At 38.1% G+C, this 554,937-nt stretch overlaps 6 protein-coding genes and 2 pseudogenes across 19 annotated transcripts; 5 read left to right on the top strand and 3 right to left on the bottom strand.

Annotated features, from left to right (window-relative positions):
- Positions 1–15,033: 15,033 nt before the first annotated feature.
- Positions 15,034–36,000, bottom strand: LOC124511174 (zinc finger protein 567). The gene is made up of 8 exons (XM_047078141.1): positions 35,711–36,000; positions 35,147–35,210; positions 34,063–34,163; positions 31,918–31,991; positions 31,556–31,667; positions 22,378–22,504; positions 22,026–22,112; positions 15,034–17,501 (listed from the first exon to the last, which is right to left on the bottom strand). Exons 5-8 carry the CDS (start codon positions 31,580–31,582, stop codon positions 15,781–15,783), a joined length of 1,962 nt encoding a protein of 653 aa, XP_046934097.1. The 5' UTR covers positions 31,583–31,667; positions 31,918–31,991; positions 34,063–34,163; positions 35,147–35,210; positions 35,711–36,000; the 3' UTR covers positions 15,034–15,780.
- Positions 36,001–53,738: 17,738 nt separating this feature from the next.
- On the top strand, positions 53,739–85,930 carry ZNF461 (zinc finger protein 461). 2 transcript variants are annotated; one of them, XM_047078153.1, is made up of 5 exons: positions 53,739–53,898; positions 56,081–56,172; positions 69,846–69,993; positions 70,829–70,924; positions 84,543–85,930. In XM_047078153.1, the coding sequence occupies exons 3-5, from the start codon at positions 69,876–69,878 to the stop codon at positions 85,928–85,930; spliced, it is 1,602 nt and encodes a 533-aa protein (XP_046934109.1). In that variant the 5' UTR covers positions 53,739–53,898; positions 56,081–56,172; positions 69,846–69,875. The 2 variants fall into 2 exon arrangements, with proteins under 2 accessions (XP_046934109.1, XP_046934108.1); XM_047078152.1 differs by having other exon boundaries at positions 53,742–53,898; positions 69,867–69,993.
- Positions 85,931–107,662: 21,732 nt separating this feature from the next.
- LOC124511173 (zinc finger protein 568) lies at positions 107,663–497,645 on the bottom strand. The gene is made up of 10 exons (XM_047078140.1): positions 497,441–497,645; positions 494,426–494,606; positions 493,549–493,828; positions 491,955–492,013; positions 469,779–469,905; positions 469,434–469,529; positions 463,104–464,666; positions 418,702–419,550; positions 298,093–298,105; positions 107,663–109,303 (listed from the first exon to the last, which is right to left on the bottom strand). The coding sequence occupies exons 3-10, from the start codon at positions 493,562–493,564 to the stop codon at positions 108,463–108,465; spliced, it is 3,564 nt and encodes a 1,187-aa protein (XP_046934096.1). The 5' UTR covers positions 493,565–493,828; positions 494,426–494,606; positions 497,441–497,645; the 3' UTR covers positions 107,663–108,462.
- Positions 171,909–315,175, top strand: ZNF260 (zinc finger protein 260). Of its 8 annotated transcripts, XM_047078167.1 has the most exons (6): positions 201,146–202,429; positions 202,779–202,872; positions 203,795–203,921; positions 207,644–209,054; positions 209,114–209,117; positions 243,701–246,969. In XM_047078167.1, the coding sequence occupies exons 1-6, from the start codon at positions 202,107–202,109 to the stop codon at positions 244,889–244,891; spliced, it is 3,150 nt and encodes a 1,049-aa protein (XP_046934123.1). In that variant the 5' UTR covers positions 201,146–202,106; the 3' UTR covers positions 244,892–246,969. The 8 variants fall into 8 exon arrangements, with proteins under 8 accessions (XP_046934116.1, XP_046934117.1, XP_046934115.1 ...); XM_047078160.1 differs by lacking the exons at positions 201,146–202,429; positions 243,701–246,969 and adding exons at positions 171,909–172,117; positions 172,911–172,970 and having other exon boundaries at positions 207,644–209,682; XM_047078159.1 differs by lacking the exons at positions 201,146–202,429; positions 243,701–246,969 and adding exons at positions 172,104–172,190; positions 172,911–172,970 and having other exon boundaries at positions 207,644–209,682.
- On the top strand, positions 331,450–395,546 carry LOC124511638 (uncharacterized). Its single transcript, XM_047079038.1, has 14 exons — positions 331,450–331,528; positions 338,902–338,981; positions 340,295–340,421; positions 342,228–342,320; positions 352,447–353,801; positions 363,938–364,021; positions 371,316–371,438; positions 371,711–371,840; positions 372,094–372,232; positions 377,033–377,230; positions 377,300–377,438; positions 380,697–380,823; positions 381,873–381,971; positions 393,814–395,546. Exons 2-14 carry the CDS (start codon positions 338,973–338,975, stop codon positions 395,178–395,180), a joined length of 3,990 nt encoding a protein of 1,329 aa, XP_046934994.1. The 5' UTR covers positions 331,450–331,528; positions 338,902–338,972; the 3' UTR covers positions 395,181–395,546.
- LOC124511189 (3-oxo-5-alpha-steroid 4-dehydrogenase 1-like) lies at positions 444,347–444,930 on the bottom strand (annotated as a pseudogene).
- Positions 478,101–478,841, top strand: LOC124511188 (14-3-3 protein theta-like; annotated as a pseudogene).
- Positions 497,646–498,804: 1,159 nt separating the features above from the next.
- ZNF829 (zinc finger protein 829) lies at positions 498,805–525,192 on the top strand. Of its 6 annotated transcripts, none has more exons than XM_047078172.1 (5): positions 498,805–499,232; positions 499,909–499,977; positions 509,918–510,044; positions 510,343–510,438; positions 523,008–525,192. In XM_047078172.1, the coding sequence occupies exons 2-5, from the start codon at positions 499,945–499,947 to the stop codon at positions 523,985–523,987; spliced, it is 1,236 nt and encodes a 411-aa protein (XP_046934128.1). In that variant the 5' UTR covers positions 498,805–499,232; positions 499,909–499,944; the 3' UTR covers positions 523,988–525,192. The 6 variants fall into 6 exon arrangements, with proteins under 6 accessions (XP_046934128.1, XP_046934129.1, XP_046934131.1 ...); XM_047078173.1 differs by having other exon boundaries at positions 498,805–499,326; XM_047078175.1 differs by lacking the exons at positions 509,918–510,044; positions 510,343–510,438.
- The last annotated feature ends 29,745 nt before the right edge of the window (positions 525,193–554,937 follow it).

The following is a 554,937-nucleotide window of genomic DNA, read 5'->3' as shown; positions in this document are numbered from 1 at the left end:
TGAATGTGCTTTTACTACCCTACACACTCCCACCTGTTTAAAACCTACCTGTAGATAGGTTTACTACCCTACACACTCCCACCCTGTTTAAAAGCTAACAGTTTGTCATTTTTGCTTTATCTTCCTATAATTTTCTATATAGCCAGAATACAATCACATCTTCTAAAATATATAAGGTGATACCATGTTCAAATTTTCCTAGGTGTCCCAAGATTGACTTCAATAGCTATTTATTTTTCTTTTTATCTAGAGTCAATTCTAGGTTCATAAGTTACATTTAGTTGATATGTCTCTTTTAGTCTAGTTTAGTTCTCTACCTTACTCCTTTTTTTCCATGATGTTGGCTTTTTCTTCTTAGAGTCCGTGTAGTTATCTTGTAGGGTGTTCCATATTTTGGATTGTTGTGCTTGTTTCCTAATGTTGTCATTTAACTTATTCTGCCATCTACATTGTAAATTAAGTGTAGAGAGAAGATTGAATTTGTGTTAAACAATTTTGTAAGAATATTAAATAAATTATGTATTTTGCATTGTCATACATCAAGAGGCACATATTGATATCATGAGGCCAAATTTGGTCAAATGGTTAAGGTGATGACGGTCAAATCTCTCCATTTTATTTTATTTTATTTTATTTTATTTTATTTTATTTTATTTTTTCTTCTTTTTTTTTTTTTTTCAACGTTTATTTATTTTTGGGACAGAGAGAGACAGAGCATGAACGGGGGAGGGGCAGAGAGAGAGGGAGACACAGAATCGGAAACAGGCTCCAGGCTCTGAGCCATCAGCCCAGAGCCCGACACGGGGCTCGAACTCACGGACCGCGAGATCGTGACCTGGCTGAAGTCGGACGCTTAACCGACTGCGCCACCCAGGCGCCCCAGATCTCTCCATTTTAAAGGTTGTTTTGTATCCTTACAATTAGGAAGTAATCTGTGAAGTGATTCTAACCCCCACCTTGGAAATTTATATTTTATTTGTTTGATTCAAAGTGAAGACCAGAGTTGAAATAGTTCATTCAGATATGAGTGATAATGAGTTGCTATATATTAAAACCTGTAGGAGGTGATCAGAGTCATCTTTGGAAGGTCATCTTGTGGGAGGTGATCAAAGTCATCTTTGGAAGGTCATCTTGTGGGAAATTAGTACTCTTTAATAAATGCAGGAAATGAAGAATTAGGGCCAGAACTTTGTTTTGCTTAATAGTCACTATCTAACAATTGATAATTGTCCCACAAGATTACACTTATAATCCTAGTTCTTTTTTTTTTTTAATTTTTTCATTTGTTTATTTTTGAGAGACAGAGAGCACAAGTGGGGAGGGGCAGAGAGAGTAGGAGACAGAATCCAAAGCAGGCTTGAACTCACAAACAGAGATCATGACCTGAGCTGAAGTTGGACGCTTAACCGACTGAGCCACCCAGGCGCTCCTATAATCCTAGTTCTAATACAGTGTCCGTCACATAGTGGAGAGTTGATAAAACTGTTGAAGCAATCCAAACCTAAGAAACTAGAAAAAGAACAAATTAACCTGCATCCAGCAGAAGGAAACCGCTTATACAGTTAGAAGTTGATGAAGGAAGAGTAAAACATATCTAATTTATTTCCTGTGGAAAGAACACCAATCTAAACTAAACTTATAAATATGATCACTATAAAGATGAGAAATACAATGGTATTAATAAGGTGGTATACATATACTTATGGAGAGTTTTAAAATAACATGGTAATACCATATATTTAAAATAATTTTTTTCAAAATTGGCTCAAAGTAGAAATTGGCCTGATCTAATAAATGTAGTGGGAAAAGGAAAGTTTGGTCCAAGATCTCTCTTTTTAAAAAATACTTAAATAAATCACCAGGTAAAAACTGAAGAGATAATCTGTAAAAGAATTTTACAAACTAATTCTATAAGACTAACAGTCTGAAACAATTCTGGATGAGGATAGTTTCTAAAAAAAATCTAATTTATGAATATGAATACAAATACTCTAAGGAAAACATTAGCAAAGAAACCAGGCATGGAGGAAATCATGGTTTGAGAGCAGAACTTTGTTTTGCTTATCAGTCACTATTTAGAAATTTATATAATTGTGCCAATGACTGCAGTCTATTCCCGGCTTCTTAAGCAAGATGTATCCAAACTCAAGAAGTTTAAAAAAGAGCCAATATCAGTTAAGATAAAATTAGTATATTCTCTCATCCACTAAATGCTATTAAAATTCTAGACAGAATAGATGGACAGCTATCAGAGAAAACGGAAACTAAATTTTAGTAACTACAGAAGGAAACAAGAATTTGGAAGTTTGACCAATCTGGTGGTTAAGTTTTCTGGCCTGGACTAAAACACAACTTGAATCCCAGAACTGTGTACCAAGGCTGAAATAGAAAGAGCTCAAGAGAGGCTCTCTGGTTGGATAAGTGGGAGGAAGAGGATTTTGTGGGGTAGATAATGTGTAAGAAATTAATGTTGCTGTTCTCTTTCAAATCTCACCTCTGGCAAACACTAGTCCTGAAAGCTGCAATCATGAATAGGTGGTGATTGTAGCAGCTGCCAGCAAGTACTTAAACCCTGAGAAAGGGAAATACTACCTTATTAGTTTTGAATCCTACCTTATTAGTTTTGAATAAGAGTAGAGGAAATCTCATTACTTTTTTCTCTTTATACACCTACTGTTTGGCACTGGAGGAGACCCTAGTTGTGGGAAGGGCACAGCAGAATAGGAAAACTAAAGGGGAACCTGGCTGACTCTGTCAGTAGAGAATGCAACTCTCGATATTTGGGTCATGAGTTCAAGCCTCAGGTTGGCTGTGGAGCCTACTTAAAAAAAGAAAAGAAAAGAAAAGAAAACTAAAGCCTTTTATATCTAACTACATTAGGAAGGGGACCTCTGGGAACTAAAGAGTCCTGGGAAGATAGAGGAGAGGAGGCAACTCAAGTCAGGGGTCCCATATGGTATATGGGCTTGAGGGAAGCACTCTCAAGCTGTACATGTGTAGATCTGACCCTAGGCAGCATACCAAAGGCCTTGAGAACTGAATCAGAAGGTAGATCATTATCTGGGTCCCCAAATGGGTACTGAGTGAAGCACACATAAGATAAAGCATAACAACACTACAAATGCATCAAAAACTGAACTGACATTGGAGCCTCAGGGCACAGAAAGTGATTTGGAACATGCACGCTGAATGTAAATAAACTGCCAGCTAAAACAAACCAAAACTATCAAATTCCGTAGGATTTAAGCTAGACCCAGTGAGTCAAATTATTCAAAATGCGTAAGAAACAGGGGTGCCTGGGTGGCTCAGTTGGTTAAGTATCTGACAATTGATCTCAGTTCAGGTCTTGATCTTGGGGTTGTGAGTTCAAGCCCCACATTGGGGCTCCACACTGGGCATGAAGCCTACTTAAAAAAAAAATGTCTGGGGCACCTGGGTGGGCTCAGTCGGTTAAGTGTCCAACTTCAGGTCACCATCTGGAGGTGAGTTTGAGCCCCACATCAGGCTCTGTCCTGACAGCTCAGAGCCTAGAGCCTGCTTTGGTCTCTGGGTCTCCCTCTCCCTCTGCCCCTCCCCCATTCATGCTCTGTCTCTCTGAACAATAAACATTATTTTTAAAAAATTAAAAAAAGAGAAAAAACATCCAAGAAACAAAGTATTCTCTATACAAATAATGAGAAAATTCCAACTCACAATGGGGAAAAAAAGACCCCAACAAAATTACCAAAATTACCAAAGACTTTTAAACAGCTATGAAAACCATATTCCAAGAAGTGAAGGTGAACACTCTGGAAAGAATGACTAAGCATTCTTTAGAAGCTAGAAGCTAGAAATAGAAGCTAGAAGAAAAGAACCAAAAGGAAATTTTAGAACTGAAAAATGATAATAAAAATTAAAACTTACTTGATGGGCTCAATAACAAAATGGAGGAAACAAAAGATTTAGTGAATATGAACATAGATCAATAAAAATTATCCAATATAAAAGATTTAAAAAATTTAACAAACTCTGGGACCTAAGGGACAATACCAAAACTTTTAACACTGTGTCGTTTGAATTGTGGAAAGAGAGAAGAAATTTCCATGAAGAGAAAATATTTAAAGAATAATGGCCAAAAACCTACCAAATTTGGCAAAAAATATAAACTTACAGATTCAAGAAAGAATGTACAGGCATGCCTTGGGATACTGTGGGTTTGGTTCCAGACTACGACAATAAAGTATATCACAATAAAGAGAGTCAAGTGAAGTTTTTGTTTTCCCAGTTCATATAAAATATTTATAGTGTAAATATGTTTACACTATACTATGGTATGTTGTGTACAATATAGCATTATGTAAAAAAATATACATAGCTTAAAGAACACTTTATCACTAAAAAATGCTAATCATCTGAGCTTTCAGGGAGTCATAATCACTGATCACACATCACCACAACAAATAATTAAAATTTTGATGTATTGCAAGAATTACCAAAATATAACACAGAGACACAAAGTGAGCAAATATTGTTGGAAAACTGGCACCAATAGACTTGCTCCAGAAATGAATGCCTGATCTGCAAAGTGCAATAAAATGAGGTATGCCTATAATCCCACACAAAGTATAAACTAAAAAGAAATCTTTGCTGAGACAGACCATAATCGAACTGCTGAGAATCTAAGGGGAAAAAAAAATCTTGAAAGCGTCCAAAGAAAATTGACATATTACATATAGGAGAATACCTTTAATAACGGAGTTTCTCATCAGAAAGTATGAATGCCATGGGTAGTAGAACAACATTTTTAAAGTGCTTTAAGGAAAGCACTGTCCATCTCAAATTCTACTCAGTGAAAATAATTTTTTGGAATGGAGGATAAATAAAGATATTCTCAGATAAAGAAAACTGAGATGATTCACTACCTGCAGACTTGCTCTAAAAGAAATGCAAATGAAGTTCTTGAGGTGGATGACAAATGATGCCAAAGGGAAAACTAAAACTCCCCTTGAAAGAGAGACTAAAAGGACATATATGGTGATAAGACTTCGACATTCAACATGAAGTGGTAAAACAGTAATTTAAAAAGTATACACTGGATCATTTATTATGTATATTATAATTCCCAGGGAAACTACTAAAGACAATAATCAGAGAAATAGTAAAAAACTAAATAGATAAATTAAAATGGAATAATAAAATATAATAAAATGAAACTAAAGAAGGCAAGAAAGGGAAAGAGGAAGTAAAAATAGGGAAGAAACAAAAAAAGGATCTAAAACCAAATCTCTGAAAAAAAAATTAAAAAATAAAACCAAATCTGTGAATATGTAAATTAAATCTAAAAGGTTTAAAATCAGTCATTAAAAGATCATCAGATTGGATTTTAAAAAACCCCAACTATATGTTGTCTATAATAAAGTGGCTTTTTAAAAATAATGTTTATTTGTTTTGAGGGGGAAGGGCAGAGAGAGAGGAAGAGAGAGAATCCCAGGCAGGCTCTATGTTGTCAGCACAGAGCCTGATGTGGGGCTTGATCTCATGAACAGTGAGATCATGCCTTAAGCTGAAATCAAGAGTCAGAGGCTTAACCAATGAGCCACCAAGCCTCCCCAGGGTACATTTTTAATCACTGAAAGGAAGAATTCCAAATTCCAAATCCTACAACCGGGGAGGGGGGGGGGGTATCATTCAAGAATAAAGGGAACTAATATCATTAGTCATTAGGAAAATGCAAATCAAAACCACAATGAGATACCACTTTACAAACAACTGAGATGGCTATATTAAAAAAAAAAAAGAAAATAATTGATGGCAAAGATGTGGAGAAATCCTTGTGGTGAAGCTGCTGTAGAAAACATTATGGTTAGGCACCTGACTCTTGGTTTCAGCTCAGGTCATAATTTCACAGTTTGGGGAGTTCAAGCCCCATGTCAGGTTTTGTGCTGGCAGCATGGAGCCTGCTTGGGATTCTCTCTCTTTCTCCCTCTCTCTCTGCCCCTCCCCTACTCTCTGTCTCTCTCAAAAAAAAAAATAAATAAACTTAAAAAACAAAAGAAAACATTATGGCAGTTCCTCCAAAAAATGAATATGTAATTATCATATAATACAACAATTCCAAATGAAAGTAGAGACTGGAACAGATATTTGTATAACAGTATTCATGGCAGCATTATTCACAATAGCTAAAAAGTAGAAGTAACCCAAATGTCCATTACTGGATGAATGGAAAAATAAAATGTGGTATACACATACAATGGAATGTTATTTGGCCTTTAGTAGCAATTAAGTTCTGACATATGCTACAACATGGATGAAGCTCGAAGATTTTATGCTAGGTGAAACAAACCAGGCACAAAGGACAAACATATGATTCTACTATGTGAGGTACCTGGAACAGCCAAGTTTATAGAGACAGAAAGTAGAGTAGAAGTTACCACTGGCTGGGAGGAAGTAGTAATGTGGAGTTAATGTTTAATGGGTACCGAATTTCAGTTAGGGATGATGAAATATTGGATAGTGGAGATGGTTGCAAAACAGCGTGAATGTACTTAATGCTGTTGAATTGTACATTTAAAAATTATTAAAATGGTAAATTTTATAGTAAGATATTGTACCACAATTAAAACATTTTAAATACATGCTAAGAAACACACTTCAAATGTAAAGATATAGGCAAGTTGAAAGTAATAGAAAAGGATATATCATGCAAATATTAATCAAAGAAAACTAGGAATGGCTATATTAATATAAGAAAAAGTGGTCTTTAGACCAAAGAAAATTATTAGAGACAGGGAAATTATATAATGTGAAAGTGGACAACCCACCAAGAAGATACAACAATTCATAAATATTTATGCACCAATCAGGGGAGTTGCAAAACGTGAAGAAAAAACATATAGAAATGAAAAGAGGGGTGCCTGGGTGGCTCAGTCGGTTAAGCGTCCGACTTCAGCTCAGGTCACGATCTCATGGTCCATGAGTTCGAGCCCCGCATCGGGCTCTGTGCTGATGGCTCAGAGCCTGGAGCCTGCTTCCGATTCTGTGTCTCCCTCTCTCTCTGCCCCTCCCCGTTCATGCTCTGTCTCTCTCTGTCTCAAAAATAAATAAAAACGTTAAAAAAAATTAAAAAAAAATGAAAAGAAAAATAGAAAAATTTACAATTGTAGTTGAATACTTCAACATCTCTCTCTCTCTCTCTCAAGAATTGTTGGAACTAGACAGAAAATCAGCAAGGACACCAAAGAACTCAATATCAGCAACCAAGAATATATAATTGACGGGTATAGACCACTCAGTCCCAAAATATAAGAAAACACATTCTTTTCAAGTACTTCTAAAACATATATCCAAACCAGCTTTATCGTGGGCCTAAAGCAAATGTCAACGAATGTAAAAGAATTAAAATCATACAGAATGAGTTACTTGAATGCAATATATTCAAAGTAGAAATCAGTACAGAAAGATAACAGAAAAACCTACAAACACTTGGAAACTAAACATACTTCTAAATAATCCATGGGGCAAGGAGGAAGTCTCAAAAATATGTTGAACTGATTATGGTTTTGGGAACTTAATTCTGGAAATAATTACTACATATATAAATTAGTATATGATAAAAACCAAACTTTATTGTAGTGAATGATAACCAAGGATGTTTATCTGAGTTTCAAAATTGAGATGTTAATGAAAAGTGGCATTTTCTTTTTTTTTTAATGTTTATTTATTTTTGAGACAGAGAGAGACAGAGCATGAATGGGGGAAGGTCAGAGAGAGAGGGAGACACAGAATCCCAAGCAGGCTCCAGGCTCTGAGCTGCCAGCACACAGCCCGACGTGGGGCTCGAACTCACGGACCGTGAGATCATGACCTGAGCTGACATCGGAAGCTTAACCGACTAAGCCACCCAGGCGCAAAAAAGCGGCATTTTCATCAAAAAGAATACTCTCTATTAATAAATAATTGAATTGAACCATATGCAATTTAAAAATACTGCTTTGGGGAGTACTGATGCATAGGGGCACTTGTACCCCAATGTTTATAGCAGCACTCTCAACAATAGCCAAATTATGAAAAGAGCCTAAATGTCCATCAACTGATGAATGGATAAAGAAATTGTGGTTTATATACACAATGGAGTACTACAGGGCAATGAGAAAGAACGAAATATGGCCCTTTGTAGCAATGTGGATGGAACTGGAGAGTGTGATGCTAAGTAAAATAAGCCATACAGAGAAAGACAGATACCATATGTTTTCACTCTTATGTGGATCCTGAGAAACTTAACAGAAACCCATGGGGGAGGGGAAGGAAAAAAAAAAAAAAGAGGTTAGAGTGGGAGAGAGCCAAAGCATAAGAGACTGTTAAAAACTGAGAACAAACTGAGGGTTGATGGGGGGTGGGAGGGAGGGGAGGGTGGGTGATGGGTATTGAGGAGGGCACCTTTTGGGATGAGCACTGGGTGTTGTATGGAAACCATTTTGACAATAAATTTCATATATTGAAAAAAAAATAAAAATACTGCTTTGGCTATTTAATTTTATTCTAAGTAAATAAAAAATCAAAATTATTCATAGAAAAAAGACATTGGACTGAATGAAAATAAAAGTGAATGAAAATTTAAAAAACAGTGAATCAAAATTTGTAGAAGGCAAATAAAGCAGGGATGAAAGAAAAATTTATAGCACTAAGTGCACATATTAGAAAAGAGGAAAATTCTCAAATTATTAATCTAACATCCCACCACAGGACCTAGAAAAGAAAGCCAAAATAATGCAAAACAAGGAGAAGAAAGAAAAAATCAAGAACAGAAATCAATGAAATTGAAAACATTAAAACAATACGAAAAAAATCCCCAAGATAAAGAGCTGGTTCTTTGGGGAGATCAATAAAATTGACAAACCTATAGAAAGACCGCCACCACCACCACCAACAAAACCTCAAGGACACAGATTACTGATATCCAGATGAAATAAGAGATATCACTACTTTGAAGACATCAAAAGGATAATAATAAAAATACAAACAATTCTACACACATAAATTTGACACCTTAGATGAACTAAAGAACTTACTTGAATCACAAAACTACCACAACAAAGCCAATATAAAATAGATAATGTGGGTAAAAAAAAAAAGAAAGAAATAGATAATGTGAACAGCCAAAATACTATTAAGGAAATTTAATCTATGATCTATTCCCCAAAAAGAAAACTCCAGGGTCAGATAATTTCATTTGAGAATTTTACCAAATATTTAAAGAACACAATCTTCCAGCAAACAGAATACTAGTATTAACTTGACACCAAAGACACAAACAGTATAAAAGAAGAAATACACAGTCCACTATACATTATGAATATAGACACAAAAAAATCCTTTTAAAAATTAGCAAAGAGAGTTCAATAATATATAAAAAGAATTTTGGGGCACCTGCGTGGCTCAGTCAGTTAAGCGTCCGACTTTGGCTCAGGTCATGATCTCATGGTTTGTGGTTTGAGCCCCACCTCTGTGCTAACAACTCAGAGCCTCGAGCTTGTTTCAGATTCTGTATCTCCCTCTCTCTCTGCCCCTCCCCAACTCGTGCTCTGTCTCTCGCTCAATCGCTCTCAAAAATAAACATTAAAAAAATTTAATAATAAAAAAAGAATTTTACATGAGCAAATGGGGTTCAATGCTGGTTCAATATTTGAAAATCAATCAAGGTAATTAACCATTTCAACAAACTAAGGAAAAAAAATCAACACAATCAAATCAACTGATATAGAACAAACACTTGACTGAATTCAACTCTGACTCATGATAAAAACTCAGAAAAACAGGAATAGAGGGAAACTTCTTCAAATTGATTAAAAACAGTAAGTCTGTGAATAACTTACAGCTAATATTATACTTAATGGTGTAATAGTAAGTCTTTTCCCCTGACAATCAGGAAGCAAAAATTTCTGCTTTCACTATTCTTAACATAATCCTTAAATTATTGTGCATGCAGTAGGGCGAAGAAAGGCAATAAGAGGTATACAGATAGGGAGAAAAAACTGTCCTATTTATAGATAATATGATTGTCTATGTAGAAAACCTTAAGTCATTAAATTTCTAGAACCAATAAGTGAGTTCAGAAAAGTCACAAAGAAGACAAACATATGAAAAGCAGTTGTATTTCTATATATTGGGAATGGACATGCAGACATTGAAATTAAAAAGTACACAATATTTATAATCACTCAAAAATATATGGTATAAAACAAAACATACATAGGACTTCTATGCTGAAAACTAAACAATACTCATGTAATTAATAAAAGACTAAAATATATAGACTCAGTGTGTTCATGGATTGGAAGGTCAAACACAGTAAAGATGTCAATTTACTCCAAACTGATATGCAGATTTAAATGCAATTCCTATCCAAATCCCAGCAAGAATTTTTGTAAATGTATTATTGTTGCTGTAACAAATGGCTTTAAACACAAATTTATTATCTTATAGTTTTGTATGTTAGAAGTCCAACATGGGTCTCACTGGGCTAAAAGCGAGGTGTGGGTAGGCTGCATTCAATTATGGCCTTTTGGAGGCTCAAATGGGACCTTCTTCTATCTTTTCCTCTATCCTCCTTCCTCCCCCTCCTTCTTCCCCTTCTTCACTTCTCCCTCTTCTCCTTCTTCTAGTTCTAATTTCTAGAGGCTGCCTGCCTTTGGTTCATGGTCCTCTTTCTCCATCTTCAAAGCAGGCAACAATAGGTAGATTCCTTCTCAAAATGCATCATTCTGACATCTTCTGTCTCTCTCTTCTATCTTTAAGATCTTTGTGATTATATCGTGCCCATGTGAATAATCAAGACTAATTTATTTAAAGATATGTGGTTAGCAACCTTGATTCTATCTGCAATCTTAAATCCCCTTGCTCAGTAACCTGGAAATTCACATGTTCCAGGGATTAGGATGTCGATATATTTGTGGGGCCATTACTTTGCTATCATAGCAAATACAGACCAGATTACTCTTTTTTTTTTTTTAAGACCATGTTACTCTAAAATTTAAATGGAAGACATATGAGCTAGAATATGTAAAGTTATTTTGATAAAGAATAATAAAGTGGGAGGAATCACTCTACCCAACATCAAGACTTATAGTATAGATACAATAATAAAGACAATGTGGTATAGCAGAAACTGACCCTTGGATCAATGGAACAAAGCAAAGAAACTAGATTCACAAACAGAACTAGATTCACATAAACCTGTCCAGCTGATTTCTGAGGTACAAAACAAATTCAGTGGAGGAAAGACAGCTTTTTCAACAAATGGTGCTGGAGCAATTGGGCACTACAGTCAAACAAAATAAAAAATCGACTACCTAAGGCTTATGCTTTATAACTCAATATTTTAATCATATATGATCACAATCATATAACACAAATTAGTTCAAAATGGACTGCATAACATAAAACTATAAAACTTTCAGAAAAAAAACAAATGAAAAATTTAGGGGATTTAGAGCTAGGCAAAGAGATCTTAGAGTTGATACCAAAAGTATGATTCATAAGAGAAATTTGATAAATTAGACCTCATCAAGTAAAAATCTCTTGCTCTGCAAAAGACTTTGTTAAGAAGATGAAAAGACAACCTACCCACCAGGAGAAAATCCTTGCAAGTCACTTATCTCACTAAGTATTAATACACACACACACACATGCATTCAATAGTAAAAACTTCCACATAATCTAATTGGAAAACAGACTAAAGATGTAAACAGATATTCCACTAAAGTAATTATATGGATGGTCAATAAACACACAAGAAGTCAGTGGTCCCAAGCAAGTTCAAAACCCAGTGGAGCAAATTCCATTAGTTTTCAAAGCCTAGGAGTAATCTCCTGTGTCCTGAGACTCTACCCTCCAGGTTGTGTCTCTGCCCTCTATGTCTATGGCTACAGTCATTCTTCCTTTTACTTGAAGGGTAGCACATGTTTACAGTTGATTATCAGCCCATTTCCTCCCTGTAGAATTTTGGAAATCTGATAGCCTTCTGTTATTTCATTCTGTCTCTGTTCTTTTCAGTCCAAGCCAGCAGTGTTTCTGCTGATATCACATTTGTAAAGACCTTGTGGGTCTCCTCTGTTTGTCATAGAGATCCACACAATTAGACAAGAGGGTCCTCCATGCATCACTGTTGAGCAACCATTTCCATTTGTTTCTACTGAGATGATTGATTGGATCCATGAGTCACATACTTAATCTCTTCAACTAAAATTGTCCAAGCACTCTCTCCAGAGCAAGCTTTCTCCAGTGAACTCCTAATTTCAACATCCTTTGCAGTTTGCATAGGCTGAGAATTCCCCCAAATAATCAGACTTTGATTCCTTTTTGCATAATAGTTCCTTCCTAACTTTCTCTTTCCTTTTATATTTTATAAGCAGCAAGAAAACACCAGGCCCCACCTTCAACATTTCCCTTGGAAATTTCCTCAGCCAAGTATTCAAGTCCATCACCTACAAGTTTGCTTTTCACACAACTATAAACCACAATTCAGTCGTTTTTGGCCACTGTGTAAGAATGATCTTTCCACCAGTTTCCAATATTAACATTTCTTTTGAGCCCTTACCAGAAGTACCATTATATGTTAATATTTCTAATAATATTCTGTTCATGACACATGTATCCTCAAACAAAATAGCTTTCTCAATCCTGCTATTTCCTGAGCCTGCACTTTACCAATCCCTAACAATCTGTTTAAGGTAATCTAGGCTTTTCTATCATATGGCTTAAAATTCTTCCAGCCTCTACCCATTATCCAAACCCACTTCCACATTTTTAGATGTTTGTTTTAGCAGAGCCCCATTCCTTGGTACCAAAATTTGTTAGTTTCCTGTGGCTGCCATAAAAATCACCATAAATCTGGTGGTTAAAACAACAAAAATACAATATATTTATAAAGTGGCACATTTATAAAATTAAATTTAGTGGATATGATTTCAAATGGAAGTTAAAAATTATAAATTTAAAAACAGGAAAATCATACAGAAAATGGCATCTGCCATTACTTTGAATTTTTGCAGAGACACTTCAAGTAGGGTAACTTTTTACAGCCAAACATTTGCATAATATCTTTTTTGCCCCTTCCCTCTTCAGCTGAGATATATTATATCCCAGAGATTTGCATGAGGAGGGATTAATATAGGATTGGGAATAAGGAAAGTTTAAAATGTGACATATAGATTTAGGATATTTGCTGTTTGTCCTCGGATGCCAAAGGAGTCTGGGACTGGCCTACTCATTTTAAAAAATTTCACTACAATGAATACAGTAGCAATGGATCTCTTCTAATAACACCCCATTCCATCTCCCCCTATAAGTGACATATATTTTGGTGGGTATAGTAACTATGATAGGAGTAGAAATTGGGGAGATCTTGGGAAATAGCTAAGAGCATAAATATGTAGAGATTCTCAAGGATTACTATCCAAATACTTTTATGACTTGTTTATATAACCTCCTATACTGGAAGTTCTTTTAGGTAAGAAAACAGCCTAATCATCTGTGGTTCATAATTGTACTTTTAAGCTTAGCCATTTAAAACACTGTCTGTTAGTACACCAGAATTTCTAGTATATCATACACAAGACCTATAAAACATGAATATTATGTACTATGTATAAAAATAAACTAAGAATATGCATACAATGCTCTACTGCAAATAAAACATGGCTATTTCATAATATAATCAGTAAATCAAGAGGCAGGATAGAACATGTAGGGATGCCAGATAAATTATATTTTTGTGACAGCCACAGAAATACATATGAGACGAAACAAAGGAGAGTAGAATATCCAAGAAAAAGTGACTCACAGTCCCAACATTGGTTGGTTGAGGTTAGAACAGATTCAGTTATACCACACCTCCCCAATCATTAAATATCCAGGAAAAAGGGTAGATTTGCATCCTCCGTCTTGAGTATAATTCTTGTTAATTGCCATTGTTAACATATAATAAATAGTATTAATTCATATACAAATATAGATTTATTCAAATGAAACTATTACCAGGTTCTCATGGTTATGAATATAGACCCTGTAATCTTACCTACTTATTTTTAGTATGTTCATCCTGCCCTCAAAAAGAAACCACAAAACGAAACAAACAAATCCTCTAAATGTAAATAGTTACTAGTAAAGGCTAAATTTCACAAAGTTCTGTCTGGTCAGACAAGGCACTATAATTTTTAGACCCTTTGAAGTCTAAATATTTGTCATGTCTGAATTTCCTCATTACCCACTGTCGTTTTTTGTTTTTCTCTCTCAAATTATCTACAAGCCCTGGACAAGCAGGTTTCCATTTACTATCCACTGGCAATTGCTGTCCCTTTCTGTAAGGCAGAGGGCCCAAATTGGGGGTGGGGGATAAGCTTATTTAAATTTTAAATGCATTTTATTATACACAGTAACAATATATGTAGTAAACATATGTTACAAATAATCAAGGGCCTTCAGTAAAACTGTTCAAGGTGTTGAACTTACTATTTTCATAGAAAAGATGCTATAGACATTAGTGTTTTAGCAGATTTCCAATTCTAAAACATCAATATCTCTCCAGTGATTTTTCCATTGGGAATTGAGACCCACACTTCCTGAGATAAATATATAAAAGGCTTAGTTGTGTGTGTGTGTGTTATTTCACAATTCTGTCTACTGTGACTTATATTCCCAAGTTTTACTCATCTTTGTCATTTCTTAACCTCCCTTTCTCTAGTATGAATTCTATGGTGTTAAATAAGGTGTATGCTATGGCTAAAAGTATTCCTATAATCATGACAACTATAGGATTCGTTCCGATATGAATTCTCTAGCTTTGTGTAATTTAAGCCATAGCGAGTCTTTCTAGATTTGTTACATTCAGATATTCATGACTAACAGTCTTCTTACAATTACAATATTATATGGATTTTTTAAAGTAAAATTCTCTAGTTGAATGACTGCTAAAGACCTTTCTCCACATTGCTTACAATCAGAGCTGTTACTTTCCAAAGTTAATCACCTCATATTAAGAAAGGTCTGAGATGTTTGGCAGTATCTACCATAGCTGAAAAAAACTTACATACACCCTTGGACTGAGTAATTCATCTTACTATAAGATCAACAGAAATATACATACACACATACACAGAATATTTACAGCATTTAGAGCAGTATTTTTATTACAACACAAATTTATAAAAATACAAACATCCATCAAGAGGATAAATAGTGGTATATTCTTAAAATGGAAAAGTATGCACAGTGAAAATGAATACATTACTGCCACATGCAATAATGTATGAATCTTAAAAATGTTGAGACAAGACACAAAATAATTCATGATATATGATAAAACATAAAATTTAGACATGCAAAGACTGCTTCATGATGTTATAAGCCAGAGACATGGTAATCTTTGGGGAAATAACAGTTATTCTTTATTCCAGAGCACAAGGAGAAATATATTTCATACTTTCTTTCTTTTATGGAGACTGATATTATAACCATTTTGTATCTTGCCTCTGCATATATTATGTAAGCACTTTAAAAAAATAATCTAAGTGAACAGAACTTGAAAACTTAAAAAATTAGCTTCATTTCTGATAAAGTTCGATAACAATGATCATATCCATTACATATGCTAGTAAACAGCAGACAGTTCTGTGGTTGGTACTTTAACTACTATTACATTTGTGATTAAAATTACCTTATTAAAATGTTTTAGCATGCTTTTTTTCCTTAAACTAAAGTTTTACAATAACTTGGAAAGGCTTCACAAAGAGATCACATCATTTATTGAATTTCTATGTTTTCTCCCTTGTGAGTTCTCTGATGGACAATGAGGTTTCTCTTATAACTGAAGGACTTACTACACTCATTACAAATATAGGGTTTCTCTCCTGTGTGAGTTCTCTGATGTACAATGAGATTTGTTTTCTGGCGGAAGCACTTCCCACATTCATTACATTTATATGGTTTCTCTCCTGTATGAGTTCTTTGATGATGAATGAGATATGACTTCCTGCTAAAGGCTTTCCCACACTGAGGACATTCGTAGGATTTCTGTCCTGTATGTATCTTTTGATGTACAGTGAGAGTTGCTTTCTGGCGAAAGGACTTCCCACATTCATTACAAATATAGGGTTTCTCTCCTGTATGAATTCTCTGATGCAGATTCAGATTTGTCTTCTGACTGAAGGATTTCCCACATTCATTACATTCATATGGTTTTTCTCCTGTGTGAGTTCTGTGATGATCAATGAGGTATGACTTCATTCTAAAGGCCTTCCCACAGTGAGGACATTCATAGGATTTTTCCCCTGTATGTGTTCTCTGATGTGCCACAAGGGTTGTCTTTTGGCGAAAGGACTTCCCACATTCATTACAAATATAGGGTTTCTCCTCATTATGAGTCTTCTCATGAAGAGCGAGGGTTGTCTTCTGGGAGAATGATTTCCCACATTCATTACAAATATAGGGCTTTTCCCCCGTATGAGTTCTCTGATGTACAGTAAGGTTTGCCTTCTGGTGAAAGGACTTCCCACATTCTTTACAAATATAGGGTTTCTCTCCTGTATGAATTCTCTGATGTAGAGAGAGTGTTGTCTTCTGGCGGAAGGACTTCCCACAGTCATTACACTCATATGGTTTCTCTCCTGTATGAGTTCTCTGATGACGTATGAGGTGTGACTTCAATCTGAAGGCATTCCTACACTGTGGACATTCGTATGATTTTTCCCCTGTATGTGTTCTCTGATGATCAGTGAGGGCTGTCTTTAGGCGGAAGGACTTACCACATTCATTACAAACAAAGGGTTTCTCTCCTGTGTGAGTTCTTTGATGATCAATGAGATATGACTTCCTTCTAAATGAATTTCCACATTGATGGCACTGATAGGGTTTTTCCTCTGTGTGAATTCCCTGGTGCAGAATCAATACTGACTTCCTGCAGAAGGACTTCCCACATTCAGTGCATGTATGTTTTTTTTCAATATTCGTTGTTCTTCTCCTTTTATTATATTCAGATGGGTTTTCCCTTATGTAAGCTCTATTATGTGTAATTAATTCTCCTTTTTTAAGGAAGGCTTTCTCACAGTCATTATATCCAAATGGCTGTGCTGGAGTTTCCACCTTATGATATTGTATAAGTACGTCATTATGACTGACAACCCTGCCACGCTGATTATGGGATTTGACTCCAGGTTGAGCTGTCTCTGGTTTAGTATTGAGAAGTGATTTCCCATATCCATTATACTCACTAAGTCTCTTTCTTGCAGGACTTATATTACTGATGATTAATTCTGAAACATTTTTAAAAATCTTTCCATGAGTATCATATTCAGGAGGTAGATTTTTTGAATTAATAGGGTTTTTGCTTAAAGTAAATGTCTTTTCATATGCATTACTGTTCTCTTTAATCAGTTTTTTGTGGTTGATGAATACAACTGATCTAGAAAACTTATCTTGGTATTCCTTGAATTTCACTAAAAAGTCTTCATCTTTCCAATTTTCTTCTACAAAAGAATATAATAACAATTTGTGAATCTTCACATATTTGCTATGGAAAGAAATTGTACTGGTGTCTAGTATATGAGATCAAAAAAGACCCTGGACAAATTATTCCTTGCCAGGGAAAAGACACAAAGCCTAAAGAAAAACTCTGCCTCGGTGTGGACAAGAATGAAAAATTAAGCAATGAACGCTAGTAACTTTTGCACTTTGTATCAGAACTTCATACAGAAAGTTAAATGAATACACCAAGCAGTGAGAAGACAAAGAATGGTGAAAGAGAGACTGATGTTTGGACAGGTGGATTTGGAAGCAATGAAGTGAACCTTTCAAGGGCAGTAAACTTTAAGTAGGATGGACAAGAAAAATTAGTAGAAAAGCTTATTCAAGAAAAATATTAGAGGAAGGAGTGCTTTTGGAGAACACAGATCAGAGCCTATATTTTTATACATTCAGCTCTAGACTGTGAGGCAAAACATTTCCAGTTATTCCACCACCGCCTACTATGTACCCATCAATGGCTCATTAATCTTTCCAAGTATCAAGTAATTTCCTAGTGTTTAAAAGACAACCCTATAGCCTAGGCTTTAATCCTCCATATAATTGGTTATCATTTTCTCCTGTGAGAAAAGAGCTATGAAGACACTTCCAACAGGAACTTTAAAACTGACTAGGAGTATATTTATTGGTGTATTCATTATTGCTATTACTACCAATCCTTTCAGAATGGTTCAATAACAAAAATCTCATGACCATCAATTGTAACTATTTCTTTTCACAGACTTACTTTTTCAGGTTTAAGGAAAAACTGCCACAAGTCTTTCCTCAATATAGTAACTTTTCTTTTTTTTTTTTTAAAGCTTTATTTATTTTTGAGAGAGAGAGAGAGAGAGAGAGAGACAGAGAGCAGGGGAAGAGCAAAGAGAAAGAGGGAGAGAGAATCCCAAGCAGGCTCCACAATGCCAGCACAGAGCCCAATGTGGGGCTCTATCTCCTGTGAGATCGTGACCTGAGCTGAAATCTAGATTTGGACGTTTAACTGACTGAGCCACCCAGGTGCTCATAACTTTTCTTAACTCCAGTTTTCCACCTGGTGGACAAGATTACATCTCATTCTAAGTGATTAACTTTAACCTTCATTTCTCTTATATTTTATAGCTATATTTGACTTCTGTTATTTTGCAATCATCCACATCTAGTGAAATAATGTTAAATTTAGGTTCAAAAAATCTATTTCTTCCTTCAGTCCATTACTCTCAACACCAACATATAAGGAATTTCTCCTGTAAACAAAACTTTGAATCACTGAGATTCACTTTTCATATTCAAACAAGTTTTCAGGGTTGTCCACCTATCTGACAACTTTCACACATAAAAGTGAGGCCTCATCTTTTTTGCCTTATAAATATCTCACTTACTCCTAATCACATACTTTGCTTATGTTTTTTTAATCAAGTGGCTTGCCTTCCATTCTTATTTCTACTCAGATTATCTTCAAGAAAATGCTATGTTCCATGATGCCAAAAATCCTTCACTTATTTCCCCCTACCACTTTAAGCACTATTTCTTTATAACTTAAAAATGGTTATGGTCTAGGAAATTAATTTTAACAAAATATTTTCACAAGCTTAATCGTGTCTTAAATATTTTGTGAAAGATGCAGATTTTGATAGTAATCCTTTTCTATAGAAAGGAATACTTTATTGATTATCTCCTTTGAACTCTTCTGAGTTTACATTAACACTGTATATCCTACCTAGATAGGTAGTGTTTGGTAGAATCCAGCCAATTCAATGTTTATTTATTTTTGACAGAGAGAGAGAGAGAGAGAGAGAGAGAGAGACAGAGCATGAGCAGGGGAGGGGCAGAGAGAGAGGGAGACACAGAATCCAAAGCAGTCTCCAGGCTCTGAGCTGTCAGCACAGAGCCCAACGCAGGGCTCGAACTCACAGACCATGAGATCATGACCTGAGCTGAAGTCGGACGCTCAACCGACTGAGACACCCAGGTGCCCCAGAATCCAACAATTTCAACCAGAATCTATACAGCCATGGCCTGAGCAGGTACATCTGGAAGGAGCTTACCATACTTTGTGAATGGAGCAAAAGCGTAACTTGCCTGTATAGCTTCAAGTTAATGAGCAACTATGGAATATTTAAAATTTTATATACTATAGCAAAAAAGATACAGAGGATCTTATCTTTGAATTAAAAAAGCCTTAAGCATAAATCACATATAACTGGGTACCAAATTACATAATTATTTTCAAGAGTTGTATGTGTCTGAGTTGGTAAGTAGCATGGGAATTCAGAAAATCTATGTGAAGTGGTTAAGGAATAGTTTATGCAGAAGAAATCTCAAGACTTAAAAGATACATAGTATATGGAAGGGAGAACACAACACAATGAACAGTACAAGCATTATGACAAATTACACATGTGTGGAGAACATTGAGGAGACTATATCAAGTGGAAATTACCAAAAGTTTTCCATAATGGAGAGAAATAAAGTTGAAAAGACCAGATGAGGGCTTATTATAGCAGTCCTTGAATGAAGAATTTCAATTTCATATAATAGGGAACAAGCAATGATATCTCTTGTCAGAAAAGTAACAATATAAATTGAAAGAATTAGGACAAAATTATAGCAAAGCCAAGCTGTAATTATTGTAGTCAAGACATGAAATAAGATAGTTGTTATTTTGTATGAGGTCAGTGAAAAATGAAAATATGGGAAAACGTAAATACATTTCACAGGCTGATAAACATAACACAGATTGTGAAGAGATTCATAAGAGATGATGATAGAGACAGAGAAAGCTGGTATCATGGTGAAAATAAAATATTTGGAAACAGACAGTGGGGAAGAATTTAAAGGGTAGGAAAGTTTGTGATTTTCATTTCTAACATGTTGTCACAAAATAGGTGAAACATCAGAGTGCAGAACCCTTGAAGTACTATAGTGAAGGTGGGAGAAATGCACTGAGTATGTCAGTGTTACAGACCTCTACATAAAACAAAGACCTTCCGTCCTCAGAATGGATGAGATTACCATAATTTAAAGGCAGATCCTTTGAGGTCAAATCAGAGAAATAAGACTGAGAGTCTAGTGAAACAACATACATTTAAAAATATATGTATTGGGGCGCCTGGGTGGCGCAGTCGGTTAAGCGTCCGACTTCAGCCAGGTCACGATCTCGCGGTCCGGGAGTTCGAGCCCCACGTCAGGCTCTGGGCTGATGGCTCAGAGCCTGGAGCCTGTTTCCGATTCTGTGTCTCCCTCTCTCTCTGCCCCTCCCCCGTTCATGCTCTGTCTGTCTCTGTCCCAAAAATAAATAAACGTTGAAAAAAAAAAATTAAAAAAAAAAAAATAAAAATATATGTATCAATGACCATTATGTGCCAGGTATTATCAGGCAGTATGTCCAGTGATTAAGAAAATAGACCAACTTGGAAATAATCACTCAGAGAACCAGGATAAGAATAAGTCAATGCTTGGGGCGCCTGGGTGGCGCAGTCGGTTAAGCGTCCGACTTCAGCCAGGTCACGATCTCGCGGTCCGGGAGTTCGAGCCCCGCGTCGGGCTCTGGGCTGATGGCTCAGAGCCTGGAGCCTGTTTCCGATTCTGTGTCTCCCTCTCTCTCTGCCCCTCCCCCATTCATGCTCTGTCTCTCTCTGTCCCAAAAATAAATAAATGTTGAAAAAAAAAAAATTTAAAAAAGAATAAGTCAATGCTTTACCCAAATGAAGGGTTGATTTCAGGAATGATGATCTGCCATATAAAGTGAACCACAAAAGTTTAATAGAAGAGAATGATAACTGTGGAATTATCAATCTGGGCCAAAGCAAGTAAGTTTTAAAATTAACAGCTATATTTGTGGTGAGAAGGGGATCTTAGACTTAGCACAGAAAACAAACCTGAGGCAATTAAAAGAAAGAAAAAGAAAAAAATGGAAAGCAACTGAGAAGAAAAACATTAAACAAGAATTTTCTCTCTTATAAAAACAGATTTAAGAATGTTCAAGAGACTGTTAAAAACTGAGAACAAACTGAGGGTTGATGAGGGGTGGGAGGGAGGGGCGGGTGGGTGATGGGTATTGAGGAGGGCACCTTTTGGGATGAGCACTGGGTGTTGTATGGAAACCAATTTGTCAATAAACTTCATATATTAAAAAAAAAAAAAAAAGAATGTTCAAAAGAAAATATACAATGTCAAGAAGAGACTGAAGTTAGAAAAAGACACAAAACAAGAAAAAAGATCTAAAAAGAAGGTTTATAATACATTTTGATTAAGAGTGGCAACTATCTTTGATAACATCAAGCAAACTAGAAAAGAATATTATATTGGGAGAGTTGTATTTAAAAGTTTGATTTAAGTTTTGCAGGAATAATAATCATTTCAAAGGTTAGGAGCCTTTAAAAAGACACTCCTACACCAGGTGGCATATTTCGAAGGTGCCACCTACCCCATGACTATTTTAAAATTTATTCTCCATTAGATTTCATCCACCTGAAGAGTCAGAAACTCACCTAAGCAGGTATGACCTGTAAATGATGTCCATGGCTCTTCTCCTCGTTCTAACTTGAGGATCACATCAGGTTTGGTCATGTGACACCCTGACAAAGAAAAATTTGGATTAAGTTGTTTAGGCTTCAATACATTTGAAAAATTAGTAAAGTACATTTTCAATACTGCAAATTAAGATACTTCTTTGTGTAAGAGTAAACTTAACACCTTGCTCTGGGCAAGTACAAAATTATCCTTTCTGCAAACAAAAAAAGAATTCATCAATCTTATCCCTGAAACACAAGATCACACATAATTCAGGCACTTTGAAAGGAAATGCATGCTACTGAAAGTTTCAAAGAGAGTTTTTCTTACCTACAGAGATGAGGTGGCAATAGTTTTCCAACATCACATCCATGTAGAGAGTCTTCTGAGCAGGATCCAGGTGCTGCCACTCCTCCCGAGAGAAGTCAACAGTCACATCTTTGAATGACACTGATGCCTGCAACGGATTGGAACTGTGATCAGAATAAGCTGACTAGATATTGGGGACTACTTTTGATCTGTTCCTTTGGGGCATTCATATCAATGTAAAAAAAGGTAATCATTTTTGTTTTGTAATTTATATTGTAAGGTAAACAAAAGACAGAAGTACCTGCCACTGAATTTATTTAATAATTCATCACACAAATATTTATGTAAAGTCACTTTGTACCCCCAAACTGCATTAGTTTACTGGAGTGCCAAGACATACAAAACACTGTCCCTGCATAGCCTCAAAGCCTTCAAGAAAGTATGTTTAAACATACACCTGCTTGAAGGTGTTACAGGTACTACAAGAGAAGAATGTACAAGATGTGATATATTACAAGGGCAACACAATTGAGGAGGTAAAACTTTTCTCTGTCAAGATTAATGTATTATGCAGAAAAAATATGGTTTAAAAATGCATGGGAGCAACTTCTGGCATCCAAAAATAATAGTCAATTGATCAAGAAAATGATCCCTCAGATAATCATTTATACTTAACATAATATATATGTCTGAACACGACATATAACAACTCATAGATGGAACTGGAAGCAATCAAAGCAAGCAAAAATTGAAGGAGAGCTTAACCTTTCTTATTTATTTATTTATTTATTTATTTATTTATTTATTTATTTATTTTTAACGTTTATTTATTTTTGAGACAGAGCATGAACGGGGGAGGGTCACAGAGAGAGGGAGACACAGAATCTGAAACAGGCTCCAGGCTCTGAGCTGTCAGCACAGAGCCCGACGCGGGGCTCGAACCCACGGACCGTGAGATCATGACCTGAGCCGAAGTCGGACGCTTAACCGACCGAGCCACCCAGGCGCCCCAAGCTTAACCTTTTTTAAAAAAATTGATTTTTTTTTTTTTTTTTTTTTACTTGAGAGAGAGAGGGAGAGCATGGGCTGGGGAAAGGGGCAGAGCCAGAAAGAGAATCCCAAGCACGCTAAATGTTCAGTGTGGAGCCCGACGCAGGGCTTGATCCCACAACCCTGGAATCATGACCTGAGCTGAAATCAAAAGTCGGATGCTTAAACGACTGAGCTACCCAGGTGCCCCAATGGAGCGCTTATCCTTAAAGGATAGCAACCGTGATGGGTAAGAATTGTTCAATCCATGGCTTTTTTGCATGAAGGTACCAGAAACCCCATAGCTGTTAAGGCAGCTGAGCTCGAGATTTAGAAATAAATTCTTGAAGTGAGAGAACTATAGAAAGGATGAGAACCAAAATCTGAGTATAATCACTGCCAGAACACCACATTGATAATTAAACTAAGCAATTGTTGGAGACATCAGGGAGGACTTAGGAAAAAGCAGACAGAAAGATACCAAAAAAGAGTTTTGAAAAATAGAAGTGCATCTAGTGAGATTCTGAGATTTTGGCATTTTTGATTACCAGTATTATACAACCTGATCATAGCACAAGCAGAAGAAAACTGAAGTCTTACTGGATTGAGGTGTCAGAAGTTGCAGCTCACAGAGCAGCAGGAAGTATAAGTAGTGGAACACTGGAAGAAACAGGCCTACTGAAAGTAAGTCCCAAAATCTAAGTATAAACTCTCACCAATTCCTTAACTGAGAGCTAATATATATGAACACAAGGAGAACCTATCTCCCCTCACCTAAGGGGGCCAGGGTCAAAAACAGCAGCTGGAAGCTTAAAGAACTGAGCTGACATATCAGCTGCTTCATACTTGGGGTTGGTGCAGAGTTTAAAGTTCAATTTCAAGCAAGTTAGTTGCTTGCCAGGACAAAAAAACCAATAATCCTCAGAAAAAAGACATAACAGTATCAGATTACTATGTTATTCATGATATCCAGATTTCTAGTAAAAATTACTAAATATGCAAACAAAACAAGGGAGAATATGACTCATATTCAGAAAAAGCCAGTCACAGAAATTAATCCCTAGTGGGTCCCAATGTTGGATTTTGCCAAAAAAAAAAAAAAACCACCAAAAAAAGCTTCAAAGCAGCTGCTCTTAATGTCTTCAAAGAACTAATGGAAAACCTGGGCATAGAAATAGATACAACTAAAAAGTCAATAGAGGAGGGGTGCCTGGGTGGCTCAGTTGGTGAGTGTCCAACTCTTGATTTTTAGCTCAGGTCATGATCTCACAGTCATGGAATCAAGCCCTGTGTCAGGCTCCATGATGAGTGTCCACCCTGCTTGGGCTTCTCTCTCTTCCTCTCTCTGCCCCTCTTGCATTGGCATTCTCTGTCTCTCTCAAAATAAATAAATAAAACATTAAAATAAATAAATAAATAAATAAAAAGTCAAGAGAAGAATGAAAATGAACCATTAACATGTATTTGATTGATACAAAATACAACAGTATATACGAAGAGATGAATAAAAACAGATTAGGAGGAAACTTAAACGCACATTAGTAGGTGCAAGAAGCCCATCAGAAAAGTCCGTATAATTCCAACTATATGACATTCTGGAAAGGCAAAACTCTGGAGACAGTAAAAAAAGAAGGGACAAAAAGGTGTAACCCTAAAAGTTTTAGGGCACTAAAACTATTCTGTATAATACTATAATGGCAGAATGTCATATATTTGCCAAAATCTATTGGACTTTGGAATTATGTATCAATGTAGGTTCATTGTAATGAATGTACACTCTGGTGCAAGATATTGATAATGGAGAAGCTATTAATCATGTATGGGGGCAGACGGTAGTGGAAACTCTACAATTTTGTCATGAACCTAAAACTGCCTTGAAATATAAAGTATATTTAAAAGGATTAAAAACATAGGTTAAGCATTTGGAAAACAAAACAGCAAAATGGCAGCCCTAAATCCATTTACCTCTAATTGTATTAAATATAAATGGACCAAACATTCCAATAAAATGACCAAGATATTAGAATGCATGAAAAAGCAAGATTTAATATAATTCTGAGACATATTTTATTTTTTAAAGTTTATTTATTTATTTTGAGACAGAGAGAGAGAGAGAGCAAGCACATGCACATGTACAACTGGGGAAGGGGCAGAGAGAAAGGGAGAAAAACCCAAGCAGGCTCCACATCCAGCTCAGAGCCTGACACAGGGCTCAATCTTATGAACCATGAGATCATGACCTGAGCTGAAATCAAGAATAGGAAGCTTAACCAACTGAGCCACTCAGGCGCCCCTACAAGAGACATATTTTAAATACCATAGACACAAATAGGCTGAAAGTAAAGGATGGAAAATGACATACAAACACTACACATGGGAAAGTTGAGCAATGTTACTACTGCAGACAAAGAGAGGCATTTTATATTGATGAAAAAGTAAATACACCAGGAAACTAGAACAATTACAAATGTATATATATTTAAATAACAAGAGTTTCAAAAAACATAAAGCAAAAATTGACAAAAGTAAAATGAGACTTAAAAAAGTCCAAAACCATAGTTGATGTAAATGTTTGTCAGTAAAAAGGGGAGGAAAATCTGGACAGATTTATACCCAACATGGGGCTCCAATTTACAACCCTGAGATCAAGAATCACATACTCCAGTGACTGAGTCAGTAAGGTGCCCCTGTAGAGCACCATTAATAATCTTCCAACACTGTCATTTAGAACCTGTTTAGACATGTTAGGTGTTTTACATTTCCAGGTTAATTTTAGAATCAACTTATCAATCTTTATAAAACAACTTACTTAGATTTTGATTGAGTTTTGAAAGACTTTATAAATTGGTTGGAGATAACAGATATGTTAACAGTAGTAGGTCTTCCAATCCATGGACCTTATGTATGCTTATTTAGGTCTTCTTAAATTTCTCTCAGCAGTGTTTTGTAGTTTTCAGTGTACAGGTCTTGTAAATGTTTTGTTAATTTTATTCTTTAAACTCATTTTCAATTTTTTGTTGTTAGTATATAAAAATAGAATTGATTTTTGTATTTTGATATAAGTGACCTTGCTGAATTCACTTTTTATTTCTAGTACTTTTTTTTTGTAAATTCCTTAATACTTCCTACATAACCTGGTCATATTATCTGCAAATACAGTTTACCTTCTCCCTTTCTAGTCTATATGCCTTATATTTCTTTTTCATTCTTTACGCATCATCTACAGTGTTGACAGAAGCGTTAAAGTAGACATCCTTGTCTTGCTCCTGATCTTAGGAGGGAAAACAGTCATTCACCATTAAGTATGATGTTAGCCATAAATTTCATTAATTTTATGAAAATTTTCTTTTTGGTTATTCTTTGACCCAAAATTGATTACTCAGAAGTAGTATATTGTTGGGGCGTCCAACTTCGGCTGAGGTCATGAGCTAGCGGCTTGTGGTTTGAGCCCTATGTTGGGCTCTGTGCTGACAGCTCAGAGCCTGGAGCCTGCTTCAGATTCTGTCTCCCTCTCTCCCTACCCCTTCCCCACTCACACTCTCTCCAAAATAAATAAACATTTTTTTAAAAATTAGCATATTGTTTAATTTCCAAACATTTGGGCCTAGTCTAGGTATGTTATTTTTATTGACATCTAATTTAATTCAATTGTGGTTAGAGAAGATGCTCCATATGATTTCTTTTTATTGAGATTTGCATATATTCTTAGTGTATAGCATATTTGCTCTGGAAAAACATGTGTTGTGAGATTACAAAAAGTGATGCTCTACAGGGGTACCACTCAGTCAGTGGAGCATGTGATTCTTGATCTTGGGGTTGTTAGTTGGAGCTCCACATTGGGCGTAGAGGTTACTTAAAAGTAAAAAAATTTTAAAAAGGACAAACTATATACTATCTACAAGAGGCTCACTATAAATATGAAAACATAGGAAGGTTAAAGTAAAAGGATGGAGGGGTACCTGGGTGGCTTAGTCAATTAAGCGTCCAACTTTTGGTTTGGGCTCAGGTCATGATCTCACAATTTGTGAGTTTGAGCCCTACATCGGCCTCTATGCTGACCCTGTGGAGTCTGCTTGATATTCTCTCCTCCATTCTCTCTGCCTCTACCCCACTTGCTCTCTCTCTCTCTCTCTCTCTCTCAAAATAAGTAAACTTAAAAAATTTTAAAAAGGATGGAAAACATGTATACCGTGTAAATACTAATCATAAGAAAGCTAAATTGGCTATAATATCAAACAATACAAATTTCAGCACAAAGAATATTATCAGGGATTAAATAAGGCATTTCAAAATAACAGAGGGGATCAATTCATGAGAGAATGTAACAATTCTAAATGTGAATGCACCTAAAAACAGAACTTAAAAATACATTAAGTAAAAACTGATAGAAAAGGAAAAACAGACAAAACCAAAATTGTAACTGAAGATTTCAACTTTCTTCTCTCAGTGATTGCTACACAAATAGACTGAAAATCAACAAGGATACAGAAGTTTTGGGGCACCTGGGTGGTTCAGTCAGTTAAAAGTCTGACTTCAGCTCAGGTCATGATCTCACTGCTTGTGGGTTCAATCTCTGCATTGGGCTCTGGGTGACAGCTCAGCGCCTAGAGACTGCATCTGATTCTGTGTCTCCTTCTCTCTGCTACTTCCCTACTCATGCTGTCCCTCTCTCTCAAAACTAGAAAATGACTTAATTAAACCCAAGTATTGAGAAAAAAAAAAGGAAACAAAAAAGATGTGAAGAAAGAGGAAACAGAAAAACAATGGAGTAAACCAATGAAACCCAAAGCTGGTACTTTGAAATGACAAATGAAATTGGTAAAACTCTAGGCAACTGACCAAGGAAAAGAATAAGACACAAATTATCAACAGCAGAAATGAAAGAGGGGCATTGCTACAGATTACACAAATATCAAAAGGATAAAAAGAGTATATTTTTGATAACTTTGTCAATAAATTTGACAAATTCCTTGAAAGATACAAACTATAAAAGCTCACTGAAGAAAACACCCTGATAACCTGAATATCCCTAATTCTACCAAGGAAATTGAGCTGCTAGTTAAACCCGTTCCCACAAAAAAATCTCCAGGTTAACATGGCTTCACTGGTGAATTCTTCTTTTTTAAAATATATTATTATTATTACTTATTCATTTTCAAGTTAGTTAACATACAGTGTAGTTATGTAGTGGCTTCAGGAGTAGAACCCAGGTATTCATCTCTTATATGACACTCAGTGCTCATCTCAATAAGTGTCCTCCTTAATGCCCATCATCCATTTAATCCATTTCCCCACCCACCTCCCCTCCAGCAACTCTCAGATTGTTCTCTGTATTTAAGAGTCTTTTATGGTTTCCCTCCCTCTGTTTTTATTTATTAAAAAAAATTTTTTTTAATGTTTTATTTTTGAGAGAGAGAGAGACAGAGCATGAGCAGGGGAGGGGCAGAGAGAGAGGGAGACAGAATCTGGCCTGTCAGCACAGAGCCCGATATGGGACTCAAACTCACACACCACGAGATGATGACATGAGCCAAAGTTGGACACTTAACCCACTGAGCTACCTGGATGCCCCTCTGTTTTTATTTTTTAATTTTTAAAGATTTATTCACTGGTGATTTCTAACAAACACTTTAAGAAGAAATAGTACCAATTGACACAAATTCTTTTAGAAAATAAGAGCGTATACTTCCCAACTTATTTTAAAAGAATTATCCTGATATGAAAACTAAACAAAGGTATTACAAGAAAAAATATAGACCAAATTCTTTATGAACCACAAACAACTCCTTAACGATGTACTATATTAGCAAATTCATCAAACATTACATAAGTGGGATTTATCCTAGAGCTAGAGCTTCTAAGTTGGCTGAACACTTCAAAATCAATATAATTCATGGTGTTAATAGAAAAAAGAGAAGGGGCACCTGAGTGGTTCAGTCGGTTAAGTGTCCAACTTTGGCTCAGGTCATGAGCTCATGGTTTGTGAGTTTAAGCCCCGCATTGGGCTCTGTGCTGTCAGCTCAGAGCCTGGAGCCTGCTTCGGATTCTCTCCGCCCACCCTGCTCCTATGCTCTCTCTCTCTCTCAAAAAAAAATAAACACTAAAAGAGAGAGAGAGAGAGAGGAAAGCCAAATAATGGGGAATAACCAATAGATGAAGAAAAACTTTTGAAAAAATTCAGCACCCTCTCATGATAAAAACTATCAGCAAACTGGAACTTCTTTAACCTGATAAATCAATGCAAAATCTATAGCTAATATCATACTTAATAGTGAAACTCTGAATCCCTTTCCCCTAAGGCAGGAACAAGGCACAAATGTCTGTTCTCACCATTTCTATTCAACATTATACTGAAGGTTCCAGACAATGCAGTAGATGCACAGTTTGAAAAGCAAGAAGGCAAGCAGTCATTATTTACATATGACATGCTTATCTATGTAGAAAATCCTAAAAAATACAAAAAATTACTAGAATAAGTGACTTTAGAAAGATTGCAGATCAATATACAAAAATCAATTGTGTTTTCATATATTAGCGGTGAACAGTGAAAATTTGAAATAAAAATGAATAGCATTTACAATAGCATAAAAAAAAATACCCAGGGATTAATATAACAAAACGTGTAAGACTGTACACTGAAAACAACAAAACATTACTGAGAGAATTTAAAGATCTTAAATAAAAGGAGATGTACATCATGTTCGTGAATTGGAAAACCATTATTATCATTGATTACTATTATTGAATTTAAACTGTTAATATTTTAACATCTTCCACTCCCCTAAAGGGCTATCTTTATACATTCTTCTAATGTGCTTTAGTTCTGATGCTATAAAAAGTATAAGGTTAACAGTCACCGATTAATGTTATAAGTATAGAGTTTCTGTCTGGGATGATGAAAAAGTTCTAGAAATACATAGTGGTACTGGTTACACAACGCTGAATGTATTTCATGGGGCTAAACTATACACTCAACAATGGCTAAAATGGTGAAATTTTACACTACGTATATTTTACTACACACACACACACATACACACACACACACACACACACACACACAAAGTTAAACAGAAAAGCATAAGAAACACAAAGATCCATAAGTGAGCAGTGGGGTGAGCACTTGGAGGACTGGAAAAGGAGCAAAGGTGTTATATGGGAAAACAAGTGACCAGGATATGAGAGAGGCACTCAAAATAAAGATATCAAGGGAGATGAAGGCAACTGTGGTATAAGGAATAAAATCACCACTAAATTGCGTAGTGGAAGAGAGACATTTATTTAACTCAAGCTAGCTATATTATATTAGCAGGTGGGTATGGGACTGGGGCCAAAAGCAGATAGAAAACAAAACAAAAAAGAACACGATGGGCAGGAGATAATGAGATAAATCTTGGGCATGTGCCTGAAGTATCTGCGGAATATGCAGGTGGTGATTTTTAGTTGGAGATTGGATATGGTTTTGACACTCAGAACAGAGGTTTAGGTTTACAATTATGTGAGCATTAGAATAACGGTGGTAGACTGTGAATAGGAACAGGGAAATGAAAAAAGAAGAGAACCAATAAAGAATCTGGAGTACAGGGGCGCCTGGGTGGCTCAGTTGGTTTAAGTGTCCGACTTCGGCTTAGGTCATGATCTCACTGTTTGTGGGTTCGAGCCCCATCAGGCTCTGCGCTGACAGCTCAGAGCCTGGAGCCCACTTCAGATTTTGTGTGTGTGTGTGTGTCTCTCTCTGCCCTTTGCACTCTCTCTCTCAAAAATAAATAAACATAAAAAAATTATAATAATAAAAGAATCTGGAGCACAGTAGTATTTAAGAGGTCCAGATATAAAGATGACATTTCTGAAAGAACCAAGAGATAACAACATCTTTGAAACCAAGGGCAGGATATTTCAAGAGTTATACTTGTAATTCAGTATGGTGATCCAAGCATATATATTTACTTCCCCTGCATCCAAAAATAAAATTAGAGAAGTTTAAAAATAGGAACACCATTAGCATAATGGGGGAGTGTTATTGGCAGGCCATGGATTTTTAGGAATTGTTAGCAGCTGTGGGCAAACTGGAGGATCAGACAGGAGAAAAGCAAGATTCTCTGTTCTTTGTACAATTTGCGAAGCATAACTCTTTCCTTAAAGCCTCAAGACAATAGTCCTTGCTACTTACTAAAAGCAACATCAATTCCATCTCCATCTTGACTGTTTTTATTTAAACAAGCAAAGTTCATGCAGTAATATATTCTCATTTGAGGAAATGCATTTTTGTCCCAGCTCTGCTTCTGGGAGAAGACAAAGAAAGATGTTTAATGATAAACCCACTTAATGTGTGAAAATTAGTTAAAATTAGAAGGAGCATTTGTGGAAGGAAAAGGCTTATCTGGCCAATATGGAAAGAAATGGGGACACTTTCCTGAAGGGGAAGATAGGCAGGAGGATTTGGTACAAGAAAGGCAAATGCTCAAATATCCTTAAAAAAAAATAAAAAAAATAAAGATTATTTTGGAAAAGAGAGAGGAACCATCACCTCACCTGAGCCATGGTTTTGAGATTTGCAAGAGGTGACCAGTCTTCCTTTGGGTTCCTCTTTGGAAAAGAGGCAGTTCCTAAGAAGGCAAAGCCAAGATGAAAAGAAGCCAAAATGACACTATACACGACTTATAGCTCTCTTATGACTTGTCTCAATTGAAATCGCCTCCATTTCCCTTGCTTTGGCCTTTGACCACTCTGCACATTCCACATAATTTACAGGAAGGAGAATAAGCTAGACAAATCTTTTTTTATCCCAAAATCCAGAGATAGAGGCTCTTGGGCAAGAGGTTAGATTTTGGGCAAGTTCCCCTCCTTTCTAGCACTAATTTTTCTCTCTTAGCAGCCTACCTTCAAGCTGCTCTCCAGAAGGCTCTACCATTTACACTATCACCAGCAATATATGAGAATATACTGATACACCTTGATAAATGCTACCGATACCAACTTCTTGATGTATGCCAATACCTCGATAAATGCTACTGATACCAACTTCTTGATGCATGCCTATCTAATAGGTAGAAATTGTGGTTCTGGGTTTTATTTTTCCCATTATAAGAGAAAATAAGCTTCTTTTCATAAGTTTAAAAAACACCCTTAGTTTCTCATCTGTTAATGGTCTCTTATAATTCTTTCACTTTTCTATTAGATTTTTATTTTCTAGATTGGTTATTAGATTTTTTCTTAAAGGAAGGAAGTACTGTATTCACTTCAAATAATTTATAGTTTCTCATATGACTTTGTTTTTGCCATGCAAAAATAACTTATAGCAGGGGTGCCTGGGTGGCTCAGTCGGCTAAGCGTCCAACTATTGATCTCAGCTCGGGTCTTGATCTCACGGTCATGAGTTCAAGCCCTGCACTGAGCTCTGCAATGGGCATGAAGCCTACTTAAATACAAAAAAACCCCAAAAAACCCAAAAACTTTCAACAGATTATTGGCCATTGGTTTAATACTGTCAGGTGTTCAATAATCTACTGTTTCCTCCACTCATCAAAACTGCCATCTTTATTCCTTCTTGGCCTTTTGGCTAAGATCAAGTATAACCATATACCTTACTTCCTTTATATATCTGAGTAGATCTGGATTTTATATTTAGTTTTACTGATCTGTTCATTTAATTGCAAAGATGACTCGGCAGTTATTAGTTTTAAAACATATTTTAGTATCAGGTAGAGCTACTTCCCCCTTCATTATTTTCTTTCAGAATTTTTGGCTTATTCATATTCTCATAAGAACTTTCGTTCTTAGAAATTTCTCGTAGAAAATTCAAAATTTTTACTGAAAATTTAATGGAATTGCATGAAATGTTAGGGAGTTTTGACACTTTGTCACATGTCTTCCTGTTCTTTTATTCAAGTCTTATTTTTTGAGTCCCTTAGAAACATTAAAAGAATTCTTTTACTTATACATTATGAAATTCTTTGTATCTCATATTTTTGATGACCATTGGTCATTTTCCATAGTTTTCTGATACATATATACACACATAAGCACGCATATATAAATGAAGCTTATTAATTTGTCAATGATTTTTCCAACAAACCTCTGAATTTTCTAATTGTTGTCACTGTTTATAACAGCATGGTAACTTATAAATTTTTCTCTCAGTCTCAGCAGATGTTCCAAAGATGGTGAGGAAAGCAAGCTTCTAAGTGTCCCTCATTCTAAAATAAAGTCTTATAAAAAACATAAAGTTTTGCTACCATTAATTTAACTCCTACTTTGCCTAAGAGAGTAAACTATTTTTTAGGACATAGTTTTCCAGGCGAAGAAAAGTGGGTGCTTTCTTATAAGAAACAAGGGCCCCTCAGATGCTGATGTCACTGGGAAACAAAGTGGTAAAGAGAGTTTTGGGGAAAAATGTACATATTTCAGGATTTGAGAGGGCAAAGTGACTAAGGGGCTAATTCTCACCTGAGCTCTAGATGGGCAACCCATGGATGGAGCCTGCCTGGAATGGCTTGGATTCTCTTGTCCAAGAGGACTCACTGGAGAGACAACAAGACCCACCAGAGCAGGTGGCCAACTGCATGCCCAGAGGAAACATTGAGAAGACAGCTGGAGAAGTGGCTGTACCCATAAGAAGGGAAGTGTATCTGGAAGTTCCCAGCAGTGGGTTCTCTCAGAAGGTAAGAGATGACTTACAATAAATTATAATGGTACCAATCATGTTAGCCTCTTCTTGTCCCTAACTTCTTGTCTCTTGTTTTCCAGCTCCCAATCCATTCCAGCCAGAGACTACCCACCTAGAGGAAGTAGAGACAAAATAGAGGTTGAAGAATTAGAGAAGAAGCTGATCATGTACCCTTTTCCCAGGCAGGCTTCCAGTAGGAGGGAGGGTTTTTATTTAAAACAAGTTTGAAGTATTGGTGTCTATAGTGAATGTTTTTTAAAATATTCATTTGTTTATTTTTTGAGAAGGAAAGAGAGAGCAAGCCAGGAAGGGGCAGAGAGAGAGGGAGAGAGAAATCTTAACCAGGATCTGCACTGTCAGCAGAGAGCCCGAGGTGGAGCTCGAACCCACAAACTGTGAGATCGTGAACTGCACTGAAACCAAGAATCGGATGCTCAACCAACTGAGCCACCTAGGCGCCCCTATAGTGAATATTTTATTTAACTAGTTAAATAGTTACTATGAGACTGGTCTTGTATTTAAATGTTCAACAGATTCAGTCTTCAGAACGAGCAAAGAAATTACTCAATCTGTCTCGCAATGCATCCAGTAGTAGCAGGGAAAAAAAGGGATTCACCCAAATAGAAACTTTGAGTGGCAGTTAGGGGAGAAATTTTTTGTGTCTTGCCCAATTTTTTATGGTGTCCTACTCATTCCAACATACCAATCATTAGTCAGTGTGGGGTTTCCCAATATACAATCCTACCATCTGAAAATTATTTTTATTTTACTTCCTCCTCTCCATCAAAAAAAATCTCTATTTCACTTATCCAGTTGCCATAGAGTGAAATCTATAAGCATATAAAATGCCAGTATTCAGATAATCGAAACAATACATATTTAACTGGTCATGCATCCAATTTCTCAAGCGCTCCATCTCAGTCACATAATAACATTCACGAATTACTGCGGATTGTACACACAAGATACTTTAAAAATTAGACAAAGACGCAGTTATATTACCCACGACACAATCACAATCCCATAGGCACATCACAGGCATAATCTCACCGAGCCCATAACATACTTCACACAAAATAGCAAAATTTTACTCACAAAAACCCCTTACTATCGTCTCTCCAAAGTCGCATGCAGTCTCAAAAACAAATCAACTCGCATCCTATTTGAAAAATTAGACAAACATAGAGACCTTATCACTTTCCAAACAACTGGTTCCACAACGTCACACGGAGTAACACATGCCCAAACTGCACAAGAACGGGCACAAAAAGCTACACGAACTGAATGCCCGTGTGTGCCAGGCCGCACTCCGAAAGCTGGGGTTTCCTCACGGTGCGGGGTGGGGGTGGGGGACAAAATTCCTGCCCTCCCCAAGCTCACACCAACTCGGGCTTCCAGTTCCCTCTTCGGCGCTGTCCAGCCTGGACTACCGGTTCCCTCTAGGACGCTCCCTGGCCCGGGCTCCCTTTCCCTTCTCGGCGTTCCCGGCCCTGGCTCCTTCTGCTTAGGTTCTCGCCTCCCTCCCGTTCTCTCTAGGGCCCAGAACTCTTGCCTTCTTCCCCGGCCTTCCTGGCCAGGTTCCCGCCTCCCTCCTCTGCATTCCCCCCAGGTCCCGCCATCACCCGCCTCCACCGCCTCCGTAGGACCCACCAGCCTCACCTTCGACCACTGGCCAGCGGTCTGCGCCTGCGTACTCCCGCGCGAGCTGTACCTCCCAAGTGTCTCTGCGGCTCAGTCTTTGAAGCCGCAGCCTCCTTGCGCGCGCTCGACATCCGGGCTTTTCCAGCCTTGAACTACATTTCCCAAAGCCCCTGTGCAGCTTTTGAAAAGAACTTTGAGCCCTGGGTCCTCTCTGGTTACCCCTCAAAGTCTTCGCGCTCCGAGTGGCCGCCGGAGTCTGGGCGTGGCGGGCGCGCCCAGTGAGGAAGCCCCGAGCCCCCAAGGTGCAGACAGGGCGCGTTGAGCCTGGAGCTCAGGCCTGTGTATGGCTGTTTGCGTGTGAGCGTTTGTGGCGGTGACGAAGACGAATGAGAGTGTGGGCGGTGCTGAGGCCGTGACAGGTGTGTGATTGTGCGTGTACGTCCCAACGCGGATGCGGAACGTTTGGGGTGACTGGTCAGCTGTAGTGTTAGGCACGTGACACTGTGGGGTTTGAGACCGCCCATCATAAGACAGTGCTGTTACCTAATGTGATGGGAGAAGCTTTTAATGCTTTGACTGGTACGAGTTCGGTTGTGTGATGGGATAGAGCTTCATTTCTTCAGTTCTGGGTTTAACGTCGGGACTGAGGGGTCTTTTGAAGACCTTTTTGAGAGTATATCTGCGCCTGTGAAGACTGCGATGCCTGTATTAACTTGAGTCGCCCTTACACTAAAGCATGGTCTCAGTTGCCTTCGTCAGGGCACCGCCTCCCTCCCCTCCTCCCCCAACGTCCAGTGCCTAGCTTCCTGCTTAACATAGTGGGGTATCAGTAAAGTGAGTGTTGCCCATCTAGGGGCCAATTTTAGGTTCCAACCTTTTTTAGGATCTGTATTCCTGGGTTCCCTGCTGCTTCTTTTTTTTTTTTTTCTCTTGCTTTACAGCCATGGACCCCAGCTGCAGAGAGATGGTCACCAAAGGGAGTCCATATTTGAGTGGTAGTATAAAGTTACATGCAAGCAAAAAAGCACAAACCAGTTTTTGGAATGAAATTTTAGAATTGGAAGAGTCCTTTAGGCAGAGTTTGGAGAGCCTGGGAGTGCCATTCCTTCCTTAGAGGATCTCCCTTGGGAGCTGAGGTCAAGTTACATGTTTTAGAACCACATTATTCCCAGAGCTGTCTCCCCAGGAAACTTGCTGTGAACTTGGAAAGTTTTCAGCCCTGGATATCAGTGACCCTGGCTTTTCCCTTTGATACTAAAAAGGATTAGCAGTACTCCCCATCTCCCTTTTACTTCTGTCCAGTATGTGTGTGACAGATGGTGAGAGATTGTGTGGTGTTGAAGAATTTCTTCCAATTTAGCTAGTCTGTGCTCCAAGAAAGGTCTGGTGTCTAATGATTCCTACCCTTCCCATGCCCCTTCCCTTTCCCTACAGTGCTGTTCACTGAGAGAAGAGCTCTGAATAAAGGAAAACATTACTGGGCATATCTGAAACCAAGCTTAAGGTCAGGGATTTTGTTCTCCTTGTTCTCTTTTTGTTTTTCAGAAAAGGGAGTAATTGTTCTGAAATGGTTAAGTTACTAGTAGGCAGGGCCTTTTGATGGACTTTGGCAAAAAGCCTGTGGTGGAAGTGACATTGTAAGATTTGTGAGACAAAACCTTTAGGAGGTCCGCTCTTTTCCTCTTCCTGCCCTGAGGCCACCTTTTACTGAAGGTTATGACTAGCTTGCTTGAAGATAGAAGATCACCTGGAGACAGAGGCCCAGCTGACAGCAACAGCTACCAGATATTTCAGAGACCATCTTGGACCATCCAGCCCCCACCAAACCACTGGCTGCTATTAGATGAGTGGAATCAGTAGACCCACTCAGCCAAACCAAGCCCAAATTGCCAACCCCAGAATAATGAGCTAATGAATGTTTTTAAAGCCACAAAATTTTGGAATGGTTACATAGCAACAGATAACTGAAACGGTTGTTTAACTTTTTTTTGTATCACTCAATATTGGTATAATTGTATTTGTTAATCTGTTTTGTAAAGTGATTTCTCTACTGATGTTATATCTTGAAATTTTTCTATATCCTTGATTACTTCCTACAGCTTTGGATTTGTTTATCTTAATATTCTTTTACATGGATATTTTGTAATTTATTTAACTATTAACTTTGCTGAGCAGCTCCTTCTTACTGTCCAGCTCCCATGTCTTCACCAACTTTGCATTCCCTTCTAGAACCTTATCAGGATATGAGTTCCAGTCATTTTAGGGGTATGTAGACCCAGGAATGTGGAATTGACTTCTGCTGAGTGGAGTATAGATAACTCACCCTACTCGGAAGAATTTGTTCAAGGGTGTGATAAAGGATCTATGTGTATTTATTTAATCAACTGGGTCTCCTGGATTATAGTATCTCTTTTCCCTTTTCCAATTCAAAGTCTGCATCCTAGAGCCATCTTTCTTCACTGTGACTCTTTAGGGTACTTAGCTAATTTTCTGAAGGACTGATTTAAGATTCCTGGAAGTAGAAACGGGCATCTCTGCTGTGTTTTCTAAATTGTCATCATCCTGATCCTTCAGATTACTTTCTCAACTTCCTTTTCTGCCTAATGATCAAGGGAATGGTCTGAATTTCTACACAGCCACATCAGGCCTAAGTTCCATTTCTTCTCCTATGTGCAGGGTTTAATATTAATTAATTTCCAAGGCAGATGTGATTTCCTTGTTGGAGCAATGACTGGTGGAGGGATTGGCAGGCAATAATAGATCTGAGCCTAGGTGAGGGGCAACCAGGAAGAGGAATCCAATGTGTAATAAAATCTTAGTTTCAAGGTTTAGGATCTTTAAGGTAGTAGTTGAGTTATTCATCCGAAAGGCTTCACATCTATGAAGAAACTTCAGGCCACCCTAAGCCAGAATTTAAACCACTACTGCACTACACTCCATGTTTCATACACATCTCTTATTATTTCTTCTCTCAAAGAGGGAGGGATTAGCTCTATTATTTTTTCTGATTGTTATTCAGAAATTTAGAAAATACAGAAAAGCTCAAAATAATGCTCACTTAGAAACAGCTTATTTGAACATTTTATTCTAAATCATTTCATATTTCTCTGTGAATTAACACATGGATATACGCACATAGGATTTGTTCATTCAAAACAGAATCATACTACAATACTGTTTTGTAATCTGCCTTCTTCATCTGACAAAATACAGTGAAAGTTTTTCATGTCATCAAATTACAATCTATCATAATGTTTTGACTACATTGTCTGGATATACTATGTAACCATTTCCCTATTGAAGGATATTTAGCTGCTTTCCCCAATACTGCATAGTGTTTCACTGCACACTCCTTTTTGTGCACACATATAATTATATCTTTTGAACAGAGTCTTAAATATTGTTGAGAATGAGGCTTTCACAGTTAAAACTGACTTACATCATCTTCATCAATTGCCCTGCTTAAAATTTCACCAACATACCATAAGAGTGTCTCTTTTACTGTAATATAAGGCATCATCAGTCTTTTAAATCTACCAATTTAGAGCAAGTTGTATTTGTTTAAATGAATTACTTATGCTAGGGTTTCATTTAATATAATAAAATCTGGGCTTCTGGGGCAAAAACCAGAATTGAAAGAGAACTGGTTTTGTAGTTAGAGAAATGTGGATTCAAAACATAGATCTGCCATTTACTGAGCATGTATGATTTCTTTTCCTTATTTTAAATGTTTATTTGTTTTGGGGGAGAGAGAGAGTGTGTGTGTGTGTGGGGGGGTGCGCGCATGCACACAAACAGGGGAGGGGCAGAAAGAGATGGAGAGAGAGAGAATCCCAAGCAGGCTCCACACACAGTGCTGAGTCGTGGGGCTCGATTCCATGACTGTGAGATCATGACCTGAGCCGAAATCAAGAGTCGGACACAACTGACTGAACAATCCAGGGGCAACCTCCATTCTCTTGTTGATGGGGTATTTGTTTCTAGTTTTGGGCTATTATGAGTAAAGCTGCTATGAACATTCTTGTGTCAGTCTTTTGGTGTGCATATGAAATTAGCTCTGTTTGTATTATGTACTCAAAAAATAGAATTGCTAGGTTAGAAAGTACACATATGTTTAGCTTTAATAAATATTGCAAAATAGTGTTTGAAAGTGAATGTTCCAGTTTACACTCCCACATGCAGTGTATGAGCATTCCAGTTGCGCCACCCAATCAGCATTATTATTGTGTCTTTTGAATTTTAGCAATTCTAATAGGTGTGTAGTGGTACATTTGTATTTAATTTGCATTTCTCTTGTGACCAGTGATGCTGCAAACGTAAATTCCAATGGATAATAGAATAATTTCATTATCCACAGAGCTGGGAATGAACAAAGTTGAAATAAATGAAGTTTCACAATAAAAAGTAAGTGCAGAGCTTATCATACAACCCAGCAACTGCACTCTTGGCCATTTATCCCAGAGAAATGAAAACATACGTTTATACAAACACCTATATGTGAATGTTCATAGCAGCTTTATTTGTAATAATCAAAAACTGGAAATAACCCAGATGTCTTTTAACAGGTAAATGGTTAAACAAACTAGGGTATATCTCTACCATGGCAAAACATTGGCAATAAAAAGGAATGAACCACTGAAACACACAATTTGGATGGTTCTCAAGGGAATCATGCTGAGTGAAAAAGAACCAATCTCATAAAGTTCTAATCTGTATGAATCCATTTATGTAACATTCTTAAAATGCAAAAAGATAGAGATGGAGAACAGGTTAGAGGATGCCAGGGATTGGGTGGAGAGGAGGTGGCTATGACTATAAAAGGGTAGCACAAGGGATCCTTGGGATAGAACTGTTCTGAATAGTGATGGGAGTGGTTGTCACATGACTCTACACAAATGATAAAATCGCACAAAACTAAATATACACAGAGATACACAAACAGTGCATGTAAAACTGGCAAAGAATGTGAATAAGTTCTGTGGATTGTATCAATATTGAGATCTTGGTCATGATATTGCACTATAGTTCTACAAGAAATTGTCACTGAGGGAAACTGGGTGAAGGTTATATGGGATCTCTATATTCTTACAACTGCATGTAAATCTACAATGATCTCAAAATAAAAAATTAAAATATAAGCACATAGCTCGGACAAGTTTCCTGGTTTGCCATTTGGAAAAAAATAAAATTCTATCCATACCTTACATCATACCACAAGAATAAATTCCAAACAGATTAGGAATGTAAACATCCTAGAAGAAAGCATCACAAATAAAGGCCTAATATTCCTGTACTAGTTTGCTAGGACTACCATAATAGAAGACCACCAATTGGTATGGTTTAAATGACAGCAACTAATTTTCTCACAGGTCTGGAAGTGTGAGATCAAGGTGTTGGCAAGTTGACTTTCTCCTGAGATCTCTTCTCCTTGGCTTGCAGATGGCTGCCTTCGGTGTCCTTAGATGGTCTTTGTATGTATGCATCCCTGGTGTGTCTCTCTTTATATACTAATCTCCTAATAAGGACACCGGTTAGATTGGATTAGGGTCTGCCCTAACAGCCTCATTTTAACTTAACTAACTCTTTAAAGGCCCTGTCTCCGAGTAAAATCACATTCTAAAGTATGGTGCAAGGGATTAGGGCCTCAACATTATGAATTGGGGTGTGGGAGGGACATGATTCAGTTCATAAGAATTCCTAATATTTAAAAAAACCTCTTCATTTCAAAATATATACAAATATTGAATCATTATGTTATACATCTGAAACTAATGTTATATGTCAATTATACCTCAGTTTAAAAAAACTCTTAAAATTTAGAGAAAAACCAAAAACATTGACAGAAAAAAATGGCTAAAAGGAACAAACAATTCACACACAATAAAATGTAAAATAAAACTTAAATGTATGAAAAGAGAAATTCAAATTAAAATGATACTGGGACCATTTTCCACCTTATCAGAATGGCAAAATTTAAAAGGATAACAACATATTCTATTAGTAAGACAGGGTATAATAGGCTGGATGGTGACTTCCAAAAAAGGTATGTCCATGTCCGAATCTCTGAAACTTATGAATGTTACTTTATTTGGAAATTAATTAATAATTAAATTAGTTATAATTAAGGATCTTGAGATGAAGAGTTTATCTTGGATTGTCTAGGTCAACCCAAAATCCAATGACAAGTGCTCTTGTAAGAGTGAGGCAAAGAAAGATTTGACAGGAAGAGGTGGCAATGTGACCATGGAGGCAGAAATTGGAGTGATGGGGCCACAGGTCAAGGAATACCTATAGCCATTAGAACCTGGAAGAAGCAAAAAATAGGTTCTTCCCTAGAGTCTTTAGATGGAGTCTGGCTTGGATGACTTCTTGATTTTGGATTTCCAGCCCCAGAACTGTAAGAGAATAACTACCTATTGTTTTAATCCACCCAGTTTGTGATGATTTGTTACAACAGTCATAGAAAACAAATACACAGGGGATTAGGCAGTATCATATATTGCTGGTACAAGCCTTACAGTGGGGCATATAATAGTATGCTTAAAAACTATCTACATTAGGAGCACCTGGGTAGCTCAGTCCATTGAGCATCTGACTCTTGATTTCAGCTCATGTCATGGTCCCAGGGTCATGGGATTGAGCCCTGTGTTGGGCTCCACACTGAGCATGGAGCCTGCTTAGGATTCTCTTTTCTCTCTCCCTCTGCCCCTCTCCCTGGCTCCCACTCTCTCTTTCTCTCTAAAATAAAAATAAATAAAATAAATTTTAAAAAGGAGAAAAATACATTAAAAACAAAAATAAAACAAAACTATCTACATTTGACCCTGAACAACCCAGGGATTACAGATGTGTATTGTCTGTGCAGTTGAAAATCCATGTATAACTTTTGACTCCCCCAAAATGTATAGCCTACTGTTAACCAGAATCCTTCCTAATAAAATAGCTATTATCTATAAGTGGGCCTGTACAGTTCAAACCTATGCTGATCAAGTATGTATTTACCTGACATCCAATATTAGGAATTTACCCTGAAGATATACTTCCATCTTTTTTTTTAAGTTTATTTACTTATTTTGAGAGAGAAAGAGAGAGAGTGAGAGTGTGTGTGTGAGAGCAGGGGAGGGGTAGAAAGAGAATCTCAAGCAGGCTCAGTGCTCTCAGCTCAGAGACCAACTCAGGGTTTGATCCCACAAACCGCAAGATCATTACCTAAGCCGAAAATCAAGAGCTGGACACCTAACTGACTGAGCCACCCAGGCACCCCTACACTTCCATCTTTAAAAAATACAGCCATTACAAGGCACCTGGGTGGCTCGGTCGGTTAAGCATCTGACTCTTGATTTCAGCTCAAGTCATGATTTCATGGTTCGTGATATTGAGCCCCAAGTCAGTCTCTGCGCTGATAGTGCAGAACGTGCTTCAAATTCTCTCTCTCCCCCTCTCAAGATAAATAAACTTAAAAAAAAAAAGCCATCTGGGTCATTAGTGTATTGCAAAACTCTAAAAGTTAGTTTAGAATTTCCTGATTATCAATAAAACTATATTTCCCCCATGGTCAATTAAAAAAAAATTACAATGGATGCTATAGACCTTTACTTGTTGGCATGGAAAAATGTTCACTTGTGTTAGGTAAGGAAGAATAGCAACACGTAGCCAATTCTACTTTTGAAAAGAAAGTCTGTGTATACAAGGAGGGTAAAGAGATTTACAATATAATGTTCACAGTGGGCTATTGTTATTTTAGGATTCACTGTTTTCTGAATTTCACTTTTTAAAGTTTATTTATTTTTGAGAGAGAAAAAGTGAGAGAGTACATGAGTGAGCCGAGGAGGCGCAGAGAGAGAGGGGGACAGAGGATCTGAAGCAGGCTCTGCACTGACAGCAGAGAGCCCAACAAGGGATTTGAACTCATGAACCATGAGATCATGACCTGAGCCAAAGTTGGATGCTTAACCAACTGAGCCACCCAGGCGCCCCATGTTTTCTGAATTTTAATGCTCTGTATGTATTTCTTTTATAATCACAAAGTGTATAAAGCTAATCCTCAGAGAATTATAGAAGTAGCTACAGACACAATCAGAATTGGAATGATGGTGTGTGTCTTTGGGAATTTAGGCTAAAGAAAGTTTCTCGAACATCCTAAAGATCTAGCTCTTCACACCAGCTGGGCTTTTACCTGTAATGGCTTCCCTCTTCCTGGAGCCTGTTTACTCACTGCTTGCTCTACCATTCAGGGCTGTCTCCTTTCCTCTAATAAGGAAATCACATCTGGCTTAGAGATATAAAATCCTATAGGATTTTGAAATGGGACTTAGGCCTGCTGTGGTGATGCCAATCGAGGAAGAATAAGAGGGCCAGAGGAAGATCAAGTCACGTTAGGTGTCAAGAAAATGAAGCCTCAGTAATTACAAAATGCAGTTGTTTGTTTCCAATTGTACAAATGCCAAATCAGTTCTTCAAAGGCACTCCAGAGATTCATATTGAAAGAAGATACTTCCAGTAGGCAGATTATAAATAATGAGCCAAAATTTTCTTAATGGGAAAAAACAGGCTCCAACATCCCATCCTTGTAGTTACATCCTTCTGAACATCACTCTTCACCAGGGAGAACTTGATGGATATCTTTGGACGTGATAATCCTGCAAATGACAAAAACATTCCAATTCCACAAATCCTAGGGCCATATGATCCTGGAAGAAAGGGGAAGGTGGTCCAGACATGGGAGCTACGCAGGAATTTCTCTGGTATGGTTCAGTTTTGTCAGTCCAGCAAGAATATACAAATTTAATAAATTCCAAAACTTCCTCACAATAAGGTATTAAGTAGCCATTAAATATTCAATCGTACAATAACCAAAAAATATAGAAAAATTCAAAACACACTGACAGTGGCTAAATCAGGTTACTATACAACATATACAACTATCCCATTTACTAAAAAGGTACATATATGTCATTATGGATAGAATGCCAGACATCAGTGATAGAAAGAAAAATATCTGGGGCGCCTGGGTGGCTCAGTCAGTTAAGCATCCGACTTCAGCTCAGGTCATGATCTCATGGTTCGTGAGTTCAAGCCCCGCATTGGGCTCTGTGCTGACATCTCAGAGCCTGGAGCCTGCTTCGGATTCTGTGTCTCCCTCTCTCTCTGCCCCTTCCCCACTCATGCTCTGTCTCTCTCTCTCTTTCAAAAATAAATAAACATTAAAAAAAGTTTAAAAAAAAAGAAAGAAAGGTATCTGGATTTATACCTCTAAGTGTTAACATTGTTGATTTCCAGTCTGTGATACTTATTTTTTAAGTATATTTCCATAAACTTATATAAATTTAAATGTAAGTATACTTCCTATTTTCTTTACAAGAACTAAGAATGTCTTGATTTTAGAATGTATAGTCTAAGAAATTTTATTAGATTGAAGTTCCTCAAAAATAGGTGAAAAACAGTCTCTGTTATAGGTCTTTATGTTAGATTTATAGCTCAGCATATTCTTTTAATTTTTTTTAACATTTATTTTTTTGAAAGGGAGACAGAATGCAGGTGGGAGAGAGGCAGAAAGAGAGGAAGACACAGAATCCAAAGCAGGCTCCAGGCTCTGAGCTGTCAGCATAAAGCCCAACGTGGGGCTGGAAATCACGAACCATGAAATCATGACCTGAGCCAAAGTTGGCTGCTTACCGGACTGAGCTACCCAGGTGCCCCTATAGCTCAGCATATTCTAAATATACTTGACTATGAATGATTTCTGTTATGTTCCCTTCTAACAGTTTCTAAGCATACTTATGGGTGTTCTGCCTAAAGAGCTAAGAGGCTCAAACCTTGGTCTAGTCGCTTTACATCTTTTTGATGGAAGGCTTTATCTCACTTCTGAACTATTAGCCATAATGCCCTGCAACCAGTGAGAGAATCACCTTGTTCCATTAGTTTCCCTTTGGATCTAACATCAAGAGAATCAAAACCGTAAGGCATAAACTTGACTAGGGAAAATTCGCACTCAGAATTCCTGTGAATCCACAATAATTTGGGATTTGGACATGTAGCTATAGTTAGAATTCTTTCTTGTCAACTCCCATGGTTGATCATCGGTACTTCTCCAGAGGTCTTTGTCGTGCTCAGCCTTTGACCTACTTTTATTTCCCCTGTTGGATTATGAACAACATAAAGGAAGCAATTATATCTTATTCATTTGTGTTTCTTCCAAGTACATAGGCACAACTTTTTGCATACTGCAGGCATGTCCAGTGTCTTACACAGAAATCCCACTTCTAGGATACTTTGTCCTAGGAAAAATTAAAAATGAACAAATAAACATTACAAGGATGTTCACTGAAGAATTCCTGATAATAATTAGAAAAAAGTTTCAGAATAAACAATGTGTAAATAAGATATGATAGACCACATTATAATCACTATAATTTTGGCTTCAATTTAACTGTCAAAGAGGGATACTCATCAGGAATGGCTTAGCGAAAGACAGCAGAAAGTATAGAGTTGGAAAATAGTAGAATCTGTTAGTTAAATAAAGACTGAGTGTGGGGTGCCTGGGTGATTCAGTTGGTTAAGTGTCTGACTCTTGATTTCAGCTCAGGTCATGATCTCATGGTTTCATGAGATTCAGCCCCAGGTCAGGCTCTGTGCTGACAAAAAGAAGTCTGCTTGGGATTCTTTCTCTCCCCCTCTCTTTGCCCCTTCCCTGCTTATGCACACTATCTCTCAATATAACATTAAAAAAAAAAAAAAAGATTGAGGGATTGGGAACTCAAATTCTGGTTTAATCTCTCAGGAACTCTGCGACATTTCACAATTTATTTCAGTCCTTGATGCCTCACTTGCTTAAGCAGTTAACTGGGAATGGTAACACCTCCCTCACAGCGTTCTCATGAGGATTAAATTAGACAATGCATGTATTTAGAATAGTGTATTAAGAGTTCTCCAGAGAAAAAGAACCAACAGGATGTGTGTGTGTGTGTGTGTGTGCACGTGTGTGTGTACTGAGAGAGAGAGAGAAGAGGTTAAGAAAGAGATTTTAAGGGGGCGCTTGGGTGGCTCAGTCGGTTAAGTCTATGACTTAGGCTCAGGTCACAATCTCACAGTTCATGAGTTCAAGCCCTGCGTCGGGCTCTGTGCTGACAGCTCAGAGCCTGGAGAGTGCTTCAGATTCTGTGTCTCCCTCCCTCTCTGCTCCTCTCCAACTCATGCTCTGTCTCTCTCTCTCTCTCTCTCTCTCTCTCTCAAAAATAAATAAATAAACAAACAAACAAACAAATATTAAAAAAAAAAAAGAAAGATTTTAAGGAATTGGCTCATGAGATTATGGAAGCTTAAGTCCAAAATCTGCAGGTCACATCAGCAGATTGAACACCCAGGGAACAGTTGCAGTTTGAGTCAAAAAGCTTTCTGCTGGCAGAGTCCCTTTCTGCTCTGAGGGAGGTCAGTCTTTAGTCTATTTAGGGCCTTCAACTGATTGGATGAGGTCCACCCACATTCTGGAGGGCAATCTGGTCTACTCAAAGTCCATTGATTTAAATGTTAATCTAATCTAATAAACACCTTCCCTGAAACATCCAGAATATTTGACCAAATATCTGGGCATCATGGCCTAGCCAAGTTACATAAAATTAGCCACCATAAGTCCACCCCTTGTCAACTTGGCACCTATATGTATTTTCCTAAACATACTTAATATCTGAATAAAAACAATAACAAGGTCATACTTCCACCTACATGATACAACTATCCTGCATAAAACCAAAAAACACACTAATCCTTCTCCTAGATGAGGATGCAGTCTTGCATGATGTTTACTTTTCTCCCTTATATCCCATTGCTTAAATATTATGATGTCAAGTTAATAATACTTAAATACTATGATATAAGATCAAAACATTTTATAGTACATGATAAAGGGATAAAAAAAGGAACAAAGATATTTCTATACATACATACAAACACAGAAAAATAAGGAAGAAAAACTCATGAAAATTATAGTCCTAGTTTCCGAAACTGGTCACATGGTTGTAGTGGGCATTTAAAACTACCTTCTTCCACCACCCATTGCATATTCCCTTTGCCCTCAGCAAGCACCTCAGCTGGTCATAGTTATTTACTTGGTAGAGTGACCCAAACATTTATACTTGGAGTCTGGCCCATGAGTAATCCTGCCTTTATAGTTTGTAGTTTGCCATCCGCTTGAAACATAGGGCATGGTAATATTAAGAGATGCCCCAAAGTGGGGTGCCTGGCTGGCCCAGTTGGAAGAGCGTGTGACTTTTCACCTCAGGGTTGTGAGTTCAAGCCCCACATTGGGTGTAGCAATTACTTAAATAAATAGATAGATAGATAGATAGATAAAATTTAAAAAAGAGAGAGGGGGTTCCTGGGTGGCTCAGTCAGTTAAGCGTCGGACTTCAGCTCAGGTCATGATCTCATGGTTCATGGGCTCAAGCCCTGCGTCAGGCTCTTGTGCTGACAGCAAGGATCCTGGAGCCTGCTTTGGATTCTGTGTCTCCCTCTTTCTCTGACCCTCCCCTGCTAGCACTCTGTCTCTCTCAAAAATAAACTTAAAAAAAATAATAATAAAAAATGAGAGAGAGATGCCCAAAAGGATCTCCTGTAATTTAGATATACTCTTCCTCATCTCCCTTGTGGAGCAGCAGTCCAACCACCCCTTGGTAGTCAAGATCATTCACCCCAACCAGCACACTTACTTCCTTCTTTGCCTTTTGATTCAGAGGGATGAGAAACCCAAAGTGGCTGGGTAGCAGTCTTAAATGGAACCATTGTATCTCCTGGTGAAAGCATTCCTCCTTTTGGAACTAAGTCCTCTAGGCAGCAGAGTACAGGTTGTGGGGAGGGAAGCAAAGATTTTGCTGTTGGGTTACTAGGGGTAATAGTGAGTGGTGTCACTCCCATTTCTACCCCTTGATTCCTGGCTTTGTGAATCTTGGCTATGGGAGAAAGAGTACCAGATATTGGATGCTGATACCAGAGCATATACAGCCTTCTGCAGAACCATGCCCCAGCCCTGTCAGATACTGCCATCTAGCTGGCATTGTAACCGAGTCTTCAAAACATCATTCCATTGTTCTGTCAAGCCAGCAGCTTCAGAATGGTGGGGAACTTGGTAAGACCAGTGAATTCCATAAGGATGGGCCCACTGCTGCACTTCATTTACTATGGCATGAGTTCCTTGATCAGAAGCAATGCTGTGGAGAATACCATGATAATGGATAAGGCATTCTGTAAGTCCATTGATAGTTTTGGCAGAAGCATTATGTGCGGTAAAGGCAAATCTGTATCCAGAGTGTCTGTTCCAATAAGAAAAAAATGCTGCCGTTTCCATGATGGAAACATCCAATGTAATCAACCTGCCATCAGAGAATGGCGCCAAATTGAGGATTCAGTGTTGGTCTCTGCTGCTGGCTGACTGAGCATTCAGCAGTGGCTATAACTAGGCTGGCCTTAATGACTGGAAACCCATGTTGCTGAACCATGCATAATCACCACTTTGTTCAAGAGCTCATTGGATGATGACAGGGATGGCTGAGGAAAGAAACTGACTGTGTCCACAGACTGGGTCATCCTATCCACTTTATTAAAATCCTCTGCTGAGCATTTAGCATGGGACACAAATAGCTTCACTTTTACCCTTCAGAGAGGTCTGTCCATCTTTCTGAGATTTCCTTGGCATGTTCCCTTGGCATTTTCCAATCATGTTCCCTTCCTACCATCCAGCCAAACCACTGACCACAGCCTGTGAATTGCTAAGTAATTGCACATCTGGCCATTTCTTCTTCCAAGCAAAAAAATAAAATAAAAATAAAGATAACAACCAGGTGCACTGCTCAAAGCTCTGCCCAATAGGATTACTTGTGCCTTCAGGGCACCCTTGGCCTAATCACTTATACATCACTTTATGGGAGTGCTGCTATGTACACCTAACTTAATGGCTTGTTGGGTCAGATTACACCCAGTTCATGATGGGCAGCTCAGGTCATGTGGTAACTTGGTGGCCAATGGTTTAGTGTTTAATCTCTAAGGCCCAGTAGCAGGCCAAAATTTGTTTCTCAGAAGGAGAGTAACTACAAAGAACGGCAGTGCTTTGCTTCAAAATTCTAAGGGCCTGTGCTGTGACCCACCTTTGGGTCCTGCCAAAGGCTCTAGACAGCATCACTATCTGCCTCTGATACCTCAAACACCATTGGATCTACTAGTCCTTATGGCCCAAGTGGCAAAGTGCTTGCACAACAATTTGGACCCGTTGCAGAGTCACAGAGGCTTCTCTTGTTCTGGACCTTACTCAAAATCTGCAGCTTTTCATGTCAATTGATAAGTGGGCCAAAGTAACACACCCAAATGAGGAATATGTTGCTCCAAAATCCAAAGGTTCATGAGGCTTTGTGACTCTTTCTTACTTGTAGGAGGAGCCAGAATACAATGACTTATCCTTCACTATTTTTGAGAAGAGAGAGCGCATGCACAAGCACGTGGGTGGAGGAGCAGAGAGAGAGGGAAACAGAGAATTCCAATAGCTGTCAACCCAGAGCCTCATGAACCGTGAAATCCTGACCTGAGCCAAAATCAAGAGTCAGAGGGTTAACTAACTGAGCCACCCAGACTCCCCTATCCTTCACTTTATTATTTTTTAAAAAAATTTTTTTTTTCAACGTTTATTTATTTTTGGGACAGAGAGAGACAGAGCATGAACGGGGGAGGGACAGAGAGAGAGGGAGACACAGAATCGGAAACAGGCTCCAGGCTCTGAGCCATCAGCCCAGAGCCCGACGCGGGGCTCGAACTCACGGACCGCGAGATCGTGACCTGGCTGAAGTCAGACGCTTAACCGACTGCGCCACCCAGGCGCCCCCCCTATCCTTCACTTTAAAAGGGATATCATGACATGTCCCACACCACTGGATCCCTAGAAATGTCACCGAGGTTGTAGAACGCTTCTAAGTTCTTGTTGGATTTATTTCCCAACCCCGACATACAGATGTCTTACCAGTAAATCTAGAGTAGTTGCCAATTCTTGCTCACTAGGTCCTATAGGCATAATGTCATCAAATGTAATTGATCAGTGTAACACCTTGTGTAAGGAAAAGATAATTAAGATCCCTGTGAACTAAATTATCATCCCTGTAAACTAAATTATAGGGCTGGAGAGCTGATGTACTGCTGAGGTAGGACATTGAAGATACATTGCTTGTTCTTGCCAACTGAAAACAGCTGCTTCTGGTAGTCTTTATTAACAGGGATGGAGGGCGGGGGGGAATTGTCAGTAATTGCATAGCAGGTACCAGGGGATGCGTTAATTTGCTCAAGCAATGAAACCACATCTGCCGGAATAGCTACAATTGGAGTTACCACCTGATTAAGCTTATGATAATCCACAGTCATTCTCCAAGATCCGTCCTCTGCAGAGGCCAAATAGGCAAGTTGAATGGCGATACGGTGGGAATCACCACCCCTGCATCTTTAAAGTTCTTAATGGTGGCACTAATCTCTGCAATCCCTCCAAGCATGTAATATTGCTTTTGGTTTATTATTTTTTTTTAGTAATTTCTACTTGTCCTTTCCCATTATATTAGCCCTCACTCAACAGGCCAGAGAGACAGTTGCTGAGTATACCTATTCCAATTATCCATTACAGAATTGGGGGAAAAACACACGATGGGTTCATGGGTTCAGGCACCCATTGGGTCTGTTATGAGATGGACCTTAGCTAAAACTCCATCGCTCAGCTGACCTCTATAAACCCCTACTCTGATTGGTAGACCAATGAGGTTTGTGGTCTCCTGGAATTTGTGTCAGCTCAAAACCAGTGTCCAGGGTCTGATTATTTCCTTTTCCTTACTATCCAATCACGTGGTAAAGGCTGTGGGTTCCTTTGGGAAGGCATGGGGGAAAGTTATCAGCATACATTTCTAGCAGTGTGACAAGGGTTTTTCATTCAAGGGGTTCTGTGTCTGTATATGCAAGGGTCAAGTCTGAGAATTGACTGAAGGGCCATAACTGCTTTTATGCTTTTGTTCACTTCACCTAGAACTCTCACTTGTACAGATTAAGACCTTAGTAGACCTCCCACCTATTTCACTTCCACCAAAGAATACCAACCATACTCCCAGTTACTCTATAACAGAGATTTAAAAAAAAAAAATCTTTCATGATCATTTTGCATTCATCACAATAAATTACTTCACATTTTTAAAACTTATTTTACTTTTTTAATTAAAAAATTTTATGTTTATTTTTGAGAGAGAGAGAGAGTGCAAGCAGGGGAGGGGCAGAGAGAGAAGGAGACGCAGAAACAGGTTCCAGGCTCTGTGCTGTCACGGGGCTCAAACTCACCAACCATGATATCATGACCTGAGCGGAAGTCAGATGTTTAACTGACTGAGCCACTCAGGTGCCACTTGAAATTTATTTTAGAGAGAGCGAGCGTGGGGGAGAGGAGCAGAGAGAGACAGAGGGAGAATCTTAAGCAGGCTCCACGCTCGGCACAGAGCCCCATCAGGTTGCAATCCCATGACCCTGGGATCGTGACCTGTGCCAAAATCAAGAGTCCGAGGCTCAAGCCACTGAGTCACCCAGGTGCCTCAAATTATTTCATATTTTTAAAATCATGTTTTAAGTTATAGTTAGGTTTTTTAAAATTTCCCTTGGAAATTTAATTTTCAAGTTAAAACCAATGCTCCAGGAAACTTAATTATCATTATCTTTCTAGAGATAAGTAAAGAGGTTTAGAGTGGGTATCACCACATACTCAATTTCACACACTCCAGAATACTGCAATGTCTCATATAGTTACTACATTCAGATAATAACCACTCCATCTTCCATCCAGATTTCTAACTTGCGTAAGTTGCATCAAAACACACAAAAACAAATTAACCAAATCCCTCACATGAGTCACACTCAGTTAAAGCTCACATATAGCAACCTCAAAGTTACAACGTTGTAATCACCTGCCCTTTCACTGTCATACAATTCATCCGAGACTTGGGTACAGTAACACATCACTTTCACATACTTTGTATATTTCACTCAACACCTTGGACAATATCAAGTGCAAACCATCTCATACACGTAACCAATAATCAGACTCAGAAACAATCACTTGTCACAGATACATTTCCTCACATCACAGTTTGAGATGGGGTTTCTGGACTTTCAACAAGGTTAGAAATCTTTAGATCTGTCCCTTCTGGCAGGTAATCTGTACTAGCTTCCACCCCTCTCAGTCAATTCTGGTATCTCACACACACTTAGGCGTCACATGTCGCTTCATGCCTCTCCCACGCATATATGCAAGGCTCAGTACGCGCTCGCCCCGCCCCTCTGGGTCCCCCGGGTCTCGGGCAGGTCCAGCTTCCTTCCTTCTCGTGACACTCACTACAGCCAACCGCTCCTGTTAGTATGGTAGACTCAACACAAACAGCCTCCCACAGAACGTTACAAGGTCACTGCTCGCATAGCCTCGTCGCCCGCAAGCGTGCGTAATCAATCATACTGTCTCAAATGGCCCCTCACGCATAATCCACGTCATATTACACCACCTCATAATCACTGAACGTGGCCGTGTTCACCGCGTGAACTCACACGGGTATACAGCACGACCGCTATTTCAAACGGCCTCAAAAACGTTTCACAAACGACTTGCCTCGCGTATGACAACTCAGTCGGTGTAACGTACATCCTTTTCCTCTGGTGCCGACTCACCCTCGGGCACTCGCACCTTCCGACTCAGACAACATATCTCGCACCGCCACCTTACAGATGAAAGCCGGATCCCTCCGCACCAGACAACAACAATCCTCTCAAACCACAGCACGTGCGCGTCCACGTTGAGGGGGTAGGGATAGCCACGGTGCCGGGCCTCAAATCCGCCCTCAGAGGAATCCGAGGTCCAGAATTCAGACCCCAAATTCGGGTCTGAGCCTTGGAAACGGGGAGGTTGTGACATCACTCGAGGCCCGAACGAAGCTGCGCAGGTGCATCCCGAAGCCTGGAAGATTTACCTGGTTCAGTTCCGGGGGGGTTTTCCCTTTCGGACTACGTTTCCCAGAAGACACTGTGGTCCAACGCTACTTCCGGTGGGAAAGTCGGCCGCAGAGGGCGGTGAGGCAGTGGTGTGTGCCGGGCGAGGCGTCCGGCCTCGCCTGGAATGCGAATCAGAATTTGGACTAGAACCTTTCCTGAGGATGCTGAAGGTAAGGAATCCTGGAGCTCGAGGGCTTGGTAAGAGGAGTGTCTGGAGTGTTAGGCCTCTTAAGTGTGGGAGCTGCCCTAGGGTGGATAGATTGGGTTGTTGTGAGTATGTGAAGGAAACTATAGAGTTTAAGTGTATAAGTAAATTTGGCTGTTTGTTGTGACAGCGACTGGATTCGGGATCGTGCTTTTGTGACAGTGTAATTGTCTGCACGACCTTTTGTGTGAATGGGGTTTGTATGTGATTGTGACTGTGATTGCGGGTGGTTATTTGTGTAAGCCCCATATACTTGCATAAAAGAGAAAAGCACAGTTCCACAAATCATTACACCCAGGCTCACCTAATCAGTCAGTTAGGGAGACATTCCAGTAGTCACTTGTAGATTCATACAACACAAGGCAAAATCACATTATCCAACCCACGTTTATCATCACACATCCTTGGACAAAGCCACAAGTATGGTAAAACAAAACAAAATAACCCCTCCCCAACCACAAACCGCCCTCATACCCACTTAGCCCTTATCCCCAACAATTATCTGAAGAACTCATACACATCACCAAGTATCATAGAAACATAGTTACCATGGCCACAGACAATGTCTACTCCACATCACCTCAAGGTCACACAATTTTTAAGCTTCAAGAAAGGCTTGGTTGGGGGCTCAGGCCGCAGAGTATGCAACTCTTGATCTCTGGGTTGTTAGTTCCAGCCCCACGTTGGGTGTGGAGATTATTTGGGAAAGGCCTGGTGTCTCCTAGTTCTTCTCCACTCTCTACCTCACTACTTCTGCCATTCACCTTAAGAACACCTAGAGTAGGAGGAAAGAATGGCACTATTGCACATCCAAAATCAGTGTCTAAGATTATTTATTATGTACTGTTTCTTATCTGAAATGTTCATATTAACTTTAAAAAATTTTTTATTATATTACTTCATTTAAACTAAAGTTGTCTGTATTTCTTCAACCACTCTGAACACCTTATTACAAATGCTTTCACCTTCCTTATATGCATACATATATGCATATATATATATATTTGTGCATATATGTATGTATTTTCCCGCCAAAGATTAGACTACAATACACATTGTTTTGTAATTCTTTATTATAAGATATTTAGGTCTTTTTGTCTGTACTCAGGAATAAATTTCAGAAGATTTTCCAGGATGCTTCCAGGTGTGATTTTTTTTTAAGAAGTTTATTTTTTTTTTTTAAGTTTATTTTGAGAGAGTGAGTTGGGGGGGGGGGGCGGGGGAGAGAAAGAATCTCAAGCAGGCTCCTCACAGGCAGCAGGGAACCCAGTGCAGGGCTGGAGCTCACGAACCCATGATATCATGACCTGAGCTGAAACCAAGAGTGGGACGCTTAACTGACTAAACCACTCGGGTGCCCCCAGGTGTGATTTTTTAAATTTCACCAGTACTTCAAACTGAAGTCTCAAGTATTTATTTTGTTCTGGAAATTTTTGTTCTATTTATTTTTTCTTTTCCATCTGTGTACCATCAGTCTCTATTTTTGAAATTCTTGTGAGACATTTGTTGGAACATTTAAAAAAAATTTTTTTAATATTTATTTTAGAGAGAGAGAGCGTGAGTGGAAGAGGGGCAAAGAGAGAGGGAGATCCAGAATCTGAAGCAGGCTCCAGGCTCTGAGCTGTCAGCACAGAGCCCGACGTGGGGCTCGAACTCACAAACTGTGAGATCATGACCTGAGCCGAAGTCGGGCGCTTAACTGACTGAGCCACCCAGGCACCCCTCGTTGGATCGTTTTGATCCAAGTGATCATTGGATCATTTTCTATCCCTGATCTTTTTGTAATGTCTATTTCCTTTATCTTTTCCCTTTTATTTCAGTGAAGATCTTGTCAGGATAAGTCTGAACATGTTGGTTGGGTCCATTTTATCATAGGGTTTGGACACTGGTCTGCCTCTCTAAATCTTTCTTGCTAAAAAACCTGGCTCCAGTCTTTCTTGAATCCATCCTGTTATACCTGGCTTCCCTCCTTGTTTTGAGTAAGGTTGGGATTTGTCCAATTTCTCTCTAACAGTTTATGTATGTGTGTATGGGGACTGGGCATAGTAGACATGTAGGGGGAAGAAAAATGTCATTCTACATTAGCACTTTGGGTGCTAAGAGGCAAGACCATCTGATGTCTTTTTTTTTAAACCCCTTTCATCCAGCAATACTTTCTTTGGACTGTGAGTTTCTTCTAAAGTGGAACTAAGAAGAGGACTAATAAATACATTGAATTCTAAAAAAAGCCATGGCCCATGTAAGTTGGTGGGTTTTTTTGTTCCTAATTGATACAGTCTTTTTTTATATATATAGTCATAGGAGTATTAGCATTCTTTATCCTGATATTGTTGCCCAATTGATTATCATACAATAACTGACTAGTGAGTAAGTGTTGGTTTCAAAAATTCAAAGTCTTCCTTTTTTGCTCCTCTTCTTTCTAACCAGTGTTCTTATACTCATTCAGTAAGTCATTTTTCATTTCCCATATGCTCAGCCTTCTGCCAGGGGAAGGAGAGAACAAAAATACTGTTCTTTTGAGGGAAATATGTTTCTCTTGTCAGAAATATGTTTCTCTTGTTTGATGAGGTGATTTAATAATTATTTATTGAGTACCTGCTATGTGACAGGCACTCTTCTAGGTAACTATGAATAAATCAGTGGCGGGGGGGGTGGGCAGGGGAAAAAGACACCTACAAATTGTCCCTTATGAAACTTAACTTGTAGTGAGAGAGAGAAAAAATAACTAATTTATATAACACCAGACTTAAGATTTAAGGCACACAGGTACACACACACACACACACAATGTGTATATGTAAAGAGCAAAATAATTATAAGATAAAACAAAGACCAAAAAACAAATATATGTCCTATCAGTAAATATACATGATTTTTAACTCACCTATTAAAAGAAAAAGGCCTTTAGATTGAGTCTCAAAAACTCAACTCTCTGCATTAGACACTTAAGTGATTCAGAAAATTTAATGAAAGGATGGATAAAGTATACCAGACAAATGGAAACCAAAAACAGACAAAAATTCAGGCTATATCCCACCATTAAACCTGGCAAAGAAGGGCACTATGTAATTCTAAGGTATACATTTCAAAACGAAGACAAAATAGTTATAAATGCACATGTATCAAATAGTATACCATCAAATTTCCTTGAGCAAATAGGAAAGCAGATAGTAGAAGAAAGTGGTAGAGGATACTAATTAACCCTTTCAGTCAAAGTCAGGCCAAGTGAACACATTTTGTAAGGATGAAATACTCCATCAAATCTACCTTTTTGATATATATTCAATTCTGTATCCTAGTAATGATGAATATACATTCTTTTCAAGTCTCCATAGACCATTCAGAAAAAATGATAAAATATTAGGCCACACTGAACTCCAAATAAGTAGAAATGATAAACCATGTTCTCTGAACACAATGCAGCTAAGATAACAACAAAATCAGAAAAATAAAGTTACTCTTAGCAACAGTTTGTAAAATCCATCTTAATAACTCCTGGATCAAAGAAGAAATATAATCTAAAAGCAAAGGATTTCTAGTACTCAATGATAGTACTATATTTTGGAACCCATGGGATTTAGTTTAAGTAAGACTCTAAGGGAAAAGTTACAGCTTTAAGTCCTTCTAACAAAAATAATGAAAATATTTAAGTTGAAAGGAAGTAGTCGGAAATATGGAGGGGATTTATAAAAATAAAAATTATATGTGTTAGAAAACAGGAAAAACATTATTAATAAGATAATATGACAAACCTCAAATTAGGAAAGAAAAAGAAAGCACAATATAAAAATTTTAAAGGGAAAATCCACAGAAGTGAAGGATTTTGAAAAAATACTTTATTGGATTATTTGCAAATGCATCCATGTATATACTATTTTCAGCTACTCTCACTTCTTGAGATCTGAATTTCTGTTTGATATAATTTCTTTTTGTTTTTAATTTTAAATTTTATTATTATTTTTTTAACATACATTCATTTTTTGAGAGACAAAGACAGTGCAAGCCAAAGAGGGACAGAGAGAGGGAGACAAAACGAAGCAGTGAGAGAGACCTGTCAGCACAGAACCTGATGTGGGGCTCAAACCCACAAACTGTAAGATCACGACCTGAGCCAAAGTCGGGTGCTTAACCGACTAAGCCACCCAGGCGCTCCTATATCACATTTCTTTTTAGCTGAAAGATCTTCCTTCAGCATTTCCTATAGTTTGTGTTTTCTGATGATAAATACTCTCAACGTCCTTTATGTGAAAATGTCTTTATTCTACGTTAATTTATAAAATAAGTCAAGAAATGCATCCTCTTCTGTTTTCTGGAAGAATTTTTTGAATTGTGTTATTTCTTCCTTAATTGTCTGATAGACTTCAACAACAAATGCACCTGTGGTAGGCAGAATAATGATCCCCAGTATTATCTACATGCTAATCCTGGAACCTGTGAATATGGTACCTTATCTGGCAAAAGGGAATTTGCAGATGTGATTAAATTAATGATTTTGAGATGGGGACATTATTTTGGATTATCTGAAGAATCAGGGTCAGAGGGAGATGTGAGAATGGAATATGCATACTCCTGGCTTTGAAGATGGAGGAAGGGGTCCATGACCTACCTAAGTGGCCTCCAGAAACTTGGCAAGGCAAGGAAATAGACTCTTTCCTAGAGTCATCAGAAAGGTACACAGCCCTGCTGGCACCTTGAGTTAGTCTACTGAAACCCTTGTTGGACCTCTAACATACAGACTGTAAGATGATAAATGTGCTGTTTTAAGCTACTGTATTTGTTGTAGCAGCAGTAGAAAGCAAACACAATGGAGTTTTCTTCATGGAGAGACTTTAATTTCTTTAATTGACAGGGCTTTTGGGGATTTTATTTCTTCTTGAATCAAGTTAGTAATTTATCTTGTAAGGAATTAGTTTATTTCCATTTTGATGTCAAATTTATTAGCATAAAGCTGTTTATAATATTCTCTTATTATCCCTTTAATGCCTGTCAGATATTGATAATTCATGTCTATTTTTCTTGATCAATATACAAGCAATTTATCAATTTTATTGATCTTTTCAAAGAACTAGCTTTTAGTTTTATTGATTTTTCTCTCCAGTTTACCATTGGTTAGATTGCTATTTCATTGATTACTGATCTTATTCTTTCCTTCTTTCTGCATACTTTGTGCTTAATTTTCTCTTCTTTTCTGAGTTCATAATTCTGTTTTTTCTTTTAGCGATGGGCCACTTAGAAGAGTCTTCTTTAACTTCCAAATTTTGGGGGACTTTTTAGATCTTTCTGAATTCTGAATTCAGGTCTTTCTGAATTTCTTTTTTAATTCATTTAATTCATGATTTACTTCTGTTGTGGTCAGAGAACATACTCTGGAACATTGATCCTTTTAAATTTATTGAAACTTGTTTTATGGTCCAAAATGTGTACTGTCTTGGTCAATGCTCAATGTGCATTTGAGAAAAAAAAGGGGTGTTATACTATTGTTAGATAGCGTGTTTATCAATGAAATCAAGTGGTTTGTAGTGGTGATCAAGTGTTCTATGTTTCTGATCTTTTGGTCCCTTGGTCTATCAATTACTGAGAGAGGACTGCTAAAATCTACAAATAAAGCTGCAGATTTATCTGTTACAGTTCTGTCAGTATTGCTTTATGTGTTTTGAAATTCTGTTAGGTGCATGCATATTTAGGATTGCTATGTCCTCTTTTTTTTGTTTGTGTTTTATTTATTAAAAAAAAATTTTTAATGTTTATTTTATTTTTGAGAGAGAGAGAGACAGAGTGTGACTGGGGGAAGGGCAGAGAGAGGAGACACAGAATCTGAAGCAGGCTTCAGGCCCTGAGGTGTCAGCACAAAGCCTAATGCAGGGCTCAGTCTCACGAACTGTGAGATCATGACCTGAGCCGAAGTCAGCACTTAACTGACTGAGCCACCGAGGCGCCCCTGTTTATTTATTTATTTTTAAGTGATCTCTACACCCAACATGGGGCTCAAACTCACAACCCTGAGATATGAGTTGCATGTTCTTCTAACTGAACCAGCCAAGTGCCCCAAGATTTCTATGTCCTCTTGATGAATTGACCCCTTTATTATGAAATGTTCCTTTTGGTAATACTCTTTTTCTTGCATTCTGTTCTCTTTATTAATATAACTGCTTCAGTTTCTTTTATTGTTACATCGTGGCATATCTTTTCCCTATCCTTTCATTTTAACTGATTTTAAGTGTATCTCATATAACAGCACATAGTGCAGTTCTACTTTTTTATTTAGTCTGATAATCTCTACCTTCAAGTATCTAGACTAGGGGTTGGCAATCTGTGGCATGCTGGCCTAGTCCAGCCTACAGCCTCAATCTATGAAGGATTCTGCATTTCTGAAGGGTTATAAATAAATAAAGAAGAATATGTGGTGGGGACTATATGTGACTCACAGAGCCTAAAATATTTACTAAGTGAGCCTTTTCAGAAAAAGTTTGCTGACCTCTCCATGGACTGTTTAAATTCAACGTGATTATTAGGTTTTAATTTATTTTCTTGTCACCTGTTCTTCTTCCCACCCCCCCATTTTCCTGCCTTCTCTTGGACACATGTTATATTTTTTAGTATTTCATGTGTCTCCACTACTTTTTTAGTATTTTATTTATCTCCATTATAGGATTATTAGCTATACTATTTTTACTCTTTTATTGTTTTAGGGGCTGTTCTAAGGTTTCCAATATGCTTTTATTTTGATTTTTTAAGTTTACTTATTTCGAGAGAGAGAGAGAAAGCAAGCACAAGTGGGGAAGGGGCAGAGAGAGAATCCCAACTAGACTCTGTGCTGTCAGCATAGAGCCAACTGCAGGGCTCAATCTCATGAACTACGAAATCGGACCTAAGTGGAAATCAAGAGTCAGATGCTTAACCAACTGAGCCACCCAGGCAGCTTCCAATATGCCCTTAAAAATAGATAATTATAGTCTTCTAGTATTTAAAAAGAAAAAAAAATTTTTTTTTACATTTGTTTTTGAGAGAGAGAGACAGGGTGCGAGTAGGGGAGGGGCAGAGAGAGAGACACACACACAGAATCTGAAGCAGGCTCCAGGCTCTGAGCTGTCAGCATAAAGCCTGACGTGGGGCTGGAACTCACGAACCATGAAATCGTGACCTGAGCTGAAGTCGGACGCCTAATCAACTGAGCCACCCAGGTGCCCCACAGTCTTCTAATAATTTTGTACAACTTCACAAGTAATGCAGAAATCTTATAGCTAGATACTTCCATTTTCCCCTCACACTTTTTTTCTGTTGTCATATATTTTATTTCTAAATACATAAAACCACAGTGCTTTTCTTTCTTCAATTATCTTTTGAAGAAATTCTGAAATTAAAATGATATCTTTTCTATTTACCTCCTGATTTACCATTTCTGGTACTCTTCATTCCTCTGTGGATAGAAGGTTTTACCTAATGTCAATTTTTTGTCCCCCTGAAGAACTTGCTTTTAACATTTTTAATAACATAGGTCTTCTGTGCTACAAACCTCTCAGCTTTCATTTCTCTCAAAAAACAAACCAGAATACACACACAAAACCCCAAGCTTTATTTCCCCATCAATTCTGAAAGATTTCAGTTGGATATAGAATTAGGGGTTGACAGCTTTCTTTCAGCATTTTAACGATACTGTCTTGCCTCCATTGTTATTAGATTTTTTTTTTTTCATTTTCCTTGGTGTTCAGTGGGCTGTTTATAATGATCATAGGTATAGTATTCTTTGTGTGTTTTTTTCAAACTTTTATTTAAGTAATCTCTACACCCAATGTGGAGCTCTAACTCGTGACCCTGAGATCGTGCTCTCTCAACTGAGCCAGCTAGGTGCCCCTAGTATTCTTTGTTTTTATGTTACTTGGGGTTCGTTTAGCTTCTTGAATCTATGAGTTGCTTTTTTAAAAATGAAATTTGGGAGTGCCTGGGTGGCTCAGTTGGTTAAGTGTTGCATTTGGCTCAGGTCATGATCTCATGGTTTGTGAGTTCAAGCCCCACGTTAGGGTCTGTGCTGACAGTTCAGAGCCTGGAGCCTACTTCAGATTCTGTGTCTCCCTCTCTCTCTCTCTCTGCCCCTCCCCCACTTGTCCTCTCTCTCAAAAATAAATAAATCAATATTTAAAAAATGAAATTTGAAAATATTTTCCCAAATGTTTCTAAAGATTTTTTTAGCCTTGTTTTGCTTTTCTGAGTCTCCAATTACACATATGTTGGATTGACAAGTGTCTCATGGAACATTATGGCTCTTTTCGGTTTTTAAATTTTTTTTTAGTCTTCTCTCTGGACTTTCAGTGAGTGATTCCTATGGGCTTGTCTTGAAATTTACTGATCTTTTCTTCTATTGTGTTTAATCTGCTATAGATCCATCCAGTGAATTTTTATTTCTCAATTTCAGGATTTGCCTTTGGTTCTTTTAAAGTACCTAAGGTTCTCAAATCTTTGCTAACTAATTTCAACATCTGAATCATTTATTTGTGTTTCTATTAGGTGATTTTGTTTTGAGTATGGGTCACATTTTCTTCTTTTTTGTATTTCTAGTAAATCTTTTACTAGTAATCTAATGATTAAAAAAATTCTTTTTAATGTTTATTTTGAAGGAGAGAGAGACACACACACAGAGTGGGGGAGGGGCAGAGAGAGAGGGAGACACATAATCTGAAGCAGGCTCAAGGTTCTGAGCTGTCAACACAGAGCCCGACGCAGGGCTGGAACCCACGGACCGTGAAATCATGACCTGAGCCGAAGTTGGGCGCTCAACTGACTGAGCCACCCATGCGCCCCACACCCCTAATGATTTTTGATTGTGTACTCAACATTGTATATTATATATTGTTGACTGTGATTCTGAATCTTGTTAATCCCCTATTAGAGAAGAAATAAGTTCTGCCAGATAATTTATATAATTATACATAATGTAAAGCATGATACTTAAAACACCATGGTACTGATTTATAAATAGATCAAAAGAATGGAATGGAAAAATCTAGAAATGTACCTGCAAATGGTAATTTAATATGGATAAAAGTGACATCTCAAAACAGTAGGCTAATGATGGACTTTTTTATTAAGATATAATTGGCCTGTCATATGTTAGTTTTGGGTACACAATATAGTTCAGTATATGTATATGTTATGTATATGTTACAAAGTAATCACCATAGTGAGTCTAGTTAATATTCATTACCACACATACTTACAAGTTTTTTTCTTGTGATGAGAACTTTTCAGATCTAGTCATTTAGCAACTTTCAAATATACAGTAGAGTATTTATAACCATAGTCACCATGTTGTACATTATATCTCCCAAGGGTTTATTAATTTTATCACTGGAAGTTTATAACCTTTTGACCACCTTCTTCCATTTTGCCCACCCATCTCCCTGTGCCTCTGACAGCCACCAGCCTGTTCTCTGTACCTATGAGTTTGAGTTTTGTTTTCTGTTTTTAGATTTCACACATAAATGAGATCATGTGGTATTTGTCTTTCTCTGTCTGACTTACTTCACCTAGTATAATGCCATCAAGGTCCATCCAAGTTGTTGGAAATGGTAAGATTTCCTTGTTTTGTTTAATGGCTGAATAATAGCTGTGTGTGCATGTGTCTGTATCGCATTTTCCGTATCCATTCATCCTTTGGTGGACATTTAGGTTGTTTTATTGTGTTGCCTATTATAAATAATGCTGCAGTGAACATGGAAGTCCCAGTATTTTTTCAAGTAGATATTTTAATTTCCTTTAGATAATTACCCAGAAGTGGAATTGCTGGATCATATGGTAGTTCTATTTTCAATTTTTTTGAGGAATCTTCATGTTGTTTTCCATAGTAGGTTCATCAGTTTACATTTCTCACCAACAGTGCACAAGGGTTCCCTTTTCTCCACATCCTTGCCAATGCTTGTTATGTATTGTCTTTTTGATAATAGCCATTCTAACAGGTACAAGGAGATATCTCATTGTGGTTTTGATTTGCATTTCCCTGATGATCAGTGATTTTAAACACCTTTTCATGTAACTGTTGGCTGTTTTTATGTCTTCCTTGGAAAAATGTCTTTTCAGATCCTCTTCCCATTTGTATTTTTTAATTTTTTTTAAAATATAATTTATTGTTGGGGCGCCTGAGTGGCTCAGTCGGTTGGGCATCTGACTTCAGCTCAGGTCATGATCTGGTTCATGAGTTTGAGCCCCCCATCGGGCTCTGTGCTGACAGCTCGGAGCCTGGAGCCTGCTTCAGATTCTGTCTCCCTTTCTCTCCGTTCCTCCCCTGCTCATGCTCTGTCTCTATCTGTCTCTCAAAAATAAATGTTTAAAAAAAAAATTAAAAATAAATAAATATAATTCATTGTCAAATTGGCTAACATACAGTATGTACAATGTGCTCTTGTTTTTTGGGGAAGATTCCCGTGATTCATCACTTACGTAACAACAGCCAGTGCTCATCCCAACAAGTGCCCTCCTCGATGCCCATCACCCATTTTCCCCTCTCCCCCGTCCCCCATCAGCCCTCTGTTTTTTGTATTTAAGAGTCTCTTATGGTTTGCCTACTTCCCTCTCTGTTTGTAACTATTTCTTCCCCTTTCCTTCCCCCATGGTCTTCTGTTAAGTTTCTCGAGTTCCACATATGAGTGAAAACATATATCTTTCTTTCTCTGACTGACTTATTTTACTTAGTATAATACCCTCCAGTTCCATCCACGTTGCCCCAAATAGCATGATTTCATTCTTTCTCATTGCCAAGTGGTATTCCATTGTATATATAAGCCACATCTTCTTTATCCATTCATCAGTGGATGGACATTTAGGCTCTTTCCATAATTTGGCTATTGTTGAAAGTGCTGTTATAAACATTGGGGTACATGTGCCCCTGTGAGTCAGCATTCCTGTATCCTTTGGGTAAATTCCTAGTAGTTCTATTGCTGGGTCATAGGGTAGTTCTATTTTTAATTTTTTGAGGAACCTCCACATTGTTTTCCAGAGCGGCTGCACCAGTTTACGTTCCCACCAATAGTGCAAGAGGGTTCCCGTTTCATAATATCCTTGCCAGCATCTATTGTTTCCTGAGTTGTTAATTTTAGACACTCTGACGGGGATAAGGTGGTATCTCAGTGTGGTTTTGATTTGTATTTCCCTGATGATGAGTGACTGAGCATCTTTTCATGTATCTGTTGGTCATGTGGATGTCTTCTTTGGAAAAGTGTCTATTCTTGTCTTCTGCCCATTTCTTCACTGGATTATTTGTTTTTTTGGGAGTTGAATTTGGTAAGTTATTTGTAGCTTTGGGATACTAACCCTTTATCTGATATGTCATTTGCAAATATCTTTTCCCATTCCATCAATTTCCTTTTAGTTTTGTTGATTCCTCTTCCCATTTTTAAATCAGATTATTTATTATTTATTTTCTTTTGCTATTGAGTTGTAGGAGTCCTTTATATATTTTGAATATTAAATCCTTATCAGATACATGATTTACAAAAATTTTCTCCCTGTAAGTTGCCTTTTCCTTTTTTTGATGGTTTCCTTTGTTATAAAGAAGGTTTTTAGTTTGATATAGTCCCATTTGTTTATGTTTGCTTTTGTTGCCTTTGCTCTTCTGGCTCTTCTTCTGCTCTTGCTCTTCTTTGCTCTTCAAATCCAAAAAAACCATCACCAAGACCAGTGTCAAGTACCTTTACCTGTATGATTGCCTCTAGAAGTTTTATAGTTTCAGGTTCTACATTCAAGTCTTTAATCCATTTTGAGTTGATTTTTGTGTATGGTGTAAGGTAGTGCTACAGTTTCATTGTTATGCATATGGTTGTCCAGTTTTCCCATCACCATTTATTGAAGAGACTGTCCTTTTCTCATGGTATATTCTTGGCTCCTTTGTCATAAATTAATTGACTGTATGTGGTATTTGGGTTCCTTGTTCTGTTTCATTGATCTGTGTGTCTGTTTTTATGCCAATACCATACTATTTTGATTATGATAGCTTTGTAATGTGGTTTGAAATTAGGACATGTGATGTCTCCAGCTTTGTTCCTTTTTCTCAAGATTGTTTTGGTTATTTGAGGTCTTTGGTGGTTCCATGCAAATTTTAGGATTGTTTGTTTTATTTCTGTGAACAATGCCACTGGGATTTGAAGGATTACATTGAATCTGTAGATTCCTTTGAGTAGTGTGGACATTTTAACAATGTTAATTCTTCCATTTCCTTATGCATAGAATATCTTTTCAGATGTGTCTTCTTCACTTTTCTTTCATCAGCATCTTACAGTTTCCACGGTACAGTTCTTTTACCTCCTTGGTTAAAGATAGACTTGATGAATGGTATTGGATAGCTAGGTAGCCATGTTGGAACATAATAAGCCCAGTCTTTATCTCATGTACCATATAGGATAAGCTCCAATTAAATTGAGTCATTTAAGTTTTTAAAATGCAATTATAACATTACCAGGTTAAAACATGGGAGAATTCCTTCATAACTTTGATGTGAGGAAGGACTGCCTGACTAAGACTCAAAATTGTAGGAACTAAAAGAGAAAGTATTAACAAATTTGACTACATAAAAATAAAAAAACTTCTGTATGGCAAGAAACACTGGTAAGCAAAGTCAGAAGAGAAATTACAAAATTGGGAAGGTATTTACAATTCATGTACAGATGCTAAACTTATCTAATTTATAAACACTAAGAAATTTATTATTTTTTAATTTTTTTAACATTTAATTTTGAGAGAGAGTGCACACGAGTGGGGGAGGGGCAGAGAGAGAGACACACACACAGAATATAAAGCAGGCTCCAGGCTCTGAGCTGTCAGCATAGAGCCTGACGGGGAGCTCAAACTCACAAACCATGAGATCATGACCTGAGCCAAAGTCAGATGCTTAACCAACTGAGCTATCCAGACACCCCTATAAAGACTAAGAAATTTAAAAAAGAGACCAACAACCCAGTAGGATAGAGTCAAAGTATATGAACAGAGTTTTCACAGGAAAAGAAACATAAAAAGCCCTTAAAAAATACTCAATAAATAATTCAAGAAATACCAATTAAAATTCTACTGACATACAATTTCTTTACTTTATTAAATGGATAAAAACAAAATATTTTGAAAAAAAAACTTTTCTGGCTTTGCTGTGAGGAAACAGGTACTCTCATATATTGCTGGTATCTGAGAAAATCGTCCAGCTGCTGTGGAGGGCAAATTTGATAGCATCTACCAAAATTACAAGTGTATTTTCCATTTTGACCTAGCAATCTGATTTCTGAGATTTTCTGTTACAGATATATCTGTGTATATACAAAATGACACATTTATAGAAGTATTCATTGCACTGTTGCTTATTATAGCAAAAGATTAGAAACAACCAAGTGTCCATTTATAGATGCCTGGTTAAATAAACTATGATAAATACAAAAAATGGGTGATATGTACCTATAGGAAAATAAGGAAACCATTAACCTTAGAATTCAAAAATCAAATACAGAACAATGTATATATTATAGTACGTTACCTTTTGTGTAAAAGTGTGAAAAATAATACATACATATGTATTTATAATTGCTTAAAAACTTTGCAAAGACATACAAAAAAAACCTTATAAAATTGCTCATCTATAGCGGTTAGGAGGTGGGAGACAATGGAAAGGAAAGGGTTGGGAATAAGACCTCTGAATGTTTATCTTTTTTGTTGTTGTTGTTCTGAACCATTTAAGAAAGGAAAATAAAATATAAAAATGAAAACCTGTCATTAAGGTTGGTTATTTTCTCTAGTCATGTTTAGCTACATAGATACAGTGACAGAGTAAGAAAAGAGTTAGATTTATCTAGGATTCAGGCTTTGCTAAACAAGTATGAAAAGGAAATTCATTTTAGCAGTCATTATGAAGTTAGATGATTAGTTGAACATAGAATTTAAGTTGGGTAAGAAGAGAAGAGGTATGAGTGGGGTGAGTGACAATGTAAAGGTGACCAGAGATTGCACTGTAACAGCACAGAACCTGCTTGGAATTCCCTCTCCCTCTCTCTCTGCCCGTCCCCTGTTCATGCACGCATGTTGTCTCTCTCTTTCTCTCAAAAGAAATTAAATAATTAAAAAAAAAAAAAGGTGGGGCGCCTAGCTAGGTGGCTCAGTCAATTAAGCGTCCGACTTTGGCACAGGTCATGATCCCGTCATTGGTGAGTTTGAGCCCCACATTGGACTTTCTGCTGTCAGTGCAGAGCCTGCTTTTGATCCTCTGTCTCCCTCTCTCTCTCTGCCCCTCCCCTGCTTTCTCTCCCTAAAATAAAATAAAACATTAAAAAATAATAATAAAGGTGACCAGAGAGAAGGACACTTGATATTTTGGAGATGTTGCAGTTACTAGGGTAGTGACCTGAAGAGTAAACTAGAGTGGAAGGCAAGATCATTGGAGAGGAGGTGAGAGAATTGGGAGGCCAGGATAATAGATGGAATACTTATATAGATATTTGAAATTACTGAAATTAATGTAGGAGTAGTATTGGAGATAGTGGCACTGAGCCAGGAGTAAAATTCCTAGGGGGGAAAAGCCGGATGTCAGCTAATCACTATAATAAGTAGAAATAATGCATGTATAGTCTGATAAAATGACGACATTAGATTTTAGAGAAGGAGGGACAGTTGTTGGCACCAGCACTGAGGAGCAGAGAGGACAATGTGAGATTGAGAGCAGAGTAAGACTGTAGGAGAAAAACCAGCCACCCAGCTAAGATGTCCTCACTGGAAGTGCTGTTGTCAGGGAAAAAATGGTTAATTGAATCACACATGAGAAATCTTCGAATTTTTCCACAATTTTTACTTTTTCAAATCTACATTATAGGAATTGGTGTAGGTTCTCACTGGATAGGGAGACATTTTTATATTCTAGCTTCAGAAGTCATTTCTGCTATACTTTAAGTTGAGTAAGTTAACTTGTTTTCTCAGGATCCGGTTCAGGGGCAGAGAACATAGTTCCTATACAAATGGTGTGGGGGCATGTCCAGATTACACTGAAGAAGAGCATATGGGATGGGAAATGTTGTTCTATCTATCCTTGGAAAATACAAGATATACTAGATATTTACTAAAGAATTTGCCTGAAAAGTAAAAAATGCTTATGACATGATATCATAATAATGAAGAAAAATCTTCAAGTCCTTTTTCTCAAGATGGAGGTTTTCATGACACATCTGGAAAGATTAAAAAATTTCCAGCTATTTAACTTAGTTGGGAACCTCTACTTATTTTTTAAATTTCTAGATGGCTAACAGTTTTCCACCATGTGTAAGGGATGTGTCTGCAGAAATTGAATTTTTTTTTAATTTTTTTTTAACGTTTATTTATTTTTGAGACAGAGAGAGACAGAGCATGAACGGGGGAGGGGCAGAGAGAGAGGGAAACACAGAATCGGAAGCAGGCTCCAGGCTCTGAGCCATCAGCCCAGAGCCCGACGTGGGGCTCAAACTCGCGGACCGCGAGATCGTGACCTGAGCCGAAGTCGGACGCTTAACTGACTGAGCCACCCAGGCGCCCCTGCAGAAATTGAATTTTTAAGAACCTGTAGGCACTCCACGTTAGTCCCACTAAACCCTTTTTTAGTTTATTTTTGAGAGAGAGAGCATGAGCAGGGGAGGGACAGAGAAGGGCGGGGCAGAGGATCCAAAGCGGTTCTGTGCTGACAGCAGAGAGCCCAATGAGGGGGCTTGAACACATGAACCGTGAGATCATGATGACCTGAGCTGAAGTTAGACGCTTGACCGACTAGAGCCCCCAGGTGCCCTGAATCCCTTTTTGACACGTTACAAGCTTCCAACCTTTGCCTATATACTCACTATCCACTATATACACTACTCCTGTCTTGCATGTTTTCTTTTAGCACCTCTCCTTCCTTTTGAAAAATATTTCTTATAATTTCAAAAATAGTACTGTGATTTGTCATTTTAGGGGTTGGTGATGTTCAAAGATGTGGCTATAGATGTCTCTCAGGAGGAATGGGAATGCCTGAACCCTACGCAGAAGAGTTTGTACAAAGATGTGATGTTGGAGAACTATAGCAACTTGGTTTCACTGGGTAAAATTATCTGCCTCTTATAATTTAGAATGTGTTTCTTGGTTTCTTGTTTTCTGCTTTCTTTCCCATGCATTTTAGGGCTACTTTTCAAATAACTAGGTGACTTTTCTCTTTGCAGAGAAATGAGCACACCTAGATAGAGGTGCACATTCATTTTCCCTTTTCCCCATCCTTACACCTTCCTCTGGTACTTACAATTGACATTCTTCCTTGAGAATTAAAGAACAGAATTGGAATTCTGTACCAGGAAAGCTTATGCTTAATTATTTAATATTAACTTAATATTAATTAATTATTAATTAGTTCAGTGGTCAAAGACACCACTTCATCTTTTGTTTTCATTTGCACTGTACTAAACCTGCAGGTGCCCTAGCATAGGTTAAAACTAAATAGCTTTCCCAATTAATGTAGCAATGGGCTGCATCAAGAAGTATCACTATTTAGTGCTCAAATGAACACTTCCATTTCCTACAACTAATGTGCTGTCTTTTAAACAATTTGCATTTGGGAGTTACAGTCTAAGAACTTTTCATATATCATTGAAAAATATCTGAAATAAGGATACTCAGGAAGCTGTTTTCTTTTTTTTTTCCCTCATAGCAAAGTAGGGACAGAAATCTTATCTAATTTAAGCAGCATCTTATCACCTATTTATTTGTGTTTTTTTTTAATCTTGAGTTTACTTAAATATGAGTGTTTAATTTTTTCTTTTTTCTTCTGTAGAGTTTATCAAGTGCCATGTTGTGCTATAGTTTATTTATTTTGATCAGTTCTGAATCATAGTATTTGGGTACTTTGATTTCCACTTCATCTCCATTTCTTTTCTTATAACCAGGACTTTCTATTTCTAAGCCGGCTGTGATCTCTTCATTAGAGCAAGGGAAGGAGCCCTGGATGGTTGTGAGGGAAGTGACAGGAGAACAGTGCCCAGGTGAGTGAGCAATGATCAGGAAGCAGGAAGCTGTTCCAAGGAGTAGGCCACGTGGTCAGAATGTTACGCTGGGAAAGTGATTTTAGACACATTAGGGAAAATCTGATTTCAAAACTAATTACAGGGGTGCCTGGGTGGCTCAGTCGGTTAAGCGTCTGACCTCAGCTCAGGTCATGATCTCGCGGTCCGTGGGTTCGAGCCCCGCGTCGGGCTCTGTGCTGACAGCTCAGAGCCTGGAGCCTGTTTCAGATTCTGTGTCTCCCTCTTTCTCTGATCCTCCCCTGTTCATTCTCTCTCTCTCTCTCTCTCTCTCTCTCTCTCTGTCTCAAAAATAATTAAATGTTAAAAAAAATTAAAAAAAAACTAATTCCAGCATTATGTAAACAAACAGTGTAGTAGTACTGGCATAAAGACAGACATATAGATCAGTGGAATAGAATAGAAAGTCTGGAAATAAACCCTCAGCTATATGACCAGATGATTTCAGACAAGGGTACCAAGACCATTCAGTGGGGGAAAGGACTGTATCATTAACAAATGGTGTAGGGAAAACTGGATATCCGCATGCCGAAGAATAAAGTTGGATCCATACCTTATACCATATATAAAAATTAACTCAAAATGGATCAAAAAACTAAATGTAAGACCCAAAACTAGAAGAGAACTTAGGGAAAAAGTTTCATGACATTGGATTTGGCAGTGATTTCTGGGATATGACACCAAGCAAGGTATAGATAACTAAATCAAAAATAGATAAATGGGAGTACGCCAGACTTAAAAACTTCTATTCATCAAAGGACACAATCAATAGAGTGGTTATTAATTTTTAAAAATGCCTATGAGTTGCTTTACTGGGTGACAAGAATACCTTTTTTTATGTGTTAACAGTAGTGGATCAAGAACTATGTTCTAATGTTATAGTAGGAAAAATTAAGATTGATTAGAAATTGGTAAAGTTAAAGAAAATTGCATTGAGGAAGTAGAGATGGCAGAGGGATGACTGGGAAGGAAGCAGATCATCTAGGAAAGTGTAGGGTCCTGGAGGCCAAGGGCAGGTCCATTCTACACATTAGAGGTCTTTGATGATATCTGCAATTCAGTATTAATGCTCCAGAAGTGTGAGAGAGTATATTTCTCTTGTTTTAAGCCACATCAGCTTTGTTCTTTGTTATATCAGCTCTAAGAAACTAATATGGAGGGAATCATGGAAAAATGATACCTACTCTCCTAAATGTTTTGTTTTCCTTTAAAGTGTCATTCTTCTATCAGTTTTTGATGCCTGGCCATGCCTTTTTTTGGTATGACAAGTGACTTGTTGTATCCTAGACATTTTAGTTATTATGTTAAGAGAGTCTTTTTTCTTTTAATTTTTTTAACCTTTATTTATTTTTGAGAGAGAAGATAGCGCAAGCAGGGGAGGAACAGAGAGAGGAGACACAGGATCCAAAGCAGGCTCCAGGCTCCGAGCTGTCAGCATAGAGCCCAACGTGGGGCTCGAACTCACAAATCACGAGATCATGACCTGAACCAAAGTTGGATGCTTAACCGACTGAGTCACCCAGTCACCCCAAGAGAGTCTTGAGTCTACTTAAATCTATTGAAATCTCCTATGTTAGCAGGAAGTCTTGCTGTTAGGTTTAGTGCATAGATCTGGCCTACTTTTGTAGTCTTTACAGCTTAGTAAAGCTGTACAGCTTAATTTTAGCTGTACAGCTTAGTTTTCAGAGCCCTTTCAATACTATTCTGATATGCTTTATATTCTGGTACTGCTGGGACTCCTGCTCAATGGTGATATCTGCAGAGACAGAAAGCTACTGTGGATCCCCAGTGTAGCTGGGCTACCTTGTGTGGGATGAGGGAGGCAGAAGCCATTGAGATACATTGAGCTTCACTGAGATACAGAAGCCACTGGGCATGGATTTCCTTATGTCACTGGGCAGAGGACACAGGGAGATGCAACACTCTGCTAATAGTACCTTTCTGGGTGAATCAGTCTGTCAGCCAGTGCCCTGGTTGTGAAGTGGGAGCTTGTACATCAAGAGACTTTCTCTTGCTGCTGTTAGTGGTAGATCAGTCACTGAGGATTCTTGCCGCTTCTACAGCCAGCTGATGAAACTGTTGCTAGGATCTAGGTTGTGGAGCAAGTGCTAGGAATCCCACTAAGTCTGTTGGGCTTCTCTGCTCCTGGTCTTTTGGCTAGATAGAGTAGCTTTCTCTAGGTGTGTGTATGTGCACGCACACCCGTTACTGGTTGCATGCCTGCTGTCCAGTGCCCATTATGGGGGTATATGAGAGATAAAAAGAAAACCCAGGGAAAAACCTCCTGGGATGATCGTAAAATAAGAGGATCCTAAACTCACCTTGTCCCACAGATACACCTAGGTAACACCCACATCAGTGTGAATAACCCAGAGAATGACCTGAAGACTGCCAAAACAGACTGTCCACAGCTAAGTGTATGGAAGCCACCACATTGAAAAGGATGGGAAGGGCGAAGATGTGGGCAGGAGCTAAACTGACCTGCAAGACTGTCTGCTGGAGGGAGGGACACCACAGGCAATGACAAGGAAGAGGAGCAGACCCCACCCTAGGCATCCCGGGCATGGGAGACCCACGCTGGGAAGATGAATCCCCATAATATTTGGCTTTGAAAGCCAGAGGGGCTTAACTTCACAAGTTCTTAAATCAGTGGCACCTAACACCTGGAACTTTAAAAATTCAGCAGGCTCAACTCTGGGAGAGCAAGGACAGTGATAGGAAACTGAATCCCCACCCTTAAAGAGACAGCATAACAAACAGCCCTGGTGAGATATAGCATAGAAGCAGCAATTTGAAAAACACCTTGGATACATAGGAGGATTTATTTGCTAATCTCAGAATGTGTGTTAGAGGGGCAGGGACCTGCGGGAGACTTCTCCAAGAACAAAAGAGCTGGTGGGCACCGTTTCCCTCCCTGACTCCCAGCAGAGATACTTGCAAGAACCAGCACAGTATGCACACTCTCCACCTACTTTGCCAAGGACAGTATGCCCTGTCCCTTGCTAACAGTGGACTTGCCCTCAGCTGTTCTCTAGAGTAGCTACAGGTCCTCTTCCACTGCAGACCGGTGCAAACCTTGCTCACACTGCATGCCTTCCCCCATGTTCTCCTATGGATCTTGCCCCTCCAACCTGGCCTGGCAGGAGTTCTCCAAAGTGGGGCCACAAGCGTGACTGTGTAAGTGCCTCCAACAGGGGCCAGCACCACTTCAAAGTGACTCCTGCCCTGGGAATGGGAAGATAACCACACACACCAGTTCGAACTTGGGCCCAGCAGTGGGTGGGGGGCTGACATCTGGTCTGACTGCTGGCCCTGCCCACCAATGAAAGCCTCTCAGGAAATAACACAAAGAGAGTGTCTTGAAGTTTGGTACTACTGCATCTCTGGCAAACCCTCAAGCCCCAAACAGCCCCAGACTGGCCCACTAACAACACAGGCACCAAGCTCTGCTCAGAACAAAGCCCACTAACAACACAGGCGCCAAGATCTGCTCAGAACAGGCAAAGAGAACCTTTGCAGATGACTAGACTGGAGGTAAATGTGGCTCAGCTACAACAATAGGGTACATGTGACACACATAGGAGACACCCCTAAAGTGCCAGATTCTGGTAAACTGAGGATACTACACTGAGGGAACAACAGGACCTTGTTATAAGGCCACCACTTTCTGGCACCTAGGTGGCTCAGTCAGTTAAGCGTCTGACTCTTGATTTTGGCTTAGGCCATGATCTCATAGGTTCATGAATTCAAGCCCTGCACTGGACTGTGTGCTGGCAGCGTGGAGCCTGCTTGGGATTCTCTCTCTCTTTCTCTCCCCATCCTCTGCTCGTGTTCTCTCTCTTTCAAAATAAATGAATGAACATTAAAAAAAATAAGCCCCCACTTTCAAGAGGAGACATGGCTGACTTTCCTAACACATAGAAACAGACACAGAGAGCTAGGGGAATATGTCCCAGTTAAAAGAACAGGACAAAAATCACAGCAAGAGACATGAGTGAAATGGAGATAAGTAATACGCTTGATAGAGAATTTAAAGTAATGGTCATAGGGGCGCTTGGGTGGCTCAGTCGTTTGAGCATTCGACTTCAGCTCAGGTCATAATCTCACTGTTCTGGAGTTCAAGCCCCAAGCCGGGCTCTGTGCTGACAGCTCAGAGCCTGGAGCCTGTTTCAGATTCTGTGTCTCCCCCTCTGTCTCTGCCCCTTCCCCGCTCATGTTCTGTCTCTCTCAAAAATAAACATTAAAATTTTTTTTTGAAGTAATGGTCATAAAGATAATCACTGGACTTGTGAAAAGAGTGGATGGAGGAACTCAGACCCTCAATAAAGAGATAGAAAACATTTAAAAAGAACCAATCGGAGATGAAGAATTCAACTTAGATTAATAATATACTACATAGAATAAATAGTAGACTAGAGGAAGCAGAAGAATGGATCAATGACCTGGAGGACAGAATAATGGAAAGCAATTAAGCTGAACAGGAGAAAGAAAAAAGAATAATAAAAAATGAAAATAGATTAAGGGAACTCAGTAATACCATCAAGCATAATAATATTCACATTGTAGGGATCCCAGAAGAAGAAGAGAGGATAAAAGGAGAAAATGTATCTGAGGAGAAAATAGCTGATTTCAACATACACAACAAAGTTGTAGTAACCAAAACATTATGGTCCTGACACAAAATTAGACACATAGATCAGTGGAACAGAATAGAAGATCCAGACATAAACCCACAATTATATGGTCAATTTATCTAGGACAAAGGAAGCACACATACCCAATGAGAAAAAGACCATCTCTGCAACAAACGGTGTTGGGAAAACTGGACAGCTACATGCAAAAGAATGAAACTGGACTGCTTTCTTACATCATACACATGAATAAATTCAAAATGGGTTAAAGACCTAAAAATGAGACCTGAAACCATAAAAATCCTAGAAGAGAACACAGGCAGTAATTTCTCTGACATTGGCCATGGCAGCATTTTTCTAGATATGTCGCCTGATGCAAGAGAAATAAACTATTGGGACTTCATCAAAGTAAAAAGCTTCTACACAGCAAAGGAAACAATCAACAAAACTAAAAGACAATCTACTGAAATTTGCAAATGACATATCCAATAAAGGGCTAGTATCCAAAATAGGTAAAGAACCAATACAACTCAACACCCAAAACCAAATTATCCAATTAAAAATTGCGAAGAAGACATGAATAGACATTTCTTCAAAAAAGACATACAGATGGCCAACAGACACTTGAAAAGATGTTCACCGTTACTGATCATCAGGGAAATGCAATTCAAAACCACAATGAGATTGATACCACCTTACATCTATCAGAATGGCTAAAATCTAAAACAAGAAACAAGTGTTAGGATTTGGAGACAAAGGAACCCTCCTGGTGGGAGTGCACACTGGTACAGCCACTGTGGAAAGCAGTATGAAATTTCCTCAAAAAATTAGAAATAGAATTCCCATATGATCCAGTAATTACACTACTGGGTGTTTACACAAGGAATATGAAAACACTAATATGAAAAGATATATGTACATATATGCAATATGTATATTGCAGCATTATTTACAATAGCCAGGATATGGAAGCAAACCAAGTGTCCATCAATAGATGAATTGATGAAGATGTGGTGTATATATACTATGGGATATTACTCAGCCACAAAAAAGAATGAAATCTTGCCAGTTGCAACAACATGGATAGATCTAGAGGGTATAATGCTAAATGAAATAGAGAAAAACAAATATATGATTGCATTCATATGTGGAATTTAAGAAACAAAACAAAGAAAAAAAGATCCAAAAAACACTCTTAAATACAGAGAACAAACTGATGGTTACCAGAGGGGAGGTGAGAGGGAGGATGGCTGAAATAGGTGAAGGGCATTAATCATACACTTAATTGTGATGAGCAGTGAGTGATATATAGAATTGTTGAATCCCTGTATTGTACACTTAAAACAAATTTAACATTCTGTGTTAATTTTAGTGGATTTAAAAAATAAACAGGAAAAAAACAAAAAAGAAAACCCAGAGAACTCACCATGTGGTAGTTCCTCAAGGCCAGAGAATCCAAATCAATAAACCTTCTTCCTTTCAGCTCTCAGAATTATTTTATTGTTGTGTGATAGTTAATTTCTAGGGTTTTTAGTTTTATTTAAGGGAGAGGCAGGAAAGAGTGAGTCTACACTATCTTTGTAATTGAGATTTTAAATCTTTTCAGAATGAACTTTAGAATATGCATTTTCTGTGATATTTGCTTTGATTTCTTTAAGGAGGTGGGAGATCATAAAGACAGTGTGTATGTGGAGTACTTCTGGATTTTTTTTTTCTTTTTTTAAGGGTATTAGAGAGAGAGCATGGGGCAGGGGCAAAGACAGAGGAAGAGAGAGAATCCCAAGCAGGCTCCGTGCTGTCAGCACAAAGCCCTTTGCAGGGCTTGATCCTACGAACCATGGGATCATGACTTGAGCTGAAATCACAAGTCTGATCCTTAACTGATTGAGCCACTCAGGCATCCTTGGAGTACTTCATTTTTACTTTGCCACCACCACCACCACCACCACCCATCTTTTTCTAGTAGCATGTTTGTTTGTATTTTTTTGCTTTTTCTTAAATAATTGTCACTGTGTGGTCTTTCCAAAACAACTTAGTGAAACAACCAGTTTTCATATTCACTTCATCTATTGGTATCAACAGGGAGGAGAACAAATAAAGCTGACTTCTGGCAGGCATACACCTTGGCTGTTGTGATCATCTTGGATCTTGGATAAGCTTTATAGTTTTTCCTTTAATTTGTAGGTCTTTAATCCATTTAGAGTTTATTTATGGTGTATGGTAGGGGACCAGAGTAATTTTCTTTATATCTATAGCTAGTTCTAATATCATTTATTAAATTAGTCTTTCATCATTGATCTGTAATTCTTCCTATGTGAGTCTGCCTCTGGTCTTTCTATGGGTCAAGTGCTGTGTAAATACCACATTGTCTTAATTTTTAAGTCTTTATGATGTCTTTATCATAGGTAGGATAAATGCTCTGACTTTGTTCTTTAGTAGTATTTTGGCTGTTAAACTTTGTTTTTCCAAATATGTTTTTGAATCAGTTTTTCAAGCTCCTCAAGCAACATCGTAGGGGTTTTATTAGATTTGTATTGAATCTCTCTGGTCTCCAGGTCTCTGTTTTCTCTTACTTGATTTCAGCTATCCTAGTCTCCTTGCTGTTTCTCTAATAAGCCAATGTAACTTTCGTTTTATGGACTTGCTATATTCTCTGCATGGATTGCTCTTTCCCCAGATAGCCATCACTGTCTTCTCTCCTACAGTTTTTTTTTCCCCTTCAAATGTCACTGAAGTAAGGCTTTTCTGACTACTATAAAATTATACCCCTTCCATTATTTGGAACTATATCTCTTTCCTTCTTTTTTTTAAAAAAATTTTGTTTTTCAACATTTATTTATTTTTGGGACAGAGAGAGACAGAGCATGAACGGGGGAGGGGCAGAGAGAGAGGGAGACACAGAATCGGAAACAGGCTCCAGGCTCTGAGCCATCAGCCCAGAGCCCGACGCGGGGCTCGAACTCACGGACCGCAGATCGTGACCTGGCTGAAGTCGGACGCTTAACCAACTGCGCCACCCAGGCGCCCCTCTCTTTCCTTCTTAATGTATTTTTCTATAGCCTTTTTTTTTTCCATCTGACACACTGATTCATTTAGTAATCATTTATTGGATGTTATTCTACTAGAATGTAACTCTATGAGGGGATGGCTTTCCTTCTGTAATGATGTCCCCATTTTCACTTGTCATGTTGGTTATTTGTACTGTCTCTCTTTTATAAGATAGAAATTTATTTTAAATTAATTTTAGACTTAAGAGATGCAAGAATAGCAAAAGAGCTCCCATATGCCATTCACCTAGATTCACCACTTGTTAATATTTTGCCATATTTGCTTTATTATTTCATTTCTGTTAAGTCTCATTACCCTGAATAGTTAAGCTTATCTTTTCTGAGAATGAAGATATTCTCTTACATTTCATAAATTCAGGAAATTTTACATTGATGCAAACTATTACCTCATATATTGCCTGTATTCATATTCACTAATTATCCCAATATTGTTTTGTTCACTTGATTTGGGATTTCACATTACATTTCTCTTCACTTTAATCTGAAAAGTTCCTCAACCTTTCTTTGTATTTCATGACATTGGTACTTTTGAAGAACATGGACCAGTTTATAGAATGTCCTTCCCCTTATTGAATTCAGGTTATACATTCTTGGCACAATTATTGCATTAGTGGTATATCCTCAGTGTATCATTAAGGAGGCATATAATGTCGTTCTGTCCCATTGTTGGTAACGTTAGCTTTGATCACTTGGTTTGGCTGGTGTTTGCCACATTTCTCCACTGTATTTTTTTTTTTTTTTTTTGTAGTACACATGTAATCTGTAAGGAAGATAGTCTATTTTTCTTGATCAGTCTTGCTGGAATCCTCTCTATTTTATATTTGTTTTTGTTTCATTTATTCTGCTCCATCTTTATTTTTTCCTTTATTCTACTTTTGGGGGTTTTAGTTTGCGATTCTTCTTCTAGCCTCTTGAGATACATATTTAGATGATTCATTTATTTTTATTTTTTCAGGGACTTTTTATTTATTTGCTTATTTATTTGTCTGTCACCTATCTGCTTATCTTTTTATTTACTTTCAGAGAACCCGCTGTTAAATCTTCACCAGCACACCACTGCCCCTGGGGTTGCAGGATGTGGATGATTCATTTTAATGATTTCTTTTTTCTATTTGCATTTAAGGCCATAAGTTTGCTGCTACATACAGCTTTAGTTGTACCCTACAAATTTTTATCAGAGGGATAGATAGAAAACAGAGAATATAGAACCTTATAGATCATTATAAGGATCTTTCTTTCCTAAATGTCATGGGAAACTATTAAAGGGATTTGAAAGCAAAAGTTATATGAAATCATTTAGATATGTTGTGCTTAGTGGAACAAGAAAGTAAGCAGGGACCAATTTGAGAGCGACTGCAGTAGTAAAATAGTGGTAGCTCAGACTGTGATAGAAATGATAGTAATAACTGATCAGAAGTTATTATACATATTAAAGAATAAGTTGACCATGCTTGCTAACGGATTGTAAGTTTGATAAGAATGAAAGAACTAGGCCTTTGGCTTAACGTATTGGTAAAAAAGGTGGTTGCATTTACTGAGTTTAAGCTAGTGTAATGAAAAAAGGGAGAATTGAAAGTTCTCTCTGGACAAGTTATGATTGAAACACTTATTACATAGTATTTGAAGATTTCAAGTAGGCAGTTAGATTAATGTGGAACTCAGGGATAAGATAAAAGCTAGAAGTATATACAAAAGAACACATAAAATAAAAAGTTAACCTATGGAATAGGAGAAAACATTTATAAATCATATATCTGACAAAGGGTTAATATTCAGAATGTATAAAGAAATTCTACAACTCAACATCAAAGAAACCGAACAACTCAATTAAAAAGGGGGGAAAGGATTTTAATAGACATTTCTTCAAAGAAGATAAACAAATGGCCAGCAAACAGTATATGAAACAGTATGATCGTTCCTCAAAAAAAAAATCAAAAATAGAATTACTAAATGATCCAGCAGTTCCACTTCTGGATATATAACCAACAGAATTGAAAGCAGCAGCTTTCAATCATTCAGAAATCATTCATTTTAATCATTCATTTTAATGATTTCTTTTTAATGAATGATTTCAATGCTTCAGATTGTGTCTCCTTCCCTCTCTCTTTGCCCCTCCCCCACTCATGCTTTTTTATTTGTATACCCATGTTTTTAGCAGCATTATGTACAATAGCCAAAGGTTGGAAGCAGCCTAGGTGTTCATCAACAGATGAGTGGATCAACAAAGTGTGTGTGTGTGTGTGTGTGTACACACATATATAATGTAATGTTATTCAGCCTTAAAAGGGAAGTATTCTGACACACACTACAACATGGATTAGCATGTTGAGGACATTATGCTAAGTGAAATAAAGCAGTCACAAAAAGATACTGTATGATTTCACTGATATGTAGTATCCAGAGTAATCAAATCCATAGAAACAGAAGTAGAATGGCGGGTGCCAGGAACTGGGGGAGGAAAGGGTGGAGAGGAGTTATTAGTAAGCTCAGAGTTTCAGTTCTGCAAATTGAAAAAGTTCTGGAGATTGGTTGTACAAAAATGTGAACATACTTAACACTACTGAATTATATACTTAAAAATAGTTAAGATGTTAAATTTTATGTTATGTGTATTTTGCCACAATCACAATTTTAGAGTTATAGGGCCACCTGGATGGCTCAATCGGTTGAGTGACCAACTTTGGCTCAGGTCATGATCTCACGGTTTGTGGGTTTGAGCCCTACATCGAGCTCGCTGCTGTCAGCATGAAGCCCACTTCAGATCCTCTGTCCCCCTCTCTCTGCCCCTCCCCTACTTGCGCTCTCAAAGATAAATTAAAGAATTTTTTTTAATCTAGAGTTATAAATTTAAGACTTAGGAGTATATGACTAGAATTTAAGCCAGACCTGTTACAGGGAAAGAATATATAGATTGATGGCTAGCCAGAGCCTGGGTTCTGGGACATTCTGATAGTTAGAGGGCAGGTAGTAAATGCATTAAGGGGAACTGAATACAAAGAGAAAGTAGGAAGATAACTAGGAGAATATGGTATATAGGAAGCTAAGGGATTGATCATTTGTGTCAAATACTGCTAATGAGTCAAGTAGAGTGATGACTAGCACTAGAGCACTGATTTTGGCAAAGAGATTTTGTTAGTGACTTTAGCTAGAAATTTTTCAACATAATTATGGGAGTTGAGATATTTATTGGAGTGGATTACAGAGAAAGGTAGGCAGTACTGTCTTTTCAGTAAATGATGCTGAGCCAATTGGATAAATATATGAAAAACTAGGCTTCTCAGGGCACCTGGGTGGCTTAGTCAGTTAAGCATTCGATTTTGGCTCAGATCATGGTCTCATGGCTCATGAGTTTGAGCCCCGCGTCAGGCACTGTGCTGACAGCTCAGAGCCTGGAGCCTGCTTCAGACTCTGTGTCTCCCTCCCTCTCTCTTTGCCCCGCCCCCACTCGTGCTCTGTCTCTCTCCCTCAAAAATAAATAAACGTTAAAAAATTTTTTTAAATAAAAAAAACAACAGCAACAAAGAAACTAGGCATCTTGATTCCTATCTCACATCATAAAATGTAATGTAGGTAGATTATAGATCTACATATGAAAAGTAAAATAGCAAAAGCTTCTAGAATACAGTATTTTTCATGACCTTGGGATTAGACTGCCTTAAAATTAAGAACTTCTGTACATCAAAACATACTATTAAGAGAGTGAAAGTGGTAGCCCCAGAGTGTGAGAAGATATTTGCAATATGTTGGTTGTATTCAGAATATATTAAGAATTCCTACAAAGAAAACAATACAACCCAGAAACAACTCAAGTGACCCTTGACTGATGAATGGATAAGCAATATATGGTATATCTATACAGTGAAATATTACTTGGCCATAAAAAAGGAATGAAGTACTGGTTGATCCTTGAAAACATTATACAGAGTGAAAAAAGACCCAAAAGGTCACATATTGTATGATTCCATTTGTATGAAATATCAGAATAGATTCATAGAGACACAAAGCAGATTAGTGGTTGCCAAGGGCTGGGAAGAATAGGGGAATAGGAAATGACCATGGGCATGGGGTTCTTCTTGGCATGGTGAGAGTTTTCCGGAATTAGTGATCTGATGGTTATATAACATTGAGAATGTATTAAAAGTTACTGAATTGTATACTTCAAAATGGTGAAACTGGTAGATTTTATGTTATATGAATTTTACCACATGCACACACACACACACACACACACACACACACACACACACAGTCAGTAAAAATGGACAAAAGACCTGAGTTGGCATTTATTAAAAGAGATATCCAGTTGGCCAATGAACATATGAAAAAGTGCTCAACCTCACAAGTCATCAGGGAAATTGCAAATTAAACCACAATGCAGTATCATGACATATCTGCCAGGATGCCTGAATATAAGATTGACAATAACAAGTGTTGGGGAGGATGTGAGGAACTGGAACTCTTTTCCAGTTAGATGGGAAAATGAGGAAACTATTGGATAATGTCAACTAAAGCTGAACAAATGCATATTCTGTGTGCAACAATTTCACTCATAAATGTATACATCTAGCAGAAAGGAGTCCTATTTCCACCAAAAGAAGTGTACAAGAATGTTCATAGCAGTACTGATCATAATAACCAACAATTGAAAGCAACCCATATGTCCATCATTAGGAAAATGAAAAAATAAATTGTGTTAGAATAGAATGCTTTATATAGCTGTCGGTCTTAAGCTTTTTCTTCTTAAACAGCCTCTGAAAAGCTCTAAGATAGGAAAGACTTTGGAATGTCCTAATTGTTGAAAGGAGATTAATGTTGTAGTACATGGATAAAAGGGAAAAGGACTCAAAATGAGGTCTTCTAAGTAGGCAGAGGCCCTGTGTTCTCATGGTAAAAAATTGGATTTTTAAATTTCAGTTCAATAGGAAGCTACATTAGTTTGGTTATAGGTTTGGCTACATGTGACAGAGACTCAAAAATAATAATGGCTTAAACCATATGGGTTAATTTTCTTTTGCATTAAAGTCCAGGCTGGAGGGGAAGCTCTGCTCTGCAAAACCATCATGTGACATGACACCACATCCACAGCGGAGACTAAGGAAATGAGAGAATAGAGGATATAGGACATGGGCCAGCTGGCTGTTAAAGTTTCAGAAGCTACTATTTGATACTTATGCTTTTTTTTTTTTTTTTTTTTTTAAGGCAGAATCCAGTTACATGGCATATTCTTCTGCAAAAGAGCCTGGGAAATGCAGTGTTTATATTGGGCAACCTTGTTCTCAACTAAAAACCATTGGTTCAATCTATATATAAAAGGGGAATAATAGACATTTGGGGACAATTAGCAGTCTCCATCTCATAATCCCTTGGCCTGGTGGAAAGTGTTAAACATACACTCTTGTAGATTCTGATTCAATTGGTCTCATTCTGAAACCAACTCTGGTAGATATGGATTCATTTGATCTAGAATGTTTCCTAAACATCTATAATTGCAGCAAACTCTGAGGTAGATCAAAATTTCAGAACAACTGGGGCACCCGGCTGGCTCAGTTGGTGGAATGTGTAACTCCTGGTCTTGGGGTTGTGGGTTTGAGCCCCATGCTGGGTGTAGAGATTGCTTAAAAATAAAATCTTAAAAAAAAAAAAATTCAGAACCATTGACTTGATTTGTTAATTAACTCCCTCACTTTCTTTTCTGAGCTCTCATTTCTCTGTGTTCTCCTTACCGTTTTTTTTTTTTTCATTCAGTTGCATGATGATATTTTAGAGTTCTCCAAGACTCATCTTTTACGTGAATTATTTCCAATTATCTCTCTTTGCTACCATATATATTTTCTTTTCTGACACAAAACCAGCAATTAAAGTGTGTTTCTTATCTTTCAGACTTGGTGTCCAGGTGTGAGGCCAAGAAGTTATCTCCAAAAGACATTTATGAGACAGAGTCATCCCAAAGGGCTATCATGGAAGACTTTAAAAGTCATAATCCTGAGAAATCCATTTTCAGAGATATTTGGGAATGCAATACTCAGTTTGAAAGACAACAGGAACAAGAGGGCTATTTCAGGCAATTTGTTATCAACCATGAACATATGCCTATATTTAACCAACATTCTTTATTAACTCAGGAATTTTATAATAGAGAGAAAATCTTTGGATGTAAAGAATGTAGAAAAAACTTCAGTTACCATTTATTTTTTAGTGATCACAGAAGAGCTCATTCTAAAGAAAAACTGTCTGAATGTAAGGAATGTGCAGAAATTCTTAATATATCATATCTTACTAAACAGAGAATTCAAAATAGTAACAAGTGCAATGAATGTAAGGAATGTTGGAGAGCTTTTATTCATTGTTCACAACTTAAGCAACACCTGAGAATCCATAATGGCGAAAAACGCTATGAATGTAAAGAATGTGGGAAGGCCTTTAATTATGGCTCAGAACTTATTCTGCATCAGAGAATTCACACTGGTGAAAAACCTTATGAATGTAAAGAATGTGGGAAGGCCTTTAGGCAGCGATCACAGCTTACTCAACATCAGAGACTTCATACTGGTGAAAAACCTTATGAATGTAAGCAATGTGGGAAGGCTTTTATTCGTGGCTTTCAACTTACTGAACATCTACGACTCCATACTGGTGAGAAACCCTATGAATGTAAAGAATGTGGAAAGACTTTTAGGCATCGCTCACACCTTACCATACATCAGAGAATTCATACTGGTGAGAAACCCTATCAATGTAGAGAATGTGGAAAGGCCTTTAGCTATCACTCAAGCTTCTCTCACCATCAGAAAATTCATTCTGGCAAAAAACCTTATGAATGTAGTGAATGTGGGAAGGCCTTTTGTGATGGCTTACAACTTACCCTGCATCAGAGGATTCATACCGGTGAGAAACCCTATGAGTGCAAGGAATGTGGGAAGACTTTTAGACAGTGCTCACACCTCAAAAGACATCAGAGAATTCATACTGGTGAGAAACCTCATGAATGTATGATATGTGGTAAGGCCTTTAGACTTCATTCACACCTTATTCAACATCAGAGAATACATACTGGTGAGAAGCCCTATGAATGTAAGGAATGTGGAAAGACCTTTAGCTATCATTCAAGCTTTTCACACCATCAGAGAATTCATTCTGGGAAGAAACCTTATGACTGTGGAAAGGTTTTTAATCATGGCTTGCAATTTAATATACATCAGACACTTCATACTGTTGAGATGCCAGTAAGGTTTCCTCTTCTCTCTTCCCATCCTAGTCTAGCATCATGAAATTATTTTTAGAAATTTACATTTTCTTTTTTTTTCTTCAAGATAAATGTTGGTAAAATAATGAATTTCGTTAGTATTGATTTATTTCAATGATCCTTGAAAAAAAAAACTTCAAGCAGGGAAAATTGAAAAATTATTAACAGGTAAAAATTACTCTAGTTCCAATGCTGTTTCTGAGTTATTATAATCAATATTGGAAATAAATTTTATAAATAGTGTTTTCACTGAAACCAGTGAAGTGGCAGAAATAAAATGAAAACAATTTCTTCCCCTCCCACACATCTGTGAGAGCCACTATGTGTGTGTTGCTCCTTCCTGCTCAAACATACCTGCAAATATGGAGGGTTTATTGCATGTATATGGAAGATTTTACCGCCTATAGTGACATATTTCACAGCAATTTCTTTTTGCACTTAAATAATTGTGGACTTTTTTTCCAGGTGAATACATACAGATCTAACTTATTGTTTTTAAAGCTCCTGAATATTTCTGGTATAGGATGTATATCCATATTTTAAGCCATTCCTTACTATAGACATTTGATTGTTCTATTTCTTTTTCATCCCAAAGGATCATACAGTAAATATTCTTATCTCATCATTCTTTTATTTCCATTGGGTAGATTGCCGACCGTGAGAGTGTATGTAGTTTTGATGTTACATTAATTTTTTAGTTTAAAAATTTAGGTAATAAAAATACATGCTACAAAATTCAAAAGTTATCAAACAAGTAAAGTAAGAATTAAAGCTTTCTTAATACCTGATTCTATAGGACCAGCTGTCAGGTCTTTTGTATTCTTCCAGGGATTAAATTTTTTAAATTCTTTGGATGAAAGTGGATTAATCATAATCTTTGTTTCATGAAATTCTCATCGTTCCAAATTTAGCCCTCTTTCATTTCAGTATTTCCAAGGGATTTACAGACGTGCCAACTATCAATTTACTGCCTGTCTTCTCCAAATCCTTCATTGCCTGCAATCCTTCGCTGCAATATTGGAACTCTCTCTTTTGTTTATAACATTATTTATCTGAGTCCTCTGTCTCTTTGTTTTTGGTTAAGTCAGACTAGCTAATAGTTTTTCAACTATATATTTTCAAAGGGCCAACCCTTGGTTTTATTGATCTTTTCTATTGTCTTTTAAGTATCTTTCATTTATATGCTCTTATATCACTTCCTTCCTTATGCAAACTTTGGGCTTAGTTCTTTTTTCTAGTTTCTTGGGGTGTGAAGTTAGGTACTTAAGATTGTTTCCCCCTAATGTAGCTTTTATCCCTGTAAACTCCCCCGTTAGAACTGCATTTATTGGGGCGCCTGGGTGGCGCAGTCGGTTAAGCGTCCGACTTCAGCCAGGTCACGATCTCGCGGTCCGTGAGTTCGAGCCCCGCGTCAGGCTCTGGGCTGATGGCTCAGAGCCTGGAGCCTGTTTCCGATTCTGTGTCTCCCTCTCTCTCTGCCCCTCCCCCGTTCATGCTCTGTCTCTCTCTGTCCCAAAAATAAATAAACGTTGAAAAAAAAATTAAAAAAAAAAAAAAGAACTGCATTTATTATATACCATATGTTTGTTTCCATTTTCATTTTTGTTAAGATATTGTCTGATTTCCATTTTGATTTCTGTTTTGATCAATTGGTTGTTCAGGAGTGTGTACTCCTGAATATGTATAATTTTCACATATTTGTGAAATTTTCCAGTTTTCCTCCTGTTAATGATTTGTAGTTTCATACCATTGTGGTAAAAAAAGTTACTTGATAGGATTTCAATCTTAAATGTGCTAAGACTTATCTTATAGCCTAACATACGATTTATGCTGGAGAATGTTGTGTGTGTTCTTGAGAAGAATGTGTATTCTGCTGCTGTTGGGTGGAATATTCTGTGTATGTTCATTAGTTCCATTTGGTCTAAAGTGTTATTCAAGTCCGCTCTTTCCTTATTGATTTTCTGTCTGAAAAGAGCTACTGTTGAAAGTGGGATATTGAATTTCTCTGCTCTTTTTATTGCTATCTACTTCTCCCTTCAGATCTGTCAGTATTTGCTTCATATATTTAAATGCTCTGGTGTAGGATGCATATATATTTACAATTGTTATATTCTCTTTATGAATGATCACTTATATAATGACTTGTGACAGATTTTGACTAAAAGTCTATTTTTAGTGATATAACCACCCCTGCTCTCTTTTGGTGATCATTTGAACAGAATATCTTTTTCTGTCCTTTCACTTTTAGTCTATGTGTGTCCTAAAGCTAAAGTGATTCTCCTGTAGTCAGCATATTTTGGAATTCTTCTTCGTCTCTGTCTCCCTGTCTCTCTCCCCCTCCCTCCTTCCTCCTCCCTCTCCCTCCTTCTCCTTCCTCTCCCTCCTCCCTCTCTTCTGCCTCCTCCTTCTCCTTCTACTCCTCTTTCTCCTTCTTTTTTTGGTCCATTCAACCACTCTGTGGCCTTGATTGGAGAATTTAATTCTTTACAGTTAAAGCAATTATTGATAGGTAAGATCTTATTGCCATTCCATTCATTGTTTTCTGACTGCATTGTAGTTCCTTTGTTCCTTTCTTCCTCTCTTGCTGTCTTCCTTTGTGATTTGATGATTTTTTTTTAAATAGAAGTATGCTTTGGTTCCTTTCTCTCTTGTGTATTGACTATAGGTTTTTTCTCTTGGTTACTATGGGGCTTACATAAAACATCTTACAACCATAACAGTCTATTTTAAGGTAATAGCAACTTCAGTTGCATAAAAATTCTCTTTTACCTCTGCCCTCCCCCTAAGTTTTATTATATTGATGTCATATTTTATGTCTTTTTATACTGCATATCAAGAAATTACAGTAGCTACTTATTTTTAATATTTTTTGTTTTTTTTAAACTTTTATACTCAAACATGATTTATGCACTACTTTTGCAATATTATTGTGAATTTGACTATTTACCTTTTCCAGTGAGTTTTATACTTTCCTAAGATTTCATGTTGTCACTTAGTGTCCTTTCATTTCAACTTGAATTCCCTTTAGCATTTCTTTTAAGACAGGTCTAGTCGTGATGAACTACCATAGGTTTTGTCTGAGAATGTCTTAATCTTGCCTGTGTAGCTTGCCATATACATTTTAAGTTATCAAAATCTACTTTACCTGTGTATTAATTCCAGAGAGATACAGAAATGTTACCCATATATAGCTCTGTTTCTTGTTCTTCCATTTTGTGTTATTATACATATTATATCCTGTTATGAACCTAAACTTTATATTTTTTGTGTCTACTAAAGATGCTGAGTAAAGAAAAGAAGCAAAGTATATACTATGGAATTTGTTATATTAACCTTCTTATTTACCATTTCTATTTCTCTTTGTTTCCAGTGGATCCAAATTAATATCTAGTATCATTTCTTTATTCTAATACAGCTTTGCTCCCACCTGCCTTGTGTTGTTTAATATAGTAATTTCTGTATGTTCTAGGTCTAACAATATAGTTATATTGTATACAGTTGTGTAGGTATTGTGTAGTGTAAGTCCTGACAGTTTTTCTTCTTTAATAATGCAAGTGCCTGACTTAAACCAAGGCATCCACTTCAGAGATGGCTATCTCCAACACATTGCCAGCCACATGACTAGATAAAGAGCCAGGCCTCCCCTCTCTCAAGGCTTTTTAGGTTTAGAGATCTTGGTTGATTTCAATAACTAACCATTTGGGCTCCTTTTTTTTTTTTTTTTCTCTTCCTGCACTTCAAATTCCTGCTCTTATGTTCTAACCTCATCAATAAAGAGTAAGCCCCCTAAACCCTAGGCCTCCCACCTATGAGCGCTTAGTCAAACAATAAAAGTAAAACCCTTCACTTTCTGTCTCTCTCTCTCTGTGTGCAACCTCACTGTATGGCTCCAGATGTGCCGTGTAATTTTCAGGATTTGCAAATAATAAACGTTCTCTCTTTTTTTAAGTTTATTTATTTTTTCAACGTTTATTTATTTTTTTTGGGGGGGGGGACAGAGAGAGACAGCGTGAACAGGGGAGGGGCAGAGAGAGAGGGAGACACAGAATCGGAAACAGGCTCCAGGCTCTGCGCCATCAGCCCAGAGCCCGACGTGGGGCTCGAACTCACGGACCGCGAGATCGTGACCTGGCTGAAGTCGGACGCTTAACCGACTGCGCCACCCAGGCGCCCCATAAGTTTATTTATTTTTTAAGAGAGAGAGAAAGCAGGGGAGACAGAGAGTGAGGGAGACAGAGAATCCCAAGCAGGCTCCATGCTGTCAGCACAGAGCCCAATGTGGGACTTGAACTCATGAACCCATGAGATCACGACCTGAGCCAAAATCAAGAGTCAGATGCTTACCCAACAGAGCCACCCAGGTGCCCCATTGAGTGTTCTCTTTCAAAGTTTCCTGATGTTTATTGTTGAGGGCATCTTGCAATTATAGTAAGAACCACAAGGGTAGTCCAGCCACAACATTCATTATCAATAGCATGGGACTGGCACAAACATTGTTTTATATATATAATTGCTTTTTAGACCAAATAAGAGAAGAAATATGCATTTGTGATATCTTTTACAATTACATCATTACCTTTACTGGTGCTTTTTTGGTCACTTGTTTTCATTCTGAAGAACTTTCTTTAGTGTGTTTTGTAAGGTGGGTCTGTTACCAACAGATTCTCTCAGTTTGAGTTTGACTGGCATGTCTTTATTTCACCATTTTTTAAAGGCAACTTTACTTGCATATAAAATTTTTTGTATACAGATCCCCCACCCACCCTCAACCTGACCAGAACTCCTCTCAGAACTTTGAATATGTCATCCCATTGTTTTCTGGTCTGTGTTGTTTCTGATAAGAGATTTACTGTTCACTTTATTGGGGCTCCCTTGTAAGTGATGAGTCATTCTGTTGCTTTCAAGATTTTCTTCTTGACTACCTTTTAGCAATTTTACTATGAGGTCTTTGTGGATCTTTGCTTAGTTTCTTTAGCTTCTTGGATGTGTATATTAAAGTTTTTCAATGAACTGGGAAATTTTCAGCCATTATTTCTTAAATGTTTTTTTCTGATTCTCTCCTTTACATGTATGTTGGCATTCTTAATGATGTCCTATATTTCTCTGAGGCTCTGTTCATTTTTCTTCATTCTTTTTTCTTTCTGTTCTTTGAATTACATGATCTCCATAATGGTCATATTCATTGATTCTTTTGCCAGCTCAGATTTGTTGAGTTCCTCAAGTTAGTTTTTCATTTTGGTTATTGCAGTCTTAAACTCCACAATTTCTATTTGGTTCTCTATAATTTTGATTTCTTTATTAATGTTTGCTCTTTGATGAAGCATTGTCATCATATTTTCTTTTGCTTCTTTAATCATGGTTTCCTTCAGTTCTTGAACATAATTTTAATGGCTGCTTTGATGTCCTTTTCTGTTAAGTGAGATACTTGGGCCCTCTCACAGACAATTTCTATTGCTTGCTTTTTTCCTGTGTTTGGGTCATATTTTCCTGTTTCTTTGTATGTCTCATAATTTTTTGTTTAAAATTGACACTTGAGGTAATATATCGTGTTACATATTTTAGCAACTCTGGGTACTGATTTTTCCACCCTGGTTTCTGAACGTTGGTAATCTGTGGCCCTTAATCAAACCCAGAGTCTTTCTTGTTTGTTTGTTTGTTTGTTTGTTTGTTTGTTTGTTTTCCAGTGGGCTCACATCTATTGTGGGCCTTGAACTCATGACCTTGAGGTCAAGAGTCAGATGCTCTACTGACTGAGCCACCCAGGTGACCTGTTTCTAGTGTAATTCTACAGTTGGCTAATACGGTGATATTGTCTTACATTCTTTAAAGGGGTGGTCATAAAGCATTCAAGGCCACTTTTCATAAGGGACTGTGCCACAGAGTTCCATGAGTTTTTTGTTTTTTGTTTTGTAACTCTGAGGATCAGAATCTATTTTGCAGAGGCATAGGCTGCAGCACCAGCAAAGATATGTTATAGGATGTTAACCATCTGGTTTTAGGAGTATAGGCTTTAGCATGCCAAATGGTGATATGCTCTTCTTTCAAAGAAGCCATCACCCAGTGGTCCTGAATACTGCACAGGTTATCACTCTTTCTCCTGCATGCACTTTAGAATGAGTGTTCAGTGCCTGCTTAAAACACACAACTAATTGTCCCAGGGTAAGTGTGATTTCCCTGAGCCTAGCATCAGTAATGACTTATGCTGGAATTGAGACATATGATTCAATCTGAGGTAGAGATTTGGGCAAAGACACATGACCCAGGACTACTTTAAGGAGGGTCTGAATCTCATTTCTGTAAATACCAGTTATCAAAACTTGTGATTTAGGTCAGTTAAATCTTTAACAGAGGTTTTGTAGGACTCAGAAAATACAGCACAAAGCGGCAAAACTCAAAGCACAAACTCTCAGACAGCAGCACAAATCAAACAGTGTGCTTTCAAGTTAGCAACTCAAAATGCACAGTTGCCAAAAGGCAACAGAGCTTATTAGCAAACCCAAGCATAGAAGAAAGACCCCTGGTAGTGGCAGTTATTGCTTAGACGCTCTGATCACTGCCTTAATTTTTGCAGCCACAGTACAGATGTGGGGTATACCCCCAACTCAAAATTTTGTTTGGTTGTTAAGACTGATGTTGCCACACATGCACCAACAGAATATGGAAAGGCTTATTACTCACATAATGATATTTTCTGGGGAGAACAAAGCAGGATTCCAAGCAGGTCTCAAAATGGATTGAGAGATCAGGGAGGGGAGAGTGACTTGGGTTTTTATTGTGCTTAGGGGTGGGGCTGTGTAAGGGTTCCCATGAAGAGGCTGGGGTTTGTGTAGTTTGAACTTCCCATGCACTAAAGGAAAGGACACACAACAGTCAAACACCAAAAATGGAATCATACCCTTTAGTACACTGTATTATCTGTTACTTTGTAACAAGCTACCACAAACAGCAGCTTAGAGCAACACACAGTCATTCTATTACGGTTTCTGAGGTTCATGAATCTAAGCATAGCCTTGCTGGGTCCTCTACTTCAAAGTTTCTCATAAGGCTACAGTCAAGGAGCATGTGGCTGGCTTAGTTGGAAGAGTGTGCAACTCTTGATACCAGGGTTGTGAGTTTGAGCCCCACGTTGGGTGTAGAGATTACTTAAATAAAACTTAAACAAACAAAAAAACAACGAAAAAAAGGCTACAGTCAAGGTATGGATCAGGTTTTACCTGAAGGCACAACTGGGGAAGGATCACTTCCAAGCTCACATGGTTATTTGCAGGATTTAGTTCCTTATAGGCTATTAGGCTAAGGACCTCAGTTTCATACTGGTTGCTGGCCAGGATCCAATTTCAGTTCATTGCTGTCTGGGCTTCGCCACTATGGCATCTTACTTCATCAAAGCCAGCAAGACACAGTCAATAAAGAGTCTTATAGCAAGAAAGAAGTTGTCTTTTGTAACTTTAATCATGGAAGTGACTTCCTGTGACCTTTGCCATATTCTGTTGGTTAGAAATAAGTTGATAAGTCCACTCTCAAAGGAAGGGGATTACACAAAGGCATGCATGTCAGGATCAGGGATCATTGAGGGACATTGTAGTCTTTCTGCCACAGGGACCTATGGCCATTTACTTGAGCAACTTTACATTGGAAAAAGGAAAATACTCAGACATCTTGAAATCGTCGTCTGACTTGACAGTGATACCCAGAGACCTAAAGCATTATCATAGTCCACATGTTAAAATAGTCTTATGTGGGTGTCAGGTAATAAGTTGATTCTAGTTTACAGGGGATCTATTGGGTTCATAGACGATCTGGTGGCTCTTTTATGTATCCCTAAATTTACAATAAGTATTGACATATTTTGGAGTTGAAGTTAATCCACGTATGGGATCCTTGGCCTTTAGTGTTAGAGTTGCAGTGGAAAAAAACCAAGTGGAAACCTCTGAGATTATTCCTGTTCCCTCAAGCTACAATGGTAAATAAAAAATTGTATCACATCCCAGAGAGATGGTAGAGATTTGTCCCACCCTAAAGATCAAAAGGATGTAAGGTTAGTGGTCACTATTATACCTCAGTATCATATGTCTATTTTTTTAACTTGTTTTATTTTTTATTTTTTTAAATTTACATCCAAATTAGTTAGCATATAGTGCAACAATGATTTCAGGAGTAGATTCCTTAGTGTCCCTTACCCATTTAGCCCCCCCCCCCACAACCCCTCCTATAACCTTCAGTTTGTTCTCCGTATTTGAGTCTCTTCTGTTTTGTCCCTCTCCCTGTTTTTACTCATACGTCTGTTTTATATCCCAGTCTGTGAATGTAACTGCAAACTCTACCAATTAGCAGCTTTTGGAAGTGATATTTTTGCTATAGCAGGTGTATAGTATACAGTGATTGATTTGAATGAGTTTATTCTTTTCTATCCCAATCACAAAAGAAAACCAAAAACAGTTTGCAAGTGACAGACAAAATATGTATTTATGATTTTGCCACCTCTGTCAAATATAACAGATTTGGACATTCACAGTAATTAATTTCATTGATGAAATCAATCTAATAAGACAGCATGGGGGAAGGATGTCATGCACATTGGAAGCCTTGTTAAGACACATGTTCCTCAGAGGATGAGAGAAGAACCTATAAAGATTTAGAGACCTTCCACTTAGTAAAATAAAAGAAATTGCTCTATTTGTATCCTCTACTACTGAGAAGAAAGTATGCTTCCAGGCAAAATTCTTTGTGCTATGAAAGCAACACATTCAACATTTTAGAATACCCATATACAGAGTGGCAAAGAATGCTATCAGCTTTGAGCGGATCCTAACATAGTAAAGGGCTCTGTAGCATGTCCTAGCTGAGGTACAATCAGTGCTTCCACTGGAGCTACGTGATCTGAAATAACTGTACTGTTGGGAGATATGACTGATGAAAATGATGCAGTGTGGAGTTCATGGCAAGCCGTAATCAGAGCAGGATGAGCAAGAGTATGTCATCCAAAGCAGATAATTACAGTTTTTGAAAATAAGCTCCTGGTGTGCTACTGGACCCTGTGAGGACAGATTGCTTGGCCATGTGAAACCAAGTCACCATGCACCCTGAACTGCCCATTGTGAGGTATAGCCTGTCAGAACCACAAAAGTGATAACGTTGGATGAGCCCAGTGCAATCTTTGAAAAACTGGAAATGGTACATTGAGGATTAAGCACAAGAAGTACTAAAGGGCGCACGGAATCTACATGAGCCTGTCACCCATCACTTCCACCAGTGTCTCAGATCACTCATATGGACCAATGGGAGTCCCATATAACCAGCTGAGGAAGAAAGAAAAAGGCTGACCTTGGCTTACAGTTTGTTGACTCTATATGTGAATGTAAACTGAAGTGGAAAGCAACAGCGTTACACAGAAGCTTCACAGGGGTGGCTCTGAAAGAGAAATATTTCTCATCGGATGAAACTTAATGTATTGCATTTGGTCATCCACTTCATGTAGAAGGAGAAGTGGCCCAAGAGAAGAATAATCACACTCCTTGGGTAAATGGCCTAGTCAGGGGCCTGGAAGAAGAAAGGTTAGAAGATAGTTTTATCAGTCAATATTTAATCAGAGAAATAGAAACAGTATATATAAAGACTTATTGTAGTGAATCTGCTTATGTGATTGTAGGGGCTGTCTAGGCAAGCCTAAAATCGGGAACAGCAGGCTAGAATTCTTGGACATGAGATGAAACTGCTATCTACAGGCAGAATTCTTTCTTTTTCAGGGAATTCCTCAGCTCTGCTCTTAATGTCTTTCAACTGATGAAATCTAGGATAATCTCCCTTAAAGTTAACTGATTATGGACTTTAGACACATCTACAAAATACCTTCACAGCAACACCTAGATTAGTGTTTGATTGAATACCTGTAGTCTAGCCAAGTTGACACATATACATGATCTTAACTGTCCACCGCTTATCAACTTGGCACCCACACACATTTCCTTTAATTACACTCTTCAAATGAAGACCATGAGTCCTACTTCCAACTAACATGAAACATTCTGTGTACAACTGAAAACACATTAACCCTTTCTCCAGGAGAGGATGCCTTTGGATGAAGTTCACTGTCTTTTATATACCCTGTAACTTAAATATTGTGATATAAAGTTAACTATTTTTTTAATGTTTATTTGTTTTTGATAGAGCACAAGAAGGAGAGGGGCAGAGAGAGAGAGGCACAGAATTTGAAGCAGGCTTCAGGCTCTGAGCTGTCAGTGCAGAGCCTAATGCAGGGTTCAAACCCACAAACTGTGAGATCATGACCTGAGTTGAAGTCAACCAACTGAGCCACCCAGGTGTCCCTGAAGTTAACTATTATTAATAAATCTTATGTTTGATGGGATAAGAGAGGGAAGGAAACAAAAATATTTGGTTAATAAATAGACATAACAAAATGAGGAAGAATTATGCATACTATTACTGTTCTCATTTTTACAACTGGTCATGTAGCATTTATAACTACCTTCTTTCACTACACATTTCATATCTACTTTGCCTTCAGCAAGCACCTCAGCTGGCTTTGATTCTTTCCTGGCAGGATAACCCAAATATTCCTAAAGTGTCTGAGTCCTTAGGAGTGCTCCCTGAATCCAGGTGCAGTTTTCCATTAACATTAACTGCAGGATGCAGCAGTAATGAGACACCCTAAAGGATCTCTTATATTTCACACATAATCTTCTTACATCCATTATGTAGTACCAATTTCCTCATGGTAATCAGGACCAATCACTCATTCAGTACAGTAACCACCTCCTTTGCCTGTTGATTCAGAAGCATGAGGAGCCCAAAGTGGCCTCAGTCCAAGGTGGCAGCTTCATCTTTGACTTTAATGGAATGATTGTTGTATCTTCTGGTGGAAGCATTCCTCTCTTTGTAACTGAGACTTCTAGTCCAGCAGAGCCTAAGGTTCTGGGATGGAAAGCAAAAATTTTGCTATTGGATCACTAGGGGTGATAATGAGTGGAACCACTCCCATTTGCACCCCTTGATTCCTGGACTCTGGGAAAAACAGCACCATATATTGGATGCTTATTTAAAGCATATACATCATCCTCAAAGACGCTTCCCCAGTCCCACAAGATACTGCTACCTCACTGACACTGAAACTGAGGCTTCAAAAGGTGATTCTAATACTCCATCAAGACCACTTCTTCAGGATGATAGAAAACGTGGCAACACCATGTGAGTAGCCTGAGTATGGGCTTGTTGCCACAATTCATTTGCTGTGAAATGAGCCCTCTGATCAGAAGCAAATGTTACTTGAAATACCACAGTGATGCATAAGGTGCACTATAAGTCCCCAGATGGTGGTTTGGTGGAAGCATTGAGTGCAGGAAAAACAAAGCCATATCACCCAGGGAATGATGCCATATTGGTGACTCTGTCGGTCTCTGCTACTGGCAGACTGGGAACTCAGCAGTAGCTGTAACCAGGACAGTCACGATGAATGGAAGTCCATGTTGCTGAGTGGATGCAGAACCTCCATCTTTGGGACCATGGCCACTTTGTTTTATGAGCCTACTGGGCAATGACAGGAGTGGCTGGGGAAAGAGGCTGACTGATATCCACAGAGTTGATCATCCTATACATGTATTAAGATCCTCCTCTGCTGAGATAAACATTCACATTGGACACAAGTATCGTCACATCATTTGCCTACTCAGACCTATTCATATACCACTTCCCTAGACCTCCTTATCACACATTTTTCCAGTCATATTCCTTCTAAATCCCTGACCATCCAACCAAACTATTGGCCATAGTCTATGAATATAGATTCTTGCTTCTGGCCATTTCTCCTTCCAGGCAAAATAAGCAACCAGATGCTCTCCTTCCAATTTTTCCCACTGGGAAGATTTCATTTCATCATTGTCCTCCAAGAATGTCCCAGAAAGGGACTATAGTACTGCAACTGTCCTTATTTGGGTGGTACTTGCATATCTTACAGAGCCATCTGTAAACTACGTTCACATTTTTCTCTTTGTCAGCCAGCTGGTTGTAGGGCACTCCCCATGTATGGGCTAGGAAAAGGTAGTATCATAGAATTGGAGGTCATGTGCATTTATTTAGTCCACTTCTTCATGCAAATTTGCCTTCAGGGCCTGCTTGAGCCAAGTCTCCTATATACCACTCTCATTTGGCAATGTGGTGCTGCTGTCCACATCCAACTTTGTGGCCTGGTGGGCAGCTCAGATCTCATGGTGATTTGATGGACTATGATTAATTGTTGAGTCTCTACTAAAGCCCAGTAGCAAATCAAATGCTATTTCTGAAAAAGAGAGTAACAGCAAAGGATGGCAGGACTTCAAAATCTAAAGGCTCTGCACTGTGATTCACCAATAGGGGCCTGCCAAAGGCTCCCAATAGCATCTCTATCTGCCACTGATACTTCAAGCACCATCAGATACTATGGAACATATGGATCAAGTAGGAAAGCAGCTTGCCTAGAAGCCTGGACCTGTTGAAGAGCTTTCTGTCATTCTGGGTCCCACTCAAAACTAGCAGCTTTTCAGTTCATTAAGTAAATGGGCCATAATGGCATATCCAAATGAGGACTATGTTTTGTCTAAAATCCAAAGAGCACACTACATGTCATGGCTCTATTTTGGTTCTAGGAGGGGCCAGTTTCACTTAAAGTTTCACTTTAAGAAGGATATCTCAAGGTGCCTGTGAAGCGTCTGAATTTGGCTCAGGTCGTGATCTCGCAGTTAGTGGGTTTGAGCCCCACATTGGGCTCTGCACTGACAGCCCAGAGCCTGGAGTCTGCTTCAGATTCTGTGTTCTGTGTCTCCCTCTCTCTGCCCCTCCCTCACCTGTGCGCGCTCTCTCTCTCTCAAAAGTAAATAAACTATATAGATCTATAGATATATACCACCACTTTGACTCCATAGACATTCCACTATGGTGGAAGGCCTTTGAATTTTTGCTAAAGTATTTCCCACTCACTGACCTACAGATATCTTAACAATACATCTACCATCCTTATACCTTATTAATATAATGGACTAACATGATGACTTGGGGAAGGGAAGTGTGATCAAGGTGTAGGTGGACTAAATTAAGATATAGAGCTGGAGAGTTGATATACCCTTGTGATGGTTAATTTTATGTGTCATCTTGGGTAGGCCACAGTACATATTTGCTCACATATTATTCTAGATGTTCTTTGAAGGTATTTATTAGATGAGATTAACATTTCAATCAGCAGACTGAGTAAAGCAGATTGCCCTTCATAATATGTGTGGTCCCCATTCAGTCAGTTGGAGGCTTTAATAGAAAAAAATTGGCCTCTTTTGAAGAGGAAATTCTGTGAGCAGACTGCCTTTAGGCTTGAACTGCAGCATCAGCTCTTCCCGGGTTTTCCAGCCTGCATGACTGCCCTGCAGATTTTTGACTTGCCAGCTTCCACAGTTGCATGATCCAATTCTTTAAAATAAGTCAATCTCTTTCACTGTGTCTACCTTCTGTTTGTTTATATACGTGTGTATATATGTTGTTTGTATACATACATGTTAGTAAATATATACATGGGAAATATATACATGTGTGTATGTGTATGTACACATATATATCTATGTGTATATGTGTGTATTTGTGTATAAACCTCTAAGTGGTCCTGTTTCTCTGGAGAACCCAGACTAGCACAGCTCCTGAGGTAGAACAGTAAAGGTGTATTGCTAGCCTGAAAGCACAGTGGTGGTCTTTACTAACAGGTGTTTAGAAAAAAAAAATTTCTAGGTCAATAGCTCTATACCACATACCAAAGGATATGTTAATTTGCTCAAGCAACAAAACCATATCTGAAGTGCAATTAGGATTACCACCTGATTAAATTTATGATCTTCTATTGTCACTTAAGATCCATCTGTTTCCCACATAAGCCAAATAAGTGACTTGAATGAAATATGTTGGATATCACCACCCCTCTCATCTTTCAAGTCCAGTGGCACAAATCTCTGCAATCCCTGCAGGATTATGGTATTACTTTTCTTTTTTAATTACTATTTTTGTGGGTAGAGGCAGTTATACCTACAAAGGCTTCTGGTTGTCCTTCCTTAACATAATAACTCTCATGCTACAGGTCAGAGAACTAATATGGGGGTTCTGTTGCCAAGTAGGTCTATTCCAATTATGCATTTGGAACTGGGGAAATAACCACAAGATGGGTTGGGAAACTAATGGACTCTAAAATTCCATTGATCACCTGACCTCCATAAGTCCCTACTCTAACTGGTGGACCACAGTGACATTTTGGGTTTCCAGGAATTAGAGTTAGTTCAACCAAATGTTCATTAATTCCTGAAAAGTATAATTATTTTTTACCCATTGCAGCTGCTTTGGCATTTACTTTGGTAAATGGCCATAGTTTCCTCTGGAGAAGGGTAGGTGAAAGATTAAAAATATAAATTTTTGACACTGTAGCAGTGTTCTTTTTCAGAGGGACCTGGGCCTTCCCTTTTATTCAAGGGGCTCTGGGTCTGTAAAATGGCTCAGGTTTGGGAATTGGTTGAGGCGTTATGAATCACTGTAGTAATTCTAGTTAGACTTCTGTTCACTCAGCCTAGAAGTCTTCTGCTTATATAGATCAAATAAGAATTTAGTAAACTAGGGGTGCCTGGGTGGCTCAGTCAGTTGGGTGTCAGACTTCAGCTCAGGTCATGATCTCCCAGTGGGTGGGTTCGAGCCCCGTATCGGGCTCTGTGCTGACAGCTCAGAGCCTGGAGCTTGCTTCAGATTCTGTGTCTCCTCCTCTCTCTGCTCTTCCCATGCTCATGCTCTGTCTCGCTCTATCTCTCAATAATAAATAAACATTAAAAAAATTAAGAAAAAGAATTTAGTAATCTAACCACATATGTCTTTTCTAGGTATACTGTGATCAATTAGCAAACACCATAGGTCTCTGTGAGTCGGACTACATTGTTTACTGCTTTGGCTTTGCTGCTTTTTACATAACCACACTGGCCAGGAATCTGGCCCCTGCTACTCCAGGATCCCATTATCCTCATTGTATTTTTTAAATGTTTATTTATTTTTGAGAGAGAGAGAGAGAGCAGGGGAGACGCAGAGAGAGAGGGAGACAGAGGATCTGAAGTGGGCTCTGTGCTGACAGCAGAGAGCCCAATGTGGGGCCCAAACTCACAAACCATGAGATCACGACCTGAACCAAAGTCAGATGCTTAAAAGACTGAACCACCCAGGTGCCCCTCCTTATTGTATTTTGAGATTCCAGTCATTGGTAACAGTTTCCACCATAATTTTCAATGATGAAAACAGAGTTCTTTGGTATGCTGAGCCTCCTCGTCACAGTTATAGTGAAAAGTTTGTCTTCTAGAATCTCTGGAGTAGGTTAGCAGGTCTTAGGTGATAAATATAGTCTAGCATTCCAATCTCCCTAAGCCTTTGGATACCTTACTCCGCAGTATACCAAGGAGGTTCTAGCATATCAACTTCATTTAGGGTAGTCCACTGTTAGTCCATGTTTTAGCTAGCCAGCCAATTAGAGCCTTTCTTAACTCCTCAAACCAAAACAATGACTCCAGAATCCGCCTGATACAACTTTATATTCTTTCCACCATAATCACACACCTTAAAATCCATTTACAAACATAACCCACAGATTTTTATTTGCATAAATTAGAAAAATCATGCAGTTCTTTTGGTGTGTAGCACAACTCCTTTGGGTCACACTTTGTACCTAACTTTTTGGGTACAGTATCCTGGGACTTGAATCTCTTCATTGGTTTAGAAGCAAAGAGGTATGGAAGGATTAGTCTTGAGGAGAATCAGCAGTGCCTTTCCAGGCAACTACCTCTGGGGGGGCCATGACAAGTTCTTCAGGCAAAGGAGAAGTAACCTCAGGCAGGGGTAGTAGGGTTGCTTCTAATGGCAAAGAAGACTCAAAAGAATTTACGGGTTCAATGTCCCTAGCTTTGCTGTAACCTGTCCATGTATTCCAACTCCTATTTTCAGCATCCCATTTTTTTTCCCAATCAGTGCTCTCACTTTAAGAGAAGATACCCTAGAAGTTTAGGAATTTAATTTGCAGAGTAATACATCCACTGGCTGGATGAGGCTCTGGGCTTCTTTTTCAGAAATCTTGGCCTTGAGGGTACACGAGATAAGGTTTTTCTTCCAGGGAAGATAAAGAAGCTTTTAGGTCATTTATGCAGAGCTTGAACTGGGAGTTTTAAGTCTTGAGCTCATCTTTTTCTTTCTCCACATTCTCCAGCAGTTATAAGCCACCAGCCATATTAGTTTCCTATGGCTACTCTAACAAATTACCACAAATTTGGTGGCTTAAAATAACACTGATTTGTTCTCTTATATTTCTGGATACCAGAAGTCCAAAATCAGTTTCACTGAGATGAAACTGTCAGTAGGGCCTTGCTCCCACCAGAAGTTTGAGGGGAGGACCTGTTTTCTTGCCTTTTCCAGCTTTTGAGAACTGCCTTATTTGCATGTCTTGACACATAGACCCTTCCTTCATCTTAAAAGCTGACAGCATAGCATCTTCAAATCCCTCTCTCTCTCTGCTTGAGGTGGTTATATCGCCTTCTTTCTTCTAGAGTAGAATCTCTGACTACCTCCTTATTATAAGGGTACTTATTACATTTATTGTCCATGGCTTTGTGTTTGGTATCTGCACATTTGAAGAGGCACCCCTTCCAGTCTTTACAGAATGGCTTCAGTAGTGAAATCCCTCACAAGTTAGCCTATCCAGAGATTCTGGGTGTGTCAGCTAGTGGGGTTCATGGGTAGGCTTGTTCTTAGTGTCTGGGTCAGAAAATTGGTGGGTTTGACACCTGGGTGCATGGGATGGGCCTGGTGCCTACCTGGGACTGCAGGGGGCAGGCCTGGAGCTTGGATCCATGATGGCAAAGCTAGCACTGGAGTCTACTGGGCTGAGCCTGTTGATTGGGTTTGTGCAGCCTGCCTGGAGCCTAGGATTGCAGGGGTTGGACTGATGCTAGGGTTCACTGGTCTTGGCCTGGGATCTGGGTCTATCAGACAGAGTCGACTGTTGCTGTAGCAGGCTTTGAACCTCAGTATGCAGGAGCCAGCTTTGGTGCTTGAGTTAGCCTGGTGTCTGAGTCCATGGGGATGGGCCTAGTCATGAGTTCTTGGGGGCCAGCCTGGTTATGGGGTCCATTGGGGCAGGACTGGTACTTGGGTAAATGGAGGTGGGCCTGGTGGCTGGGACTGTGGGTGCTGGCCTGATGCTGGGACAGGCCTAGAGCCTGGGACCATGGGTACAGCCTGATGTCTGGATCTGTGGGAGCCAGTATTGTGCTGGAGTGGGCTGGGATATTGTCTGTATTGGCTGGACTGGAGCCTTGTGTCTGGGTCCACAGGGGCAGGCCTGGGTCCTGAGCCATAGTGGTGGACCTGGAGTCTGGGTCCTAGAGGCTAGCCTGGCACTAGTGCAGGCCTGGAGCTTAGGCCTGCAGGGGCTTGCCTAGAGCCTGGGTTCACTGGGAAGCATGGTGCTGGGGTCCATGGCAAAGTTGGGTGCTCTCTTCACTCTCCTTCCACTATGTGGAGGGCATAGTTCTCCACAGTTTATTGAGGGCATGGGGAAGGGGTGAGGCAGGTGGTATGAAATTGTCCTTTTTGCCCTCTTTAATGCATCTTTTATTTCTGTGCTCCTCCCAAATGCTATAATTGGTCATTTGGATTTCTTATTTCTTGTGAAGATGAAAAACTTCAAGTGTGGATGGTTGTTCATATTAATGTTTTTATTTGAGAGCAAGTGTTAAAAACTCCTATTCCACAATCTGGTTATCACTGCTCCAGTTCACGTGTGTGTGTGTGTGTGTGTGTGTGTGCGCACGCATGTGCACAGTTCTATGATCTTTTTACACGTGCATAGATTTGTAAATATTTACTGTATTTGTATTTGTTTCCCAAAAACAGTTTATAAAACAATTCCAACACCTCAGAGAATTCTCTCATGCATCCCCTTTCTATTCAGACCTTCCCCCCACCCTTAACCCCTGGCAACCACTGATATGTTCTCCTTATATTTTTGCCTTTTCCAGAATGTCATATAAATGAAATCATACAGTATGTAATTTTTGACTTTTTAAAACTGGTTTCTTTCCTTTAGCATACATAATTTATATTTATAGCATAATTTATATAGCATAATTTAGCATATAATATGGGTAAATTCATTTTTATTGTTTACTGTTCCATTATGTAGGTGTTCTAAGTATATCTATTTATCCACTGAAAAACATTTAGGTTATTTACTGTTTTTAGTGATTAAAATGATACTGTAGATACTTGTGTAGGTTTTTGTGTGAACATAAATTTTCATTTCTCTGGTATAAATATCTAGAAGTGGGATTGCTGGGTCATATGGGAAGTATATGTTTAACTTTTTAAGAAACTGCCAAATTGTTTTCTAGAATGACTTCATCATTTTTCATTCCCCTTAGCAATGTATGAGAGTTCCAGTTGTTCCAGATCCTCTCAGTGCTTGGTATTGTCACACATTTAGGGTTTTGAAAAGTCCCAGAGTATAAACTGATGAATATCTCAGATGGTAGAACATCCTAGGTGAATGTTTAGAGAAGTGTTGACGCCTGTGTTTTTAGCTATTGCATGTTACTTTTGAGGCAGGGCATGGCAAGCCTGTTTCTATTGCTGGACCACAAGTTGAGTGGAGGGATTCAAGCCTTAACTGGCAAGAAAGACTCAAAGTTGAGATGCACTGTGCATACTCTGATACTAGGGGACAGGAAGGAAGGCAACAAGTTTATTTACATACACACATTACCGGAAAATACACAGGAAATGAAGGAACCATGTTTGTAAGATGGAGTTCATTTACAGTTGGAAAAGCTCTAACATTATCTTTTTTTTTTTTCTTGTTTACAATTTTATTTATTTATTTATTTATTTATTTATTTATTTATTTATTTTTATATGAAGTTTATTGACAAATTGGTTTCCATACAACACCCAGTGCTCATCCCAAAAGGTGCCCTCCTCAATACCCATCACCCACCCGCCCCTCCCTCCCACCCCCCATCAACCCTCAGTTTGTTCTCAGTTTTTAACAGTCTCTTATGCTTTGGCTCTCTCCCACTCTAACGTCCTTTTTTATTTTTTTACCTTCCCCTCCCCCATGGGTTCCTGTTAAGTTTCTCAGGATCCACATAAGAGTGATAACATTATCTTTATGATGTTTGGATGTCTGGCATTGACCATGATTGAGATAAGGGCAGAGATAGGTGAGATGCTATTTAAAGTCTAAAGTTCCCCTGTAGGCCACAAAACCAACTTGTTTAATAATTCTAAGTGACTACACAGACTAGCTTGACTACATAACCAGTGAACAGATGGGCAGAGAAGCCCATGCAAAGAAATTCTGCCTTGAGTTCTCCTGAAGTAGTCACACAGATCTTAGTGGTTCAACCTGGAGATAGAGTGCACTCTGTGTGTGAATAAGGACACTGAGGAGCTTGCACCTGGATAATTTTCAGACTCCCTAATTGCTTACCTACCCTTTCTCTTGGTGAGTCACATCCTTTACTTTTAAATGAAAGCATTACATGGATGTGCTCTGTGGAATCTTGTCAGTCCTTTGCACATGTTAACTCTCTTTCATCTCATGACCTTGCAGTTAGGGCTATAAAATATGAATTTGTGAATTAATTCCTAGCCTGGTATATGTATTTAGGAGTAAGTGGACTTGGATTCCAAAATCATGTTCACTCCTAAGGGCTGCCAAAACTTCATTCACCCACACATAGATTAGTTAGCTTAAAAGTCCTCATTTTATATATTTATTCATTCATAAAATGTTCATAAAAATTAATGAAAAAGAGCAGTGCCCAACTTCTTCAAAAGAAATCTTCATACAGGGGTATGGAATATAATCCAATCCTGTTTCAGACCAAAATATAAAATATTGGGCCTGCTTTTCCTAAGAAGCAGCTTATATATGAAGAGCTGTTAGAAACCAAAATTCATTTAGACTTTCTTCAAAGCATTCAAAGTACCTTCTACAAGGATATGGCTGTACTAATCCATTAAATTCCATATCTTGATTTCTCTCTGCATCTAGTTCATGGAACCTCAGGGAAATGACTCCGTACAGGATTTTTTGATGATAGACTTGCTTCCCTCTGCATTATCCACAGTAGGCCTTTTGGGGTGATTTTCATTTGTTTGCAAAATTGTGAAGAATGCATTTGCATAGGTAAGCTAACCAAGTTGGTAAGTATAATTTACTGCCAGAAAATGAGAAAGAAGATAGTATAGGAACATTTCAGTGAGTTGTTATTCAGGTATGTAATTGCAAATAAAAAATACAGCCAAATCTTCAACTGTATTTCAGGATCAGTTTTTTTTTTCATGCCAAAAATCTCCTAGTAGTCACCACGCTTTTGTTCATTGACTCCAAATCCAAATATACATACCATTATTTTTATAACAGATACTCCTAGATTTTTTTTAATTTAATTTATTTTTTTAATTTACATCCAACTTAGTTAGCACATAGTGCAACAATGATTTCAGGAGTAGATTCCTTAATGCCCCTTGCCCATTTAGCCCGTCCCCCCTCCCACAACCCCTCCAGTAACCCTCTGTTTGTCCTCCATATTTAAGAGTCTTTAATGTTTTGTCCCCCTCCCTGTTTTTATATTATTTTTGCTTCCCTTCCCTTATGTTCGTGTTTTGTATCTTAAAGTCCTCATATGAGTGAAGTCATATATTTGTCTTTCTCTAATTTCGCTTAGCATAATACCCTCCAGTTCCATCCACGTAGTTGCAAATGGTAGATTTTTTTTCTTTTAATCAATCAAATTTAATTTTTAAAATGTAACCATTTTGTGGGGCAGGAATCTGAAAAGGATTTAGCTGAGCAATTCTTGCTTAGGGTCCTTCTGGTGGTTCCAGTTGGGTGTTAGCAGAGGCTACAGTCATCTGAAGACTTGATTAGATGTCCCAGATGGCTTATTCATATAGTTGACATATGTTACTGGATGATGGCTGGGAGGTTAGCTGGAGCTATTGACCAGGTGCCTACATATAGACTTTCTAGCATTACGATCTCAGTTTGGTTAGACTTCTTTCATGGAAGCAGTTTTTCCCAGAGTTAGAGTTCCAAGCCTCATCCTGTCCCTTTTTAATATCCCTTTCTTTAGTATAAATTCTTTGATGTTACATAAGGAGTGAGCTATGACTAAAGTCATGCTTATGACCATTTCATTTAAAGAGTTCTCATTCAATGTGAATTCCATGGTGTTGTGTATGATTTGAACTATGGCTATAAGCTTTTCCATATTCATGATTTTTATATATCCAACAAGACACATGACATAGGTAAAAGCTATCTCCTGTCCCCTTTACTGTACTCATAGGGGTTTTCTCCAGTTAAAACTCTCTAATGCAAGAAAGCATGCTGGGGGCCTTCCTTGCCTTAGTATGATTTTTGATTTCAAATATGGCATTACTGTGGCTAGAGGCAATCTCACATTTATTACATTTGTTTGATATTATTATTTTAGGCTGTGGCTAAAAGTCTTTGTACATGCATTATATTTGGATTCTCAGTTTCCACATTTGTAGTTTCCCTCTAACATGAATTCTCTGGTTGGAACCACCACCATATTGCTAACATTCACAGTTGTTTTCCTTCAGAGAGAATTAACTCATGCTGTGAAAATTCTGAGTTGTTTGGTAGGATCTACCAAAGCTGACCAAACATACATATGCTCTAGGACCCAGCAATTCCATCTCTACTATATACACATGAGAAATGACTATATGTACACCAAAAGACAAATATGTTCACAGAAGCACTATTTATTATGATCCTAAGCTGTAAACAATGAAAAAGTCCACAGCAGTAGTTGGATAAACTGTAATTTAATCATATGATGGAATTCTATATAGAATGGAAAGAAATGAACTTCTGCCACATGCACTAATGATGAGTTTTAGAGACATAATGAGGAATGAAACAAGCCATATACACAATATATGATGTATAATCCAATTTATATAAAGAGAATACATGATGTGTAATCCAATTTATATAAAGGTTCATAATATGCAAAACCTAATTTATAATGTTAGAAGTCATAACTGTGGTAAATTTTGAGGAAGTAACAACTAATTTTTACTTCATATTTGCAATGAGAAATACAGTTCACACTTCCTTTCTTTTAAAACACTTCTGATCACAGTGTGGTCCATGGACCACTGGCAGAACTGTTTATTACTGGGTCACAAGAATATATGTACTGAAATTGAAAATAAGCAATTTTAAATGTTTGTAGAAACTTGACAGAGGAAGTTTATGCCTGGTGAATCTAATAATAAAAAATTTAGGGTTGTATTTTCAATGACTTTTGTCATTAGTCATTCTTTTTGTGTTTTATAGGCTCACAAACAATAGGCAAATATGTGGTATAGTACCTTAAACTGTTATATACCAATATACTTGCAAGCAACACCATGTACTATTTTATTTAAAGTTTACTATTACTTTAAGGTTTGACAAAAAAGTCATATCCTTTACTGAATTCCCATGGTTTCTACCTTGTGAGTTTTCTGATGTACAATGAGGTTTGACTTACAACTGAAGAACTTCCCACATTCTTTACATTCATATGGTTTCTCTCCTGTGTGAGTTTTCTGGTGGCGAATGAGGTTTGATTTCCTACTAAAGGCTTTCCCACACTGAGGACATCCATTGGATTTCTCTCCTGTATGTATCCTCTGATGAACAGTGAGGATTGCCTTCTGGCGGAAGGACTTCCCACATTCATTACAAATGTAGGGTTTTTCCCCTGTATGAATTCTTTGATGGAGAGTGAGGGTTGTCTTTTGGCAGAAGGACTTCCCACATTCATTGCAAATATAGGGTTTCTCTCCTGTGTGAGTTCTCTGATGTACAGTGAGGGTTGTCTTCTGGATAAATGCCTTCCCACATTCATTACATTGATATGGTTTCTCTCCTGTGTGAGTTCTCTGATGATCAATGAGGTATGACTTCTTTCTAAAAGCACTTCCACACTGAGTACATTCATAGGCTTTCTCCCCTGTATGTGTTTTGTGATGTCTAGTGAGAGTTGCCTTCTGGCGGAAGGACTTCCCACAATCCATACAGATATAGGGTTTCCCCTCTATATGTGTTTTTTCATGAAGAGTGAGGGCTGTTTTTTGACGGAAGGCTTTTCCACATTGATTGCAAACATAAGGTTTCTCACCTGTGTGAATTCGTTGATGTTCAATGAGATATGACTTCCTTCTAAAGCTGTTCCCACAGTAAGGACACTGAAAGGGTTTCTCTTCTGTTTGAGATCTCTGATGCATGATAAAAATGGACTTCCTGCAGAGGAACTTCCCATATTTGCTGTATGTATGGGGTTTCTTCTCAATAAGAGTTTGTGAATGGACACTGAGATTTGACTTTTCAATTAGGGCTATTCCATCTTTATTGTATTCAAGGGATTTTTCTCCTCTGTGAGCCCTAGTATGTGTAAATAACATTCCTTTCATAAGGAAGGATTTTTCACATTCATTATGATCTAATGATTGCTCTGGAGTTTGATCCTTCTGATGTTGAATAAGCTCTTGTTTACCACTCACACTCCTTTCTGTTTGTTTATAGAGATTCACTGTAGTATGAATTTTCTCATTCTTAGAATTGAGGAGTGATTTCTCCCATCCATTACTCTCACCAAACTTCTCTCTTCCAGGGCTTATATTTCTACTGACTAATTCTGAAATATTTTTAAAAACCTTTCCATCAGGCTTATATTCACATAGTGCTGTTTTTGAAATAATACGGTTCTTGCCTATAGTAAGTGTTTTCCCAAAAATATTACTTCTTTCCTTAATTAGTCTTTTGTGGTTGAATATGACTGATCTAGAATGCCTGTCTTGGTATTCTTTGAACTTCACTAAAACATCTTCAGCTTTCCCATCTTCTTCTAGAAAAGAATACAATTAACAACACTGTAAGTCTTCACATAAATGTTATGGATTGAAAGTATATACAAACAACCTATTGAGTGACTGTATGCCTCACTATTGTGGTCTACAGAAAGGCCAAAATAAATTACCTCTTGGTAGGGAAAATTCATATGACATAAACCAAATCCTGCCATACTGTTAAAATGTGGAAAAATTGGCGTAAGAAAAGAACACTCATGGGGCACCTGGGTGGCTTAGTCGGTTAGGTGTCAGACTCTTGATTTTGGCTCAGGTGGTGATCTCACAGTTGTGAGTTGTGCACACTGGCAGTGGACAGCCTGCTTGGGATTCTTTCTCTCTGCCCTTCCCCTGCCCCCCCCCCCAACATTCCTTTCTCTCAAAATAAAATAAAAAGAACAGTCAAATTTTTGGCATATTATAAATACAATACCTGCATTAAGCAGGTATAATAAACACAAGGATAAGTAAACAGAAGACAAAGGATGATGAAAATGACACTGTTCTTGAAATGGGCAGATTCAGAAATAATGGTGTGAGCTTATCAAGGGTACTAACCAGTGATCAAGAAAAATGTTCAGTTAGAGATGAAAGCCTAAATATTTATTCCCTTATGCCTAAATAAGTATTATAAAATACTTCCATTTGTTTCTTCCTCTCTTGCAAATGACTTTTCTCAAGCACTTATTTCCTAGTGTTGAGAGGAACACTAGGCCCTAACTCTCCACACAACTTATTTTCTCTTGAAAGGGAAGACTTAGGGAAATGTATTTCCATTAGGAATTGTAAAATAAACCAGAGGACAAAGCATACTTGAAATGTGAATATAATCACCATTGTATGCTGACTGCTGCTGCCAGAATGTTTATTGTACTAAATTCTCTTGACCATCAATTCTAACTTTTCCTCCTTTCATTTGCTGAATTATTTTTTCAGTTTTCAGGAAGGATGAGTTCAAGTTTTCCTCCCAATGCAGTAACATACCTTAACTCCACTACTCCCTATGGGGGATATGAATGACTGGATTCTTCAACTGTATGCTTATAATGCTGACTTACCCTCACTATCATTTTTCTTATAAAATTTTGTCTATATCTTATTATTGTTACCTTACTACCACCCACGTCTAGTAGGGTAATTTTAAATATGGATTCATTTTACCCGTGACTTGCGTCTTATTTACAAATAGCCCTTAACTGGTAACTGCCCAAGTATCCATCAAAAGGTAAATGCTAATATTGTGTCATGTATGTATAAAATGGAATACTATTCAGCAATAAAAGGGAAAAACACCTAGTGATACACAATGACAAAACAGATGAATCTCAAACATTTTTCAGAGTGAAAACTTTATGCGAAAGAGTATATATTATACAATTCCATTCATGTGTAATTCTAGAACACACTGAAACTAATCTGTATTAGTAACTGGAGTTATATCATCTTCCTGAGAACCTCAACCACCTTTAGGGACATGCTACTATCCAATTTATCCAAAAACCTTCATATATTATTTCTATCCTTTAATGTCTAATTTGTCTGAAATTAGATTATAATTATAGTCTGGACCATCCATTTAAAGAAATCTTTTAGGGGCACCTTGGTGGCTCAGTCAGTTAAGTGTCCGACTTCAGCTCAGGTCATAATCTCACAGCTCGTGAGTTCAAGCCCTGCGTTGGGCTCTGTGCCAACAGCTCAGAGCCTGGAGCCTGATTCATATTCTGTGTCTCCCTCTCTGTCCCTCACCCACTCATGCTCTGTCTCTTTCTCTCTCAAAAATAAATAAACATTAAAAAAAATTTAAAGAAATCTTTTAACAACCTGCTATTTTAATATGAATATTATATGTGAAATGCTCCATTTGATAATATTGCCTTGCCAACTAAAACTTATGATCTTGGAAGTCAATATTTTATTGACTATTTTCTGAGTACACATTAACACATGGTTATCTGAGATAAAGGGATATGATCTTGGCATGTATATTTAAAAGAACTTAATCATTAAATGATTTCTGAATGGATGAGAAAGATGTTTTCCTTGCATGGTATCAAAGAGAGTCAGGTAACTATTGAATATCTAGCCTCTGTTACAAGCTACAGTAAGGAAAAGTAAAAGAGAGAAACTTATTTGAGGGAATTGTTAATCAGATGGGGAAAGAAGTTTGATCATACCAGAGGATGCATCTGTTTACAGTTTACATACATAAGTAGAATATGAATGCAGCAAAAAAGGAATTGACATGGTCTGGAGGAGTCAAGGAACATCTCATGGAGGAAGTGAAACTTGATCTTTTAACTGAATGATATAGTAAAGAATATAACTTTGCTCAAAGAGACATCTGACATTTGCCTTTGGCTTCTGGGAAGTAATCTCTAAACCCTTGGAATATGTATTTGTTTGCCTGGGAACCTTTGGCCAGCCAGAAAGTAACAATGTAATTTAGGGTGAGGTCTTTGAGCCACACCAACATTGTGATTTAGGGTGGGGGTTTTAGGTCACACAGTATTAGCTTGACTTCTTAAGGGGCTGAAAACTGAGATGGGCTACATGTATTGTTAATCATGCCTATGTGATGGAGCCCCAGTATGAACTCTGGACAATGGGCTCAGGTGAAGCTTCCCTGGTTGGCAATATTCTGTACGTATTGTCACACCAGCAAGGTAATGCTGTCTGTGACTCCATAGAGAGAGGTTTACCAGAAGCTTCATGTTTGGTACTTTCCTGGATTCTGCCCTTTATGTCTGGATGATTCTAATCTATATTTTTTTCTTCTGTGATAAACCATAACTGCGAGTACTACGGCTTTTAGTAAGGTCTGTGAGTCCTTATAGCATATTGTTTATATTAGCAGTAGTCTTGGGGACCCCCAAACTTATAGTTGGAGTCAGAAGTAAGGTGGTCTTGTGTGTACTACTGTACCCTCTACCTTTGTAGTTGGATAACTGCAAGTATCTATATGGGTATATAGCAGCTGTCATATAATGAAAAGTCCAGTTGTGAGGAATGAAATCAATTGTATGAAGTATATCTGGGAGACTAGAACAAAGAGAGATGAGCAAGAGTTCTCAGTCACAGAGAGAAATAAATTTGGAGTGATCAGATGGGATATTCTTCTATCAGCCCTTGAAAAAGAAGGGATTTAAATTTCATATAATAAGTAATTTCTTTTTGGCATATTGACAATATAAACTGAAAGAAGTGGGTAAAAATGATGGCAAATCCAAATGGTAATTACAGAAGTTACTGAAATAATATGCTCTCATTTTGGAAGAGGTCAGTAGCAAATGAGGATATGAGAGGATGTAAAGATATTTCACAAAGTGAAATAACACAAATTGTGGAGAGATCAAGTGTAGCAGAGGTGATGGAATCAACCTGATACTACAAGAGACTGACTATGGGGAAAAAAGGATATAGAAATAAGTAAGGATAAGGTAAACACAAGGACTATTGTTTATGATATATCAATAACCAAAAGGATGAGATAATTGTTGTTGTGTTGCTATAGGCAGATGAAAATAGATACTAGAGTTCAGGTGGGAGAAGTGGGCTGAAAATGTGTATTTGAAAGCCATTCACATAAAACAAGAAAATCACAACTTGAGAATGGATCAGATTATTATAGCTGATAGGACTTTTACAAAGGCAAGAACTGAGGAAGAGGAAAGATCCTTAAAGCATAACAACAAGAGACCAGTGAAATAAAATCCATTTATCAACAAATATTTATTTTCCCAGGCAATAAGGGGGAAGAAAAGCAATGAAGATGTGAAAAGGCACCTGGGAAATATGTTAAGAATGAGTTAGTGTTTTTCACCCAAATCAAGGTGGGTAGGTTGAGCGCTATGATACGGAATACAGAGACTTATTGGAAAGAAATTTATTGAAAAGAAGTGATACTAAACTATCACCTAGGTCCAAAGCATATTGATTTTGAAATTTGATGGCAGGTGTCATGGTGAGAATAGGATATGAGCCTGAGCACAAGAAACAGTTAAGACATTGCACAGGGAAAGAAAGGAAAGAATATGAAAACTAAGAGGAAGATAAATATTACACAATGATTTCTCTTTTTGTGGAGAGATTTAAGAATGCCTATAAATAGAAGACTAAACAAAAGAAAGAGGACTGAAATGTTAAAGACATGAAAAACAAGCAGAAAGGCCTAAACCAGCAGTTCCCGAAGTGTGACATGGATCTTAGTACGTGAGATCCTTATGCAGGAGAGTTTGGGAAGGTAGTCCACAAAATCAAAACTCTTTTTGTTAGTAATAACAACCTTGTCTTTTAAAGGTGGGTGTCTCATTTGTACTTATGGAATCTTAATTTATGAAGGTGGCTGAGTGATGACATAGGCTAATCTCATTGAAAGGAGATTTTCATTACATTTCCTTAGAGGAGAGGGCACACCATGCCTTGTAGGGCCACATAGAGGAGCAGCAGGCTTGGTCAGGACCCAGAAAGGAGAGAGGGGAAAGCCTATGCGAGAGCCTTTTGTGGGACCTGCTTGCATGGGAAAGGCAAGGCAGGGTAGGAGAAACAGTTTAGGACTGGCTTTTTAGAGTAGTGTTGGAGGCTATGTGTCTGTAGTTGTATGGTACCTAGTCCTGGGTGATTTAGGACACAGGAAATGTTGGCTAGGTGTGTGAGAGTTAGATAAAGCACATGGTTGAGGGGATGGACTTGGGATTGGTTGGTTTTTATATAAAATGTAGGCTCACCAACAGGTGGTTTACCATCCCTACGAAATCAGCCAGCTCTAGGAGGGGCAATCTCTCCCCAGCCAGCAAGGCCCTCCAAAGTTTCAAAATATCATAAAATATAGAAGACAAAAAAATGATTAATACAGTGGGTAAAATGCAGGCACATCAACATAACACTGGCACCAATCTATAATAGTAACAACTACATTTCTAATTCATAGGGAAAAAGTTTCATGTAAGACTGTTCTTGATAGAGCAGGAGAAAAAAATCACTTTTATTAGATCTCCAACCCTCAAGTACACATATTTTCAATATTCTGTGTGATAGTTAAAGAAGTATGCATAAGGCACTTCTGTTGCATATCAAATTATAATATATTTTGTAAGGAAAAGTGATGGTGTAATTATTTGAGCTGAGAACTGAAAACAGGGGCCTACCCCTGCCATCCCACCATATCCAAAAAAAAATGTTCCTGTGAAATGTTTCATAAGTTGAGATGGCATAAAGTGAAGAAGCAATTACCATTAACTTATATGGGAAAACTCTTAAGTGTTCCCAGATCTAAAAAATAACCTGTCTTTGGCTTTTCTGACACATCTTGTTAATGGATGTGTAAAATAAATTGAGATAAAGCAAAGATGCTCACAGACCATAGTTCAAAGCTATGGTAGCTTGATGCTGTGAAGCTGAGTGCAATTCCTGGGAAGGAGCTTAGCAGTGCCTTTATAGCTAGTTCACTGCAAAACAAGCACTGAAAGCTGGTTTTGCATTTCACCTTTTTTTGTAAAAGCAAAAATCATCTTTGGATTTCTTTTAGTTAGTGAAAACAGGTACGAATGGACGTCTCTAGTAAAAACAAAGTGGCATAACACAAACTTTCAAAAAACGGGATATCTGTATCTTTTTGTGGAATAGCATTTTTACTTCAGTAAAACTATTATTCAGATGTGGGTATCTGGTAGACATTTTCTTGAACAATGTGAACCTATCAATTCAAGAGAAAACATGTGCCAATATTTGTTACCAATGATAAAATCCAAGCTTTCAAGTAAAGGCTGTTATGTTGGAAAGCTTGTATTTGCTACTGTGAGCTTGTCAGCTTCCCAACAGACTTTTCTGATGACGTTGGTGATGATATTAACACATGTGGGTTATGGGTTTTTTCAAGTAATATTGTATATGAGAATATGTCAAAATTTGGAAAATGTTCTGTTAGTGAACTGTTACTTTCCAAATGACTAATACATAATATTATCAAAAAAATGCCTGGGTAAAATATCCATTTAAATAGACCACTGGGGGGAACCTGGGTGGCTCAGTCGGTTGAGTGTCTGACTTTCCTCAGGTCATGATCTCTTGGTTTGTGAGTTCGAGCCCCACATTGGGCTCTGTGCTGACAGCTTGGGGCCTGGAGCCTGCTTTGGATTCTGTGGCTCCCTCTCTCTCTGCCCCTCCCCTGCTCATGCTCTGTCTCTCAATAATAAATAAACGTTAAAAAAAATTTTTTTTAAATAGACCATCGGATTTTACATAACAGTCTACAAAAGTTCATTGCTATGGTTTCAGATTCTGTATTGCAACTAATTGTTTAGGAACTACCAATTGTTACATTTGGGTGTGGTATTAATGAAGAATATCCATGACAATCTAAGAAGGCTTTTTAAATATTTTCTTTCAAACTACATATAATGCATGAAGGAAGGTTTTCTTCATATTTTCAAAATCAAACAACATTTTGCAACAAATGGAATGCAGAATCAGATGTGAAATTCAGCTGTTTATTAAGCAAGATATTAAATAAATTTTAATTATGTAACAATTCCACTTTTGTCAGTATTTTTTTTCTTTTGGGAAATAGTTATTTTTTGTAAAAATATGATTTTATGTCAACATGCAATGAGTTTATTATTTTTATATTGTATTAAAATGAATTAGTAAATGAGTGGTGAAAAATATTTAATTTCTAATAGGGTACACACACACATATGCACAAAATTCTTTTAATCCTTAATAATTTAAAAATATTAACAAGTCCCAAGACTAAAAAGTTTGAGAAACTGCTCAACTAGACATCCAGATTCTGGTAATGGCAAAGAAGTTTATATCAAAACAACCTTCCAGCTGGTATGATAAACTGTGGACCAACTGTAAAAGACCAATTTGTTTTGGAAAGCACCTCTAACGAGTGATCAAAAGGAGGCAAAAACTTAAGTGGATATAACATTTGAAAAGGAAGAAACCACACTTCATAAGATCTACATTTATCCAGATATTCCATTGTGGGCCCTGATAGTTTATGCAGCACCCAGGGGATAGATTTCTGGGGGAAAGTAGGAGTCATCCTGTGCAGAAAAATCTGAGATTAAGTTCGGGGTCACTAGAGTGGCTATAAATTGAGGACAAAATATGAGAATGGAGAAGTCATTCTGAGAATGGAGAAGTCATAGAAGGAGAACCCCAAAGATAGTATAAACCCCTCCTCAAAACCTTGGTTAACTGCATCTTCAGGGCAAGACTGCAAGAAGCACAAGGGGAAAAGAAAGCTGGAACACTGAAAGAACTGATTACAGATTTCAGCAGCTGTTTACCTTTGGGAAAAAAGGGTTGTTGTTTTTTTTTAACATTTTTAAAAAAATTATTTATTTTGAGAGGTAGAGCAGGAGTGGGGGAGGAACAGAGAGAGAGAGGGAGACACAGAATCTGAAGCACACTCCGGGCTCTGAGCCCGAAGTGGGTCTCAAACCCACTAACCATGAGATTGTGACCTGAGCCAAAGTCGGACGCTCAACAGACTGAGTCACCCAGGAACCCCTGGAAAAACAGTTTTTAATCCTGGTCCTGTGCCAAGTCCGAGGAATCTGGTGAGAGGAACCTTTGGTCTTTGTACTGAAACCCCAGAATGACCATGTATAAGAGCAAAGGCTGCATCCCAGCACTAAGAGAAACAGCATAAAGCTAAAGGCAAAATTGAAACTGAAATAGAAATCATCTAAAAAACTTAAAAGCAATCTTAAAAAGGAATCAACATGAGCCACCAGTAACTTAACTGCCTTCCAAGTGAAATCTCAACAATCTTCAGAGGCAGAAAAAGAATCCAGTATCTTGACAACATATTATCTACAAGGTTTTCCTGAGAAGAAACAGGAAATGTGATGAAGAGAAGATAAAAACCAGTTAATAGAATCACACTGATTTATGTCCCCTATGTTGAAATTACAAGATAAGGAATTTAAAATAACCATGATAAATATGTTTACAAAATCTACAAGAAAAGATAGAAATATGGGTGAAGAGATGGAGAGTTCAGGAGAGATAAGGATATGCAAACTTTAAAAACCTCATATCTTAAATACAAAATTCATTGGATGGGTTTAACAGCATAGAACATAGAGAATGAAGAATCAGTAAAGTGAAAGTCTGATTAACAGAAATTACCCAAATCATAAAATCGTTTTAACTCCTTAATAAACTCTACAGAGGATAGGTTAAAATTATTTAAAATATAATCGAGAACAGAGCAGAAAAATAATCATAGAAATGTTGGCCAAAATTTCTTCAAATTTGCTCTAAAACAAGAACTCAGTGAATGTGCTAAATTCACTTACTAGTTCTAACAGTTCGTTTTAGATTCCTTAGGATTTATTATGTACACAAGCATGTCATGTACAAATGAAGATAGTTCCCTGTTTTTTCAAAAAATTGTTCTAATTGGTAGCCTTTTGGCTTCTTTCTCTTGCCTTATTGTACTGATTGTGTCTAGCACAATGTTTAATAGAAGCAGTGATAGTGGGCATCTTTTCTGGTTTTGATCTTAGAAGAAAAGCATTCAGGCTTTCTACACTGCATGTGATACTGGCTATAAGATTTTCAAAGATATCCTTTATGAAGCTGAGGAAATTCCCTTTGGTTGCTAATCTGGTCTAAGGCTTCATAATAGTAACTGAATTTAATGATTTTCCCATGTCTACTGATGCTCCTTAAATTTTTTTTTTTCTAGTTACATTAAGTGGCAGCTTAGATCCTTGGTTTTAGACCCCTTTTCACTTTTTTTTTTTTTAATTTTTTTTTCAACGTTTATTTATTTTTGGGACAGAGAGAGACAGAGCATGAACGGGGGAGGGGCAGAGAGAGAGGGAGACACAGAATCGGAAACAGGCTCCAGGCTCCGAGCCATCAGCCCAGAGCCCGACGCGGGGCTCGAACTCACGGACCGCGAGATCGTGACCTGGCTGAAGTCGGACGCTTAACCGACTGCGCCACCCAGGCGCCCCCCCTTTTCACTTTTATATGGTGAATTACATAGATTGATTTTTAAATACCAAATCATCTTTGCTTTCCTGGGATAAGCTCTTTTTAGTCATAAGGTTTTATCCTTTTAAAATATTGCTAGATTCTGTTTTATAATATTTATTATATATATATTTTATTATAGATTTTTTCTAGCTTCATGGAGGATGTTGGTGTTTAGTTTTTTATTCTTATAGTGTCTTTGGTTGTAAATAACGTTGGCCTTATAAAATGAGTTGGGAAATGTTCTCTCCTATTTATTGACATAAAATTGTAGACTCCCTAATTGTCCTTTTAATGTCTGTAGGATCTGTAGTGGTGCAGCTTCTGTAATTTTTTTGTTTGTTTATTTTTGAGAGAGAGAGACAGAGCATGAGCAGGGGATGGGCAGGGAGAAAGGAAGACACAGAATCCAAAGCAGGCTCCAGGCTCTGAGCTGTCAGCCCAGAGCCCAACGCGGGGCTCGAACTTGTGACATGAGATCATGACCTGAACTGAAATCAGATGCTTAACCAACTGAGCCACCCAGGTGCCCCACAGCCTCTGTAATTTTTAATTAGTGACTGTGTCTTGTATTTTTTATTAGTACATATAGCTATGGTTTATTAGTTTTATCAATTATTTTAATGAATCAGCTTTTGTCTTCACTCATTTTCTCTATTGTACTTCTGTTATGTAATTCATTGATTTTTGCTTTGGTCTTTATTTTTTCCATTTTACTAGCTTTTTTTTTTTTAAGTTTATTTATTTAAGTAATCTCTACACCTAACGTGGGGCTTGAACTCGTGACCCTGAGATCAAGACTCACAAGCTCTTCCAAATGAGCTAGCCAGGCACCCCTCCTTTTACTAACTTTTGAGTTTAACTTTTTTCTTTTTTTAGCTACTTAGGGTGGCATCTTAGATCCTGGATGTAAATGGATAAAAAAAAAAATAATAAAGGGGGCACCTGGGTGGCTCAGTTGGTTGAATGTCTGACTCTTGATCTCAGCTCAGATCATGACCTCACCATTTGTGAGTTCAAGCCCCACGTTGGGCTCTCTGCTGTTGGCACAGAGCCCACTTGGGATCCTCTGTTTCCCTTTCTCTCTGTCCCTCATCTTTTCTCTCTCTCTCTCTCAAAAATAAACATTTTTTTAAAAGTATAAAAAAATGTTAATGCTGCTTTAGATACATCCCATAAATTTTGATATTTTGCTTGAATTATCATTCAGTTCAAAACATTTTCCAATTTACTTTAGGATTTCTTCTCTGATTCATGGGTTATTTGGAAATGTAGTGATTAATTTTCTAATATTTGGGAAATTTAGAAATACGGTGTTTTTTAATTGAAGTATAATTGATACACATTATATTAATGAATTATAGTTGACCCTTGAACAATGTAGGGTTGGTGCCTCACACAGATGAAAATCCTAAATAACATCTGACTTCCCAAAAACTTAACTGCCAATAGCCTACTATTGACCTGAAGCCTAATAACATTAACAGTCAGCACATATTTTGTATGTCACATATATTATGTACTGTATTCTTACAATAAAGTAAGCTAGAAAAAAGAAATGTTACTAAGAAAACCATAAGGAAAATATATTTACAGTACAGAACTGTATTTATTATAAAAATCCATGTATAAGTGGGCCTGCTTAATTCAAATCTGTCTTTTTCAATACACAAATGTAATTCTGTTGTGGTCAGAATCCATATTATGATTCAGTTTTTTTTCAATTCATTGATACTCATTTTATAACCCAGAATATAGGGTCTATCTTGGTGACTATTCCATGTAAAATATTCTATAAAGATGAACTAGAGGAGCACCTAGGTGGCTAAGTCAGTTAAGCATCCAACTTCAGCTCAGGTCATGATCTCACTGTTCATTGAGTTTGAGCCCCATGTCGGGCTCTGTACTGATAGCTCAGAGCCTGGAGCTCCTTCAGATACTGTGCCTTCCTCTCTCTCTGCCCCACCCCTGCTCATGCTCTGTCTCTCTCTCAAAAATAAACATTAAAAAAAAATAAAACAAGAATGGGGTGCCTGGGTGGCTTAGTTGGTTGGCGTCTAACTTCGGCTCAGGTCATGACCTCGCAGTTTGTGAGTTCAAGCCCCACATCTGGCTCTGTGCTGACAGCTCATAGCCTGGAGCCTGCTTTGGATTCTGTGTCTCCCTCTCTTTCTGCCCCTCCCCCACTCACACTCTGTCTCTGTCTCAAAAATAAATAAAACATTAAAAAAAAGATGAACTAGATACAAATGATAGTGTTTTCAGGCATTCCATAGCTTTATTGTTTTCTTTGTTCTCTCGATTACTGAGAGAGAAGGGGTGTTTATATCTCAAGCTATAATTATAATGCTCTTTTCAGTTCTGTCACTTTTGTTTCATGTATTTCATGCATTCTCAATGGGGGTTTCTCCTAAGGGAGCAAAATTATTCTGGGGAAATGAAAAAAAGTTTCTTAAATATTATAATAGTTTGTGGCCCTTCAAAGAGCAACAGAACATAGAGTATGTTATTAAAATTTAATGGGGGCAATTAGAAAAAGAGTCTAAAAAGACTCCTTAGGGAGTGATAATGATAAAAAGCTGAGAAACACTGATGTATTTTGAAGCTCTGTTAGGATTGTTATGACTTCTGATGAAGTGTCTCTCTTTATCACCATAATATTCTGTGTTCTGAAATATACTTGGATGTATAGCCACTCCCATTTTGTTATGCTTTGTGTTTGCATATGTAACGGTCTCATTCTATTTTTGAAGTCTTACTGCTGACAACTTCCTAGACCCACTCTTTTTTTTCCTCTTGCTCCACACCTGGGCAAGCCAATAGGAGAGCTTGCATGTTCTTTCTGCTGGTGCTGGCAGGAAGTTTAAACTATGTAATCACTAGCCCACATGTAGAATCCTCACGACCTACTCTCCAACCACAATAAACACAAAAGCCAGACACTCCCCCTTGCACTCTCAAGCCATTTTAGGACCAGTCTGGGAACCTTCCCTGTTCTTCCCAGAAAGCCTCATTAAATTATGTCAGATTTCAATCTTGACATGAAGTCAAATTTTAGGTGAGTGGGGTGGGGTGTTGATCTCATCCTCAAATGGGGCAACCACAGACAATATGATATATACTTTTTCATCTTTTTATGTTATACCTTCCTGTGTCTTTTTATTTAATTTTTAAAATACATATCACATAGCTGGGTCTTCCTTTTCACTTCAGATATTAAATAGTCATTTTTAGGTATTGCATTTGTTTGTTATTTCTATGTTTGCTCTCTCGCCATATGTTCATTTCCGCTTTACATCCTTGATGCTATTGAGGTCATTTATAATGCCCATTTTAGCATCCTTGTCTGCAAATTCCACCACCCCTGATTTTTTTTTATTTTTTTATTTAAAAAAAAATTTTTTTTTTCAATGTTTATTTATTTTTGGGACAGAGAGAGACAGAGCATGAACGGGGGAGGGGCAGAGAGAGAGGGAGACACAGAACCGGAAACAGGCTCCAGGCTCTGAGCCATCAGCCCAGAGCCTGACGCGGGGCTCGAACTCACGGACCGCGAGATCGTGACCTGGCTGAAGTCGGACGCTTAACCGACTGCGCCACTCAGGCGCCCCTCCACCACCCCTGATTTTATTGACTTGTTGTTTTCTATTGACTGATTCCCCGCCCCCCCTTGTCTATGGGTCCTATTTTCCTACTTCTTCATATATTTAATAATGTTTGATTGGACATCAGGCATTATCAACTTAATGTTGCTGAGTTTGAGATATGGTTATATTTTCATGAAGTATTGCTCTTTAAATGGCATTCTGTGGCAGCCATAGAGTTGCAGCACTAGGATCTCCCTTCAGAAAAGAACTTGCCATTGATGTGCAAGAAGTATAGTTACCTGACAGCCTGCAATTGTTAGCATCTTCAGGATGCTCTTCATATGATGAATCAAACCACAGTTTCCCCAGGAGGTGCCCATCCAAAGACTGAACACCGAGGGGGTACTAGAGGCTGCCTATTTCTCTCCATGGCAGACTCCTCAGATGGATAGGAGACCAGCTAGGTCTCTAGGTCTCTAGAGACCTAGGTCTCTTTGCTTCAGACCAGCTAGGTTGGTTGACACTTTGTCAAGTCTAAACAATGATCTGAGGTTCTCCCTGTCCAATCCTGTTAGCCTCTCCCCCTTTCCTTCCATAGGTACCAGATCCATATCATGATCTAATGGTTTCCTATATTTAATCCTACTTTCTTCCCCTTTATCTTCCATAGATGTACCTCTAGGAAATTTTTACATTCCTAACTCTATCTCAGCATCTCCATCCTAGAGGACCCAAGAGACACATAGCAATTATTTTTGGATTGGTTTAATCCTTTTGATGCTTTTGTTTAAGCACTTTTACGGCAAATCTTGCAAAATTTTTAACCTATGCCTTATCAAGGGGTGGCCTTTCTATGTTTCTATCTAAAGTCCTATGTATCAACAAGTTCTCTCCATTCTGGCTGGAGGAAAATAAAATGATTCTTGGTGCAGTAGGCTATGGCAATTGTTCAGCTTACAACACTATGGTAATTGTATTTTCCTTAGAACACGTCTTTGTTTAGTCTCATAGGGTTTCACCTATACACGTGCAGACTTATATTCAGCCAAAGACTCAAAGAGAACCTTTTCCATATTTGGGGAACTCTTTTTCTGCATAGCTCACTTCTTTTGGGAAGTATGTCCTGGAAATTTTAGCAACCTCAATCTCCTTGAATGCCCATGTTAGTCCCCTCAAGTCAGTAAAATTGTCAGGTTCTTTTTGGATTCCTCTCTCTGTACTGCAGTCTGGAAGTTGCCTTCAGATGAAAGCCTGGAATGAGGTAGGGCTCATCTCATTTGTTTCTCTTCTCTCAGGAATCCAGGCCTGTGCTGCCTGTTGTTCAATATCTGAAAATAGTTTTGTCCAGTTTTCTTGTTGTTTCCTGTAGGAGTGTAATTCCAGACTCTGTTACTTGCTCAGGGCTGGAAGCAGAAGTCTTGAATTATAAAAATGCAGGCCCAAATGGCTTAATAATGATTTTCATCAAACATTTAAGGAAGCAGTAATACCAGCATAACAAAAATTCTATAAGAAAATATATGAAGAGGGAACACCCCTTGTCTTTTTGATATTGCTGACACAATTCTGATTTTTTCAAGGACATTACAAGAAAACTACAGACCACTATCCTTGGTAAAATCATGCATAAAAACTTACTAAAAAATTAACAAACCAATTTTAGTTATCTAGAAGAAAGATAATACATCTTGTCCAACTGGGGTTCATCCCAAGAATCCAAATTTAATTTTGTTTAATATTTAAATTATTTCATGTAATACATATAGTAACAGATTAAAGGAGAAACATCGTATGATCATCTTAACAGATGCAGAAAAAGCATGTTAAAATCAACATTCATAATTAAACTCATCAAAAACAAGGAAAAGAACTTCCAGAATTTAATAAAGAGCACTTATGAAAAGCCTACAGTTAATATTAGGATGAAGAATGAAATATTAAGTGTCTTCCTAATAAATTTAGTGAACTGATAAGAAACTCACTCTCGCCACTTCTATTCAACATTGTACTGTAGATCCTAGTCAGTACAACAGAGTAAGAAAAAGAAATGAAAGCAATAAAATATACAAATGTAGAAGTGGAATATCTTTTTTCTAGAAGACATATTTTGTGTGTAAAAAACGAAAGATATATACTAAAACAAAGAACAATGGCAAAACAAAACTTAAGTAATAAGTAGAATACAATACAATAAGTAGAAGTATGCAAAATCAATATATAAAGATCAATTGGGGATGCATATTTTAACAACAAACTGGAAAAAGAAATTTCAAATATCCTACTATTTACAATGGCATTAAAATACTAAAAGATTAGATATAATGAAATATGTATTAGACCTCTATACTAAAAATAATAAAACATTGCTTACAAGAAGTAGAGAAGGTAATTAAAATAGAAAAATATAGTATAGTCATGGACTGGAAGACTCAATATTGCTAAGATGTTAATTCTCACCAATAAAAATTCTATTACCTTTGTTTAAAGAAATCAAGAAGTTGATTCTAAAATGTATTTGAAAAAGAAAATGACCTAGAATAGCCAAAAGAATTTTTAAAAGAATAAAGTTAGAAGACTTACTATGACTTCAAGACTTATTAGAAAGTTCCAACAATCAAAGACCAGGTAGTATTGGCAGTAAGACTTAAAAGATAGCAAAGGAAAGAACAGTCTAAAAATAGGCTGACACAAATACAATCAATTTTTTATAAGATCACCAGAGCAATTTAATTCAATGTAGCACATGATGGGAGAAACTGTTATCTATATGAAAGAAAACAGACCCTTAATCTTACCTCATATCATAAACCAAACTTAACATGAGATGGGCCACAGAATTAATAAAAATAGCAAAATATTCATAACATTTTTAGAAGAAAAGACAGAAACTATCATCACAACCTAGTGGATCTCAAATATTTGAGAGGTCAAAGAAGTAAGTATAAAAGAAAATAATGATACACTGGATTTCATCAGAGTTAACAGTGTGTGCTTATTAAAAGACATAACAGACCTGAGGAAATATTCACCATACATATATCAAACAAAAGACTTCTATCCAGAATATGTAAAGAATTCCTACTACTCGAGGGAAAAATATACTACCCAATAAAAATGGGTAAAACATTTGAATAGGTACCTCTGAAGAAGATAAAAAAAACACTTGAAAAAGTTCTCAACATCAATGGTCACAAGGGATATCTAAATTAAAACTGCAAAGATATACTACTATAACCTTCAGTCTGACCAAAATGCAAATACTGATAACATCAAATGCAAAAGAGAATATGGGACAATCAAAATTCTCATACATTTTTGGTAAAAGTTTAAAATAGTACAGTAACTTATAAAAACTGGCAGTTTCTAAAAAAGTAAAATATACACTTGCCTAATGAATGAGTGATACCACCTGCTACATGTTTACTGAAGGGAAATAAAAACATATCCACAAAAAGATGTTTACAAGAATGTTCACAGTAGCTTTATTCATAACAGCCCCAAACTGGAACATTTCGAATATCTATGAACAGGAGATATATAAACAAACTGGTATATTCACACAACTGAATACTATTAAATAAACTACTTATTTATGCAAAAACATGTATATATCTCTCACATATTAAGCTGAGTTAAAGTAGATATGAAAAAGGTCTAGGATAGATAAAACTATGCTGGTAGAAATCATAAGTGTGATTGTCCTAATGGGAGGGACTGACTTGGAAGAGGCCTGAAGGAACTTAATGGGTTAATGGAAATGTACTTTATATTGGGTGTGACATACATGGGTTTATGCTTCTGTCAGAACTCAAAGGACTTCACACTTAAGATCTCCATGTACAGTATACTTACAAAGCATGGAGTAGATTCTTGGTAAGGAAATAGCAGTCTCTAAAAACATAAGGCAAACAAATAGCAGTCTCTATAAACATAAGGCAGACAAGGAAAGAACTTACATAAGGAGTGATATTCACAGTTAAAATTTAGATTTTAGACACACTGAAGTCAGTCATGTATAGGCATGTCAAAGATCTCAGGCCTTTAAAAACAGATCCCTAATAAGATGGCTACTATTAAAACAACAACAACAACAAAAACAAAAACAACCCCAAACAGAAAATAACAGGTGTTGGTGAGGACGTGGAGAAACCGGAACCCTTGTGCATTGTTACTGGGAATGTAAAAATGGTGTAGCCACTATGGAAAACAGTATGGCAGTTCCTCAAAACATTAAACACAGACTTATTGTATATTCCAGCAATTCTACTTTTCTTTTAATTGTTTGTTAATGTTTTTTTAAAAAATGCTTTATTTAAAATGTTTTGTTTAAAATTGTTTTTTATAACTAAAAAAGCTGAAAGCAAAGACTCAGATATTTGTACACTCATGTTCATAGCGCAGCAACATTGTTTATAGTAGCCAAAAGGTAGAAGTAACTCAAGTGTCCATTGGATAAGCAAAAAATAATATATACAATGGAATATTTCAGCCTTAAAGGAAGGAGATTCTGATATTATCAGAATCTCTACATGGGTAGACCTTGAGGACATTATGTTAAATGAAAAAAGCTAATCACAAAAACGACAAATACCACATGCATAAATCCACTTATATGAGGTACCTATGAGTAGTTAAATTCATAGAAACAGAAATTAGAAAGGTGGTTGCCAGCAGCTAGGGGGAGGAGGTAATGGGGAGTTATTTTTTAATGAGTACCGAGTTTCAGTCCTACAAGATGAAAAGAGTTCTGGAGATGGATGGTGGTGATAGCTGCACAATGTCAATGTACTTAATGCCACTGAACTATATGCTTAAAAATGGCTAAGATAATAAGTTTTTAGTTCTGTGTATTTTGCCACAATTAGAAAAAATAGATCCCTAAAAACATTCAAAGGTGCTAACTACCTGAGTCCACTGGATTTTATCTGTACAGACTCACCAAGGTAGCTCTGACTTGGAAAAATTCTCTCTGTTGTCCATAGTTCTTCTCCTTGTTCCAACTTACGGATCATATCAGGCTTAGTCATGTGAAACCCTGATAATAAAAAATGAGACTTGGTCTAAGCTGCTTGGGCTTCAAAACTATTGAAGGAAGAGAAAGATATAGCTCTAAGGTGACAGACAAGGCACACATTAACATCTTAGCAAAGTTAATACCTTGCACTGGGCAAGTGTGGACATAATCACACTGGCTCCTAATCAAAAAGGATTCATCACCTCTGATCTCTGAAATTCAAAGCTCCATATGTTTCAAAAATTCTTGAAAGGAGATGTATGAGATTGAAAGATTCAAGGAATTTTTCTTACCAACAGAGATGAGGTGGCAATAATTTTCCAACATGACATCTCTGTAGAGGGTCTTCTGAGCAGGATCCAGCTGCTGCCACTCCTCCTGGGTGAAGTCCACAGTCACATCCTTGAATGACACTGATCCCTGCAAGGGCAGACTCTAGTTCATCCTAAAGTGATTGGAACTAGTGAGAACTAGATATTGGAAACCACGTTCAGTGGTCAGACTAGTTTTCTTATTTTATCTTTTGTATTGTAGAAAATTCTCTGTGATAATACAGTCTGTATTTACTTACTATCTCATGCTAAAAATATATAAGATCACACTATTTACCTTGAATGTGACTAGTTGCTTGGTGGATCAAAATGAATAAAGCCCTGGCCTTGCTCATGAGAAGTTACAGGCTAAGTGAGAGGCATACATATAAATACATACACCCAACAGATATTACAGATGTGATGACAGAAAGATGTACAAGGGAAAATGCTACAAAGTAAAGAAAAATTTTATTTTGTATACCAAAGCTTCACTGAGGACATCAAAATTTTGTACTCATAATGGATTTGTTTTATACAGGGTACCACCTTTTAAAATTCATGGGGAGAATCATTGTTGTACTGTATACTAATTTGGATGTAAATTTAAAAAAAAATTAAAATTATAGCAGCACTATCAACAATAGCCAAAGTATGGAAAGAGCCCAAATGTCCATTGATGGATGAATGGATAAAGAAGATGTGGTATATATATACAATGGAGCATTACTCGTCAATCGAATGAAATCTTGCCATTTGCAACTGTGTGGATGGTACTGGAGGGTATTATGCCAAGTGAAATTAGTCAGTCAGAGAAAGACAAATATCATATGATTTCACTCATATGAGGACTTTAAAATATAAAACAGATGAACATAAGGGAAGGGAAATAAAAATAATATAAAAACAGGGAGGGGGACAAAACATGAGACTCATAAATATGGAGAACAAACTGAGAGTTATGGGAGGGGTTGTGGGAGAGGGGATGGACTAAATGGGTAAGGGGCACTAAGGAATCTACTCCTGAAATCATTGATGCACTATATACTAATTTGGATATAAATTTAAAAAAATAAAAAATAAAATAAAAAAATCAATATGTAACTGCAATATGAAAAATCAGTTGTATTTATATGAAATGAAATCAATTATACAAAGTAAAATATAACAAAATAAAATTAAAATTCATTAAATACCTAATAATTAATCTAAAAAAAATTCACAGGGGGAGGAAAACCAATTAGTAAGCTGAGGAAATAGCAAAAGGCACAGTATGTTAGGAAAGAGTCTTGGAACTCTAAGAAGAAAAAGGTATATGGAGTTAGGTAGTGGGCATGTTTATCTAATAATACTGGATTTTTTCTGGGGTACGTGGCTGGCTAATCAGAGGAGTGTGTGACTCTTGGTCTCAGGGTCATGAATTCAAGCCCTACATTGGGTTTAGAGATTACTTAAATAAAAATTTAAAAACTTAAAAAAAATACTGGATTTTTTCCCTACATACTAGGGGTCTTAAAAATGACTGAACACACTCCTAACATATTTATATTTATTTATAAATCATCAGTCAGCATTAATGGAAATCCACATCTGCTCTTGAATGTAATTTGTTGGTATTTTCCTCCCTTTCAATATACTGTCTTGTACATTCCATTGTAATGCATACCCCACTTTGCTTGTTCTGCTGCTTTCAGAGTATGAAGAAATGTTAAGCAGTACATATATTATTTGATAAAATTTGTACTTCAGAGGCAATACCCTTGAAGACTAGAGAAGGCTTGAGATGTGTTGGGTGGGAAAGACAATTAAGTAACCATTGTTAGTGATTTCCTAGATAAGGTGGTATTAGTTGTCTAGAGAGGGGAAAACTGTTTAGTACATAAGGGGTTGCAACAATTGGTCATAAATTGGTTGTAGAGTAGAAAAAAGAGGCATAGCTCTTGAGTTACCTGCATAGGCAAGTGGTTAGGTGCTGAGACTAAGAAATAGAAAACACAAGAACAAATAAGCTAGACCAAAGGAGGTAATGAGGTAGGCCTTGGAAATGTACTTGAAGTGTCTATGGGACATTCAGGTGATCATAACTTTTGGAGACTGGATATATGGTTCTGACACTCTGGATAGAGGTCTAGTATGGAGAGAAGTGTTTCAGAGTCACTAGAATTAGGTCAGTGTTACCTTTATGTGGATCTGTGCACAGAGAAAAAGAGACAGTGAAGAGAAGAGAACTGATTGACATCTGGGGAAAACCAGTATTTTGAAGATGGGTAGATAAAGAGGAATTTTCTGAAAGACCTGAAAACACGAAAAAGTACCCCCTTTGATTCAAAGTAGAATATTACTTTTTTTTTTTTTTTAAGTTCATTTGTTTTTTTGAGAGGGAGAGCATTGCATGCATGAGCATAAGCTGGGCAGGGGCTGAGAGAGAGGGAGAGACAGAATCCCAAGCAGGCTCCATGCCTGGGGCTCAATCTCACAAACCAAACCATGAGATCACGACCTGAGCTGAAACTAACAGACACTTAACTGACTGAGCTATTCAGGTGCCCCTCAAAGTAGAATAGTTCAAGAATGGACTAGCATATGCATTTTATCCTCCTCCACTCCCATATAAAAAATTAGAAGAAACTAAAAAAATAAGAATAAATCTGTAACAGCATTGAAATACTTGAAAGGTTTTCACTGGCAGGCCACAGTTTGTAGGAACTGGATAATATAGACAGGATCAGAGAGGGAGAATGCAAAAACCTCAGGTTTAAAAAAAAGTTTATTTATTTTGAGAGAGAGAGAGAGAACAGGGGGCAGGTGGGGGCAGAAGGAAGGGAAAGAGAGTATCCCAAGCAGGCTCTATACAATGTGGGGCTTGATCTCATGATCTCACGGTTCATGAGATCACGACCTGAGCTGAAATCAAGAGTCAAACGCTTAACTGACTGAGCCACCTACAGGCACCCAAAATCTCAGTTTTCTGTACAAGCTTGCAAGCAATCCCTATCTTGGAAACCTCACAAAACATCTTACCACAAACTAATAATGTCATTTACCAACTCTACCCCCCATTGTATCATTGCAAAACCTAGGTCAGTAGTGATGATCAAGGTTTTTCCATGTCTGCTCCTTGACCCCTCACAACTTAGATCTCAAATCAGTATCTAGATAAGATAGAGTCATTAAAGTAATGTTTCCCTTTTAAATCAAAATAATACATCTTTCAAGCAGTACTTTTGTGAGAAGCTTAAGAAAGGAGATGATGAATGATATATCAAGTTAATATGTAAACATGGGCTACAACTAAAGGTACATGTGGGGAAGGCTTACATTTATATGGCTGGAATAAGAAAAACTGGGAACAGGGCTGCAACTAGGTGGGGCGGGTGAGGAACATAGGGTGCAAAATTTAGGGATGCACAGGCCCTGAGGATACTCCTTACATTTTGCACCTAGGCCACTTGCTTGTCCTACTGGAGACCAGTTTCATGGAAGCAAATGCCAACATCCAGGAAATTTAAGGATTGGGAAGCAATGTTCATATAACCTGAAAACAACTTATTTCATAAAGAGAGGAAACATCATCTCACCTGAGGCATGGCTTTGAGATTTGCAAGAGATGAACCTTCTCTTTTGAGCCCTTCTTATGGAAAAGGGAAGAGTCCTGAGAAGGCAGAGATGGGAAAATACAAAGAGCCATGTGAAACCATATTTGACTTAGATCTCCCAGAAAATTCAGTTAAATCTGTATCACTTTTCACTGCTTCAGCTCACTCTCATGTATCCATGATGGAGGTTAGTGGGAAAAAGGACAAATCTTGCTCCCTCAAAACCAGAAACCTAGTCTCTTTGTGAATTAGAATGGATCTAGGTGATCTGTTGTAGTTGGAGAGGGAACCTTGTGCTTTTCCCTTTGCAGCTCTACCTTCCACCTCCCATGGAAGACAGCTTTATCATCTACTTCGAAATAGTTCTTCATGGACTTTCTACCAATTTACACTGTTACTATCAGCACATGAAAATACCTCTCCATACCCTGATGAATGCAGTTACCATTTTTAATCTCTGCCAATCAGATATATATTGTAGTTCTTGTTTACGTATTTCTTATTATGGGAGAATAAGCTCCTTTTACTTCTTTTCTGTGATGGCATCTTCTTATATAATGTCTATTTTTTGTGTGTGTTTTAATTTCCTAGTTGGTTGATATTATCATTTTTTATTTAGTAAATTATCTATTTTAAATTGAAAATAATTTTCTTAGTTGCTCATATGACTATTAAAGTATTTTTACTTTGTGAAGATTTCTTCCTTGAATGTTTTCTTGTTTAGCAATACTACCTATTATATAATCCATATTTTTTCAGTGGATATAAAATGCCATCTCTATCATATATTACATATCCCTATATGCTTGAGAATATCTGAACTTTAATTTCCTCTACTTAATCTTTACTGACTCACCAGTATCATACTACTTAATAAGCATAATTACTGAAAATTCACTTATTTATTATTAATTTACTGACAGCTAATTTAAGTATTAGCTATTGAACAACACTTTTTAGTAGTACAAGTATGGAACTAGAAAAGACATTAATCTTTTCACTCTGCAGTCTTCCTAGGGAGAGGATGATACCCTGCTGAATGAAGTCCGAAGTACTGACTGCCACAGTGAATATTTTAATTAGCAAACTATTTTAATTATTATAATGAGAGGTGGCCTTGTCGTTAAAAGTATACCAAATACTTTTTATTATCTTGGAATGCCTGAAGAAGCTACTGACTCTGCCACTGATTTCATCCAGAAGCTGGAAACCTCACTCATATATCAGTGTTGAGAGTGTTAGTTATGGGCAAAAGTTGTTTGTTTTATTCCTGCTTGCTTATTCATGGAACACTGTTAATTTCAACTCATTGGTTTTAGTTCGTGTAGTGTTTCCCTGTAATGAAATTTACCATCTAGGAAATGAAATCTTACCTCTTCCTTTCCAATACTTATACCTCTATTTGCTAAATTGCTATTGAGTTACAATTTTGGAGGCAGGTTTAATGACCATGATTCAGATAATCAAATCTTAAACACCCAACTAGACAGTAGTCCTGAAGAGTTTCCCAATCACAAAAACATCACAAATAATAACAGTAGGTTGCAAACACATGCATGGTTACATTCAATCAAACTTACTTCTGAAAACCATCTCACAGTACCCATCTATCATTTACAACCTCAGACAGCACATTACATAATTCCAGGCAAAGTCACAAAATCACTTTCGCTTCTCCATAGTCACCTACAGCCTCAGACACGCTCACACCTAGTCTAAAATGAGACACATAAATAGGGAACCCCAGGCAGCAACAGGACTCCGTCCACTTTTCACACACAATCGGTCGCAACATCTCACAGAGTAGCACGCACCCCAACGCAGCAGGTTGAGCACAGGCGGCCGCCTCAATTCGGTACACACACGCACACGCACACAGACACACAGACACACAGACACACACACACACACACACACACACACACACACACACACACACACACAGCGCCGGCTGTCTGAGGCCCCGCTCCCAACGCAGAGCTTCCTTGGGGTCAAAACAGACAAAATCCGCCCCCGCGCGGAGCTCGCTCCAGGTCAAACTCGATTGTCACCCTCAGGGTCACGCCCACGGACCACGCCCGAGGCCCCGCTCTCACAGATCCAAGTGTCTGGTTGCCGTGGGCTCGGCTCCGGTTCCCTCCTCAGAATTACCAGGCCCAGCTTGGACTCCCGGTTTCCTCCCTGGCCTCCCCACTGGGACCCGCTCCCTAGTCTGCCGTCTTGGCCCGAGCTCGGGGTTCCCGCCTCCTCAGAGCCCCTAGGACCTACCAACCTCACCCCCGGCCAAGGATCAGTCGTCTGCGCCTGCGCACTCCCGCGTGGGCTGGAGCTCCCAGGAGTCTACGGGGCTGCGCGCTAGTAGCCTAGCTGTCCCAGCTACCGGCTCTGCGGTGTGTTTAAGTCAACGTCCGCGCTGTTCCAGAGTGGACTGCGTTTCTCATAGGCCCTGGGGGAGTTTGTGAACCTCATCCTCTGGTTCATTTTCCTTTACGCTTTCGGTCACTGTTTTCCTTGTGGTGAGTTGAAACCCGGGTCTGGGTGCGGGAGGAGCTCACTGCAGGAGGCCTGGAGTTTCCCAGGAGCGTATGGGACAGGTAGAGGCAGGAACGTCAGACCTGTATGAAGAAGGTGATTGTGGGTGTGTGTGCGATTGTGTGCCTGCGCCAATGTGGGATGTGATCATGAGTGTATGCGTGTGTCAGAGAGTGTATGTATGCGCGCGCGCATGGTGGGGAGGCCCTGACTGGCCCAGATTGGGCTCCTGGGCCTGAGTGGGGGCGGAGCCATTACGTGACCACGGTCAGCGGTGACTGTGAGGTGTGTTGTACTGTGAACTGTGAACTAGTGACATTGCTATTGTGACCAACTGGAGACTATCAAAATTGGCCTAGTGTAGCTTTTTTACTTTTAGTAAGATAGAGCGTCATTTTTGCAGTTCTGGGGCTGAGGAATCTGTGGACAAGATCCCTGTGTGACTCCATCTGTGCCTGTGAAAGACTTCGAGGCCCTAGTTAACCACAGAGGCCCCCTGTTCTAAGCATGGCCTTTGTTGCCTTCATCGGTGCACCCTCTCTGTTGTCCAGCCTAGTGCTTAATGCATTGAAGGCATAGAGTACATTAAGTGTAGCCTATTCTGGACCCAGTTGTAAATTCCATGGTTTCTTAGAATTGTTGCACTGGGTTTTCTTTCACTGCCTGTGTCATTTCACCTTATAGCCACACTGCACAAAAATACTGGTTGCACAAAAATGGCTGTCAAAGGGAAGTGAACATTTGAGACCTAGAACGAATGTTGTAACTAAAAAAGCAAAGCTCTGTGTTTATTAAGGCGATTGTAGGGCTGGAATTAGCCACTGAAGACAGGATATTGAGGCTGCAACAGTGGGATTACTTCCTCTGAAGATTCCTCTTGGCAGCTCTATGAGGGCAAGCCCTGTATTACAGATCCACAGCATTTTTATAGCTCTGTTGACAGGAAACTGCTGTGAACATAGAAACAGACTCCAGTCCCTCGCTTCTGGGAACCTGAGTTTTCTTTATGATACAGGGAAGAGTCAACAGTATTCAGTCTTCCTCATACTTCCATTAGTGTATGTTTATGTATGAGGGGGGCTTGCTAGTGATGAGGAGATGTGTTCTTGTTTAGCCTGTCTGGTCTCCAGGAAAGGCCTATTATGTCATGATTCTCTTTTCCTTCCAATTTTTGCTGTATTCCAAAAGAAGAGCCATGAGAGGAGAACATTGTTACAGTCACACATCTCAAAGCCAAGCTAAAAGTCATTTTGAGCTTTCTCTTTGTTTTATGAAATTTCATTTTTGTTTTTTGGGATATAAAATAACTTCATCTGAAACGCCCTAAAAAATAGTGATTTAGACATTTACCTGGGCATTCTCTTCCCAATTAATGATGGTACCATGAGGATGGATTGCCCTTGCCTGTTCCTCATCAGAATTCTTCCTACAGTTAATATTCACATAACCACTTGGAAACACCTCCCCTTGTACGCTTTTTGTGTAAGCATTCTTGTGATGCAGAAATAGTCCTTTTTTTTTTTAATTTTTTTTTCAACATTTATTTATTTTTGGGACAGAGAGAGACAGAGCATGAACGGGGGAGGGTCAGAGAGAGAGGGAGACACAGAATGGGAAACAGGCTCCAGGCTCTGAGCCATCAGCCCAGAGCCCGACGCGGGGCTCGAACTCATGGACCGCGAGATCGTGACCTGGCTGAAGTCGGACGCTTAACCGACTGCGCCACCCAGGCGCCCCAGAAATAGTCCTTTTTTATTACACAGTTATTTGTTAAGGAAGAGACCAATGCTTAGGCAGAATTACACATTAGATAGATACTTTAGATATTCTTCAGACACGAGTGGAAAAATGGCATGGTAGATGGTTTGATTGATTTCAGACTATATAATGGTCTCTGAGTCTCGAGCAGGGATCAGCAAACTTTGACCTTGCAGGCCAAATCCAGCTTGTATCCTATTTTTTTATGGCCTGTGAACGAAGATTGGTTTTAGCATTTTTCAATAATTAAGAACATATCAAAAGGAGAATGGTATTTCATGACATGTGAAAATTATATGAGATTCAAATTTCTGTGTCTACAAATACATTTTTGAATTTGATCAATAAAAAAAATTGTGGAAATTTGTTATCTCTCTTATTAAATAAGCACCTACATAATATCCTTGATTTTGCCTTTTGGCCCTCAAAGCCTAACATATTTACTCTCTGGTCCTTTACACAGGTTTGCTAACCCCGAATCTAGAGTATCTAAATGAAAATCTTAGTTTTACCATTGAGTGTTTTTGAGTTTGGATAATATATTCAGTATCTTTCTATTCCATAACTTATTGTTTGTAAAATGCAAATAATAATATGAATTTCAAAGGGTTTTTGTGAAGATTAGTAGTTAATATTAACAGGGCACTAGAACAGTGGCTGACAATAATAAGTGCTTATGTTAAAATGTTATTATGTGAACCATCTCAGTCATTCCACATTAATAATAAGGAGCAGTGAAAATGAGAAGTTAATTGTAAGTAAGAAAATGGGCCATGTGCTCAGATGGTCTAGAATAGGAATCCTTCACCTTAAATGATTTGCCTTGGAACTGTATACCCAATTGTATATTTATTTTATTTTATTTTATTTTATTTTATTTTGTTTTTGTGTATGTGTGTGTTTTATTTGTTGTTGTTTTTTTGTTTTGCTTTGTCTTGTTTTGGTGTGTGTGTGTGTGTGTATTTATTTTATGAATGCATATTTCTCCTGGGGAAAAGCATATAATTTTATGATAGTACCAAAGGTGTACATGACCCAAACAGGTTTTAAATCACTAACCTAGAATCAATAACTTATACCTGGAAGTCAACTTTAGGATGAGTTTGCCCAAAAATAATTTCCTGTATTATGTAAAATTGTTAACCACATTGCATCCAAATTAATCTTATATAATTAAAAAGATATTCTGATATAAAACATATAAAATATAATGCTATGCAGTATTCATGTTTATGAACAAAAGTACTCAAGAAATTGCTAAATTATAAAGTTTAACTATTATAGGCATTTCTCAGCAATGTTTTAAGGATGATATCCAATATGATACATTAACTGGGCATTCATTGGAGAAAGGCAATGATAAAGCCACATTTATTAAGCCTCTACTATGGATGAAACAATTTAGTCTGAAAATGTCACCCGAGTTGTGCTCATTCACAGGAAATCTTAAGTGTCTCATATTGATGAAATACAGTAAAACAAGGTACAAGACTTTGTAAGTTTATTTATTTCAGTCACACTGGTTTTAGTGCTATTACCAGTATTTTGCCAGCTTGTTTGTTCACAGTTTTCATAATAAGTAGAAAATAGCCCACTTAAATATAAGTTGACTTATAAAATAGAAAGTTTTAAAAGTACTCATAATTTTAGCATCCAGAAGTAGTCACTGTTAACATTTTGCTATACATTATTTTAAAGTTTTCCTTGTACATATGTTTCTGATTGTGTTTTTTTTAGAAAAGTTTATAAGAATTAGTCATTAAAATAAGACCTCTTAGGGGCACCTGGGTGGCTCAGTTGGTAAAGCGTCGGACTTCAGTTCGTGAGTTCGAGACCTGCATCAGGCCCTATGATGACAGCTCAGAGCCTGGAGCCTGCTTTGGATTCTGTGTGTGTGTCTCTCTCTGCCTCTCCCCCGCTTGCACTCTGTCTTTCTCTCTCAAAAATAAATAAACGTTAAAAAAAATTAAAAAAAAATAAGACCTCTTAGTTTGAAAAAGGAATTCAATCCAGTCACTGGTTTTGTTATACCTCCATGTCTGTAGTGTCAAGTGACAAAACTAAAACAATTTAGTAATGAGTTTGATGTCTTTTATTCAAAGGAAAACAGTCCATAGGTTGGAGGAGTACTGTGCCTCACAAACAATGCAACACTTTTCTGGAGTGATTTTGGGCAAGAGAGAGTTTAATAGAATGTTAGAAGAGGCAACACAGAAATGGCGTGATTGGCTAAGAGGTCAAGGATTTCCTTAAAAGACTAACAGGTCCTATTTTTTAGGGTAAGGTAAGCTAGCTAAAGCTGAGATGAAGGATTGTGATTGGTATATGTTAGGTTTCCTTGACAGGTATTTCCCATTAAGTGCAGGCTAACTAAAGTTTAGATTCGTGATATGAGCTGGGCCACTAGGGTAGCCTCCATTTTGTGGGCCTTGATATACAAATTAACTTTATCAGTGGGGATAAAAAGGAAGTGACAATGATACCCAACTGATTTGACAGACCTTTTGACTATTTGCACCTTTTGGAATTATACAGATACAAATTTATGTATAATTCCAGGAGATCAAATGATAAAGGTACTCAGAATTCTTCAGGTTCTCAGTATTTCTTTTTTTCTTTCCTTTTTTTAAATATAAATTATGCTGACAAGGATGGATTTATAATTTCCGGTAACAGAATTGGATGTTAGTAGTTATAAATATGCATAAAATTCTGGCTTAGACCAGGGACAAGACTGAGTTTTGTTAATATTTTCAATTTGTTACCTAAGTGGATCAGATTCTCTGAGATAGTTTGTTTTTTTTTAAATGTTTATTTATTTGAGAGAGAGAGCTGGGGGGGGGTGACGTGGGGGTGGCGGCAGGCAGAGAGAGAGAGAGAGAGAGAGAGAGAGAGAGAGAATCCTAGGCAGGCTCTGTGCTGTCAGCGTAAAGCCCAATGTAGGGCTCAGTCCCATGAACCATGAGATCATGACCTGAGCTGAAATCAAAAGTTGATGCTCTACCAACTGAGCCACCCAAGCACCCCTTCTCTGAGCTAGTTTTATGAGACAGAGTGATGACTCTCTATAGTTGCTGTCTTCCTTTTCTTTCTGAAAATCTGTGTGATAATGCTAATGAAGACTATATTTGCAAGTTGTGCTCTGTAATATATTAGCATTATAAAGAAGAGCAGGCCTAAGAAGCTCAAATTTCACTCTCAAAAAATGGTAAGAGGGGCACTTGCCTAGTTCAGTTGGTAGAGCATCAACTGTTGATTTGAGGGTCATGAGTTCACGTGCCACACTGGGCCTGGAGCCTACTTAAAAATTTTTTTTTTTAATTTTTAAAGGGGTTCCTGGGTGGCTCAGTCTATTAAGTGTTAGACTCTTGATTTTGGCTCAGGTCATGATCTCACAGTCATGGGATTGAGCCCCTCACTGGGCTGAGTGTGGAACCTGCTTGAGATGCTTTTCCTCTGCTCCTCTACCCTGTTCTCTCTGTCTCTAAAATAAAAAAAAAAATTTAAAAAAAGAAGAAGGTTATGGAGTAAAATTAAATCCTCAAAGAGGCTCAAAGAGGTTTGACCATGCAAAGAATGGTGAAGGGATGATTAAGAGAAGTTGGTCTTATTTGATTACTCATGGAAAAACTTAGAAATTCTTTGTATTTTCTAGGAGGATATAAGATTGGCACTTGACTGACCTGAGTGTTAGGATATGTTGAGATCCCATGATTTGTGAGGCTTTTAGGATTGAGTCGGAGTAAGGTTGGGACCTGCATACAGAGAGATCAGGGATCAGTCATGGAACAATAAATACCAGAAAGAAGATGTATTATGTACTTAAAAAGATTTTGCCGGTTTAGCATGATTATCTATGTGATTCTGGACCATTCTGCATTTTGTATCCTCTAACTCAGGATCAAAGAAACTATTCAGTGAGAGATGGTGGATCATCCAAATTTAAAAGGAGTAGATAGCTATAGATTCCCATCAGTAGAAAAGATGTTAGAGACTTCCCCCCCCCCCTGACTTAAGCATAGTAATATAAAAAAAGAATTAAGGATGATAGGTGGACTATATTGTAGCCAATACAAAAATTTACTGAATAATTTGGCATAAGGGTAGTGCTTAGGATATATTTAAAATTTTTTTTAATGTTTATTTATTTTTGAGAGAGAGAGAGAGAGAGAGAGAGAGACAGAGCGTAGGTGGGGGAGGGGCAGAGAGAGAGGGAGACACAGAATCTGAAGCAGGCTCCAGGCTCTGAGCTGTCAGCACAGAGCCCAACAGAGGGCTCTAGCCCACAAACTGTGAGATCATGACCTGAGCTGAAGTCGGATGCTTAACATACTGAGCCACCTAGGTGCCCCAGGATATATTTTAAAATAATGGTCTCATACCCAAACCCAAGTAGCTTAGGGAATGATAATGTGAGATATGAAACAATTAAAACAATGGCAACTAGGAAAAAAATTATGTGACCTAATGATGAACCTGAAGCTTAAAGAAATTTTTTAATTTTATGTGAACTCTAAGCTAAAGATTTAATACCATATTAGAAAAGAAATTCCATAAATTATATTTTCTTAGTCTGTAATGTAAAAAAAGGATATAAAAATGAACATTTATTGATAATTTATGATAGCTGTATAACATGCAGTTTGCTTGTAATTCACTACTTCACTTAATTGGTTTATTGTGATTATTTTCTTCACTTCTAGCCATGTTTCTAGACATATTTGGATAATTGAGGAATCACATAATATATAGGAACTTTTGTGTAAAACAACCAGATTTCTGGAGCGCCTGGGTGGCTCAGTCAGTTAAGCATCGGACTTCGGCTCAGGTCATGATTTCGCTCTTCGTGGGCTTGAGCCCCGCATCGGGCTCTGTACTGACAGCTCAGAGCCTGGAGCCTGCTTTGGATTCTGTGTCTCCCTCTCCGTCTGTCCCTCCCTCACTCACACTCTGTCTCTATCTCTCAAAAATAAACATTAAAAAAATAAAAAATAATAAAACAACCAGATTTCTTAAAAATATGTAGAGAATCTGTTTCTGAAACACATTTCTGTAACTGCTCTTACCGTAGATTTCCAGCCATAGCCTATTTGCTTACTATGTAATAGCTCCCTTCTTGGATTTCAAACCTGAAAACATTTTTTGAATTTCACCAGGAATACTTGAGTTTGTGCTTTTAGGGACGGGTAGCATTCAGGATTGTGGCCTTAGACTTCTCTTGAGAGAAGTGAGAATATCTGGGTTCTGCTCAAGAGGGAGTTGTGCTGAGATGTGATGATGGAGAACAGCAGCTTAATCTCAAAAGGCTAAACTCTCTGCTTCAAATGATTCAGAATATGCTCTCTGGAATATAAAGGTTATCTTTTAAGAAGCTAGGTAAAATTTTTTACCCTGTTTTCAAAGGAATGGGTTATGCTTTGTTGTGTTGCAGATAATACCTTTAAACACCTTTACTATTCTTCATGATATTGAGATCTTTCTTAGGCCCATCATATAATTTCTACCTTCCTTGATTCTTAGGGAGCTAAATGTGACTTGTGGGGCAACTAAGGAATATCCATTGTCAAGTAAACCAGGTGTTAAGTTGTGTTTGAACTTCAAATTGGTAAAGATGTTCTGTTATTTTCTGACCCACCTTTAGAGAGAACAGATCATTTGTACTGATTATCAAAATAATCTGTAAAATTTACATGGTGATGGATTGAAACAAAGTAATTTATTAAAAAATAAAGTGAACATGTTCATTTCCTGCAACAAAAATTGTTTTATACCTACTCTGTCATTGAAAGTTACAATCCATGAACTTTGCATATATCAACATTTATTTAGCATTCTAGAAAAGACCTGTGACTGTTTCAAAAAGCTCCATTTTTCCTTTTAGCAATTAACAAACAAAAATATAATAATCATAGCTAACACGGTTCTCTTTTTACACTGTATTGCCTCTTAAGACAAAGAGCCACTCTGGAGTTAAATGAAGTAAGACCTTTCTTTACCACTCTTATCTCTCTTATTCTTTGTGATTCTTTGGCACTCTAGTAACCCTAAAGTTCTTTTGATCCCTATGCCCTTCTCTGAAGTATTTCATTTTTGCCTATCAGTCATTAGAAATGTAACTAATTCTCAAAGTGCTTTACAAAATTTTTAAAAATTTTTAAAATTTGTTTTAATTCTTTTTTCTTAAAGTTCATTTATTTATTTTGAGAGAGAGACAGAGAAAGAAAAATCCCAAGCAGGCTCCACACTGTCAGCATGGAGCCTGAACAGGGCTCGAACTCATGAGATGTGAGATCATGACCTGAGTGGAAGTCAAGTGTCGGATGCTTAACCAACTGAGCCACCCAGGCGCTGCAAATTTGTTTTAATTCTTATAAGTATTTATATATCATTTCTTACTTATTTCTTATGTGCCACTGTGGCCACCTTCTTGTAGCAAGAGAAGGCTGGGAGAGTTGACAGAGCTCAGTTGAGTGAGGGCTGATCAGGCAGGGAACTTTAATTACATCTGTTATGCCTTTTTAAAAAATTTCACTTTTCAGTTGTTTGCTGCTAATATATCAAATTAGCCAATTATTATATAATAACTTTGTATCCAGAAATTCTGCTAAATTTACTATAAGTGCTGGTTCCTGTTTTATGGATTCTTTAGGATTTTATAAGCAAATAATTGCCATCTATAAATGAAGTTTTTCTTCTTCTTAGCCAGTGTTTATATCTTTCATTTATTTTTATTGCCTTGTTTTAATTGCTAGGACTTCCACCAGAGTGTTGAGTAAAAGTAGTGAAAGTAGACATTGTTGCTTAAAATTTTTTTTAATTAATTAATTAAATTTTTTTTTTTTTTAAATTTTAGGGCATGGGAACAAGGGACAGAAGGAGAGAGAAGGAATCTTAAGCAGGCTCTGTGCTCAGCACAGAACCCAACATGGGGCTCAGTGCCACAACCCTGGGATCATGACCTGAGCCAAAATCAAGAGTCGGACACTCAACTGACAAGATACCCAGGTGCCCCATGCTTTTTTTGATCATAGAAAGATAGTATTCAGTATTTCATTACACATAGCTGGAGGATTTTCATAGATGCTCAATCAAATTTGGCAAGTTCTCTTCTATTCCTAGCTTGCTGAGAGTTGTTACCATGAAGGGATATTAAATTTTGTAAGATACTTTTTAAAAAAATATTTATTTATTTATTTCGAGAGAGCAGACAGGGTAGGGGCAGAGAGAGGGAGAAAGAGAATCCTAAGTAAGCTCCGCACTGTCAGCACAGAGCCCAATGCGGGGCTTGAACCACGAACTGTGAGATCATGACCTGAGCTGAAATGAAGAGTTGGACACTTAACTGAACCAAACCACCCAGGTGCCCCTATAAGATACTGTTTCTGAATCTAGTGAAGTGATGTCTTTTCTCCTTTATTCAACTAATATGATGAATAAAATTGACTGGCATTTGGATGTTAAATCAACCTTGTATTTGTGGATCATATTGTATTTCCTTATCTATATTTCCAGATTAAATTTGTGAAATAGAAAAACATGTATTGGTCTCTGCCCACCCGATCCCTGCACTGTTCCTGGTACCTGGTATAGAACTTCTAAAACCCTTGTAATTTCTGAAGTGATAAGGATACTAGGAGCGTCTTTTGTTCTAATATTTGGTCTTTGATTCTGGTTCCTGACACAGAGTTCCTATGTTCTTTGAAATTTCCTAATAGGAGTGTCTTTTGTTCCAAGAAGGCAACTTCTGGTGATCCTCTGGAAGAGGGATGGTCACCAGAAATATCAAGCTATGATTAGAAACTTGGAATTTTCAGCCCCACCCCCCTCCATGAAAAGGAGAGAAAGAGTAGAGATTGAGTTAATGATTGATCATGCATGTGTTGAAGTCTCATAAGAATCCCAAAAGTACAGAGTTTGGAGAGCATCCAGGTTGGTGAATACATTCATGTACTGGGAAGGTGGTGTACCCCAGCTACATGGGGACAGAAGCTTCTTTGGCTCAGGACTCTTCCAGACTTTACCCTGTGTTACTCCTCATCTGGCTATTCATTAGTATCCTTTATGATATCCTTTATTTTATAATAAATTAGTAAACATAATTAAATGTTTCCCTGAGTTCTGAAAGCTATTCTAGCAAATGCTCAAACCCAAGGAGGGGATCATGGGAACCCCAGTTTATGGTCATTCAGTCAAGAGTACAGGCAACAACCTGGAACTTATGATTGGTATCTTAAAAGGTGGGACAGGACCATTTTGTGGGACTGAGCCCTTAACCTATGGGGTCTGATGCTACTGTCAGGTACATAGCACCAGAATTGAATTAAATTATAGGAAACCCATCTAGTGTTAGAAAATTGCTTGGTAGGGTGAAAATTCCCAAACATTTGGTGACCAGAAGTGAAGTGTCATAGTAGTGTAAAAGTAAAGGAAAAGCTCAGGAGAAGTGTGTTTTTCCTACTCAATTTCGTTTTCTTTCTTTCTTTCTTTCTTTCTTTCTTTCTTTCTTTCTTTCTTTCTTTCCTTCCTTCCTTCCTTCCTTCTTTCTTTCTTTCTTTCTTTCTTTCTTTCTTTCTTTCTTTCTTTCTTTCTTTCTTTCTTTCTTTCTTTCTTAAGTAAGCTCTAAGCCCACTGTAGGGCTTGAACTCATTACTCTGAGGTCATGAGTTGCATGCTCTACTGACTGAGCCAGCCAAGTGCCCCTCTTTTTTTAAATTCCAGTATAATTAACATACAGTGTTATATTAGTTTCAAGTGTACAATATAGTGATTCAACAACTCTATACATTACTCAGTGCTCATCAAGGTGACTGTACTCTTTTTTTTTTTTTTTAATTTTTTTTTTCAACGTTTATTTATTTTTTTTGGGACAGAGAGAGACAGAGCATGAACAGGGGAGGGGCAGAGAGAGAGGGAGACACAGAATCGGAAACAGGCTCCAGGCTCTGAGCCATCAGCCCAGAGCCTGACGCGGGGCTTGAACTCACGGACCGCGAGATCGTGACCTGGCTGAAGTCGGACGCTTAACCGACTGCGCCACCCAGGTGCCCCAAGGTGACTGTACTCTTGATCCCCTATTTTACCCATCCCCCTCACCAACTTCTCCTCTGGCAACCATCAGTTTGCTCTCTATACTGAAGAGTCTGTTATTTTGTCTCTTTTTTCTTTGATTATTTTCTTAAATTCCACATGTGAGTGAAATCATATGGTATTTGTCTTTCTCTTTCTGACTTCTTTCATTTAGCATTATACCTGTAGATCCATCCATGTTGCAAATGGCAAGATTTCATTTTTTAGGCTGAGTAATATTTCATTGTATATATACACCACATCTTCATCCATTCATCTACTGCTGGATACTGGGTTGCTTCTGTATCCTGGCTATTATAAATAATGCTGCAATAAAACATAGGGGTGCATATATCTTTTCAAATTAGTGTTTTCATATTCCTTGTATAAATACTCAGTAGTGGAATTAATTACTGGATCATATGATAATTCTATTTCTTATTTTTTTTTTTAAATTTTTTTTTTTTCAACGTTTATTTATTTTTGGGACAGAGAGAGACAGAGCATGAACGGGGGAGGGGCAGAGAGAGAGGGAGACACAGAATCGGAAACAGGCTCCAGGCTCCGAGCCATCAGCCCAGAGCCCGACGCGGGGCTCGAACTCACGGACCGCGAGATCGTGACCTGGCTGAAGTCGGACGCTTAACCGACTGCGCCACCCAGGCGCCCCTCTATTTCTTATTTTTTGAGGAACCTTCATACTATTTTCCACAGTGGCTGCACCAGTGTGCATTCCTACCAACAAGGCAGGAGGCCACCAACAAGGCAGGAGTGTTCCTTTGTCTCTACATCCTCACAAACACTTGCTGTTTCTTGTGTTTTTTGTTTTAGCCATTCTGACAGGTGTGATGTGATACCACATTGTGGTTTGGGTTTGCATTTCCCTGATGATCAGTGTTGAACATCTTTTCACATGTCTGTTGCTCAACTGTATGTTTTCTTTGGAGAAATGTCTGTTCATGTCTTCTGCCCAATTTTTAATTGGATTATTTGTTTTTTGGGTGTTGTATCAGTTCTTTATATATTTTGGAGATACACACACACACACCCTTTATCAGGTGTGTCACTTGCAAATATTTTCTCCCATTTAGTTGGTTGTCTTTTACTTTTGTTGATTATTTCCTTTGCTTTGCAGAAGCTTTTTATTTTGATGTAGTCCCAATAGTTTGTTTTTGCTTTTGTTCCCCTTGCCTCAGGAGACATATTTGGAAAAATGTTCTACAGTTGATGTCAGAGAAATTATTGCATATGCTCTTTTCCAGGATTTTTATGGTTTCAGTCTCACATTTATGTCTTTAATCTATTTTGAGTTTATTTTTGTGTATGGTATAAGAAAGTGGTCCAGTTTCATTCTTTTGCATATAGCTGTCCATTTTTCCCAGCACCATTTGTTGAAGAAACTGTCTTTTTCCCATTGCATATTGTTAACATTTTCTTAAGCAATTTTCGTAAAGCTGGGGCCCCTAGGTGGCTCAGTCATTTGAGGGTCCAACTCTTGATTTCAGCTCAGGTCATGATCCCGGGGTCGTGGGATTGAGTCCATGACAGGTTCCCTGCTGAGTTTGGAGCCTGCATGAGTCTCTCTCTCTCTCTCTCTCTCTCTCTCTGTCTCCCTCTCTCCCTCTCTCCCTCTCTCCCTCTCCCTTTACCCTCCCACCCCCCGCTCCCCTGCTCACTCACTCGCTTGCACTCTCTCAAAAAAATTTTTTTTTCATAAAGCTTTTGGCACATCATTTTCTTGTAATGTCTTTGTCAGGTATTGGTGGTATTGTAGTACTGGCCTCTAAAAACAAGATGTGAACTCTACTCCTCTATTTTCTGGAAAAGTCTGTGTAAAATTGGTATTATTTAAATGTCTGGTGGGATCCTATGGTAAAAACAGCTGGGCCTGGAGTTTTCTTTGTTTGTGGTAACAAATTCAATTTATTCAATGGGTATTGGGCTATTCAGATACTATAATTTCATCTTTTTTGTTTTCTTTAAAAATTTTTTAAAAATCTTTATTTATTTTTGAGAGAGAGAGAGAGAGACAGAGTGTGAGCAGGGGAGGAACAGAGGGGGCGGGGGTGGACACTGAATCCTAAGCAGGCTCCCAGCTCTGAGTTGTTAGCACAGAGCCTGATGCGGGTCTTGAATTCATGAACTGTGAGTTCATGATCTGAGATGAAGTCGGGTACTTAACTGGCTGAGCCACCCAGGCACCCCTCTTTTTGTTTCTTTTTTATAGTAAGTTGTATTTTTCAAGAATTTTGTCCATTTCATGTGTGTTGTCAAATTTGTTGGAATGAGGTGGTTTTTAGACTTCTAATATTTATGTATTCCTTAGTGATAAGCTCTCTTTCATTCCTGTTATTAGTGATTTGTCTTTATGATTTTTTATTTTTGATCATTTTAGCCAGTTTTAATCAATTTTGTTGCTCTTTCCAAAGAAATCACTTCTGTTTTGGCAACTTGTGTTTTTATTTCTATTTCATTTAGTTTTTCTCTTATTTCCTTCTAGGTGCTGATTGTTTTTAGCTTTTTAATTTTTTTTTAATGTTTATTATTTTGAGAGAGAGAGCGTGCAAGCAGGGGAGGGGCACAGAAGGAGGGGGAGAGAGAGAATCCCAAGCAGGCTCTGCCCTGCCCTCCAATGCAGGGCTCAAACTCACAAATTGTGAGATCATGGCTTGAGCCAAAATCAAGAGTCAGACGATGCTTCACCGACTGAGCCACCTAGGCGCTCCTTGTCTTTAGCTTTCTAAAGTGGAACCTCTGGTTACTGACTTCAGACTTTTCTTCTAATATAACATTCAAAGCCAGAAATTCCCTACTTTAACTCCATTCCACAAATATGTATATGTTGCATTTTTATCAATCACTTAAAAATACTTTATTTCCCTTTTGATTTCTTCTTTTACCCATGTATTATTTAGAAGTGTGTTGTTTAATTTCCAAATATTTGTGGATTTTCTACATACTTCATTTTTACCGATTTCCAACTTGCTGCCATTTGATCAGAGAATATATGGTATATGATTTTGATCCTTAAAAATTCATTAATACTTTATGTATGGCCCAATTATATAGTCTGCCTTGGTGAATATGCCATGTGCACTTGAAAGGAATATGTATTTGATGGTCATTAGGTGAATTATTGTATACATATTAATTAGTCCAAGTTGGTTGATAGTTCATATCATTTATATCCTCACTAATTTTTTCTTTTTTTCTTTTTAATAGTTGAGAGGTGGATATTAAAATCAGGGCTGGGATGACAGTAATGCTGAAGTGAGTAAAGCCCCTGGGGTGCAAAATTTAAGGAGGCACTCATTCTTAGGGTCATGCAAGTACAGTGTTGTTTGATGCTGTTTTTAGGTACATACAAATATGTGATAATTATATCTTCCTAATGGCACATGACAATGTGCCTTTGTCACTGGTCTAGCTTATCTGAAATTAATACAGTCACTTTAGTTATATATACTATATCTATATACATTATAAACTCCACAACACGCTGCTTTTAATAGTCATATGTAGTTTAAAGAATTTGAGATAATAAAAAGAGTTATTATATTTATCCAGTGAGTTACCAATTATGCTCTCTTCCTGCAGATCCTGTTTTCCCACTGGTAGCATTTTGTTTCAGCCTGAAGAGCTTCCTTTTATCATTTCTTGTAATGCAGGTCTGTTGGTGACAAATTCTATTAGTTTTCTTTTATCTAAAAATGCCTTTATTTGGCATTCCTTCTTGGATACATTTTTCTCTGGATATGGAATTCTGCTTTGTTAAAATTTAAATAATTTTTAAATTGCTTAGTGTACACTGCCACCTCTAATTCCAATCCAGTTTAACAGGGTGATACGATGTATTATTACTTGTTACTTAGTTACTCTGCATGTATCCAGTCTGCCATCCATACAGACCATAACATCTGCCTGAGTTTCTCTATACATGTCAAAATATGGGCTCAGACCCTAATTCTGTCCGCAGTTGTAGTCACAAAGACTGAACTCCTCCACCAGCCCCAGCTTACACTCTCACAGAGAATATGTAAACACTTCTTTTTCTATACCTCTGTTTTAAAATTTGCAGGGAAGAAATTCTCTTAGAGCAAGCCCTGATACTAAGACCCCATGGCAGGCATGTATATCAAGTTAATCAATCTCTTTAACCGAGAACTGAATACTTTCATTGTAGACACATGCGCCCCAGGCTGTTTATATCATTTTTATTTTAAAAGTTTGTATTTATTTTTGAAAGAGAGAGAGTGTGAGTGGGGAAGGGGCAGAGAGAGAGGGGGACAGAGGATCCAAAATGGGCCCCATGCTGACAGCAGAGAGTCTGATGTGGGGCTTGAACCCACGAATCATGAGATCATGACTTGAGCTAAAGTCGATGCTTAATCGACTGAGCCACCCAGGTGCCCCTATTATATACAGTTTTATTTTTGGGACAGAGAGAAACAGAGCATGAACGGGGGAGGGGCAGAGAGAGGGAGACACAGAATGGGAAACAGGCTCCAGGCTCTGAGCCATCAGCCCAGAGCCTGACGCGGGGCTCGAACTCACGGACCGCGAGATCGTGACCTGGCTGAAGTCGGACGCTTAACCGACTGCGCCACCCAGGCGCCCCTATACAGTTTTAAATGTGTTGTCCAATTCATTATATTCTGCCTCTATGTTTATTAATTCTTTCCTTCTACTTTTCTTTGTTTTACTTTTTTTAATGTTTATTTGTTTTTGAGAGACAGAGGGAGAGTGAGTGTGCTTAAGTGAAGGAGTGGCAGAGAGATAGGGAGAGAGAGACAATCCAAAGCAGGCTTGCACTGTCAAGCATGGAGCCTGTTGTGGGGCTTCAACCCACGAACCATGAGATCATGACATGAGCTGAAATCAAGAGTCAGATGCCCAACCGACTGAGCCACCCAGGCGCCCCTCTTTGTTTTACTTTTTTTTTTTTTTTTAATGTTTACTTATTTTTGAGAGAGAGAGAGAGAGCCCGAGTGAGGTAGGGGCAGAGTGAGATGGAGACAGAGGATCCAGAGAAGGCTCCGCGCTGACAGCAGAGAGCCCAGTGGGAGGCTCAAACTCATGAACTGTGAGATCATGACCTGAGCAGAAGTCAGATGCTTAATTGACTGAGCCACCCAGGCACTCCTTGTTTTACTTTTTTTTATCCCTAACTTGTTGAAAGGGGTGCCTCATTTATTTATTATTTTATTTTCATTAATATAAGCATTAAGTTTATGATTTATCTTCTGACCACTATACTTGTATGCCCTAGGTACTACTGAAAAATCATTTAATGTTTGTAATATTATGGTTTCTAGAGGTTATTTATTTATAAGTTTTCATTTAAATTCCAGTTAGTGAACATACAGTGTTACATGTAGTTTCAGATGTACAATATAGTGATTCAGCAATTCCATACATAAAACTCCTGTGTCTGGAGACACAGTGTTGGCAGGGGTTTGGGTTGGTCTTCTAAGGGAGGGGGCCCGCCACACTGAGACTGAGGCAAGCATGACTGAGAAGGGTGATTCTTCTGGAGTGTGTGTGTGTGTGCGCGCACGCATGTGGTTGATGTAAGCAAATTAGGTAGCCAGCATCTGTCCTGCTCTGTTTCCAGCAGGTGGCCCAGCATAAGCTGAGGAGTGGGGGAGGGAAATGGCACTAGCCAGTTCCTTTGTTCCTGGAGATGTCTCTCCCTGAATGCTGCTTCTTTGGGACACACCCCCAGAAGAGCAATTAAGCTCCCCACTGTGTGCTCCAGGTGCTCTTCAGATTGCTATTTCCACACTGTGTGTCCACATGCTGTTTGCCCTGTCTTCTCTCCAAGAGCAGTGCAATGCTCTCTGGGCTCTCCCCAGCCAAGCCCACTAACCTTTAAAACTCCAAGGTTTAAGCCTTGCTGGTTGTAAGAACTCATGAAATTCAGCCCCTCTTGTTTTCCAAGCCACTGTAATGGGGAATCATCTTCTCCATGTACTCCGCTGTGTGCTAGTCTGTCTCTCACCCTTCTCTCTACCCACTTACTCCCCACCATGGCTGCCAGGGTCTATTTCTCTCCCAACTACGTCTCCTCACTTCATACCTTCTTTGATGTGGCCTCTTCTCTACCTTTAGTTGTGGAGTTTGTTCTACCAGTCTTTAGGTTGATTTCTGGGGCAATTAGGATGATTTGATAGTTATCTAATAGTATTTGTGGGATGAGGAGAGCCTAGGTTCCTCCTACTCTACCACCATCTTCCTCCCTCTAGAAGTTTTCTTTATTTGGATTATATTTCCACAATTGACACAAGATTTATTTAGTAGATTGCTTGTTTACTTCCAAGTCAAAGTCTTGGTTCCCTCAATTTTCATCAATCTATTTTATTAAGCAGCCAAATAATGTTGTTTTATTTTACTTTTATTATATATACCTTGCTTTAGTAATAATGGAAAAATTATTCTTGGTCCCACTTGGTTAATCCACCACTTTTGATTTTCTTTAGGCTATCTGCTAACCTTTATTACCATCCTCTAGTGAACAGCCATGGCACCCATGGCACTTTGGTCCCCATGAAGATCTTTCTCCATATTATTGAGTTAGCATATTCTCTACTGCAGTTCCAAGTCTTTTTAAAATTTATTTTTATATTTTAATTTTTTTTTCTAGAGAGAGCGTGAACATGTGAGTAGGGGGAGAACGGCAGAGAGGGAAAGAGAGAGAGAGAGAGAGAGAGAGAGAGAATCCCAAACATGCTCTACACTCAGTGTGGAGCCCGACATGCGGCTTGATCCCCTGACCCTGGGATCATGACTTAAACCAAAATCAAAAGTTGGATGCTCAACTGACTGAACTGCCTAGGTCCAGGTCTTTCTGATCAAAATTTTATAAGCTTTATAGTATGGTATACTTGTGAATAATATCTGAAAAGTCTTTGAGATACTTTTCTAAGAAATGTAAGAATGGTTGGCTTTAGCTCTGCTAGTTTGGATATACTTTTATTCTCATATGAAATGGAGAATGGAGGAAACAATATAATGAGCCCATCCATGGATGGGAGGTAGATAGATACAGGAGATAAATACTGCATGATCTTGGAACTAAAAGGAAGAGGATTTAGGTGCCTGGCTGGCTCAGTCAGTTGAGTGTCTGACTTCAGCTCATGTCAAGATCTCAGTTTGTGAGTTTGAGTCCTGCTTGAGCCCCATTAAGCTCCACTCTCAGCACAGAGTCCCCTTCAGATCCTCTGTCTCCCTCTCTCTCTGCCCCTCCCCAGTCACGCTCTCTCTCAAATATAAAAATAAACACGAAAAAACAAAACAAAACAAGGATTGTATGGAAGAGGATTGGGTGGAATGAAATGTCTTATAAGTAGGGCCTTGTTATCCATGAGAAATTACTTGGATTTCATTCTAAGAAAAAAGACAAGCCATTAAAAAAAATTGTAAGTAGGGACTATCAAATCCTGATCTGCATCAGAATTAATCCAATAGAGACATTAAAAATATAGATGCCTGGGACCTACCCTATAGATGCTGATTCAGTCCATCTGGGTTGGTCACTGTACGTCAGTACTTTGCAACAACTTTCCCAGTTGATTCTGATCAACACCTAAATTTCAGAACCATGGACTTAACATTTTACCTTTTCATAACTTCTTTATCATATATACAGTCCTCTCATTCTCGGAGTTTCCTTCCTTTTCTTCAAATTTCCAATACCGTGTTAGCTATTGACTGCTGATATTCATTATTTTCAATTTATTTCCTCCATGTAATAATTTTATTTTTATGATACAGGGAAAATAAAATCATTGTTTCCCTTCTACTGTCCTTTCAGATTTGGAGTCCAGATGTGAGACAAAGACATTTTTAGGGGAAAAAAAGCCTCTCAATGCAAGGTAATGGAAGGAAAATCTTGACTTTGAGGATTCCCAATTCCAGAAATAACTGGCAAAATAAAAGCACGATTTAGGCAAGGGTCTCAAGACTGAGATCTTAGCTAAATGGAAATAATGGCTGGAAATGGAACCAATTATAAAAAAGCGTAAGTCTCTTATTCCACATCAGGGAATTTATTAGAGATATTCTATGGGATAAGGAATATGAGAACATCATTGATTATAGTTCAACTTTATTCGTGATGAGAGAATTCATTCTAGTGAGAAAATCTATGATTGTAAAACATAGGGAAAGCCTTTTTGTGTGCACAAATGGTGAAATGCATTATCTGAAAATTCCTGCTGTTATGAAACTTAGTAAGTGTCTGAAGTTTAAATGTTGTATATCCATAAAATGGAGTATTATTCAGCTATTAAAAAAAGAAATAAAGTACTGATTCATGCTAAAACATAGATGAACCTTGAAAATATTACCCTAATTTAAAGAAGCCAGACACAAAGGCCAAATATTGCATGATTTCATTTATATAAAGTGTTCAGAAGAGGTAAAACCACAGAGACAGAAAGTATATCAGTAGTTGTATGAGCACTGGGTGGTGTATGTAAATGATGAATCACCGAATTCTACTCCTGAAACCAATATTGGACTATATATTAACTAACTAAAATTGAATAAATAAAAAAAAAGAAAGTAGATTAGTGGTGATAAGGGGCTGGGAAGAGGAAAGAATGGGAAGACTATTAATGTTGATAGTGTTTTTTCCTGGGGTAATGAAAATGTTCTGGAATTGGTGGTAGTGATTGCACAACTTTGTGAATATACTAAAAATTACTGAATTTGGGGCGCCTGGGTGGCGCAGTCGGTTAAGCGTCCGACTTCAGCCAGGTCACGATCTCGCGGTCCGTGAGTTCGAGCCCCGCGTCGGGCTCTGTGCTGACGGCTCAGAGCCTGGAGCCTGTTTCCGATTCTGTGTCTCCCTCTCTCTCTGCCCCTCCCCCGTTCATGCTCTGTCTCTCTCTGTCCCAAAAATAAATAAATGTTGAAAAAAAAATTTTTTTTTAATTACTGAATTTTACACTTAAAGGGAGTAAATTTTATGGTTACATGAATTATATCTCAGTTAAAAGAGATTATTATATATATATATATATATATATATATATATATATATACATACACACACACACACACACACACACACACACACATGCACAACAGGCTGGAAGAGCATCACCCTCTAATAGGCATTTCACTTCCACAAAGCATTTATTAGCAAGATGACTGTTTTCTAAAACTACAAAAGTATATTTACAGCTAGTTAGAAAAACTATTGATTAAGTAATATGCAGGGCTTTTGGGTTTAGTAGAAATTTTAGAGATAATTAAAGAATTCACTGTTGAGAAACTACATGAATGTAAATAACGTAGGAAGAGCTTTAGGGAATTTAGAGTTCATATTGGTGATGAGTCTTATGAATTTATGGAATGTAGGAAGTCCTTTACCTATGGAAGATACTTTTGAGTATATCAGAAAAGGTTTCCTGATGAGACACTCTATGAAATATATAGAAATTTGCTTAATAGTAAGATTTGATTCACACATTAATGACAATCAGAACTTACATGTTGAGAAAACATATAAGAAATGTATCAAGGCTTAAAATTAAAAAAAAAAATTTAATGTTTATTTTTGAAGGAGAGAGAGACAGAGCATGAGCAGGGGAGGGGCAGAGAGAGAGGGAGACACAGAACCCGGAGTAGGCTCCAGGCTCTGGGCTGTCAGCACAGAGCCTGTTGCGGCTCTTGAACCCATGAACCGTGAGATCATGACCTGAGCTGAAGTTGAATGCCCAACCAACTGAGCCACCCAGGTGCCCCTTAAAAATTTTTTTAATGTTTAGTTATTTTTGAGTGGGGGGGGGTGGGGGAGAAAATGGGGGAGGGGCAAAGAGGGAGGGAGACACAGCATTGGAAGCAGGCTCCAGGCTCCCAGCTGTCAGCACAGAGCCTGATGTAGGGATTGAACTCATGAACTGTATCATGACCTGAACTGAAGTCAGACACTTAACTGACCAAGCCACCCAGGCACCGCTAAGGCTTTTACAACATTCCCTATATTTTTCAGATAGGGAAAATAAGAACAGAATTATTTTCAAAATTTTATTTTCTTTTTGAGAGAGCAAGAGTGAGCAGGGGAGGGGCAGAGAATCCCAAGCAGGCTCCATGCTGTCAGTGTGAAGCCTGACATGGGGCTCAATCTCACAAACCATGAGATCCATGACCTGAACCGAAACAAGAGTTGGACACTTAACCGACTAAGCCACCCAGGTGCCCCTCCTTGTTGCCATTCTTTACATAGAAGTAGAGGTACCTGGTCATAGGGAATAGATACATTCAACTTTATCAGATATTGCAAAATTGCTTTCCAGTTTATAATAGTATGTTCTGGTCAACTTGTGGAATATACTAGCTGTATAAACCTGTTTCTGGAATGTCTCTTCATGATTACTATTTGTATCTTTTTTTCATCTATTCCTTCTTTACCTATAGATTTATAAATTTACTTAAATGCATTTTCTGTATTCTGATTCTTCAGTTGTTACACAGGACACATTTATCTTCATTAAGTAGGACATATTTAATTTTCTCTGGAAATTAGTAGTTAGAACTTCACGTAGATAGAAGTTTCAAAATCGTAGAGTGTTGGATTCCTTTGGGTGTATTTGTTTGGGTTTCTTTAACTGATTGAATCCTGGGTCTTTCACCAAACTTAGAAGTTTTTATCCATTATTTCTTCATCTGTTTTTCAGCCCTGCACTTTCTCTTCTCCTTCCAGGAATCCAATGACATGGATGTCTGATTTTTATCTACCCCACCGCCCCCACCTCCCATTTCATTAAAAATAAAACAACAGAAAACAGCTTTTTTATCTCTGTTCAGATCAGATCATTTCTATTGCTCCACCTTCAAGTTTGCTGGATTCTCTCCTCTATAATCTCCATTTGGCTATTGAGCCCATTTGGTGAGTTTTAAATTTTGGTTATTGTATTTTTCAGTTCTAAAATTTCCATTTGGCTCTTTCTTTAATATCATGTTTCTTTACTGAGATTTCCTATTTTCCCTTTGTTTTAAGAGTGTTCTTAATTGTCCGGATATGTCATAAGAAGTAAAATTTCTGGGGCGCCTGGGTGGCTCTGTCGGTAAGCATCCGACTTCAGCTCAGGTCATGATCTCACAGCTCGTAAGTTTGAGCCCCCCATCGGGCTCTGTGCTGACAGCTCGGAGCCTGGAGCCTGCTTCAGATTCTCCCTCTCTCTCTGCCCCTAACCCATTCGCATTCTGTCTTTGTCTCTCTCAAAAAATAAATAAACATTAAAAAAAAAATGGAAGTGAAAACCACACTGAGATACCACTTCACACCCATTAGAATGATTTTTTTTTAAGGCAAAACAAAATGAGTGTTGATTAGGATGCAGAGAAATTGGAAGCATTGCTGGAGGAAACATAAAATGGTGCAGCCACTGGGAAAAACTGACATTTGACATTTCCTCAAAAAGTTAAACACAGAATTACCACCTGATCTAGTAATTCCACTTCTGATTATATACTGAAAAGAACTGAAAGCGGGGACACAAACATATTTGTATACCCACGTTTGTAAAGCATTCTTGACAGTAGTGAAAAAGTTGAAGCAACTCAAGAGTCCACTAAGAATGTTTATACACATTTTTGACTAATGTGGTAAATAGTGATTATTGAAGACATTATACTAAGTGAAAGAAGCCAGTCACAAAAGGACAAATATTGTATGTCTCTTATATGAGGTGTTTAGAGTAGTCAAATTCATAGAGATAGAAAATAGAATGATAGTTGTTAGGGATTGAGGGAGAGGGGAATGGGGAGTTCTTGTTAAATGGGTATGGATTTTCTTGAGTTTTTGACATGGATGGTGGTTGTACAAAAATGTGAATGTATTTAATGTTACAATTATACACTTAAAATGGTAAATTTTAGAGTTAACTATATTAACTATGTGAGGTGATGGATGTGTTATATTCATAATCATCCTATAATGTATATGCATATCAAATCATCACATTGTACACTCTAAGTATATATATTTGTCAGTTACTCCTTAGAAATGTAGAAAAGGTAACTTTTATGCATATTTTACAATAATAAAAAGAAAAAAGACACAAATAAGTTAAAAATGAAAGACAGAAAAAGACATTCCATGCAAATAGTAAAAGGTAGAAGGTGTTCCTTTACTAAATCAATCAAAATACATTTTAATTTAAGAATTGTTATAAGATAGGCATCTGGGTGGCTCAGTCGGTTAGGTATCTGACTTTGGCCCAGGTCATGATCTCATGGCTCGTGAGTTCAAGTCCCGCATAGGGTGAGCTTGAGCCCTGCTTCGGGTGAGCTCAAGCCCTGCTTCAGGTGAGCACAAACCCTGCTTCGGATGAGCTCGAACCCTGCTTCTGGAGAGCTCCTCTTCTCTCTCTCTGTCCCTTGCTCGCTTGTGCCTTCTTGCTCTCTCTCAAAAAAATAAAAAAAAGAATTGTTAAAAGACAAGAATTTCATTATATATTGATAAAAGAGTAAATTAAGAAGATATAACAAACATAAATCTATATGCACCAAACAACAAAGCCCCATAATATGTGACAGAAACATTGAGAGAGCTGAAGAGAAATAGAGCTTTCTGTAATAATAATTGGAGACATCAATATCCACTTCCACTCATGGACAGAACAATCACACAGATGATTAATAAAGAAACAGAATTTTGGTAACAGTATATTAGACCTAACAGACATATACAGAACACTCTACCTGCCACAGGATATTACACATTTTTCTCCAGTGCATATTAAACAACCTCCAAGATAGACCATATATTAGGCCACATTAAGTCTTAATACATTTTTAAAGTTTATAATCATACAACTGAAAGAAACTAGAAATCAGTAACAAGGGAAAGTTTGAAAATTCACAAATATATAAAAATTAACTCAGTCTTAAACAACCAATGGGTCAAGGAAGAAATCACAAGGGAAATTAGAAAATACTTTGGGATGTAAGAAAATGAAAACAGAATACTCCAAATTGTAATATATATAATTATTTATAATTATATTTCATTTCTAATAATTATATAAAATTATTACTATAACAAAGCATACAATGGGAAACATACACATACATTGAAAAGCTCTCAGGGGCACCTGGGTGGCTCAGTTGGTTGAGCGTCCAATTTCAGCTCAGGTCATGATCTCACAGTTTGTGAGTTTGAGCCCCACATTGGGGTCTGTGCTGACAGCTCACAGCCTGGAGGCTGCTTTGGATTCTGTGTCTCCCTGTCTCTCCGCCCATCCCCTGCTTGTGCTCTATCTCTCAAAAATAAATAAACATTAAAACAATTTTTTTAAAGATCTCAAATCACCAACTTAACTTTAACACCTTAAGGAACCAGAAAAAGAACAAACTAAACCCAAACTAGCAGAAGGAAGGAAATAATAAAGATTAGAGCAAAGATAAATGAAATAGAAATAGGAAAACAATATACATATATGATGTTTATTTTATTTTTGAGAGAGAGGAGTGGGGAGGGACAGAGAGAGAGGGAGACAGGGAACCCCAAGCAGGCTCCCCACTGTCAGCACAGAGCCCAACACGGGGCTCAAACCCATGAACCATGAGATGATGACCTGAGCTGAAATCAAGAAGAGTTGGATGCTTAACCAACTGAGCCATGCAGGTGCCCCCCAAACCATTATATTGACTAAGAAAAAGATGTTACTCAAATTACTAAAAACAATAGAAAGTGGAACATTACTATTGATTTTACAAAAATAAATACTATTGTAATAGAATGCTATAAACAGTTGTATAACACCAAATTAGATCACCTAGATATAATGGACAAAATCCTAGAAACACCCAATCCACCAAATAGGACTCATGAAGAAATAGAAAATATGAATAGCACTATAACCAGCAAGGAGATTGAATCAGTAATCAAAAATTTTTCAAAAAAGAAAAGCTTAGGACCAAATGGCTTCACTGGTGAATTCTACCAAAGAAGAGTTCACACTAGTCCTTTTCAAACTCTTTCAGAAAAATCAAGGAGGAAATACTTCCTAGTTCATTTGATGAAGCCAGCATTACCTTGATTTGTCAAAGAGCCAGGACAAAGATACTACAAAAAAGGAAAACTACAGAGTGATATACTTAGGAATATTGTAAAATCTGTCATAAAAATACTAGCAAATCAAATTTGGCAGGATATTAAAAGGATTGTACACCATGAACAAGTGGTTTTTATTCATAAGATACAAGGATTGTTCATTATGTGAAAACCAAATATAATATACCACATGATAGAATGTGGGAAAATACATGATTACCTCATTTGATGCAGAGAAAGCATATGGCAAAATTCAACACCCTTTCATGGTTAAAAAACAAAACAAAACCATAATTAAATTAAAAGCAGAAGGAAACTTCCTCAACATGGTAAGGACCATTATATGAAAAACCTGCTGCTAACATCATATTCAATAGTGAAAGACTGAAAGCTTTCCTTGTAAGATCAGGAGGAATATTAAGATGCCCATTTTTGATCTTTCTATTAAGCACAGTATTAGAAGTTCTAGCTAGAGCAAAAAAAAAAAAAAAAAAAAAAAAGAAGAAGTTCTAGCTACAGCAATCAGGCAAGAAAAAGAAAAGGCAGCCAATTGTGAAGAAAAAGTAAAGAATTTGTCCATAGATGATACTAGTTTTTGTTGAGGACTAAAAATTTCATTAAGAAGCTGGTGGATCATGGTCATGTTTGCTGTTTCTTAATGTTTTCAAAAGTTTTATAGTTCTTCTCTGAAGATGGCATGGCATGCTCCAGAACCAGAGAGGTCTACATTGCATGTTTCCTATTGTGGAGTTTCCTTGGTTGTGGAATCTGCCACATCTAAAATCCAAAGAGGCCAACCAGTCATTAATGCTTCTTGATGGTGGGAAGTGCAAGATGCAATACTGTATCCATTATTTCAGAGGGAATATTCTGGAATGCCTCAAACCACTATAACCCCAATATTATCACTGCTGTGGTGACATTTTAATCTTCATAATACTTATCTGTTTTGTTGTGTTTTACCAAACCCTCCAATCTGGTTACTATCTTTGCTAAACCAGTCTGATTAGGATGATTTCAGTCATGTAGTGGACCAGTATGTAGTCTGTGGGATGTCCAACTGGTCCAGATCTCTTTGAAATATGACAGAAGGAAGCTAAAATAACTTAGTTGTAGAGCCAGAATAAAAATGTGTAATATCCAGGGGCACCTGGGTGGCTCAGTTGGTTAAGCGTTCAAGTCATGATCTCATAGTTTGTGGGTTCAAGCCCCATGTCAGGCTCTGTGCTGATAGCTCAGAGCCTGGAACCTGCTTCAGATTCTGTGTCTCCCTCTCTCTCTGCCCCTCTCCCGCTTGAGCTGTCTCTCTGTCTCAAAAATAAATAAACATTAAAAAAAAATTTTTAGACGCAAAATCTCCATCCCAAGTGAATGTGAACTGTTTGTGATCCACCTTTCTGACAAGGATGGCCAATAGTTAGTTCAATGATTGGATAATGTATTTATTTTCTACTGCTGCACAAGAAATTACCACAAATTTATCTTGATAATACTCATTTTTGTTTCAGTCTGTCAGAAGTCTGGGGATAGTATATATATATGGGTTCTCAGAAGGCTGAAAACCAGTGCTTGTTGGGGCTGTGATTTCATCTGGAGGTAGAGATTCTCTTCCAATCTCACTTGGGTTGTTGGCACAATTCAGTTCCCTTCAGGTGTGTGACTGAGGTCCCATTTTAAAATTATGGGTTTTTTTTTTAATTTATTTATTTTGAGAGAGCATGTACAGGGTAGGGGCAGAGAGAGAGGGACAGAGAGATTCCCAAGCAGGCACTGCACTGTCAGCACAGAGCCCAACATGGGGCTCGATCTCACAAACTGTGAGATCATGACCTGAGCTGAGATCAGGAGTCAGATGCTTAACTGACTGAGTCATCCAGGTGCCCTAAGTCCCCATTTTCTTGCTGGCTGTTGACTCAGTGTCATTTTCATCTCCTAGAGGCCACCCTGAGGTACTAGCCACATAGCCCCAACCATAGCTCACAACATGGTTGTATGATTTTTTTTTTTCCAGGCCACCAGGAGTGTGTCTGCTGCTGTTTCTTCTCTCTTTTTAAAAAGCTCCCCAGTTAGATGAATAGTGGTAACAAGGTTGGATTCTTGTCTGCTATTGTACATTTGGTTTCTATGTCTATTATGTCCTTTTTCTTCCTCTATTTCTAATTTACCACATCCTTTAAGTGAATACTTTGTAATATTTTGATGTATCCAGTGACTTCTTGCTATATTGTTTTATTTAGTTTTTTTTTATAAAAAAATTTTTTTAATGTTTATTTTTGACAGAGAGAGAGAGAGAGACAGAGCATGAGTGGGGAGGGGCAGAGAGAGAAGGACACACAGAATCTGAAGTAGGCTCCAGGCTCTGAGCTGTCATCACAGAGCCCAACGTGGGGCTCGAACTCACGAACCATGAGATCATGACCTGAGCCGAAGTTGGACGCTCAACTGACTGAGCCACGCAGGCGCCCCTAGTTGTTTAGTTTTGATTACATAAATCTTGTTCTGGAGCTTATCAGAAGCAGTTTCAGATTTATGCTAACTTAAATCCAATAAGACAGAAATGTTAGACTCCCTATGGGTTTATTCTCTTTTCTCCATTTTTGATGTATTACTGTTTTACTACATCTGTGTCTATATCTCTACATACTACATCTGTGTTACAACTCTACAATACCTTGCTATGATCATTACTTTCTATAATTGTTTTTTTTTAACATTTTTTTTAACGTTTATTTATTTTTGAGACAGAGAGAGACAGAACATGAAGGGGGGAGGGGCAGAGAGAGAAGGAGACACAGAATCGGAAGCAGGCTCCAGGCTCTGAGCCATCAGCCCAGAGCCTGACGCGGGGCTCGAACTCACGGACCGCAAGATCGTGACCTGAGCTGAAGTCGGACGCTTAACCGACTGCGCCACCCAGGCGCCCCTATAATTGTGTTTTAAAGCTAATAGAATATGTATAGATTTATAGATTTTGTTGTATTTTCTTATTATTCTGGTTCTTATTTGTTCCTGTGGTTTTGAGTAACCATCTGGGCTCATTTCCTTATCTCCCTACTACAGCAGCATTGTTTTCCTCCCACCTCTTTTGTTCTTTTGTGCTGTTACCAGTATAGTAATATTACATATTAACATTTTATATTATTTTTCTAACACATTATTTACATGTTTTATAGAAATGCTTTTACATAAGACAACAAAGTAGAAAAATGTGCATTTGTATTGTATTTTATAATTACATAGTTACTTTTACAGGTGCTGTTTTTAATGTATATCAAAATTACAATTAGGGGTCATTTGCTTTCAGCTTGAAGAAATTAGTAATCTCTTAAAGCTGGTGACAAAGCCTCTCAGTTGTTTATCTTGGAATAAACAAGGCTTTATTTAGCCTTCATTAAAAAAAAAACGCTTTTAATTTTTATTTACTTTTGAGAGAGAGAGAGAAAGAGAGAGAGAGAGAGAGCAAGAGCACAAGCAGGGGAGGGACAGAGACAGGGAGACACAGAATGTGAAGCAGGCTCCAGGCCCTGAGCTGTCAGCACAGAGCCCAATGCGGGGCTTGAACTCACGAACTGAGGTCATGACCTGAGCTAAATACTCAACTGACTGGGCCACCCAGGTGCCCTTAGCTTTCATTTTTTAAAGCCACTCTGGCTGGGTGTAGGATTCTTGGTTAAAAGGCATTTGTCTTTCAGGACTTGGAATTTGTCTCCCCACTCCCTTCTGGCCTCCATTGTTTCTGATGTGAAGTCAGCCATTAATCTAGTTGGGGCTCCCTTTTAAGTGATGAGTTCTTTTTCTCTTGGTGCTTTAAAGACGTTTTCTTTGCTTTGTTTTCAGCATTTTTACCCTGATATGTTGGTGGATTCCTTTGTGTTTCTACTACTTTGAATTTGTTGAACTTCGTGGACACATAAATTATGATGACTATTAAACGAACATTAGTTTACTGGAGCACAGACTGCTGGATGGGGAGTCATGGTTCAACAACAGAACACAGGAGAAATTGAAATAGAGAAGTGCATTACATGTCTTGGAGGAAGTACACAAGAGGCCAGATGGGAAGGTCAAGGCAGAGTGCAGACAGAGAAAGTACAACATGGGGACATGGCTTTATTACAGTGGAGTGCTTTATGGTTCCTGGGCTGGGGCTGGATTGGTCAATACAAACCAAAAGAATAGTATTTTAGTAAGACTCCCACAGGAGTCTTATCTAAGGGGCACATACAGATGCTGGTAGCCTGAGGAGACTTGATCAGAAGGCTGTTGGGAAATCATATCAGGAACTTTCATTTGCTGTGACTCTGCAGGCTGCTACCTAGGGTATGTGCTTATATGAGGGGGTTAGTGTCAGTTGAAGATTTTGGCAAGACACTTAACCAAACGAAATGTATGCCAAAGCAGCAATATTAGTTTAGCTAATGAGTAAATAATAGCTAATAATAATAGCTTAGCTAAACTCTCATTATTATTGTCAATAAATTTGGGAAGTTTTGAAGTTTTTGTAATGCTTTTTTTTCGAAACCTCTCTGTTCATTCTGGTATTCCCGTTATGCATATAATGGTGCACTTCACTAGTGCCCCACATTTCTCTGTTCATTTTTCCTTATTATTTTTTCTGTGCTTCAACCTGTATACTCACTAGTGACCTATCTTCAAGTTTGCTAATTCTTTCTTCTGCTAATTCAAATCTTTTGAACCCTTCTAATGAAATTTTCAATTCTAGGATTTCCATTTTCTATCTTTGTGGTACTTGGCTGGCTTAGTTGGTACAGCATGTGACTCTTGATCTCAAGGTTGTGAATTCACACCCCACATTGGGATGGAACCTACTCAAAAATTTTTTTCTATCTTTATTGCCACACCTTACTTGATGTAGCATTGCCACTATTTCTTTAATCATGATTCCCTTTTGTTCTTTGAATATATTTATAATGGCTTCTTTGAAGTCTTTGTCTATTAAATCTGACATCTGGTTGCTCTATTAGGCAGTCTGTTTTTCTTTTTTCCAAAGCAGGAGTCATATTCTGTAGTTTCTTTGCGTGTCTTATAAATTTTCTGTTGGCAAATAAGACATTTTAGATAATATATTGTTATTTCTGCATTCATCTGCTTAGGAAAATGTCAGAGGAGAAGGATATCCTCAAGAAAAGATAGAAGTAAGGCTTGAGATATTCCATGGCTACAAAGACCAGTTAGGGGTGTAAATGGACCAAAAAAGAAAAAAAAATAATAAAGATGTTTTTTAAAAGTAAAAAGGATACAAGGTTTGATTCTGGGAAACTACTGTTTGGCTTCATGGTTTAAAACTTGTTCAAAAGTACAACATTCATTTGGGCTTTATGATAGAATATCTGTTGTATATTGCATCACTTTCTTTCCTGCCTCAATGTGGAAATTAAAGAGGGAGGAATAGGCAAACCGGGAATATAGAAGGGCTGACCTATTGCAGCTCTAGGTACTGTCACTCCTAGTTGGTGGGAAAAAGAGAGCAAGAGAAGGGGAAATAGTTTTGAATGTTTGGTCTCATGAATACTTTGCAACCTCTCATTATTTTACTGTATTTTAGGGCTTTTTCATATAAAATTTGTATACACTGTATACATAGGTATGAAAAATATCAACTGACCTTATTAGTTAAGTACCCCTTAATATGCTCCAGCACTAAGCAAACATTAATTCATTTTGTCTACATATTTACCTTTCCTGGATATCTCCTGTAAAAGGAATTATACAACATGCGGTACTTTGTGACTAGTTTCTTTTATTTACCATAAAGTTTTGAAGATTCAAGTTATAGCATGTATCCTTTTCATTTCTTTTTATTGTTGAATAATGTTACCTTGTATGGGTATGCCACATTTTGTTTATCCATTCATCAGTTGATGGATATTTGGGTTGTTTCCATGTTTTGGCTGTTATGAATAATGCTGCTGTGAACATACGTACATGTTTTATGTGGACATATATTTTCATTTCTCTTGATTATATACATGGGGGTGGAATTGTGGATCTATGTTTACCCATTTGAGGAACTGCCAGATTCTTTTCCACAGTAACTGCACCATTTTATATTGTCTAGTTGTGTATGAGTTTTGATTTCCCCATGTCCTTGCCAATACTCATTACCTTTATATTTGATTCTAGCACATCCTTGTGTGTAGTATCTTATTATTTTGCTTTCCAATTCGCTATTGGCTAAAGGTCCTGGGATTTTATTATACCTTTATGCATAAAGAAAATAAACAGAATTCCCTTAACATAAAAATATTTTAACTATTTATGGCTTTCAATAAAACACAGATGACAGTTTAAACATTATTACCTGGGCAGCAAATAATGAAATAAATAACTAATAGGTTTACAGATTTAGAAAGTAAGGGACAGGAGAGCGAGGCTAATATTCATTTAATGTTCTCAATTTAACACTTTATTATATCAGTTTCTTTGAAATAAATTTTATGACAACGAATGGTATTAATTCCTCTGCAGCTCCACAGGGAGAGGGAGGACATGGCCTTCCTATTTTTCTAAGATTATTTTTTACTACTGTTCATTAGGTGGGTCTCCCTTCTTAGGCTAAGACATTAACTTGTTTGCATTGTAATACAAAACAGGACTGGAAAGCTCAAAATATAAGGAAATGGAAAGTGCACAAGATAATTTTTAAAAATGTTTATTTATTTGGGGGCACCTGGGTGGCACAGTCGGTTAAGCGTCTGACTTCAGATCAGACGATGTCAGTTTGTGGGTTCGAACCCCACGTAGAGCTCTGCACTGACAGCCCAGAGCCTGGAGCCTGCTTCGGATTCTGTGTCTCCCCCCCCACCTCAAAAATAAACATTTAAAAATAACTAATAAATAAATGCTTATTTTGAGAGAAAGAGCACATGCACATGTGTGAGTGGGGGGGAGGGGCAGAGAAAATCCCAAGCAGCATCAGTGCTGTCAGCTCAGAGCCCAACATGGGGCTCCATCTCATGAACCATGAGATCATGACCTGAGCTGAAACCAAGAGTCAAATGCTTAACCAATGGAGCCACCTAAGATGCCCCTGCAGAAGATAACTTTGTTAAGACACAATGTAATGCAGAGCATATAATGTTTGCAATCAGGATGACATTTCACTTTCCATCTTGCACAATCCTGTCTTTGCCTAATTTCTCACTGTTACCTCTTCTGCCTCATGATGAACATCTGAGCATCCTAAACAATGTGGCATGTAAATTAAGAAACCATATATACTGATACTCAGAAGACATAGGGTAAATGTAAGATGTTGTTTACAGATCCATAGTTACTGACGCAGTTGGGAACTGAGCTGTGTATTATTAACCATCATATCCAGTGACGGATCCAATGAGGATCCAGGCTCTCACTACCCACAAAAACTCAACCTCCCATGTTGCCACTGCTAAAGAATAAACAAAGGGGGCATGTCAATGTGATTAAAAGTAATCAATTAGCAGGAATTCATATTAATCTCTTTGGGTGTGCGTAGTTGCCTTATGCTATACAGTTTTCCAGCTATTTTTAATTTTAGTTTTGTGTGATACAAGTGGAAAAACACTAATTTACTGAATGACTACATTACAAGCACTTTATATTCTTTATAAACTCCTTTGTATACTTTGTAAATACCCCTTCGTTTAGACATGGTAGGTAGAGCACTGGCATGTCTATCTTCATACTTTATCTGAAGAGAATGAGTCTCAGTGATATTAAAATAAAAATAGGGATACAACTAAAAATGGTGCACGTGGAGACTGGAATCTAGATCTGTTTGACCGCAGAACTCATGAACATTATCCTGTAACTGACTGTCTCCACATGAGCTTGAATCTGGGAATATCTGCTGGCCAGGAGGTAGCCCGTTTCTACATCAAATTATACAAAAACTTCATATTCATCCTTTAGCCCCCATAAACCTCCAAACTGGCAGTAATGGGAAGGCAGGGAGTGGAAGGTGAAAGGCCTGAATATTTAACCAATTCTCTTTCGTCTTCTTCTCTGCAGTCAGCATTTGGGTTTATTTTTCCAAATACACAGACTAAGAAAGGCAAGGACACTGCACTTTAGCCTCAACAAGTGACATGCTATTCTACTGAGTCTTTATCTTCCAAGAGCTGTTGCCAGGCCTCCTTTTAGCTCCATATCCCATCTCCCCAGTTTCTTTTTAATCAAGCTTATACTTCTTATGCTACACTTTGATTTCTGTTGGATCATGTTTTCTTTATTCCCCTTTTCTACTGGATTAAAAACTATTCTATTTCTTTTATAGGGTACCCTTAAATTTTTAACTTGTATCTTTGATTTGTAATTAGTGGGCATCTCCAGAAACACTTTAGAATGCTTTAAGTACTTTTTTTCTATTGTTATCTGGTGATTTTAATCTAATTTGTTTTGAAATGCCATTAAAATTAATAATTATTGTTTAGTATATGCTTACATTTTCCAACAGTTAGCGATTTTATCTCATTCAGTCTTTCCAGGTTTAACTTACTTCTTGCCAATGTACATCCTTTAGAAATTCTCCAGTGAGGGGCGCCTGGGTGGCGCAGTCGGTTAAGCGTCCGACTTCAGCCAGGTCACGATCTCGCGGTCCGGGAGTTCGAGCCCCGCGTCAGGCTCTGGGCTGATGGCTCAGAGCCTGGAGCCTGTTTCCGATTCTGTGTCTCCCTCTCTCTCTGCCCCTCCCCCGTTCATGCTCTGTCTCTCTCTGTCCCAAAAATAAATAAACGTTGAAAAAAAAAAATTAAAAAAAAAAAAAAAAAAAAGAAATTCTCCAGTGAGTCTATGAAAGAAAAGGGTGGATAGTATTGAATTTATGTCCAAAGGAAGGCTTCGGACACTATTCCTTCTTTTACTGAGATTCAAGGTCTATTCTATCCGTAGGCTCTTGTCATCATGGACCCGCTCCTGTTGTCCTTTCTCTTCTCCAGTGCTTTGTGTATAGAAAGCAGGCTTTCCCATCTGCTCTTTCAACCCTAGGTTACTTCTATACTTTTGGTGCCTATTATAGAGTGGAGGCATATAAACGGGACAAGGCATTCCTGGCATATGACTACATGGGAGAGGAGAAACATGATCCAGAAGGGTGAGCTGGAGAGAAAGAAGGACGCTGTGATATGGGACCTCCCTTCTCACCATATATTAATATATTATTAATACATGTATTAATATGTACACAATAATAATACATATTAATACAATAATTAGCAATACATATTAATAAAATATAATAATAATGCATATATTAATATTGTAATCTGATTTTACCTCCACCTTTACTGAAAAACCAAGGTCTGTGGACATGATGAAGTCTTTCCCTTGTATGGGCTCCCCTACACACTCACTACTTAGACATCAAATCACTGTCTAGGTAAGATTGGTTCATTCAAGGAATATATAGTTACTTAATTCAAGAGAATGTATGTTTGTGGGCATGAGAAAGGAGATGCTGAGTGAAATACTCAATAAGTGAACAGTATTTAAAATTAGAAGAACTTGGAGAAGGCAGAGGTTTATCTGGTGAGAATAAAAGGAAATGACCAGTTTCTTGAAAGGGAATACTATCTCCGGGAAGTTTCAAGATAGGAAAATGCTCATAAATGCTAGAGGGGAAAAGAATATTTCAGAAAAGAGAGAAGAAACAACATCTCACCTGAGGTATTTCTTTAAGATTTGCAAGAGAGGACCTTTTTTCTTTTGGATACTTTGTTAGGAAAGTGAAAAGGGAGAGAGAAGAGAGGCAAAAGTAGTCATGTAAAATCCCACTTCCCTTAAATGTTTCCATAATAACTTGGTTAAATCTGCCTAGTTCAGCAGTAAACATTTACTATTAAGTATTAAGAATCATTATGTTAGGGGTTGCCTGGGTGGCTCAGTCGGTTAAGTGCATTGGACTCTTGATTTCAGCTCAGGTCATGATCTCATGGTTCGTGAGTTCAAACCCCACATTTGGCTCTGCACTGACAGCATGGAGACTGCTTGGAATTCTCACTTTTCTCCTCTCTCTCTGCCCCTCTCCCACACTCTCTCAAAATAAATACATAAACATTAAAAAAAAAAAGAATCATTATGTTAGGGGCACCTGGGTTGCTAAATCGGTTAAGTGTCCAACTTTAGTTCAGGTGATGATCTCCCGGTTCATGAGTTCAAGCCCCACATTGGGCTCTCTGCTATGAGCACAGAGCCTGTTTCGGATCCTCTGTACCCACCTCTCTCTGCCCCTTCCCTGCTTGTTCTCCCTCTCTTTCTCAAAAATAAATAAACATTAAAAAAATAAACATCCTCCACATTAAAAAAAATCATTGTTAAATATTAACTACTCAATAATAAAGGTTTGAGTAATAGAGGAGAAACTGATTATGTAGTTTTCTACGCTATAGGCTCCAGTCATATGGAAAAAAAATTTTCCTTTATATGAACTTTCAAATATTGATTTTTATAGTAAATATTTTTATTAGAGAATAAGACTGACTTTGTGATGAGTATTTCAGATACTTTTCCTTGACTCAGAATGTCTGAAAAGTTATTAAATCACCCATGATTTCATCTAGGAACGGGGCGGGGGAGGGAGAAATCCCTCGATCTGTTAAAAGAAGTACAGAGATAAGTATTTTTCTTGTGTGCTACCTATTGAATCCTGGTCATTTCAACACATTAGAATTAGTTAATATGGCATTCCAGGTATATAATCCTATCACCTGTAATTTTACCTCTTACTTACCAATTCTTTTTTATAAAAATAATGTGTAAGTCTAATGTGTACCATGTTATGATGTGATACGTGTATACACTATGAAATGATTGTCACCATAAAGTTAGTTAACACCTCCATCCTCTCATATAATTATCTTTTTTGGTTTTGTGGTGATAACATTTAAGATCTAATCTCTTAACAACTTTGAAGTACATAATACACAGTATTGTTCATTGTAGTCACCACACTGTACCTTAGATTCTCCAGAACTTATCTTTTGTATCCTTTGACCAACATCTCTCCATTTCTCCTACCCTCGTAACCCCATGGCAACCACCATTCTACTATTTCAATGACTTTTTTAAAAAAAGATTCTGCATGTAAGAGAGATCATACAATATTTGTCTTTCCAGAGAAGACACTTAGCATATGCCCTCAGGGTCCATCCAGGTGGTCACAAATGGTAGGATTTACTTCATTAAAAAATTTTTTTTAACGTTTATTTATTTTTGAGAGACAGAGAGAGAGACAGAGCACAAGTTGGGGAGGGGCAGAGAGAGGGAGACACAGAATGTGAAGCAGACTCCAAGCACCCAGCTGTCAGCATAGAGCCCAATGCAGGGCTCCAACCCACAAACTGTGAGACCATGACCTGGGCTGAAGTTGGTCGCTTAACTGATGGAGCCATCCATCCTCCCCAGATTTACTTCATTTTAAAGGCTGAATAAATACTCCATTGTGTATATATACACCACTTTTTCTTTATTCATTCATCCATCAGTGGACACTTTGGTTGATTCCATGTCTTGGCTATTGTGAAGAATGCTACAGTGAATATGGGAATGCAGATTTCTTTGATATCCTGTTTTCATTTCCTTTGGATATCTCTATACTGCTATTTTACTTGATTAGAAACAGTCATAATTCCATAAGCAGAATCAAAATGACACATACCTTACTAGATACATAGTGTTTCTCAGTAGTCAATACCACTTACATAGTGATCTAAATTAATAGTCACCATGGCGTGGAGTAAGTACACAAAATCACGATAAATAAGAGTTGGTACATACTCATTGGGTCTCCTATGTCTCACCCACTTCACAAAGCCACAATCCCATAGGATCTTACATCACATTCATAACTCCGCTAAGTCCATCTCATAATTCCATACAAGACAGCAAATCAAACTCGAAAACCACTTACTCCACAGTTACATAGAGCCTCAAACACAAGTCACTAACAACTAATTATTCTGCAAGGTTTATCAACTTTTTAGACAGTTAAATGTAAACTGAATTATTACCCAGCTTTTTTTTCTTCTAGGTATTACCCCAGGAGAAATGGAAACATGCCAGCTTTATACATAATATGTAAAACCTGGAAATACAACAAATGTTCACCAAGAGAAAAATGCATACACAAATTGTGACATTCACACAATTGAATGTTGTTCAGAAATGAAAAGAATGAACTACACATTAATAAACCTTACAAAACTAGGATGTGAAAAAGAATTGCAGAACTGACAGAACTAAAATGTGGGCATGTATATCAGAACTATTGCGGGGGCATCTAGGTGAAGCCTCCCAATTCGCCTCAGGTCATGATCTCATGGTTTGTGAATTCGACCCCCCCCCCCCCCCGGGGCTCTGTCTTGACAGCTCAGAGCCTGGAGCCTGCTAAGGATTCTGTGTCTCCTCTTTCTCTCTGCCCCTACGCCGCTCGCGCGCGCTCTCTCTCTCTCTCTGTCTCTCTCAAAAACTTAAAAAAAAAAAAAAAAAAAAAAAGAACTTTGGCTGTCTATGCTGTGAGACTGGAAAAGGACACGAGAGAACTTCCTGGCAGCGATGGTATAAAATACACACCAGGGCAGGCATACACATACCCAGCGTCTGCTATATGCCAGACGCCATTCTGGGTGCTGGGGCTTTCTCAAGGGGCAAAAACTGACAAAACTCGTCATCTCTGGTTCACGACCACGGGGTCCCGCACACACAGGCCTGAGTGAAGAGAAACCTCGACAGGCACCGGCTCCCGTTTCTCACCTCAGCCTTCCTGCCCGAACTGCAGTACCCTCCTCAGCCCTTCTCGGCCCGACATCCCTCAGCACGGATTCATTTGCCTCCCGGGCCCTCCTCAACCTGGATCCGATTCCCTCAACGCTCCTGGGTTAGGGTTTCCGGTTCTCTCCCGGTCTTCCCAGACTCAGGCTGCCTCCGTTTTCCTCCTTGCCCCGCCTCTGGCAGGCTTCCGCTTCCCTTTACTTTCCTCCCTGCTCAGGTTTCCGATTACTTTCTCGGCTTGGGCTCTAGTTCATGCAAAGACCTCTCGCTCCCACGAAACCATCACCCGGCTCTTTCATGTTTTAAGAACCGCCACCGGCAACCTTCCGCGGACGACGAAAGATCAGCCCACCCGGAACTCTCAGGAGTTTCGGGGGCGTGACGTGGAATTCGCGACGGTTGTACTCTGCCGCGCTCGAAAACCAGAACATTTTTTTTTAGTGTTGGACTACGTTTCCCACAGGCCCCAGGGCCACGAATGGACTTCGACTTTTGGTTCCGCTTCCGGTATCTTCGTGGTTGTTGGGTTTTGCCTGGTGAGTTAAGGTGATCCAGGTCCGGTTGCGGGAGGAGCTCGCGGTATGGAGGTCCTAAGCTCCCGGGGCGCGGGTAAGGCAGATGGAGCCAGGAGCCTTGTCCCGGTGTTTGCGTAAACCTCGCACGACGGTGGTTTCGGGCGTTATTGTCTGTGACAAGTTCGTTGTGAACTCTTAGTGCACACGCCTGCATGCGTGTGAGTGAGAGTGTGTGTGACAGGCCCTGGAGTGCCCAGACTGGTATACGATAAGGCTAGTGGGACTGTCAGTACACAGTCTACGGTGACGAAAGGTGTCTGATACTGTGACCGAGTGATCCTGTGACAGCTGGGTTGTAACCGAATGTGAGTTTGAACGCAGTGGGTAGGATTTTTTTAAAATTTCCCCAGTAAACCTGTAGGAGTGCTTCACACAGAGGGGATATTGGGGAAGTGAGTGTTGCCCACCCAGGGTCCACTGTAGGTTCCATGGTTACTTGGAAGTGTTTCCCTGGATTCTCCTCTGTTCTTACATCTTAGAGCCAGTTTGATCTATCTATAAAGAAATAGACATCAGAGGGGAAGTCATTGCTTTCAGAACCACAGTGTGCCCCCTAGAAACTGCTGTGAACTTAGATTCCAGCGCTGTTTATAGGTATGGCCTTTAAGTGTGACACTGTTAAAAGTCAGCAGTATTCTATTTATCTCTTATTCCATCTAGATATATTTGTGGTGGGTCATGGGTCATGTCTGATGGTGGACAGTGTGTTGTTTAGCCTGTCCAGAACCTCAAGGGTCCCTTCTTGGTCTTGTAGTTCTGCAAGAGAAGCCTCCTGAAGTAGAGGAGAGTGTTGCTACTTAACAGCGCGTTCAAGGTCAGTTCGTGTTTACTTTTTGTTCTGTCATATATATTTGCTTTACAGAACATAAAATATTTGCTTTCCTTCTAGATTGTATGACCTAATTGTGACCCATCCATTTACCTGATCCCTAGGTGGTTGCCCCTTCCCAGTTAATAACAGGACCATAGGGATGGGTCCCCTTCTTTTCCAGTGCTTTTCCTTTTCCTTCCCAGTTAATATTCATATACATATTGGTAATTATTCATTTTCCTCATGTGCTGTTTTCTTTCCTAAAGATGGTACAGAAATAGAACTAGTTGAACTCTTCGAGGATAAACTAAGGACTTTAGAGTGTGTTTTGTCAAGGAAGAGACTGGTGGTTAGGTAGAATAACACACCAGACACCTTTGATTTTATTCACAGACTTGATTTTCAAACAAAGGAAGGTAGGAAATGGTTTCATTGATTTTAGTAAGACATTTTAGGAGTAGGAATATGATTGGAGTTTGTGAAGAGAGGTCTGTGTGAACAAGGGCAGGGAGTTTTTCCTGAGAATCCAATCGCTTGGAGTGGTGAGAACTAAGTCTTGAGATTTGGCAGTATGACTTTTTCAGACCACATACTGTGAGAGGCTGCATAATATAACGGTATTTGAATCTAAAGGTAATATAATGCAAGCCACTTGTGTAATTTAAAAATTTCTTTTGTACACAGTTTAGAAAGTAAAAGGAAACAGTTGAAATTAAGTATAATATCCATTAACCAATATATCTAAAATATTATTTCAACATGTAATAATATAAATAAATGGAAATATTTTACATTCCTATCTTCATACTGAGTTTTCAAAATCTGATACATATTGTTATAGCACTTTTCAGTTTGGATGCTAAATTTTCAGTGGTTATGGTGAAATGTATTTCCTTATGTGGATCCTGAGAAACTTAACAGAAACCCATGGGGGAGGGGAAGGGAAAAAAAAAAAAAAAAGAGGTTAGAGTGGGAGACAGCCAAAGCATAAGAGACTCTTAAAAACTAAGAACAAACTGAGGGTTGATGGGGGGGGGGGGAGGGTGGGTGATGGGTATTTAGGAGGGCACCTTTTGGGAGGAGCACTGGGTGTTGTATGGAAACCAATTTGACAATAAATTTCGTATATTGAAACAAAAAAAGAAATGTAGTTATACCCAAACTGTAAAGTTGTGTTTAATTGGAAAACATTTTATATCACTTTTGTATTTAAATTAAAAATTAAAACAGGGGCGCCTAGGTGGCTCAGTCAGTTAAGCGTGCAACTTCGGCTCAGGTCATGATCTTATGGTTCGTGAGTTAGAGCCCTGTGTCAGGCTTTGTGCTGACAGCTCAGACCTGGAGCCTGCTTCCAGTTCTGTGTCTCCCTCTCTCTCTGTGCCCCTCCCCCTGTTCTCTCTCTCTCTCTCTCTCCCTCAAAAATAAGTAAACATTAAAAAAAATCTTTAACAATTAAAACAAAATTTCAGTTCCTTGTTCACTCTAGCTACATTTCAAGGAGGTCAATAGTTATTAATCTTTATGTTTTACAATTTTATGTTGTAAAATGTAGATAATGATATCAATGCCTTATGGGTTTTTTATGAGGATTGGATATATTAATCTGGGCACAGCCCTAGATCACTTAATAACAGCCTTGCATTTATCAAATCCTCAGGAAACAAATGAAATTATGGTTATGTAAAGAGTCTAAGTATCCACCATAAATTTTCTAAAAATCAAGAACAATAAAGACATAAAATTGGGGCACCTGGGTGGCTCAGTCGGTTAAGTGTCTAACTTTGGCTCAGGTCATGATCTCACGGTTTGTGGGTTTGAGCCCCACGTCGGGCTCTGTGCTGACAGCTCTGACCCTGGAGCCTGCTTCGGATTCTGTGTCTCCCTCTCTCTCTGTGCCTCTCCCACTCTCGCTTTGTCTCACTCTGTCTCTCAAAAATAAGTGTAAAAAATTTTTTTTAAAAAGATATAAAATTAATTTTGATGAGATTTAAAAGGAATCTTTGAAAATCAGATTTGCTAATGTCCTAGAATAGAACTTCGTTTTCTTTTTCCAAATTGTTTATTTATATGTATTTCTTTTTTTTAAGTTCATTTATTTATTTTGGGAGAGAGAGCGTGTGCGCACACACTCGAGCAGGGGAAGGGTGGAGAGAGAGGGAGAGAGAAAGAATCCCAAGCAGGCTCCCTGCTGTCACCATGGTTCCTGACACGGGTCTCAAGCCCGTGAACCCATGTGATCATAACCTAAGCTGAAACCAAGAGTCAGGCGCTATATTGACTGAGCCACCCAAGTGCTCCCTCATTTTTATTTAAATTCTAGTTAGTTAAGGGGTGCCTGGGTGGCTCAGTTGGTTGAATGTCAGACTCTTGATTTCGGCTTAGGTCATGATCCCAAAGTTGTGGGATCATACACTGTGTTGGGCTCTTCACTGAGCGTGGAGTCAGCTTGAGATTCTCTCTCACTCTCTTTCCCTCTTCCTTCTCACCCACTCATGTGCGTGCTGTCTCCCACTCTCTCTCTCTAAAATAAATGAAATGGAAAAAAAATTTTAATCCTACTTAGTTAACATAGTGTAATAATGGTTTCAGGAGTAGAATTTAGTGACTCATCACTTACATACAACACCCAGTGCTCATCGTAACAAGTGCCCTCCTTAATACTCATCACCCATCTAGCCCATCCCCCACCTCCCTCCCTCCATCAACCCTCAGTTTGTTCTCTATCAAGAATCTGTTATGGTTTGCTTCCCTCTCTCTTTTTTTTCCCCCTTCCCATATGTTCATCTGTTTTGTTTCCTAAATTCCATATATGAGTAAAATCATATGGTATTTATCTTTCTGAGTGACTTATTTCCCTTAGGTTAATACACTCTAGCTCCATCCATGTCACTGCAAATGGGAAGATTTCTATTTCTTTGATGGCTGAGTAATATTCCACTGTCTATACCACATCTTCTTTATCCATTCATCAGTGCATGGACCCTTGGACTCTTTCCATAGTTTGGCTATTTTTGTTGCTGCTATAAACATTGGAGTGCATGTGCCCCTTCGAATCAGCATTTTGGTATCCTTTGGATAAATACCTAGTAGTGCAATTCTTGGGTCATAAGGTAGTTTTATTTTTACCCTTTTGAGGAGCTTCCACAGTGATTGCATGAGATTGCATTCCCACCAGTAAGAGGGTTCCCCTTTCTCCACATCCTCGCCAACATCTGTTTCCTGAGTTGTTAGTTTTAGCCATTCTGACAGGTGTGAGGTGGTATCTCATGATGGTTTTGACTTGTATTTCCTTGATGATGAGTAATGTTGAGCATTTTTCATGTGTCTTTTAGCCATCTGGGTGTCTTCTTTGGAAAAATGTCAATTCGTGTCTTCTGCACACGCACTTGAGCAGGGGAAGGGCAGAGGAAGAGGGAGAGAGAGAATCTTAAGCAGGCTCCACACCCAGGCTGCGTGAACATGGGGGTATCTATATATATCTTTTTGAGTTAATGTTCAAGTTTCCATCAGATAAATATCCAGAAGTGAAATTGTTGGATCATATGGTAGTTCTGTTTTAACTTTTTGAGGAACCTCCATACCGTTTTCCATAGCAACTGCACCAATATACATTTCCACCAGCAGTGCACAAGAATAGATTTCCTTTTCTCCTCATCCTTCCCAACACTTGTTATTTCTTGTCTTTTGGATAGTAGCCATTCTAGGAGGTGTGAAGTGATGTGTCATTGTGGTTTTGATTTGTATTTCCCTGATGATTAGTGGTGGTAAACAACTTTTCATGTGTATTGGCCACCTGCATGTCTTCTTTGGAAAATATCTATTCAGACTCTCTACCCATTTTTAATCAGATTGTTTTTTGGCTGTTGAGTTGAACCAGTTCTTCATATACTTTGGATATTAACCTCTTATCAGATGTATGACTTGCAATTCTTTTTTCCCATTCAGTAGGTTACCTTTTCATTTTGTTGATGGTTTCCTTTGCTGTGCAGAGGCATTTTAATGTGCTGTAGTCCCACTTGTTTATTTTTGCTTTTGTTGCTTTTGGTGTCCAATCCAAAAATCATTGCCCAGACCATTGTCAAGGAGTTTACTATGTTTTCTTTTAGGAACTTTATGGTTTCAAGTCCTATGTTCAACTCCTTAATCCATTTTGAGTTCATTTTTGTGTATGGTGTAAAATATGTTCCAATTTCATTCTTTTGCATGTAGTTGTCCAGTTTTTCCAACACTGTGTCATGAATACTGTATGTTCTTGGCTCTTTTGTCATAAATTGACTATATGTGGGTTTCTTTCTGGGCTCCTTGTTCTATTCCATTGACTAATGTGTCTTTTTTTAAATATTAATATCATAACTGTTTTGATCACTATACCTTTGTAATACAGTTTAAAATAAAAATGCATGATGCTTCCAGCTTTGTTTCTCAAGATTCCTTTCACTCTTCAGGGTCTTTTGTGGTTCCATACATATTTTAGGATTGTTTGTTGCATTTCTCTGAAAAATGTCATTGAAATTTTGATAGGGATGCATTGAATTTATAAATCTTTTGTGGTAGTCTAGATGTTTTAACAGTATTTAATTCTTCCAGTCTATGAGCGTGGATTACCTTTCTATTTATCTGTGTCTTCCTCAGTTTCTTTCAGCATTGTCTTATAGTTTTCAGTGTACAGGTCCTTCACCTCTTTGGTTAAATTTATTCCTATGTTTTTTTATTATTTTTGATGCAATTGTAAATGGGATTGTTTAAAGATTACACCAAAACAACCTCTTAGAACTAATAAACAAATTCAATAAAGGTGCAGGATACAAAATCAATGTACAAAAATCAGTTGCATTTCTATATGCTAATAATTAATGATCAGAAAGAAATTTTATAAATAATAATAGAATGTCATCTGCAAATAGTGACAGTTTGACTTCTTCGTTTCTGTTTTGGAGGCCTTTAATTTTTTTTCTTACCTAATTGCTCTGGCTAGGACTTCTGATGTTGAACAAAAGTGGTAAGAGTGGGCATCCTTTCTTGTTTCTGATCTTGGAGGAAAAGCTTTCAGATGTTCACCACTGAGTATGATCTTAGCTTTGTGCTTGTCATATATGACCTTATTATGTTGAGGTATGTTCCCTCAATGCCCACTTTGTTTAGTTTTTAACAAATTGATGTTGAATTTTGTCAAATGCTTTTTCTGGATCTATTGGGATGGCCATATGATTTTTATCCTTAATTTTTTGTCCTTTTACCCTTAATTTTGTTAATCCTTCATTGTGTGTCAATTGATTGACTTGTGGATATGGAAACATCCTAGCATTCCTGGAATAAATTTCACTTGATCATGGTATATGATCTTTTTAATGTATTGTTGAATTCAGTTTGCTATTTTTGGAAGATTTATGCATTTGAGTATGTTTTTTATTTTGCTTCTGCCAACAAGAAATTTGGCCTGTGAGGGTACCTGGGTGGCTCAGTTAAGTGTCTGACTTTAGCTCAGGTCATGATCTCACAGTTCATGAGTTTGAGCCCTGTGTCATGCTCCGTGCTGCCAGCCTGCTTTGGATCCTCTGTCCTGCTTCTCACTACTCCTTCCCCATTACTGCGCTCTCTCCTTCTGTCTCAAAAATAAATAAACATTAAAAAAAAAATTTGGCCCATGAATTTGCCACATTTTTAAAAGAGACAAAGTTACAGTTTTATCATACTTCTAGACATGTAGTTATAAGTAGATAGTGGTAGTGGTCACCATGTGATCTGGCACATCTAAATATTCAAAACTTTTGTAATTTCAATTACCAGAGGAGCATAATAAAACTAGTAAGACTGCTATTCAGAGTTTCATATTTTTTAGAGATTGTGATTTCTTTCATAAGACCTAGGAATGATCTGGGAGATCCAAGTTTCATACAAGACCTCATCATACACATTATACTTGAAAGGACATATTTACAGACACAGAAGTAAATATGCATATAACTCCTGTGTTGGATATGGGAACAAGATTGAGCCTTTTATTATTAGGCTCAAGCTGTCGCTTGTTAGATAAGATTCTTTAAACTAGTTATATGTATGCAGCTTTATGTGGAGGGCAAGAATATTTGTCCTCCTATGCTTTTTGAGAATCTTTGTGACAAATATTATTAATGAGGAAGAACACTGAAATAAGTTACCATGACATGGAAAAACAGACCTGAGAATCTCAAATTTCACTGTAAGAAAAAGGAGAAGAACAAAGGGAATTTTCAAAAATAATGAAACAAGATACATGAAATATTCTTTACAAGTTCATTAATTAATAGGCAACTTTTACTTGGTGTCATTATTATGCCACTGAAAGTGCTTTATATGTTTTATTTCATTTGATACATACAGCAACACTTTGAGGTAGGTCACTGTTGTTTTTCCCATTTTACTGATGAGGAAATAAAGTCAGTTAAGTAATGTAGTAAAAAGTTACACAGTTAGTAACAACCAAAAATAAGGTTAATGAACTGAATTTTGGATGACAGATTCTATGTTCTTTATTATGATAGTATACAACCTCTGATCATTTTTTAAATCTGATTGTCTCACTAATTCATCAAATTTTTTTCATCATTTAATATGGATCAAGGGCAAATACTGCAGATATTGACAACCTACAGCTCACCATACTTTATTTAACCTTTATTTAACCTTTATTGCCTACTATTAGATATTCAGAATGATCATAAACTATTTTGTAGTATATGTGGATCTTTATAATAGAATTTTATCTGCATTCATATGTTTCTTTTCTTTTTAATGCTTTTTTAAATTTATTTTTGAAGGAGAGAGAGAGAGAAACAGAGCATGAGCGGGGGAGGAGCAGAGAGAGAGGGAGACACAGAATTCGAAGCAGGCTCCAGGCTCTATGCTGTCGTCACAGAGCCCAACACGTGGCTCGAACTCACGGACCATGAGATCATGACCTGAGCCAAAGTTGGACGCTCAGCCGACAGCCACCCAGGCACCCCTCTTTTCTTTTTTTTTTTTTTAAGTAGGCTCCAGTGGGGCTTGAACTCACAATCCCAAGATCAAGAGTCACATGCTCTACCGACTGAGCCAGCCAGGCATCCCTGCTTTTATATGTTTCTTTTCTTTTTTTTAATGTTTTTTTGAGGGAGAGAGAGCATAAGTGAGGGAGGAGCAGAGAGAGAGAGAGAGGAGAGACAGAAGATCCGAAACAGGCTCTATACTGACAGCAGCAAGCCTGATGTGGGCCTCGAACTCACAAACTGTGAGATCATGACCTGAGCTGAAGTTGGATGCTCAACAACTGATCCACCCAGGCACCCTTATATCTGTTTCTTAAGGAAGAATTTCTAGAATTTGCATTTCTAAGTCAAACATCAGATATTAAGTGCCTAAAATTTGCCAATATTGTTAAATCAGACGATGTCCCTTTGTAGTTGTTGAAAAGGGATATAATGGACACAAACCCAAGGCTATAAGGTTTTGATCAACTTACACTAAAGCCATGATTTGTCAGAGTTCCCCAAAAACATCCTCAAATTTGATGATGTGCTAAGACTTACAGAATTAAAGAAAATGGTGGTTATGAAAGGATATAATTTAAAATCAGCAAAGAGAAAAGTCACATAGGATTAAAATCAGCAAAGAGAAAAGTCACATAGGATGAAGAGCAGGAAAAAACTAGATGTGAGCTTCCATTGGACTCACACAAACAGTGCTTAATTCTCCCAGCAACAATTTGTAAGAACACATGTGAACTGAGCCATGGAAGCTCACCTGAGCTTTTGGGTCCAGAGTTTTTATTGAGGATCAGAAACAGCCACGGGAAACAAACAAACAAACAAATGAAATATAGGCATGGAGTAACTATGTGATTTACCCTTACCTACTCAATTTCAAGCCCCTACAGAGGGCCCCTGGCAACAAAACAGTTTACCAAAAGTCACATTGTTAGCAAAGACTATTTGGCATAGCTCAAAAAAGCTTTTATTATTTTTTAAGTTTACTTATTTATTTTTGAGAGAGAAAGAGAGAGTGAGTGAGCAGGGGAAGGGCAGAGAGAGAGGAGAGAGAATCCCAGGCAGGCCCCACACCATCAGCACAGAGCCCGACATGAGGCTCGAACTCAGGAACTGTGAGATCATGACCTGAGCTGAAATCAAGAGTCACTTAACCAACTGAACCACCCAGGTGTCCCTCAAAAAAAGCTTTTAAAGGGAGGATATTCTAAAGGCTCCCAGCTTATCTCACAGTAGCTGGCCAAGGGCCATTCCTTTCTGTGGAAAGTGCAGAGTCTGTGTACTCCAGGTCTACTAATTTTTATTGCACCCAAGTGATATCCATGGAGGTGAATGGAATTATTTACTAACCTTTATGCTTTAGTGTATTTTGGTAGGTTATAGATTATTTCTAACTTCCCAGCAAATTACTCATGCTCAGATTTCATTCCATAATGAAGTAATTCTGAACTACACAGGCAAGAACCAGAGTTACAACTTACTGTGTAGTGAGAAGAATGTGAATTCCAAACTCACCTCTGCCACCTTATCTTTGCATGTGTTTTATATATTTTTTCTAACTGAAACATAAATTACTGCAAATCATGCAAACAACATTCTAGTTTGTTTTTAACATGTATATATACCCATTTAACCATCACATTTTAACATGTATATATACCCATTTAACCATTTTCTTAATCATAAGAAAAACGTATTTCCTTCTAGTCATTACCAACTCACCCCTCCCTACCCTCAACAAAGGTAACTACTGTTCTTACCACTATTATGATAGATTCATTTTAATTAGATTCATATAAAAGAAGTTGATATAAATGTGATTTTACATAATATTGTATACATTTTTATCTGGCCTGTTTTGCTTAATTTTGCATTTGTGAGAATCATCTGTGTTTGTACTATTTTATCATTAGGTAATCTCCCATAATAAGAATAAATCCTATTTTATTTTGCTCTCCTTTTTTTTTTTTTAACTAATCTCTATGCCCAAAATGGGGTTCAACTCATGACTCCAAGATCAAAAGTCACATGCTCTACTGACTGAGCCATCCAGGCACATCTGTCCTATTTTTTGATGGGCATTTGTGTCATTAACAGTTGGAGGCTTATATAATGATCCACCCAGGCACTCCTCTACCTTTTGATTCTTATGAGTAATCCTGCAAAGAATATTCATGTTCAAGTTTTTGTGTAGACATACATCTTCGTTTCTCTTCTATATGCCTACCAGTTGAATTGCTGTATCATATGGTAACTCCATTTTGAACATTTTGAAAAATTGCTAGACTGTTTTCCAAAGCAGTCACACTATTTTTAATTCCAATCAGCAGCATATGAGGGTTCTAATTTATTCACATCCCCCCAACACCTGTTAGTATCTGACTTTTTCTTTGTAGGTATCCTAGTAGGTATGAAGTAGTATCTCACTGTAGTATTTTACTCTGCTAAAATATATTTAAATAAGATTTAGTATATTAAACATTTTTAAGGTTAAAATTCAGTGGCATTAAATACACTACATGGTTATGCAACCATCACCACCTATCTCCAGAACTTTCTCATCTTCTAAACTGAAACTCTGTACCGATAGTGACACTCTTTGATTCCCTTTTGGGTATGTTCTATAGTATCCTGTTTGTGGTTACCATGGGAAGTATATATCATAAAGTTATATAACAATCTATTTTAAATTGACATCAACTTTGTTCACATACAAAAACTCTACTTTTCAGTTCCACTTTCACTGACTTTAGATTAAGTCATGAGGTAACTTTTTTTTTTTTTAACGTTTATTTATTTTTGAGACAGAGAGAGACAGAGCATGAGCGGGAGAGGGTCTGAGAGAGAGGGAGACACAGAATCCGAAACATGCTCCAGGCTCCGAGCTGTCAGCACAGAGTCCGACGCGGGGCTCGAACCCACAGACTGCGAGATCATGACCTGAGCCAGTCAGACGCTTAACCGACTGAGCCACCCAGGCACCCCAACTTTTTTTTTTTTTTAATAGGCTCTATGCCCAACATGGGGCTTGAACTCATGACCATGAGATCAGGAGTTGGATGTTCCACCAACTGAGCCAGCCAGGTGTCCCATGAATTAACATTTTTATGTACTGTGTACCCGTTAATGTATATATAACTATTTTTTATTCATTTATCTTTTATATCTGTAGAAAACAAAAAGTGGAGTTAAACCAAAATTACAAAAATAATGGCTTTTATATTTTCCCTGTGTATTTTCCTCTATGGGAGTTTTTTATATCTCCATATGGGTTTGAGTTACTGTTTGGCTTCCTTTCAACTTGAAAGTCTCCCTTTGGGATTTTTTGTAGAGAATGTCTAGTGAAAATGAACTCTCAGTTTTCCTTTATCAGGGAAGTCTTAATTTCTCCCCCACTTTTTTTAACTTTTTTTTTTTTACTCCCCCCCCCCATTTTCTAAAGGACAATTTTGCCACATATAAAGTTCTCAGTTGACAGTGTTTCTTTTAGCATTTTGACTTTTTTTTTTTTTAAGTAATCTCTGTGGCCAGCGTGGTGCTTGAATTTACGACCCCAAGATCAAGAGTCGCATGTTCTATGGACAGAGCCAGCTGATGCCCTTTTAGCATTTTATTTTATTTTATTTTATTTTTTTTTAAATTTTTTTTTTCAACGTTTATTTATTTTTGGGACAGAGAGAGACAGAGCATGAACGGGGGAGGGGCAGAGAGAGAGGGAGACACAGAATCGGAAACAGGCTCCAGGCTCTGAGCCATCAGCCCAGAGCCTGACGCGGGGCTCGAACTCACGGACCGCGAGATCGTGACCTGGCTGAAGTCGGACGCTTAACCAACTGCGCCACCCAGGCGCCCCCCTTTTAGCATTTTAAATGAATCATCCCGTTGGAGCATCTGGGTGGCTCACCTGGTTGAGTGTCTGACTATTAATATCACCTCAGGTCATGATCTCACAGTTTGTGAGATTGAGCCCTGCATTGGGCTCTGCAGTAACAGTGCAGAGCCTGCTTAGGATTCCCTCTCCCTCTCTGCCCCTAACCACCTTGCACACACATGCAAAATAAATTAATAGGGGCACCTGTGTGGCTCAGTCAGTTGAGCATCTGACTTTAGCTCAAGTCATGATCTTGCAGTTCATGAGTTTGAACCTCACATGGGACTCTGCTGCCAGCACAGAGCCTGGTTCAGATCTTCTGTCTCCCTCTCCCTCTGTCCCTCAACCCCCCAGCACTTGCTCTTGCTCTCTCTCATTAATTTTTTTTTAAATAATTTTTTATTAAAAAATTTTTTTTAATGTTTATTTGTTTTTGACAGAGAGAGAGACAGAGCATGAGCAGGGGAGGGCAGAGAGAGAGGGAGAAACAGTTGGAAGTAGGCTCCAGGCTCTGAGCTGTCAGCACAGAGCCCGACGCTGGGCTTGAACTCACAGACCGCAAGATCATGACCTGAGCTGAAGTCGGACGCTCAACCTACTGAGTCGCCCAGGCACCCCTCTCATTAAATTTATTTATTTATTTTTTAAATGTTTATTTATTTTTGAGACAGAGAGAGACAGAGCATGAACGGGGGAGGGTCAGAGAGAGAGGGAGACACAGAATCCGAAGCAGCTCCAGGCTCAGAGCTGTCAGCACAGAGCCCAACACGGGGCTCGAACTCACGGACCGTGAGATCATGACCTGAGCCGAGGTGGGTCGCAAAACCGACTGAGCCACCCAGGTGCCCCTGTTATGGTTTTTATATGCATTTCCCTGATCACGACTTTTGGCATATTTTTCCCTCCACATGCTTATTGACATTTCTATATCTTCTTTGGAGAAATGTCTATTGAAATCTGTTACCAGATGTCTTTTTGTTCTTTAGTTGTGGGCGTCTTTACATAATGTGGCTATTAAACCCTTATCAAATATATCATTTATAAATATTTTCTCCTATTCTGTAGATTGTGTTTTCAGTTTTACCGGGAATGTTCTTTGAAAATTTCAATTTTGATGAAGCCCAATTTTTCCATTTTTTTCTCCTTGTTTGTGCTTTTGGTGTGCCGAGAATCCTTTGCCAAATTTAAGGTCATGATGATTTACTCCTGTATTTTCTTCTATAGGTTTTATATTTGCATGCCTTATAGTTGGGTCATTGATCAGTTTTTAGTTCATCTTTGTATATATTGTGAGGAAAGGGTCTAATTTCATTCTTTTGTATGTAGCTATCCAGTTTTCCTATCATCATTTGTTGAAAAGATTGTCCTTTCTCCACTAAAAGGTCTTTGCACTCTTGTCAAAACTCATTTGACCAGAGGGGCGCCTGGGTGGCTCAGTAGGTTAAGCATCTGACTCCTGGGTTCCTCTCAGGTCATTATCTCACAGTTTGTGAGTTTGAGCCCCACATCAGGCTCTGTGCTGACAGCATGGAGCCTACTTGGGATCCTCTCCTTCTCTCTCTCTGCCCCTCCCTACTCGCTCTCTCTCAAAAGAAAAAAGAAAAATCAATGGACCAGAGAGATACCTGGATTTAATTTCCAATCAGTTCTATTCTGTTGATTAATATATCTAACCTTATGGGGCACCTGGTGGCTTAGTCAGTTGTGTCCGACTTGATTTTGGCTTGAGTCATGATCACAGGGCTGTGGGGATCGAGCCAAGCCCTGAGTCTGCTCCATGCTGGGTGTGGGACCTGCTTGGGATTCTCTCTCTCCCTCTGCCCTTCTCCCCTGCCTGTGCTCTCTAAAAAAAAAACCAAAAAACAAAAAACAAAACAGTAGATACATCTAACCTTATGCCAGTGTCCAACTGCTTTGATTATTGTATATTTGTAACTTTTAGATTGGTAAATGTTAGTTTTTCAGGGTTGTTTTTTTTTCCCCTGATTTGGTTATTCTGAATTACTTGCAATTTCGTATGAATTTAGAAGTCAGCATGTCAGTTTCTACAAAGAAGCCAGTTGGGACTCTGACAGGAGTTGCATAATGTTTAGATCACTTTGGAGAATATCGTGATCTTATTATTGAGTAGCCTGGTTCATAAACATGGGATGATCTTCACTTAATTACCTTAACTTCTTTCATTAGTATTTTGTATTTTTTAAAGTATACAGTTTGAATTTTTGTTAAATATTTTATTAATTTGGATACTATTATAAATGGAATTACTTATTTCAGATTGTTATTGCATGCGTATAAAAATATTTTATTTTTGCATATTTATTTGCATCCTGCAATCTTGCTCCATTCTAATAGTGTTATAGTCAAATTTTTGGATTTTTCTGTATATAAGGTCATGCCATCTATTAATGGAGATCATTTTCCTTCCTTCTTTCCACTATGGGTGCCTTTATTGATATTTCCTATTTGTCCCAGCTAGATCTGTAGAACAATGTTGATTAGAAGAGGCAATAAGGTATAGACTTGTCCTCTTCCAACATCAGGGGTAAGCATCACTAAGTCTAATGGTAGCTGTCAATTTTATCCTGTGGAGATAGTTCCCTTCTATTCATACGTTCACTCTCTTTTGTCATGAAAGGGTGTTGGATTTTGTAAATGCTTTCTCTTCATGAATGAAGATGGTCATGTAGTTTATTTTTTATTTTTTTAAGTTTTATTTATTTTGAGAGAGAGAGAGAAACAGAGCACGTGAGTGGGGAAGAGGCAGAGAAAGAGGCAGAGAGAGAATCCCAAGCAGGCTCAGCACTGTCAGTGCAGAGCCTGAGGCAGGGCTTGAACCCATGAACGGTGAGATCATGACCTGAGCCAAAATCTAGAGTCAGATGCTTAATTGACTGAACCACCCATGTGCTCCTATTTTTTATGATTCCGATATGTTACATTAGATTAACAATCTAATTTTGAATTCCACGGATAAATCCCACTTGGTCAAGGTATATAATTCTTTTTATATGTTCCTAGATTCAGATTACTAGTGTTTTGTTTAGATTTTTTGCATCCATATTCATAAAAGGTATTAGTGATAGTTGCCCTTTTTTGTAATGTCTTTTTCTGATGTAGCTATCAGGTTAATTTTGGGTTCATAAAATTAGGAAGTTTTCCCTCCTTTTTACTTCAAGAGTTTGTAAAGAATTAGTATTCTGCTTGGTTTGGTAGACTTTAACTGTGAAGCTGTGCTGACCTAGGCTTTTCTTTATGGGTAGTTTTTAAAATAACTAATTCATTTACTTATTTGTTAGAATATTATTCAAATATTCTACCTCCATGAGTAGATTTGGAAGTTTGTGCCTTTGTATGATTTTATCCAATTCATCTGAGTTTTCTGATTTTTTTAAATGTTTATTTATTTTGAGAGAGAGATAGTGCATGAGCAGAGGAGAGGCAGAGGGAGAAAGAGAGATTCAAGAGAGAGAGAGAGAGAGAGAGAGAGAGAGAGAGAGAGAGAGAGAGAGAGAAATCGAAATCCCAAGCAGGCTCCATGCTGTCAGCACAGAGCCCTGACACGGGGTCCCAATCCCATGCACCGTGAGATCATGACCTGAGTGGAAACCAAGAGTTGAACACTGAACCAGTTGAGCCACACAGGCGCCCCAAGGGCTTCCTGATTTCTTGTTGTACAATTGTTCATCCTATTCTTTGTAATCAATTTTTATTTCTGTAAGGTTGGTAGTACTGTCCCCTCTTTCACTTATGATTGTGGTAATAGGAGTCTTCGTTCTCTCTGGTCATTCTTGATCATCTAAACATTTGTGAACTTTTAAAAACTTTTCATAGAACCAGGGGCGCCTGGGTGGCTAGGTTGGTTAAGCATCCGACTTTGGTCAGGTCACGATCTTGCGGTTTGTGGGTTCGAGCCCTGTGTCAGGCTCTGTGCTGACATCTGAGAGCCTGGAGCCTGCTTCAGATTCTGTGTCTTCCTCTCTCTCTGCCCCCCCCCCACTCAAAAATAAATAAACATTTAAAAAAATTTTTAATAAAAAAACCCACTTTTCATAGAACCAGATTTTAGTTTCATTTATTTTTGGATATTTTTCATATATGATATGTTTACTCTTTTCACAGTGACTTAAGGAGGGAGGTTAAATTTGACCTAGATATTTACTTTTAATTACAGGCACTTTAAACTTTAAAAGCTTTCCCCTAATCATTAATTGCATGTCATAAGTTTTGATATGTTGTCTTCATTTATTATTTGCAAATTGTTTTCTAGTTTCCTTTTTCATTTAAAAAAAATTTTTTTAATGTTTTTTTATTTATTTTTGAGACCGAGAGCATGAGCAGGGGAGAGGCAGAGAGAGAGAGAGAGAGAGACAGAATCTGAAGCAGGCTCCAGGCTCTGAGCTGTCAGCACAGGGCCCAATGCAGGGCTTAAACTCATGGACTGTGAGATCATGATCCGAGCTGAAGTCGGACGCCCAACCGACTGAGACAACCAGGTGCCCTTCCTTGTTCATTTTTAATATATTGATTATTTAGGAGTGTTTTGTTTAAAAAAATTTTTTTAAGCTTTATCCATTTTTCAGAGACAGAGACAGAGCATGATGGGGGAGGGGCAGAGAGAGAGGGAGATACAGAATCCGAAGCAGGCTCCAGGCTCTGAGCTGTCAGCACAGAGCCCAGGCTTGAACTCACAGACAGTGAGATCATGACCTGAGCTTGAGTCGGACGCTTAACCGACTGAGCCACCCAGGCGCCCCTAGGAGTGTTTTGTTTAAATTCCATGTTTTGGAGTTTCCCATTTTTCCGTTATTTATTTGTAACTACATTATGGATAGACAAACTGTTTATTGTTTTTTTTTTAATTTATTAAGTTTTCTGTTCTAGCCTAGCATATAGTTTCTTGTGGAAAATATTCCATGTGCATTTGAAAAGAATGTATATTTTGCTATTGTTGGGTGAAGTATTTTATAAATGTCTGTTAAGTCTAAGTGGTTTATAGTGTTGGTTATAGGTTTTTCTGTTTCCTTGACCTTTTTTCCTAATTGTTCTATCCATTATGAGCGTGGGATATTGACGTCTGTGGCCACTTTTGCTGAATTGTCTTTCTCTATTTCTGTCAGTTAATTGTGAAAATATACATAACAGGATTTGCTATTTAATCATTTTACAGTATACAATTCAGTGATATTAAGTAAACCCACAATGTGCAACCTTTACCATCTAATTGCAGAATTTTTCATCATCCCGAAAGGGAACTCTGTACCCCGTAAGTAATCACTCTTCACTGCCTCTCCCTCAACCCCTTGCAATAATGAATTTTTCAAAATCTAAAGTTTTATCTATTTTAGGTATTTCAAATAAATGGAGTAATAATTCATATAAATGGGACAACAATATAATAATTGAAAGGCATTTGTGTCTGGCCTCTTCCAGTTAGCATGTTTTCAAATTTCACATGATGTTAACAGGTATCAGTAATTGTTTCCTTTTGATGGCTAATATTCCATTGTGTTGTGTTTTCTTTTATGGCCTAACATGTGATGTATTCTAGACCATTTTTCATTTGTACTTGAGAATATGTATTCTGGTATTTGGTGTTGTGTTTGGTGTATATCTGGGATGTCCAATTGATTTATAGTGTTGCTGTACTCTCCTATTTCCAAATTATCTTTTGCCTAGTCTTTCTATCCATTATTGGAGTTGGTTTATTGAAGTCTCAAACTTTATTGTAGAACTTTCTATTCCTCCCCTCAATCCTGTCAATTGTTGCTTCATATATTTTGGGGCTTTAAGGCATATATATTCATAGTAGTTGTATTTTCTTGGTGGGCTGACCCCTTTTATCAACATAGAAGATGTTCCTTTGTCTCTTGTCTCTTCTAAGCCTATTTGGTCTCATGTAGGCTTCCAACTCTTTGAGGACTACTGGTATGCAACACATTTTTATATCCTATTTTCAACCTATTTATATGTTTGGATTTGTCATCAGTTTGTTGTAGACTGACTACAGTTGCACTGTATTTTCTATCCATTCTGCCAATCTCTGCATTTTAGTTGAAGATTCTAATACATTTGCATGTAAAGTAATAACTGAGGAGGACTTTTCTACTTGTTTTCTATATATACTGTCTTCTATTTTTTTTTTAATTTTCTAATGTTTATTTATTTTTGAGAGAGAGAGAGCGAGGGAGGGACAGAGAGAGAGGGAGACACAGAATCCAAAGCAGGCTCCAGGCTCTGAGCTGTCAGCACAGAGCCCAATGTGGGGCTCGAACCCATGGGCTGTGAGATCATGACCTGAGCTGAAGTTGGATGCTTAACTGACTGAGCCACCCAGGTGCCCCTCTTCTGTGCTTTTCTATCCCTAATTAATGACTTCCTTTCTGTTCCACTGACTTTTTTTTGTAGTTTACCATTTGACTCCTTTTATATTTCCTATTCATTATACAATTGAATCATTTTATTAGCATTTATCCTGTAGATTCCAATTAAAAATTTGCATTTGTGATGAACTAGTTTGAAATAAAACTAACTTTATTCAGGGGTCCCAAAATCACTCTCAGTTTCAGTGATTTTCTAGAAGGACTCACAAAAGTAAAAAAAAGTTGGGGCATCTGGGTGGTTCAGTCAGTTAAATGTCCCAATTCTTGATGTCAGCTCAGGTCATGATCTCCTGATTTGTGGGATAGAGCCCTTCAGGGGGCTCTGCGCTAAAAGCATGGAGCCTGCTTGGGATTCTCTCTCTTTCTCTGCCCACCCCCCCCCCCCACTTTCTCTTTCTCTCTCAAAATAAACATTTTTTTGCATGAGTTTTTTCTTTTTAAAAAGGTTTATTTTTGAGAGAGAGAGAGTGAGTGCATGAGCGGGGAGGGGCAGAGAGGGAGGGAGACAGAAGATACCACAAAGGCTCTGTGCTGACAATAGAGAGACTGATGTGGGGCTCAAACTCATGAGCTCTGAGATCATGACTAGAGCTGAAGTTGGACACTTAACCAGCTGAGCCACCCAGGTGCCCAATAAACAAACCTTTTTTTAAAAAGTCAGAAAAACTGTTGTACTCAGTTTTTGCCCGCCCCCCCCCCCCCAGACAGGATACAGATTAAAATCATTAAATGCCAGGTAATCTACCAGGAGCTCGTAAAGGACCTTCACTTTTGTTTGGAATAGGCAAAGCTTTAAACATTTCAGACCCGCTGAGTCAAACCTTCACTGTATGCCTATTTAGCTTTAATAGAAAAACTTTGCCCCTGTAACTGCTCAAGTTCTCCCTTTTAAAGTTGCTTTTGTCCTAGATTATATCTTTATACAGTGTACCCTTTAAATAGGTTTATAATTATGTTTTATGCAGGTCTTTAAACGTATTGCAAAAAAGGAGGAACAACAAACAAAAAAATGCAATACTACTGGGTTATATATTTTTGCCTTTTAGTTGCCTTCACCACCATTCTTAATTCATTTAGTTTTATTGAGATATAATTGACATACAACTACTTTTGGTATACATGATTTAATATATGTATATATTACAAAATGATTACAGAAATAAATTTAGTTAACATCCATCACCTTCTTCTGTTAACTTTTTTCCTTCTGATGAGAACTTTTAAGATTTAACATCTTAGCCACTTTCAAACATACGCTGTATCATTAAGTATAATTACTATGCTGTACATTAATATCCCCTTGACTTACTTTATAACTGGGAATTTGTACCTTCCTTGACCACTTTCACCCATTTCGCCCACCCACTCTTCCACTTATCCCCACACCTATGGAAGCTACCAATGTGTTGTATTTGTGAGGTGTTTTGTTTTTAAATCTAATTCCAGATATAAGTGAGATCATTCAGTATTTGTCTTTCTCTGACTTACTTCCCCTAGCATAATCCTCTCAAGGTCAATTCATGTAGTTGTAAATGGCAGGATTTCCTTAGTTTTTTATGGCAAAATAACATTCCATTGTGTATACACACCAAATTTTCTTTAACATTCCACCCATCAATGAACGTTTAGTTGTTTCCATGCCTTGTGTATTGTAAATATGCTGCAGTGAACCTAGAGTCTGCAGAAATCTTTTTGAGATTTCATTTCCTTTAGATAAATATCCAGAGGTGGAATTGCTAGATCATACAATAGTTCTATGTTTACTTTATTAAGGAACCTCCATAGTGTTTTCCATAACTGCTGCACCCATTTACATTCTCAATATGTAGGTTTCCCTTTCCTCCACAACTTTCCAACACTTGTTACTCCTTTTCTTTTTGATAATAGCCATTCTAACAGGTGTAAATCAGTATCTCATTGTGGTTTTGATTTGCATTTCTCTGACGATTAATGATATGGAGCACCATTTCATTTATTTGTTTGCCTCTTGTATTTTGGGAGAAAATATGTATTCAGATCCTCTGCCTATATTTTAATTGGATTGTGTCTTTTTTTTATACTGAGTTGTAGGAATCCTTTATATATTTTGGGTATTTAACCCCTTATGAGATAAATGATTTGCAAATATTTTTAATGGTTGATCCAGAGCTTAATGTGTACAGCTTCCAGTATATACTAAATTCCAATGAGATATAGAAATGTTATTTGTCTTTTAAAAAGCAGAAAAGAAATCTTATATACATATATAGCATTTGTTATATTAATTTTATTTATCTTTTTTTTTTTTTAAGTAAGCTCTGCACCCAACGGGGGGCTTAAACTCATGATCCCAAGCTCAAGAGTCACATGCTCTGCCAGCTCAGCCAGCCAGGTGCCCCTTATTGTTTTTGATTTTCTTCTTTGATGCTGTGGATTCAAAGTACCATCTGTATTCAGTTACTTACCCAGTATAGCTTTGCTACCCACCTCCTTTGTGTTATAGAAGTACAAATTATACTTTTATTTTTATTTTATCCTTTCTTATTTATTTTTAATTTACATCCAAATTAGTTAGCAGATAGTGCAACAATGATTTCAGGAGTAGATTCCTTAATGCCCCTTACCCATTTAGCCCATCCCCCCTCCCACACCCCTCCAATAACCCTCTGTTTGTTCTCCATATTTAAGAGTCTCTTATGGTTTTTCCCCCTCCCTGTTTTTATATTATTTTTGCTCCCTTCCCTTATGTTCATCTGTTTTGTACCTTAAAGTCCTCATATGAGTGAAGTCCTATGATTTTTGTCTTTCTCTAATTTCACTTTGCATAATGCCCTCCAGTTCCATCCATGTAGTTGCAAAAGGCAAGATTTCATTCTTTATGATTGCCGAGTAATACTCCATTATATATGTATATATATGTATGTACATATATGTATATATGTGTGTATATATATACGTGTATGTATACGTGTATGTATACGTGTATATATGTGTATATATACGTCTATATATACGTGTGTATATACATATATACATATAGACACATATACACATATATGTATATGTATGTATATACATACATATATACATATATACATATATATATATACACACACATATATATATATATACATATATATACATACCATATCTTCCTTATCCATTCATCCATCGATGGGCATTTGGGCTCTTTCCGTACTTTGGCTATTGTTGAAAGTGCTGCTATAAACATGGGGGTGCCTCTGCCCCTTCAAAACAGCACAACTGTATCCCTTGGATAAATAACTAGTAGTGTAATTGCTGGGTCATATGGTAATTTATGTTTAACTTTTTGAGGAACCTCCATACTGTTTTCCAGAGTGGCTGCACCAGCTTGCATTCCCACCAGCAGTGCAAAAGAGAGAGATCCTCTTTCTCCACATCCTCACCAACATCTGCTGTTGCCTGAGTTGTTAATATTAGCCATTCTGACAGGTGGTATCTCATTGTGGTTCTGATTTGTATTTCCCTGATGATGAATGATGTTGAGCATTTTTTCACGTGTTAATCAGCCATCTGGATGTCTTCTTTGGAGAAGTGTCTATACGTGTCTTTTGCCCATTTCTTCACTGGATTATTTGTGTTTTGGGTGTTGAGTTTGGTAGGTTCTTTAAAGATTTTGGATACTAATCCTTTATCTGATATGTCGTTTGCAAATATCTTCTCCCATTCTGTTGGTTACCTTTTAGTTTTGCTGTTTCCTTCCCTGTGCAGAAGCTTTTTATTTTGATGAGGTCCCAGTAGTTCATTTTTGCTTTTGTTTCCTTTGCCTCCAGAGACGTGTTGAGTCAAAAGTTGCTGCGGCCAAGGTCAAATAGGTTTTTGCCTGATTTCTCCTTGAGGATTTTGATGGCTTCCTGTCTTACATTTAGGTCTTTCATCCGTTTTGAGTTTATTTTTGTGTATGGTGTAAGAAAGTGGTCCAGGTTCATTCTTCTGCATGTCGCTGTCCAGTTTTCCCAGCACCACTTGCTGAAGAGACTGTCTTTATTTCAGTGGATATTCTTTCCTGCTTTGTCAAAGATTAGTTGGCCATACGTTTGTGGGTCCATTTCTGCATTCTCTATTCTGTTCCATTGATCTGAGTGTCAGTTCTTGTGCCAGTATCATACTGTCTTGATGATTACAGCTTTGTAATACAGTTTCAAGTCCGGGATTGTGACGCCTCCTGCTTTGGCTTTCTTTTTCAAGATTGCTTTGGCTATTTGGGACCTTTTCTGTTTCTATACAAATTTTAGGATTGTTTGTTCTAGCTCGGTGAAGAATGCTGATGTTATTTCGAGAGAATTACATTGAATATGTATGTAGATTGCTTTGGGTAGTATTGATATTTTAACAATATTTGTTCTTCCTATCCAGGAGTATGGAATCTTTTTCCATTTTTTTATGTCTTTTTCAATTTCTGTCATAAGCTTTCTATAGTTTTCAGCATATAGATTTTTCACCTCTTCGGTTAGATTTATTCCTAGGTATTTTATGGCTTTTGGTGCAACTGTAAATGGGATTGATTCCTTGATTTCTGTTTCATTTGCTTCATTATTGGTGTATAGGAATGCAACTGATTTCTGTACATTCATTTTATATCCTGCAACTCTGCTGACTTCATGAATCAGTTCTAGCATTTTTTTGGTGGAATCTTTAGGGTTTTCCATATACAGTATCATGTCATCTGCAAAGAGTGAAAGTTTGACCTCCTCCTGGCCGATTTGGATGCCTTTTATTTCCTTGTGTTGTCTGATTGCTTAAGCTAAGACTTCCAATACTATGTTGAATAACAGTGGCGAGAGTGGACATCCCTGTCTTGTTACTGACCTTAGGAGGAAAGCTCTGTTTTTCCCCAATGAGGGTGATCTCAGTGTTGGGTCTTTCACATATGGCTTTTATGACCTCAAAGTATGATCCTTCTATCCCTACTTTCTTGAGGGTTTTTATCAAGAAAGGATGCTGTATTTTGTCAAATGCTTTCTCTGCATCTATTGAGAGGATCATGTGGTTCTTGTCCTTTCTTTTAGTGATGTGATGAATCATGTTAATTGTTTTGCGGATATTGAACCAGCCCTGCATCCCAGGTATAAATCCCACTTGGTCACGATGAATAATTTTTTTTAATGTATCGTTGGATCTGGTTGGCTAATATCTTGTTGAGGATTTTTGCACCCATGTTCATTAGGGAAATTGGTCTATAGTTCTCCTTTTAGTGGGGTTTTGTCTGGTTTTGGAATCAAGGTAATGCTGGATTCAGCACTGGCAAATTTGGAAGTTTTCTTTCCATTTCTATTTTTTGGAACAGCTTCAAGAGAATAGGTGTTAACTCTTCCTTAAATGTTTGGTAAAATTCCCCTGGAAAGCCATCTGGCCCTGGACTCTTGGTTTTGGGAGATTTTTGATTACTAAGTCGATTTCTGGTTATGGGTTATGGGTCTGTTCAAATTTTCTATGTCTTCCTGTTTCAGTTTTGGTAGTTTATATGTTTCTATTTGTCCATTTCTTCCGGATTGCCCGTTTTACTGGTGTATAATTGCTCATAATATTCTCTTATTATTGTTTTTATTTCTGCTGCGTTGGTTGTGATCTCTCCTCTTTCATTCTTGATTTTATTTATTTGGGTCCTTTCCTTTTTCTTTTTGATCATACTGGCTAGGGATTTATCAATTTTTGTTAATTCTTTCAAAGAACCAGTTTCTGGTTTCATTGATCTGTTCTTCTGTTTTTTGGTTTTGATAGCATTGATTTCTGCTCTAATCTTTATTAGTTCCTGTCTTCTGCTGGTTTTGGGTTTTATTTGCTGTTCTTTTTCCAGCTCTTTAAGGTGTAAAGTTAGGTTGTGTATCTGAGATCTTTCTTCCTTCTTTAGGAAGGCCTGGATTGCTATATACTTTCCTCTTATGACCACCTTTGCTGTGTCACATGGTTTTGGGCTGTTGTTATCATTTTCATTGGCTTCCATGTACTTTTTAATTTCCTCTTTAACTTCTTAGTTAGCCCATTCATTCTTTAGTAGGATGTTCTTTAGTCTCCAAGTATTTGTTATCTTTCCAAAGTTTTTCTTGTGGTTGATTTCGAGTTTCATAGCATTGTGGTCTGAAATATGCACAGTATGATCTTGATCTTTTTGTACTTTTTGAGGCTGATTTGTGTCCCAGTATGTGATCTATTCTGGAGAACGTTCCATGTGCACTGGAGAAGAATGTGTGTTCCTGTGCTTTAGGATGAAATGTTCTGAATATATCTCTTAAGTCTATCTGGTCCAGTGTGTCATTCAAAGCCATTGTTTCTTTGTTGATTTTCTGTTTAGATGATCTGTCCATTGTTGTAAGTGGGATGTTGCAAGTCCCCTACTATTATGGTATTATTATCAATGAGTTTATGTTTGTGATTGGTTTATATATTTGGGTGCTCTCACATTTGGAGCATAAACGTTTACTAGTGTTAGGTCTTGGTGTATAGACCCCTTAATTATATAATGCCCTTCTTCATCTCTTGTTGTAGTCTTCATTTTAAAGTGTAGATTGTCTGATGTAAGTATAGCTACTCCGGCTTTCTTTTGGCGACCATTAAGATGATAGATGGTTCTCCATCCCCTTACTTTCAATTTGAAGGTGTCTTTAGGTCTAAAGTGGGTCTCTCATAAACAGCATATAGATGGATCTTGTTTTCTTATCTATTCTGTTACCCTATGTCTTTTGATTGGAGCACTTAGTCCATTGATGTTTAGAGTGAGTACTGAAAGATATGAGTTTATTGCCATTATGTTGCCTGTAGAGTTGGAGTTTCTGGTGGTGTTCTCTGGTCCTTTCTAGTCTTTGTTGCTTTTGGGGTTTTGTTTTGTTTTTGGTTTTTTTGTCTTGTCTTCCCTCAGTCCCCCTTCAAATTTCTTACAGGGTTGGTTTAGTAGTCATGAACTCTTAATTTTTGTTTGTCTGGGAAACTTTTTATCTCTCCTTCTGTTTTGAATGACAGCCTTGGTGGATAAAGAATTCTTGGCTGCATATTTTATGATTCAGCACATTGAATATATCCTGCCACTCCTTTCTGGTCTGCGAAGTTACTGTGGATAGGTCTGCTACAAACCTGATCTGTCTTCCCTTCCCTTGTAAGTTGAGGACTTTTTTTCCCTTGCTGCTTTCATGATTCTTTCCTTGCCTGAGTATTTTGTGAATTTGACTATGATATGCCTTGTTGACAGTCGGTTTTTGTTGAATCAAATGGGAGTCCTCTGTGCCTCCTGGATTTTGATATCTGTGTCTTTCCCCAGGTTGGGAAAGTTTTCCACTAGGATTTGCTCACATAACCCTTCTACCCCCTTTTTCTCTCTTCATCTTCTGGGACTCCTGTGATTCTGATGTTGTTCCTTTTTAATGAGTCATCGATTTCTCTAATTCTTAAATTGTGCTCTTTTGCCTTAGTCTCCCTCTTTCTTTCTGCTTCATTAGTCTCCATAAGTTCGTCCTCTATATTGCTGATTCGCTGCTCTGCCTTATCCATCCTTGCCATTGTGGCATTCATTCGAGATTGCAGCTCAGTTATAACATTTTTTATTTCGTCCTGACTAGCTTTTATTTCTTTTATCTCTGCAGAAAGGGATTCTAATCTATTTTCAACCCCAGCTAGTATTCTTATTATCACGATTCTAAATTCTGGTTCAGACATCTTCCTTGTATCTGTGTTAAGTCCCTGGCTGTTATTTCTTCCTGCTCTTTCTTTTGGGGTGAATTCCTGCATTTTATCATTTTGAAGGAAGAAAAAGAATAAGGGGAAAATATTAAATTAAAAATATTAAAAGCAACACACAAAAAATCAAATAAATTATGCTATGATCTTAGGTCTGTTTTGGTCTGCTTGTTGAAAGGTGCTTGACATTTTTTCTCATTGCCACGTAGTATTCCATTGTGTATATAAACCACAATTTCTTTATCCATTCATCAGTTGATGGACATTTAGGCTCTTTCCATAATTTGGCTATTGTTGAGAGTGCTGCTATGAACATTGGAAAAAATGAAATATGGCCTTTTGTAGCAACGTGGATGGAACTGGAGAGTGTGATGCTAAGTGAAATAAGCCATACAGAGAAAGACAGATACCATATGGTTTCACTCTTATGTGGATCCTGAGAAACTTAACAGGAACCCATGGGGGAGGGGAAGGAAAAAAAAAAAAAAAAAGGACGTTAGAGTGAGAGAGCCAAAGCATAAGAGACTGTTAAAAACTGAGAACAAACTGAGGGTTGATGGGGGGTGGGAGGGAGGGGAGGGTGGGTGATGGGTATTGAGGAGGGCACCTTTTGGGATGAGCACTGGGTGTTGTATGGAAACCAAGTTGTCAATAAATTTCATATATAAAAAAAAAAAGAAAAAAAAAATATGATTATGGAATCAGTGAACATTAAACATATAGTATTTATATTTGTAACATAATAAATATAATAAAGGATGAAGTAACTATGTTAATAACAAAAAAAAAAAGAAAGGTGCTTGACAGATTAGAGAAAGAAGGGAAAGACAAGAAAAAAAAGAAAAAATAAAAGGAAAATGTTTGAAAATTTGAAAAATGAATACAATGAAATGTAATATGAAATGATATAAGTAAAATAAAATTTGAAAAATTTACAAAAGTAAATATAGTAGAAAAAATTAAAGAAAAATGTTAATAAAAATTGACAATAAAAATAAATTTCTTGGGGCGCCTGGGTGGCGCAGTCGGTTAAGCGTCCGACTTCAGCCAGGTCACGATCTCGCGGTCCGTGAGTTCGAGCCCCGCGTCAGGCTCTGGGCTGATGGCTCGGAGCCTGGAGCCTGTTTCCGATTCTGTGTCTCCCTCTCTCTCTGCCCCTCCCCCGTTCATGCTCTGTCTCTCTCAGTCCCAAAAATAAATAAAAAGGTTGAAAAAAAAAATTAAAAAAAAAATAAATAAAATAAATTTCTTTCTGTATTCACAAAAAGAAAAAAAAGTTGAATAGACGGACCAGCGAACAGACTGAAATACGATTGAAATTACATCATTTTCCCCTAGAAGTCAAACTATGAAGCACTTTATAGTCTGTAAACTGAGCAGGCGGAGAGACTTGTGGTTTTCCTTAAGAGCGAGGTTGGTCCAGTTGGGCAGGGCTTAGTGTAATGGCTCCATTCTCCACTAGATGGCACTGCTTAGCTTACTGGGGTGGATTGTTTTGGCACTTAGAGGTGTGTATGCACATGCGCAGGAGAGGTGAAGATGGCACCACCCAGATACCCACTCTCTAGTATTGGAACACTGTTCTCCCTGATCAGCAATTGTGCACCCATCCTTTGTCTTCACCTTCCATCCACTCCCTAGTTCTACACTGTCCATGACCAAGGTGTCAGGTTGCCGGGCTGTACCTCCCCCTCTGCGTTTTTTCTCAGTTGTGGCTGTTTTCCCTCACTTCTGAGAGACTGCGGCTTTGACCTGCGCAGACCTTCTGGGGGAGGGTCTCACCAAGTAATGGCCAGGTGCCAGTCGCACCCGGGAACGTTTGTGGGACCATGCTGCTGCTGATGCCCAGAGACTGTGGCTGGGTGCCAGCCCATCCCAGAAAAAGCTCACATGATCTTGTAGCAGCGTTTCAGGGATATGGAAAATCACAACACACATCTGGCACCAGGCTTCACCCTTAACGTCCTTGTTCCAGCACCAGTGAATGTGGTTGTTCTCTGGTTCAGGTTGTGCAGATGTTGTGTTATTTCTCAAATCAGTTTTTACGTGTGCAAGATGGTTTAGTATTGATATGGCTGTATTTCATGGATACGAAATGCAAAAAAACCTTCCATGTTGTTCTGCCATCTTGGCCCCTCCCAAATTATACTTTTATATATTGTAGGCCTAATAAAACATGTTATTTCATATAGTTGATATTTAAATCAGTTAACTAAGAGAGAAAAATATACATGTATACTGTCTTTATCAAATAATTACCTTTCCTGGTGCTCTTTATGTTTTCTTTTTAAAAAAATTTTGTTTTTAAATGTTCATTTATTTTTGAGAGAGAGAGGAGAGAGGGAGCATGAGCTGGGGATGGGCAGAGAAAGGGGAGACACAGAATCTAAAGCAGGCTCCAGGCTCTGAGCTGAGCCTGATGCGAGGCTCAAAACTCCCAAACTGTGAGATCATGACCTGAGCTGAAACTGGACACTTAACCCACTGAGCCACCCAGTCACCTCTCTTTATCTTTTCATGTGGATATATATTACTGCCTCGAATCATTTGCTTTCTGCTTGAAGAACTCCCTTCAGTATTAAGATAGGTCTGCTAGCGGGGCGCCTGGGTGGCTCAGTCGGTTGAGCGTCCGACTTCAGCTCAGATCACGATCTCGTGGTCTGTGAGTTCGAGCCCCACGTCGGGCTCTGGGCTGATGGCTCAGAGCCTGGAGCCTGCTTCCATTCTGTGTCTCCCCCTCTCTCTGCCCCTCCCCCGTTCATGCTCTGTCTCTGTCTCAAAAATAAATAAAACGTTAAAAAAAAAATTTTAAAGATAGGTCTGCTAGCAATTAATTCTCCCAGTTTCTATTTCATCTTCATTTTCAAAAAATAGTTTTGCTTATTATAGCATTCCTGGTTGAAGTTTTTGAGTCTTGGTTTACATTCTGGTCTCTGTTATTTCTGAGGAGAGGTCATTAATTATTCTTACTGGGGCTCACTTGTAAGTAACAACTCATTTTCTTCTTGCTGCTTTCATATTTTTCTTTCAGCGGGCACCTGGCTGGCTCAGTCGGTAGATCAAGGGGGGCTCTTGTCTCAGGGTCATGAGTTCAAATGCCACATTGGGCCTAGAGCTGACTTAAAAAACAAAACAACAAAAAAACAACAACCAAACAAATTTCTCTTTCACATTTCACCGTTTTTACCATGTTGTGTCTATTTGTAGATCTCTGTGCCTTGATCCTGCTGGGTGTGTTGAGCTTCCTGGATGAAAAAATATAACTTTGAGAACTTTTCATTGTTATTGGACGATGTTAAAATGATCCTTTTCTCTCTTCTCATACACCCATTATATATGTAGGTATGCTTGCATCCAGGTTTTCTAAGTCTCTTTTTCATTTGTTTTTCCTGTTAGACTGCACAATATCTTTTAAGTTTGCCAGTATTTTCTTCTGCCAGTTTATATCTAATATTGAGTTGCTCTAGTGAAATTTTCATTTCATATAATACTTTTCAAGTGTAGGATTCCCATGTGGTATTAAATAGCTTTTCTTTATTGATATTGATGTGACACTGTGACCATACCTTTATGTAAGTATAGGTTCTTTTGTTTATCTGAATATATTTATGGCTACTTTGAAGTCTTTGTTAAATTTGGTGTTCTTGCAGGCAGTTTCTGTTTTGTTGATGGGCCATTTTCCTATTACTTTGGACTTTTTCTTTATTTATAGAAAGTAGAAATTATAGATAATTGCAACATATCTGGTATTTTTGTCTGTTTCCCCTACTAGTGCTCCCCACCACCAGACTTGTTATTTGCTTGTTTTCTTTAGTGACTAGCTAGTTTAAGTGCAATCTGTCTTCCCCCAGCCCACACTGAAAATCTGTGATATTGCTCCTTTAGGGTACAGCCTTGATTATTACCACAGTCACCTTTGGATGACAGTGGTTTCCACAGGTCTATCTTTTGAGTATCTCCCAGCCGTTAAGTTGCAGAAATCATGATTTCTGCTTTCAACAATGCTGTGAAGTATATATTGCTTCACAGACCAATGTAATCAAGTCAGTATCTGGGATTTGTTCTGACAAAAGGAACAGCTCTGTAAGTGTCTAATTCTTTCTGGGAAACTAGCCAGCCTATAGTTCATATATCTCCAGCGAATCTTTCAATCTTCTTCTAATAGTCTTTTAGTAAAACCTCACTGTTTTTGAGAATGTCCTTAGGCTTGAACTTTTCTACAGTTACAAATGAGGTCATTTCCTATGGAGACACATATGGAACTCTCTTGTCTGTGGCCAGCTTCTCCCTCTGGACAAAATCACCAAGCCACAGACCTTGTTCTTGGGTTAGGGACAGTGGCATGCTTCTCTCTGTCACACTTCTGCTTTTAGGAGCTGGGTGCTTTGTAGGTGGGGAGAGGGTGAGTGCAGCAGCCAGAGGTTTCAGTTTGCCAAGATCTGCTGGCATGGAAATCCTACCCCAAGATTCAAGACAGACAACTGGAACCCCAGTATTCTCACCAGGGCCACACCCAAGGTACATATTACATTTTGTGTTTGGAACCAAACAGAAGAAAATCTATGTCCCTTAGCTGCATTTCCCTGAGCAATGGGTAGCTGAGGGCAGGATGAGAAATGTTGGTATCCTGCTCTTCCCAGGAAGACAGCCACCTGACTGGGAACACAGGTTGACAATTGGTGAGGAAGCCTGTGTCCTTGATTGTACCAATTTGGAATGGAGTATCTTTCTCACTAAGATGTGATGAACAAGGAAGGGTGCAGGTTTGGTTCAGATACTGCAGACTCTCAGCTTATAAGTTTTGGTAGATTTTCCTGAACAAATGTTTCTTTATTTGCTATATATTTTTATATATAATTTTCATTAGTTTTGACAGGGAGCATGTCATCGGAGCTCCTCACGCTGTCATGGCAGAAATGGAATTCCCTGACCAATTCCTTACAGTTCTAAGCATGGACCATGTAAGTTGCTGAACCTGTCTCCTTTGTGAACATTTCCTTTTTCTGAATCTCTGTACCAAATAGGGCCTGCCCCACATTCCCATAGTTTTTCACTTTCTAGTGAGAGTTGGAACCAAACATAACAGTATAATTCGTGTGCCTATCTATTCTCCAAATAATTCTCAACACTCTTATTTGTTAAGTCTTTTGTTAACAGCAACTATAGAGTAGAAATGGAATACCTAGATGGAGGAATTTACCATACTTTTTCATATTCTTGGATAAAGATCAGATGTATCCATTTGATTACATATGGGAAAATTCTGTACTTCTGGAGACTGGAGTTTCCAGGTAGACTGGATTTGATTTTCACTGATCTCCATCATACATAGATGATTGTAGACTCCCAGAATTGAAGAACACCTTACCCATTGTAAATGTCTAAATACAATTAAGCCTGATATTTTTTCACCAAGTAAGACTATTCTGTAGCCACTAAAAAGTACTTATTAAATGGTTTGTCATTAGAAGCAAAAGTTCTGATCATATCATGTTAAATAATACTTAACACAGTATTGAACTTAGGGCTGCAAGAAATTATAAATTAGTGTTCACATCCCATTTTCTAAGTTAGATACTTTTCCTTTACAGAGAAACAAGGATATAGAAACTCACCTTTATTAATTCATGCAGCTCATTTTATTTCCAGACATGCTTAACATGCTTATGGAATTAAGAAATTCCATAATATGCAGGAAGATATTCTCTGAGTCAAATAGATTCTTTAAAGATATGTAGATAGTCCTGTTTGGGAGTGCTAATTTCCTTACTCCCATACCATAACATTCTACCCACCCTTGCCTACTAGTTTACTAATCGGCTTACCATAATGCAATTCTTTTTCTCAAAAATACTTCATTTATATATGGTTTTTTGTTTTCAGGAATTGGTGACTTTCAGGGATGTGGTCATCAGCTTCTCTCAAGAGGAATGGGAATATCTGGATTCGGCTCAGAGGGACTTATATTGGGATGTGATGATGGAGAACTATAGCAACTTGGTCTCACTGGGTAAATTTATCTGCTTCATATAATTTAGAATATGCTCTATTCTATCAGCTGCTCTATTCTATCATAGAGTTGCTTGTCAGTAAACCCAAGACTATCTTTTGAAAGAAAATGGGTACATCTCTTCTCTGTTTCCAAAGGCATGGGTTGAACATTGTGTTGGAGATGACACCTCCATGAAGCACACCCATCATTCTTCATGTTTGTATTCTCTCAGTCCCTTCATATTTCTACTTTCCCTGATACCCAGGGAGTTTATTTTGAATTTTAGAACACATATAGCATATCCTTTGAGAGAGCTATTATACTGTGATTAAAGTCAGAATTGCTATAAATGCTTTGTTATCACACCTTCTTGAAGAACAGCTAAGAAACCATGTCCTGAGTCATTACAATTATTAGAAGAATCTGTGTAATTTATATGTTAGATGGATAAACAGAATTTATTTTTTTTTATTTATTTTTTTTATTTATTTTTTTTCAACGTTTATTTATTTTTGGGACAGAGAGAGACAGAGCATGAACGGGGGAGGGGCAGAGAGAGAGGGAGACACAGAATCGGAAGCAGGCTCCAGGCTCTGAGCCATCAGCCCAGAGCCTGACGCGGGGCTGGAACTCCTGGACTGCGAGATCGTGACCTGGCTGAAGTCAGACGCTTAACCGACTGCGCCACCCAGGTGCCCCGGATAAACAGAATTTATGTTCATTGCCTGCCATATGCATTATATTATACCTGTTTTGTGGTTGAAGAACTTTGCATTTAACATTGTCAGTATTATAGAAAGGATCTTTTAATGTTTTAGAAAGCTACTTGTTTTCCTGTCAGATTACATAGTTCGTGCCATGTACCAGGCCCTATTCTAAGGAATTTTAATATATGGGCTCTTTTAATTTTTCAATAACCTGATGACATGAATAGTACTTGTATTATTTTGCTAAGACAAAGAGTATTTAGGCAGCTATCCCAAGGTTATACAGCTAATTAGTGTCAAAAGCAGGTAAATCCTTACTTTTTGTGTGACTAACAACCTGCATAGGTTTTAATATGTAATATAGTTGACCCTTCAACAACAGAGGTTTGAACTATGTTGGTGTACTTCTGTGTGAACTTTTTGATGAAGGTAATAGAATACTGTAAATGTATTTTCTCTTATGATTTTCTTAACATTTTCTTTATGAATACAGAATATAATACATATAATATATAAACTATGTGTTAGCTATTTGTTATTGGAAAGGCTTCCAGTCAATAGTAGGCTATTAATAGTTAAGTTTGGGAGGAGTCAAAGTTATATGAGGATTTTTGATTGTGCAGGGCACGGGGGCCCTAACCCTGGTTTCACCGGTCAACTGCATTTTCAATGTGATCATTCTCTGAAAATTTTTTTAATTTCAATTACATTTCCACATTTGGTAGAATTTTCTTTCTTTCATTTTTTAATGTTTCTTTATTTTAGAGAGAGAGAGAGCGTGAGCAGGGAAGGGGCAGAGAGAGAGGGAAACACAGAATCCAAAGCAGGCTGTGGGCTCTGAGCTGTCAGCATGGAGCCCGACACAGGGCTTGAACTCACAAACTGTGAGATCGTGACCTGAGATGAAGTCAGACACTGAACCGGCTGAGCCACCCAGGTGCCCCATCGTTTCATTTCTAGGTAGAACTGCTTTTTGATTTACTGATACTGGCACTCATTTATGATTTTACTATCCTAATCCAATAATGACTGTATTATTATACCTTTGTTACATATAACATAATTCAGTCACAGAAAATTATTTCCGCCCTGTATTATGTAATGTTTATCATTCACTTTGGATTTTCCTCAGGTTATCCTCTCATCTGATTGCCAGTCTCCAGCCAATGTCCAACAGATCCTCTGTTACAAAGTGCCTTCCACTCTTGCCCACCTGTACCACCTTTTCCACATCATTCTGTTAGCTTATTCCCCTTTTCAGAATTGTATAAGCCTTATATGGTATGATATATACCTACTATAGTATCAAAAATATTCTGATACTGCCGTGCAGAATATAACATCGTTGGTTCTGAGTATAGGAAAATGGAAAGGAATACCTGGGAAAGAGCATGAAGGAAAACATTTAAATATAGATTAGGATTTCTGTAGGATAGATAAGTGATAGTGAAAAAACTAATGAAGGGGCACCTGGGTGGCTCAGTCTATTAGGCATCCAACTTCAGCTCGGGTCATGATCTCACGGTTCATGAGTTTAAGCCCCATGTCGGGCTCTGCGCTGTCAATGCAGAGCTTAGAGCCTGTTTCGGATTCTGTGTCTCCCTCTTTCTCTCTCTGCCCTCCCTCCCTTGCTCGTGCTCTGTCTCTCTCTCTCTCTAAGATAAACATTTAAAAAATTTAGAAAAAGCTAATGAAGAAAAGTAAATAAAATTCCTCATTTCTATTGACACATGAAGAATATCATCGTTCTGCATAGCAGGGAATTAACAGCAGTGATGGAGACAGTACAAGTAGAGTCAATTAGAAAACATTCATAAACACTGTGTGTGTGTGTGTGTGTGTGTCTGTGTGTGTGTGTGTATAAATCACTACAGTACAATGTGAGGGTTAAAAGGCATGGAGACATACTAAAACTACTACATTATTCTTATACTTACATAATTATTATTTTTTAAATGTTTGTTTATTTTTGAGTGAGACAGCACAAGTTGGGGAGGAGCAGAGAGAGGGAAACACAAAATCCGAAGCAGGCTCCAGGCTCTGAGCTGTCAGCACAAAGCCCAGCGTGGGGCCTGAACTCACAAGCTGTGAGATCATGACCTGAGCTGCAGTCAGATGTTTAATCAACTGAGCCACCCAGGTGCCCCATTACTTTGATGATCCACTGTATTACCCAGTGGATATTTGTAATATTTCCTTTTTGTCTCATTTAGATTCCTTTCATCCAGTGATTTTATTTCCCTGTAATTTTCAATGTGTATGTCCTTGGGGTTTGTTATTCAGTGGCATGTAATGACTACATTTGTCCTTTTGGAATTTAAGGAATAAGGTTAAACAATGTAACAGAAAATTACTGAATATAGAATTGAAAAAAATAATGTGAAGGCAAGCAACCAGATATTAGAACAGAAACATAAATATGAACTTACAATCAGTATATCCTTTCTAAGGATATTAACTTTTAGACCCAGACAGTGAAATGTGGGTGGTGTATAAAGAATGCATTTCTTGAGAAATGAAATATCCTGTGGGTGTAAATTTGGTTTGCTGTAAGAGGTGAAAAAAAGATTATGTGAAAGGGGATAATGGATTAAAATGAGATCTTACAAGCACCTTGTTATCCACTAAAGTATTTGGATTCTATTGTTTAAAAAAACATACAAAATTATTAGTATGTATAGACGATCAAATCATGATCCACATCAGCATTATCTCTATATGATAACTAGTTCTACATCTATTGATATTGGTCAGTTTATCTGGACTTGTTTCCGAACATTAGTACTTGACAAGCTTACTAGATGATGATCAACACCTACATGTCAGACACTGACTTAATCTGTTTCCCTTACCACAAACCTCACAATCTTATATTATGCTTTCATCATTCTCTGATCTTTCTTAAAACTTCATTACAATACTTTAATCATTCACTCGCATTGTTTATATTTACAATTTTTCTCCTCTGCATTGTATAAATGTTTCATTTTTATACCACATGAAAAAAATTATTTCTTTTCCCCTCTCTTTCAGATTTGGAGTCCAAGTATGACACAAAGTATTTATTTAATGGAAAGGACATTATTGAAAATAATGGTTTTCAGTGGAAAGTAACAGAAGGTAAATTCATTGGTTTGGAGAGCTCCATTTTCAGAAATGACTGGCAAAGCAAAAGCAAGACTGAAGTACAAAGACCTGAAGTGGGATATTTCAGCCAAATGAAAATCAGCTCTGAAAAAGTGCCAAATTATAAACATCATAAATCTCTTATATCACATCAGAGAATTCATGAAAGCAAGAAACCCTATGAATATAAGGAATATGAAAAGGTCCTTAGCTGTGACTTAAGTTTTGATGAATGTGAGAGAATACATACTGGTGAGAAAACATATCAGTGTAATGCATATTGGAAAACCTTTGGAGATGACCCACATACCCTACAACTGAACATTCATACTGGTGTAAAACCTTGTAAATATATGGAATATAGGAATCCATTTAGTTTTTATGAAGACCTTAGTATACACCAGAAAATGCATGATGATCAGAAGTGCTATAAATGTAAGGAATTTAAAAGGACCATTAGAAGAGTTGAAGAAATAACTCCACTAAAAATAATTCATGATGGTAAGAAAGCCTATGAATGCACTTTCTGTGGGAAATCCTTTAGAGTGCATGCACAACTTGCTCGACACCAGAAAATCCATACTGATGAGAAACCTTACAAATGTATGGAATGTGGCAAGGACTTTAGATTCCATTCACAGCTAACTGAACATCAGAGAATTCATACTGGTGAGAAACCGTACAAATGTATACAATGTGAGAAGGTCTTTAGAATTAGTTCACAGCTTATTGAACATCAGCGAATTCATACAGGTGAGAAACCTTATGCATGTAAAGAATGTGGAAAAACCTTTGGGGTATGTAGAGAACTGGCTCGACATCAGAGAATTCATACTGGCAAGAAACCCTATGAATGCAAGGCATGTGGAAAAGTCTTTAGAAACAGTTCATCCCTGACTAGACATCAGAGAATTCATACTGGTGAGAAACCCTATAAATGTAAGGAATGTGGGAAAGCTTTTGGAGTAGGTAGTGAACTTACTCGACATCAGAGAATTCACAGTGGTCAGAAACCTTATGAATGTAAAGAGTGTGGAAAGTTCTTTAGACTTACGTCAGCACTTATTCAACATCAGAGGATTCACAGTGGTGAGAAACCTTATGAATGTAAGGTATGTGGGAAGGCTTTTAGACATAGTTCAGCCCTTACTGAACATCAGAGAATTCACACTGGAGAGAAACCTTATGAATGCAAAGCATGTGGGAAAGCCTTTAGACATAGTTCATCCTTTACAAAACATCAGAGAATTCATACTGGTAAGAAACCCTATGAATGTGAGGAATGCGGGAATGCCTTTAGTGTGGGTAAGCACCTTACGTGATATCAAAAAAATTATACTGGTAAGAAGTCTTTTGAATGAAAGACATATACAAAAGTTTGGTTTCTGAGTTTCACTGGGAAAATTGATGCATTATAATAAGTAATCAAGGTGATTATGTTGCTCTTACTGCTTCCAGACTTTCTGGCCACTCTATTTAGTACAATCACTCAGTGGTGTATATACTTTGTTTTGTTAGATACTGTCAAATATTTCTCCTGTCAGTTAACCTTCTGAATATCCATTTAGGTAGGATGGTCCCTATTCATTTCTGATATATGTGGAAAATGTGTTTCATTAATTCTTAACTAGTTAAATTCACATGAATTTCTTTTCCAGGCATGTTTTGTTTACAATTACTTTTGGTGTTTGTGTTTCTGTTCTTTTGTCTATTCATTGTTTTTGGCTTACTAATTTGTAATATTCTTCAAATAAATCTTTTGCATTCTAATTTTTTGTTTGTTTATATAGTGTAATTTTCTTCCTCCAGAGAGTTAAAACTTCCAGTCAGATACTATGTGGTTTTAAAGTCTTGTGTCTGTGCATGGTATTTGTGTAAATTTATGTTTCATTTTCTATTCTTTTTTTTTTTCAACGTTTATTTATTTTTGGGACAGAGAGAGACAGAGCATGAACGGGGGAGGGGCAGAGAGAGAGGGAGACACAGAATCGGAAACAGGCTCCAGGCTCTGAGCCATCAGCCCAGAGCCCGACGCGGGGCTCGAACTCACGGACCGCGAGATCGTGACCTGGCTGAAGTCGGACGCTTAACCGACTGTGCCACCCAGGCGCCCCCCATTTTCTATTCTTACTTTAGTAGTAGATGTGTAATCTCCTTTCCATTATCATTAAATGATTGATTTCTTTTAAAATTTCTGTTTTGACATGACAGACTTGCCTAAATTCCTACCACAATACAATTCCTTTAGAAAAGCCTTTCTTTTTACCTCTAGACAGTACCAATGAGGATCCAAGGGGGCACTTTAAATATTTCATAAAATTTACTAAGCCAATCTTATCTGTCTCAGATTTATTAAAGGAGGGGAAAATCTACAACTATTGCAATGATTATAAACGTGGTAAACTCACCTTTAGAGATTTAGAACTCTACTACTACCATGACTCCAACGGGGTTTGTGTATTTGTACTTTTTCTGTGTTGCCTTGCTGGGTTTGGCAGCTTAACAATCAACAGAACTTTGATTTTATCAAGGAAAGGAAAAGTAAAAGAAGAAAGAAAGAAAATTAGTGACAGAGATTAAGTGTCCATCATCTCTTTTGTTAATCACAACAGTTGACTGGGTTATGCAAATAATGTTCATTATGAGCCACTGGTTATTAGATTTTTATAAGAATTTACCTATTGTTTCAATACATTTTTGTCACTATTATTCATTAGATTTTAATTTTTTAAACTGGTCTTCCCCAGAATTTCTGGACTCTTTAAAGTTTTGCATGACCAGCAATAGTAATTAAGCCATTTTCTTATGAGATATATTGGGCTATTTTCTTTAAATATTTCTAATTAGTGTTTTACTTAAATGAGCAGTTTTAGGGGTGCCTGGGTGGCTTAGCTGGTTACATGTCCAACTCTTGATCTCAGCTCAGGTCACGATCTCATGGTTCATGGGTTCAAGCCCCACGTCTGGCTCCTCGCTGAGAGTGCAGAGCCTGCTTGGGTTTCTGTCTTTCCCTTTCTGCTGCTCCCCTGCTCTCTCTCTCAAAATAAATAAATAAACTTTAAAAAATCTCAACTTTATAGAAAAAAATAAATTAGCAGTTTTAAAAAATATATACTTGGTAGATATTTCATATGCTATGAAATAAGACAAGGAGTCCCTGTTGTTATTCTTATTAGGATATGTACTATTTCGTATCTTTAAAATATTTCAACTCTATTATAATCATTAATAGTTCGTTCTACTTACTGAGCTATTATGTGACCACACTGCTGATTTGCTCTTTCATCTCATTTTACTTGGTTATTCTGAGTTCCAATCAATACTGATTAGTTTCTCTCTTGTTGGTGTAATACTCCAGAACTACTTGCCAATATACTCCTTTGTGTATTTTTATTTTATTATTTTTTTTTTTGCTAGCTTGAACAATTAAAACAATAAGCTATCTAATCCTTATGTATACACTTAAATAACCATGTATCTTGGCATTTACTTTTCAAAATCATTAAAAATGAAAATTTAATAAATTCAACATATCCTTATTATGCCTCCCTTATTTGTATTACAGCTGTATTTTGGTCACATTCCATTAATGTTTTTCTTTGAACTTTGTAATGAACTCCTGTTATTTCACAGACTGCTAGTACAATAAACCATAATGTAATTATTGCTATTAACTATTTTTTTGCTACTTTGTTTTGATGCTCATTCCTTTCCATATTCATTTTGTCCTTTATCTTTTCCACATCTTCCCTAGCCTACTTAGAAACTTGTTTTCCCCCCTAATAAGAGAGAATGTTCCAGACCTATCTTGTTTATTGCTGCAGTGAACCATGAAATATAATAGAATCCTTTTTTAAATTATTAATTATTAAATGAATGAATAATTAACAATATTAATGAATAATTATTAAATGAATTATTAAATGAATGAGGGAAATAGGAAATCACTGTAATAACAGTAATAATCATATACAAAATTCATTGATGGATACTAAAATTTGAAGGTGAAAATGTAAAGAGAAACAGGCCATTAAAATTATACCAACGAATCCCAAATACATACTTAAAAGGAGAAAACATTCCATATATTACCTTAACCAAATGATCACCGGCAGTAAGACATCAGCACAAATACCACCCAAAGTGAGGCATTAATAAGAAGGGCACACCACATGAGTAGTATTGCCACTAAAAAAAAAAAAAAGAAAGAAAGCATAACCATAATGTAATCATGAGGAAACTGTAGACAAACACAATGAAGAACCTTCTATATAATAACTTACCCAATACTCCAGGAAACCATGACTTTTCAAGGTCATGAGTGGCAAGGAAAGACTGAAAAACTCAAAAGATTGGAGGAGACTAAGGAAATTTAGAACTAAATACAATGCAGGAATTTGATCTTTGAGACATTAGTGGAGAAAACCTGGTGAAATCAAAATAAAGCCTGTACTTTAATTGATAGTATTAGGCCAATGTTAATGTCCATTTTTGATCACTATACTATGATAATGCAATATATTAGTATTACGCAGACTGGGAGAAAGATGTATGGAAATTCTGTACTCTTGGAATTTTTCTGTAAGTCTAAAACTTAAAAAAACAAAAAAATTGCTTCCAGGGATGCCTGGGTGGCTCAGTCAATTAAGCGCCCGACTTCAGCTCAGGTCATAATCTCGCGGTTCATGAGTTCGAGCCCCACATCGGGCTCTGTGCTGACAGCTCAGAGCCTGGAGCCTGCTTCTGATTCTCTGTCTCCCTCTCGCTCTGCCCCTCCCCCATTCATGCTCTGTCCCTCAAAAAAAAAAAAATGTTAAAAAAAAAACTTTATTTCTACAAAATAATGGTCATAAAGATGCTCAATAAGATCAGGAAATGATGCATGAACAGAGTGAGTGTTTCAACAAAGAGACAAATTAGAAAGTACCACACAGAAATCAGAAATGAAAAACACAATCACTGAATTAAAAAATACAACACAAGAGGGGCGCCTGGGTGGCGCAGTCGGTTAAGCGTCCGACTTCAGCCAGGTCACGATCTCGCAGTCCGGGAGTTCAAGCCCCGCGTCAGGCTCTGGGCTGATGGCTCAGAGCCTGGAGCCTGTTTCCGATTCTGTGTCTCCCTCTCTCTCTGCCCCTCCCCCGTTCATGCTCTGTCTCTCTCTGTCCCAAAAATAAATAAATGTTGAAAAAAAAAATTAAAAAAAAAAATACAACACAAGAGTTCAACAGCAGACTAGTGAGGTGGAAGAAAGGATCAGTAAATTCAAACACAGGGCAGTGAAATTCATACAGTCTTGAAAAGAAAGCTAGAGTAGCAATATTTATAATAGACAAAATAGACTCTAAAACAAAGACTGTAACAACAGATAAAGGATACTACACAACCATAAAGGGAACAATCCAAAAAGAGATATAATAAATGTAAATATTTATGCATTCAACATGAAAGCACACACACACATAAAACAGCTAATAACAAACATAAAGGAAGTAACCTATAGTGATACAATAATAGTATGGAACTTTAACACCCCACTTACATCAACAGACAGATCACCTAAACAAAAATAAACAAGGAAACAGTGTTTTTGAATGACACATTAGACCAGATGGATCTAACATATATTCATAACATTCCATCTTAAAATAGCAAAATACATTTTCTTTTTTTTTTAATTTTTTAAATGTTTTTATTTATTTTTGACAGAGACAGAGTACGAGTGGGGGAGAGGCAGAGAGAGAGGGAGACAGAATCTGAAGCAGGCCCAGGCTCTGAGCTGTCAGCACAGAACCCGATGCAGGGCTAGAACTCATGAACCACGAGATCATGACCTGAGCTGAAGTCTGACGCTTAAACAACTGAGCCACCCAGGTGCCCCATACACATTCTTTTCAAGGGCATGTAGAACATTCTCTGGAATAGGTGACATGTTAGACCACAAAACAAATTGAAACAAATTCAAAAAGACTGAAGTCATATCATGCATCATTTCTGACCACAATGCTCAGAAACTAGAAATCAACCACAAGAAAAAATGCTGAAAGAAAGCAAACACATAGAGGCTAAATAACATGCTACTAAACAATGAATGGGTCAACCAAAAAATCAAAAAGGAAATCAAAATATACATAGAGACAAAAGAAAATGAAAAAGCATCAGTGCCAAAATCATTGGGATATGGCAAAACCTATGCTAAAAGGAAAGTTTAAAGAAACACAGGCCTATCACAAGCAAGAAAAATCTCAAAGAACCTAACCATACACCTTGAGGAACTAGAAAAAGAATAAATAAACCAAAAGCCAGTAGAAAGAGTGAAAGAAATGATAAAGATTACAGCAGAAATAAATGAAATAGAAACTAAAAAAACCAATAGAACAGATTAATGAAACCAAGAGGGTTTCTTTGAAAAGATCAACAAAATAGATAAACCTTTAGCCAGGCTGGTCAAAAGAAAAAGAGGACTCAAACAAAATCAGAAATGAAAGGGAGAAATAACAACCAATGCCACAGAAATACAAAAGAGTATAAGAGAATATTATGACTTATATGCCAGCAAATTGGACATCCTAGAAGAAATGGATAAATTCCTAGAAACATATAGCCTGCCAAAACTGAAGCAGGAAGAAACAGAAAATTTGAACAGACCAATTAACAGCAATGAAATTAAATCAGTAATCAAAAAACTCCCGACAAACAAAAGTCCACGACCAGACAGGTACATAGGTAAATTCTACCAAACATTTAAAGAAGAATTAATACCTATATGTCTCAGACTATCCCCCCTCCCAAAAAAAAGAAAAAAAGAAAAAAGAGACAGGAAAGCTTTCATATTTATTGTATGAGGCCAGCATTACCCTGATACCAAAGCCAGATAGACTACAAAAAAAAAAAAAAAAGAAAAAAAGAGTACAGGCCAATATCTCTGATGAGCATAGATATAAAAATCCTCAATAATATACTAGCAAACTGAATCCAACAATACATTAAAAAAATAATTCGCCACGAGGAAGTAAGATTTATTCTTGGGCTGCAAGGGTAGCTCAATATTCACAAATCAATCAATGTGATACATCACATCAATAAGAGAAAGGATAAAAACCATGTGATCATTTCAATAGACCTAGAAAAAGCACTTCACAAAGTACAACATCCATTCATGATAAAAACCTCAACAAAGTAGGTTTAGAGGAAATACACCTCAAAACACAATAAAGGCCATATATGAAAAACTCACAGTTAGCATTATACTCAATGGTAAAGAACTGAGAGCTTTCCCCCCAAGATCAGGAATAAGACATGAATGTCCACTCTTACACTTTTATTCAAGATAATACTGGAAGTCCTAGTCACAACAATCAGACACCACAAAGAAATAAAAGCCATCCAAATTAGTTAAGGAAGAAGTAAAACTTTCACTATTTGCAGATGACATGATATACTATATAGAAAACTCTAAAGACTCCATCAAAAAACTACCAGAACACACAAATGACTTCTGTAATGTCTCAGGATACAAAATTAATGCACAGAAATCCACTGTATTTCTATACACTAATGAGGTAGCAGAAAGAAATTAAGAAAACAATCTAATTTATAATTGCACCAAAAATAAAATACCTAGGAACAGGGGTATCTGGGTGGCTCAGTCGGTTAAGCACCCAACTTCAGCTCAAGTCATGACCTCGAGGTTCACAAGTTCGAGCCCCATGTCGGCTCTGAGCTGTCAGAGCCTGGAGCCTGTTTCAGATTCTGTGTCTCCTTCTGTCTCTCCCCCTCCCCTGCTCGTTCTCTGTCTCTCTCTCAAAAATAAGTAAAACATTAAAAAAAAAAATAAAACATCTAGGAATAAATTAACTAGGGTAAAAGACCTATACTCTGAAAATTATAAATTTTTAATGTTTATTTTTGAGAGAGAGAGAGAGACACACACACACAGAATATGAGCAGGGGAGGGGCAGAGAGAGGGGGAGACACAGAATCCGAAGCAGGTTGCAGACTCTGAGCTGTTAGCACAGATCCTGACGTGGGGCTCAAACTCATGAACCATAAGATCATGACCTGAGCCAAAGTCAGATGTTTAACTGACTGAGCCACCCAGGTGCCCCACTACTCTGAAAATTATAAAACACTGATGAAAGCAATTGAAGATGACACAAACAAATGGTAAGATATTCCATGCTCACAAGTTGGGAGAATAAATATTTCTTAAATGTCCATACTACAAAAGGCAATCTACAGATTTAATGCAATTCCTATCAAAATACCAAGAGCATTTTTCACAGAACCAGAACAAATGATCCTAAAATTTGTATGAAACCACAGAGATGTCAAATAACCAAATCCATCTTGAAAAAAAACAATGCTGGAGGCATTATACTTCCAGATCTCAAATTGTATTACAAAGCTACAGTAATCAAAACAGAATGGTTATTGGGGTGCCTGGCTGGCTCAATCAGCAAAGCATGTGACTCTTGATCTTGGGATCTTGAGTTCAAGCCCCATGTTGGACGTAGAGCTTACTTTAAAAAACAAAACAAGGGGTGGGACACCTGGGTGGCTCAGTTGGTTAAGCGTCCAACTTCGGCTCAGGTCATGATCTCGTGGTCCGTGAGTTCGAGCTCTGAGTCAGGCTCTGTGCCTGTTTCAGATTCTGTGTGTTTCAGATTCTGTGTCTCCCTCTCTCTCTGACCCTCCCCCATTCATGCTCTGTCTCTCTCTGTCTCAAAAATAAATAAACGTTAGAAAAAAAAAAACTGGGAGCACCTGGGTGGCTCAGTCGATTAAGTGTCCGACTTCAGCTCAGGTCATGATCTCGCAGTTTGAGGGTTTGAGCCTCCCGTTGTGCTCTGTGCTGACAGCTCAGAGCCTGGAGCCTCCTTCAGATTCTGTGTCTTCCTCTCTCTCTGCCCCTCCCCCACGCACACTCCGTCTCTCTCTCCTTCAAAAATAAACATTAAAAAAAAATAAAAAAATAAAAAATACACAAAACAAGGGGTGCCTGGGTGGCTCAGTAGAGTTGGTTAAGTGTTCAACTTTGGCTCAGGTCATGATCTCATGGTTGTGAGTTTGAGCCCCATATCGGGCTCTGTGCTAACAGCTCAGAGCTTGGAGCCTGCTTCAAATTCTGTGTCTCCCTCTCTCTCTGTCCCTTCCTCACTCTCACTTTGTCTCTCTCTCAAAAATAAATAAACATCTAAATCAAAAAAAAAAAAAAGTGCCTGGTTAGCTCAGTTGGTTGAACATCTGACCCTTGATTTTGGCTCAGGTCATGATCTCCCAGTTCGTGGGCTCAGAGAGCCTGCTTGGGATTCTCACTCTCTCCTCTCTGTCCATCCCCTGTTCGAGTGCTCTCTCTCTCTCTCAAAATAAACAAACATTAAAAGAAAAACAGACATGTACACCAATGGAACAGACTAGAGAGTCCAAACATAAACTCATGCATATATAGTCAATTATTTTATGAAAAAGGAAGCAAAAATATACAGTAGGTATTGGGCCACAAGGAAAAGAATGAAACTGGGCACTAACAGCACACACAAAAATCAAGTCAAAATGGATTCAATAATTGAATATAAGACCTGAAACCATAAAACGCTGATAAGAAAACATAGAGACTAAGCTCATAGACCTCCTTCCTAGCGATGATTTTTTGGATTTGATATCTAAAGCAAAATTCAACAAGTGAGACCACACCTAACTAAAAAGTCAACAAAATGAAAGGTAACCTACAAAATGGGAGAAAATTATTATAATTTGCAAATAATGTATCTTATAACACCCCAAATATACAAAGAACTCATACAACTCAATAGAAAAAAAGATCCAATTACAAATTTAAGAGGATCTCTTGGGGCGCCTGGGTGGCTCAGTCAGTTAAATGTCCAACTTTGGCTCAAGTCATGATCTCATGGTTTGTTGGGTTTGAGTCCTGTGTTGGGCTCTCTGCTGACAGCTCAGAGTCTGGAGCCTGCTTCAGATTCTGTGTCTCCCTCTCTCTTTGCCCCTCCCCTGATCATGCTCTGTCTCTCTCTTTCTCTCTCAAAAATAAATAAACAATTTAAGAGGGTCTCAAAAGACATTTTTCCAAAGACATACAAATGCCATCCAGGAAGATGAAAAGGCACCTAATCATAATGGTAATGCAAATCAAGGCAAATGTAAACCACAATGAAATATCACCACATGTGCTAGAATAACTATTACCAAAAAGTCAAGAAATAGTAAGTGTTGGTGAGGATGTGGAGAAAAGGGAATGCTCTTGGCACTACTACTGGGAATGTAAACTGGTAAAAACACTATGGAAAATAGCAGTTTCCTCAAAGACTTAACAGAACCACCATATGATCCAGCAATTCCAATTCCAGGTATTTATTGAAGGAAATTAAATCATAATCTTGAAAAGATATCTGCACCCCATGTTCACTGCAGCAGTATTTATAATAGCTAAGGCATGGAAACAATTGAAGTGTCCGTTAGTGGATTAATGGACACAAATTGAGTGTGCGTGGGGGGTGGGTATACATACATACAATAGAATATTACTTTGCCTTGAAAAAAGGAAATTTTGCCATTTACAACAACATGGATGGACCTTGAGACCATTGTGCTAAGTGAAGTAAGTCAGAGAAAGGCAATTACTGTATCATCCCACTTATATCTAGAATATAAAAAAGAAAAAACCTAAACTCATAGATACAGAGAACAGACTGGTGGTTGCCAGAGGTGGGGTGTAGAGAGTGGGGAAAATAGGAAGAGGTGGTCAAAAGGTACAAGCTCCTAGTTAAAAGGTAAGTCTTGGAAATGTACAGCAAGTTGAGTACAGTTAATAATACTGTATTATATATTTGAAAGCAGCTAAGAGAGTAGACCTTAAAAGATCTTGTATTCAAGAGGAAAAAAAAAAGGAACAATGTGATGAAATGTTAAGTGCCCCTTTCCTGCTTATACCCTCTCTCTCAAAAATAACTAAGTCTTGGGGCGCCTGGGTGGCTCAGTCGGTTAAGCGGCCGACTTCGGCTCAGGTCATGATCTCACAGTCCGTGAGTTCGGGCCCCGCGTCAGGCTCTGTGCTGACAGCTCAGAGCCTGGAGCCTGCTTCAGATTCTGGGTCTCCCTCTCTCTCTGACCCTCCCTCGTTCATGCTCTGTCTCTCTCTGTCTCAAAAATAAATAAACATTAAAAAAAAAAAATTTTTTTTTAAGTAACTAAGTCTTTAAAAAAAAAAAAACCTTCTCTAGAAATTTCAAGGCCCATACATTTCCTGCCCTAAAACCCACATACTTTGCTAATAATATATAAACTGTTCCTAGGCTCAACAGGACAAAGGAGATTTGGGACCTATTGGGCTTCTCATTGGGTTGCCCTTCAATAAATCTTTCTCTGCTTCAAACCTGGTGACTCAGAAATGGGCTTACTGTGCATGGGGCAAATGAATCTGATTTCAGGCCTCAGCAACAATGGAATGCTGCCAGATTCATGAATCATTTCATAATGCCAACTGAATCTGTAAAGTTGACTCTGTTGAATCTTTTTAACAATAGCCTCAATTGATTAAATCACTGGCCTTTGGGAAATAATTCAACCTCCAGCACTTCTCCCCTCCACAGAAGTTGGGATGGAGGGTGGGGTGCTGAAAGTTCCAACCCTCTAATCACATGATCAGGGCCACTAGCAACCAGCCCCTGCTTTGGTTACTTAAGGGTTTCACAGTGTCGCTTCATAACATAACAAAAGACATCTCCATAGCTCTCTAAACTTAGTAAATTCTAAGGATGTTAGGAGCTCAGTGCCAGAATAGGCTAAGAAGAACAAATAACATTTATTATAAATTAAAATATTACACTCACTAATGTTATAATTGAACTTTAAACTGCTTAAAGTATACTTATCAAAATTAGTAATCAAGTTTAAATGCTCTAAAAAGATGATTATTGATATGTTATTCATTATGTGTACAAATTTAGTAAAATAAACCTTAAAGAAAACATGAGTAACAGTATCTTTCACCCATATCAAAAGTCCTGTGAATGCTAAAGAACTCATACCCCGTTTGAAGAACACAGGATTAATATATTCTTTGGCACACAAGTTAGAGCTAACAAATGTAGAGTACTTTTAGACAGAGTAACACAAATGTAAGGCATTCTGTGCCTGTTTATTCTGTGCAACCAGAAAGTAAGTAACTGCTATTACTTATTAAGTACTACTTAACTATTCTTTCATCAAATATCTAATGAGTGCCAAACATGTGCTAGTTGTTGTTGTAAATACTGAAGACTTAACACACAATAAATCCCTTCTTTCATAAACCTCATAGTTACAATGGAAATTATTAAACACTAATACATATTTCATACATCTACAGGTAAATATTTTTTACCAAATAACTTTCCTATATGTACAACTTAAAACCCTCTATTTTCATTTAATATTGTGAAATTGTACAAAATTTCTGGATATGAGAGACTCCATTTTTGAGAGAAGCTCCAATTTTCCTTTCTAAAACAAATGGCTAATGATCTAATAAGCTTAAACTGGGCAAAAAGACCCTTGGTCTGGCCCAGAAGTGGCAACTGTCTTACAAGCAATTGTCGGTAAAGTCAACAGGACAATGGATATCCTGATCAATAAACAGCTGGCTGTGGACTTTCTGAAGACAGAATAGTTAATTAATGCATAGGAGGATCAATTTCATTTATTTTTTTAAGTTTATTCATTTATTTTGAGAGAGACAGAGCACGAGCAGGGGTAGGGGCAAAAAGATAGGGAGAATCCCAAGCAGGCTCCAGGCAGCCAGCACAGAGCCCAGTGTGGGCCTGGAACTTACAAAATAATGAAATCATGACCTGAGCCAAAATCAAGAATCAGATGCCCAACCAAATAAGCCATCCAGGTGCCGCAGGAACAATTTCATTGATTAACACCAAGACAACAGTTGGTCAATGTGTAATCACATTGGCTCAGCCTGTTAGTTCCAATTAACTTTTTTTCCCTTTTATCCAAGTCAGGTAAAAACCCCTTGCTTTCACCTCACAGGTGGGACACTTTTCTGGTTACTGGCAGAATCTGTGCTTCCCTAACTGTAATTTTTCAATTCCAAGTAAACACTCATTTGCCTCTCACTGTGGATCTTTATTTTCAGGTTGACAATATATGTTGCACGTTCACGTTCCTTACCATTGTTACTAAACACATGGTTATAAATGGCTGCTCTTGAAGAAAAGTCAGAGCAAAGAGCACACAAACAGCACAGAAACAGCAAACTGAAGAATGCTTGGGGCACAAGCTAGGGAGGTTAGTTGCTCATCTTGAAGATTGTCCCAGAGCATTCAAGGAGAGACCCTTCTGGGAACAAAGAAACTGTCGAGTCATTTCACTCCCTCGCCCCTCATCATAAGCACAGGGCCACCTGCAGGAACCAGAACAACATTCACACTCTCTACCTAAGTTGCTTGTACCAAGCCCAGCGCCCCACCATGAAGTCCAGAAGAACAGCCCTTCTCAGTCAACTTGACTCTGTCCCAGCACAGTGATTCCCCCTCTCCCAGAAGACCCTTGCTAACACCACAGCTCCTGACCTGGGAGTTTTATGAGGCCTAGGTTCAGTGGCAGTGGTGACAGGTATCATTTCACAAGCAAACCAGAGCACACCTAGTTAAAAAGTATCACATTCAGGTGAGGAACCAATCATTGCCCATAACAGGCAAAAAGAGTCTCTGCAGATGACTGGCCTGAAGGATACAGTAGCTAGGACACAACAGCAGAACTCATGGAGCACACACTGCAAATACTCCTAAGAAGCACCAGGCCCTGGGGAACAAGGGACACTACACTGCAGGGCACTACAGACCTCTTCTTCATAATGCCACTGCAGTCAAAGAAGATATAGCTAACCTTCCTAACACAGAGAAACAGGCACAGAGACTTAGACAAAATGAGAAGACACAGGAATTTGTCCCAAATGAAAGAACATGACAAGGGCACAGAACCAACAAGGCCACAGCTGGAGTTCTAAACAAAACAGATGTAAGTAACATGCCTGCTGAAGAATTTAGAGCAATGATCATAAGGATAATCACTGGAATTGACAAAAGAGTAGAGGACATCAGTGAAACAATTAACCCAGGTATAAGAAATACCACACCAGAGATAAAGGGCTCAATAAACAAATGAGTAACATTCTTAATGGAATGAAAAACAGGCTGTCAGAAGCAGAGGAACAAATTAATGACCTAGAAAACAGAGTAATGAAAACTAATCAAGCTGAACAAAAGAGGGAAAAAAGAATTATGCAAACTAAGAATACACTTAGGGGACACAGTGACTCCATCAGGCGTAATAACATTCCTATTATAGGAGTCGCAGAAGAGAGAGAAAAGGGGGAAGAAAATTTATTTGAAGAAACAATGCCCACAAACTTATGGTCAACTAATCTTTGACAAAGCAGGAAAGAATATCCAATGGAATAAAGACAGTTTCTTCAGCAAGTGGTGCTGGGAAAACTGGACAGCGACATGCAGAAGAATGAACCAGGGCCACTTTCTTATACCATACACAAAAATAAACTCAAAATGGATGAAAGACCTAAATGTAAGACAGGAAGCCATCAAAATCCCCAAGAAGAAAGCAGGCAAAAACCTCTTTGATCTTGCCTGCAGAAACTTCTTACTCAACACGTCTCTGGAGGCAAGGGAAACAAAAGCAAAAATGAACTACTGGGACCTCATCAAAATAAAAAGCTTCTGCACAGCGAAGGAAACAATCAGCAAAACTAAAAGGCAACCGACAGAATGGGAGAAGATATTTGCAAATGACATATCAGATAAAGGGTTAGTATCCAAAATCTATAACAAACTTATCAAACTCAACACCCAAAACACAAATAATCCAGTGAAGAAATGGGCAAAAGACATGAATAGACACTTCTCCAAGGAAGACATCCAGATGGCCAACCGACACATGAAAAAATGCTCAACATCACTCATCATCAGGGAAATACAAATCAAAACCACAATGAAATACCACCTTACACCTGTCAGAATGGCTAACATTAACAACTCAGGCAAAAACAGATGTTGGCGAGGATGTGGACAAAGAGGATCTCTTTTGCATTGTTGGTGGGAATGCAAGCTGGTGCAGCCACTCTGGAAAACAGTATGGAGGTTCCTCAAAAAACTAAAAATAGAACTACCCTACGGCCCAGCAATTGCACTACTAGGCATTTATCCATGGGATACAGGTGTGATGTTTTTGAAGGGACACATGCACCCCAATGTTTATAGCAGCACTATCAACAATAGCCAAAGTATGGAAAGAGCCCAAATGTCCATCGATGGATGAATGGATAAAGAAGATGTGGTATATATATATACAATGGAGTATTACTCAGCAATCAAAAAGAAAGAAATCTTGCCACTTGCAACTATGTGGATGGAACTGGAGGGTATTATGCTAAGTGAAATTAGTTAGAAAAAGACAAATATCAGATGACCTCACTCATATGAGGACTTTAAGAGACAAAACAGATGAACATAAGGGAAGGGAAACAAAAATAATATTAAAACAGGGAGAGGGACAAAACATAAGAGACTCTTAAATATGGAAAACAAACTGAGGGTTACTGGAGGGGTTGGGGAGGGGGGATGGGCTAAATGGGTAAGGGCACTAAGGACTCTACTCCTGAAATCATTGTTTCACTGTATGCTAACTAATTTGGATGTAAATTTAAAAAAATTAAAATTAAAAAAAAAAAAAAAAAGAAACGATGACTAAAAACTTCCCTAATATGGGGAAGGAAACAGATATCCAGATCCAGGATGCAAAGAGAACCTCCAACAAAATCAACAAAGGCAGATCCACACTAAGGCATGTTATAATCATATTGGCAAAATACAGTGGTAAAAAAATATATTAAAAGCAGCAACAGAAAAGAAGACAGCTACATACAAAGGAAATCCCATAAGGCTATCAGCGGAGTTTTCAGCAGAAACTTGCAAAGCCAGAAAGGAGTGGCATGATATATTCGAAGGCTGAATGGGGAAAATGTGCAACCAAGAATACTCTATCCATCAAGCCAATCATTCAGAATAGAAGAAGAGAGTTTCCCAGACAAACAAAAACTAAAGGAATTCATGACCACTAAACAAGCTCTGTAAGAAATATTAAAGGGTACTCTTTGAGTGGAAAGGAAAGACTAAAAATGACAGTATGAAGGTAGAGAACACAAAGGCATTAAAAATGAGTATTTCTGTAAAAAATCAGTCAAGAATCTCACACATACACCAAAAAGGAAGTACAATGTGATACCATATACCTAAAACATGGGGAGGACAAGAGTAAAGAATAGGTTCAAACTTAAATGACCATTAACTTAATATAGATTGCTATATGCAGAAGATGTTATGTACATACCTAATGGAAACCAGAAATCAAAAGCCACTAATAGATATGCAAAGAAAAAGAGAAATACAAATATATCACTAAAGTAAACCAGCAAAGGGTGAAAGAGTAAAAGACAAGAAAGAATCAGAGAAAATCTTTAGAAACAACTACAAAACAAGTAAAAAAAAAAGGCAATAAACACATATCAATAGTTACTTTAAATGTAAATAGAGTAAATATTCCAATCAAAAGATAGAGGGTGACAGAAGGGATAAAAACAAAACAAAACAAAAACAAGCCCCCTCTATATGCTGCCTATAAGAGACTAATTTTAGACCTAAAGATACCTGCAGTTTGAAAGTGAGGGAATGGAGAAACATTTATCATCTCAAAAGATCTCAAAAGAAAGCTGGAGTAGCGATACTTAGATCAGACAAAATAGACTTTAAAACAAAGAGGATAACAAGAGACAAAGAAGGACACTATATAACAATAAAGGAAATGATGCAACAAGATGATATAAATCATAAATACTTACAGACCCAACATGCAAGCACCCAAACACATAAAGCAGTTCGTAAACACATGGAAACAAATCTACAATACAATAATGGCAGGAATGTTAACATCCCACTTACATCAATGGAAAGATCATCCAAACAAAAAGTCAACAAGGACTTTGAATGACACACTGGACCAAATAGACGTATCAGATACATTCAGAACATTCCATCCTAAAACATCAGAATACACATTCTTTTCAAGTGCACATGGAACATTCTCCGGAATATGTCACATATTAGGCCAAAAAACAAACCTCAACGAATTCCAAAAGACTGAAGTCATATCATGCATCTTTTCTAACTACAACACTGTGAAACTAAAGTGAACCACAAGAAAAAATCTGGAAAGACCACAAGTACATGGAGGATAAATAACATGCTACTAAATAATGATAGGTTAATCAGGAAATAAAAGAAGAAATAAAAAAGTACATGAAAATGAAAACAAAACAGTTCAAAATTTTTGGGATGCAGCAAAACCAGTTCTAAGAGTTCTAAGACAAGTTTATAGCAATACAGGCCTATCTCAAGAAGCAAGAAAAATCTCAACCTAACCGTACAACTAAAGGAGCTAGAAAAAGAATAATAAACAAAACCTAAAATCAGCAGAAGGAAGGAAATAATAAATAATACAGAAAATTAAACAGTAGAACAGATCAATGAAACCAGGAGCTAGTTCCTTGAAATATCAATAAAATTGATAAACATCTACCCAGACTTATCAAAAAAAAAGAGAAAGGACCCTAAATAAATACAAATAAGAGAGGAGAAATAACAACAAATGGCACAAAAATACAAGAGAATATTATGAAAAAATATATGCCAACAAATTGGACAACCTAGAAGTAATGGATAAATTCCTAGAAACATATAACCTACCAAAACTGAAGCAGGAAGAAAATTTGAACAGACCAATTATCAGCAATGAAATTGAATCAGTAATAAAAAACTCCAAAATAAACAAAAGTCCAGGACCAGATGACTTCACAGGCCAATTTTACCTAACGTTTAAAGAAGAATTAATGCCTATTCTTCTCAAACTATTCCAAAAATCAGAAGAGGAGGGAGAACTTCCAAATTCATTCCATGAGGCCATCAATACCCTGATACCAAAAGAAAATAAAGACACCACAAAGAGAACTACAGGCCAGTATCTCTGATGACCACAGATGGAAAAATTCGCAATAAAATACTAGCAAACAGAATCCAATAATACATTTAAAAAAATCATTCACCATAATGAAGTGAGATTTATTCCTGGGTTGCAAGTGTGATTATATATTTGCAAATCAATCAACGTGATAGAACACATCAATAAGAGAAAAGATAAGAACCATATGACCATTTCAGGATGCCTGGGTGGCTTGGTTGATTGAGTGACTTTGGCTCAGGTCAAGATCTCGCAGTTTGAGAGTTCGAGGCCCACATCAGGCTTACTGCTGTCAGCGCCAAGACCACTTTGGTTCCTCTGCTCCCCTCTCTCTCTGCCCCCTCCCCCGCCCACACACACAGACACACACACACACGCGCGCGCACGCACGCACACACACGCCCGTACGCATGCACACACACGCCCGTGCAGTCTCTCTCTCAGAAATAAACTTTAAAAAATAAAAAGAACTATATGATCATTTTGGGGCGCCTGGGTGGCGCAGTCGGTTAAGCGTCCGACTTCAGCCAGGTCACGATCTCGCGGTCCGTGAGTTCGAGCCCCGCGTCGGGCTCTGGGCTGATGGCTCAGAGCCTGGAGCCTGTTTCCGATTCTGTGTCTCCCTCTCTCTCTGCCCCTCCCCCGTTCATGCTCTGTCTCTCTCTGTCCCAAAAATAAATAAACGTTGAAAAAAAAAAAAAAAGAAAGAAAGAACTATATGATCATTTAAATAAATGCAGAAAAAGCACTTAACAAACTACAACATCCACTCATGATAAAAACTCTCACCAAGGGCACCTGGGTAGCTCAGTCAATTAAGCATCCATCTTTGGCTCAGGTTATGATCTCTAAGTCTGAGTTCGAGCCCTGCGTCGGGCTCTGTGCTGACAGCTCAGAGCCTGGAGTCTGCTTGGGATTCTGTGTCTCCCTCTCTCTCTGCCCCTCCCCCGCTTATGCTCTGTCTCTCAAAAATAAATAAACATTAAAAAATTAAAAAAAAAAAAAACTCACCAAAGCAGAGAGAACATACCTCAACATAATAAAGGCCATATATGAAAAACTCACAGCTAACATCATCCTGAGTAGGGAAAAACTGAGAGCCTTTCCCCTAAGGTTACGAACAAGACAAGGTTTTCCACTCTCACCACTGTTACTCAACATTAATACTGAAGGTCCTAGCCACAGCAATCAGACAACAAGAAAAAATAAAAGGCATCCAAATCAGGAAGAAGTATAACTTTCAGTATTTACAGATGACATGATACAATATTTAGAATACCCAAATACTCCACCAAAAAACTGCTAAAACTGATAAACACATTCAGTAAAGTGGCAGGGTACAAAATCAATCTACAGAAATAGGCTGCATTTCTTTTTTTTTTTAATTTTTTTTTTTAACGTTTATTTATTTTTGGGACAGAGAGAGAGCATGAACAGGGAAGGGGCAGAGAGAGAGGGAGACACAGAATCGGAAGCAGGCTCCAGGCTCTGAGCCATCAGCCCAGAGCCTGACACGGGGCTTGAACTCACGGACCGCGAGATCGTGACCTGAGCTGAAGTCGGACGCTTAACCGACTGAGCCACCCAGGCGCCCCATGAAATAGGCTGCATTTCTACACACCAATAATGAAGCAGCAGAAAGAGAATATAACAAACCCATTTACAATTACACCAAAAATAATAAGATACCTAGGAATAAATCTAACCAAAGAGGTGAAAGACCTGTACTCCGAAAACTTACAGTTTTATAAACACTGTTTTATAAAAGTGTTATAAACACTGATGAAACAAATTGACAACAAAAGAAATGGAAAGACATTCCATGCTCATGGACTGGAAGAGCAAATATTGTTGAAATGTCTATACTAGTTAAAGCAATCTACACATTTAATGCAATCCCTATCAAGATACCAACTCAGGTGGGGTGCCTGAGTGACTCAGTCAGTCAAGCATCCAACTCTTGATTTTGGCTCAGGTCATGATCTCACAGTTTGTGAATTCAAGCCCCACACCAGGCTCTGTGCTGGCAGCACAGAGCCTGTTTGGGATTCTCTCTCTCCCTCTCTCTGCCCCTCCCTCCCTCTCTCACGTTCTCTCAAAACAAATAAATAAACATTAAAAAAATACCAACAGTTGTTTACAGAACTAGAACAAACAATTCTAAAGTTTGTATGGAACCACAAAAGACCCTGAATGGCCAAAGCAATCTTGAAAGGAAAAGCGAAGCTGGAGGCATCATAATTCCTGACATCAAATTCCATTACAAAGCTGCAGGAATCAAAACAGTATGGTACTGGCACAAAAACAAATACACACATCAATAGAACAGAATAGAAAATACAGAAATGAATCCACAACTGAATGGTCAATTAATCTTTGGAATATCCAATGGGAAAAAGACAGTCTCTTTACCAAATGATGTTGGGAAAACTGGACAGCAACTTGCAAAAGAATGAAAGTGGACCCCTTTCATACAGCATACACAAAAATAAATTCAAAATGGATTAAAGACCTAAATGTGAGACCTGGAACCATAAAAATCCTAGGAAAGAGCACAGGCAGTAATTTCTCTGACATTTGCTGTAGCAATTTTTTTCTAGATAAGTCCCCTGAGGTAAGGGAAACAAAAGCAAAAATAAAGCATTTCAGAAATAAAGAGAAAATACCAAGGCACCTTTAACATAACTTTTCATTATCACAACCAGTATTTCCTCTTCCAATGGAGAGCTCTCTCGAAGACGAATCAAGATGGGGAAGGAGGGGCGCCTGGGTGGCGCAGTCGGTTAGGCGTCCGACTTCAGCCAGGTCACGATCTCGCGGTCCGTGAGTTCGAGCCCCGCGTCGGGCTCTGGGCTGATGGCTCAGAGCCTGGAGCCTGTTTCCGATTCTGTGTCTCCCTCTCTCTCTGCCCCTCCCCCGTTCATGCTCTGTCTCTCTCTGTCCCAAAAATAAAAAAAAAATAAAAACGTTGAAAAAAAATTAAAAAAAAAAAAAAGATGGGGAAGGATATTAACAGACCATTCTTGGGGCCCAGATGACAAGGTCAACTGGCTCCATTTGCTCCTCCACATCAGAGCTTGCAAATCAATCTCAGGGTCAGAGAGAAGAGTCAGGGTCTTTACTATCAAGGCTCTTTACTGTCAAGGCTCACAGCCGTCTTGTACTCCCACACATGACTATGTGTGACACAGTCACCAACACAAATCTCCCCAAATTCATACAGTCTCACACCCACCACTAGACACAAAGTAACACCTTCAATCACAAACACCTTCCCGACCCTGCCCACAGTCATAATACCCACGGGAGCTCATTCACAAAGCTCTCTACCCTTGTACACAAAGTGGTATACAAGGTCACACAGTCACAACCGCATACTCACTACGGGGACACACAGTCACAGGTAACCCGTATCCATACACAGTATTACACACAGTAACACATTAACAGTCACACCACGGGGACTCACAGTGGTATAATGAGCTAATCCTCACCGGCACACACGGTATCACACATATTCACAATCACACATACACATATCACTGCGACAGTGGCGAAATTTCACAACTGCCCCTCCTCAGCCCCTTCTGCCCGAATAGACTTAATACTCAGGTCTCCCTCCCGACGCCGGGGGCTCTGGGCTTTGTCCAACCTCGGCCTTCTCTGAAACGTGTTAGTCGCCCGGCCGAACCCCTAAGAGACCACCACAAGCTAGCGTCCAAACCAACTCAGCTCAAAGCTGCCAGCCGCGCTGAGGGAAGGAGCGGCGAACGCGGTGCCTCCTGGGAAATGTAGTTAAGCGCCACACTCGCGACGGAGAAGATGGCGCCCGGCTCGAACCCCGCCAAAGAAATCCCCGCCCCTACCCACCCTGAGGCATGAATTGCGGCCCAGTGTTTCGGCGCTCCAGGGGTAGGTAGCCTTGCCCCTTGGCTCCTACTTGGAGTAAGCCCGGCATGCCTGAACTGAGTTTATTATAACCCAAGGCACACCACTGCCCTCTCCCACAGGTAAAGTTAACACAGGTCTAGTATTAAACTGAGTCCTGAGACTCGGTCTACTTACACTCCTCCCCTCACCAGGGAGACACTCCCACAATCTCTGGCGCAGAAAAGAAAGCGCGAAAAAGCTGACTCGAACCACCGAAACTTATGGGAAATGTAGTCCGCAGTCAGAAAAGTAGAGGACCGGCCAATACCGACAGATTCTGTCCGGTATTGAGCCGGGGCTTGATGGAGCCCAGGAGACCTCTGGGAGTGTTAAACCAGCCAAGGAGTGCGCAGGCGCAGACTTTCTGGCTCGCCATGGTCGTCTTTGTCTGCCGGTGAGTTTGGTTTCGGCTTCGCAAAGCGCAGATCTGGGCGTGGGACCTGGGTTTCTGGGCTCAGAATCTGGTCAGGGAGGCTGTAGGGGAGGATTCTTGGAGATTGCGACATGGCTGGAGAGGCTAAAGGGGAAGAATCGCCTTCTATGACGTGCATTGTTCAAAGCCTATGTGGATGGGGGCAGGGGTACTGGGGGAAACTGGGCGGGACCGCGGCGGGGTGGGGGTGGGGGTATGACGGAATGTATGAGATTGTTGTAGAGGTACCACTTGTGTGAGAACTCTGTGGTTCCAAGTGTGTGAGAATGGATGGCATTGTGAGCTTTATGGGGTAGTAACCTCAACCTCACTTTTCTCGTTTCTAAAATAACTAATAAAGATGCATCTTTCTGGAGCATCCGTTTTTCTGAAAGAAAGGAAAATGGCTAAGATACAGAGATAAGTAATTTTTAAAGCGATTTTTATATAAAAGCAGACTCATTGTGCAGTAGAAAACAAAATTAGTATTAACAATTTTTTAAGTAAACATTTCCGGAAAACTTGTTTCTAGATGTCTAGACTCCCCCTATGTATTGACTCAGTTCTTTGGAGGAACTTTGGTGAGGCCAATTTGAAAAGCCCTGGACTAAGGAAGAGCTTTAAGAGCTAGTTTCCACTAGCGTAGACAGCACAGAATTGGGAAGGATGATGTCCTGTCTTTGGTTCAGAGATGTCAGGTAACAGATTTAAGATTCTCTTGTTTCTCAGTGACATGGCAGTGACTCGTAATTTGACCAGGTTTTCCCTAGACCAAAGGTTGGCCTTTGTAAATGTAGCGAAACAAATTTTCTTCTAAAATGACACTTCCTTCTAGTATTGTATCGCGCTTAACATATTTTTCAGTAAAATGAAAAAGAACCATGGTACAAAAATGCATATACACAAATAATAGCTTTGGTACATACAAAAATGTAATCAGTAATAGTTATGAAGACAGTAATTACAATAGTGACAAATCAGATAAAACACCTAAGGAATGAATAAGAAATGTATAAAAATCTATATGAAGATTATTCTTTAGTGTTAATGAAAGACCCAAAATAAGACTTGACCAAATGGAAATACATATGTTACATTTTAAAAATCTTCAAGGGGCGCCTGGGTGGCGCAGTCGGTTAAGCGTCCGACTTCGGCCAGGTCACGATCTCGCGGTCCGTGGGTTCGAGCCCCGCGTCGGGCTCTGGGCTGATGGCTCAGAGCCTGGAGCCTGTTTCCGATTCTGTGTCTCCCTCTCTCTCTGCCCCTCCCCCGTTCATGCTCTGTCTCTCTCTCTCTCCCAAAAATAAATAAAAAAAGTTGAAAAAAAATTAAAAATAAAAATCTTCAAGCTATTTTGTGAAGAAAGTGTGCCTGTTTGGTGCAATATACTACTTTTTTAGTGGGTGGGAAAAAGAATGTGTATTCATAGGTGCATGAAGAAACTTTTATCTATATGAAGATTATTCTTTAGTGTTAATGAAAGACCTTTTGAAGTTTACACAAAAAATAACGGTTGTCAGAGGAGGGAGATGCAATAGTTAGGGCAGGGGTAAGAATCACAGTTTTGCTTGCCTGTGTTGTATATTTCCATTTTTAACGGATGGAGGGATTCAATTTCTGTGTTCAGTCCATTACTTTCCAGATGTTTATCACTGCCTCATTCTTGAATGTTTCCTTGACTTCCATTACACTACTCTCATTTGTATAATTCCAGTCAAAACCAAGGAATAACCTCCCCCTCAAAAAAAAAGCTCCATTAGTGACTTAATGTTTCTGTTTGTCCCTTAGCTATTAGTGTTCCTAAGTTTCTGAATTATCTTTTTTTTCTTTTCCCCCTCTAAGAACAAAATTCCACTGCTGTGGCTTCACTTGACAGGTGACTAACAAATGTCCATTCATAGTTGAGCTCTGTCCAATTTGTTAATGGACAGCTCCACCTTGAGGCTACACCGGAACTTCACGCTCTTTGTGTCCAAAATGTTAATTCTGGTATCTCCGCCTCCTATGGTTTGCCTCCATCCATTCCCCTTTGCATTACCTGTTTCATCAATTAGTAACACTGTGCAGCCAGATTTTAAGCCTCTTATATCTGAGTCAGGGAAGAGCTGAGTAATTTTGACTTTTGTCATTCATTCTCCATTACATATTGGAGGCCTAGATTTCTTTTTTTTTCCCCCCTTAATGTTTATTTATTTTGAGGGGGGTAAGTAGAGAGGCAGAGGGAGAGGGAGAGAGAGTCCCAAGCAGGCTCCATGCTGTCAGCACAGAGCCCAATGTGGGGCTCCATCTCACAAACCATGAGATTATGACCCGAGGTGAGATCAGGAGTCTAACACTTAACTGACTTAGCCACCCAGGCACCCTGACAAAAATGTTTTTATTGGGGAAAATGATATTCAAAATTGTGACTCTTTAATCAGGAGCAAGGCCACAAGTGACACTTGCACAGGTTGTGATTCTGTAGAACTTTAACAACTCAGTCTTGTAATTTCTCTGTATAACCTAAATTCTGAAAAATAAATAACCTAAATTCTGTTTCCCATTCCTGAAATGTGTGGAGGCTTTAAATGGCATAATGGGTTTGGCTGAGGATGCAAAGTGTAAATGCTCTTTTTCAATGTGCTTATGTGTATGTGTGTGCTCCAGCTTCTAAGCCAAAAGGTCATCATTACTTTGCTCTTTTTCATAGACCAGTTTCCTTGTGCATCCCCAGGAACTGTACTTCCTTTACCCATCAAATCCTTTAAGGATCCTTTGGTCTCAGCCTGAATTATGGGATTCTGCTTTGACCCTCAAGAGTAATGTCCAAGTCCTGTGTCACTGTTTAGAAGTTTAAAGACACCAGTTTAAACAAGAAGAGCAATGAATAACTGAGGAAGAAATGTAAAGGAGGTGCTTTCCAGGTGAGTAAGAAGGAACCCAGAAGGATGAATGGGATAAAGGTTCATTAAGTTATTTTTTTATGATGTATTTTTTTTTTAAATGTTTATTTGTTTTTGAAAGAGAGAGTGTGCACACGGGGAGGGCAGAGAGAGGGAGACAGAGGATCCAAAGCAGTTCCACACGGACAGCAGAGAGCCTGATGTGAGGCTTGAACTCAAACCAGAGATCATGACCTAAGCCAAGGTCAGATGCTTAACCACCCAGGCACCCCTCTTATAGTTACTCAAACTGCAACCTCTGAAAAAATTTTTGAGGCAAGTTTTTTTATAAGCCCATTGGAGTAACAGTTGCTGGGAATTCTTTAGATACCTAAATAACATTTCCAGATTCTCTTGCTTGATCATGCTCTTTTTTTTTCTCAGATTCTGGGGGACTGCTTGCCCCTGTAACCTCTATTCTGGATGCTAGCCTCTTTACTTCATTTGCAGTCTCAATTTTATAAATTGTCTAGCCTAAATATTGTGTTTTCCCTTTCACTAACATTTTATTTCTCCCCACTTCCATCTTAGAGTTGAATATTACCCCTTATCATTATTTCTTATTCCCTTCCTACCTACTATCATAGCACATTTCTCACTCTCTTGCTTTTTAACAATATAGCAGGCTAGGAAATTAGTGCTGACTTCCTACTAGTTCACATCTCTGTTACTCTTTAAAAATAATACTATCATCTTTAAAATCCAATACATATACTTAATAGAAAATTAAGGGGCGCCAGGGTGGCTCATTCGGTTAAGCATCCGACTCTTGGTTTCAGCTCAGGTCATGATCTCGCAGTTTGTGAGTTCGAGCCCTACATCAGGCTCTGCACTGACAGCTTGACGCCTGCTTAGGATTCTTTCTCTCTCTCTCTCTCTGTCTGCCCCTTCCCCACTTGCTCAATCAGTCTCTCTCAAAAATAAACAACAACAAAAAAGTTTTTTAAGAAAATTAAAGAATGGTTCCTCAATCCTGGCCCTCGGTTCTCCATTTCTGTTCCCCAGAAGCAGCCACTATTAAATGTGCTTTCTTCTAAATGTTTTTATGAGTATACAAGGAGGCTTTAACAATGACATGATTTGACTATGACAAGAATACTGTTGCTGTGTTGAGAGAAGTTATATAAAGAGGCAAAGGCAAAAGTAGGAAGAATAGTGAGGAGTCTATTAAATAATACAGGGAAGACATAATGTGGCTTAGACTTTGGTGGTCCTAGTGAGAATTATGAGAAATGGCCAGATGCTGACTGTATTTTGAAGATAAAGCCAAGAGGATGTGGAAACATAATGGGTGTGTTACCTAGGAGAGAGTTGTTCAAGGCTTGAGCTCAAGCCTTGAACAACTGAGAAAATAAGGTTGTTATTTAACGAGATGAGAAGAATTTGGGAGTTGGTTTGGGAGAACAAGGGTTTGATTTGGGCCAGGGTAAATTAGATCCGTATTAGACATCTAAGTGCAGATTTTGAGTAGCAAGTGGTTATGTGAATCAGTTGAGGAAAGAGGTCCAGTCTAGTGATTAAATATTTTCAAAATATATATCAGAATGCTCGAATGTCAACCAAACTCTTAAATGTATTCTGTGAAAATGGTGACCTGTTAGAGCAGGAGTTGGCAAACTACATCCTACTATGTATTTTTGTAAGGAGTTTTACTGAAACATGGCCATGTTCAGTGCATCTCGTCCATTCATTTTCTTATGGTCTGTTACTACTTTCATGCTACGGTGTCCAAGTTGAGTAGGTATCTACAGATACATGATATTGTAAAGCATTAGACAGGACTAAAAAGTATATCAATCATGGTAAAGCTAAGTGACTATAATAAACCCCAAAATGTACTGGTTTAAGGAATATAAGAATTGATTTCCTGGTCACATAACAGTTATGTGTTGAGTAATGAAGATTTGCATGGTAGCTTTGGTCCTTGTGATCCTTTAAATGATCCAGATTTCCTCCAGGTTCTGTTGATCATTAGTTGTGGTTGAAACGGGTCAACAGTGCATCCTAGTTCCACCCAAGTAGAGAAGGGAGAAATGACCACTGTAGGGCAAGAGGCCAGTAAACTTTCTGTAAATGTCCAGGTAGCAAATACTTCAGGTTTTGTAGGTCCTAGGATCTCTGCTGCAGCTACTCAAGTCGGGCATTATAGCACAAAAATAGTTTCCTTAGGATTAGAGTATTTTGACTTCTATTTTGAAAATATTTGGGGGGGGGGCACCTGGGTGGCTGAGTCTGTTAAGCAAGCAGCTGACTCTTAGTTTCGAGTCAGGTCTTGATCTCACGGTTTGTGAGTTTGAACCCTGCATCAGGCTCTGTGCTGACTGTGCAGAACCTGCTTGGGATTCTCTCTCTCTACTGTCTCTCTGACCCTCCCCCACTTGCGCTATCTCTGTCTCCCTCAAAATAAATAAATAAACTTTAAAAAAATATATAAGATGTGTTAATTACCAAGATGTCATTTCTGTGTTTTCTTTAGTTAGGAATATAGTGGGCTAAGTCCTAATCTGTTCTACATCATACTTTTGCAAATATAATGAATTTAAGAATTGGAAAATTTTAAATAAATGTTATTACTGTCATTTGTAAAAGTTTAGTAAATTCCACATCTTGAACCATCTATTGGGGTGATAAAATAACAATGGTCTCTTTTTTTCTATATCTACTTTACTGTTTAGGTTTCTTGTCTTTTCTGGTCTCAGTTTTCATAGGTAATATTTGGTTTTCAAATTTGTTTGTATGGAGGTGAGCAAATAATCTCTACAGTCCTTTTCTGTCTATGGTTATTTCCAAGTAATCATTTTTTTATTTTTATAATTTTGCTGTTATTCCTCTTTAGTTTTTCCCTAAGAATCAACTTGTGGATTTATTATTTCTAATTTTGTTTGTAATAATTAATTTTTCTTATCTGTACTTTTTTTTCTTACATTTACTTTTCCTTATTGTAATTCCTTGGTTTGAATGCTTATTTTATTATGTTATTTCTTTTTATTTTTTTTAAAGCTTATTTATTTATTTTGAGAGAGCGAGCTCACACACACAAGCAGGGGAGAAGCAGAGAGAGAGAGGGAGAGAGAGAATCCCAAGCAGGCTCTGTGCTGTCACTGCAGAGCCTGATGCAGGGCTAGATCTCACAAACCATGGGATCATGACCTGAGTTGAAATCACCCAGGTGCCCTATGTTATTTCTTTTTAGAATAATGTAAACAGGGGCGCCTGGGTGGCGCAGTCGGTTAAGCGTCCGACTTCAGCCAGGTCACGATCTCGCGGTCCGGCAGTTCGAGCCCCGCGTCAGGCTCTGGGCTGATGGCTCAGAGCCTGGAGCCTGTTTCCGATTCTGTGTCTCCCTCTCTCTCTGCCCCTTCCCCGTTCATGCTCTGTCTCTCTCTGTCCCAAAAATAAATAAACGTTGAAAAAAAAATTAAAAAAAAAAAAAAAAGAATAATGTAAACATATATGTTAAAACTTATCCAAGCATTTTTTTCAAATGTGTTCTATAGGCTCTGATATACATTGTTTTTGAATTTTTCTGAATATTTCTGAATGCTTTGCAATTTATTTTAATTTTATCTTTGACCAAAGTGTTTGTTCAAGCCAGTATATTTTGAAATTTACAAGTGAGGGGTGCTTGGGTGGCTCAGTCAGTTAAGCATCCAATTTCAGCTCAGGTCATGATCTCACGGTTCGTGGGTTTGAGCCCAGCATCAGGCTCTATGCTGACAGCTTGGAACCTGGAGCCTGCTTTGGATTCTGTCTCTCTCTCTCTCTGCCCCTGCCCTGCTTGTGCTCTGTCTCTTTCTCAAAAATAAACATTAATTTTTTTTTTTTAATTTGAAATTTACAAGTGAAAATTTCCTTTTTTCTAATGTATTTTTTTAATGTTTATTTATTTTGAGAGACAGAAGTGAGAGAGAGTGCACGTGCACATGCACACAAGCAGGGAAGGGGCAGAGAGAGAGGGCTGAGAGAGAATCCCTAGCAGGCTCTGTGCTGTCAGTGCCAGAGCTTGATGTAGGGCTCAGTCTCATGAACCAGTGAGATCATGACCTGAACTGAAATCAAGAGTCAGTCACTTAACCAACTGAGCTACCCAGGCACCCTGTTTTAGATGTGTACCTTACAGAGAGTTTAGGTAGGTTTTATTATGTCAGTTGTTAAACCTTCGCGTGTGTCAAAATCATCTAGAGGGCTTGTTAAATACAGATTGCTGGGCCTTACCTGCAGGTTTTCTTGATTCAGGAGGTATGTGTTGGAGCCTGAGAATTATCTGTATGAGCCTGTCATAGTCTTTTTCTTTTAATAGTTCTTTTTTTCCTAGTTGTATTTATTGACAGGAACAGTATGGTTAGTATTGGTTCTTTTGTTTAATATTATGTATTCTGTTTTAAATTTGACCTCATCTTTTTTATCCTTTACTATAGGATCTTTGATTTCCTTGAGTACATATGCCTTTCCTTCTGAAAATAATGGAAAGTTTGTTATATTTTATTATAATAATTATTTTGTTATATTCTCTTGGTTGCCTTTATATTCATAACTTTCTTAGTCTTTGTCTTCCATTTCTTCAGGTACTATACTTTACTCCTCACTAAGGAATGACGTATATTTTATACTTTAGTGTATTTTTAGTCTCCCTCCTCTCTTTCCCACATTGTTGGTAATTGTGATTATTATTTCAGTTTTAAATAGTATCAGTTGTACCCTTCTTCCCTCCCCATTCATATATATGAAATTATTTGCATCTTCGCCTTTGATTGTGCAGTGAGCCATCTATCAAAGTCCTATCCATCATTTACCCTTGGGCTTCATTTTTATTAAAATGTCCCTTCATTATCACTTTTAGCCCAGTATCTCTAATCTTCTATTCCCATAGCATATTATAGTTTCCAGAGCAACTTGAATTCTAAGTATATGCTCTCTTACATTTGTATTTTTCCCTTTCATGTTTAAGACCTACATTGAAGCTCATTGAGACAAAAGCTGGTATTTTACCCTTGTTATCTGCAGTCTTGAGCACAAAGAAGATGATTAATAAATAACTGGTGATTGTTGTAGAGCTTCAGGTGTGGAAAGATTTACTTTTTCAGCTTTATTGAGGTATAATTTCCATAAAAGTCAACCCCTTTAGTATATTATTTGATAAATTTGGTAATTGTATACAGTCATAAAACCAACACCGAAACCAACATATAGAACAGATCCATCAACAGTTCTTTGTGCCCTTTTGCTGTAGAGCCATACCCCTCCCCCATCCCTGGTGATCACTAATTGGCTTTATGTTACTAGGACTTGCCATTTCTAGAATTCATATAAATGTAGTCATTCACTGCATAATCTTTAGCATTTAATTTCTTTGATTTAGTTTTACATTTTTGAGATTAATTCATGTTATGTATATGAATTTTCATTTTTTTATTGCTGATTATTATTATAAGTATGGACATAATTTGTCATTGATAGACATTTAGATTACTTCCATTTTTGACTATTATGAACATTCATATACTAGGTCTTTGTGTCAACATATATGTTCATTTTTCTTGAATAAATGCCTAGAAATGGGATTGCTGCACAGAATAAGTATATATTGAACTTTATAAAATACTCAGATTATGTTCCAAAGTAGCTGTATCATTTTTCATTCCCACCTACAGTTTTTTGAGAGATAGTTGCTTCGCATTCTTACACTTGGAATGGCAGTTTTTTAAATTTTAGCCATTTTAATGGGTGTGTAATGTATCTCACTGGGATTTTAATATGCATTTCTGATCACTAGTTTGGATGAACGTCTAATGTACTTATTGGCCATTCATATATCTGATTTTGTGAATATCTTTTCTAGTCTCTTACCCATTTTATAAATTAGATTACCTTTTTTTACTGAGATTTAGGAGTTCTATATATTTTGGATATGAGCCCTTCATCAGTTTCTACCAGTCTGGCTTTTCTTTTTTTTAACTGTGTTTTTGAAGGGCATTAGTTTTTTATTTTGATTAAGTCTACCATTTTTTCTTTATAAAAGAAATAGTTTTAACACTTATGTTGAGGTCTTTAATTCATTTTGAGTAAATTTTTGCCTATGGCATGCAGTAAAGGTTGAGGGTTTTTGTTTTCTAATTTTAGAAATTATAGCATTGATGTGAGTGACAGTATATTACTAGAGTCAGCTCTTGCAGTGATTTATAAGAAAATGAGGAGGCATGCCTGGCTGGCTCAGTTGGTACAGCATACAAGTCTTGATCTCAGGTTTGTAAGTTTGAGCCCCATGCTGGTTGTAGAGATTACTTAAAAATAAAATCTTAAAAAAAAAAAAAAGAAAAAGAAAATGAGGATAAAAGTTTGAGAGGGACAGGACAGATCAGGATAACATTGAAGATTTGCAGCCAGTAGAAAACATTTATAAAAGAAAGGATTGAGAGTGAGGACAAGACAAGAGCTCTTCACAAAAGAAGAGCTTTGGTGCCAGTCATTTCAGGCACAATGATAGAAAGAAAACAAATGAAAACTGAAATTGAGGGCAACGACAGTTTCTGTATCTAGAAATGATAGTATCAATAATCAAAACACTGCAGTAAATCAGATTTCAAGGCAAAAATGACTGTTTTCTGGCCTATTTTACTTTTTTTCATTAATATGTACTTTGCTGTTTAGCCATGTGAAACTTAACTGCGACTAGATAAAAAGAGTACTATCTATAGTTACTATACGATTATAGATCAGTTCAGGTTAAAAGGCTCAAGTCTTCAAGGACATCTCTGCAGGTATAACATGTAGGGGCTTTTAAAAATGAAATAGGATTATAGTTATGCTTGCACCATCCTTCGTCACCCACAGTTCCTCCTCCACATAGGCAACCACTTTCAACTCAATAAACTGGTGTTTATTCTCACATTTTATGCATCTATTTTACCTACTTTTGATTTAACCATTTTACAATATTATCAGCTTGGGGATGCCTGGCTGGCTTAGTTGGTAGAGCACGCGACTCTTGATCTCGGGTTTGTAAGTTCAAGCCCCACTCTGGGTGTAGAGATTACTTAAAAATAAAATCTTTTGGGGTGCCTGGGTGGTTCAGTCAATTGTGGGTCCGACTTCGGCTCAGGTCATGATCTCCTGGTTCATGGGTTTGAGCCCTGCATCAGGCTCTGTGCTGATAGCTCAGAGCCTGGAGCCTGCTTTGGATTCTGTGTCTCCCTCTCTCTCTGCCCCTCCCCTGCTTGTGCTTTCTCTCTCTCTCAAAAATAAATAAACATTAAACTACATTTTTGTTCTTTTTTAATTTCTTTTTTTTTTTTTTAACATTTATTCATTTTTTGAGAGACAGAGAGAGACAGAGCATGTGTGGGGAAGGGGCAGAGAGAGAGAGAAACACGGACTCCAAAGCAAGCTCCAGGCTCTGAACTGATAGCACAGAGCCCAATGTGGGGCTTGAACCCATGGACCGTGAGATCATGACCTGAGCCAAAGTTGGACCCGCAACCGACTGAGCCACCCAGGTGCCCCTAAACTACATTTAAAAAAATAAAAATAAAATCTTTTGAAAATAAAATCTTTTATACATACAGAATTTTATATATTATATGTATATAAATATATATATGATCAACTTGTTAACATGAAAGATGGAATTTAGAAATTTTCCTGTATTAATTTTTCTTCATATTTTCTCTGGAACTCCTTTAGGAGATCTTGAACCTCTTAGACGCCTCCACTAACCCGCTAATTTTCTAATCATTATTTCTTTCTCCCTTCCTTCTTTCCATTCTTCCTTTTTTTTTTTTTTTTTTAATTATTCTGGGAGATTTCCTGGAATTTTTTCCCCTAAGCTGTTGAATTTTTTAGTTCAACATATTTCTTATTTGCAAAAGCACTTCTTTATAGAACTCTGTTGATAGGGGTGCCTGGGTGGCTTAGTTGGTTAAGCATCCGACTTCAGCTCAGATCATGATCTCTCAGTCCATGAGTTCGAGCCCCATGTCGGGCTCTGTGCTGGCAACTCAGAGCCTGGAGCCTGCTTCAGATGCTGTGTTTCCCTCTCTCTGCACTCCCCCGTTCACACTCTGTCTCTCTTGCTCTCAAAAATAAACATGAAAAAAAAATTAAAAAAAGAAAAAGAACTCTGTTGATATTTCTGTGTTTTCAGTGCTTCTGTGATACTAATTACAGTATTGTTTATGTGTGTGTTTCTTTTGTTCCTTTCCTTGTTTTTTCCTATTTGTTTTGATCTAGCTTTCACATTAGGGCTTTCATCATTTTTTTTGTGATCTTTAGCTCTATGTTAAAATTTAACATTGAGGTACCAGAAACACTATTGTAATCTTTGTGCATGGTTGGGGCTTGTAAAATGGTGGGCTTCACTATGCAGCATTTAGTCAGATATCTAGATGATTCTTTTAAATGACTCCAAATGTGAATATCTGTAAGTGTTTTCATGACCTTTTCATTTTTTCAGTAAAGAACCCTCCCTGGGTGCCTGGGCGGCTCAGTTGGTTGAGTGTGTGATTTGATTTCAGCTCAGATCATGAACTCATGGTTTGTGAGTTTGAGCCCCGCATGGGGCTCCGTGCTGTCCATGTGGAGCCTGCTTGGGATTCTGTCTCTGCCCCTTGTGTGCCCTCTTTCTCCCTCTCTCTCTCAGAATAAATAAAAATAAGGAAGGAAGGAAGGAAGGAAGAAAGAAAGAAAGAAAAAAGAAACCAACCCATCTATTGTTTGACACTACCAACCACCAGCATTTCTAAAGAGCAGCAGTAGAAAGGGGTTGGAACCCTATTCTACATAGGAATTTTTACTCCCTCTTTTCAGTATCTACTTTGCCTATCATCACTAAGTTTGGAGGCTCCTGGTTATACTTTGGATAATAAATTCCTATGTCCTTCCAGTTAGGAGAATTAGGTACATAAGCTGCTGCTTTTATAATCATTTTATAAGTTCCACCTTCTACTCTTACCCAGTCACTCCAGTTATAGAGCCTTTGTGTTGACAGCTGTATCACAAATTACCTTGCTTCTAGGTAGCATCCTCTTTTGCTGGCTTTTTATTTAAGCCACTTGATTCTGCTGTTAATTTATAGTTCTTTATTTGCTTTCCTTTCAAAATTTCCTAAATCTTTTCATCCACCGGTGTCTTCTCAACCTCTGCAGTGTTTATGAGTATATTCCCTTTATCCTCGTACTATCATTTGAATGGAGTTTCAGGAAGATACAGAATAAATATCTTATTTAACTGTATGTCCTCTTTAATAATTCTATTTATTTTATTTTTTATCCTTTCATCTTAGGCTCTCCCAATCTTATGTGTTTGTTTTTTCATCCTGTTTGTTACCTGTTCTTTATATTTTATTTTACTGATTTATAAAATGCAAAAGTTACATTTAAAAACAATTTGAGGGGCGCCTGGGTGGCGCAGTCGGTTAAGCGTCCGACTTCAGCCAGGTCACGATCTCGCGGTCCGGGAGTTCGAGCCCCGCGTCGGGCTCTGGGCTGATGGCTCAGAGCCTGGAGCCTGTTTCCGATTCTGTGTCTCCCTCTCTCTCTGCCCCTCCCCCGTTCATGCTCTGTCTCTCTCTGTCCCAAAAATAAATAAACGTTGAAAAAAAAATAAAAAAATAAAAACAATTTGAGCAGGGTGCCTGAGTGGCTCAGTTGGTTAAGCCTCCCAACTCTCGACTTCAGCTCATGTCATGTTCTCACAGTTCATGGGTTCGAGCCCCACGTTGGGCTCTGTGCTGATGGTGCAGAGCCTGCTTGGGATCCTCTCTCTTTCCCTCTCTCTCTGTCCTTCCCCGGCTCGTGTGCACACTCCCCCTCTCTCTTTCTCAAAATAAATAAACTTAAAAAAATAATAAAAATAAAAACAGTTTAAACTACATGCTCCTGTGAATGTTATTTGTATTTAAGCTTTCTTTTTACTGTGGGACTAGGTTTGAAATAAAGAGTCTATTTTACAATACCACATTTAAAAATTTTTGTTAAAAATACTGGAAAAAATGTTGATGATGATGATAGCCACTTTATTGGATGTTTACTACATGCTAGGCACTAAATATTTTACAGTTATTAGCTCTTTTCAATGATGATTTTGTTTTTATTCCCTTTTAGAAAAGGTCTGGGAAATTTATAAATAGATGAAGACTCATCATGGAAGACATGAGAGTTAAGTCTCATCTTTCTCCATGAAAATATAGTTTAGAAAAAACTCAGAAAACCTGGGCATAACAGAAAAGTATTTCCTTTGAGGACAGATGTTGATTCTTTACAACTACATCTCTATGTATGAGACTCAGTTTAAGAGAGTTCAGAACATAATTTATACTCAAATATAAGTGAAGCTAAGAAAGAACCATTAAGAATACAATTGATATTATATGTTTCATCCCAATCTGTAATTGTCTAATCTCAGGATAAGCAATGTAAGTCTTTCATCATAAATTCAGCTTCATTAGATACCTGAGAATTAATACTGGAGAGAAACCTATGAATTTGGTGAATGTGGAAAAGCTTTCATCTATGTCACATTGTCAAGAAATACTGAAGAATTCTTGTTGGAAAAAATATCTGCGTGATAAGAATGTTGGAAAGCCTTAAGCCTGAAGCAGATCTCCTTCAGCATGATCAAATTCATACTAGAGAGAAACCTCATGAATGTAATGAATGTGGAAAAACCTTCAGCCTGAAGGAAAACCTCATAGAGCATAAGAAAATGCATACTGGAGAAAAATCACATGAATGTACTGAATGTGGTAAAGTATTCTCTCGAGTCTCATCCCTTACTCTACATTTGAGAAGTCATAGAGGAAAGAAACCATATAAATGTAATAAATGTGGAAAAGCCTTCAGTCAGAAGAGAAACTTCCTTTCTCATCAGAAACATCATACGGCAGAGAAACTCTATGAGTGTGGGAAGGCTTCTATTCAGATGTCAAGCCTCATTAAACACCAGAGAAATCATACTGGAAACAAACCCTATGCATGTAAGGAATGTGGAAAAGCCTTCAATGGCAAATCATATCTCACTGAGCATGAGAAAATCCATACAGGAGAGAAACCATTCGAATGTAATCAATGTGGAAGAGCCTTCAGCCAGAAGCAGTACCTCATTAAACATCAGAATATCCACAGTGGAAAGAAACCCTTTAAATGTAATGAATGTGGAAAAGCCTTTAGCCAGAAAGAAAACCTGATTATCCATCAAAGAATACATACTGGAGAGAAACCTTATGAATGCAAGGGGTGTGGGAAAGCTTTCATTCAGAAGTCAAGCCTCATTAGACACCAGAGAAGTCATACAGGAGAGAAACCCTATATATGTAAAGAATGTGGGAAAGCCTTCAGTGGCAAATCAAATCTCACTGAGCATGAGAAAATTCATATTGGAGAGAAACCCTATAAATGTAATGAATGTGGAACAATCTTCAGGCAGAAGCAATACCTCATTAAACATCACAATATTCATACAGGAGAGAAACCCTATGAATGTAATAAATGTGGAAAAGCCTTCTCTCGAATCACATCACTTATTGTACATGTGAGAATTCATACAGGGGATAAACCTTATGAATGTAAAATATGTGGGAAAGCCTTCTGTCAAAGCTCATCTCTTACTGTTCATATGAGAAGCCATACAGGTGAAAAGCCCTATGGTTGTAATGAATGTGGAAAAGCCTTCTCTCAGTTCTCAACTCTTGCTCTACATATGAGAATCCATACTGGAGAAAAACCTTATCAGTGTAGTGAATGTGGGAAAGCTTTTAGCCAGAAGTCACATCATATTAGACACCAGAGAATTCATACTCACTAAAGCTCGATAAACGCCTTGAATTTAGGAAAAGCTTCAGCAAAACTCAGACTTAATGGTATACCAGAAATTCATTTTATAATAAAGTGGCTTGAATGTGGAAAATACTTCAACAAATCAAAACTTAAATACTAACAATTTTAATAAGTATCATAGTTTAAAAACCTATGCTCCCAGAACTCCCACAGCAAACATTGTTAATGATGTACTTTTAGGAGCAATCTCATTGAAGTAAGTATGGATCCAGTCATGGACACTAAGCAGCATGGTTCTGGAAGGCCTACCTGATGCATTAAGACAAAGATATGAGAGGTATAAAGATTTTAAATTAAGAGACAAAATTGTCATTTTTAAAATTTTTTGCTACAGATGTAATCAAAAGTATTTGTTCTTGATGCATTCATAGAAATCAAAGATTGGGACAGAATATTGTATTCAGAAACATGCATGCCTTTATGGGGAATTGGTAATTGATAGAGATGATATCAAAAGTTGGTAGGGGAATTATGGATGATTCAAAAAATGGTCTCAGGGTAACTGATTCTTCATGTGGAAAAAATATTGGATCTCTGCCATAGTAATACATTAAAGAATTTATTATGAAATCCAAAAGTATTGTAAAGACCAGAATGCAAAAAGCAAAACTTGGTAACATAAGAATTTTATAGGAGAATTTTATAGGAGAATATACCTCCAGTAGGAAAGAATTTCTAAAATAGATTCCAGAACACACACTCTTGAGTGTACATGCATATACCCAAGAAACTGATACATGTACTTAAGTTAGGGAGTCATGTATCTTTATGTTCATTGCAGCATGAATTACATTAGCAAAAAATTGGAAACGTGTGTTGCTTGTGAAATGGATAAATACAATGTGATATAGGCACACAGTAGAATATTCTCTAGTAGTTAAGTATAACATAACAGATTATATATATAAATAGAAAGACCTGAAAAATCATGTGGCGTGAAAAAAATGAAGAGATCAATATGTTATAATCGTTAGCTCTGTGAATTTGAATGAAATCAACACTATTATTAAGCATTAGTTATGGAAGAACATTTTTATGGAAAACTGAAGAATGGATTGGAAGGATACACACTCATTTCCCAAAAGTGATTGCCTCTAGAAAGAAAGGTAGCAGAAAAGAAATGGGACCAAGCATGGTTGTTAAAGGATATTTCAGTTTTGTATCTAAATACCATCATTAAAAAGAAATAAAGATTCCAACTAAATATAACAAAATGTTAGTTAACTCTGGGTTGTGGTAATATATGTGTTCTATTGTTTGTGCTATTCCTGAAAATTAAAAAAGATAAAGATAGGAGTAGGAAAGTTGTACATGCAGTACATGTAATAATGGACTCACAATCCCAGGCAGATGCTACTATTTTATAGAAAATATTTCTAAAATCATACCTTTATTAGAAGTTATTTTTTTTAATTGGATGGTAGCTTAAATTATTTAAATGTACTCTTGCATGTCACATCACTAATACGTGTGGTCTCAGAAATTAAAGCATGATTCTGCAACAGGTTAAGTGGGTTACATACGTTTAAGAATCATATGATTTAATAATACTTGCACAGACTTGATACTAAGAACTAGTTTTTACTGAAACATCAGAAATTTTAAGAGTCCACATAACCAGTATTAGCATTAATAATTTGATATTTTTTAAATGAAGAAACCAAGTTACTCTTAAATTTTTAAATATGCCACTGAGTAAAACTTCAACTCTTGCATTTTAACTTCAATTTTAACCTCAGAGATTTTTATTCTCTATTCTGCCAGATATAATTGATAAATCCCCTGTTTGTTTGTTTCTTTGGTGAAAATGGTGCTAAAAGAGATCTGAGACCTAAACAGTATTGTTTATGTGAAGCAAATCTTTTTGCCAATTTTTGTTTACTTGATCCCTTTCTACAACAACCTGACACATAAAGAGTTGTTAATGCTTTTTGAACAGTGATAAAAATGAGTATGCAATATTTAAACCTTAGGCATATGTCAAATATATCAATTTCTTTGAAATACAAAATAATGAAATGCTAATAAAACCATAGTACTACACCACTTATTAGCAGTTTTGAAGATTGGTCTTAAGATTATAAATTCCAGGGGTTGCTTATGTGTTTACATGAATCTAAATTATCCTCTATTTTCTTCCATTCTTCATTAAACATTCCCCTTGTATTTCTTAAGTGTTTTGCCCTTCCATTTGTACAGCTTTGAAGTCACCAGAGCAATTTAGAACTCTTAATTCAGACCAAACTAGGAGGATTACCTTTTGGTGCCTGCAGTGGGTTGGTGCCAAGGTGCAACAATGATTACGATAGATAAAGATGAGTAACACCTGTGATACTGTATACTGTAAATTTACTCTGATATTCCCTACTGATTCAACTTGTTGCTAGTTATTTGCCACCACAAACAACCCTACAGTAAATATTTTTTTTTTAACATTCTTAAAATCAGACCTTACATTTCAGATGTTTTTATTTCTGAGGCAAAAGATTGTTAGATTAAAGGACATATACTATTTTTTAATTTTAATAGATAATATCGGTCATTTTCAGAAACACATCTTTCCTCTAACCCTGCAATAGATGGTAATATACTACTTAAATTTATGTTTGTCTGATGAGCATACACCTCAACTGCTCCTAGATTTGCTGCTTTGTAAATTTTTGCATTGTTGGCTCATTTTCCTATAGGATTATTTATCTGTCAATTTTGAAGACCTCTTTATATGTTAGACGTTAGGAATTTGCCTAATTTTTGTCATAAAAATATTTTTCCATAAAAATATCTTAAATTTCTGTGTAATCGATATGTATTTTTTCTAAGCTTACGGATTGGTTAAAAAGATACTTTAATCTCTAGATTGTATATGTAATTTTTCTTAGGTTTTCTTGCAAGTTGTTTATTGTTTACTTTTTTCAATATGTAAATATTTAATATATCTAGAATTTATTTTTTAATGTCCTATAAAATGAAGATTCATTGTTATTTTCTTCCAGATGGGTTTCCAGTTATACAAGCACAATTTGTTAAAATAACCCATCTACTCAGCAGTCACATAGTTCTGACACCAATCTGCGGTGTCCACCAACAGCAATCACAGATTTGAACTGGCAATCAAAAAAACAGAATAGGCTTTAACCCAACATTAGGTTTATTATTAGCTTTGTCCTGATCAAAACAACAACAGCAACAACAAAACCACCTTTACAATACTGCAACTACCCAAGCAAAGATAGATTCGAGGACCTATGTACTGCTGAAGGGAGAAAAGGTCGAATGGGTGCAGTTCACCTAAGCCCTGGGAAACAACGTTCTTACCCAGGATATCTTACTATAACCCACCACTGTATCTGCATGGTGTACCCCCATCGCATGGGGCACACCCAGTTGTAAGACTGAAACCCACTTAAGCACAGGGAAGCTGCTACCTTGTTTTCCCAAGACTTATGATACCTTAGTCATATAGGCCAGCCATGTCTTCATGCCAATTCACAGCTCTTCCCTCATCTAGGTACAGGATACAAATGAATCTACAGTAGTATTTTCTTCAAGGAAACTGGTATGAAGGCAAATCTAAGGTTGTCTTTCTACACATGGGTCAGTAGGAAAGGCCTGTTGTTTTTACCAGTACCATCCTTTTCCTGTTTAACTGACTCAGTTATGTGATCCTTTAACCATATGATCTTTTTCTCATTCAACTGAAACTGCTTGTAGTTTCACTTGTACCAAAACCTGTCCTGTATTTTCATTTCACTAATTTATTTTTCTACTTCTATACTAATACCATATTAACTGATAAACTGATTTAACACTAGCCTTACTGCATTTTGATACTGCATATTAGACCAAGTCCTTGCTGTTTTTCATAGTTTTATTGGCTATTCTAGTTTTCTTTCTATATAAATGAAGATGGTGTTCTCAAAATACAAAAACTCTTTGATAGTTGGAATTACATTAAATTTATATATTTATTTTGAGAGAAATGACATTTTTTATTTTAAGTCTTCCTGACCCAAATTGTAGTGTGCCTTTGCATTTCTTCAAACTATGATCATGTCCTTCAGCATGAGAGTTCTGAACAAAGTAATCTGAATGCCATCCCTGCTTAATATTATATTATAGAAAAAGTTTGTTAGTTGGGTGAATAAGAAAAATTCCTATTATGGACTAAATGTTTGTAGCCCCCCAGAATTCATATGTTGAAGCCCTGATTTCTATTGTGATGGTGTTTGGAGATGGGGCTCTAAGGAAGTAATTGGGTTTGGATTAGGTTATGAAGGTGGGACACTCATGATGGGAACAGTACCTTTATAAGAAGTGGGAGAGAGATTATAAGAACATAAAGAGATTTCTTTCCATTTGTATACACAAGTCCTGTGAGTGCAGGACTTCTTTCTGTAGACAGAAAGAAGCTGTCTACATACTAGGAATTGGACCTTCACAGGATTTGCCAGCACTTTGATCTTGGGATTTCCCAGCTTGTATAACTGTAAGAAATAAATGTCTGTTTAAACCACCCAGTCTATTGGTATTTTGTTGTAATGCCCAAGATAAGACAATCCCTTTCCTGCTTAATTCTACTGGGCTCCTAATAAATGGTAAAACAAAAAGCACTTTTCATTAGGAGAGTAAAATTCCAACTCCCATTATTAATAAGGTCTATAATTTTAATTTAAAATTGTTTTTAACGTTTATTTATTTTCAAGAGACAGAGACACAGTGGACTACAAATCCACAGAAATCTGGGGCAAGACATGGATAGAGACACACAAAAGATAATCCACAGCCTGGAGGAAAAGCTAGGGTAAGACTCTGGGAACTTAGGGTATTCAAAATCAGATGTATACATGGGGGATTTAGAAAGGCATACACCTGCCCATCCAAGAAGCATACTAAAGAAAGACCTGAGAAGACAAGATTTCACATCCAGATAATCCAGATAATCCCTAAATTCAGAGAAATCCTAGCTAAATTGTAAAGGAGTATCCCAACACAGAGCCAATCAGCAAAGACTACAAAAGATGATGGTTGTGTGGTGGTGTTCTTTTCTTTCAGTTCCCAGCATTCAAAAAACTCTGTCAGACTAGGTAAAAATGTGTTCCAGTTCAAGATGGCAAAATAGGGAAGAACCAGTAGAATTCGCCTCCTCCTAGGACACACTGACATACAGCTACATATGGAGTAATCGCCTCAAAAAAAACGTAAAGGCTGGCTAAGTGACAACTACACATTGGGCAAACAAGAAAACCACGTCAAAGCATGTAGGAGAGGCTGAAACAATCTCACCATAAACCTCAGCCCTGGAGTGGCAACCCACAACTGGGAGATAACTCAAAACCTGGAGCTTCTACGGAGAACAAGGAATTGAATGCCACATCGGGCAACTCCACTTTTAGGATCTTCACCTGAGAGATGAGCTCCGAAACATCTAACTTTTAAAACCAATGGGGATCACATCCTGAGACCCACAAGATTGTAGCAATCTGGAAGAGAGCTCTCAGGGGCAATCATGTCCAGATATAAAAATTTTTTAAATTCTTTTTAGAAACCTCCATACTGTTTTCCATAAGTGGCTGTACAAATTTATATTCCCACCAACAGTGCACAAGGGTTCCCTTTCTCACATCCCTACCAACATTTTAGTTTTGTTTTGTTTTTTTTTAGTAGCCATTCTGACTGGCATGATGTGATATTTCATTGTGGGTTTGATTTGTATTTCCCTGATGATTAATAATGAAATTCAACATAAACTTAAGTAACATATGATCCAGCAATTAGCCTTCTGGATATTTATCCTAAGAAAACAAAAACACTAACTCAAAAAGTTATATGCAGCCCTGAGTTCACTGCAGCATTATTTACAAGAGCCAAGGTATAGAAACAACCTAAGTCTCCACTGATGGATGAAGAGATAAAGAAATTGTGATATATGTGTGTATACACATACATACATACACACAACAGGATCTTCTTCAGCTATAAAAAAGAATGAAATCTTGCCAGTTGCAACATGGATGGATCTTAGGGCATTATGCTATGTGAAATAAGTCAGAGAAAGACAAATACCATATGATCTCTCTTATATGTGGACTCTAAAAAAAAAAAAAAAATCAAAAACAAAAAAAAGCCAAAAATAAATACCAAGCTCTAAAATAAAGAGAACAGGTTGGTGGTTTCCAGAGGTATGGACAGTGGGGGTTGGAGAAATGGAAAATCTTTTTTGTTTGTTCAAATGAATTGGTTAGGGGTGCCCAGGTGGCTCAGTTAAGCATCCAACTTGGGCTCAGGTCATGATCTCACAATTCATGAGTTCAAGCCCCGCATTGGCCTCTGTGCTGACAGCTCAGAGCTTAGAGCCTGCTTCAGATTCTGGGTCCTTTTCTCTCTCTGCCCCTTCCCCACTTGTGCTCTGTCTCTATCTCTCAAAAATAAATAAACATTTAAAAAATGAGTTGGTTAAAGAAAATGAATAAATAGATGCTATTTACATCTGTTAATTTTACATTAATAGAGGAAAAAGCTAAAATTGAACTAAGGAAAAATAGTCAAGTGGTCACATGTGACAAGAAACAGTCTACGCAAAAATAGTTTAGAAAAGTATCAGATTACACAGTCTTCAACAATCAAAAATAATGAACCTGGAGAAAGGGGGACAATCTAATTTCCAGAATTAACATTTTATAACAGTGCCCAATTTTCAACATAGAGCACAAGGCATTGAAAAAACTGGACATGACTCATTCAAAGGAACAAAATAAAAGAAATTGTCCCTGAGAAAGCCCAGTCATCAGACTTATGAGGCAAAGACTTTAAAACAACTGTCTTACAGCATACCTGTAAGCATGCAGCTCTTGATCTTGGTGTCATGGGTTCATTCCCCACACTGGGCACAGAGGTTACTTAAAAAAAATGAAACAACTATCTTTTTATTTAAAATTTTTTTAATGTTTAGTTATTTTTGAGAGAGAGAGACACAAAGCACAAGCAGGGGAGGGGCAGAGAGAGAGAGAGGGAGACACAGAATCTCAAGCAGGCTCCAGGCTCCAAGCTGCCAGCACAGAGCCTCATGCAGGGCTCGAACTCAAACCGTGAGATCATGACCTGAGCTTTGGTCAGATGCTCAACCCACTGAGCCACTCAGGTGTCCCAAAACAACTGTCTTAAATATGGTCAAAGACCTAAGGGAAAAACATAGACAAAACAATCAGGAAAACCATATGAACAGAGTTAGAATGTCAACAGAAATTACAAAATAGTACCAAACAAATTCTGAACCTGTAGTATACAATAGCTGATATAAAAAAACTTACTAAAGGGGTTCAGTATCAGATTTGAGCAGACAGAAGAAAAACAACGAGCAAACTTGAAGACCATTAAAATTGAGTCTAAAGGGCAGAAACAAACCAGAATGAAGAAATGTGCATAAGGGACAGACATCAGGACACTAATAAGCAATCCCTATTAAAATTCCAATGTCATTTTATATAAATAGAAAAACCCATCCTAAAATTCATATACAATTTCAATGACCCTGGATAGCCAAAGGAATCCTGAAAAACAAGAACAAAACAAGAACAAAAGAGCAAGAGAATTTCTTGCTCCTGATTTCAAAATTTACTACAAAGCTACATTAATTAAAACAGTATAGTACTAGCATGAGGACGAGCATATAGCAAATGGACTATGGTAGAGAGCCTAGAAACAAACCTTTGCATATATTGGCAAATGATTTGCAACAAGAGTGCCAAGAATATTTAATGTGAAAAAGACAGTCTTTTCAATGCATTTGCTGGGAAAACTGGATATCCACATACAAAAGAATGAAGTTGGGTCCTAACCTAACACCATATATAAAAATTAACTCAAAATAGAACAAAGACTTAAACTTAACACCTAAACTCTTAGAAGGGGACACCTGGGTGGCTCAGTCCATTGAGCATCCGACTCTTGGTTTTGGCTTAGGTCAAGATCCCAGGGTCGTTGGATTGAGCCCTGTGTTGGACTCTGAGCTGAGCATAGAACCTGCTTGAGATTCTCTCCTTCTCTCCTTCTGCCCTGCTTTCCAACTCACACACACTTCTCTAAAATAAAAATAAAAAAATTAAAAAAAAAAAAAACAAAACAAAAACCTCTAAGAAGAAAACATAGGTGAAAACTTCATGACATTGGATTTGGCAACAATTGTTTGGATATGACACCAAAAGCACAGGTAGCTAAAGAAAAAAATAGATAAACTGGACTTCATCAAAATTAAAAAATGTTCGTATTAAAGGTCACTATCAAGGGTGAAATGAAAAGACAAAAAAATTGGGGTACCTGGCTGGCTCAGTCAGCAAAGCATACAATCTTGAGGTTTTAATTCGAGCCCCATGTTGGGTGTAGAGATTACTTAAAAATAAAGCCTTAAAAAAACTGGAAAAGACATTTGCAATGCATATACTAATATCTAGAATATATTTAAAAAATCCTATAACATCTAGACATTTCTCCAAAGTAGATAGATATACAGATGGCCAATAAGCAAGTGAAAAGATCCTCAATGGCACTAGTTTTTAGGGATATGTGAATCAGAACTGCAATGAAATACCATTTACCCATTAGATTGGCTATTCTAAAAAAGCGCAAAATAAGTGTTGGCAAGGATGTGGAGAAATTGGAACCCTTGTCCATTGCTGGAGGGAATGTTTTTTTTTTATTTATTTATTTATTTATTTATTTATTTTTTTATATATGAAGTTTATTGACAAATTGGTTTCCATACAACACCCAGTGATCATCCCAAAAGGTGCCCTCCTCAATACCCATTACCCACCCGCCCCTCCCTCCCACCCCCCATCAACCCTCAGTTTGTTCTCAGTTTTTAACAGTCTCTTATGCTTTGGCTCTCTCCCACTCTAACGTCCTTTTTTTTTTTTTTTTTTTCCTTCCCCTCCCCCATGGGTTCCTGTTAAGTTTTTCAGGATCCACATAAGAGTGAAACCATATGGTATCTGTCTTTCTCTGTATGGCTTATTTCACTTAGCATCACACTCTCCAGTTCCATCCACGTTGCTACAAAAGGCCATATTTCATTTTTTCTCATTGCCACGTAGTATTCCATTGTGTATATAAACCACAATTTCTTTATCCATTCATCAGTTGATGGACATTTAGGCTCTTTCCATAATTTGGCTATTGTTGACAGTGCTGCTATGAACATTGGGGTACAAGTGCCCCGATGCATCAGTACTCCTGTATCCCTTGGATAAATTCCTAGCAGTGCTATTGCTGGGTCATAGGGTAGGTCTGCTGGAGGGAATGTTAAATGGTACATTACTGGAAAACAAGTCGGTGGCTCCTGTTAAACACGGAATTACTATATGGTCCAGCAATTCCACTCTGGTGTATAAACAAAGTAATAGAAAGCAGGGACTCAAAGAGGTATCTGTACAACTGTTTTCATAACAGCGTTATTCATGATGGCTAAAAGGTGGAAACACCTAAGCATCCATTGACAGATGAATGGATAAACAAAGTGTAGTAAACACATACAATGGCATATTTTTAGCCTTATAAAAGAATATGGATACAACATGGATGAACCTTGAAAACCTTATGCTATGTGAAATAATTCAGATACAAAAAGCACAAATATGATTCAACTTTTTTTTTTTAATTTTTTTTTCAACGTTTATTTATTTTTGGGACAGAGAGAGACAGAGCATGAACGGGGGAGGGGCAGAGAGAGAAGGAGACACAGAATCGGAAACAGGCTCCAGGCTCTGAGCCATCAGCCCAGAGCCTGACGCGGGGCTCGAACTCACAGACCACGAGATCGTGACCTGGCTGAAGTCGGACGCTTAACCGACTGCGCCACCCAGGCGCCCCAGAAATATGATTCAACTTCTATGAGGTACCTAGTACAGGCAAATTCATAGACATGGAAACTAGAACATAACTTACAAGGAGGAGGGGGGATGCAGAGTTACATAGTTTCAGTTTGGGATGATGAAAAAGCTTTGGAAATGTATAGTGGTGATAGTTACACAACATTGTGAATGTACACCACTGCACTGTACAAAAATAGTTAAAATGGTAAATTTTATGTTATGTGTATTTTACTACAATGTAAATATATTACCTGATAGCATGTGATGAGTAAATGTTAATAATAATTATTATCACGTAGTACGTGAGGGGAGAAGTCTCATACCAATAAGTTGAAAAGCAATAATCCTACAAAATCAGTCTGAGCTGTGCGATTAAAAGTAATATTTGTTCAGACAAGGTAGAGATCAATACTGAGTCTTGTCTTAGGCACAAATAAAAATTAACATTAGAAGATTTTGTTTAAGTTTTTTATTCTGAGAGAGAGAGAGAGCACATGTGCGTACGTGAGCAGGGGAGGGACAGAGAGAGATGGAGAGAGAGAATCCTAAGCAGGCATGGTGCTAATCAGTGCACAGCCTGACGTGGAGCTCAGTCCCATGAACTGTAAGATAATGACCCGAGCCAAATCCAAGGGTCGGTCACTTAACCAACTAAGCTACCCAGAAGCTTAGTTATCTGTATCTATTTATACAGATAGAGCGTACAATGAAGGCAAATGTAGGGAAGAACACAATATAAGTAACATTAAGAAAACTTGAAATAGGGTACAGGAAGAGTAAATCTTACCTACTCTAGTACAATTATCTTCCAATAATTCCAGATTCTGTGACCCAAAATGCACTCATTTGGCATTGTCTCCATAAAGACCCTCAGTCATAAATGGAAACTATTTTCAGTGATCCTTCAAATGAGAAAAGGAAGAGTATGCCAGTTGGGCAGCAATTTTCCCATCTGCAAACATAGGGACATTTATTGAACATCTTTTTACAGCCCAGGCCTTTAAGGAGCTGTGTGTTTTTATAAAAGCCTCAGTCATATACTTTGCCAAATGTCCTAAATACAGAGTGCATAAACTCTAATCTGTTTTGTGGTTTTTTTTTTTTTTTCATTAAATCATTGATTCTTGACCCCATCAAGTCAGGTCCTGTTGTTGACCAGTGGACATAAAATACGCTGTTCCCTGAGGCTTACACAGTATAGTACAGGAAACAGATTTGGGTCGGATAACCATAAAAGTTGTGGGACAGAAGCATGTGAAAAGATCTGCAGGACTACAGAGGAGCCTATGACAAATTTCAAAGCCGTGTCTGATGAGGCTTCTCAGAGAAGGTGAAATTTAAGTTGAATCTTGACAGGTGAGAGTGACATCACTGGGCAGAGAAGGGAGAAAAGATCATTACCAGGCAAAGGATATCCTATGTGCAATTGGTCAAGGGCTGTATAACAGAAACTGTATATTTGCTATCCCCAAGTTAAGAGCAGTTCCCACCCACTCACCTAGTTGATGCAGACTCATCAGCGCGGTGGTTAGTTTCTCAGGCAAGTAATCTCTGAGATACCCAAGTAGGGCAAAAATGGTATTTTTACTGCTTATCAAAATATATAAATCATGTAGCAACATGAAACTTCTGAAAATTTTATTTTGTTTTAATTCCAGTGCAATAAAATTTACATGTATTTGTATGACTGATAAATATGTCTCCCTAAACAGAAAACATGTTTATGTGTATTCACAATTGAATTTCATTGCTCTTTGCCCAGTTTCTGGACTTCAGAAGGTGCTCAAAAAATATGGAAGGAAGGAAGGAAGGAAGGAAGGAAGGAAGGAAGGAAGGAAGGAAGCGAGGGAGGGAGGGAGGGAGGTAGATACCCCACCTCCAAACACGACAAATGAGTTGCCAATAATTGATAGAAGTCTAAGATGAATCCCCAGGACTCCTGATTTCTGGTCAGGACTCTTATTGAACAACAAAAAAGCTATATATAGGTCAGGGGGAAATTTTGTAGTTATTTTGAAATTCAGCATTTTCTGTCGATATGAAGATCTAGTTATATTCTTTCCAAATCACTGTACCTTTCTTTTTCATGGTCATCTCTCCAAGAGCTCTTAATATACTTGAAAGTCCATAAACTTTGGAAGCAATGATTTTTGCACCTCTCTCTGAGTATTAATATTCACAGTAATCATCTTTCAGGGAACTACAATATCTCAGATCTGACAAATATTTCCATTATCTGCCCAGGATAAGATGGCAATGACTTCTACTGTTCTTTTTTATTCTCTTCTCACAAGTGATTCATGGTGCCTTCATGAATGGAATACTAGGAAAAATGGTATTCATATTTGTAGATTTATGAAATATTCCCAAATTGCATTAAAAGTAGTTGTACCAGGGCGCCTGGGTGGCTCAGTTGGTTGAGCAGCCGACTTCGGCTCAGGTCACGATCTCGCAGTCTGTGAGTTCGAGCCCCGCATCAGGCTCTGTGCTGACAGCTCGGAGCCTGGAGCCTGTTTCGGATTCTGTGTCTCCCTCTCTCTGACCCTCCCCCGTTCATGCTCTGTCTCTCTCTGTCTCAAAAATAAATAAACGTTAAAAAAAATTAAAAAAAAAGTAGTTGTACCAATTTACAATCCCTTGGCAATGTATGAGAATCCCCACCAATCTGTGTTCTCACTAACCCTTTTAAAAAAAATTTTTTTTAATGTTTATTTATTTTTAAGGGGGCGGGGAGGGGCAGAGAGACAGGGAGACACAGTATCCACAGCAGGCTTCTTGGCTTGGAGCTGTCAGCACAGAGCCCAAAGTGGGCTTGGAACTCAAGAGCTGTGAGATTATGACCTGAGCTAAAGTAGGATGCTTAACTGACTGAGCCACCCAGGAGCCCCGAACCCTTGTTTTAACACGAATTTTCCTGGGTTGCCTGGGTGGCTCAGTCAGTTAAGCGTCTTACTCTTGATTTCAGCTCAGGTCATGATCTCATGGTTCATGGGATCATGCAGGGATCAGCCTTGCATTAGGCTCTGCACTGACTGCACAGGGCCTCCTTGGGATTCCCTCTCTCCCTCTCTTGCTACCCTTCCCCTGTTCATGCATGCGAACATGTATGTGTGTACGCATGATCTCTCTCTCTCTCTCACTCTCTCTCTCAAAAACAAATAAAAATAAACTTTAGAATGTGCTTAAAAAAAAAAAAAAGACTAAGTTTCCCAAATATGTTGATTGTAGAATGGTAGCTTACTGTGGTAGTAATTTGCATTTTCTTTATTATATGTGAGGATAAGCTTCTTTTCAAATGCCTATTGTCCATCTAGTTTCCTCTTCTGTGGATTTTCTGTTCATATAACTCTTCACCCATTTTCTGTTTTTTGCATTTAAAAATAAATATGTGTGAATTGTGTATATACTCTGGATACTAATCTTTTGTCACTTATATGTGCTGCAATACTTACTCTCAGACTACAACTTTTTTCACTCTATGATCTCTTTGGATGCCTAATAGTTTTATTTTTTTATGTTTTATTTATTTTGAGAGAGAGAGAGAGAGAGTACATGCATGCACGAGCAGGGGAGGGGCAGAGACAGAATCCCAAGCAGTCTTCAGGCTGTCAGCTCAGAACCTAAGGCAGCACTTGAACTGCCTTACTCACGAATTGAACCATGAGATCATGACCTGAGCCAAAATCAAGAGTCAGATGTTTAACCAACTGAGACACCCAGGCACCCCCTAATAGTTTAAAAAATTTTTTTTAATGTTTATTTATTATTGAGAGACAGAGAGACAGAGCATGAGCAGGGGAGGGGCAGAGAGAGGAGGAGAGGCAGGCTCCAGCCTCCGAGCTGTCAGCACAGAGCCCGATGGAGGGCTCAAACTCACAAACCGCAAGATCATGACCTGAGCCAAAGTCGGACACTCAACTGACTGAGCCACCCAGGCGCCCCAATAGTTTTAAATTTTAATGTAATCATCTTTTATGTTTGCTTTTAGGATCTTAAGAAATATTTTCTAATCCATAGTCTCTAAGGCATTGTACTATATTTTCTTTCAAGAGTTTTACAGATTTGTTCTTTATAATTAGTTCTTTATCATTTTCCCCTTTTATTGAGATATAATTGACATATAATATTATATTAGTTTTGGGTGTACAACATAATGATTTGATATTTGCATATATTATGAAATGATCACCAAGATAAATTTAATTAACATCCAAGACCACACATAGCTACACTTTTTTCTTGTGGTGAGAATTTTTTAAATCTACTCTCTTAGCAACTTTCAAATATACAATATAGTATTATTAACTATAGTCACCACACTGTACATTATAGCACCAGGACTTACTTTATCACCGAAGTTTGTACCTTTAAACTGCCTTCATCCATTTTGCCTAGCCTCCATTCCACACCTCAGGCAGCCACCAATTTGTTTTCTCCGAGTTGAGGGTTTTAATTGGTTTTGTTTGTTGTTTTTCTCATAGGTAAGATCATAACGCTATTTTTCCTTCTCTGTCTGACTTAGCTCACTTAGCATAATGCCCTCAAGGTCCACCCATGTTGCCACAAATGGCAGGATTTTGGTTTTTTAATTTTTTTTAATTTTTTAACGTTTATTTATTTTTTAGAGACAGAGAGAGACAGAGCATGACTCCAGGATGGGCAGAGAGAGAGGGAGACACAGAATCCGAAGAAGGTTCAGGCTCTGAGCTGTCAGCACAGAGCCCAAGGCAGGGCTCAAACCCACAAACCATGAGATCATGACCTGAGCCAAAGTCAGACACTTAACTGACTGAGCCACCCAGGTGCTCCTCCTTCTTTTTTTATACCTGAAAAATATCCCATTGTATACAGAAAACTTCTGATAACCAACATGTACATGAAAAGATGCTCAACATCATTAATCATCAGGGAAATGGAAGTCAAAACCACAGATATCACCTCATGCCTCTCTTAGAATGACTATTATCAAAAAGACAAGTAAATGAAGTTGAACATCATTTGAGGTGGAAAAAAATGTAAGACTGATGTCAAAGAAAAAACAAAGCCAAACAGCAGTTAAAGTGGTAAAAATTGATTTTATTCAGGACTAATTTCAATAGGGGAAAAAAAGACCTCAGTATTGAACCAAGCTTAATCCTGACAAGCATGGGCAAGTGGAAATGTATAGTCAGGGAGCACGGTGAGGGTCAGAGGATGTTAAAATTATAAGAGAAATACCAGGAGTAAGGGTCTGGCTAAACCAACTAAACAGGATTCTTGCTGAAGACAGGCCAGCATGAACACACAGCACCTGGGCGATGGTGGAGGATGAGGAATCTGATCAGACATCAAGGGTGATCACATATTAACGGTGGAGGATTCAGTTAAACTGACTGAGGGCTCTTAATAAATCTTGATTTTATAAATAATTGCACAGATAGGTCTAGGAGAAGGTTCAGGAGTCTAAAGTTTGGTCAAAGAATCTTTGTCACTGAATTGTTGGCACCTGAATTGCTAGGGGTTGCCTGGCTGGCTCAGTAGGAACTCTTGATCTTGGGGTCATAATTTCAAGCCCCATGTTGGGTGTAGAGATTGCTTAAATAAACGAAACTTTAAAAAAATGAATTCTTGGCTCTTGGGCTAAACAAGACCTCGGGGTTAATTTTATTAGTATGCTATTAATGACCCATTTCAGAGACTTCTGTAGACAAATTACACATGTCCATTTACAGTTCAAAAGGATCTCCCAGGTGGCAAGGATTAGTATGGAAGCACTGGTCTCAAGAAGATGCAGGCAAGACTATAGTAATAAACTATTGATTTCAGAGAGTTATGGCCATATTCATTGAATTGACAGAAGGAAAGGCTTGGGAATGTTAGTGGAGAATGCATCTTTCCCATTCATCTATTTTTCAAGAGGAGAGATTATATTCCCTAAATACTGCCCAACTTTTTATTTCTTTCCTGGAGAGGCAGAGCAAAATAGTTGGTTAGAGAATTTATTGCCTCTCAGGTCCAAATTCACCTTTTGCTGCTTGATTGGTGAAAACAAATGTTTCCTTTTTAAACATTTTTTTACCAGCTGGCATAATGTTAAGCTTTATGATTAGAGGGTGCTGGAGAGACCTGCAGAAGGAAGGAATTGGCCTTGGTTCTGGAGTGGCTGCCTGTCCAGGTTTCTGACAGTAGGCTCTTCTCTACAGCTTTGCCCCACAGTTTACTCCAGTACAAACTGCCTCTGAAGCACAGCTTTCTCTAGCATTTGGCCACCGTGCTTTCTCCATTCTTGACCACATCAGAGACATCATAGCAGAGATCTTCAAACAACATGTGTCTATACTCCAGCTAGGTCTCTACTCCCTCTACACTCTTTATATCCCTACACATGCGCACTGGGGGACTCATGCAAGGCAGCACCAACCTCTGTCCCACAAAGCTACCTGGAGCTGTTCTGGCCCAAGCTCTTCACAGACAGGTGTTAGGTTCCTGCAGAGAAAGGTCTCTACAGCTCCAGATCCCAGTAGTGTCCACAGTGGTGCCCCAAACTCCCTCTACATGCCTATCTATCAGGCTCTCCTCACCTAACTGCCTGATAAATATGAATCATATCTGGGCCTGGGTAAACTGGTAAACTTCTCTGCCATCTTGTAGCCTTTGATGAAGTGTGAATTCTTTCCCTTCTAAGTTTGTCCTTCCTTGGGTACTCTGCCTCAGCCCTGGAGTCCCTTCAGAGTCCCTTCCCATCTTAATAGTTACATTATTATTGTTGCTTAATAATTCCTTATATTAAACTTCCCGTTTTAATTATTATATAGTTTCCTGTCTTCAAATTAGACCCAGACTAATATGGAATTTGGAAGAAGATGGAGGCATGAGCAGCTCTAGCCCTACCTCTTATCTCTTCTGCTGTGGAATCTGCCTGTCTGCATAGAGCATGCATTCCCCAATGCTCTAGGTCAAGACATGAAACTGGAGATTGAGAGCCTGTTCTTGCCACTGTCGTGATTCACCGGGTAAGTCTGTTTATTTTAATTTTTTTTAATGCTTATCTATTTTTGAGAGAGAGACAGAGTGCAAGCAGGGGAGGGGCAGAGAGAGAGGGAGACACAGAATCCAAAGCAGGCTCCAGGCTCTGAGCTGTCAGGACAGAGCTTGAACCAACGAACCGTGAGATCATGACCTGAGCTGAAGTCAGATGCTTAACCAACTGAGCCACCCAGGTGCCCCATGTTTTTTTTCTTTTTTTAAGTTTATTTTTGAGAAGGAGAGAGCACACGCATGCAAGTGGGGGAGGGGCAGAGAGAAAGGGAGAGAAACTTAAGCAGGCTGACAGCACAGAGCCCAACACAGGGCTCAATCCCTCAAACCATGAGATCATGACCTGAGCTGAAGCCAAGAATTGGATGCTTAACTGACTAAGCCACCCAGGCACCCCCAGTCTATTTATTTCTGGAGTCCAGTCAGAAAGCTCTTTGGACCCCCACAGTGACCATACTCCAATTTGCCTTTTATCTGTAACAAAAGTAATATTTGGCCTCCATACATCTTAACTTTGTCTTAAATCTCAGTTAAATAACAACTCACAAGCATAAAGTGGAGTGATACATATTTGGCCTCTTCAGAAACCCTAGCATATAATGCCACATGACACACAACATGATACATAAATATTCAGACTAACTTTGCTTTTATGCTCTTGCCTTTTAGTAATTTCCATAAGTAACTTTTGACAGGAGGAAAATCCAGACTTGCCACACATGATCTGTTTTTCCAGACCGGGATGAATGACTACTTGGACCCAAGATGGTTCAAACCACTGGGGAATGGTTTTTATTGGGTATTAGTGGGATGGGAAGAGTTGGAATTGTTATGAAAGAAGACTGAGAATGATACATGAGCACTTCCTGCTACACTCAAGCCGCCATTCCAGTTGTCACATTCTGCTTAGTCATTCAGCTCCCTCAGAAGGTAGATTCAGATTAAGAAGCCAATCATAGATGGTTCTGGTTCAAGAGGACAAACAGGAGGACATAAGACCTCCCACAGACACACCAAATCTCCAGCTACATATGGAATAATTCCCTCTGAAAAAAATCCAGAAACTAGGTGAGTGACTGCTGTACATCAGGCAAATGAGAGATAGGTTATAAACCTAGTATGAAGATTAAAAGACAGAATTAGTATGAATAATTATAACAAATAAGTTAACAGATACAGGAGAAAAGATGAAAACTGGTATCAAAAACATGAAACATGGTGACAGAGAATAAAAATGTAGAGCTTTAGAATGCAAATTCAGGGATGCCTGGGTGGCTCAGTAGGTTAAGTGTCCAACTTTGGCTCAGGTCATGATCTCCAGGTTCATGAGTTCAAGCCCTATGTGGGGCTTTGTGCTGATAGCTTAGAGCCTGGAGATTGCTTCAGATTCTATGTCTTCCTCTCTCTCTCTCTGTCCCTCCCGCATGCATACTCTGTCTCTCTCTGAAAAATAAACATTATAAAAAAAAGAATGTAAATCCAATCATAATTTTTTATCAGTTAAGACACACTTGGGGCGCCTGGGTGGCTCAGCCTGTTAAGCGTCCGACTTCGGCTCAGGTCATGATCTCACGGTCTGTGAGTTCGAGTCCCGCGTTGGGCTCTGTGCTGACAGCTCAGAGCCTGGAGCCCATTTCAGATTCTGTGTCTCCCTCTCTCTGCCCCTCCCCTGTTCATGCTCTGTCTCTCTCTGTCTCAAAAATAAATAAACATTAAAAAAATTTTTTTAAATAAAATAAAATAATAAAATAAAATAAAATAAAATAAAACACACTACTGGGGTGCCCAGGTGGTTCAGTAGGTTAAGCATCCAACTTCAGCTCAGGTCATGATCTCACAGTTCATGAGTTTGAGCCCCATGTTGGGCTCTTTACTCTTAGCACAGAACCCGCTTTGGATCCTCTGTCTCCCTCTCTCTCTTCCTTCCCCAGCTCACACTTTCCCTCTCTCTGTCAAAAATAAATATTTCAAAAGAAAAAAAAAGTTAAAACACACTATTATAACTCCAAGATAGTTTAGGTAAGCTTTGAGGTAACCACAAAACAAAAACCTACAGCAGAGACACAAAGGATAATGTAATCTATGGCTTGCATACAGAAATCATCAAATCACAAAGGATTAAAGCAAGAGAAAAAGAAAGGAACAAAGGAATTATAAAACAGTAAGAAATTTAACAAATGGCAATAATAAGTCCAAATCTGTCAACAATTATTTTATCTATTTTTTATTTAAAAAAAATTGGGCGGGGGGGGGCACCTGGGTGGCTCAGTCAGTTAAGTGTCCAAGTCTTGGTTTTGGCTCAGGTCATGATCTCACGGTTCTGTGAATTCAAGCCCCACATTGGGCTCTAAGCTGACAGTGTGAGTCTGCTTGGAATTCTGTCTCCCTCTCTCTGCCCCTCCCCCCACTTGCACTGTCTCTGTCTCTCTCAAAATAAATAAATAAACTTAAAAAAATTTATAAATAAAAGGTTTTTTTAATATTTATTTATTTTTGAGAGACAGTGTGAGTGGGGGAGGGGCAGAGAGAGGGGGAGACACAGAATCCGAAGCAGGCTCCAGGCTCTGAGCTGTCAGCACAGAGCCCTACAAGGGGTTTAAATCCACAAACCGCAAGATCATGACCTGAGCTGAAGTCGGATGCTTAACCAACTAAGCCACCCAGGTGCCCCTATCAACAATTACAAAATTCTCCAAGCAAAAGACATAGAATGGCTGAATGAATAAAAAAGCAAGATCCAACTATATGCTAGCTGTAAGACATACACACTGAAAGATATTCCATGCAAATGGAAACCAAAAGAAAGATAGGGAAGCTATACTTACATCAGAAAAATAGACTTTAAGACTTAGACTGTAGTAACAGACAAAGAAGCTTAATATATAATATAAAGGGATCAATCCAGTAAGAAGATAAAACATTTGTAAATAAGGCATCTGGGTGGCTCGGTCAGTTAAGCTACGGACTCTTGATTTCAGCTCATGTCACAGTCTCACGGTTCATGAGTTTGAGTCCCGAGATGGGCTCTGCACCGATAGCATAGAGCCCACCTGGGATCCTCTGTCTCCACCTCTCGCTGCTTGTTCTCTTTCTCCAAAATAAATAAAGAAACATTTTTTAAAATGTTTAAATATTTATGCATCCAACATGGGAGCAGCTAAATATATGAAGCAAGTGTTAACAGATCTAAAGAAAGAAAGACAGCAATGCCAACAACAGTAGGGGAGCAATAACCCACTTTTCACAATGGATGGATCATTCAGATAGAAAATCAACACAGAAACATTGGAATTGAACCATACTTTAGACCAAACGAACCTAAAACACATACATAGAACAATCCCTCCAGGAGTGCCTGGGTGGCACATTCAGTTAAACATCTGACTTTGGCTCAGGTCTTGATCTCATGTTTCATGGGTTTGAGTCCCATGTTGGGCTCTACACTGATTTGCAGAGGCTGCTTGGGAATCTCTTTCTCCCTTTCTCTCTGCCCCTCCCTGACTCGCACGTTCTCTCTCTCTCTCTCAAAACAAACAAACAAACAAACAAACAAACAAACAAACTTTAAAAAAAATGAACAGTCCATCTAACTATGGCAGAATATGTGTTCTTCTCAAGTGCACAAAGAACATTCTCCAGGATAGATCATATGACAGGCAACAAAACAAGTCTTAGCAAATTTAAGATTACTGAAATCATACCAAGTATCTTTTCAGACCAAAATGGTATGAAACAAGAAATCAACAAGAAAAATGCTGGGAAATCTACATATATGTGGAAATGAAAAAACACACTTCTGAACAATCAGTGGGTCAAAGAACAAATCAAAAGAGAAATTTTTTAAATCTCAAAACAAATGAATATGGAAATACAACAACCAAAACTCTTATCAGATGTTGCAAAAGCAGTTCTGAGAGGGAAGTTTATAATGATAATAAACATATTAGGAAATTAGAAAGATCTTAAATAAACAACCAAAGTTCATACCTCAAGGAACCAGAAAAAAAGAACATATTAAACCCAAAGTTAGCAGAAAGAAGGAAATAATAAAGGTCAGAATGGAACAAATAGAATAGAAATCAGAAAAAAAAAATAGAAAGATCAGTTAAAATAAGAGCTGGCTTTTTGAAAACAAAATCAACAAACTTTTAACTAGACTAAAAAGAGAAACAACTCGGGGCACCTGGGTGGCTCAGTTGGTTAAGCGTCCGACTTCGGCCAGGTCATAATCTCATGGTTCATGAGTTCAAGCCCCGCATCAGGCCCTGTTCTGACAGCTCAGAGCCTGGAGACTGCTTCAGATTCTGTGTCTCCCTCTCTCTCTGCCCCTCCCCACTGTCTCTCTCAAAAAATGAATAAACATTTAAAAATAAATAAATAAAAAGAGAGAGGACTCAAATAAATTGAATCAATAATGAAAGAGGAGATGCTACAACTGATATTACAGAAATACATAGGATCATAAGAGGCTGTTATGAACAATTATATGCCAACAAGTTAGATAACCTAGAAGAAATGGATACATTTCTAGAAAACACACAACTTACTATCATCAGTAATCAAAAATCTCCCAACACAGAACCCCTAGGACCAGACAGCTTCACTGGCAAATTCTACCAAACACTAAAGAAGAATTAATGCCAATCCTTCTCAAAATCTCTCAAAAATTTGAAGAAAAGGTAGAATGAGTTGTGAAACTCATTCTACAAGGCTGGCATTAGCCTGATGCCAAAGCCAAATAAGGACATTACAAGAAAATAAAACTACGTATCAATGTCCCCAATGATTATAGATCTAAAAATTCTCAATGAAATATTAGTAAACTGACCTCAATACATTAAAAAGGACTGTAAGCCATGACCAAGGAGAAATTATCACTGGGATGAAAGGATGATTCAACATCCAGATGTCAATAATAAATCTGACACACCACATTAATTGAGTAAAAGATAGAGGCACCTGGGTGGCTCAGTTGGTTAAGCATCTGACTCTTGATTTTGGCTCAGGTCATGATCTCACTGTTTGTGAGTTGGAGCCCCACATCAGACTCTGCACTGATAGCACGGAACCTGCTTAGGATTCTCTGTCTCCCTCTCTCTCTCTGTTCGTCCCCTGCTCATGTTCTCTCTCTCTCTCTCTCTCCCTCAATAAATAAATTAATTAATTAACATTTTAAAAATAAAATAAAAAACAAAAAAACAATGAAACATAGAAATCACACAATCATCTCAGTAGATGCAGAAAAAGCATTTGACAAAGTACACTGTCCTTTCGTGAGAAAAATCCTCAATAGACTGGGTACAGAGGAAACATACCTCAACATAATAAAGGCCATATATGGGAAACCCACAGCTAACATTATACTCAATGATGAAAAATTGAAAGCTTTTTCTCTAAGATCAGGAAAAAGAAAGGATGCTCACTTTCATCACTCCTATTCTATATAGTACTGGAACTCCTAGCTAGAGCAATTAGGCAAAACAAAGAAATAAAAGGCATCCAAATCAAAAAGGAACTGGTAAAGCTGTTATTTGCATATTACATTTTATATATTAAAAATCCCAATACTCAACCAAAAAACTTTGATGAGTTAGTATTCATTAAAGAATTCAGTAAAGTTGCAGCATATAAAATCAATGTATGGTGTGCATAGGTGGCTCAGTCGGTTAAGCATCTGACTTTGGCTCAGGTCATGATCTCATGGTTCATGAGTTCAATCCCTGCATCAGGCTCTGCACTAACAGTGCAGCCAGCTTCAGATTCTCACTCTCTCCTCCCTCTCTGCCCCTCCCCCGCTCATCCTTTCTCTCTCTCAAAATAAATAAATTAATTAAAACTTTAAAAAAATTAAAAATAGGGGCATCTGGGTGGCTGTTGGTTGAGTGTCCAACTTCGGCCCAGGTCATGATCCTACACTTCATGGGTTCAAGCCCCACATCAGGCTCTGTGCTGACAGCTGGGAGCCTGGAGACTGCTTCGGATTCTGTGTTTCCCTCTCTCTCTGCCCCTCCCTTGCTTGCACTCTCTCTGTCTCCCCAAAATAAAGAAATATTTTTTCAAAAAAGATAAAAAAAATAAAAAATAAATAGAATCAACATATGGAAATCAGTGGCATTTCTATATACTGAAATGTAGAAATATCTGAAATAGAAGCAAGGAAAGCTATTCCATTCAGAATAACATTGAAAACAATAAAATACCTAGGAATAGATTTAACCAAGGAAGCAAAAGATCCGTACAATGAAAACTATAAGATTTTGTTGAAAGAAATTGAGAAAGATACAAATAGAAAGATGTCTCATGTTTATGACTGGAAAAATTAATATTGTTAAAATGTCCACACTACCCAGAGCCATGTACATATTCAATGCAATCCCTATCAAAATTCCAGGGACATCTTTCACAGAGACAGAAAAAAATAATCCTAAATTTTGTATGGAACCACAAAAAACCCTGAATAGCCACAGCAAACATGAGAAAGAAAAAAGCCAGAGGCATCACACATCTTGTTTTAAACTATACTACAAAGCTATAAAAAAGTATGGTACTGGCATAAAGAGAGAAACATCAAATTATGGATGCATCCTAAGTATCCATCTATATATGAATGGAAGAAGATGTGGTATATATATTACTCAGCCATAAAAAAGAATGAAATCTTGGCATTTGCAATGACATACATGGAGCTAGAAAGTATAATGCTAAGTGGAATAAGTCAGTCAGAGAAAAACAAATGCCATATGATTTCACTCATATGTGGAATTTAGGAAACAAAACAAATGAGCAAAGGAAAAGAAAGAGAGAAAGAGAGACAAACCAAGCAAGAGACTTAACTATTGAGAAATGAAGGTTGCCAGAGAGGAAGTGGGTGGGGGGATGGGGGATTGAGGAGAGCACTGGGTGATGCATGGAATTGTTGAATCACTATATTGCACACCTGAAACTAATATAACACTGTATGTTAACTATACTGGAATTAAAATAAAATAATAAAAGAGTAAAAAACAAAAAAGAAAACAGAGCAATGGAACAGATTAGAGCCCAGAATTAAATCCCCACATATACAGTGAACTAATATTCAAAAGGAGAACTAAGAACACCAAATGGATAGTCTCTTCAACAAGTGGTAATGGGAAAACTGGATAACCACCTGCAGAAAAATGAATTGGGACTCCTGTTATACTCACAAAAACTAACTAGAAACTGATGGAAGACTTAAACACAAGATACCATACCAGAGGTGCCTAGGTGGCTCAGCTGGTTAAGCATCTGACTTTGGCTCAGATCATTATCTCACAGTTAGTGAGTTCAAGCCCCACACCAGCTCTCCGCTGTCAGCACAAAGCCTTCTTTGGATCCTCTGTCCCCTTTTCTCTCCCCCTCCCCTGCTCATGCTCTCTCTCTCAAAAAATAAATAAACTTAAAAAAAAAACCCAAATCATCCAGGCCTGAAAATAACTTAAAAAAAAAAAAAGATATCATACCATAAGACTCCTAGAAGAAAACATAGAGAAGTCCCACAACATTGGCCTTAACAATGATTTTTTTGGATATGACACCAAAAGCAAAGGCAATAAGCAAAAATCAGTAAGTAAGTGGGACCACAGAGAACTTAAAAACTTCAGCACAGCAAAAGAAATAATCAACAAAATGAAAAGCAAGCTACAGAATGGGAGAAAATATTTGCAAGTCATATATTTATTGGATGGGGTTTAATATCCAAAATATGTAAAGAATACTACTCAATAGCAAAAAAACTCCAAACAATCCAAATAAAAAGTGGGCAGAGGAACTATACAGACATTTTTCAAAAGAAGGCATCCAAATGGCTAACAGGTACATGAAAACATGCTCAACATCACTACTTATCAGGGAAAGGCAAATCAAAACCACAACATATCACTTCACACCTGTTAGAATGGTTATCATCAAGAAGGGATAACAAGAGTGGGTGAGGAGGTGAAGAAAGGGAGCCCTTGTATACTGTTGATGGCAATGTAAATTTGTTCAGCTACTATGGAAAACAAAATGGAGGTTCCTCAAAAAATTAAAAATATAACTATCATGGGGTGCCTGGGTGACTCAGTCAGCTGAGTGTCCAACTCTTGATTTTCGCTCAGATCATGATCTTACAGTCAGGGATCAAGCCCTGTGTCAGGCTCAGAGCAGAGCATGGAGTCTGCTTGAGATTCTCTCTCTCTCCTGCTCTCTCTACTCCTCCTCTATCTCACACACAAAATAAAGAAATAAACTTTAAAAAATTAAAAAAAATAGGGGCCCCTGGGTGGCTCAGTCAGTTTAGCGACTGACTTGACTCAGGTCATGATGTCACGGTTCATGAGTTTGAGCCCTGCATCAGGCTCTCTGCTGTCAGCACAGAGCCCACTTTGGATCCTCTCTCTCCCTCTCTGTCTGCCCCTCCCCCACTAGTGCATGCACACACTCTCTCCCTCTCTCAAAAATAAATAAACACTTATAGACTAGTAAGTAAAAATAAAACTATCATATGACCCAAAAATTCCACTTTGGGGTATATACCCAAAGGTAATGAAAATACTATATGGGAGAGATGTACACTCCCATGTTTATTACAGCATTATTCACAATAGCCAAGGTGTGGAAACAACCCAAGTGCCCTTCAACAATGAATCGACAAAGAAGATGTGATACACACACACACATGCACACACATGAATGTTATTCAGCCACGAGAAAGAAGGAAATCCTGCCATTTGCAACAATGTGGATGGACTATGAAGATTTTATACTAAAGAGATAAAACAGAGAAAGATAAATACTGTATGATATCACTTCCATGTGAAATCTAAAAAAACCAAAAACCCCAAAACCAAAAATCATAAGAACAGAGAGTAAAATGGTGGTTACCAAGAGCTAGGAGATGGGGTATAAGAGATATATTGTGTAAGAGTACAAAGTTGCAACTAGTAGATAAATAAGTCTTGGAGATCTGGTGCACAGCATTGTGATTATGAACAACAATGCTGTATTATAAACATCAAACTTGTTAAGAGATGAGATCTTTTATTAAAAATTTTTTTTCAACGTTTTTTATTTATTTTTGGGACAGAGAGAGACACAGCATGAACGGGGGAGGGGCAGAGAGAGAGGGAGACACAGAATCGGAAACAGGCTCCAGGCTCTGAGCTGTCAGCCCAGAGCCTGACGCGGGGCTCGAACTCACGGAGCGCGAGATCGTGACCTGGCTGAAGTCGGACGCTTAACCGACTGCGCCACCCAGGCGCCCCAAGAGATGAGATCTTAATTAGTCCCACCACACACACACAAAAATTATAATTATGTAATGTGGTAGAGGTGCTAGCAATGCTACAATGGCAACTATACTGCAATATATGAACACACCAAATCAACATGTTATGTACCCTAAGCTTATATAATGTTATATAACAACTATACTTCAATTAACAAAAGAAAAAAATTGAATTCATAGTTTAAAATATTCCAAGAAAGAAAATTCTAGCCTAGATGGTTTTGTGGTTGTAATTTACCAAATACTTAAAGGATATATATAATGTTAATTCTGCACAATCTCTAGCAAAAAAAAAAAAAAAAAAAACAAAAACAGAAGGGAAAATGTTCCAACTCATTTTATAAAGCTAGCATTACTTGGAAAGTAAAACCAGACAAAGGCAATACCCAAAAAAGTATAGACCAATGTTTCTTATTAATATAGACACAAATCTGCTAAACAAAAAGTTAGAAATCAAAGACAGCAATATAGAGTGCATCAAAGCAAATTGGTTTTAATCTCAGGGATGCAACACTGGTTTAATATATGGAAACTAATTAATGTAATACACCATAGTAACAAACCAAAAAAATATGATCATATCCATTAATGCAGAGAAAAAAAAAACATTTGACAAAATTTAATGTCTATTCATGATTGAAACTCTCAGCAAGCTAGAACAGAAATGACCTTTCATAAACTAATAGAGGACCTATCTCATGCATGGTAAGACACTGAATGAATGCCTTCTGTTCCAGATTAGGAACAATACAATGATATGTATTCAATGTCATATTCAATGTCATACCAGAAGTCCTAGCCAGTGATATAAGAAAAAAAAAAACAGTTAAATTAAAAAGAAGAAGGAAAGGCATCAAAATGGAAATGATGTCAGACGTTTAACCGACTGAGCCACCCAGGTGCCCCTGTAAATCCATTTTTAAAGGGTAGTGTTGTATTGGGGTAAAAATAAACAAAACAGATTAGAGATTAGAATCCATAAGTGTACTTATATATAGTCAAATGATTTTTGACCGAAGTGCAAAAGCAATTCAAATATAGAAAAAATAGTCTTTTCTCAACAAATGGTGTTGGAACAATTGGACATCAAATGCAAAACAAAAAAGAATGAAAAATCTTATCATAAGCCTTACAGAAGAATTAACTCAAAATGGATCGTATGTCTAGGGGCGTATCGAGCCCCACAAGGGGCTCCATGCTGGGAATGAGGCCTGCTTGGGATTCTCTCTCCAGTTCTCTCTGCCCCTCTCCTGTTTGCTCTCTCTCTCTCTCAAGATTAATAAATAAGCATTAAAAAAATGGGTCATATGTCTAAATTAAAATGTAAAACTTGGGGTGCCTGGGTGGTTCAGTTGGTTAAGCCTCCAATTCTTGATATAGGCTCGTCACAATCTCGTGGTTATGAGATCGAGCCCCTCCTTGGGCAGGCCCTCTCTCTCTGCCCCTCCCTGGTCACTCACTCTTTCTCTCAAAATAAATAAACTTCAAAAAATAAAAATAAAATAAAATGTAAAACTTTAAAACTTTTAGAAGAAAACAGAAAAGAACTTCCTGACCTTATGTTAGGCAAAGAGTTCTCAAATAATCATACACAAAACTCTCTGAACAATTAAAATGGGTACATTTTATTATATTTAAATTATACCTCAATAAAGTTGATTTTTCACAAAGCATACACAGAGTGTGGCTGGGGGGAAAAATGCAAAAGAGCAGTGGGTCTCTCAACCTTCCCAGCAAGATGACTGTCACAATATCATTCTGGCAGGATACAGGGTATCTATCATCTAGAGAAACCTAAGTCACAACTGACTTGGGGATAAGAGGCTAAGCAGCGGCAGATGAAAACAGGGATTAAGTCACCTTCCTATCCCTTTTCAAATGATGGGCTCAGATGTTATAATCAACTTTTTAGGTCATATTAAATTTTTTTAAGTTTATTTATTTTGAGAGAAAGAAAGAGCTTGGGCACAAGCTGGGAAGGGACAGAGGGAGAGGGAGAGAGAGAGAGAATACCAAGCAGGCTCCGCACTGTCAGTGCAGAGCCTGATGAGGGGCTTGAAACCACGAATCCTGAGATCATGACGTGAGCTGAAACCAAGAGTTGGAAGCTTAACTGACTGAGCCACCCAGGTGCCCCAGGTCATGTTAAATTTGAAAGGACAGTCAATGATCACAAAATAATTCAGGGACACCTTGAACATGAAAACTAGATCTATAATGCCAGGACCAGAAGAAACTTTACAAATAAACACTACACTGAAAGCCAACAGCAAATACTGCAGCAATGAAGCAATGAAAATAATCATGTCTTATACAGAAATATATTTTTGGAAATCATCAATTTATTTTTAATTTTTTAATGTTTATTTATTTTTGAGAAAGAGAGAGAGAGACAGAGAGACAGAGAGAGACAGAGAGACAGAGTGTGAATGGGGGAGGGGCAGAGACAGATGGAGACATAGAATCCAAAGCAGGCTCCAGGCTCCAAGCTGTCAGCACACAGTCTGATGCAGGGCTCAAACTCACAAATGACCTGAGCCAAAGTCAAACACTTAACCGACTGAGCCACCCAGGCAACCCAAAATCATCAATTTGAAAGAAGGTAATAGGGTGAGGGGATGGGTTAAATGGGTGATAGGTATTAAGCAGGGCACTTGTGATGAGGGCTGGGTGTTGAATCACTGAATTTGACACCTAAAACTAATATTACACTGTATGTTAACTAACTGGAAATGAAATAAAAACTTGAAAAAGAAAAAAAAAGAAATAAATAAAAGGTTTAAAAAAAAAGGAAGAAAAAAGTTGAGTAAATTTCCCAAAATGCAGAAAAGTACAGAGTTAGAAAAGTAGGTAAAAGCAATCTATTCAAAGCCCCCACCTCTCCCCAGCCACACTTACAGACAAAACTCACAGGTGCAGCATTTGGCCTTAACTCTGTTTTTCTAGGTCATGGGGGCCCTACGTTCTCAGAGAATGTATTCTTCTCTAGCCTGATCACAACCCACATCCCAGCCCCTTGAAAACCTGCCACCTCCTGTTCTATCTGGCCAGGAGTCGACCCCCTCCCCATACCCACCTTCCATAGGCCCACCTACAACCCTCTCAACATACTTCAGAACCCTTAAAAAGGCCCAGCTTGACAGAAACTTGGGGCTGACATTTGTCTAGATGTCTGGCCCTTCTCCTCTCTTGGACAGTGAATAAACTCTGTCTTGCTTTTTGCTCCACTCTGTGCAATTCTTGCCACCCTTGTCACCGGCCACCCTAACAGTAGGGGGAAGATTAGAAAATAAGAGCATAGGAGTCCCTGGCTGGCCTAGTCAGTAGATCATGAGACTCTTGATCTCAGGGTTATGAGTGCAAGCCCCACAATGGGTGTAGAGATTACTAAAAATAATAAATAAACTTTAAAAAGAAAAAAGAAAAGAAGAGGATAAATACAAAATGCTTCAAAAATTATCTAAAAATAGTTCTCTTTAATTCTGGGTATATTTGGAATTTTTTTATAATAAATAATAAAGACAACCAGAATGAGAATAAAATTACAGAAAATACTGAAGAACTAAAACAAGAAAATTTCCTAAAACTATACATTGTGAGTCTCCATATTAAAAAACACACAAGTGTCCAAAAACAGTTTTTTTAAAAAGACCCACACTAATGCATATCATTATTAAATTTCTTAATTCTGGGGATAAGAAGATCATCCTAAATACAAAGAGGGAAAAACCTGTCCTATACAAAAGTACAAGTATCCAAAGGTCATAAACTTCCCAGGATAGACACCGTGTTTATGTTAAGCTATTTAGTACAATGCATTCAAAATTCTGAGGGAAAACAATTTTAACTTAAAAGTGTAAATCTAGCCAAATTATTCATCGACTGAGAAGATAAAACAAAGACTTTTTATACATTCAGAGGCCCAAATACTTTATCCAGGACATTACTGGAGGATGTATTCCACAAAAATGAGGTGCAGTTGACCCTTGAACAATGTGGGGGTTAGGGGTGCTGGCCTCACACGGCCAAAAGTCCTCTGTAACTTTTGACTCCCCCAAAACTTAACTACTAATAGCCAACTGTTGACCACATGCCTTATTGATAACATAAGTAGTTGATTAACATTTATTTGGTATATGTATTATATACTGTATTCTTACAATAAGGTAAACTGAAGAAAATATTAAGAAAATCATAAGGAAAATACATTTACAGTACTCTACTGTATATATATTTTTTAAATCCACATATAAGTGGACTCATGCAGTTCAAATCAGTGTTGTTCAAGGGTCAATTTTTGTAGCTCAAGAGAAAGGAAGAGATGACATCAAGGACAGAAGAAATACCACACAGGAGAGAAATGCAGGAAAATACCCAAGAGGGATGATAAGATAATATCCTAGGATGAGAGCTAACTAACAAGTATAAAGAAAAGCAAGTTTAGAATGTAGCAGGAAAAAAACTTGAGAAATGTCTCCAGGGGGAAAAAAAAAAAACAAACAAACTGAAATACTAGTTTTCTTGTTGCATTTGACTACATAACTCTTCTCAAGACTAGTGAGAGGATGTGTAGTGAAGAATTAACTTTACCTAAAGCCTTTGTCTGGGCTCCCAGAAGGTAACCTCTAAACCTTTAGAATTTATCAAATGATAGGAATGTTCTGTTCATGGAAGCCCCCTCAGGCCACATCTGATGCATTATGATAATGAGGTGATTTATGGTGGACCCCTCAATAGTGTATGCTAAGGAGGGGCACCTGGGTGGCTCAGTTGGTTAAGCGTCCAACTCTTGGTTTCAGCCCAGGTCATGATCTCGCGGTTCATGGGATTGAGCCCTGCCTCAGGCTCTGTGCTGACAGTGTGAAGCCTGCTTAGGATTGATTCTGTCTCCCTCTCTCTTCCTCCCCCTCCCCCACTTGCTCTCTCTCTCAAATAAATAAACATTAAAAAAAGAGTTTACACTAAGGAGATGACTCAGTGTAGGGACTGGCCCACACCAGAAAGACCCAACTGTGTGATTAGACATTCAGGGCTTTGAGCCACACTACAGCCTAACCTCTAGGGAGTGGAGGAGGGCTGAAAATTGAGTTCATTCACATTGCCAATGATTCAATAAATCATGCCAATGTGATGAAGCATTGATAAAAATTCTGGACATAGAAGCTTGGGTGAGCTTCCTGGATTGGCAATACTCCATGCACGTATTGCCACTCATTGATACTGGGAGGGTAATACACCCACGGAGACATGGAAGCTTTGACATTTGGGACCTTCTAAGTCCCAGATTTTGCTCTTTTGGCTGGTTCTGATTTGTATCATTTTGCTATAATAAAACTGCAATAACAAGTACAGTGTTTTCCCAAGTACCCTGAGTTGCTATAGCAAGTTATCAAAATTGAGGGCATCCAAGGGACCTGAAAATTTGTAGCCAGCTGGTCTGAAGTGAGGGTAGCCATGGAACCCCTAAACTTGCAGTTGATGTAGGTCTTGGGCAGATCTGGAAGTCTGGAGGGCTGTGCCTTTAACCTTAAGTTCAGTCCCCCACTTCAGGGCCTTTGTATTAGCTGTCTCTTCTGCCTAGAATGGTCTTCTCCCAAATTTCCATGTTTCTCTCCCTTCTCCCCCTTCAAATCTTTGCCAGATTTGACCTTCACAGTGAGATCATACCTGACAACTCTATTTAAAGTTGCATCTGTCCTCTCATTATTGCTTTCTCTGCTTCATTGTTTTCTATACCACTTATTACCATCTGATTTCATATATATATATGAGTTTATATATTTGATTACTGTCTCTTTCCACCCTCTACTATCTGACAACACTACATAGAAATCCCCTTGAAGATGGGGATTTCTGGTTTTTTTACTGATGTATCTTGAGTGCCTATTGTACAATTAGCACTTGATATCTATTTGTTGATGCATCTTGAGTGCCTATATAATTAGCACTCGATATCTATTTGTTGAATAAAAGTGCCTATTGTATAATAGCACTCCATATCTATTTGTTGATATCTATTTGCTGAATATTCTACTTTATAGAATATAAAACAGGCAGTTTCGTTTACCTTCTTGTAGGACTATAAATTGGGCTAACATTTTTGAACAGCAATTCACCTCTTTCTATAAAAATTATGAATACATTTAACCTCTGGCTCAGCACTTCCAATTTTGGGATTTACCATAAATAAACTAGCACATACATGCAAATCTATCTATACAAGTGTGTAGTAAAGAGTGTAGTAAAGCATCAGCATGCTTGGGATGCTCAAACCTTACATGTTTCAAAAAAAAAAAAAAAAAAAGGACTGGTCTGTGACTAGCTCCTGGGAGACAGCCTCTGAGCCCTTGGAATATCCTGCCTAATAAGGGTGTCTTTGAATCTCAGAAACCTAAAGCTATGTCAAATATTTTATGTTAACAATGTGATTTATGGGAGTACCTGCTTTTTGCATGCCTGGAGTTTTGAGCTATGTTGCATCAGTTTGACCTCTGGGAGGGAGGTGGGGGGAGGCTAGAGACTGAAGAGCTAAGGTCATTCATTGTGAGTGCTCATACCTATGTGACCAACCCCCAATAAAAACTCTGGACGCCAAGGCTCAAGTACATTATTCTAGTTGGCAACACATTATCCTAGTTGGCAACAACATGTGCTGTCTGTTACACACCATTTCTGGGAGAATTAAGTGTTCTCTGTGCAGTTCCACTGGGAGAGAACAACCAGAAGCTTATGCCTATTCTCTCCAGACTCTACCCTATGCTCATTTTTCCTTTGCTGGTTTTAATTTGTATCCTTTCACTGTAATAAATCATAACCACGAATATAACAGCTTTTCTGGGTCTTGTAATGCCTTCACTGAATCATCAAACTTTAGGGTAATCTTGGGAACCCTCAAAACAACCAGGATATCTATTACAAATATGTTAGCATAAGCTTGGAAATAATCTAATGGTGCTGGCAAAACTGGATATTCACATGCAAAATAATGAAGTTAGACCCTTACTTTACACCACATAAAAAAAATTAACTGAAAAGGGATATAAGACCTAAACAAAAGAACTAAAACTATAAAATTATTAAAAGAAAATATGAGGGAAAATCTTCATGACACTGAATTTGGCAATGATTTCCTGAACATGACACTAAAAGCATAGGCAACAAAACAAACAAATTGGACTTCCTCAAAATTAAAAACTTTTGTGCAAAAAAGGATACTATAAACAGGGTGAAAAGGTAATCTACAGAATGGGAGAAAATATTTGTGAATCATGTATCTGATCAAAATGTATAAATAACTATAATTCAATACAATAAAACAAACAACTCAATTAAAAAATGAGTACACAAAAAGATGCTTAACATTATTAGTCATCAAAGAAATGCAAACCGAAACTACAATGAGACACCCTTCACACCCATTAGGATGGCTGTTATCTAAAGAAAAAAACCCAGAATATAACAAGAGTCGGTGAGGATATGGAGAAATTGGAATCCTTGCGCACTGCCAGAAGGAATATAAAATGATGCAGCCATTGAGGAGAACAGATGGCAGTTCCTCAAAAAATTAAACACTTAGTTATCATACGATCCAGTATTTCCACTTCTAGGTATACACACAAAAGAACTGAAAGCAGGGTTTCAAAAACTTATCTGTAGAGCCATGTTCACTTAAGCATTATTCCCAATAACTAAAAGATGAAAACAACTCAAATGTCCTTCAACAGATAAGTGGATAAACAAAATGTGATATGAATGTACAATGAAATATTATTCAGCCTTCAAAATGAAATTCTGATACAGACTACAAGAATGAACCATTAAAATATTATATGCCAAGTTAAATAATCCAGACACAAAAAAATATTGTATGGTTTCATTTACATGAGCAGAACCTATAGTCAAATTCATAGAGACAGAAAGTAGCAGAGTGGTTACAAGGGGATGAAGGGAAGGTAAATGGCTAATTATTGTTTAATGGGTACAGAGTTTAAGTTTAGGGTGATGAAAGATTTCTGGGGATGGATAGTGGTGATGCTAATACAATAATGTGAATGTACTAATGCCACTGAACTGTACATTTAAAAATGGTTGATGGGAATGCAAGCTGGTGCAGCCATTCTGGAAAACAGCACGGAGGTTCCTCAAAAAACTAAAAATAGAACTACCCTACAACCCAGCAACTGCACTACTAGGCATTTATCCACGGGATACAGGTGTGCTGTTTCGAAGGGATACAGGTGTGCTGTTTCGAAGGGACACATGCACCCCAATGTTTATAGCAGCACTATCAACAATAGCCAAAGTATGGAAAGACCCCAAATGTCCATCGGTGGATGAATGGATAAAGAAGATGTGGTATATACATACATATAATGGACTATTACTCGGCAATCAAAAAGAATGAAATCTTGCCATTTGCAACTACGTGCATGGAACTGGAGGGTATTATGCTAAATGAAATGAGTCAGTCAGAGAAAGACAAAAATCACATGACTTCACTTTAAGACACAAAACAGATGAACATAAGGAAGGGAAACAAAAATAATATAAAAACAGGGAGGGGGACAAAACAGAAGAGACTCATAAATATGGAGAACAAAGTGAGGGTTACTGGAGGGGTTGGGGGGAGGGGAGATGGGCTAAATGGGTAAGAAGCATTAAGGAATCTACTCCTGAAATCATTGTTTCACTATATGCTAACTAATTTGGATGTAAATTTTAAAAAAATAAAAAATAAAATTTAAAAAAATTTAAAAAAATAAAAATGGTTGAAATGGTAAATTTCAAAAAAAAAAAAGATAGTCCTAGAATGGAAACAAATTTGATGCTCATGAGCCAGTAAATATTGCCAAAGCTATGATATGGATATGGTTGCTGAAAAACAAAAGAAAACAAAACAAAACAAAGTACACATAAGAGGAGATGGTCAATGACAGAATCCTAACTTTAAAAAGGCAAGTGGAAAGGGGTACCTAGGTGGCTCAGTCAGTTAAGCGTCAGACTTTGGCTCAGGTCACGATCTCCCAGTTTGTGAGTTCGAGCTCCACAGGGGGCTCAGTGCTGACAGCTCAGAGCCTGGAACCTGCTTCAGATTCTGTGTCTCCTCTCTCTGCCCTCTGCTGCTCAAGGTCTGTCTCTTTCTCTCTCAAACGTTAAAACAAATTTTTTTCATATAAAAAAATAAAAAGACAAGTGGAAAAACAATTCATGGATATTTTTGTTGCTGTTGTTATTTGTTTTAGTGATCAGAGGATTAGAATTAGAAAAATGAAAGAGTGGTCTCAAGGAAGCCAAGGAAATTGTCAAGAATGCAGTTGTGATGTTTTTGGAAAGAATGTGAAGAAGTCAACTCTTCTTTCTCATGTAAAGGTGACAATAAATGAAAGCTTATGTATAGAGTATGTCCCAGGGCACCTGGGTGGCTCAGTTGGTTGAATGTCTGTCTCTTGATTTTGGCTCGGGTCATGATCTCATGGTTCATGGAATTGAGCCCTGCATCAGGCTCTGCGCGGACAGTGTGGTGCCTGCTTGGGATTCTCTCTCTCCCTTTTTCTCTCTGCCCCTCCCCTGCTCACAAGCACGCTCTCTCTCAAAATAAATATTTTTTTAAGTAAATAAAAAATAAAGAGTATGTCCCAGTGAAAAATTACTCCTTTCTTTGTCGCTACCCACCCTCTTGCCACCAATGGCTGCCACAGAAATCACTTTTACTAGTTTCTTTTGCAAATTTCAGTTCTTCATGCAAACACAAATATTTATTCATATGCACTCCTCCCCTTTGTTATACAAAAAGTAGAATATTATAACATAAGGTTCTGCATCTTCTTTTTGTTTTTATTTAATATATTTCGGAGGCTTTTTGTATCAGGCCATAGACAGTGTTCTCAGTTTTCTCTCCAATTACATAGTGTTGCACTATGTTCAATGGCTTATTTATGGCTAATTATCAATATTTTGCATTGTGAAGACTGTTATATGTATAATATTGGATATACATCATCATAACTGTAGGATAAAATCCCAGAGGGGATTGCTCAGTGAAAGTTAAATGCAATTGGAATTTTGAAAGATGTTGCCAAATTGTCTTTCAAAAAGTTTGTAACAATCTGCAGTCCCTCTAACAATAAAGGTTTTCATCTTTGGGGAATTTTTGCCATTCTAGTCCGTAAGAATAAATATCTCCATATATGTCTAATGGAATTTATCTGATTGTGAATGAGATTGGGTGTATTTTCACATATTTGAGAACATGGGACTATGTTCTATGTTTTGTTTGTTAATCTCTTTTCCATTCTTATTGGGTTGTTAGTCTTTCTTTAAATCTTTTTTTTTTTTTTTTTTTTTGGTGCTCCTAATACATTAGGGAGCTTAGTCATTTGTTTGTAACACAAAATGCAAATATGTTTCCAGTTTGTCACTTTAACTTTTTTTTTCATGTAGTAGGGATAATTAATCTTCTATGTTTTGATTTTTAGTTTTTGAAGTTTAGAAAGGCTTTCCCTCCTCCATGGTTATAAAGTAATTCACTCAAGGTTTCAGTCTTTGTAATTTAAGTTTTTTGTTTCAATTTTAAATTTTGACCCATTTGGAATTAATTCTGGATTCAGTACATGGCATAATCCATCCTCTTCTTTCTAGAAAATCAAATTGTCCCTATTACCTTTATTGAAAAGTCCATCTTTTTCCCAACTGATTTGAGATGCCCCATTCACCATACACTAGAATCCTTCATTTAGTTCTATTTTTGGATTCTCTATTTTGTTCCACTGGTCTGTCCATTCAGATGACAATCCTGTATTATTTAAATTTTGAAGTTTTAGCATATGTTTTGTTATAAGACTAGTCCCATATGCCCCACACTGCTTTTTTTCTTCCAATTAGATTGTCTGTTCTTGCCTTTGTTTTTACATTTAAACTTTTTTTTTTAAATGTTATTTTTGAGAGAGAGAGAGAGAGAGAGAGAGAGAGAGTACAAGTGGTATAGGGCAGAGAGAGAGAGAGAGGAGACACAGAATCCGAAGCAGGCTCCAGGGTCTGAACTATCTGTCCGCATAGAGACTGATGTGGGGCTCAAACCCACAAATGTTGAAATCATGACCTGAGCTGAAGTCAGACGCTTAACCAATGAGCCACCCAGGCACCCTGACCTTTATTTTTTTTTTTTTCAACGTTTATTTATTTTTGGGACAGAGAGAGACAGAGCATGAACGGGGGAGGGGCAGAGAGAGAGGGAGACACAGAATCGGAAACAGGCTCCAGGCTCTGAGCCATCAGCCCAGAGCCTGACGCGAGGCTCGAACTCACGGACCGCGAGATCGTGACCTGGCTGAAGTCGGACGCTTAACCGACTGCGCCACCCAGGCGCCCCTGTTTTTTAAATATTTATTTAAGTAATCTCTACACCCAACATGGGGCTCAAACTAATGACCCTGAGATCAAGAGTTACATGCTCTTCCAAATGAGCCAGTCAGGTGCCCCTCCATTTGAACTTTAAAATAACCCCTACCTATCTAGAGAAAGATATTTTCAATGGGATCATGTTAAATTCATAAATTAATTTAAATGACATTGTTTATAATAAAGGATTTCTATTCAAGAATATGGTATAATTTTTCATTTAAGTCTTTTTTTGTGTATCCTCATAGGGTTTTTAACTTTTTCTTAAATAGGATTTATTTTTTGCTAAGATTATCCTGAAGAATTTTATCCTATTCTAAGTTTTTGTTTGTATATATAAAACTTACAGGAATTTTAGACCCAACTACCTTACATTCTCCTTTTTATTTAAAATTATGTTGGGTGCCTGGCTGGTTTAGTCAGTGGACTATACAACTCTTGATCTCTGGGTTGTGAGTTTGTGCCCATGTTGGGTGTAGATTACTTAAAAATAAAATGTTTACAGGCGCCTGGGTGTCTCAGTTGGTTAAGCACCTGACACTTGATTTCGCCTCGGGTCATGCTCTCATGGTTAGTAAGATCGAGTCCGGCAGGGGGCTCTGCGCTGACAGCACTTAGCCTGTTTGGGATTCTCTCTCTCCCTTCCCCACTGTTTCTCTCAAAACTATAAACAAACAAACAAATATTTAAAAGACAAAACAAAATAATGTTAAAAGTAACTGTAGTAACATATCTGGATAAAGCATCTTTGCAATTAGGAACAATCTATTTTTACACCTAATAAAATCCACCTGGTCTGAGGGTAAGTGGAGGGAATTACTAAATTAGTTTGTCTGAGTAGGCTCCTTAAGGAACTATAAACTTATATTCCTTGATCTCTCTAAGCCAAGTTTTTCTCTTCATAAAATGGGAATGACACTAATTTACTTCTCTGCTATTGCAATGGTCCACACTACCTTCATGCTTTATTTCTTAGCCCAGGATTTCACAAATCAGCTCCTTTAGACCTATATCCCATCTGAACTGCTATGTCTCCAAGGTCTGTACTTTAAGTAGAGCAAGCAGTTCATTTAAAAAACAAAAACAAAAACAACAGGGACGCCTGGGTGGCTGAGTCTCTTAAGGGCCCACTTCAGCTCAGGTCATGAACTCCCCGTCCATGGGTTTGCGCCCCAAGCAGTCTTCTGTGCTGACAGCTCAGAGCCTGGAGCTTGCTTCGGATTCTAGGTGTATGTCTCTCTTTCTGCCCCTCCCCCAAATGAATAAACGTTAAAAATTTTTTTAAAATAAATAAACAAAAAAAAGTCCTTTTCAAATACTTTCTCTTTTAAGAGAACAATGCTAATTTTATTTCAATTCCATAACAATGCTACTGGTTTTACCCAAAAGTCAGGCTTTAAGTCACTTATCAGCTCAATTATGTAAACTTTCTCCCACCAAAATACTTAAAAAAGGGGTGCCTGAGTGGTTCAGTCGGTTGAGCGTCCGAATTCGGCTCAGGTCATGAGTTAGAGCCCCGCGTGGGACCCCGTGCTGACCGTTCGGAGCCTGGAGCCTGTTTCAGATTCTGTCTCCCTCTCTCTCTGCCCCTCCCCCGCTCATGCTCTCTCTCTCTCTCTCTCTCTCTCTCTCTCTCTCTCTCTCTCTCTCTGTCAAAAATAAATAAACATTAAAAATATTTTAAAGAAAAAACACATTCTAGGAAAATCTATCCTTGTTACTGTTTTATTATTGTGGCTCAGAGATTATCTCCAAGATACATCCCAGTCATACAATGATATTTATTTAAATTACCAATTACACACCCAGACACAAACTCCTGAGTACTGTTTCTCCCTCTCCCCACGACCCCCCAACACCTTAAATCACACACACCTGGAATCCCATTACTTGCTTCCCGCAAAGGCTGACTCACCACCCCATCACTCTCCTCAAGCCCAGACTTTCACACACAAATCAATAGCACAGAATACCAGCCCCCTTTGCAACGTCGCAAACCCCTCCCTTTTGGCGTTTCCAAACCCGTTTCACGTTTAGCAATTCCTCCCCTTGGATCTCCCCAATCCCGTTGCAGGTTTCCAGTCTCCTCCCTTTTGGTCACCCTAGCTTTAAGTCTCAGAAGCTCAGATCCCACAACTCGTTTGCACAGAGGAGCCCCACGCCAAACTCCCGCCTGAACAAAGGCCGAAAAAGCGACCAAAGAAGTCTGCGCACTCCTTGGGCGCAATGACCCTCCCAAGAAGTCTCTGGGGTGTAGCCAGGCGCAAGCAGTGAAGAATCAAGACGAATTTCAAAGGGTCCATCCAACGCTCTCCCTGCTCCGAACTACATTTCCCAGAAGGCTCAATGGTGCGAATTATCTTACCTAAACCAAACTAGCCCTCCTCTTCCTGAGTCCGTACAACTCCTGAGGATAGGAGGGTGGGCCGGAGAAGGAACCCCATTTCAAACACGTCAGAGTAGCTTTTGGAAGCCACTGCCTAAGGCCGTGCCAGCGTTTGTGAGGCCTCCGGTGCGCGGTTCCATGAGGGGGCGCAATCCTTTAAGCAGGGCCTCAGCTAACCCCTGACAGAAATTCTGGCGACCGGGAGCCATCTTGCCTGCCACAGGTAAGTTTCTGACTACATTTCCCAGAGGACTCCTCGGCATCGTTGTGATTCTCGCGTGAATTCAGCCTCCAAGTCACGCGCTGGCGGTACCCTCAGGTCTGCACCCACAACTGTTGCACCGCTGTGGAGGGTACCGCTGTTTTGGAAGCTTGGAAGGCCTGGGGTGAGGCTCCCTAGGAGAGGGCGGGGCCGGAGGCTCGGCTCTGTACGGCGGAGGAGGTAAGATTGAAGTTGTGTGATTGTGTCTGGCTGGTAGTATGTAGTGAATGACCGTGTGGTTGTGACTAGCTGTTCCTGTGGTGTGTGCTTCCAGTGATTACCCGTGTGCAGCACGGTCTGGGAGCTCGTGACTGTTCTGGTGTGATTGGATGTGACTCGGTGGTGTTTGTGTGTGTGAGAAAGGGAGAGAGTGAGTGAGTGATTGGGACCACGTGCGGCATTGTGTGTGAAGGTGTGGGGAGCTTGTGACTCGGTAGATGTAATAATAGTGTTTGTTCCCGTTAGGGCGTGTGATTGTGCGACTCTGTGACTGTGTGCTGCAGAGTACAGTTGGGGGTACTTGTGAATTCTATGTGGTTTTATCTGTGGATAGTGTGATTGTGACTGTGCGACCATCTGCGGGCGTGTGGTGCCTGTGTCAGTGCGGTTGTGACTGAATGTCCTCTTGGTAAATGTGTGGTTGTGCTTATGTGACCGTTGAGGCCCAGGGTGTTGGCCCTGTTGCTTTGGTTATGGGTTACCTCTAGCTGTCTGTCCCCGTGGTGGTCGTGTGATTATGTTTTGGGTGACTGGATAAATATATGAGGTTTTTTCACTTAGGTTGTATACCTACCTACATATTATACTATGGTTTTCCCTCGTTTTAAAACTTTTGCAAATGCTATCATATGGTCTTTTGTCTTTTATTTTGCTTATTTGTACAACTATGTTTTAGACAATTGTCATATTAAATATAGTAGTGGTTCATTTGTTTTCTTTGCATTACATCCTTTGAAGTATACCCTTGTTATTCATCCCTTCAATTAATGATGGGTGTTTGAATTGTTTCTAGTTTCCGACTTTGTACACAGCGCTGCCACAGCATTCTTTTACAGCGGATACATGTGCATGAGTTTCTCTACCTGACAGTGGAATTGCTGGCTCATATGATATCCTACACTTTACTCAGTAGTACCAAAATAATTACCTAAGTGGGTGTGCACATTTATGCTTGCACAGCAATATTTGAAACTTCTCATCGCTCCATGTTTCTACCAAAACATGATTCTCAAAGTTTTAAAAAACATCTTTAGGAGATAGAGCATAAAGTGCACAAATCCTAAGTATACAGCTGTAACACAATTTCCTAAAGCAACATAAAGAACATGGCCAGCACCCCAGAAGGTTCCCTCATGCCCCTTCCCAGTTATTTCTCCCACAATCACTGTTCAGAAGTCTATCGCCATTAATTTTACCCATTCTTGAACTTCACATATGAATGGAATTGTATAGCATGTGCTCTTTTATGCCTGGCTTCTTCCACATTATGTCTGAGATTCGTCCAAGTTGTCCACTGTAGTTGTACTTAGTTGTCATTACATGGGGATGTATTGCAATGTATTAATTGCTTACACTGTTGATGGACATTTGATAGTTTACATTTTTTGGCTGTTACAGATTGTATTGCTGCTATGAACATTCTCTGTTTTTGGTGAACATGTAAATGCTTTTCTCTTGGCTAAATATTTAGGAGTGGAATTGCTAGATAATATGGTGGACATTTGTTTAATAGATTCTACCAATTTCTCATGTGGTTGTACCAATCCATCCAGCAATGTATGAGAGTTGCTCCACATTGGCTCTGTTGAGATTGCCAGTCTTTTAATTATTCTGGTGGTTATGTAGTGGAATTTCATCGCAGTTTTTTTTTTTTTAAGGTTATTTATTTTGAGAGCGAGAAAGCACAAGTAGGGGAGGGGCAGAGAGAGAGGAGAAAGTGAGAATTCCAAGCAGGCTCTTTGCTGAGGGCACAGAGCCCCCACGCGGGGCTCAAACTCATGAGCTGTGAGATCATGACCTGAACCGAAGTTGGTTGCTTAACCACCCAGGCACTCCTCATCGCAGTTTTAATTTGTTTCCCTGATGGGTAATGATGTTCAGCATCTTTTCACAGGTTTATTGGCTATTTGGATATTCTGGGGTGTGTGTGTGTGGGTGTGTGTGTGTGTGTGTGTGTTTTCCAAAGGTTTTTTTTTTTTAATTTATTTTTTGTTTTTAAATCCTTGTTTATTTTTGAGAGAGAGCATGAGCTGGAAAGAGGCAGAAAGATGAGACAGAATATCCAAAGCAGACTCTGCACTGACAGCAGTAAGCCAGATTTGGGGCTCTAACTCAGAAACCACAACATCATGACCTGAGCTGAAGTTGGATGCTTTACTGACTAAGCCACCCAGGTGCCCCTTGTATATCCTGTTTTGTTTTTTGTTTTTTTTTTTTAATTTATATCCAAATTAGCATACAGTGAAGCAATGATTTCAGGAGTAGATTCCTTAATGCCCCTTACCCATTTAGCCCATCCCCCCTCCCACACCCCCTCCTGTAACCCTCTGTTTGTTCTCCATATTTATGAGTCTCTTCTGTTTTGTCCCCCTCCCTGTTTTTATATTTTGTTTCCCTTCCCTTATGTTCATCTGTTTTGTCTCTTAAAGTCCTCATATGAGTGAAGTCATGTGAATTTTGACTTTCTCTGACTAATTTCACTTACCATAATACGCTCCAGTTCCATCCATTTAGTTGCAAATGGCAAGATTTCATTCTTTTTGATTGCTGAGTAATACTCCATTGTATATATATACCACATCTTCTTTATCCATTCATCCATCGATGGACATTTGGGCTCTTTCCATGTGCATGTGTCCCTTCGAAACAGCACACCTGTATCCCATGGATAAATACCTACTAGTGCAATTGCTGGGTCGTAGGGTATTTCTTTTTTATTTTATTTTATTTTATTTTATTTTATTTTATTTTATTTTATTTTATTTTATTTTATTTTATTTTTTTCAATATATGAAATTTTTTGTCAAATTGCTTTCCATACAACACCCAGTGCTCATCCCAAAAGGTGCCCTCCTCAATACCCATCACCCACCCTCCCCTCCCTTCCACCCTCCATCAACCCTCAGTTTGTTCTCAGTTTTTAAGAGTCTCTTATGCTTTGGCTCTCTCCCACTCTAACCTCTTTTTTTTTTTTTTTTTTTTTTTCTTTCCCCTCCTCCTTGGGTTTCTGTTGAGTTTCTCAGGATCCACATAAGAGTGAAACCATATGGTATCTGTCTTTCTCTGTATGGCTTATTTCACTTAGCATGACACTCCCAGTTCCATCCACGTTGCTACAAAGGACCATATTTCGTTCTTTCTCATTGCCACGTAGTACTCCATTGTGTATATAAACCATAATTTCTTTATCCATTCATCAGTTGATGGACATTTAGGCTCTTTCCATAATTTGGCTATTGTTGAGAGTGCTGCTATAAACATTGGGGTACAAGTGCCCCTATGCATCAGTACTCCTGTATCCTAGCAGGAGTAAATTCCTAGGGTAAATTCCTAGCAGTGCTATTGCTGGGTCATAGGGTAGGTCTATTTTTAATTTTCTGAGGAACCTCCACACTGCTTTCCAGAGTGGCTGCACCAAGGGTCATAGGGTATTTCTATGTTTAACTTTTTGAGGAACTTCCATACTGTTTTCCAGAGTGGCTGCACCAGCTTGCATTCCCACTGGCAGTGCAAAAGAGATAGATCCTCTTTCTCCACATCCTCACCAACATCTGTTTTTGCCTGAGTTGTTAATGTTAGCCATTCTGACAGGTGTAAGATGGTATCTCATTGTGGTTCTGATTTGTATTTCCCTGATGATGAGTGATGTTGAGCATTTTTTCATGGGTCGGTTGGCCATCTGGATGTCTTCCTTGGAGAAGTGTCTATTCATGTCTTTTGCCCATTTCTTCACTGGATTATTTGTGTTTTGGGTGTTGAGTTTGATAAGTTCGTTATAGATTTTGGATACTAACCCTTTATCTGATATGTCATTTGCAAATATCTTCTCCCATTCTGTTGGTTGCCTTTTAGTTTTGCTGATTGTTTCCTTCGCTGTGCAGAAGCTTTTTATTTTGATGAGGTCCCAGTAGTTCATTTTTGCTTTTGTTTCCCTTGCCTCTGGAGACGTGTTGAGTAAGAAGTTGCTGCGGGCAAGATCAAAGAGGTTTTGCCTGCTTTCTCCTTGAGGAATTTGATGGCTTCCTGTCTTACATTTAGGTCTTTCATCCATTTTGAGTTTATTTTTGTGTATGGTGTAAGAAAGTGGTCCAGGTTCATTCTTCTGCATGTCGCTGTCCAGTTTTCCCAGCACCACTTGCTGAAGAGACTGTCTTTATTCCATTGGATAGTCTTTCCTGCTTTGTCAAAGATTAGTTGGCCATATGTCTGTAGGTCCATTTCTGGGTTCTCTATTCAGTTCCATTGATCTGAGTGTCTGTTCTTGTGCCAGTACCATACTGTCTTGATGATTACAGCTTTGTAGTATAGCTTGAAGTCTGGGATTGTGATGCCTCCTGCTTTGGCTTTCTTTTTCAAGATTGCTTTGGCTGTTTGGGGTCTTTTTGCGTTCCATACAAACTTTAGGATTGTTTGTTCTAGCTCTGTGAAGAATGCTGGTGTTATTTTGATAGGGATTGCATTGAATATGTAGATTGCTGTGGGTAGTATTGACATTTTAACAATGTTTGTTCTTCCTATCCAGGAGCATGGAATCTTTTTCCATTTTTTTTATGTCGTCTTCAATTTCTGTCATAAGCTTTCTATAGTTTTCAGCGTATAGATTTTTCACCTCTTTGGTTAGATTTATTCCTAGGTATTTTATGGTTTTTGGTGCAACTGTAAATGGGATCAATTCCTTGATTTCTGTTTCTTTTGCTTCATTGTTGGTGTATAAGAATGCAACTGATTTCTGTATATTGATTTTTATATCCTGCAACTTTGCTCACTTCATGAATCAGTTCTAGCAGTTTTTTGGTGGAATCTTTAGGGTTTTCCATATACAGTGTCATGTCATCTGCAAAGAGTAAAAGTTTGACCTCCTCCTGGCCGATTTGGATGCCTTTTATTTCTTTGTATTGTCCGATTGCAGAGGCTAAGACTTCCAATACTATGTTGAATAACTGGCGAGAGTGGACATCCCTGTCTTGTTACTGACCTTAGGAGGAAAGCTCTCAGTTTTTCCCCAATGAGGGTAGTATCAGTGTTGGGTCTTTCATATATGGCTTTTATGACCTCGAAGTATGATCCTTCTATCCCTACTTTCTTGAGGGTTTTTATCAAGAAAGAATACTGTATTTTGTCAAATGCTTTCTCTGCACCTATTGAGAGGATCATATGGTTCTTGTCCTTTCTTTTATTGATGTGATGAATCACGTTAATTGTTTTGTGGATATTGAACCAGCCCTGCATCCCAGGTATAAATCCCACTTGGTCACGGTGAATAATTTTTTTAATGTATTGTTGGATTCGGTTGGCTAATATCTTTTGCATCCATGTTCATCAGGGAAATTGGTCTGTAGTTCTCCTTTTTAGTGGGATCTCTGTCTAGTTTGGGAATCAAGGTAATGCTGACTTCATAGAATGAGTTTGGAAGTTTTCCTTCCATTTCTGTTTTTTGGAACAGCTTCAAGAGAATAGGTGTTATCTCTTCCATAAATGTTTGGTAGAATTCCCCTGGAAAGCCATCTGGCCCTGGACTCTTGTTTCTTGGGAGGTTTTTTTATTACTAATTTGATTTCTTTACTGGTTATGGGTCTGTTCAAATTTTCTATTTCTTCCTGTTTCAGGGTTTTTTTTTTTCAGAGTTTATAGCATTTGGGTTTTATTTTATTTATTATTTTTTAATATGAAATTTATTGTGAAATTGGTTTGCATGGAACACCCAGTGCTCATCCTAACAGGTGCCCTCCTCAATGCCCATCACCCACTTTCCCCTCCCTCCCACCCCCCATCAACCCTCAGTTTATTCTCAGTTTTTAAGAGTCTCTTATGGTTTGCCTCCCTCTCTTCCTGTTTCAGTTTTGGTAGTATATGTGTTTCTAGGAATTTGTCCATTTCTTCCAGGTTGCCCATTTTATTGGCATATAATTGCTCATAGTATTCTCTTATTATTGTTTTTATTTCTGCTATGTTGGTTGTGATCGCTCCTCTTTCATTCTTGATTTCATTTTTTTGGGTCCTTTCCTTTTTCTTTTTGGTCAAACTGGCTAGTGGTTTATCAATTTTGTTAATTCTTTCAAAGAATCAGCTTCTGGTTTCATTGATCTGTTCTGCTTTTTTGGTTTTGATAGCATTAATTTCTGCTCTAATCTTTATTATTTCCTGTCTTCTGCTGGTTTTGGGTTTTATTTCCTGTTCTTTTTCCAGCTCTTTAAGGCATAAGGTTAGGTTGTGTATCTGGGATCTTTCTACCTTCTTTAGGAAGGCCTAGATTGCTATATACTTTCCTCTTATGACTGCCTTTGCTGCGTCCCAGAAGTTATCCTGTTTTTTAAAGTGTCTGTTCAGGTCTTTTCACTCACTGCCCTTAAAAATTTTTTGTCTTCATTTAAAGACAACTTTTTATTTTCATATTGTAAATGTAGTTTAAAGAATTCCTATATATTCTTTTTTAAAGTTTATTATTATTTTTTAATTTTTTTAATGCTTATTTATTTTTGAGAGAGAGAGCGAGCACGCGCGAGTCTGGGAGGGACAGAGGGTGAGGAAGATTCAGAATCTGAAGCAGGCTCCAGGCTGTCAGTTGTCAGCACAGAGCCAGATGCCCGGCTTGAACCCACAAATCATGAGATCATGACCTGAGCCAAAGTCCTATGCTTAACTGACTGAGCCACCCAGGCATCCCTTTAAGTGTATTATTTATTTTGAGAGAGAGTGTGCAAGTGGGGGAGGGGCAGAGAGCGATGGAGAGAAAGAAAGAATCCCAAGCAGGCTTCACACAGTCAGCATGGAGCCCAGTGTGGGGCTTAAACCCACGAACTGCAAGATCATGACCTGAGCTGAAGTTGGACGCTTAACTGCCTGAGCCACCCAGGCTCCCCGAATTCCTATGTATTCTTCACTCAGGTGCCCATGGTACAATGATGAAAATCAGGAAATTTACACAGAAATAAGATTTTTGACTAATTTACAAACCTTACTTAAATTTTGCTAATTGTCCTATCAGTGCCCTTTTCTGTTCCAGGACCCAATATAAAATACTTCACTGATTTAGTTGTCTTGTCTCTTCCCATCAGACATAGTTCTTTAGTTCTTTTCATCTTTCATGACCTTGATACTTCTGAAGGGTACTGGCCAGTTTTCTTGTAGAATGTCTTTCAATTTGGATTTGTCTGCTTTTTCCTCATGGTTAAATTTAGACTATGCATTTTTGGCTAAAAGATCACAGAAATAGTGTTTATGTTCTTCTCAATGTGTCATATAATGATACCAGTATATCTCATTACTGGTAATGTTAACTATGACCACTTGGTTGAGATGGTATCTGCCAGGTTTCTTCCTTATAAAACTATTTTTCTCTTTTTAGTTAATAAGTATCTTGTGGGGAGATGCTTTAGAGACTATGCAAAACTACTGTTCTCATGGGGGTGCCTGGCTGGTTCAGTCATAAGACCATGTGACTCTGGATCTCAGGGTCATGTGTTTGAGCCCCATGTTAGGGGTAGAGATTACTTAAATAAATAAACTTAAAAAAATACTGTTCTCATCATACTTTCACCCATTGATAATTCTTGTCTGTAACAACTGTTACTGTGGTGTGTGCCTAGTGGTGGTTTTCTCTTTCCATCATTCCTTCTATATTTATTAAATTCTGTAAAAAGCTGTCCATTATTCCTCATGTGTTTATTCAATTACTTGTTTATTAACTAATGGATACTTATTTTGTTCTATGAGTTGTAATCCATTATTATTGTTATATAATTTGTTGCTCAAATTGTCCCAGATTTGGCCATTAGGAACTCCAAATTAGCTCCTGTGTCCTTTCAACATGGCATCATTTTTGAGTACTTTCTTATGCCTATGCATATGTCTTCTCCCATTTTCCTAGCAGGTTTTTAGCCCTTTGTTTTTTATGATTAGTGCTTTTTTCATATCTTGAAAAGAAATCTTTATATTTCCAAGTTCCTGCAGATATTCTATGTTTTCTTATAGATTTAGCATTCATATTTAAGTCTGTTGTCCATCTTGAATTAGTTTTTGTGTATGGTATTTATTGAAAACACCATCTTTGCACATCTGAAATGCTAGAGGCTTTTATCATAAATCAGGTGATATATACTGTCATCCTCTTTCTGGACTGTAATTCTGTTTTGTTTTATTTTATTTTATTTTATTTTATTTTATTTTATTTTATTTTATTTTATTATTTTATCTTATTTTATTTTTTTATCAATGCCACTGTCTTGAAATCTATAGTATTAGTTCTCCAACCTTGTTTCTTTTCTTTTTTAAGATTGTCTTGGCTGTTGTAAGTCCCTTGGATGTCAGAATCAACTTGTTAATTCTCACCAAAAATAAACAATCCTTGCTGGGGTTTTGTTTGTGAATCTATATGTTAATTTGGGGAGAGTTGACATCCTATCAATATTGAATCTTCCAATTAATAAATATAGTATATGTCTACATTTGTTAAGGTCTTTAATTTCTCTCAATGATTTGTTGTAGTTTTCAATGCACATCTTTTATTATATTTGTGCCTCGGTATTTGACATTGTCAGTGGTATTTAATTTTTTTTTCCAGTTGTTTATTGCTAGAAGTACAATTTTTTTTTTTTTTGTATATTGTCCTTGTATCTAGCATCTACAGAACACCTACTGTAGATGCTATTTATCAAGTCGGAAGTTCTCATTCATTAAGATTTTCACATTAATGGGGGCTGAATTTAGCAATTGCATTTTCTGTGTCTTTCGAGCGGATATTTTTTTTACTATTATTATCAATGTGGTAAATTGTCTTAAGTTTCATACCTTGAACCAACCTATCATTCCTGAAATAAATCTTACTTGCCCATAAAGTATTAAACTTTTTTTTTTTTTAATTTTTTTTTTCAACGTTTATTTATTTTTGGGACAGAGAGAGACAGAGCATGAACGGGGGAGGGGCAGAGAGAGAGGGAGACACAGAATCGGAAACAGGCTCCAGGCTCTGAGCCATCAGCCCAGAGCCCGACGCGGGGCTCGAACTCACGGACCGCGAGATCGTGACCTGGCTGAAGTCGGACGCTTAACCGACTGCGCCACCCAGGCGCCCCAAGTATTAAACTTTTTAACAATTTCACTGGGTTAGATCTGCTAATGAACTTCTGCATGTATGTTCATGAGAAATATTGGCCCATAATTTTCATTTTATGTCTTTGTTTTGATATCAGTTTTATATTAGCCTCATAAAATGATTAAGAAGAATTCCCTGTGTTTTTCTATTCACTATGTGTAAGATTAAAGGTTTTCATTAAATTTGGAAGAATTCACTGGTGAAGCTATTTGGGCCTGAACTTTTCTTGATAGGAAGATTTTAAACTGTGGAATCAATTTACCTCTTCAGATGTTTCAGGTTTTTTGTCTGTTTTGTCCATTTTGGCATGTTTTTAAAAGAATTTGTTTCATCTAAGCTTTCAAATTTAAGAGCATGAAGTTATTAGTGTTATTATGTTTTTAATGTCTGTGGCATCTATAATGATGTTCACGTTTTCAATCTTGATTTTGTTCATTTGTGTTATCCCTCTCATTTTCATCAGTGGTATTGGTAACATTTTTTCTTCTGGGTACTTTCAAAACTTTTTTCTCGGGTTGTGGTTTTGCTTTTTGTTTTCTGTGTTTTCCTTTTTATTTATTATTCTTCAGGTTTGCTGAGCTTGAAACTCTTGTTGAGGCTTTTAATCAGTTAATGAGTTCAGACAATTATTACTCTCCAATCTCTTTTATTCCTCAGACACTCCACTTACATATATGGTAAATCTTTGGACTGTGTCCCTTTTGTCTTATACTCACTTCTGTTCTTTCTGTTCTTTTTTTCTACTTTATGTGGATTTTTTTTGTTTGTTTTTGACTTGTCTTTCAGTTCATTAATTCTCTTTTCTTTTTAATTTTTTTAATGTTTATTTGTTTTGGAGAGCGGGGGAGGGGGCAGAGAGAGAGGGATACAGAATATGAAGCAGGCTCCCTGCAGTCAGCACAAAGCCCGATGTGGGACTTCAACCCACTAACCACGAGATCATGACCTGAGCTGAAGTTGGACACTTAACTGACTTAGCCACCCAGGTGCCTCTGAGTTCAGTAATTCTCTTAATTTCCTTCCTTCCTTCCTTCCTTCCTTCCTTCCTTCCTTCCTTCCTTCCTTCCTTCCTTCCTTCCTTCTTTCCTTCCTTCTTTCTTTTCTTTCTTTCTTTCTTTCTTTCTTTCTTTCTTTCTTTCTTTCTTTCTTTCTTTCTTTCTTTCTTTCTTTCTTCTTAGTTTATTTATTTATTTGGTAATCTCTATATCCAATGTGGGGCTCAAAGTCACGGCCCTGAGATCAAGAATCATGTGTTCTTGTGCCTAAGCCAGCCAGGTGCCCTAATTTCTTAATTTCCTCATTTACTGATGTAGGTTGCCTATTTGGTTCTTTTTTACAGATTTCAGTTCTGTTTAATTTCTTTATCTTACCCATTTCCTTATATTTTGGTTGTTTTTAACATTTTAAAACTATTTTAAAGCTATTTTAAATTGTTTGCCAACTCTAATATCTGTATTGTCCATGGTTCTGTTTTCTGGCTTTATCTCTGAGCATATCTAGCATTTTTTATTTTTTTTAAATTTTTTTTAAATGTTTATTTATTTTTGAGACAGAGAGAGACAGAGCATGAATGGGGGAGGGTCAGAGAGAGAGAGAGAGACACAGAATCTGAAGCAGGCTCCAGGCTCTGAGCTGTCAGCACAGAGCCCGACACAGAGCTCAAACTCACGGACCATGAGATCATGACCTGAGCCGAAGTTGGACGCTTAACCGACTGAGCCACCCAGGCGCCCCTATCTAGCATTTTTTAATTGGATGATAGATATTGTGTCGAAAACAACCATGGAGGCCAAGGGCAACCACTACCTACATCTAGCCTTCTCGTTATATCAGAAAAATTAAAGTGCTTTTCAGGTCTCTTTTACTAACAAATACAATTCTTAGTATACAAGAAATTTTCAGGATAATGTTGGAAATAATTTAAAACATTATATTTTTATTAAAAGACTGCTTGTTTAGAAGAGTGCAAAATTCTCAAAAATTTTATTTAGTAGATTTCAGAGGGCTCTCTTGTCTGTAGTGGTATCTTTTGGCGGTGCTCCATACCCAACATGTGGTCATTTTGTAAACATACTACAGTCTTGGCCACAGAGATTACTGGTTTTAAAAGGAAGGGTCAGGGGCGCCTAGGTGGCACAGTTGGTTGAGTGTCCAACTCTTGGTTTCAGCTCAGGTCATGATCTCACAGTTGGTGAGTTCGAGCCCCACACTGGGATCTGCGCTGATAGCGTGGAGCCTGCTTGGGATTCTGTCTCTCCTCTCTGTCTCTCCTGCGCTTGTGCGCACGTTCTCTCTCTCTCTCTCTCTCTCTCTCTCTCTCTCTCAAAAATAAATAAACTTAAAAAAAATAAAAGAAGGAAAGGGCAGATTCCCCAGATGCAAGAATTCAGCTTGAGATGATATACTCTAGGAGCAAAGATGAAGAGGGTTGGGAATGTAACAGACATAATATGGAGCTATTGAAATAAGAATGTTTCCTGACCACATCACTTGGGTGGCTCAGTCAGTTGAAGGTCCAACTCTTGATTGTGGCTCAGGTCATAATCCCAGGGTTATGGAATTGAGCCCCGTGTTGGACTCCGCTCATGCTGAGTGTGGACCCCACTTAAGATTCTTTCTCCCTCTGCCCCTCTCCCCTGCTTTGTGTGTGTACTCTGTCTCTAAAATTAAAAAAAGGGGGGGGGGTTCCTTGCTCATTTGACTTGGAAGGTGCAGCACTTGAGATTGTCCCTTTAACCAAGGAAAGACCAGTAGGAGAGACCAGAAAAGTGAGAAGTATGGGAGAAGGAGTTGTTTCCAAGTCTTTCTGGATTACTGTTGATTCTTTAGTATATAGCACAGTGCCTGGCACATAATAGATTATGTTGGTCGATTTGAAAAACAAACTAAGAGCTTAATAAATAGTAATAATAATAAAAATATTAAAGGAGTGCTTTCAGGTTTTAAAGAAGAGACATTTGTGGATTACCTTGGTTTTCATTTCCTGAAATAAATAAATAAATACACACACACACACACACACACACACACACACACACACACACACCCTTAGTGGAATGCAGTAAGTGCTAGGGGTAGGTGTATCCATTAAATAATTGATAACAAGGATCTTTGTCCTGGGTGGTCACTTTTACATACAGTTGTTGATAAATTGTTTAATCATCAAGGAGTTTTGTACATAGGGATGTTCACTGCCCTTTATAATGCTCAGTTTATTATATTCCTATATCTAATAAACAAAAAGAACATATTTTATGAAACATTTCAACATCGATCTCAAATTAAGTTACTCCTCTTAAACAATTTAGACATCTATTAGTATTTTAGTATAATGTTCTTTGGGTCATTTTTTTTTTAATTTTTTTTCAACGTTTATTTATTTTATTTTTGGGACAGAGAGAGACAGAGCATGAACGGGGGAGGCGCAGAGAGAGAGGGAGACACAGAATCGGAAGCAGGCTCCAGGCTCTGAGCCATCAGCCCAGAGCCTGACGCTGGGCTCGAACTCCCGGACCGCGAGATCGTGACCTGGCTGAAGTCGGACGCGTAACCGACTGCGCCACCCAGGCGCCCCCTTTGGGTCATTTTAAACATCTTAAGCACATATCATGTATACAATTATTACAAATTTTATTACTACACTTACAGTTAAAAGCTATTCTAAAGCATCAGTGATATGGATTTAGTCCATTTCTACATTATTTCTATACTTTTTAATTTCTTCCCATTGTTACGCGAATTAATCATCTTCCTAAAGTTTTTGTAATATTGCTGTGTTCGCTCTCCTGGGTTTCAGTTTTCTTAAGATTCATTAATCCCAAAAATCGTCTCAAACTGTGCAAGATTAGAGGATCTGGTTCATCAACCAGTTATTTCTTGGTCAGGACACAGGACTTGATTGTACAAAACAAGATCATTAAAAACTGTTTAGACAAATGTATATCCAAACTAAAATGTATATGATCAACTTTTAGGAGTTATTTGGAATTCGTATAAAGGTAAAATGATATATATGCAAGGATTTTTTTTTAAATTTATTTTGAGAGAGAGAGAGTGCGTGTGTGTGCACAAGCAGGGGAGGGGGAGAGAGAGAATCCCAAGCAGGCTCCGCACTATCAGTGCAGAGCCAGACTTGGAGCTGGAACTCAGGAGCCATCAAATCATGACCTGAGCCAAAATCAAGAGTCAGACATTAAACTGACTGAGCCACCTAGGCACCTCTATACAAGGATATTTATTACAGCATTGTTTGTAATAGAAGACAAGAAACAGCCCCAAATGGTCATGGGCCGCAGATTGGTTAAATAAAAGTGTATCCATTTAATGAAATACAATGTAGCTAAGGGAATTTCAGCTCTGTGGGTACAAGTTACGTTCCAGTTCAAGATACATTATGTAAAGGGGCGCCTGGGTGGCTCAGTCAGTTAAGCGGTTAAGCGTTTAGCATCTGCAGGTCATGATCTCGTGGTCCGTGAGTTCGTGCCCCACGTCGGGCTCTGTGCTGACAGCTCAGAGCCTGGATGGAGCCTGCTTCAGATTCTGTGTCTCCTTCTCTTTCTGACCCTCCCCCGTTCATGCTCTGTCTCAAAAATAAATAAACGTTAAAAAAAATTTTTTTAAAGGTGCATTAAGTAAAAATAGAAATGTGTATAACAGTGTATATAATATGCAATCAGTTGTGTAAAAAAATTATATCTTTGTGTGTAGATGTGTATATATGTATACTATATTCTCCAAGCCCATATTAGATTGCTGAAATCTATCCTACTTCAAAGCCTGAGGTCTCTGGAGTAGGGAATAATGAAAGATTTGCCCATTTTTCTCACTGATACCCCTTTTTTATTTGTATTTGTGTGGGGTGAACAGAGGGGAATGATCATCTGGGAGCTATGCACCAAGTGGGATCTTATGTAGCTTCTTTTGCCTTCCCCAGTTCTGCCCTTTTCCAAAAGGATCCCAGAGGAAGACTGATCTTTTTCTGCAAATACCAAAGCCATGGCTCAGGTGAGATGCTGTTTCCTTTTGCTCAAAGAGAGTTATTTTTACCCCTAGTACATGTAAACATTTGCCTCCTTCATCATGATATTTTTGATGTTTAAAAAAAAAAAAACAAAAACTTTTTCAGACAGTTTAGTTAAAAGCTGTGCTAAAGTTCTCTTAACCTTGCTCTAAAGAGAAAGATCTTCAATAAGTCAATTCAAAAATTTCTCTCTTGGTGGAGATATTTATAGAAAAAAGAATTGGTTCTATAACCATTGTTGGAAAAAAGAAACAAGGTCTGGTTAAAGATTTTTACACTCTCAAATTACGGGTAACGGTTAAGGGCCAGCCAAGTTGTTGGTTAACAAGTTTCTGTGAAGAGGTCTTAATCAGATTATAAATCCTTCAGAAAATTCTTATGGATTCCATCAAGAATCCTTGTTTGTTCTCACAAAGAGATTGTTAATTACATAATGTAAAAATGGTCTCATTGAGGCCAGGCTCCAAAAAAAAACTTTTACATGGTCCATTCAGGAACCTGACCCTCATTTCTTCATAAAAACCCAGTGTCCTTCCCAGTTCCCTCTTCTTTTAAGCAACGTTTACAAATTCATTTAGTTAAGTCCTTCAGATCTTCTGTCTTAGACTTCTGCCAACAAGAATAGAAATGTGTTCCCCATTTGTTAATGAATCTAATTTGCTTGCACAGTGATTTGATGAGATAGAGATAAATAATTAGGGGCACCTCATAGGGAAAAGGCCTGATCATCACAGACCTAGGGTTTCCAAGAAGAAAATATGTGGAATGGTTTTGATTGATATCATTCTTAGTACATGGAAGATCTCCTGGTGTATGAGCCTTTCAGGTTTGGGGGTATGACTCATAGTTAGTACAAAGCTCTGACACCTATATCTTAACAGATCATCCATAATAAATAGACTTCAGTAATGCCATTGTGTGAATTTGGATCATTTTCTGTCACCTTCCTATATCTCAGGAACAAAGGGAATTTACTGTTGAGAATGGGTAGTTATAAGTAAAATTGGGCCAGTATTAGGGATTTAAAAATTACTTTAACATCAATATCTGAAAACAAAAGAAAATTTGTTTTATATCCATGTGATAGAATATTATTCAGTGAAAAAAATATGCTAATGAAAAGAATTTATTAAGGTGCACCTGGCTGGCTTAGTCAGAGGAGCTCTTGATCTTGGGGTTGTGAGTTCAAGCCCCATGTTGAGTATGGAGATTGCCTAAATAAATTAAAAAAAAATTTTTTTATTCTTAAAAAATAAATTGTTATAACAAGGAATTAACTCTTACTGTATAATAGTGTGACATGAGAAAGGATCAGTCTTGAATTTTACGCAAATTTAATTTTCTAAGATAAAATATTTTTTAAATTCATTTTACACATTTTGCAAGTAAAGTAGTGCTATTCTAATCTTGCCCCATCACCCACTCCCAAAAGGTGATTGCCCTCAACTGTCTTGAATATGGTTTAATTGCTATCTTTTGGTGAATCAATTTTACTCTCTTGACTTACTACAAAGTGGAAGGGACATTGTATATTCTTGTATCGCACCCTTCATTTTCTCTGATAGTTATTAATCATATTACAATTTTTTTTGTCAAATCAGTAGTGTACACAATATTATGACTGCAAATATTGCTTACTGATGAGCCAGCTCATAGCTCCATTCTATTACAGCCTTTCATTTTTCCTGCGGTTAATTGCTTTTTCTCCCCCCATTTCCTTCATTGTCCATTTTTTCCATCTGATCAAACACATTAATTCGTTTTGAGTATGGAGACTGCCATCTCCATTCCCTTTTTCACCCTGCTCCCCCCTGGTCCTGTTACTCTCTAGACTACTGCATAGTTTTCCCAAGGCTTCCATTTTTGTGGTTTTCCTGAGATTTTCCTTCACTGTTCTCCTGTGTTAATTCACCTATTTCTTGAATACTACGTCTTGTTCTTTTCTGGTTTACTTCCTTCTTTTTGGTGGAGCACATCTTCTGGTACTTTCCTAAGAAATTATGAGGTCCTTTTATGTCTAGAAATGTCTTTTTTCAACCCTCACAACAGAATGATAGTTTAGTTATGGAATGTAGGTGAGAATTTCTTTTCTCTATCAGCATATTGAAGAGTTATTCTTACCATTTCTTGTTTTTAGTAGTGTTCTTGAGAACCTCATTGCCTCTCTGATTCTTGATGTCTTTTATATGATCTGCTCTCCTCTGGATGGTTTTAATGTCTTCTCTTTATCCCTTATTCTGAAATTTTACTCTTAGCTACTTGGGAAAAGAAGAGGAAGAAAGAGGCTCACATGTGTTGGTGACTTACTGTAGGGCAAGTAGAGAAAAAAAGCTTATATGTACTGAATGGCAAGGATTATGCTAGCCATTTGTATATACTATTTCACTTAATTGGGATGCTCCTCTTAGCTGGATTTTGTACCTTCCTAATTTTGTCTGGGGGAAACAGAATAAACATGGAAACACAAGATTCAGTCCTGCTTATTTGTTTACGGTCCTCCACTTGCGTCCGAAACATCCAGCCCCACTCTATATGCTTGCTATTTTTCACTTCTCCCTTTATTCTTTTCTTCTCTCTTTCCTTCACCAAAAACAAAACAAAAACAAAAATATAAAACATTTCTTTTTATTAATCAAGTCATATACATGGTTGTTGTTCCAGGAATCAGTGATGTTCAGTGATGTGTCCATAGACTTCTCTCAGGAGGAGTGGGAATGCCTGAATGATGATCAGAAAGATTTATACAGAGATGTGATGTTGGAGAATTACAGCCACCTGGTTTCAATGGGTAAGGACGTCTGTCTATAATCAGATTCTGCCGTCAGAAGCTCTATTTTCTCCCATGTAAAATACCTGCCTTTCAAGTAGGTATTTCTACATCCTGTTCTTAGAAGAATGTTTTTAATATTGTAGTGTTAGAACAAAGAAGCTACACTGTGATATGGGGGAGTTTCAAGTCCTATGTTGTTTCATAAATCTGATATACCTTTCTTTGACCTTTTCTTAATGAAGGGACTGAATTTGAATACTGGTATATTCTCATCATAAACTTATCTCCTTACTTCTTTTATAAGCAGGACATTCTGTTTCTAAACCAGATGTGATCTCCTTTTTGGAGCAGGGGAAGGAGCCCTGGTTGGTTGACAGAGAACTAACAAGAGACCAGTGGCCAGGTAAGTGAAGCTCGTCAGGTAATTACTCAGTTGGTCATTGGAGAGACTGCACCTTTGAGGTGCTCTCTGGGAATCTCCCCTTAGGCCTATTGTACAAAAGTAAGCCTTTCAGCATGAACTTTCAAATGACCTTACCTTTTCCTCTTACTTAACACACTCTACCTGCTTTTCTTCGCTTATACTTCTTTCCATTTCCTCTTGTAATTGCCCAATTCTAACCAGCCAGTGCCCTCCTCTACACTCTCTAATGATATTCCTTTCTATCCATATTTTGGATCTAATTTCTTATCACTTTCTCATCCTCTTTTGTATTTAGTCTTAAAGAAGCATCACTGTCTCCTGACATTTTTTTTTTTTTTTTTACATTGCCAAAGGCTTATTTTCTTTAGGGTGTTTTAGATGAAGTAGCTCATACAGCCATTGATTCATTCATACTTAGAACAAACATTTACTGATTTTTGAATGTGTGAGGTACTCTCAGAGGTACTGCAGAGATTAAAAAAAGGAATAAGCAATTTCAGAATTTATAGCTTAATAGGAGTACTGGAACACACCTATATATAGCTTCTATAAAGTAGAACCATCATAAAAGAGGTTAAAATAGGGAGCTCAGAAAAAATGAGGGCTAAGGATATAGAAGAGAAGTTGATCCACACAGATACTATATCCACATAGATACGTGAGTGTGCGTGTCGTTAACTTTAGATAGAATGTTGGAAATAAAGGCTCTGTACCTCCATTGAGAACTTAAAGCTAGCAAAGATAAACAAAACTTGATATGAACGAGTTAAAACAGGACAGCACATTGATTCATTCAGTATATATTTATTGAGTACCTGTTGTATGCCCAGCACTATTCTTAACACTGATATTACAGCAGTGAACAGAACATGCAAAATCTCTATTCCTGGAGCTTACCTTCTAGTGCTGAGAGAGATATAAAAATAAATGAATATATAGGTCATGTAACAGTGCTAATAAGAAAAACAAAGTAGAGGAAGAGCGTAGAGGATACTATCTTATATGATGGGGTAAGACTAACTTTTCCAGTTAAGTGACATTTGGACAGAAATGTGAAGAAGTACAACAGTAAATCATTGTATGTGGTTAGTGGAAGGAAGAACATTACAGAGGGTGGAAGCCAAACATTCCAGGGCCCTGAAGCAGGTGTGCATTGGCTGTGTTCAGGGAGCAGGAGCCAGGAGGCCAGTGCTTTATCTTATCCTGGTTGGTCAAGTATTTTCAAATAAACCGGAGATTTGACGTCATTTCACCTTTGCATAATCTCAATTTGTAGTTGTAAAAAATATGGACATTTTTTTCCCCTTACACAATTTTAATGCCATTATCATCTCTAATAAATTTTACAATTTCTTGGTATACTGGATTGTTTTCATGTCATTGTAGTGAGTACTAGTGAGAGTGGACATTTTCATCTTAATGGTGCTCTTTAACTTGTTCACTACTAAATTTTGCCCTTTTTACCTACTACTATCCTTATTTTTTCAAATTTTATGGACTTTATGTAATAAGAATATCTATGTATCCATTTCTAGAAGGTGCTTTTACTTTTTAATTTTAATTTGCATTGGTGTCTTTAATGTGTATGTTGTAATGTGTTTGTAGTCAGCTCCTTAAATGATTATTGTGATGAATTTTATAAATTTTTGTTGTTTTTTAGTTTTCTGCGATTTGTTTTATACCATTTAAATCCATTTTTAGTTTCTTTTTCAATAAAGTATAAATTAAGAGTCCAAATCCATTAACCTCCCTCCCCCCTACACGCACTCACACACACAATTTAGCACCCTTTCATCATTTAGCTTACTTCATCTTTGTTTTATCTGCCTGTTCAATAACAAGTTCTGATTTATGTTAGTTTGTATGTCAGCTTCTTTTTCTTGTATCTGTCTGTCTACTTATGCCTACGGAGATAGATATGCCTAGCAGAAGTTAATATGTTGTCATTCTTTTTATTGGAAATTATTAAAAATAATGTAACAAGCTGCAGGCGGACGTTTAAACAGTTATGAAATGAACTTTCATGTAACCATTACCCAGGTAAAAAACTACAACACTACCAGCACAGATCTCTTTGTGTCCACAAGATCTTTGTGTCCTTTCATAGTTTTACTAAGAGTGCCATCCGCAATATGTAGTTTAGTTTTAGTTGGGTGTGAATTTTATAGACATGTAATCATACTATAATATGTATTATTTTATGCCTTGCCTTTTTTTTTAAATGTTTATTTATTTTTGAGAGACAGAGAGAAACACTGTGAGCAGGGGAGGGCCAGAGAGAGAGGGAGACACAGAATCTGAAGCAGGCTCCAGGCTCTGAGCTGTCAGCACAGACCCGACGCAGGGCTCGAACTCACAAACCACAAGATCATGACCTCAGCCAAAGTCGGGTGCTTAACCGACTGAGCCACCCAGGTGCCCCTAATTGCTCTTACTTTTATAAAAAGTCCTGATCTCTGGTGAGAGAACTCTCCATCCTTTCCTTCAGAAGTGCTTGGTTTTACTTTGTCTTCCATATGAATTAAAAAATTTACATTAAGTAAAGTTTCATTAAAAATGTCTTTTTCAACATCCATCCATGAATAAAACTCTCAACAAAGTGGGTATATAGGGGAATGTACCTCAGCGTAATAAAGTCCATATATGTAAGCCTATAGCTAACATACTCAACTGAAAGCTTTTCTTCTAAGATCAGGAATAAGACAAGGATGCCTACTCTCACCACTTATTAAACAGTACTAGAAGCCTTAGAATAATTAGACAAGAAAAAGAAAGAAAAGGCATCTAAATTAGAAAGGAAGAAATAAAACCATCTATGTTTGCAGATGACATGATATTATATATACAAAACTTGAAAGACTCCACTAAAAACTATTAAAATTAATAAATGAATTCAGTGAAGGTCCAGGATACAAAATCAATATATAAAAATCAGTTGCAGGGACACCTGAGTGTCTCAGTCTGTTAAGCATCTGATTCTGGATTTTGGCTCAGGTCATGATCTCACAATTCATGGAATCGAGCCACATGTTGGACTCTGGGCTGACAGCATGGAGCCCGGTTGGAATTATCTTTCTCTCTGCCCCTGTCCCACTTGTGAGCTCTAGCTATAAATAAATAAATAAATAAATAAACAAACGATTGCATTTCTATACACTAACAATGAACATTCAGAAGAGAAATTGAGAAAATCCCTTTTACAATTGCATCAAAAAGAATAAAATACCTAGGAATAAATTTAGCCAATGAGGTGAAAGACCTGTACACTGAAAACTATAAGACATTGATGAAAGAAATGGAAAAAACACAAATAAATAGACACTACCCAAAGCAAGTTACAGATTCAATGCAATCCCTATCAAAATTCCAGTGGTGCCTTTTATAGAAATAGAACAATCATAAAATTGTCTAGAACCATGAAAGACGCAAATAGCCAAAACAGTCTTGGAGGCATCACACTTCCTGATTTCAAACTATATTAAAAGGTATAAAAATCAAAACAGTATGGTATTGGCATAAAAACGGATGCATCAATCAATGGAACAAAACAGAGAGCCCAGAATTAAACCCACACATATATGGTTAATTAATTTTTAACAACGAATCCAAGAACATACAGTGGGGAAAGGACAGTCTCTTCAATAAATGGTTTTGGGAAAACTGGACAGCCACATATGAAAGAATGAAACTGGACCACTATCTTACATCATATACAAAAATCAGCCCAAAATGGATTAAGGACCTGAACATAAATAAGACTTGAAACCACAAAATTCCTAGAAGAAAATGTAGGCAGTAAGCTCTTAGATCCTTGGCAATTTTTTGGATTTGACAAAATAAAGACAGCAAAAGCAAAAATAAATGAGTGGGACTATATCAAACTCAAAATCTGCACAGCAAAGGAAATGGTCAACAAAATGAAAAGACAACCCACAGAATGGGAGAAAATGTATGCAAATCATATATCTGATAAGGAGGTAATATATAAAATATATATACAGAATCCATAAACTACATAGCAAAAATTCCAATTAAAATACAGAAGGTAAAAGAAATGGAAATTTTAGAACTAGAAAATATAGTGGCCAAAATTTTTAAAACTACTGCATAAGCTCAATAGAATGGAAATAACAGAGAAAAATTGGTGAACTTAAAGATGAGCCAAACTAGTTCACATAAATACCAGAATAAAGATCAAAAACTTAAAAAGAATCTATAGCTTCAGGGACATGTGAGACAACAGAGTTTTAACATTCATGTCCTTGAAGTCCCAGAAGGAGAAAGTTCAGGACTGGAAAAAGTATTTGAAGAAATAATGGCTTACCAAATTTGGTGAAAGATGTATCAGTTCAAAAGGCTCAGCCACCCCAAACAAGATAAACACAAAGAAATCCATACCCAGACACATCATAATCAAATTGCTGCAAATGGATGACCAAAAAGGTAATGAAAGAACCACAGAAAAATAATGCATTACTTATAGGGAAACAATTATTTGAATGACTGGACTTCTCTCTTTGTAAACCATGGAGGCCAGAATAAAGTGGAATAAAATTTTATTGTGCTAAAAAACTGTTAACCCAGATTTACAAATCCTGCAAAAACCTACCAGGAATGAAGGTGAAATTAAGAAAGGCAATACTGTAAATGTAGATGGCAACTGAGACTTGCTTGAAGGTCCCTATGAGATATGACAGTGGTGGGAAGACTGGCTAATGAGACAATTTATATACCATGTTAGAGGGGTAAACACTAGTTAAGTCTAGGAGACAGCTGTCTGTGCCAATTCTGGCCCAGTGCTTCCACATAATGTCTTTCAAGGAAAGTCAGAAATCCAGATTTTCATATTAAATCTGATAGCTCAATGTTGATAACTAATTCAAAACTTTAGAAAATTTGTTGGGGGCAACATCAAACAAATATGTAAGATACAACCTGATTCATCAGATTTTTACTTCTGTGGAGTTTTCTTTTTCTTTCTTTTTTTTTTTTTTTAACCTCAGAAATTCTACCAAGGTACATCTGGTTAAAACTCCTCATAAATTGTGCTCAACACAGAAGGGAACTTCTTTTTACTCAGAGGTTTCTTCAACCCTGGAAATTAGTTTTGTTGTTAGCTCTGCATCATCCCCAAGTTCTCCTTCCAGAACTCATATCTTACATTTATTTTATTGCCCATATAATTTTCCTTTCCTATGACCCCCACCACTTTTTTGTCACCTTTTCTATCTTTTCCCCTCTGAGAATTTTTTTTTCATGAATTCTAGTTTTCTTTTTTTTTTTTTAATTTTTTTTTTTTAACGTTTATTTATTTTTGAGACAGAGAGAGGCAGAGCATGAACGGGGGAGGGGCAGAGAGAGAGGGAGACACAGAATCGGAAGCAGGCTCCAGGCTCTGGGCCATCATCAGCCCAGAGCCCGACGCGGAGCTCGAACTCACGGACCGTGAGATCGTGACCTGAGCTGAAGTCGGACGCTTAACCGACTGAGCCACCCAGGCGCCCCGAATTCTAGTTTTCATGATGATTGACTTTTCACTGTGGAATTTGAAGATTTAGTTTATACCTTTTTTCACCCTCCAAATATAATTATATCACAATTTTTAAAGTATTATTCAGCTTGCTTCATGACAATGAAATGGCTTTCATTTCTGAGTTCTGTAGTCACATTTCACTTCTTTTAGGACTTGTTCTTTTCTATGCAATTAATCCTTGTCTTAATTGAGAATTGCTGAGTTTTCTGAGTATCTCTCATTAATCTAACTCTCTTCAGACACATCAGGTAACTGGTTTATTTTTTAAGAGACATTTCTCCTCTAACCCTCTGTTCTGCCCCAGTTGAGACATAGATAGCTATCATTTTAGAATTTCTCTTCATTATCATCCCATTGATTCCCTTTACTATGTTCCTTTGAATTTCTTTTGATTCTCTATGTGAATATCTTGGATACCTTTGTCTTGACTGTTGGATCTCTTTCCTTTCTCTTTCTTGGTTTATCCCTTTATTATTCTGACACACACCTTCCAAAAGCAACCAAGGAAAGTATGCAAGAAAAATAAATAGTGTATTTTGTGGGGCTGCCTGGCTGGCTCAGTCGGTGGAGCATGAAACTCTTGATCTCAGAGTTGTAAGTTGGAGCCCCACATTGGGTGTAGAGATAATTTTAAAAAATGAAATCTTTAAAAACAGAAGTGTATTTTCTGAATCCTTATATGTCTGAAAATGTTTCCCATTCACCCTTCAATTTCACTGATAGTTTGACTGGAGATGTAATTTTAGGTTGAAAAACTGAAATTCAAAGTTTTGAAGGCATTGCTCCACAGATTTTTAAAATCTAGCATCTAGTGTTGTTCAGAAATCCAAAACTCATTCAGGTTCTTAATTATTTCATGTGATCTATTTAATATCTTTGGAAGCCTTTAGAATTTATCTTTATAATATGCTAATATTTCAAGTAGAGATAGCATGATGTTGATTTTATTCTTTCATTTGGGCACTCAGTGAGACATTTCATTCTGGAAACAAAAATCTCTGAAATTTTCTTGTATTATTTTCTTGATTATTCTATGTTGTCTTCTCTATTCTCTGTGTTTCAAACTTTGAATGTTTGCTTTTTTTGTTTTAATGTTTGTTTATTTTGAGAGAGAGAGAGAGAGAGACAGAGAGAGAGAGAGAGAGAGAGAGATCTCCCACACGTTTGCTCAAGCCAGGAAGGGGAAGAGAAAGAGAAAGAGAATCCCAAGCAGGCTCTGCACTGCCAGGGCAGAGCCCAATGCAGGGCTTGAACCCACGAACAGTGAGATCATGACCTGAGCCTAAACCAAGAGTCAGACACTTAACCAACTGAGCCACCCTGACGCCCCTGTTCACTTTTTATTTCTAGTGTCTGGCACCATGTCTGACACATTTAATGGGCTCATTAACTTTTTTGAATGATTGAACACTCATAATTCAGATCTTAAATTTCTTGTCTTAGCTCTAGAATTATTTTTTTTCTATTTTTTATTTCTTATACTTTCTGTGAGAATTTATTAAGTTCTAATTCTCATATTAATTTTTATAAAAGATTTTTCTTTCAATATTTTTTCTGACATTATTCTCTTATGAGATATGTATTATATATTTTTGGAAGCATTCTTGTTTTGAATTTTTCTCCATTGGTTGTCTTTCCTGAGGTTTTTTTTTTTTTTCCTTTGTCCATTTTAATCTCTCATGTTTAAGATTTTCCTGAAACTACTAGTGATTTAAGGCTGTCTGCCCATATACCACTGTGGTATTAAAAAGCTGTATGAGGGTGCCTGGGTGGTTCAGTCAGTTAAGCATCGGACTCTTGATTTCCTCTCAGGTCATGATCACACAGTTCATAGGCTTGAGCTGTGCATCAGGCTCCGCTCTGACAGCACAGAGCCTGATTGGGATTCTCTCTCCCTCTCTCTGCCCTGCTTGCACACACTCTCTAAAAATAAAAACTTTTTTTTTTAATTAAAATATACATTTTTAAAAAGCTGGCTTGACCTCTCATTTGTGTCTGAAGAAGTGTATATTTATTGGTGGTAGTCACTGTAGAGTGATCTTCCTAGAATAGTTCGTTGGCTGATACCACCTATCAGATATTTTCTCTTGGACTGGTTTTCTCCAGAATTGAATCCTCTGCTTTCTTTCTGGGAGTCAGTAAAATGAGCTTGACTGCCAGATTCTGAAAGTTTACTGAGTCGTATGTATCAGGTGTATGGGGTAGGTTTGAGATTCTGGGGTCTGTTTCGTACAGATTTCAATTAATCTTAACTTTTTGCAGCCCCTCCTGCACCCTGCTTTCAAAGGTACCTGTTGATTGCAGTTCTTAGAAATAATGATTCTACAATAAGACTAATCTATAACCTGAGTTTCAGTGTGTTTATGGTTAACAAATTATTTGTTACCATTATATCTATGGTGGCTTCAAAAATTTTGTTGCTGCTCTTTCCTCTCCTATTCTTTGTGGAGTTTCTTCTTTCATTTAATCTCATCACTATCACTTTGGTGGGACTTCATGAAGGAACAGTAATAAATGCATATATTCACTGTGCTGTGTTTGAAAAGAGTGTGTCCTTCTAGAGGAATTTTTTTTTTTAATTTTTTTTTTCAACGTTTATTTATTTTTGGGACAGAGAGAGACAGAGCATGAACGGGGGAGGGGCAGAGAGAGAGGGAGACACAGAATCGGAAGCAGGCTCCAGGCTCTGAGCCATCAGCCCAGAGCCTGACACGGGGCTCGAACTCCCGGACCGCGAGATCGTGACCTGGCTGAAGTCGGACGCTTAACCGACTGCGCCACCCAGGCGCCCCTAGAGGAATTTTTTAAGGAGTATACATTTAAATACTTGCTTATTGAGTCAGTTAATAAATATTTGTTGATCTTCCAGTATATACCAGATACTGTGCTTAGAGTTAGGTACACACTGATGAAGACTATGGACATTTCCTTCACAGAACTTAACACCTATTCAGTGAAAAAGATAGTAAGTGAAGCTAAGTCAATATATAATTACAAATTATGAAAATCCTGTTAAGGAGGACAACAGAGTGCTTAAAGTGTGACTACAAGGAGAGTATAATTTGGTCATGCAGCCAGGAGAGGCCTCAAAAAGTATGACCTTTAAGTGCAGATTTGGAAAATGGGCACTAGTTACCAAGGCCAAGAGTAAACAACAAAACCACCTACTAGACATAAGGAAAAGTACCTGGAAAGACTATTAAGAGGGACTAAAAGCTGAGAGCATTTGAAGAACTGCAAAATAGGGCCAGCATGGATGGAGCTTAGCAACCAAAAGGGAGCATAGCCTGAGATTTGTCTGAAGAGGCAGGCAGCAATTAGATCATTCAGAGCTTTGTATACCTTGTTCAAGAGTTTGGCTTTTGTTGTAAGAGAACTGCCATTAAGGATGGATTCAAGATTGCCTACCTCAGGTGGGGAAACTAGATAAGAAAGACACTATCCTGATAGTTCAAAGAGATACATGTATTAGATATTGAAGATAGGAGGAAGAGTGTTAAGATATATTTAGGAGCAAGATTAGGCAGTATTTGCTGAATAATTATATGAGAGAAAGAGAAAAGATGGTACTAGAATACTTCTCACTTTTTTGGCTTGAGATTTTCCCATAGTGTGGTCTTCAAAACACTGCACTTGCCTAATATCCCCATTTTAATATAGAAATTCTTTTGTATTATCTCTCAAATATTAAACATTTATGCCAAATACTTCTCATATATTATTTATAGTTCCTCCAATGATTATAAGAGTAGACAGAGAATTGAGGGCTAAGAAAAATGAACTACTTTGCCCAAGAAAACAAAGCTTGTAATTAGCTGTGTGTTCAAAAATTCACAACTGATTCTGGTAACTGATTGTTCAATAGCAGAACACTGCTTTTATATCCTCTACCTTCTCTTTAAACCTACAAATGCTCTTCCTGTCAGTTGGTCATCACTACTATAGTGTTTATGTTCTTTTTAAGTCCTTTCCTCTTTTCTCCTAAGATCAGCATCACAGAGTTCCAAGCCAAAAAGTGTTTTTATCAAACTCCAAACATATTCCATATTTAGCCACAAAAGAATCCTCACTGTCTGCCACTCATGCTAGATTTATTCATTCCTGCCATCTGGATTGCCACTCTCAATTTCCTTATTTGTTAAAGAGACCCTGGGTTTCCAGTTACAGAATTGAGGACAGTGCTGTCTAATAAAACTTTCAGTGATGATGTGGAAATGTTCTATGTCTGTTACTTCCAACACTAACCACAATTGGCTATTGAACACTGGAAATTACAGTGCTATTGAATTAAATTTGAATTTTTATATAATTTTAATTATGTTAAATTTAAATAGATACATATGCTCATGGATACTGTAATGGACAACATAGATCTAACTGGGAACTGGCAAACCATTTTCCTAAAAGGCCAGATAATAAATATCTTAAATTTATAGTCGATGTGGTCTCTGTTGCAACTACTCACTTCTGCCATTGTAGCTCAAAAGCAGTCATAGACAATATGTAAACAAATAAGTGTAGCTATGTTCCAATAAAACTTTACTTATAAAAATTGTTACAGTGCTGCAGGCCATAGTTTGCCAACCCCTGGGAATGTTATCTTCTACTCATTTAATCCTGATAATAACTCTATTAAGTAGGTAATCATTTCCCTTATTTTATAGTTCATGTTGTGGGGTGCTCTTACAGGTATGTGTGCATATGCTCTGAATTTTTGTATGTGTATTTATGATTAGAGCCATTTTGTAACAAGGGAGATAAGACTAAGTTTTCTGTATGTTCAGCAAGCTCCCCTAAATAATTCTGATCAATAGCAATGTTTGGAAATCATTGGCTTACTTACTGCCCTCATCTTACTATATGATCTGTCCTTATTCTCATCTATTTTTTTTCAAGTTTGGTTTAATTCTCCCATTTTAACTGAAGTTTTATTTCTCCCAAACAAAAAATATGAGTGATTACTTTCATATTTTCTTTCAGTCCTGGAATCAAGATGTGAGACCAAGAAATTATTTCTGAAGAAGGAGATTTATGAAATAGAGTCAGCGCAGTGGGAGTTAATGGAAAGACTTACAAGACATGACCTTCAGTGCTCTAGTTTCAGAGATGATTGGGAATGTAATGGCCAGTTTGAGAAACAACATGGCTCTCAGGAGCGACACTTTGGTCAACTGATATTCACCCATGAAGGCATGCCTACATTCAGTCAGCATCCATCCTTTACATTACAGCAAATCATCAATAATAAAGAGAAATACTGTGGAACTAAGGAATATAGGAAAGCCTTTAGACATGACTCACAGCTTACTACACATCAAATAATTCATACCATTGAGAAGCCCTATGAATGTAAGGAATGTGGAAAAGCCTTTAGACATCCCTCAAGACTCAGTCATCATCAGAAAATTCATACTGGCAAGAAACCCTTTGAATGTAAGGAATGTGGGAAAACATTTATTTGTGGTTCAGACCTTACTCGACATCACAGAATTCACACTGGTGAGAAACCCTACGAATGTAAGGAATGTGGAAAGGCCTTTAGTAGTGGCTCAAACTTCACTCGACATCAGAGAATTCACACTGGTGAAAAGCCCTATGAATGTAAAGAATGTGGGAAGGCCTTTAGTAGTGGCTCAAACTTTACTCAACATCAACGAATTCATACAGGGGAGAAACCCTATGAATGTAAGGAATGTGGCAATGCCTTTAGTCAGAGCTCACAACTTATCAAACATCAGAGAATTCATACAGGTGAGAAGCCCTATGAATGTAAGGAATGTGAAAAGGCTTTTCGTTCTGGTTCAGATCTTACTAGACATCAGAGAATTCATACTGGTGAGAAGCCCTATGAGTGTAAGATATGTGGGAAAGCCTATTCTCAGAGTTCACAACTTATTAGTCATCATAGAATTCATACTGGTGAGAAACCCTACGAATATAGAGAATGTGGGAAGACATTTAATTATGGCTCACAACTTATTCAGCATCAAAATTTGTACTGGTGATAAACCATAGAAGGTCTGAAATCTGTAGGAAGGCTTTTAATTACAGTTCAATTATTCAACATTAGAGAATTTGTCTTGATAATAATCCCTTTAAATAGAATAATGTAGAAACATCTTACTTGTTGACTCCAGCTTATTCAGCCTGAGAAAAATCATGTAGGAGAAACCCCCTATGAGTAGAATATATTTTGGAAGTCCTTTAATAAAAGCTTATATTTCTTTTGACATCAGATAATTCAAGCTAGCAAATACTGAAAATCACAGCACTTTTGACACCTTTCTAACCTTATTTTAAACCTCAGAATTCATGATGAAATATAATCCTGACATTTTTGTTTTTCCCCCTAATTTGTCTATACTTGTTATATTCTTAATATTTTAACCCATCTTAAATTTATATGACTATAAAGTCCACCTGTTTCCATCACAGTTTGTAAAATACCTTTAATACCTGGAATAAGTGACCTCTTTATTCAAAGATGGCTTATTCTTTTTGTTATTTACAAAACTTCAGATTTCTTGTAAAAACATTGACGAACAACTTTCCACACAGTAAATAGAGATCCCTTCATAGCTTCTTGGTGTTTCCATATGTTGCTGTGATATCATTTTATCAAATTCCTACTGATAGACATTTCCCAGAGTTTCTGCCATTACACACAGTACCCTAATGGAAATTCTCCATAGGCATATCTTTATATCATGTATTTTAATTGCAGAAATAGTGCATGAACATATTTTCCTTTTAAAAGATTTAAACATTACAAATAAGGCAGATACACTCTTTGACTATCATCCTTGTATCCATTTCCCTTTCTGAAGGATAGTCATTATCTGTTTAGTATTTATGCTTCCTGACCATTTTTCTACGTTTTTATACATATTTGTCTCAGTGGAAACTAAAACGGGATAATGGTAATACCTACCTCAAAATTTTGTGTGAGGATCAAATAAATTAAGATGCATAAAGTGCTTAGAATTCTGCCTGTCATATAATAAATATTCGCTGAATGTTGGTCATTATTTTATTCATCATTGCCATTAGTATTATTTGCTGAAAAACAGTTTCTGCGGACCTTGCTGAACGTCAGGCAGGATATATAGTCGAAGAAAGACACAGGGTAATGAATTCAGAAAATTTTCCATCATCACTTCCTATGGAACATGAAATTATCCTAGGTGTTGATGGGGAAAGTAATGTGTGGAAAGGACTTTATTCAGACTAGCATCCTTTTTGCTACATCATGCAATACCTAATGTAAAAACAAGAATGTAGACAAACCATTTGCAACATGGATGAAAAATGAAAAAGTGTGAAAAGAAACAGCATTATGTTTGAAAAGTTAATACACAAAGAGAAACCTTATAGTTAATGATTTAAAATGTTATTGTAGGAGTGCCTGGCTGGCTCAGTTGGTGTAGCATGTGACTCTTGGTCTCGAGGTTGTAAGTTCAAGCCCCACATTGAGTGTAGAGATTACTTAAAATATTTAATAAAATGTTAAATACAGTGCTTTCTGGTATATTCGAAAACCTAAACAAAATTATTTTTTTAGGAAAATAAAAATGAATACAGTATTGACTCAGAATTAGAACTCTCAGAAGCCTCATAATCGTAAAAACACAGAAAAGGGGAAATTTAGTGTGATATAGTAGCTATTACTACTAATAAAGCACCAAACCAAAAATTTTTTTCAGGCAAAACATTATCAAGTATCTAAGGAATTGTTATATAGAGGTAAACATCTCATAACCACCCAAATATAACCTTGATGTTAGAATAATATTAGGACACCTAAAAACGGAAGCTCAGTTTTAGTATCCATGAAGATATATGTGAGCATACTAAAGAAACTAGCAAACAGTGGTACCTATTAAAATAATACAAATGAACCTGGTTGCAGCAGTAGCTAAGGAGGATACCCAGTGCCCAGTTCTAACTAACTGATGTGAGGAAATGCAGGCCTCATTTTGCCAGCTCTTGTGACTTTTCGAGAGTCTGGATCTTTTTTTTTTTTTTTTCAGTGTGTGATAGCTCTTGATTTTTATTTATTTTAATGTTTATTTTTGAGAGAGTGCAAGTGAGGGAGGGGCAGAGAAGGGGGACCGAGGATCCAATGTGGATTCTATGCTGATAGGCTGACAGCAGTGAGCTTGGGGCTTGAACCCATGAATGGCGAGATCATGACTTGAGCCAAAGTCAGACACCCAACCGACTGAGCTACCCAGGTGCCCTAATAGCTCTTGATTTTTAAATGGTAGCTCAGATTTATCTTTAAAGACACCATGAGTACCAAAGATGTATTGACTGCACAAATAGGCCATAAGTTCCTTTTTTTCTGGACCCTAAAGCTGTGGATGTGCAGAAGGCTTGGAGGAGGAGTTTTTAATAGTGCAAATCCCTTAAATATTTAATATTTAAAATATTTCCAGAGATAACTAGCTAAACTCCAAGTGTAAGGGTTTTTTTTTAAACACTTATTCCACCCCAATATTTTCTACATGCAGTTCTTTATTCTAAGCATCATGTCAAATTTAAAAATTGGGTCTATTTTATATGTAACAACAATATCCTATTGTTGATAAATATATACACATACAACTGAAAATTTTTAAATGGCCTATGAAGAGGAAAAATAGCCTGAGCATCACATTTTTGCACTAGCAGCAAACATGTCATTGGAATTCTGTATTGTGTTCTAGATGAAAAGTTAGCAGACTTTCCATAAAGGGCCAGATAGTAAATATTTTAGCCCTGTGAGCCGTACTATTTCTGTAGCAACTACTTAACTCTACCATTGTGGAAGAGTGTGGAAGGCTACTAAAAGTCTTAGATTAAGAATCCTGAAGTTAAGCAAATGTCCCACATTTTAGCTTTGTTTAGGTAGATTAGTGTTTTGAAATAGATCTTTTCTATGCCTCAATTTTCATGCTCAGCAAGCAGCTTCCTGCATTGGATGGATTCCATTCTTGGAAGGAAATTCCCATATACCCAAAATTACAGGTCTGTTCTTCCATTCCTCACTTCCTTTTTTCTTAGATCCCATGTTAGTAGGTTAAGGTTTTTTTTTTTAAACATTGAGTTATTTTGTTCCAGGCTTATGCCTGTAAAATATTTTATAATCAACTTAAGAAAAGCAGAATGAGCAACATAGGAGTTTAAGTCATTAAGTTCTTCATCTAAAATTATAGAGGAAATGGGATGCCTGGCTGGCTCGATGGGAAGAGCATTCGACTCTTGATCTCAGGGCTATGAGTTCGAGCCCCACGTTGGGTAGGGAAATTACTAAAAGAAATAAAAACTTTAAAAAAAAATAAAATGAAATAAAATTACAGAGGTAATGCATTTGCATTCAAACCAATGAAGCAATACTAAAAAAAAAAAAAAAGCTATGCCTTTTGCTATTCCTCACTCCCTCTCTGCTGATTTACTTCTGAGTAATGTTCAAACCTTGTGTATATCCCCCATATATTTCTTTATGTTTAAATGTTAACACAAATCAGTATATTTTTACCAAAAAATATGGATGATAGTTTAAACATGCCTTTTAAATTTTGAATTTCCCTAGTCAGTAAATGATGATTTAACTTATTTTTTTTAATGGTTACAGTATATTTTATACCCAAGTATGTTTGTACCAATACCAACTCAACTATTCATGCAATATTTCAGACTGTTTCCTCTCTGCTGTTTGAAAGTAGTGCTTCATTCAGGGCACCTGGATGGCTCAGTCGGTTAAGCGTCTGACTCTTGTTTTTGGCTCAGGTCATGATCTCATGGTTTGTGAGTTTGAGCCCTGAGTCAGTCTCTACACTGACAGCGTGGATCCTGCTTGGGATTCATTCTCTCTCGCTCGCTCTCTCTCTCTCTCTCTCTCTCTCTCTCTCTCTGCCCCTCCCCTGCATGTGCGCTCTCTCTCAAACTTTTTTTTTTTTTTTAAGTTTATTTATTTTGAGAGAGTACAAGCAGGGAGGGCCAGAGAGAGAGGGAGAGAGAGGCTCCCAAGCAGGCTCTGAACTGACAGCATGGAGCCCAATGTGGGGCTCGAACCCATGAACCATGAGATCATGAACTGAGCTGAAACCAAGAGTCAGACACTTAACTGACTGAGCCACCCAGGCGCCCCTCAAAATAAACTTTAAAAAACTTAAAAAAAATAATAAAAGTAATGCTTCAATAAACATTTTATATTTTTGTCTATTTTATTTCTGTAAAATAGGTTTTCCAAACCATTTCCAACGTTTTCTGTTTCTTAGGAAGGTATTGCTTATAGAAACTTTCAGAGGGAAGAGGATAAAGGGACAGAGTGTACAGTTTTTCACATACATGGGTGTGTATACACACACAGACTTTACCATTTTAATCCATCTGGGATTCATTATTGTACATGGTGTAATACAGGATGTTGGTTTTGTTTCCATTCAGAAATAAGACCAATTATGCCAGAACCAATAACTGAAATATTCATCTTTCTCCTACTGTATTAAAATACTCATATATTAAATGCTCATATTCTCAAATCTATTTCTGTGCTATATTTTCCAGCAATCTTTGACTTATACTTTTTAGTAACTTATTACTTGGAAATAGAGATATGTATATTGTTAATATATAATTTTTACTTAGAAATAAAGACAGGGTGCCTGAGTGGCTCAGTCGGTTAAACGTCCAACTTCAGCTCAGGTCATGATCTCGCGGTTGGTGAGTTCAAGCCCTGCATCAGGCTCTGTGCTGACAACTCAGAGCCTGGAGCCTGCTTTAGATTCTCTGTCTCCCTGTCTCTCTGTCTCTTCCCCCGCTCACCCTCTGTCTCTCTCTCTCTCAAAATTAAATAAACGTTAAACATTTAAGAAAAAAAGGGGGCACCTGGGTGGCTCAGTCGGTTGAGTGTCCGACTTCAAATCAGGTCATGACCTCGCAGTTTGTGTTGGAGTCCCGCATCGGGCTGTACGCTGACAGTGCAGAGCCTGCTTGGGATTCTCTCTGTCTCTGCCCCTACCATGCTTGCTTCTCTCTCTCTCTCAAAATAAGTAAACTTAAAAAAAATTTTTTTTAATGAAAAAAAACAAAAACAAATGCTTATTAGATTTTAAATTATTTTATCCGGTTCCAATAAAAAGACTAATAAGGGTTATATTTTAAATTTTATTCAATTTAAATAGAGTATTTCAAAATGAATTCACATTGAATTGACTTTGAATGGATATTCATTAATACAGGTATGTCTCAAAACGTCTTTGACAACTTTTTATCTCTTTACACTCTAATATCTTCATGATGTAATGTTTCACAATACTTAAAATATGCTAGTAATAATCTGAAATTTAGTATCTTTTATTAGGTATTGATTATAAAATGATAGATTATTTTGATCTTTGATAATCTGCATATAAAGGGATATCTCAGTATACCTATTTCACCTTTTTTCATGTTGTAGACATGAGGACAGTGGCTGTTGGGCAAGAATTTTTTTTTTCACTGTGTTTTCCCCATTTTAACAGACTGAAGGGTTGGTTTTTTCAGATTAATTTCTGTTTGTTGTTTTCATCTCCACTCTTATTTGTGTGTCATAAGAGAAATGATTTATTGCTTTGGTGAAATGTGTTAAAACACATGAATATCCCCCCCCCCCCATTTGACCCTGAATTTCTCATGTTCCCTGGGTCAGACTATGATTCTCTGTAACTACTCTACAGGCCCAGTCCTCTGCTTGTTATGTCTCCCAGTACCTAAGTTTAAATGAAGTATTAGGATGTGCAGTTTCGAGCTGCCTCTTTCAGTAAAGCATCCCTAACAAAAAGTCTGTTTCTCAGTTAGTCCAGAAATCAAGTGTAGAAAATTAATTATCACCCACAGAAGTTTCTACTGTAGCCATCTTTGTTTTATTTCTAATTTTAATGGAAACACAATGGTTACAGTCCATATGTTCTACCTTTTTAAAATTGGAGTAGATAAGAAATTCATTCAAAGAATATTGAGTGGCTCATAGAAAATCTTAGAGTGCCAAGGAACAAAGATACAGAACCAAGAACATTGCTGCACATGATGACACAGAACTCGTGAGGTCATTCCTGCTGCTGCTGCTGCTGCTGCTGCTGCTGCTGCTGCTGCTGCTGGACAGAATTGCCAGCTTACACTACTGACAACATGGACTCTGGATGTTCCTGCTAGTGCCACCTGTGTACATGGGGTTACCCATCACCCAGATGGAATCTCCCATCCTTGTTCCTTTATATCATCACCTTGCTGTTCTGAGATAGGTGTTTTTTGTTTTTCGTTTTTTATTTTCGTGAGAGCAACAGAGCACAAGTGGGGGGCTGGGGGGGGAGTGAGAGGGAGACACAGAATCTGAAGCAGGCTCCAGGCTCTGAGCTGTCAGCACAGAGCCCGTCACAGGGCTCAAACTCACGAACCATGAGATCATGTCCCTAGCTGAAGTTGGTTGCTTAACTGATGAAGCCACCCAGGCACCCCTGAGATGGATGTGTTGGAGTGCTGAAGCCTATGTTCCATCCTTGTACATTAGCTGCTGGAGAGACTAAGATGCATTTTCAGTTTAGTGAGAATCAGCCTTGGCTTCTTAAAGATGGGTGTTAACCATCATAGCAAGGGTGCACAAATACTGTACAGCCAAATGAATGACCAGTGTTCACAAGATGGCATCCTATCAATATACCTCATTCTTCCTGTAACTGAGCATTAAAACCTCATCTAAAATAACATTACTCATTCCTCATTTATTCATGAGCCATTCCTCATTCAACCAAAATTGTGTTGGGTAATGTTTTTACCTTCTATCTGTCAGGATCCTGTGTAGACATTCTGTAACCTTTTTTCTAAGTTGTAACAACCTACATAAAAGGGCTCTGTGCTGACTGCTGGGAGCCTAGAGCCTGCTTCAGATTCTGTGTCTACCTTTCACTCTGCCCTTCCCCCACTCACACTTTGCCTCTCTCTGTCTCTGAAAAATGAATAAACCTTAAAAAAATTTTTTTAAGAGGAAAGAAGGAATGTAATAATAATATCTAACTATATATAAATTAGGTAGATGTTCCAGCCTTCCTTTCTGTAAATAATAGTTGTGACACATTCCCTTTTAATTAGCAAACTGGGAAGTTTTTATGGTTAAAGTTATCCAAACCTTTCATTAAAGATCAGAATCTTTGTTGGTTATAGTTTTCTTTATAGGTTTTCTGGTTTGGGGGGGAGGTGTTTATTTGCTTGTTTTTACAACTGGAAATGATAGGGATAAGAGTTGACCCTAGGAAATCTTTGGGTATTATTCATGTTTCATTTGGAAATTTCACATCCCTTGATAGCCAGGATCAATCAGCCCAGCAGACATTAACCCTTCCTCTCACCCCAGCCTTTGGTCTGCTGCCCATGGTCATGAGGAACTCCAAATAGCCAAGTTATAGTCTCACTTTACATTTTATTAGAATCACTGTTATGTTCACTGGTGAAAACATCCCTTCATTTATTCTCTACATTATTCTTCATCAAAGTGTCAAAATTTGGTGATGTTCTTGATATTTAGGCTTGACTTTATAATTGTTCTTTTCAGAGTATGCTGAACTTGCTTATAGTTTATGGTATGAATATAAGGGGAGAGGAGCATGAAAAAGTAACACTTGCAAGATAACTACCTCAGACAAGGTAATTATAAGAGCTTCAAGAAAGGCATGTCTAATAATTCATCCTGTCTTAAAATTTCTATTGTGTGCTAATAGTACAATTACATGAACTTTCTTGTTTATTGTCTACATGATGTAATTTTCCCATGTTTAATTTTAATCTTTTTGTGTCCTTAAACTATAGATGTGCTTTGTAAACACAATATAAAATATTTTAATCCAACCTGACAACCTATTTGTGTTTCAAATAGAGTACTAGGTCCATTTTTATTCGGTGTAATTACTAATCTATTTGGCTATAAATCTGCCATCCTCATTTGTGCTTTTCAGTTGATCTTGCCAGTTCTATGTTCCTTTCTAACTGGTTTTCTTCAGGATTTAAAAAAATTACCATTTTGTTTCTTACCTCTACTAGTTTGGAAATTCTATATACTATTTCTAAGCCTTTCTAAGTATTACCTCAGAAAATACCATACATACTAAAACCTATTAAGGTCCAAAACAGTTCACATCTTTACTCATTCCTGTACCAATAGAAATTACTTTGGGTTCTTTAGCTACATTTATCCACCCACCTCCCAGTGGAAATTATTGTTCTTTATATTTTTATTATCTTTTTTTTAACCTGATGGACATTACTATTTTAAATAGTCAATGTTTGGGGTACCTGGGTGGCTCAGTCAGTTAAGTATCCGACTTCGTCTCAGGTCATGATCTCATGGTCCTTGAATTCAAACCCCACATCTGGCTCTGTGCTGATAGCTCAGAGCCTAGAGCCTGCTTTGGATTGTGTCTCCCTCTTTCTCTGCCCCTCCCCAACTCTCACTCTTTCTGTCTCTCAAAAATAAATAAACATTAAAAAATTTTTTTCAATAGTCAATGTTTGTTTGTTTTTTTTTTTACATTTCTCCCCATAATTCCTATATTGTTTTTTATTCCTTTGCCTCTCTGTGATAAGATTCTAGTAATTTATTTTGATCTCTCCTTTAGTCACAGATTCACCATACAGGGTAATGTGTTGTTTTTTATTTTTCCCCCATTTGCTTATGTTTGGGGGTTTATCTGTATGGGTTTGTTAGAATGTCATAACAGACTGGATGGCTTAAGTAATAGAAATTTATTTTCTCCTGGTTCTGGAGGCTGTTAGTCCAACATCAAGATGTCAACCAGTCTTTTCCGGAGGCATCTCTCCTTGGATTATGTGCCACCCAAATCCCATCATTCTAATTTTATTACCTCTTTAAAGGCCCCACCTCCAAATATAGTCACATTCTGAGGTACTGGGGTTCTGCTTAAATGTTGTCAACAGGTTTTTGGTTTTGCTATCTGATTGCTCCATCTTATGATTCAAAACTTGTGTTGCTGCAGTCATTATTTTTCTGGAATCTTTGTTACTCCTTTTGTTTTTTGTTTACCCAGCTTTATTGAGGTAAAATTTACACCCAATAAAATTCACCAATATTTAAGTGTACAATTTTATGAGTTTTGACAAGTGTATACAATCATGTAATTGTTACCACAATCATGATATAAAACATTTCCATCACTTCAAATACAGTAAAACCTTGGTTTGCGAGCATAATTCGTTCTGGAAACATGCTTGTAATCCAAAGTACATATATATACATGTACATGGAATCTACTCCTGAAATCGCTGTTGCACTAAAGGCTAACTAATTTGGATGTAAATTTTAAAAAATAATAATAAAATTAAAAATTAGAAAAAGAATTATTTGTTTATTCAACATATAACTCCTTTATTATGTATATGTGTTGCAAATATTTTCTGCCAATCTATGCTTTGCCTTTTCATTTTCTTTCTTAACAGTGGTTTTTGAAAAGCAAAAGGTTTTAGTTTTTTTTTTTAAGTTTATTTATTTATTTTGAGAGAAAGAGAGTGCAAGCTTGAGTAGGGGAGGGGCAGAAAGGGGTAGAGAAAGAATCCCAAGCAGGCTCCGCACTCTCAGCACAGAACCCAGTGCGGGGCTTGAACCCACCAACTGAGAGATCATGACCTGAGCTGAAATCAAGAGTTGGATGCTTAACTGACTGAGCCACCCAGGTGCTCCAAAATGTTTTAGTTTTGTTTTTTGTGTTTTTTGTGTTTTTTTTTTTAATTTACATCCAAATTAGTTAGCATATAGTACAACAATGATTTCAGAAGTAGATTCCTTATTGTCCCTTACCCACTTAGCCCATCCCCCCTCCTACACCCCCTCCAGTAACCCTCAGTTTGTTCTCCATATTTATGAGTCTCTTATGTTTTGTCCCCCTCCCTGTTTTTATATTATTTTTGTTTCCCTTCCCTTATGTTCATCTGTTTTGTCTCTTAAAGTCGTCATAGGAGTGAAGTCATATGATTTTTGTCTGACTAATTTCACTTAGCATAATACCCTCCAGTTCCATCCATGTAGTTGCAAATGGCAAGATTTCATTCTTTTTGATTGCCGAGTGATACTCCATTGTATATATATACCACATCTTCTTTATGCATTCATCCATCGATGGACATTTGGGCTCTTTCCACACTTTGGCTATTGTTGATAGTGCTGCTATTATAAACATTGGGGTGAATGTGCCCCTTCGAAACAGCATATCTGTATCCCTTGGATAAATGCCTAGTAGTGCAATTGCTGGGTCGTAGGGTAGTTCTATTTTTAGTTTTTTGAGGAGCCTCCATACTGTTTTCCAGAGTGGCTGCACCAGCTTGCATTCCCACCAACAATGCAAAAGAGATCCTCTTTGTCCACATCCTCGCCAACATCTGTTTTTGCCTGAGTTGTTAATGTTAGCCATTCTGACAGGTGTAAGGTGGTATCTCATTGTGGTTTTGATTTGTTTGTTTGTTTTTTAAGTTTTTTTTTTTTATGTTTATTTGTTTTTTGAGAGAGAGAGACAGACAGAGTGTGAGCAGGGGAGGGGCAGAGAGAGAGAGGGAGACACAGAATCCGAAGCAGGCTCCAGGCTCCGAGCTGTCAGCACAGAACCCGATGCGGGGCTCGAACTCACAAGCTGTGAGATCATGACCTGAGCTGAAGTCAGATGCTTAACTGACTGAGCCACCCAGGCACTCCTCATTGTGGTTTTGATTTGTATTTCCCTGATGATGAGTGAAGTTGAACATTTTTTCATGTGTTGGTTGGCCATCTGGATCAAAATGTTTTAGTTTTGATAAAATCCAAATTATTTTCCTTCTTTCACAGTTCATGCTTTTTGCATCCTGCCTGAAAAATATTTCCTAAATCAGGGTCACAAAATTTTATCTCTTTGGTTTTTAAATGAATGGAAAGAGGGGCACCTGGGTGGCTCAGTAGGCTGAGCGTCCAACTTCGGCTCAGGTCGTGATCTCATGGTTTGTGAGTTCGAGCCCCACGTCAGGCTCTGGGCTGACAGCTCAGAGCCTGGAGCCTGCTTCAGATTCTGTGTCTCGCTCTCTCTCTGTCCCGCCCCTGCTCACACTCTGTCTCTCTCTGTCTCAAAAATGAATAAAACATTTTTAAAAAATGAATGGAAAGAATTCAGGGTTGAGCTGTGAATAAAAAAGATGCTCGGGTGCCTGGGTGGCTCAGTCAGTTGAGCATCCAACTCTTGATTTTGGTTCAGGTCATAACCTAACACTTGTGAGATCAAACCCTGCATCAATCTCTGTGCTGACAGTACGAAACTTGCTTGGGATTCTCTCTCTCCCTGTCTCTCTGCTCTTCCCTCATTGGTGTTCTTTCTGTCTCTCTCAGAATAGATAAATAAACTTAAAAAAAAGTGGGGGGCTTCTGAGGGTCCCAGTAGGTTAAGCATCTGACTCTTGATTTCAGCTCAGGTAGTGATCTCAGGGGTTCATGAGTTTGAGCCCTGCATGAGGCCCCTCACACTAACAGTGCAGAGCCTGCTTGGGATTCTCTGTTTCCCTCTCTGCCCTTCCCCCACTTGGATTATCTCTGTCTCTAAAAAATAAATAAATAAGTAGGGGTGCCTGGGTGGCTCAGTTGGTTAAGTGTCCAACTCTTGGTTTTGGCCTCAGGTCACGATCTCAGTTTGTGAGTTTGAGCCTCACATCGGGCTCTGTGCTGACAGCATGGAACCTGCTTGGGATTCTCTCTCTCTCTCTGCCCTTCCCCTGCTCACTCTCTCTGTCTCTCTCTCAAAAATAAATAAATAAACTTTAAAAAAAATTTTAAATAAACATTTTTTGAAAAGTAGTTTATGTATATATAAAACCATCTCAGAGGTAAGAGTAAATTAAATTTTATTTGCTTCTCCCATAGATTGTGATATTTGAGATACACATACTACTATTTTAATGAATATTCCTTTTGGTCATGGTCAAAATTTATAATCTCATTAAGCATCACTATTCCAGGTTGGCTTCAAACTACCTCACGTCAAAATTTAGGGAGAAAAATTAACATTAAAAGTGAAATAGACTATTTTCATAAACTTTCTAACTTTTAACATGGTCACATAAGTAGAAATTGTAAAGAATCCATAATAAGGAATACATGGAACTTAATTCTGTTGTTGCATACTATCATGCAGTTTAAATTTCCTTTGGAAAAAGATATCCATTTAGCTCAGGTTCTTATAGTATAATCAGTTGTATATGGAATCTACAGTGATAAATCATATTCCCTTATAATCCATAAAGTTTAAATTATTAAAATTCCTTATTTTAGAAGAATTTATGATTTGGGAACTTAAGAACTCTAGGATAAGATTACTTTAATCTATTTTTATTTTCTTGTTAAATTTCACTTTATGAAATGGCTTTCATGTTCCATAGAACCTTAAGGAATATAAATTTTTTTCTTTTAACATTAGATTGCCAGGGTTCATCCATATTATTGTTCAATACAGTCCATTCATTTTGACTATTCTGTGATAAAGTAGTCCCCCCCCCCCCCACCTTATCCACAGTTTTGCTTTCCATGGTTTCAGTCATCTGTGGTCAACTGTGGTCCAGAAGTAGATGATCCTCCTCCTGATGTATAGTCAGAAGGTCAGTGTTAGCCAGACACTGCATCATAATACCTATGTCAGTCACCTTACTGCATCTCCTCATGTAGAGATTTTATCATTTCACATCACAAGAAGGGTGAGTACAGTATAATAGATATTTTGAGAGAGACCACATCCATATAACTTTTATTAGAGTATATTGTTCTAATTGTTCTATTTTATTATTAGTTATTGTTAATCTCTTACTGAGTCTAATGTATAAATTACATTTTATCATAACTATGTCTGTATAGAAAAAAACATAGTCTACATAGGATTTGGTACTATCTGTAGGTTTAGGTATCCACTGGGAAGGGTCTTGGAAGTATACCCCCCCCCCCCAGATAAGGAAGTACTATTATATCCTATGTTTATACCATATTTACTACTGTATTCTGTGTTTACACCTACCTTTTTTTTGAGACTTCAAAGACAGTTCTTTAACTACTTGGGATTGTTTTCCCCATACCTTCCAACACTAGGCAACCATTTACCTATTTTCTGTCTTTATGAATTCGCCTGTTCTATACATTTAATATAAATGTAATTATATAATATGTTGTCTTTTGTGTCTGGTTTCTTTCACATAGCATGTTTTCAAGGCTCATCCCTTGCATGTGTCAGTACTTCATCCTTTTTATGGCTGAATAATAAATACCCTGTTGTATGGATATACCATGCTTAATTTATCCACACATTTGTTGCTGGACATCTAGGTCATTTCCACTTTTTGGCTATGGTTATTAATGTTGCTCTGAACATTCATGAAATGTTTCTGTGGACATATATTTCTCTTTCTCTTGGGCATATATAGCTAAGAGTGAAATTGCTGGGTTATACGTTTTATACCTTTAACAGTGTGGGGGACTTCCAGACTGTTTTTTAAAGTGGCTGCAGGGCACCTGGGTGGCACAATCGGTTAAGCGTCTGACTTCAGCTCAGGTCATGATTTTGTTGTTCATGAGTTCGAGTCCCACGTAGTAGGGCTCTGTGCTGACAGCTCAGAGCCTGGAGCCTGCTTTGGATCTGTGTCTCCCTCTGTCTCTGCCCTGCTCACGCCCTGTCTCTCCCTCTTTCAAAAATAAATAAACATTAAAAATATTTTTTAATAAAAAAATGAATAAACACAAGCTCAGTGTTTCCAAACTAATAAAAAACACCTTTGCACGTAGGGATAGATCTTTCATAAACATTAAATGTTTGATAATGAATGCAAACCAACGGGAGCTAAACGACAAAGGACTGCTACCAGCCCTCTTCCCTCATGTAGATTATGACATTAAAAAAAAAAAAATCCTTTTCTGTGTTATCTTCTTTCAATGCCCAGTTCAGAATTTCTGAATTTGTATAGATTGTGACAAGGAGAACCCCAAATTATTATCACAGAAGAGTAACAGGAGGAAAGATGGAATTTAGCAATACCACATTACTGAAATCTGTCTATGTGACATTCCTATAAAGTTTCTTTTGAGTGGCTTTAAGTGTTTTCTATTCCAAGTTACAATGCATAAGTACCTCTTCAAAGCTATCATTTTAACAAAGGAGGCACTCCACAAAGAATTAAATACAGAGGATAGAAAGAAAATGTGCAGAAGTGTTATAAGAGAATAAAAACAAAAAACAATGAATTTGAAGGCTTGCTTTAGGGTTTCCTAAGCCAAGTTGTTGTTTTTTTAAATATATGTTTCAACCAAAATCTATTGATAATTTAGTTATAAAGAAGACAGAGATTGTACCCATCACACACACCTCATTATGTTCCTGAATGTGGCTCTTTCAGTCTTGATTGGGTACCTGCACCTCTTGGAGGGATACAGGAATTTTGATCACAAACCTCATCTATAAGATAAGAAATGTGGTTTCTCTTAGTATTAAAATATATGGGAAGCAGAGTGGTAACAATATTTATGATTGAACACAAAGTATGGCCAGTTGTCAGCCCTCTCCAGTGAATCTCCAAAGAAGGGAGGATGATTTAAATAGCTCTAAATGGACAGTATGCTATGTTAGCTCAGAAATCAATTGCTGAAATCCACCACCATCAACCTAAAATCCCCAGTCCCAAGCTAAAAAATTTTCTATCTTCCTCAGTGACATCATACCACCCATGCCTGATTACATATATACAGAACTTTACTCTGCACTCATATTCCTGAGTAGATTGAGATTACGTGTTTGTTTATGAATCACTTGGCCAGGAATGGTACTTAGGCTCAGAAATCAGTTTTATCAGAGGAAAAATAGCTGGTCCTTAGCAGAGGTATCAAATTATTTTTTATTCATATTGGTATACCTCCATCAGAGGAGAAACACAGGTAAGAAAGCAGCTGGTTTCCTAGGGGCACCTGGGTGGCTCAGTCAGTTAAGCATCTTATTTCGGCTCAGGTCATGATCTCACAGTTCGTGGGTTTGAGGCCCTGCGTTGGGCTCTGTGCTGACAGCTCAGAACCTGGAGTCTGCTTTGGATTCTGTGTCTCCCTCTCTCTCTGCCTGTACCTCACTTGTGCTCTCTCTCTCTCTGTGTCTCAAAAAATAAATAAATAAATGTTAAAGAAAAAAAAAGCAGCTAGTTTCCTGAACAGAAAAATAGGAAAATTCTTTCATAAGGTAAGTTGGATTTATCTTCTAGGCTCACAAGAAAACACAAATTTTCTACTTATGTGTTGAAGCACATAAAACAAGGTATGTATTGGTTGGTTGAAGAAAATGTCATCTGATACTTGCAGGAAACCCCGTATTTCCTTTAGGAGAAATGGTTTGCTAATTCAGTGTTTGCAATAACTTTATAGAACTACTGTGAATAATAGGAATTGACTGTATTGTAAGCTCTGCAAGCCATTCAGTCTGCATAACTAGTCAATCCTGCCCTTGTAGCTTAAATGCAGCCATAGACAATGAATAAATGAACATGGCTATGTTCCAGTAAAACTATTTATAGACACTGAAGTTTGAAATGCATGATTTTTTACACATCACAAAATATTCTTCTTTTTCCGATTTTTTAAAACCATTTTAAAGATAGATATTATTCTTTACTCACTAGCCATATACGTGGCAGGCCAGATTTGTAATTTGTCAACCCCTGCTTTAGAATAACTACAATCTAAAATTTTATTTACTAGTTTTATTTTTAGTAATAATATTGGCATCACAATTTTAAACTTTTATGGCCATTCTAGACTACTGCAACTATATAAATATGTTAATATTACTAGGAACCAGGATTTCTAGAGAGAGATTATTAGAGGAAAAAAACAAATATAAAAGGTAAGAATAAGACCTTGTAACATTATATTTGAATTAGTAATGTCAGCATGAATGAACGCTTTGAGTCTTAAGTTTCTTGCCTTCCTTTAACAAAGAGAAGAGTGTCTGATCTAGAACCCAAGATATTTGACTCCCTAATCCTGGGTTGTCTGCTCTAGCCATAGTGCTTCTCTTTTAGGTAAAGATGTTTTTTTCTTTTAACATTTATTTTTGAGAGAGAGCAAGCATGAGCAGGGGAGGGGCAGAGAGAGACAGAGGAAGAGACAGAATCCCAAGCAGGCGCAGCACTGTCAGCACAGAGCCCAATGTGGGGCTCCATCTCACAAACCGAGAGATCATGACCTGTGTCAAGAGTCAGATGATTAACTGAGCCACTCAGGGGCCCCAAGATGTTTTTTCTTAGTCTGGGCCTTCTTAAATCCTCCCAACAAAGTCCCCTTAACATTAAGAGGAACAGCCTATTCTGGAAATCTGGGGAAGGAGCAAATAAACTATTCCAGGACAGGAATTTCCTTTGAAATCTTATGTTTAAAGCTATGTTTATTTACATTCTCCATAATAAACCTGTGATTAAATGTAAATACACAATTTTCCAGAAAAATCAGTTTTTTTCACCAAATGCTTCAGTAAAGATGATGCTTCTTGAAAATGCAACATTCCTTTCTTATTTCAGAATTGAGGCGAGTGAGGCTTTTGGTCTCATCCAATCATTCCACATCATCACAGTCCCGCAGGAACACACCAGAAGCACACACACACACACACACACACACACACACACACGCCACGATCAGGCACACACTGAGGGACTCCCATCCAAGGTCTGCAGGGAAGGCCTGGGGAAAACGTATCTATCAGAACCGTGCCACCTAAATGTTCAGAGTCAATTACAGACACGTTCACAGACCCATTACCTCGCAGGCCAACACAACATTCTTAGTCCTGTACAGTCTGACACACAATCCAGTCAAAATCTCCCTCACAAACCACATTCCGGTCCTCGAAGTAGCACTTCACAAACACAAACCAGCCACACCCAATGAGAAAGTCGTACCCAGAACCACTCCAAAGATAGACACACAGTGCCATCGAGTAGGCGGTAGGGAGAGTCACATTTATGCATATCCCCCCTTTAATACGCCGGTTGTTGGTGCCCGCCGCGCTCCAGGACCTGCCGGGACTTTCTTGGGACAAAGAGCCGGGAACGCCGCCTGCTCAGGAGCCCGCCTAGATCTCCGCCTCACGCGGCGAGCGGGCGGGGTGGAAGCTCCGCTCCCCTAGGCTGGCGGCGCCGGCGCACTCAGTGCCTACAGAGCGAGCTCCCAGCAGCCTCCGCGCGCGGCCCGTTAAGCCCCGGGGGCTGTGTACTTGCAGGTTCCGTCCCATCCTCGCTTACACTGAGCATCACCGTGAGGCAGGTGCGACACCCAAGGTGAGCAGCCCCGGTTCAGAGGGTCGGAAAGACGTTGCCGCCTCGCCTGGAGATTAGGAGACAGAAGCGAGGCGCTGCAGTACCGCAGAGTGTGGCGAGCCTCTCACCTCAGGCCCGAGTGTGCGTGAGAACGGCAGTGGTGTGCGTGGTTGTGTATCTGGGTGACCGTGGGCGTGACGGGGCCCGAGTGTGGCATCAGGACTGTGTGTGGCTGTGAGGTCGGAACTAGTGGGTGATGGCATTTGTGTGGCTGAACTGGATGCAGATCCTCTTGTGTGACGGAAGGTTGCGTGACCGTGGACTATGTGACTCCGACCCTGGCGTCGCAGCTGATCTTCTGCCCTCTAGCCGCACTCGCCCAGCGGCAGAGAAAAAGCTCCCAGACAGATAGCTGAGCGCCAGCGAAAAGGCTCATACCCGATCTTGGGATAAGAATGTTAGAAAAGAACGTGCCTCGCAGGCAGGTTCCTGGGGGTACCCCCACCCACTACATCTTCGGATGCGCGCGCGGACGGACACACACACACACACACACACACACACACACACACACACACACACACAGAGCTCTGAGGGGTCCAGCTGCAGGTTTCAGAACCACCGAGTTTCTTCCGGGAAACTGCCCAGAAGTCCGATTCCCGCCGCCCGCCTCCCACAACCGTGACCCTGGCCTTTTTCTAATACTAGGAAGGGTCAACAATATTCTCCCTCTTTACTCGGTTTATGTGTGGGTGGTTGGTGGGGACAGATGGGGTCGTGGCGTGCCCTAATTTAGCTGGGCTGGGCTCCAAGAAAGGCCTGTTGTCCTCAGATTCCCTTCTTCCTCAATCTTGTCAAACCCTAAGGAAAGGGCTCTGAGGAGGAGGAGGAGAAGGAATGCTCTTGTCCATTTTAAAAAGTTAAGGTCAAGGTGAGTGGGTATTTCCTCATATAATATGAAATGCATTTTTATTTTTTAGGGCATGGGAACATTTGCTTCCTTTTTAAATTTCCTGTCGATTGAGTTAATACTTAGGCTACCTACCTAGTGCCTATATGCACTTGTCCATTTGACAGATACTTCCCATTACTTCTATGAGCTTTCTTTTTAAGTGTAAAGCTCTTAGAACAGCTCCTGACACTTGATAAGTATTTAATAAACATTAGCTATTTGTTAATGTGATTTTGGGCAATTCCCACCCACCTCCAATAGATCAGGAAAAATGAAAATACCAAGCTAACTGTGATGGGGATTTCCTAGTTTAAAAAAAAAAAATGAGATGCTCAAATGGTCTAGAACAGAAATTCTTAACCAGAGGTAATTTAAATCCATTTGGAGCTTTCAGGGAACCAGAAACTCCTTGAAGTTGTATTTAAGTTGTTGTAGATATTTGTTAATATGTCATTTTTATGGGGAGGAAGTCCATAATTTAATGAGATTTTCAAACATGATCCTAAAAAGATTTAGATCTACTGGCCTACAGTCAAAGACTAATATCTGAGAATGTACTTTGAGATAACAAATAAAATTAGTGTCTAACAATAGGAAATTCATAAGTCACACTCCATCCCTGTGATGCAATTTTATGTCATTAAACATGTGAATCATGAGAAGGAAAAAATTAAAAAAATTTTTAAAGTCTATTTATTTATTTTTGAAAGAGAGAGAGAATGGAGAGAGAGAATCCCAAGCAGTGGAGCCTGACATGGTGCTTCCGAACCATGAGATCATGACCTGAGCTGAAGTCAAGAGTTGGATGCTCAACTTACTGAGCCACCCAGGTGCCCTGTAAATGATAAATTTTAAGCAATAGTCATAGTTTTGAACAAGATGACTCAGGAAAATTTTAATTACAGATGAATCCCTTTTAGTAAACTAGGGATTTGTAGAAATTTTGCAAGGATTATATCTAATGTGAAACTATAATTAGTTATGCAGTGGAGAAAGGCAGAGAGAAAGCCTCTATCGTGTACCAAATACTCCTGTCTGCTTTGGTGTATTTTGGCTGAATTTAAGAATGCTGCTTACCATGGGGTGCCTGGGTGGCTCAGTTGGTTAAGCTTCTGACTTCTGCTCAGGTCATGATCTTGAGGTTTGTGAGTTTGAGCCCCGTGTCTGGCTCTGTGCTGACAGCTTGGAGCCTGCAGCCTGCTTCGAATTCTGTGTCTCCCTCTCTCTCTGTCCCTCCCCTGCTCATACTCTGTCTCTCTCTGTCTCTCAAAAATAAATAAATGTTAAAAAAAATAAAAAAGAATGCTGCTTACCTTGATTGTGTTCAGTCACAGAATAAGGTGAAGGCAGCACCTTGTTTTGGTGAAGAACAGTAAAAAAACTGATGAGTGTTATTTATTTCTGCCATACTGATTTTTTTTTTTTGAGGAACTCACTCATTTCACAGTCCTATAGACTCCTTTCTCTTAACAACTAAAAGGTAGTTCCTCTCCTCAACTCTTTTTTATTTTGTTTGAAACTAGTTTTTGTTTCTGATGATAGAATTAATGCAGGTTTATTATAAACAAGAAAAATATGCAGACCTAAGGAAATTATAAAGAAGAACATTTAATTTGTTCATAGTCCCATCATACAGAGTTAATGAATATTAGTACTTTGATGTTTGTTTTTCCAAATCTTTTTTCTGTGCGCTTGTGTACATATGTTTATTTCGTAAAATAGAATTACAAAAATTGATTATTTAAGGAGATACTCTTCAACATTTTGAAAAGAAATCCAGCTCAGTCATAAGATTTATTATATTGCTGTTTGTACAGAGTAAAGGAGAGTACAGTGGTTTCCCTCTAATCTGAAATTTTTTTCAAGACTTTATACCTTTTAGGATTATGGAAACATTTATCAGGGCAACAAATATCAAGTAAGATATCTTTTCAGAATTGAGGTGTTGTTTTTTTGTGTGTGTGTGTGGTTCAAGGTTGTTCCTAAGTAGAGATTTGTAATAACAGTGGAACGTGGTAGTAATGATAAATAATTCAGGCATGTTATACAGAAGAACTTGATCAAATGTTTTTAATGTGTTAATGTGTTCAATATGATACCTTATCAAATTTCTTGAGTTTTATGATGCCAAGTGGTGTTTCTTTGGAACTGCTAGGAATAGAGAGCAAAAGGGACTTTGTTCTACTTCTTGATTTTATGAATCTTTTTTGCTAATATTATTTATTAAGAAGAATTACATTCTCAAACAGTTCTAAAATTTACTAATGTTGTAAGAAAGAGGAGTCCTGAAAATCTCACTATAAGAGAAAGGAGAAAGGGCATCCTAGTATTAAAATTATTAAAGGGACGCTTGGGTGGCTCAGTTGGTTAAGCATCCAACTCTCAATTTCGGCTCAGGTCATGATCTCATGGTTCATGGGTTCAAGCCCTGCATCAGGCTCTGCGCTCACAGTGTGGAGCCTGCTTGGGATTCTCTGTCTCCCTCTCTCTCTGCCCCTCCCTTGTTCATGCTCACTCTCAAAAATAAAATTAAATTAAAAGTAAAATTATTAAAGATAATTTACCAAATAATTAAAATGCTTTTACTAAAGATACTTTTTTAAACACATGGAATAACGGGCATGTAATTTTTTCATTTTATTTATTGCTTGTAATAAGGTATTTTAAGTGCTTTATATGTATTATATTATTTAACCTTCACAATAACCTTATAAGGTATATACTGTTACTATTCTCCAGTTTATCTAAGAGGAAGCAGTGGCACTGAAAACTAACATGCCTGAAGTCTCCCAGTTGATAACATCAAACCTCAGATTCATATTCTGGATCCTGACAACAAAGCCTGTGTTCTTCATATGTGAGAGTCAGTCACCTCCCACCATTGTGGATATTCTTTTTGGTCTGCCTATTGTACTTGGAAGTTTATCATGGATATCTTTCTTCATGAATTAATATGAACCAGTACCATTATTATTAATAATTACATAATATGCCATCATATTGTAGAACCTAATTTATTTAGCTGGTTGCCTTACTGTTAGGTTTTCTGACTTTTGGTTAGAAAGTATTCCTTGATGAACTTCCTTGTATATATCTCCTTGTATACTTCTATAAAAATTTTCCAGGGATAAATTCCTAGAAATGGAATTTCTAGGTTGAATTATTAGACATTTTATAAAGTACTCACAATATGCCTGATCCTATGCTAGTACTCTGAGGGTGAAAGAGTGACTAAAATGACAAGTTGATTTTTTTTTAATATGAAATTTATTGTCAAATTGGTTTCCATACAACACCCAGTGCTCATCCTAACAGGTGTCCTCCTCAGTACCCATCACCCACCCTCCCCTCCCTCCCACCCCCCATCAACCTTCAGTTTGTTCTCTGTTTTTAATTGTCTCTTATGTTTTGGCTCCCTCCCTCTCTAACCTTTTTTTTTTTTTTCCCCTTCCCCTCCCTCATGGTCTTCTGTTAAGTTTCTCAGGATCCACATAACAGGGTTGATTCTTAAATTATTATCTATCAACATAGATAAAACTGTATAGGAATTAGACTAAGTTAGCTGGGAATTCCTGGGAAGAAGATACATTATCTGATTATAGCAAGCTTTATCAGGTTGTAACCAAAAAATGCCAAATCCAGAGGATTTCTGTATAGGTAAATGGACTGTATGTAAGAGGTGTTATGCCTTATGGTTTTTATTCTCATGATGTTGATGCAAAGTGAGACCAACAGGGCAAAAGATTCAGCACCTCTTTGGAGGGCATCATGGCTAAAATGACTGGTTCAGAAGCAAGATCAATGCATTAGTACAGAAGTTAAGAAAGGCAGCAGCAGAGAAACAAGGCATTAGATGGGGGGTGTTTAACCATTTTTTTCTAGGCAAAACTTCAACATACATGAACAAACTTACAAATCATAGAGTTGGGTCAGCTATTGGGAGCTAGAAGAAAAATATATAGTAGCTTTTTTCCTCCAAGTTCAAGAGGTGACTGCTTCAGAAGTGAGTCTTTTTCACCTATTTGAAGAAAAGCTTCCCATTTACAAAATTTCAAAAATATCTTTCCAGAGTATATATTGCCATATAAAATTACGAAGTAAATATAAGCAAAAAGAAGAAAACTAAGATCAAAATGGGGAAATTAGCAATCTTTGCAGATCTTTTTTTTTTTTTTTTTAATTTTAGAGAGAGAGTGTGTGAACACAAGCAGGGGAGAGGGAGGCAAAGGGAAAGAAAGAGAATCTTAAGCAGGCTCCATGCTCAGCACGGAGTCCAACAGGATTGATCTCACGACCCTTGGATCATGACCTGACCCGAAATCAAGAGTCAGATGCTTAATTATACTTTACTAATGTATCCATAATGTCCATTTTATTTTATTGAAGAATATTTTATCTTGAATATTTTGTATGTCCTTATATATTTTTATTTTATTTTTTTTTAATTTTTTTTTCAACGTTTATTTATTTTTGGGACAGAGAGAGACAGAGCATGAACGGGCGAGGGGCAGAGAGAGAGGGAGACACAGAATCGGAAACAGGCTCCAGGCTCTGAGCCATCAGCCCAGAGCCCGACGCGGGGCTCGAACTCCCGGACCGCGAGATTGTGACCTGCTGAAGTCGGACGCTTAACCGACTGCGCCACCCAGGCGCCGCTGTCCTTATATATTTTTAAAAGCTTAGATTTTGTGATTATCATGCACATGCACAAATATATATATCTTTTTTGCCCTGCTATAACAGGATCACAGTACTCACAACTGTTGTCACCTGCATTCTTCACTCAGCAGCATGTAGTAAACATATTTCCATCTTTCCAATTAAAAGTCTGTATTATCATTTTTTAAGTGACAAGCTTTTTCATTCTGTGGGTGCTTTATAATTTATTTAATCTATTTTCTACTGAAGGATTTTTAGATTCTTTCCAGCTTTTTTCCATTATAAATAATGTCTGTCACTACATTCTTACATCTTGTACATATATACAATTATTTTCTTTAATCCCCAGAGTAGAATTTCTGAGTCAGAAGATTTGCATGGTTTAAATGCTGCTTGGACATAATTTTTTTAATGAATGTTTATTTTTAAGAGAGATAGAGCATGAGTTGGGGAGGGACAGAGAGAGAGGGAGACACAGAATCTGAAGCAGGCTCCAGGCTCGGGGCTGCCAGCACAGAGCCAGACGTGGGGCTCGAACTCACAAACCACAAGATCATGACCTGAGCTGAAGTCAGATGCTTAACCTACTGAGCCACCCAGGTGCTCCCTGCTTGGACATAATTTTAAATTTACACAATCTGCAGGTTAGAGTATTCATTTCCTTACAAACTTGCTAATATGGGCATAAGTACTCCCAAAGTGAGATTTAATGTCTTTTGGTGGTTTCACATGTTATTTCTATTTTTTTAGGTTTATTTATTTATTTTGAGAGAGAAGGAAAGAGAGAGAAAAAGCATGAGTGGGGGAGAGGCAGAGAGAGAGGGAAAGAGAAGGAATCTCAAGCAGGCTTGGCACTGTCAGCGCAGAGCCCAACTTGGGGCTGGAACTCACAAACCGTGAGATCATGGCCTGAACCAAACAAAATCAAGAGCTGGATGCTTAACCCACTGAGCCACCCAGGAGCCCCGTTATTTCTATTTTTTAATGAGTCCTGCATGCTCATGTTTCTCCCATTGGAACAAGAAATTCTGGGTTTCAGAGACCAGAACTAGAGTTGATTAAGAGCTGACTTTGGTTAGAAAAATGAGGAATCCAAATTCAGCTTTGCTACTTAACTGAATTTCTGCAAGTGGTTTTACTTTTATTGTAAATATTCTGGTCCATTGCATAGATAATTATTATACTACATAGCAATCCTAAGGATCCACTTAATGTATATAAAATGCCTATCCTATGGAAGTCTTTGAAATAGTTATGTGTTGTCTACCTGTTGAGAGCATGTATCCACACCTTTTCAGCCTAGGTTGTAAGAAAGAGAATGGTAAATAAAGACATGTAGGAAAGCAGTGTGGTTGATTCTGATTGAAAAAAGTGATGAGCCCAGAAGATTCTGGAAGTTATTGTACAGGCTGGCAGGCTGGTAGGGTTGCCAGTGCAGCAGTTTAACAGTGGTTAATGACTGCCAGGGTTGGGACTTAGGAATTTCTCTCTTTGTATATGATGAATCCAAGCAAGCCTGCAAAGCTTTGAAAGATATTCTTGTTTAGATGATGTGGCCCTTTATCAGCCCTGGAATTTTCGAGGAGGGATTAGATTTTCCAGATGCCCTCAAATCTCCCTCAGTGTGTGTGTGTGTGTGTGTGTGTGTGAGAGAGAGAGAGAGAGAGAGAGAGAGAGAGAGAGAGAGAGAGAAGTTCAAGGGAGGGGAAAAGGACATTAACTCCAGCCATTTAGTGAGTTCTGAGGACTATCTCATCTCATGGCTTTCTTTTCTTCCCCCTAGCTCTGGCCTCTGTGAACCCTCCAGGCAAGTAAACTCCAAGGAAGACTGACCAGTTCTTGAGTTTCTAAACCATGGCCCATGTAAGTTACTGTTTCTTTCTCCTGAAAATACAGTCATGTTAATGTCCTATGAACATTTCTTTATCCTGAAACTTCCTACCTATCAGAGTCCCATCTAGGAATCTTCTCCCAGTCCTCCAAATCCAGTGAGGGATGAGGCTATTTAGCACAACACCTGTCCTATGAGTCCTCTTTTCGCCAGTCATTATTCGTGTATTCATTGAAAAAAAAAATCATTTAGCATCTCCTATGTGTGCTCAATCTTTTGCTAAGAGCTGCAGTGGGGCAGAAATGAAATCGCTTGAGGGGGATGTTTGACCGTCTTTGTGAGTTGATGAAAGAGGATGAGCCCATTTGACTACTCATGGGGAAACTGAATGTTTCTGGATTTGAGTTTTCCAAGTATGTAAGATAAGATTTGCTGTTGGTTGGCCTCAGCCTCAACATATGGTGAGCTCACTTGCTTTGTGAGGCTTTTAGGATGGGGTACAGATATAATTGGGTCTTGCATGCAAAGAGATCAAGGACCTTCCCTAGGAATCCCTAAGAGTTGTATACTAGGATCAGGGTTCCATTTGTAGTTGAACAGGATATGCTGGTCTAGAATGACATCTCTGTGATTCTGGATCACCAGTATCCAGAATCTACATCCATATCCTCTAAGTCAGGAACAAGGAATGTATACAGTGAGTGATGGAAAATGATAAGTAGGAAAATCATGCAGATACATAGTTTATAGACCTTAACAACTGAGGAGAACCTTAAATATTTTGTATAGACCAAAATGGAAGAATGATTAAGTCTCATATAGCCCTCACATAGACTATTATACAATTTTTTAGACTTCATTAAAGAATCTGTCATAAATGGAAAAATGCTTATGATATGATCTGATTCAATGATGAACTTGGAATAAATTATTCATATCCTTTTCTAACATAGAAATATTATAAGGAAACTTTTTAAAAATCTGTTCTTTAAAGGGAAAGGGTGGAAGAACTACATTTCTTGAGACTTTATGAGGGAGACATGTAACAGGCACAGGCTTATATACAATATTTCATTTAATTGGAAAACTGATTTTTTTCTTTCCCAGACATGTTTGGATGATCAAGATACGCCAGAGTATTCAAGAGGCTGCACCTATAGCAACAGGATTCTTCAAGAGCACATAGGCATGCTGCTTCAGGCACACTCATTTCCTAACTCACTATATTAAAGGCTTCCAGCCCAAGCCTTTTTGTTTGCCATATGGTCCATTTCCTGCAGTATCTCTTCCATCTTAAAACAAATTTTCTTTAATTTCAATTGTATTATATGGTTTGTCATTGCAGAGATCACTGATGTTCAGTGATGTGTCCATAGTCTTCTCTCAGGAGGAGTGGGAATACCTGGACCTGGAACAGAGGGACTTGTACAGAGATGTAATGTTGGAGAATTACAGCAACTTGGTCTCACTGGGTAAGGTCAGCCGCCTGTAGACATGTTTTCTGTAATTTCTGCTTTTTTCTCTGGAAATTTCAGTAATATCTTTCAAGAAGCTATCTAAATTTCTGCTCCCTGTTCTCAGGTAAATGGTTTGAACTTTATTTGTTTGAAAGTGAACACCTCTGTTAGGCATATTCATCTTCCTTATTCTTTTTTTTTTTTTAATGTGCCATCTTCCTCATTCTTAAGTGGCCTTTAGGCCTTCCTTATTGATGAAAAAAGGGTGGATTTGAATACAGTCTTACTAGTGTCAAAGAAATCAGGTTTCCAGGGTACCTGGGTGGCTGAGTCATTCAAGTGTCTTACCCTTGATTTCTGCTCAGGTCATGATATCACGGTTCGTGAGTTCAAGCCCCATGCTGTTATTGCGGAGCCTGCTTGGGATTCTCTCTCTCCCTTTCTCTCTCTGCCCCCCACCCCCACCCTGCTTGTGTATGCATGCTGTCTCTCTTCCAAAATAAATAAATAAACTTAAAAAAAAAAATCAGGTTTCACTTTATATGTGAACTCAGAATTGCTATAGGTGTTTTGTTATTTGTTGGTATACCTGTTAGGAAAATAGCTAGACCATGTATCTTGGTTTTAATCTACCAAAAGAACAGATAATATTTGTAGTGTTAAGTTGGATCAACAGGATTTATTTACAATTCAAGACAACTCATTCCTTTTGTTAATAAACATATTCACTTTGGGGCGCCTGGGTGGCGCAGTCGGTTAAGCGTCCGACTGCAGCCAGGTCACGATCTCGCGGTCCGTGAGTTCGAGCCCCGCGTCGGGCTCTGGGCTGATGGCTCAGAGCCTGGAGCCTGTTTCCGATTCTGTGTCTCCCTCTCTCTCTGCCCCTCCCCCATTCATGCTCTGTCTCTCTCTGTCCCAAAAATAAATAAACGTTGGAAAAAAATAAATAAATAAACATATTCACTTTTACCTACTTTCATGATTAAAAACTAAAAATCCAAGAACTTTGCATTTAACATTATATTAATATCATAAGAAATAACAATAAATGCTTCCGGAAACTTCTTGTTTTCCCCTCAGCAAAATAACAATGACAATAAATAATAATAGCTAATAAAATACATTCGACCCTTGAACAACATAGGAGTTAGGGATGCCAATCCCCTATGCAGTCAAAAATCTGCATGTAACTTTTGACTCCCCAAAGCTTAACTAATAGCCTACTATTGATCACAAGTTTTACTGATAACATAAAGTTGATTAACACATATTTTGTATGTTATATGTATTGTATACTGTATTCTTAAAGTAAGCTAGAGGAAAAAAATGTTAAGAAAAGCATAAAGAAGAGAAAATACATTTACAGTACTTATTTATCAAAAAAAATCCACATATATGTGGACTGTTGCAGTTCAAACCTGCATTGTTCAAGGGACAACTGTGTATATAGTGCTTAGTACATAGCCTAGGCAGTGTTTAGATATAGGTATATGTTAATATAACTGTCACAACAATTGTGTATGAAGGGTACAATTACTATTCTTAAAACTAGGATGTGGCAGAGACAGGATTTGAACTCGGGCAGTCTGTGCTCTCAACCACTTGCCTCAAGAAGGATTACTTGTATGAATATAAATTAATCTATTTATTATGTAACCTTAATATGAATGTTTTCTAGCTATCTTGCCCTTCTTTGTTCTAAAGGCTTTATCAATTACCATCTGACCTGTAGTTTATTAAGAAGTTAGCCAAGATTGAATCAAAGTAACTTTGATTATTTTTTATTTCCATATCACCTTACATTTCATTTCTTCTAATCAGGATGCTTCATTTCTAAGCCAGATGTGATTTCCTTGTTGGAGCAAGGAAAAGAGCCCTGGAAAGTTGTGAGGAAAGGAAGGAGACGATATGCAGGTGAGTGAGCCCCAATTAAGCAGGGGGAAGCCATCACCAGAGGAAACCACACAACTAGTTAGGGAAGAGGCACACTCTACTGCTGTTGTTTAGAAAGTCCTCTTTAAAGATCCAAGGCCTGGGGTGCCTGGCTGACTTAGTCGGTAGAGCATATGACTCTTCATCTTGCAGTTGTAAATTTGAGCCCCACGTTGGGTGTAGAGATTTCTTAAAAATAAAGTCTTTAAAAAAATTAAAAAATTAAGGTCTAGGGCCTGAAAGAAAAAGGTCTAAGACCTGAGGAGCAAGTTAATGTCTTAGCAGGGGATACGTATAGAACTATTTATTTATCCATTTACCACTCTTTTGTTGTTGTTGCTGTTGTTCTTTCAAATTTTCCTCCTCTTTGAAGGGGGCATGGGTGGAGAGGTGCTCTCTTTGTTCCCTGTTGACAGCCATTCTATCTATATTTTGATTCAGCTGCTTTCTTCTTTTGTATTTATAAATAGTAGACAGTTAGACTAACTGATTGACTTATCTACCTACCTCTGAGCTGGGCACTGTTCTAGACACTATCAATATAGTAGTAAATAAAGCCAATAGAGTCTCTGTCCCCCATGGAATTTACCTTGTAATAAGAGACACATAGTAACTATAAATAAATAGGAAATACAATTTTAGGGGGCACCAGGGCGGCTCAGTTAAGTGTCCGACTCTTGATTTCAGCCTCAGGTCATGATCTCACGGTTCATGGGTTTGAGCCCCGTATCTGCCAACACAGAGCCTGCTTGGGATTCTTTCTGCCCCTCCCCCACTTGCATACACATGTCCAGTCTCTCTCAAAATAAATAAATAAACTTTAAAAAAATAATAAAGATAGATAACTTCAGGTAATAAGAGAGTACTATGAAGTAAAGTAAGCAAAGTAAGAGAATAGAAAATGGTGTAGGATGGAAAGCTACTTTAGGAATGGTCTGAGAAAACTTTTTTGGGGAAATAAAAGACTATAAAAAGAATATACTTGACATTCTAAGAATACATATATGTTTTATCAGCAATCACAGTTTTATATGAATTACTCAAAGATAGATCCTTAGATCGTAGAATTTCATTCTCTGCTTTTTTCCCTGTGTATATATATATCTACCTTCATATCAGGAAGAAACATGAATGTGATAGACTATAGGAAGAATGATCCCTTGGTTTAGCTTCCACCTCTGTGCTATTTTAATCTCTCTTTGAATGTCTTTAAAAAAGATCCTCAACATTCTTTATATAGAGAGGTATATGTTGTCATTCTGTATTTTGCTGTCTGTACATTCAGGTCTGGCTGAGGAGACTCATTTTAGGCTAAAAGTTCTTGTTGTAACAGGGCCATTTCAGTGCCTACACTATCTATAATGTTATATCTTCTGACTCACTCTCCACCACAGGAAGGAAAAACATGCTTTTTGTCCCAATCCTAACTTATTTTCTTTTTCATACTTAGGTAATTAAATGACATTTACAGTTATTAATGCTGAAAAAAAAAACAATGAAATGCAGAGTTTCCAAATGAGTAAGATAATGTAAGTTTAATCAGGAAGTATTCAGCCAAAATGACAACTCTTGACTCAAAATTAGACATCTTAAACAAGATCATTTTTTTCTTTCATTTTCTTTTCTTGCTTTGTTTCTTTCTTCCTTCAAGTAACTTTTATTGAAGTATAACTTGCATACAGAAGAGCAGATAAATGAGAGAAGGCTTTTTTGAGGAGGTGATATTTGAGGAGAGATGTGAGGCTCAAGCCATGTGATTCTCTAGGGCAAGAGCATTCTGAGCCAACAGAAAAGGCCTAAGGAGGAAGATAGCTTTGCATGCTTGAGGAGTAAAAAGAAGGCCATTATGGCTAGAGGAGGAGGAAGGGAAAAGAAAGTAACAAAAGATGAGATCAGAGTTAGGCAAAGGTCAAGTAGTATAATCATTAAGAGAAATTGGAAGCTATAGCCTGCTATATAATCTAAAATGATCCCTCTGGAATGCAAACTGGTGCAGCCGCTCTGGAAAACAGTGTGGAGGTTCCTCAAAAAATTAAAAATAGACCTACCCTATGACCCAGCAGCAGCATTGCTAGGAATTTACCCAAGGGATACAGGAGTACTGATGCATAGGGGCACTTGTACCCCAATGTTTATAGAAGCACTCTCAACAATAGCCAAATTATGGAAAGAGCCTAAATGTCCATCAATTAATGAATGGATAAAGAAATTGTGGTTTATATACACAATGCAGTACTACATGGCAATGAGAAAGAATGAAATATGGCCCTTTGTAGCAACATGGATAGAACTGGAGAGTGTTATGCTAAGCGAAATAAGCCATACAGAGAAAGACAGATACCGTATGTTTTCATTCTTATGTGGATCCTGAGAAACTTAACAGGAACCCATGGGGGAGGGGAAGGAAAAAAAAAAGAGAGAGAGAGAGGTTAGAGTGGGAGAGAGCCAAAGCATAAGAGACTCTTAAAAACTGAGAACAAACTGAGGGCTGATGGGGGGTGGGAAGGAGGGGGTGGGTGGGTGATGGGTATTGAAGAGGGCATCTTTTGGGATGAGCACTGGGTGTTGTATGGAAACCAATTTGACAATAAATTTAATATATTTAAATTAAAAATAAAATAAAATAAAATAATCCCTCTGGTTGAGTATGTAAGCAGGAAGGACCAGTATGGAGGCAATTTCAGCTGTTTGGACTAGAAGTAATGGTGGTTTGGATAAGAATGGCAACAGTAAGAAAAAACAAAAAAAGAATGGCAACAGTAGGAGGTAATAAGAAGCTCTTAGACTTGTGATATGTTTGAAGGTAATGCCAAAAAGAACATGCTGATAGGATCATAAGTGGATTAAGTGGGAAAGATCTATCAAAGGAAGAGATAAGGGTGTTAGCTGGGTAAATAGAAGTACAATTTACTGAAGTGGGGAAGATAAGAAGAGCAGGTTGGAAGGTGGACATTGAATTTCTGTTTTGGATATTTTTAACTCTGAGATATGTTTCTCTTTGAGATGTTGATTAGGCAGCTGAATAACCGGGAGCTCAGGAAGAGATTATGGTCTATTGTACATCTGGGAGTCTGTGGTTCAAATTTAAATCCATGGGTCTGAACTGGATCATTTAAGGAAGACATGCTTGAAGGAAGAAAGCAGACAAGGGAAACTGGCCTGAGGATTGATTCATGGGGCACTTCACCATTTAGACCTTTGAAAGAGGGATAGCAAAGGAGATAGAGAAGGAACAGCCACTGACATAAAAACAAAATGTTTCAAAATGAGAGTAGACAGTGGAGATGGAGAATTCATCCCAGGTTCTGGCAAGTGATTTCAGTGAAGTCTGGGTGAAAACATGATTGAAATGACATAATGAGAGAAGGGTAGGTGAGGCAGTGATGAGAATCAGTATAAGAATTCTTGGGAGGAATTGTGTATGAAAGGAAGTTGGGAAATGACATTCATAGTTACACTGGGGATATGAGTTATAAGCAGTGTATTTTGTGATATATTAGAACATGTTTGTGTGTTCATGAGAATGATTCTGTAGGTGGGGGAAACTGATGCAATAGAGAAAGAAGATAATTGTGGAAGCTGTGTGCTTGAGGTGGGAGTGGAGGAAAGGGCATAAGATCCAGAGAATAAGGTATAAAAAAGAAAACAATGTAGTTATGAAGGCAGGTTGGTCAGAGGTGGTGGAGAGAAGATAGCATATTCTGTTGTTGCTATTTTTTCAGTGAAGTAAGAAGATAGTCATGAATAGAATGTGAAGATTATTCAATATTAGCATTCAGTGTGGACTTATTCAGAATGTGTTTAAAATTGATTCTCAGAAGGACAGTTTCTTGGATGTCAGGCTTTTATTTAACTTAAATGTAATTATTATATATAGAGAGAGAAAGTTCTTATATTTTTCTGTATTCTCATTAGCGGTCTTTAATATATTGAATAGAAATCCTTTGGTTGAATAGAATTGGGACTGGTATTTGGTTTGTTAATTCATAAAAATGGGTTAGATATTTTATTTTTTTAATGTTTATTTATTTTTGAGAGAGAAAGAGAGAAAGTGCAGGGTAAGGAGGGACAGAGAGAGATAGGGACAGAGGATCTGAAGCAGGCTGTGTGCTGACAGCAGAGAGCACGATGTGGTGCTTAAACCCGTGAACCGTGAGATCTTGACCTAAGCTGGTTAGATAGATCCTCAACCAAATGATCTGCTCAGACGCCCCTAGAGATTTTATATATATATATCATAAAAGTATTTTAACTCTCAACATGAAAATGTATCTTTATTTGTTAATTCAGTTGAGATATGTCTAAGCCTGCCTTTCTAATGTGTCTCATCATATTTAATTTTTCATCTAAACCACATACATAATGCATAGTTTATTATTTCTAGTTAAAAAGAATTTTTTTAAACAAATCTAATATATTGTAATTGAAATTAAATCAGTGGTCACTTCAAGAGTGTGGGGTGGGATCAACTAGGGAACAGTACAAAAGAGCTTTCTGGAGGATAGACTTTTTTTTTTTTAACTTTATTTATTTATTTTGAGAGAGAAAGCATGAGGAGGGGAGGAGCAGAGAGACAGTAAGAGACTCTCAAGGCAGAGCCCGATGTAAGGCTCAAACTCACAAACCCTGAGATCATGACCTGAGCTGAAGTTGGACGCTTAACTGACTGAGCCTCCAGGTGTCCTAGTTTTAATTTTTTTTAAATAGAACAAGAGCCAGACTTGAAGTGTGAGTGCAGACTATTTCTTAATTTTTTTTTTTCAACATTTTTTATTTATTTTTGGGACAGAGAGAGACAGAGCATGAACGGGGGAGGGGCAGAGAGAGAGGGAGACACAGAATCGGAAACAGGCTCCAGGCTCTGAGCCATCAGCCCAGAGCCCGACGCGGGGCTCGAACTCACAGACTGCGAGATCGTGACCTGGCTGAAGTCGGATGCTTAACCGACTGCGCCACCCAGGCGCCCCGCCTATTTCTTGATTGTCATGTTTTCCCCCATCTTTTACTCTAACTCCTCCAACAATTTTTGAAAGCTGTGATTTTTTAACAATATGTATTTATGATCAGTTTTTCCAAAGTGTTCAATTTCATTTTCATAGAGTCAGTCTCTTCTCATAGTTGTTCATGAGTTTATTATTTAATTAAATTAGATACTTTAAGGGAAAAAGTGAAACTGGCCTAAACTTGTTTGGAATAAACACTCTCTTGTAAAGCAGAAGTACTTTGTCACCTAGACCTAGGGATGTGACTGTATCCCCAGGACATGACTAGCCACTATTTTCTCTCTCATGCCCTAGCCCCCATGTCCATTGCCTGCTGTGGAGGCAGACAGGAGTAGTTGCTATCTGGCCTGAGAAAATCTGCAGGATTCAATATACATGGCCACTTTGAAGATAGTATTTATCCTGTTGTCACCCATTGTCATCCATACCTGCTCAGCTTCTCAGCATGAACATACACTTGGTAGGCCATTCTCACCTTGTACAGAGTAATCTCCATCTTATGATTTTGCATGTCATTTCTTTAGAAAATCTAATGCCAAATGCTTCATATTTCAGAGTTTTCCTTCATAAAGGTTATGTATATATTTTCAGTTTACTACCTGACTAGAATCTTCTTTTCTGCATTGTATTTTATTGTTAAACATATATATTAAAGCTATTAGTTTTTGTATTTTGATTTTATATCCCACTACCCTACCTAAATTCTGTTACCATTTATATTATTTAAACCTTTTAAGTGTTCTAATTATGTAATCATATCATCTGGAAATACAATTTTACCTCCTCTTAAATTTTTCTACTTCTAGCTTTTTTCTGATATTTAAGTGTACTGGCTAATAACTCAAAAGCTGCCTTTAATATATATTTTATCATTTTAGGGAAGTAATCATTTCTATTTTATTGTGCTGTTCCTTTAAATCAGGAATTGTTCCTATTTTAGTTGCCTTTCAGAATCTCTGAAGTTGATCTTATGGTTCCCCCCAAACCCCGCAGCCCTATTTATTTATTTTTTAAGTTTATTTTGAGAGAGAGAAAGAGAGAGCATGCACGCAGGAAGGGGAGAGAGGGAGAGAGAATCCCAAGCCAACTCTGCGCTGTCAGAGCAGAGGCTGACCCCACAAGCCTGACCCCAGGGCCTGAGATCAAGACCTGAGCCAAAATCAAGAGTTGGATGCTTAACCTACTGAGCCATTCAGGCACCCCTGTGTGTTGATTTGTCTTAATAGATTTCTTCATATTGGACCACTCTAACATTCTTTGAATAAATAACACTAGGTTTTCAATATGCTGTTTTATTAGATGTTTTAGAATTTTTATATCAGTTTTCAAAAAATTGGTATGTAGTTTTCTTTTTGTTTATCTATTTATTTTATTATTATTATTTTTTTTTATTTTTGGGACAGAGAGAGACAGAGCATGAACAGGGGAGGGGCAGAGAGAGAGGGAGACACAGAATCGGAAACAGGTTCCAGGCTCTGAGCCATTAGCCCAGAGCCCGACGCGGGGCTCGAACTCCCGGACCGCGAGATCGTGACCTGGCTGAAGTCGGACGCTTAACCGACTGCGCCACCCAGGCGCCCCTGTAGTTTTCTTTTTATGAGTGATCTTTATTTAGTACAGTATTACTCTATGAAAATAGTTTGGAAGTCCTCCTTTTTCTTAGTTCTCAGTCTTAATAGAATTTAGATAGTCTACTCTTAATAGAATTTAGATGGTCTATTCTTTAAAGCTTCTTTCCTAGGAGAAGGAGATGGTAAGTCTCACCCCATTCTCTATTTGCTCTATGGAAATTAATGTTTAAATTTTTTTTTTTAACATTTATTTATTTTTGAGACAGAGAGAGAGCATGAACGGGGGAGGGTCACAGAGAGAGGGAGACACAGAATCTGAAACAGGCTCCAGGCTCTGAGCTGTCAGCACAGAGCCTGAGGCGGGGCTCAAACTCACGGACCGCGAAGTCATGACCTGAGCCGAAGTCGGGCGCTTAACTGACTGAGCCCCCAGGCCCCCTGGAAATTCATGTTTAAACATTGTATCTCTTCTGTGGTCAGTTTTGGTAAATTATATTTTCCTAGAAAATTATTCATTTTAGGTATATTTTAAAATTTATTAGCAAAATAATCTTTTCTCAGCTGGCCTCTGTATTCGTGGTTATTTTCACTTTGCCATTTCTTATTTCTATGTGCTTTATTGCTGTTTTCTTTTTTTTTTTAATTTGTTTAATGTTTATTTTTGAGAGAGAGAGAGAGAGAGAGAGCGAGCGAGCGAGCATGAGCAGGGGAGGAGCAGAGAGAGAGACACACACAGACTCTGAAGCAGGCTCCAGACTTTGAGCTGTCAGCACAGAGCCCAACTTGGGGCTCTAATCCACGAGCCTTGAGATCTTGACCTGAGCTGAAGTCTGACACTTAACTGACTTGAGCCACACAGGCATCCCCTTGCTGTTTTCTTTATATTAACTAACGCTTTAGCTGTTTTGCTGATTTTTTTTAAGTTTATTTATTTATTTTGAGAGAGAGAGAAACAGAGCATGCAAGTGGAGAAGGGACAGAGAGAGAGAATCCCAAGCAGGCTCCATACTGTCAGCACAGAGTCTGACACAGAGCTCAAACCCACAAACCATGAGATCATGACCTAAGCCTAAATCAAGAGTCAGTCGCTTAACTAACTGAGCCAAGCTGACACCCCTGATTTGTTTTTTTAAAGAATGCTTTTGCTTTATGTATTAGTTCTTTTTTTCTGTTTTCTGACTAGTTATGCATTTATACTGATTAATTTATTCCTTCTGCTTTGCTTCAGTTTACTTTATTCTTCTTCCAATTTCTTTGATTTTTAATTAATTTTTTCTCTCATGTTTATTGTTGTAAATATTTAAAGTTTTCAAATTTTTTTCTAAGCGCTGTGCTTATATTTTATAGATACTAATTTAATGTTGATTTTTAAATTATTACCATTTTCTAAAATACAAAAATACTGTTTTGGAACTTATTTCCCTATTGATCTAAAAGTTATTTAATATAGACTTCTAAAATTTCAAGTGGGTTTATTTTTGGCTTTTTAAAATTTTATTATTTCTAGCTTCAATAGAAAATGTTGATATGATTTCAGCTTTTTTACACAGACCATATTATAATAACTGAAACATCCTCCTTTTTCTCTCTCATACATAATTCATTCAGCACTTAAATATTTCTCTGGCTATTTCTCCCACTGGTTTACCATCTTCTCTCTATATCCAACATGAACTTTGTTAGCAAATTTTTCATACTCAAGTGACTACAAGACCCATTGTCCCTTTTAGTGAGTTTCTTACATATCACATCTTTTTCTTTGCTAAGTATTTCATAAGAACTTCAGTAAGGTATAAACATGTTTTCCTGTGCGGAAAATCACTGGTACACATTTCTAGGAAATAAAGGAATAGCTTTGCCTCTGAAGGAACGGAAAGGAGACTTGAGTAAGGGAATGAAGGAACAAAACTAGTTGAGCATTTATAAAATGGAGGAATAACAGAATAAGCTTAAAGAGAAATCAAGTGAATAGAACTCTTCAGCACTTTTATTGTGTTGTGGAGACAAAAAATAACTCACAGCTACATGAAGTAAGGAATGGACAGAGATAAGGGGTTTAAGCAATAAAAGGATATATAGGAATATATAACCATCATTTTCCATTTATGTGTTTAACTAGACTAGGTTGGATTAATAAAGGGAATATTTAATCATTGTTATAATATGTGAGAGATTAGAGACAGAAATATGTTCCAAATGAGTATATAACCATGGGAATTGAAAGAGTAAAACTCATTATGTGCTATGCATGTATTATTTAACAGAGAGTAGAAATTGTTTCTGCCGTTGAAGAAGTTTAGGGGTAAGAAAAGCAGAGAAACAATTGGAAAAATTAATAAATATATAATTTCAACCCAGATATATGTTGATATGTAATACACATATATTATATGTCAGTGCATAGCCCGATGCGGGGCTCGAACTCATGAACTGGGAGATCATGACCCGAGCCAAAATCAAGAGTCAGATGCTTAACTGACTGAGCAACGTGGGTGCCCCAACAACATAGGTTTAGAGTCAGCCTTAAAGGGATAACTTTTATTTTTTTTTTATTTTTTATTTTTTTTAATTTTTTTTTTTCAACGTTTATTTATTTTTGGGACAGAGAGAGACAGAGCATGAACGGGGGAGGGGCAGAGAGAGAGGGAGACACAGAACCAGAAGCAGGCTCCAGGCTCTGAGCCATCAGCCCAGAGCCTGACGCGGGGCTCGAACTCACGGACCGCGAGATCGTGACCTGGCTGAAGTCGGACACTTAACCGACTGCGCCACCCAGGCGCCCCTAAAGGGATAACTTTTAAACTAAGACCTCAGGATGAGAAGTAACCAGCTATTCAAAGAGCCCAAGCAGATTTGTGGAAAATAGAGCAGACTGAGATGATGTGTTATAGGTAAGTGGAGGTCTTTTAACCACAGCAAGTTTGATTTTATTCTAAGAATAAAGAGAAGTTGTTGAAAAAAGTTAAGGATGAATTCTTAACCTTTCATTTCCATCAGAACTGTGTGGAGAATATTAAATATTGGACTGACCAAGACTGTAGAATCTGATCCAGGTGGTTTAGGTAGTGTCTAAACCTCAATATTTATAACAAGTTCCTGTGACTTCTACTCCACATCTCAGCTTGATACCCACTGACTTACTAATCACCAGCCTCACTTTGTTTCTTCTTTTTTAGTTTATTTATTTGTTTATTTTGAGAGAGAGAGAGAGAGAGAGAGAGAGAGAATCCCAAGCAGGCTCCACTGTCAGCACAGAGCCCCATGCAGGGCTCAATCTCACAAACGATGAGATCATGACCTGAGCCGAAACCAAGAGTCGAACGCTTAATTGACGGAGCCACCCATGCACCCCACCAGTCTTACTTTCTTAACATGAACTTTCATTTTCCCTGGTGTTACTGTATGCTTTTTTTTCAACTTGCATATTTTCAGAATTTCATTGAGTATTACTTTAGTTGTCTATTATTTCTACTGTAGAAATTTTACTTCTTTTAAAAAAGGAAACTATATGTTTGCTCTCTTATTTTCTTTCAGATTTAGAGACCAGGTATGAGACCAAGAAGTTATCCTCAGAAAATGACATTTATGAAATAAACTTACCTCAGTGGAAGATAATGGAAAGAATTAAAAATCATGGCCTTAAGGGCCTAATTTTAAAAAGTGACTGGGAGTCTAAAAGAAAATTTGAAGGACAGGAGGAATATTTCAGTCAAGTGAAAATTACATCTCAAAAAGTGTCCTCTTATCAAAAACATACATCTCTAACTCCACATCAGAGAATTAATTTTGTGGAGAAACCCTATGAATGCAAAGAATGTGGAAAGGCCTTTAGAGTACGCCAACAGCTTACTTTTCATCACAGAATTCATACTGGTGAAAAACCCTATGAATGTAAGGAGTGTGGAATGGCCTTTAGACAGACTGCACACCTTACTCGACATCAGAGACTTCATTCTGGTGAAAAACTCTATGAATGTAAAGAATGTGGAGAATCTTTTATATGTGGCCCAGACCTTAGAGTACATCAGAAAATTCATATTGGCGAAAAGCCCTATGAATGTAAAGAATGCGGGAAAGCCTTCAGAGTGCGAGGACAACTTACTCTCCATCAGAGGATTCATACTGGTGAGAAACCCTATGTATGTACAGAATGTGGAAAGGCCTTTAGACAGTATGCACATCTCACTCGGCATCAGAAGCTTAATATTGCTGACAAACTCTATGAATGTAAAGAATGTGGGAAGGCCTTTTTGTGTGGCTCTGGCCTTAGAGTACATCACAAACTTCATACTGGTGAGAAACCCTATGAATGTAAGGAATGTGGGAAAGCTTTCAGAGTGAGACAGCAACTAACACTGCACCAGAGAATTCATACTGGTGAGAAACCCTATGAATGTAAGGAATGTGGAAAGACCTTCAGTCGTGGTTATCATCTTATTCTTCATCACAGAATTCATACTGGTGAGAAACCTTATGAATGTAAGGAATGTTGGAAGGCCTTTAGTCGTTACTCACAACTTATTTCACACCAAAGTATCCATATTGGTGTTAAACCTTATGACTGCAAGGAATGTGGGAAGGCTTTTAGATTGCTCTCACAACTTACACAACATCAGAGTATTCATATTGGTGAGAAACCCTATAAATGTAAGGAATGTGGGAAGGCCTTTAGATTGCGCCAAAAACTTACTTTACATCAGAGCATTCATACTGGTGAAAAACCCTTTGAGTGTAAGGAATGTAGGAAGGCCTTTAGACTTAATTCATCCCTTATTCAGCATCTGAGAATTCATTCTGGTGAGAAACCTTATGAATGTAAGGAATGTAAGAAGGCCTTTAGACAACATTCACACCTTACCCATCATCTAAAAATTCATAATGTAAAAATATAAGATAGTTTTTCAATCCTGTATTGTAGAATACTCTATGAATATAGTAATTAATCCTTTTTGCTTCCTTCATACAGGCAATTGACTTAAGAGGTTTTATATCATTAAAAGAATATGTTAATTTAATGTATTCCACCATCACTTAAACCTGATAAACTTTACACTTACTCTAAAAACTAATCCTAATCAGTGTGACAAATGTGGGAGACACTTATCTCTGTCCCATCACTTTCCTACTTGTATTATATTGACAAGATGCTTAACTGCTCTGTGCTATAATTTTTTCATTTGTAAAATGGTAATACAATACTGTGGCAGAATAAAAATTGTTGCAAATTGTTTGACATTCCCCCTTTCCCCCCATCAAAATCTGGAATCCACATCCGTTCTCCTTGAGGATGGGCAGACCAAGACTACTTTGACTAGTAATAGTACTGCTGTGCCAGTTTCCAGGCTTTACTGGTAGATTTTACTTCATCTCTTGGAGTGCTCCTTTAAGCTTAGGCTCTGAATTCTGTTAAAAAGTCTGTCTGCTCTGCTGAAGAGACCACATGGAGAAGCCCTAAGACCACAAAGAAAGGAAGAGGCACCCTTCTGAGCCCAGTCTTCCACACATGCCTACCAAGACACCAGACATTTAAGTGAAATAGTGTTGGATCCTCCAGACCACCCAGCAGCTGAGTACCCACTGAGTGACTTCAGTTGATACCATATAAAACAGATGAATCTATCAACTGAGCCCCTGCCCAAATTCCTGACCCACAAGATCATGAGATATAATAAAATGATTGTTGTTTTAAGCCACTAAATTTTGTTTTATTATTATCATTAGTATTACTCCTTTGAAAATTCATATGAAAGGGGCGCCTGGGTGGCGCAGTCGGTTAAGCGTCCGACTTCAGCCAGGTCACGATCTCGCGGTCCGGGAGTTCGAGCCCCGCGTCAGGCTCTGGGCTGATGGCTCGGAGCCTGGAGCCTGTTTCCGATTCTGTGTCTCCCTCTCTCTCTGCCCCTCCCCCGTTCATGCTCTGTCTCTCTCTGTCCCAAAAATAAACGTTGAAAAAAAAAATTAAAAAAAGAAAATTCATATGAAAGACTATGGGCACAAAGAATATAGAAATGCCTTCCACCAACACTCACCCTTATTTAACTTCAGATAACTTACTCTTTTTAAAATAGTGGAAGTGAGAAATTGTTTTTCAATTTGTTCATAAAAAAGCAGATATTCTACAGTCTACATTCTCTGGCCCAAGTCTAAATTTAACTTAAAATTAACAAAGAATAATGTAAAAAGAAACTTTGGAAATTAAAATTACTTGTATTATAACTTCTGTATTGATTTTTAAAAATACATTGCAGCCTTTTTTTGTGTTCTGGTTGTCCTGTCTTTCATTAGTGAGAATCCCCTCAAATTGGTTCCTATGTCCTTTTGTCATGACAAAAGCTTTTAATAGCTTCCTTTTTTCCTGACCAAATGCACTGGTCAGTTATGAAGCATATTAGGGTACTTACTGATAAATAAAGGGGAAAAGTGGAGCATTTATTTTGTCTTTCCTTTATGACCTATATAAGACAACCAAAAGTTGGTGAAGTAAAGTTCTTTATTATTATTAGAGAACTCTAGTTAATAAAGATCAAAGGCATGACAGAATTTGAAAAATCACTCTTTTATTTCTGAAATACTGGATCCTGGTGGTGATATCAATGGAAGCAAAGATCATTAGTGAAAAAGATTGATAGGAAGTTTTTAATGGATCAGAATGACAGAACCTACATTTACATTACATTACATCAACATCTCAATTAGATCAGCCCCACTATGTGCCTCTTGCTTGTGCAGTGGCTATATGTAGTATCATTTGTTAAGTGTTCTTACCCCAAATGTTAACTCAGAAGTAAAAGTGGGTCTCTAAATCTAATTACCAGGTTACAGGAAACTTGGTGAATAAAGGAACAAATTAACGACACAAAGAAGCAAACAACCAAACCCAGAATGTACAAAATTCCACAGAATAAATGGTCTTGGTTCTTAACCAATATAGGTTAAGACAAAAGAATGTTGCAAATTAAAAGAGACTTAAGAGACATATCAATTAAATACAGTGTATGGAATGTATTGGAATCCTTGTTTTAAAATGTACCCAGGATTTGTTTTAATCAATTATGGTACAACATGCAGATACAGAAATGATTGTCATGAAGGAAGAAGTTTAGACTCAAAGATCTCTAAAAACAGGAGGCAACAGCATGCCCACAGGGCCACATGGGGAAATACACAGTTATGTTGGAAGGCAGAAGTGGGGAAAGGGCAGAGCATGGCACAGAGCCTTTGCTGAGGTTTTCTCCAAAGAATGGGTGACACTGGGTAAGTACACTGAGGAAGTTTGGGAATGGAATGGATAGTGGGTTTTTTTTAAATATTTCTTTTATTTTTTTTTAAGTTTATTTATTTTGAGAGAGTGTGTGTGTGCAGGAGGGAGAGAGGGAGAATCCTAAGCTGGCTCCACAATATTAGTGTGAGGAGCCTGATGGCAGGGCTCGAACTCATGAACCTGTGAGATCATGACCTGAGCCAAAATCAAGAGTCAGATGCTTCACAGACTGAACCATCCAGGTGCCCCTGGATAGTCTTAATAATTTCGGAGGTTCTGAGGTATATGAGTGGTCCCTAGTTGTCTGGTACCTGGCCCTGGGGTGATTTGTGCAGGAGGAATATTGGCTTGGTGTGTGAGAGTTTGATGAAACAGTTGGGGCTTTGGCTTGGTGGGTTTGATCAAAAGAGTTGTTTGCTATCTCTAGGAATTTGCTACCCCTGGGAAGGGCAGTCTCTCCAGGACCAAGTCTCCAAATGCCAGAGCATAATTACAGAAAATAAAATACATTAAATACAATCCTGATTTGGACAAATGAAAACATTGTTTACATTGTTTTGAAAATGTAAATCTAAGTGGATATTAAGTTATATTAAGCAATTATTCATTTTTTAGGCATGATGATGGCATCATCACCAATTATTATGTGTAAGTCCTTATACATTAGAGATTCATACTGAAGTATTCAAGGGTGAAATCACATCATGTCTATGCCTTGCTTTAAAATACTTCAGGAAAAGGGTGCCTTGATGGCTTAGTCAGATGTCTCTTGAGTTTGACTTGAGCCTGCTTAGGATTCTGTCCCTCCACCCCTGCTCACTCACTCTCATAAATAAATAACTAAATAAGTAAATGGAGGGAGGGAGGGTGGCAGGAACAGATGAAATAAGATGGGCAACTGCTAAATGTTGAAGCTGGATAATGGGTACATTGAGTCATTGTGCTATTCTTAACTACCTTTGCATATATTTGAAAATATCCATAATAAAGCTTTCCCTAAGTAGAAAATCAAATCTGAAATTTTAGACCACTTAGTGATAAATGATAATGATGCCTACAAATAAAAGTTTGTGGGAAATCACCAAAAGCCTACTTGTTAAGAAATAACCTTAATGCATTTAGAAAACTTGGACTGAGGGAACCCTCTTGCACTGTTGGTGGGAATGCAAACTGGTGCAGCCACTCTGGAAAACAGTGTGGAGGTTCCTCAAAACATTAAAAATAGACCTATCCTATGACCCAGCAGTAGCACTGCTAGGAATTTACCCAAGGGATACAGGAGTACTGATGCACAGGGGCACTTGTACCCCAATGTTCATAGCAGCACTCTCAACAATAGCCAAATGATGGAAAGAGCCTAAATATCCATCAACTGATGAATGGATAAAGAAATTGTGGTTTATATACACAATGGAGTACTACGTGGCAATGAGAAAGAATGAAATATGGCCCTTTGTAGCAACGTGGATGGAACTGGAGAGTGTGACGCTAAGTGAAATAAGCCATACAGAGAAAGACAGATGCCATATGTTTTCACTCTTATGTGGATCCTGAGAAACTTAACAGAAACTTAACAGGGGAAGGAAAAAAAAAAAAAAGAGGTTAGAGTGGGAGAGAGCCAAAGCATAAGAGACTCTTAAAAACTGAGAACAGGGGTGCCTGGGTGGCTCACTCGGTTAAGCGTCCAACTTCGGCTCAGGTCATGATCTCATGGTCCATGAGTTCGAGCCCCGCGTCGGGCTCTGTGCTGACAGCTCCGAGTCTGGAGCCCGCTTCAGATTCTGTGTGTCTCCCTCTCTCTCTGCTCCTCCCCCGTCCATGCTCTGTCTCTCTGTCTCAAAAATAAACATTAAAAAAACAAACAAACAAACAAAAAAAAACAACTGAGGGTTGATGGGGGGTGGGAGGGAGGGGAGGGTAGGTGATGGGTATTGAAGAGGGCATCTTTTGGGATGAGCACTGGGTGTTGTATGGAAACCAATTTGACAATAAATTTCATATATTAAAAAAAAAAAGAAAAAGAAAACTTGGACTGAGGAACTAGTGTTTGTCTTCTTTACCATTCTGTCCCCACACTTATAGTACCTGTTGTATAACAGGCAGTTGATTTTTGTTTACTTATTTTTTTTAAATTTTTTTTCAACGTTTATTTATTTTTGGGACAGAGAGAGACAGAGCATGAACGGGGGAGGGGCAGAGAGAGAGGGAGACACAGAATCGGAAACAGGCTCCAGGCTCCGAGCCATCAGCCCAGAGCCCGACGCGGGGCTCAAACTCACGGACCGCGAGATCGTGACCTGGCTGAAGTCGGACACTTAACCGACTGCGCCACCCAGGTGCCCCTGTTTACTTATTTTTGAGAGAGCGGGGAGAGGGGCAGTGGGAGAGAGAGAGAATCCCAAGCAGGCTGCACAGTGTCAGTGCAGAGCCCCATGTGGAGCTTGAACTCACAACCCGTGAGATCATGAGACGGATGCTTATTAACCAACTGAGCCACCTAGGTGCCCCTAACAGATAGTTGATTTTTAAAATTGGGGGGAAAAACACATTAGCTTGAACCATAAAATAGTTTTTTAATAATTTTTTTTTAAAACTAAGTACCACAAAGTAATTCATACACTAAAGTAGAAATTAATGAAATAGCTAATAAAATCCTTACCCAGGGATGTTCTCTTTGAAAAGGCCATTAATACAGAATTGGCAGTTATTGAGGAAAAAAAGACTCCGTTTCAACTTTATATATGAGAAAGGTTAAACAGCTATATATATCAAGGAGAATTAAAAATTTTAAACTTATATGTGTTACCATATACATATATTTCAATATCTATAAAAATACAGAGAATGAATTATCTGGAGAAAACTAAATCATCAAAGTTGACTCAAAATACTATAGAAAACCTGAACAGATATATAAGCAAAGAAAAATATTGTAGTTATGATTGTTTTAAAAAACTAGAATCAACAGTTTTGCAGGCAATAAAAAGTTTTAAAGAATAGAGAGCCTCTAACAAAATTTTGCTAGATCATTCTATAAGGCTAACATCCCAATAATAAAATGCGAATAGCCCCTAGAAAGCAAAATCTGGACCAGTATCACTTAAGATACATACAAACATCCCAAATAAAGTTCACCGAACTTAATGGTCTGTTAAAACAATTATAGGAGCACCTGGGTGGCTTAGTCAGTTAGGCGTCCGACTTCAGCTCAGGTCATGATCACACAGTTTGTGAGTTCAAGCCCCGCGTCGGGCTTTGCTGACAGCTCAGAGCCTGGAGCCTGCTTCAGATTCTCTGTCTCCCTCTCTCTCTTCCCCTCCCCTGCTCGCACTCTGTCTCTCTCTCTCTCAAAAATAAAAAAAATAAACTTTTTTTTAATTAAAAAAATTATAAAACATAAAACAATTTACCAGGAATATCCAGGGACCTGACCTGTTGTGATTTAATTAAGTATCCAGATTTTAGGTTTCTAACTTGAGCAATGTAACAATATTGGAAAAAATGGCATTATTTACCTCAATATCTTTTAGGTTGTTTCTCATATTCTAATTCATCTTAGCTTCATCAGCTTTAAAAAAGGAGTGAACAGGGGCGCCTGGGTGGCGCAGTCGGTTAAGCATCCGACTTCAGCCAGGTCACGATCTCGCGGTCCGTGAGTTCGAGCCCCGCATCGGGCTCTGGGCTGATGGCTCGGAGCCTGGAGCCTGTTTCAGATTCTGTGTCTCCCTCTCTCTCTGCCCCTCCCCCGTTCATGCTCTGTCTCTCTCTGTCCCAAAAATAAATAAAACGTTGAAAAAAAAATTTTTTTTTAAAAAAATAAAAAAAAATAAAAAAGGAGTGAACAACAGATATGAAAAATGAGGATTCAACACAAAAATTATTACCTTCCACAAAACAAAAATGAATATTATTACACTTTATTTTCTACCAAACCTCTGTAATGTCACTATAGTTATACATTAAGACTTGTACTTCCCGGTCCATTTTGTTCAGATTGGGCAGATATCATTAGATAATTACTCACCTAGAATAGACCCACTCATGATTTCAAACAATACACACAATATTTTAACACAAAAAGTATTTTAAGTGCTATAACAAAATTAGTTTTTGCTAATGGGTCAGTATGTTTCTCCTGCCTGGTATCGTTTTCATGCTAACAGAGTCTTCTGGAGACTGTACTTAACTCAAAATTTCTGAAAGTATGTTCCACGAAACACTAGTACTTTAATGATAATGGGAAAATTACTGTATAGCCAAACAAGGCTGGGAACTCTGTATACTATATTTCTTGAGGGGGGAAAAAATTCACATTAAGTGCCTAACAAAAGACTATCCAAAAAAGTTTCATTTTATCTGACCAGTGTATCTCAGACTTTACTATACAGAACTCCCATTCCGAATACCTACTGCGGATGTAATTCCACTTTGGCAGATGCTGCTATAACCAGAAGGAGTGGCTCAAGGATGGAAATGTCAGCATTATGACAGGTGTACAGTTATCTGTTTGGCAAGGAAAGCAATTCAAATTATGTTATCCAGTCAGCTGCTCGCTCTTTTTTTTTTAATTTAAAATGATACTTTTCAATAGAATAGAAAATCCTTCCCCCTATTCTTTCTATAAATATATGTATAGACTATAATTTCTTGCTGAAAAATCCTACTGACTTACCTGTGTGTTTCTTGCTATCCATAAACAAGAATTTCTCTGAGGTATTTATCAAAAAGTGGGACTGCTCAGTCAAAGGTTATATTCATTTTCAACTTCACTAGATAGTGCCATAGAAGTGGAGAACATGGGAAGGGGCAAGTGGGTGTCTCAGTTGGTTGAGTGTCTGACTTCAGCTCAGGTCATGATCTTGCGGTGCATGAGTTCCAGCCCCATGTCGGGCTCTGTGCTGACAGCTCAGAGCCTGGAGCCTGCTTCAGATTCTGTGTCTCCCTGTCTCTCTGCCCCTCCCCTACTCATGCTCTCTCTCTCTCAAAAACATTAAAAAACATTGCTTTAAAGAAGTGGAGAACATGGGACACCTGAGTGGCTCAGTGGGTTGAGCATCTGACTCGATTTCGGCTCAGGTTATGATTCCAGGGTTGTGGGATTGAGCCCCATGTCAGGCTCCATCTGCTTAAGATTCTCTCCCTCTGCCCCTCTCCCCTGTTCACGCATGCTCTCTCTCTCTCTCTCTCTTTCTAAAAAAAAGAAGTGAGAACATCATTGTCTTGCCAATTTACAACCCCTTCACCCAATAAAGTATTATTTCTTTGTAATCCTACTTCTGGTATGTGCTTTATAGTGAGTTGAGCATCTTTTCACATCTGTTTATTGTTAAACATTATAACTTACCAATTCATGCCATGTTCCTTTGTTAAAAAAATATAAAAGAATTGTGGGATTCTTAAAAATAATATTCTAGATAATAATCCTTTACCTAGTATTATAAATAACGAACCTTAGCCTCCCCAGATTGTGGCTGTATGTGTATTTATGGTGATACTATCATATTAAAATTAAAAAAATTTAAATGTGAATGCAATCATAGCTTTCATTATTACCCAATAATCTTAATTTTTTACAAGACCCTTGGTTTTCTAGGCTATCAGTTATGTCAACTGCAAATAGATATAATTTTGGATTTTTTCTGAATATTTATAGCGATTATTTTATTAATCTAATAGAAAGAATCTCCAAAATAGGATTTAGGATTAGTGGTGATAGGGACATAGTTGTTTTCACCTATTTAATGGAAATCTCTTAGTATAATGTTTGTTTTAGTTTGGAGGTAAACAGACTTTGTTGTGGCTCAATTGTTTCCTTCAGTTCCTTATTAAGTTCTTTATTAGAAATGCCTGCTGAGAGGGGTGCCTTGGTGGCTCAGTCAGTTGAGCGTCCAACTTTGGCTCAGGTCATGATCTCACAGTTCGTGGGTTTGAGCCCCACATTGGGCTCTGTGCTGACAGCTCAGATCCTGCAGCCTGCCTTGGATTCTATGTCTCCCTCTCTCTCTGCCCCTCCTCCACTCATGCTTTCTCTCTCTCTCTCTCTCTCTCTCTCTCTCAAAAAATAAAGATTAAAAAAAAATTTTTTTTTAAATAAGTGGAGAACATGGAACAACTGAGTGGCTCAGTAGGTTGAGTGTCTGGTTCTTGATTTCGGCTCAAGTCATGATCTCACGGTTCGTGAGTTCAAGCCCCACAAAGAGCTCTGCGCTGCTTGGAATTCTCTCCTCTCTCTCTCCCCCTCCCCTACTCGCTGTCTCTCAAAATAAATAAAAAAACATTTTTAAAAAGTTTAGAAATGCCTGCTGAATATTATCAGATGCTATTTTGACACATTGATATAATATTTTTGTCCTTGAATTTGTTAATGTGAAAGTAGTACTTTGGTCATTAAGGCAGTATGGTTTTGGCACAAGAATGAACAAACAGACCAATGGAACAAAATAAATGGCCTTGAAATACACCTACATATATGTGGTCATCTGATTTACGACAAAGGTTCCTCTGCATTATGGTTGGGACATAGTGGTCTTTTCAATAAGTAGCACTGGGTCAACTGCATAGCTATATTGATAAAAAATGAATCTTGGCCCTTACATCATACTACAAACATAAATTCCAGATACATTAGTGACCTAATTGTAAAAGGTAAAGCAAAAGAAATATATCTTTCTGGGCTTGAGGTAGCAAAGCTTTCTTTTTTTTTTTTTTTTTAATTTAAATTCTAGTCAGTTAACATACAGTGCAATATTGGCTTCAGGAGTAGAATTGAGTAGAACTGAGTAATTGGTGAATTACTCAGTTCACCAGGGCTCATCACAACTAGTGTCCTCCTTATTATCCATCACCCATCTAGCCCATCCCCTACCCACCTTCCTCCATCAAACCCTCAGTTTGTTCTCTGTCATTAAGAGTCTCCTGTGGTTTGTTCCCCTATCTTTCTCTTTTTTCTTCTTTTCCCCTTTTCATACGTTCATCTGTTTCGCTTCTTAAATTCCACATATGAATGAAATCATATGGTATTTGTCTTTTTCTGACTGACTTATTTCTCTTGGCATAATATACTCTAGCTCCATCCACATTGTTGCAATGGCAAGATTTCATTCTTGTTGATGACTGAGTAATATTCCATCGCATATAAATACCACATCTTCCTCATCCATTCATCAGTCAATGGGCATTTAGGCTCTCTCCATAATTTGGCTATTGTTGATAATGCTGAGATAGCAAAGAGTTCTTAAACAGAATACAAAAAGCATTAACCATATGGGGAAAAATGATAAATTTTACTGTATTAAATTTAAGATCTATTTCATCAAAAAACACAATTAAGAAAGTGAAAAAATCACAGAGAATATATTATATATATGTATACATATAATATACAATATAGTATATGTTAATATATGTTAATATGAATATATACATTTATGTAATAAATGTAAAATATTTAATCATATATAGACAAAATGTTAATAAAATATTAAATAAATATATATATAATATATTTGACTGACTCATCCACAATATATAAAGAATCCCTATAGATCAATAAATGACAGAAAATAAAATAGTAAATGGGAAAAAAAACTCATATAAGCACTTCAAAAAAAGTGTGTATCCAAATGGCCAATAAAGATATCAAAAGTTGCTCAAGTTCATTATTAAGAAAGTGGAAAAATTAAAACCACAATGTGATAAGTATACACCCTCCAGAATAGCTAAATGGAAAAAATATGTACGTAGTGCTTGTGCATAATGCCACAGAGTGCTCAAGCCTTTGACAATATGCTAGTGGATACTGAAGACAAGATCCCCAATCTTCAGGAAAATCTGGGAAGCAGACAACCAGTAAGTACCTAACTAAGAAAACTTCAGATTCTGATAAGGGCCATGAAGAGAAAAGATATTGGGAAGGAGAATTACTAGAGGGAGACAATTCAGTTGGTCATTTCATCTGACGTATATACAGTATCCTTAGTGGTAGCAGTACAGATTTTATGCAAGAATAGCCAGGTTAAGACTGAGAAAGAAAAGCTACCAAGGTGTCCTAGTCCTACCAGATATTTAAAAGTACTAAAAAGTCCCTAAATAATCAAAATGATGTGGTACTCATGCAGGAACAGATCAGTGGAATAGAACAGAAAGTCTATAAGGGACCCAAAAATATAGGAAATTTTAATACATGAAGGTATGAGGAAGTAACACTTCTCTAAGTATACCTTTCTGTATATTTTTCACTTTGGGAACCATGTTAATGTTATATATGTTTACATAAAGAGAAGAAAGACCCTACATTGGAATATAAGCAGAAACAAATATTTCCCCACACTACAGGGGAAAAAGCTAACCCAAGAAACTTTTTTTAAAGCTTTATTTTTTAATGTTTATTTTTGAGAGAGAGAACATGAGCAGGGGGAGGAATAGAAAAGGGGGGAGGACAGAGGATCCAAAGCGGGCTTTGCGCTGACAGCGGCGAGCCTCATGCAGGGCTCAAACTCATGAATTGAGATCATGACGTGAGCCAAAGTCTGACACTCAACCGAGCCACCCAGGTGCCCAAAGCAGCTTTTTTAAACTTTTTTTTTTTTCATTTATTTATTTTTGGGACAGAGAGAGACAGAGCATGAACGGGGGAGGGGCAGAGAGAGAGGGAGACACAGAATTGGAAACAGGCTCCAGGCTCTGAGCCATCAGCCCAGAGCCCGACGCGGGGCTCGAACTCACGGACCGCGAGATCGTGACCTGGCTGAAGTCGGACGCTTAACCGACTGCGCCACCCAGGCGCCCCCAAAGCAGCTTTTTAAAAAAGTAAGCTCTTTTTTTTAAAAGTAAGCCCCAACATGGGGCTTGAACTAATGACCCCAAGATCAAGAGCCACATGCTCTACCAAATGAGCCAGTCAGGTGCTCCCAACCCAAGCAATTTTTGAACGACAACTTGACCCTATTCACTCAGCCCAAAACAGAAACAAAACAAAACAAAAAACAACCATAAACAAATAACTAGCTAGTAGGATTGATTTGCACAATGATATAGATTAGCAATTCTGAAACTACTACTTCATATATTCTAGAATCAAGCAAAAAAGTAAATATATTATGGGATTAAGCTAATATAACGGGAGAAAAGCTTATCACTGCTGGAGAAGGTAATTGCAATATGGAGAGAAGGAGGCTAGATGAACCCTGTGGTGTTGGGTTGAAATTGGAGGTATCACTATAAAGTCATATTTTTGTGCATTTTTTAAGTAATCCCTACACCCAAGATGGGACTCCAACTTACCACCCCAAGATCAATGTAGAGTCAGATGCTCTACCAACTGAGCCAGCCAGGTTGCCCCCATGATATTTTTAAATAGATAAATATAGAAATACATATAGAGGTGTGTGTGTGTGTGTGTGTGTGTGTGTGTGTGTGTGTGTGTGTGTGTATGTTTTCTAGCAGAGAGGACAAAAAAGAAATGACATCCCAGTACCAGTGAGAATATCCACCACCCAGATCCAAGGAACTTGGAGAAATAGCATATACAAGCACTGAGCAGAGAAAACACAAGACGGTTTTGGAACATTGTGTGGAGGCAGAAAGTAGGGAAGTGCTCCAAAAGTGATTGCAATGTCAAAAGATCACAGTGGCAGTCTGAAGGAGTTCCCACTGGCCAAATATGGGATAATCTGAGTATAACAATATGTCATAATAGTAACAGATTAAGTAAAACCATTTAATAACCCAGTGGCTGAAATAGGAACCCATGAAACATGATTTATAGTAGAACACCAAATTACTAATGTGGAAGGAATGGCGGAATTAGATTATCACCAATAATCAACCATCACAATAATAATTGATCTGGTAAGAATCATCAATGGATGCTAAAAGTAGCAGGTGAAAGTCTGATGAAAAACAGATGTTTACAGCATCTTAAAAACATCTCTCCACAGGTGTTCCTGGGTGGCTCAGTCTGTTCAGTATCCAACTGTGACTCAGGTCATGATCTCATGTTTGTGGGTTCAAGCCCCATGTTGGGCTCCATGCTGATAGCTTGCTCAGAGCCTGGAGCCTGCCTTGGATTCTGTATCTCCTTCTTTTCCTGCCCCTGCCCCCTCTCTGTCTCTCAAAAATAAATAAATGTTAAAAAACTGTCTTTCTTAGAGATTCTAAAAGATTTGTTCATTTTGTTTTGTTTTTGTTTTTTTTTTAATTTTTTTTTCAACATTTTTATTTATTTTTGGGACAGAGAGAGACAGAGCATGAACGGGGGAGGGGAAGAGAGAGAGGGAGACACAGAATCGGAAACAGGCTCCAGGCTCCAAGCCATCCGCCCAGAGCCCGACGCGGGGCTCGAACTCCCGGACTGCGAGATCGTGACCTGGCTGAAGTCGGACGCTTAACCGACTGCGCCACCCAGGCGCCCCAAGATTTGTTCATTTTGAGTCAACAACTGGAACCTCAGCAGAAAATCAGTATGTATAAAATAGAACTGAAAATGCAAGTTTTATAACTGAAAAAAACTGAAATGAAAATTTCACTGAATAAGCATAAGAACAGATGGAAGGCATCAGAAGAAACAGTCAGTGATCACCATGATAGGTCAATAATAATCCAATCTGAAATACAAAAAAGTAAAAACATTGAAAAAATACAGAGGTACCTATGGAACAATACTCATAACTAGAGTTCTAGAATGAGAGTACTGACAGTGTGGTAGAACAAAACTATGACCAAAACCACCAAAATTCAATAAATAGAAAATCTTATAATCAGACAGAGAAAAATAATACATAAAATATTGGGGACCAAAAACATGAATAATGCTGACTTAATTAGAAACAATAGTAGCCAGCAATCCCTATCAAAATAACACCAGCATTCTTCGCTGAGTTAGAAGAAACAATCCTAAAATATGTATGGAACCACAAAAGACCATGAGTAGCCAAAGCAATCCTGAAAAAGAAAACCAAAGCTGGAGGAATCACAATTCTGGACTTCAGGCTGTATTACAAAGCTGTAATCATCAAGACATTATGGTACTGGCACAAGAACAGACATATAGATCAAAGAAACAAAATAGAGAACCCAGAAATGGACTCAGAAATGTATGGTCAACTAATCTGCGACAAAGCAGGAAAGAATATCCAATGGAAAAAGACAGTCTCTTTCACAAATGGTGTTTGGAAAACTGGACAGTGAGATGCAGAAGAATGAACCTGGGCCACTTTCTTACACCATACGCAAAAATAAACTCAAAATGGATAAAAGACCTAAACATACGACGGGAAGCCATTAAAATCCTAGAGGAGAGGGGCACGTGCGTGGCTCAGTCAGTTAAGTATCTGACTTTGCCTCAGGTCATGATCTCATATTTCGTGGGTTGGAGCTGACAGCTCAGAGCCTGGAGCCTGCTTTGGATTCTGTGTCTCCCTCTCTCTCTGCCCCTCCCCTGCTTGCACTTTGTCTCTCTCTCTCTCTCAAAAATAAATAAACATTAAAAAAAATTTTTTTTAAATCCTAGAGGAGAAAATAGGCAACAACCTCCTTGATCTTGGCTGCAGCAACTTCTTACTTGACATGTCTCCAGAGGCAAGGGAAACAGAAGCAAAAATGAACTACTGAGACTTCATCAAAATAAAAATCTTCTGCACAGTGAAGGAAACAATCAGCAAAACTAAAAGGCAAACAACAGAATGGGAGAAGATATTTGCAAAGGACATATTAGATATAGGGTTAGTATCCAAAATCTATAAAGAACATATCACACTCAACACCCAAAAAACAAATAATCCAGTGAAGAAATGGGCAAAAGACATGAATAGACACTTTTCCAAAGAAGACATCCAGATGGCTAACAGACACAAGAAAAAATGCTCAACATCACTCATCATCAGAGAAATACTAATGAAAACCACAATGAGATACCACCGCACACTTGTCAGAATGGCTAACATTAACAACTCAGGCAACAACAGATGTTGGCAAGGATGTGGAGAAAAAAGGAATCCTTTTGCATTGCTGGTAGGAATGCAAACTGGTGCATCCACTTTGGAAAAAAGTATGCAGGTTCCTCAAAAATTTAAAAATAGAACTACCCTATGACCCAGCAATTGCACTACTAAGTATTTTAGGTATTTATCCAAAGGATACATAAATGCTGATTTGAAGGGGCACATGGCACCCCAATGTTTATAGAAGCACTATTGACAATAGCCAAAGTATGGAAAGAGCCCAAATATCCATTGACTGATGAATGGATAAAGAAGATGTGGTGTGTATGCGTGTGTGCGTGCGTGCGTGCGTGTGTGTGTGTGTGTATATATATGTGTAATGGAATATTACTCTGCTATCAAAAAGAATGAAATCTTGCCATTTGCAACAATGTGGCTGGAACTAGAGTGTATTATGTTGAGCAAAATAAGTCAGTCAGAGAAAGACAAATACCATATGATTTCACTCATATGTGGAATTTAAGACAAAAACAAATGAAGATAAGGGAAAGGAAACAAAAATAATATAAAAACAGAGGGGGAGACAAACCATAAGATACTCTTAAATACAGAGAACAAACAGGGTTGCTGACAGGATGTTGGGTTGGGTAAAGGCTAAAGAGGTGAGGGACATTAAGGAGGACACTTGTTGGGATGTACACTGGGTGTTATATGTAAGTCATGAATCATTACACTCTATTCCTGAAATTAAAAAATAAAATAAAATTCTGATAATGTAAAAAAAAGATGAAACAATAGTAGCCAAAAGACAATAGAATAACATCTGGAAAAACTAAAGAAAAACAGGTCAACTCAGAATTCTATTTCCAGAGAAAATATGCTTTTATAATGAAGATGAAATAAAGACATTTTCAGATAAATGAATATTTAGATTTTAACTAGCAGAACTCCAGTTCTGGTAAAGGAAACTCTTCAGGTTAAAGAGAACTGACTTCAGATGAAAATACAGTCTCAACAGGAAGGAAGAACATCAGATATAGTCAATATGTTGATAAATATAACATATGCTTCCTTCTTTATAAGTTATTAAAATATATAACTGTTTAAACCAAAATAATGGAATGTATGTAGCTGAAATATGTATGCCAACAGTAGGACAAAGAATAAGAAGTATAAATGAAATGATATTGTTTACAAGGTTCTCATATTTTACATGGAGTGGTACAATATTAATTCTAGGTAAACTATGTTTAAATAAGAATGCATATTTTAATCCCTAGAGCAACCTCTAACAAGATGCATAAAGGTATAGCTGAGTGCCAACAGAAGAATTCAAATCTATCAGAAAAAATGATCAATTCTCCAAAAAAGACAGGAAAGTAGTTAATAAAAAAATGTGGTAAATAGGTATCAACCAAATAGTAAACATAAATCCAACCAAGTTAATAATAACATAAATATAAATGGACTAAGTATTTCAATGAAAATCCAAGAGACTGTCATACTGGGTAACAAATGTAAAACCCAAATTACATGATATCTATCAGAAATGTATATTAAGTATAAAATCACAGGTAGGTTCAAGAAAAAAATGGAAAAAGATATATTAGGCAAACAGTAAGCATAAGAAAACTATAGTGACTGTACTGATACTAGACAAAATAGACGTTAAGACAAGAGATACAGAGAGACACCTAGGTGGCTCAGTCAGTACAATGTCTGACTGAGGCTCAGGTCATGATCTCACAGTTTCTGGGTTTAAGACCTGCGCCGGGCTCTGTGCTGACAGCTCAGGGCCTGGAGCCTGCTTCAGATTCTGTGTCTCCCTCTGTCTGATCCTCCCGCCGCTCATGCTATGTCTCTCAAAAAGGAATAAACGTTAAAAAAAATTTTTTTAAAGACAAGAGACATAGAGAAATATTTCATAATAGAAGGGTCAATTCATTGGGAACACACACAATCATAAATGTGTATACACTATTTAACAGGCTTAAAAATACATGATAAAAACTGAATGAACTAAAGGGAGAAATAGAATTTGTATTTTCATGTATCTTCTACTTCACATATATTTTCCTATTTGCAAAGTGGGACTTAATAAGATTGGCCTTGACATTGTGAAATAATTTGTAAAGTCTTATATTCTTTTTTTTTTTTAACATTTATTTATTTTTGAGAGAGACAGAGAGCACGAGCGGGAGAGACAGAGAAGAGAGGGAGACACAGAATCAGAAGCAGGCTCCAGGCTCTGAGCTATCAGCACAAAGCCCAATGAGGAGCTTGAACCCACGGACCATGAGATCATGACCTGAGCTGAAGTTGGACACTTAACCAACTGAGCCACCCAGGCGCCCCAAGTCTTATATTCTTGAGAGAACTACTGTATCAAAACATTTGAAATGGGAGGATGCTACAATGATGGATAAATCCTGGTGGGCTTATTCCATTTATTTCCTGTACCAAACCCAGGACATAACAAATTCAATTATTAGTCACCTGAGAAACACTTCTGAAGATACTTTTCCTAATGTTCACTTTTCAATCTTCATCAGGAAGACTATACATATATGTATATGTATATATATGTATATGTATATATATGTATTATATATACATATATATGTATATATGTATATATATACACACACACACATATACATAGCTCAAAAATACTTGAAGCAAAACTTGATAGAACTAAAGGGAAAACAGTAATAGACACACCTTATAGTCCCCCCACCCTTATCCTCAGAGGACACATTTCAAGACCCTCAGGTGATGATCAAAAGGGTGGATAGTAAGCCCCATATAGACTGTTTTTTTTTCTATACATACATACCTATAATAAAGCTTAATTAATAATTTAGGCACAGCAAGAGATTAACAACAATAATGAAATAGAACAATTATAACAATACGGTGTGATAAAAGTTACGTGAATGTGTCATTTGCTCTTAAACTATCTTATTGTACTGTACTCACCCATCTTCTTATGATCTGATTTGATAAAATGCCTAGTAATGAAATGAAATGAGGTGAATGATTTACACATTCTGACACAGCATTAGACTACTACTGACCTCACCAAAGAAGGATTGTCTGCTTCGGGAAGGCAACTGATGGCTGGCAACTGAAGCTGGAGAAAAAGAAACGGCCGATAAGGTGGGGAACAATTTTATCAACCATCTTAACCTAACAATTTATAGAACAACATCTTCACAACTGCAGGAAGGCGAAAAACCGAGAGGAGGAAGGAATGGAAGGCGGGAGAGCGAGCTAGCACGGGGGACTATTCCGTGTCGTCCTGCTCCCGGTTCTGTTATATCCTGGTTCTGTTTTAGTTCTGGGATATTTTTATTGAGTACTTGATGCATATAGATTTGAGCATATATACTAAGCATCTGCTACGCCCCTAGTACATACATTATGTGCTTCTTGGTGCCAAGTGCATTCTAAGCCATACTAGGGCTTCCTCAGCTACAAACACAAAACGGGCTCGCAGAACTCGCTTAGTCCATTCCTGGGCAGCCTTGAAGCCCCTCCCCTAGTAGCCCACCGTCAAACCCTAAATGCCGCCCCGCGATCTAGCTCTCTCCCGCAGGCATTCGCGCTTGCGCACTCCGAGCAACAAGTTGGGGCGGGGGCGGGCCCTCCCTACCGAAGACTACATTTCCCACAGGCCTCTGCTCGTAGTTTCCTTCCGGCTTTCTTGCTGGTGTCTGCTCCGAGAGGTGAGTTGGTCGCGTGCATTGAGGAAATGGGCGCGGGGGCGGCGCGGGGGTGGCGCGGGCTTCTGTGTGAACTGAGTTGCAGTGACTGTGGAATTTGTGACGCTACTGGGCATTGGGTGCCCTGAGGCGTCCTTTCCCTTTCCGCTTAAGGGCCGCACAGATTTCTCGGCCCAGAATGGCTTCGAGTTAGATGCATGAAACCCAGAGTGAAGGCCCCCAACAAAAAGACGGTTTCGAGAACTGCTGCTCTCAGAACCACGGCTTAATCAGAGCTCCCTCGTAAAGGAAATTCGGAGACGGATTCCAGACGTGGCCTTTGTACTCGGCCTTTCTCTGAAGGCTGAGCTTTACCTCCCGGCTCCCTCTTTAATTTCCATCGGGTTATGTGCGTGGTGATGGTGGGAGCAAGTGTGATAGCGGGGGTGTGTTCTGAGTTAGCCAGGTCGGGCTGAGTTCCAAGAAAGGCTCAGTGTCTCAAGATTCCCGTCTTTTTTCCCCCAATCCTGCTGATCTTTAGGAAGGAGAGAAAGAGGAAATAACCATTTTTATGTCTATATCTATTTGTCTATCTAAAGTATATCAGGACGAATTTGTATTTCTTTGTTCCGTGAAATGTAACTTTTATTTTTCTGTGCATGGTTTAAAACCTTTGAGTCTCCTGAGAAAGAATAAAAATCAGTGCGGACTGAAAAGAGAAAAAGCATTTGCATTAATCAGACTGGGAGACAGGAGACAGATAAAGCCAGCTGCAAAATAGAAATTATTATTTCATGCAGCAACTGTAAAATGCGATCACAACTCCCTCTTTGAGAGATTACAGCTGTTTTACCAGTGAAGCTCCAAACTTGCTTTGCTATTTTTTATTTTTATTACTGGAGATACCCAATTGCTAAACTACCCTCCCTTCAAGATAGCACTTAGTCTCCAATTAATCCTAGCCTTTCCTAGTCTTACCTCAGAAACCAACCATTCTAGAATTGTTCCCCGCTTCCCATACATTCTCTTCAAAGTCCTTCAGTTGGAACTCAACCCTTTACAAAAGAGCTTTTCTTCTCCTCCTCCATTGCATTCCAACCCATCCTGTGGAATTTCCTCCCTGTCTTAAATCAATAAATCTGATTTTGTTGGACTCTACAGGCTTGTTCCAGGTAGTCTTTAACTGGTTAGGCTTTAACACGGGAAATATCCTATCCATAGACCTGGAGCTTTGCTCTTCTTTCCCAGTGAATGATAGGGGTGATGAGGTTACTTCCTGCCTCCTCTCCTGTGGGTATTCACATGAACATTTGGCAGTCATTTAATTCCTCCTGTGAGCTGTTGCTTTCTAATCATTTAAATGGCTTGCAAGTAAACCTCCTGAAGGGAGGCCAACTGCAGAGCTTTATTTTAGGCTTTGATTTGTTGAGAGGATTACAGTTCAGTTGGAATCATATGCTAGGTGTCTTTGATCTTCACCTCTGCCCTGAATTCACAAGCAGGGAAAGTTTGGAGATGGTTTAATTGGTGACAGGGTTTTCTGCTTTTGAGGCTTGTAAGGAGTTGCAATGTGACAGGGTTTTTAAGGGAGAGTACTGTGTTAACAAGGGAAGGGAACAGAAGATGCTGGTAGAAATTTGAGAAATGGTTTGAAGTTTTTGACAACATGAGTTGTTTCAGGCCATATATTTATGTGGTTTTATGAGAGGCAGTTTAGTTATGTTACTAAATTACCAGTGTTCTAGTCCTAAAACTGTCAGTTAGAGCTGGGTGAATCGGAGTAATTTATTTCATTTCTTTGTGCTACAGTTCTTTCATCTTTAAGAGGATAATGACAGAACCTACTGTATAGGATTGCTTTGAATAGGTGAATTAATATATATAAAGTCCTAAGGGGGCACCTGGGTGGCTCAGTCTTTGGGCGTCCAACTTCGGCTCAGGTCATCATCAGTTCGTGAGTTCCAGCCCCTCATCAGGGTCTGTGCTGACAGCTCGGATGAGACGTTTAAAAAAAATTCTGTGTCTCCGTCTCTCTCTCTGCCCCTCCCCCGCTCGCACTCTGTCTCTCTCTCTCAAAAATAAATAAAAATTACAAAAATAAAAAATAAAGTCCTCAGATAATGCTTGACACATAAAAAGTGTTCAGTAGATTTAATAGTTACTATTATGTTGTAATTCCATTTTTTCACATTTGCTTCATCCATCCACATACTCCCTTTTGTAAATTGTTGTTAATCAAGAGGAATTGCTTATCGATATGAAGTTTGAAATTTATTAGCTAGCATTGTAAGAAAGAGCAAGGCTGAGCTCAAATTTTTTGTGGAAGAAGAAAAGAGCAGAAGATAATTTTCTTTAATAATTAGGGAAAGAAGAGTATATAGTATTCTTCATCTTCAGTGCTATAGCTGACTTTTATTTAATGTTTATTTGCTACTTTAAGTGCTTTCTTATATGTAGTGTCTTATTTAATTCTTATAATAACCCTTTGAGATAGAATTTATAATTATCAACTTTTTTTTTTATAGGAGGCGACTAAGGCTGAAAAGTTAAGTAACATGTCCAAGATCACACAGTTAATAGCTATCAGAGCTGAGATTTATATCCTGGAAGTGTCACACCAAAGCCCATTTTAGTAATTATAACAGTATACCAAGTCTCATCATTATGTGTACTTAAAAAAATTCTTCCTGCCTTACTCAGTAACCTTTCATGATTGAAGGAAGAGATATTAATCTGATGACAGCAAGAATCATCAAGTTTTGTCCAGATTATACTGAAGCTATGAGGTCTGGAGGTAATGGATTTCCTACAGTAAGATTTATGCTGGGGCGCCTGGGTGGCTCATTTGGTTGAGTGTCTGACTTTGGTTCAGGTCATGGTCTCATGGTGTGTGGCTTTCAGCCCCAAGTTGGGCTCAGTGCTAACAGCTCAGAGCCTGGAGTCTGCTTCAAATTCTGTGTCTCTCCTGCTTGTGCTGTCTCTCTCTCTCTCTCCCCCCTTCTTCCTCAAAAATAAACAAACTTAAAAAAAAAAAAACTGAAACATGAAAAAAAAGAATTTATAAAAAAAGATTTGTCACATAGGTTTTTTTTTTAATTTTATTTTAATTCCAGTATAGTTAATGTCTCACAGTTTTTATTTTAATGATGATTTATACAAAGTCAGACTAGTAGGGCAAGGAAATACAATAGTTGTTGGAGGCTTCATAGGCATCTTAGCCTAGTGGATTGGCTCAGAAGCAAAATGAAGTCATTTCTAAGATATGAAAGGAAGCAGTGATGAGACAGCTGTCAGTACTTAAAATACATCAGTCAGGGACTTCTTACCATTGATTTCTAGATAGTACTCCAGCATACATGGGCAAATTCAGTCATAGACTTGGTTCATGAATTAAAAGGTGAAGTAAAAAAGAAGTCAATCAGGAAAAACAGCTGTTCTTAGAATATCCTGAGTTTTTTTTTCTCAGGTCAACAGAAGACTGAAAGAAAACCTTGAAATGAGAAAATCTTTTCCTTATTTGGAGTACTTATGTGCTTTAATATGTTTAATGTGGTGGTGTGTGTTGCTGGCTCTTACTGTAAACATTTTAACTGTTTCTCCTAGGCATACATGTGATTTTTTCTGTCAAAATAGTGTAATACTACAGATGTTGGGATTTTTTTGTAAACACACTTGTTTCACCCATTTCATCAAAATTAGGGCAACATTATCACTTTAAAAAAAATTTTTTTTAAGGTTTATTTTTGACCGAGAGAGACAGAGCATGAGCGGGGGAAGGGCAGAGAGAGAGGGAGACAGAATCTGAAGCAGGCTCCAGGCTGTCAGCACAGAGCCTGACGCAGGGCTCGAACTCACAGACCGCGAGATCATGACCTGAGCCAGTCGGACGCTTAACCGACTGAGCCACCCAGGCACCCAACATCATCACTTTTTAATATTTGCCTAGTTTTCAGTGGTGCAGATGCACTACTGTTTAATAATTTTCCCAGTTAGATTCTTTTCAGCTTTTATTCATTGTAAACCTTATCTGTCAGCATATCTCTGCAGACATCTTCATGTACATGTGTGAGTAGTTCCTTTATTTTTTGGGTAATGTTTATTTATATTTGAGAGAGAGTGCAAGCGGGGGAGGAGCAGAGAGTGAGGGATACACAGAATTCGAAGCAGGCTCCAGGCTCCACGCTGTCAGCACAAAGCCCAACGTGGGGCTCGAATTCACGAGACTGTGAGATAATGACCTGTGCCGAAGTTGAACGCTTAACTGATTGAGCCACCCAGGTGCCCAATCCTAGGCAGGCTCCACACTGCCAGCGCAGAGCCCGATGTGGGACTCAAACTCATGAACCATGAGATCATGACCTGAGCCGAAGTCAGACGCTCAACCAACTGAGCCACCCAGGCACTCTAGGAGTAGTTCCTGTAGTCTCAAGTGAAGCTCTGGGAACTGGTTCACAGGGTTTATATAGTTATAACATTGAAATGCTGCCTCACATAGTTCTAAATTTGGGCCAAGGTAGTGTCCATTTTCTCATGACCTTGCTAATAAGGGACATCATCAGTCTTCTAGACCTTCCAGTCATGTCACTGTAAAAATAAATTGTTTTTTGTTTTATATACATCTTCGTAATTAGCAGTGAGGTTTAATATCTTTTGAAAGGTTATTTCTATTTTTTATTGAATTGCCCTTGGTCAGGTTCCTCTCAATGAAATAGAAATCTAGTCTTGAGAGGCAAAAACCTAAAGTTGAAAGGTAGTGTTTTAGTTAGAGAAATGTGGACTCAAAACAAAGCTTTGCCACTTGATAGCTGTGACTTTGGGCAAACGATTTCCCCCCTGAACATTAGTTTCCTGATCTCTTGAGAGATGAGAATACATTGCAGAGCAGTGCTGAGGGTCATCAGGTGATGTATATGAAGCACCCAGCACGTAACAGTTCTCAATGAATGGTGGTGGTTGACTGCAGTGATAGGGATCCCCTTGTCTCCACCTTGGATACTGAAAGAGAGGGGGAATGTGCACAGGCTGTCATGGTATGAGAGGTCCTGATTGGGAAACAGAGTAGTGAGTGGTCTTGGCTGGGGAAAGGCCAGTGCAGTTTTACAGTGGTAGCAGCTGCCAGGCTCAGTCTGTGGTTTTCAGTCTTCATATTTAGGAAGTTCAGACAGGATCCTGGAGGGCTCAAGAGGCCGTATATGGATGGTATCGCGTTTTCTCAGCCCTGAAAATTTGTACTGGAGGGAGGAGGAGTCCGATGTCAGGACCAGATCCACATTACTAGATAGGAAACTGGTCACAAGTCCTCAGAAGTGTTTGGGCTTTTACATCAAATCCATTATTGTTCAGCTGGGTTCCTTCAGGGCTTGGATTTCTTCAGACCTCTACTCTCCTCCAGGTTTTGTGGGTATGGGATCAGGGTGAGTAGAGTAGGGGGGAGTAGTTAAGAAGTAGGAATGGAAAAGAAAAAAGCTCACATTAACATAAAGTCCTTTTGGAATCTCTGAGGTACATTTGGTTTCATGGCCTCTTTTTCTTCCAGATCTGGCTTATCTGGACTCTGCGGTTCTCCAAAGAGAAATCTTGAAAAGGACTGACCAGTTCTTGCATTTTGAAACCATGGCCCATGTAAGTTATGTTTTTTTTTTTTCCTTTTTGAAATATTGTTGATCTCTAGGTCATGTGTACATACTTGTTCCTTATCTTGAAGCTTCTTATTTAACAGAACTCCATCCAAGAACGTGCTGTCATTCCTGTGAGGATTGGGGACCGACAGCCCAGTGTCCTTTCTATATGCCCTTCCATTTTTCCCACTGATGTGAACTGTCTCCTAGCTACTACAAAATCTGTCAAGAGCCATGAGCAAGCAAAAGTGAAATGCCTTGAGAAAAATGCAGGCATTCTTGGCAGAATGTCCCCTTGTTAACATTTCCCAATAAACAGCTTTTGATTTTAATATTTAAACTTCAGAGTAAGTTTATTTCTCTGAATACAATGATTTTTAGTCTGGTTTTATGTAGGAAAAATTTGTGTCCCCAATACACAATTTGACATCGTTTCAAAGTTTTTTGAACTTTTTATTGGCATATAACATACATAGAGGAAAGTGCATGAATCATAAGTGTGTAGCTGAATGAATTATCATAAATTGAGCACATCTATGCTGTCAGCACTCAGGTTGAGAAAGAGAATATTACAAGTACCTCAGATGCCCCCTCTTTCAGTCACTCCCTACCCACCCAGCCCAGATACAACCACTGTCCTGACTTCTAACACCGTAAATGAATTTGCCATTTTTAGAACTTTGTGTAAGTGAAATTATATAGTTCAGTGCCGCCTTTTTTTTAACGAAAAATAATGTGTGGGAGAGTCTCGTTATATTTCAAACATAGTTGCTAGACTGTTAGAACCATCTGCAGATGTTTTGAGATGCATACAGGTATCATTAAAGAGGATGTGTGTATCTGGTGCTGCTGGTGATAAAGGAGGTGTCAGAACAGCATACTGAGTGTGAGACATCCTGTTGTTATGTTCTTGTTAGAAATGCATTTTCATAGTGCACTTAACATGTAGCCCCTGTGTAGTATAAAATGAGTTTCTAAAAAGTTGGGAAAGTATTGAAGAAATTGTGGGGAAAGAAACAAAGCAAGTGAGAAAAGTGAATTCAGTAAAAGAGACAAAATACAAAAGATGTGTGCTCAGTAACCCATGTGTACTATAATTCTATACTGGAGGGAAATGGAAGCTAGTTGGAGACTTGGAATTGATTTATAATGCAGTGTAATTCTTTGCTTCTAAGTGATAGGAAAATAGGCACCTGTTTGATATTGTAGTATTAGAATGTCTGATATTCAGGGATGGGTTATTGATATTAAGTGAGAGATCCTTGTTTTGAATTTTCTCTGAAGATCTGTGGTTTGATGAAAGAGAATTTAGTCCTATTTGTTTACAGGGAAAACTCCAGATTTCTCCACAGAGTTTTCCAAGTACATATGATGAGGCTTAGTATTGATTGGTCTCAGTCTCTGTATGTGTTGAGATCTTATGGTATGAAAGGCTTTTCGGATTGGGTGGATTAGGTAAGGGCTGTAATTGGGGCCTTGTATTGTAAGGCGTAAAATTTCATGTGCCGACCTGATACCTTTATCAGGGCTCCAGAGGCCTAAATGTGAGTTCCCTGCTCTTGTCAGAGCAGAAAAGACTCCCCACAGCTAGTTTTCCTATCAGGCAGATGACCTAAACCCTTCCTGGTTCTCACTGTAAAGGGGTTCACCTTCCTGCCAGCACACAGAATTATTCAGACAAGCCAATCACGTTCTGTGGGAATCAGGGACACCTTACCCTCTTTTTACTACAAAGCCTGCCTCCCACAGACCCTGCTTGTTCACTCCATTCCTGAGTGCAACCCCTGTGTGGCCCTGCATGATGTGTGGTGCCCTCCTACCCTGGGCTGTGAGTATACATGTCTAATAAATGCTGTCAATCTCATCTGTCCAGCATCCGGTATTGAGCCACCTCATACTGATTAGGGCAAGGGATCTCTCCCTCACCAGTGCCTGTGATTCAGAAGTAATCAGCAGAACTGCGAATAGAGAGATCAAGAATCATCTCCTGTAAACCCTGAGAGAAGAATACCAGGAGCAAAGTTCCTTGTGTAGTTTTATAGGATGTACTGGTTTAGAGCAAGGTTTCTCAACCTTGGGACTATTAATATTTTGAGCCAGAGAATCTTTTATTGTGGGGGCTGTCTTTTACATTGTGGGATGTCTCAGAGTATCCCTGGCCTTTACCAACTAGATGCCTGTAACACTCACACCCTTTCCCCCCAGTTGTGACGACCAAAACTGTCTCCATACATGGTCAGTTGTCTTCTGGGGAGTAAAATCATGCCTTAGTGAAAACACTGGTCCAGGGTGATATCATCATGGTTCAGTGTCCTCTAACTAGGAATGAGGAAGGGTGTTCGGTGAGGGGTGGTAGATGATAAAGAGTAAGGTCATCTAGGTGCATAAGTAATAGACAGTGTAGGCTGTGAGAGCTGAGGAAGATTTTTGAAATTGTATTGAAATAAAATATCTGAATAGGAAAAGAGAATGGTTGAATCTGATATATTAAAAATGTGGACTGGCATGTAGCAATTATTTTAAAGTTTACTAAAGAATTGGTCCTTAGGGCGCCTGGGTGGCTCAGTCGGTTGAGCATCCAGCTTTAGCTCAGGTCATGATCTCACACTCCATGAGTTCGAGCCCCGCGTTGGGCTCTGTGCTGACAGCTCAGAGCCTGGAGCCTGCTTCAGATTCTGTGTCTCCCTCTCTCTCTGCCCCTCCGCTGCTCATGCTCTGTCTCTCTCTGTCTCAAAAATAAATAAAAACATTTAAAAAAAAAGAATTGGTCCTTATAGGGAAAATCTGACTTTATGATTAACTTGAGTCTGTTTTCTTAGAAGAGGTATTGTTGTACGTTTGGGACCAGTTTTTATCAATATTTTTTTCATGATCATTAAAGGGCAAAGAAGGTGGAAGACATATTTTCCATGAATTTGTGGTGGAGACACATAGCTTGCTGAAGGCTTGTGTATACTGTTTCATTTAATTGGGACTTTTTTGGGTCATTTTATTCATTTCCAGATATTTTGGGGTAGAAAATTAATCTTATCTTCAACCACAGGACTATTCAAGACACGTAGCACTGTGCTTCAGTGATACCAATTTTCTTACTGTTCCCTATACATACATTTTTAGCCCTATCCTATTTGCTTGTTATGTGGCCCCTTCTCTGCATTGCAGTCCTCGATCTTTTAAGTCCTCTTTTCTTTTAAGAAATATTTCATTTATTTTCACAGGTAATACATGAGGTGTTTTTTGTTTCTGTTTGCTTTTTTTTCAGGGTTCAGTGACATTCAGGGATGTGGCCATAGACTTCTCACAGGAAGAATGGGAATTCCTGGACTCGGCTCAAAGAGACTTATATAGGGATGTGATGTGGGAGAATTATAGTAATTTCATCTCACTTGGTAAGGCTATTTATCCCAAATTACGTTGGCTTTCTCTTCTGCCAATTTCAGGACTATGATTTGAGAAACAAGATATTTTTTTCTCTGTGTTCCAAAGGAATGGTTTCAGCGTTGTTAGTTTGGAAATAGGCAACTTCATCGCTTTCATCCTGCTATATCCTTCGTATTTTCTCCAGTCTCTGTAATTTCCTTGTTTCACTGATATCCAAGGGACTGGGTTTGAATTCTGGATTGCTTACAACAGAAGCATTGTCCAAAAAATCAGATTTTATATTATATTTGAGCCCAGATTTGATACAAATGCTCAACACTCTTTCCTAATCCACCTGCAAGAAGAATACCTAAACACAGGGGTTTTGAGTCTGTCTAAAAACTAGGGGAGCCTGTAGAACTTATACAGCACGAAATGGATTCACAAACTTCAAGTACATGCATTCTGTTTCTTATAACAGAGATATTCAGTTCTACATGCTTTGAGGTTGAAATTTAAAATCTAAGAACTTTGCACTTAACATTGAATGGATAATCCTATAAAGGATCAGAAGATGTGTCAGGAAGATAATTTTCCTTTCAGCAAATTGATAATGATAAAAAAGTTAATACACTCACATATTATATGTATATATACATATAACTGCATATACTTGTGCTTAGATACTATTCTTAGTATTGTGCATTATTAATTAATTATCACAACTCTGTAAGAAATATACTATCATTATCCTCATTTCAGATGAGAAAACTTAGGCATAAGAGGTTAATAATTTGCTGAGGTAACACAGCAACAAAGGCAGGATTTGAATTCAGGCAGTCTGGATCCAGATTCTTACTGCCTCTCAAGAGAGTTTGTATGAGTTTAAATTATATTAAGGCCTGTTCGTAACCATCTATTCCTAAGGTTACCCTAATACGAGTGTTCTTCAACTCCCTTGCATTTCTTCACTCTTAGGCTCTATAAAGTACCATTTTGATCTGTAATTAATGACAAATTTAACCAAATTTGAACCTGACTTTTGGGCTTACAGTTTCATGTCACATTACCTTTTAAGCAGAACCTTCCATTTCTAAACCAGATGTGATTACCTTATTGGATGAAGGGAAGGAGCCCTGGATGGTTATAAGGGAAGGGACCAGAAGACACTACCCTGGTGAGTGAGGGCTAAGCAGGATGGGGAATTAATTACTACAGGTAATAGCTAAACCTGTTAGCCTTGAGAGGTTGTTGGAAATCTCTCTTTGAGAGCCCATGGCCTATGGAGAAAAGGCCTGAGACCTGGGAAACAAATTAAAATCTTTTTTTTTTTTTTTATGTTTATTTATTTTTGAGAGAGAAAGAGAGAGACAGAGTGCAAGCAGGGGAGGGCAGAGAGAGAGGGAGACACAAAATCCAAAGCAAGCTCCAGGCTCTGAGCTGTCAGCACAGAGCCCAATATGGAGCTCAAACTCATGAACCATGAGATCATGACCTGAGCTGAAGTTGGACGCTTAACGAACTGAGCCATCCAGGCGCTCCCAAATGAAAATCTTTTAAGACTAGACTCCAAAGGAGCTGCCTGTTGACCTGTATTACAACTCTTCTCATCTCTCATATTTTTCTCCTACTACAAAGACAGCAGCTATTCTCAATGGAAGATAAAAAGATGATAATAAATATGAGGTGAAATCAACAAGATAGAAAAAGTAGAAGAAAATTAATAAAGCCAAAAGTTGATTTCTTGAAAAGATCAACAAAATTGGTAAATACCTAGCTTGACTCATTTAGAAAAAAAGTGCTCACTTTGGCAATACATGTTCTAAAAAAAAGAAAAAAAGAAACACAACATCAGTTTTTAACACTAGGAATGAAAGAGTAACAGAGTTATTGCTTCACATCCTATAGCCATTAAAATAATAAAAGAATACCATGAATAATTTTATGCCAATAAAATGGACATCTTAAGTGAAATGGAAAAATTCCTTGAAAAACGTAATTACCAGAACTGACACAAGAAAAAAAATACAAGTAACTTTATATCTATTAAAATAATTTAATTCATAATCAGAAATCTTTCCACAAAGAAAACACCAGGCTCACATGGCTTCACTGGTGAATTCTATTAAATATTTAAGGAAGAAATACCAGCAATGTTAACAAATTCCTTCATAAGAGGAAAGAGCTCTCAACTCATTTTCTGAGAATAGCATAAATGTTACAGTGTGTCCTGACAAGGAAATCACTAAAGGGGGGAAAAATTGCAGACTTATTATCCTTCATGAACATAGATGTAAAATCATAAGAAAATGTTAGTAAATTATATTCAGTAATATATAAAAATGATCAAGTACGGTTTATTCCAGGAATGCAAGCTTGGTTTAACATTCTAGAATTAATGTAAAAAAAATTATGTGTAATTCGCTGTATTAACAGAAATGAGGGAAACCATGTGATCGTGTCCATAGATGTAAAAATAGTATATAACAAAATTCAACATCCATTCATGATAAAAATTTTCAGGAAACCAAAAACTGAAGGGAGCTTCCTCAAAAAATACTGCTAAAAAAAATTACTACATTATAAACTCCATCATACTTGATTAAAGAATTCCCGGGGCGCCTGGGTGGCGCAGTCGGTTAAGCGTCCGACTTCAGCCAGGTCACGATCTCGCGGTCCGTGAGTTCGAGCCCCGCGTCGGGCTCTGGGCTGATGGCTCAGAGCCTGGAGCCTGTTTCCGATTCTGTGTCTCCCTCTCTCTCTGCCCCTCCCCCGTTCATGCTCTGTCTCTCTCTGTCCCCAAAAAAAATAAATAAACGTTGAAAAAAAAAAAAAGAATTCCCCCCTAAGATTGGGAGCAAGGCAAGAGTGCCTACGTTTCCCGTGTCTGCTTAACACTGTATTGAAGGTCCTAGCATTGCAATACAACAAGAAAAATAAGAGACATAAAATAAAAAAAGTTAAACTCTCTTTGGAGATTGCATGATTATGTACATAGAAAATCCTAACGAATCAAAACAAGTACTCAATAAATGATCACAGTAAGATCACAGAATGCAAGGTTAATATACAAAAATCAATTATATTTTTATATACTGGTAGTGAAAAAATTAAGAAAGTAAGGTAAATTAAGTCAATTAAAAAATTGCAAGCAAATTAAGTCAGTTTACAATAGTGTCAACAAAAATACTAAGGAATAAATTTGATAAAACATGTAAGACCTCTATGCTAAAAGTCATGGAACATTCCTAAGAGAAAGACCTGAAATGAAGAGAGACCTTTTTGGGGATGAGAAAACTCAGTATTGTTAAAATGTCAATTTTATAGATTTTAAGAATCTGATTCCAAAATCTATATGGCAAAACAATGGACTTAGCATTTCTAAAGTAATCTTGGAAAAGGAAGAATATGTTATAGGACTTAGACTACATGACTTCAAGATACTTCAAGATTTATTATATAACTATGGTAATCAAGACATTGAGTATTAGATAAGGTATAAGTAGAAGATAAGTATTAGATCAACAAACAGGACAGAACAGAGATCCTAGAGGTGGAACTTACACATACTTAAAAGACCATTTATTTTTTTCCTTTTGAGGAAAGGAAATTTTTTTTCAACAAATGGTGCTGGAATAACTGGGAAAACAAGTCTTGACCCCTACTTCATTCGAAAATTAATTTAAGATGGGGGTGCCTGGGTGGCTCAGTCTATTAAGCATCTGACTCTTGATTTCAGTTCAGGTCATGATCTCGCAGTTTTGAGTTTGAGCCCTGCATCAGGCTGTGTGCTGACAGCACAGGGCCTGCTTGTGTTTCTCTGTCTCCATCTCTCTCTGTCCCTTCCCAGCTCATGCACTCTCTCTCTCTCTCAAAATAAAGAAATAAACTTAAAAAAATTAATTTAGGATGCATTTTAGACTTAAATATAAAAACTAAACATAAAAAATATAAAAAGCCAGATATAGGGGTGCCTGGGTGGCTCTGTCGGTTAAGCGTCCAACTTCAGCTCAGGACTTCAGCTCAGGTCATGATCTCATGGTTTGTGGGTTTGAGCCCCATGTCGGGCTCTGTGCTGACAGCTTGGAGCCTGGAACCTACTTTGGATTCTGTGTCTCCCTCTCTCTCTGCCCCTCCTCTGCTCATGCTCTGTCTCTCTCTGTCCCTCAAAAATAAATAAATGTTAAAAAAAATTTTTTTAAAGAAAAGCCAGATATAGAGGTTAACTATATGGGTGCCAGGTGGCTCAGTCGGTTGAGCATCTGACCATTGATTTCAGCTCAGGTCATGATCCCAGGGTCGTGGGATTGAACCCCGCATCATTGTTTGTGCTGAGCGTGGAGCCTGCTTGAAATTCTCTTTCTCTCTCCCTCTGCTCCTCTCCCCAAATTTCACATGCTCGCTCACTGTCTCTCTCAAAAAAAGTTAAATATAAAAAATAAAAAGTTTTAAAACTAAATATAAATTTTATATAAAAAATATGAAAGCTAGGGGTGCCTGGCTAGTTCAGTTGGAGAAGCATGTGACTCTTGATCTTGGGGTTTGAGCCCCATGTTGGGTGTAGGAATTAGTAGAAAAAATTAAAAATCACCTTTAAAAAATATATGAAAGCTAAATATAAAGCTTTTAGAGGAAAACTTTTAGAGGAAAACTAGGAGAATGACTTAGTAGTAAGCAAAGGCTTCTTAGGTAAAGGCAATAACCATAAAAATAAAAAATTGACAAATCAGACCTTATCCAAATTGAAAACTTTAATATACCAGTAAAAAAATTATACCAATAAAAATAGATAAGTCACAGACTGAGAGAAAATAGCAAGAAAACATATCCAACAAAGGAACAACATATACTACAATTCAACACCATAATGATAACCCAAATAAGAATGGGTAAAAGTTACATCTATACCATGGAATAATGCTCAGCAATAAAAAGAAAGAAACTATTGATAGATGCGATAGCTTAAGTGAACCTCAAGGTAATTGTGAATCTCAAGGTAATTATGCTGAGTGAGAAAAACCAATCACAAAAAGTTATATACCACATGACCTTAATTATGTAACATTTATGAAATATCAAAATTATAGAGGGGCGCCTGGGTGGCTCAGTCGGTTGAGCGTCCAACTTTGGCTCAGGTCATGATCTCGTGTTCTGTGAGTTCAAGCCCCGTGTCAGGCTCTGTGCTGACAGCTCAGAGTCTGGAGCCTGCTTCTGATTCTGTGTCTTCCTCTCTCTTTGCCCCCCCCCACTCGTGCTTTGTCTCTCTCTCTCTCTCTGTCAAAAATAAATATGAATAAACATTAAAAAAATTTTTTTTTTAATTGTAGAGATGAAAATGAATTAATCATTGCCAAGGGTTAGGATATAGAAAAGTGAAGGGGTGTTTAGGGCCATAAAGGAGTAACACAAGGGAGTCTTGCGGTTATGGTACAGTGAGTACTTGTTTGTGATGGTGATTATTCAAGTTTATGATAAATTTTTTAAGTTTTTTTTTTTATTTTTTTTTATTGGTGGGTGGTGGGGAAGGGGCAAAAAGAGAGGGGGACAAAGGATCTGAAGCAGGCTCTCCGAGGACAGCAGAGAACCCGACACGGGGCTCCAACTCACAAACTGTGAGGTCATGACCTGAGTTGAAGGCAGACATTTAACTGACTGTGCCACCCAGGCACCCACCCTACATGATAAAATTTTTAAATTGCATAGGACCATATACAGTTGAGCCTTGAACAATATGCATTTGAACTGTGTGGGTCCACTTATACATGGATTTTTTCCAATAAATATAGTACAATACCATAAATGGATTTTCTCTTCCATGTTTTTCTTCCTTATGTTTCTCTTAACATTTTCTAGCTCACTTTATCATAAGAATACAGTATATACTATCACATATAAAATATGTGTTAATCAAATGTTTACTGTGTCAGTAAGGCTTCTGGTCAACACTAGGCTATTAGTTGTTTCTGGGGAGTCAAAAGTTTACTCAGATTTTCAATTGCATGGGGAGTTGGCATCCCTAACCCTGCATTATTCAGGGGTCAACTCTACATACACACAAGGGTGTGTATAACTGGTGAAATCTAAATGAGCTCTATGGATTATACCAGTGTTAATTCTTGGTTTGACTATTATTCTATAGTTATGTAAGATGTTAACATTGAGAGAGGCTGGGTGAAGGTTGCGTGAGACTTTGCTGTTATTTCTTTGTAGCCTCCTAAGAATCTACAGTTATTTTAAACTAAGAAGTAAACAAAAATGTCCCATTAGGGATGATGAGTAAAAGATTTAAACAAAGAGAGGGGCTACTCTTTTTTATGATCAGTGATTATAATTCATTTATATCTGAATCTGTTGTATTAACTTGAGCTGCCATAACAAAATACAATAGATGGCGTGATTTAAACAACAGAAACTTGCTTTCCTATAGTTGTGGAGGCTGGAAATCTGAGATTAGCATTTGGGTGCTCCAGTAAGGGCTGTCTTCCCGGCTTGCAGATCATCCCTTCTCATATTGTCCTCATATGCCAGAGAGAGAGAGAGAGAGAGACAGATCTCTTAACAAGGCCACCAGTCCTATTGGATTAGGAGCCTGATGACTTCATTTAACCTTAATTACCTCTAAAAGCACTATTGCCGAATACAGTCACATTGGCTGATTAGGGCTTTAGTGTATAACTTTGGAAGGACACAATTCAGTCCATAGCAGTATCTATCTATATAGGATCCAGTTTCTTTCCAGGTTCTGTTTTGATTAGTTTAAATGTCTTTGGTTGCCTAAAAATGTATTCGTTCATTGAGTACCCAATTTAGCACTGTGCTGGACACCAGTGGAACAAGTGTGAACAAGAATGATAGGTTCCAGCAGTCAGTTTATGTTTTAACAGGAGTAGGACATTAAGTAAACAAGTAAATGAATAAATAATATTAGGTGGTGACAAGTATTATTAAGAAAAGTGAGGGGTTCTTGGGAGACTCAGTTGGTTAAGTGTCTCACTCTGGAGATGGAACCTTGCATCAGGCTCTGCACTGACAGCACAGAGCCTGCTTAGGATTCTCTCTCTCCCCTCCCCTCCACCGCCTGTGTGCATGTGCTCTCTCTCTCTCAAGCTTAAAAAAGTGAGAAGAGTAAGGGAATAGAAATTAGCAGGTGTAGACAGGTTTATTTTAGGCTGGTTAGGCTTTTTGAGGAGGCAATAGTTGAGTGGAGACATGAAAAAGAACTCAGGTTATAGGAATATCTAAAGCAAAAGCAGATCTAGGGGCATCTGGGTGGCTCAGTCAGTTTGGCGTCTGACTTTGGTTCAGGTCATGATCTCACAGTTGTGAGTTCGAGCCCCACATCATGTCAGGCTCTGTGCTAACAACTCAGAGCCTAGAGCCTGCTTCGGATTCTGACTCTTCCTCTCTCTCTTTGCCCCTCCACCACTTAAGCTCTGTCTCTCTTTCACCCTCTCTCAAAAATAAACAAACATTAAAAAAAAAAAAGTTCTGATAGAACAGCAAATATAACAGCCTTGGGTTGGGAGTTGGAAGTTTTGTGTTTGAGGAAAAGCAAGAAGGCCAGGATGATTAGGATGATTATCCAAAGTTAAGGCACATGACTTTTTTTTTAATTTTTAATTTTATTTATTTATCTATTTATCTATTTATTTATTTATTTTAAATTGAAATTTATTGTCAAATTGGTTTCCATACAACACCCAGGACTCATCCCAAAAGGTGCCCTCCTCAATACCCATCACCCACCCCCTCCCACCCCCCATCAACCCTCAGTTCTCAGTTTTTAAGAGTCTCTTATGTTTTGGCTCCCTCCCTCTCTAACCGTTTTTTCTTTTTCCTTCCCCTCCCCCATGGTCTTCTGTTAAGTTTCTCAGGATCCACATAAGAGTGAAAACATATGGTATCTGTCTTTCTCCGTATGGCTTATTTTACTTAGCCTAACACTCTCCAGTTCCATCCACGTTGCTACAAAAGGCCATATTTCATTCTTTCTCATTGCCACATAGTATTCCATTGTGTATATAAACCACAATTTCTTTATCCATTCAACAATAGCCAAATTATGGAAACCTACTTTAAAAAAAAAAAAAAGAATAGTTTCAAAGTCTCTTCATGTCCCCAGTGTTTCCTCACTAAGCTAAATCTAGCTTTCTGGTGAAGAAATATATTTTATCATGTTAAGGAAGTAACTATACATTCCTGTTATTTTGAGTGCTTTAAAGATAAGGAATGAGTGCTGAATTATGTGAGATACCTTTCCAGTGTCTGTAGAAACAATTACATGATTTTTTATCCTTAGAATAATTAATATGATAAATTATTTTAGATTTCCTAGTATTGAACTGCCCTTGCATTCCTAAAATAAGCCACAGTTAGTTCTGTTATTTTCTTTCATGTGCTGTAGGTGTTTTTGAATGAATTTTTGTAAGTGATATTGACATATAGTTTACTAGGTTTTTGTTTCATTTTTAAACTCACTTTAAAATAACTTGGAATTTATTCTTTTTTGTAATGTTCTGGGCCATTTTATAATTGGGCTCTGTGCTTTCTAAAGTTTTTATAATCTTCAGAGTAGTTTTTAGGTCTTTGATTGCTTTATATTTCCTTAGAAAATTATCCTTTAGGGGCACCTGAGTGACTCAGTTGGTTGAGTGTTGAGCTCTTGATTTTGGCTCAGGTCATGATCTCGCAGTTTGTGGGTTCGAGCCCCGTGTCAAGCTCTGCACTGACAGGGCAGAGCCTGCTTGATATTCTTTCTCTCCCTCTCTCTGCTCCTCCCCTGTTCATGCTGTCTCTCTCTCTCTCTCTCTCAAATAAATAAATAAAAACTTAAAAAATTTTTAAAAGAAAATTACCCTTTATTGGCATGGTAGTTCCTTATGATTTTCAAAATATTCTGTTTTGTTAATTATTTGTTAGTGTCAAGAACTGTGAAGCATCTGCAATTTTACCCTACATGCAAGCTAACAAGTTAGCCTGCTGCAGTGTCATGGATGCTGGCAAAAGATACAAGAGTCCTAAACCAAAGATGAGGATTTTATTGCTCAACAATAAAACAGCACAACAAATGGCATGAACATCAACATATTTGCATCATTCCTATTTTGCCCACAAACCCCATGGGAGTGATGTGCATGGGTCTAGAAGGATACTTGAACATGCAGTGAGCTGCATAATAAGAGAAGAACCCTGAAGGTAGAGAACCCAAATCTTTAATAATGGGCAATAAGCACGAGTGACCTTTGCTCTGAGGGAGACACTACCTTTATTATATTGAACAGTTAGCAAACCTGCCTATTGATCCAGAGAGAAATACTATCCCTACCTTCCAAGGTTGTTGGTTATACAAACATTCTTTAAAAGATAGTCCAGAACAAAGGCAGTTAATACTTCTTGCACGATATGCAAAAATGAGAGACACCCATGGTGAGTTGTTCCTGAATACCTAGTTGCTATTTTTTACTTTGTTTGAGTGGCTTCATTATTTTTATTTTTTTTAGCAAATGGTTAATAGGTTTCACTGACTTTTTTCAAACAACCTAGGTTTTTGTGTTAATTTCATTTTTTTTTCTGTTATCTAATCAATGAAATTTTGCTTTTATTGTATTTCCTCCTCTGAGTTCCTTCGTATACTTTTTTGTTCTTTTTCTAACTTTTGACTGGGATACTCATATTTCTTTTCTTTATTCTAAGAATTTAAATGCATTGATGAATTCTTCTAAGATCTATAGTATATTTTGTAGATTCTTGGTAATCTAGTATTTTCAATATTATTTTCTAGATAGTCTACAATTTTCTTTACTTGGTAAAGGGTTTTGTTTTGTTTTTTTTTAACTTGAAGTGTGAAGATGACTTTTGGTTTTATGATTGTATTATTTCTTATTTTGGTTCACAGTGATCAGACTTTTGTTTGAGCCATTCCAGCAGTTTTATAGATTTGTACTGTAGTCACAGAAAAAAAGTTTCTTATCTCTCCTATCCCACATCTCCCCATATCTTTGCTTACTTCATTCAACATTTAGATTTTCTCATGCAAGTCCGCCATCTGGATCACTATCTTTGGACCTTTATCCAACATAGCCTTTATTTTTTACTCTTTCGCACTCAGGTGATCCCAGGTACCATTCCATATTTGACAGTCATTCTGCTATACTCAATATCTGCCCATGCCTTTTTGTTCAGGAATTCATAAGCCTTTCACTGTTAGTGTGATTAAAAAATATTTGAGGGACGCCTGGGTGGCTCAGTCGGTTGAGCCCTGACCCCGACTTCAGCTCAGGTCTTGATCTCACGGTTTGTGAGTTTGAGCCCCGCATTGTGCTCTGTGCTGACAACTCAGAGCCTGGAGCCTGCTTCAGATTCTGTGTCTCCCTCTCTGTCTGCCCCTCCCCCACTCATGCTCTGTCTCTCTCTGTCTCAGAAATAAATAAACATTAAAAAAATTTTTTTTTTTTTTTAATATTTGAGATAGTTTTCTAGGAAGTACAAAAATTGCTTTGGGTATGTAGGAATGGGAAGGAGCACCTAGAAGAGGTATGAAGAAACAAAAATTTGAGTAAATGTAGCATTGATAACAGTATAAACTCTAGCAGAGATAAGTAAATCATTGTACTTTTTTTTTTAAAGTAAACTCTATTCCCGACATGGTCTCAAATTCACAACTCTGAGATCAAGAGTCACATGCTCCACCAACTGAGCCAGCCAGGCACCCCTATTGTAGTACATTTTAAAAGATTAGAGGGGCGCCTGTGTGGCTTAGTAGGTTAAGTGTCCGACTCTTGATTTCTGCTCAGGTCATCATCTTATAGTTCGTGAGTTCGAGCCCTGCATCTGTCAGTGCAGAGCCTGCTTGGGATTCTCTCTGTTTCCCTCTCTCTCTGCCCCTCCCTTGCTCACCCTTTCCCTCTACCAAAATAAATAAACATCAAAAAGATGATACATAAATAAAAGATTAGAAACAGATACACATATCTGTTAGTGATTATGTAGTTATGGGAATTAAATGAGTAACATTTATTGTGTATTTGGGGTTATTTATTTATATATCTTTTACTTTTTATTTAAATTTTAGTTAACATACAGTGCAATATTGGTTTTGGAAGTAGAATTCAGTGTGATTCATCACTTGCATACTACACCCAGTTCTCATCATAACAAGTACCCTCTTTAATACCTATCACCCATCTAGTCCCTCCCCCACCCAGCTCCCTCCATCACCCCTCAGTTTGTTCTCTGTCATTAAGAGTCTCTCGTGGTTTGTTTCCCTCTCCTCTTTTTTTCTCCCTTCCCATATGTTCATCTGTTTTGTTTCTTGAATGGGGTTTGTTATTTAATGGTAAATGAACTTAAGAGATTACTTCTGCCGCTAAGGAAGCTTAGGGGTAAGAAACTAATGGAATAACAAATGAGAAAATTAATAAATATTCCAAAATTGGGAAAAAGAAGAGCAACGCTTTGCTGGGATAGAGTGTAAAGTGCATAGTTTTAAACAGGATCGGCAGGAATAGCTTTTCTGAAGTGATTGTTGATTGAGACCTGATGATGAAGGGAAGCCAACCATGCAGTTGGGAACAACCTGTGAATGGTCCTATATAATGGGGACAGTGGTAGTACCTTTTGTGAGCTGAAAAGAGGCTTGTGGCATGAACAGCCAAATGAGAGAGGAGTTTTGATAGCAGAAGTCTTATTATCTCTGCTCAGGTATTTATATTTGATTCTAATTCTAAAGAGAAGTCATTAAAAACATTTAAGTAGAGAGACTCAAATATTGATGAGCATTTGAATCATTTGCTGGAGAATATAAATAAGTACAAAGCAAAACATGCCCAGGACTCAATCCTGCAGATTAGGTTTCATTCCTTTAAAAATACCTGTGAGGGGTGCCTGGGTGGCTCAATCGGTTAGGCATCCGACATCAGCTCAGGTCATGATCTCACAGTTTGTGAATTTGAGCCCCGTGTCAGGCTCTGTGCTGCCAGCTCAGAGCCTGGAGCCTGCTTCAGATTCTGTGTCTCCTTCTTTCTGCCCCTCCCCTACTCAGGCTCTGTCTCTGTCTCTCAAAAATAAATAAATGTTAAAAATATATATATTAAAACAATACCTCTGTATGTATAGTTTTAAGAAATCTTCAGGTGATTCTTACTCTGATTTAACTTGTGTCCCTAATCACCAGGCTTACCTCCAATCCTGGACTCTGTTCTCTGTGTTTCCTTTACCATTTTTTTTTTAAATGTAGGAGAATACGGTCTGTTCCATAATATAATTAATAACGCACAATACAAATTAGCTTAATAGTGATATGAAATAGGGAATAACAGTATAATATGAAAGTTAGTTGGTTCACAGGCAAGTTTCCTACTTGAATGAAGCCAGAATAGAAGTAGACTTACAACATTCAGCAGGAAAGGCAAAAGCCTTCAACTTGATGCTTTATTGTTGGATGCCCTTTCACCTCTACATGAAGAATATTAGTAAGTGTCTGCACCAAGAGCTGTCTCCCCAGAAATACATACCATCAATCTTGCATGGCTTCTAGCTGAAGACAGGTTACATTTTACTTTATTCCCACCTTAATGGTAGCCTCATTGGCTCAGGGCTCCCCCCCCCCGCCCCGCCACTGCAGTGTCTCAGCACTTGAAATCCAGCATTTCCACTTTATTTTGGGGCATTTTAGTATCCATGAAGTGGCCTTCAGCCATGTTGAGCTGCCTTTTGAGTTATCTCTTAAGATATCAATTATTATATTTGTTAGCGCTCTGCCAATAAAGTTGCATAGGTTTGAGTGGTCTTCTCCAGCCCTGTTTTCTTCATAAGCTCTTTTTTGGTGTGTAATTTTGCAGAAGATAAGGGGTTTTTTCAGTACACATATGTGGTATTGTAGCAGAAATGCCTGTTTTAGAGATATCTAATCCATTCACTTGTAATAGGCATTATTTTAGGTGCCTTTTATTTCTCTATAGAAGCTTGCTTTCTTCTGTCACAAGAAAACAGTGTGTGTTTGCCTTCTTGTTTTCTTTCAGATTTGGAGTCCAGATACAGGACCAATACGTTATCTCCAGAAAAGGACATTTATGAAATATATTCATTCCAGTGGGAGATAATGGAAAGAATTAAAAGTTACAGTCTTCAGGACTCCCTTTTTAGAAATGATTGGGAATGCAAAGGCAAGATTGAGGGGCAAAAGGAATCACAAGAGGGATATTTTGGGCAAGTGAAAATTACTTCTGAAAAAATGACCACTTACAAAAAGCATAATTTTCTTGCTGAATATCAGAGAATTCAAAATGGAGAAAAGTTGTATGAATGTAAGGAATGTAGGAAGACCTTTATTCGCCGCTCAACACTTAGTCAACACCTGAGAATTCATACTGGTGAGAAACCTTATAAATGTAAGGAATGCGGGCAGGCATTTAGACAGCGTGCACACCTTATCCGACATCACAAACTTCATACTGGTGAGAAGCCCTATGAATGTAAGGAATGTGGGAAGGCCTTTACAGTGCTCCAAGAACTTACTCAACATCAGAGGCTTCACACTGGTGAAAAGCCCTATGAATGTAAGGAGTGTGGAAAAGCCTTCAGAGTACATCAGCAACTTGCTCGACATCAGAGAATTCACACTGGTGAGAAACCCTATGAATGTAAGGCATGTGGGAAGACCTTTAGGCAGTGTACACATCTTACTCGACATCAGAGACTTCATACTGCTGAGAAGCTCTATGAGTGTAAGGAATGTGGGAAAGCCTTTGTATGTGGTCCAGACCTTAGAGTACATCAGAAAATTCATTTTGGTGAGAAACCTTATGAATGTAAGGAATGTGGAAAAGCTTTTAGAATATGCCAACAACTTACTGTCCATCAGAGTATTCATACTGGTGAGAAACCCTATGAATGTAAGGAATGTGGAAAGACTTTTAGACTAAGGCAGCAACTTGTTCGCCATCAGAGAATCCATACTCGTGAGAAACCCTATGAATGTATGGAATGCTGGAAGACCTTTAGTAGTTACTCACAACTTATTTCACATCAGAGCATTCATATTGGTGAGAGACCGTATGAATGTGAAGAGTGTGGGAAGGCCTTTAGATTGCTCTCACAACTTACCCAACATCAGAGTATTCATACCGGTGAGAAACCCTATGAATGTAAGGAATGTAGAAAACCTTTTAGACTGCTCTCACAACTTACTCAGCATCAGAGTATTCATACGGGTGAGAAACCTTATGAATGTAAGGAATGTGGTAAGGCTTTTAGACTTTATTCATTCCTTACTCAACACCAGAGAATTCATACTGGGGAGAAACCCTACAAATGTAAGGAATGTAAGAAGGCCTTTAGACAACATTCACACCTTACTCAACATCAGAAAATTCATAATGGAGTTTAAAACAAGAAGGCCTTCAATTGTACATTATGTAACAATACCAGAAAATTCATTTTTAAGAAATTTGTTTCATGCTTCAACTAAGTGTAAGAAATTTTATATTATTGGGAAAAAAATGTTGCTTTAAAAGCCTTCCATCACCTTTCAGATGTTTATCTTTGGCAAATTCATTTGAGGGAATAATACAATGAATGTAGGAAAAACTTTAGCCTTATCTGTCATTATCCCATTTCACCACTTTATTACCAGTGTGTTATTGGACAAGGTACTTAAACTTCTGTGCCTCATTTTGCTCACTTGTAAAATGGTGATAATAGTACCTATGTATATTAGTTATTTATTGCTGTATAATAAATTACCACAAACCTAGTAGCTTAAAATAATACTTATTATCTCACAATTTCTATAGGTCAGGTGTCTGGACATAACTTAGTTGGGGCTTCTCCTTTAGGGTCTCACAAAGCTAAACTAAAGGTTTCAGCCAGGGTTGGGTCTCATCTGAAGGTCTAACAGGGGAAGGGATCCACTTTCAGCCTCACATGGTTGTCAGCTATTGCACTGAGGTCCACAGTTTCTAGTTGGCTGTTGGTTGAAGGCTGACCTTAGTTCCATGCTACATGGGCTTCTTCAAATGGCTGGTATTTAAGTGTGCAAGTCAAGAATGTGGTAGAGCCTGCTAGCATCACAGAAGCTATAATCGTATGTGATCTAATCACCAAAATGACACCTTTGCTGTCCTCTACTGATTAGAACCAAGTTACTGGGCTACCCCACACTCAAGGGTAGAGATCGTAGAGGATTACACAAGAGTATGAATACCACAATGTGGGAACCATTTCAGAGTCAGCCTGCCAACACTGTGTGACAGGATTGTCTTGAGGATTAATTAGTTAATGCTTGGAAAAATAGCAGCCACATAGCATGTTTTCTGTAAATATTATCTATAGTCGTTATCATTAGTATTAGTGAATTCATATGAAAAAAATATACTATAGAAGTAGTAAATGTAGAAATGCCTCATGTCACTGCTCAGCATTTAATTAAACTTAAGATAATTTATTCCAGATAAAATCTAGGACGTTATATGGAAAGTGAGAAGTTCTTCATCATTTGAGCATTTGAGCTGCATCAGTAATTTCATGCTTAAAAGAACCTTATGAATTTCATGAAGGTGAGGTTAAGATTACAACTGTTGAAGGATCAGAAAAAATACGGAATTAGTTTCCCATAATAATTCCAAAAAGTAAATGTTTTGCAATCCCTGTTGTTTGACCACTGTTAAAGATGAATTTGAAATTATTAAAAAGATGGCAGGAAACTCACCAGTTGGAAGTTTAATATTGTGTGTGCATGTGTGTGTGTAAAACTCTTGTATAAAAGAAAAAAACATTTCCTTTGTAGTCAGTTTTCTGTTTGATCAAATTGCCCCATCTTCAACCAGTGGGAGTTGGGTCTTTTGATATGATCCCCCTAGTAGTTTGATAGTTTACTTGGTTACAGCTACACAGTTTGGTCAGCAATGGAAGATGCTTGGGTACCAACTCATCCTGAAAATTGATAAGGAGAAAAATGAGCACTTCTTTTGCTTTTTCCATGTGGACCAAGTTTCAGGGCCACCAAAAGCTCATCAAATTGAAAGGGTTTGTTTGTTTTTTTAAATAATCATTACAAATAAACAGAATGATAGGATTAGAAAAATCACTATTTTCTAGTTCCCTAGTAGAACAATGGGTCCAGAAAATGATCTTCAGTGGATATTAACACTATTGAGTGAAATATTTTATAGTGAGAACTTTACAATGGATTTATCAAGCTGACCACCTCTGAGCCCTTTGATCAATTTTAACCTCTATAAAAGTGGGACTATCAGACAATATCCACCTCCTGATAAAATGCAATAGGAAGTACACACCACCACCTACAAAGCCTTACTGCCAAAACAATGAACTGAAGAAAGCAAACCTTTAAATCAAATTCTTTAAAACAAGAATTTGGGGAATAGCTGAACAAAGTAAATGGCACCAGAAGGAAGCAGCCAAGCAGACCCAGAACTGTAAAATTCTACAAAATAAATGATCTGATTTCTTCAACTTAATGAGTGATATGAAAAAGAAAAGGTAAGGGCAACTGTTAATTGATTAAAAGAGACCTAAGAGACCTATCAACTAAATTCAGTACATGGGCATTACTTGGACCTAGTTTACACAAAATGTAAAAAGACATTTTGGAGACACTGGGGAAAATGTGGACACGCACTGAGTATTAGATGATATTTAGAAATACTCATTTTGTTAGGGATAATGTTATTGTGGTTATTAAAAAATAAAAGGTTCTAAGTGTTAGAGATACATACTTCTATACTTATGAAATGGTAAGATACTGCATTTGCATTAGAAGACTCCAGCAAAAGAAAAAGAATTGGCACAGAGAGTTGGGAAGTAGAGTAATAAAATGTTAATTACTGAAGGGTAGTGGTTTGTTTTTTTTTGGGGGGGGGGTCATTGTTCTAATATTTTCCATTTTCTACTTCTTTAATGTGTTTGAAAGCTTCCATAATAAAATGTCTAAAATCAAAACCGAAATTTATAGACTTAGAAATGATTGTTGATGAGATGTGTGTATCTAAACTTGTCAGATGTCACCAGAATTCTGTTCGGTGAGAAATTCATCCCCTTTAATGCATTAAGGAAATTTCGTTTGTGGGGACAGTCTTCATCATCTTCACCTTATCTACGCCTGTCAGATAAATAAATGTGTTAAGGGAATGAGTAAGTATTTATGTCAAGAAACCAGAAACAGAAAAAAATAAAACCTACACAAGAGAAGTAGAGCACAACTAAAAATAGAAATTAAGGATTAGACAGTAGTGGATTTTAACCAATGTTAATAATGACTAGGTTCTGGAGGATCTAATTAAGAAAAAGAAAATGAAAGATAATACATTTAGAATATTGACAAAGGTGGCATAGCTACAGATTATCAAGAAAAATTTGTTTTAATTATAAGGTAATACTGTATATATGTGCTATATGTATTCTAGTACATAAATACAAAAGGGTTACTTATTTTTTGCTGTAGGGTTCTGTTATGACAGTTGACTCAAATAGACCAACAAGCAAATGTGTGTATATGAACACCCTGTTTAAGAAAAAACTCTGGTAGTTGTATAGGTAAAAGCTTTAAAGAATAGATAATCTTTCACAAAATTCTACCAATTAATTCCGCACAGTTAATCCTGATACAAACCTAGATGAAGATCGCTCCTAAAAAGCAAAATCTAGATCAACTTCGTTTATGAAGATTCTACCCATCTTAATTCTAAATAAGGTATATTTAGAATTTATTACAAAATCTGTCTTGACTAATCCATGTGTTGCCTTTCCCAAGTATCTGATATCTCCAGGGGACCAATGTTTAACAGAGTGTAGGGTCTTAATCCAACATTCTCCATAAGCTTGTTTTGGGGAATAGTAGTCCTTGGTATTTGGGGCAAAAAACGATTTCTCGGGAAAATGTAAATTCAGCAAGGCATTAAAAAATCTACCTTTGGGGAAATCCAAATACACATTATCAGTTTGTCAAAAGATATAGTAAAGAGATGATTACTTAACACAGGGTATCTCAAACTTAATTCATTGTAGAATTCTCATTCCCAGTATCTCTTACCATCTTTAGAATGTGAACCACTTTGGTAGATGCTTCCATTACCACAATGAATGTCTTCAAGGACATCATTTCAGACATTATGGTGAGTGATTGTGTCGGGAGGAGGTAAGGAAGGACACTTTTCTTTGCAGCTCACATCATATTCTGAAAAGCTTCCTGCTTGAATTGAGGGTTAGTGCTTTTCTGTAGAATGTAGAAGATTATAGCTTGGTCCTTGATATGTGTATATTAGACATGATTAAATAGTCTGTTAAATAGTGATTAGGACATAAACCATTTTCAGTTGTAATAAAAATGCTATATTGAATATCATTTTGTGTATTTTCTGATTTCTTTAATGGGTGTAGGAATCTAAGGTGCGTATCTAGAAGTGAAATTGTTCACGGTCAGCCATACATACATATTATTCTCCAACACTGCACTAATTTTGAATCCCTCTGATCATTGAAATGGGCATCCATATTTTCTTCTGTTATTGGTTTCAACATTTAATTCTCTGATTACAAATGAGTTGGGCACCTGGGTGTCTCAGACAGTTAAGCGTCCGACTTTGGCTCAGGTCATGATCTCATGGTCCATGAGTTCAAACCCTGTGCTGGGCTCTGCTGACAGGTCAGAGCCTGGAGCTTGCTTTGGATTTTGTGTCTCCCTCTCTCTGTCCCTCCTGGCTTGTGCTCTGTCTCTCTCGCTCTCAAAAGTAAACACAAAAAATTTTTTTAAGTGAGTTGAGCATCTTTTTCATATATGTTTATTGGCCAGTCGTTTTTCTTACAGTGCTTTTTTTATTCATGCATTTTTTCTATTTCTTTGGGATTATCTCATTGATTTTTCATGATTTGTAAGATATTCCAGGTACTACACATTTTTTTTTAATTTTTTTTTCAACGTTTATTTATTTTTGGGACAGAGAGAGACAGAGCATGAACAGGGGAGGGGCAGAGAGAGAGGGAGACACAGAATCGGAAACAGGCTCCAGGCTCCGAGCCATCAGCCCAGAGCCTGACGCGGGGCTCGAACTCACGGACCGCGAGATCGTGACCTGGCTGAAGTCGGACGCTTAACCGACTGCGCCACCCAGGCGCCCCCCAGGTACTACACAGTTACAAATATTGGAATTGTTTTCTATCAAGGTGTCTTGTGTTATAACTATGTTATGGCATTCATTATTTTGCTAACATTTTAAATTTAGATATAGTTTTATTTTCAACCTTACCAGATAATCTTACTCTTTTTATTTATATTTAGTCTTATCTTTTCTGCCATGTGGTCATGGTATTTGCAAATAGAAATAAGTCCCCTCAATATTTATATTTATTTTATTTACATTTCTCATAGCAGTAGCTGGTATTTTCAGAATAAAGTTGAGTATTAGTGGGGGATGCATTCTCTCGTTTTGTCAATTTAATGGAAATCATGTATCTATTTAAACATTTATTTTTTTTTATTTTTTTAACGTTTATTTATTTTTGAGACAGAGAGAGACAGAGCATGAACAGGGGAGGGGCAGAGAGAGAGAGGGAGACACAGAATCAGAAGCAGGCTCCAGGCTCTGAGCCATCAGCCCAGAGCCCGACGCGGGGCTCGAACTCACGGACCGTGAGATCGTGACTAGGGCTGAAGTCGGACGCTTAACCGACTGAGCCACCCAGGCGCCCCTATTTAAACATTTAATGTAATGCTTCTTGATATAAATAGTCTTTGTTATACATAACTAATTTCACTCAGTCCCTCTTTTACTTAATCCCTGCCATTGCCAGAAGCCATTAAATATCTATTGGTGTGAACATCTGTTTCTTCTTTAATTTTCTGATGTGATGAACTATACAAATTTCCTGACAAATTCAGGGCTTCCTATGACCACTCTTAGGTTCAGTAATTCAGTAGAACAACTCACAGAACTCAGGAAAACAGTGCACTTATGATTTTTGTTACAGTGAAAAGGTACAAATTAGAATCAGCTAATGTGATGTGCAGGAAGAGACGTGCAGGGAAAACTGTGGGAGGGATCCAAATGTGGAGCTTCCAGTCATCCTCTCCCTGTGGAGTCAGAGATGGCATTACCTCTCCTGGTTATGACATGATAATTCCCACAGGAAAGCTTGCCTGAGTCTTTGGTTGCCAGAGTTTTTCCTGGGGCTCAATCACATTCTTCCCACGAGGCTGATCTTTAGTCTCCAGCTCTTTCTGAAGGTTTGAGCTCATACCTTTAGTCTCCAGTTCCTTCAGAGGTCACAACTGATGTGATGTGTCCCAAAGCCCCATCGTAATTCACACTGCTAGACTATCTGGTGGCCAAAGCTCCCAAGCAAACAAAGAAACCCCTCTCAGGCAGGACATTCCAGGGTCCCAGAGATCATCTACAAGTCTGAAAATGTGCTGTTGCTTGCAAGTAAAGTCCTATACAGTCCATGCTCAAAAGCTTTTTTGTTGAGTATTTGATGTCATCACATTGGCCTGGCACCAAGAATATGGGCTTGATAAGAGCAGAGCTATAAGTCAAAATGAATTTTATGTTTTGCCTGTATTCTGTTTTACCAATATATAAGAAAGATAATGTCTAAAGCAGTTCAAAAGTATTATTGGAAAAGGAAACAAGTGAAAATATTCTATTACACCAAAGGATAGAAACAAACATGTCATTATTATACTGTTATGGGAAGTTTTTTGTTTGTTTCATATGGCTGTGCCCAGCTTGTCTCTCTCAACAGTTGAGCATTTTATTATCCAGTGCCCACTTCAGATTTAAGCCATCGTCCTGGGTTTTGGTGCACACACAATACACAAAATTTAAGCCAGACTTATTTGCTAAGCTACAAACTATATATCCCAGAGTATTTTGGTGGTTATCTTCTTACTCTATGTTTCATCTGAAGTAGGAGGAGCAGGAGATTTTGATAAAGACATTTGAAAACAAATGAAAACCAACTATCTGGAAGCACTTATTAAATATTCAATATTCAGATTTCTTTTTTTTTTGAAGAAGAAGGAAGCTCTTGGCACAGGCAGTGGTATTTTGGTGTTTTTTTTAGTGTTTATTTTTGAGAGAGTACAGCGGGGGAGGGGCAGAGAGAGGTAAACAGAGGATCCAAAGTGGGCTCTGCTCTGACAGCAGAGAGCCTAATGCAGGGCTTGAACTTATGAACTATGAGTTGAACTCATGAGCTGAACTCATGACCTGAGCTAAAGTTGGATGTTCAATCTACTTGAGCCACCCTGGTGCCTCCCATATTCAGGGTTTTTTTTTGTTTTTTAATTGATTCTCCTCAGTTCCCTAAGTTTTTGTGTCTCTATTGAAGCAAGTCTTAAGGTCAAATCTCAACTACAGGAAAGATGTCCCTGCTCTCTAAAAATCGTGTCTTTTAGATCATATTTTTTAAGACAATAGGTTCTTCTACCTTTCCATTATTCAGGTGTATAGTCTTAAGACTTCTACCTCTTCAGTGTCCCAAATGTTACTATTTCTCTGCAGTAACCAATACATTCAGAACCAATACATTCTCTGGTCCTTATTTGGTTTTTTGAGGTAAATACTGACCTACAACAAAAACCTTCAGTCTTAATGGTATTTCAAAAAGAAGATACAAGAGTGGCCAGTATGCACACAAAAGGATGCTCAACATCATTAGTTATCATGGAAATGCCAGTTAAAACCACAATGAGGGGTACCTGGCTCAGGCAGTAGAGCATCCAACTCTTGATCTCAGTGTCATGAGTTGGGCATGTTGGGCATGGAGCTTACTTAAAAAACAAAACCAAAAACCCACAATGAGAGACTGCAACTCAAGCAATAGAATAGGTAAAATTAAAAAGATTGACAGTACAGGCTGAGGGTGGGGGAGGGGGAAAAGATTGACAATACAAAGTGTTGGTGAGAATATGGAGCAACTAGAACTCTCCAATACTGTTTATGGGAATGTAAAATGAAATGACCTCTGTTGAGGACAGGTTAGCAATTTCTTTTTTTTTTTTTTAATGTTTATTTTTGAGAGAGAGAGAGAGACAGAGCATGAGCGGGGCAGGGGCAGAGAGAGAGGGAGACACAGAATCAGAAGCAGGCTCCAGGCTCAGAGCTGTCAGCACAGAGCCTGATGTGGGGCTTGAACTCACAAACCATGAGAGCATGACTTGAGCTGAAGTCTGATGCTTAACCAACTGAGCCACCCAGGTGCCTCAGCAATTTCTAATAGAGTAAAATACAAACTTAACAACTAACTGAGGAATTCCACTCCTGCTAATATACCCAAAAGAAATAAAACCATATGCCAAAAGCACTCTAAGTGAAAAAGCAATACACAAATGGAGAAATACTGTATGATTCCTTTTTTTTTGAAATTCCAGAAAATGCAAGCTAATCTACAGTGACAGAAAGCAGATCAGTGGTTGTCTGGAACAAGGTATGGTGGGAGAGGTTAACTACAGGGCCATGAAGAACTTTCTCAAGCAATGGTAATGTTCTGCATCTTAATTGTCATGGTAGTTACATGGGTATCACCTTTCAAAACTTTGCTGTATACTTAAAATGAGTGTAATTCATTGTATATAACTTAATAAAGTTGATAAAATGACATCAAGCTGTACACTTAAGATTTATGCTCTTTATGCACTTAAGAAAGAGAAAAGCTGCTGCTGATATGTGGGAGGTAGCCTGGTACTATTAACTACATCTTGGTGTTTTCCTGTTGATCATAAGTGATTTCACATAACATCGACATTAGATACGCAGTTCTGTGACCCTGATGGACCAAGACAAAAACAAAATTACTCCGTAATCGTATCTAAACACAGACAAAACATGAACATTATTCAAACCACAGAACGCTAAATATATTCCTGGATAGTATGAATGACTGCCACTTCTTTTTTAAATTATTTTTTTTAATTTATTTGAATTTAAGTTAGTTAACATACAGTGTAGTATTGGTTTCAGAAGTAGAACCAGTGATTCATCACTTCCATGTAATACCCAATGTTCATCCCAAAGGTACCTTCCTTAATGTCCATCACCCATTTAGCCCATCCCTCCCATCCACCTCCCCTCCAGCAACCTTCAGTTTGTTCCATGTATTTAAGAGTCTTTTATGGTTTGCCCCCCTCTCTGTTTTTATTTTTCCTTCCCATCCCCTATGTTTATCTGTTGTGTTCCTTAAATTCCACATATGAGTGAAATCATATATTTGTCTTTCTCTGATTTATTTTGCTTAGCATAATATAATACACTCTAGTTCCATCCACATTGTTGCAAATGGCAAGATTTCATTCTTTTTGATTGCTGAGTAATATTCCATTGTATACATATACCACATCTTCTTTATCCATTCATCAGTCAATGGCTCCTTCCATAATCTGGCTATTGTTGATAGCACTGCTGTAAACATTGGGGGGCATGTGCCCCTTTGATTCAGCATTTGTGTATCCTTTGGATAAATACCTAGTAGTGCAATTGCTGGGTCATAGGGTAGTTCTATTTTTAACTTTTTGAGGAACCTGCATACTATTTTCCAGAGTGGCTGCACCAGTTTGCTTTCCCACAAGAGTATAAGAGGGTTCCCCTTTCTCCGCATCCGCACCTGCATCTATTGTTGCCTGAGTTAATTTTAGCCATTCTGACAGGTATGTGAGGTGGTATCTCATTGTGGTTTTGATTTGTATTTCTCTAGTGATGAGTGCTGTTGAGCATCTTTTCATGTGTCTATTAGCCATCTGGATGGTTTTGAAAAAGTGTCTATGTCTTCTGCCCATTTCTTCACTGGATTTTTTGCTTTTTGGGTGTTGAGTTTGAAAACTTTATAGAGTTTGGATACTAACCCTTTATCTGATATGAAATGACTGCCATTTCTTTACCAACTACCATTTTAACCTTCCTTTAGTCTTCTCTCCTTATAGATAAGATTTATTAAGATATGCAGTTATGGAATTAACCTGATTCCTGACAACATCCAATCCAGAACAAAGCCCCATTTCCTTAAACCTTCTCTAAATTAATAAACACAGACTCAATATTGTGTGTTCCCGTTTGCTTCAATGAGCAGTAAACCCAGCTTGTTTGCATATAAGGAATGTTCCTGGTGGTAATCGGCTGGAGGACACTGACACATTTTAACTATATAAAACCTCAATAAAAATGTTAGCATGAAGATATGCAGGGTATTTTTGGAGTTCAAGTTTTTAACTGAGTGACCACAAGCTAACTTGGATTCAACACTAATGAAGTTGTACATTTGTTCACTTAATCAAAGCCCATGATCACCCATGACAATGTTTTTTTAGTTCAATCAAAAACAGAGAACTACGGGGCGCCTGGGTGGCTCAGTCAGTTGGGCGTCCAACTTCAGCTCAGGTCATGATCTCACCATCCGTGAGTTCGAGCCCCGCGTCGGGCTCTGGGCTGATGGCTCAGAGCCTGGAGCCTGCTTCCGATTCTGTGTCTCCCTCTCTCTGACCCTCCCCCATTCATGCTCTGTCTCTCTCTGTCTCAAAAATAAATGTTAAAAAAAAAGAGAACTAATTACTTTCCATTTTTGCTGTAAGCCATTAACAGATTGTTTCAGGCTTAATAATCAGTCCTTTATTCTCTTGAAAAAAAATCACCATTTCCCTTAATATAACATTTCTGCATGCCTGAATTCTGGAAGAAGTCTAAAGATACCCCTGGCCCTCAAAAGCCACCAGGCTCTATAATAGTGAAATTGTGGTTTACAAATGAAAGCAAGACCTATTGTACTAAATAGGGAGGTAAATTAGCACAAGTGATTTTTTTTTTCTTTTGCATTCACAGAAGGGATGAATATTGAAAGAGTTATCTCAGGGAATCTCCCCAGTTCAATGAAGCATGTATTATACAGATGTCAACTGTACTTCAATTAAGAAAGAATATATTACACATTTATAATAGCCAAAAACTGGAAACAAAACAGGCAAATGGATAAATAACTGGGAGGTGAAAATCATTGTAATTATAGTATACACTTAGTTTTTTATGTTGTCACTTAAAATTTTAAGGTTGCCTGTGATGTCAATTATTTCTCTTATAGTTTCACATTAAAGATTTTTTAAAAAGTTTTAAGTAATCTTTATACCCAATGTGGGGCTTGAACTCATGACCCCAGGATCAAGAGTTGCATGCTTTTCTGACTGAGCCAGTCACCCCTTAAGATTGTATTTTCAAATAATCTCTACACATAAAGTGGGATTCAAACTTACAACCTTGAGGTCAAGAGTCACATGCTCTACTAACTGAGCCAGGGAAGTGCCCGTTAGGATTTCACTTTGGTTTGATTTATCCATTAGCTTACCACTTCTATTGGAGTAGGGCATTATCTTGAATTTTTCCTGGATCTTTCCCATATAACTGAATGAAAGATGAAGAGTGGGAGTTGGCAGTAGAGTAGGGAATAAACTGCAATGTAATCAGATTAGTACATCTCTTTCGAAAGGGCTGAACTGCCCTGTGATTAAAACGGTAAGAAGTTCTGGGCCATTGCATTTGTATGAGAGTAGTAGATGGGCAGAGAAAGCCCTTTCACCTTAGTACATGTGTATTAATAATTTGTTAAGAACCAATATAAAATGACCCAATTTACCTTTATACTAAGAAACATTAATTTTTTTCTCTTACCTAACAGTTCTTTTTCTATTCCTCCATTCCCAGCCACAGAATAATGTCTTTTTTTTTTTAATGTTTATTTATTTATTTTTGAGAGAGCACGAGCAGGAGAGGGATAGAGAGGGGGGACAGAGGATCTGAAATGGGCTCTGCACTGACAGCAGTGAGCCCAATGTGGGGCTCGAACTGTGAGATCATGACCTGAGCCGAAGTCTGAGTCTCAACCAACTGAGCCATCTAGGTGCCCCGGAATAATATCCTTTAAAAGAATATAAAGCTTGTAAATACTAAGAAGGAGAAATCAATCAAATTGCAACTAAAGAACCTTCTGTTACTTTCTAATTTGGGGCCATCTTCATAAATGTCAGCCATTCACTGCAATAAAATTTTAGTTTTTCTTATCTGGTGCTGTTAAAAATAATTGCCACAATATGACACAATTTTGATTTTCCATAATTTTATAAGTGAAAATTTTAGGTTTTAAATGTTTTACTATTTAACTAAAGTGAACATCTTCAGGCAACATGATTTGCATTGGTTTCCTTTAGATAAAGGGAAAAAATAAAACCTCCCCATAGGCATATAGTTACATATATCTTTACAGCAAAACAAAACTACTTTTGAAAATGAGTGTTTTTCCTAGAAAAGGTAAAAAATACATCTATACATCTACATATGGTAAAACTTTGAAATAAGTTTTCCATAAGATATAAGGTCTGTGTTTATTTTTAAAGATGTACATCCAATTGTTTCAGCACCATTTGTTAAAAAGACTATCCTTTATTTTTCTTTAAGATTTTAAGTAATCTCTACACCCAACATGGGGCTCAAACCACAACCCCAAGATCAAGAGTCACATGCTCTACCAACTGAGTCAGCCAGATGCCCCCAAAGACTATCCTTTTGCTATTAAATTGACTTTGCTCCTTTGTCAAAGCACTGTTGACTATATTTGTGTGGGCCCATTTCTGGACCTATTCTGTTTAATGGATGCATTCTTTCTATTCTTTCTCAAATACCTTGTGGTCTTGATTACTGTAGCTTTATAGGAAGTCTTGAAAATGTGTAATGTGAGCCTTACAAATTTGTTCTGGCTACTCTGGGGATTTTGCTTGTCCATATAAATTTTAGAATAACTTTGCTGATATCTACAAAGTAGCTTTCTGGAATTTTGATTGGGATTGTGTTAAATCTGTAGATCAAGTGTGGAACAGTTGACTTCTTCACAATACTGAGTATTCTAATTCATGAACCTGGATCATCTCTCCACTTATTTAGATCTTTGATTTCTTTTTTTTATTATTATTTTTAATGTTTATTTATTTTTGACAGAGAGACAGAGACAGAGTGTGAGAGGGGAGGGGCAGAGAGAGAGGGAGACACAGAATCTGAAGCAGGCTCCAGGCTCTGAGCCATCAGCACAGAACCCCACGCAGGGCGTGAATCCACAAGCTGTAAGATCGTGACTTGAGCTGAAGTCGGATGCCTAACTGACTGAGCCACCCAGGTGCCCCCAGATCTTTGATTTCTTTTATCAGTTTTATAGTTTTCTTCATATAGATCCTGTACGTATTTTCTTAGATTTTGTTATGAATCTGTCAAATTCACATTTGTTAAGTGGAGCACAAGGGTGCTGGAGAGTGAGCCATGGTTCAATAAACAACTATAAGAGAAACTGAAATAAATTATTACTCACAGGTCCTGGAGAAAGTACAAAGCACACGTTGAGGGCCTGTGTTGGAAGTCAAGCCACAGCACAGAGAGAGAGATAGGATCTGGGACACATGCCTGTATTAGGGTCTGTGGCAGAGTGCTTCATGTTTTCTGGGCTAAGGCTGGATTGGTCAATTCAAGACAAAAGAATGAAGTTTTGTTGATCCTTTGGGATTGTACAGGCAATTGTGTCCTCTGTGAACAAAGAAAATTGTATTTTTTCTTTCCAATCTGTATACCTTTTATTTATTTTCTTGTCTTTTTGAACTACTTAGGATTTCCAGTATGATGTTGAAAAGGATTGGTAAAAGAGGATATCCTTGCTTCATTCCTGATTTGAGGGAAAAAGCGTTCAGTTTCTCCCCATTAAATATGATGTTAACTGTGGGGTTTTTGTAGATGCCTTTATCAAGTTGAAGAAATTCTCCTCTTCTCCTAATTTTCTGGGAATGTTTTGTCATGAATGAATGTCAGATTTTGTCAAATACTCTTCCTGTATCATTGATAAAATCCCACGATCTTTCTTCTTTAGTCTGTTGATGTGATGGATTACATCAATTGATTTTTTCTTAAATTTATTCATTTATTTTGAGACAGAGAGAGAGAGAGAGAGAAAGAAAGAGAAAGAGAAAGCACACGCAAACAGGGGAGGGGCAGAGAAAGAGGGAGAGAATCTCAAGGAGGCTCCACACTGACAGCACAGAGCCTGACATGGGGTTCAATCTCATGAACCATGAGATCATGACCTGAGCTGAAATCAAGAATTGGACACTTAAGTGACAGAGCCACCCAGGCATCCCTACATCGATTAATTTCTGAATGTTGATCAGTTAGAATAAATCCCATTTGGTCATGGTATAATTTTTTAAATACATTGTTGGATTTGATTTGCTAAAATATTATTTGTGAGAATTTTTGCATCTATTATTCATGAGAGACATTGATCTGTAGTTTTCCTTTCTTACAATATTTTTATCTGGGATTGGTATTAAAATAATGTTGGCTTATAGAATGGGTTATTAGAGTTTTCTCATGCTTTCATTTTCTGGAGGAGATTGTGGAAATTGTTATAATTTCTTCCTGATAATTTCTTTCAACTGTTTTTTCTGTTATACAGATTAGAATATTTCCATTAATCAATTTTCAAGTTCACTTAATCTTTCCTCTATCATTTTCATTCTGATATTGAGCCCATATGGTGAACTTTTGTTACTGTAATTTTCAGTTCTAAAATTTCCATTTAGATATTTTTTGTATCTTTGATTTCTTTTCAGAGTTTCTATTTTTCCATTTGTTTCAAGTGTATTTGCCCCTTGTTCTTGGAGTTTGGCTATGATAGTTGCTTTAGAGGCTTTGTCTCTTAATTCCAACACCTGTTATTATCTCAGAATTGGTGTCATTTATTATCTCTTCCTCTGTGAGATGACATGATTTTCCTCATTCTATCTATAGTAATTTTGGATTGTATCTTGGTCATTTTAACTATTATATTTCTCTGGGTCTCGTTTAAAGCATTTTTTGTTTGTGTAGCAGGCAATCAACCCAGTAAGTTTCAGGCCACAAGCTCCTGCTTACCTTCTGTAAGCTGTGGCTTCAACCTCAGTTTAATTTTTAATCTTTGTAGTTCTCTTCAGAGCTGTTCCACGTCTGTGCCACCTAGTGGCCAGTCTGAGACCTGGGTGGTGGTCTACCCTATATTTTAGTTCTCAAAGTCTTAGTATGCTATTTAGGGTCAGATTGATGAATGCACAGCTTGGGGGGTGCTTCCAGTTCATACAAAATTTTATGGGATTGTTTTCTTATGCTCCATTTTCTCTGATCTTCCCAACACATTCCAATTCAGAGACCATTTCTCCCTTTCTTCTGGGTAGAAAGGTGAAGCATTGGCTTTTTTGTCTGCTGTTCATTTCCTGCCAACGTGTAGGGCCAAGCAGTAAAAAGATAGAAAAAAAAGCAATGGGACTCCCTATATGTTCTTGGAAACACAGATCCTGTGGTCAAAGAGGATTTTCCTCCCTTGGAATTTTAGGAACTGGCCCAGCTGTCTCTGTTGTCACTATTATTGCTGCAATGGGATTGCTGGGGGCCTTTCTGGTATTTTGTGGTACAAAATATCTCACTTTCCTATGAGATTTTCTTCTTCAAGACTTCCTGTAGCTTCTTAGGTGACAACCTTCCATATGCTTTCCATCTTCCATCTTGACATTTGTTTCTACTGTTATGGCCCCTCCCATCCTCTGTTCTTTTGATTTGTACTTTCTGTTACTGTCATTTTAACAAGACTTTAGGGAGACAGCAGAAATAAGCACATATACAGTAACTAATCTTTGTCTCTTCACTTCTCTAGTCATTCTGCTTGTTTAGTTATCCTATGTGGATCCTCCCAGTTTTATGTTGTCACACTTCCATAATAATTGTCGCAATATGTTGATTTCTGAGATGTGCCAAGTAATCTTTAAAAGCAGTCAAGATTATGGATAACTGTTATTGCCAGTTTCTACCCATACTCAGAGGGGTTTCCCTCTTGAATATTAGCAGACAAAAAATATTTCCTCTTTGGATTTCCTTCCTTGTAGGAGACTATGCCTGAAAGCAAAGAGTCAATTCCACAATAGAATGTTGTTGCAATTGTACTAATATACAATAATAGGGGGTGACTGTGTGGCTTGGTTGGTTGAATGTCTGACATCAATTCAGGTCATGTTCTCACAGTTTGAGTGTGAGTCCCCCCAACCCCTACCCCAGGCTTGCTGCTGTCAGTGCAAAGCCCACTTTAGATCTTCTGTTCCCCCCTCTTTCTCTGTCTCTCCCTAGCTCCCACCCACGCTCTCACTCTCAAAAATAAAGTTAAAAATTTTTTCTTGAAGAAAAAAAATTACAAGAATGGAAAACTCATGACTCTAGATGAAAGTAGTAATAAAAACAGCAGCTAACTTTTTTTTTTTTTTTTTTTACATAAGAGTATGTGTATTACCATCCTCATCAACAGTTTACAGGTCATTCAGGATCTATTCTGAACATTTTATACATATTAATTTATCAAATTGATGATTATTTGCACAACATTTTGAAGTAGTCCTATGAGGGGGGCACCTGGATGGTTCAGTCAGTTAAGTATCCGACTTTTGAGTTTTGGCTCAGGTCATGATCTTATGGTTTGTGAATTTGAGCCCTGAGTCACGCTCTGTACTGACAGCATGGAGCCTACTTGGGATTCTCTATTCTTCCCCTGCTCTCTCTCTCTCTCTCTCAAAAATAAACTTTAAAGAAAAAGCAGCCTCACGAGTAGTTTGTTGATGGGTAGATATTAAAAACATTTTTTTTTCATTTTATTTATTTTAGAGAGAGAGCATGAACAGGGAGGAGGGGCAGAGGAAGAGAGAGAGAATCAGTAAGCTCCATGCTGAGCAAGATCCCATGACCCTGGGATCATGACCTGAGCTGAAATCAAGTCGGATGCTTAATGGACTGAGCCAGATGGGTGGGCATTTTTCAAGCACACATAAGTTTTATATAAATTGAGAACATGCTGAGCCATGAAGCACATTCCAAAAGGATTAGAATCATATAGGGTATGACCATCATAGTAACAATTGATTCAATGAAGAATCATCAATGGATTTAAAAAAAATTTTATTTATTTTGAAAGAGCATGCAAGCACATGAGGACAGGAGGGGCAGAGAGGGAATCCCCAGCAGGCTCTGCGCTGACAATATGGGGCTGGATCCCATAAACCACGAGATCATGGCCTGAGCTGAAATCAAGAGTTGGATGCTCAACCAACTGAGCCACCCAGGTGCCCCTCATCAATGGATTTTAAACATATGATGGAGAATGGGATATCTATCTTAATCTAAAAGCACCTTCCTGCATACTACTTACTACAAAGAAAAAAATATTCTTTCCAGTGGAGAAACCTGGAAGGCACAATCTTAGGTAATTGAAGTTACCATCACTAATAAGACAGTCACATCATATACTCCCTGACATAATGCCTGGAAGAGATACAGTATTTGTTGAAAATTCATAAATGCAGATATACATATTCTGAACCTAATCATGAGGAAACATTTAACTCAAATTGATGTAATTCATCACAATAAGAAAATCTTATTTTTTAAAGATAAATTAAAAAAAAAGAATACTAAAGTAGAACAAATCAGAAAAGGAGTGTGAGATTGTTGAACAGATCGTCTCTTTTATATATCAAGGGGTTCCAAAGAAATTTACAAAAGTACTCCAGCAGAGAACAGCCAAGGGTGGAGAGCAGTGTGACAGGATCATTATGACTTATCATGCAAGGAGGATCTAGACCTCTTTCTAATACTCAAGTTCCATCCAAGCAATCAGAAACTAGGGACAGCAACTTGGGAGATGAGAAAGAGGACCAGAAAGGCAGAAGCCATGTCTTCTTTCCTCATTTGGCATCTCACCCACCCTGCAACATGCCTGAGCTAAAGGAGGGAAGTCCCCTATCCATAATGCTTACAGTTTTGATTTATATGGTGGACTCAGGGTATGGTCTGTCCATGATTTCATCCAGGGTCGTCAAATGTACTTGTTCCACCAGATTCAGTGAGATGATGGCAGACAAGAATGAATCTGTCATATCATCCCAAATTGTGATTTCTCATTACAATCCACATACTTCACCTGGACTCCACTGCAGGTGGGAGTTAGCATGCAATCTAGGTTCCACCAGGCACTAACTGAATCTTGGAGGTGGAGGAAGTGAGCATAATGGGGTGGTAGTGGCATAGGGATAGGATTCGCAGTGGCAGGAGTGACTGGTTTCCCCTTAAGCAGCTGTTGAAGTTTCTAGCTTCCAGTCCTTAGAACATTAGGTGATGAGCATAAAGTGGCAGTAACAGATTTTCTTGAACAGTACTACATTCAAGTACTGTTCAAGAAACCATGTATCTGAGCTTTTGTATTTGTGGTATATCTGGGCCTTTATCCTGTTATTTTCTGGATTGTACAGCCCTGAAGTCTAATTCCTTGGCCTTCTGAAAATTCTTCAAATTACAAAATATCCTTTATTCAATTCCTTGCTAAAACATATAGAAATGATCTTATCTGCAATTGTTTTCTAGTTCATGAATGGACTTCAATGAATAAACTGTATAAAAACACAACACAGCATATAAAAATTAGGTATTTTTCAAGTTTTAGATCTCACATATTGTCAATAAGAAAAATTACAGAAATACGTATCATTTGTTTCCTAGAAACCCATATTATGTGCCATTTGTGTGTACACCTAAGTACTGGTTTTACAGATAGTACGTGCACCAAGTTATTGCCTCTTCAGACACAGGGAGAAGAGCAGGACTGAAGGGAAAAGAGGACTTATTTATGAAATGATTTACTTCTTTTATAAAATTTTAATAAAAAACAATTAGATGTCTAGTTAGTAGGCACCAGTCACACAGGTGCTACTGTTTTTCTGAATAATTTTAGTCAAGAAAATTTAACATAAACAAGAAAGTTTGGAAAAATTAGGAGAATTCTGGAACAATACCAGAAAAGTAGATATCATACATCAAAAAGGATACCTAAATGTGGCCTGTTGCTTGTTGTGTAAAGTTTTATTGGAACACAGCCATGCCCATTTTCTTACATTCAGGATTTCTCAACTTCAGCACTGATAATTTGGACTAGATAATTCTAAAATTTTTTTCCCCAATGTTTATTTATTTATGAGAGAGAGCACAAGTGGGGAAGGAGCAGAAAGAGAGGGAGACACAGAATCTGAAGCAGGCTACAGGCTCTGAGCTGTCAGCACAGTGCCCGACACGGGGCTTGAACCCACCAACCATGAGATCATGACCTGAGCTGAAGTCAGACGCTTAACCTACTGAGCCACCCAGGCACCCCCAGATCTGTTGTAAGGGACTGTACTATGCATTACAGGATATTCAGAGCATCCCTAGCCTTTACCCACTAGATGCCAGCAGCCCTCCCCCTCAAACTGACAAACAAACATCTCTCTGGACACTGCCCAGTGTCTCCTGGGATTAAGAGTAGGACAGGTAAAAACTAACTACCCCTGGTTAAGAACCACTGGTTTATGTATGTTTTCACACTACAAAGGCAGAGTAGATTCTGTATGACCACAAAGCCTGAAATATTTACTATCTGGTCCTTCACAGAAAAAGTCTGTTGATTTCTTTTGCCATTAAAAAAGGTAAAAAATACATGCTAGACTAAGAAAACCAACTGCAAAGTATGTAACAAAACAAGGTTTCTACAAACTCCTTCAAAAACTACTCCAATTTAAAAAATGGAATACATAAAAACAAGGAATTCACAGCAACATTAGGCATGATGTTTTAGACATGATAAATGCTCAACCTCACCGACAGTTAAGAAAATGCAAATTAAACACACTTTTTTTTCTTCACTCAATTTAACAAAAGATTCATTCTTCATTGAAGTTGTTGGGAATGGGCATATATTTCTAGATTAATGGCGAATTTCAGAAAATAAGGCATTAACTACTACATTTAAAATACACTATGTTGTAAAGCAAGGAATCCAACTGGTGGGAATCCATCCACTCAACAGAAGCACCAACAGGAAATAATACATGTGTAATAAAATTGTACAATTAATTATTTGTAAAATAACAAATCTGAACTGGTGGAAGATTGGGCTGCATATTATTATGCTTTGTCTTTATGATGTAGGAGTCTAAAAGCTAAAAACTTACACTTGTAGGCACTGACTGGAAGGAAGCCCAGTCATGGTAAGTTACCAAGTGAGAAAAGGGGATTGCACTTTAATGTGTAAGCATGATCCCGTTTAAACTATGCTACACTACACACACACCATCACCACTACCAAAGCAAACTTCTTAGATGTGGGCATGCTTCTTGAGTATGGCAAAAAGCATGGAAGGCTTTTGTAATGGCAATTAAGAGAACGTGGGGTTTTTGTTTTTAAGATTTATCCATTTTTGAGAGGGCAAGCAGGGGAAAGGCAGAGAGGGAGACCGAGAATCCCAAGCAGGTACCATGCTGAAAGTCACCTGACACATGGCTCGCTCGAAACTACAAACCGTGAGATCATGACCCAAGCCGAAATCAAAAGATGCTCAGATGCTCAACTGACTGAGCCACCCAGGCGCTCCTATTTTTTTTTTTTTTTAGGTTGATTTATTTATAATCTCTACATCCAATGTGGGGCTCGAACTCATGACTGCAAGATCAAGAGTCGCATATCCTTCAGACTGAGCCAGCCAGGCACCCTGATAGTTTGTTATATAAAATTAGAATACAATTTTCAAGTGTTGAAAAAAGGAAAGTGTATACATGGGCAAAAAATGAAAGAGAATCGTCTCTTAATATGTCAAAAAATATTAGAAATTATAATGAAACCAGTACCATGATCATGCCTGGTTTTGCCTATCTTTATTAATTCAATTCCTCCTAAGGGCAGAGCTTGTCCTCTTAGAACAGTACGTACAACTTTCAAGAAGAGACTTACGGAATAATTATGCCAGTACAGATAAAATTTAGCAATAATTTCCCCTTTAAAAAATGCTTGGGCGCACCTGGCTGGCTCAGTCAGTGGAGCATGTGACTCTTGATCTTAGGGTCTGGAATTCAAGCCTACATTGGGCATAGAGCATACTCAAAAAAATAAAAAATGCTTGGATTATTATAAATTCTCCTCCAATGGGCTCACATTTAGCTATAATTGATTTACCATATAATACATGTTTACATTAAACTTATTTGAAGTATTATTTTCTAAAGTGCAAGACGTAAGTGGAATCGACTAGGGATTATTCCAAATGTGTCCACAGCCCATGAGGTCTGATTAAGTGGATAACTGCAGTGACTTCACAGCAGCTGAATATGCATATGCTCTAATAGTTTCTCAGTTACTACTTTGGGAAAAAGTTATTTTAGGGTCTAGTTTTCAACGTGTAAACACTACATTTATACATTACTTAAAAATTAACTGGACAGATCAAGTCATGAATCATATTCTGGACAAAAAAACTCCCCAACAACCCTATTTTCTTTAATAGGCTGCAAGATTTAACTTATTTTAATATTCACATACCGTAAGTACAATGGATTATTTTTTTGGGTGATTTGATTTGAATGTTACCCTTTTCCAAAAAAAATTTTTTTTAATGTTTATTTATTTTTGAGAGACAGAGTGTGATCAGGGGAGGGACAGAAAGAGACACAGAATCTGAAGCAGGTCCCAGGCTCTGAGCTGTCAGCACAGAGCCCAACTCGGGGCTTGAACTCCAAACCATGAGATCATGACCTGACCCGAAGCTGGATGCCTAACCAACTGAGCAACCCAGGCACCCCTCCAAATTTCTTAAAAGCGTTATGCTAGCCTCACAGCTGTGACTCTTTGTACCTTGAACACTTAGAAGATTTTATCTGTTAGATATTCTGATATGAGAGGAATCAGTTTATTGATTCTTTATTCAGGAAAATATCTTTCAGGATTTCAGACATGCTTTAAAAAGATGAATATAAACACATACTATAAAATGCTGAATGTAAAAAAAAAATGTCCCATGTCTAATTCAAAGTAGAATATATGTACATACATGTCTAAAAAATATTTAAGAAAATAGTGCTTTACTACAATTTCAGATATACCATAAAAAGAAGCTGAATATAAACATTTCCCCAATTTACTAAATTAAAGGTGAATAAATATGTGTATATACATACGAAAATATTTTTTTCTAGGACTCTGATATATCATAAAAAAGTGAGTATAAACTTAAAACTGATATACATGAAGTTTCTCATTTTACTCAAAGTCCAGGAACAGGGCAGTTCCACATTGTTTCATCAGCTCAACAATGTCAAGGATGCAGGTAATTCCAATCTATCCCCTGTGCCAATCTCGGCCTCTTACTCATGTGGTAGCAAAATGGCCACAGTTCCAGGTATTACACATATAGACATGCATCCTGGGTATAAGAGGACCATTTCCTCCTACTTTGTTAGGAAAGAAAATTTAACATAAAGGCTGCGTATAACTTTTGCTCAGATCTTCTATGGCCAGGACTGTTATATATATGTCCAATTATTAAGCAAACTAGGACAGCAAGAGCTAGACTTCAGATGGGCAGTCCTAGCAAAGGGAAAATGGCTAACACCAATGGGTAGGTAACCAACAGTGTCTGCCACAACTGTATTGCCTTATTTCTTTAAAATTCCATTTTTGTAGTTACATATCCTCTCATTCATGATGCTTGAGCGTTTTTTACTTTCCCATTTCAAAAGTTTTCAAGGTTTTTGGTTTGTTTTGCTTTGCACTTACTTTGTTAGACCTTTTCTACACACCAGAGATAAATATTTATTCACTCCCTCATTCCTCTGATTTCAACGTGTGTTTACAGGGGACCTATTAGAACAGGCAGTGCACCAAGTACTGACAATGAATCCTGGCCATTAATCATCTCCCATTTTCTACCCATATTGAAAGAAGTTATTTTCCTGGGTATAGCTTTGTTTCATCCTACAAATGTTAATGCGTAGTTGTCCCTCTGTCATTCATTTCTAATTGTAATTTGCCTTGATTTCCTTTCCCCTAGTGAAGCAAGAAGGCAAGGAGAATGAAAACTTCAGTTTTTAATTTTTCTCCAGAAGGAATTACCTGACATTCAATAAAAAGGTGACGTTAGATGTTCCTATATTCACTGCACACATAAGGCCTTCCTCTCATACGATCTCCATCCACAAGTATAAAAATAAAGTAATAAAAGCAGCTCTTATTTAACACACTTTCGATATGAGCCACACAGTATTCTAAGGGATATCATGTAATTATTTAATCTTCACAATGCTAACAAGATGGTGCTAATATTGCTAATTTTTAAGTGAGAAAATTTAGACCTAGTTAAGTCATTTGCCCATAAGAAATGAGTTAAAATGGTGAAGGCAAGTAAAGACTGAGCATTGGTTAAGTCCTGTCCCACTATGATTCAGTTCAGGTTATTTTTAGAGGTTAAGCTTGCAAATATTTGACAAGATTTGAGTGGGATAGAATAACCTGCTGCATTTTTAACATTACTATAGCCTTTCCCAAGCATGAATTACCAGATGAGTAACTTAAGCTAAAGCAAATTTGTCTCCTATATATATGACATTTATATTAAGAATCCTCTGATTTCCCACAGGGTAAAAATGATCCTGATGCTGAGAAATGTCTGTGGGACTGTCACTGACACATTAACTGCCTTCCAAAGCCTTCCCACTTTCCTCACATTCATGAAGTTTTATCACTTTTACATTAATTGAACACTGATGGTCCAATAAATTTTGAAACATAAATAGAACCCTCCCAACCACTAACATTTATCAAATAGCAGTAACATGTCAAATAAATTCTGGCCCTCAAAAAAAGGCCTTGTATCCACAGTATTAACTCTGATATTAAGTTATCCTCAAATGCTTTCCCACATCCCTTAAAATCAGGCGGTAGGTTTGTGTTTAACTAGTAGGACTTTGCAGATATCAATAAAATTTTGAGCCTTCCCACATGTCTTCATTCACTCCTCTGTCCTGTATGAATTCTTTGATGTTTACTAAGGTGTGAGCCACGAATAAAGGCCTTCCCACATTGCTTACATTTGTAAGGTTTCTCACCAGTATGAATTTTCTGGTGTCGATTAAGTTCTGAGCCACGACCAAAGGCCTTCCCGCATTCCTTACACTTATAGGGCTTTTCACCACTATGACTTCTCTCGTGATGAGTAAGTTCTGACTTTCGAATAAAAGCCTTCCCACATTCCTTACATTTATGGGGTCTCTCACCCGTGTGAACTTTCTGATGTCGAATAAGTTCTGTGCTACAAGTAAAGGCCATTTTACATTCCTTACATTTATAAGGTTTCTCACCAGTGTGAGCTCTTTGATGTCGAGTAAGTTCTGAGCCACGACGAAAGGCTTTCCCACACTGCTTACATTTATACGGTTTCTCACCAGTATGAACACTCTGATGTCGAAGAAGATGTGAATCAGAGATAAAAGCTTTCCCACATTCCTTACATTTATGAGGTTTCTCACCAGTATGAATTCTTTGATGTAGACTCAGTTGTGAGGCACAACTATATACCTTCCCACATTCCTTACATTCATAGCGTCTTTCACCAGTATGAGTTATCTGATGAAGACTAAGTTGCGTGTCATAACGAAAAGCTTTCCCACATTCCTTACATTTGTGGGGTTTCTCACCAGTATGGATTCTCTGATGTCGAAGGAGGTGTGAGGGTCGGGTAAAGGCTTTCCCACATTCTTTACATTCATAGTATTTCTCATCTGTATGAATTCTCTGATGTAAATTAAGTTGTGAAGTAGATGGAAAGGCCTTCCTACACTCCTTACATTTATAGGGTTTCTCACCTATGTGGATCTTTTGATGTTTACGAAGTTGTGAGCCAGAATGAAAGGCTTTCCCACATTCTTTACATTTATGAGATTTCTCACCAGTATTAATTCTCTGAGGTTTAGTAACTTCAGAGCCATGGATGTAGGCACATTTCTTACTTTCTTTACTTTTTTTGCTTTCATGAATTCTCTGATGCTTCATTAAGTCTGACCTACTATTAAAGGCTTTTCCACATTCTCCACATTTAGAGTCTTTTTCCTTATTAGGACTTCTTTCATGTTGACTATGGTGTGACTGGCACCTGACAGCTTCCTTACATCCCTTGCATTCATTGGTTTTTGCTCTAGTATAAATTGTCTGTAGTACTCCATGAACTGTGCACTGAACAGAAACAGACTCTTCTCCAGAGGTTATTATGGCTTGTCTGAAATGTCCCTCCTGTTGTTTCTCCAAGTGGCATTTCATTTCTCTGTCATCTCTGACCCTAGTGCACTCAAGGTGAGAGCTTTCAAGTCTTTTTATCTTCAGGTGCAATGATTTAATTTCATAACTGTCTGTCTTTGGAAATAAATTATTGGTTTCTCCTCTGGACTCCCAATCTGTAAGATAACAAGAAAGAAAATAGGATGTATTTTCATGTGGCAGGAGACATGAAAGTTCTAAGGTAGAAATGACAAACTAAAAATAGTGAATAATTTAAATAGTGAAACACAGCAGTGAAACTAAAAAAACAAAACAAAACAAAACAAAACACCCCAGATTGGGGGGAGGGGATGAGAATAGAGAAAATGAGGGGAATTTATGAAGAAGTAGTTCTTCACCCCTGGCAAAAATCAGAATTAGCAAAGGAACATTACAAATATGACATTCAGGAATTGCCTAAGACCAACTAAATGAGAAATCTAAAGGCGTAGGACATCGTATCTAACAGCAAGTCCTCTCATCTCTAGCTTCAAAATATATCCAGGTTTTGACTCCTTCTATCAGCATCTCTACCACCTTGTCCAAACCCATCTTCTCACCAAAGCTAATACACTTCTCTAAGTGTAGGTCTCCCTACTTCCACTGTTGCTGTCCTATATCCCATACAGTAGCCAAAGTGTTCTTGTTAAGTAAGTTAGATCAGGCCTTTCTTCTGCCTAAAATTCTCCACTGGATTTCCCTGTTGAGCAGAGCAAAAGTCAAAGTTCTTATGAGGTCTACAAAACCTTCCCTGAACCTGTCTTGCATTACCTCTGTCTGACCTCATTGCTGATCTCCTCTCTTTAGCACACTTTGCTCCACTCCCTGACCAACGGGATGGTCTTCAAACCTGTGAAGCACACCCCTCCTTCAGAATCTCTGTCTGCAAATATTTTCCCTAAGATATTAATACGGCTTGTTCAATTACTCCATTTTGACCTCTACTCAAACTTGAGACCACTCTTTACAAATCAGGTCCCTCATCACTCTACTTATTTTTTGCAATGTACTTATCATCACATGCCATTTTATCTATTTCTCCAACATTATCATGAGAACTTTCAAATATAAAGAAAAATTAAAAGAATTGGGACAGTGAACTCCCATATCCCCAAAACTTAGATTCTACAATAAATATCTGGCTCTACTTGCCTTATCACATATCCTTCTATCTCTCCATCCATCCACCTTGCAGACATCAGTATATATACCTCTAAACTCCACAGATATTATACTTTGTTTACTTCTGTACTGTCTGTCTGCCCTTCACTGTATCTGCACAGAGTAAATACTCTTTGATGAATGAAAGACCACTGGCATTTTTATTAATCTCTCAGTGATTCAGAGGCAACTCAAAGTGTGTTTGTATACAGTACAGTTTAAATACAGTACATCCCATCTGTGCTTACAATAAAATACAAAATTCCTTACCAGACCTGCAAAACTCTGCATTATCTGGACCCTACTTCCCTATTCACTGTCATTTTAAGATGCTCTCCCGTTCACTCACCAGTACCTACTCTACTGGCCTCCACTGGACCCCTATATCATACCAATTACATTCTCATCTTAGACTTTTAGGAAATGCTCATCTCCAATGAATGCTCTGCTCCAGATTTCCTTCATGGCCAGTTTCTTTCATTGTAAATATCTTTATTTTCTGTCAAGTACCCTGTTCTTTGCCTTCATAATCTTTTCCTCAATTCTGGAATTACACATTTGTTCATCAGTTTATCTACCGGGATAATTTCTCCCAAGGTGGCCTAGAACCAACATAATACATATTTCACTCACCATTATATAATCAATCCCTAGCACATAGTTCAATTAATGTTAACTAAATACTAAAGGATACTCCAGTGGAAATAAAGGGAAACATACTGCAGATAATGACATTAGAAGAGTGAGAATGAGAGTAATCACTTCATGTTTTATTTTATTTTTTTAAATTTTTTTTTCAACGTTTATTTATTTTTGGGACAGAGAGAGACAGAGCATGAACGGGGGAGGGGCAGAGAGAGAGGGAGACACAGAATCGGAAACAGGCTCCAGGCTCCAAGCCATCAGCCCAGAGCCTGACGCGGGGCTCGAACTCCCGGACCGCGAGATCGTGACCTGGCTGAAGTCGGACGCTTAACCGACTGCGCCACCCAGGCGCCCCACTTCATATTTTATTTAACAGATGCGGGGAATGTCTTCTGGCCTCTGCTCCTTCCCAGCTTCACTGCCTTCTCTACAGCACTTCCCAAGTACATGGCGGTAAGGCACAAACAAGCCAGCATCATTAGTGTATCTGTACATGTCTTATACCAGTCCCCTACAAGACTGATAGCTTTACACAACAATGAAAATCTTTCATGTAATTCTGAAAAAATTCTAATGGAAACTGAGGATACTATGGCAACCATTTATATGAAGTCGTAATGTGTTGTGACAACACAGAGTCAGACTGCCTGGTTGTGAATTCTAGTCCCACAATTTGCTAGTTGTATGACACTGGACCATTACTTAGCTACTCGGAAACCAAGGAGGCTGAGACAAAGGGAGATGCTCGGGTAAGTTGTCAGAGCTGTGTACAGGCATCCTGTTGCTTGGGATAGTCCCTTTGCTCTTGCTAAGGTCCAGGGTAGTTGGACCAGCCAAAAGCAAGTTGCAGAAAAGACAAACAGTTGGGAAATCTAGAGAGATAAACCTAGAACAACTGGTAAGAAAAAACTGTTCTGTGATTAATGTATGGTCTATATCTGCAATCGAATGAAAATACCACTTACACTGGGGAATGCTATAAGGCTGTCCTTCAGAGAAGGGCACTAAAACTAAGGTCTATATAGACTGGTAAAATAATGTTGGCATTTTATGCTGTATGGAAAGTTCCAGACATCAGGTGTCAGAAGATGCTGTTATTTTAAATATTTTATAAAAACAATCTGGTAGAAAGGGAAAACTGTAAAAAGCATGGGTTGGAATAAAAAATTTGGACCTTAAAGGAACATTCAAATCAAAAAGTAATATCCATCAAGGATGCTCCCATTGTTCCTACCCTGCACAATCACTCCTCATGCTACAGAATCATTCCCCTACATTGATCTTTAATCTCTCCATTTTCCCTACTCCATGGTCTCATTCTAGCACAATGCAAAATCATCTTGACTTCCCAACAGCCTCCTAGCAAGTTTTATCATTTTTACTCACAAACCCTCTGATCCAATCCCTAAAGGACATCCAATCCAATCATGTCCCTATCTTGTTTACAACCTCCAATGGCTGCCAAGTGTCCTCAAGGAAAAAACTCTAAACTCCTAGACTTGGTGAGAAAGCCCTGCATGACGTAGACCTCCATTCAGGTCTTCCAGGACACCCACCCAAGGCTTTCTCTCCTTGGTGCCTTCAATGAAGAGATTCCTCTACCTGGTATAGCATTCCCACCACACCTCCTGGATCCTACTACTCATCCTTCCAGCTTCATATCATGTGTCACAATCTGAAAAGTCTTACCAGTCTGATAATATTGCCCCAAATCTTCTCTCACAGCAGTGCCTTACCTATAACCATCTCCCCTAAAAAGACATTCATTTCTCTGGCCATTGCACAGGCCAAGTTTCTGAAAAAGAAAACTTATAGCGTTATCAGTGATTACGAATTTAAATCAGCCCTTAAGTCCTCTGCAGGCTCCTGGTAAGACTGGCTCTTCCTTGTCTGAACACTGCCCATTAATTCAAGGTTTATGATTCAAGGAAATGCCCAGAAAGAGCCCCAAGTGTTAAACTATAATCACATTTGGCCCCTCTCTACCAAACACACTATTTCCAGAAGGGGCCTATTAATAAGACAATCCCTTATTTTGCCCTACAAGGTCATTCTCATGCCCTGTGAGAATAATTCCAGCAGGCCTAGCATCCTTCCTAACCCTAGCTACTTTCTAGGTTATTCATTGTTATCTTTTAGTTCCTTCCATTGTTTTCTAGAATCCTTTTTATACAACCGAAATAGCACTGACTCTAAAAGTTAGGTACCATGCTTTTTTCACCTAAACATTATAGCATTGCTTCAAAAATGTTTTATAAAAAATATTTAGGGGTGCCTGGGTGGCTCAGTTGATTGAGCATCTGACTTCAGCCTAGGTCATGATCTCTTTGTTCCTGAGTTCGAGCCCCATGTTGGGTTCTGTGCTGACAGCTCAGAGCCTGGAGCCTATTTCAGATTCTGTGTCTCCCTCTCTCTCTCTGCCCCTCCCCTGCTCATGCTCTGTCTCTCTCTCTCTCTCTCAAAAATAAATAAACATTAAAAAATGTTTTTAAAAATATTTAAAATGCTGAGGTTTCTGTATCCCAATTGTGGTAGTGGTTATATAAATATACACATCATAAAATCACAGTAACCTAAAAGAATAATAAAAATTAAAATTAAAAAATGAGTGTATGTGAACATCAGTGAATTCTGAATTAGGTCTATCTATAGTTTTGTTACTACTATTGTGCCAACATCAATTTCCTGGTTTTGACAGTGTACTAAGATTAGGTAAGATGTTATCATTAGGGAAAGCTGGGTGAAGGGTACAAGGGAACTCTCTGTAGTATTTTTGTAATTCCTTCTGAGTCTTAAATTATTTTGAAATAAAAAGCTAAAAAGAAATGGTAACAGTTATAAGTATGTATGTCTAATAACAGAGGCCCAAAATACATGAAGCAAAAACAGAACTGAAGAAAAAAACAGACAATTCAACAAATTGAGGACTTCAGTGCTCTACTTTCAATAATGGATAGCTCAACTAGCCAGAAGATCAACAAGGAAACAGAAAACACACTTTTAAATAACCAAAGGGTCAAAGAAGAAATCACAAGAGAAATTAGAAAATACTTTCAAGTTGGGTGAAAGGAAAACTTAATATACCAAATCTTATGGGATACAGTTAAAACAGATCCTAAAGGGAAATTTGCAGCTTATATGCCTATATTAAAAAACAAAAAACAAGAAATATCTCAAATCAGATTTTGGAACTAGACAGAGTCAAGTAAACCCAAAGATACCAGAAGGAAGATAATAATGATTAGAGTGGAAATGAACAAAACAAAAGAAGGAAAATAGGGAAATCAACGTAACTTTAAGCTGGTTCTTTGAAAAAGATCAACAAAACTGGCAAACTTTTAGCTAGAAAAAAAGAAAGACTAATACTGATATCAGGAATAAAAGAGGGATATCACAACCAACCTTACAGAAATAAAGGGTGAGGGCTGGGTGTGGGGATTGATTGCTTATGGGTATGGGGTTTCATTTTGGGGTGATGAAAGGTTCTAAAATTAGACTGTTGTCACAGGTGCAAACTCTGAATATACTAAAAAACCACTGAACAGTACACTTTAATCAGAGGCAAATATGAGGAAGGGTAGCAACAGTGATAACTGGAGTGAAAATTTGAGGCTTTGTGCTGAAACATCCTTCCTTCTCCAGATCTCAGGCCTTTTCAGTGAGCTTTCCTACTAATAACTCAGATGTGATGCCTTCTCATAGGCTTCCTAGGTGACCACCTGCCACAGTCTTCCCAATAGGAGTCACTATTACTCACCTGGGCACCATTCTTCTGTTTCCTTACTCTTAACCAACCAGGGCTCCTTCCCCTGCTCCAATAAGGAGATCACATTTGGCTTAGAATCAGAAAGTCCTGCTCAAAAAAAAAAAGGCCGGGGGGGGGGGGGGACGACAAAGTTATGTTAGGCGTGTACTGGAATTAAAATCAGTACATGATTTTCAAGGAAGAGTAAATAGGTTAAGAATCAACAAAAGGGGTATAAGTCACAGGTACAAAAAAGATAAAAGTTGTCCAACGGAGCAGCCAATTTCTAACTTCATATGGGATAATCCTTTCCTTGTGAAGCAAGAATCATCAATTCAGCCAGGCAATGTGAAAAGCACTCATGAGAAATTCTTAAGAGAACATAAAATTCCAGAAGTCCAATTCTGAATTTTAGGGGGCTGAAAAACTTACCCAGTGAGATCAGGTTGTTATAATTCTCCAACATTACATCTCGGTACAAACCCTTCTGAGAAGGGTGCAAGCATTCCCACTCCTTTTGAGAGAAGTAAATGGCCACATCTTTAAACTTGAAGCCCTGAAACCACAGATAAATACACTATTTGTGAAAATAATGGACAAAATCTTTACAATGGAATTAAAAAAATGGAAAAAGAAATTTAGTAAGGTGACAACATTAGTAAGGTAACAGGCTGTGCTGGGCCCTTTAATACAGGTGGTTCAGTGTGGAAACAAGAGTGATCAGAGCATACACCATTCTTGGTGCACACATCATGCTTGACCATGACTGTAACTACATAAGTAACCTCTTGACACTATCTCCTTCCATTAACTCCCCAGGTTTGGGAATAACCAAAGTTCATACGACTGGTGTTTCCCAATTAAACTATATACACATACAAATACACGGCACACTGTGTTCACCACATGACACTTGTGACTATCTCCTTCCCCAGTATTCTCCTTCTCCCAATAAAGAAATACTTTTTAAAAGTCTGAATCAGGGGCGCCTGGGTGGCGCAGTCGGTTGGGCGTCCGACTTCAGCCGGGTCACGATCTCGCGGTCCGTGAGTTCGAGCCCCGCGTCAGGCTCTGGGCTGATGGCTCGGAGCCTGGAGCCTGTTTCCGATTCTGTGTCTCCCTCTCTCTCTGCCCCTCCCCCGTTCATGCTCTGTCTCTCTCTGTCCCAAAAATAAATAAACGTTGAAAAAAAAAATTTAAAAGTCTGAATCATTCAAAAATATTTTATAAAATTTCTATTTCCTGGAGCACCTGGTTAAGCACTCAATTTAGGTCAGTTAAGTGTCCGACTCTTGATTTTGGCTCAGGTCATGATCTCATGATTCGTGAGTTCCAGTCCCACGTGGGGCTCTGCACTGACAGCGTGAAGCCTGCTTGGGATTCTTTCTCTCCCTCTTTCTCTGACCCTCCCCTGCGCTCTCTCAAAATAAATAAAATTTTAAAAATGTATATTTCTGAAAGTAGGATTTGAATATAACTTGGTGATTTAATAATTTCTTAAAAACTCACGTTCATAAAAATGCCAGAATATTAAAACCTAATCACTTTTCCATGTCACGAAAAATTCTAAAATAGACATCATTTTTACTGGCTATATGACAACCCATCTTATACATTCAATGTTCTCACTTTGGGGCACTAGGCTGCGTAAGTTCTCTAAAGTTCTTTTGCAGTATGAGTCTTTACTTCTCAACAATTTATACATCTGGTTGTACTGTTCCTATACTTTCCTTGTTCCTGATCTGCCAGAACTAATGGAGGAAGATCCAGACTCAGAATGAAACAACCCAAGATGAGCATACGCTACGTAAGTTCAAAATGGACTGACTTATTGGTGTCTACATGGCACAGACTTCTTGGAATATCACGTAACTCCATACACTCAATCTATCATATCTCTATCATAACCCCAGTCTTAAAATTAAATCTCAGAGAGTTAGATTTGGGAAAATACTGTAACAAATCAACATCAATTACTTCTTGTCTAATTAGAAAATCGAGTTTGCAACATGGGTTCCTACTTAACCACTTCATGAAAAGCCCACTTTAACAAGGAAGGTATAATATTTTCAGCAAGGATTTCTACTCCATCAGTATTCCTGGTGAAAGGATATGCACATAAGGAATGCTAAGTGGTTTGCGGAATGAATATTGAAACACCTGTAAAACAGAGGAACACTTATGGGACAGCAGCCTTTGGTAGCATCACTCACTGGAATGGATAACAAGTAAGTTCTTTGGAGGGGCTCAGGAAAGCACTAAGTTTCAGGAAAAAGAAATCCACTGCTCAAATCTTTTAAAATGAAAATGCATTCAGTGAAGGAGGGGAGAAACAGCAATTCACATAAATAATAGCTTTAGGATTGTAAAAACAGATCATTTGTTTCTCAGGTTGACCCTACAGAAATGCATAACTTAAGAAGGCAACGGAGGAAGAAGCAAAAGAGGTCTTGAGTCACAGGACTGACTTCAGAGTCCTCAAAGACAGAGAATAAATTTTCCTCCCCTCTCCTGTTCTAATCTTCCTGCTAGTGACAGCTCTTCTCTCTTTCTCTCTCTCTCTCACACACACATACAAAGTCTGCCTTTCTTGATTTGAGGAAGAATAACAAAACCTTGCCTTCCAGAACCCCAGAGAATCAAACTGTACATAATGTGTTTAGAGGAAACAGCTTTCCCAGCAGATATGAACTCAGAAGGGCCTGTTCTGACATGCCCCAGGCAGATCTTTGTTCTACAACCTGGAAGACACTGAGCTCCTCAATCATGGGTGCATCCTAAAGACAGGATGGAGCCCCCAGGCCCAGGAGCACTGAATACTTGGACAGTCCCAACCCTGGATAACAGTTTCTGCAACAGAAATCTCCAGCCTCTCCCTGACCTAACAGGCTCAGTGTATTAGGTACCTCTTTAGCTTTTTCCCACATCCCAGAGCTAGGGCTCTTAGAACCCCAACTGAAACTTCTTTTCACAAAGACCTTGCCCAGAATCACCAATACTGAGTCAGACAACCCACCAGGATCAGCAGGTCCTTAGTAGTCTTGGCAGAGCTCAACCACCTGGATGCAAGTTGCAATGGCTTTACAAGAAACCACAATTCTCAGAATCTTTGTGGCCAACACATTCTGGTTCCCAACCAAGATCACCATGGCGTTCCTGCCTGACATTACCCTTTCTCACTGCTACCCGTAGCCTTATTGCTGATAGTGTTCACGTCATCTCAAGTACAATTACTGCATATTAAGCACTTTAAGTTTATGGTGCTTGTATGTATGAATCCTTACGAGAGGCCCACAAATCCTAATTCAAAGGAAACTTTAGCTCAGAGAAGTAAAGTCATTTACTCAAACTTGCAGTTAGTGGTAGCATTGCTGGCTTTTGAATCTAGATTTAGATTTCTCCAACTCTGAAACTGATGGTCTTCCACTTCTGACTGTTACAGATGCAGCCAGGGATTTCTGAAGATCCTTTAAAAAAAATCCTGAACTGGGCTCTCCACTTTGGGGAGCAGAAAATGCTTAGTCTGCTCTGTTTGTCACTACAAAGCACAACACTCTGTGAAGGGAAATCAGAGGTAGAAGGGAAAGGGAGGAAAGCAGCAGTTCTATAAACAAGACTCCATTATCCAAAAATGTCAAAATCCCCCTTGACTCCGGCTCAGTGGGGGCACTTGGGGACATGATGATTTAGACCCAGCACCTGCCTTTAAAAAGCTCAGAATCAGGGAGGAAAAACAGAAAAAAGGAGACAATCACAGGACATCAAGCTCTGTGGAAGACTGGTTATCATGATCAAATTACCAAGTGAAAAATAATGTTCTGAATATTGAAAACATTTTGGGATGCAGTGATGATCTGGTAAAGAAGGAAAGTAATCTTCAGAAGCTAAAATCAAGTCAAACTGGGAACCAAGAGGAGTGTGCTGAGCCACTGACACTTATTTTACCAGAGAACCTCTGCTGAGCCCAGATGACCATGAGCTTTGACACTCAAAGAATGGGGGGAGAGGAGACCAAGCCTATAGCTGGTCAAGATGGAAGTCGAAAAGGTTCTGCACTGCAAAGTCCTGGGAACTCTAGGACCATGCCCTCAAAATAAGAAAAAGTAGAAGCAACACTCCCATTCTTGAGTACTGCAAAGAAAATGGCCTGACTTGGATCCTGACATAGAAAAGAAAGGAAAAGAAAGAAAAGAAAAGAAAAGAAAAGAAAAGAAAAGAAAAGCAAAGAAAAGAAAAGAAGAGAAGAGAAAAGAAAAGAAAAAACATTTTCCCGAGGAACTATAACCACAAGTCAGCCTTCCCACAGCTGTGTGGCTCACATGTACATTACTAAGGTGACTCTATAAAACATGCCATCTATAAACCTACTTTAAGGTGGCTTTGGTTTGGCAGTGCTCTTGGCAGAAGCAAACACAGACCTGGCCTAGAGAACAATCTTCAACCAGGCCTTCAGAATCCCTAAGTAGAATTCCAAGGAAAATGACCCAAATGTCAAAAATAATAAAACAGCATAACACTGTGAATACACTAAGTACCACTAAACTGTATACTATAAAATGGATAATTGTATGTTATGTGAATTTCACCTAAATACAAAACTAAATAAAAAGAAAACATGCAAAGAAGGCTATTTCCAGGATCAGAGAGTCAGGAAAATCAGTCATGCAATTGTTGTAAATTTCCATTACAAACTTTCTGTAATAAAAATGTTAGGGGGAAAATATCACACCTGCAAAGATTCATATATTACATAGATAATGACAGGTATATTACAGAAAGGAGGTAAGATAGTGAGAAGCAAAACCACAAAATGACAGGTAAATTTAAAAGGAAAAAGTACTTCTGGAACAAAAAAAACCCCTAATATTTAAAATTAAGTCATATTATGGCTAGAATAAATATCTCTGAAAAGAAAATTACTGGACTAAAAGATATGAAAAGAGATTGTGCAGAATGCTATCAAGAAAGACAACGTAGGAAAGTATAAGATATGCCAAGAAGATAAGTGAGAGGTTTAATAGGTATCTAACCAGAGTTGTAGAAGGAAAAAGTAGAAAGTACTGAGAAAAGGCAGTAATTGAAGACCTAAAGGGGGCACCTGGGTGGCTTAGTTGGTAGAGAATGCAACCCTTGATCTCGGGGTTGTAAATTCAAGCCTCACATTGGGCATAGAGCTTACTTAAAACAACAACAACAACAAATTTCTTAAGGCTAAGAAATTTTCAAAACTGGCAAATGCAAGCATTATTCAGAAGCCCAAAGAGTCTCAAGGAGAATAAAAAGAAACCCCAGACAATTATATCAAAACTGCAGAGCATTAAAAACAAAGAGAATATGTGAGAAACAATTTGAGATAAAAGATTATCTACCAAGAACAGCAGTCTTATTACCAAATGATTATTCAATAGCAACAATATAAACCAGAAGACAGCAGACTATCTCACCTGAAAGAAAAATTATCTTTCACAATGGGAGCAAATCAAAACATTTTCAAAAAACCAAAAACCAAACCCTCCAGAAATTCATTAAAATATGTACCTCCATCTGAAGGAAAGTGATTCCAAAGTAGAAGTTTTAAGACATAAAAACAGTGAACAAACAAAGTGTCAAACATGTGGACAACCTAAACTAACATTCAAATATAGAAAATAAGAAAAACGTTGTAGGGGTTAAACAAAGGGTAGGGGCACCTGGGTGGTTCAGTCGGTTGAGCATTTGACTCTTGATTTCGGCTCAGGTCATGATCCCAGCATCATGGGATCAAGCCCTATGTCTGGCTCCACACTGAGCTGCTTAGGATTCTTTCTCTCTCCCTCTCCCTCCCTCTACCCTTCTCCCTTGCATGCTTGCTCACTCAAAAAAATAAAAAATTTAAAAAAGGGGGGATAGAATTAAAACATTTGACAATATAAAAAATTTAATCAGTTGGAAGAGCTTAGTTCCTTATACTATTCAGCATCTTTATGTCAGATGCTTAACCAACTAAGCCACCCAAGCACCCCAATATGTTAAAATTTCTATGGTAATCACTAAAGAAAACTAGGAGCGCCTGGGTGACTCAGTAGGTTAAGATCCCGACTTCAGCTCAGGTCATGATCTCACAGCTCGTGGGTTGCAGCCCTGTGTCGGGCTCTGTGCTGACAGCTCAGAGCCTGGAGCCTGCTTTGGATTCTGTGTCTCCCTCTCTCTCTGCCCCTTCCCTGCTTGTTCTATGTCTCTCTCAAATAAATGAACATTAAAAAAATTTTTTTTAATAAAAAAATAAAAAAGAAATTAAAAAATAATAAATTTTAACATATCTTAACTTACCAGTGTCTAAAGAACATCTTGTGGTACCTGACTGGCTTAGTTGGTAGAGCTTGTTGACTCTTGATCTCAGGGCCCTGAGTTCAAGACCCATGTTGGGTGTGGGCCTACTTAAAATTAAAAAAATAAGGGGTGTCTGGGTGGCTCAGTTGCATAAGTGTCCAATTCTTAATCTGCAGCTCAGGCCATGATCTCACAGTTTGTGAGATTGAGCCCTGCTTGGGATTCTCTCTCTGCCTCTTTCTCTGCCCCTCACCCACATACTCATGCTCGTTCTCTCTCTAAATAAAAAACTTTAGGGAAAAAGTTAAAAAAAAACAACAACTAAAGAACATCTTTATGTCAGATGATTTCCTAAGTCACCCAGGCACCCCAATATGTGCCCAAAATTTCTAAGTTAACCACTAAACAAAACTAGGGGCATTTGGGTGGCTCAGTCAGCTAAGCTTCCAACTTCAGCTCAGGTCATGATCTCATAGCTCGTGGGTTCCAGCCCTGTGTTGGGCTCTGTGCTGTCAGCTCAAAGCCTGGAGCCTGCTTTGGATTCTGTATCTCCCTCTCTCTCTCTGGCCCTCCGCCACTCACACTGTTTCTCTCTCTCTCTCCCTCAAAACAAAAACATTAAAAAAAGTTAAACAGCAATCTTCCCCAAACTGATCAGAGTCAATGCAGTACAAATTGATATCCCAACTGGAATTTTTTTTTTAGGTTTATTTATTTATTTTGAGTGAGAGGGGTGGGGCAGAGAGAGAAGGAGAGAGAGAATCCCAAACAGGCTCTGTACTGGCAGTACGGAGCCCAATGCAGGGCTCGAACTCATGAACTGCGAGATCATGACCTGAGCCAAAACCAAGAGTCGGACACTTAACCGAGTTATCAAGGTACCCCTATCACAACTGGATTTCTATAAAACTTAACCAGCCAATTCTAAAATTTATATGAAGAAGCCAAAGGCCAAAAAATTGCTTAGACTCCCAGCAAACAAAACTATTGTAGAGGAACATGACTTAACAAATATCAAACATTACTATAAAGCTGTCTTAATTAAGACAATGTGGTTTTGGTGCAGAGAAAGAAAACACTAGGGAAAGACAAACAGAGCAGTGGGCCAGAAAGGACAGAACAGCCAATTCATATACATGGAAACTCAATTTTGACAGAACTGCCAATGAAGTACAGAGGGGAAAGGATGACTATAGTAAATTTGACCTCCAGGGGCACCCGAGTGGTTCAGTCAGTTAAGCAGCATGTGACCCTTGATTTTGGCTCAGGTCATGATCTCTTCATGATCAGTGGTTAGATGGAGTCCCCTATCAGGTCATGATCTCTTCATGATCAGTGGTTAGATGGAGTCCCCTATCAGCTCTACACTCCCCTTCTCTCTGCCTTTCCCCCACTTGTGCATGAGTTCTCTCTTAAATAAATAAATAAATAAATAAATAAATAAATAAATAAATAAATAAATAAAATTAAAAAAGAAAGAAAGAAATCTGGCCTCCAAAGAGAGGTGTTGCCTTTGGCTCATGGGATGTAACTTCTAAACACTTGGAATTTCCCAAGTGACAAGGGTGTCTTTGTTATTTATGGTGGGCCCCTTAGACCACAGTGTAAGATTATGCTGATGAGATGGCTCAGGGTGAGGCTGGCCATGCCTTAAAGACCAACCATGTATTCAGAGCTTGAGCCATGTGGTATCAGCTCAATCTCTAGGCAAATAAAAACTCTGGATACTGAAGCTTGGGTGAACTTTCCTCGTTGGCCATACTCTGCATATTGCCACATACTGATACTGGGAAGGTAAACTTCAAGTCTGGAACCCTCCCAGATTCTACCCTACTCATCTTATCCCTTGGGCTGATTTTAACATATTCTTTCCCTGTAATAAATGTGCCTATGAATATGGTAACTTTCAGGGAGTTCTAGGAATCTTTCTAGTGAATTATTGAACCTGAGGATGGTTGTGAGAAACCCTGAATTTACAGCCAGCTGGTCTGAAATGAGGGTGGTCCTAGGGACTCTCAACCTTACAGCTAAGGTCTGAAGTGAGGGCAACCTTGTAGGGCCTGTTCCCTGAGACTGTGCAGTTTGCCTAATCCTCTGGGATGGCCTTTCAAATAAATGATGTTGGGATGTTAGTTATCCAAATGGAAAAAGTGAAACTGAACCCCTACCATATACCATATCCTAAAATCAATCCCAATTGAATTAAAGACTGAAACACAAAAGGCAAAACAATATCATTCATAGAAAACATGGGAGAGTACCTTTACTCACAGAGGAAAAGAGATTTATTTTTTTTTTAATTTTTTAATGTTTATTTTTGAAAGAGAGACAAGAGAGCAAGTGGCAGAGGGACAGAGAGAGAGGGAGACACAGAATCTGAAACTGGCTCCAGGCTCTGAGATGTCAACACAGAGCCCTATGTGGGGCTCAAACTCATGAACCGTGAGATCATGACCTTAGCTGAAGTCGGATGCTTAACCAACTGAGCCACCCAGGCGCCCCAAGGAAAAGAGATTTCGTAAACAAGACATAAATAAGTTAGTAAACGAAAGGAAAACAGTGTTAAATATGATGGCATTACAATTGAGAATTTCTACTGCCACTTAATGTTAGAAGCCACATATTGAAAGTATGTATAGCACACATAACTGACAAAGGATGACAATGTCAATCTACAATATTTAAGAAATAACCTACAATGCACCAAAAGGAACAAAAAACTGGAAACACAAAACTCAATGGAAGCATTAGAAAACGACGCGAAATAGAACTTCAGAAAAGAGAAACCATAAAAGGGCCGGGGGCGGGGAGGAGGGGGTTCAACCTTATTTAGTGCCCAAATATGCAAGTTTAAAATCAGAATAATGTATCAATTCATACCCACCAAATAGGTAAAAACTTAAAAGTCTAACAATATCACGTAGTGGTGAGAATATGAGGTAACAGGGTTTAAAAACAGGTATAAACACTGAAAAACAATTGAGAAGGGTCTACTAACGTGGACCCAAGAAAGAATTCTACTGTTAGTTATATGCCCAGAGAAATTCTTGCACATGACACAAGAGACAAGTTCAAAAATGTTCACAGGAGTAGTGTTTGTAATATAAAAGAAAAAAATGTATTTATACAATGGATGGCTACACAGTAAATTCACAACATAAATGAATCTCCTGAATATACACTAAGAGACAGGTAATGAAATCACAGAAGATTCCAAACTGTATGATTTTATTTATATCAAATTTAAAATAAAAACAAACACATATGTTTAACTGTAAAGAAAAGTAAGGGAATGAAAAACAAAATTCAGAAATTACCTATAGAGACTGGACTGGGATGACTCATGGGGGTTTTTAATAATTAACATTCTACTTTTTAAATATGGGTGTTCAGATATTTGTCATACATTATACATTTTCCACACTCAATATTTAATAAAATCAGTTTTAAAATGTCAATTACAATACAGTATGGAAAGAACTACAACAGACACAGCATAGGGGAATGTCAGCACAGTCACTCAGTTACCAAGCATAATCAAGAGACTGAAGCAGGCTTCACAGAATCCAGAGAAAGTGGTGGTATGGGATATGCCCCCTCTTGTGTTTCTTGTGCCATAGAGGCAAGAGATAGCACTGTGCATTATGGGAACAGCTAGAGTCGAGTGACAAAGGGAACAGAGTAACGAAGTTAAGAAGGATCAGATCATGAGACATTTTGACTTGTTCTCATAGCTGGGGGGGGGTTCTAAGCAGGATAAATTACATCTAATTACAAGTAGATGAATCTTGCTATGGAAAATGAAATAGTGACTTACTTAGGTTAAAGGGTATGTGAAAGTTTCATGTAACATATAGAAGATTAATTGGGGCCCGGGGCGGGGTGGGGGTGGTGGTGGAAACAGAGGATTCCAACAAGCAAAAACAAACTGAACAGCATTCCTTTTCTTTTCTTTTTTTTCTCGAGGAGAGAGCAAGAGAAAGAGTGAACAAGTGAGCAGGGGAGGTGGGGGTAGGGAGAATCTTAAGCATCTTAAGCAGGCTCCACTCCCAGCTGCAGAGCCCAAAGTGCAGCTTGAGCTCATGACTGTGAGATATGACTGGAGCCAAAATCAAGAGTTGGACACTTAACAACTGAGTCACCCAGGCACCCCTGAACAGCATTCCAAGTAGAGTGAACAGGGTAAGCTGTAGAGAAAGGAATATAGCCTGTATGTCTGAAGAGAAGACAGTTCACTGGGATAACTGGTGAGGTATTCTGGGAAAGGGGTAGACAGAAGTGATACTGGAGAAATCCAAAGGGGCCACGACAGAAAGGTCTTAGATGACAGATCATCCCTGCCAAGATTAAACCGCCTTCTCCAATACTAGGATTGGTGCTCCAATAAACATAGAATGTGCTTTACAGTAAATGTATAATGAAATGTATAAAAGTATAGCTTTGTCCTGAAAGTAACAGGGATTTACTGAATAAAGGAAATGACATGCCTGGACTATTTTATTGGCAAGGAGTAAAAGTAGAGCCAGGTAGTCCAATTAGGAAGACAATGCACTATTCTCCCTACACAAAAGTCTGATCTGGGATGCAGACAGTGGTGTGAGGTTATAAGGCATGACAACAAGAAACAGGAAACAGACAGAAGCAATGGGATTTGGGACCAGGAGGTAGGAGTTGGGAGAACTCCAGGTTGTCAGTTTCAGTGCAAATTCAGTTGAATTTCCATTACTATCACATTCTCCAAACCTTATATAATGACCACCTTATATATAGGATGTTATGAGGAAGCCCATGGTCACAAAGCTAGTAAAGTGCAAAAACAGGATAAGACTCTACTCTTTTTAACAGTGCATAGCTTCTCATTAATACAGAGAAAGGACAATCCACCACTCTGAGGAGGAAATGAAGGGAGAAATGGACAGATGTCCAGGGTTGTAACACAAGGGGAGCTGGAGTTCCTTCCTTACCAAAATGTGCTAAGAATGGATAGGGAGGATGTAGTTTCTCCTCTGAGAATCTGAGGAGGGTTCTGGCCAGGATGAAAAGGGGAAGACAAACTCACCAAATTCTCACAGAATTCAGAAGAAAAGTCAGAGAAAGGAAGAAACAGATTAATCCAGAAGAGAAAGAGTATTTAGGGGCACCTGGATGGCTCAGTGAGTTAAGTGTCGGACTCTTAGTATCAGCTCAGGTCATGATCTCAGGGTTCGTGGGATTAAGCCCCATGTCAGGCTCTCGCTGGCAGTGCAGAGCCTGCTTGGGATTCTTTCTCTCCCTCTCTCTGCCGCTCCCCCACTTACACGGTCTCTCTCTAAATCTTTAAAAAGATTAAAAAAAAAAATAAAGCGTATTTTATTAGTCTCTCAAGAGAAAGGAATCCTTGAGAACTGATTGGCCAGAATGAAAAGCCACACTCAGACACATCCAAAGAAAAAACCTGAATATACTACAAATACTGCCATTCTTTAAAACTGACTACTCCAAAGCCACAGGAAGAGAGGAATTAGGTTATTAGGTTATTTCTAGACAAAATTTAAATAAACACTCCATATTAGAAATTTTACAACCAACATTTGCTGGTCATATCTCACACCAGGTGCTTATACATTAAATAGTTTGGGGGGTGGTGGTGCCTGGATGGTCAGTCAGTTAAGTGTCCAACTCCTGATTTTGGCTCAGGTCATGATCTCACAATTTGTGAGTTTGAGCCCTCCATTGGGCTCTATGCTAACAGCATAGAGCCTACTTAGGATTCCCTCTCCCTCTCTCTCTCTCTGCCCCTCCCCTGCTCAAGCTCTCAAAATAAATAAATAAACTTAAAAAAAAAAAGATTAAATTGGGCAAAAGACAAAGTACTTTAGAAAAATATGAATGACTTTTCTATATTTGTATTAGGGAAGGCCATGACATAAAAGAAGAAAACATTTTTTGAAAACTCTGAATCTAAAACACATACAGAATAGATTAACTGTGAAAAAACTTCTAAAACAACTTATAAATGACAGAGAATATACTTAACATATATTCAACATAAACCAAAGAAGATAATGACCTTTGACAAGTGGGTAAAAGTAGAGGGATCCCAGTTATATAATTTGTTAAATGTGTAATTTGAAGTGACTTAATAGAATCTATTTCCTCATCTGTCAACTTAGAGTAATTCCATATTTCATCAATTCTGAGATGCCACTGGTTGTAAAGCCACCATTACTTTATACACCAGGAAAGAAAAAAAATTCCACCAGTGAAACTATGACTGGCCAGGAATTGTGAAACCAGTCCAAATTCAGAGAATTTAAAATGTGAAGGGGAAAAAAAAATGGATTACAGAATATCTCATGGAGTTGTTAATGTGGATTCAACAAGACAACACATGTAAAAAACTTCAAACTATAAGTGGCTTAACAATCAGTTAAGTTAGTTGCTTTTGTCACTAGCATGATCCCATTCTGAAAACAAAATTACAAACCTACACTTTCATACAGACAAAATTTGAAAATATTAATTCTATCTCTACATGGTGGGACCATGGTTGACAAACTTTCTGAAATGTTCTCAAGTTTTGAAATGTTTTTAAGAACCCTATTTTACTTTAATCATTAGAAAGAGAGCAATTAGGTTATTTCTATCTTGGAGAAAAAAGTACATAGAGCTGATGCAGGCAGGCAGGACTTCAGGCTGTTAGAAATTTGGAAGCATGTGACCCTGAAGCGGACAACAAAGAAATTAGTGAGACTGAAGTGATTAACCTCATTTTGTTCTTTAACTTCTCTGCCAAAGCAGAGAGGCACATCTGTCACAACTATTCTGGGAATGGATAAAATTCAGGGAAATGGAAATTCTAGATGGATGAGACAATGTATGCAAAACAGACAGTCCTGGGTTAGACTCTTACCTGGTTTAGGAAAACTGCTCCATAAATTTGGTTTCCTTCTCGCTTACCCTTTTTTTTTTTCAAATCACCACTGTAAATTTTTTGGATAGAATCCTGAAATAGGATATTGTTCTGTAAACCAAGAAACCCTTTCCAAGAAGAGAGTGCCAAATACAACTTACCTCTGCCATGCCTTGTGATGTACAGCGGCTTTTCTCTCCTCTTCTGGACTCCTAGAAAATGAAAAAGATGGACAGTGGTTAATAAACTATGAGACAACAGACCCTTTCTGGAGCCCAGACGAGGCCAAATCAGAGCAAACCCTGGCCCCACTCCAGGCACGGAGAGTGAGCCCAAAGCCAAAGAAGGCTGTAACCCCATCCCCACTCTTATCATTACAGAAAGCAGGCGACCTTAGGGGCCCAGACAGGAGTCCTGGGAGAGAACCCCAGACTGTGGCCTCCTTCCTCCACAGGAGACTGAGCTCTTCCAGGCTCCGTAGACAGAGTCCGAGAGGCAGCCGGCCATGTGGGGCTCTCCCACTGGGTCTTAGAAAGCCTCGCTTAATGTACTAACCACTGCTCCACGGGCACTGGTCGCCGAGCAAAGGAGGTCGGGCTCACAAACCACTTCGGGAGAGTATCGCACAGACTTTCCGTCCAGGCAGAAGGTCACACAGCAGCGACACCTCTGACCTCGAGAAACCGCCAGCCAGCTTCAGAGCCAGCATGATACCACTCCCACACCCTGTGCCGATGCGCTGCTGATACCTCCCTCCCCCGAGTGAAGACTAGAGCCCTCGACATTCCCCAACCTCCGCTACGTCTTTACTTTTCAAGCGGGAGGACACAGCCTAGAAATGCCCAACGGCCACCCGTTTGTTAGACTCCAGACACACCATGGCCCCGCCCCGGAGTCCCTCAGCATTCACTTTTCCGGGGTCCTCACCTTCCAGTCTGCTAGAATCCGCCCCAAACTGGTGACACAGCCGACCCGCAACGCCCCGACCCTTTACACCCGAACTCCCGCCAACTCACCACCGGCCAAGCCAACTTCGGCCGGAAGTGGAATATGCCGCGGAGCCCCCAGAAAAATGTAGTCCAGGGGAGGAAAAATTCAGCTGGAGCCTGGCCGGCACAACAGTCTTCGCCCAGTGTCGCGTCGTGTTCCTAGCCTTCAGTGAAGGCCAGTACTGACAGCCCAGCCTCACCTAGCATCTTCTAAGGACCTCGGCGCACCGACAGGTCCAAGCAGCAATAAGGTGGCTGCTGTTGGGTGGGGGAAGGGCTGTGGACCGAGGAGGCTTCTGGGAAATGTAGCCCCCCAGCCAGGGGAAGGGTCAGTCCCCAAAGTTAACCCGTCTGCAGCAGTCCTCGCTCCAAACTGGGAAATGCCCAGAGGTCTCTTAAGAACTGTAGTTAAAAGCCGGGAAGCAGACAGTCCAGAGTACTCTTCACAAGGAGCCGTGCTCTGAGAGCGGGATCCTGAGTGGACGACTCCCCGACACGCCACTAACTAGGAATCCTCCCGGATGTGGGTTCAGCCCGTCCCACGATCCCTCCTGGTAAGAGTGCTCAGGTGCGTTTAAGTGCTCAAGTTTCGGCTGAGAATTCATTCCCCCGTCCCGGGCACCACCAGAAAGCGCACTCCTCCCTCCCTCAGTACTGCCGTTACCCAGAAGCCAGGTGTCCGGGCTCTTCAACCCAATTCCGGCGGGGCCTCAGGGGCACCGGGAGCGGCGGATCCTCGGGACATCTGGGAAATGTAGTCCCGGCCTAACAGGTTTGGGAATGTGGCGGAGGAGACGTTGAATGAAAGGTGGCAGTCTTGAACTCAGGACCGGGGGATGGGGGCAGAGAAGGGCCACCAGGAGGTTGAAGGAAGATAAGCGTAAGTCCGGAGTAGAAATCATGGAATACTAGTACTGAACTCTATATGCCATATATTAGTGTTTTCAAACTTGTTATAAGTACATAAATACAGGTAGAAATGCACTTGGGTCCTAAGTCTTTGGAAAGTTACACTAACATTTGTTAACAGTAGTTAATTGTTAGGATGTGTAATTGTAATTTTTTTCTTTTAAAAGTATTCCCTTATGGGGCGCCTGGGTGGCTCAAATGGTGAGGCGTCTGACTTCCGCTCAGGTCATAAGCTTGCTGTTCATGGGTTCCGCCCTGCATCGGGATCTCTGCTGACAGCTGTCAGCACAGAGCCTGGAGCCTGCTTCGGATTCTGTGTCTCCCTCTCTCTCTGCCCCTCCCCCCCTCTCAAAAATAAACAAACATTAGAAGTATTCCCTTATATTTTCGCCATTATCTTGTCCTTATGAAACATTACTTATTCAATTTTGTTAAATATAAAATGAGTAAGTATAGATTCTGAAATTGATGAACTAGAAAACAAAAAAGTTGGTCAGATTTTTAAAATGTAGAGTTTGGTTCTAAAAGATACACGAGACACAATATTGATAAATGATAACAAAATGAAACAAATTAGAAGAAGAACATTAGAAAGGAGAAAGGTTAAACCATAGATATAGAATTTAAAGATGCATTCTTTATAGATATAAAGAATTTTGAGTCTGTTATGAGCAACTCCATAACCACAGTAGAGGTCATTGTAGATTTTGCAGTGAAATTGAAATTACTAATTTCTGCTAAGAAGTAGAAAGCCTGAACAGAATAGCCATATTAAATGTAAATATGTCTTAAAACTGTACTGTTAAAAGGTTCCAGATGGCTATAGCTGAGTTTTAACTTTTTGAATGATTTTTCACTTTATTCAGATGCCAGAAAAAGATGGAATACTCTCTAGTTTTAGAGAATACTCTCTAATTAGACAGGCCAAAAGAAAAGTATTGATTAGTTTCACTTGGGTTAAAAGATAAACTGAGGCACTAAATTTTCAAGAGTTTGAGTGTACGTGAGTTTCCATTAGGCAGCATCAGACTGGAAGTGTTAAGAGTACTCTACCAACAGGAGCTAGTGGAGAGGTCTTTTTTTTTTTTTTTAAATGTTTTATTTATTTTTGAGACAGAGAGAGACAGAGCATGAACGGGGGAGGGTCAGAGAGAGGGAGACACAGAATCTGAAATGGGCTCCAGGCTCTGAGCTGTCAGCACAGAGCCCGACACGGGGCTTGAACTCACAGACCGTGAGATCATGACCTGAGCCGATGTCGGACGCTCAACCGACTGAGCCACCCAGGTGCCCCTGGAGAGGTCTTTTTATAGAAAAGACACTGAGGAGCGCCTGGGTGGCTCAGTTGGTTAAACGTCCAACTTCGGCTCAGGTCATGATCTCACAGTTCATGGGTTCAAACCCTGAATCGGGCTCTGTGCTAACAGCTCAGAGCCTGGAGCCTGCTTCAGATTCTATGTCTCCCTCTCTCTCTGCTGCTTCCCCACTCATGCTCTGTCTCTCTCTCTCAAAATTAAATAAACATTAAAAAAAAAGAAAAGAAAAAATAGAAAACACTGAAACACAGCAAGGAAATTATCTGGTTAGATATAGCATAAGCAGTTGCCTTGTTTGGTAAAACTAACTTGGCTGTTTGTTATAGGTTGTTCTTAAATTTTATTTTCTCTGATAGGGGTGCATTGATTTTGGGTTAGGTTTTGATTTGCTTTGGTAAGCTACCAAGGCATTAGAACTATCTCAGTCTAATGGCATCCTTGTTTAATTATTTTAACATTTGTGATCATAGATGCAAAAATTCCAAATAAAAGGCTGATATCTTGGAGCTTGTGTTTTGTATATCTTTTTTCCTTTTTTCAAGCAATTTATATTTATTATATTTTCCAAAAGTCTGGGTTCATAACAGATTGCAGATTTCATTTTATTTTTTGGATTGAAGTAAATTTATTAATCTCCTTATTAGGATTAACACAGTAATTGATGACAATTTGCTAAGTGACAGTTTTTAGGAAATGGAGGGAGGGCAGGGAGACAAGATAGAAGAGGATATTAACCGTCCACCCAGTGTGGGTGGGTGAAAGCAGTAACCACACATCAAAGCCTGAGTTAACCCAAGCGTTCCTTCATGCAGGCGGTTCATATAAAGGAGTAAAAATCACAGTGAGCTTCTCCAGCTCTCAGACTGGCATCCTTTTCCCAGCTGGGTGCTCTTTCCAGAACAGAGCAGCCCAAATCCATTGTGACTTGTTCAGACTTTTGAGTTTTCCCGAGGAGATCCAAAATATTTATTGCTTCGTGTTTTCAAGTAATTGGAAAAGGGTCAGAAAAAGGAATGAAGTTCATTGAATAACAAAATTTCTTTTCAAAAACGTTCTGTTCCCAGTTAAAATGAAGCATAGCTGCATCGGGAGCATTTGCTGTGCAATTCTGAAACCAAACGAGACTCTACAAATCACTAACAATGAGCACATGGCTTCTACATAAAACCGCGTGAGAGAGGGACACCGTGGCTAGGAAGGTCAGCCAGGAAGGGGCTGCGCAGAGCCCACAGGGAGCCAGGGGCTGCTCGTGCTCTGGACCTACAGGTCAGCAGATGAGAGTGAACAGTCTCCTCCTTTCTTCCCCTGCTCCTGCAGTTTCTGGCTCTGCAGTTGTGGTGGCCACCGAGGCAGTGCTGTCCCTGGCCAGAAGGGGACCTCCACCACGTGTCCCATCAGAGCTTCACAGAGCAGCCCAGAGATTTAACAGCCTTCTAGTTGGAGATTTCTTTTACATATCTGGCAATACATGGTGAATTTTATTCCTGTGATTTATCTCCGTGGACCTCTCAAGTGCATCTAGAGTAAGACATTCTGTTTCCAGATATTGTTTTGGGATACTGAGGGTACTGAGAAAAAAGTGCCTTACAACTTGCTAGTTCTACCTGGAAGGAAGAAAAATCATCTTAACCACAGACTACTGATGCCTTGTGGTGATCAGCATAAGGGGCTCCCTGCTCCCACCAGGGCCTCCAAGAAGTCCTCTCAGTGGAGGACAGAGCACCTTACCCCTTACATGAAGGCACCCAGCACCCTGCTCTGAGTGGAGTCACCTGGGGAGCCAGGCTGCCACAGGTGCCAGAGGCCTCTTGTCTGGGCCTCAGCTGGGCCCCTTGTGTCTCCTTTCTCTGCCCCCAAGTTCTCCGCTGCACAGTACCCACAGTGAGAGCCTGGGCATTTCCCTGGGGCTGTGACGACCCTGCAGGTGCCCCTGGCCTCATTGACCCAGTGGAGTGAGAGGGACAATGGAGACAGCCCTGCCTTTATCAGGGGAGGGGGCAACATCACCTTTGGCCTTGAAATGATGGTTGGAATGGGTAGTACAAGGGGCGGTGACACGTTTCAGTCCACAGAGGCCATCAGAAATGGCTTGTAATCCTGATCTTGTGCACACTTAGCTGTACACAGCCAAAAGAGGAGACTCCAAAATCAGAGAAATGGTCACCTGTAATGACCCAGAGTTGCAGATTCTTGACCCGGTGTGCAGCCCGTTATTAGCTTGGTATTAGGCAGCTTACGTATTTATCAGGAAAACACTCCTAGAGCAAATCTTGAAAAAGATGAAGTAGCAGGAAAATGACAGAAGAGTAATTCATTTATGTAGTCCCTAGAGACACATCACTAAAATGCTTCAAGTCAAAGACCATCCCGCTGACAATAAACTTAAAATAAAAACGGGATTATAATTTTCCTGAATTTTGGATAATCTTCAAATTTCTCAAGGAACCACTGGTGATACTGCTGTGCTCGGGAGAGTAAAAAGGTAAAGAGAGTGCCTCCCCTTGGTATTTTATATTGTCTCCCCTGGTTTCCGGAGATTCCTCAGGATATGGTCTGAATGGATGTTTATCAGCATGCCTATTAGCCACAAGCAGAAACCTACTAGAAATCGGGGATCAGTGACCCAGTCATCAGCATACACCGCATACTGACTCAAGTATCTGCTTTGCAAATAGCCGTTACAGATACACAACACGAACGCCAACGTACATGCGTATAGGAGCATCGGCTTTTCTCCTCGGATCAGAAACGGGAAAAAACAAGCACCGTTGCGCGTAGTGGATGAGTAAGGTGGCCAGGAGGATGCGTTTGGGCGCGTGGCGCAGGCGCTGCGGCAGCTGGTAGGTGGGGCGCGGGGACGCACAGCGCCCGTACGCCCAGCGCGTCAGCTGCACCGAGCCCAGCAAGCCCAGCGCGCACTCCAGGTAGGCGAACGCGTCCAGGTGGCACCCCTCGGCCGGCTCCATCGCGGGGGACAGCGGGCGCGCCCCATGGCCCAGTGTCCGGGGCGGGCCACTTATAGAGCGGGGCGAGGGGCCGGGGGTGGGGGCTGCGGTTACCTGAGGCCAGTGCAGGCAGCAGACGCCAGGCATCGAGCCCCACCTCCGGCCCTTGCGGTCCGGAGGGCAGTCCAGATTGCAGATTTTAAAAAAGAAAGAAAGAAAGAAAAAAAAAAAAAAACCTTTGTATTTAACCACAATTTGAGAAATACTACTCTAAAAAACAAATGATGTGATGGGATATTTACCTGGTCTTTGAAGAAATAGCTATGTGGCTTTCTGTATTGTAATTAATATGACCAAAGACTCCCAAGAAAATAAGATCGTATTTACATCCTTAATGAAAATTTCAAGGCTGGGGCACCTGGGTGGCTCAGTGGGTTGAACATCCGACTTGGGCTCAGGTCATGTCTCACAGTTTGTGAGTTCAAGCCCCACATCAGGCTCACTGCTGTCAGCATGGACCCTGCTTTGGATCCTCTGGCCCCCCCCCCACCCCCACCCCGCTCAGGCTCTCAAAATAAATCATTTTAAAAAATTTCGAGGCTGGCTGTAATCTCCCTCCTGTAGCACTTGTTTGTCCCATCTTGGCCATATAGTAAAGATCAGACCAGTGTCTAAGAAACTGCAAAAGATAATATCTTTTATTCAGAGGTGCCCCTCTTCCACCTCTAACATGAGGGCATTAGTCATCCTGTGGGACATGCCTTACTGGCTGCAAATTCATCTATCATTTGTAACTACCTTCACTTTATCATTTTGATTTAACGATCAGATCAGTTTCAGGGTGCCTGTGTGGCTCAGTGGGTTAAGCACTGGAGTTCAGCTCAGGTCATGATCTTGCGGTTTGTGAATTCAAGTCCCATGTAAGGCTCAGGGCTGACAGCTCAGAGGCTGGAGCCTGCCTCAGATTCTGTGACTCCCTCTCTCTCTGCCCCTCCCCTGCTCATGTTCTATCTTTTGAAAAATAAATAAATGTTAAAAAAATTAAATATAAAGATCAGATCAGTTCCAGTGTCCCACATTTTAGATAACACTTACGGTTTACTCTCTACCCTCTCAATATTTGTCCCTTCAAGCAACTCCCAGACGTAGCAGAGATCACACTTGCACATTAGACCACCACATCTTAGAAAGTTATTATCCAACATGCAACAAGAAAGTAAAATTTCACAATGGTTGAGGCTAATACCACAAATTTGTATGTTACTTAAGCCTCTCTAATACATGCAGAGGGATCATCAGTGGTAAGAAACAACTTTGGAGTGGGCACCAGTCATAGCATAGCTCTCTACCAAGCTCATTTAACAGAGACTATATTGGGAGCATTACATAAAATGGTTGCTCATGATGCTTTCAGTTGTTAAATTTAGTTAGAGGAGATAGAGCAGCTGGTTATTTGGGAACACTAAAACAGTCATTAGTTATGCTCCAGAAACAGCTGCTGAAGCTTTGCCTTGGCTTTGATGCTGGCACTCTGACCCAAGCAGCTGCCAGTGCAGCTGATGTGAATCTGTATTTGTTGGTATACAAAGTTATCGGTATACATCAGTGGCTAACTTTCCATGGCTTGCCAAGCTAAGAAAAATGAAACTACTGACACTGAATTAACAGTGTCAAAAATTAAGAACTTTCATAAACATATACATTCTATAGGATCCACCCAATCCACTGCTAGGTATGTATCCAAGACAAATGAAAATGTAGATCTATACAAAGACTTGTATACAAATGTTCATGGCAGCTTTATTTGTAATAGTCCCAAACCTGAAACAACCCAATTATTCATCAACAGGTGATTGGATAAACAAATTATGGTATGCTTACTCAACAATAAAAAGAAACTGCTGCCACATGGATGGAATCATGGATGGATTTATCCATGAATTCACAGATTCATGGATGGATTGATCACACAGTTGGTTAAGCAATTAAGTCTGTTAAGTATCTAAGCAAATGAAGCCAGATACCAAAGACAATGTCTAATTCCACTTATATAAAGTTTTGAAATAAGCAAAACTAATCTATGGAAATGGAAGTCAGAAGAATGATTATCTCAGAAGAGGATGGTTATTGTCTAGGAAGAATCCCTGGGAACTTTCTGAGGGGATGCAAATATTCTATTTCTTGATCTGGATAGTAAATACACAATTATATCCATATGATGTATACTTAAGATTTTTATATTTTACCATATGTAAATTATACTCTAATTTTTAAAAAGGGAAAGAGAGGGGCGCCTGGGTGGCTCAGTCGGTTAAGTGTCCAACTTCAGCTCAAGTCATGATCTCACAGTTCGTGGGTTCGAGCCCCGTGTCGGGCTCTGCGTTGACAGCTCAGAGCCTGGAGCCTGCTTCAGGTTCTGTGTCTTCCTCTCTCTCTGCCCCTCCCCCACTCACACTCTGTCTCTCTCAAAAATGAATAAACATTAAAATAAATTAAAAATGAATAAAAATAAAAAAGAGAAAGAAAAAACCCTTCAGTCATTAAATAAATGGGTGGGGAAGTTTTAGAGACATGAGTCAGGGTAGAGAAAAGGGAAAAAGTAATGATGGGCAAACAGCCTGACACCTGTGGACTAATCAAGGGCCTACAAATATTTCAGACCTACGTATAGGCTTTAAGATATGAGAACTACAATAGGAAAATTAACATTTATAATCCAGTGTCTCTAAAATTCAATTTGGCCAGTTTAATTCTCAATAGTGTTTTATGTAGATATATAAAAATAATTTTGATGTAGGCTGCACTTTTTATTGCATTTGATTTTAAGTGTGCTGAAGGCTTCATAAGTCCTGAAAGTTTATTTTGGTCTTAAAATAGCACTGCCCCTTCCTTCATTTCCTCTCTTCCTTCTGTTTTGTCTTCTTCATTCTCACACTTCTGAACTGGAAATAGTCTTCTACACCAAGGATCTTGGCCTCTGCCCTCCACATTTTAACGTGGTTCAGCATACTCAGTCCTCATTTAACTCCTCGTGAAAGGACTTTTCACTAGGCCCAGTGGCAATTTTTAGGAAAGACATGGGATTCTTTCTGATTAGAGATCTGGCCCATTTCCCCTGGTCTACAGGCCTCAAAATGATCAAATTTTCTCACAAGCTAACCAAAATCTAGGTTGCTTTTAGGCGAACTTTGAGACCCAATACATTCAATGCAAAGGGAAAGTTTGATATAACATGATTAAATAAAGCATGTACCCATTCTTCTTACTTTAGCAAAACCCTGCAAACCCTTCCTAGTAATTCTTGGCGTATAGTCCATATAGAAATGGAGACTTCCAATTTATCCTTTGAAAATCATAGGACAACTAACAGTACTCTTGCATCAGAATTTCATCTGAAACTTCTGACTTTACAGATATTATATCTTAATCATAGGCTTAGGAAGTATGTGATTATGCTTGTTTTTTTTTTTTTTTCAGAGCTGCTTCTTTTTGAGATCATTAAGTCAAGTTTTAGGACATCATTTGGACTTGAGAATTATATGTAATGCAATTCTACTGAAAAGAAATATAGGTACCTGATCCATGCCTCCTAACTTTATCTTTGGTTTTGCTGGGTTTTGTTTGATTCTTTTACCTCAGGTGCACATAGGGTTTTGGCTTTTTTTTTTTTTTTAAAGATTTTATTTTAAGTAATCTCTGCACTCAACGTGGGGCTTGAACTCACAAAGCCAAGATCAGGAGTTGGATACTCCACTGACTGAGCCAGCCAGGTGCCCCTCAGGTGCATATAAGTGATATAAATAACAGCACTTCTACATTAGGTTACTTAGCTGGTTAGTGTACTAGATTTTGATATTATAAAATAATATCAAGATTATATTTCCTATCCATTGATATCAGGCATGGCAATGTATAAAAGTGACATAGCCAGTTCAAAGCAGAAGCTTTAAGAGCTGTTGAATGGTTTCACCATCTCTTTTTTCTCTCTGCCACAAGACTTTAATGTTCTGTGTAAGTGCTGCTTCTTCAACCTAGGTCCTGGAATAAAGGTGGTATGGAACAGAACAGCTGCCAACTTACAATGGACATGGATATGAGAAATAATTCCTTGTTGTTGTAAGTCCCTAGGCTTTTGGAGTCATTTTTCATAACATCATAATTTGTCCTAAACTGATCAACAAAGTTATTTATTTTAAATAATGTTATAGTACTCATGAACCCACCACCCAGCATATTATCTTTAACTTTGATAATAACCTATATGTTATTATATATAACCTCACCCTTACCCCTTCCTCTCCAAATGGAGCAAATATCATCCTGAATCCTGTGTTCATTAGTCCCTTGCTTTGCTTCTATGTAGTTTTACTGCATTTATATGTTTTGCTAAAAAGTATATTTTTATCAAATTATTTTTTACTTTATAAAAAGGTTAATTATATGTAATCTTTGGAATCTTTTCTAACATTATCATAAGATTTTCTGTACTGTTGTGTGACATTGCCATTCATTTTGACTGCTATATAACTAATTCCATTGTGAGAACAAAGCACTTTCTCCAGTTGATGGACATCTGGGTTATTTCTGTGTTTTGGCTGTTGAGAGCAGTGCAACAATGTACATTCTTGTATATGTCTCCTGGTGTTCATGTGTAAGAGCTTATCTTGGGTGTATTCCTAGGAATGGAGTTCCTGGGCATGTAAATGTTCAACCACAGAAGATAAAACGAAATATTTTACAAGATGGCCTACTCATTTAAGTTCCTACAAGTAATTAACAACTGAACTTGGGAACACGCATCCTCTCCAACACTTGGTATTTGTATTGAATAGCTTCCATTTGCCCCTCCCCATCAATTCTGTACCCTTTTCACCCTACTCTATGCCCCAGAGGCTGACTTGTATGGATTTCATCAATGTCAGGTATGTATATAACAAATATACTTTCCTAATTTGTACCTTGTTTTTTGTAGTTTCTAGTTGCATCCATCTGCCTACCAGGAGATCAGAGAGAGAGAGAGAGAGAGAGAGAGAGAGAGAGAGAGAGAGGAGAGTGAATGAGGCATTTATCTCCCCACCTCCTTTTTGTCCTTGTAGAAGTGTGGTATTGACTATGTCCCTCAGCTAAAAGTCTCAGCTCCTGACAAGCATCCCTTCCACATAGCCCTCTCTATTTTGGGGTGCTGGTAGTCTCTTCCCCTGACTCCTCTCACGCTTAGGGTAATAATGGATCTCTGTCTCAGGATATTGTGGTTTCTCTATTACTGTCCACATTTTTATAAATAGTTCCTTTAATAATCGCTACTCAACTTACCCAGTTTGAGTGATATCTATTTCTTGAAAGGCCTTGACTGATACATTATTGTTAGACTCTAAATTTCCTAATTGGGAGGATGTAAAATGATATTTTGTTGTGCTTTTGAACTTGCATTTCTCCTATCCTTAATTACATTGAATCTCTCTTCATATATTTATTGATCTCATACTTTCTTTTTTGAAATGCTTGTTTATGTTTCCTGTCAATATTCCTATTGGGTTGTTTTACTTTTCTTACTGATTTTATTTTTATTTGTATATTTTTTAAAGTTTATGTATTTATTTTGAAAGAGAGTGCATGTGAATGGGGAAGGGGCAGAGAGAGAGGGAGAGAGAAAACCCCAAGCAGGCTCTGTGCTATCAGTACAGAGTCCGACGAGGGACTTGATCCCATGAACCATGACATCATGACCTCAGCCAAAATCAAGAGTCAGATACTCAACTGACTGAGCCACTCAGTGTCTCCTTGCTTTTCTTACTGATTTTAGAAATGTTTGAAATATATATATTCTCTTTTTTTATTTTTAATGTTTATTTTTTGAGAGAGAAAGAGAGTGCAAATAGGAAAGGGGCAGAGAGAGAAGGAAATACAGAATCCGAAGCAGGCTCCAGGCTCCACGCCATTAGCACAGAGCCAGATGCAGGGCCTGAAGTCACAAACCATGAGATCATGACCTGAGCCAAAGTCGGACACCCAACTGACTGAGCCACCCAGGATCCCCCAAAGTATATATATTCTTGATATCAATTCTTTATTAGTTATGTGTATGGCATATGTCTTTTCCTAATTTATAACTTTTTTTTTTGTTTTAAAATTTCATTTGATGGTGACTGAACACTTACAATGGCCAAATATATAAATTGTTTCATTTTTAATCAACAATTTGTGTGTTTTATTTTAAGAAATATTTTCTTACCTCAATGTCTAAAAGGTATTCAACTATATATATATATATATTTTTTACCAGTGTTTTAAGTTTTAACATTAAAATCCTTCATCTATATGGCTTTATTTTTGAGTATTGTTGAAGGTTAGATCTCATCTTTTTGCCAAATAAAAAAAACAAATTTTCCAGCTCCCGATTAAACTGTTCCTTCTTTCCTCACTGGCCTGTTGTCTCCAAGTGTACTGGAATGAATGGCAGCCTAGATTTACCATATTCATGGATTCTAAGATTTACCATATTCATGGATTCTAAGATTAAGATTCTAAGATTCTAAGATTGTTCAATTTTCATGTAAATTAATAAATAAATTAAATGTAATCCCCCCAAAAATTTCAGCACAATTTTTTGTGGAAAATGTCAGGCCAATTCCAAAATATATGCAGAAATGCAAAGGATCTGTATCACTAAGGAAATGTGAAGAAGCTGAAGGATTTACATTTCCAGATATCAAGACTTGTGTTAAAGTCACAGTTGGGGAAGTCTGGGTTGCTCAGTCAGTTAAGTGTCCAACTTCGGCTCAGGTCATGATCTCACAGTTTCCTGAAGTTCAAGCCCTGCATCAGGCCCTGTACTGACAGCTTAGAGTCTGGTGCTTGCTTCAGACTCTGTGTCTCTCTCTGCCCCTCCCCTACTCACTCTGTCTCTCTCTGTCTCTCTCAAACACTAAAAAAATTTTTTTTAATAAGAAAATAAATAAATAATATAAAGTCACAGTAAACAAATCTGTAGTTTGGTGCAAAGATAAGTAAGTAGATAATAGGACAGAACAGAAAGTCCGAAAATAGACTGAACATTTTTAGACACCAGGTTTATGACAAAGAAGCCACTGAATTTCAATAGTTAAATAATGGTCTTTTCATTGCATAGTGCTAAGTCAACTGGATATCTATGTGAGGAAAAAAATGAACCTTGATCCTTAGTTCAAATTATACATAATAATTCAAAACCAATAGCAGACCTATATGTACAAGGTAAAACAAAGTTTCTGGAAGAAAACATAGGGAAATGTCTTTATGATATTGGTACGGCAAGGATTTTTTTTAAATTTAATGTTTATTTATTTTTGAGAGAGACACAGAGAATGGGGGGAGAGGGGCAGAGAGACAGGGAGACACAGAATCTGAAGCAGGGCCCAGGCTCTGTGCTGACAGCTCATGTGGGGCTGGAACTCACAGACCACAAGATCATGACCTGAGCCAAAGTTGGATGCTCAACCAACTGAGCCACCCAGGTGCCCCGTGGTATGGCAAGGATTTTTAAAATTGATACAAGAAACACTGACCATAAAAGAAAAAAACACTGATAAATTAGATGTCCCTAAGATTTAAGAAATTCTATTCATTAAGCGATACCTTTAAAAAAGTAAAAAGTCAAGCTAGTGGGAGAAATAATTCATATCTCTGGCAAAGAATATATATCCAGAACATATATCCACAAATTAATAAAGACATACAAGCCAGTAAATATGTGCACAATATACAATAGGCACTTCACAAATGAAGATACCTAAATGGCCTATAATATACAAAAAGATATTCCACATCATTAGTTATCAGAAAAATGCAGTGTTACAACTACACTCCCAGATATCTTTTTTGCCATTGTTTTCATCAGAAAAGAATCCAAAGAGGGTCCATGCATTGACTGTTGTCTCTGAAGTCTCTCTTAATCTAGAATATTCCTTTGTTTTCACGCCATTGCTTTAATTAAACAGGTTAGTTGTCCTGAAGAAAATGCAACTTGCCTGATTGCTTCTGTTTCACATTACTGATCTTTTTCTCTACATTTTATGGGTATTGTTAGTAAATGAAATTAAACATTTGATTAGATTTTAAAAATTATTGGCTCTGTCTTTATGCTGTATAACATCAATTAGCACATAATATTTAGTTGTCCTACTTTGAGGCTGAGATTGACCAGTGATGAAACTGATCTTTCCACTTAAAATTAAAAAACTTTTTAATGTTTATTTATTTTTGAGAGATACACACACAGTGCGACTGGGGCAGGGGTAGGGAGAGACAGAGACAGAGAATCCAAAGCAGGCTCCAGGCTCTGAGCTGTCAGCACAGAGCCCAGTGTTGGGCTCCAACCCACAACTGGGGGGATCATGACCTAAGCTGAAGTCTGATGCCTAACCAACTGACCCACCCAGGCGCCCCTGATCTTTCCACTTTAAAGTTATATTTTAGGGGTGCCTGGGTGGCTCAGTCGGTTTAGCGGCCAGCTCTTGATTTCAGCTCAGTTCATGATCTCATGGTTTGTGGAATCAAGCCCCACGTCAGGCTCTGCACTGACAGCATGGAGCCTGCTTGTAATTCTCTGTCTCCCTCTCTCTCTGCTCCTCCCCTGCTCATGCTCTTTCTCTCAAAATAAATAAAGTTTAAAAAATATCATCAGGGTGATATTCTAATAACTTAAAAAAAATAAAGTTGTATTTTATATAGGGTGACACGTTGGTATCCTAAAACTACCCATTTCTCAATCACCCTTTATTTAGGGTTTTAGTATTCATTGATACTTACCGCTTGAATCAGTTACTTCATTGAGGTTGTAAAATGTTGATTTTTCTAATTCTAGCATTCTTCTTACAATTGTTAACTAGAACTATTCTGTATAGAACTTTTCTTTATAAATTATTCAGCTATTTTATACCTTTACTAGGACTATTTGGTACTATGAAATACAATTCATATGGAGAAAGCAAAATAAAATTTTAATTCTCTTTAATTATGTTTTTATTTTTATTTTTTTAAGAGAGAGTACAAGCAGGGGAAAGGGGCAGAGGGAGAGAAAGAGAGAATATGGGGCTAGATCTCATGACCCTGGGATCATGACCTGAGCCAAAATCAAGAGTCAGATGCTCCACCAACTGAGCAACCCAGGCGCCCCTAATTATCATGCTTTTCATATAAGAAGTTGGTACTATATATATATAGTATAAAGGTTTTTATATATAAAGGTTTTATATATAAAGGTTTTTTTAATGTTTATTCCTTTTTGAGAGAGCACAGAAGCAGGGGAGGGTCAGCGAGAGGCAGACATAGGATCTGAAGTGGGCTCCGCACTGACAAGTGAGCCTGATGTGGGGCTTGAATTAAAAAATGGTGAGATCATGACCCAAGCTGAAGTCAATGCTCAACCAACTGTGCCACCCACGTGCCCCCCCAAAAAAATGAGTTTTGATATCTTGCTTTCCTGCAGACAGTTGATCTTATGGATTTTCACAAATTGCTATATTTCAATCATCTGTAGTTGTTAGTCTTTTTCTTGTTAAAATTGTCTTATCTTTGGGGCCCTGGATAGCTCTGTTGGTTAAGGTTGATCTCAGCTCAGGTTATGATCTCATGGTTCATGGGTTCAAGTCCCACATCGGGCTCTGCGCTGACAGTGCAGAGCCTGCATTGGATCCTCTGTCTTCCTCTCTCCCTGTCTCTGTCTCTTCCTCTCTCAAAAACAAGTAAGTATTAAAAAACACTGTCTTATGTTTGGTCAGTAAGAGTCCTTTGAAGATGATTCCTGTGTCTTTTAAAATGACCCCGGTAGTCTTTGATAACTTTCCTGTTTTCTGATCACTGAGAGTACCTATGCATTTTGTAACTGATGTGTGGTTTAACTGCAATGTGATGAGTGCAGTTTAAGATATCATCTACTGATATTTGGTTGATACTTGCTTTTTTTTTCATTGAAGTCTAATTAACAGTGTTACATTAGTTTCAAGTGTGCAATAAGATTCAACAATTCTATACCTTACTCAGTGCTCATCGCCATAACTGTACTCTTAATCCCCTTTATTTCACCCCCCCTCCCCCTTTCCTCTGGCAACTACCAGTTTGTTCTCTGTATTTAAGAGTCTGGGGTTTTTTTTTCTTTGTTTTGTTTCTTAAATTCTACATCAATGAAATTGATACTTTATTATCAACTTCCATAAATGCTCCAGGTTTGCTTGGAAAGAATGTATATTTTGAAAGTTGCCAGCTGCATGTGCTAGATATGTCCCAGTAGGTAAAATTCATTAACTGTGCTATTCAAATTATCTATAAGCTTAATAACCTGTCTGCTTGATCAGTCACTTAGAACAATTGTAAAATCTCCCATCACTATAGTCATTTTACCTCTGTTTCCTCTCTTCATTCTCAGAATTTTACTTACTGCCACTTAAACTACTTTTGTCAAGGTCACCAATGACTTTAACACTGCTAAATAACTGAATGATCAGTTTCTCAGTCTTCTTTTTATTTGACCAATTAGCAAAATTTGATAAAGTTCATTACTTCCCCCTTTTTAAAACACTTTTTATTCACTTTGCCTCCAGTATATGACCCTTTTTTGGTTTTCTCCTAATTCCCTAGGTCTACTTTCTTGTCACCTATGCTGCTTTCTCTTTGCTTCTCTGATCTCTAAATGCTGGAATTCTGCCACACACACCACCCCCCTCCCTGAGGTCAGTCCTTAGATCTCTTCTCATCCAGTCCATTGGCTTTAAGTACAATTAATATCCTAACAACTCATGAAAGTATATCTCTAGTCATCCTTATCTTCTGGATTCCGTATCCATATATCTGTCTAGTAGGATTCTGTGCTTGGAAATCTAGGCATATCCCCTTGTTCATCTAGACCCACAAAACAGCTGGTACAACAGATTTTCTGTCTCAACAGATGGACATTACATCTTTCAAGTTGATCAGGCCAAAGATCTTGGCAATAGCTTTGATTCTTCTCTTCGTCTAATGAACTGCATCAAACCTATCAGCCAAGTCTTTACAGCTCTACCTTGAAAATGTCTCAAGAAATTTACTACTTCTCAATACATCAACCACTATCACACAGATCTAAGTAACTTTTATCTGAGGCCTCTTGATTTGTATCTCTGGTTCCACACTTGCTCCTTTATTATAATTAGGTCCTATAAGACAATTCTTTTAAAACTTAAGTCAGATTGTGTTAATCTTTTGCTTAAAGCCTTCCAATGGTCTTACAGTTATTACAAAACAAAACCTAGGGGCGCCTGGGTGGCGCAGTCGGTTAAGCGTCCGACTTCAGCCAGGTCACGATCTCGCGGTCTGTGAGTTCGAGCCCCGCGTCAGGCTCTGGGCTGATGGCTCGGAGCCTGGAGCCTGTTTCCGATGCTGTGTCTCCCTCTCTCTCTGCCCCTCCCCCTTTCATGCTCTGTTTCTCTCTGTCCCCAAAAAAATAAATAAAAAACGTTGAAAAAAAATTAAAAAAAAAAACACAACAAAACCTAAACTCCTTCCTAGACTCATCTTTAAGGCACTACTTAATCTGGCTTTCAATCTCTTTCTAAATTTTATCAATTACTACTCTCTTCTTAATTTACTCTAACCAAAGTCCTACTCCTTATCAGTACTTGAATATATCAGGCATGCTCTCACTGAAGGGTCTTTAAAGATTCTGTTCTCTATAGTTAAGTGTTCTTTATCTAAATTTCCCCATGACTTATTCCCTCACCTCCTTCAGTTCTCTACTCAAATGTCATCTTCTATTTCCACTTTTTGTAGTGACAAATGGCCTTATTTCAGATTAATCCATAAAAGATAATAAACTTTGGTAAAAGATCTGTATGCTAAAAACTATAGAAAGCTTATGAAAGAAATGGAAGAAGTCACAAAGAAATGGAAAATGCTCATGGGCTAGAAGAACAAATATTGTTAAAATGTCAATGCTGCCCAAAGCAATCTACACATTCAATGCAATCCCAATAAAAATGGCACCAGCATTCTTCACAGAGCTAGTACAAACAATCCTAAAATTTGTATGGAACCACGAAAGACCCCAAATAACCAAAGTAATGTTGAAAAAGAAAACCAAAGCTGGAGGCATCACAATTCTGGACTTTAGCCTGTATTAACAAAGCTGTAATCATCAAGACAGTATGGTATTGGCACAAAAACAGACACAAAGATCAATGAAATAGAATAGAGAACCCAGAAATGGACCCACAAATTTATGGCCAACTAATCTTCAACAAAGCAGGAAAGAGTATCCAATGGAAAAAAGACAGTCTCTTTAGCAAATGGTGCTCAGAGAACTGGACAGCAACATGCAGAAGAATGAAACTTGACCACTTTTTTTACACCATACACAAAAATAAATTCAAAATGGATGAAAGACCTAAATGTGAGACAGGAAACCATCAAAATCCTATAGGAGAAAACAGGTACCAACCTCTTTGACCTCGGCTGCAGCAACTTCTTACTTGACATGGCTCCAATGGCAGGAGAAATAAAAGCAAAAATTAAGTATTGGGATCTCATCAAGGTAAAAAGTTTCAGGGGTGCCTGGGCAGCTCAGTTGGTTAAGCGTCCAACTTTAGCTCAGGCCATGAACTCACGGTTCATGAGTTCGAGCCCCACATCGGGGTCTATGCTGACAGTTCGGAGCCTGGAGCCTGCTTCAGATTCTGTGTCTCCCTCTCTCTCTGCCCCTCCCCTGCTCACACTCTGTCTCCCAAAAAATAAGCATCAAAAAAAAAAAAAAATCAAAAGCTTCTGCCCAGCAAAGGAAACAATCAAACAAAACTAAAAGGCAACTGACAGAATGGGAGAAGATATTTGCAAATGACATATTGGATAAAGGGTTAGTATCAAAAATCTATAAAGAATTTACCAAACTCAACACCGTAAAAACAAATAATCCAGTGAAGAAATGGGCAGAAGACATGAATAGACACTTTTCCAAAGAACACATCCAAATGGCAAACAGACGCAGGAAAAGATACTCAACATCACTCATCTTTAGAGAAATACAAATCAAAACCACACTGAGATACCACCTCACGCTGGTCAAAGTTAAAATTAGCAGTTAAAAACTGCTAAAATTAACGACTCAGGAAACAACAGATGTTGGTGAGCATATGAAGAAAGGGGAACCTTTTTGTACTGTTGGTGGGAATGCAAACTGGTGCAGCCACTCTGGAAAACAATATGGAGGTTCCTCAAAAAATTAAAAATAGAATCACTCTATGACCCAGCAATTGCACTACTAGGAATTTATCCAAAGGATACAGGAGTGCTGATTTGAAGGGGCACATGCACCCCAATGTTTATAGCAGTGCTATCAACAATAGCCAAATTATGGAAAGAGTCCAAAAAGATGTGGTGTATATATATATATATATATATATATATATATATATGTATGTATATATATATATATATGTATGTATATATATATATATATATACATACACAAGAGAATAGTACTCGGTGATGAAAAAGAATGAAATCTTGCCATTTGCAACAATGTGGATGAACTGGAGGGTATTATGCTAAGCGAAATAAGTCAGAAAAAGATATCATATGATTTCACTCATATGTGGAATTTCAGAAACTTAACAGATGATCATAGGGGAAGGGTAGGAAAACTAAGATAAAAACAGAGAGGGAGGAAAACCATAAATAGGGAGAACAAACTGAGAGTTGATGGGGGTTTGGGGTGGGAGGGTGGGGAAAATGGGTGATGGACATTAAGGAGGGCACTTGTTGGGATGAGCACTGGGTGTTATATGTTAAGTGATGAATCCCTGGAATCAACTCCTGAAGCTAAGAGTACACTGTATGTTAGCCAACTTGAAGATAAAATTAAAAATAAATACATAAATATTAATTCAAAATAAAATGTTTCATGGACTGCAAAAAAAAAAAGATAATCAACTCTGGACTATATATACTTTATACACACACACGCACACACACAATGTGAAAGCATTGGGGAACAACCAAAAACAGGCAAAAAAATTGAAGGGAAGTTGACCTTTGAAAAAAAGAAAAGTATACTGTGAGACATTAATTTTTATACAGGTTATCATGTAATGGAACTTTCCAGCCTCTGTGGTATGGGGTAGCTAAACTCAAATAGAGAGCCACAGTATTATTGTCCTGAGAAGTTGGAGGATGAAGTTTCAGGCTGTTTTAAAAACTCTTTAAAAATAAAGTTAAATTCCAGAAAGGAGGAGCTACAGAGAGGAGATTCAACATCTACTTATAAATTCTGTCCAAATCTTTGGCTGATGCCTGAACTTCACAAATTTGTGTAAACTCCAAAGAGCCTATAGAAATCAATAGCTAGAAGATGTAAAGAATGAAGCAGATATTTCAGCTATTGCTGGATTTTTTTTAATTTTTTTTCAACGTTTATTTATTTTTTTTGGGACAGAGAGAGACAGAGCATGAACGGGGGAGGGGCAGAGAGAGAGGGAGACACAGAATCGGAAACAGGCTCCAGGCTCCGAGCCATCAGCCCAGAGCCCGACGCGGGGCTCGAACTCACGGACCGCGAGATCGTGACCTGGCTGAAGTTGGACGCTTAACCGACTGCACCACCCAGGCGCCCCATATTGCTGGATTTTAAATCCAGCCAATGTAGCTGTTTTTAGGACAAAGACAACATTCTCCAGAAAATTATAACAAAATTCATAATCTCTACAACATATTCACAAGGTTCAGTATACAATCAAAATTAGTAGATAAGCAAAAATATAGGAAAGGTAAGAAAGAATCAAGAGAAAAAGTTATCAATAGAGAATGACTCAAATAGTTCAGATGTTGGCATTAAAAAATTGGGTATTTCTAAACTTGTGCATGTGCATATGTGTTAAAACATTAATAACATAAAACTTAACATTTTAACAATTTTACCTGTACAATTAAGTGGCATTAAGTATATTCATAGTGTTTTATAATCATCACTATTTCCAGAATTTTCTCATCTGAAACAGAACCAATGTACCCATTAAACAATAATTCTCCATTTCTTCCTCCTTTATTCCAGTAATCTCTATCATACTTCCTGTATGAATTTACCTATTCTAGTTACCTTATGTACATGGGAATCATACTTTTCCAAGGTTCAGTTACGTCGTAGTATGTATCCAAATTTCTTTTGCATGGCTGCATAATATTCCACTTTTTGTATATCCCACATTTTGTTTATCTGTTCATCTACTGCTGGACATTTGGATTGTTTCCATTTTTTGGCTATTCTGAATATGCCACTATGAACACTAGTGTACAAGGATCAGTTTGAACCCCTGCTTTCAATTCTTCTGGATATATACTTAGGTAGAGAAATGCAGAATCATATGGTAATTTTTTGAGGAACTGCTAAACTGTTTTCCTCAGCAGCTATACCATTTTACATTCCTGTTAAAAATGCACAAGGGTTCTAATTTCTGCACATACTCATCAAACACAGGTTTGTTATGTAGATAACACATGAACTTTGAAAACTATTTTTTAAAAAACAAGTCTACAAAAATTAGGTATGCTGGCAAAACTGGACTTAGCATAAAACCTGCTAAAGAAGAGACTATGGGAGTGCCTGGGTGGCTCAGTCAGTTAAACGTTTAACTTCAGCTCAGGTCAGGATCTCATGGTTTGTGTGTTCAAGCCCCGCCTCTGTGCTGACAGCTCAGAACCTGGAGCTGCTTCGGATTCTGTGTCTCCCTCTCTCTCTGCCCCTCCCCTGCTTGTGCTCCGTCTCTCAAAAATAAACACTTAAAAAAAGGAAAAAAAAAAAAAAGGAATGAAGAAGAGACTCTGAAATGACAATACTCCTTTAGATACTTAAATTTTGGTAAATTGTTGTTTTCATGAAAATTGGTCCTTGCAATTTACAAATGTAAGTCAGTGTCAGTCTTTAAAAGTAGCTAATAAAAGTCAAAAGTGATACGGTCATGTTTGTATATCACTACTTTAGTTTGAGGTTTTCTTTTGTGAAATCATCCTCGAACAAATATAGTTAATATTCAAGCATTCAATGCTAAAGTTCACTTTTAATAGCTCCTATTCTAATCTCCCTTTTAAAAAGGCACCAATGATTTTCTGTGCATTAGTTATATTGTGAGATGGCATAACAAAACATTTACTTTAAGGGGTGGTTCATATATTATTATAGATTATAGAGAATGAAATCCTTTTATAGGAACTATGTTTTTACTGTTCAGGGTCTAGACCGCTACCATTTCCAACCAAAATAAGATAGGTCATATAAATCAAGGGTTATGAAAGGAATAAAATAATCTGTAGGTTAAGAGTGAAGCAATGTTACATGATTGTTTATGGCCATCTCAAGAAAATAAAAGGCTTTCTCATTCCAAAATGTTGTAATGATTACCTATGATATTAATGTTTGTCCTGGTTTTATGGAAACAGGGCAAGAAAACTGGTCACAGAGTCAATTCTCAGGAAAATGTTATTTTCTCCATATTGACTCTAAATATATTACTAATTAGTTAGCTATGAATCCAACAAACCTGTTGCCAAATAATGCAAGATATATTGAGAGAAGGAATCATTAGTAGACCATAGTGCCCTAAAATAGTAAATAAAATCATACTTGATTTATCATACTCCCATCTGATTTTCAAAATTTTAATAAATAATTAAATCTAAAACATAATTGGTAAAAAAAATGAATCACAATTTTAGAAATGTTAAAATGTAAAAAAAACCATAAGATTGATAAAGTATGCTAATTTCATATTGTATAGTAAATAGGACTATCACTTCCAATTACTAATTTTCTGGAAATATTTTTGATAAAATAGCTCAGTGTCTGATAGGGCATATGGATCCATCCTAACATTTTTTTCTATGGGCACAGGCTTCCCCCAAGCCATAAGGTCTGAGAAATAACTACAAAAACACCATTAAGACAAGCCATCCATATTGCCACTGCGAATCATTAATTTTTAAGATTTATATGCTCTCGATCTTTATTAAGCCGTAAAAATTACAAATAAAGCTAAAAGTCCCCTTTGATCAATACCCTGCCAGAGAAAATACTAATAATAATTTGGTATGTACCCTTCTAGTCCATTTTACATACATACATATTTCAATAATAATAAAAACATAGTTCTGTTCTTTATGATTTAATTCCAATTTATATGAATGTCATTACACAATGTTTCATTTGAGGATTTTGATTTTTTTTCCACTCAACATTGTTTTACATAACTATCCATGTTACAAAATACAGATCTAGTCTATTGCTTTTAACTGCTGTATACTATTCCATTATTTGACTATATCACATTTTATCCATCCATTACCTCATCCATAATTTAGTGTGTGTGTGTGTGTGTGTGTGTGTGTATATATATATATATATATATGTATATATATATATTTACGCATATTTGTTTATGATGAATATACAGAAAAGGAACTGCAGGGTCCTTTTGCCTTTTAAAAAAATGATTCGCTGCCTCAAAACCATAGACAACATTCTGTATTTCCTCCCAAGAATTTCAGTTTGGCTTTTCACATTCCAGTGTTCAAATCCTTTGGAATTCTGTTTTCTTTATATATTGTAAGATTGCATGTAGTTTTATTTTCCCCAATATGGAGAACCAAATACTCCAACAAATTTTATTGGCTGTCATTTCTCTATTGATTCATGATGTCATTGTTATGTATAATATACACCAGGTTTGCATATATTCATTGATTTATTCCTAGGCATTCTATTCTGTAAAATCTGCTTATGTATTCATGCTCTGATACCACACACTATTTAATGACCATAACTTTTGTGTAATATATGGTAGAAGATGGGTCCTTGCTGTTCTTATTCAAAATCATCTCAGCAATCCAGGGACTTCCATTTCACATGAATTTTAGAATCATTTTGTAAAGATCCTAGAAAATTCTTGTTAGATGTTTGGTACTATATTAGGTCAATAGATTCATTTTGGAGAACTGACATTTTTATGATATTGAGTTTTTCCATCTCTATACATGGTATTTCTATTTATTCAAGTCTTATGCCCTCCAATAAAGTTTTATAATTTTTCCATAAAGATCTTGGTTGTTTTGAGTTTACACCAATGTATTTCAAAAGTTAAGTAAAGCATGAGTTGAATTTAAGAAAAGGCCTTCCTTCATTTAGTACACTCGGCGTTTCTCACCTGTATGACCTCTCTTATGTATAGAAAGGGATGCTCTTTGAGAGAATGCTTTCCCACATTCATTACATTCAAAGGGTTTCTCACCAGTATGACTTCTCATATGTATAATAAGTAATGAGCATTGAGAGAAGGCTTTTCCACATTTATTACATTCATAAGGTTTCTCTCCTGTATGACTTCTCACATGAAGAGTAAGGGATGAGATTCGAGAGAAGGCTTTACCACATTCATTACATTTAAATGGTTTCTCTCCAGTGTGAATTTTTTCATGTTCGAGGAGATTTTGTCTCTGACTGAAAGCTTTTCCACATTGATTACAATGATAAGGTTTTTCTCCAGTATGAATTTTCTCATGTTCAGTGAGATTTGATTTCTGACTAAAGGCTTTCCCACATACTGCACATGCATAAGGTTTCTCACCAGTATGAATTCTCTGGTGTCTAATGAGGTTTGACATCTGAATAAAAGCTTTCCCACATTCATTACATTCATACGGTTTCTCTCCAGTGTGAATTTTCTGATGTGTAATGAGATTTTCTTTCCTGCTGAAGGCTTTTCCACACTCATTACATTCATAGGGTTTCTCAGCTGTATGATTTCTCATATGTACAGTAAGGGATGAACTTTGAGAGAATGCTTTCCCACATTCACTACATACATAGGGTTTCTCACCTGTATGACTTCTCATATGTATAATAAACACTGAACATTGAGAGAAGGCTTTTCCACATTTATTACATTTATAGGGTTTTTCCCCTGTGTGACTTCTCATGTGTAGAGTAACAGATGACATTCGAGAAAAGGCTCTACCACATTCATTACATGCATAAGGTTTCTCCCCAGTATGAATTTTCTCGTGTTCAATAAGATTTTGCTTCTGGCTGAAGGATTTTCCGCATTCTTTACATTCATAGGGCTTTTCTCCAGTATGAATTCTCTCGTGTTCAATGAGATTTGATTTCTGACTGAAGGCCTTCCAACAATCCTTACATGCATAAGGTTTCTCCCCTGTATGAATTCTCTGGTGTCTAATAAGGTTTGACATCTGAATGAAAGCTTTTCCACATTCATTACATTTATATGGTTTCTCCCCAGTATGAATTTTTTGATGTGTAATAAGATTTTCCTTCCTGCTGAAGGCTTTTCCACATTCCTTACACTCGTAGGGTTTCTCTCCAGCATGAATTCTCTCATGTCTGATGAGGTCAAATCTATGACTGAAGTCTTGTCCACACTGATTACACTTAAAGGGGGTTAGAACATGGGATGAGCAAGGGTAAAATGGCTTCCTGTATTTATTATATTCATAATTTTCCTCTCTTATACAGTCCTTATCATAACTAAGTAAGTCTAAATTATGTTCCAAATCTTTATCAAATGAGTCACATTCATAGAAGTTTGGTCTTGAAGTAATAATATCTGAGTTCAAAGGAAATATTTTTGTAACTTTTTTACATTCAATGACATTTTCCTTAATCAGAGTTTTCTTGGAGATGGATGTGACTTTCCTCACGAGTGCTTCCTGTTGCTTCTTGATCTGTTGTTCATCAACTTCCCAAACTTCTAAAATGGAGGACCAAAAATTATTACTTTTGAATTTTTCTGCTTTATACTATTAATAACATTTCAGAAATTTGCTACTACAGAGTTGGTCTTTGATATTGACTCTAGTCTCCCAATATGAAAGAAATCCAAAGTACAAATGTCCCTAGTTTTTAAGTTTTAAGGGGTTAACTCCGATAGAAAATATTATGGAGAGAAAACTGACACTGATAGGCCTAAGTAGCTTTGATTGATTTTAAAAGTGTGCTTATGGGGCGCCTGGGTGGCGCAGTCGGTTAAGTGTCCGACTTCAGCCAGGTCACGATCTCGCAGTCCGTGAGTTCGAGCCCCGCGTCAGGCTCTGGGCTGATGGCTCAGAGCCTGGAGCCTGTTTCTGATTCTGTGTCTCCCTCTCTCTCTGCCCCTCCCCCGCTCATGCTCTGTCTCTCTCTGTCCCAAAAATAAATAAACGTTGAAAAAAAAAAAAGTGTGCTTATATAATGCAGAAATCAGTAACATGAACAGAATAATTAAGATGAAAGGGTGAATATATAAATGACTGGATAGGGAGTCAAAATGACCAGAGGATGAAAGTAAAACTTGTGGTTAAACACAGTGGATTGAATATATATGTTTATTTCTCCCTTCTCCCTAAAAATCTATCAAAATGACAGTAAAAGAATTAAAGGTCAAACCCACAAGGAAAAAAAAAAACGAGTATAAAGAAGGTAAACAAGAGATTTCAACAAAAGAATGGAAATGAAAGGCATATAGGGAACTGATAACTAATAGCAGGGCTAAGAAGTTAAAGTACTACTAAGATGTAAAAGTCAGGTAACAAAGTAATTTGGCCACAAAGCACTGGAAAAGAGAACAAATTAAAGGATTCAGGTACTCATAAAGCAGAGATAAGATGCCTGAAGAGGATTAACTTAAAGTCTTAGGGAGCAATTACACTCCCTGAGGCAAGTATTATGGATTTACTTAAGTAACATCTTTCCAACCTCGTACTATGTTTCTCCGTCCTGCAGAGGGTGAGTTAGAACTACATTTCCTGGAAACACTTGCATATAGGGTTCTGAATATGATTTAAATTAATTATACAACATTTAAATTCAGAAATAAATTAAAAGAGTAATGAAAGTGGGCATTTTACCTATGATATTACAACAGAAGTGGTAGGGTTCTGAAGCTCATAGCTGTCAAGGCATTTTCCTTGTTCAATCAGAAGCAATTTCTTTTTCTTTCTTTCTTTCTTTCTTTCTTCTTTTTTTTTTTTTTTTAAAGTAAGCTTTACTCCTAATATGGAGCTCAAACTCACAACTCTGAGATCAAGAGTCACATGCTCCACTGACCGAACCAGCCAGGTGCCCCATGAAAAGCAATTTCTTGATCAAAGTGGGGAAAGGAACTCACTTAACAGCTGACTTCTCTGATAGGACTTTGAGAGTCATTCCTAAAAGCTTATTCTGGGGCACCTGGGTGGCTCAGTCAATTAAGCTTCTGACTTCTGCTCAAGTCATGACCTCACTGTTCATGAGTTTGAGCCCTGCAAGGGGCTCTGTGCTGACAGCTCAGAGCCTGAGTCTGCTTTGGATTCTGTGTCTCCCTCTCTTTCTGCCCCTCCCCCGCTTATACTCTGTCTCTCAAAAATAATAAAAACATTAAAAAAATTGTTTTTTAAAAAAGCCTATCCGATAGTTGGTCCTTTAGTCCTCCTAAAGGTTCTCTAGGACATTTAATACCTTCATGTAAATTCCTTCCTTCTTAAATTAGCTACTAATGAGCTCTTTTCTCTGTAACTGAACTGTGACCAATATCCTCCCACCTCCTACCCACCCCACACAGGAAGTGGTCATGTATCTACCACTTGATCAGGAAAAGGAAGGCTTACTTTTCCTAGAGAAAATGAATTATACAGGCTCTAGACTTAGGAACAAGTAAAGCAGATGCAAAGGAAGCCTCATACTAAAAAACTACGAATAATGTAAACTTGCATATGTTGAATGGTAAGATCTCCAATCCTTTTTCTTAAAAAAAAAAAATATATATATATATTACATATATATAATATATACTTATATATTATATATACAAATATATATAATAAAAATATATAATACCTATATAATATAAATATAACATATAATAAATATATTACATATATAAGTATGTCATATATATATGCATATATATGCATATATATATATGCATATATATATAAAATAAAGTTTATTTATTTTTGAGAGAGCACAAGCAGGGCAGGGGCAGAGAAAGAGGGAGACACAGAATCTGAAGCAAGCTCCAGCCTCTGAGCTGTCAGCACAAAGCCTGACATGGGGCTCAAACCCACGAACCATGAGATCATGACCTGAGCTGAAGTCAGACACTTTAATGACTGAGACACCTAGGCGCCCCTCCAATCCTTTTCTGTTGCTTGTCCCTCATGAATGCTGGCATCTACCTCCAGGTAGCAGATGAGAAGATTAAAAATAAAAGACCCACACAACTGGAATTCTACAATTGCCATTTGGAACTCCACAAAAAACTCCTAGGTTCTAATCCAACAGTCTCCTACTCAAAAAGCATCAACAATTTGTTAGCTACAAGAATTTTTGGAATTTCCTTTTTATCCTTTGATGCATCAAAATAAGAAAAACTAATGACACTGATTGATTCCCTACTTAAACAAGGATTTGAGAGTCTCATTAAAACATATATATAATATATAGAAAAAATATATATAGAAAATATATAGAAAACAAAACAAACAGAAAAATTGGGCAAATAGTAACCCTAGGAATGACAGCAATTTATATAAGGATATGTAATTAATAGTCATTTCTTGGCTCAGTAGTAACAATATATCACCTAAAAGAACAAAGTAAGCAGTGAAAATCAAGTTAGCCAAAAATTGTGATATATCTATATCCAGAGAAAAAGGAAAGGGGAAGTGGTAGTGGTGGTGCAAGAGTACTAAACCTCATCTTTCATTAATATCAAGTTGATAATAATTGGAAATTACCAAATAGCAGCATATTCAGAAAAGACTAGATTCCACCCTATCCCTGAAACACTGATTCCTCCCTTGCCTGACAGGTAAGCATTTTTATTAGTTTTGAGGTTATTCCTATATTCTTTTAATTTATAAATATACTAAACATATATGTATATACACATACATACATGTAACACATATCTAACACACGTGCCTCTGCCACTTTTTTATAAAAAAAGTAGCATATTCTAAATGCTGTTCTGCACATTGATTTCTTTTCACTTATATATCCTGAATAGAAAGAAGCATGACATCTCTGATTTGTTTTATAGCTTTGACACTGGAATCATGTAAATTTTTACATAATTAAAAAAAATTAAATCTAAAAAAAAGAGGAAAAAAATAACTCTTAAAAATTGAAAACAAGGGGCGCCTGGGTGGCGCAGTCGGTTAAGCGTCCGACTTCAGCCAGGTCACGATCTCGCGGTCCGTGAGTTCGAGCCCCGCGTCGGGCTCTGGGCTGATGGCTCGGAGCCTGGAGCCTGTTTCCGATTCTGTGTCTCCCTCTCTCTCTGCCCCTTCCCCGTTCATGCTCTGTCTCTCTCTGTCTCAAAAATAAATAAACGTTGAAAAAAAAAAATTAATAAAAAATTGAAAACAAATGGAAACAAGTAAACCTACATATCAAGTTAAGGCCACTTAGTCCCTTTAAAGTGACTTTTTAAACACAGTAGTTTGACTATATCATAAACGAGAAAAAAATACAACCAAAGAAGTCTTAAACTACATTTAGTAGTCTTTTAATCATTAGTAATAATGGTATTATTGTTAATATATATTGTATATACTGTATATATTAATATATATTGTATAATATATATATACTATATATACAATATATATAATATGTAATATATGTAATATGCAATATGTAATTGTTATATATATATATATATATATATAACAATATATTAGATCAGTTTGGGGCCTCAAGAGACATTTGGCAGTATCTGGAAGGTCTGGAGACTTTGGCTGTCATGACTGGGGGAGTGGTGAGAAAGGGGATTGGTACTCCTAGCACCTAATAAGTAGAGGGCCACAGAGGGTGCTAAACATTCTACACCCTACATAAACATCCTACAATGTATAGGATAGTCCCCCACAGCAAAGAATTACCTAGCCAAAATGTCAGCAGTGCCAAGGTTGAGAAATATATATGGATTAAGCAAATAAATATTTTAATGCAATAAGGAGCCAATATTTTCAGTATAAAAGATACAAAAACAAAACAAAAAAGGTAAGTAACAACCCTATACTCCTTAATTTGAATTGGATGTATCAGTATGAACACATACATTTTTTTCTATCTAAAAAGTGTATTTTTCCTGACTTTGTCCAGCTCTAGAAGCAATGAGCAAGCACTGTGCCCGGATTTTGGTCTCCAAATCATTTCCCACTAAAGGAAGCAGGCATTTCTAGAGAAATTGCTATTTCAACATCTGGAGCAGGAAATGTATAAAATTAGCCAAAGGGGGGCACCTGGGTGGCTCAGTTGGTTAAATGTCTGACTTCAGCTAAGTCATGATCTCATGATTCATGAGTTAGAGCCCTGCATCAAGCTATGCACTGTCAGTGTGGAGCCTGCTTGGGATTCTCTCACCCTCTCTCTCTCCCCCTCAGAATAAATACACTTAAAGAAAAAAAAATCTTGGAAAATGTGAAATGATGTCAACCCCATGAACAATTGTTGTGTGGCTTTCTCATTCAGAGCTGCTTTTTTGCTTACTCACCTGGACAGTGCCTCCCAAGCATTTCTTCCTCTATCACCCATGGCTCCTCTTCCTGTTCCAACTTGAAGATCACATCTGGTTTGGTGACTTGATAACCTATTACAGGAAATAGCAAAGGACTTGCATGTTAATGCTGGAGACAACTATCCACACCTTGGGCTGAGTCTTAGGGGCTTGAGGGTCTGTGAAGGATAAGGAGAAAGGAATTTCCACAGTGAGACAAAGTAATTAGGCTTCACCCTGCAGATGAATACATACAATCATGTGAAGAAAAGGCAAGTTAAAATCTTCATACATTTCAAAAATGGGAAGGAATTCTATGTAAAATTGCAAAGCTACCCTTACCTACTGTGACTAGGTTGCTGTAGTTCTCTAGCATCACATCCCGGTACAAGTTCCTCTGAGCAGGTTTCAGCTGCTGCCATTCCTCCTGGGTGAGGTCCACAGCCACATCCTTAAATGTCACTGTTTGCTGTAAACGCACAATCCTAATTAATATGAAGTCATCAAAATTAGATGCAGTGGTCAAAATATGTAAGAACTCATGTAGCTAGTATCCAGGGATCAGAGTTCATTACAAACTGTATCTTAAGACTTCATATTTACCTAATTTTGTATTACACTGTGAGGGGGAAAAAAAACCCACAGTAGAAATATCCTGTAAGGTGTTAATTATTGAGTCAGCAAACTTAAGCATTCATTATCTATTATGCATGAAACTGAAGATGGTGGTCACAGATTTGTACTGAATCTGTGACAGAATTGAAAGAATTACACATGACTTACAGGTAACTATCTTAGAACCTGTCCAAATGATTGTGTGATCTAGTGAGAAAAGGAACATGGAGAAAGTGGGGACAGAAGAGAAATAAGGCAGGAGGGATGAGCAGAGGTATGAAAATTTGAAGGTGCAAAATTTGAAATGTCTTTTGAACTTCCAGATGGAAAGGTCTACTATGCAGTTAGAGGTATGACAAAACATGAGAATTAGCCATCAACCTAAAATTGAGAGCTGAATCCATGGCTGAAGGATAGGAATAGTTGTAGACAACGTAGAGAACATACATAGTGGGTAAAGGGCCAAGGACAGAATCAACAGTTAAGCATCAAAGGGACTCAGGTTTGTGTTTCTTGTTTTATTGTTTTTAAAAAAAGTTTATTTATGTTTAGAGGAAGAGAGAGAGAGCATGTGCATGAGTGGGGAGGGGCAGAGATAGAGGGAGAGTGAGGATCCAAAGTGGGTTCTGTGCTGACAGCAGGGAGCCCAATGTGGGGCCTGAACTCATGAACTGTGAGATCATGACCTGAGCCGAAGTCGGATGCTTAACCAACTGACCCACCAAGGCGACCCTATTTCTTGTTTGTTTTATTTACAATCAGCGGATGAGAATTAAAACCATGACTGTGATGTAAAAGAAGCCAAGAAACAAATGACAAATTTCTGGAAAAGAATGTTACTTGATTACATATATCTAACTCTTCCTCCTTATTTAAAAACTTCAAAATTCAAATAAGGAAATAAGGAAAAATAATTTATCTGCAAAGACTCTGAGAACAAAAAGCACATATATCCCACATTTGGGAAAATTTATTCAAGAAATAGTACAAATGAGATAGACAAAATGGGAAATAGAAAAGAAAATCACCAAAGGCTAGATTGTGATGTTTCTAAGAAACTGTATCTATAATCTATGATCATTACTACCATCAACATTATCATCGCTGTCAACTATTGAGTAGTTATTATTTGCCAGGTACTATAATAACTTCTTTAGCTATATTAACTTTTAAATTCCCCTTATAAGGCTACTATGTAGTGGCTACTATTATTATCCATTTAAAAAATAAGGAGGGGCGCCTGGCTGGCTCAGTCAGTAGAGCATGCAACTCTTGATCTAAGGGTTGTAAATTCAAGCCCCATGTATGGGAGAGAAACAGATTATACCCCCCTGCAGTGGGGAGGGCACTATAGTAATGGAGAAGGGAGAGAGACAAGACTAGAACACAGGGGAGCACATGGGGAAAATGAATCACCCACAGCAATTGGCTTGGGAAGTTAAAGGGCCCAAATTTCATGAGTTCTTGCAACCACAGGACTTGAAGCCTATACTTTTATTTTTTAATGTTTATTTATTTTTGAGAGAGAAAGAGAATGAGAGAGAGAGAGAGAGAGAGAGAGAGAATGAGTGGGGGAGGGGCAGAGAGAGAGGGACATACAGAATCCGAAGCAAGCTCCAGGCTCCCAGCTGTCAGCACAGAGCCCGATGCGGTGCCCAAACACATGAGCCATGAGATTATGACCTGAGCTGAAATCGGACACACAACCAACTGAGCCACCCAGGCGCCCCAAAGCCTAGACTTTTAAAGGTTCGTGAGCTTGGCCCTGCGAGAGCTTGGAGGACATTGGAGCTATTCTTGGAGAAAAGGCAGGGCAAACATCCCACTGACATACGGTGTGGAAATAGCGATTTGAAGAGTGCCTGGGGCACACAGTGGGGAGGTTAGTTGCTCATCTTGGAGTGTGTCACAGAAAGGCAGTGTTCATGGAGAGACCCACCTGGGAACAAAGGAACTAGCTGACACCATCTCCCTCCAGCACCCATCAGCATAAGCACAGGGCCACCTGCAGAAACTGTTAGAGTGCCCACACTCAATACCTAACTTGTGTACACCAAGTTTTCCCTTTGTTGTTCCAGAAGAAATGCCCCTCCCAGTTACGCTTGCCTCAGTCCCAGTTTGGGAGGTCTTTCCCCCACAGAAGACCAGCTCAAATCCCTGCCAACACTGTATTTCCTGACCTGGAAGTACTATGAGGCCTTGGTTCCCATGGCAGTGGCAACAGGTCTCATTTCACAAACAGACCAGAGCACACCCAGTTAAAATGCACCAAATTCAGGCCAGGGCCCAAACGCTGACCATAACAGGCAAAGAGAGCCTCTGCAGACAACTTGCCTGAAAGATAAAGCAGCTTGGACACAACAGCAGAGCTAAGCAGCACACATTGGAGATACTCCCAGAAGCAACAGGCGTCAGGAAACAGGGGACTCTATATAGCAGGGCACTACAGGACCTCTTCTTCATAAAGCCATTACCCTCAAGAACAAGAGATGTAGTTGACCCTTCTGCCACACAGCAACAGGCACAGAGACTTGAGAGAAGAGAAGAGAAGAGAAGAGAAGAGAAGAGAAGAGAAGAGAAGAGAAGAGAAGAGAAGAGAAGAGGAAATTTGTCCCAAATGAAAGAACAGGACAAGGCCATGGCTGGAGATCTAAGCAAACAGATATAAGTAACATGCCTGATGGAGAATTTAAAGCAAGGATCATAACAATACTCACTGGATCTGACCAGGAGTGAAGACAATCAGTGAGACTATTAATACAGAGATAAGGAATAATAGAGCAGACATAAAGGGCTCAGTAAACAAAATGAGAAACACACTTGGTGGGATGAACAGCAGGCTGGATAATGCAGAGGAACAAATTGATAACCTAGAAGATAGAATAATGGAAAGTAATCAAGCTGAACAAAAGAGGAAAAAAAGAATTAAGCAAACTGAGAACACATTTAGGGAATGCAGTGACCCCATCAAACTTAGTAACACTTGTATCATACAAGTCCCAGAAGAAGAAGAGAGAGGAAAGGGGGCAGAGAATTTATTTAAAGAAACAATAGGTGAAAACTTTTCTAATGTGGGGAAGGAAACAGAGATCCAGATTCAGGAGGTACAGGGAACCTCCAACAAAATCAACAAAAGCAGATCCACAACAACACACATTGTAATCATATTGGCAAAATATAGTAAGAAAGAAAAAATATTAAAAGCAGCAAGACAAAAGAAGATAGTTAAATAGAAAGGAAACCCCATAAAGCTATCAGTGGATTTTTCAGTAGAAACTTTCCAAGCCAGAAAGGAGTGGCATGACATATTCAAAGTGTTGAATGGATGCAGCCAAGAATACTCTATCCAGAAAAGCTATCATTCAGAATAGGAGAGATAGAGTTTCCCAGACAAACAAAAACTAAAGGAATTCATGACTCCTAAACAAGCCCTGGAAGAAATAAATATTAAAGGGGACTCTGAGTAGAAAGGAAAGACCAAAAATGACAATATGAAGATAGGAAACACAAAAGCAGTAAAAGTGAATGTTTCTATAAAAAATTAGTCAAGGAACTCACAAAATAAAAGTTTGTAAAATATGACTACCATATATCTAAAACATGGGAAGGAGAGGAATAAAGAATGAATTCAAACTTAAATGACCTTCAATGTAATATAGACTGCTACATGCAGAAGACATTATATACAAATCTAATGGTAACCACAAATCAAAAACCACTAATAAATATGTAAAGAATATGTAAAGAAAAAAGAAAACCTAATATATCAGTAAAAAACCCCAGCAAACCATGAAAGACAAGAAAGCACCAGAGAAAATCTTCAGAAACAACCACAAAACAAGGGATAAAATGTCAATACATACATATCTTTCAATAATTACTTTGAATGTAAATGGACTAAATGCTCCAATCAAAAGACACAAGGTGACAGAATGGATTTAAAAAAAAAAAACAAAAAAACAAGACCCATCTATATGCTACCTATAAGAGATTCATTTATTTCTTAATATTTATTTTTGAGAGAGAGAGAGAGCACAAGCGGGGAAGGAGCAGAGAGAGAGGGAGACACAGAATCTGAAGCAGGCTCCAGGTTCTGAGCTGTCATCATAGAGCCTGATGCAGGGCTTGAACCCATGAACTGTGAGATCATGACCTGAGTTGAAATCAGACACTTAATTGACTGAGCCAACCAGATGCCCAGAGACTCATTTTAGACCTAAAGACACTTGCAGATTGGAAATAAGGGGATGGAAAAATATTTATCATGCAAATGGATGTCAAAAGAAAACCAGAGTAGTGATACTTATAATGCAAAAACTAGACTTTAAAACAAAGACTGTAAGACAAAAAAGGATACTATATAACAATAAAGGGGACAATCCAACAAGAAGATATAACAATTGTAAATATTTATGCAGCCAACATGGGAGCACCCAGACATAAAACAGTTAATAACAAATATAAAGGTACTAATTGATAATATTACAATAATAATAGGGGACTCTAACACCCCACTTACATGAATAGACAGATCATCTACACAGAAAATCAACAAGGAAGCAATGGTTCTGCAAGACACATTGGACCAGATGGATTTAACAGATATATTCAGAACATTCCTTTCTAAAAACACCAGAATACACATTCTTTTCTTTTTTAAAAAAGGTTTATTTATTTATTTTGAGAGAAAGAGATGTGGGAGGGGCAGAGAGAGGGAGAGAAAGAGAATCCCACGTAGGTTCTGCACTGTCAGTGTAAAGCCTGATGTAGGGCTCAAACTCATGAACCATGAGATCATGACCTAGGCCAAAACCAAGAGTCAAACGCTTAACCAGCTGAGCCACCCAGGCACCCCTACACATTCTTTCCAACTGCATATGAAATACTCTCCAAATAGATCACATATTAGGACACAAAACAATCCTCAAAAAGATTCAAAAAGATCAAAGTCATACCATCCATCTTTTCTGACCACAGTGCTATGAAACTAGAAGTCTACCACAAGAAAAAAATCTGGAAAGACCACAAATACATGGAAGTCAAATAACATGCTACTAAACAATGAATGGGTCAACCAGGAAATAAAAGAAAAATTAAAAAGCACATGAAAACAAATGAAAATACAAACACAATGGTTCAAAACTTTTGGGATGCAGCAAAAGTGGCTTCTAAGAAAGAAGTTTATAGCAGTAAAGGCCTACTTCAAGAAGCAAGAAAAATCTGAAACAGTCTAAACTTACACTTAAAGGGTCTACCAAAAGAACAACAAATAAAACCTAAACCAGCAGAAGGAAGGAAATTATAAAGATTAGAGCAGAAATAAATGATATAGATACTAAAAAAAACCAGAACATATCAGTGAACCCAAGAGCTAGTTCTTTGCAAAAAATCAGTAAAATTAATAAACCGCTAGCCAGATTTAACAGAAAAAAAAAAGAGAAAGGATCCAAATAAGTAAAATCACAAACAAGAGAGGATAAATAACAACAAACACCATAGAAATACAATTATAAGAGAATATTATGAAAAACTATATGCCGACAAATTGAATAACCTAGAAGAGATGGATAAATCCCTAGAAATGTATAACCTACCAAAGCTGAAACAGGAAGAAATAGAAAATTTGAACAGACCAATTACCATCAATGAAGTTGAATCAGTAATCAAAAAACTCCCAACAAACAAAAGTGCAGGACCACATGACTTCAAAGGTGAATTCTAGCAAACATTTAAAGGAGAATTAATACCTATTCTTCTCAAACTATTCTAAAAACTAGAAGAGAAAGGAAAATTTCCAAATTCATTCTATGGGGCCAGCATGACCCTGATATCAAAACCAGATAAAGACACCAGAAAAACTGAGAACTACAAGCCAATATCTTTGATGAACATAGATACAAAAATCGTCATTAAAAAAATAATTTATCATGATCAAGTGGGATTTATTCCTGGGATGCAACTGTGGTTCAAAATTCTCAAATCAATCAATGTCATACATCACATCAATAAGAGGAAGGATAAGAAACATATGATCATTTCACTAGAGCAGAAAAAACACTTGACAAAGTACAACACCCATTTATGATACAAACCTTCAACAAAGTAGGTTTAGAGGGAACATATCTTAACATAGTAAAGTCCATATACAAAAAATCCACAGCTAATATCATCTTCAATAGGGAAAAATTGAGAACATTTCCCCTAAGGTTAGGAACAAGACAAGGTTATCCACTCTCACCACTTTTATTCAACATGGTACTGGAAGTCCAAGCCACAACAATCAGACAACAAAAGGAAATAAAAGGCATCCAAATCGGTATGGAAAAAGTAAAATTTGCACTATTTGCAGATGATGTCATACTATATAGAAAACCTGAAAGACTGTACAAAAAAATTGCTAGATCTGATCAATGAATTCAGTAAAGTCACAGGATACAAAATCAATCTATAGAAATCTTGCATTTCTATACGTCAATAATGAAGTAGCAAAAAGATAAGTTAAGAAAACAATCCCATTTACAATTGCACAAAAAATAATAAAATACTAGGAATAAATCTAACCAAAAGATAAAAGATCTGCACTCTGAAAACTATAAAATACAAATGAAAGAAAATTAAAATGACAAAAGAAATGCAAAGACATTCCATGCTAATGGACAGGAAGAACAAATACTGTTCAAATGTCTATGCTACCCAGGCACCTGGCTGGCACCGTCCAAACAGCTTATGACTCTTGATCTTGGGGTCATGAATTCAAGCCCCATGTTGGGTGTAGAGATTGTTAAAAAACAATAAATATAAAACATAAATGTCTATTCTACCCAAAGCATCATACACGTTTAATCCAATCCCTATCAAACTACCCCTCAGCATTTTTCACATAACTAGACCAAACAATCCTAAAATTTGTATGGAACCACAAGAGACCCTGAATAGTCAAAAGCAATCTTGAGAAAGAAAAGCAGGGATGCTTACTTGGCTCAGTCATAAGAGCATGCAACTCTTGATCTTGGGGGCATCATGGGTTCAAGCCCCACGCTGGGTGTAGAGATTACTTAAATAAAAACTTACAAATGGGCACCTGGGTGGCTCAGTTGAGTATCTGACTTTGGCTCAGGTCATGATCTCACGGTCTGTGGGTTCGAGCCCCACGTCAGGCTTTGAGCTGAGGGTGTGGGGCCTGCTTGGGATTCTCTCTACCCTTCTCTCTCTGCCTCTCCCCCATTTGCACACACACGCTCTAACTGAATACACTTTAAAAAATTTTAAAAAAAATTAAAAACAAAGAAAAAAGAAAAGAAGAAAAGCTGGAGGTATTACAATTCCAGCCTTCAAGTTATATTACAAAGCTATAGCAGTCAAAACAATATGGTATGGCACAAAAACAGGCATAGATCAATAGAACAGAATAGAAAATCTAGAAATAAACCTACATGGTCAATTAATCTTGGTGACAAAGCAGGAAAGAATATCCAATGGGAAAAAGATAGTCTCCTCAATGAATGGTGCTGGGAAAACTGGACAGCAACATCAAAAGAACAAAAGTGGAACAGTTTTTTACGTTATGTAGAAAAATAAATTCAGAATGGATTAAAGATTGGGCATCCAGGTGGCTCAGTCAGTTAAGTGTCTGGCTTCGGCTCAGGTCACGATCTCACGGTTCGTGAGTTCGAGTCCCACGTCAGGCTCTGTGCTGACAGCTCAGATCCTGAAGCCTGCTTCAGATTCTGTGTCTTCCTCTCTCTGTGCCCCTCCTTAGCTTTCTCTCTCTCTCTCTCTCTCTCTCTCAAAAATAAATAAAACATTAAAAAAAAAAAGAATGGATTAAAGATCTAAATGGGAGACCTGAAAACATAAAATCTTAAAAGACAGCACAGGCACTAATTTCTCTGATATCAGCTGTAGCAATTTTTTTCTCTACAGGTCCCTAAGGCAAAGGAAACAAAAACAAAAATAGACTTGTGCCCCAGCGGTGGAGATATGAAGGCCCTCCCCATACCTCCTGTTGATCTCGTTGGTACTTGCCCTCACTCTCCTCTCCTGGCCCCCATGGAGAAGTTGTAAATCATCCAGAAGGTGAAGCTGGGCTGGGCAGGCCAAACACTACAGTGACATAGCCATCTGCATGAAGGCCATGACTGAGCAGGGTGCTGAGCTGTGCAACAAGGAACACAACCTGCTCTCAGTGTCCTATGAGAACATGGTCAGGGCTGCAGGTCCATGTGGAGGGTCATCTGGAGCAGTGACCAGAAAACTGACACCTCAGACAAGAAGTTGCAGTTGATTAAGGACTACTGGGAGAAAGTGGAGTCTAAACTGAGGTCCATCTGCACCATGGTGCTAGAATTGTTGGATAACTATTTAACAGCCTATGCAACTAATTATAAAAAGTAAGGTCTCCTATCAGAAAATGAAGGGAGATTACTTCAGGTATCTTGCTGAAGTTGCATATGGTGTTTATTGAAAACAAATGATCGATAATTCCCAAGGAGCTTACCAAGAGGCTTTTGATATAAGCAAGAAAGAGATGCAGCCTATACCCAATCCACCTCGGGCTGGCTCTTAACTTTTCTGTATTTTACTTTGAGATATTTACTAACCCAGACCTTTCCTGCACACTGGCTAAAACTGCTTGAGGACACTGCAGAACTTGATACACTGAATGAAGATTCATACAGAGACAACACCCTCATCATGCAGTTGAGGCATGTTAATAGAGACAACCTAACCTTATGGACATCAGACAGTGTAGTAGAAGAATGTGATATGGCAGAAGGGGCAGAAAACTAAAAGCATATAAGGTGTCATCCTTCTTCCCTACAAGAAACCTTTTTACTCATCTCCATTCCTTATTCTATTTGGATTTCCTACAGCAAAGAAACCCATTCATGTGTATGGAATCAACTGTTTATAGTCTTTTCACACTGCAGCTTTGGGAAAACTCCATTCCTTGATTGTGTTTGTCTTGGTGTTCTTGCTGTGCAGTTACTGCTGTAGAAAAGTATTAATAGGTTCATTTCATATAAACATTGATAACATTCAAACACTTATGTAGAGGACTAAAAATGTATTTGGTATTTAAGTAATCCGAACCAGTTCTGCAAGTGACTGTGTTTTATATTACTATGAAGATATGAAGATGCTGGGCGCCTGGGTGGCTCAGTCAGTTAAGCATCCGATTCTTGGTTTCCACTCAGGTAATGATTTCATGGATCGTGAATTTGAGCCCTACGTCAGGCTCTGAACTGACAGTGCAGAGCCTGCCTGAGGTTCTTTCTTTCTCCCTCTCTCTGCTCCTCTCCCACTCTTACTGTCTCTGTCTCTCTCAAAAGAAATATACTTAAAAAAAAAAAAAGAAAATGTAGTTCATTACACTTTATAAGTGTTCTACATAACTTAATTTCTACTTTCCCTCCCTTACTCTCCTTCAGGGGTTTCCTTTCAGTAAGCAACTTTTCCACGCTCTTAATGTACTTGTTTTCGGTAGGAATCCAGAAGTATTAGATTAGACAATCCAGAAGTATTAGTATTAGATTAGTATTTGACATTTCTGTGCTCGGGGTCACAAATTGAAATGCCTCCCTTATCATATATGATGGAGGACTTGTCTAGCTGTGACAACAAGAAGTTTCCTTCAATTTTCATTTGTTGCTGTTTAAGTTGACAACTGCCCAAGAAAAATTCACCTACACCTCCAAAAAAAAAAAAAGCAAAAATAAAAGTATTGGGACTACAGCCACATAAAAAGCTTCTGTACAGCAAAGGAAACTATCAACAGAACTAAAAGGCAACCCATGGAATGTGAAAATATATTTGCAAATGACATATCTGATAAAGGGTTAGTATCTAAAATATATAAAAAACATAAAACTCAATACCCCAAAACCAAATAATCCAATTAAAAAATGGGCAGGAGACTACAATGAAAAGACTACAAAGAAAGATCACCACACACTTGTCAAAATGGCTAAAATCAACAACACAAGAAACCACTGGTGTTGGTGAGGATGTAGAGATAGGAGAACCCTCTTACGCTATTAGTGGGAATGCAAACTGGTGTGGCCACTCTGGAAAACAGTATGGAAGTTCCTCAAAAAATTAAAAATCAAACTGTCCTACAATCCAGCAATTAAACAATTGGGTATTTACCCAAAGAACACAAAAATGCTAATTCAAAGGGATACATGCACCTCTGGGGCACCTGAGTGGCTTAGTCAGTTAAGCATTTGAGTCTTGATCTCAACTCAGGTCTTGATCTCAGGGTCATGAGTTTCAGCCCCGCACTGGTCTCTGCACTGGGTGTGAAGCCTACTTAAAAATAAACAAAAAAACAAAACAAAAAGGAAAGAGATACATGCACCCCTATGTTTATTGCAGCATTGTTTATGATAGCCAAGACATGGCAGCATGTATACACACACACATACGCATGCATATATACGTGTGTGTGTGTATATACATACACACACACACACACACACACACAAACATATATATATATATGCTGGAATGTAATTTAGTTATAAAAAAGAATGAAATCTTGCCATAACATGGATGGTCTAGAAAGTATAATGCTAAGTGAGATAATTCAGTCAGAGAAAGACAAATACCGTATGATTTGTCATATGTGGAATTTAAGGAATAAAATGAGCAAAGAGAAAAAACAAAGAGAGAGAGTGGAAACCAAGAAATAGACTCTTAACTATAGAGAACAAACTGATGGTTACCAGAGGGAAGGTAGGTAGAGGATGGGTAAAATGGGTGATGGGAATTAAGGAGTGCACTTGTCATGATGAGTACCAGGTGATTAAAACAAAAACTTAAAAAAAAAAAAAAAGGATAGTACAGTGAGAATGTCTCATCAGAAACAGATGAATAAAGAGACAGAGTTATAAAAGGAGCTAAATTCTTAAATTAAAAAGTACAATAACCGAAGTGAGAAATTCACTAGACAAGCTTAGAAGATCTGAATTGGCAAAATGAAGAATTAGCAAACTTGTAGACTAAAACAAGATTACACAATCTGAGGACCAAACAGGAGAAAGTATGAAGAAAAATAAACGGAACCTCAGAGAAATGTGGGACATCAAGTACACTATCAAATATATACATCAAGTATACCAATATACACATGGTAAAAGTACTAAAAGGACAAGAAAAAGATAAAGGTATTAAAAAACATGCCAAGAAATAGCTGAACACTATCCAAATTTGATGAAAAATACTCTATGAATCCAAGAAACTAAATGAGCTCCAAGTAAAAACATACACATACACACACACATCCAGGTAAATCATAGCAAAAATGCTGAAGGCCAGAGGCAAAGAGAAAATCTTGAAAGCAAAGTTATACTGGAGTAAGGCAAATGACACCCGCTGGGAACTCCAACCCATATGAACAAATGATGAAAACTAGAATGGGACACCTGGGTAGGATCCAACTCTTGATTTCAGCTCAGGTCATGATCTCACAGTTCATGGGATTGAGTTCTGTGTCAGGCTCTGTGCTGACAGCATGACAGCGTGGACTTGGGATTCTCTCTCTCTCTGCCCCTACCCTGCTCACTCTCTTTCTCTTAAAATAAATAAACATTAAAAAAAAAAGATATAATATGAAATGCATTGGGTTTGTAACATGGATGTAATACACGTAACAATAATAATACAAAAAACAGAAGAGAGAATAGAGCTAGAGTAATGTCTCTATATCTTACTGGAATTTAGCATAAACTTGAAGATTCTTGTAAGTTAAAATGTATATGATGGGCCCTAGAACAAGCACAGAGAAAAATATAGTCAAAAATAATTTAAAAAGTTAAAATTTTATAGTAGAAAACATTTACTTAAGGGAAAAAATAAGCAGTAAAGGAGAAACAAAAAAGACACGAACATAGAAAACATAAATCCAACAATTTTAGTGTTAACATTAGTAGTAAATGGATTAAACAATAATAAAAAAAAAAATGGGGTAGACACTGTCGGACCTGAGCTAAGATCAAGAGTTGGATGCTTAACCAACTGAGCCACCTAGGCGCCCCGGGAACACAGATGTTTATAGCAGCTTTATTCAGAATTACCAAACTTAAAAGAAACCAAAATGTCCTTTAGTAGGTGAATGGATAAATAAACAGTGGTATATTCAGATAATGGAATATCATTCAGCACTAAAAAGAAATGAGCTATCAAGCCATGAAAAGACAGGGAGGAACCTTATAATGCATATTACTAAGTGAAGGAAGCTGATCTGAAAAGGCTATATACTGTATGATTCTAACTATGTGATGTTCTGAAACAGGCAAAACTACTATGGAGACAGTAAAAAGATCATTGATTGCCAGCAGTTGGTGGAGGAGAGAGGAGCAATGAATAGAAAACAGAGGATTTTTAAGTTAGTGAAAATACTCTGTATGATACTATAATGATGAGTACATGCCATTATAAACTTGTCTAATTCCATCAACTGCACAAAATCAAGAGTGAACCCCAATGTAAACTATAGGCTTGGGGAATATAGTTCCACAAATTGTAATAAATGTACCAACCATTCTGGTGGAGAATATTGATAATATTCTGTCATGCAGGCTGTGCATGCATGGGGACAAGGAGTATATGGGAAATCTCTATACTTACAACTTTGCTATGAACCAAAAACTGCTCTTTAAAAACAAATAGAGGTGACTGGGTGGCTCAGTCAGTTAAGTGTCCGACTTTGGCTCAGGTCATGATCTCACAGTTCGTGGGTTTGAGCCCTACATCGGGCTCTGTGCTGACAGCTCAAAGCCTGGAGCCTGCTTCAGACTCTCTGTCTCCCTCTCTCTCTCTCTCAAAAATAAATAAACATAATTTTTTTTAAAAACAGACAAAAATATATAAAAATGATTATGAAGGATTTATCCCAGGAATGCAATATTGGTTTAACACCTGAACGTCAATTAATGAAATACATGGTATCAACGGAATAAAGAACAAAAACCACATGATCATCTCAACAGATGCAGAAAAAGCACTTAACAAAACCCAAAATTTGGGGGCACTTGGGTGGCTCAGTCCATTGAGCGTCGGACTTCGTCTCAGGTCACTATCTCATAGTTCGTGGGTTTGAGCCCTGCATTGGGCTCTGTGCTGATAGTTCAGAGCCAGGAGTCTGCTTCAGATTCTGTCTCTCTCTCTCTCTATCTCTCTCTCTCTCTCTGCTCCTCCCCTGCTTGTGCTCTCTCTCTCAAAAATAAATAAACATTAAAAAAAAAAACCTCCAACATCTTTTCATGATAAAAACACTCAACAAACTAGCAAAAAAGGGAAACTTCCTCAATGCTATATAAAGCATCTACAGAAAATCTACAGCTAACATAATAAATGGTAATAGACTAAATGCTTTCCTGTTAAGGTCAGGAGCAAGACAAGGATGTACACTTTTATTCAACATTGTGATGAATGTTTTAGACAGAGTAATCAGGCAAGAAAACGAAATAAAAGGCATCCAGATTAGATGGAAAAAATAAAACTATTTTCATATGGCATAATTTTGTATATAGAAAATCTAAGGAATCCACTACAATTCTATTAGAACTAATAAACAACTCAGCGAGTTTGCAGGATATAAGATCAACACAAAAACCTCACCTGTATTTCTAGACACTTGTAGAGAACATCCAAAAATGAAATAAAGGGGCATCTGAGTGGTCCAGTCAATTAAGCATCTGACTCTTGATCTCGGCTCAGGTTGTGATTTCATGCTTTGTCATTTCGAGTCCCATATTGGAATTCATGCTGACAGTGGGGAGCCTGCTTGGGATTTTCCCTCTCTCCCTCTCTTTCCCTCTCTCTCTCTCTCTGCCCCTCCACTGCTCATGTGCTTGCACTCTCTCCCTTTGTCTCAAAATAATAAATAAACAAAAAATAAAATTAAGAAAACAATCCCATTTACAATAGCATCAAAAAGAATAAAATACTTAAGGACAAATTTAACAAATACTTGTCAAACTTATATTCTGAAAATTATAAAATATTATTGAAAGACATTTTAAAGACCTAAAAAAAAGAAAAACACCCCATGTGCACGGATTGTAAAACAATATTAGATGACAATACACCTCAAACTGATCTACAAATTCAATGGAGTCCCTATCAAAATACCAGTTGCCTTTTTTTTTTTTTTTTTTTTTTTTACAGAAATGGCAAAGGTGATCCTAATAAAATTCTTATAAAAATGCAAGGGACACAGAACAGTCAAAACAATCATGAAAAAGAAAAAAAAAAAACAAACCTGGAGGACTCAACACTTCCCAATTTCAAACATAATACAAAGCTACAATAATCAAGACAGTTACGGTACTAGCATAAGTATAGACATATGAGATCAATGTGAATAAAGCAGAGATTTCAGAAATGAACCCTCACATTTTAGTGATTTTAGGCAAAGGTGCCAAGACAATTCACTGGGGAAAAGAATAGTCTTTTCAACACGTGTGCTGGAGCAACCAGATTATCTAAATGCAAAACAGTGAAGTTGAATCCCTACCTCATACCAGGTACAAAAATTAACTCCAAGTGAATCAAAGACCTAAAGCTAAGAGTTAAAACTATACAATTTTTAGAAGAAAACATAGGTGTAGGAGCTTCCAGGTTGGTGAATACAGGGAGGTGTGTTTGGAGAGAGGAGGGAAGCTCTATGCTGAAGGAGAGATCTGGCTGAAACGTAAAACAGGGATGAGATGAAAAAGGAAATGGGCAAGATCAAGGAATGCCAACATAACAGAGATTCAACTACAGAATTAAAATACCCAGGAGATGAAAAATATTTTTTAATCGATATTGGAGGGTATAAAGGACAGAGTGTCAATGTGACCATGGACATGAGAACTAAGAAGCTCTCCTAGGATGCAAAGTAAAATAACAAAGAGATGAAAATGTTGAAAGAGGATGACAAATATGGAGGATGGAGAATGGATCTAATCCAAAAACTATACTCAATTTTGTAAGATGATGACAAATATGGAGATGGAGAATGAAGATTTAATCTAAACACTATACTCAATGTATTGTATACACGATACAAAGTAAAACCAAAGGCACAAATGAAAAAGAATTAAAGGAGCTGAAATAAAAATAGAGATATTATGACAATGTTAATGGGTGTTAATTGTAATCTTGAATTAGGCAATGGATTTTTAGATATGACACCAAAAGCATAAGCAACAAAAGGGGGGGAAAATGGACATTAGATAAATATAAAAATTTTGTGCTTTCAAGGCCATCATCAAGAAAGTGAAAAGACAATTCACAGCCTCGACTTGAGCTGTTGGGTAGCCTCAAGTCTGCTCGTCATGTATTCATTCAGGTGAAAGGGCAGCAGTTTCCTGGGGCAAGCTCTTCACTTGACTTCGTTCATGTACTTTAATGATCTGGCAAGACCAGTTGACCTGCATCCCAAAGCAGAGCCCCAAACCCACATAGTCAACCTACAGATGCCAAGCATGATAACAGAAGCAGAAAAGCAGAATAGATATCTAATTAACACATACCTAACTGGAAAAAATTTTCAAAGTACTAGGCTCTCAAAGTAGAGCTCGATTTAGACATTTTTCCTGGTTAACAGTGAGGCTGTAGAGTCTGACATCAAAATTTACTGGCTTCAAAATTTACTAATTGTGTGACCTCAACAATAGCCAAATTTGAGTCTCAGTTTCCTCATCTGTAAAGTGTCATTTTCCTCAACAGGTTGAGGTAAGAACTAAAGGAGACAAAAAATGAGAAGCACTCAGAACTAAGCATGGGACCCAGTAATCATTCAATAAATGTTTTAGGAATATATAATCCCTAAGGAATATAAAGTATAACAAAGATAAGGAAAAACAACAAAAGAGAAAATGCATTTTTCATGAGTTCTAATAAATTAGCATCAAAACATCTTTTCCACTAAATCTAGTAAATGAGCATAAATCTCACAGAGGAAAAAAAAACAAATGAAGATCACACTCCTGAAAAAACATATAAAACAAGTAACAAAAGACCTTGAAATAAATATGGGTTAATTTCTGACTGTATAAAAAGATGAGTCAGTGCTTTAAAATAGTCTACTTTCCTAAGATGTTAACTCTCTTTACATATATATGTTAAAAATGCCATATTAGTAGTAAGGAACAAAGAGATTGAACCTTAAAAAACATAAATTCAAAGTTTGTGTCATGGGACACCTGGGTGGTTTAGTCTGGTTAAGCGTCTGACTCTTGATTTCGGCTCAGGTCATGATCTCACAGCAGTGGGATAGAGCCCAGTGTGGAGCCTGCTTAAGATTCTCTGTTCCTGTCCCTCTGCCCCTCCCTGACTCTCTCTCAGACTCTCTCTCCCTCAAAAAACAAAACAAAAACAAACAAAAAAATCCCACAAATTTTGTGTCATTAAGTTTTATTCCTTTTCCTGTCAAAAAAAAAAAAAAAAAAAAAAAGATGGGTATCCCCATAGCCCTGGCAACAAGATTTAACATCTCCAAAGGTCTTGCTGGTACCACAGCACTTTCCTCTCCATTTTTTTTTTTTAAATTTTTTTTTTTCAACGTTTATTTATTTTTGGGACAGAGAGAGACAGAGCATGAACAGGGGAGGGGCAGAGAGAGAGGGAGACACAGAATCAGAAACAGGCTCCAGGCTCCGAGCCATCAGCCCAGAGCCTGATGCGGGGCTCGAACTCACGGACCGCGAGATCGTGACCTGGCTGAAGTTGGACGCTTAACCGACTGCGCCACCCAGGCGCCCTCCTCTCCATTTTTAAGATACTTATTAGGACAAATCTTTTTTAAAAATGACAAAGTTTACAATAAAGGCATAAAGGCAATTGCATGTCACTTCTGTAGTATATATGATGCTGGCAACTTTTTCTAAAAAATTATTTTTTCCTAAAGTTACACAAATATTAGGGATACCTGGGTGGCTCAGTCAGTCAAATGTGCGACTCTTGATTTTGGCTCAGGTCATGATCTCGTGGTTTGTGAGTTCAAGTCCCAAGTTGGGCTATGCACTGACAGCATGGATACTTCTTGGGGTTCTCTTTCTCTCCCTCTCTCTCTGCTCTCCCCACCTCGTGCTCACTCTCTCTCTCTCTCTCAAAGTAAATAAACTTTAATTAATTGATTAGTTATATTTTTTTAATGCTTATTGTTTTAACGCCCAACCAACTGAGCCATCCAGGTGCCCCAATAAATAAACTTTAAAAAGATTACAGAACAGGGCGCCTGGGTGGCTCAGTTGGTTAAGCATCTGACTTCAACTCAGGTCACGATCTCGCAGTTTGTGGGTTCAAGCCCCGCATCGGGCTCTGTGCTGACAGCTCAGAGCCTGGAGCCTGCTTCGGATTCTGTGTCTCCCTGTCTCTCTCTGCTCTTCCCTTGCTCATGCTCTGTCTCTTTCTGTCTCTCAAAAATAAATGTTAAAAAAATTTTTTTTAAAGATTACACAATTTCTTTATCCATTCATCAGTTGATGGACATTTAGGCTCTTTCCACAATTTGGCTATTGTTGAGAGTGCTGCTATAAACATTGGGGTACAAGTGCCCCTATGCATCAGTACTCCTGTATCCCTTGGGTAAATTCCTAGCAGTGCTATTGCTGGGTCATAGGGTAGGTCTATTTTTAATTTTCTGAGGAACCTCCACACTGCTTTCCAGAGCGGCTGCACCAATTTGCATTCCCACCAACAATGGAATACTATGTGGCAATGAAAAGAATGAAATATGGCCTTTTGTAGCAACGTGGATGGAACTGGAGAGTGTGATGCTAAGTGAAATAAGCCATACAGAGAAAGACAGATACCATATGGTTTCACTCTTATGTGGATCCTGAGAAACTTAACAGAAACCCATGGGGGAGGGGAAGGAAAAAAAAAAAAAAAGAGGTTAGAGTGGGAGAGAGCCAAAGCATAAGAGACTGTTAAAAACTGAGAACAAACTGAGGGTTGATGGGGGGTGGGAGGGAGGGGAGGGTGGGTGATGGGTATTGAGGAGGGCACATTTTGGGATGAGCACTGGGTGTTGTATGGAAACCAATTTGACAATAAATTTCATACACTGAAAAAAAAATAAAGTGTAAATAGTTTAAAACTCAAAAAAAAAAGATTACACAAATATTAAATATTCCTTTAAGAACTTAGAGCATGACACACAACATTTTTTCATATTTCTTCTTGGCTATTTTATATCCTTACTTTTCAAATATATTCTAGACTCAGTTTGAATAGACTTGCCTTATTCTAAGAAAAATATTTAGAATCTTTACTAAGTCTAAAGATTAATTTAAAATTAAATTGGTTTAATAGTGATGGATCTTATCCAAAACATATGCTTTAAAAATGTATTGAAATCCTCTTTTAGGCCACATTAATATTTTAAGTTTTTTTCTCCCATATTTTTTTCCTTATGGTTTTTTTTCTACTTTTACTATCTTCCATTTTATTTATTTTTAGTTTATTTTATTTATTTATTGAGAGAGAGAGAGAGAGAGAGAGAGAGAGAGAGAGAGAGAGAATCCCAAGCAGGATCCACACTGTCAGCATAGAGCCTGATGCAGAGCTCAGACTCACAAACTGTGAGATCATGACCTGAGCTGAAACCAAGTCAGATGCTTAACTGATTGAGCCACCTATGTGCCCCTCTTCCATTTTATTTTTGAGCTGGTTGTGATTTATATATAGAATGCTATTGGTTTTATATAAATTAATTTTGTGTCCATATGAGATTGAGTTCTATTATTTCTCTTCAGCTGCCCACGTCCATAACTGTATCATCTAGATATCATAATTTTGCACACACCTTCCCAATTTGTATCTCACATTTTTTTCTCTTTTTACATGACTAGGCATATAGAATTATAGTAAATAAATGTGGTAGCATGGGGGTTTATGGGTTTGAGCCGCGGATTGGGCTCTGTGCTGTCAGCATGGAGCCTGCTTCTGGTCCTCTGTCCCGTCTCTGTTCGTCCCTGACTTGCTCTCTCTCTCTTTCAAAAATAAATAAAACATTAAAAAAAAACTTAAAAAAATAAAAAATAAATAAAATTCAAGTGGAACCACAGGGGTTCCAAAGTAGCTAAGAAATTTCTAAAAGACTATGAACAACATATGTGTGGTGTGTGGTGGGAGATGGGGAAATCGTTGCCTATGTAACAGGGTTATTTTAAAATTATGGTAATTAAAACAATGTAAACACACCCACACACAGAAGTATAGTACTGGTATAGATGTAGACAAATAGAATAAAGAAAGAGAATAAAGAGCCTAGAAACAATTAAGCATGTACACGATAAAGGTGGCATCACAAAGGAAATATCTATTTAACAACGGTGTTGGAACAACTGGTCTACATGCAAAAATGGTCTGTTTTCTTTTCAAAACAGACTATCTCTATAACCTAACATTATGAAAGCTATCTTAGAATGGGGTGCTTAGGTGGCTCAGTTGGTTGAGCATCCAACTCTTGATTTCATTTCAGGTCATGATCTTACAGTTCATGGGATTGAGCCCCATGTCGGGCTCTGTGCTGACAGCACAGAGCCTGCTTGGAATTCTCTCTCTCCCTCTTTCTCTCTCTTCCCCTCCCCTGCTTGCATGTACTGTCTCTCAAAATAAATAAACTTAAAAAAAAAAAAAAGCTATCTTAGAAAAGACCAACATTGGCAATTCATGAAAGAAAGGACTATTATATACTGATGCTGTATATTGACTGAATTCTTATTGTATATGGCCCATATTTATAATATGCTAAATGTAACTATCCAAATTTAAAGTGTCTATACAACAAAAGATACAAAACAACATAAAAGTGATAGATTAGGCAAAGGTATCTATATAAATCTTAATGCTAAAACAGGCATTCTTAAAATTCCCTAAAATCAAGTAGAAAAAAGACTAATATAAAATGAACAAATAATATGAACAGTCAATTGCATTCCTTCATTCATGAGTGGGCTTCAATCTGTACAGTATCATGGTGTGGTCCTAGAGTCAGGTTGTATGGTTTGAATTCTGGCTTTAATATACACGTCATACATGAAGTTATGCCAACTTCTTAACCTTTGTGCTTTACTTCCTTCCTTGGTAAAAACTAAAATAATAATATCTACTTTACAAGCTTCTGATAATGATTACATGAAATAAGCTATGTAAAGTTTATAGCATAATACACCTGGCACATAATAAAGCTATTATTGTCGTAGAAAAATTTTTCTAGCTGCTTTTCTAGCTGTAGTTTATTCACACATAAATAAAAATTGCCATGGACTAGATTTATATCCGTATTGTAGAATGAATTTGGGACTGCAAGCCCAGGAACAGAGGTAGTCTATTTCTATTTGATAGTCCAAAACATTTGGCTTTCATATCTGACAAGAGCTATTATGAATTTTTTGATAGCTACGAGTATCCCACTTGCACACCACAACTGCTTGATCTCCAGATTTCTACTACATAGACAAAATGCATGTGTGAACTAATTATTTGGAATCTTCTTATAAAAGATGGTCATTACCCACCAATTCAAAATACGCCTAAAAAATGTAACTGCAAATCTGAACAGTCTTTTTCTTTTTGACATTGATATTTTAAAATATTTACTGGCCACCTTCATTTCTTCCAACTGCCTCTTCATGTTCTTCGTGATATTTTCTGTTTTCTTAATTACTGGTTTTTAAGAATTGTTAGTATATTTATGCGGCATTACAAAAGCTGTTCCCTTTTATAAAGGCAAAATAAGCTGTTTGCCTTATTACAGTGTTTAAGGGTTTTACCAAAGAGAAGGATTAATTGTATGAACCCAAACCAGGCATATTCTCTTTTATCTCATTGGCTTCATATGTCAAACTAAAAAGGCAATCAATGAATACAGCCAACATATCCCAAGGCCTTTTCAGGTGGGAAGGACTTCTACAGCTAACAATTATTAACAATACTTATCATTTATGGAGCACTTACTATATGCATTGAACCCTCCCAATATTCCTATGGGGTAAGTATTATTATAATTCCCATTTATAAACAATTAAAGCCAAAGAGATTAAGAAACCTGCCTATAACATGCACTTAGTAAGTTGCTGGGCCAAGATTTGAACCTAAGTCTCCACAGGCCTAGGGAAGCACTCTGCCAACAGGAGAAATAACTGCATGAACCACATGATCACACATCCAAAAGAAGTGTGTTTGTGTGTCTCAGGATGGAAAGTATAAGCTGAGAAAAAGAGGTAGCGAAGTGGATAATATTTAAACCACAGAGGTGTAAGGGATTCTAGAATTGGAAACAAAAAGAATTAAGAGCAAAGGAGAACAAGTCATTTTGCAAGAAGACAAAGAATACTGCATCCTCTGAGTCAATAATAAAAAAAAAATGTGGAAAGCTATAGATAAGAGAACTAGATTTTTCCATAGAATGTTAGTATGTTTTAGCTCAATTTGTAATAATCTCAACTGAAGAAAATATATATGTAGGATCATTTTAAAGATGTGTTCTATTTACTCTTCCAGATAATTTTAGTTTTTAATCTTTGGCCAGGACAGACTTTGAAAAAATCTAAGCTTAAAAGTATAAGAATGATGGTGCCAATGAAAAGCTTTCTCTTTCCTTCCTTCCTTAATAGCTTTTTCCTCATAAACAGTGCAAATTATGGAATAAACTTTGTGTCACAGTTTGATTTTGTTTCTCCCACTCATTTTCAAATTGAACTCAACTTTAATAACTTTGTATGGGCCTGTTTCTGTATAGCCGTATCCCAAATTTTACCTGGTTCTGATCTTCCATCTGTAGTTTTCCTCACCTTAATTTTCATCAATTTAGTTTTTTTCCAATATACTGGTATGTTAAGGTAACCCACTACTACTGCATTGTAAAATAATACAGGAAACAAATAAATGCTTAAAACGTACAAGAGACCTGGTCATATCGTCTTCTTCCTCCAAAAGGTCAGAGTCCTGAGAATGCCAAGCTGAGGGAAGAGAAATAAAGCAAATTTACTTCAGAGCTCCAGACAAAGGACTATAGAAATCTTCAGTACCAGGTGGCTATAATATCATCTATAATGATCCTCAAAGCACTGAGAAATGTTAGTGACCACTAGGCTATAGAGATGCTGAAATGTACATGAAAGACTAATGTAATCATACAGGGTCCAATGGGAATTTATGAAAGGCTAAGTACAGGGTGCCCAATGAATTTATTGACAATATAGCTTTTCCCTAGGAACCTGTTATTTTATTCTTACTAGGAAATTTATTTCAAGTACATACTAATAAATACACAAAGATTAAAAAATTATATAATTTATGAAGCACTGCAAAAAACGTGGGAAAACTTTCATCAGAGACAAGTTATAGGCATTGTGAAACATTCTTATGATGGAAAAAATAAAATGCGATCATGATTCTAATGATATTTTCAAACAATTTAAATTTTAATCTAAAAAACTCATAGAAGAGTGCATATTTGCATTTACTTCTGCCCTCTTCCAAACCCAACCATGATGAAAGTAAAGGAACAAAGGAAGCTGAATTTCACAAGGATAAAGAATATAGACTTCAGCAGATAAGAGATATCAACAAAATTTTGGAAGCTAGAGACAGATGACTGTTATCTAATTAACTAGAGAAAGCTGCAGCTTAAGTGAGGGTGGGGGAAGGGTGGGGAAACCATGGCAGAACCCTTGAAAGGCTTAGGAATGGGGCACTAGGTACTAGGAGTATGGGATGGGAACCAAATGCAGGGATGGGAACAGGAGCAATGTAGAGAAAATAAGGGAATTAAAGTGAAAGTTGTAATGTTGAAAGATGAGGTATCCTCCCTCTCCCCTCTCATCACTTCCTACCCTTATTTGCCTTCCCAAAGCATTTCTGGCTTATACTCCTCAAGCAAAATCTAGGACTTCTTGCTGGGAAAACTGACCAGCCCACCCCCTCACCCCAAAATAGATGCATATCCTGGCATCTGGTCAACCTTCAACCTCTAATAACACCATATTAGAAAGAAGGACTAGGAGAAGTGAGTGGGGGAAGGGTAGGATGAGGAAGACAAGAAAGAGGTTAGGTAGAAAACAGAGATAAATCCCTATCTCCATTGTCAAAAGTCACCAGGAAATATCTAAAACTGAGAAATCAAGCATGAGCTGTATGAGGATGTTATTCAGGAAAGTGGAACTGAACACCAAAATGTTCAAAATGGTTGCTTCTAGGGAGTGGGATCAAGGGATGAGAAAGGATAGAGTAGGAAATTTTGCTTATGGTTATATATTTGACAGCCCTTTACAAAAAAATCTAAATGTAAGAGAGATAGAAATTACATTTAAAATACTTATTTAAAAAAATCAAGTGAATAAATAAAAAACAAATGTCTACCCTGCACAGTCAATTACCACCAATATGAACTTTCTTGTTAGGAGTACTGAATTTCCTAACTCTTTTTACTCTTTCTGCCCCTCAATGTACAGCCTTTCTCTCCTAAACTCTGCTCATCTCTGAACCACCTCACCTCTCCTTTCCATCATCTGGGTTAAACGCTCCACTGTCACACAGCTACTGCTGATGTCTCAAGGTTGAGAAGTCATTCAGGCTTTGCCCACTCAGGGCAGAAGGGTTAAAATAAGCTGCAGATCCAGCAATTCCAGGGTCCACTCTATCTCAGGACTCTACAGCCTCCAGGAGAGGTCTCAGGTCAGAAGGTCTCCTTCCATGATGGATACCTGTCCTCCAGGCTTCCTTTTAGTTATATCACAGATCTGTCTTATCTTTGTGGAGGGAGGACCTGTGGGCTTATGATACAAATCCAATTTACTTGTTTTTTCTCACTAGATCCCTATGGTAACCAGCCTCCAAGATGGCTCCTAATGATCACTGCCTTATGGTATTCATGGTTTTTGTACACCCTTCCCATGCTGAATAGAGTCGATCTGTTTAACCAATAGGATGTTGCAGAAATGACAGTGTGTGACTTCCGAAATTAAGCAATATATGACATTGTGGTTTTTATATTGTACATTTTTGAACCATGCACTTTGAGAGAAGCCAGCCACCATTCCATGAAGACATTCAACCACCGATAGGGAGAGGCTCCTGCCCTCAGCTAACACTAGCTTGCCAGCCACCTAGGAGGCAAATCCTCCACCTCTAATCTAGTCTTCCAAAGACTGCAGCTTTGTCAACATCTTGACTGCGGCTTCATGAAATATCTGAGCCACAGTATCCAGATAAATTGTTCCTCATTCCCCACAGAAAGTGAGACAATAAATATTTCCTGTTGTTTAAGCCACTAAATTTTAAGGTAATTTGTTACACAATAGTAGATAACTAATACAGCCCCAAACAATTAACTTCCTTGCTTATAATTCACATTCATTGGAATCACTGACCAGAGAGGCTGGATCCAGAGACAGCAGAAATCTGGAGGAAAACTCAAAGACTTAGCAACCTAGGTTGAACCAAGTGCTCAGGAGAAACACCAAGACTATAGATAAACAAGGTAAACACTACAGTGATGTTCACATAGTGTCTGCTCTTCAAATATCTTCTGTGAACATAAAGGTGCAGACCCTGTGAAGAGACAAATACAAAGGTGAGTAAAAAAAGACAGCTTTGCAGCAACTCTAGATTCGGAGTAAAAGAGAGCTGCAGCTATTCCATTTCCCATTTATCTTCGCAACTGAGGTAAAAGAGTTGCAATTTAGAATTCCAATACTCTTCATCTGAAATGAGAATTATACTCACATCACAATGATATTGGATGAATAAAATGGCCAAGTTAAGAAATATTATCATCTGCTTTGAGCCTTTAGTAGGTAAAAAGTAAAATAATAATATGCAAGAGAATAATCCTTGCACTGTATAACAGAACAAAATAAAACAGTAACGTTCAATTACAATAATTTTGAGATATCCTAATATCTAATATCCTAATATCCGTCACACAGTTTCTATTTTTTCCCCTGTAGCAATTATCACTAACAAACTATATAATTTATTTATCATACATATTGTCTGTGTACCCCCTCATATAAACTCCATGAAAACAGGGATTTATTTTATCTGTTTTTGCCATTGATGATAGGTGCTCAAAAAAATATGTTCATTAAAATGGTGTCAGGGCGGGGCGCCTGGGTGGCTCAGTCGGTTAAGCGTCCGACTTCAGCCCGGGTCACGATCTCGAGGTCAGTGAGTTCGAGCCCCGCGTCAGGCTCTGGGCTGATGGCTCAGAGCCTGGAGCCTGCTTCTGATTCTGTGTCTCCCTCTCTCTCTGCCCCTCCCCCGTTCATGCTCTGTCTCTCTCTGTCTCAAAAATAAATAAACATTAAAAAAAAATAAAAAAAAAATGGTGTCAGGGCACCTGGGTGGCCCAATCAGTTAAGCGTCCGACTTCAGCTCAGGTCATGATCTCAGGGTTCATGGGTTTGAGCCCCGCATCAGGCTTTGTGCTGACAGCTCAGAGCCTGGAGCCTGCTTTGGTTTCTGTGTCTCCCTCTCTTCTCTTCTCCTCCCGTTTGCTCTCTCTCTAAAATAAATTTAAAAAACATTTAAAAAATTTTTAAATGGTGTAGCCACAGTGTGCCTGGGTGGCTCAGTTAGTTGAGCGGCTGACTTCAGCTCGTCATGATCTCACAGTTCATGGGTCCAAGCCCCGTATCAGGCTCTGTGCTGACAGCTCAGAGCCTGGAGCCTGCTTCAGATTCTATGTCTCCCTCTCTCTCTGCCACACTCTGTCTCTCCCCCCCCTCCCAAAATAAACATTAAAAAAAATTTTTTTTAATGGTGTAGCTACTATGGAAAACAGTATGGCAGTCAAAAAATGAAAAACAGAATTACCATATGATCCTAAAATTCCACTTCTGGGGATGTACCCAAAAAACCTGAAAGCAGGGACTTGTACACCCATGTTTACGGCAGCATTATCTGCAATAGTCAAAAGGTGGAATCAACCAAAGAATGTGCTGACAGATGAATGGATAAACAAAATGTGGTGCATACATACAGTGGAATCTTAGCCTTAAGAAGGAAGGAAATTCTGATACATGCTTTAACATGGATGAATCTTGAGGACATTATGCTAAGTTAAACCAGTCACAAAAAGACAAATACTGTATGATCCAAACTATATCAGGTACTAAGTCAAATTCATATAGACAGAAAGTAGAATAGTCGCTCAGACTGGGGAATCCAAGGAATGGGGAATTATTGTTTAATGGGTATAAAGTCTTGCAAGATGAAGAGTTCTATGGATGGATGGACGGATGGTGATAGTGTTATAGCAATATGAATGTAATGCCATTGAACTCAACATTTAAAAATGATTAAAATGTTAAATGTTTTTAGCTTTATTGAAGTATAATTAATACACAAAAAATTGCACACATTTAACATATACATCCTGGTGAGTTTGGACAAATGCATATATCTAGTACCAATTCCATAACCAAAGTACTAAACATATCTATTACCTCTAAAAATTTCGTGTTCTTTTGTGTTTTGTTTCTGTAAGAATAATTAACATGAAATCTATAGTTTTAACAAAGTTCATAATACTACTGCTTTGTTAATATAGGTTCTATGTTGTACTGATCTCTAGAACTTATTCATCTTGCACAACAGAAACTTTATACCCACAGAACAACAATTCTCCATTTCCCTCTACTCCCAAGCTCTGGCAACCATTTTTCTCTTCTCATGCTTCTTGAATCTGTTTTATATATGGCATACAAACGGAATTATGTAGTACTTGTCCTGCTACTGGCTTATTTCACATAGCGTAATTGTTCTCCAGGTTCATCCATGTGGTCACAAATGGCAGGTTTTCCTTCTTTGGATAATATTCCATTGTATATATATGCCACATTTTCTGTACCTGTTTATCTGTCGATGAATGTTTCCCTATCTTGGCTATTGTAAATAATGCTGCAATTAAAATGGGGGTGCGGATATTAAGGTGGTAAATTTTATGTTATGTTATGTGCTAAGTTATCTCTATTTTATCAAAATTTAAAAATATATATACACATATACACATATATATAAAAACACATATGTACACATTTTTATATATACATACACACACACACACACATATATATATATACACATAAATATGTATTTAACAAATGAACTCTACTAACTTGGGGCATTTAAAGTCAGAAGAAAGTAATACATTAGACAAGAATAACATAGAAATGAGTGGGTAGTTTGGAGTTCAAGTGTTTGAAAATCTTAAGTTGGGATTTTGCTATGTGTGCGTATTACAAATTCAAGGAAAAGAACAGAAACCAAAGCACTGAAGAGGGAAAGGGGAATAAGGTAAATGTGCACAATAAAAAAGTCGCAATAAGTAAAAAACAAATTTATATCAGCAATGCCAATAAATGCAAATGAATTAAACTCACCTATTAAAACAACATTCACACAGGATAAAAGAGTAAAAAGCCCAGCAATATACTCTTTACAAGAGATCTGAAGCATAAAAACATAAAAAGAAGGGGTTGGAAAATGAAATTCCTGGGTAATACAATAACAAAACCTGAAAAGGAATATTATCAGACAAAAGAGAACTTGGACTAAAAGGCATTCACTAGGATAAAGAGACGTGTTTTGTAATGTGGTAGATTAGAATCTTGGTCTCAATTCTTCACACACTCCCTCCCCCCCCCCCCCCACTAATATTCACTCTTCACCATGTAACTTTGCCTTGTGCTCCCATTTTGGGTGTAACTGACATTAAGCTTAGCCATGTGGCTTGCTTTGACTAACGTATTATTAGCATATTTAGGAGCAGAGGTTTTTAAGGGTGTTTGTATGATCTGTCTTGGGCTCTGGTGATTCATAATGAGGAGAACATGTCATGATTAACCACTGTCCTTTTAGCCTGAGCAGCAGAAAGAACACATGTGGAGCAGATCTAAATCCATACTGCAGTCCAGCCAACCCCAGCCTAAGTAAACTCAACACAGAAAACCTGTGACAGGTGACCATGAGAATAAATGCTTGCTGTAGTTCGTCACTGAGTTTAGGGGTAGTTTGCTAGGCAGCATTATTATCATAACAATAGCTAAATTATACATATGATAAGAAGCAAGCCATTTGATGCTGAGATAATGAACCTGGAAAAGGTCGACAGGAAAACTGGAAAGCAGCAGAAAAGCGCCAAGAACTTCCAGGGAAAAAAAGACAGCAAAGGAGACTAAGGAGTGGCCAAGGAGGGCAGGGAGGACTGCTTAAAACCAAATACAAAAAAAATTTATACAGATTTTTTTTCCAAGCAGTTACCAACCATGACAAACGCTACACCGAAGTCAACTCAAATAAGACAAGAACCACTACACATCACAAACACCTCACCATCGACCTTCTCCGAGAACCACACAAACACCCTACAGTCACACACAACCACAACACCACAATCATATATCCCATCACAATTACTCCATTACACTCACACGCAACCACGCCCCCTTACTCTCACACACATCACCACACACACACACACACACACACACGCACACTGACTCCCACCACAGTTTCTTCTTCCAATAACTCCAACCACCCGACAGGCGCGTACTTCCCAACCCCGGGCACTTTGCACCGCTGCCACTCCAGACGCGCAGGGCCTCCTCAGAGGCCCCGCCCCGTGAGCAACGCAACTGAGCAGCCCAGACACCTCAAACCCCTCCCCCATGCCCCGCCGCGGGGACGCGGTAGCGTCACCTGCTGGAAACGCCCGAATGCGCATCCACAGCGCAGTATGTGGGAGGCTGGGTGAGAGCGGCCCACAAGAAAGGTCCAGGCCAGGGGCCGGCAAGGCTGAACCATCCCTTCGCGCCCGCCTCCCAACGGACGTTTCTGAGCACAACAACACCTCCCAGAAGGCTTCGCGGCCCGATTCAACTTCCGGCCAGAACGCAGTCTGAGTTTCCTGTGTGAGGGAGGGGCGCGGGCCAGGTGCGCGCTCGAGGGCCGGCTGGAGCCTGCCAAGCTACAGTGCCTCTCAACCCTGAGACTCGGCTAGACGCCGAGAATTGCAGTTACAGTCGTTTCGGGAGGGGCCAGGCACGGCGCCGAGAGGAATTGGCTGTGGGTCCAGCTTTGGACCACATTTCCCAGAGGGCCGGGTGGCCGGTCGCTCTTCCCGCAGGAACTCGAACGTTTCGTCACGTCTGGCGGGACCGTTAGATCCATGAGGTGAGGGTCCGTGGGTCCCGGGGGAACAGGCTCGGCTATGCAGGTTGCAACCCCGGGAGACCCGAAAGGCCTAAGTTGAGGAGACCGGAGGCAGGTACGGAATTGGGTCCTTCTGTCTGTGCGAGCGGAGCTGCATGAAAAGGGGAGGTTGTGGGATCGTCTGTGAGATTGTGACACTGAGACCTGTGTGCAGATATCAGTTGTCTATCATTGTGGGGTTGCTGCTGCGTGTGTCCCTATGGTGATGTATGACTGTGACCCTGCGACTGTACGAGAGTAACTGTTACGTGTTCAGTGATGGGAATGATTATAACTGTGTTACCCTGTGTGGCTCTGTGTGTGCGGCTGTGGGCTGCGTATCCCATTGATTTAAGTATGACCATGCCCAGTGTGTGGCGGCAGTGTGTCTGGTTATGGGGCTCCTTCCATGTGTAAGATTGTAACTCCAGAACTCTGTCCCCGGGGAACCTCTGTGAAGTTTAGTCAGATTATAGTCCCTTGACAGCAGTGACCTCAGCTTTTTCCTGACACACCGGGGTTGGGCAGGATGCCTTATTCTCCTCTGATCTCCATTCCCTGTGTGTTGGGTGCTGGGGCTGGGGCTTGGGCTGACCTCTGACCAGACTAGTTTGGGAAACAAGGAAAACCTGGTGTTTTACAATTTTTCCTCTCTCAGTTCTACCCTTATCCACGTGCAGAAGAGAAGGAAAGAATGCAAAATGAACTTCTGCAAGCAATGTCCAAGGTGTGTTGAGGTTTTCTCTTTGCTTTCTTTCTTTTGAAAGTTAAATGTTTAATAAAGTTATGCCATTTGATTATAAATCGCTGTAATTTCCCTATTAGAGGAAAAGATAGTCCAGCCTGGTATTAAAGCCCAACAGCACCAAATACTTAATGTTCACTTATTTGGAAAATGGCTCTACTTGTGTTTGTTGTTTTCTTCTTTATAAATTCAATATTATGATTTTAAAATAAAAGCATGATTACTGTAGAGATTTTGAAAACAACAGAATTACCAAGAAAAAATAAAATGTAATCACTCAAATAACTAGTTAATATTTTGATGAATTTTTATTATTTTTACAAAATCAAATTATACTTCATTTACCATATTATGTCCTACATTTTCACTAAAAAGTGTCATTCTCCTGTGTTGTCAGATTGTCTTTGTGAATACTATTTTTCAAAGATATTTATTTCTTTGTATGAATGAGTTCTGGTCCTTTTTTTTCGGATCAGTTATGTCAGACTTTGAAATCTTTGAATATTTACACATACACACACAGATTTGAAATTGGACTCCCATGATTAATAATGAGATGAAACACTGTTTCATATGTTTATTGGTTATTAGGGTTTCTTCTTTTGTAACCTGCCTGATTAAAATCTTTTACCTATTTTTGCTCTTGGATTATCTCTTGTTGATTCATAGGAGTTCTTCATATAATGTGGATATGGGTCCTTCATTGATTATATTTTACTACTATTTAGATTGTTTTAACACTTCCTTTAAGGTGGTTTTATGAAAAGAAGTCCTAACTTTAACATAGTCAATTTTAACAATTTTTTTCTTTATGGTTGGTGCTTTTTGTATTTTAAGAAATCCTTTCTTGTCCCAAGGTTATGCAAATATTCTTTTATATTTATGCTTAAAGTTATAAGCTTTGCGTTTCTGGGGTGCCTGGCTGGCTTAGACAGTGGGATGTGTGGCTCTCGATCTTGGGGCTGTGAGTTGGGTGTAAAATCTTTAAAAAAAGGTTTTGCCTCTCCTATTTATACATTTAATGCACCTCTGGCTTTTGTATATGGCATAAAGTGGAGCCTGTGGTTCTTTTCCCCCTTATGAATTCTTCTCTAGCTCTCTCAGTACCATATATTAGTCCATTATGTTCTCATTTCAGATATATCCAAATATATATAAATATCCAGTGTTCTTATGTACATGGGACATACACTGTTTGTCCTCCTTGTTCTTTTGCTCTATCACAATATCACAGCCTTAATTATTCTAGCTTTTCTCTCCTTTGAAGGTATTTTGGCTTTTCTTCCTCTGGCTGTTTTTAAGACTTTCTCCCAGTTTTTGGTTTTCTGTAATTTTAGTATAATGTGTCTAAATGTGCCTTTTAAAACTTGTATCTGCTTGGAATTTGTAGCATTTTTTGAATTTGTGAATAGGTGATTTTTATTAGTTTATTAAGAAAATTCTCAGCCACCTCCAAAGATTGCCCCTGCCTTATTATCTCTTTCTTCTCCCTTCTCAGGCTCTAATTAAACTTAGGTTGAAATTTTTTATTATTACCTTTTTTTTGTCTCTTAATCTCTTTCTGGTTTTGAGAGTTGTTACATATAGTTCAAATCAAAGCACTGTTAAGCAAAAAAACCTTGCCTGGTCTCAGGAGGGGTGGAGGGCATGTCAGATAGCTAGAGTTTTAGGATCCTTTCCCCAGCTGGTAGTAAAAATATGTTTATTCTGTTGTATTTTAACACTTCTAATCTTGGGGAACTCTATAAATCATAAGGCTATCCATTCACCTTATGATTCTCTTATGTGAAAATTAGGATGTACTGAAGTAGAGAACTCAGTATGTAGAGTTTTCTTGAAGTACAAATTTGGAACTAGGTAGGTCTACTCTCAATTTTTTAAATATGTGTGTTTGGTACAGAGGCAAAGGAAATCAGGTTAAGAATCCATTGCCCCAAATCTATTCAGTTTAAGACCTTTCTTTTCTTTTTTTTTTTTCCAACGTTTATTTATTTTTGGGACAGAGAGAGACAGAGCATGAACGGGGGAGGGGCAGAGAGAGAGGGAGACACAGAATCGGAAACAGGCTCCAGGCTCTGAGCCATCAGCCCAGAGCCCGACGCGGGGCTCGAACTCACGGACCGCGAGATCGTGACCTGGCTGAAGTCGGACGCTTAACCGACTGCGCCACCCAGGCGCCCCAGTTTAAGACCTTTCTATCTGAGTTTCTTTAGGAGATGGCTGAGTATTTTCAATCCATTCTCCTGTGCCAAAACCCAGAATATCAGGTTACCCTCTCCCATCAGCCTCTAATTATGCTTGCTATTTCTCTAGTGAAGATTGTTGCCCATTATTAATGGGAATAACTCTAGGGTGGTAGAATAATATAGAAAGATAATTTTTTTTTTAAGATTTTATTTTTAAGTAATTTCTACACCCAATGTGGGGCTTGAACCTACAACCCCCAGATCAATAGTTGCATGCTGTACTGACTAAGCCAGACAGGCACCCTTATTTTTTTAACCTAATGTTTAATCAGGAAATATTTGAACTATTCCTAGTAAAATCAGAAAAAAGACAAGGATATACACCATCACCAGTGTTATTTAACGTTGTTCTCTTGTTATTAACCAAAGCACTTTAACAAGAGAAAAAAGTAGGTTAAAAATTAGAAAAGAGGATATAAGATTATCACTATGCAGCTGATATGAATGTGTACCTGGAAAACCAAATCAGTTTATAACCATAACTTTGAAATAAGCAGGACTCCGTAGGAAGTAAGCAAAATAATTCTTTTTTCATAATTTCTACTCTCAACTGTCTCTGTGTGCTAATTTTTGTTGTTGTTGCCCTGGTCAAAAACTTGTGCAGTCCCTATAATTGATTTGATCACTCCTTGGTATCCTTTACCAAGTTGTTTTTAGTGACAAGGTCAGTCTCACTTTGCTAATTACAATTTCCAGTTGAATGTAATAATATGTAAGTTTCATTTAAAGCCTTTTCTTTGAGTTCAGCCTTGCTGTAAGCTAGAAGCTTGCAGTGTGAAAAAGGGCATACGCTAAACTTCTTCGTTTCTTTAACCTAAATTTCTTTTCTCCCACCCAGTAGGCAGTTTCTGGCTCGCATGAGGTTGCAATGGGTAGGGAAGAGGAGGTAAGGAGAAAAGTCTTACTTGAGTGGTGCTATTGTTTTGATCTTGGTGTCTCTTCCTTTCATGGATGTTTAGCACTGACTCATTTTCTATGGGGTACTTTTGTGGGATTTTGGGAGAAATTCCTGCTGGAAATCTCTAATTGTACTTCCCTGTGATGTGGGCAACACATCTCCTTGAAATGGCTGCTTAATAATACCTGTCTTATACTTGGGCAGTCTGTGATCTACTGCTTTGTTGGGAGACACATTGTCCCTCCATTGGGTCTACATCTGGTCCAAAACAGTCTTTGCCCTCTAAACTCTAGAAAACACAACAAAAATTCTTCTAAACAGTCTCATCATTCCATTTTGGATCCTGGAGTCTAAAGGACCCCCCCTTGGTTGGTCTAAGATGAAGGAGAAATAACCTAAATTCTCCTATGGGATGGAAATGTGTATCATTTTCCAATAACTGCCAGTTTTTGGACACCAACTGAGTGTCCTACAATTTAATTGAATTCTGACACTAATTACCCAGAGTTAACACAGAACCCCACATGTTTAGAGGCTCAGTCTTACAAGACTGCCCTATTTCAGATAGCAGCTCCAAGTCTTGGGTATCCCCAAGGCACTGCACTTCTGCCCAGCAGACCACAAATTGAGACATTCCCATGATCCTCACTCAGGTACAGTAATTGATTAGAATGATTCATAGAAGTCAGCAAAGTATTATATTTATGACCACAGTTTTATTATAAAGAATATAGTCTAGTAGGAGGCATCACAATCCCAGACTTCAAGCTGTATTACAAAGCTGTAATCCTCAAGACAGTATGGTACTGGCACAAAACAGACACTCAGATCAATGGAACAGAATAGAGAACCCAGAAATGGACCCACAAACGTATGGCCAACTAATCTTTGACAAAGCAGGAAAGAATATCCAATGGAATAAAGACCGTCTCTTCAGCAAATGGTGCTGGGAAAACTGGACAGCGACATGCAGAAAAATGAACCTGGACCATTTTCTTACACCATACACAAAAGTAAACTCAAAATAGGTGAAAGACCTAAACGTAAGACAGGAAGCCATCAACATCCTCGAGGAGAAAGCAGGCAAAAACCTCTTTGACCTTGGCCACAGCAACTTCTTACTCAACATGTCTCCGGAGGCAAGGGAAACAAAAGCAAAAATGAACTATTGGGACCTCATCAAAATAAAAACCTTCTTCACAGCGAAGGAAACAATCAGCAAAACTAAAAGGCAACTGACAGAATGGGAGAAGATATTTGCAAACGACATATCAGATAAAAGGTTAACATCCAATATCTGTAGAGAGCTTATCAAACTTAACACCCAAAAAACAAATAATCCAGTGAAGAAATGGGCACAAGACATGAATAGACACTTCTCCAAAGAAGACATCCAGATGGCCAACTGACACATGAAAAAATGCTCAACATCACTCATCACCCAGGAAATACAAATCAAAACCACAATGAGATACCACCTCACACCTGTCAGAATGGCTCACATTAACAACTCAGGCAAAAACAGATGTTGGCAAGGATGCAGAGAAAGAGGATCTCTTTTGCACTGCTGGTGGGAATGCAAGCTGGTGCAGCCACTCTGGAAAACAGTATGGAGGTTCCTCAAAAAATTAAAAATAGAACTACCCTATGACCCAGCGATTGCACTGCTAGGTATTTATCCAAGGGATACAGGTATGCTGTTTCGAAGGGGCACCCAATGTTTATAGCAGCACTATCAGCAATAGCCAAAGTATGGAAAGAGCCCAAATGTCCATCGATGGATGAATGGATAAAGATGTGGTGTATGTATATATATGTGTCTGTGTGTGTGTGTATATGTATATATATAGCGTGTATATAGCGTGTATATATATCTAGTGTGTATATATATATCTAGTGTGTGTGTATGTATATATATATATAGTGTGTATATATACATATATACATATATATATATATATATATATACATACATACACACAATGGAGTATTACTCGGCAATCAAAAAGAATGAAATCCAGGGGCGCCTGGGTGGCTCATTTGGTTGAGCATCTGGCATCGGCTCGGGTCACGATCTCACGGTTTGTGGGTTTGAGCCCCACATTGAACTCTGCTGAACGCTTGCTCAGAGCCTGGAGCCTGCTTCAGATTCTGTGTCTCATTCTCTCTCTGCCCCTCCCCCACTCATGCTCTGTCTCTCTCTGTCTCTACAAATAAATAAATGTAAAAAAAAACAGAATGAAATCTTGCCTCTTGCAACTACATGGATGGAACTAGAGGGTATTATGCTAAGCGAAACTAGTCAGAGAAGGACAAATATCATGACTTCACTCATATGAGGACTTTAAGATACAAAACAGATGAACATAAGGGAAGGGAAGCAAAAATAATATAAAAACAGGAAAGGGGACAAAATCTAAAAGACTCTTAAATATAGAGAACAAACAGGGTTGCTGGAGGGGTTGTGGGTGGGGGAATGAGCTAAATGGGTAAGGGGCATTAAAGAATCTACCCTGAAATCATTGTTGCAATATATGCTAACTAACTTGGATGTAAATTATAAAAAATAAATAAATTATAGAAAAAGATTTAAAAAATAAAGAAAAACTGTGATACAACTCTTTTGCAGGACCAGGAAACGAGGAATGTGATATGGGAAAGTCAATCCACAATTACCTCAAGAAAGTCCCCAGAAAACATCTATTAAAAATAGGAACGCAGGAATATTAATTAGAAATATAGAAAAAACCAAGAGAAACAAAAAAAATTGACGGTCCCACCTGAGGGGAGTGAGATTGCGTACTGGGACAAAGCCCTGCCATTTTTCACTGAGTCTTAAAATTTCTTGAATTTTGGGGTGCCTGGGTGGGTCAGGTTGTGTCCAACTTCAGCTCAGGTCATGATCTCACAGTTCGTGGGTTTGAGCCCCACATCGTGTTCTCTGCTGTCAGCACAGAGCCCATTTGAACCCTCTGTCCTCCCTCTCTCTCTGCCTCTCCCCTGCTCACACTCTCTCAAAAATTGTAATAAACATTAAAAAAATTCTTGAATTTTTAAAACGCAAAATTGGTTAAATGTTAATTTAAAATATCACTATCTTAGGGCACCTGGGTGGCTCAGTCAGTTAAATGTCCAACTTCAGCTCAGGTCAGGATCTCACGGTTTATGAGTTTGAGCCCCAAGTTGGGCTCTTTGCTGTCAGCATGAAGCCTGCTTCAGATCCTCTGTCTCCCTCTCTTTCTGCCCCTCCCCTGCTTGCTCTCTCTCAAAAATACATAAACATAGTAAAAATTGATAAGGTATCACTATCTTAGAGAAGAGTATAACTTAAACTTCTTGAAAATTATAGTTCTCTTATGACTGTTAAATGACTGCCTATTGGGGTGCCTGGATGGCTCAGTCAGTTGAGTGTCTGACTCTTGGTTTCAGCTCAGGTCATGATCTTGCGGTTCGTGGTACCTAGCACCAAGTTGGGTTCTGTGCTAGCAGACCAGAGCCTGTTTGGGATTCTTTCTCCCCCCACACCACTGCATGCACGTGCTCTCTCTCAAAATAAATATTAAAAAAAAATTATTCCCTACTAACATATATTCTTTAATTTTTATAATTTTACTAGTGGCAAAATTTATGGCAATATTAATATTACTGAAAAACCTTTCATTTCAGCCATTTGGTTAAGCAAAATCCTTAAGATCCTCTCCAGATATGGCCCTCCCTCCCATACCTTGCCCTATGCCTCTCTACCATTTTGCTGTTTCTGAATTGTATTCTTTTTTAGTTTACATCCAAGTTAGCATATAGCGCAACGATGATTTCAGGAGTAGATTCTTTATTGCCCCTTACCCATTTAGCCTGTCCCCCCTCCCACAATCCCTCCAGTAACCCTCTGTTTGTTCTCCATATTTAAGAGTCTCTTATGTTTTGTTCCCCTTCCTGTTTTTGTATTATTTTTGCTTCCCTTCCCTTTTGTTCCTCTGTGTCTTTAAGTCCTCATATGAGTGAAGTCCTGATATTTGTCTTTCTCTGACTAATTTTGCTTAGCATAATACCCTCTAGTTCCATCCACGTAGTTGCAAATGGCAAGATTTCATTCTTTTTGATTGCCGAGTAATACTCCATTGTGTGTGTGTATACACACACACACACATACACACACACACAGACACATATATATACATACACCACATCTTTATCCATTCATCCATCGATGGACATTTGGGCTCTTTCCATACTTTGGCTATTGCTGATAGTGCTGCTATAAACATTGGGTGCCCCTTCGAAACAGCATACCTGTATCCCTTGGATAAATACCTAGCAGTGCAATCGCTGGGTCATAGGGTAGTTCTATTTTTAATTTTTTGAGGAACCTCCATACTGTTTTCCAGAGTGGCTGCACCAGCTTGCATTCCCACCAGCAGTGCAAAAGAGATCCTCTTTCTCTGCATCCTTGCCAACATCTGTTTTTGCCTGAGTTGTTAATGTGAGCCATTCTGACAGGTGTGAGGTGGTATCTCATTGTGGTTTTGATTTGTATTTCCTGGGTGATGAGTGATGTTGAGCATTTTTTCATGTGTCAGTTGGCCATCTGGATGTCTTCTTTGGAGAAGTGTCTATTCATGTCTTGTGCCCATTTCTTCACTGGATTATTTGTTTTTTGGGTGTTAAGTTTGATAAGCTCTCTACAGATATTGGATGTTAACCTTTTATCTGATATGTCGTTTGCAAATATCTTCTCCCATTCTGTCAGTTGCCTTTTAGTTTTGCTGATTGTTTCCTTCGCTGTGAAGAAGGTTTTTATTTTGATGAGGTCCCAATAGTTCATTTTTGCTTTTGTTTCCCTTGCCTCCGGAGACATGTTGAGTAAGAAGTTGCTGTGGCCAAGGTCAAAGAGGTTTTTGCCTGCTTTCTCCTCGAGGATGTTGATGGCTTCCTGTCTTACGTTTAGGTCTTTCACCTATTTTGAGTTTACTTTTGTGTATGGTGTAAGAAAATGGTCCAGGTTCATTTTTCTGCATGTCGCTGTCCAGTTTTCCCAGCACCATTTGCTGAAGAGACGGTCTTTATTCCATTGGATATTCTTTCCTGCTTTGTCAAAGATTAGTTGGCCATATGTTTGTGGGTCCATTTCTGGGTTCTCTATTCTGTTCCATTGATCTGAGTGTTTTTGTGCCACACATTTTTTCTTTAAATCATTGATATTCATGTTATTAGCACCTCACAGATATTATTAATCTGAGCCAAGTAGTATACTAGAGGCTAGATTCTTTTTAGTACAACTTTTACAGTTTTCTTAGGGTAAACTGCTTTGTTTCTTTGTCTCATTCCATATGTGTGTTGCTATTTTTCCCCCAAATCTACCAACATTGCTTTCAGTTGCCTATCAAAAATATTTTCCATGTGATCAAACATTAGTTCTTTAGTTTTCTTTGGAGACATGTTTCCCATAGTCCTCTATCCTCCTGTTCCTAGATGTTGCTCTCTAGTTCTGCTGCCAGATATTGTCCTATGACTTGCCTTTCACAGTTATACTTGGGACTTTGTCATGTATTTTCACGTTCTGTAATTTCTGAATATAGTATTTTTCTTTTTCTTAATTTACTCTGCAGTTCTGATGGAGCACATAGGCCAGGAGCTTCTTTTAAAAAGCTGCATAGGAGAGGGGCATCTGGGTAGCTCAGTTGGTTAAGTGTCTGAGTGTTGATTTCAGCTCAGGTCATGATCTCATGGTTTGTGAGATCGAGCTCTGCATCAGGCCCTGTGATGACAGCATGGAGCCTGCTTGGGATTCTTTCTGTCTCCTCTTTCTGTCCCCCCTCCCCCCCACCATTCTCTCTCAAAAATAAATAAATAAACATTTTTAAAGTTCTAAAATGAAAAGCTACATAGGAGATAATTTTGTCTTTTCCTGCCAATCTATAATTGTGTTGACTTAATCTTCACACTAGCTTGGTTTTTAATCTTGCTTGGTATATAATCTTCACTTTAGCTTTGACTGGGTATAGAATTCAAGGCCAGAATTCATTTTCCTTTGTAATATTAAAGGAGTCACTTTTTTTCTTACTTCAAGTGGTGCTTTTTAAAAGTCCACTCTGGGGCACCTGAGTGGCTCAGTCAGTTAAGTGTCCGACTTCGGCTCAGGTCACAATCTCATGGCTCGTGAGTTCGAGCCCCGCGTCGGGCTCTGTGCTGACAGCTTGGAGCCTGGAGCCCACTTTGGATTCTGTGTCTCCCTCTGTCTGCCCTTCTGCTGCTTGTACTCTGCCTCTTGCATTGTCTCAAAAATAAATTAACATTAAAAATTTTTTTTTAAAGTCCACTGTGATTTTGATTCCTGAAAATTTTTTTTATAATCCATATTTTCTTCCTGGAAGTTTTGGAAAATTCTGGTTTTTTTCTTCCTGGAAATTTTAGAAAGTTCTTTTTTTCCCTGATTCTGAAACTTTAAAGTGTTTTAAAGTTCATCACATAGTTCCTTCTTTGAGGTCTTAAAAGGAAAATATGGGAAGAAAAGGAATTCACATTTACGTACATTTCACTATAGCCAGGCATCAAGCATTGAGCTGTATTTTTGCTATTTCATGTCATTGGAAAATTTTACTTGTACGTTCCTAGATATATCCCTCTGTATACAAGACATATGTTTTCTACTGATCTAATAGAGTTCTGGCCCCTTCAATTTGATTAACAATCTCTGTTCCTTTTTGTAGAGCCCTCTACCACCATCTCTACTACCATCTTTTTCTTATCTTCTTCTGTGAAAGCGTGTTTGTTGTTTCAGGGATCAATGATGTTCAGGGATGTTTCTATAAACTTCTCTCAGGAGGAATGGGAATGCCTGGACTCTGGTCAGATGAATTTATACAAAGAAGTGATGTTGGAGAATTTCAGCAACCTGGTTTCAGTGGGTAAGGATAACTATCCCCCAAAATTCAGAGTCTGCCCTCAGGAATGTCTCCTTTCTCCATTGTGAATTATTTGTTTCAAGTAGCCAGCTAAGTTTCTGCTCCCTGTTCCTTAAGGAATGGTTTGAGTTGGAATGGAATAGAAGAATTGGAAATGAGCAGCTCCAGTGGGCTGAAGCTTCACCTTCATCTTTCTTCGGTCCTTCCTACAGTGGCATCTCTTTCTTCTCACCAAGGGACTGGATCTGATTTCTGGGACACCCACAGCATAACCATGTCCCATGTCTTTTCTTGTGATCAGGACTTTCCAATTCTAAGCCAGCTGTGATTTCCTTATTGGAACAAGGAAAAGAGCCCTGGATGGTTGAAAGAGAGCTGACGAGAGGCCTTTGTTCAGGTGAATGAGATGTAGGGTAATGATTTTATCCATGTTTTAATTGGGTTGTTTGCCTTTTTATTATTGAGTTTTCTGTTAATTATATATTCTAAATACAGGTCTCTTAACAGTATATGATTTGTGACTATTTTCCCCCATTTAGTGAGTTTGTTTTCACCCTCTTGATTTTGTCCTTTGAAGCACAAAAGTTTTTAATTTTGACAAAATGCAGTTTATTTATTATTATTTTTTTTTTTTGGTTGCATATGGTCTTGGTGTGAACTCCTTTAAGAGCCTTCACAGTTAAGTTTATTAATACCTTCTGGAAATAGGAAAGTATTTAAAACTTATTTTTTTGTCAGGTAAACGTTTTTATGTCAATTATATCTCAAAAAATGTTATAGGAAAAAATAACAAAAAAGTTATAGATACAACTTTAGTTTTACAATTTAGCCACAAGATACATTATTTTTAATTTTTTTTTTTCAACGTTTATTTATTTTTGGGACAGAGAGAGACAGAGCATGAATGGGGGAGGGGCAGAGAGAGAGGGAGACACAGAATCGGAAACAGGCTCCAGGCTCTGAGCCATCAGCCCAGAGCCTGACGCTGGGCTCGAACTCCCGGACCGCGAGGTCGTGACCTGGCTGAAGTCGGACGCCCAACCGACTGCGCCACCCAGGCGCCCCAGGATACATTAATGAAGAACTAAAGAACTCACAAATCGAGGTTTTTTTTTAATTTTTTAAAGTTTATTTATTTATTTTGAGAGAAAGGTAGTGAGCAGGGGAGAGGCAGAGAAAGAGGGAGAGAGAGAAAATCCTAAGCAGGCTCTGCACCGTCAGCACAGTCTGATGTAGGACTTGATCTTACAAAGTGTAAGATCATGAACTGAAACCAAGAGTCGAACGTTTAACTGACTGAGCCACCCAGCCACCCCCCCCCCAAGATTTTTTTTCCTTTCTAGGAGGCACAAGATATTACAAACAGACTCAAAGGGAAGATAACAATCCAGATCTTCTGTCATCTCAACAGAGAATGAAGGGATCCCCAGATAACTGAAACAGATGTCCATTATCCATATAGATACCACCATAATATCAGATTCCTAATCACTATAATGTACCAGCTTTACACAAACCAGAACCAAACTGGATTTGGCCCCAAAACAAGCCCAGGACACACTAAGGAGGGTGTAGTGGAGAGAAAGTGAATGGAAATAGAATTTTATTGCTGCTTGGGATTTACTGAGACAGCCAAGAAAGGAAGACTGCTGGGACTTAAATAGCCTATGAGGAATACTTCTCAAGTCACATGCTTTATTGCATCCTGCGGTTAAGTCCATTTGGACATCTCAGTGGAATCTTCAAAATTTTAAGAGAATAACATTTTCTTTTTTATTTTTATGTTTATTTATTTATTTTGAGAGAGAACACACACCTGCATGAGCAGAGAAAGGGCAGAAAGAGAGAGAATGAACCCAAGCAGGCTCTACACTGTCAGCATGGAGCCTGACCCAAGGTTCAACTCCACAGACTGTGAGATCATGATCTGAGCCAATACCAAGAGTCAGACTCTCAACTGAGAACCACCCACGTGCCCCCAGAGTATAACATTTTCAAAACTTTTCAAAAATACAACTTTTCAGGGCACCTAGGTGACTCAGTCGGTTAAGTATCTGACTTGGTATTGGCTCAGGTCATGATCTCACAGTTGTCAGATTGAGTTCCACATTGGGCTCCAGGCTGAGTGTGGAACCTGCTTGGGATTCTCTCTCTCCCTCTGCCTCTGCCCTTACCCTGCTTGCACATGTGTGTATGCGCTCTCTCCCTCTCCCCGTCTCTCTCTCAAATAAATAAACTGAAAAAAAAATTATAACTTTTCAGAAGTTTAATATGACTCTTTCATAAATATATGATAAACACATTTGAAGGATTTATTTAGTTCATTATTTGGGAGAAATGGAGTTCATATTGTCATGGAAAGAAAGAATGCAGGAATAACATCACTAACTGGGATATAAAAACTAGTTATTGTCCTACAGGATAATAAATCTGTAACCTTCAGGCTGTCTTTTAACCAGACACATCATTTGCAATCTGTTGTTCCTAGCAATTTTTTGTTTTTTGTTCAGTTACTTTCTAAATTTTTAAAACACGCTGTATTGCTATTGTGAGCGTGTACAATTTTCTAATTAGTATTGTTGATGCAGAGAAATACTATTAGTTTTTCTTTAACATGTGAAAATGAATTTAATTTTATTAGTTATCAGGGAAATGCAAATTAAAACTGCAGTAGGATACCATTATGACACCTGCAACATGGACAAACATTTAAGTCTGAAGATGAATAGATGAGAATGTGGAGCAGTATGCAGCCTCAAGCTGCTTGTAGGATATAAAATTTTCAACTGCTTTTCCCCCCCTTTCTTCTTAAATTTTATTGTGATAAGATCACTTAACATGAGATCTACCATCTTAACAGATTTTTAAGTGTATAGTATAGTATTGTTAACTATAGGCACAGCATTATATAGTAGATCTCTAGAACTTATTTGCCTTGCATCGTTAAAACTTTATACTTGATTAACAACTGCTCATTTCCCTCTCAGCCCAGCCCCTGGCAACCACCATTCTACTCTTTGCTTCTATGAGTTTTGCTCTTTTTAGATACCTCATATAAGTCAAATAATGCAGTATTTGTCCTGTGACTGCCTTATTTCATGTAGCATAGTGTCTTCAGGGTTCATCCATGTTGTCACATATGGCAAGATTTCCTTCTTTTTAAGGCTGAATAATATTCCATTGTACATATATGCCACATTTTCTTTATCCACTCATCTATCTATGGATTTAGGTTGTTTTCATCTTGACTATTATGAGTAGTGCTGCAATGAACACATGAGTGCTAATATCTCTTCAAGATCTTGATTTCAATTCTTTTGGATAAATACCCAGAAGTGGGTTTGATGGATCATATGATAGTTCTATTTTTAATTTTTTGAAGAACCTCCATACTGTTTTCCATAGTGGCTACACCATTTTGCATTCCCACCAGTAGTGTACAAGAGTTCCAATTTCTTAGCATCCTCACCAACAGTTACTTGCCTCCCCCCCTTTTTTTTAATGACAGCTGTCCTAACCATAATAGGTAATGTTTCATCATGGTTTTGATTTATGTTTCTGTAATAATTAGCGATATTGAGCATCTTTCATTTACTTCTTGGCTATTTGTATGGTTTCTTTGGAGAAACTTCTATTCACGTTCTTACTTATTTACTTACTTAATTTTTAAAGTTTATTTATCTTGAGAGAGAGAAAGTGAGCAAGTCAGGGGTGGGCAGAGAGGGAGATAGGGAATCTCAGGCAGGCTCTGCACTGTCAGAGCATAGCCAAATGAGCGGCTCGAACTCATGAACCATGAGATCATGACTTGAGCTGAAGTTGGATACTTAGCCAACTGAGCCACCCAGGCACCCTACTAATTTTTTTTTCAACGTTTATTTATTTTTTTTGGGACAGAGAGAGACAGAGCATGAACGGGGGAGGGGCAGAGAGAGAGGGAGACACAGAATCGGAAACAGGCTCCAGGCTCTGAGCCATCAACCCAGAGCCCGACGCGGGGCTCGAACTCACGGACCGTGAGATCGTGACCTGGCTGAAGTCGGACGCTTAACCGACTGCGCCACCCAGGCGCCCCCCCTACTAATTTTTTAAATTAGGTTATTAGGTTTTATTCCTACCTATTTTAGACATTAACCCCTTATCATATATATGGTTGGCAAATGTTTTCTCCCATTCCATAGATTGTCTTTTCATTCTGTTGATTCTTTGCTATGTGTAAGATTTTAAATTTGATGTAGTCCTAGTCCTGTATGTCTATTTTTGCTTTTGTTACCTGTGCTTTTGATGCCATATTCGGAAATCATCACTAAGACTGGTGTCATGAAACTTTTCCCCTATGTGTTCTTGTAGAAGTTTTACAATGTCAGGTCTTATATTTAAGTCTTTAATACATTTTGAGTTGATTTTTCTGTATGATATAAGGTAAGAGTCCAATTTCTTTTTTTTTGCATGTGGATGTTCCATTTTCCCATCATCATTCTTTTTAAGTTTATTTTGAAAGAGACAGAGTATAAGTGGGAGAGAGGCAGAGAGAGAGGGAGACAGAGAATCCCAAGCAGGCTCCACACTGTCAGCACAGAGCTGGACATGGGGCTCGAACTCACGAAACCTTGAGATCATGACCTGAGCCAAAACCAAGAGTCATATGCTTAACTGACTGAGCCAGCAGATGCTTCTCCCATCATCATTTGTTAAGACTTACCCTTCTCTGTTATGTAGTCTTGCACGTTTGTTATATATTAATTGTGTATACGTGAATTTATTCTGTTCTGTTGGCTATATGAATGTCTTTGTGCCGGTACCATACTGTTTTAACTGCTGCAGCTTTATAATGTATTTTGGAATCAGGAAATGTGTTGCCTCCAGCTTTGTTGTACTGTCTAAAGATTATTTTGGCTCATTGAATTGTTTTTTTCTATTACTATAGAAAATGCCATTGGGATTTTTACAGGGATTGCATTGAATCTGTAGATAATTTGGGGAGTATGGACATTTTTACAGTATTTTCCCAATCCATGAACACAGAATATCTTAACATTTATCTTGTGTATCTTTAATTTCTTCCATCAGTGTTTCACAGTTTTCAGTGTACAAGTCTCTCACCTCCATAGTTAAGTGTGTTCCTAAATATATTAGTCCTTTTAATCTTAGTATTGTTTTTCTAATTTCCTTTTCAGAATATTGTTAGTGTAAAGAAACACAGCTCATTTTTCCTGCAACTCATTTCCTGCAACTGCAAACTGAAAACCTAATTTGTTTATTAATTCTAACAGTTTTTATGTGGAGTCTTCATAGAGTTTTCTATATGCCGGATATAGAAGTGGCAAGAGTGGGCATCTTTGCCTTCATGATCTTAGAGGAAAAGCATTCAGTTTTGCATCATTGAATATAATATTAGGTGTGTACTTTTTATATATGGTCTTCATTATGTTGAGGTAATATCCTTCTAGTAGTTTGCTGAGAGTTTTTTTAATGAAAGGGTGTTGAATTTTATCAAATTAGTTTTCTGCATCTGTTGAGATGATCATTTGATTTTTATCCTTCAGTCTCAGGTATCACATTAATTGATTTTTGTATGTTGGATCATCTTTACATCCCAGGAATAAATTCCACTTGGTCATGGTGTATGATCCTTTTAATGTGCTGTTGAATTCGGTTTAGTAGTATTTTCTTGAGAATTTTTGCATCAATATTCATTAGGAATTGGCCTGTCAGTTTCTTTTTTTAATGGTTTCTATGTCTGACTTTGGCATGAGGGTAATGCTGGCTTCATAAAATGAATGTTTTTCTTTTTCCTCTTTATTTAAAAAAAATATTTTTTAATGTTTATTTTTGAGAGAGACAGAGTGCGAGCAGGGGAGGGGCAGAGAGAGAGAGGGAGACACAATCCAAAGCAGGCTCCAGGCTCTGTCAGCACAGAGCCCATTGTGAGGCTCAAATTCGCAAGCTGTGAGATCATGACCTGAGCCAAAGTTGGAGGCTTAACCAACCGAGCCATCCAGGCACCCCCATAAAATGAGTTTTGAGCCTAGTGGCTCACTTGGTTGAGCATCTGACTCTTGATTTCAGGTCAAGTCATGATCTCAGGGTCATGGGAGTGAGCCCCAGAGTGGAGCTTGCTTGGGATTCTGCCTCTCTCCCTCTGCCCCTCCACTACGTGTGTGCACACGTGCACTTTCTCTTTCTCTCAAAAACAAAAATAGTTTGGAAGTGTTCCCTGCTTTTCAGTTTTTTTGTAGGAGTTTTAGGATTGGTACCTCTCCCCCACTCCCTAGGTTGACATTATTATTATTTAAATGTTTGGTAGACTTCACCAATGAAGCCATCTGGTCCTGGGCTTTTCTTTGTTGAGAGAATTTTTTTTGAGAGAGAGAGGAAAGAGAGAGAGTGTGTGCTGCATGTACGAGCAGGGGACGGGCAGAGGCAGAGGGAGAAAGAGAATCTCAAGCAGGCTCCAGGCTCAGCATGGATCCCGACTTGGGGCTGGATCTCACCACCGTGAGACATGACCTGAGCTGGAATCAAGAGTTGGACGCTTAACTGACTGAGCCACCCAGGTGCCCTGAAAGTTTTTTTTATTGTGAGCCAGTGTTCTTACTAGTTATGGGTATATTCAGACTTGCTGTATCTTCATGATTCAGTCATGGTAGGTTATATGTATCTAGGAATTTATCCATTTTTTCCAGGTTATCCAGTTTCATGGTATATAATTATTCATAGTAGCCTCTTATGGTCCTTTTTATTTCTGTAACATTAATTATAGTGTCTCCTTTTTCATTTCTGATTTTATTTATTTGAGACTCCTCTTTTTTCTTAGTCTAAAAGTTTATCAATTTTATTTATTTATTTCAATAAACCAACTATTTCATTGGTCTTTCTTGTTTTTCTATTCTATTTCATTTATATCCACTGTAATCTTTATCATTTTCTTCCTTCTGCCAACTTTGGGTTTAGTTTGTTCCTTGAGGCATAAATTAGGTCATATATTAGTGATCTTATTTTTTAATGTAGGACTATACTCTTCCCTCTTCATTACTACTTTTTCTTCATCTTGTTTTTGTCTCTCAAGATATTTTCTAATTTCTCTATTTCTTGTTGACCTATCGCTTGTTCAGAAGTGTTGTTTAATTTCTACATATTTGTGAATTTTCCAGTTTTCATTCTGCTGTTGATTTCTAATTTCATTGACCATAGTCAGAAAAGATACTTGGTGTGATTTTAGTCTTCTTAAATTTCATCCAGGTCCACCTGCCTTTGAAGTTTTTATTTATTTTAATCTCTACACATAACATGGGACTCCAACTCATGACCCTGAGATCAAGAGTCGTACGCTCTTCCAACTGAGCCAGCCAGGTGCCCCTTTTGCCTTTGACTATTTTTTTTTAATTTTTTTTTTTACCGTTTATTTATTTTTGAGACAGAGAGAGACAGAGCATGAACGGGGAAGGGGCAGAGAGAGAGGGAGACACAGAATCGGAAGCAGGCTCCAGGCTCTGAGCCATCAGCCCAGAGCCCGAAGTGGGGCTTGAACTCACGGACTGCGAGATCGTGACCTGAGCTGAAGTTGGATGCTTAACCGACTGAGCCACCCAGGCGCCCCTGCCTTTGACTATTGACAAAGACATAATGATGTCTCAGTGTGACATAATGTGTCTCAGTATGGATTTCTTTTGGAATACTTTGACTTCCTGAGTCTGCATGTCTGTTTCCTTCCCCAGATTTGGGAAGTTTTCATCCATTACTAATTTGAGTAAGTTTTCTTGTTCTTACTCACTTCTGCCTCTAGAATTCCCATAATGTGTATATTAGACCATTCCTTGGTGTTTCATAAGAACCTTAAGCTTTCTTTACTCTTTTCTATTCTCTTTTCTTTCCGCTCCTTTGATTGGATAATTTCAAAAAAATGTGTCTTTGAGTTCACTGATTCTTCTGCTTGCTCTAGTCTGTTGTTGACTACATCTATTAAAATTTTCAGTTCAGTTTTTACATTCTTCAGCTCCAGGATTTTCTTATTATTTCTCATATTTTGTCTCATTGGAATTCTCACTTTCCTCATACATTGTTCTCCTGAGCTCATTGATCATTTTTATGATGTTTATTTAAAATTCCCTGTCAGGTAATTCCTCTACTTATATTTCATTAGGGTAATTTTCTGTTTCTTTGTTTGGATTGTGTTTCCGTTTCTTCATTTTCCTTGATTCTTTGTGTTGATATCTACATGTTAAAAAAAAATGCCACTTGTCCCATTTATTATGTATTAGCCTCATACAAGAGAAGACCTTCACCAGTCAGAGCTTCTGTCAGCCTCTCAAACTTTTATGCTAATCCAAACCACTGTCTTTATTAGCGACCCCCAGGTGTCTAGAGTATGCCAGGTCCCATCAGTGCTCTGAAACAAGCACCAATTCCTCATGTAGCATCTAAAGAAATTAGAACATTGGATGTGTGGTCCAGTTTCTTTCCCTCTCCAGAGAAAATGTGGGAGCTGGAGTGTTTTGCCTGCTAGCTTTGCTCTGGAATGGGGGGAAGGGCTATGGCAAATGTTTACATGCAGGTGTTACATGCAAAGATGGTTCAAATCCCCATCTTTGTTCTCAATGGCTCCCAGGTGTCTAGAATATGCCCGGTTCCATCAGCTCCAAGACAGAAGCCAGGCCCTAAGTAATCCCCCCAAATTTGGAACATTTGAAAACTGGGAGCTTTGTTTTTTCTCCCACTCGCTGTGTACTAAACTAGGAGAAGAGCTGTGGTGCCTCCATGCTAGTTCAAATGGCCCCTTTGTTTTCTGTAGTCCCAGGGGCCCACTGTATGCCAGGTCCCATCTGCACTCTGAGATAGGTGAGATTGAAGTCAGTACCTTGGGTAGCTCCCAGAGAAGTTAGAAAATTGTTGCATTGTCCAACTCTTCTCATCTTCAAGGAGATGGTGGGAGCTAGAGTTTTCTATCCATTCGTTCTGCACTAGGCCAGGAGGAGGAGCTATGATAAGTTTGTATACTAGTTCAAACTACCTTCTTAATTCTTGGTGGCTCTCAGACATCTTGAATCTGCCGGGTTCCATCAGCACTCCAAGACTGGTAAGATAGAAGCCAGTACCTTAGTCAAACCCCAGAAAAGTTGGAATGTTTGACACACAGTCCACCTCTTACCTTCCCCAGGGAGAAGCTGAGAGCTGAAGTTTCTCTCCCATTCACTCTGTATTGAGCAGGGAAAGGAGCTGTGGTGAGTGCCTGCATACTAGTTCAAACCAGTGCTTTTGTTCTCTGTAGTCCTCAGGAGTCTAGGGTATAACAGGTCTAATCAAGGCTCCAGAATGGGTCAGTTAGGCATCACTTAGAAAAGTTGAGTCATTGACTGCATTCCAACTTTTTTTTGTATTCAGGGAGAAGTTGGAAGCTGGAGGTTTCCTCCCAGTTTATGGCGCTATGCCAGTACGGGGATCATGGTGAGAGAGGGTTTCTCCAGTTTTCCTACTAGTTTTAATATGTCTGGCTTCACACTTGCCTAGTATGTAGGATTCTCTTAGTTTCTTGATTTCCCACGAAGGGAACTTATCTATGTATTGGTATTGAGTTGATGTGTTTATTATGGGGGTCAGGAGAATCTAGCACTTATTATTCCATCATCTTGCTGATGTTACTCAAAATACTATTAATTTTTATAAGTTGATCTTTAATGTCTGGCAGTTTTTTATTCTCTTGATTTTTCTAGTTAGATCATCATCATATTAAGGTTTTTCTAGTTAGATCATCATATTATTGGATTTATCACTCCCAATCCTCATACTTATTATTTCTTTGCTTATAATAATAGCTGGGACTGCCTTAATTGGTAACATTGGTAGTGGTAACATTTCTTTTTCCTGATCTAATGGGACCATATCTGAAGTTTCTTCAGGGGTGCCTGGGTGGCCCAGTTGGTTGAGCGTCCAACTTTGGCTCAGGTCATGATCTCGTGGTTCGTGGGTTTGAGCCCCACATTGGGCTCTGTGCTGACAACTCAGAGCCTGGAGCCTGCTTCAAGTTCTGTGTCTCCCTCTCTCTTTCATAACTTTTACCAAGTTACAGCTATTACTTTGCAGGGCTGATTTGCTCAGAGTTATCATAAATAGGTCTTGGCCACATCCTATACTTTTTCTGTATCTGTCAAAGATGATCATGGTAGTTTGTAGTCTTATTTCAACAACAGTTGTACCCTCTGTTGTATGGCCATTTTGACCTGTGAGTCCATGTTCCCAAGAGATTATCAATCACCTTGTCTAGCAGTGTGCCTGGGGTAGGGCCAAGAGGTAGACCCAGGTCTGTGTCCCTCTAGGTAGATATAAGAAGTGGGCGGAGATAAGCTCAGGATGATGAGCCCTAAGATCTAAGGGTTCACTGGTGATAACTTTTATTTGCTACTGCTCCTCTAGTTAATTCTTCTTATCAGGGTTTGATCTTTCAACATTTACAAAGCAGCAGCATCTACGGAAGAGTATGCTTTCCCTTTTGTAATCCACCAGCTCTTGGGTTTTTTTTAAGTTTTTTTTTGTTAACATTTATTCATTATTGAGAGAGAGAGAGAGAGAGAGCGCACAAGCATGGGAGGGGCAGAGAGAGGGGGAGACACAGAATCTGAAGCAGGCTTCAGGCTCTGAGCTGTCAGCGCAGAGCCCGACACGGGGCTTGAACCCACAAGCAGTGAGACCATGACCTGAGCTGAAGTTGGACTCCCAACTGACTGAGCCACCCAGGTGCCCTGCTCTGGGGGTTTTAATAGCTTAGGAGGTAGAGGAGCATATGCCTGAGAGCAGGTGATCAGCCATATTCTTCTATCCACAGGTTTTTTTCTTTGCCATTAGGTTATCCTACTTATTCAGCAACTTGAGCAGAGTTGCCATCAATTCCTGTGGTAAAGACATAGGCTGCTGTGGTCCCAAGGAAGTTCAGGGAAAGGCTAAATCAGAGTTTAGAGACTTTACTACCAGGCTACCCTCTCCTTGCCTCCTGTTACCATCTATCTAGGCAAGTAGCTCCATCCTCAAACACACACAAGTTTGTATAAGTCTTCAGTCTCCCTAAGATATTTCATAATTTGCCTCAGTTCCACAAAACCAAATTCTCTGTAATTTCTCCAAGGTCAATTGAGAAAGGAAGCCAGAATTTTGTGCACAGAATTTAGAGAGGAATTTTGGGGTTTTAAAAAATACTTTTTCATGATTATATTTTTGATTTCTAAGAACTTTGTGTGTATATATGTTAGTGTTCCTTTGTGTTCCTTTGTTTAGCATCTTATGCCTGTTTAATTCTCTTATCTCTCTGAGGTTATTCATTATATGTTTTGACCTTTTCTTCTGTTCCTTGCATTGATTGTTCCCTCACAGATACTTTGTTCTGTTTTAGGCTCCTTTTCATGTTGAAAAACATTTCTCAAATGTCTTATAAACAATGGCTTACTGCTCATTTTTAAGTATGACATACTGAAAAGATGATTGGAACTTCTGTGTAGTAGGGATTGGGTCTTGTTTACTTTAGGATGATCTGGTTGGGTTAATATACTGAGGACTGCCCACTTTTGGTAATTTGGTCTTTTCCCTTGTGCATAATTTTCCCATCAGAAGGGACTTTTACTTTCATTACTAATTGAGGGAGTTATGAGCCTATTATTGGCATTCTGAGAGTGAAATTGGGATGAAATGAACAGGATTATTTCAGTATTGTGGCTTTCACAAATTCTCTGATATCAAATGGCTTACACTTCAATTAAATTCTGACACTACCTGGAATTAACATCAGATTCCACAGGTTAAAGGGCAAGGTACCCAACAAGATTGCCCTTAGTTCAGACACCAGTTGCAACTGGAATCCCCAGGCTACCCATACTTCTGCCTGGCTGACTGTAAATTTAGAGTTTCATACAACTCCTCAGGTTTGATAATTCACTAGAACAACTCATAAATTCGTGAAAAGCACTGTACTTATGATTACCATTTTATATAAAAGAGACAGTGAACAGCCAGCTGAAAAGGTACATAGGGCAAATTCTAGGCGGTACCAAGCATAGGAAATTCTGTGCCCATGTAGTCAAGGTATGCCACCTTCCTTGTACATCATACAGTCTAGGAAGCTTCCCTTAATCCTTGCTCTGAGTTTTTATTGGGGTTTGATTATGTGGTCATGAGTGGTCAAGACTAACTAGTTTCAGTGAATCCCCAATATATCAGGCTCTATCACCTGCCTACCATTCTTGCCTATTTCATTCAGCACCTTAGACTTCCTGTAGGCTATACCCTAATGTGAATTTGCAACAGCACACCCTTTGCACAGTCTCTGACTGCACCTCCACCCATTTATACATTTCAACACATTTGTTCCTCAAGTCTTTTTTTTAATTGTTTATTTTTCAAAGAGAGAGCATGAGTGGGGGAGGGATAGAGAGAGAGGGAGACAGAGGATCCGAAGCAGGCTTGGTGCTGACAGCAGCAAGCCTGATGTGGGGCTTGAACTCATGAACCGTGAGATCATGACTTGAGCCAAAGTCGGATGCTGAACTGACTGAGCCACCGAGGTGCCCTCCTCAGTAATCTTTTTATTCAGGACGGACAACTGTCCACAAATTACAAGACATATAGTATGATGCTGTGTGTAAGGGATATATGCTTATGAGCATGTATATATGCTTAGAATCACTGTATATAATAGAGGGTGGCCCTGAACAGGGTGTATTTACAGAAGTTTCAAATGATTCTGATTCACATTAGTATTTTAAGATAGAGATTATTTATTTCCCTAATCACCCTCTTGAATTTCCTGTTGGCTCTCCTCAATGTCCATGCTTTCGTTATCAGTTTTAAAAATTGCTTAGCTGTATTTGAGAGTTGTTTAAGCATTTACTTTCCTAGATACTATTTTTACCTTAATCTTTTTTTGAAGTTTTAATCTTTTCCAAGATAGGATAAATGAACATACACATTTTTATTTTCTTTCAGATCTGGAATCCATGTGTGAGACCAAGATATTATCTCTAAAGAAGAGACATTTTAGTCAAGTAATATTTACCCATGAAGACATGCCCACTTTTATTCAGCCCACATTCCTCACTCCACATCAAAAAACTGTTAATGAAGAGAAACCCTGTGAATGTAAGATATGTGGAAAGGCCTTTAATCAGAACTCACAATTTATTCAACATCAGAGAACTCATTCTGCTGAAAAAAACTACAAATGTAAAGAGTGTGGGAAGTCCTTTAGTCGTGGCTCGCTTGTTACTCGACATCAGAGGATTCATACTGGTGAAAAACCCTATGAATGTAAGGAATGTGGCAAGGCTTTTAGTTGTAGTTCATATTTTTCTCAACATCAGAGGATTCACACTGGTGAGAAACCCTATGAATGTAAGGAATGTGGAAAAGCCTTTAATTATTGCTCAAACCTCAACGATCATCAGAGAATTCACACTGGTGAGAAACCCTATGAATGTAAAGTATGTGGAAAAGCCTTTACTAAGAGTTCACAGCTCTTTCCACATCTGAGAATTCATACTGGTGAGAAACCTTATGAATGTAAAGAATGTGGGAAAGCCTTTACTCAACACTCAAGGCTTATTCAACATCAGAGAATACATACTGGTGAGAAACCTTATGAATGTAAGGAATGTGGGAAGGCCTTTAGTAGTGCCTCAACACTTACTAACCATCACAGAATTCATGCAGGCAAGAAACTCTATGAATGTAAGGAATGTGGAAAGGCCTTTATTCAGAGCTCAGAACTTATTCAACATCAGAGAATCCATACAGATGAAAAACCTTATGAATGTAATGAATGTGGGAAGGCCTTTAATAAAGGTTCAAACCTTACTAGACATCAAAGAATTCACACTGGTGAGAAACCCTTTGACTGTAAGGAATGCGGAAAGGCCTTTGGTAGTCGTTCTGACCTTATTCGCCATGAAGGAATTCATACTGGGTGAAAGATAAGCTCTGTTCATAATCTTTATAATAAGATCTTAAAAATAGGTAATGGAAAAAAAATAAAGCAGTGTAGTAGTTTTTTGAGCTACTATAACAATATCAAGTACCTCAAAATTGGGTGACTTAAAACAACATAAATGTATTCTCTCACAGTTTTGGAGCTTTGAAATCCAAAATTAAAGTTGTTGGTAAGGTTGGTTCCTTCTGAGGACTTTGAGGAAGAATCTGTTCCATGTCCCTCTCCTGCCTTCTGATAACAACAATCTTTGACATTCCTTGTCGTGTAATGCATCACTCCAGTCTCTGCCTCCATCTTCACATTGCATTCTCTCTATGTATATCGGTCTCTGTCTTGTTTAAGAGGAGACTCATACAGGACATGAGTCCTATTGGATTAGGGCACACCCCGATGACCTTATCTTAACTGATTACGTCTGCAAAGACCTTATTTCCATGTAGGATCACATTCACAAGTGCCAGGGGTTAGGGCTTCAACATAGTTTAACCCATAACACTGTTAACATTGTTTTTCTAACATATTTGTAATTTTCTTTTATACATAACTTGTTAAATGTATTCTAAAATGTAAATTCAAGGTTTAAATTATACCTGCCTTCCCTCCAAAAAAGATTCTGTCCCAAACTACTTCTTAAATAATTCTTTCCTCCCCATTGTTTTATTCTGCTTCTTGGTTATACATTTGTGTTTATATTGGCTTCATTTTAGAGCCATCTTTTCTATTGCTCTGACCTATAGATCTGGTACTACCAATACTACACTGTAAGTCCTGTTACATAGGCTATCTTTTAATTCCTGGCAAAATTATAACTTTGTTTTTGAAGGCAGTTCTGTTCTTTTTCCCTTTGGTAACACTCATATTTTCATGTTGTAAAAAACACACAAAGGAAATAAATAGGTTATCTGTAAGCCTTCCAAACAGAAATTACTACTTTCATATTATTACAACATATCCTTCCAGGCTTTCTTAGTGTAATCTGATGTGCATGCCGTACCATAACCTGCTTCTATCATGCTACTGTTTCAGTAAGTATAAATATTTATTTATCATTATTTTTAATGGTATCACAATCTTTTCTATGGTAGATTATCATTTTGCTAAATACTACTGACATACTTAATGGTGCTCACTGAAATTTTACAGTTATAAAAATTGCCTTTTAAATACAAATTTAGTGCTATCTTATTTTGTTTTGTTTTCTTTAAAAACATTACGTTTCAGTATCAAAATAACTGATCAGTATTTCTCCTTGTAAACCATATCCCTCATTGTAACCACTGATACCAATTTGTCTTTTAATCTTCCAGACCTTTTTTTAAAAACTATATTTGTTTATAAATATGTGCACACACAACCAAATACCTAAATATTTCAATGCTTGTAGAAAAGTTAGTGCTGCTTTGTAATTTTATATGTGTGTGAATATACATACACATATACACACACGCTAATGTGTGTGTTGGATTGCTGCAAGGATTAAATGAGTTAGAAATGTAAAATGGGTGGGATTGTTACTAACATATAGTAACTATCTAGCAAATGCTATTTTAATACTAGTATCAATATCTTCACCATTATTATCATTTGTAGAAAGGATGTTAACCATGTAATACACCTTAATTGACATCAAAGAATTCATAATGAGAAAGACCAGTGGGTGTAATGTTTGGAGAAAAGCTTCGCACCAACATTTATTCTTTATTCAGCATGAAGTTTAAAAAGGAAAAGGGGTGCCTGGGTGGCTCAGTCAGTTGGGCGTCTGACTCTTCATTTCATCTCAGGTCATGATCCCAGGGTTTTGGGGTCAGGTCCCACATCAAGTCTGAGCTGAGTATGGAGCCTGCTTAGGATTCTTTCTCTCTCTCTCTGCCCCCCTCCCCTGCTTGTGCTCTCTCTCTCTCTCTCTCTCTCTCTCTCTCAAACAACAACAACAACAAAAAATAGTGGGGGTGCCTGGGTGGCTCAGTCAGTTAAGCATCTGACTCTTGGTTTAGGCTCAGATCATGATCTCACAGTTCATGGGATCTATTCTGCGTCTGTGCACTTTCAGCACAGGGCCTGCTTGGGATTCTCTTCCTCTCTGCCCCTCCCCTGCAGACTCTCTCTCAAAACAAACAAACAAACAACTATTAAAAAAGGAAAAAAAACCCTAGGGTATAAAAGTCAAGAAAGAAAAAGAATGATTAAGACTACATTCACACCTATATTTCATGCTGCACAATAATTTTATGCCCATCAAAAACTATTTACATATTGAGAAAAACAATTCATTTATCAAAAAAGAGAAAACATGAAATATTTACTCACTTTCCCTCCAAAGTAGAACATATGTAGGTCACATTCTTTTTCAAAATGGGAAAAACTAAAATATGATAGCCAACCATATCTGAATATTGATAATACCCTTCCAAGTAACATGAATCAGAAGTAAATCAGTCCCTGAATATATTTAAATGAATGAGAATGAACACATTACATAGAAAAACCTGAAAGCAGCTAAATCTATATTCAAATAATGTATAGCCCATAGGCATGCTGATTTTTTTTTTCAAGTTTTTATTTAAATTCCAGTTAACATACAGTGTAATATTAGTTTCAGGTGTAAAATTTAGTAATTCATTACTCATAACACCCAGTACTCATCACAAGTGCCCTCCTTAATACCTATCACCCATTTATTTAATCCATCTCTCTGCCCACCTTCCCTCCAGTAACCCTTAGTTTGGTCTCTATAGTTAAGAGTCTGTTTTCTGGTTTTAGGCATGCTGATGTTTAAATAGCAAGAGATTATTAATAAATGAACTAAATATACAAGACTAAAAGCAAGAATAACAGCAAGCTACATTCAAATATAGAAAAGATACTAGTAAAAATAAAAATAATTCAAGGAAAATAAAATTATTTCTTTGACAGAAAAAATACATATAGACAAAAACATTGGTAATTCTGATGGGGAAAAGGACAGATGAATACATTAAATATGGACATGATTAGGAGATTATCACATTTACTAATGTCTGGAAATCTGGACAAAGTATGTGGTATTTGTAGGAAAATGTAATTTGTCAGAATTAAGAAGAGATGTAAACCCTTAATAGACTAAAATGATAAATGCAGGAGGAAAAATGTTTTAATGTAGGCAAATAGCTCCACTTAAAGAGATCACCAGGCCAGATAATTTTATTGGCAAAATCTATCAAATATTCAAGGAATTTCTAAATCAAATGAAGTAAGAAGCTTGCCATTTGTTGCTGTGAATCTTCCATATTCCTGATGTCAAAATAATTAGATCACAAAAATATAATTTAGTGTCATATAGTACTAAGAGTGTACAAATTTATTCTAGCAGTCTATTAATACAAATATTCACCACAATCTGAACCCATTACCTGAACTCAAACCTTAGATAAAACCTTAACTATCACACTGTAAATCGGGATAGCAAATTAATCTAGACCACTGACTGTTTTTGTATGGCCTGTAAGCTAAGAATGGGTTTTACATTTTAAAGTGGTTAAAAAAAAAAAAAAAACATAACATGAAATTATATGAAATTGAATTTCAGTGTTCATAAATAAAGTCATTAAAACAGAACTACGTACGTTCACATATTGTCTGGCTGCTTTCACACTACAAAACAATTGAGTACCTCTGATAAGACCAAGTGGTTTGCAAAGCCTATAATACTTACTATCTGGCCCATTACAGAAAAAGTTTGTCAACTCTTGCTCTAGTCATTTCCTAAAAAAAGCATTGATTTGGTTAGCATAGTATTCTATGTTATCCAAACCCAGAAAACAAGTAGGTTTTGGGTAGGGAGGGATTCTTGAAATGCAACAAAAGATAATTCTGTGGAAATTCTGGATTTTGTATATCTAAACTCCGTAACAGGAGTGCCTGGGTGTGACTCAGTCAGTTAAGCGTCTGACTTCAGCTCAGGTCATGATCTCACAGTTTGTGAGTTCAAGCCCCACATAGGTCTCACTGCTGTCAGTGCAGAACCCACCTTGGATCCTCTGTCCCCCTCTGTCTCTCCCCCCTCATGCTTGTGCTCTTTCTCTCTCTCTCTCTCTCTCAAAAATAAACAAACATTAAGAAAACATAACAATTGAGAATTTGACCAAGTCCCAGCATCATCTTTTATAAAATATTTTTATTAAAACAATGTTATAGGGGCGCCTGGGTGGCGCAGTCGGTTAAGCGTCCGACTTCAGCCAGGTCACGATCTCGCGGTCCGTGAGTTCGAGCCCCGCGTCAGGCTCTGAGCCATCAGCTCAGAGCCTGGAGCCTGTTTCCAGTTCTGTGTCTCCCTCTCTCTCTGCCCCTCCCCCGTTCATGCTCTGTCTCTCTCTGTCCCAAAAATAAAAATGTTGAAAAAAAAAAATTTAAAAAAACAAACAAACAAAAAAAACCCAATGTTATATGTTATAATAAAATGTGGATATAATGAGTGACTTTATGAGTTAAAATACCATGTCTGCATTTTAATTATTATAGCCTTATAATCCTACATCTCATAATGCACAGCAGCATATCAAAACAATACACTTAGGGGAAAAAAAGACAAAACTCTGATTTAACTGGCTTATATGAGCATGATCCAAACTAATTTGAACATGAAATCCTATTTGCTCCTAATTGCTGTTATTAGCATCTTTGGGAAGTGTATACACTTGGAAAATGTTTTGGGTTTCTGTTTTTGGCAAAAATCATGAAAGGTGAAAGGGAATTTATTACAGATAAGCTAGGAATTTGGGGATGGAGTATTTTCCATCTCCCGAATATCAGGCACTACAAGATAGCACCTGGAAGCCATTAAAAATACTAAGATACCCGATAAATGTAAATACATGGATAAATATAAAGACAGTATTGTAATTTTTGTTTGCAACTCGTTTTTAAACAAAGTTTAAAGGAAACATGCATGAAATATAAATCTGTTAATGGCTACATGATATATAAAGGTGTAATTTGTGTTATCAGTAATAAAGATACCACCTGTAAAAGGATAGAGTTTTTTGTCTGCAATTGAAGTTGGTATCAATTTAAAATAGGTTGTTGTAACTTTAGGATATTATGTGTAATCCCCATGGTATCTACAAAGACAATACCTATAAAATACATGAAATGAAAAGGGAATCAAAACATCACTACAAAAAAATTACCAGAGCAGAAACACATTAGCAGAAACTGAAAAAATACAGTAGAAAAACATAAACTATAATGGACAAATTGCAAGAGGCTCAGTGTGAACATACCTGAGAATTAAAGATTCCAAGGGGTCCCAGTCATAGGGTAGCCCCACACTTTTATGAGTTTTAACACCAGGAGGCCAACCAAGTTCTTTTTTTTTTTTTTTTTTTAAATTTTTTTTTTCAACGTTTATTTATTTTTGGGACAGAGAGAGACAGAGCATGAACGGGGGAGGGGCAGAGAGAGAGGGAGATACAGAATCAGAAACAGGCTCCAGACTCCGAGCCATCAGCCCAGAGCCCGACGCGGGGCTCGAACTCACAGACCGCGAGATCGTGACCTGGCTGAAGTCGGACGCTTAACCGACTGCGCCACCCAGGCGCCCCTAACCAACCAAGTTCTTATAGTGAAGATTGGCAAAATCCCCATTGTGCTTTTGGCAGGAGGAAGGGAAAGTCACTATTTTGAAATACACCTAGAGCATTCATAACAAGGCATGCCCCCAATAACCTCGTGGGGTTTTATTAGCATCTAACCATGTTGAAGAGAAATGACCAACTCCAGCCCACTGTAACCATCCTGTCCCACCTACATTGGGGAAGAGGGTCTGAAAACTGGTGATGTTCACAGTCCAGTGGCATAGTTTCACCAAAGACCAAAATTATAAATTTATGTGGAGAGGCAAAATATCCAGAATAGCCAACACAGTATTGAAGGAGAAGAATAGAAGTGTGGGATTGACAATACCGAACTTCAAGACTTACAATAAAACTACAGAAACAAAAATAGTGTATTTATGAAAGAATAGACAAATAGATCAATGGAATGGATTAGAGAGCCCAGAAATAGACCCATTCAAATATACTAATCTTTGATCAAGCAGCAAAGGCAATACAATGGGGAATAGTTTTTTCAACAAATGATACTGTACCAGCTGGACATCTGCAGTCAAAAAAAAAAAAAAAAAAAGCTAGACCCACCTTACAGCCTTCACAAAAAATTCAAAATGGATCATAGTCCTAATTGTAAAATGCAAAACTATAAAACTCATAGAAGATAACACAAGAGAAAATACAGATGACTTTAGGTTTGGTGATGACTTTTTAATACAACACCAAAAGCATGATCCATGAAAGAAAGGATTGGTAAGCTGTACTTCATTAAAATTTTTAAAACTTCCACTCTGCAAAAGACACTTAAGAGAATGAGAAGACAAGCCATACACTAGAAGAAAATACTTGTGAAAGACCTGATAATGGATTAGTATCCAAAATATACAAACAATTCTTAAAATTCAACAATAAGAAAACCCAATTTTTAAAAATGGGCAAAATTCCAGACATCACCAAAGAAAATGTACAGATGAAAAACATACAAAAAGATGCTCAATATCGTCTCCAAAGAGTTGTAAATTAGAATGAGATACCACTACACACTCGTGAGAATGGCTAAAATCCAAAACACTGGTAACACCAAATGCTGGCTAGGATGTAGGATAACAAGAAGTCTCATTCATTGCTAATGGGAATGCAGAATGCTTACAGCCACTTTGGAAGACAGTTTGGCACTTTCTTGTAAACTAAACATACTTTTAGCACACAATCCAGAAATCATGCCCCTTGGTGCTTACAAGTTAATTGAAACTTGCATTCACACAAAAACTTGCACCTGAGGGGCGCCTGGGTGGCTCAGTCGGTTAAGCGTCTGACTTCGGCTCAGGTCATGATCTCATGGTTCTTGGGTTCAAGCCCCACATTGGGTTCTGTGCTGACAGCTCAGAGCCTGGAACCTGTTTCAGATTCTGTGTCTCCCTCTCTTTCTCTGCCCCTCCCCCACTCGCGCTCTGTCTCAAAAATAAATAAACATTAAAAAAAAATTTTTTAACTTGCACCTGAGATAACATTCGCAAGATGGTGGAATAGGACACCCTAGATCCTCCTTCCCTTATGGAGAACCAAATCAAATCAACAAAATAACTGTGAGAAATCCAGAAGCCAGTCAAGAGGTTCTTTCACTCCAGGCAATCACAAAACCAATGGCATAGAAGCCTGGTAGGAAGTTTGGGATACTCTGCATTCTCTCTACAGAGAGAGGTATATTTGATTGGAAAACCCTAACTCCCATCTTCTCTCTGGGGATAGAAAGGAGAAGAATGTTTCTCTAAGCGACTTTGGAGGGGGGAGGGGCTACCCAAGGGACTGTCTGTCTTGCTTGTGTCCAAGTACTGACAGGGATGTAGCAACAGGTTGAGGGTATTTCTGAGAATAAAGACATCAATGTGTGCCAGTCTACAGTACCACTAATAAATAGAAGGAGGAGCACCAGACCATGATTTACTAACCGCCCCAGATAGGCTGCAATATTGTGGACAGACACAAGGGCAAGTTCCTAGTAGAAACCAGTAAACCTATTCAAATAGATTGTACACACCAGCCCTGGAAGGATACATGCTCAGAAAAGGCTTGAGAGGTCTCCAGAATCTTTAGCCAGGCCATGTGGAAAATGTCTTGCCTGTAGGAAAGGAGACCAGAAAATCTGAGACAGTTGACTGATTCTTCAGATGCTGAATCCCGACAACAAAAATAACAAAACATACCATGATAGATTTAAAGGAACCAATTAAGTCTTTAAAAAGCCCAATCTAAATAGAGATACGAACTGCCAAAGAATTCAAAATTACCATCATAAGGATGCTCGATGAATTAAGAGTTCAGGTATCCATTGATCGATGAATAGATAAGGAAAATGTGGCATGCACATACAATAGAATATTATGCAACCTTAAGAAAGAGGGAAATCCTGACAGATGCTACAACATAGATGACCCTGAAGGACATTATGCTAAGTGAAATAAGCCAGTTGCAAAAGAAAAAATATTATATTTCACCCCATCAACTCTCCAAGCTATTCAAAATTATAGAAATAGAAAATATATATACCTAGTCAAATATATATGTACATATATTTTTGATAGTGATATCTCAGTTTATTTCTTGGTTCAAGGTTTCAGGCCCAGCAGTTATATTGTTGGAGGATATGAACTGATAATTTAGTGAAGTATATGTAGTGATTTGTATTTGTATGTAACCAAGTAGTTATGGTTGGAAATGCAGGGCAGAAGGTCAGGGTGGAAAGCTTAAAGTGGGATAGCAGGAGAAGGCACTGGGGAGTGAATTGTTCTCTCCCATGGGGATCAGGGAGTTGACTACTATGAGGTGAGTGCCTCCTGGGGAAAGCAATAATTTCCATTAATTTTTAGAATGACACAAGTAGTGACCTCTACCAGATTTCCCTTTACAAATGGGACTCTAGGGGTATAAGTTTTGGCAGGGAGCAAAGAGTATATTAGGATAATGAGTTAAGCATAGAGTGAGCTCAGGACAGATAATTGGATTCCTAATATTAAGGAAGAAAAGCAATAAATGTCCTTAGGACATTGCCTTAGGAGAGGCAGTCCACAGGTGTCACTGGAATGAAGGTTTTGATGTCCTGGGCAAAGCTGTTTGCAGTGCAGGGGTAAAATCATCTTGGTCTTGGATTGGGGTGATGTCATTTAAGGTAATGTCATCTTTATGAGAAAGCTCCTGGACCAAAGTGTTGTCACCTGGGATGTGGGACTGAGGTGACCTTTCTAAGTGGGTACCCACTTGAATCGATATTAGTCTTAGCATTTGTTTTATTGAAAGTGTGGATTTTTGGAGGGTTTGGGCCTCTGAACTATACACCAGTGAAAGCACCCAGACCAATAGTAATAAGACAACAGAATGTTGTGCAGCTGCACTTGACAGGTTTTTGTTTATGGTGAGAATTTAGCTCAAATGGGTCCCACATCAGATTAGCAGCTACTTGGTCCATGAAACAATCTATGGTTAATTGATCTCCGGAGGGTTTGTGCCCTCAATCTGGCCTCCAGCACTTATTTATATATATATATATATATATATATATATATATATATATATATATAATATTAATATATATAAATTATATATTATATATGTATATGTGTGTGTATGTGTATATATATATATATATAATTTATTGTCAAATTGGTTTCCATACAACACCCAGTGCTCATCCCAACCCTCAGTTTGTTCTCAGTATTTAAGAGTCTCTTATGGTTTGCCTCCTTCCCTCTGTGTAACTTTTTTCCCCCGTTCCTCTCCCCCATGGTCTTCTGTTAAGTTTCTCAGGACCCACATATGAGTGAAAGCATATGGTATCTGTCTTTCTCTGCCTGACTTATTTCAGTTCCATCCATGTTGCTACAAATGGCCAGATTTCATTCCTTCTCATTGCCAAATAGTATTCCAATGTATATATAAACCACATCTTCTTTATCCATTCATCAGTTGATGGACATTTAGGCTCTTTCCATAATTTGGCTATTGTTGAAAGTGCTGCTATAAACATTGGGGTACAAGTGCCCCTATGCATTAGCACTCCTGTATCCCTTGGATAAATTCCTAGCAGTGCTATTGCTGGGTCATAGAGTAGATGTATTTTTAATTTTTTGAGGGACCTCCAGAGGAACTGTTTTCCAGAGGAACTGTTTTCCAGAACGGCTGCACCAGTTTGCATTCCCACCAACAGTGCAAGAGGGTTCCTGTTTCTTCACATCCTCTCCAGCATCTATAGTCTCCTGATTTGTTCATTTTAGCCACTCTGACCAGCATGAGGTGATATCTCAGTGTGGTTTTGATTTGTATTTCCCTGATGAGGAGTGACGTTGAGCATCTTTTCATGTGCCTGTTGGACACCTGGATGTCTTCTTTAGAAAAGTGTCTATTCATGTCTTCTGCCCATTTCTTCACTGGATTATTTGTTTTTTGGGTGTGGAGTTTGGTGAGTTCTTTATAGATTTTGGATACTAGCCCTTTATCTGATATGTCATTTGCAAATATCTTTTCCTATTCCGTCGGTTGCCTTTTAGTTTTGATTGTTTTCTTTGCAGTGCAGAAGCTTTTTATCTTGATGAGGTTCCAGTAGTTCATTTTTGCTTTTAATTCCCTTGCCTTTGGAGATGTGTCGAGTAAGAAATTGCTACAGCTGAGGTCAGAGAGGTTTTTTTCCTGCTTTCTCCTCTAGGGTTTTGATGGTTTCCTGTTTCACATTCAGGTCCTTCATCCATTTTGAGTTTATTTTTGTGAATGGTGTGAGAAAGTGGTCTAGTTTCATTCTTCTGCATGTTACTGTCCAGTTCTCCCAGCACCATTTGTTAAAGAGACTGTCTTTTTTCCACTGGATAGTCTTTCCTGCTTTGTCAAAGATTAGTTGGCCATACATTTGTGGGTCTAATTCTGGAGTTTCTATTCTATTCCATTAGTTTATGTGTCTGTTTTTGTGACAATACCATGCTGTCTTGATGATTACAGCTTTGTAGTAGAGGCTAAAGTCTGGGATTGTGATGCCTCCCACTTTGGTTTTCTTCTTCAATATTACTTTATCTATTTGGGGTCTTTTGTGGTTCCATACAAATTTTAGGATTACTTGTTCTAGGTTCGAGAAGAATACTGGTGCAATTTTGATTGGGATTGCATTGAATGTGTAGATTGCTTTGGGCAATATTGACATTTTAACAATATTTATTCTTCCAATCCATGAGCATGGAATGTTTTTCCACTTCTTTGTATCTTCTTCAATTTCCTTCATAAGCTTTCTACAGTTTTAAGCATACAGATCTTTTACATCTTTGGTTAGGTTTATTCCTAGGTATTTTATGATTCTTGGTGCAATTGTGAATGGGATCAGTTTCTTTATTCGTCTTTCTGTTGCTTCATTATTGGTTATAAAAATGCAACTGATTTCTGTACATTAATTTCGTATCCTGTGACTTTGCTGAATTCACGTATCAATTCTAGCAGACTTTTGGTGGAGTCTGTCGGGTTTTCCATGTAGAGTATCATGTCATCTGCAAAAAGTGAAAGCTTGACTTCATCTTTGCCAATTTTGATGCCTTTGATTACCTTTTGTTGTCTGGTTACTGATGCTAGAACTTTCAACACTATGTTAAACAACAGCAGTGAGAGTGGACATCCCTGTGGTGTTCCTGATCTCAGGGGGAAAGCTCTCAGTTTTCCCCATTGAGGATGATATTAGCTGTGGGCTTTTCATAAATGGCTTTTATGATGTTTAAGTATGTTCCTTCTATCCCGACTTTCTCGAGGGTTTTTATTAAGAAAGGATGTTGTATTTTGTCAGATGCTTTTTCTGCATCTATTGACAGCATCATATGGTTCTTATCTTTTCTTTTATTAATGTGATGTATCACATTGATTGATTTGCAAATATTGAACCAGCCCTGCATCCCAGGAATGAATCCCACTTGATCATGGTGAATAATTCTTTTTATCTGCTGTTGAATTTGATTTGCCAGTATCTTGTGGAGAATTTTTGCATCCATGTTCATCAGGGATATTGGCCTATAGTTCTCTTTTTTTGCTGGGTCTCTGTCTGGTTTGGGAATCAAAGTAATGCTGGCTTCATAGAATGAGTCTGGAAGTTTTCCTTCCTTTTCTATTTTTTGGAACAGCTTGAGAAGGATAGGTATTATCTCTGCTTTAAATGTCTGGTAGAATTCCCCAGGGAAGCCATCTGGTCCTGGACTCTTATTTGTTCAGAGATTTTTGATAACTGATTCAATTTCTTCACTAGTTATTGGTCTGTTCAAATTTTCTGTTTCTTCCCATGTGGGTTTTGGAAATGTGTGGGTATTTAGGAATTTGTCCATTTCTTCCAGGTTGTCCAATTTGTTGGCATATAATTTTTCATAGTATTCCCTGATAATTGCTTGTATTTCTGAGGGATTGGCTGTAATAATTCCATTTTCATTTGTGATTTTATCTATTTGGGTCCTTTCTCTTTTCTTTTTGAGAAGCCTGGCTAGAGATTTATCAATTTTGTTTATTTTCAAAAAACCAACTCTTGGTTTCATTGATCTGCTCTACTGTTTTTTTAGATTCTATATTATTTATTTCTGCTCTGGTCTTTATTATTTCTCTTCTTCTGCTGGGTTTGGGGTGTCTTTGTTGTTCTGCTTCTAGTTCCTTTAGGTGTGCTGTTAGATTTTGTATTTGGGATTTTTCTTGTTTCTTGAGATTGGCCTCCAGTACTTATGACAAGATAAAAAAAATTATAAAGATAAGGAGAGACGAAGTGCCTGGGTGAATCAGTTGGTTAAGTGTCTGACTCTTGATTTCAGCTCAGGTCATGATCTTGTGGTTCATGTTCGAGCCCCATGTCAGTGCAGAGACAGTGCAGAGCCTTCTTGGGATTCTCTCTCAGTCCCTCTCTCTCTGCCCCTCCTTCCCACTCTCTCTCAAAATAAATTAATAAACTAAAAAAAAAAAAACTATTCAAAAAAGATGAGATATTAAAGGACTTCATATATAATGAGTCTTTATATACATGGAGATGAGACACATTTCCCTTTTAAATATAAGAAACAGTGATGAGAAGGTTTTTTAGAGTTGGTATAAGGTATGAATTGGCCAAGGAGCATTGAATTAAGAGATTAAGGCCCAGGGCAAGAGAGGCTCATTTAGGGGTCTATTTGTCAGACTGGTATGGAAAAGGAGTTGAGGACACCATTATGTTTCAGTTAACCTGGCTATCTGGGACCTATTTAAGGACATGAAAGTTCTATTGAATGCCTCTTTCAAGAGCGCAGCGTGTGTATTCTGAGAAGTAAATTATGTGCCTTGGTTACTATCAGTAATGTCTATAACTCTGAAAGAAATAAGGTGTGTCCTGGCAAGGCCTTGTATTGTGGTCTTAGTATATGTAGAGCCGTGTGTAATATTGATTTGTATCTGTGAAGCAACAGACTTTTTTACCCTGAAGGGAACAATTTTTAATCAATGGGCCAACAGTCTGTAATGAATATGAAGATGGAGCCATTTGTTGGCTGGGACATCCAGTGCTAAGGTGACTGCCTGAAGTTTGCCCAAGTATATTGTCCCTTGTGTCCTATCATATGAGGGAAATCCTGGCTAAGGGAAGGGAAACAGAAATATTACACTGAGCTCCATCACGTAAGATGGTTAGCAGTGCTCTTTGTATGTAGTCTACAAACACTCGTCACTGTACATTCAGTTGATCCCAAGGGGCTCCCAGATAGCAAAGGGGGAGGGTGAAGGGAGACCTCCTCCAGCACTATGGCATCTGGCAAGGGACTGAGGACAGGGGAGACCAGCTCTTGCAGATTTGGCTCCACCCTGTCTTAAGGAGATCTCAGTAGCTTTGCCAAGCCTGTCGGGCACTGTTTCCATGACCCAGAGCATAATGAGAAGCTGGGTATAGAGGGTCACAGCCTCAGGGTCTGTGAGAGCCTCTCTTTCTAGGAGATCCTAATATGTGGCCAGCCATCAGTTGTCTTAATGGTGTGTACATGAGGCCAAGATAACCAGTCTCTTTTATCAGTTCTTGGATAACTTATGGCCATCAAGTGGTCCACAGACTCTAGGAGGCACGACAGGCTACTAAAGCCTCTATGGTGAAGGAATTTCTGAGGACACTAATGAGAGTAACTGTTGATTTTAACTTGGACAGATTTTAACCCTTTTGTTGGGGAGGGTTCCATTAAGGAGGGCTGATTTATCCATGGAAACATCAATTAGATAAAGTAAAATTTAGAAATGAGGACTATGTTGCCACAAGAACCCAAAAAAGACTAAAACATGTTGGACTTGTATGTCTGTAATGAGTGTGTGAAATGAATCCCCTTGCAGGAGTATGTGATTAATGTAGTGCCATACTCGTGCTCCTAGAGAAAGGCAGATACAGCTAAGATTTTGTCTGCAATTTGTAACAACAAAGTTATTGAGGAACTCCATGGGTAGCCTGGAAAAATTTTATTATGTCCCTTTGGAGGCAAGGACAAACTACAGCTGAGAGGTTGTTGAAATAGGCATTAAACAGAACATATTAGCCAAATCTATAAGAGCAAAATATTTACCAGTTGTTGAAAATTGAATAGAATTAGTAATTTTAATAATATTGGGTATTGGGTATGGGACCTCTAATAGATGGGACCATAGCATTAAGGTTGTAGTAATTCACCATGTGGCACCATGCATTCATTTATGCACTTATATTTGTTTGTTTATTTGTCTTCCAAGCTTAAGGCAGGCAAAATTAGGCTATCAAATGTAGAAGTGTTAGGGATAATCACCCTCTATACATTAGACTTATATAATAAATTTTAATCCTCAAAGCCCTTGTTTTAATTTATATTGGATCATATTAATATTTTAACTGGAATCTGTATTCCATATTATCAGGCCAATTTCTCCACCCCCCAACTCCACTGTCTTGCTTTTAATTAGTTTCAAACTAAGTTTTTAGTTTAAAATTTTTTTAAGTTCAGTTTATTTATTTAGAAAGTGCGCACAAAGGAGAGGGAGGTACAGAGAGAGAGGGGGAGAGAATCCCAAGCTGACAGAGTGGAGCCCCATGTAGGGCTCAAACTCCTGAACTCCGAGATCATCCTGAGCTGAAATCAAGAGTCAGACTCAACTGACTGGACCATCCAGGTGCCCTTCATAAGCTTTTAAAGTGGAATCAACCAGAAGGTGAGAGTGTAAGGGAAATGTTTTTCCAACACCTCTCATGTACACTAAAATTCCTTTTTCTTTTTGGGAATGCAACAGGTTCTTTGCTGTTTACAAGGGGTGTGGGAAAAATATATTTTCTCATGTTTCTCCTTTAGTCTCACACTACTACCACACTCACAACACTTCTGACACTCAAGGAATTCTGTGACAGCAGCTGGAAGCCTACAATTTAACTCAGTTCTGACCCTATCTACCTGGAGATAGCACTAGAACTCATAAGTTAAGGCTTAGTCCCACACGACTGCCCTGTTACCATTCCCACCCCCACAGATATTTCAGATGCCAATCACAAGTCTAGGTTGTTACGTGTGCTCCTGACACATCAGCTATAATGTGGAGGTCCCAAGACCCCCTCCTAAGGTTTGATTAATTTGCTAGAGCAGCTTACAGAACCCAGGAAAACAGTTTACTTGCTGTTTACCAGCTTATTATAAAGATATGATAAAGTATATAGATGAACATCCAGATAGAAAGATACATAGGGCTAGGTCTGGGACGGTTCTGAGTGCAGGAACTTCTGTTACGTGGAGTTGGGGTGTGCCACCCTCCTGGTAAATGGCTGTGCTCAACTTGGAAATTCCCCAGACCCCATTCTATTGGGATTTTTATGGATGCTTCCTCACATAGACACGATCAATTAACAACTCCATTTCTAGCACCTCTATTCTCTCTAGAAAGCTGGACTTCAGAGAGGCCCATATGGCAAGGAACTAAGGGTAGCCTCTGGCCCACAGCCAGCAAGGAACTGAGGCCCTTAGTCTAATAGCTCACAAAGAACTGAATTCTGCCAACAACCATGTGATCTTGCAAGCAGGTCCTTCCCTAGTTGAGGATCAGATGAGACCACTGTTCTGGGAAATACTGAACTATAGCCTTGTAAGACCCTGAATCAGAGGACCTAGCTAAGCTATACCTGGACTTCTGACTCAGAGAAACTGCAAGATGATGTGTGTTGCTTTAAGCTACTAAGTTTGTGCTTATTTTTAGGTAGTACTAGATAACTAACACACCTAGGTTACCAAAGCTAAAGACCAGTGTTTATAAATGTCATAATTCAGTTTCTCATTACTATTTGTTCTGTAAGGATGATGCTTTGTTTCAGGGCTAATGATTAGGTGTGTTGTCCATATCCAAAGTCCACTCTTGTCTGCCCATTAGAATTACTAGGGATGCTTGAATCCTTGGAGCTAATTAAACAGAATCTCTGGAACCAAGGCCTGCTGAGATGTATTTTTAAAAAATTCTGCAAAATTATCTTGCCCAAGATATTTATTAACTACAAGGGAAGATAGTACCTTCATAATGTAGAAATCTAACAGTAAGCATCTTAACCATGTGATCAATGGTGACTGTTAGATTTCATCAACATCATGTATCCTCTGATATTATGCTCTGAGGATACATCACTTTTGTAGTATTGATGCATAACCTCAGTGAAATCAGAGAAAATACTGAATCAAACACAAATTGAGGAATATTCTACAAAATAACTGGTGAGTATTCCTTAAAAAAAAAGCGTCTAAGTCATGAAAGACCAAACACTGAGGAACTGTCACAAATTGGAGGAGACTGAAGATAAATAACAAGTAAATGCACTGTGGGGTCTTGACTTGACCTTGGACTAGACATCAGTGGGAAGGACTATACTTACTAGTTTGTATCATGTTAATTTCCTGGTTTTGATAATTGTACTAAGGTTATATAAGATGTTAACATTAGGAGACACTGGATGAAGACTACATAAGAACTGTTTTGCAACTTTTTTTTATAAATCAAAATTTATTTCAAAATAAAAACAAAAAACCTCTCTCTGCTTGGGAGTTTCTCAAAATATTTCCTTTTGCTTTTCCGAAGCACAAGTAACAATCTAGACATTTACTTTTACTTTGGTGATATCTGAAGGACAGTGCTGGAGGAAAGGGAGTAAACCAGACCAAGGTGCCATCTTGTCAGAAAACAGAAACACTTGCAATGCTTTATGCACTTTGAAACATTTTCCCCCTTTATTTTGTTTTTCAAGTTACAAAAGATATATATGTTAAAACAAGTAAAACAATACAAAGACATATAAATTAAACAACTGCCATTTTTCCCTTCCCTACCAAGATAACCAATGTTAACACCCTGCTGTATATCCATCCATACTTTGTTCATATAAACATACATGCATATATACACATACAGGGTTTTTAATAAAAAAAATAGATTTGTATACATTATTCTGCAATTTGCCCTTTTCACTTAACAATATAGCACAAACATATCAACAAATTAGCAGAATTCTAGCTCCCCACTCACATAACTTTAATCACACATTTGAGATATCATACCTGGTTCATTTATGTATTTTTTTTTCTTTTTGGCTTTCATTTTCCCTCTCTGACTCCCTCAAACCAACCTATATCACCCACCTCCCCCCAACCCAATATATACTCTTCAATACTTTTCTCCATGCATAGAAAATCATACACAAACATATATGGATACATATTTATCACTCATAAACACCTAGAGGCATTTTGTCACTGATTTACAAAAACAGGATCATATTTTACACACTTAAAATATGCTTTTTTCACTCCCTTGCTTTTTTCACTCAAGAAAACATTATGGAATTCAAGTCCACTAGCATGGTTTAATTTGTTCACCTTAGTGGCTATATAAACATGTTATGGAATGGATATAATTCCTTCCCTTTTCCAATTTCCCTATTGATGGGCATTTATTTGGATTCTAGTGTCTTCTTGCCACTAGGAATAATTTTATAATAAATATCCATATTCATCTGTCTTCATGTATTGGGGTTTTACTTCTAAGAGATTCCTCAAAGTGGCATAAGTACTTTAAATTATAATAGATGTTACCACATTGATTTTTCGAAAGAGCTGTAATGATTATGTTTCCACCAGTCGTGTATAAGAACCTTTGTTGGGACAGCAAAAAAGCAGTCCTGCTATTTTTTGTCAGTTTGATTGCACACAGTTATCTCATTAGGACTTTAAATCTTTTTTAATGTTTATTTATTTTTGAAAGAGAGTGCTAGTGGGGAAGGGGCAGAGAGAGAGGGAGACCCAGAATCCAAAGCAGTCTCCAGGTTCCGAGCTGTCAACAGAGAGCCCAATGCAGGGCTCAAACTCATGAACCTCAAGATCATGACCTGAGCCGAAGCTGGATGCTCAACCCCACTCATTATGACACCCCATCTCATTATGAGTTTAATCTGTATTCCCCAACAACCACTGAAGCTAAACATTTTTTGATAGCCAGCCAGTTGGGTTTGCTGTTTTTACAACTGTCTATTCACAATACTTTCCCATGTTTTGCCACTGAGTTATCTTTTTCCTGTCAATTTGAAAAGCACCTCTTCTCTGATTGGCTTTGCAAATATTTCCCTCAAAAATATCGTGTACTGACTTTGTTGATGGCACCTTTTGCCATACAAAAGATTATACTTTTATGTAGTCAAATATTTTTTAATAGCCTTCAAGTATCTTTTGTTGGTAAAGTTAATCTTCCCAACTCCTAGATTGTACCTGTAGTCTCCTTTCATTTTTCCTTCAAGAATTTTATTATTAAACAATTTAAATCTTAAATTCACCTGGATTTTTTTTCATATGCTTTGGGGTATTAGTCAAATTTCACTTTCTTCCTGAGTAAAAGCCAATTGTACCAGAATTCTTTTTAAATAAACTATTCCTTTCCCCTATAGCCTGAAATTCCACCTTTGCCATATATGAGAAAGCTCATATACACTTAGGTCTATTTCAAGATTTTCTATTCTGATCCATTGATGTATTTATCCTTTGCCAATACTTTATTAATTTGATTAAAGTGACTTCATGTTATATTCTGACATCTGGTATGAAATTCTTTTTCATACTTTTCTTGTCTAGATTGTTAGACATTTGTTCTTCCATATGGATTTTAAGATCATTTCACATAAGTTAAAAGAAAAAATCACTGACATTTAGTGTAATTCCAAAAGAAGTACATGTAAGTTATTAGATGTTTACAGAGAAAACTTAATTTCTATACTGTCTTTTTAGAAAATTACCTTTCAACCCAAAACAATTACTAGTCTCTTCATTTATTGATATATAATATCATCAAAAAGTTTCCCTCTTTTTAAATTGTTTATACCAATTATTTAATTTTTTTACTGCCTTCATTGGAAACTCCAACACAATGTTTAGTAAAAATAGACAGCAGTGAAACCCTTATCTCTAATACTATTAAATTCTTAATTTTCAAAAAATGGTTTTAGTATAAAATATGCTATAGGATTTTGGTAAAGTAACTCCTAAGTGGTTACTAAGTATTACAATTTAATTTATATTTTATTAGATTGGAAATGTTTGCAAATTCTATTAAATATCTTGTCAGCATTGATGGATGGCATCTTCTCTTTTAAACTGTTAATTTTATTGATTTATTTCCTATTACTGCATTGGCTCTGCATTCTTGGAATAATTCTTCCTTGGTCATTATGTCATTCTTTAGGTATATTGCTGAATTCTACTTGTTATTATTTTAATTATAATTTTTGTTTCTAAATTCATGAGTAAGACTGGCCTGGAGTTTTCTTTTTTCCAATTACCTTTATTTGGTTTTGGTGTTAAAACTTATTCTGACTTCATAAAATAAACTGGAGAACATAATCTATGGGCTGAAATACTTCAAATAACACTGGTATCAAGAAGAAACAATGAAATCATCTGGGCCCTGGAGCATTTTTCAATCCTAGATCTTTAATCACTTTTCCAAACTCTTCAATGGTAATTGTTGTATCAAGTTTCTACTTCTTGCAATTTTCCTAACTTATATTTTGCAAGAAAAGCATTTAATTCCTCTTTTAAAAACAGGTTGATCTAGATTTGTATGAAATATCTTTTATCACTCTTTTAATCATATCTTTATCTGTGATTTTTTTTCCCAGATTTTTATTTAAATTCCAGTTAATTAACATACAGTGTAATATTAGTTTCAGGTGTAGAATTTAGTGATTCATCACTTACGTACAACATCCGGTGCTCATGCAATTGTTTCCTTTCTCATTCTGGACCAGGCATTCTTACAGGAGGCATATCTTGAACAGTGTGGGCATTTGTTTTATTTGGAAGATGTGGCAGCTCAAGGAAGTAGATTTTTTTTTCAAGATTGGAATGATGAAACAATTTGGGTTTTCATGCCCAGGATATTCACAGGGAAATTGATAGGGAAGAAAAGTGGACATTGCTGAATTAATTTGCAAAAAGAAAAAAAAAAACAAAAATTCTATCTTTGGTCGCTGCAAGAAACATTTCTGAATTATAAGACTCATATAAACACTGTCTTTCCTAATTTGCTGCAAAGGCATGTTAAGCTAAGACTAATAAAATAGAAGTAGTGCACAATATGCCAGGGCCACACTACTATTTGTCAAATAATGGCTGTGCTATCAAGTTTATAGTATTTTGTTCATCCAATATTAGGTTGTGAAACTATTCCTTAGCCTTGCCTTTTCAACATTAACAAATGTTCTTATTTTTTATATTGTTAAGACATTAAAAGACAATGGTGATATTTAGAGTGAAAAAGTTTGGTGAATGGCATTCTACATACTATGTGACAAATGTGCTTGATATTCACAAATCACATTAAATCCACATTTACATTTCCAAAATATAAATAATGCTTATTATGTGGCTCACTGTGGAATATGCCATAATATACCAATTCTTTTCACATATATTTTGTATTCTGTTATTCCATTAACATATTTTTAAACTTTCATAAGCCAGAGTGACCATGTTTATGTTTTATAAAGTGTTTTCTACAATCTTTGTATAAAGTTTTCTATCACAATTAGAACATGATTCCCCTTATGGTAAAAACATTTTGTCCAAATTCATTAAATCAATGAGATTTCTCCTGAAAATGAATGCTTCCACATACAATGAAATAGGATACCTTGCTTAAGGCTTCCCACAATTATCATGTTTTAATTCCTATAGGCATTCTTTCTGGCATGAATTTTCTGGTGTCTACTGAGGTTTGGCTTCTGATAGAAAGCTTTGCCACATTCACTGCATCCATAGGGTTTTTCTCCTGTATGAGTTCTCCAATGTTTATTGAGGCATGATTTTTGGCTGAAGGATTTTCCACATTCTCTACAACGATATGGTCTTTCTCCTGTGTGTATTTTTCGATGTACATTGAGGTATGACTTCTCACCAAATGACTTCCCACATTCACTGCACACAAAGGGTCTTTCTCCAGTATGTGTTCTTTGATGTTCTCTGCGGTGTGACTTCTGAGTGAAGGCTTTCCCACAAAAAAAACATTCAAAGGGTCTTACCCCAGTGTGAATTCGCTGGTGTTTAATAAGGGTTGACTTATGTGAAAAGGCTTTCCCACAGTCAGTGCATCCATATGGCTTCTCCCCAGTGTGACTTCTCTGATGCCTAATGAATTCAGACTTGTAGCAGAAGGCTTTCCCACACTCACTACAGACATGGGGTTTCTCTGTAGGTGGAACCCTCTTACGTTTGTACACAAGAGAATTGGTTACTGTTGGTTTATACATAAGTGCTGGGTTGTGGCTAAAAGCTCTCTCACAGTGACTGCATTCCCAGAATTTTTCTCCATTAGGTTTTCTATCATGGTTTGTATGCTGTAACAATTTCCCACATCCACAGCACTCATCTTTTTTTGAATAGTTTCTCTTAAAACCAATCAAGTCTAAATTATGGTTCACACTTTTTCCATAGGGGTCCCAGTTATTGGGGTCTTGAACTGAAGGAAAAAGATTAATGCTCAGAGGTGATATTTTCCCAAACTTATTGTCTTCATGGCTTCTTTCCTTGGGCAATGTTTTTTTGCTGATGAATGCCCCTTGTTTCAAAATCATGTCTTGCTGTCTTTTCCTCTGGACATTAACTTGACAAATGTTTTCTGGAGAAAATACAGTAAACCTTTCTTTATTCTATTATTATGATCTGGAATAAAATTACTTGAAAAATACCCTAAACATTTAAACAACACACAGCATATAAACAGACACAGCATGAACCATAACTAAATGCGGAGAAGGGTGCTGTATGAGAAGATTCACAACAGGCACAAAAGAAATGGAACATGTCACAGAGTATACAAAGTCATAATTTTGAAGAAGATAGAATATTATAGACCAGTGGTTGGCAAACATGTTCTTAAAAGGTCAGAGAATAAATATTTTAGGCTTTGTGGGCCATATGGTCTCAGTCAAAATTATTCAACTCTCCCACTGTATTTGGGGAACACAGATAGTATGTAAATGTTAAGGCATGGCTGTGTTCCAATAAACTTTCTTCACAAAATCAGGTGGCCAAACTATAGGCTGTAGTGTCAATCTTGTTACTGAGGAAAGGGGTTTAAGTGTCATACAGCACCTTGCTATTCAATGTGTGGCTCTTAAAAGAGGGAAAAGAAAGGCAGCTGATAGCCAGGTTACAATGTTTCAGGAAGGCTGATGAGCACAGTTTAATGAAGCAAAATACACCCCAAAGGGTACCAGTGTGTTGGTGTGACAGTTATGAGTACTGGTTCTGAAATGCGACCACATGAGTTCAAATCTATGTTTGGTCCCTTACTATGCTATATGTTCTTAGATAAGTTTCCTAACTTTCCTGTGATCGTTTCATTTGTAAATGGAGTAATAAAGGTTGGATACCTCACAGGTCTTGTAAGGGTTGAACGAGATGATATATGTAAAAGGCTGAGAACAGATCTGGCATATAGTGAGCACACACTGAGTGTTGGCCAGTAATTCTAATGCTGTTACTGCTACTACTACAACCAAGGTGGATGAAAGGTGACTGGTGGTAATTTCAGAGACATTTTGGAGAGAAGCACGAAAATAACTTGAATGGTATTTTCATAATGTAATATTAATTCAATTATGTGATTACAAAACCAAGAGTGAGTGGCATAAAGAGATGTGGGAACAGACAACACTGACTCTTCTTACTAAGTTCATGACTCTTGTGGAGAAGTAGTTCAGAGGCATCCTTAAGAGTAGGTTACCAACACTTGGGGTACCATGGGTATTGTTGCAATATTTTACAGAGCTGCTAGGAAAGGGGCAGTTATTCTGAATGTTATAAGGAAGTGGTTAAGATGGGCCAAGCTCAGTCATCTCCTTTACCACCCAGTTGTCTTTGGTTACCTGAAATTCAATACTTCCTCTTCTGTGACTTAAGGAAACTAAAGGACTAAGGGATAACTTAAAGGATTAGGGAAAGGATGGGAAGTGAGAGTATGGGTATGGCAGGCAGGTCTGAGGCATTTTACCTGGAAACTGTGGGAAAAGGGAATAGGAAGGGACCAGCAGGAGCGGGGGAATGACAGCAGCTTATTTGTGAGAAAGCCTGAATGTGATGGAGAAGGTAACCTTAAGAGAAATGAAGGATTCTGGAGATAGGGGGATGGAGCAAGAGCACAGGGAGAGGTGAGATTTAAAGAGGAAAAGGAACACCTGGATAAGGGAGGTGGGGTGCATGGAGGTTGAAGAACATAAAGAAGGCTAAAGCTCTCAGAGAAATGTCTCCAGTGGCTTGCAAAGCTCTAAGGCTTTTGAAAGGTGGACTCAACAAAATCCCAAAGGTGCCAGCCTCCCATAGCACCTCTTGCTGGATTTATCATACTTACCCTGACAGTGGCAGCCCGAGCATGCTGCCTCACAAATCCACGGTGCTTCTTCCTGCTCCAGCTTGAGGATCACATATGGTTTAGTGCCTTCATAACCTGTTCCAGGGAAATGATCCAGGCCTTGGGCTGAGCTCCTTGGTCTTCAGGGCCACTCAGGCAGCATTAAAGGCTGCACAACAGACATTGGACTTGGGAGAAGACTGTACACACACCTTGTCCAGAACCCAAAAGGAATTAGTAACTCAGGACCACTGAAACTCAAGCCAAACTCACCGAGGCAGCACAGTATAAGGGTTAGGGATGCAGACTGTGCAGCCAGACTACTGGGGGTTCAAATCCTAGCCTGGCTCTATTATGTACTTGGTGAATAACACTGGGCAAGTGACTTCACCTATTTGCCTCTGTTTCCAAATGTGTAAAATAGTGGTATAAATAGTACCTACCTCATGGGGCTCTTATGAGGATTAAATAAGTTAATATGTTAAAAGTGGCTGAAATAGTGTCTGGCACATAAAAAGTATTTGGTACTTCAGAGGCTCTAGGTATCTCAGTTACTTTTAGCAACTGAAAAATGAAAGGTGGTCAATCAACCACAATCTAAATTGTGTGGAGGAGTTCTTCTTACCCACTGAAACAAGGTTGCTATAGGTCTCCAGCATCACATCCCGGTACAGTGCCCTCTGAGCAGGATTCAGCCTGTACCACTCCTCTTGAGTGAAGCCCACTACCACGTCTTTGAATGACACAGGTCTCTGCTGAGGATGAAATGACACTGAGTCATGTGGGAAAAATGTAGCCAGGGGTAGATGGCATGGAATTTTTATGTTCCTAGGTCAGAGCTTATCATGATCATTTATCTGCCTAGAATACCTTTTACATTCCTGGCTTTAGGCCATCTATGGTAGGAAAAATAACAATCCTACTGGAACCTACTGCCACATACACTTTGAGTCAACATATACTGACTGAAGACCTGCTGTGTATAACCCAGTGCTGGTTGCTGGAAACACAATCATGGATGGTTCCTGACCTCAAGGAGCTGACAGCCCAGCAAAGAGCAATATGTAAAGCCATCAGGGTGAAAGTATAAGAGCTATGGTGGCAAGACATCTAGGTTATACCATGTAGAAAAGTGTGAATGTTTCAAAGGCTAGTAAGGCTTCAGAGCTACGGGATATGTGAAGCTGAGTCTCCTCTACAGAAAGATGGAGAAACTACAATCCTTGCAGAGGGAGCAGCATGAACACCGGCATGGGAGCAGCACAGTGATTTTAAGGGCTACAAGGCACTCAGTAGCAGAAAGAGAATACAGGGGCCTGTGGGTGATGAGATGATGGACTTTAAATCAATGGAAATATCAAGGAATAGGTGTGTATAGAAAGCACATTCTAGAAGGCATGTGGTGAGTTTCCCGCATTCCACATCAAGTGGTACACCAGTAACTCTAAGCAGACTGAAAAGTTAAGGGTATATATTGAATTCCTAAAGTAACCACTAAAATTATAGTGCAAACAGGTATACTGAAGTAAACGAATTTCAAAAATATTTAACACACACACACACACACACACACAAGAGAAAAGAAATAAAGGAACAAAAGGCGATAGGACAAACAGAAAACTAAATACTAAAAGGATAGATACAAATCCAACCACACCAATAATTATATTAAAAGATATTAAATTATAATATAAATTAATATAAGATTGAACACTCCAAAAGGCAGAGACTGGTAGGCTGGATAAAAAAGCTGCCTAAAGAAGTATAGAACTCACATAATTTGAAAGTGAATGGATAGAAAGAGAAATGTGATGGGGGACCTGGAGAGAAGTGAAAAGAAAGACCGTAATAATGCAGGTGGAAGATGATGTTCACAAGTAGCACAGTAAGACACAGTGAGACAGAGAAAAGAAAGAGTAAAGAAGAGCAGAACCCGAACCTTAACTGGTTGTGGGGAGTGAGTGAAAAGGGGTAAGGGTAACACCCAGGTGTCTCAAAGCCAACTGGGTGATGGTGGTGGTAAATCAGAAGTGAGAAAAACAGCAGAAGCAAAGAGGATGTGTTGTTAGTCATGTCTGGGGACACATGGGTGGAGACACTTAGCAGGCAGTGGGATGGACGCAGGAGTCTTGTAGCAGAAGCAAGATCAGGAAGGGAGCTAAAAGCTCTGTGAGCCATCAGCAGAGAAATGGTAGCTAAGATTGTTAGTGTGGGATCTCTGCAGGGAGACAGGATGAGCAAAGTGCCTAGGCCAGAGCCCCAAGGGACACTAAAGAGTTCAGCTGGAGACCCAAAGAAGGACCCATGGGTATTAACCTAAAGAGGGCACCTGTGATATTAAGATATATTAAGAAATATATATTTGGTCTTCCTTCATGGTTCCTAGAACAGAGCTTCTTAAACCCTTGTAACTTCCTGAGTAATAGGGATAATAGGAGTATCTTTTGTTATTCATAACAAGCCCCAGTCAAGGATACACAGTTTATGCTAATGACACAGATGGGGGCTGGTTGCCACAGGAACTAGCCATGTGATTAGAGGGTTAGAACTTTCAGTCCCCTTTTCCACCCCCTCTAGATGGGGGTGGGTGTGGGTGGGCGGTACTGGAGATTGAGCTGATCCCCAACCCATGATTTAATCAGTGATGCCTACAAAATGGAAATCCCATGAAAACCCTGGAGGGCTTCCAGGTTGGTGAACACATCTGGGAGGATGCACACCCCAAACTCCACAGACAGAAGCTCATATGCTCAGGACCATTCTGTACCTTCTCATCTGGCTTTTCATTTGTAACCTTTATAATAAATCTATAATAGTAAATAAAGTGTTTCCCAGAGTTCTGTGAGTCACTATAGCAAATTATCAAAACTAAGCAAGGGGTCACAGGAACCCCTGATTTACAGCTAGTTGGTCAGAAGTTCAGGTGACAACCTGGGATGCAATTAGCATGGGGGGGGCAGTCTTGTGAGACTGAGACCCTAACTTGTAGGGTCTGTGCTAACTCTGAGTTGAATTAAATTGTAGGACACCTAGTTGGCATCCACAGAGAATCGGAGAACTGTTTGGTGTAAGGAAAAGTAATCCCCTATTCCTGTGAGTAGAGGAAACTAACTATGATACATCTTCAACTGACTGTAAAGAATGAACCTGGCCCAAAGAGAGGTCTGATCTTCGCACTCAGCTCCTGGGAGTTAATCTCTAAGCCCCTGGAATGTTCTGTGTGATAAGACTGCCTTTGTTTACCTGGGGGCTTTGGGCCACATGAGATGGTCTAACAATGTGATTTCTGGTGGGGGCTTTGGGTCACAGGCATCAGCTCAACTTCAGGAGGTGGCTGTACATCTCTTTGAAAAATGTGGGATCCTACAGTGGCACCTGAGCAGTGGCCCAAGCAGATGGGCTGGAAGGCAGGACCAAAACCAGGGTGAAGCCATGGATGCTGGTACATGAGACCCTAAGACCCATACCAAGGCCATGTACATAGTGGGTAACAACCAGATATCCTCTCTGATGCCAGAATGACATACCATGGTGGAGGGAGAGTAGCAATCAGGCTTTTATCACAGAGCATGGAGCCTGGGTCAGTTGACAGCTCTGGGTTGATATTTCCCAAACAGAGCTAATTGGAATGATAATGAGATGGGATGGGATGGAATAGAACAGAACAAAATAGATGTAATTTGGCACCCAAAAGGCCATGTCATTTTCACCAAACAGGACGTAACATTAAGGTTGTAAAATTAGCATGGCTTAGTGATTGAGTATGAGAGGGAGAAGGTGGGGAGAAGTCAAGGGTAAATCTCAGGGTCCTGGTTTGCCCAGTGTGATAGTACCATTTCCCGAGGTGGAAAACTGGGGCACAAAAAGGTTCAGAGACTTGTGCAAGGTCATACAGATAGTAAGAACTGGGATTAAAATTCAGCAGTCTGGTTCCAAAGTGTGTGCTCTTATCCAGTATATGGTGCTGCCTTCCACACAGAAGGGGGCAAAAGGTGCGATCTAATTTAGCAGAACAATAAAAAAGCATCTTCTGATTTCAACCTCAGTGAAGTCACCTGGGATCTTGGCCAGAAAAGTTTTAGTAAGGTGGGAAGAAAGGATGTTGGACTCAAGAAAGAATAAGAAACATGGGATGCCTGGGTGGCTCAGTCAGTTGACTCTTGATTTTGGCTCAGGTCATGATCCCAGGGTCGTGGGAGTCGGGCTCCATGCTCAGTGTGGAGCCTGCTTAGGATTTTCTCTCTTCCTGCCCCTCTCCCCCACTCACACACACTCTCTCTAAAAAATAAAAATTAATTTAAAAAAAAAGAAAGAACAAGAAGCAGGATATGGAAACACCAAGAGAAGGAAATCACCACAGGAGGTGAAGGAGGCCAGGGGAGAAAGGCAAGGATTTTTTGGTTTGGAAGTGGTGATGGTTTCTAGGGTTGGAGGCACTGACGGTGGTTGTAGGGACAAGGGAAAAGATCTGGGAAAGGGGAGAGGATGAGTCTTCAGAAAGAGATATCCCTGCTGGAGGGAGGCCTCCAAAGAGGTGGAAATGCAGGAACTCCAGGGCTGAGGGGGTCTTATTAGGACACAGGGCCCTTCACAGTCCAGAGATGGTGAGGAAGGTAGGGGGAGCTGGGAACACTTCACACTGAGACTTGCTAGGGAATAAGATGTTTAACTGTTTGCTGCCAAACTCGTAAAAACAGTTAAGGGAATGACAGTAATTTAAATACTGGAGAGCTCATCTGTTCCCCAGTCTAGATCAAAGCTACAGATACCCTGGATCAAAATCAGGACTTCCATAAACATAGAGGAAGCTTCCTGCCTGCCCCCTCTGAAAAGAAATAATATTTGTATTTTCAATTACTCTAACTGAAATTTAGCATTTTATTCCATTACATATGTGGGCCACAAAGCACAGAGGAGTTAAAACTTCCTGCAACCCTGGGGCACCTGGATGGCTCAGTTGGTTGAGCTTCTGATTCTTGATTTTGGCTCAGGTCATTATCTAATAGTTCATGGGTCCAAGCCCCATGTCCAGGTTTGTGCTGACGATGCAGAGCCTCCTTGGGATTCTCTCTCTGCCCCTCCCCCACTCGTGCATGAGCATGTGCTCACTCTCTCAAAAAATACATTTTAAAAACTTAAAAAGAGGGGCGCCTGGTGGCTCAGTCTGTTGAGCGTCCGACTTCGGCTCAGGTCATGATCTCACAGTCTGTGGGTTTGAGCCCCGTATCAGGCTCTGTGCTGACAGCTCAGAGCCTGGAGCCTGTTTCCAATCCTGTGTCTCCCTCTCTCTCTGCCCCTCCCCCAGTCTCACTTTGTCTCACTCTGTCTCTCAAAAATAAATAAATATTAAAAAAAAATTAAAAAAAAAACTTAAAAACACTTCCTGCAACCTCAACACAGATTGTGGTCCCAAGTACTAATATGTACAACCTCTAACATATTTTAACTGGAAAAAAAGGGGGTAGACAGTATGTGTAAGTATCTTGCCATTGTATCTACATGTAGAGAGAAAAACTGTGGTTTTCCACCCGAATCCCCCTGAAGGACCACGGTATTTCTCCCAGCTGCTAGAAGACTGGCTACTGCAGGCTTCAGACCTTTTGCAAACCGCACTTGGTCAAAGGGAGGTACCCCACCCAACCTTAAGTCCCCCACCACGGGGCAGAAAACCAATGACTGGTTGATTTCCGAATATAAAGGCCTCCTTGGCTCCATTCAGGACAAAGTTGGAGTTGGAGGGCCATCCCAATTTCAAAGCAACTTGTAAGATCAGCTGGTGCCCTTTAACTCCCTCTGCCTAATCCTGCTTCCTTCACTCTTTATAGGTGTTCCAAGAGTCTCCCTACTAAACTTCATGTGTGCAAACCTCCATCTCCAAGTCTGTTTTCTAAGAACCCAATCTGTGACAAAGTATATATGCTTGAAATGCACATATTTTTTCTAGAACAGTTTCCCAAGGGAAACTAGGTTACTTAAATGTCACACTTACCTGGTACTCAATCATTTTCTGTCCTTGGAAAAAGATTTGAATCCTGTGAAGACAGAGATTGGGGGGAGAAGGAGGAGAAAGAGAACAGAGCTGTGAGGGACCAGGCCCATCCTGGAACATGCAAAGTCCCTATGTAAATCTTGTATAAAAACCTATGCTTTAAATCACTGTGGTAGAAGAAAAAATATAGGGCCATTCAATTCAGAATGTGAATGCATAAAACAGACCCCCCAGGAAGTAAAAGCTGCTACCAAGTAAGAAGTGAAAATTTATTTAAAAACAAAATCCTTAAAACTTAAATAACTGGCTCCATGGAGTCACATTCATGCTCTGAATAAGATCACCTTTGCACAAGGACAATACGTTTTCTCTTAAAGGCAAAATGCTTCGGTTTTACCTCTTATTTACTTTTAAAGTTTGCACTTAGTTCACCTACTAGTTTTTATGAAATCCTATATTTAGGATGCTTTTTCTATAATAATGTTATTATTTTTTTAAAGTATAAACTGAAAAAAGGCTTTTGTAACTTATTACAAAGAACTTAAAGCAAAATAAAATAACTGCATAACATCAGAAAAACTAACAGTTACTTAAACTATGGCACAAATGATTACTAAAAGCTAAACCTTGTTATTCATCCGGAATATTATTAAGTGTTGTCGTTAAAAAATAATTTTCAACGAATGAGAACAAACAACTGTTACTTTTTTTTTTTACTTTTTTTTTTAATGTTTATTTATTTTTGAGACAGAGAGACAGAGCATGAACGGGGGAGGGTCAGAGAGAGAGGGAGACATAGAATCTGAAGCAGGCTCCAGGCTCTGAGCTGTCAGCACAGAGCCCGCCGCGGGGCTCGCCCTCACGGACGGTGAGATGATTACCTGAGCCGAAGTCGGACGCTCAACCGACTGAGCCACCCAGGCGCCCCAAACAACTGTTACTTTTTAAAAATTTTTATTTATTTCTTTTGAGAGACAGAGAAAGAGTGCAAGCGGGGAAGAGGCAGAGAGAAGGAGAGACAGAATCCCAAGCAGGCTCCGTGATGTCAGTGCAGAGCCCAACGCAGGGCTCAAACTCACAAACTGTGAGATCAGGACCTGAACCAAGATCAAGAGTCAGATGCTTAACCAACTAAGGCACCCAGGCGCCCCAACAATTGTTATTTTTAATTAAGGTGTTTGATTAAAGAGATAACTACGTGGCTTAAATTATAAAAGAAAAAGGGTAAATCATAGTTTAAGAGTATAAATATTTTACGATGTACTTGAATGTTTAATGTTAAAATCATCAATGGGATAACTCCTGATTTTAAAAATTATATCTTTTGTGGCTGTTCTCACTGAAGTAACTTGAGGTGGTGTCATCCCAACTAGAAAAACCTGCTAGTACCCAGATTCTGATCTCTTCCACTAATTTCACCAAAAAGGAACTAAACCTCCTTGGGAAATGGCTGAGTCCACATCTGGA

The sequence above is a fragment of the Lynx rufus genome, unplaced genomic scaffold (genome assembly GCF_022079265.1).
Source record: "Lynx rufus isolate CCGP_SWC_20201006 ecotype Redwood Valley unplaced genomic scaffold, mLynRuf1.p SCAF_16, whole genome shotgun sequence".
NCBI classification, from domain to species: domain Eukaryota; kingdom Metazoa; phylum Chordata; class Mammalia; order Carnivora; family Felidae; genus Lynx; species Lynx rufus.
The sequence above is the reverse complement of the archived record's forward strand: the minus strand, read 5'-3'. Positions and strand labels throughout refer to the sequence as shown.

Excerpts from the sequence above, each read along its gene's own strand:
- LOC124511174 (XM_047078141.1), bottom strand. The coding sequence starts at position 31,582 with ATGGAGATGGAATTGATGTTGCTTTTA. Across the intron at positions 22,505-31,555 it reads TGGAATTGATGTTGCTTTTA|GCATCAGTGTCATTCAAAGA; the intron begins GTAAGTAGCAAG and ends AATCCGTTGCAG. Across the intron at positions 17,502-22,025 it reads TACAGGTCATACCTGCTTAG|AAGAAAATTGGAAAGATGAA; the intron begins GTGAGTTTCTGA and ends ATTCTTTTGTAG.
- ZNF461 (XM_047078152.1), top strand. Across the intron at positions 69,994-70,828 it reads TAGCAACTTGGTTTCACTGG|GACTTTCTATTTCTAAGCCG; the intron begins GTAAAATTATCT and ends TCTTATAACCAG. Across the intron at positions 70,925-84,542 it reads GACAGGAGAACAGTGCCCAG|ACTTGGTGTCCAGGTGTGAG; the intron begins GTGAGTGAGCAA and ends CTTATCTTTCAG.
- ZNF260 (XM_047078167.1), top strand. The coding sequence starts at position 202,107 with ATGTCCTTAGGCTTGAACTTTTCTACAGTTACAAATGAGGTCATTTCC. Across the intron at positions 202,430-202,778 it reads TCACCAGGGCCACACCCAAG|TTTTGACAGGGAGCATGTCA; the intron begins GTACATATTACA and ends AATTTTCATTAG. Across the intron at positions 202,873-203,794 it reads CAGTTCTAAGCATGGACCAT|GAATTGGTGACTTTCAGGGA; the intron begins GTAAGTTGCTGA and ends TTTTGTTTTCAG.
- LOC124511638 (XM_047079038.1), top strand. Across the intron at positions 371,841-372,093 it reads GCTGGTGTCTGCTCCGAGAG|AACCACGGCTTAATCAGAGC; the intron begins GTGAGTTGGTCG and ends TGCTGCTCTCAG. Across the intron at positions 380,824-381,872 it reads TAGTAATTTCATCTCACTTG|CAGAACCTTCCATTTCTAAA; the intron begins GTAAGGCTATTT and ends TTACCTTTTAAG.
- LOC124511173 (XM_047078140.1), bottom strand. Across the intron at positions 469,906-491,954 it reads ACGATATGACCAGGTCTCTT|CAAACAGTGACATTTAAGGA; the intron begins GTACGTTTTAAG and ends GTGCGTTTACAG. Across the intron at positions 464,667-469,433 it reads GCTTGGGAGGCACTGTCCAG|AAGTTTGGGAAGTTGATGAA; the intron begins GTGAGTAAGCAA and ends CCTCCATTTTAG.
- ZNF829 (XM_047078172.1), top strand. The coding sequence starts at position 499,945 with ATGCAAAATGAACTTCTGCAAGCAATGTCCAAG. Across the intron at positions 499,978-509,917 it reads TTCTGCAAGCAATGTCCAAG|GGATCAATGATGTTCAGGGA; the intron begins GTGTGTTGAGGT and ends TTGTTGTTTCAG. Across the intron at positions 510,439-523,007 it reads GACGAGAGGCCTTTGTTCAG|ATCTGGAATCCATGTGTGAG; the intron begins GTGAATGAGATG and ends ATTTTCTTTCAG.